The 531,250-nt window shown below is 60.4% G+C and overlaps 35 protein-coding genes and 1 long non-coding RNA gene across 77 annotated transcripts in view; 22 read left to right on the top strand and 14 right to left on the bottom strand.

The window, feature by feature from the left end:
- Positions 1 to 28,334, top strand: part of XPO6 (exportin 6) — a 56,022-nt gene extending 27,688 nt beyond the window's left edge. For 2 of the 3 annotated variants that reach the window (XM_061992813.1, XM_061992815.1), the window contains exons 7-24: positions 3,242 to 3,695; positions 6,303 to 6,429; positions 7,451 to 7,560; positions 9,848 to 9,956; positions 10,702 to 10,794; positions 12,953 to 13,022; positions 15,209 to 15,368; positions 16,133 to 16,225; positions 17,790 to 17,934; positions 18,369 to 18,515; positions 19,449 to 19,638; positions 20,772 to 20,927; positions 22,232 to 22,346; positions 22,839 to 23,010; positions 23,501 to 23,662; positions 23,902 to 24,000; positions 26,187 to 26,417; positions 27,719 to 28,334. In XM_061992813.1, coding sequence (XP_061848797.1) covers positions 3,242 to 3,695; positions 6,303 to 6,429; positions 7,451 to 7,560; positions 9,848 to 9,956; positions 10,702 to 10,794; positions 12,953 to 13,022; positions 15,209 to 15,368; positions 16,133 to 16,225; positions 17,790 to 17,934; positions 18,369 to 18,515; positions 19,449 to 19,638; positions 20,772 to 20,927; positions 22,232 to 22,346; positions 22,839 to 23,010; positions 23,501 to 23,662; positions 23,902 to 24,000; positions 26,187 to 26,417; positions 27,719 to 27,820 — 2,735 coding nt within the window. In that variant the 3' untranslated portion in view covers positions 27,821 to 28,334. The remainder of the gene's footprint in view (positions 1 to 3,241; positions 3,696 to 6,302; positions 6,430 to 7,450; positions 7,561 to 9,847; positions 9,957 to 10,701; positions 10,795 to 12,952; positions 13,023 to 15,208; positions 15,369 to 16,132; positions 16,226 to 17,789; positions 17,935 to 18,368; positions 18,516 to 19,448; positions 19,639 to 20,771; positions 20,928 to 22,231; positions 22,347 to 22,838; positions 23,011 to 23,500; positions 23,663 to 23,901; positions 24,001 to 26,186; positions 26,418 to 27,718) is intronic. The other variant, XM_061992814.1, reaches the window with a different exon arrangement.
- Positions 28,335 to 30,339: 2,005 nt separating this feature from the next.
- LOC133625127 (nucleoside diphosphate kinase, mitochondrial-like) lies at positions 30,340 to 33,145 on the top strand. Of its 2 annotated transcripts, XM_061992855.1 has the most exons (5): positions 30,340 to 30,428; positions 31,530 to 31,660; positions 31,762 to 31,863; positions 31,940 to 32,052; positions 32,655 to 33,145. In XM_061992855.1, exons 1-5 carry the CDS (start codon positions 30,356 to 30,358, stop codon positions 32,773 to 32,775), a joined length of 540 nt encoding a protein of 179 aa, XP_061848839.1. In that variant the 5' UTR covers positions 30,340 to 30,355; the 3' UTR covers positions 32,776 to 33,145. The 2 variants fall into 2 exon arrangements, with proteins under 2 accessions (XP_061848839.1, XP_061848840.1); XM_061992856.1 differs by lacking the exon at positions 31,762 to 31,863.
- Positions 33,146 to 34,478: 1,333 nt separating this feature from the next.
- DECR2 (2,4-dienoyl-CoA reductase 2) lies at positions 34,479 to 41,255 on the top strand. 4 transcript variants are annotated; one of them, XM_061993975.1, is made up of 10 exons: positions 34,479 to 34,616; positions 34,752 to 34,820; positions 35,548 to 35,599; positions 37,215 to 37,350; positions 38,200 to 38,324; positions 38,520 to 38,613; positions 38,854 to 38,958; positions 39,443 to 39,554; positions 40,358 to 40,502; positions 40,622 to 41,255. In XM_061993975.1, the coding sequence occupies exons 1-9, from the start codon at positions 34,519 to 34,521 to the stop codon at positions 40,464 to 40,466; spliced, it is 900 nt and encodes a 299-aa protein (XP_061849959.1). In that variant the 5' UTR covers positions 34,479 to 34,518; the 3' UTR covers positions 40,467 to 40,502; positions 40,622 to 41,255. The 4 variants fall into 4 exon arrangements, with proteins under 4 accessions (XP_061849959.1, XP_061849958.1, XP_061849957.1 ...); XM_061993974.1 differs by having other exon boundaries at positions 40,358 to 41,255; XM_061993973.1 differs by lacking the exon at positions 40,622 to 41,255 and having other exon boundaries at positions 39,443 to 39,631; positions 40,358 to 40,474.
- Positions 41,256 to 42,780: 1,525 nt separating this feature from the next.
- RAB11FIP3 (RAB11 family interacting protein 3) lies at positions 42,781 to 119,224 on the top strand. 3 transcript variants are annotated; one of them, XM_061993637.1, is made up of 14 exons: positions 42,781 to 42,996; positions 63,665 to 63,758; positions 79,375 to 79,466; positions 90,537 to 90,715; positions 94,827 to 95,000; positions 102,610 to 102,645; positions 106,760 to 106,853; positions 109,081 to 109,184; positions 110,948 to 111,088; positions 112,313 to 112,394; positions 114,151 to 114,288; positions 115,388 to 115,543; positions 115,871 to 116,011; positions 116,739 to 119,224. In XM_061993637.1, the coding sequence occupies exons 2-14, from the start codon at positions 63,677 to 63,679 to the stop codon at positions 116,850 to 116,852; spliced, it is 1,533 nt and encodes a 510-aa protein (XP_061849621.1). In that variant the 5' UTR covers positions 42,781 to 42,996; positions 63,665 to 63,676; the 3' UTR covers positions 116,853 to 119,224. The 3 variants fall into 3 exon arrangements, with proteins under 3 accessions (XP_061849621.1, XP_061849619.1, XP_061849620.1); XM_061993635.1 differs by lacking the exon at positions 102,610 to 102,645 and having other exon boundaries at positions 42,916 to 42,996; XM_061993636.1 differs by lacking the exons at positions 42,781 to 42,996; positions 63,665 to 63,758; positions 79,375 to 79,466 and adding an exon at positions 85,935 to 86,066.
- A 3,219-nt stretch (positions 119,225 to 122,443) lies between these two features.
- SEPTIN12 (septin 12) lies at positions 122,444 to 134,767 on the top strand. Of its 3 annotated transcripts, XM_061993190.1 has the most exons (13): positions 122,444 to 122,563; positions 124,937 to 125,051; positions 125,082 to 125,790; positions 128,898 to 128,937; positions 131,249 to 131,470; positions 132,031 to 132,159; positions 132,265 to 132,346; positions 132,453 to 132,590; positions 133,225 to 133,342; positions 133,427 to 133,522; positions 133,615 to 133,711; positions 133,875 to 133,926; positions 134,023 to 134,767. In XM_061993190.1, exons 1-13 carry the CDS (start codon positions 122,509 to 122,511, stop codon positions 134,165 to 134,167), a joined length of 1,998 nt encoding a protein of 665 aa, XP_061849174.1. In that variant the 5' UTR covers positions 122,444 to 122,508; the 3' UTR covers positions 134,168 to 134,767. The 3 variants fall into 3 exon arrangements, with proteins under 3 accessions (XP_061849174.1, XP_061849175.1, XP_061849176.1); XM_061993191.1 differs by lacking the exons at positions 122,444 to 122,563; positions 124,937 to 125,051; positions 128,898 to 128,937 and having other exon boundaries at positions 125,742 to 125,821; positions 131,261 to 131,470; XM_061993192.1 differs by lacking the exons at positions 122,444 to 122,563; positions 124,937 to 125,051; positions 125,082 to 125,790; positions 128,898 to 128,937 and adding an exon at positions 127,890 to 128,098 and having other exon boundaries at positions 131,261 to 131,470.
- A 142-nt stretch (positions 134,768 to 134,909) lies between these two features.
- LOC133625152 (myeloid-associated differentiation marker-like) lies at positions 134,910 to 135,923 on the top strand. Its single transcript, XM_061993193.1, has one exon. It carries the CDS (start codon positions 135,049 to 135,051, stop codon positions 135,913 to 135,915), a length of 867 nt encoding a protein of 288 aa, XP_061849177.1. The 5' UTR covers positions 134,910 to 135,048; the 3' UTR covers positions 135,916 to 135,923.
- Positions 135,924 to 136,755: 832 nt separating this feature from the next.
- On the top strand, positions 136,756 to 146,109 carry LOC133625141 (cytoplasmic phosphatidylinositol transfer protein 1-like). Its single transcript, XM_061993113.1, has 10 exons — positions 136,756 to 137,090; positions 139,089 to 139,191; positions 140,323 to 140,471; positions 143,030 to 143,118; positions 143,278 to 143,285; positions 144,025 to 144,096; positions 144,199 to 144,294; positions 144,403 to 144,558; positions 144,639 to 144,702; positions 145,333 to 146,109. Exons 2-10 carry the CDS (start codon positions 139,144 to 139,146, stop codon positions 145,596 to 145,598), a joined length of 948 nt encoding a protein of 315 aa, XP_061849097.1. The 5' UTR covers positions 136,756 to 137,090; positions 139,089 to 139,143; the 3' UTR covers positions 145,599 to 146,109.
- Positions 146,110 to 146,165: 56 nt separating this feature from the next.
- MSS51 (MSS51 mitochondrial translational activator) lies at positions 146,166 to 148,858 on the bottom strand. The gene is made up of 6 exons (XM_061991925.1): positions 148,611 to 148,858; positions 148,152 to 148,307; positions 147,847 to 147,971; positions 147,111 to 147,674; positions 146,654 to 146,747; positions 146,166 to 146,579 (listed from the first exon to the last, which is right to left on the bottom strand). Exons 1-6 carry the CDS (start codon positions 148,856 to 148,858, stop codon positions 146,318 to 146,320), a joined length of 1,449 nt encoding a protein of 482 aa, XP_061847909.1. The 3' UTR covers positions 146,166 to 146,317.
- Positions 148,859 to 154,838: 5,980 nt separating this feature from the next.
- On the top strand, positions 154,839 to 173,490 carry CFAP70 (cilia and flagella associated protein 70). The gene is given in 23 exon segments (XM_061993032.1): positions 154,839 to 155,015; positions 155,549 to 155,731; positions 156,320 to 156,415; positions 157,448 to 157,588; positions 158,438 to 158,569; positions 160,101 to 160,268; positions 160,935 to 161,015; positions 161,479 to 161,567; positions 162,615 to 162,675; positions 163,162 to 163,353; positions 163,931 to 164,062; positions 164,674 to 164,799; positions 166,891 to 167,024; positions 167,119 to 167,234; positions 167,389 to 167,533; positions 168,078 to 168,190; positions 168,872 to 168,960; positions 169,462 to 169,614; positions 170,598 to 170,759; positions 171,601 to 171,690; positions 172,207 to 172,308; positions 173,244 to 173,291; positions 173,410 to 173,490. Coding segments are annotated over 23 exon segments (2,667 nt in total). The 5' UTR covers positions 154,839 to 154,982.
- A 423-nt stretch (positions 173,491 to 173,913) lies between these two features.
- WDR90 (WD repeat domain 90) lies at positions 173,914 to 209,482 on the top strand. 6 transcript variants are annotated; one of them, XM_061993611.1, is made up of 42 exons: positions 173,914 to 173,970; positions 175,067 to 175,158; positions 175,243 to 175,419; positions 175,563 to 175,665; positions 176,620 to 176,790; positions 177,617 to 177,725; positions 178,925 to 178,992; positions 179,087 to 179,196; positions 180,343 to 180,573; positions 181,100 to 181,168; positions 181,765 to 181,875; positions 182,522 to 182,667; positions 182,958 to 183,015; positions 184,673 to 184,791; positions 185,699 to 185,860; positions 186,682 to 186,812; positions 188,074 to 188,190; positions 189,063 to 189,298; positions 189,924 to 190,063; positions 190,676 to 190,806; positions 191,964 to 192,094; positions 193,056 to 193,217; positions 193,667 to 193,795; positions 195,538 to 195,653; positions 195,745 to 195,776; positions 196,070 to 196,309; positions 196,702 to 196,884; positions 197,983 to 198,083; positions 199,250 to 199,352; positions 200,323 to 200,444; positions 200,672 to 200,831; positions 202,114 to 202,304; positions 202,551 to 202,719; positions 203,443 to 203,554; positions 204,063 to 204,234; positions 204,937 to 205,059; positions 205,741 to 205,921; positions 206,307 to 206,437; positions 207,386 to 207,529; positions 208,004 to 208,126; positions 208,567 to 208,651; positions 209,325 to 209,482. In XM_061993611.1, exons 1-42 carry the CDS (start codon positions 173,931 to 173,933, stop codon positions 209,480 to 209,482), a joined length of 5,589 nt encoding a protein of 1,862 aa, XP_061849595.1. In that variant the 5' UTR covers positions 173,914 to 173,930. The 6 variants fall into 6 exon arrangements, with proteins under 6 accessions (XP_061849595.1, XP_061849594.1, XP_061849596.1 ...); XM_061993610.1 differs by having other exon boundaries at positions 175,067 to 175,419; positions 196,070 to 196,126; positions 196,205 to 196,309; XM_061993612.1 differs by having other exon boundaries at positions 175,067 to 175,419; positions 196,205 to 196,309.
- A 284-nt stretch (positions 209,483 to 209,766) lies between these two features.
- LOC104559353 (rhomboid-related protein 1) lies at positions 209,767 to 232,136 on the top strand. 4 transcript variants are annotated; one of them, XM_061991953.1, is made up of 24 exons: positions 209,767 to 209,844; positions 210,765 to 210,823; positions 211,887 to 211,968; positions 212,061 to 212,104; positions 213,642 to 213,695; positions 214,017 to 214,069; positions 214,487 to 214,595; positions 215,012 to 215,113; positions 215,266 to 215,364; positions 215,765 to 215,873; positions 216,387 to 216,507; positions 217,375 to 217,459; positions 218,458 to 218,547; positions 218,646 to 218,787; positions 218,863 to 218,993; positions 219,180 to 219,260; positions 219,382 to 219,504; positions 219,597 to 219,799; positions 228,759 to 228,890; positions 229,092 to 229,316; positions 230,215 to 230,327; positions 230,622 to 230,722; positions 231,626 to 231,686; positions 231,771 to 232,136. In XM_061991953.1, the coding sequence occupies exons 1-24, from the start codon at positions 209,808 to 209,810 to the stop codon at positions 232,040 to 232,042; spliced, it is 2,628 nt and encodes an 875-aa protein (XP_061847937.1). In that variant the 5' UTR covers positions 209,767 to 209,807; the 3' UTR covers positions 232,043 to 232,136. The 4 variants fall into 4 exon arrangements, with proteins under 4 accessions (XP_061847937.1, XP_061847936.1, XP_061847938.1 ...); XM_061991952.1 differs by having other exon boundaries at positions 218,458 to 218,603; positions 218,687 to 218,787; XM_061991954.1 differs by lacking the exons at positions 228,759 to 228,890; positions 229,092 to 229,316; positions 230,215 to 230,327; ... (1 more) ...; positions 231,626 to 231,686; positions 231,771 to 232,136 and adding an exon at positions 222,481 to 223,668 and having other exon boundaries at positions 218,458 to 218,603; positions 218,687 to 218,787.
- Positions 232,137 to 234,075: 1,939 nt separating this feature from the next.
- On the top strand, positions 234,076 to 237,568 carry STUB1 (STIP1 homology and U-box containing protein 1). The gene is made up of 7 exons (XM_061992842.1): positions 234,076 to 234,339; positions 235,152 to 235,350; positions 235,451 to 235,616; positions 235,700 to 235,790; positions 236,242 to 236,298; positions 236,390 to 236,506; positions 236,751 to 237,568. The coding sequence occupies exons 1-7, from the start codon at positions 234,157 to 234,159 to the stop codon at positions 236,874 to 236,876; spliced, it is 939 nt and encodes a 312-aa protein (XP_061848826.1). The 5' UTR covers positions 234,076 to 234,156; the 3' UTR covers positions 236,877 to 237,568.
- A 5,553-nt stretch (positions 237,569 to 243,121) lies between these two features.
- Positions 243,122 to 245,006, bottom strand: JMJD8 (jumonji domain containing 8). Of its 3 annotated transcripts, none has more exons than XR_009818453.1 (10): positions 244,909 to 245,006; positions 244,752 to 244,835; positions 244,620 to 244,668; positions 244,414 to 244,510; positions 244,256 to 244,324; positions 244,053 to 244,172; positions 243,913 to 243,980; positions 243,664 to 243,798; positions 243,362 to 243,545; positions 243,122 to 243,264 (listed from the first exon to the last, which is right to left on the bottom strand). XR_009818453.1 is itself a non-coding variant. In XM_061993060.1 (9 exons), the coding sequence occupies exons 1-9, from the start codon at positions 244,989 to 244,991 to the stop codon at positions 243,465 to 243,467; spliced, it is 786 nt and encodes a 261-aa protein (XP_061849044.1). In that variant the 5' UTR covers positions 244,992 to 245,006; the 3' UTR covers positions 243,122 to 243,464. The 3 variants fall into 3 exon arrangements, 1 of the variants encoding a protein (XP_061849044.1); XR_009818454.1 differs by having other exon boundaries at positions 243,382 to 243,545; XM_061993060.1 differs by having other exon boundaries at positions 243,122 to 243,545.
- A 734-nt stretch (positions 245,007 to 245,740) lies between these two features.
- On the bottom strand, positions 245,741 to 255,776 carry WDR24 (WD repeat domain 24). Of its 2 annotated transcripts, none has more exons than XM_061993983.1 (10): positions 255,595 to 255,776; positions 253,617 to 254,305; positions 252,322 to 252,499; positions 250,089 to 250,764; positions 248,774 to 248,889; positions 247,566 to 247,687; positions 247,077 to 247,181; positions 246,649 to 246,986; positions 246,187 to 246,371; positions 245,741 to 246,047 (listed from the first exon to the last, which is right to left on the bottom strand). In XM_061993983.1, exons 2-10 carry the CDS (start codon positions 254,095 to 254,097, stop codon positions 245,879 to 245,881), a joined length of 2,370 nt encoding a protein of 789 aa, XP_061849967.1. In that variant the 5' UTR covers positions 254,098 to 254,305; positions 255,595 to 255,776; the 3' UTR covers positions 245,741 to 245,878. The 2 variants fall into 2 exon arrangements, with proteins under 2 accessions (XP_061849967.1, XP_061849966.1); XM_061993982.1 differs by having other exon boundaries at positions 255,655 to 255,776.
- Positions 255,777 to 258,461: 2,685 nt separating this feature from the next.
- Positions 258,462 to 273,903, bottom strand: FBXL16 (F-box and leucine rich repeat protein 16). The gene is made up of 6 exons (XM_061994143.1): positions 273,868 to 273,903; positions 262,940 to 263,650; positions 261,720 to 262,228; positions 259,984 to 260,068; positions 259,405 to 259,468; positions 258,462 to 258,610 (listed from the first exon to the last, which is right to left on the bottom strand). The coding sequence occupies exons 2-6, from the start codon at positions 263,633 to 263,635 to the stop codon at positions 258,462 to 258,464; spliced, it is 1,503 nt and encodes a 500-aa protein (XP_061850127.1). The 5' UTR covers positions 263,636 to 263,650; positions 273,868 to 273,903.
- Positions 273,904 to 280,046: 6,143 nt separating this feature from the next.
- On the top strand, positions 280,047 to 282,730 carry METRN (meteorin, glial cell differentiation regulator). Its single transcript, XM_061992982.1, has 4 exons — positions 280,047 to 280,138; positions 280,992 to 281,401; positions 281,537 to 281,596; positions 282,423 to 282,730. The coding sequence occupies exons 1-4, from the start codon at positions 280,047 to 280,049 to the stop codon at positions 282,728 to 282,730; spliced, it is 870 nt and encodes a 289-aa protein (XP_061848966.1).
- Positions 282,731 to 289,800: 7,070 nt separating this feature from the next.
- On the top strand, positions 289,801 to 293,256 carry ANTKMT (adenine nucleotide translocase lysine methyltransferase). The gene is made up of 5 exons (XM_061991915.1): positions 289,801 to 290,226; positions 290,318 to 290,422; positions 291,595 to 291,735; positions 292,197 to 292,247; positions 292,812 to 293,256. The coding sequence occupies exons 1-5, from the start codon at positions 289,801 to 289,803 to the stop codon at positions 292,983 to 292,985; spliced, it is 897 nt and encodes a 298-aa protein (XP_061847899.1). The 3' UTR covers positions 292,986 to 293,256.
- A 282-nt stretch (positions 293,257 to 293,538) lies between these two features.
- Positions 293,539 to 308,977, bottom strand: CCDC78 (coiled-coil domain containing 78). The gene is made up of 15 exons (XM_061991914.1): positions 308,914 to 308,977; positions 308,564 to 308,692; positions 308,290 to 308,376; positions 307,643 to 307,822; positions 304,259 to 304,400; positions 304,111 to 304,190; positions 303,381 to 303,469; positions 302,154 to 302,232; positions 300,639 to 300,764; positions 299,264 to 299,457; positions 298,162 to 298,362; positions 295,765 to 295,831; positions 295,144 to 295,244; positions 293,854 to 293,919; positions 293,539 to 293,563 (listed from the first exon to the last, which is right to left on the bottom strand). Exons 1-15 carry the CDS (start codon positions 308,944 to 308,946, stop codon positions 293,539 to 293,541), a joined length of 1,599 nt encoding a protein of 532 aa, XP_061847898.1. The 5' UTR covers positions 308,947 to 308,977.
- Positions 308,978 to 315,666: 6,689 nt separating this feature from the next.
- IGFALS (insulin like growth factor binding protein acid labile subunit) lies at positions 315,667 to 319,479 on the top strand. The gene is made up of 2 exons (XM_061992829.1): positions 315,667 to 315,744; positions 316,300 to 319,479. Exons 1-2 carry the CDS (start codon positions 315,729 to 315,731, stop codon positions 318,111 to 318,113), a joined length of 1,830 nt encoding a protein of 609 aa, XP_061848813.1. The 5' UTR covers positions 315,667 to 315,728; the 3' UTR covers positions 318,114 to 319,479.
- Positions 319,480 to 320,542: 1,063 nt separating this feature from the next.
- On the bottom strand, positions 320,543 to 324,299 carry NUBP2 (NUBP iron-sulfur cluster assembly factor 2, cytosolic). Its single transcript, XM_061992854.1, has 6 exons — positions 323,921 to 324,299; positions 323,055 to 323,253; positions 322,640 to 322,794; positions 322,452 to 322,562; positions 321,777 to 321,846; positions 320,543 to 321,234 (listed from the first exon to the last, which is right to left on the bottom strand). Exons 2-6 carry the CDS (start codon positions 323,206 to 323,208, stop codon positions 321,089 to 321,091), a joined length of 636 nt encoding a protein of 211 aa, XP_061848838.1. The 5' UTR covers positions 323,209 to 323,253; positions 323,921 to 324,299; the 3' UTR covers positions 320,543 to 321,088.
- Positions 324,300 to 325,261: 962 nt separating this feature from the next.
- SPSB3 (splA/ryanodine receptor domain and SOCS box containing 3) lies at positions 325,262 to 332,597 on the top strand. 2 transcript variants are annotated; one of them, XM_061992841.1, is made up of 7 exons: positions 325,262 to 325,272; positions 327,034 to 327,170; positions 328,115 to 328,292; positions 329,053 to 329,240; positions 330,022 to 330,124; positions 330,495 to 330,620; positions 331,596 to 332,597. In XM_061992841.1, exons 2-7 carry the CDS (start codon positions 327,054 to 327,056, stop codon positions 331,943 to 331,945), a joined length of 1,062 nt encoding a protein of 353 aa, XP_061848825.1. In that variant the 5' UTR covers positions 325,262 to 325,272; positions 327,034 to 327,053; the 3' UTR covers positions 331,946 to 332,597. The 2 variants fall into 2 exon arrangements, with proteins under 2 accessions (XP_061848825.1, XP_061848824.1); XM_061992840.1 differs by lacking the exon at positions 325,262 to 325,272 and adding an exon at positions 325,274 to 325,344.
- Positions 332,598 to 335,445: 2,848 nt separating this feature from the next.
- Positions 335,446 to 339,202, top strand: LOC104550133 (nucleoside diphosphate kinase 3). Its single transcript, XM_061992857.1, has 5 exons — positions 335,446 to 335,569; positions 335,674 to 335,804; positions 336,932 to 337,033; positions 337,286 to 337,398; positions 337,936 to 339,202. The coding sequence occupies exons 1-5, from the start codon at positions 335,524 to 335,526 to the stop codon at positions 338,051 to 338,053; spliced, it is 510 nt and encodes a 169-aa protein (XP_061848841.1). The 5' UTR covers positions 335,446 to 335,523; the 3' UTR covers positions 338,054 to 339,202.
- A 2,765-nt stretch (positions 339,203 to 341,967) lies between these two features.
- LOC133625128 (uncharacterized) lies at positions 341,968 to 347,038 on the top strand. Its single transcript, XR_009818441.1, has 4 exons — positions 341,968 to 343,084; positions 343,384 to 343,518; positions 344,781 to 344,881; positions 346,957 to 347,038. It is a non-coding gene; the product is annotated as an uncharacterized LOC133625128 (long non-coding RNA).
- Positions 347,039 to 348,350: 1,312 nt separating this feature from the next.
- Positions 348,351 to 354,426, top strand: ECI1 (enoyl-CoA delta isomerase 1). The gene is made up of 7 exons (XM_061992846.1): positions 348,351 to 348,467; positions 349,091 to 349,369; positions 350,192 to 350,319; positions 350,931 to 351,077; positions 351,708 to 351,829; positions 352,456 to 352,634; positions 353,989 to 354,426. Exons 2-7 carry the CDS (start codon positions 349,243 to 349,245, stop codon positions 354,153 to 354,155), a joined length of 870 nt encoding a protein of 289 aa, XP_061848830.1. The 5' UTR covers positions 348,351 to 348,467; positions 349,091 to 349,242; the 3' UTR covers positions 354,156 to 354,426.
- Positions 354,427 to 354,614: 188 nt separating this feature from the next.
- On the bottom strand, positions 354,615 to 358,455 carry LOC104557551 (deoxyribonuclease 1 like 2). The gene is made up of 8 exons (XM_061992853.1): positions 358,309 to 358,455; positions 357,452 to 357,540; positions 356,681 to 356,764; positions 356,466 to 356,566; positions 356,277 to 356,389; positions 355,423 to 355,577; positions 355,235 to 355,331; positions 354,615 to 354,665 (listed from the first exon to the last, which is right to left on the bottom strand). Exons 1-8 carry the CDS (start codon positions 358,453 to 358,455, stop codon positions 354,615 to 354,617), a joined length of 837 nt encoding a protein of 278 aa, XP_061848837.1.
- Positions 358,456 to 360,227: 1,772 nt separating this feature from the next.
- LOC104562876 (deoxyribonuclease-1-like) lies at positions 360,228 to 364,349 on the bottom strand. The gene is made up of 8 exons (XM_061992847.1): positions 364,203 to 364,349; positions 363,653 to 363,741; positions 363,412 to 363,495; positions 363,144 to 363,259; positions 362,227 to 362,339; positions 361,730 to 361,887; positions 361,554 to 361,650; positions 360,228 to 360,281 (listed from the first exon to the last, which is right to left on the bottom strand). The coding sequence occupies exons 1-8, from the start codon at positions 364,347 to 364,349 to the stop codon at positions 360,228 to 360,230; spliced, it is 858 nt and encodes a 285-aa protein (XP_061848831.1).
- Positions 364,350 to 367,020: 2,671 nt separating this feature from the next.
- On the top strand, positions 367,021 to 373,738 carry INTS15 (integrator complex subunit 15). 2 transcript variants are annotated; one of them, XM_061992838.1, is made up of 6 exons: positions 367,021 to 367,202; positions 368,345 to 368,566; positions 368,838 to 369,003; positions 369,814 to 370,341; positions 372,353 to 372,392; positions 373,170 to 373,738. In XM_061992838.1, the coding sequence occupies exons 1-6, from the start codon at positions 367,146 to 367,148 to the stop codon at positions 373,348 to 373,350; spliced, it is 1,194 nt and encodes a 397-aa protein (XP_061848822.1). In that variant the 5' UTR covers positions 367,021 to 367,145; the 3' UTR covers positions 373,351 to 373,738. The 2 variants fall into 2 exon arrangements, with proteins under 2 accessions (XP_061848822.1, XP_061848821.1); XM_061992837.1 differs by having other exon boundaries at positions 367,021 to 367,337.
- Positions 373,739 to 375,858: 2,120 nt separating this feature from the next.
- On the top strand, positions 375,859 to 396,246 carry NAA60 (N-alpha-acetyltransferase 60, NatF catalytic subunit). Of its 4 annotated transcripts, XM_061992850.1 has the most exons (8): positions 379,273 to 381,435; positions 381,524 to 381,824; positions 382,526 to 382,589; positions 388,345 to 388,460; positions 391,688 to 391,817; positions 393,458 to 393,554; positions 395,083 to 395,317; positions 395,995 to 396,246. In XM_061992850.1, exons 4-8 carry the CDS (start codon positions 388,351 to 388,353, stop codon positions 396,149 to 396,151), a joined length of 729 nt encoding a protein of 242 aa, XP_061848834.1. In that variant the 5' UTR covers positions 379,273 to 381,435; positions 381,524 to 381,824; positions 382,526 to 382,589; positions 388,345 to 388,350; the 3' UTR covers positions 396,152 to 396,246. The 4 variants fall into 4 exon arrangements, with proteins under 4 accessions (XP_061848833.1, XP_061848834.1, XP_061848835.1 ...); XM_061992851.1 differs by lacking the exon at positions 382,526 to 382,589; XM_061992852.1 differs by lacking the exon at positions 379,273 to 381,435 and having other exon boundaries at positions 381,510 to 381,824.
- Positions 396,247 to 397,596: 1,350 nt separating this feature from the next.
- On the bottom strand, positions 397,597 to 400,263 carry NUDT16L1 (nudix hydrolase 16 like 1). 3 transcript variants are annotated; one of them, XM_061992844.1, is made up of 4 exons: positions 400,024 to 400,263; positions 399,266 to 399,526; positions 397,982 to 398,423; positions 397,597 to 397,766 (listed from the first exon to the last, which is right to left on the bottom strand). In XM_061992844.1, the coding sequence occupies exons 1-3, from the start codon at positions 400,243 to 400,245 to the stop codon at positions 398,007 to 398,009; spliced, it is 900 nt and encodes a 299-aa protein (XP_061848828.1). In that variant the 5' UTR covers positions 400,246 to 400,263; the 3' UTR covers positions 397,597 to 397,766; positions 397,982 to 398,006. The 3 variants fall into 3 exon arrangements, with proteins under 3 accessions (XP_061848828.1, XP_061848827.1, XP_061848829.1); XM_061992843.1 differs by lacking the exon at positions 397,597 to 397,766 and having other exon boundaries at positions 397,843 to 398,423; XM_061992845.1 differs by lacking the exons at positions 397,597 to 397,766; positions 399,266 to 399,526 and having other exon boundaries at positions 397,843 to 398,423.
- Positions 400,264 to 400,809: 546 nt separating this feature from the next.
- Positions 400,810 to 454,340, bottom strand: MGRN1 (mahogunin ring finger 1). Of its 7 annotated transcripts, none has more exons than XM_061992835.1 (17): positions 453,451 to 454,340; positions 441,180 to 441,298; positions 438,218 to 438,306; positions 431,963 to 432,109; positions 423,446 to 423,563; positions 419,514 to 419,580; positions 416,868 to 416,920; positions 413,703 to 413,750; positions 410,125 to 410,193; positions 407,872 to 408,031; positions 405,960 to 406,069; positions 404,127 to 404,347; positions 403,155 to 403,278; positions 402,613 to 402,658; positions 402,023 to 402,130; positions 401,552 to 401,668; positions 400,963 to 401,048 (listed from the first exon to the last, which is right to left on the bottom strand). In XM_061992835.1, the coding sequence occupies exons 2-16, from the start codon at positions 441,270 to 441,272 to the stop codon at positions 401,556 to 401,558; spliced, it is 1,566 nt and encodes a 521-aa protein (XP_061848819.1). In that variant the 5' UTR covers positions 441,273 to 441,298; positions 453,451 to 454,340; the 3' UTR covers positions 400,963 to 401,048; positions 401,552 to 401,555. The 7 variants fall into 7 exon arrangements, with proteins under 7 accessions (XP_061848816.1, XP_061848819.1, XP_061848820.1 ...); XM_061992836.1 differs by lacking the exon at positions 453,451 to 454,340 and adding an exon at positions 450,416 to 450,479; XM_061992830.1 differs by lacking the exon at positions 453,451 to 454,340 and adding an exon at positions 448,895 to 449,061.
- On the bottom strand, positions 449,113 to 452,966 carry LOC133625084 (basic proline-rich protein-like). Its single transcript, XM_061991913.1, has 3 exons — positions 452,869 to 452,966; positions 450,416 to 450,524; positions 449,113 to 449,742 (listed from the first exon to the last, which is right to left on the bottom strand). The coding sequence occupies exons 1-3, from the start codon at positions 452,964 to 452,966 to the stop codon at positions 449,113 to 449,115; spliced, it is 837 nt and encodes a 278-aa protein (XP_061847897.1).
- On the top strand, positions 453,877 to 463,518 carry LOC133625083 (sal-like protein 3). The gene is made up of 5 exons (XM_061991912.1): positions 453,877 to 454,085; positions 454,513 to 454,780; positions 454,812 to 454,967; positions 460,844 to 460,903; positions 462,445 to 463,518. Exons 1-5 carry the CDS (start codon positions 453,877 to 453,879, stop codon positions 462,751 to 462,753), a joined length of 1,002 nt encoding a protein of 333 aa, XP_061847896.1. The 3' UTR covers positions 462,754 to 463,518.
- Positions 463,519 to 467,401: 3,883 nt separating this feature from the next.
- On the top strand, positions 467,402 to 482,290 carry CDIP1 (cell death inducing p53 target 1). 5 transcript variants are annotated; one of them, XM_061993059.1, is made up of 6 exons: positions 467,402 to 467,459; positions 479,724 to 479,816; positions 480,156 to 480,244; positions 480,334 to 480,480; positions 481,173 to 481,434; positions 481,735 to 482,290. In XM_061993059.1, the coding sequence occupies exons 3-6, from the start codon at positions 480,160 to 480,162 to the stop codon at positions 481,844 to 481,846; spliced, it is 606 nt and encodes a 201-aa protein (XP_061849043.1). In that variant the 5' UTR covers positions 467,402 to 467,459; positions 479,724 to 479,816; positions 480,156 to 480,159; the 3' UTR covers positions 481,847 to 482,290. The 5 variants fall into 5 exon arrangements, with proteins under 5 accessions (XP_061849043.1, XP_061849038.1, XP_061849041.1 ...); XM_061993054.1 differs by having other exon boundaries at positions 481,170 to 481,434; XM_061993055.1 differs by lacking the exon at positions 467,402 to 467,459 and adding an exon at positions 468,476 to 468,990 and having other exon boundaries at positions 481,170 to 481,434.
- A 1,011-nt stretch (positions 482,291 to 483,301) lies between these two features.
- On the bottom strand, positions 483,302 to 485,999 carry HMOX2 (heme oxygenase 2). The gene is made up of 2 exons (XM_061991910.1): positions 485,556 to 485,999; positions 483,302 to 483,619 (listed from the first exon to the last, which is right to left on the bottom strand). The coding sequence occupies exons 1-2, from the start codon at positions 485,997 to 485,999 to the stop codon at positions 483,302 to 483,304; spliced, it is 762 nt and encodes a 253-aa protein (XP_061847894.1).
- Positions 486,000 to 487,199: 1,200 nt separating this feature from the next.
- LOC104554774 (zinc finger protein 501) lies at positions 487,200 to 497,366 on the bottom strand. The gene is made up of 4 exons (XM_061993702.1): positions 497,173 to 497,366; positions 494,266 to 495,442; positions 488,437 to 488,546; positions 487,200 to 487,311 (listed from the first exon to the last, which is right to left on the bottom strand). The coding sequence occupies exons 1-4, from the start codon at positions 497,261 to 497,263 to the stop codon at positions 487,286 to 487,288; spliced, it is 1,404 nt and encodes a 467-aa protein (XP_061849686.1). The 5' UTR covers positions 497,264 to 497,366; the 3' UTR covers positions 487,200 to 487,285.
- A 692-nt stretch (positions 497,367 to 498,058) lies between these two features.
- SLX4 (SLX4 structure-specific endonuclease subunit) lies at positions 498,059 to 527,328 on the bottom strand. Of its 4 annotated transcripts, none has more exons than XM_061992863.1 (17): positions 527,234 to 527,328; positions 526,166 to 526,269; positions 519,493 to 519,595; positions 517,043 to 517,823; positions 515,626 to 515,871; positions 514,710 to 514,884; positions 514,268 to 514,483; positions 513,130 to 513,344; positions 511,766 to 512,079; positions 510,159 to 510,441; positions 508,839 to 508,927; positions 505,747 to 505,893; positions 503,995 to 504,164; positions 500,863 to 503,315; positions 500,450 to 500,552; positions 499,801 to 500,250; positions 498,059 to 499,285 (listed from the first exon to the last, which is right to left on the bottom strand). In XM_061992863.1, exons 4-17 carry the CDS (start codon positions 517,404 to 517,406, stop codon positions 498,949 to 498,951), a joined length of 5,562 nt encoding a protein of 1,853 aa, XP_061848847.1. In that variant the 5' UTR covers positions 517,407 to 517,823; positions 519,493 to 519,595; positions 526,166 to 526,269; positions 527,234 to 527,328; the 3' UTR covers positions 498,059 to 498,948. The 4 variants fall into 4 exon arrangements, with proteins under 4 accessions (XP_061848847.1, XP_061848849.1, XP_061848848.1 ...); XM_061992865.1 differs by having other exon boundaries at positions 508,839 to 508,921; XM_061992864.1 differs by lacking the exon at positions 527,234 to 527,328 and adding an exon at positions 526,769 to 526,928.
- Between the last annotated feature and the right edge of the window lie 3,922 nt (positions 527,329 to 531,250).

Raw genomic sequence — 531,250 nt, 5'->3', positions numbered from 1 at the left:
ACCCTGTTGTGTTCGTGTAGCTTGTCTTTGGGACCTTAAACAGTTAACTGAGCATTGCAGATCACTTCCTTGTGGGCAGATTGCCCTAGTGAGCTTAGGGCTGCTGCCTGTGATAAGTTTGTTAGTGTTTTGGACAGTGTTAGAGCTTTCACACTGGAGATTGAACAGAGAATTGCAAGTGCTGCTTTCCTGTAGGAGAGCTAAAGAGACTTTCATATACAAAACAAACTGAAGTGGGATGAAATATTTCCTTGGCTTTGGGGTGGGGTGGGGGGGTTGATTTTGCTGTAGCCAGCAAAAAAGATTGAAAAAGAAGCAGCTCCTCCAAGAATATGAACAGAGAAGAACAGAACTTGTGGCATCACTTGACGAGAGTGAACGTGCTGATTGGAGAGGGCAGGAGCAGCAGCATCACCACCCCGGCAGTGAGAGCCTCAGAGCTTTGATGGGCCTGAGATTGGGGTCCTCCATGGTAAAACAAACCACTGACTTGTGCTGTTGCCTCAGTGGCCAGGAATGATGTGGTATTTTTACAAAGCAGCTTGCATTGCTTGGTGAACCCAGGGGCGTGCTGTCAGGTGCTGCTTAGTGCAGGCACATCCGAGGCCGTGTCTGCAGGAGGGGTTGGAACTGCACCCTAAACAGCAAGCTCCAGGGTTCTCTTGCAAAACAACCTACCACTGGTTTGTCAGGAGGTGCTGGCAACTGAAACTGGTACAATCCCTCCCAAAAAATGTTTCCTTGTCTGGAGAAAACCAATGGAACAAATTCCAGGCTGGGATCCTGTTTGAGATGTTCTCTGTGTTCCTTGGTGAGTCACTGGATGGTGCTTGTGCTGAGGCACTTTTTTGTCCACCTGTGCATTCACCTTGTGACTTTAGCCCCTGTTTCTCAAAGTGAAAGCACACTGCATTTCTGTTCTGGGTCTTTCCTCTCTCCTGTTTCCAGGAAAGCAACCAAACCTCTTACACAGCATGTTTTCATGCTAGTAATTAAGACTACAGTTCCTCTAGAAGTTTAGGCTTAGATTTCCTTGTGTTCTGCCTGTGGAAACTTGTTTATTTGACACTTCCTTTGGTTTTTTTCCTATGCTGTGCCTTAACTGCTCTCTCCATGTTAAAACTGGTTGTGCTTCAAGTTCTTGAAACCCAAAAGCAAGAGCACTGAGTGCCCTCCTCTTGCCCACTGCTTGCTCCCTTTGTGTTTTGTCAAGGACTCTGTTAACCAAATGTCCTTGACATGATCAGCCAAAAGATTGACAGACTGGAGTAGGAACATTGATGGAGTCACTGAGATGGGAAACCTCCAGGGCTTGAAGTCAGGAGCAGCAAGTGGCAGTGGCCAGCACATGGCCTGGTCTTTATTTGCAGGCAGAGCTGAAGGTGTGATTGGAAGGTGAACTGTGGGACAAACGTGGGTTTAGTGCAACTCTGCCATTAAATTCTACACTGGAGGTGTTAATTGTTCCTCTGGCCTTAAATGTGACATCTGTAAGCTGACCAGAGCTTTTTACCCACATATAGTTATACCTCAGTCTCATTCATGCAGCAGTTGTAACGCTTCAGTTTCTCTCTTGCTTGGATGAGGCCACCCAAAAGGCAAAATAAGCTTCAGGGTGCCTATAAATGTTTAATATCTTCCATCAGAGCCAAAATCTCTTTAGGAACTTGGAAAACCTTGGCTTCCTTCTTTTTTTTTTGCCCAGGGAAGCTGAGTGAAATGATTGCTTGTAAGCCTTTGCATAGATTTAAACAGCACAGTTCACTCCTTTCTCATGGCACTTCAGCAGAGTTAATGTTCTGTGCTGGGAAACGTGGCACTTGTGGCATCTGGGTACAATTTATGCAGCAATAATCTCTCAGCCCCCAAATGTTGTCTTTGCATGATTTATAGCTCTTTAGTTGATGAATCCCTTCCTTAGGCATATTCACTCACACATGGTAAACAAATGAGTAACACAAATGTTTGCTGCTGCTTCCTTCTGTACAACTAGCCTGATCCCAGCCCCTCCCCAGGGCTGACTCCTCCTGCATCATCACTTTGCAAAGACACCAAATACAGCTTAAAACCCCTTAAGCTCTGAGCTTCAATGGTTTAACTGGGTGCAAAGACCAAACTGCTGTGAGTTACAGGGACCTAATTCACAGTTTCTGGTGTTGGTGGATTAGAAGGTGAGAAACTTTGGTTCTCGTTGTGTTTCATGGAGTTTGCTGGCTCAGACACTGGAAGGCAGCATATCTGCTTCTGGCAAAGCCCCATGCAGGCAGCTCTTGCACTGCAGCCTGTGGGTGGTTGTAGATGTTACCATGGGGGCTGCTTTGCTGTACAGATGCAGTGCAGGGTTGCTTCATTCAGCTAAAGTAGCGTGATGCCTTCCATCTCTGGAGCAGAGGAGAAAGAAACAGCTCTAAGGTATGTCAGGGAGTCATGAATTTAGTGATGTGAGACGTTGATCTCGGTAAGAAATGGAGACTGGAGAGGAATCTGTTCATCACATGTATCTGTGAGTACTTTGGATACAGCTCAGTAAATCAGGCCTGTTGTGTTTGTAGTGCCAGTGTGTTGGGTCATTTCACTTAAATGCTCAGATGTTCTGGGGGGAACTTTAAAATCTGTAAGGCAGCAAGTGCCTGTGGATCTCTAAAGCTGAGGAGATTATTCAGTACACTTCTTGAGTTCAAGTTACCTGGGGAAGGTGAGTAGTCTTCAGGGTACAGGCTGTGGAGGCCTTGAGAAGGCAGCTTCTGACCCCTTGGCCACAGCCTCCTGTCAGGGAGTGTCAGAGTGCGCTGCTGGCTGCCCTCAGCCTCCTCTTCTCCAGGCTCAGCACCCTCGTTCCCTCAGCCCCTGCCCAGCCCCTTGTGCTCCAGCCCCTTCCCCAGCTCTGTGCCCGGCTCTGGCCACGCTGCAGCCCCTCAGTGTCCCTGTGGCAGTGAGTGAGGGGCCCAGCACTGAGCACAGCCCTGGAGCTGCAGCCTCCCCAGGGCCCAGCACAGGGGACAGTCCCTGCCCTGCTCCTGCTGCCACCCCAGTGCAGATCCCAGCCAGGATGCCCTTTGCTTCTTGCCCCCCTGGGCACGCTGCTGGCTGCTGTTCAGCTGGCTGACAGAAATGGGACAAGTCTGTGTACTTGCTTGGCAGAGGCTCCTGTGACTTTTCCCTTCCAGCTTGGGCAGGCAGTTGCCCCACTTGAGGGCAGTTGCCCTGGTTGGTAAGGCAGCTGCCTGCTTTGTTTCCTTAGGTGACCTGTTGAGTAGCCTGTTGCAGAGCCCCAGCGCGGCCAAATTACTGAACCAGCCAATCCCCATCCTCGACACGGACAGCGAATATATCTGTTCCCTGGCCCTGGAGTGCCTGGCACACCTCTTCAGCTGGATCCCTCTGTCTGCCAGCATCACCCCCTCTCTCCTCACCACCATTTTCCACTTCGCCCGCTTCGGCTGCGACAGCCGCGTGCGGAAGGTGCCGTGTGTGAACGGCAGCAGCCACGGCCCGCTGCCCGCCCCGGAGCGCGGCCGCCTCGGCGTCCTGGCCATGGCCTGCATCAACGAGCTCATGTCCAAGAACTGTGTGCCCATGGAGTTCGAGGAGTATCTGCTCCGCATGTTCCAGCAGACTTTCTACCTCCTGCAGAAGATCACCAGGGAGAACAACGCCCACACGGTGAAGAGCCGCCTGGAGGAGCTGGACGAGAGGTGAGGGCGGCTGAAGGGCCGGGCAGCGGTGGCAGGGCCCCTCGCTCTCTGCAGCACTGCCTCTGTCCTTCTGTGGTCATGCATGCTGTGTCTCCTGGCCTTTTCTTCCAGAGCACTGTGCTGGGGCAGAGGGGCAGTAAGGTAGGTGCCCACAGGTAAGGTCGTGGTGAGGGGCTGAGTTGGCCGTGGTGGCACAGGTTTGTGTCCTTTCCCGTCCCCTTCCCCCCATCTGTCACTGTGTGGCTGCAGGCCTGAGGTGGCTCAAGGGCTGAACCCTTGAAAGCAGAAGAGGCTCAGTGAGGTAAAGGCCTTGCAGCGTTCCCTTTCCTGGCTGGCGTCTGCCTTCTCTGCTTAAGCTCCAGCATACACCGAGGGGGCAGATGTGCTGAGTCGCCACTTCGAAAGACAACAGAAGTAGTTTCCTACCCTTCATGGAGATGTGGCTGCTGCTGGGTTGGTTTTGTCTTTACAACACCAACAGGCAGCCTGGGGAGCTCCGTCCAGCACAGCAGTGGGTGGCTCCAGCACAGAGCCTGCCTGGCTTGCTTGCCTGGAGGAGGCAGCAGGGAAGTGGCAGCATCTTGGGAAGCTGCTTCTTGTGACTTCCCAGGAAGCTGCTGCCACCTTTTCTTTTTGCCTAGAAGAGCTCAGCCCTCCTGTGAGGCATTCCCACTTGTGAGAGAGACGCTGAGCCTTGTCTTTCTGCCATATTGAGGGGTTGAGTCCCGGTGTTGGCAGGGTGGAGGCTGAGGTGAGGGCACTGCCTCTCCTTGCAGAGCTGCTGTGCCATGGCAGGACTGGCAGGCTGGCACCAGCATGGGCAGCAGCTGTGCAAACATGCTCAGGATCTGGCTATGACGGTGGCAAAGCACTTCTGGTGCTGCTGTGTAGGGTTTCTGCTCCCAGATGCAGCAGCAAGGCTTTTGGACTCTTGGGGTTTGTTGTTTTCTTTAATATCCTCTCCAGAGGAAGAAGGAGAAAAGCTGTGAGTGCATTTGTAGAGATGATTTACACGTTTCCTCTGTCAGTTTCCCTCTGGACAGGTGTGTAAGGATGGGATGGTAGCTCCAGATTAACTGTAACCCCTGTTTAACAGTGGATCCCACCTGCTCTTCCCTGGTTTTGCTGACTTGCCCTGACTGGTATCACTCCCCTTAGAGACAGGGCATGTAGAAACCTGCCACCTTTGCATGGGAGAGATGTGCAGAGAGCCAGGAATTACCCTCTGCATTTCAGAGCTCTCCTGGAATCCCCCAGTCCCTCATTTAACTCCTGTCTTTTACAGACAGCTTCAACAAGTAGCTGTGGTGGCCTTCACAGAGGTGGTGTTGCCATATGCTTACCCCTGCTGCTGAGACGTGTTCTGCACACAGACTGTGGGTGTCTGTTTGAGACACACCTCTCCATTCATTGCAAAGGGCTGAAACAGGGATTGAACTGAGATGTTCTGGTGACTGGAAGAATCTAGAGGAGCTTTGTCTGAGCTGACTGTTTCCTCCATGGAAAAAGATGTAAGGGTTTTCCTTCTGTCACTTCAGGGCATTGGCTATACTTTTATATCCAAAACTAAAGGTATAACCACAGGAAGGTGTCATCTTGGCTTGGCCTGACAAAATCCTGAGCAAAGAAGAGCCTCCCTTCATTCAACAGGCTGCTGTCTTCACAGCCTGCTTGCCCTGGGTCTGTTCCTTCCATTCCACTCACAGTGATGGTTGGTTTGTTCTGTTCTAATGATGGGGTTTGTTTAGTGACCTCCTGTCGAGTAGGCAGTGCCAAATAAAAGGTAAATGTCATCTGTCACACTCAGAGTCTTGTGTTGTTTTGCAGGCTTATCATAACCAGCTCTCTAACTGTCTTGAGTGAGTTTTTATTAGAGTAGGGTTCCCCCTGCAAAAACCCCCCATCACCCCAGTTTGCAGAAGGGAATGTGTGTGTCTGAAACTGCACTAATCCCAACCTTTTATTTAGAAGAAAGACTTGAACTGACTGGCCCTGTTGAGCTCATGCCATGTGGGAAGGATGGGCTTCTCTGCTCACAGCCTTGCTGCTGCTGGAGCTTGGGCTGGTTGTGTGTGGTGCTGCAATGCTCTGACCCTGTGTCCTGATGGACTGTTTGACTCCTTTCTGTGTAGAGAGATAGGAAGATGATTCCTAACCCTGATGAAGCCTGTGTGGTGCAGGGTGGGATTTTGTTCCCTGATAAGAGCCTGTCCTTCTGTGGTCTCTGTAACTTGTCCCCCAGCTGCATACTTGAGAGCTCTCAGTGCTTACACTGGGATCATGCTCTTGCTGGGCCCCCCGGACCTTTGAGAGCAGGCTGCTTTCTGACCCTTCGAGTCCCAAGCACTGAGCAGTCCCATGCTTTGGAGGGAGCTTTGTCTTTATGGTCTAGTTCAATCACAAAAGCCTGGGCTCGTTTCAGAAGCTGATGTGCCCAGCAGAGGGAACCGTCCTTTCCAGCTCCATGGCCCTCCTGCCACCTCGTGTACCTTTAACATGTGAACTGCTAACTCCTGCCTTAACTTCTTGCTTCTTCCCACCAAGTTGCTTTTCCTCTGGGGCACCCTTGCTGCTGCCTCACTTGTGTTTTTCTCCTTTCCCTTGCAGCTACATCGAGAAGTTCACGGATTTCCTCCGTCTCTTCGTGAGCGTCCACCTGCGAAGGATTGAATCCTACTCCCAGTTCCCCGTGGTTGAATTTCTGGCACTCCTGTTCAAATACACTTTTCATCAGGTACAGCCCTGGCATGTTGTTTTTCCTCAGCCTGTGGTCTCTTGTGCAGCAGGCTAGCTGCTTTACCCCAGTGCAGCCGATACCTAGTGAGCACAGAAAGAAAAGCAATTAACTCGTCTGACTGGCACTTCCCCAGTACTTGGGGACTGGAAATGACTTGGTGTGCTCTTGCATTTGGTTGGAGGCAGCTGTCACATGTAGTTACTTTGCAAGAACAACTTGTCTGGTGTTTATCTTTGCTTCTGCTTTTGGTTTTTTGCTTGTCCTTGGAGTGGACAACATTGTCTGGAAAAATCCAGCCTGCCTGGTTTGTGTTTGGAGATGCTTTTCATTCTCCTGAACCTGCTGCTTTTCCTGTGTCTGAGGCTTGCCTCCTAACTTTGGGTTTTAGTATTTAAAATATCCACAACACCCTGTGGCTTTGGTATGAGTGACCTTGCTGTAGAAGCTGTCACATCAACCCAGCCCTACTTACCCCACATGTGAGTAGTGGCAAGGATGCAGGTTTAAGGTCTCTTCCCACTGAAATGGTTCTATGAATGACAGGACAAGAGGCAATGGGCTGCAGCTGCCCCAGGGGAGGCTGAGGCTGGAGCTGAGGCACAACTGTTTCCCTGAGAGGGGTGTGAGCCCCTGTGCCAGGCTGCCCAGGGAGCTGGGGGAGTGCCCAGCCCTGGAAGGATCCCAAAAGCATGGAGCTGAGGTGCTGAGGGCCAGGGGTCAGTGGTGGGGAGGGCTGGGACTGCAGCAGCTTCAAGGGCTTTAACAACCAAAATGATTCTGTGATTCTAAGTTGGTGCAACAAGCCATGAGATGAGTGAATGCTGAGGCCACCCTCATAACTCCTGGGTTCCCACCCTTGTGCAAAAGCTCTTGAAGCTTCAATCTCTCCAGTGACCTCCCAGAAACAGAGCAAGAAGTTCTCCCCCTGGATTGCAGTGCATGCCAGCTCGTGTTTCATTGTGTGAGGACAGTCTTGCTGCAGCTCACAACATTCACTGTGGATTTTGATGTATTGCAGCCTACCCATGAAGGTTACTTTTCTTGCTTAGACATCTGGACCCTCTTCTTGGACTACTTGACCAGCAAGATTAAAAGCCGCCTGGCAGACAAAGAAGCAGTGCTCAACAGGTAAGCAGAGGGGCAGCTGCAGAGGGGCAGCTGCAGAGGGGCAGCTGCAGAGGGGCAGCGTGGTCACCAGGGAAAGATGGGAGAAATAAGCTGCTGTTAACTCCAGCTGCACGAGTGGATGAGCCCTTTGTCTGAAATCATAAGGAGTGCAAACTTCAGTGGTTCGTGCTCGTTGGAGAGAACTCAAACTGAGCAAGTTAAGGTAGAAAAAACAGTCCCTTGGGTTGTGTGTGAACCTGGCAGCCAGAGGAAGGAAAGCTGAAACACAGCTGGAACACACTCCAGCAGGTTTTAGAGCACAATTCACACACATTGGAGGAGGCAAGCACAGAGTGTTGCCTCGGCAGTGTTCACAACGAATTGATGAGTTGAGAGGGGTGGGGAAAGTTATCCAATCAGGATTTTAGAGCTCTTGTTTAAATGGGTGATGTGTTTGTGAGAAATACAGCTGAGCCTGAGTTTGGAAGCTGCAGTGCCATGTGTGCACTGCTGATGCTCGTGCTGTGTATCGATGGCAACCGTGGTCAGCAGCTCTTCCTCTGGAGGTGCTGGGTCCCGAAGTGACTCTTGAGAAAAGTCCCTTTGCTGCTGTTTTAAACATCTGGTGAATATGCTGGTGTCTTGTTCAAGTTTTGGAGGCTCAGAAGTGCCAGAGCTCGTGCCAGATTACCTTCTGCTAAGTGCAGAAGGAAGCTGCTTTCCCTTGGGCACGCTGAATGTCAAGTGGTTGGTTGGGTGAAAGGCAACGTGGCGTTGTAACCACGCAGCGCAGATGTGGAAGTGGCTGACAGCGAGCAGCTGGCTTCCTTTCAGCATGAGAACCCTGGGCTTTTCCTTTCTCAAGTACAGGAGGTATTTGTGTTTGAGCTTTGTTAGAACTTGTTCCTACTTTGCTTCTCTCTGCCACATGCTGTTGAGTTCTACTTGGCCTTCTGCTCTTTTCCATCTGCCTTAACGTGCACGTAACGTGTGTTGCTTAGGTGTCAAATCCTCTGTTGTGAAGGAAATTGAAACAATAGCTGCCTCTAGAACATGTGTCAGACTATAAACCAGTTTTTAAAAGCATAGAAGTGAATGAAGCTAGTGGTGTTTTGTCAGAGCAACTTGTCCTTAGTGACAACTTTGACAGCTTCAGCTTCCTGCCCCCTCTCAGACCTGCCAGCTCTGCTGTTTGACAGCCTGGGAGTGGTTACAAGAGCACAGATGAAGTTTCCTGTTCTGTGGTTTCTGAACTTTACATGTTGTACACATTACAACCTCTACTACTGGATAAATTGCCAAATCCAGAGTTATGTCATCAGTTATGGAAAGGGGGTGGTAACTCAGCCACCTTGCACAGAGCTTTCAGCTGTTTAGCTGGTGCCACAGCTGACTCTGACTCGTGGATTGCATCATCTTCTGAGTCTGGTAGTGGATGCTAATGCTTCATTTTCCCATTGGAAATCTACCCTGGGAGAGTGTAGGCAAAACTTTTTGCATGAGACCCCAGCTGTTTTGAGAAAAGAGGTTTTTAAAGCAATCAAACCAACCCCCCTGGGAATGCCCAAGCTGTGTGTTGTGTCCCCAGGCCTGTTGCAGTTTGGCATTACCCTCAGGTGATCAGTGGGGAGGGTCTGCTGTGCTCTCCACCAGCTTCACAGCTCCCAGACATGGAAAGATCTTTTTTTTTGGTGATGTGCCTTTAGTGTTACAGTACAAGTGGGATAAGTGCAGACTTTGTTTCAGAGGACAGAGGCCTGAATTCTTTAGCCAACAGGGTAAGGAGAGAGAACAGCAGAACAAATAGCCTCAGGGGAGGCTCCTGTTTCAGGTAGGCAGCAATAGCTGCCCAGTTTCATCTGTTCTCCCTTCCCTGCCCAGAAAGCAGAGCACCAGACAGGCTACTAAGGAGCAACTTAAGCAACAAGCCACTCTTGGTGTCTCCTGTTTATGTACAGCTGCTTTTATTCCTAGCAAGCCACTCCTACCTTTCCTGTTTTGAACTCTTGGTCTGCTTCTCTTGCTAACAGTTCCCCCTTTCTCTTTCAGAGGTAGAGGGGGTATCAGACATTTCCAAAGCTCTTTCCTTGCAGGTAGCTTGTGACCTGAAATGGTGTGACACTTAATCCCAGGATGTCCTTGGTGTCTCCTCCACAAACCTGTGAAGCTGTGCCACAGGTTCTTTGCAGTGGCCCAGTTTAAACTGTCACCTGTTTTACCTGTGTCCTTTGCTGGAAGGGCTGTGGGTGCAGCAGCCTGTGCAGAACTGTGTGACCAGACTCTTGCTCTGCCTTCTCTGTGGCCGTAGGTACGAAGACGCCTTGGTCCTGCTGCTGACAGAGGTGTTGAATCGAATCCAGTTCAGGTATAACCAGGCACAGCTGGAGGAGCTGGATGACGAGACACTGGATGATGATGTAAGGAGCAAAGCTGCAGGTCACACTGACAAAACCTGCAGTGTCCTTCCCAGAGCTTGGACTTTGATTACAAGCCAGACAGCTGCTGCTTCCCTCTACCCTGTGTGGTGTTTGAGGTTTAAAGCAGCATGACATGCTTTTGACAGAGATGTGGCTGCAGTCACATTGAAGAGAGCTGCCCTTGGCTTTTAACTTGCTTCTTATGGGGGGGAAAACAGAGATACTTATGTTTCAGTGGTCAGAGGCATTAGGTGCCTGTGTCTGGTTGCTTTGACATTTCAGGGCCAAAATATCTCCTGAGACAACAGCTTTGAGCTGGATAAATTGTTGATTCTTTCACTCCAGCTTATTTCTCCTAAGTATTGGTGAACATCATCTCACTACTGGTGAATGCCAGAGTGAAGCACATGGCCAAAAGAGATGAGGCCAGAGCAGTGGTGGTTCTGCACAGTGTATCCTTGTCATCCAAGCAGCAACTCTGCTGTAGGAGTGGATGCTTCTGCCCTGTGACTCCAGGGAAACATATGCACACACACCCAGAGCTCAGGTTGGCACTTTGCTCTCCCTCAGATGTCTAGCAGCATACCAGAGCCATAAGAGCAGTATCTCTTCAGTAGCTGTGTGTGTGCAAAAGCCAAGCTCTGGAAAGGAACTAGCTAGCCCCAGGCATAAAGTAAGACCTACTAGTATAGCAAAGCAGTGTGTTTTCCTCTGGAAGTGCTTACCTTGGTGTTTCTTCCCATAGCAGCAGACTGAGTGGCAGCGGTACTTGCGCCAGAGCTTGGAAGTGGTTGCAAAAGTGATGGAGCTCTTGCCAACTCACGCCTTCTCCACACTAGTAAGTAGTCATCCAGACCAAAAGTACAACGTGAAATGAGCACCAGCTGCTGAGCTTTGTTGCAAACTGTTTGATAGAGGCCACAGTGCCAAAAGGAAAAGGTAGGGAGATTTGACTTTGGATGCAAAGGCTTGGCAAGGGGAGCTCAGGAACTGAAGGGCAAAGCTTGTTCTTTTGGCTTTGTCAGATTTCTTGGTGTATTTTAAAGAGGGTACTTAGTGAGGAGCTGTGTCCTGCTTGCTGGACACTAAGCTCTTTAGAAATGCCCATCTTTCAAAGTGTAACCCTCTGGCAGCAGTCCTTCACTGCTGTTGATCTTGGCCTTTTCACTGGGAGGCAGCTGCAAATTGGTCATCAGAGTTGTAAGGAGAGGGAAATCTTTGTTTAAATGAAAGGCTAAATAGAGATACTGCAAAGAGTGCCTCAGACAATTGGGAGTTAGATCTGATAAACACAGCTAAGTGCTTCTCTCCAGCTGGTGCTGCTGCTGCCACAATCCCTGTCAGAGTTGCTGTGTAGCACTGTGGTGGTTTCTGAGGAGGAGATCTCGAAGCTGTAAGCCAATTCACAGTAGTTGGTGCCCTTTCCCTGGGTGAGAAGAAAGGTGAGTACAGCAGTGAGATCTCAAGACAAGTCTGTTAAATCTGCTGGATACTGTATGCCCAAACCTCTGAGCCATACTCACAAGAAGCAGAGAAAACTGAGCTGCTGCAGAGGCAGAAGATGCCTGACCTGAACTGCTTGGCTTAAAGGTTATCTAAAACATTCTGGCTGAGCTAAGCACTAGAAGCCTGTTACTAGAAACTCTGAAGTAGTGAAGAAAGAGCCTTCACAGGGGAGTAGAGGTTGCTCTGCAGCATGGTGGCATGGCAGGAGTCAGCAAGAGGCAACAAACGGAGCAGCTGCTTCAGTGAGCAGGTGGGTCATGGTGAAGAGCCATATGTCTTCCTTAAAGTAGCACAGGAACCTGAGGAAGACTCTTTGCTTTAAATAGCTCCACTCCTGCAGTTATACAAAGACACTCCACTGCTAATTAGGGACAGTGCATTAGAAACTTGACATGGGTGCTTTCTTGAGCCCTGCATTAGGTCATTCTGGTGTATGGGGTAACCTGAGAGATGCTCAAGTAGCTTTGTGTGCTCTCCACAGCAGCCTGCAGTACTGTTGAACACAGAGGCTGGTCTGCCAGTAGTGACAGCAGCACACAGCAGCTGCCATTGATCTGTGCCATGCTGGACAGTGAAAGGCTGCAGTTCCCTCTGCTGATGGATGAGTGGGCTTGGAGAAAGCCAGGCACCTCCAAGGGGAGGGACTTCTGCCAATAGGAATTAAGGGTCAGAAAATATTCTTTCTGATGAGGTGCCTACAAGGAGAAGGTCAGTGTGCACTTCTGTGTGTATACAAATGCATCCAGGCACAGCATACATAGTCTGTGTACAGATGACTGAAGTGCCTTGACTGGCTGGGAGCTGCCCAGAAGGCTGAGTGCACAGTACACTCCCCATGGCAGCGTAACCTGCTGCTCAGCTGAAGTGTCTCCACGGTGGCTGTAAGTCCTGAGTGATGACCTTGAGGTAACACTGTTCCCAGACCAGGATGCATGGTGACTGTGGGATTTGCTGCCTGGGCTGTTGAGCTCACTGTGGTGCTGCAGAGCTTCCCTTCCCTGCTCTGTTTCAGAGGCATGAGCTCACCTTCTTGGTTGAGCCATATTTTTGGTAGCTGTGTTTTGAGAATCTGACACTTAAGGGTAAGGTGGATGCAGCACAGGCTGCCTGTGCTCCAGGCTCTGCTTCTCCTCTGCTCTGCTTGGTCTGTGTCACACATCCATCTGTGTGTTCACAGTGGTGGTGTGTTGTGCCATCCCTTGCACTTGTCAGACCATTATCTTGTTAGGCTGATTGCTGATATTTGTGGGGGAAAAGGAGGGCTACCACAGAGAAGTGCCTTCAGGGTGGTGATCCTTGTTTTCATGACAGCTATCAAGAGGTGAGAAGCTGTAGCAGGCAGGATCAGCCCAGAACCTAGCAACGTGCCTCTGCTCCAAATGGCTTTTTGAAGGCACTAGGGAGAAATAAGAGAACTGTGCTTTAACCCAGTAACTGGATGTTAACTGTCTGCCAGGCCCTGAGTCACACTCATTTCTTCTCTCTTCTAGTTTCCAGTTCTACAGGATAACTTGGAAGTGTACCTGGGGCTCCAGCAGTTCGTGGTCACTTCAGGGACAGGTAATTGCCACTGGCCAGGGCTGTGGTCCCTGCTCCTGGAGTAGCTCATTGCAAACCCCACTCCAGGACTGCTTTGCTGTTGCTTACTCTGTGCTTGCAGAGACTCTGAACACATGTATGGTGCCTAATGGCTCAGTCATTAAACTCCAAGAGCAGGCAGAAGTCTAGGAATGGGCCTTGTTTTACTCTTGATGGTTCTTCCCTCATTTTAGTACTTAAGGAAGATCATTGTGTGTTAAGAACAGGCAGGCAGCATCAAATACTGCAGTAGTGGGGATGGATAATGGTTACTTCTTTCCTCCCATTGAAACTTCAAGAAAGGCTTATTCTATTCTTCTTATTTCAAGAAACTCTTGTTTGCTTTGGGCTCAGCTCTGGGGTGAAGTTGCTCACCGTGAGAGCATTTGGATTTACCATTGAATTGACAAAACCATTGTGAGTCAGTGAGAAGATGAAGCACTTGGGATGTAGTAGGAGTTGCTGAAGACTCCTGTAGCTAATAGCCATCCTGTCCCCAAGTAGTTGACCAGTGCTCCCAACTGCATGAAAAGCATGGAGGTAGCTTTGCTCCTTCCAGGGAAATAAGGTGAGTAGCGCTGCCTTCAATTCTGCTACATGGGGCAGAGTGGGAATTGATGGATCCATGGTTCAGCAAGGTAGTCCTTCCAATTTGAGGACCATTTCAGATGTAGGGTGAGCAATGTGTAGGTTTTTAATGCTGTAGCCACAGTCTGCACTGGAAGCTGTTGTGTGGGCTGGCTGAGCAGCTGCTGAGTCAGGACAAGCAGCTCAGATGCAGGAGGGTCAGAACTACACAAGAGGATTCTGATGCCAAGGGTACAACGTGACAGGCTGCTTGCTGAGGTTAAATGTGAGCAGTGGAAATCAAAATACGCTCTTCTTTGGGATGTGGTGTGGCAGAATGTGTTTGGAGAGGCATGGAGGGAGGCTTGGAGACCAGGTATATGCAGCCAAGGAGTGGGATGGTTGCATAGGTAGGAAAATCTGCTTGTTGGTATGTTTCATCTGAGAAGTATGGAAGTGAATAACCACGTTTCACATTAGGAAGCAAATGTGTTCTTGTTCCAAACGTGCTTCTGCTGCAGCAGCCAGCAGCGTGCCCAGGGGGGCAAGAAGCAAAGGGCAGCCTGGTTGGGATCAGCTCTGGGGTGGCAGCAGGAGCAGGGCAGGGATTGTCCCCTGTGCTGGGCCCTGGGGAGGCTGCAGCTCCAGGGCTGTGCTCAGTGCTGGGCCCCTCACTCACTGCCACAGGGACACTGAGGGGCTGCAGCTGGGGAAGGGGCTGGAGCACAAGGGTGCTGGGGAGGGGCTGAGGGAATGGGGTGTTGAGCCTGGAGAAGAGGAGGCTGAGGGCAGGCAGCAGCACTCTCTGACACTCCCTGCCAGGAGGCTGCAGGGAGCTGGGGGTCGGGCTCTGCTCCCCAGGCAGCAATGACAGGACAAGAGGCAATGGGCTGCAGCTGCCCCAGGGGAGGCTGAGGCTGGAGCTGAGGCACAACTGTTTCCCTGAGAGGGGTGTCAGCCCTGTGCCAGGCTGCCCAGGGAGCTGGGGGAGTGCCCAGCCCTGGAGGGATCCCAAAGGCGTGGAGCTGAGGTGCTGAGGGCTGTGGGTCAGTGCTGGGCTGGGCAGGGTGAGGGCAGGGCTGGGACTGCAGCAGCTTCAGGGGCTTTACCAACCAGAATGATTCGGTGGTTTTATGCTATGGGGCTGTCACCAGCAGAGGGAGTGCAGGTCACAGCCTTCTCTGTGGAGTGGGAATTGCTCTTGAATGTCAGCTCCCACCAAACCAGCTTGTGCTTCACTGTAGATGTTAGCTCAAATGGAAGAATCACCCATTTCCTACGAGTGCAAGGCTGAAGCAGCTGGTACCACCCAGGGCAGCCTTTAAGGAGCAACAGGAACGTGGCAGTCACAGAGCTGGATGTGTCTCACCGGGTTTGAGCACTTGAGCCACTTGTGCTGTGCTGTGCCCTGGGGCCCTGCAGAGCTCATTCCAGAGCAAGCCTGTCATCAGGGTTCACCCTGTGCCTCTGTAGCTCTGCCATCGGGCTCCAGCCCCACAGAGCTCTGCTTAGCCACAACCTCTCAAGTCTGACCCTTCAGGCTCTTGCTGAGTTCATTCCCCCCGGGTCTCTCTGCTGACCAACCCTCAATGGCGTTGCAGGGCCCAGGCTGAACATCACGGCGGAGAACGACTGCCGGCGCCTGCACTGCTCGCTGCGCGACCTCAGCTCCCTGCTGCAGGCCGTGGGCCGCCTGGCCGAGTACTTCAGCGGCCACGTGTTCGCAGCCAGGTTCAACGATGCTCTGACCGTGGTGGAGAGGTGGGTGTGGGAAGGGGAGTCCCTGTCCCTTCAGGTGGAGAGGTGGGTGTGGGAGGGGGAGTCCCCGTCCCTTCAGCCCTGCCAGGACCCGTTGGCAGCGCTGTGCTGAGTGCCAAAGCCAGAGGTTTCTTTCTGCCTCCCTTTGAGATGCAAAGGACTCAGTGGGCAGAACCCTCATGGTGATGATCAGCAGTGCTGGGATTCCCAGATGGCTTTCTGAAGCCTGAAGCAGGGGTAGCTAACAGGGGGGATTACATAGAATGGTAGGGGTTGGAAAGGACCTTTAGGGGTCATCCAATCCAAGCCCAGGTCATGTAGTCCAACCCCTGCGTGGGTCAGTTGAGGTGGCTGTTCACTGCACCCTAAGCACAGGTGCCAGAAAAGTGAGATGTGCAGTTCCATGGCTTCAGAGCTGCATCTCTCAAAACTAAAGCACCAAAATCTTCCTCAAGCACAAAGGCCTGTGGAAGCTGGAAAGCAGATGTCTTCCTGTCCAAGACACTTCATTAGCACATAGTGGCAGAGGAGGGGATGTCAGGGCTGTGCACAGCTGCTTTGGCTGTGCTTTCCCACGTCCCTGCAGGAACATGGTGCTTGTTCCATGTCACAAACACTGAAATAACCTTTATTTTTGGCTGAATGGCCTAAACCTCGTGTACCTGTTAGCTAGATACTGCAGGGAGCTGCACTGTTTGAGCAGATGTGTACATGTGTGTGTCCATCTCACAGTCCCCTTACACTGCCATGTATCTGTTCCCTTGCAGGCTGGTAAAAGTGACCCTGTATGGATCCCAGATCAAGCTGTACAACATCGAGACTGCAGTTCCTTCTGTCCTGAAACCTGACCTCATCGATGTGTGAGTATGAGACACACCCTGCACTGCTGTGTGCAGGTTTGGTGGCACCTCCGTGGAGGGGAGGAAGCATTAGGGCTCCATCTGCTGCTCTAACCACTTGGCTTGGCAAATACCCTGAGAAGAGTGTCTTTGCAGTGATTGCCAGCTGACCAGGAGGGCACCTTCTTCCAGCTGTTGAAGGGAAAGGCTGCTGCCAGCATTTTGGGATCACTTGTTTCCTCAGGCACATCCAAGTTATTTAAAGAGAAATGTATTTGTGAGAAGTACAGAGACCTGTTATATCAGCTCTAATGGCAAACTGTCCTTCTGGCCTGTCCTAGTGGCTGGAACAGCTCGGTTCTGCAGTGTAATGAAGGGTGACATAAGTGTTACAGTAGTGGAGTTTTAAGAGATGGATCCATTGTTGGGATGTAGTTTGTGGAATTTCTGCTACCAAATTCCAACCTGTGGCTTAGGTGAAAGGTGCTTTTCCCTAGTGCAGGGTTTCAAGTCCTTAGCTTCAAAGACAAACACATGCCTTCCAGCTATACAAGCCATTTCTGAGCGAAAGGGAGGCCTTGAATCCAGAAGCTGATGTTAAGTGTGAAATCCAGTAACAGCACCTCACTCTTGACAGCCTTTCAGAGACCTTCCCCTCCCTGAGGCTGTGTAGGACAGACCTGGTGTGTGAGCAAAATTGAAGGTTGTCCTTTTTGAGCATGTCAAGTGCTTGTTCCAGTTTGCAGTTGGATGTACAGCAGCTCCTTGAGAGCCCCCACCAGATTCCAGCATAGTTCTCTGGATTAGTCCTGATAATCCCAAGGTGTGAGCACTCAGTTTTGTGCAGGTGGTGTTCTTCTAATGGTCTCTTTCCTGAGACAGCTGCCTGCTTTGTTTGAGAACACCCAGGTACCCTTGTGGGCAAGAGGCCAATGGCATCCTGGGGGCATCAAGCAGAGTGTGGGCAGCAGGGGGAGGGAGGTTCTGCTGCCTCTGCTCTGCCCTGCTGAGGCCTCATCTGGAGTCCTGTGGCCAGCTCTGGGCTCCCCAGCTGCAGAGAGACAGGGAACTGCTGCAGAGAGGCCAGTGCAGGGACACCAAGGTGCTGAGGGGATGGAACATGTGTGTGAGGAGGAAAGGCTGCAGCACTGGGGCTGTTCAGCCTGGAGAAGAGAAGCCTGAGCTCAGGGGCACCTCAGCAACGCTGCTCAGTCCCTAAAGGGTGGGTGTCAGCAGGATGGGGGACACTGTTCTGTGGTGCCCAGGGACAGGACAAGGGGTGATGGACATCAGCTGGGACACAAACAGTTCCCCTGGCACAGGAGGAGCAAGTCCTTTGGTGCTGAGGGGAGGGAGCCCTGGCCCAGGCTGCCCAGGGAGGGTGTGGAGGCTCCTGCTCAGGAGGTTTCCAACCCCATCTGGACACGTTCCTGTGCCCCTGAGCCAGGGGAAGCTGCTGGAGCAGGGGCTGGATGGGGTCCCTTCCACCCCTCTTCCCCCATCCCGTGTGACTGCTGTGGCTGTGCCCTGTGCAGCAGGCTGTGGTGCCTGGCTGTGCCTCACCCAGCCTGTGTGTGCCCTGCAGCCACGCTCAGTCCCTGGCAGCCCTGCAGGCCTACGCTCACTGGCTCGCGCAGTTCTACAGCGAAGTTCACCGGCAGAACCCGGAGCAGTTCGTCTCCCTCGTCTCCACCACTCTGGAGGCCATCACACCCCTCATCAGCTCCAAGGTACTTTCCTCAGTGCTGGGCTGAGGCTGGGCTTCCACCCTGAGCAGGGCTCCCTTGGGTCAGGGCTGTACTGCTCTGCTCTGGGCCGGGCTGTGGCTCCCGGGGAGGCTCTGAGCTGGATGTCTGTCAGACTGCAGCCGTCTCGTGTAGAGTGAGACCAAGAGCCATTCAAACTAGCACTGTCAGTCAAGCTCACAGGAGAGCTGGCAGCTTCCAGGCATGTAAACTCAGCCTAATGGTTCTAAGGCGTGCAAGCAGGAGAAGCCTCTCTCCCCAGCGTGAAGGGAACTGAGCTGTGCTCTGACTGACAAGTAAACACAACAAACGGTCTTGCTTGCAAAAACCTGGCTGTGGCAGCTGAGCAGGCTGTCTGATGCCAGTGTTGCTGCATGGGGGTGTGTGGTGGTGTGCAGCCTGACCAGCTTGTCTTTCAGGTGCAGGAGAAGCTGCTGCTGTCTGCGTGCCACCTGCTCGTCTCTTTAGCCACCACCGTGCGCCCCGTGTTCCTCATCAGCATCCCAGCAGTGCAGAAGGTGTTCAACAGGATCACAGACACCTCTGCCCAGAGGCTTCCTGATAAGGTGAATTCAGCTCAGACACCAAGAGTGTAGATGGGTGTTCCTGGGAAGCTTTGCCTTAGTTCTTGCTGTAGCAAAGGTAGAACCTAAAAAAACCCCAAAGTGAGGGCAGCAGTTGCTTCTGTGCTCTGGGTATCCAGGAGTCCAGTGGCACAGTTGGTCAGTTCCAAGCAACAGCATAAGGAAAAAATCACAATTGCAGCTCTGGGCTGTTACTCCCAGCCAGTCCCTGCCCCATCCTCACAGGCATGTTGATTCTGACTCAGAGCTTTCTGTGCAACTCAAGTTAGCACCTCACTCCAGTTGGTGCTCACACTGCACAAGTGCTGCAGAGCCTCAGCAGGGGCTGGGCCCTGGCTGTTGAGGGCTGGCACAGGGGCCTCAAGTGCTGCACAAGCAGCCAAGGAGAGCCTGTGAGCCAGATGAGGAGTAATGAACAGTGGTATCACCTTTGTTTAGTGAACACAGAGAACAGAGACTTCTGGTTGTAGGGGAGGGCTGACACAGCTGGGAGCTGCTTCCAGCCCTGAAGTTGTGGAGCTTTGCTTCTCTCCTACCCTGCAGAGCTGTTTTTACCTTGAGCTCAGCTTCTGCTGTTGAACTCTCCTCAAAGGGCCAGCACTGCTTGGGCAGCTATAAAACATCACGTCCCCCTGGGGCTGTGCTCCAGAAAGAACTGAGTTGCACACCCAGTGAACTTGGGCCCTTTGCTTCCTGCCCTGTTGTTTCTACTTGTGGGTGTCAGGAGGATGCAGGAGCCCTGGCCCAGGCTGCCCAGGGAGGGTGTGGAGGCTCCTGCTCAGGAGGTTTCCAACCCCAGCTGGACACGTTCCTGTGCCCCTGAGCCAGGGGAAGCTGCTGGAGCAGGGGCTGGGGCTGGGGCAGCTCTGCAGGGCCCTGCCAGCCCCCAGCATCTGGGATTGTGTGTGGTTCCAGGCCCAGGTGCTGGTGTGCAGAGCTCTGTCGAACGTGCTGCTGCTGCCTTGGCCAAACCTTCCAGAGAGTGAGCAGCAGTGGGCAGTTCGCTCCACCAACCACGCCAGCCTCGTCTCTGCCCTCACCAGAGAGTACCGCCAGCTCAAGGCCAGTGCCATCTTGCCCCAGAGGAAGGTGCAGCTGGAGGACAGTAAGTACCAAGTGTGTGCTGCATTCTGAGAGCTGCAGTGCAAAATGCTGCTTGGGCCTGCCTTGCCCATAACTATTTTAGCTGACAGATGGCATTTGGAGTCCGGGGAGGGCAGGAAAGGAGCAGTTGTGTTTGTCTCCTTGTTTGGGAGCACCTTATTCAGTGGGTAAAGGACACTCTCACTCTGTGGTGCCTGTGAGCTCTTCCATCCAAGCCCTGTTTTCTTCAGCTGTGCAGAGAAGGTGGGCTGAGGTTTGTGATGAAGGTTTGAATGCAGTGTTTGCAGTGGGAATACCCAGCAGGCTAATGCTGGCACAATACAGCATTAGAGGCATTGACTGGAAGCAGCACTCATGGAGATGGGGTGGTTATAAAATCCTGAGGGGGAAAAGAAGGATTTGTTCCAGATTTGGGAGGTTCTGGAGAAGGCTTATACATGTGAGAGGAGAGCCCTGAGCTGGTGAGGCCCAGGGACACTTAGCAATTTCTTGCCAAGCCCCATGTGCCTTGGGGCTGCTTCTGTGTGTGCCCTGGTTGTGGTTTTTCCCTCTTTTTGATCCAGTTGTTCAGAATCATGCAGTGCCACAGCTGCTGGCAAACACGATGTGCTGCTCAGCTGTGTGCAGGGCTTGTTCCTCATGAGGAGAACATCAGCAGACTGCTCACATGGCTTGAACTGAGCCACAAGCTCTCTTACACAATGAGTGTGTATCACTCCAGCTGTTGCTTTCAGAAATAGACATGTGGCATATGTTGCTGCCTCTCCTTGGCTGCTGTTTGTTTTGCAGTGGCATGTGGAGAGTTAACACAGTTTACAGCTGCCCTGGGCCCCTGCACTCCAGCAGCTGAGTGGTGGGTGCATCTGTAGGGCACAAAACCTGGGTGATTTCAGGAAGTAACCACAGTGACCTCATTGACCCTATTTAAACGTGTGACCTGATCCATGTGGACCTGCTTTGGCAGGGGCTTAGAGCAGATGATGGCTGGAGGAGCTGTTTCACTGCAGCCCGGGATTGGTGCTGTGTGCCGCCTCGTAGGTTGGTTCAGTTGCTCTCTGTGTGGCCTTGCCTTTGCTTCTTGCCTCTGGGTCGTTCTGACACTTGCAGGAATGATGACCTCTCTTATTTTTGCAGCCAAAGTGATCATCCACCAGACACTCAGCGTTTTGGAAGACATTGTAGAGAGTGTGTCTGGAGAGTCCACCAAGTCCCGGCAGATCTGTTACCAGTCGCTGCAAGAATCCGTGCAGGTCTCACTAGCCCTCTTCCCAGCTTTCATTCATCAGTCAGGTATAACCATAGGCCAGGCTGTCATGCTGTGAGTAGCTTCATGACCTACTGCTAACACCCAAAGCCTGTCCCAAGCCAAGGGTGGGCTGTGCTTGGGAGTCTGTGCTTCTGGGGGGGCTGGGCTGAGGCACAGTGGGAAAGGAAAGGGAGATCTCCTCAGGTACAGGCAAGGAGGCTTCTCACACTGCCAGAAGATGGGGATGCCTTGGGCTGTGCTCAGCAGTGGGACAAACAGGAGCTGCTGCTCCAAAGCTTCCAAACCCCTGTCTGGCTGTGTTTGCCACTTACATTCTCATCAGAAGCTTGAAGACAAGGAGGAGGAGATCTCATCAGATTTGGTCAAATGATGGGGATTCCTTGTGGGGGGTTTTTCTCTCTGTTAAGACACCTGGGGTGTATCCAGGACTGTTGCTTGGCCAACTTCCAGCCAGCCTCTTAGGTTTTGTATCACACCAGGGCAGCTGGGATGCCCAGGCCTTCAGCAGCCTCTCTTGTGAAGAACAAGCCCAGGAAAACTTCTGGAGCTAGGTGGGATCTTCTCAGTGAAACTGGCTCAAGGAAGGCAAAACAAAGTGGAACCTGCTTTAGCAGGGGAGGTTGGACTAGATGAGTTCTAGAGGTCCCTTCCAACCCCCCCCATTCTGGGATGCTTTGCAATGCAGGGGAGATGTAAGACAGCAAGCTGGTGCTGGCTCCAGCAACCAGTTGCCTTCAGAGCAAGCTGGCAGCCTCCAGCAGTTGCTATTTGTGGACTCTCAGAGGCTGTGTGAAGGAGCTGAGCAGCCTGAGCTCGCTGTGGTTATCCAGTGCAGTGTGCTGGGGCTGCTGCTGCCCTGCTTGCTGCATAACCACGCTCTGAGGGTGGCTGCTGACCTTAGAAGGCTCTTCTCAGTTCCTGCCAAAAGGGAAATATGAAGCTGGGTTCTGTGTGCTGGCCATCCCAAGCTGTTTAGTAGCTGCTGTGGATTCCCTTGTTTCCTGTTAACCCTGTGTGAGCAGTCAGCAGCTGGAGCTTGGCCCACAGCCTTCTCCCAGCACTCTGCAGGCAGGCCAGTGCTGTATCTGTTCTGAGTTGCTTGGTGCTGCCTGTACTTGTCATCCCTGGCAGTGGTTCAGACCTGGATGAACAATCTTTCAGTACCACCAGCTGCTGGTTGGGGTTTCTAATGGCAATCCTGCTGTGAAACTCCCAAGAGTAAATGGGGTTCCCTGTACAGGAGGTTGCAAATCTCCCATCAGACTCTCACTGAGGCACTTGAATGTTACCCTGATGTGCTCCTTTTGCTTTCCTGTTCTGTTCTTAGATGTGACAGATGAGATGCTGAGCTTCTTCCTCACTCTGTTTCAAGGACTGAGGGTGCAGATGGGAGTGCCTTTCACTGAGCAGATCATACAGACCTTCCTAAACATGTTCACCAGGTAATCCCCTGTGGTGCTCATTTCTTTCTTATCCCTCAGGATGATTTGCCTTCATAAGCTACTCAAAGGGCCCCTGCAGGCTGCAGTGTTTCCAACTCCTTTGTGTCCAGGCCTCTGTCAGACTGAATCTGAGAGCAGTGCTTCCAAGTGTGAAGTGACCTAGCCCATGCCCACAAACAAGATGTGCCATTGTGCCATTTCAGCTTTCCCACAGGCTCTCTGCAAGTGTGTGATGCTGAACTGGACTCTCACGTTGCCCATTAGCTCCTGCCTAAGATCTGAGGGTGCCCCAACTATCACACAAGCTTTGGGTGGGGAAGAAGGGAAAGTCTGTCCTCAGTCAAAACCTGCTTCCCTTAATGTAACCTGCTTGATGTACTTGGCCTGTTATTAACTGAGCAAGCTTAGGGGCAGTACCCCTAAATGAGGAGGAAATGGGGTAAGTGTGGGGATCTCTGGGAGGTTCCTCTGCAATGAGTGTGTCTGTGGCAGGGAGCAGTTGGCAGAGAGCATCCTGCACGAGGGCAGCACTGGCTGTAGGGTGGTGGAGAAGTTCCTGAAGATCCTGCAAGTGGTGGTCCAAGAGCCAGGCCAAGTGTTCAAGCCTTTCCTACCCAGTGTCATCTCCCTGTGCATGGAGCAGGTGTACCCCATCATTGCAGAGGTAGGGCTGCTCCCATGAGGGGAGGGAAGGGCTTGCTGGGGGTGTGGGAGCAATGAAGCCTTTTGCTTTCCAAGGGCTGTAAATGTCAATCCCTGTGCAGGGAAAACTGGGTGAGTAGTCAGTGGGGATTGGAAGCAGTGTGGGTGGGGATTGGAAGCAGTGTGGGTGGGGGATTGGAAGCAGTGTGGGTGGGGGATTGGAAGCAGTGTGGGTGGGGGATTGGAAGCAGTGTGGGTGAAGGATTTTGCCAGGAGTTACCAAGAGAGGTTAAAATGACAGATGTGCTCGAAGCAGTGGGTAGAACTCAAAAGTGGGTGATGAGTTGTTGGCCCCATCCAACAGCTGCTGAGTGTGTTGCCTGCCTCAGGAGGAAAGGCTTTGATGGGTGCTCCAGTAGCTCAGCTGCAAGGCTCTGCCCTGGCTGGGTGCTGGGTGCAGCCAGGGCTGGGGGGGGGTTCCTGCTCTGAGTGGTCTGTTGTGCCCCCGCCAGCGCTCGTCTCCTGACGTGAAGGCAGAGTTGTTCGAGCTGCTCTTCCGGGTGCTGCACCACAACTGGCGCTACTTCTTCAAGTCCAGTGTGCTGGCCAGTGTGCAGAGAGGGGCAGCAGAGGAGCAGATGGAGAACGAAGCTCAGTTCAGTGCCATAATGCAGGTAACCCCCAGCTCAGCAGGGTCCAACACGTCTTGTTTCCTGCCTCTGGTGCCCACAGCAGCCTTCCCATGGCTCTGGCAGCAGCGGGGTTGACTTGCCTGCCTGTGTGTAGCTTGCTGCACTGGGAGGCAGCAGAGGCTCCCAGGGGCTGGTTCTGGTGTTGGGTGAGAGTGATATTGATTTGCCTGGTAGGTAAGATACAACATCAGTCCCATCCTTCCACTCTGCTTTGCTCCCAGGCATTTGGCCAGTCCTTCCTGCAACCTGACATTCACCTTTTCAAGCAGAACCTCTTCTACTTGGAGACACTGAACACCAAGCAGAAGCTGTACCACAAGGTGGGTCCTGGCTGCCCAGTGCACACCCTGTGCAGGGGAACAGGCAGGTGCTGCTCACAGGCTCGTTTTAAGCGACCCAGAAACTGAAGGTTGGGGTTTTGGGGGCTTTTGTGGCACAGCCTTTGGTAGGTTGCTCTGATCCTGATGGGGATGTTGTTGGTCAGGGCATTGCCACCTCCCTGCTGCAGTGGGCACAGGAGGGATCCCAAATGTAGTCAGTCAGGTTAAAGCCTTGATGTGTTCCCTCCTGTGACAGTGAGGGAAAGCAAAGAACATGCACAGGGACAGTGCAGTTGAGACAGGAGAACTGGGCATCACCAGTGACAGAGTCCCTCCAGCATTCCCATCTGGGTAAGCAGCAGGATATCTGGTATTTATAGGTAAGTCACTGCCAGCTGGTTGTCTCCCAGCATGGGGAGGCTTTGTGTCACAGCCAGTGCTTGCTCTACAGAGAGAAGAACCCACACTTGTGTCTCGCAGAAAGGGCTTAGAAGCCTCTTGAACCTTGACACTTTGCACAGGGACCTCTGGAAGCTCAGAATCCCAGGATGATGGGGCTGGCAGGGCCCTGCAGAGCTGTCCCAGCCCCTGCTCCAGCAGCTTCCCCTGGCTCAGGGGCACAGGAACGTGTCCAGCTGGGGTTGGAAACCTCCTGAGCAGGAGCCTCCACACCCTCCCTGGGCAGCCTGGGCCAGGGCTCCCTCACCTCAGCACCAAAGGACTTGCTCCTCCTGTGCCAGGGGAACTGTTTGTGTCCCAGCTGATGTCACCCATTGACCTGGCCCTGGGCACCACAGAACAAAGTGTCCCCCAAGCTCCTGACACCCACCCTTTAGGTACTTGTCAGTGTTGCTGAGGTGCCCCTGAGCTCAGACTTCTCTTCCCCAGGCTGAACAGCCCCAGGGCTGCAGCCTTTCCTCCTCACACACATGTTCCATCCCCTCAGCACCTTGGTGTCCCTGCACTGGCCTCTCTGCAGCAGTTCCCTGTCTCTCTGGAGCTGGGGAGCCCAGAACTGGCCACAGGACCCCAGCTGTGGCATTCCTATGGCAAAGAAGGAAGGTTCTCATCCCCCTCTAGACCTGCTGCCCACACTCCATCATGGTCAAGCAGGATCCATCCTCCAGACCCTCTAATCCAGAGCTGTTAGCTGTTCCCATGATGGATTAAAGTTGGAATCCAGGGTCTTGCCCTAGTGGCCAGGCTGTGAAAGCAGAGCTTTCGGGTTCCCATCTGTGATCACAGCTGAAGGACAGCCTGTCACATTACCAGCTGCCTGCTGCAGGCTTCCAGGCAGCTGGCCAGCCTCCCTGGCTTTCAGGAGCACTGTGCTGGGCTAAAACTTGCTGGGTTTGAATGGGACTGGATGCTGTTTGTTTCAATGCCGATGCCTGAGATGTGGGTCAGAGCTTTAATGTTTATTGTAGCCACTTGTGGCTTGGCTTGGAAGATCATCTCTGTGCCCAGCCCAGTTTGCAGACCCTGCTGATAGCTGACAAGCTGTTAAAATAGCCCAGTGCAGCTGTGCCTTGGTCACACTAACCCCATGCCATGCTGCAGGCTGGGGGATATGTGGCTGGAGAGCTGTCTGATGGAAAAGGACCTGAGGGTGTTAGTCAACAGCAGCTGAACAGCAGCCAGCAGCGTGCCCAGAGGAGCAAGAAGGCCAGTGGTATCCTGGCTGGGATCTGCACTGGGGTGGCAGCAGGAGCAGGGCAGGGATTGTCCCCTGTGCTGGGCACCTGGGAGTGTTGAGGCTGGAGAAGAGGAGGCTGAGGGCAGCCAGCAGCACTCTCTGACACTTCCTGCCAGGAGGCTGCAGGGAGCTGGGGGTCGGGCTCTGCTCCCCAGGCAGCAATGACAGGACAAGAGGCAATGGGCTGCAGCTGCCCCAGGGGAGGCTGAGGCTGGAGCTGAGGCACAACTGTTTCCCTGAGAGGGGTGTCAGCCCCTGTGCCAGGCTGCCCAGGGAGCTGGGGGAGTGCCCAGCCCTGGAGGGATCCCAAAGGCGTGGAGCTGAGGTGCTGAGGGCTGTGGGTCAGTGCTGGGCTGGGCAGGGTGAGGGCAGGGCTGGGACTGCAGCAGCTCCAGGGGCTTTGCCAGCCCAAAGGCATCTGTGGTTTGGGGAGCAGTGCACTGGGGGCTGCTGCTGCCCAGACTCAGCCTGTGCTTGTCTCACCCTGCAGAAGATCTTTCGGACCACCATGCTGTTCCAGTTTGTGAACGTGCTGCTCCAGGTGCTGGTGCACAAGTCCCACGACCTGCTGCAGGAGGAGATTGGCATTGCCACCTACAACATGGCCTCGGTGGACTTTGATGGCTTTTACTCAGCCTTCCTGCCTGAGTTCCTGGCCAGCTGTGATGGGGTGGACTCCAACCAGAAGAACGTGCTGGGAAGGAACTTCAAGATGGACAGGGTAAGCAGGGGAGAGGCTGCAGCGGGGTGCTGGTCCTGCTGGGATGCACAGCCTCTCCCTCCTGGGGCACAGCTGTCAGGCAGCACCTTCTGCTCATAGAATCAGAGAATCCTTATGGTTGGAAAAGACCTTTAAGGTCACCAAATCCAACCACAGAACACTTGCAACCACTTCCGTGCTTGCAGTGCCCAGCCAAGGGTCCTTCACTGTTGGGAGCAGAGCTGCCACCTCGTCTCTCCTGCTGAGGGCTGCAGGAGCCAGGGAAGGTGCTTCCTGGAGAAGTTTTCACAGGGGTAGACAGATGTCTTCTAGAGTGGGATACCCAGTTCCTGACCAGAGCCCTGCCCCAGCTGCTGGCCAGATGTTTGAGGGTTGCAGTAAGACAGCAGCAGAGCAGCTGCAATGGCTCTCAGTTCTTTCAGCCTCCTCATAGGTGTGTGAAGCAAACAGAGGGGAGTCTTTAAAGCTCCCTGTGAAACATTGTGGCCTCACAGCAGGTTGTGGCTTCCATCTGCTGAAGCTTTGTTCTCTGAGGGCTTCCTCTCCTGTGGGAGATGGGGATTTGTGACTCATGGTGAGGACAGGAGCCTTGAGAGAATCACTGAACTGTAGAAGGCAGTTGAGGAGAAATGGCCCCTGTGATGGGGTCTGTGGCACCCAGGGGCCTTGGCAGGTGAAGGGGCTGGAGCACAAGGGTGCTGGGGAGGGGCTGAGGGAATGGGGGTGTTGAGCCTGGAGAAGAGGAGGCTGAGGGCAGCCAGCAGCACTCTCTGACACTCCCTGCCAGGAGGCTGCAGGGAGCTGGGGGTCGGGCTCTGCTCCCCAGGCAGCAATGACAGGACCAGAGGCAATGGGCTGCAGCTGCCCCAGGGGAGGCTGAGGCTGGAGCTGAGGCACAACTGTTTCCCTGAGAGGGGTGTCAGCCCCTGTGCCAGGCTGCCCAGGGAGCTGGGGCAGTGCCCAGCCCTGGAGGGATCCCAGAGCCGTGGGGCTGAGGTGCTGAGGGCTGTGGGTCAGTGCTGGGCTGGGCTGGTGAGGACAGGGCTGGGACTGCAGCAGCTCCAAGGGCTTTTCCAGTCCAAAGGCATCTGTGATGCTGTGAATGTAGTGAGCAGGTGCTGAGGCTGTGAGCAGGGCTCAGCTCTGCCTGGGGCAGCTCCAGAGCCCTCTCTGCTCCCAGAACATGGGCTGCAGGAACCTGTGTCCCCCAGGGTGTGTGCTGGGTGCAGAACAGAGGCCCCGTGCCCCTGCAGGTGGTGCTGCAGCCTTCGCAGCACAGCGTGGTGTTTGCTCTTTGGCAGGACCTGCCCTCCTTTACCCAGAACGTGCACAGGCTGGTGAACGACCTGCGTTACTACAGGCTCTGCAATGACAGTTTGCCCCCTGGGACTGTGAAGCTATAGTCACTGCACTGGACTGCTCTCTGGGCACTGTAGGGAACGGCTCTGTGCCTGGTTTTTCACCCCTCGCTGGCTGCAGGAGGCAGCGTCCCGGCAGCCGCCCGCCACGGCCGCGCTTCCTCCTCCTCCCCCTGCCCAGGAGCCAGCAGCATCTGCAGGAGGCCCTTGGGGGGAAAAGGCCTCACCCTGGGGCTCATGTGCTCCCCTGGCACCGTGTGGTGGGGGCAGCTCAGGAGTGTGTGACGTGAGGCAGAGGGAGCCAAAGACTACTTGAGACATTCGAACCTTCGCGTCATTCCAGCGAGCTGCCGCTCCGGGAGGAGGAGCCTGGTGCTGGGGCTCTGCCTCGCACTTGTGTCACTGCCCTGGGTTTTTAGGCTGCCTTGCAAGCCCCCTGCTGCCCCTGGGGCTCACAGACTTGTTGGGGGTTTTTATTTCAACCGTTTTCTCATCATTCCATTGTGATACTGAACCCACGTGCTTCATGGGAATAAAGTGCTTACTTTGTTGTTTTAAACTGCTGGGACACCTGCCTCGGGTTCCTTGCAGCCTGCCTGCCAGCAGCCCCCCCAGGCTGTGTTGTGTTGCAGGGGGTGAGCTGCAGCCTCCCCAGGCACAGAGCCCTGTGGTGGCTGCTTCCTCCACTCTCCCCTTGCTGTGTTTGCCTCCTGTGTTCCCTCATCTCCCCTGTCACCCCTTGTGCTGCTCTGTTTCATTCCCTGCAGCAGACTGTTGTCTGAAGTGCCCAGGAGGTGCCTGCAGGAGGAAACGTCCCAGCCCTTCCCACAGGAGCCCTGGGCCACAATCAGCTCATAGGGGCTTGTGAGCATAAGGTTAGAACCCCAGGCAGGCAGCACCAGGCACTGTGGGGCTTGTGAGGCTCTGAATCAGGCACAGGGGGAGGTTTTGCCTTGAGGTCTGGTGCAGAGCACTCAGTCAGCCTTTGTGCTGTGCTGAGGGCAGCTGCAGTAAGGCTGATGGTGGTTAATGGGGCTGGGGAAAGGCTGGGCTTGAGGATCTCAAAGGTCTCTTCCAGATGATACCATTCTATATGGAGGCTCCTTCCTTGGAGCTCTTCAAGACCAGGCTGGACACGTTCCTGTGCAGCCTGATCTAGGTGGGAGCTGCTTCTGCAGGGGGATTGGACTGGGTGATCTCTAAAGGTCCCTTCCAAACCCCCTCCCATGCTGGGATTCTGGGTGATGTGAAGTCTGTGTGTGGGCAGTGGGGTGAGCTTGGAGGGTCAGAGCACTGCTCCCTGCTCCCTTCAGTGCCAGTGTTGTGACAAACAGGCTGCCCTGTGCGTGTTTGCTGTGGGGAGAGAACACCCACTGTTTGGATAACCTGTGTGCAGACAGGGCCCCACAGCCAGCCTGCCTGACCTGGGCCCTGAGTCGTCTCTGGGCTTCGCCCCCTGCAGCTGGAGCTGAGCTGCACATGCTCTGAGCCCAGCCTGCTCTGGATGTGCCTCCCAAGCTCTGCTCCTCAGCCAGGGGCTGTGGCTGCCGTCCCTGAGGGGCTGGGGGCCTTGCCCCACTCCTGCCCCCCTCCCTTCCCTGTGGGGCTGGGGGCTGCTGCTGCTTCTGTTCCTTACAAAACAGGGTTGACAGAAGGTGAAAGTACATGTTTTTCCCTTGTTCAAGGGCAGCAGTGGGAAGGTGGCCAAAGCCCAGCCTCTGACCTCTTCCCCCTCTGGTTCTCCTTTGCCAGCCCTCCCCCAAACTGTGGGGCCAGCCCCAGCACCACCCCCCCTGCATAGAGGTGGAGAAGGGGGTGTGGGGGTGTGTGGCTCCCTTCATCTTCCTCACAGCCCCCTCTCCCTGGGTACCACAGCCCTTTATCCCCTCAAGCTCCCACCTTGGGTGGGTGACACCGGCTCAGGTCCCCACAATGTCTGTTTTGCAGCCATGCTGGGCACAGGGGGTGCTGCCAGCCCCCCTCTTCCCTCCAGGCTCTGCCCCTCATTCCATGCCCAGGAACCAAGGGACGAGATGAGGGCTCAAGGAGGGAAGGTGCAGCCCAGCCTCTCCCTGCCCGGTGCTGTGTGTGCCTGGGGCTGTTCCTCACTCACATCAGGCAGCTCTAGAGCAGGGGCTGCCAGGGCCCAGCGTTTTCCATGAGCTTTTCCCGTCCCTGCCTGCGTCAGGCTGCTCTCCTGGGACTGTGGGGAGCTGGAGCAGAAGCGCCCAGCGTGGGGCTGTGCTGGCACAGAGCTGGGGCGCTGCCTCTGTCCCCACCCCAGCGCTCAGCCCCGAGGGAGATGCTGCAGCCCCGGCAGCAGCCCGGGCTCGGCTCCTCGCTCCTGGGGGAGCTCCGTGTCCTCGGCACAGCCCGGACTGAAGGGAAGGGCTCGGGGGCCTCTGTCTGTGCCCCTCGCTGCCTCCCGGCGCCGGGCTGCCCGTCCCGGGACGCTCCCAGCGGCTGCTTTAAGGGGAGGGACGGAAACCTGACCCGTCCCCGGGCTGGGCCGGGCCCCTAAAAGCCTCGGCGGGCCCCCCCGAGCCCCGCCGCGGCCAGGTCCGAGCCGCCGGCCCCGCCATGGGCTCGCTGGTGCGCTGCGTGGTGCGGAGCCTGCTGCGGGGGCAGCCGGGGCCCCGCCGCTTCGGCTCCGGTGAGACGCGGCCCCGGCTTCCCCGGGACCCTTGGCATCCTGTCCCTGTCCCCATGCAGTCCCTGGGCATCCTGTCCCTGTCCCCATCCTGCCCCGGGACCCTGTCCCTGTCCCCATCCCGCCCTGGGACCCTGTCCCTGTCCCCATCCTGCCCTGGGCACCCCATTCCCCATCCCACCCCGGGACCCTGGGCATCCTGCCTTGGGCACCCTGTCCCTGTCCCCATCCTGCCCCGGGCATCCTATCCCCGTCCCCATCCTGCCCCAGGACCCTGTTCCCGTCCTGGGACCCTGTCCCTGTCCCCATCCTGCCCTGGGCACCCCGTCCCCATCCTGTCCCAGGATCCCTGTCTCCATTCCCATCCTGCCCCAGGATCCCTGTCTCCATCTTCATCCCTCCCCAGGACCCTGTCTCCATCTTCATCCCTCCCCAGGACCCTGTCCCCATCTCTGCCCTCAGCCTCTTCCCTCTCTTGCCCTGGGACCCTCTCCCCATCCCCATCCTGCCCTGGACACCCTGTGCCCATCCTCATCCCATCTCCACACTCCTCTCAACCCCTTCCTTCTCCCACCCCTGGGCACCCCATGCTCAGCCCTGTCCTGCTCTGCACACCTTGTCCCCATCCCCATCCCATCCTCAGTCCCCTGCCTGTCCAGCCCCTTGGGGCTCCCATCCCCATCCTGCTCCCACCACCCCATCCCTGTGCCCCCACCCCTGGGGTCTGGGCAGGGGCTCTGGCTCCGGGCGTCCTGCAGGGTGGGCTGGTGCCAGCCCCTGCTGTCCCACAGAGCCCCTCTTTGCTCACCCCCCTGGAGAGCTGTGCCTGGGGACCTGCTTGTGCCGGGGCTGGTGCTCAGGGGAAGGCACCTGAGGAGCACCCAGGGTGGCACCCACAGCCCCAGCGCTGGGCACAGACAGGGGCAGCCCGTCCCACGCTGGCTTAAAGGCCGTTTCCCAGCCCGCAGCGTGTCCTCGGCGCCTGCCGGGGCTTTGCAGAGCCAGGGGGGCGCAGCAGGAGCCGGGGCCGCTGTCAGCCCCGTGGGGTGCCCCTGCTGCAGCCCCCGGCTGGGGGGTCACGGGCGTCCCTCCGTGCCCACGCAGCGCCCCCGGAGCTGCGGGAGCAGACGCTGGTGCTTGTGAAGCCGGACGCGGTGCAGCGGCGGCTGGTGGGGAGCGTCATCCAGCGCTTCGAGCGCCGCGGCTTCAAGCTGGTGGCCATGAAGCTGCTGCAGGTAGCCAGCCCCTCCCAGCTGCCTCCCCAGCCCCCTGCAGCGCGGGCAGAGAGCGGGGGGCACCGGCCCCGAGTCCCCCCGACACGCCACGCTGCCCGCAGGCCGACCAGGGGCTGCTGGACCAGCACTACCAGCAGCTGCGCCAGAAGCCCTTCTACCCCCAGCTCCTGGCGTACATGACCTCGGGGCCGCTGGTGGCCATGGTGAGGAGCGGGGGCGAGGTGGGGTTGGGGGGCCGGGGCAGTGCTGAGGGGGGCTCAGGGGACCCCTGTCCCGCAGGTGTGGGAGGGCTACAACGTGGTGAGGTCCACGCGGGCCATGGTGGGGGACACCAACTCCGCGGCGGCGGCAGCGGGCACCATCCGCGGCGACTTCAGCATGCACGTCAGCAGGTAGGGGCTGGGCTGGGGGGGCCTGGGCTGGGGGGACCCCACGGCACCAGCCCTGTGCCCCTGCAGGAACACGGGGGGTTGGGGGGGGGTCCCTGTGAATGGAGGGACCTCATGACACCAGCCCTGTGCCCCTGCAGGAACATAGCGGGGGTCCTGGGGTGGAGGGACACCATGACACCAGCCCTGTGCCCCTGCAGGAACATAGCGGGGGTCCTGGGGTGGAGGGACACCATGGCACCAGCCCTGTGCCCCTGCAGGAACGTGGGGGGGTTGGGGGTGTTCCTGGGGTGGGGGGACCCCATGGCACCAGCCCTGTGCCCCTACAGGAACATGGTGGGGCTGAGGGGTCCCTGTGGATGAGGGGACCCCATGGCACCAGCCCTGTGCCCCTGCAGGAACAGAGTGGGGTTGCAGGGGTCTCTGTGGATGCAGGGACCTCATGACACCAGCCCTGTGCCCCTGCAGGAACGTGGTGGGGCTGGGGTGTCCCTGTGGACGGGGGACCCCACAACACCAGCCCTGTGCCCCTGCAGGAACATGGTGGGGCTGGGGGGTCCCTGTGGATGAGGGGACCCCACAACACCAGCTCCGTGCCCCTGCAGGAACGTGGTCCATGCCAGTGACTCGCTGGAGACAGCCCAGCGTGAGATCGGCTTCTGGTTCCAGCGGGACGAGCTGGTGACGTGGGAGAGCGGAGACAGCGCCTACACCTACGGACCCTGAGCGGGGCCACAGCCCCAGCCCCACAACACACAGCCCCACAACACACAGCCCCACAACACACACACAGCCCCACAACACACAGCCCCACAACACACAGCCCCAGCCCCACAACACACACACAGCCCCACAACACACAGCCCCAGCCCCACAACACACACACAGCCCCACAACACACAGCCCCAGCCCCACAACACACACACAACCCCACAATGAACACACAGCCCCACAACACACACACAGCCCCAGCCCCACAATGAACACACAGCCCCACAACACACAGCCCCAGCCCCACAGCCCCCAGCCCCACAACACAGCCCCAGCCCCACAATAAACACACAGCCCTGCCTCTGCACCCCTCCAGCAGCTGCCACCATGGAGCACTGGGCTGGTACTGGGAAGCACTGGGATGTGACTGGAGCGTTGAGATGTCCCTGGAGCACTGGGCTGGTACTGGGAAGCACTGGGATGTGACTGGAGCGTTGAGGTGTCCCTGGGAGCACTGGGCTGGTACTGGGAAGCACTGGGATGTGACTGGAGTGTTGAGATGTCCCTGGAGCACTGGGCTGGTACTGGGAAGCACTGGGATGTGACTGGAGTGTTGAGATGTCCTTGGAGCACTGGGCTGGTACTGGGAAGCACTGGGATGTGACTGGAGCGTTGAGATGTCCCTGGGAGCACTGGGCTGGTACTGGGAAGCACTGGGATGTGACTGGAGTGTTGAGATGTCCCTGGGAGCACTGGGCTGGTACTGGGAAGCTCTGCGAGGCACTGGGATATACCCCCAGGGGATACTGGAGCAGTGCTGGGAAGCTCTGGGAGTCACTGGGACGTCACTGTGAAGCGCTTGGATGTCTCTGGGAGCACTGGGGCGGTACTGGGATGTCATTGGGAAGCACTGGGGGAGTACTGGGAAGCTCTCAGAAGCCCTTTGATGTGTCTGGGAACGCAGGGGCAGGAGTGGGAGGTTCTGGGAAGCACTGAGATGTCCCTGAGGGGCACTGAGGCTGTACTGGGAAGCTCTGGGAGACACGGGGATGTCCCCGAGGGTCACTGGGATGATACTGGGAAGCATTGAGCTGTCCTCAGCATCATTGGGGTGGTACTGGGACACTCTAGGAGGCACTGGGGCGGTACCGAGAGGCACCAGGGCAGTACTGGGCGGTACTGGGAGGCACCGGGGCAGTACTGGGCAGTACTGGGAGGCACTGGGGCTGTACTGGGAGGCACTGGGGCAGTACTGGGAGGCACTGGGGCGGTACTGGGCAGTACTGGGAGGCACTGGGGCTGTACTGGGAGGCACTGGGGCAGTACTGGGAGGCACTGGGGCGGTACTGGATGGTACTGGGAGGCACTGGGGCGGTACTGGGAGGCACCGGGGCAGGACTGGGCGGTACTGGGAGGCACTGGTGTGTACCGGGAGTGATGTGGCCGCTGTCGCCGGGCGGACACGTGCAGTGCGTGGCCGTGGCCGCGAGGTGGCGCTGTGGGACACGGCGCCCAGCGCAGGCCGTTACCAGGCAACGCCCGACGTCGCCCGCGCATGCGCAGGAGCGAGCGGGACCACCCCCCGTCCATGGACTCCATCTCCCGTCGGGCTGTGCGCTCGCCCCGCCCGGCGCCGCTCGCGCATGCGCAGTGAGCCGGGCGCCTCCCGCACGGACTCCATCTCCCGTCGGGCCGTGCGGCCGCCCCGGCCCGTCCCGTGGTGCCCCGCGCTGCCGCCGGGCCGGTGCCGCTGCCGCCATGGCGGAGGCCGCAGGAGCCGCCCGGCCGCCGGCCGACGTGAGCAGCGATGAGTGTCTGCGCGAGTACCGCCACCTCTTCAGCGCCGACATCCTGGCGTGAGTGCCGCGGCGGCGGGGGGAGGCTCCGGCCCGGCGCCTCGGTGCCTCGGTGCCTCAGCTCGGGGCGCCGGGGTAAGGGGCCGCGGCTCGGGGGGCTGTGCCCGTCCCTCACGGCCCCTTTTGCTTCCGCAGGGGGCAGGTGGCCTTCATCACCGGCGGCGGCTCGGGCATCGGCTTCCGCATCGCCGAGATCTTCATGAGGTGCGGCGGGGCTGCGGCGGCCCCTGGGACGGGCGGCGTGAAAGCTCCTTCCCGTCTCGTCCCCTCCCGTCCCATCCCATCCCCTCCCGTCCCATCCCCTCCCGTCTCGTCCCTTCCCATCCCCTCCCCTCCCGTCCCCTCCCGTCTCGTCCCTTCCCATCCCGTCCCGTCCCCTCCCGTCCCGTCCCTGATGCTGAGGGGCTGGGACATGTGTGTGAGGAGGAAAGGCTGCAGCCCTGGGGCTGTTCAGCCTGGAGAAGAGAAGCCTGAGCTCAGGGGCACCTCAGCAACACTGACAAGCACCTAAAGGTGGGTGTCAGGGTGGGGGGACAGTTTGTTCTGTGGTGCCCAGGGACAGGACAAGGGGTGATGGACATCAGCTGGGACACAAACAGTTCCCCTGGCACAGGAGGAGAAGCTCCTTTGGTGCTGAGGTGAGGGAGCCCTGGCCCAGGCTGCCCAGGGAGGGTGTGGAGGCTCCTGCTCAGGAGGTTTCCAACCCCAGCTGGACACGTTCCTGTGCCCCTGAGCCAGGGGAAGCTGCTGGAGCAGGGGCTGGGGCTGCAGCAGCTCTGCAGGGCCCTGCCAGCCCCCACCATTCTATGATTCTGGGATTTTCTTCCCTCTCCCACCACTGACAAGCCCCAGGTGTGGGTGGTGGCTGCAGGGTGGGAGGGGGCAGTGAGGAGGGGGTGCTGTGTGGTCCCTGCTCACCTCTCCCTTGCAGACACGGCTGCCGGACGGTCATCGCCAGCCGGAACCTGCAGCGTGTGTCAGAGGTGAGTGTGTTTGGGCCCGGTGGGACAGCCAGCAGAAGGCAGAGCTGGAGCCCCTGCACACCCTGCCCTGGCAGCAGTGGCTTAGCAGCAACGCCCTGGCTGCTCCTGGCTCTTCCTGCAGCGGCAGACAGGGGTTACATGCGTTGGAGGGGGTTCAGTGGGCCCCAGCACCTCAGCTCTGAGACATAGGAGTGGCTGCAGGTCTGGGAAGCTGTGCCAGCCCCAGCTGTGTGGGAGCAGCAGCCTGTGTGGGCCTGGCACAGCCCCAGCCCTGCCTGTGTGCCCCAGGCTGCCGTGGGCTGCACACGGGCTCTGCTGCTCCCCAGGACTCGTGCTGCAGCCTCAGCTTGTGGCACTGTGAGAGCTTTGCAGTGCTGAGAGTGTCCCTGACACTGAACAGAGATCAAACCCAGTGCTTGGGAGCGAGCTGGCAGGGCCCAGCTGTGCCCAGGAAGGGGTTGGGGCCGTCACCTCGCACCCCCTCTTGCTCAGGTGCCAGCAAACAAGCTGCAGGGCTCAGCAGCTGTGCAGTGCAGGGGGCTGGAGCCATCTGAGACTGCATGTGCAGGCTCCTGCTGCTCAGGCTGTGTGTGTGCAGCTCACAACAGCTCACAGCAGGGTCTGAAGGGCCCAGGCAGCAGCGTGGGCTGTCTGTGGGTGTTGTGCAGGGTCGCTGCTGCGTTTGCACATCCCCTCTGCTTCCTTTGCTGCAGCCAGCCATGCTCTCCATGGGCACCCAGCCTGGCTCGTGCCACAGCTGCCCCATCGTGCCTCCAAGGCAGAGACTCTGCAGCCACTGGGCTGCCATTGCCCTTTGGCCTATTGACCTTTCTTTGATCTAAAGGTTCATTGTGTCTGGGCTTGTGCCAAAAAATGCTGGTTGGGGTCCAACCTTTGTACTTTGGGACTGTTTAGCATAGAAAAGAGAAGGCTGAGGGGGATCTTATCAAATGCTGATCAAACCCTAAAGGGTGGGTGTGAGGATGGGGGGCACTTTCTTCTGTGGTGCCCAGTGCCAGGACAAGGGGTGATGGACATCAGCTGGGACACAAACAGTTCCCCTGGCACAGGAGGAGCAAGTCCTTTGGTGCTGAGGTGAGGGAGCCCTGGCCCAGGCTGCCCAGGGAGGGTGTGGAGGCTCCTTCTCAGGAGGTTTCCAACCCCAGCTGGACACGTTCCTGTGCCCCTGAGCCAGGGGAAGCTGCTGGAGCAGGGGCTGGGGCAGCTCTGCAGGGCTCTTCCAACCTCTACCATTTGAGGATTCTGGGATTCTCCTTGCCCTGCAGAGCTGCTGCTCAGATCATGCTGTGCCCACTGCAGGCCAGGCGAGAGGTGTGCTGGGTGATCCGTGGCCTTGGGGCCAGCCTGGCCTTGGCCTGGGGTGTGACCTGCAGGAGCTCTCCCTGGCTGCCCTGTGGCTGTAGCTGCAGGGGCTGCTGGGCTGGGGCTGCCTGCCTTTGGGCAGGTCTCTCCCCTGCACACACTGTTTGCTGTGTGCTCACAGGGTCGTGGCTCTGCCCAACTTCCCGCTGGCCTGTTAGGAGCTCTGAGTGTGGCCCTTGCTGAAGGAGCCAGGCTCAGAATGAACCTGAAGTCTCTGTCTGGCATTTGGCAGGCCTCAAAGAAGCTGGAGGCAGCCACAGGGCAGCAGTGCCTGGCTCTGTCCATGGATGTCAGGCAGCCCCAGACCATCGTGGCAGCGGTGGAGGCGGCGCTGAAGGAGTTTGAGCGGATCGACATCCTCGTTAACGGTCAGTGGGCAGGGAGAGCTCTGGCACCAACACACTGCTGGGGAAGGTGCCTTCCTGTGTCTCCTGGGGTCTGGCTTATGCTGCTTTGGCCTGACAGCAGGTGCCAGCCCCTGGAGCACCAAGGGGTGGCTCAGAAGAAGTAAAGCCCCGTTGGTGATCCCTGGATCATCTGTGTGCGTCTGCATGGGCACTGTCCCCGCTCCCGCTGCACCAGCACTGACTGCCCACAGGCTGGCGCTGCTGATGGGTTCTTTGTCCCCTTATTAGGGCTGTTTCCAGTCTTCCCAGGCAGCCCCTCTCCCCACAGCACCCTGAGCCTGCCTTCCTGAGAGGAACCTCCTGAGGTCCACTGAGGGCAAGGGCAGAGTGCAGCCCCTGGGGAGGAACAGCCCCCTGCACCAGGACAGGCTGGGGGTGACCTGCTGGAGAGCAGCTCCAGGAGAGGAACCTGGGAGAGCTGGGTGATAATAAACTAACCATGAGCCAGCAACGTGTCCTTGTGGGCAAGAAGGCCAGTGGTATCCTGGGGGACAAGATGCTGAGGGGATGGAACATGTGTGTGAGGAGGAAAGGCTGCAGCCCTGGGGCTGTTCAGCCTGGAGAAGAGAAGCCTGAGCTCAGGGGCACCTCAGCAACGCTCACAAGTACCTAAAGGCTGGGTGTCAGGAGGATGGGGCCAGTGTTTGTTATGTGGTGGCCACTGACAGGACAAGGGGTAACAGGCACAGGCTGGAAGACAAGAAGTTCCACTGGAACAGGAGGGGAAGCCCTTCCAACCCTCACCATGCTGGGGTTCTGTGACCCCTCCTGCCCTGCCCCTCACTGTGCCCCTGGCTGCTTGTTCCTCAGGTGCTGCAGGAAACTTCCTGTGCCCAGCCAGTGCCCTGTCCTTCAATGCCTTCAAGACAGTGATAGATATCGACACCATTGGCACCTTCAACACCTCCAAAGTCCTCTTTGAGAAGTATTTCCGGGTAGGTGGAGCCAGAGGACTGTGCTGGGTGGGGGGTTAGTGCCAAACACGCTGCACTTTGCTCCTGGGAAGTCCAGGGAAGCGTGGAGGGCAGAAGGGGGGGCTGGAAGGGTGTCCAGTGCTGACCATCCCTGCTAGCCCAGCTCCCCTGTCCCCCTGCTCCCTGCCTAACGCCACGTCCCCTTTCCTTCCCCAGGACCACGGCGGGGTCATCGTTAACATCACGGCCACCCTGAGCTACCGAGGGCAGGCCCTCCAGGTGCATGCTGGCTCTGCTAAGGCTGCCATAGGTACCTGTATGCTCCCTGCTGGGCCTCTGTCAGCTGTGTGGGGCCATCCCAAACATTTGGGAGAGATGGATGTGATTTGATGTGGTTTCTACGTGCCTGGCTTTGGCATGAGACTTTTCCCTCAGGGCCCTTTGCTCTTGGCCAGGGTCTCCCATGGCTTTTTGCCCCCTGTTCCCCCACAAAAAGCAACTGAAGAGGCTCTGCTCTGCCTCCCTCACCCCTGCTGTAATCCCTTCCCAGATGCCATGACCCGTCACCTGGCGGTGGAGTGGGGGCCCAACAACGTCCGAGTGAACAGCTTGGCTCCGGGGCCCATCGCAGGCACCGAGGGCTACCGGCGCCTGGGTAAGGCAACCTGGGGCTGCTCTGCTGCTCCCCCCGTGCCACACAGCTCCTGGGGCATGGTGTGTGGCTGCTGGGCAGGGCTGGGGTGACTGGGATGGCCCTTGCCTCGCTGGCCCATCCTTGGGCAGCAGCCCTTCCCCGTTGCTGGTGCCTCGCAGGGTGCTGACTTTCTCTGGCAAGTGGCAGCTTTTGGTGCTCCCCTGATGCCCAGCCTGCTCGCCTGCCTTGCCTGCTGGCTTCACTCCTGCCCCATCAGCAGGTGCTGGTGCAGCTCAGGGGGCAGGGAAAGCTTTCAGGTCCTGCCCTGATCTCACTGCTGCATACAAACCCCCCTGCTGGGCTTGCCCCACCTCGCTTACCTCTCTTCTCAGGCTCTCCCCAGGCCTGTGCCAGGCTCTCAGCTGGCTTCCCCAGCCCCATGCAAGCGGAGGCTGGTGGGCAGGAGGTGCCACAGCCCTGGCTGACCCTCTTGCACCACCCCTAGGTGGGAAGTTTGCCGAGGAAGGGGAGCACTTGGCCGCCATCCCCCTGCAGCGCGCGGGGAACAAGACGGAGATCGCCCACAGCACCCTGTTCCTGGCCAGCCCCCTCTCCTCGTACGTGACGGGCACCACCCTGGTCGTGGATGGAGGGTCCTGGCTCACCTCTGCCAACAGCTTCTCTGCCTTGCTGGGTATTGCTTCATCCTCTGCTAAACTCTAGGTGACTGTGCATCTCCCCCTCGGAGGCGTTAGAGCAGGGCTGGTGGCAGAAACCCCCTGGCCCCACGGCACAGGGGCGCTGCTGCTGCAGCAGTGGGCACGGCCTCACCTTCTCCAGCTGCCTCAGCCACCCTGTGCCAGGCTGTGCCCCTCCTGAGGCAGCTGTGGCAGGGGGAGAGGTGTGGGGGTCAGGCTCTTAGGTGAGGGCAGCCAGCCCAGGTCTCATCTTGGCAGCACTTCTCAAACCTTCCTCTGCCTTTGGGGGATGGAGCAGGATCACCCTCTCCACCGGTGCCAGAGCAGTGTGAGAACATCCCTGAGCCCTCCTGGCCAGTCCTTGGGGTGCCTTGGGAGGGGCAGGAGCCCTCCTGGGCTTTTCCTCAGAGCCTGCAGCTGGTGTGGTCTCTCCTGTCCTTCCCACTGGAGGATGCTTGTCTGGGCACCTCTGAGTACCCCCAGAAGCGATGTGACTCCTCTTTTCTGTGCCCCACCAGCAGGATTGGGGCACAGAGAGTCCTGCCAGCCTCTGTCCTGCTTTTCCTCCCTGCAGGAGCTGCTGCAGCCTGTCTCAGGTTGTGGTGGGGCTCGGTGGCTGCTCACTGGGGCCTGGCACCTTCTGGGAGTGGGGGCTCCTCCGTCCCCTGGCAGCCCCTGTGAGCAGGGCAGGGCTGTGTGCCCACCTCTGTGCTCTCTTGCAGATGTCTGGGCTGCAGGAGCAAACCAGAATCAATGATGGACAGCCTGGGACTGACTGATGGACAGAAACGTGACCTGACGCTGCTGCTGCCCTGGGACATCTTGGGGTGACGTCCCCCAGAGCCAGGGAGGAATCTGCCACCTCTGGTCAGTGACTAGGGGAGGGCACTGCTGGGCCTGTGGCCACCTGCAGTGGGCAGTGCCAGGGACAGCTCAGGGTGGGCATTTGTGTCTCCCTCCAAGTCGCTCTCCCGGCCTTTCCCCAGCCCCAGGCAAGTGCCAGCCGTGGATTTCCATCCTCTCCCTCCCAGCTCCCCCAGCCTGGCTGGAGAGCTGCCCACGGCCCCCAGAAGCAGAGACCAGCCTCGTGCTGGGGCAGCAGCAGCTGGCAGCTCCTGAGGTGGGGACACAAGGACCAAGCTGGTGCTGGCAGGGGACACAGCCCAGTCCCCTCGAGGGGGTCCCCAGAGGCTGATGTGGCTGCAGCTGGGGTGTCCCTCGCCCAGAGCAGTGGTGGTGTGAGGTCAGAGCCTGCTGGAGGTGGCTCTGGGCTGCTGTGGGCCCCAGCCCTGTGCCCTGGGAGCCTGTCTTGCACCCATCTGTCTGTCCTGCCACTCTCATGCTGTCTCCTCTCTTCACACACACGCTACAGCTGGGGGTAAGCTGAGGGCCAGCTGCAGCTCAGCCTTTGTGAGCAGGGTGCTGAGCTGCTGGAGCCACACGCAGCCCCGGTGCCAGCGCCTCGGGGTGCAGCAGCCTCCCGCTGCTGACAGCGGTCCTTAAGCTTACCCTGAATCCCATGAAGCCTCTTTTCCTGCCTGATTGCATTTCCTACTTGATTGTAGACTCGCCAGGTATTGCTCCTTCCTCCAGGCCATGAATAAAGAGCTTCCACCCTGAGCTGTGGCGCTCGCTGCCGTGTGCCGGCGCCGGGGGCTCCTGCTGCCGGAGCTGGGGGAGGTTTGCTCGTGTGCTGTGTCCTCTGGTGAGGTGCTGGGAGCTTTCAGAGGAGCCTGAGCATGTGCTTGTGGTGCTGCCTGGGGTGAGGGGTCAGGACTAGGCCCTGGGGGGATGTAAACCCACTGCTCCCTGTGACAGAGCCTCCCTGCCTGTGGTGTCCTGGTGCTTGGAGACCTCAGCCCCAGCTGCCTCTGGGGAGGGTCACAAGGCCCTCTGTGTGCAGAGCTTGGGCTTCCCAGCTCAAGAGGGACATTGAAGTGCTGGACAGAGTCTTCTGGAGTCAGCCTGGCTACCAAGATGCTGAGGGGGGATGGAGCATCTTCCTTCTGAGGAAAGGCTGTGGGCCCTGGGGCTGTTTAGTCTGGAGAAGAGACTGAGGGGGGGATCTTATTGACAAATAGCTCAAGGGTGGGGTGTCAGGAGGTTGGGGCAGCACGTTTTCCTGTTGTATCCAGTGCCAGGACGAGGGGTGATGGGATGAAGCTGGAACACAAACAGTTCAGTTTAACCATAAGGAAGAACTCTTTCAGTGTGAGGTATGGGAGCCCTGGCCCAGGCTGGGTGTGGAGGCTGCTGTTCTCAGGAGGGCTTCAAACGGCTCCTGGACACGTTGCTGTGTGACCTGATGTAGGTGGGACTGTTTTGGCAGGGGGCTGGATGCTCTCTAGAGGTCCCTTCCAGCCCGTGCCTGTGTGCGGACGCTGCCCCAGCAGCCCTCGGGGAGCTGCCCCCGGCCACAGCGTCCGTGTCCCAGCTCCCAGGCCACGCGTTGGCTCCGTGGGGGCTGGGATGGACCCAGAGGGCTGATCCGATGCCCCGATGCGGGCTCCGGGGGGCGACGGCGGGTGGTCGCGGGCGGCACGTGCTCGCGCGCCTCGTGGCGGCTCCGCGCGCGCCCGGGTGGGCGGGGCCTCGCCGGGTGACGTCACCGCTCCGGCTACTGCGGCGGCTACCGGCGGCGATCTGCTGGTTCGCGTCGGGCTGCGCGCGGCGGCCGCGCGGGCGGGCGGGCGGGTTGTTTGTCGTCGCCGCCGCCGCCTTCCCCCCGCCCCACGCCCCGCGCTGTCCCCTGGAGGACGGGCCCGTCCCCGGGCGCTCGGAGCCGCCGCTGCCGGGCGGGGCGGGGCGAGGCGGGGCGGCGGCTCCGGCCCCGGTGTCGGAGCGGCGGGCGGAGCCGGAGCCGCCTCGCACAGAGCCGTGTGGCCGGGGAGCGGGCGGAGCCGCCCGGCGGGACCCGCACCGGCACCGCCGCACCCGTTACCGGCACCGCCCCGGCGGGCGGCCGCGATGTGACGGCGGCGATGGGCGCGGGGCATGGCCGCCGGGCAGCGGCGGGGCGGGCGGCGGCGGGCGCTGAGCGCCGCCGGTGAAAATGGAGCCGCGTCCGCCGGCGGCCGTGCCCGAGCCCCCGCTGCCCCGGGGGCCGCGGCGGGACGGGCCGGAGCCGCAGCCGGGCCTCTGGGCACCTGAGGCCGCCGAGCCCGCCCCGGGGCCGCCGCCGTGGTCCCCGCCGGAGCAAGGGGACCGCCCGGCCGCCGAGGGCCCCGCCGAGCTCCCGGCCCGGCCGGAGGAGGAGGAGCCGCGTCTCCGCCCCGTCTTCGATGCCCTGGACCGAGACGGCGACGGCTTCGTGCGCGTGGAGGAGTTCGTCGAGTTCGCCACGGCCTACGGCGCCGAGCAGGTGAGCACCGGGCCCACGCCGAGCCCCGTCAGGCCCGGTTCCCCCTTCGGACCTGCCCCGGGGGCGCGGGGCGTGGGGCGAGCGGCGGCTCCCGGCCCCGGGCACCGCGCTCCGTGTGGGGACGGCAGGCTCCGTGCTGCGCCGGGGTGGGCACTGCGGGCCGAAGGGGCGACGGGCGGTGATGGCTGGAGCCCACGGGAGAGCCCTCGGTGTGAGCAGAGGCAGCATCTGCATCGCCGGCCCCGGTCGTCCCGGGTGAAGGGCATCCGTGGGCTGGGCGGCAGGAGGCTGGTGAAGCTGGAGCTCACCTTTCCCAGGCCCTGGGAGCTGTCTCAGCAGGGCTGCCGGCACCCTGCGTCCCCTCTCTTTGTTCTCCATCGCTAACACGTTTGGGTTTGTGTGAGCAGCTCCGTGTGTGAGGGACCAGCAGCACCATCCCATCATCTCGAGCTGCTCCTCATCCCCCTCGCTGCTGGGCGTCCCTGCATGGCCTGGCATGAGCGTGGACTCACCTCCCTTATCACAATCCCCATCCCCTTTTTCCTCCTTCCCCCTGCTTTGAGCCAGGGTCAGCTTGTGTTTCCTTGCACCACATCAGACGCCTTGTAATTTGAGGCAGCCTGGTATGACCCAAAATGGAGAGAGAGCTCTGGCAGTGCAGCAGGGGATGGCAACGGATCTGTTGGCTTTTTGTGCGTGTGCCTGTGCTGTGGTTGCTCCAGGAGAAAAGAGGTGCAGGTGAAGTTGGGGTGTGCTCAGCGGGGAGCTGTGCTGCAGCTTCTGTGCCCGTATCCAAGTGGCATGACAAAGCAAATCATCTCGTGGGAAGGAGCGTTGTGGCGGAGGAGGGTTTTCTTCTCTCTGCCCTCATGGCAAAAACACCTCTTAAAGGTAAAACAGGGGCGTTTTGTATAGGAAATAGCTCCGTGAAGCAGGGAGCTGGGAGTTGTTTGTCGGGTGGGTGCTGGCGAGGGGCAGCGTGTGTGCGGGCGCTGTGCGATTGCCCTGCTAGCGTCACGGTGCCAGGGAGGGAGTTACAACATCACCTCAGCAACGTGCTGCTGCATCTGCCGGCTGAGAGGAGCTTTATTCAGCATCAAGCCTCTGACTTGCCGGCTCCTGCTGTGGCTCGGGCGCTCTCTGCTGCTGTGTGTCCCTCCCTTCCCTTTGCACAGCCGCCTGTGAGCTGCTCCGCGGGGGCTCCGGAGCTCTCTGTGCGATGGGCAGCGCTGTGGGCACAGGGGAAACCTGCCAGGAGACTGTGTGACCTGCAGAGAATCCCACATGGTGAGGGCTGGCAGGGCCCTGCAGAGCTGCTGCAGCCCCAGCCCCTGCTCCAGCAGCTTCCCCTGGCTCAGGGGCACAGGAACGTGTCCAGCTGGGGTTGGAAACCTCCTGAGAAGGAGCCTCCACACCCTCCCTGGGCGACCTGGGCCAGGGCTCCCTCCCCTCAGCACCAGAGGAGGTTTTGTATGCTGGTCCCTGTGTGTTTGGTGGGCAGCAGCCCGAGTGCATGGGCCAGTGCTGTCAGGGGGCTGTGGCAGAGCAGTGGCTGTGGTGGGTGGCAGTGCCAGCAGCGTGTGCTGCTCAGCCCTGAACTGCTGCTCTGGCAGTGCCTTGGGCCTCGGTCCTGACACAGGCTTTGTGCCACAGCTTCCAAGGTGCAACAAGAAGCTTGTAAAGTGCTTTGAGATCTTGGCTGGAGTGGCTGTGAACCATGAAGCTCTCTGGTAAATTGAAGCTGGGTGTCCAGGGAGGTTTTGTGAGACTGTTTGTGTGGACCCAGCTGAGAAGTGGTTGTCTGCAGGCTTCTTGCCTTGGCCGGTCCTTTAAAGCCTCCTGCTCCTTCCCACTGAGCACAGCTCCCAGTAATGCTGTCCATGCTGAAATTCAGCGTGCTTTTTAGATGTGTGTCCTCAGGAGGGGACTGTACAGCCAGCTCTTGGCCTGCAGAGCAGCTGTGTGTCAGTGCAGCAAGTGCTGAACTCTGGTGAGGCTGATGTGAGGTCCTGGGCACCCTGGGGAATGCAGCATGGTACCTTTTGCAGGAGAGACAAAGTAATGTCTGTGCCACCTCCATGTGTGAGAGGACTTGCTACGAGCTGCAAGGGCTGCTGACCCACCACGTGTGAAGGGGAAGGGGCTGGTGGAAGGGTCTGTGAGCTCCCAGCAGATGGGCTGGCAGAGAGGGAGGAGGGCTGGGGAAGAAGCTTCTTGACCCGTGTTCTTTTGAGCAGGTGGAGCTTGGCAGTCTTTTGGCTCAGTTGAAAGTGAAAGGGTTGGAACATCAGGGATAAAGGGGTGTGATGATGGCAAAAAGGAAGCGTCAAGGCGTACCCCAAGGTGGTGCCAGAGCTGGAAAGGGAAGCAAGGGAGGTGCCAGGGTTTGGTGGGTCAGGAAGGTATTGGGCAGCAGTCATCAGGGAGCTAAGGAGGAGCAAATTCCAGTCCTCTTACTGTCCCTCTCGCCTGGCAAGAGCAGGAGGTACCTGCTGCCTTTCCTTCCCCTCCTCCTTCCTCCCAGCTCCTGTGTTTGCAACGGGCTGCTGCTGGAACCGAGGGCTCAGCTGAAGCTCAGCGAGGCCTCACAGCCAGCTGATTCACTGAGGGAGGCCTGAGAGGGCTGAGGGAAGCGTGTGTGTGCATAACCACATGCCCTGGGGAGCTGGAGAGCAGCAAGTGTTGTCTTTAGCTTGAGTGGAACACCAGAGGCATTCATGGGCTGCTGAGCTCAGCGCTGCCGGATTGTTTGGCTGAAACAACAATTAGCCAAAACGTCAAAGGAAAGACACTAATGGCATTTATCCCATAGAAGGTGTGCAGTTGTGGGCCCCTCACTGCAAGGGAGACACACAGGGGCTGGAGCACGTCCAAAGAAGCGCTGGTGAAGGGTCTGGAGAGTGTGTCTTCTGAGGAGTGGCTGAGGGACCTGAGGCTGTTCTGCCTGGAGAGGAGAAGCCTGAGCTCAGCAACACTGACAAGTCCCTAAAGGGTGGGTGTCAGCAGGATGGGGGGACACTTTGTTCTCATCTTAAGTGCCAGGACAAGGGGTGATGGACATCAGCTGGGACACAAACAGTTCCACTTAAAAACAAGGAGAAAGTCCTTTGGTGCTGAGGGGAGGGAGCCCTGGCCCAGGCTGCCCAGGGAGGGTGTGGAGGCTCCTGCTCAGGAGGTTTCCAACCCCAGCTGGACACGTTCCTGTGCCCCTGAGCCAGGGGAAGCTGCTGGAGCAGGGGCTGGAGCAACTCTGCAGGGCCCTTCCAGCCCCACCATCCCATGATTTGATTTGGGAGACAATCCAAGCTGGGAAAGCCTTTTGCACCACATGATCTTGTTGCCTCTGCTCAAGACTCCCAGAGTTTGTGTGTCCAAAGGCTGGCAGCTCTCTGCCATCTCTGTGCTTTTCCTTTTCCTCTCTGGAGGCTTTTTCTCTTCAAGCTTCATCTCCACGTGTTTTGTTTTGCTTTCTTGAATGTTTACATCCTTCCAGCACCTGTCTTTGACTCCTTTCCCTGCCCCCAGGTGAGCTCTCCCCCCTCAGCTTGTAACTTTCCCTTTTGGGGTGATTTCCGAAGCTTTCTCTCAGGTGTGTTTTGCTTTTCTGGGCCTCCCACCAGCTTTCCAATGCAGCTCGGTGGGCAGCCGAGCTGGGTGCTGCAGGAGAGGTGCTTTGGGAGTAGCAGGTGTGTGCAGGGAATCAGGGGTGAACTCGGGCTTGTTTTCCCTGCTCACCTCTGATGGATCCCTTGGGAATCAAGTGCAGACCCTGGATCAGATGCCTCTTGCCTCCAGCGTAGCCCTCTCAGGGAGCTGCTGACATTGCATCTGAGGAACCCCCATTGGTATTGCATTTTCAGGTTTTTGAGGGTTCTCATACCCTCTGAGCTGAGCAAGTTCTGGCTTTGCCTATGAAGAGTTTCTGAAATTCCCTCTCCTGGCTTCCCAGGCCACATGTGAGAAGCTGAAATTGCCTCCAGCTGTGCTGCTGCTGTGCCTCTCAGAGGCTTTAATCGCTGTTTAAGCATGGTGTGTGCTGCAGGGAGCGGAGCTGGGGCTGAGGGCTGATGCTGTGCCTCTCAGAGGTTTGAGTGCTGTTTAAGCATGGTGTGTGCTGCAGGGAGCTGGGCTGGGGCTGAGGGCTGATGCTGTGCCCCTCAGAGGTTTGAGTGCTGTTTAAGCATGGTGTGTGCTGCAGGGAGTGGGGCTGAGGGCTGATGCTGTGCCCCTCAGAGGTTTGAGTGCTGTTTAAGCATGGTGTGTGCTGCAGGGAGTGGGGCTGAGGGCTGATGCTGTGCCTCTCAGAGGTTTGAGTGCTGTTTAAGCATGGTGTGTGCTGCAGGGAGCAGAGCTGGACTGGGGCTGAGGGCTGATGCTGTGCCCCTCAGAGGTTTGAGTGCTGTTTAAGCATGGTGTGTGCTGCAGGGAGTGGAGCTGGGCTGGGGGCTGATGCTGTGCCCCTCAGAGGTTTGAGTGCTGTTTAAGCGTGGTGTGTGCTGCAGGGAGTGGAGCTGGGCTGGGGGCTGATGCTGTGCCCCTCAGAGGTTTGAGTGCTGTTTAAGCGTGGTGTGTGCTGCAGGGAGTGGGGCTGAGGGCTGATGCTGTGCCCCTCAGAGGTTTGAGTGCTGTTTAAGCATGGTGTGTGCTGCAGGGAGCAGAGCTGGGCTGGGGGCTGATGCTGTGCCCCTCAGAGGTTTGAGTGCTGTTTAAGCATGGTGTGTGCTGCAGGGAGTGGGGCTGAGGGCTGATGCTGTGCCCCTCAGAGGTTTGAGTGCTGTTTAAGCATGATGTGTGCTGCAGGGAGTGGGGCTGAGGGCTGATGCTGTGCCCCTCAGAGGTTTGAGTGCTGTTTAAGCATGGTGTGTGCTGCAGGGAGTGGGGCTGAGGGCTGATGCTGTGCCCCTCAGAGGTTTGAGTGCTGTTTAAGCATGATGTGTGCTGCAGGGAGTGGAGCTGGGCTGGGGCTGAGGGCTGATGCTGTGCCCCTCAGAGGTTTGAGTGCTGTTTAAGCATGGTGTGTGCTGCAGGGAGCAGAGCTGGGCTGGGGCTGAGGGTTGATGCTGAGGGTGCAGCGAGGGCCCAAGCGTGGCTGCACACACACGGCTGTGCTTTGGGATCAGAACCAAGCAGAAGTGCTGTGCTTGCTTTGACCAAAGGCCCAGTTTTTCACTGTAGGAATTCATGGGAAAGCTCCTGCTGGTTTTGCTCATTGAGGCCAGGGCCCTTCCCCACCAGGGCTGGTGCTGCCTCATCAGGCCCAACCACAGCATTTGCTCTGCTCCTGCCCACCCCCCTTTATCATCATTAATCACACATCTGTGTTCTGTGGCAGCTCCAGGATGGGAGATTTCCTTTCTCCCTCTGAGAGGAAAATGCTTCCAAGCCAGCACATTTCATGTAGCTTCATGTGGGGTTTGTGTGTAACCCAAAGGCTCTGATGCAGAGACGATCGCTGTTCTTTCTGCTTCCCCGGCGAGGTCCTGGCTGCAAGCTCCTTGAGGGCTGTCCCTTCTCAGAGTGGCTGGGGAGGCTTGGGAGCCTCTCCTACCACAGACAGATCTGTGTGGATGATAAGTTTCATACTTGGGTTGATGGCTGTAATCAGGTTGACGGCTGGAGCAAGTCTGGCAGGACCATGAGGGCTCAAAGGCTTGGTTTGTCTGCAGGGGCTGGGAGGAGGGTGGCAATGTAACTTTATCCCAGATAGCAGCTCATTTAAGAAACCCTTTTTATTCTCCCTTTCTCCTTCAGATTGGGAAGGCAGCTGTTACTGAACAGGGTATTGATTTACTCTAGTTAGCAGCTTGTGATCACAGTTAGACGTGCTGCTCTGGAATCCGACATCACTCCTGCAAAGGAGGAAAGAGTCTCCCCCTCTACTTGCCAGAAGCAAGCAAGAAGCATCAGCACCACTTCTGTAGGGTTGGCACGTGCTGTGGGCAAGGGGGCAGCTGTGGGCTTTGCAGGGAAGTGGAGGTGTGGATGTGGCACCCAGGAATGCCCAGTTTGTACTGGGTCAGGGCAAAAGGATCCCATCGAAAGGCTCTGGGTGCCTGGGGAGTTTCTCAGTGAAATGCTTGCCAGGGGCTTTTTCCTGAGGTTGTTGGGTTTTTAGTGCAAGAAAAATGTTTTGCTTAGTGTTGCCCCGTGCTGTGGGGCAGCTCTGACAGAGCTGGGTGCACAGGGGCTTCCTCCCCTCTCAGCAGCAGGGTGTTTGCTAAGGCTGTGACTGAGAACAGTTGGATTGGGGTCCTGCTAGCTAACGGCCTGCTGTGTGATCCTGCACCTCACCACGCTCACTTGCCTCCTTCACTGGCATTTTGACCTGCTGTTGCTTACAGCCAAACGTTCCCCAAGCCTTTTGGAGTTGCTTCTGTCACTCTGCCACTTGATCCAGCCAGTGACTGATGGTCATTACAACAGTTGCCTATGGAATTCCTCTCCATTGGGTTCTTGTTTGGACTTTGGTTTGCTGCTTGTTGTCAGATGACATTTGCTTTGAACTCCTTTATTCACCTAGCTGGTTTTTTTTTGGCAAGTTGAGTTCTCATCAGCTGCAGCCTGTGGCTCTGCTTGGGCAGGGTGGTCTTCCAGCCTTCCCCAGCACTATCAGTGCCTGGAAGCTGCTGCTGGGGTCCCTGTGACTGTTTAGCCTGGCAAAAAGAAGAGAGGGGACCTCAGCAACACTGACAAGCACCTAAAGGCTGGGTGTGAGGATGGGGGACACTTTGTTCTGTGGTGCCCAGGGACAGGACAAGGGGTGATGGACATCAGCTGGGACACAAACAGTTCCCCTGGCACAGGAGGAGCAAGTCCTTTGGTGCTGAGGTGAGGGAGCCCTGGCCCAGGCTGCCCAGGGAGGGTGTGGAGGCTCCTGCTCAGGAGGTTTCCAACCCCAGCTGGACACGTTCCTGTGCCCCTGAGCCAGGGGAAGCTGCTGGAGCAGGGGCTGGGGCTGGAGGAGCTCTGCAGGGCTCTTCCAGCCCCCACCATTCCATGATTCTATGATTTCTCCTGCCTGGTTCTATCCTTAGAACCTGCCTGGTTCTATCCACAAGATCTTACTTGTGGTTCTGGTCCCGGGGACTGGACTGGCTCTTCCATGTGAGCCTGGAGTGAGCAGCACCAGCCCTTCCCTCTGCTTGTTTACTTACCTTCAGCCATCCGTGGAAAGTGTGGGTACAGTGCTGCTGGACTGGTTCTGGGGAGCTTCTCCTTTGTGCTTGCCTGGTGGCACGTTTCCTGGGCTGGGGAGTGCAGTGCCCAGCAGGGACGTGGCAGAAAGGGAGCTCCACGAAGCTGAAGCTCAGAATGGCATCTGGCTCATCGGGCAGGAAGGCACAGCGAGGGGGTGAGTAGGGTTAGGTAGTGACTTCAGACCTTGCCACTGTGTTCCCATCATGAAGTGTGCCCAGGGTGGGGATTTGTCCTTGGGGAGCTGTGATTTGTGCCTTTGGTGACCCCAGATCTGCAGAGCAGCCAGGCTTCAGGAATAGTGTGGCAGCAGGGCCAGGGCAGAGGTTACACCTTGGGGGGTGGTTGTGGTGTTGTGGTGAGGCTCAGAGGCCTGGGGCTTGCTCACCAGCAGCAGGAACCCCCACATACAGGGCTGTGGTGCTCCTGGGGCTGCAGGGGGGAGGTTCTCAGTGGAGGTGGGGAAGCCAGAGCCCTGGTGAGCTGTGGGTCTGGTCCTTAGAGCTTTGAACACCCTGGGGTCAGTGCCTGCTATAGCCCTTGTTTTGGTCCTGGTCTTTCCCTTGTCTAAGGAGAAAACTGCTCTTAAAGCAAGAGACCTGTGGAGCCTGCTTGGGAAAAGGAGTCTGGGCTGCCTGGTGCTCAGTGTGCTCCAGGCACTGATGTTCTGCTGCCAGCTCCTCAGACTCTAACAGCACAGGGTGGCTTTACCCTGGCTGGGTGCTGGGTGCCCCCCAAGTCCTTCTGTCACTCCTTCAACTGGACAGGGCAGAGAGGAATATAGCAGAAGGCTCAGGAGATAAGGACAGGGACCATCAGGGGCAAAACAGCCTCAGCTTGGGGGGAATTGGTTTGATTTATTAACAAAGAATCAAAAGTTAGTAGGGAAATGAGAAATCACAAGTAAACCCTAAAACACCCCCCACCCCCCTCACATCTCCACGGGCTTCTCCATCCTCCCCCCGGTGGCAGAGAGGGAGTGGGGGTCACAGTGAGCCCCTCACGGGTGGGCTCTGCTGCTCACAGCAAAACCCCCTCCAGTGCCAAGCTGCTGAGTTTGCTTGCTGAGGGTGGTCTTATTTGAGGCAGCTAATTGAGCCCAAGCAATCAGTGGGGTGGCAGTTGATGCAGACGGGGGTGCTTGTTGGGACGACGGCGGCTCTGGCGTTGCCTCCGTGGGTCCTGGCTCTGGCACGGGCAGTGCCAGCTCTGGGATGTCCCGTGGTGCTGCCCTTGGCACAGGGCTTGCTGCCAGGCTTTGTCTGCAGGCTGAGTGTGCCTGTGTGAGGTTACAGCAAGAGCAGCCTGCTCGTCCCTTGACTTTCATTGTTTTTCGTCATGCACTGTAGTTCAGGGGAAGAAACAGAGCTCTTGTTCCCTCTGCTCCAAGATCCCTGGGTGAAATACCAGCACTCTTACACTGGCTTGCAGTCACTGCTGCTTCTGGAAGGGTTTGCAGCTTGCAGGCTGCTGGGCTGTCCCTGCTGACTCCCCTGAGGTGGAGCAAAACTAGAGGAGAAGGAGCCGGCGCTGGGCGCTGCGTCCTCTGGCAGGAGCCGAGGCAGAGCTGGCCGCCCACAGCCCCGTGGAAAACCCGTCTGCCAGAGTCCTGTAGGAAACTGGGCTCGAGCAGAGAGTGCAGGAGGCAAAAGGAGCCTTTGGGCTCCAACAGTACTCAGAGACCAGAGGCTGTGAAGGGCAGGGAAGGAAGCGGCAGCATGTGCCACTCGGGGCCCAGGGTACGGCACCAGGCTGGGATCCGCGGCCATCAGCAAATGCAGCGTGGAACAGGCTGCTGCAGGGACCCAGCTGCTGCTGCAGGGACCCAGCTGCTGCTGACCCAGGGCAGGGAGAGCTGTGCCACACGGGGCAAACAGCATCCAGGGCCACCAGGGCTCAGCAACCTGCTCGGGACACGGCAGCGCCTTGGGCTGCGTGGGGAGTGAGAGAAGCATCTCTTCTGCAAAGGCCACGTCCCTGTGTTTGCTAGGTAGTGCTGGTTCTCTGCCTGCTCTGTGTGTGTGTGTGTGTGTGTGTGTGTGTGCAGCAGGAGACCACAGCCAGGGCAAAACCAACATTTGGAGAGCCTGGTGGAGTATGTTTTCCTGTGGCTGCTAAATAGAGACAGCAACTACCCAATCCTCTGCTGGCCACTCAGGGCCGTGGGACTCTGTGCTGGCAGGAGCACAGTGGGAGGCTGCAAAGAGCAGCAGCAGGGCTTGTGGGAGGCTGCTTGCTCTGAGAAGCCCAAGGGACACGCTGGGGACCTTGCTGTGCCACGGGGAACTGGCTCTTGGGCTTTGTGCTGCACCTCCCGGGCTGCAGAGCGCATCCAGCCCCCGGCTGCTGTGGCACAGGGGGGCTGGGTGAGGGAGGGCTGCTGGTGGCAGAGGCAGGGCTGGAAGCGTGGAGTGCAGAGGCAGGTTCCCTGGGAAGGGCAGGTGACTTGGCTGCCAGCCTGGCAGAGACCTGCAAAGCCATGGTGCAGAGTGGGGAGCAAAACCCAGCCCTTGCCCCTCCTGTGTGTGGGTGCTGGGCATGGGGTGGCTGCTGGAGATGCATCAGCTTCATCAGGGGGTTCTTATGTTGGGTTACAGTCCCACTCTGGATCCTGGGCTTCCCAAGCCATGGTGTGAGGATGCTGGAGCCAGGCTGTGCTCAGGGATGGACAATGACAGGACAAGGGGCAACAAGCTGCAACACAAGAGGTTCCAAAGCAACACCAGGACAAAGTTGTTCCCTGTTGAGGTGAGGGAGCACTGGCAGGGGCTGCCCAGATGGGCTGTGGAGGCTCCTTCTCTGCAGACATCCCAACCCAGCTGGATGAGTCCCTGTGTGCCCTGCTCTAGGTGCTGCTGCTCTGGCAGGGGGGTTGCACTGGCTGAGCTTTGCAGCTCCCTTCCAACCCTTTACATTCTGTGATTCCTCTCCTTGCTTCTGAGAATCAACCTCTGAGCCTAGAGACTCTTGTGGGCTTTTTGCTGTCCCCTGCATCCAGCAAGTCTGTGCTGTGTACCTGCCTTAGCACCAGCAGCCCTTAGCACCAGGGGCAGCCAAAAAGAGACAAATAATTTGGAGCAGATGTACAAAAGCAGTGAGCCTTTATGCTGTGCTGGCCCTGTCACGCTCCTTTGGCTCACAGTAAGCTTAGTTTTGATGGTGTGGCAGGCTCAGCCTGTCTAGGCAAGGTGAGTTAGTTCTCTCATGCTTGGCTCTCAAATGTTTAACCACCTGCTTGGGGCCAGGCTGATGTCTTGCACTCACCCAGGCTTCAGTCTGCAGCTCCAGGAGCGGCTTGTGCTCAGCACATCCCAGGTTGGTAAGGAGAGGTGTGCAGCTCCCTGCTTCCTGGGGGCTTTGCTCGTGTGGTGGCAGCGACAGGTTTCTCCTGTTTCTGGTTATGAAGAGCTTGGGTTAGAGATTGCAACACCTATGTTGGATCTGGGAGAGGGAGAGTCTTGAGCAAGCAAAAGGGTTTGTTCTGGGATGTGCTGTGGGATTTTTGTGCTGCTTTCAAACCTGCCTGGGAGGAAAGGGAAGCCAAAGCTGCAGCCCTGGATTCATAACCCCAGACAGGCTGTAACCAAAGCGTTTCCACACAGAAGTGCCTGGGTTGGTTGTGGGGGACTTTACATGAGACTAGAGCAGGCACTGCAGGATGCTCAGCACCTCAGCAGGTGACCTCTGGTGTGTTTTATCCAGTTGCTTTTTCAGCTTTGACTCGCGTGCAGGCTGCCTGCCCCAGCCTGGGCTCCAGCAGGACACAGCCATCCTGCCTCCAGCCCGGGGTGACCTGGGCTGTGGCCCTTGGCCCTTCCCCAGGGGTGGCTCCAGCCCACCTCAGCTTCTGCTGTGAGTCAGAGGGAACCCAGCACTACCCCTTTCTCCTTTTGTTTTCCTTCTTGATCCAGGGTTTCTCTCCTCATCAGAGGAACAAAAGCCTAGAAACAAAGCCTTGCATGGTTTGGAGGGTGGAGGAAGAATGCTTTTCAAGTGGCATTGAACAAGTGAGTGTGTTTGGAGTAGAGCCTGGCTGCTGGAGCCTGGAGCACTGAGGTAGCCACAGGAAACCTGCAACAAACACAGTTACACTGGGATGAAAGGGTTTCATCCTGATGGATGTTCCTGTTAATGCTTTCAAACCAGCCTTCATGTTACTTCTTCAAATGTGTTTTTGCCCTTCAGTGACAGCAGTTGGTGGAGAATCTGGAGGTGGCCTTACAAACACACCCTTACAAAGCAAGGCTGCTGAAGCCACTGTGAGCACAGAGGCACCACGGCTGCCTTGCAGCTGCCAGGCTTACTGCAGAAAGGTCCTGTACCCACAAGAGCTCCTGTTATGTAGGAGGAGACCAGAGGAGCTTGTACCAGTGGGTAAAACCCCCTGGAACTGCTGAGCATGAGTGGTCTGGGCTGGTGAAGGCGTGCTGCTGTTCAGCCCCACGCTGGGCGCCCAGGCTCTGGCTGGCTGCACTGATTCATTCTGCTTTCTTGTGAGGGGAGGAAGGAAGGATCTGGCATCCTCAGGATTTTTTAACTGCCAGCTTTTAAAACATATTCTGGCTCCTTTTCCTCCTTCCTGTTGAATTTGGAGCGTTGGAAGGAGTCTTTTCCTTTGCACTGTCCTGCTGCATGTGGCACTCGCCGGCGCTGGGAGGGAGAGGCAGAGACATGCACCAGCTTTGGGCTTGTTCTGTGGGCTTGGAAACTTCCTCCTTCCCCTTCCAAAAGGGAAAATAACAGTTTGCCAAGGAGCAACAGTTTGCTGTCCTGTTGGTTGTGTGTTCACATCAATGTCTGGTGTTCCCTGTGCTTGCAGAAGAGCCCTCTGGCCCTGGCAGAGGCTGGCGAGCGGTGTCGTGCCTCAGGGTGTAGGACCAAAGTTGTGTGGGTGCAAGGTTGGCATAGGAACTGCCCCAAGGAGGTGACATGGATCCAAAGCCGAGCACACCGAGCAGCTTTTGTCTTGGGTAAAGAGGAGGAAGGAGGGTTTGTTAGGCAGGGTAAATGGTGAGGGTATCACCTTGCTGGGGCCCTGTTCTCCTTGGGGAAGTCTCTTGGTTTGTTTCAAGGAAATGGTTGAGCTGCTGGGGCTTCTCCCTGGTGGTTTGTGGGGTTCCCTCTCCCCTCCCAGGCTTTTGAATACTTGCAGGCTGATGGAGAACCCTGGGAAGCTTATTCCCCCTTGGCCTTAAAAAGCAGGTTGGGTCATTTCTCTAGCAAGAAGAGACGAGAATGAACCCAGCTGAGTCTTTGCCTGTCTCACAAAGGTGTCTTGATTGTTGCTTTCAGCAGTCTGAGAGCAGAGCTGAACTGGTGTGGGAGGGAGGCTGCAGAAGGCACCTTCCCTGAGTGTGCACCTTTAAACACAGGCTGGACCAGATACCATCTGGTGATCTGCTGGAGCTTCTGAGAAGGCTCAGGGCACGACACACAACAGCCCTGGAGAAGTGCTGCTGCCTGTGAAATAAATAATGCACCTCTTGTGCTTCTTACTCCCAAGTGACCATGGCTTCTCCCTGTAATGGGCTCTGCTCCCTTGAGGCCATTTCAAAGGTTAGTTAATTAGGTGTAATTGCAGCAGAACACTCGGCTCTGCGGTTCCTCCTGCTTGCTGTAGCACCAGATCCTCTAACAAACCGTGGACTCCTGCTACAAACACTGCTGGAGCTGGTGCAGTTCTGAGTTAGCAGCCTTCCTCTCAGCCTGCCTGTTCCCTTGGAGGAAGCTGCAGGGTGAAGCACTGGGAGGGACGCCCCTGGGGTCCGTGGGACCGTAGCTGGGATGGCAGTGGCAGTGTGGGAAGCACGTCCCGTGGAGCAACATGAACTTACGGTGATGCTGTCAGCACGTGAATGCTCTCTCAGCACCCAGCACAGGGGGAGGATGGATGTGGTCTCAGCCCAGACAAATGCTGCATTAACAGGGATCAATTCATTGCAGCTGATGGTGTTGCAGCCCATTGACTGAGCGACTGTGATCTAAAGAGAAGGGCTCTCTAGGGACAGCCCTGCCTTTGGTGAGCTGGGGGCTGCTCCCTGTGTGGCTGGGGGAGGATCAGCAGTTCCAGCACGTTGGCAGGTTTCTCACAGGTTCAAAAATGCAGCTGCTCTGACATCTGTAAACAGCATCTAAACATAATGGCCTTTTCTGGAGAGGAAGGGTTCAGCCTCGAGAGACGAGGTGAGTTTGTACAGAGGGATGGGTGTGCTGGCTCCTGGCCTTGTGTTCAGGGCAGAGATGCTGCATCCACCTCTGCAGAACCACCACAGGTACTACATGGCACCTGCCTGCTGTGTTCAGTTCCTTTGTGCTGCTTCAGGGCAAAGGTCTGGCTAAGCATCAAGAGGAGAGCATTTGGTGTGAGCCCCCTCCTGCATTTGGAGCATTATCAGCTAAAAATCCCCTCGTCTTTGGCAGTGACACCACTGCAGCCCCAGCCCCTGCTCCAGCAGCTTCCCCTGGCTCAGGGGCACAGGAACATGTCCAGCTGGGGTTGGAAACCTCCTGAGCAGGAGCCTCCACACCCTCCCTGGGCAGCCTGGGCCAGGGCTCCCTCCCCTCAGCACCAAAGGAGCTTCTCCTCCTGTGCCAGGGGAACTGTTTGTGTCCCAGCTGATGTCCATCACCCCTTGTCCTGTCCCTGGCCACCACAGAACAAAGTGTCCCCCATCCTCACACCCACCCTTGAGGCACTTGTGTTGCTGAGGTGCCCCTGAGCTCAGGCTTCTCTTGTCCCAGGACAGGCTTAGTGAGGCTGGATATTGGTGTCCTGTCTCAGCCAAGCAGGCTTTGTGGGCCCTGGGCACCCAGAGTTGGTCTGGGTCTGGTTATTCCATGTCAATGAGCTTCTTGTGTTTAAAGCACCAAGACCCCCTGGGTTTTTAGGGCACTTTTAGTCCTCTGTTTGGCTTGAAGCTGCCCAGGCTGTAAGCTGGCAGAGCCTGTGCTGGCACATGCAGTGGCTGCAGGCTGGCAGGGCTCTGCTCCCGCTGCCCCACGTGTCCTGCAGCCTCTCCTTTCAAGCAGTACAAAGCACCAGGCAGCGAGCCGTCTGCAGCCAGGTCCTTGTACACCAGCATCAGCAAGGCTGAGCAGCCTTGTAGAAGGCTGAACAGAAGATGCAGGCTGCCTTTGGGCACGTTTGATAAGGCTGGAGGCTTGTGCCAAGCTGGGCAGAGACCCAAGCAGCAAAGGGCAGCACGGTCCAGCTGGGGAGAAGGAGACGTAGGGGCTGATGGAGAAAGCTCAGCATTGCATCAAAAGCAAAGCTTTCTTTTCCTGTCTGTGCTGCTTCAGGGGTGTGTGGAAGCCACAGGTGTGTGGGGAGCAATGTCTCCATGGTGCAAAGCTGATTAGCCAGCTATAGAAACGCTGTGGGAACCTTTCTGGCCTCTTCAGCGAGATGGTGAGAAGCTGCTGTTGCTCACCTCCCCTGGGGCATCCTGGGGGGTCTGTGCCCACTGAAGGGCTGGCTGCTCCCCCTCCTTAGGCTCTCAAACTGGCCCTGTTGAAGCTGCTGCTGGAGCTTCAGCTTGTCTGCCTAGGGCTCTGCTTGCCTGGTCCTGCCTCGCTCTCTGTTTGACCCTGAAGGCTCCCCATTCCTTCTGGAGAGGAGGAGAGGAGGATAAGGTCCCTAAACCTGTTAGTCTCCTGTAATGTTCCATTGGGAGAGAAAAAATAAGTATTGATGGGTGATTTGGGAAGAGGTGGTGGTAAATGCATGGGACTGGCGTGGCTTTGTGTAGGTGTGAGGGGACCAAGGTCCCCCCGTGCCTGTTCCATCCCTCCGTGGCAGAGCTCTGCCCTTTCTCATCCCTGCAGTGGGATGGTGTTTCCCAGGCCCTGCCTTGCAGCCTGCTGACAAGTGCACATTGATGTGAGGGGCTTGCTGAGCCCAGCAGTGAGCTGGGAGCCAGAGCCAGGCAGGACACACACACATGAAACCACGTTATTTCCTCTGCCCACCGCAGCCTCGGGGCTGGAATGCCTGTGTGAGGTGGGGACACAGCCCCTGCTCCTGCTGAGCTCTGCTCTGTGTGCCTCTGCTCCTTCCTTAGGCTGAGCAGCTGCCTTGGTGCAGCAGAGCCTTGTGCTCAGAGAGTGTGTTTTGAGCTGCTGGGACCTGGGGAGCCCAGAGAGCTGTTAGAGACGTGTCCAGATGAGGAACAGCATGTCAGGCGCTTGCCAGGAGTGTGGTTGAAGCAGGCTGACCTAGGCTTGGCATGTTTTGGGCACTTGGACCAGCCCATCCAGGAAAAAGTCCACAAAAGCAGTGAGCCCAATCCAGCTCCTGGGTGAGTGGGGCTGGATGACACAGCATCCTTACTGCTGGCTGGGCCCTGCCTTCAGCCACAGCCACCAGAGGAAAGCCTTCAGCAGGGAACTTGCCTCTAACTACATCTCTAACACCTCTCTGGGTTCTTTTTGCACATAACCCAGGTGGTTGGTCCCTTTGGGGGCCCAAGAGCAGAAGCCTTCTCTTAAGCAGACCAGATCTTCACCCTCACTCAGCTTCCAGTGACTTGCCTTGGCGTTTGTCCTGAGTAAGCAGAAGATGGAGGCCACATGTGGAACGCTTTCCAAGGGAAGGAGGGATGCAAGAGCATCTGTGTTTGCTTATCACAGCATGTGTGAGACTGCAGGTGCACAAGTTCGTGGTGGGAACTGCAGCCTGAGCTTCCTGGCCTGCCTTGAGCACTTGGGGATATCCAGCAGTGATATGTCAGTGTTGATTCCTGCCCTTGGCCTCCCTTGGATTTGCTTCTAGACCAAAGCAGTACAGGAATGCTGGTTTATTGGTACCATCAAATGAGTAGCTGATGTGTGGAGGGCAAGACGTGACTGTGGCTGGGCTGGAAGCATCATCCCCATGTGATACCATCCTGATATTCTTCCTCATGGAGTGCCCAACTGCCAATAGAAAGCTCCCAGCCTCGTTTCACCCCTCCAACAAGTGTCTTTTTGGAAGTTGATTCAGCCCTAATCCCTGCCAGGAGCTGGTGCCAGGCTCAGGGGTTACACAGGGTGTCAGCTGGCCAGTGCAGCCCTCGCTGCCTTTGGGGATCAACGCTTCAGAGCAGCACAGAGGGCGTTTGGTTCTGCTGAATTCACCTCCTGTGTGATGGAGCATGGGTGAGTCCCTGTGTGCCCTGCTCTGGCAGGGGGGCTGCACTGGATGAGCTTTTGAGGTCCCTTCCAGCCCCTGAGACTCTTATCACAAAGAGCAAAGGCCTGGAGCTTCCTTTTCCCCCAGCCTGCCTAACAGGGCCACTCACAGCTGGGGAATCCCTCAGGTCCCTGGAAAACTTTCCTTGTGTGGCTGCCAAAGCCTTTGTGTTAATTTGAATGTGGAGTGGTGGCTGTTGGCTGAGCTGAGCCTCAGAATCAGGTACTGAACTGGTGTCACTGTGTTGAAGTGAGGATGCTCCTGTGCCCTGTGTGATGGGGAAGCTGCTGCCAGGCAGGTGCTGGGGGGGGTGTTGCACATGGGGGTTGCCTGGCAGCAAACCCTGTTGGTTTTGGGAGGTGAAAGACCTTGCCACTGTGCAGAACTCTTGGTGCAGAAGTACTTGCCACTGTGCAGAGGGAGACGTGGTGATGTGGTCGCTGCAACGAGTGGTTCTTGTTCCCTTGTTGAGGTGCCAGATGAACTCCCTTCTCCTCCCCAATCTGCTTCCCTCTCCATGTCCCTGCCCAGGAGGAGGCCCTGTCACACTCGTGCCTGGAGCTCATCCTGCCTGTGTTCCAGGCTGTGCCTGGTCCCTGGTGCAGAGGTGAGCACTTTGGCACTCCTCACCACTTCTGCAGCTTAACATACATTGACTGCAAGTACTTTAAACCTCTCACTTTCCACCAGGATTTAGATCAGCTCTTTAAACCACATCACCCTCCCTGACTCTTTAACACTCTCTATTTCTAGCTGCTCTTTCTTCCAGAAGAGTTTGTAACCAGCTACAAATGCACAAATTAAGCAAAACCTTTATTTTGGCTATTTGTGGCCAGCCAGAAGCAGGAATCTCCCAGTGACTGGCTCTTGTCTGCCTGGTTTAAGCTTAGCACTGCAATTTGGTACTGTTAACTTCAGCTTTTGTGCTAATAAGAGTGTGGTATTAGCTACTCCACTCTTGCAGATTAGTCTTCAGCTAAAGCCAACAAATCTGTGACTTGAGAACTGCAAGATCTGCTAATCTGAAACAGTCTGAGCCCTGATGCTTGGGGTTTTTCCCAACTGTCCTAATAAGGTAGGGCTTGGAGCCTACTCATCAAAATGAAAACAGAAGAGCAAACTGGCACTTAGAACCCAGGAGGTTGGCTGTTCCCTGTGTGAGTGGCTCAGTGCCACAGCAGCTTGAGTGGCAGCAGGACTTGGGAAGGGGTGTCAGAGTAGTGCAGAGGGCTCCTGGGAGGTTGGGGTGTACCCTGACCCGAAGAGCATGTGCACTTCTGGCCTTCATCTTCAAAAGGGATGAGAGGAGCTGGAGAGGGAGCAAGGAACGTGGTGAAATGGCCGAGGGGCTGGAGCAAGTGCCTTGCATGGGAGGGATGGCAGGCTGGGACCCCTCAGTGGGGAGAGCGTGGTCCAGGGGATCACACGTGTGCCTCTCCCCATCTTTGGCAGTTGGGAGGTAAAAGAAGGCACTCCTGTAAGGAGAGGCAGTGAGCTTTTAGGTGCCTGCATCCCCAGAGGTGGGATAGGCAGGCTGAGATGCCAGCAAAGGGCCTGGGCAGGGACATGCCCCTGGGCATCCCCAGCACTGTGGCTGCTGGGAGACACAGGCTCTGCTGTCCCTGGGCTGCTGCTCCCAGGGGCTGTCACACAGGGACTCATCCAGCTGGGTTGGGATGTCTCCAGAGAAGGAGCCTCCACAGCCCATCTGGGCAGCCCCTGCCAGGGCTCCCTCACCTCAACAGGGAACAACTTTGTCCTGGTGTTGCTTTGGAACCTCTTCTGTTCCAGCCTGTTGCCCCTTGTCCTGTCATTGTCCATCCCTGAGCACAGCCTGGCTCCAGCCTCCTCACACCCACCCTTTAGGTATCTGTAACCATGACTGAGCTCACCCCTCAGGCTCCTCTTCTCCAAGCTGCAGAGCCCCAGCTCCCTCAGCCTTTCAGCACAGCCATGTGCCTGAGCTTTATCCACTGACCTTGTTATGTTACTGGGTGGACTCAATCTTAAAGGACTTTTCCAGCTGAAATGATTCTATGAAATATGCACCTTCTAATTTTTACTGAGTCCAGAACTGTGTCTGGAATAGTCCTGGAGGAGGCTGAGAGGAGAGAGACATCATCACAACTCCCTGAAAGGGGGTTAGAGTAAAGCTGGGGCTCGGGCTCTGCTCCCCAGGCAGCAATGACAGGACAAGAGGCAATGGGCTGCAGCTGCCCCAGGGGAGGCTGAGGCTGGAGCTGAGGCACAACTGTTTCCCTGAGAGGGGTGTGAGCCCCTGTGCCAGGCTGCCCAGGGAGCTGGGGCAGTGCCCAGCCCTGGAGGGATCCCAAAGGCGTGGGGCTGAGGTGCTGAGGGCTGTGGGTCAGTGCTGGGCTGGGCAGGGTGAGGGCAGGGCTGGGACTGCAGCAGCTTCAGGGGCTTTAAGAACACAAAGGATTCAGTGATTCACCTGCTGTGTGGCCTTTGTTTGCCTCTGTAGTGTCAGGGTTGTGAAGTTTGAAGAAGCATTTCCCCTCCCTTTGCCCTGCCCACAGCTGTATTGAAATACAGAGCTGGTGCTTTTGCATGGACACAATACCTGTGAGGCTGCTGCCTTGGTCTCACAAGCACTGTGATGGGAGAGGGGCCTTTGCTGGGGTCTTGGCAGGAGGGTTTGAAAGGCTCCTGTGTGCTGAGAAGCTGCCCAGGCTGCAGAGAGCAGCCCTGCCTGGCATCTCCCCGGTGTCATGCTGGCTGGAGCTTTACACAAACTGCACTTTAAAGTGTGTCATGATGATGACTTGGGGCTTGTCAAGTCTGATTCAATGTCAGTGGCGTTGCTGCTATCTGCATATGCTGACAGCAAATGAAGCTGCAGTGTTTGAGCCCAGAGAAGCTGCCAGATGCATGAACTGGAACTAACACATTCCTAAGAGTTGCTTTTTATTACTCTGAAATGCCTCTGTGTGGAGCACAAGGATCCTGACTCACCCGAGCCCACGTGGGAGCTCAGCAGCGTGGTACCTGCCTACCACAAAAAGCACCCCAGCAGGCTGGACAAGGGGCTTTTGGTGGCTTCTGCCCATAAGCTCTCAGGTGGGCAAGCTGGGCTCAGCCTTTCTCTCCTGGCAATGCAGCAGAGGCTCAGCACTGCTGTGGGGAAGGGGAACGGCCTCTCCTGCCTCCCCACCTTCAGAACCCCGTGGACACGCGTGTGGACGGCTCTGAGCGTGTGCCAGATGTGACTGCCCTGGGTAAACAGACCTGGGCTGAGGTGAAACCAGCAACCCAACCCAGTGCTGATGCACCAGCAGTCAGGCAGCCCTGAGCACCTTGGCCAGGCCTCGTTGTCCTGCACACCATCAGGTGCCGTTCCCTCCCTGGCAGGAGAGCTGTGGTGCTTCACTGTCTTCCCATAACTGGGAGATTTGCCCAAGTGAGTCGAAGGCAGCAGGTTGTGCTCCTGAGAGCTGAAGGAATGCAGCAGTGCCTGGAGGCTGCAGGGGGCTGGCAATTCCTCCCTTCACCTCTTCCACTCTGCTCCCTCCTGGGCTGCCTCCTCAGCTGCAGGCTGTGGCTCTGCAACAGCCCAACGTGCCCCAATAGCTCTTAAAATGAGGGTCTGTGGCTTTCCCTCAAAGGCAGAACAGCCAAGGGGGTGCCTGAGCAGCATCACAGGTGTAAAGGGCTTTCTGGAGGGGGCGTGTGGCAGCCAACACGTCTGGTTTTGCCCTCAAACTGTGGTGCCTGAGGAGCCCAGCTGAGCCTCCCCAGGTGCCAGCAGCATCCCTTGCTCCCCTCTGTGCCTTGCTGACGTGATTCCTCCCCCCTTGGGCTTTGTCTGTGTGTAAAACCACTCCAGTGGTCTGGCCTAGATTTGGGCTGTGGAGCAGTTTGTTCTCACTGAACCCTGCTCATGGAGCCTCCCCACGGGGCAGCTCTTCCTGAGCTTTCCCAGGTAAGGCAGAACCTCTGCAGCAGCCATAAAAGTAAACACACACCTGGAGGGGCAGGGCCCTGCTGCCAGTGCTGCCCCAGCCTGTGCTGGGACACTGGGCAACGGGTTCAGCACCAGCCAAGTCCTAAGCAGCCCCTCTGTAAGGAGGACTCGTGTTCCCTCCAAGGGGAACAGCCACAGGTCAGTGTCCCTTCCAGGAATTCAGCCAGAGTTTTGTGTCAGCTGCAGCAAGTCACTCCATTAGCTCAGGTCTTTCTCCTGCAAGGAGGAGCATGGTGTGCCAAGGTGTGCCAAGGTGTGCCTGGGATGGGAGGTGCCGTTTCCCCAGAGGGCTCTGTGGGTAACAGCTGCTTTTGTGGTTGCAGGTGAAGGACCTGATGAAGTACCTGGATCCCTGTGGGCTGGGAGTCATCAGCTTTGAAGATTTCCATCGGGGGATCAAAGCTATCAAAAATGGAGGTGGGTTTGCTGTGAAGGAGGACAGGGGGACACCAAACTTAACACCACGTGCACTCACCCAGCTGAGAAGTCACTTGGTGGAAACAAATTGGATCAGGCTTGCTGAGGGTCACTGCTGGGGGCAGGGAGCAGTGCAGTTGGAGGGGGGTACAGCAGCTGTGCTGGTGGCTGCATGTTTTCTTGTTTATCAGGGAAGTTCCTTTCTGAATGTCTGTTGGGAACAGAACAGATCCCTTCTGGTTTGGTGTCTGCTCTCAGCTGTGGCTGTGTGGGGGTTTGCTGCCCTGCCACAGGACACGCTGCTGGAGAGCTGCAGGGTGTAACATCATCCCTCTGAGCACCAGGCGCCAGTGTGCTGCCTTCACTGCAGCTATTTGGCAGATCAGTGTGCTCAGATGATTTCTAGCATGAAGCACATTAACCAAGAGCTTTGAACTCCCTGGCTGGTGAACAATCCTTAAACAGCCCCCCCTTGCTCCCCAGGGGCTCCTCCTGGGTGCTTCCACAGCAGTGGCCTGGTGAAATGGGACGTGTCTTTCTGGCTGGTTGGCATTCAAACTGCTGCTGCTGAGGAAAAGATGCTGTTTCCTCAGACTGGGATTCATTTCTAGAGGGTCATTTCAGGGCAAGCATGGTGTGAAAAAGCCCTCCTGCTGAGCAGATGTCCTGTTCCACCTGCACATCTGAGCTGCCACACTTGCACACTCAGCACTTCTGTTCACAAGCCCAGATGTCAAAAGATGGTTATCCCTGTACAAACCCTCTCTTTGAACCAGCAGAAAACCCTCCAAGCAGAGTGACTTCTGGTTTTCTCCCCTCTCTGCCACCCCCAGCTTGTTTGTGCCCAGGGCTGGCGTGGTTTGTGGCAGCTCTGGAGTTTGCTGGCTGCTGCAGCTTGCAGGGCAGCTGGTCCCAGCTCTCAGGATGCAGGAGGAAATGCAGCAGGCTATTCATCTGTAATAAATAGCTATTGGAGTTGAGTGGGCTGTGAAAGCCCTGGCTTGTGTTTCTCCTCAATAATTCATTGCTCTGGTACTGTGTTATAGTAATTGAATGGAGAAAGCAGATCCAGACAAAGCTTTCAGGGTCTCTATTTATTAGACTTGAAAGAGATTGCTCAGTATTTATTACAGTGGCAATAAACATTGCATGGTGTGGAAGGGCTGTACGAGAAACCCAGGACAGGCTCCTGAGTCTGTTTGAGTCTGGCCAGCTGAGCAGTTCCTCACATTAAAGCAGTCCTGAGGATTTGCTGCTGCTCTTGACACTGCTCAGTATTGATCACCCCTTTGGAAAGAAAGAAAAAGGTTCTGCTGACTGTCCCTTTGAAGTAGGTTGTGTTAATTAGCTGGTTGTGTTAATTAGCTGGGCCTCTTCGTGGCCAGAGGTAGCTGTGCTGCATTTCCTACTGCTCTGTAGTCCTTGGCTCAGTCCCTGAAGCAAGACCTGATGGAGGTTTGTACCTTGCAGTGTCTGTCCTGATGGAGGTAAGGGTTTACTTCTGAAGATGCTCCACTTTGCTCTCCCTCTCCACCCTGTCTTGGAGGCTCTGCATAGGAGAGCAGCTGTGGCTTGACCCGAGCTCCCTGGTGTGGCTGGGCAAACTGAAGGTGCAGTTACAGCACCAGCACAAGCTGTGTAGTCAGATGCTTTTCCTCCAGCTGCTTTTGTCCTGGGAGGATGTTAAACTCCTCAGTGCTATCCCTCTGCCAGCTGTTTGAGGAACACCCTGATCTGAGACTCCTTGCACTTGTCTCTTCAGTGTGGAGCAAAGCACCATTTATCTGCCCAGCACTGAAAGCTATGGTGCCAGCTCTTTGCTGCCATGAAACAGCTCTGCTGCCTTTGCTGCTGCAGTCTTTGTCTGGCCAGGTGATGTTAACTGTGGAGGAAAGGAACAAAGTGATTTGCATCCTACAGAGGCTGGATTTGAGACTTAAGTGAGAAGGGTGCCTGGAGGACTGGCCAGTCCTGCTGTAAGTCACAAAGCAGAGGGGGAAATGTGGGACAGGGATGGGTGGCGAGTCAGGGATGAGAAATAACTCCAGAAAGTGGGATTTTACAGCCTCATCTGTAACGTTTGAGAAGCTGATAGGTAGTGGAGGCAGCAAGGATACTGCTTTGAAGGAAGAGAGTGTGTTGCACAGCAGACACGGTGTGTGATGGCTGGGGAACCCCCAGGCAGAGGGAAAGCAGGTGCAGCTGGCTCCCATCACTGAGATCCACCAGGACATCTTCCCAGTCTGCTGGGGCAGAGAGGTGCAAGAGGCAGTGTGAGTGCTGCATTCACTGTGCTGAGAAGCTACAGCTCGTGGGGCATCTCTGTGAGAAAGGAGTGTGAGGGATTGTGTGCCAGCCCCTTAGAAAGCTCACACTGCCACTGAAGTCTCTGTCTCTTTGCCTGTCAAGGAGCTGATGGTGAGACAGGGGGTGGTGAGGTGCTGTCTGGAGTTTGAAGCCAAGGTGCTTGCACCAAAGAGCAGTTGTGGTCTGCTGAGTGCAGGAGGAAGAGTTAGTTGGCAACCAGAAGTGAGGATAGTATCAGCCACAGCTGCTGCTCACAAGCAGATTCCTTTCTTTGTGAGGATATTTTAACAGCTTTGAAGCTTCAAACACCTGTATTTTCTGTAGAGGCCCCTTGGCACTCAGCAGGGTGTGTTTAATGGCTCCTCTTTGTAGCAGACCTGTGCTCAACTCCAAAGCATAATGAACAAGTCAGGCACATGCTTTTAGCTGACACAGCTGTAACATCTGTCTTCCCAAAGAAAAGCCTGCTGGGCATGTGCTCTGTACCTGTGTGCTGGGGGGTTGCTGTCAGCTCACAGGCAGGGGAAGGTGCATTCCTGGAGCTGGTGGCCTTGTCTGTCCCTTCAGCCCTGCCTTGGCTTCTGAGCCCTGAACAAAGGGCTCCTGTGCACCGAGAGCACACAGGGCATCATGAGCTCAGGGGAGGGCCTGAGGATGGAAACAGCCAAATCCCTTTTCAAGTGCTTCAGCTAAAAAGCTCTTTGGATTTGGGAAGATGGAAAATCCAGCTCCAGAGCCAACACCCAAACCTGGAAGCTGTAGCCAAGTTCCTGTTTGCAGGGACAACAGGCCCCTGGCAGGAGTGAGCTCAGGGGCAAGACTGGGGCAGAGCCCTGGCAGGAGGAGCTGATGCAGGACTCACATCTCAGAGGGGGATACCCCTGAGAGGTTACAGCAGACATGTAGCAGGAGGAGCGTGTTCAGCTTCCCAAAGGCATTTGCCAGCTTTCCAACTGACAGGCTGAAGGGAAAAGCCCTGGGGAGCTGCAAGGGAGGCAGGGCTGGGGCTGGCACAGGACGGGGTGCTGAGTGGCACATAAAGGGCTGGCTCAGGGTCAGGGCACATAAAGGGCTGTCTGGCCCTGGCAGTGAGGGCAGACCACTGCAAAGAGCCTGTGTAAAAGCACTGTGCTGTGGTTCACTGGGGCTGGCAGCAGTGCCAAGCTGAGTGGGTCAGTGGGGCTGCATGGCTGGCTGGGTGAGAGCAGCCCTGGCAGGGGTTTGCTGGGTGTATCCTCAGAGCAGAGGCTGCAGTTTCAACTGGCATTTGGTGTCCCCAAGGGGTTGCTGAGCTGCTGGTAGCTGAATGCCAATCTGGGGAGTTCTTGAAAGGAAAAACAGGTCCCCAGCCCTCCCCCTGGATGAGGGCTGGGAATGTTACATCTGAGAAGCTGGCAGGCAAGAGGAGGAACTGCACATCAGCTCTCAGAGGCTGAGCCCAGCCTTGCTGCCAGAGCACTCCCTGCTCCGGGCGTCTCGGAGACGCCTCTGGATCTGATAGTGCTGAGATGGCATCTCTGAGATCACAGCTCTGGGTGCCCACGAGCCACTTGGTGCCTGTCTGAGGCTGCTGGTGAGCGTGGGGTGGCTCTGGGGTGATCTCTGGAGAGGCAGGCTGGCTGCTGCCCCGCTGCCCCGGATCTGCTCTGGCTCCATGGAGCATCTTGGGTCTCCCTCTGGTAACACAAACCACTCCTTGCTTTCTGGCTAGCTTTGGGTAGGGGATTTTTTTCTCCCTCTGTAGGATCTGCATTGCAGATGGCTTTTGCTATGCAGAATGAAAGCTTTCCTTGCATGGGGATAACTCCAGAAGGCAGAGCTTACATCGCCTTCCCCACTCCCAAGCCAGCGATTCTTCCCGAGGCCGTGTTTGTGTGACTCTTCCAGGCTGATGCTGGAAACATGGCAGCTTGCAGCAGGCTACTGCTGCCATCTAAGCAGCTTTCTCAGTGGGGGCAACCAAGCCCAATTGCATATTCTAGGCATTTGCTTTTTAAAAGGCAAATCTTTGCTGGGGCTTAGCAGATGGAAGGAGAGCTCGTGTGCACGTTTGCCTGAGCTCGGTGAGTATCTGGCACTGGGATGAGCACTTCCTACGTTCTCAGCAGATCTGCTGATCTCTCTATTCATGCAGCATTGCTGCAGTGGAGGCTTTCCTCGCTCCTCTGCCTGTTCCTAAGCCTGGCTGAAGCATCACCCGTTAGGGAGGCAGCTCGTTTGATGGCTGAAGGTAGGACTGATGCTTCTTTGTGTGCAGCTCTTGTTCAGGGATGCTGGGAATGGGAAATCAGGATTGATCCACGAGCAACAACTGAATCCACATTGCTCTGATTATGCCTTCTGCCTTTTTTCTTTTGCACTGCATCTTGCTCTGCCCTGCCATAGATACCTGTATGTGCTCTGTGTACTGCTGGCTGGGGTAAGGAGTTGATGAGAGGAGTGTTAATTCTGCCCCTGAAAGGAGTGAACAACTTAAGTGTTGGTTTAGAATATCTGTGTGTACTGGGGGGAAAATACCCCCCCCCCAGTGTTCTGTGTGATGCTGTTTGCAGATCAGCCTTCTCCCTGGCCCTGTGCTGCAGAGGGATGCTGGCAGCACCACTGCTGTGCTTGTGAGTCCTCCTGCCCGTTGTCTGTGGCCCCTGGTGCCAGGCCAGATGCAGCTCAGCCTTTCTTGGAAGCACTGACCTTGTTGAGGCTTTTTTCTTGCACCAGTGGTACTTGAACACTTGTTTTTGGAGCCACTGGGCCTGCCCATGGAGATGCATGAGAGCTGCTGGTGCAACTCTCCCTGCTTGCAGGGGATGGGTGATGAGGGGTGTACACAATGGGTGATGGAAGAGAGCTGCTCCCTGAGGTCAGTGTGGCCTGAGGTCTCTCTTCATCCTTCTCCTCTCCAGAAGAGGATCAGGGGTGTCTGGGGGCACAGAGGCACTCTCCTGTGAAAGGCAGGGGCTCAAGGTGTGAGGGGAATAAGTGGGGAACAGAGGTTCTCTGTGTGAAGGCACAAACAGATGAACTGAGCAGGAGTCCAGCCCAGCTTTCATCCTTGGTGGTTGTTCCAGGTGAGAGGAGGACACAGGAGAAGGCCTCAGGGCAGGTGGCACCGGGGTGTTTGCTCTCATCCTTCAGCCCACATCACACTGTGTCTGTGGAGAGGAAAAGTCAGTCCTGTGCTCCCAGGAGCCCCCAGATGCCACCGAGCACAAGGAGCTGGTAGCCTGGCCTCAGAGGGGCTGCCTCCTCACCTGCCTAGCACCAGGTCTGTTGTTCTTGGCACACAGGGGAAGCTGTACCACTTGCTCCTGCTTTGCCAGTGGAGCTTTGTTGTCCATGCTGGTTGGAAAAGCTGCTGTACCTGCACCTGCATTGCTGCTGCCTGGTGAACCCTGGCCTGTGTGGCTGGAGGGGCAGGGGGCAGCTTTGCTGCCTCTGGGAGAGCAGCTGAGGGATGGGAGCTCATAGAATCAGAGAATCGTGGTTGGCAAAGCCCTTGAAGCTGCTGGAGTCCCAGCCCAGCACTGCCCCATGCACTGTCCTCCCACGTGGCATGCTTTCACACTGCAAAGGATAACTCCAGACTGGCTCAGCTGGGATGAAGGATATTTACTTCTTAAAAGCAAACCTAGGAAGAAAACCACCACCCACCAAACTGTTTATCTGCAGCTGTCAGGATTCAGCAAGGTTAACCCTGACCCCAGGCTTCCCCCACGTGAGTATGAGCAGGGAGGTTTGGATGGACAGGGGTAGCTGCTTGTTCCCCTTGGAAGCAGGAGCAGTGGCTGGGGCAGTGGGGAGCGGGGAGATGCTCCTCAGCTCTGAAACCTGCCCCAGTGCTCAGCTCTGGCACAGTGGTGAGTGGAACTGGTCAGGACACATCACCCTCCAGCTCCTTTGAGTCCCTGTTTTTTTCTGCTGGGAAGTAACTAGGGAAAGGACTCTGATGCTGCTGGGGGGAGGGTGCTCTCCTGGCTCGCTGTGGCTGGTTTTGGCTTGCATTTCTCTTTCAGTTACCCAGACACTTGGGTTCATTCCCTTCCATGGCTTGGCAGCTGGGTGGGGGGTTGCAGGGGGGCCAGGGGCTGCCTGCTCGCCCTGCCTGAGCAGGGAGCACGTCTCCCCAAAAGCAGCCTGGCACATGACATGCTGCATTGACCTACTTGCAGGAGAAGCTCTGAAGTGCTGGAGGAGCTGTGTCCCTGGGTCTCCTCACAGCCCAGGGCTGGCAGCGGGCTCAAACAGCAGCCCCTGGAGCCCAGGCCATGGGAGACTGGCACCAGCACCCTCCCCACTGGGAGAATCCCTTCTTTCTGAGTGTTTTGAAGCCCATGCCAGAGCAATCTCCCTGTGTCTGGAGTGTAACAGGCTGCAGGGCCCAACTGCCCCCAGAGGCAGAGGGAGATGTGTGTCCCAGCCCTGCAGAGCAGCTGAGCCCCGTGCCCAAAGCATCACTGCTTGTAGGCAGCTCCTGGGGAGGGGAAGGCTTTAGTGTGCCACGTCTCTGGCACGTCACACAGAGGGGGAACTTGTCATGGCCCTGTGGAGTGAAGGAAAAGGACCTCGGGGTGCTGCTTCGCCCCTCAGCCCACAAGCCGAGCCTGGTAAGGGCGGGCTGGTGTGGGCTTGCATTGCAAGTGAAAGGCCTAGGTCAGATGCCCAAAAGTAATTTCTCTGGCAAAGGGGAAGGAAAAAGCACTGGAAGGGCTACCTGTGTTACTGGGGAGATGCTCAGGATGAAACCAGAGAGCAGAGCTGCATCAGAGCGCTGGAGCAAGTCTCAGCACACCCTCGTCTGCAGAGGCCGTGGCTAGAAAGGAAACAAAGGCACCTTGTGTTAGAAAACAGCTACTGCTCATCTCCTGTGTGCTCATCTGGCCCTTTGTGTGCCCTGTGTCCAGTCTCTGTGCTGTTCTGCTCCACATCTGTTGCTGCTGATCCTTTTGGGGCAAGGCTGCGGCGTGGGACGAGGCTGGGCCGGTGGCTCCAGATGCAGGGACTGGGGGGTGGTTTTGGTCCTGTCTGGTTTGATTGCTCAGGTTTGGGTGTCAGCTCTGGAGTAAGGGATTCTTAATGCTCTGCTCAAGCCAGGAAGCTGGGGAATGTCTCCTTCATCCCCACCAGAAGTGAAACGTGGCCAGAGGTCAGGTGGGGTTTGGCTGCTGGAGCTCAGGTAAAGGAAAGTAAGTAGCCCACAGTCCTGGGCAGCCAGGGCTGACAGAGCATTTCTCCTTAGGAATCCTGTCAGTCTGGTGTTAATAATGAAGGGGTGATTACTCAGCTAGCACTTCTCCTCTGAGAGTCCTGCTCTGTCAGGCCTGGAGCCTTGTGACTGTGCCCTTGTGACGCCTTGACAGGCTGATGTGACAAAAGCTGGTGTCTTCTGAGTGCTCCCTGGTCTCCCCCTTAGACAGGAGAGGCTGCCTGTGGCGTGGCTTTGCTGGGAAATTGGTCCTAATTGCAGAGGCACTGGGCTGGGCCATGATGGGTGAGCTGCAGGCAGCAATCCCCCACCCCCAGAGAAACCTTTCCCTGGTGTGTTGCCTCACCACGGCTCGCTGCTTCATCCCTCCACCCTGCTCTGCCTGGCCCAAGCTGGGGCTCCTCCAGGCTCAGTGTGGGTGTCCCTCAGATCTCCTTCCCCCTGATGATCGTGTTCCCAGTGCACACAGGCTGGCAGCTCCTGGAGGTGCCTCCAGCCCCTGGGCAGTTTCTCCTTCAGACGGGAAAGGCTCCTGCGAACGGGGCTCTGAAACCTGCTTTGCTTTGGATGGAGTTGTGCTGCTAGTCACACAGGGCAGCAGAGATAGTGTGGCAACTTGTGCTAACAGCAGTGCTGCTGAGGTGACAGGAGCTGGGCAGTGCTGTCTGTAACCTCCCTTGGCTCCTTTCTCAGGAGTCTCATGCTCTCGAATCTCCTCCCAGTCCCATTCCTCCTTCCAGCTGCAGGAGTGAGCAGGCACAAAGAACAGTGGTGGCTTCTCTTCTAGCCAAGAAAAAGTTACCAAAACCTTTGAAAAGTGTCCAAAAGAGTTGGATGCCAAGTCTCTCTCCAGAGGGGCTGAGGTTAGAGGGGCCCTGGCTGCAGCCTGGGCTCGGCAGCGCTGCGCTGTCGCTCCCGTGCCTGCGGCGGCTCTGACGCCGGCCCTCCTGCCTTCGGGGAACCTTATCCTGGGGAGAGGCTCAAAGCCCAGTCCCACAGGACCCTCCTCCACTGCTGTGGTTTGCTTTGGGCAATGCTCCTTTTGCAGAAGCCAGCTGGAGCAAAGGCACTTGAAGTGCAGCTCCCCTGTGCTCAGGACAGTTCGGCTCTTCCACGAGGGGCAGGAGCAGGAAAGGGCATTGAAGCACCTGAGCCTTCAGGAGCCCTTTGCTGTCAATCTGCAGAGCTTTGGGGAGACTTTAGAGGGTGGGAACTGTTCTGGCCCAGCAGCAGGAGAGCAGACTGACTGCCTGACACTCACAGTGACAGACAAGACGTTTCTGAGCGACACGACTGTCTCAGAGACGCCCCAGTGGGCAGAACCCTTCCTGCAGCTGCAGTTTCATGTCTCATGGCTTGTTTTTGCCCAGTTTCCCCCCCCTCCAAACTCAGGCTGAGTTCTGTTCAGGGCCTATCCTCTGATCTCAGCCTTGCCCATTCTATAGGTCCCTGTATGTAGCTTTCAGCAGTGATTGTGCAGTCAGAGGCCTGGCTGGGGTAGGAGGTGTCTGCACAGCGTTGGGCGGCTTTGCAGTTACCACACACCCTGTGTGGCCCACAGGCAGGTGGCTCTTCTGACCCAAATCACTTGCCAAGGCTCAGTGATCACTCTGCAAAGGCTTTTTGAGCTTGGCATTAGTTGTCCTCAGTTTCTGATGTGGCTGGTTTTGCTTGTGAAGTGATGGTGGTCAGTAGGTGCTGCTGGCCTCGGCTCTCTGCAGAAGCCAGAGGGTTGGGGTCCAGGAAAAGCAGGTACCAGCAAGGAGCTGGAGCGTGGCCAGAGCCAGGCAGCAGAGCTGGGGAAGGGGCTGGAGCACAAGGGTGCTGGGGAGCAGCTGACTCTCTGGTTCTATGCAAGCTGCTCTTTCCAGCTCTGCTCAGTGCCACCACTTTGTATGTGAGCAGCAGCTCACAACCACACACCTGGATCACTTACAGAAGGCAAAAGGGTGGCAGGCTGGGCTGGGGCTGGCTTGACCCTGCAGGGACTGACAGCACCTGGGTGCTCGAGCTTTGGGGAAAGCACAAGAGCCTGAGCTGCCTCTAGAAGCAGTGGTCAGCAGCTTCCCTTGTGCCTCTGCTCTGGGTGCAAGGTCCTGCTGCATGCCTGGAGCTTTTACTCCTTAGCTCTGTGTCATTTTTGCCTCCTTGTTTCCAAGCAGCACACCCAGCAAGGGAGTTTCCTTTCCATCAGGTGCCCTCCCTGCAGCCAAACAGAACTGTCTTCCTTCTTTTGGATCTGTTTTGTTTGGTGCCATTCATGCAGGTCCCTGCCCTTACTGCTGCCTTGAATAAGCTGGGGCTGTTGGCTGCACATAGCCCGCAGTGTTGGAGCCAGAGGGCTGTGGCTGTGAGGCTGGCAGCAGGCTGTGCAGTGGGTGTTGCCAGAGGACTTCAGTGCTCCTCAAAGGCTCCGTTTTTCTAGGTCGTTCCTGTATGAAGCCAATGAGACTGGCTGTGTTTGTGCCCTCAGTGTCACCACTGCACCCACAGCTCTTCACTCAAGGTGCCTTTTCACTGAAATCCTGTCTTCTGAAGGCAGTTTTTAGAATCTATTTCGGGAGGCTCCTGTAGCCCTGGTCCTGTCCCTCTGCTCTCTGCTGCGTGTCCTGCACAGCCCAGCGTGGTGCTGCATGTCCCAGCCCTCGGGAGCTCGCTGAGTGTCCCCTCAGCACAGCCAGCGCTGCCCCTCAGGGCTCTGCAAGAGCTCAGCCCCCATCCTCTCCCACACAGGGCCCAGGACCTGCCCTGCTTGTTCCCTTGCTGCCCTGCATCCAGGAGAAGTCTCTGTGCAGCTGGCTGTGGCTCTGCTGTGGGGACAGTTCTGCTGGGGAGCAACTTCAACGTGAGGCAGCAACGTGCCCTCGTGGGCAAGAGGCCAATGGCAGCCTGGGGGCATCAAGAGTGGGGGCAGCAGGGGGAGGGAGGCTCTGCTGCCCCTCTGCTCTGCCCTGCTGAGGCCTCAGCTGGAGCCCTGTGGCCAGTTCTGGGCTCCCCAGCTGCAGAGAGACAGGGAACTGCTGCAGAGAGGCCAGTGCAGGGACACCAAGGTGCTGAGGGGATGGAACATGTGTGTGAGGAGGAAAGGCTGCAGCTCTGGGGCTGTTCAACTGGAGAAGAGAAGCCTGAGCTCAGGGGCACCTCAGCAGCACTCACAAGTACCTAAAGGGTAGATGTCAGGGTGGGGGGACACTTTGTTCTGTGGTGCCCAGGGCCAGGACAGGGGGTGATGGACATCAGCTGGGACACAAACAGTTCCCCTGGCACAGGAGGAGAAGCTCCTTTGGTGCTGAGGGGAGGGAGCCCTGGCCCAGCTGCCCAGGGAGGGTGTGGAGGCTCCTGCTCAGGAGGTTTCCAACCCCCCTGGACACGTTCCTGTGCCCCTGAGCCAGGGGCAGCTGCTGGAGCAGGGGCTGGGGCTGGGGCAGCTCTGCAGGGCCCTTGCAGCCCCACCATGTGTTGTTGTTGGGTTGTGTGTTGGCAGCTGAAGTTGGCCAGTGGCTCCAGGGGACTGGCAGATACTGGGCAGAGGTTGCAGTTGGCATAAAAGGGGAGTGAATCCCCCAGCAGTGGCAGAGCATGCAGCTGGGATTGCACAGACACAGTCCTTGTCAGAAGTTCCACACAGCAGTGCTGGGACCGTGGTGTGTTGAAGCACTGAGAGGAACGAGGGCGTCATGATCACGGGGTTGAGCACAGAGGGGTAAGGCAGCAGGACACAGGGCAGCACTGGGGAGCACTGCAAATCAAAGAGAAAACAGAGTGCTGTGGCTGACTGGTCAGAGCTGGACTTGTGGCAGAGTAGCCATGGCAGCACATCTCCATCTCCCACGTGAGTGGTGATGCAGGGAGCTGGGGAGGTGATGCCAGTGCGGCCTGGCTGGGCATGGGCTGGGTGACAAGAAGCTTCAGGGCAAAGGTGGCCAAAGATTGCTGCAGGTGCCTCAGGCTTCAGTTGCTTTTTACACCTCTGTGTCTTTCACCTGAGCTTCCCTGGCTCACACAAGTGTCTGTGCCCTGCTGCTTCGTGGCTCCTGCATCAGCCACAGCCTGGGCAAGCACTGCTGCCACAGAGCTGAACCCAGGCTTTGTCCTGGTGCCCTGCCCCACGTGTTCCTGCCCCATCAGTGAGTGCAATGGATTTGGGAAGCAGCCCTAGCATATAGCTTATAGCTTGTGTGCTGGGAGGTGGTTCCCAAGGGAGGTGTCTGGGAGCCTGGCTCTTAGCCTGGAGCTTTGTGTGTGGTGTAATGGGACTAGCAGTGGGACAGAGCTGAGAGCTGGGGAGAAGCTGCAGGCAGGGCATGAGGACAAGAGGCAGCCCCTGGTGACATCTGCATGGAGGAGCAGAATCAAGCTGGAGCAGTGGTGGGGAGATGTGATGGCAAGTGTGCAGAGCACAGGGACTCTGGGAGGAGCAGGAGGGAAGGAAGGAGCTCCAGTGGAATGAGGGATGGGTGTGAGAGCTGAAAGCGTGCTTTGTGGTGAGAGGGGCTTGGAGAAGGGGGTGTGAAGGAGAGCAGGGTGTCAGCAGGGCTTTGGCTCAGAGGTCAGAGCTGGGATTTGCTTCTGAAGTCCGAGGTGGAGTGAATTGGAGCGTTTGTGCTCCACGTGTGCTGCTGGAGCTGTTGCTGGGGCATGGGGAGAACAGTGCCAAGAGCCCTCTGCCTCTCACCACGGGCCTCTTTCCACACCTGGAGGGTGACTGCCTTTCAGGGGGGTTGCCAGTTGAGCAGCCAAGGGCTCTTGGGGTTTTTGCCTCTGTCAGACAGGACTTGGAAGGCCAGTGCAGCGTGTGGTGCTGGCAGCCCTGCACAGGCTCTCCATGGCAACTCTCCCCATACACAAAGCACCATATGGCTGCTTTTTTGGAGGGGGAGGGAATGATTCAACCAGAAAAGTCAACCTTTGTGATGGTGTTTGTGTCTTTGCTCTCTGATTTAAACCAGAGGAGGAGGTGGAAACGTGGAGCAGCATCTCCTGAGCATGGCTTCTGCTGGCCACGTCACCAGCAGGGCTGCAGCTCACCTCTGAGGGGCTTTGGTCGCTCCCCGTGGCAGAGCTTGCTGTGGGAAGAAACCCTGCCCCTGCAGAGACCCCCTCCTTGGGCTGGCCACTCTGCACACACGTGGAGCAACCAGCCTCACGTTTGCCCCTGCACCAAGAAACCCCCAAAGGGCTGGGAGGGCTCCAGGTTTGGGCAAGAGCTGCACAGAGGCAGCCGATGTCAGGGAGCTGTTTGTGCTTTGCCTGCCCACACTGTGTACCTTGTGCTTCCAGAGGCAACTGGAAGCCTTCACTTGACTGTAAATCCTTTGTCAAGTCCCTTTGGAAGCAGGGAATGGAATAAATATCTGTGCCTGTAAAAAGGCAGGAAGCTTGGAGGAGGAGGAGGAGGAGGAGGAGGGATGGTACAGGACGAAGCAGGAGGGAGCAGCCTGTGCCTGGCTGCGCCGCCTCCGGGATGCTCTGCTGGGTCCCCCCAGGCCCAGGGCAGATGCTTATGCAGGGTGGGCACAGGTAGGGCTGTCTGGGTGGCAGAGGTGTGAGGTGGGGCAGCTGGGAGCACTGGCAGGCTCCTTTGGGTGCTGCCATGCACGTGGCAGCCGCCTCTCGAGGGGGCCGTTGCTGTGTCCCTGCAAGGTCCAGGGCTGGCTCTGCCCTCTGTTCCAATAGCCTGGCATGGGGTGCAGTTTAGAACTGGGCAGGGGCACCTCTTGGTGGCAGCCACTCTCAGGTGCTCCCGTGGCTTTGCAGCAAGCAGGTCAGTATCCACATCCCCTCAGACCTCCCTTGCTGCCAACAGAGAGACTCTCAAACCCCACAGTAGCAACAGGGAGAAGAATGGGAATCTCCTCCTGGGTTTAGGCTCAGATTCAGGGTGGAACTGTGCAGGGAGGGAGGTTGTGCTGCCCCTCTGCTCTGCCCTGCTGAGGCCTCAGCTGGAGTCCTGTGGCCAGTTCTGGGCTGCCCAGCTGCAGAGAGACAGGGAACTGCTGCAGAGAGGCCAGTGCAGGGACACCAAGGTGCTGAGGGGATGGAACATGTGTGTGAGGAGGAAAGGCTGCAGCCCTGGGGCTGTTCAGCCTGGAGAAGAGAAGCCTGAGCTCAGGGGCACCTCAGCAATGCTGCTCAGTCCCTAAAGGGTGGGTGTCAGCAGCATGGGGGACACTTTGCTCTGTAGTTCCTGTGCCCCTGAGCCAGGGGAAGCTGCTGGAGCAGGGGCTGGGGCTGGAGCAGCTCTGCAGGGCCCTGCCAGCCCCAGCACTCTGGGATTGTGTGTTTGGGGAGAGGTAGAACGGTGTCTTAAGACACTTTGCAGCAGGGGAGGTTCAGGCTGGATGTGAGGAGGAGTTTCTTTGGTGCCAGGGCTATCAGGCATTGGATCAGCTGCCCAGGGAGGGGATGGAGGCACCATCCATGGAGGGGTTTCAGAGCTGGGTGGGTGTTGCACTGAGGGCAATGGGCTGGTGGGTGATGGGGCTGGGACAGAGGCTGCACCCCATGGGCTGAAAGGGCTCTGGCAGCTGAAACCATTCTGTGCTTCAGTGCTAAGGCCATTAGTTAGAGAGGAGGAGGCCTGAGGCTGCCTTGCCCTCAGCAGCGTGCTCCTGCAGCAGCGTTTCAATGGCATCTCGCTGCCTTGCTCAGGGCTCCAGGCAGGAGCCCAGCAGCTGGAAGCCCAGCTCAGAGCTGCCCTTGCTGCAGAGTCACAAATGCTTCACAAGAGCTCCTTTCATCCCCTGAGGCTGTGACCCCACCGTGTGCTTACTGTAGAGCACAGCATCGTGGGCTGGCTTGCTGGAAAAGGCTTATTCCTGCCTCTGGTTTACACTCTGTCCCCTGGGAGCCCCAGACCCAGGTTGGAATGGGCTCATTTCGTGGTACCCCATGCTCAGTTGCACCCCCACGGGCTGCCAGTCCCCATGGGGTTGGTGGCTCCAGCGTCTCCTGGGGCTCTGCTGTGCTTGGTGGGCAGCAGGAGGAGGCACTGGAGGGAGGGGTGTTTGGGTGGGAAGGGTGATGCTGCACACTCACTCTGCCTGGGTCCTGACCCCTTGACTTTGTACAGCACATACAGATCCCTTAGTGGAAAAAAATAGCCTTTCTGGGTGCCTGGAGATGTGCCCAAAGCAGGGCCCTGGCTGTGCCTCTCCAGGGAACGTGCCCCAGCGGGGCTGTGGCAGCAGAAGGCTGCACACCTTCCATGCCCCTTCCCCTCAGCCCGTGAGCTGCTTGAGCTGGCTGCTCTGCCAGCCTGCTGGGAAGCCACCAGCCTGCTGGAAGGACTCAGAGAGCAGCCCCTGCTCCGTGTCTCCCTGAGCAGCCGTGCAAGGGGAGCGTGGCGCTGCCCCGGCCGAGCCCACCCGCCCCACACACAGGCAGCAGCGTGGCCTCTGCAGCTCCAGCACTTGTGGCTCTGAGCCTGCTGTTTATTTTGGGATTGCAGCATCTGATCTTCATTTGGTGTTGCCAAAGAGCCTGTGATGTAGGTCGTGTGCTGGATGGGGCATGAGCTGTTGCTGGAGGGAGGAACTGCCGGTGGAAGGGCTGGCAGGGGTGTCACTGCTCTGGTTGGGGCTGGGGGGGGCAGAGCTATTTCTTTACAGCAATCTCCTTGAAAACCTCCTCTTCTCCCGTCCCCCTGTGAGGATGGCTGGTGCTGTGGCTGCAGGAGGAGCAGTAGCTGCTGAGAGCTCCGGTGCAGCCCTGCTCTCGCTGCGGTTCCCATGGTACTCGGCTGTCACACACACATCTAACTCCCTGCCCACAGCAGGATTAGAGCCTTCTGGGAGAAGGATAAGAGGATGCAGGAAATGGAGACAGGGGAGAAGGCAGGAAAGGGAATGGAGCCCGTGGCAGGGTGGAGGTGAATGCAGGTGCCAGCCCCATCAGAGCAGCCCAGGGGTCCCGGGGGCTCTGCCAGGGAGCAGCCGAGCTGGCCGTGGGATGCCTGGGAGCAGAGACCCTTCCTGAGAGCTGAAGGCTCTGGAGCAGGCAAGAGGAGGTTCTCATCCTTCTGCTGTCGTGTCTCCTGCAGCTTGCTTCCTTCTGGGGGTGTGCATTGCCTTTTGGTGATTCTCTTTGCTGTTTGCTCTCCCTCTGCAGATCCTGACAGCCACTTGTATGACATGGGATACACCCCTGAGGAGGAAGCCCCAGCCTGTCCTGATGAGTTTGACGACTTTGTCACGTTTGAGGCAAGTATGAGTGCTGCTGAGCCCTGCAAACCTCAGCTGGAATCAGGGTGGGACCTGGGGGCTTGGCTGGGGCTGAAGGGTGCTGTGACAGTGTTCTGGGATGCCTCACGTGGAGTAAAGATGAATCCTTTCATCCTTGTGCAATCAGAGGCTAGAGGAGGCAGGAAGGGTGAAGGGTGCCTGCTGCTGCTGCTGCTGCTGCTGCTGCTGCTGCTGCTGGTGCTGCTGATGCTGCTGCTGCTGCTGCTGCTGTGTTTGTCCCACTGCTGGAGTTTCTGAGCTTGGGGAACTCGAGCCCAGCATTCAGATGCACCAGCTGGGAACCTACCCAAGAGGCACAGGAGATGAGCTGGACATTGGCCCTCAGTGCTGTTAGGCTGGAGAAAGGCAAAGCAGAAGAGGAAAACGCAGCTTTTAGTCTCTGTTGGTGGGTTGGATCAAGGGTGCTTACCTGACATGAGGGTTTTGTCCTTTTGTTAAAGCCACAGCCTCCATCCCTCATTCCCTTCCCCATTCCTTAGCACAGGAGCATGCTGCAGTGCTGAATCTGCTCTCCCAGGTTGAAAGGAGGCTGCTGCAGTGGCCTGTTGTCTGTGGTTTTGGGCTATGTGTGGAAGGCTTCTTCCCTTGCTGCTCTGTGCCTTCCAAGCTGGAGCAGAGGCTGCTGCAGACAGCTTCAGAGCAAAGGGCTGGCTGGCTTCCTAGTCCCACCTGCAGGCTGAACAGCTTCCTTCTGCTTCTCCTTTCCCAGACTTTCCTCTTCAGGTTTGTTACTCTCATTCATTGGTGCTCAGGATGCAAAGGGACTCCCAGCCTCCTGGCTGTCCAAGGCTCTGCCTTGTACACTCTGTAGTACATTGGTTGTGACTCCTTGACTGAAGCCTCAAGCTATTCTGTGGAGTTTCTAGTGATAAACTGGGTTTTGGGCAACTGATGTTGCCCATGTTAGTGTGAAGCACAGGTCTGTCACTTGGAGTGGTGGCTACAGGCTGGGCAGTGAACCATGTTGGCATCCCACTTCCCAGCCAAGTGTGGGGTTTCTCTGGAGCTGGGTTGTGGCTCCTGTGCTCAACCAAGTCAATGGACTTGCACTGTCACCCTCAGCAAGTCTCTTCCTCCCTTAGGACTGATGGGATGGACACAGCTGCAAGAGTGTGTGATCAAGAACAAGGGTGCTGGGGAGGGGCTGAGGGGATGGGGGTGCTGAGCCTGGAGAAGAGGAGGCTGAGGGCAGGCAGCAGCACTCTCTGACACTCCCTGCCAGGAGGCTGCAGGGAGCTGGGGGTCGGGCTCTGCTCCCCAGGCAGCAATGACAGGACAAGAGGCAATGGGCTGCAGCTGCCCCAGGGGAGGCTGAGGCTGGAGCTGAGGCACAACTGTTTCCCTGAGAGGGGTGTGAGCCCCTGTGCCAGGCTGCCCAGGGAGCTGGGGGAGTGCCCAGCCCTGGAGGGATCCCAAAGGCGTGGAGCTGAGGTGCTGAGGGCTGTGGGTCAGTGCTGGGCTGGGCAGGGTGAGGGCAGGGCTGGGGCTGCAGCAGCTCCAGGGGCTTTAACAACACAAATGGCTCTGTGAGTCTCTCCTGGGTTCCTCCCCCAGAAGCTTTCAAGGATGTGTTGGATATCAGATCACCTTTCCTTTCTGATAGCTCCAGAGGCTGCTGGAAGCTGTGTGGAAGGGGCAGGAGGGGAGATGAGTGGCCTTTCTCTGGTGCAGGCTCAGCAGCGTGGCTCTGCAGCCTGTCCCAGCCTGTCCCAGTGCTCAGGCAGCCAAGGGCAGCCACGTTCCTCAGACCTGCACCAAGGGACAGTCCTGTGTGAGATTCAGAGCAGGGCTGTTTGCTAGAGGCTAATTTAACAGAGCTGAGCTGTGTCAGAGCTGGGAGCTATTCTGGGCAGGAATAGGAGCGGCCGGGCGAGCGCCCCGTGGGATGGAGCTGCTGGGGCAGCCTTCCCCTGAAAGGACAAGGTGACCCACAGGGAAAGGTGATGAGTCCTGAAATGTCCTTTCCAGGAAGGTGTAAGTGGATCCCTGCTCTGAATGGAGGGTGTCAGAGGAGTGCTCTGTGCTGAGAGCCTTTGACATGCCACTGAGCAATCGCCTTTGTTGTCCTGGCTACAGCGTGGAGTCCCAATCCTTTCCAGCCTGCAGGGAGACTTCATAGAGGTTCAGCTGGAGAGAGAAATGCTGCTCAGCCTTGGGAGTGTGAAAATGACTCTGTGTCTCAGGGCACAGGGTTTGTGTTGTGCCTCAGCTGAGCCCTGATCCCTCAACGTGCAGCTCGGGGCACAGGACCTGCAGGGCTGCTCCTGGCAAAGCTGCAGCTGGTTCAGGGAAGGGGGTGGCTGAGAGGATGCCATGGGACAAAGCAACCTGCTGGCAGAGCAGCAAAGGAGAGCTTTTGACCATGCTGCCCTGCCTGGCAGAGCTGCCTGCTGGGGTGGGCTGCAGCTCCTTCTTCCTTCCGTGCAGCAGCCTCAGGAATCATGAGGCAGAGACCAGAATAAACAGTCTTTCCTGTTCCTGACCCCACCTTGCTGACAGGGCCATGGGCTGAAGGAGCAGAGCTAGTGTTTCTCCTCATCTGTCACATCAGAGGATGTAGGAGAGGAGCTGGAGGAGAGGTGCAGCATCTGCCATGCCGTGGTACTGAGGGGTTTGGAGGAGCAGCTGTGGCTCCCCTTACACAGCACAGGATCCTGGCTCTAAACGTGCTGGGGCCTTGATGGAGAGCTTTTCTCCTGAATGTTTGTTTAAACAAGTGCTTTAAGCAGTGTAAATGAAAACATCTTCTCTTTGTTAATAAGGTTGCCCTTGGTGACTCGTCTGCTCTTCTGGTGGCTGTCATCAGAGAGAGCTGAGCATCTCTGCAAACCTCAGAGGCTCTGTGTCTCAGCCAGTGCTTGCTCTGCAGAGAGCAGAACCCACACTTGTGTCTTGCAGAAAGGGCTTAGAAGCCTCTTGAACCTTGACACTTTGCACAGGGACCTCTGGAAGCTCAGAATCCCAGGATGATGGGGGCTGCAAGGGCCCTGCAGAGCTGCTCCAGCCCCTGCTACAGAAGCTTCCCCTGGCCCAGGGGCACAGGAACGTGTCCAGGTGGGGTTGGAAACCTCCCAAGGAGTCTCCATACCCAGGCTGCCATTGGTCTTGCCCACGAGGGCACGTTGCTGCTCATGGTTGGTTTGTTCTCACCCAGCTCTCCCAGATCCCTCTCCTGCAGCTGCTCTCCAGCAGGTCACCCCCAGCCTGTGCTGGTGCAGGGGGCTGTTCCTCCCCAGGGGCAGGACTCTGCCCTTGCCCTTAGTGACCCTCAGGAGGTTCCTCTGTGGGTCAGTGCTGGGCTGGGCAGGGCTGGGACTCTGCAGCTTCAAGGGCTTTAACAACCCAAAGGCTGCCGTGGTTGAGCTGGGTGTGGGGCTGTTGCCATCTGCTGGGCGACTGCTCTGCATGCTCTGGAAGCCTCAGGACGTGCATCAGAAGAGGGGAATGTGCTGTCTCAGACCCAGAGCTGCAGCAGTGCTGGCTGCACATGGGCACCCTGCAAACCTCACCTTACCCCCTGGGCACGTCTCCTCCAGCTAAATGTTCACTAGCAGGTTGTACAGCAGAGTGGGAGTGCATTAAGGGACTAAAACAATCACTGGTGAGGTCCCACGTGTAGTTGTGTGTGTTGTGGGAGGAGGGGATGCTCCTGGCTCTCTGCAGCTGGCTTGTCTGCAGGCACCAGCTGAGAGAACTGGTGTCTCAGAGCTGGAATTTCTCTTCCTGTGGAGCAATTAGGCTGAATGCCCCTTGGACAGCAAAAATCACATCAAGGCACCTTAAATCCACCTTGCTGGATTTCTCCAGCCATTCAGCACTTCTGCCATGGGCACCAAAGGCTTGTGGGCTTGCAGCTGTAGCCTGGCAGCAGGTAAGTGTGGTGAGTGTGTGGTGTCCCCTCGCTGGGGTGTGCAGGAGCCTTTCCCCACAGCCAGCAGCCACCATTCCTTGTGGATTGTGACCAGCCCACATGGGCTGGTTGCACAGGTTTGCTGTACACCCACTGTCTCTCCTCCTGGTAGCACAGTGACCCTTCTGAGTTCTTGCTACAGACTCCCCAGGAAGGCTTTGTTCTTCCCCTAAAGCAGAGAGCTGTGCCTGTGTGGCACAGAGCATTTGGAGTAGTGTGTTTTCTGCCTTCCTGGTGAACCTGCTTTGCAGTCCTCAGCAGCCTGGGGAAGGTTTTTCCTCCTCTGCCTCTCTGTACCACTGTTACCAGTGGACACATGTCTGGTAGAGGCCAAGCAGTCTGAAACAGCAGGGTTAAGGGCAGCCTGCAAAGGCAACCTGCCTCTGAGCTGCCTGAGGGGCTCCCAGAGCCAGGGCAAACGTGGGGCTCAGCCTGCCAGCCCTGGGCTGCTCCCTCACTGCCTCAGCACGGCTCTGAAGGTCTGCAGTGCTCTGCCACACTGGCACTGCTGCCCCAGCACAGCACTGGCAGGGAGGGGACGGTGGAGACAAGGCAGCAGCCTGTGAAAACTCTTCACCCCTTGAGCAGTGCCATTGCTGTGGCTGGAGGGGCTGCTCTCACAGCATCCACCCCAAACCCTTGTCATGTCCCAACAGAAGAGACTCAGAGTCCCTCTCCAAGGCAGCTGCTGCAACTGCTGTGAAACTCGTCATAAACAGCTCAGAATGTCCCAGGCCAGAACTGCAGGGCTGTGAAACGTGAGGGGTTTGTGTCTTGGTAAGGAAAAGCCTGAAAATACCAAGGAAAGTCCTGCACTGAGCAGGCTCAGAACTGCTCAGAGGAAAGGGGATGGGAGCATCAGTCAGGCATGGACAGCCCTGAGGCACCACTGAGTGCAGGGTTGTGGTGAGAACTGTCACTGCTGGTCACAACAGCTGGTCCCAGTTGGGAGTGTTTGCCTTGAGCTCAAGAGTTTGGAAAACAAAGCCCTTGAGGCTTTATCTTGAACCAGGAGCACTGAGAAACGTGGGAGCCAGGCTGCAGCTGAGGAGGAGGCTGAGGCACAGGGAAACTGGAATCACTGAATCCTCTGGGCTGGGAAAACCCTTGAAGCTGCTGCAGTGCCAGCCCTGCCCTCACCCTGCCCAGCCCAGCACTGACCCACAGCCCTCAGCACCTCAGCCCCACGCCTTTGGGATCCCTCCAGGGCTGGGCACTGCCCCAGCTCCCTGGGCAGCCTGGCACAGGGGCTCACACCCCTCTCAGGGACACAGTTCTGCCTCAGCTCCAGCCTCAGCCTCCCCTGGGGCAGCTGCAGCCCATTGCCTCTTGTGCTGTCATTGCTGCCTGGGGAGCAGAGCCCGACCCCCAGCTCCCTGCAGCCTCCAGGCAGTGCCAGAGAGCTCAGGAGGCTGCCTGTGGGCTGAGCTGTGGCTGCAGCAAAAGGATCCCAGTAAGTGTTTGAAAAGTAAAGCTGGCAGGAGCTGGGGCTTCCTAATCAGCTCCACTGCAGGAGGATGTGACTTGGGGCTCCCCACAGCCGTGCCAGTCCTTCCCAGTCCTTCCCAGTCCTTCCCAGTCCTTCCCAGAGCACACACAGGGGAGCTGGGAGTGCAGAAGGGCCGTGACCTGCTCAGCTGAGCGTCACATCTGGACAGAGCGAGGAGGAGGGTTGGGGTTAAAGCATAACTCCCCTTCAGCTGAGCTCCTCAGCACGAGTCCTTGGGCTGTTTGGACTCAGCACAGAAGGTCAAGTGGCTGTGGAGGCACAGGACTTCCAGGGAGCCTTGCTGAGTGGTGGCTCCTGCTCAGGGCTCTGTGCTGCAGGATGTGGCCCAGAGAAAACAAGATGTGATTTGTGAAGGTAATGGAAGGAAATCAGCTTGTTTATGCCAGACAGACACAACCAAGGGGGGGGGCTGAGGCTGGAACAGACTCAATGCCTCCAGCCCTGTGGGTCTGAGCAGCACCCTGTGCTCTGGGGGGGACTCGCAGTGCCAGAGGCTGCCCTGGGGAAGGGGAGATGCTGTGGCTGCTGTTTGCAGAAAGCAGCTGCTTGGGTGAGGGCACTGCAGGACTGGTGTGTTTGTAAACCCCTGAGGCAAGCCCCAGCCCAGCCTTTGTGCCCAGCACTGTGGTGGTGTGTCATAGGTGGCTGGCTGAGTCACCCAGAGGGTGATTGGCACCGGGCAGCGCGCTCCTGAGCCTGCCCTGCTCAGCCTCCCTGGGCTCTGTGCTTGTGGCTATAAGGAAGGAATTGCTCACTTAGTCCTTCAATATTCATCAGGAGTATCAGGAAGGGTGTGATAAGCCCTGGAAGCCTCTAGAGGTTCTCTTCCAAAGGAGCCTTTTGAACTGGTTTCACTGGGAAGCAAGCAGGGGAGGGAAGTGCCCCTGGAGCTGCCAGGGAGTGCTTTTATTTTGGTACTCCTGGAACAGGCAGGGAAGTGTGCAAGTGTCTCCCCTCCTTATCACAGGGCTGGGAACAAAAGGCACCCTGTTGAGCTGCTGCTGGGTTGTTAAAGCCTCAGCTCCAGGACTTTGCTCCCTCCTGCCCGGCAGAAGCAGCCGCAGCTCCTGGCACCCTCCTGGCACCGCAGGCTCCCGGGGCTGCCCGGCCCCTGGGCACCCAGGAGATGTGTCCACAGGTGGGTTTGGATCTCAGGGACCCTCAGGGACCCTCGGCCCTGGAGGTGCTGGGAAGAGGCAGGTTGAGTGTTGGCTGTTTCCTTGCTGCCTGTGTTGGAACCAGCCCCTGTAGCCCAGGGGGTGTGTAGCCCTGACCTCCCTGGCAGCCATGGACCAGGGGAGGTGGCTGAAAGCTTTTGGGGTGCTGAGGACAGTCCCCAAGGTCTGGTGTGGTGTGAGTCGCTGTTTTGGTTTGGGTTTGGGGTGCTTTTGTCTGCACTGCCAGGTGCCGTGGTGCTTGTGCCCAGCCTGGAGCACAGCAGGCTCTGAACCCAGCTTAGGGGCGTGTTGGGACTGTTGCCTTTGCTCTGGCTTCTCTGCAAAGTGCACACTGCTCAAATGCAGGGCAGGACTCACATCTTGTGCCTGAAGAGTTGATGCCTTTCTGCTGGTGATGGCCCCAGTGGGGGATTGCTCAGGTGTGTTGTGGGTTTCTGGCTGCTGGTGTCCAGAGGCTGAGGTGCTGGGGGGTGCTTCAGGGCTTTGAGGGTGGTTCTGTTCATGCAGACTCAGGTGGGACTGTAAACACAACTTACCTCCCTTCTGCCTGGCTTTGAGTTGGTTTAAAGCCTATTTAAAGCACAGGTTACCTGCTGTGAGACTGGGCAGACACCTGTGCCCATCAGAATCACAGTCATAGAATGGTGGGGATGGGAAAGGAGCTCCAGAGCTGCCCCAGCCCCTGCTCCAGCAGCTTCCCCTGGCTCAGGGGCACAGGAACGTGTCCAGCTGGGGTTGGAAACCTCCTGAGCAGGAGCCTCCACACCCTCCCTGGGCAGCCTGGGCCAGGGCTCCCTCACCTCAGCACCAAAGGAGCTTCTCCTCCTGTGCCAGGGGAACTGTTTGTGTCCCAGCTGATGTCCATCACCCCTTGTCCTGGCACTGGGCACCACAGAACAAAGTGTCCCCCCATCCTGCTGACACCCACCCTTTAGGTACTTGTCAGTGCTGCTGAGGTGCCCCTGAGCTCAGGCTTCTCTTCTCCAGGCTGAACAGCCCCAGGGCTGCAGCCTTTCCTCCTCACACACATGTTCCAGCCCCTCAGCACCTTGGTGTCCCTGCACTGGCCTCTCTGCAGCAGTTCCCTGTCTCTCTGGGGCTGGGGAGCCCAGAGTCAGGCAGATGCCACAACCCATGCTGGGCTGGCATTGCTGCCCAGGCTGCCTCCATGGGCTGCTGCAGCCCAGGGCTGGGATGCTCTTTGGGACACAGCCTGTCCCACTGCCATGGTCTGAGGGTCTCTGGGTGCCCCCAGCACTCAGCTGCAGCCAGGGCAGCGTTCCCAGCCTGGCCCTGCCCCCTGCCCACAGTCAGCACTCAGGTGTCCTTGGGTGGTGGTTTTGCTGTCCAGTCTGTGTCCTGCAGCCAGCCCTGTGTGCAGTCAGAGCTGGCATTGTCATCAGAGCCTGCATTATCAGAGCCTGCATTATCAGAGCCTGCATTATCAGGAATAAGCTCCTGCTTGCTGGGAAAATGAAGTTGTTTTTCCTTTTCCTCTCCCCCCACTTCCCTTCCCAAGCTTCCAAGAGGTTGTGGCCAAGGACAGCAGAGCTGCAGGATAGGAGCTGGCTCAGCACATGAGCAGGGGAGCAGCCCTGCAGAAAATGCCTGGGAAGAACTTCCCTGGGAGACAGACTTTGCTCTTCTCTCCAAGGCAGCACCTTACCAAAGCTTGGGCTAAAGCTTCTGTCCATCTTGCAGGCATCAAAGGCAGAATGTAGGGGAGGAGCTTTGGCTGGCAGCCAAGAGGGCAGTTGCAGGATCTTTTCATCAGGTGCAATGAGCTTTGCTGGAACATCAGGGTCTTTCCTGCAGCCACTTACAGCATCTGATTTGGAGCCCAAAATGGGGCATCTGCACCTGTCCTTTCAAACTTGTGGCACTCAGCTGAGGCTGAAGGGTGAGAGAGGAGTCCGTGAGTGCTATTAAATAGAAGACAGCAGGGGTTTCATTCAGGAGATCCCTGAGCTACAATTTTCTGGTGCTTATGCTGTCCTTACACCTTTTTCCAGGGTCCTGGGCAAAGGGGACTGTCAGTGTGATCTGGTAGCACTGGTATGTTCAGGGTATAGCACAGCTGTGTGTAACAGCTCCTACATGTGCTTGTGACACCACAGACACTTTGCTGTGACATTTCCCCAGACAGCTGGGATAGCAAAAGGCTTGTTTTGGAGGGTTTTTTAGGGACAGATTCCCCCAGCTTATATACCCTCTTCTTTCACAGTTATGGCTACTGAGCAATCTTTAGCTTCTAGAAACTGGCTTGGGTCACATTGAACTTGATTCCTTTAGTTATTAAATAGAGTAACCTTGGTGTCCCTGCACTGGCCTCTCTGCAGCAGTTCCCTGTCTCTCCTGAGCTGGGGAGCCCAGACTCAGCCAAACCAGAGACGTGGCCATGGGGTTTGAGGTCTCAGTGCTGGTGAAGAGCAGCTCTGCACTGTGCAGCTGCACCTTTGCCCAGGGCACAGGGGCTTGGTTTTGCTTTGCTTTGTCAGGAGTTTGGTAATACCCAAACCCCCTGGATTCACCTATCTCCCTCTCACATCTTTCCTTGAGGTTTTAGTTACTTAATCTGTGATGAAATGTGAAGCAGAGTTCTCCACGCTGCTGCTCAGGGGCAGGACCTTTGTTTACAGTTTGAGCTGCCTCTCAACTCATTGACCCCATGGGTTTAAGTTTAATAGGGCTCTAGTTAGTGTGACAAGAGAAAAACACAAGGGAAGTTTGCAAAGAGTGTCACAGATGCTCTTTTCCTAACCACTGAAGCAGTGACTTGCTGCCCATCCCTGTGGCTGCAGGAGGATGGGGAACGTGCTGTTGTGGTGGCTGCTTCAAGCTCTAAGGGGCTGTTGCTCCCTGGTTCAGCCCCTCTGGGTCAGTGTTTCCCATCAATGAGCTGCTTTGTAACTACTGGGCAGATCAATCTTGTAGCAAAAGGCACTGATGTCCTGACACTTCAGCTTCATGCCCAGAGGGTCAGCCACAGCAGCCACAGCAGGGAGTTTGCCATCCAGCTCCCCATGGGTTGGAATGATTCCTGTTCACTGTAATGCTTGAGCTCTTGCTTTAGGAAGGTGTTTCTCCTAGTGCTGCCATGGCTCTCCCCCTAAACGTGGAGGTGGTTTGAGGCTCAGCCCCATCTGTATGAGGCAGCAGGCAGGGCTGCAGAGGAATGCCTGCCTGAGGGGCAGAGTGGGGAGCAGAGCTCAGCCCTCCATGCTCACAGCATGATTCTTCAAACCAAATGGTGCTGCTCCCCTGGAGCCAGCTGTGGGTGATGGGCCTGGGGAGGCAGAAGGCGTGGGAGCTGGGGGTCCTGCCCCTGCAGCCCCTGCACATGAGACCCAGTGGTGAAGGTTTATAAACCAGTGCTTTCTGTGGAGGGGTGGCAGGTCACTGCTGGCACTAGAGGGGGGCAAAAGTGCTGGAGGGCTAAGTGGTTGTTTTGAGTGGTGGTTTTTATTGCAGAGGATTCAGATGAATAGCTTGTCCTCCTGAAACAGAGTGAGAGAGAGTGGTGAAAGAAGCTGGGACACAAACAGCTCTGTTTCAACATAAGGAAAAACTCTTTCAGTGCTGAGGGTGAGGGAGCCCTGGCCCAGGCTGCCCAGGGAGGGTGTGGAGGCTCCTGCTCAGGAGGTTTCCAACCCCAGCTGGACACGTTCCTGTGCCCCTGAGCCAGGGGAAGCTGCTGGAGCAGGGGCTGGGGCTGCAGCAGCTCTGCAGGGCCCTTCCCACCTCCACCACTCTGGGTCTCCATGAAAGCAACAGTGATGAGAACTGCCAAGGCAGCAGCGTGTCATCCCTCCTGGACTCAACAAATCCCCCCTTGCTCACAACAAAACCTCCCCTCAACTCTTAGTGCCTATTGGTGCAGTGTGCTTTGCAGCCCCTGCTGTGGCAGTTGCAAATCACACGTGGCCCTTGGGCTGTGGCTGCACCCTGGGGCCATGTGTGGTGCTTGGGCTTGGAGCCAGAGCAGGACCCAGCTGTGGGGTCCAGCTCAGGCTGCTCTTAGGGGCTGGATCTCTGTGCTTGGCAATGGTACCCAGCAGTAAGGAGCTGCCCCAGGTGTGCTCTGCCTTGCCCTGCAGTGCATGCCCCTGGCTGTGCTGCCCTGTGCCATTCATGGCAATGGTACCCAGCAGTAAGGAGCTGCCCCAGGTGTGCTCTGCCTTGCCCTGCAGTGCATGCCCGTGGCTGTGCTGCCCTGTGCCATTCATGGCAATGGTACCCAGCAGTAAGGAGCTGCCCCAGGCGTGCTCTGCCTTGCCCTGCAGTGCATGCCCCTGGCTGTGCTGCCCTGTGCCATTCATGGCAATGGGAGGCAGCAGTAAGGAGCTGCCCCAGGCGTGCTCTGCCTTGCCCTGCAGTGCATGCCCCTGGCTGTGCTGCCCGGTGCCAGGCGTGCTGTGGTCTCGCCGCAGGCCAACGAGGTGACGGACAGCGCGTACATGGGCTCCGAGAGCACGTACAGCGAGTGCGAGACCTTCACGGACGAGGACACCAGCACCCTGGTGCAGCAGGAGATGCACGACGAGCTGGAGACCGACAGCGCCATCGGCTCGGCCCTGCACTCCGAGTGCACCGAGGAGCCCGAGCACGGGTGAGTGCCAGCAGCAGCCCCCGGGCAGGGAGCTGAGGGAAAGGGAGAAGAGGAGGCTGAGGGCAGCCAGCAGCACTCTCTGACACTGCCTGGCAGGAGGCTGCAGGGAGCTGGGGTCGGGCTCTGCTCCCCAGGCAGCAATGACAGGACAAGAGGCAATGGGCTGCAGCTGCCCCAGGGGAGGCTGAGGCTGGAGCTGAGGCACAACTGTTTCCCTGAGAGGGGTGTCAGCCCCTGTGCCAGGCTGCCCAGGGAGCTGGGGGAGTGCCCAGCCCTGGAGGGATCCCAAAGGCGTGGGGCTGAGGTGCTGAGGGCTGTGGGTCAGTGCTGGGCTGGGCAGGGTGAGGGCAGGGCTGGGACTGCAGCAGCCTCAGGGGCTTTAACCCAAATGATTCTAAGAAACTGACAATCAGGAGGTGGTTGTCCCCAGCCCTGGCTCAGTCTTTCCCTCCAGACCTCCAGGTAGGTTCTGGAGCATGTCCAGAGCTGGGGAAGGGGCTGGAGCACAAGGGGCTGGGGAGGAGCCGAGGGAATGGGGGTGCTGAGCCTGGGGAAGAGGAGGCTGAGGGCAGCCAGCAGCACTCTCTGACACTCCCTGACAGGGGGTTGTGGCTGAGGAAAGTCAGTCTTTGCTCCCGAGTAACAGGACAAGAGGAAATGGCCTCAGTTCACACCAGAGGGGGTAGGAGGAACTTGGGAGGAACTGTTTCCCTGAGAGGGGTGTGAGCCCCTGTGCCAGGCTGCCCAGGGAGCTGGGGGAGTGCCCAGCCCTGGAGGGACCCCAAAGGTGTGGAGCTGAGGGCTGTGGGTCAGTGCTGGGCTGGGCAGGGTGAGGGCAGGGCTGGGACTGCAGCAGCCTCAGGGGCTTTAACAACCCAAAGGGTTCCGAGTAGCTGACTGTGTGGGAGCAGCAGAGGACTAAGACACAGCCCCAGGGTTTAAAGGAAAATGGGCTGAGTCTGTCTTGCTGCAACTGGTTGGTTTGTTCTTTGTATTTGTAATTTCATGCAAGACCAAAATAGCTCTTCTTTAGAAGTAATGATGGAGCTAATAAGTGGGGTGCAGCGAGCGTGGGCTGCTCTGCAGCTCAGCCTGCCAGGCTCTGGGAGTTAATTGTTGCCTTGGGAGAACTTCTCTACCCTCATTAGCATGTTTAACCTCTAAAAGAAGTTCTCAGATGATCCAAACACCTGAAATACTTTGCAGTTTTTAATCTCCCACTTCAGCCAGGTGTAATTTTCAAGCCAGGGGGGGATCTGCTGGTGTTCTTGTTTCTGCTAAACACTCGCCAGCCCTTTGATGTGCAGCCGCCTCCTGAGCTTGAGGCTGCCTGCAGCACGGGCTGCTGAGCTGAGCCTTTGTCCCCCTGTCTGAACAAAACTGCTCCTGGGCTGCCCCCCTTCCTGGCTGTTGCAGGACAGCTGGTTTTGGGGGTGAAGCTGGGAGGGCAGGAGAGGGAACAGCTCCTTTAACAGCCACTGGGCCGTGCTGAAAGCACAGGAGCCACCGTTGCTTAAGGTGTGCCAACACACAGGGTGGTTTTTGGCCAAGCCCACCGCCCTGCCCGTGCTGAGGGGAGTGCTCAGAGCTGCCCTTGCCTTTGGGAAGCCCCAGGCTGTCCTGCCAGCCTCCACACCCACCAGAGGCGGCACGGCGCCAGCTCTGCGCGCTGCCGGGGCTGAAAGGGTGCTGTGGCTTAGGCAATGGGATTAGCTGGGCAGGCCCTCACTCAGCCCAGGAGCTGAGCTCTGTGGCAGTTAAATCGGGACACCAGCAGGGGCTGAGCCAGCCCGGGGCTGTGCAGGGCCATGGCAGCCTGCGTGAGCTCCCGGCCGCTGGGGAAGGCGCCGTGCCTCCGACTCGCCTGCCTGTACGTACTCAACCCTTGGGCTGGGCTCTTCTCTGGGTGCTGAGCTGCTTGTTGAGGCTTCCCCGCTGTCCCCAGCCTGGCCTTGGGAAGGTTGGGTGTGCTTTGGGTGCTCAGGCCAAGCCTGGTGCCTGTTGCTGGGTGCACAGGCTCCAGGGAGCCATAAAACCACCACAGATCAAGGTGAAAGTTGCTTTGGCTTAAAGACTTGGAAAGCTCGGAATGGAAACCTCAGGCAGTGTCTGAGCTCAGGAGCTGCTGAGGGATGGTTTTGGTGCCATCAGGCTCCAGGCAGTGCCTCCAGCTCTTGCAGGGGACGGTCAGCAGCTACAATGCAGCCAGCACAGCTGGGGGACTGAGTCAGAGCTTCAGCACTGCTTTTGGGTAGCTGCAGCAGCAAAATGTACCTCAGATGGTTTGAGTTGGGATGGTTCTTGAGGCTGTGTGTAGTGAAGGTTACTTGCACTCTGGATCTTGAACCAGCTAGGGCCCCAGGAGGTGGATTTCAAGTACTCATGCTGTTTGTTGCCCCAAGCATCCCTGGCTGAGGGTTTCCAGGTGCCTGATCAGAGCTGCTTCTGTGCTCTGCTTGTCAAACCACAGACCCAAATTTAGAGATTTGGGGTTGGGTTCTGCTTGGGAGTTAAAAATTCCACCCCCTGCCTTCTATTCCTGGAGACACTTCCAATGCTTTTGGCAACAGTCTGCTGGGAGAGGGAGTGTCTGACTCAGCCTGGGGAGGGGGTTTGGATGGTCCTGCAGGGTGCCAGCTGCAGTGCCCAGCCCTGCAGGGATCCCAAAGCCCTGGAGCTGAGGTGCTGAGGGCTGTGGGTCAGTGGTGGGCTGGGCAGGGGGAGGGGAGGGCTGGGACTGCAGCAGCTCCAGGGGCTTTAACAACCCAACCCATTCTGTTCTTGCACAAGGAGGATGTGCAGATGCCCACAGGCCAGACTGGTTAACTAGGGATCTGTGGTTAAACAGAGACCTGCTGCTGTTCCAGCTGGAGGGTTGCCATGTCTCTGCTCGTGGGATAAGGGCAGATCCTTCAGGTGGTGCAGCCTTTTGTCGTGAAGGTGTGTAGGTTTTGTCTCCTCCTGACCTAGCACAGCGCCCTGCTCACACCCCCTTTGTCTCTCTCCCAGCAAGTGGGTGAAGGGGGGAGGGGGCATAACCTGAAATACCATTTTTATAACCATGCAGTCTTCCTTTAGCATTGAATTTTGGGGAGGCCCAGGCTGCCCAGGGAGGGTGTGGAGGCTCCTGCTGGGGAGGTTTCCAACCCCCCCTGGACACGTTCCTGTGCCCCTGAGCCAGGGGAAGCTGCTGGAGCAGGAGCTGGGGCTGGGGCAGCTCTGCAGGGCCCTTCCAGCCCCACACTCTGGGATTCTCTAATGCTAGTACCCCCCCCAAACACAAACCTGTGGCTCATAGACACAGCCTGCTCCTTACAAACCCTCCCTGCCTTTTCCTCCCAGCTTAATTTGAAGCCCTGGGCAGGAGGGTGCTCTGGGAGTGAGCACACAGACTGCTGTGGAGGTTTGACTTCTTAGAATGCCACATGACAAGACACTGAAAGGACAGCCCATGTGCTGAGCTGTGTCCCCTCCAGAGCACAGGACAGCCCCAGGATGTGCTGAGTGTGTTTGGGCTTTAGCCTGAAGCTTAACACACTGCAGCCTTCTGAATCCAGTGTTCAAAGCACCCAAAACAGCTCTCTCCCCCTCTCCAGGGCTGTCAGGGACACATGCAGCAGTGGGAGCAGGGGGTGGGCTCCCTGGTCTTTCCCTGGGGGCTTTGGCACTGCCTGGGAACCCCTTGGATTTGTGTTGAGGGGAGGAGGAGAGGTTACAGTGTTAAACCCCAGAGCTGGGCTCTTGATAGGATTACACAGCAGTAAAGGAGTGTGAGGCTGTGCTTGGGACACTCTGAGCTTTGTACTGTGCCACCAAGCCTGGGAACTGCCCTGCAAGCCTGGCTGCCCCCAGAGCCTGTGTCACAGCTGCCAGGGGACTTTGTGTCAAAAAGCATTGGTTCCTTGTGAGAAGCACTTGGTGCCAGGTTCCTGCAGGTGCCCGGGCTGCCCCTTGTGTGGGCAAGGCAGAGGGTGAGTTGCAGCGTGAGGGAGACTTAGCCTGGGCTCCTGCAGGGAGAGCTGTGACTTGGAAAGCAGAGGCACTGGGTGCAGCTGGAAAGGCTGCAGCAGCCACCCACCCAGCCTCTGACATCTTCTCCTGTGTCCCACAGATCCCACCCCCACGAGCTGCCCCTGGGCCCCGAGCTCAGCCACTCCATCGTGACAGTCATCAGTGGAGAGGAGCACTTTGAGGATTATGGAGAAGGGAATGAAGCAGATTTGTTCTCAGACAGCTTGTGCAATGGGGAAAGCAGCTTTAGCAGCTCCTCGTTCCTCTCTCCCAGGTAAGGCTGGCAATGTTCACTTTCAGCTGCCTGATGTCTCTGCCTAAGCTTTGGGGGGGAACTTGTTTCCTTTGTACACGAGTTGACCAGCAAGAGGGAGTCCCTGGCACGCCCTGGATACGACAGCATCATCAGCTCAGAAGTGGAAGAGAAGCTGTCTCCTTCAGTCTTTCCCTCTCCAGAGCCCTGCCATGCTCCCATCCACAGGCTCTCCTGCAGGAAGAGCAGGCTGCAGTTCACATGGCTCCAGTGCTGTGTCCCCACATCACAGCTGGGACCCCTTGCAGGACCTTGTGGCAGAGGAACCCCCCGTGCAGCCTTAACCCCTCCTGGCTGGCTTCTTGGTTTTCTTTCTCTCCTGTGCCTGTGTTTTTGGCTTTGATACGGTGCCTGGTTGGATTTGCACAAAGTGCAGCAGCCTTCCTTCCCTGAGCAGCCAAAGGGATCCATGGAGCAAGGAGCAGGAGGGTGTGTTTTCCTGGGCTCTTTGCTTGAGGGTCTGAAACCAGGCAAATGTTTTTCCATCCCCTGTTCCAGCCTCTCAGTGTGTAGTGAGGGGCCCGAAACTGAACCCAGCACTGGAGGAGCAGCCCAAGTGTGGCTGCCTGTGCTGCTGCTGCAGAGCAGAAGGTGCTCTCAGATCAAAACCAGCCTCGCTGTTCCAGCCTCTCTCCGAGGGTGGGCCTCCAACCTGCTCCAGAAGCCTCCTGGCATCAAAACACTCTGAGCAATCAGTTAAACTTCTTTCTCCAGTATCAGTCTGGAGCTCCCAGGTTGCCAACGCTCCCAGTGTTCAGATGTTGCTCTCCCAGGGCACTGGCTCCTCTCTGCTGCTCTGTCTCCTTGGATCTTACCCACCCCACCGTGCTCTGCAGCACCCATCCTCTGCTGGGAGAGGCTCCCCCAGCACGTGGCCACACAGCTCGTGGTGCTTGGTGCTGGAGCCTCAGTGCTGGGACCTGCCAGGGAGCAGGAAAACCCTGCAAAACCTCCAGAGGGAAGAATGTGCAGGGGTATGAGGGTTTCCTCATGCCTTTGAGGTCTAGCCCTTCCCAGGGATTATCGTTACATGCTTCAAAGTCCCTCGCTGATGGTTCTCTGAGCTTGTGCTGTGCTTCTGAGCCTCTCCCCTGTGGTCCCACGGAGTCAAGCCTCAAAGGACTGCAGGCTGTCACTGCTTCAGGCTGGATGGGGTTGTTTCAGCCATGGTTTGAATACAAGGAGCAGTATCCCTGGGCCATGGTCACATCACCACGTGCCCTTTCCATGTTACACGAGTCCCTGAACAGAAGGAACGTTACAGATCTCCCTGCTGCAGCTCCAGCTCTTCCCCAGAGGACCAAGAGCCTCCAGGGGGGTGCATTTTCCTGCTTAGTCCATGCATGTGTGTTTGTGATCCCTCCTCTTGGGTTGCCACCTCTTCCCTGGCACATCCAGCCCGTCAGAGAAGTCCCTGTGCCTCTCAGTGGGAAACAGATGGCAACTGAAAGGAAAAGCTCCTCGTGTGCATCCCTTTGGGCTGCCACCATGCTGTGCCAGCGAGCACTGGGGGCCTGTAGAAGGGAAATGTTGCTCCAGGAGCTGGAATGAGGAGGAAAGCCTGGAAGATGGAGGTTGCTCCAGGAGCTGGAGAGAGGAGGAAAGCCTGGAAGGTGCAGGTTGCTGCAGGGAGAAGGAAGGCATGGAAGGTGCAGGTTGCTGCAGGGGCTGGAGGGTGGAGGAAGGCATGGAAGGTGCAGGTTGCTTCAGGGGCTGGGGGGAGGAGGAAGGCATGGAAGGTGCAGGTTGCTGCAGGGGCTGGGGGGCTGCGTGGGGCCGGTGTGAGGTGCAGCTGAGCTCGCACCCACTCAGCGGGCACAGGCCCAAGGCAGCCAGAGGCCACGTGTGTGTGCACACAGCATCAGCGTTGCCAGGCTGGCCTGAGGGGCTCTGCTCCACTCTCCTTTCCCTGCTTTGGGGAGTGCTCCTTAGGTTTGGGCTGGGCCTGGCCCTGGGCTGCAGCAGCAGGGTGAGTGAGCTGGGGGATCCTCACGGGGCTCGTGGGCAGCCGGGCACGAGAGCCCAGAGAAAGGGCACAAGCGCCACAGCGGTTCTGCCACCTCTCACCCCCTGCAAAGCCTGAGCAACAGAACCAACTGCTGGAGCATAATGGTTGTCCTGGGTCCAGACCTGCCCTAGAGGGGAGGGGGAGTGTTCTCTCCTTCCTTTCCAGGCTTGGGAAGAGGTGAGCAGTGGTTCCAGACGCCTGCTCTGAGGGGGCTGGGAAATGCTGTCCAGGCAGCACTGACTCCGAGGCCTGAGCCTGGGGGTGGCTGAGCTGCCGACACCCCCCTGCTGCCCAAAGTGGCAGTGAGCTGTGCTGCAAAGGTGCTGAGCCCAGGGACCCCTCCTGGGGTGTCCCACAGCCCCAGCTCTCCCCTGCCTGTGTGGGTCTGCGTCACGGGGCTCACTGGCCCTTCCAGATGCCTTTCGGTTGGAAGCTTGCATGTGTTTGCTCACACTCTGACCTGTTCTTTCTTACTGATCTGCTCTGTTTTTCTCACCATTAACCTCTGTTTGATTCAAGTCCGTGGCTTCCAGAAGCCTGTTTCCCTGGGAGCCCCTTGGCCCCAACAGAACACGAACTCTGCGCTGCTCAGGGTCCCTTGGCCTGGCTCACGGCAGCTGGGGAAGGGGCGTCCTGGTTTGCCAAGTGTCAGGGCAGCTCTTCCACACCCAGCAGCTGGAGATGAGAAGCTGACAGGACCTGGGAGCTTCCCAGGCTGTTAAAGTCCCATAGAGCCCCACATCCCAGTGCTGGGCCCTCCAGCAAGGCAACGCTGCTGCTCAGCTTCTCTGAGCTTCACTTTGTGGGAGAGAGGGGTTGAATTGCAGCCACCTCTTTGAGCTGGAAAGCTCCTGGCAGTGAAAACCTGACCCTGTGTGTTGCAGTTTCACTTCAGCCCATTGCAAAGCAGCACAACCAACCAAAGGCTTTGGCTCTTGCTCACAGCACCCAGAGCAGCCTCCTGATAGCTGGGTCTGCATTCACTGGGGCAAACCAGGACCACTGCCAGAGCCTCCTGAGAGCTGGGTCTGCATTCACTGGGGCAAACCAGGACCACTGCCAGAGCCTCCTGAGACAAGCTGCTAGGGAAACGGTGCTGGAAGAGAAACCTTGTGGTGGTGCAGCCTCATGGAGAGCGCACCCCTCAGCTTCCCTGGGCTCTGGGGCATCTTCCACAGGCACTGGCTGGCACAGGGATGTGGAAACAGGGCCCAAGCAGAGCTGTCTGTGAGGAGGCTGATGGGAGCCCTGCTAATTTCCAGCAGCTCCACGCTGCAGTTTGGCTTCTCAAACCAAGGAGGGGAGGGGACGTGACTCCCACCTCCCCTCGAGCTTTGACTTGCAGGTCCTGTGTCTGGCACCAAAAGCCAAAGTCCCCCAGCCCCAGAGCACCCTGAGCTTGTGGAAGCCACGGACAAAAACGAGCCCTGTCTGTCCTGTCCTGTTCTGTGCTGTTGAAACGGCCCTTGTGCTCTCTGCAGCAGCCACCCTCTGGCTGGGAAGCTGCACAGCATCCTCGCAGACGAGGCCTTTGACTTTTACTGTAGCCAGTGCCACAAACAAATCAACCGCCTCCAGGACCTTTCTGCTCGCCTGAGTGATCTTGAAATGAATAGGTAATGGTGTGGGCTGGGGCTGTGTCCCTGCTGGGGAGGAGGGTGTGCAAGGGAAGGCTCTCCCTGTGTGCCACCGCTGGTTCCTGCTGTGGCAGGGGTGGGCTGCAGCCTCTGCAGGGGACACGAAGGGAGGGTGACAAGGTTCCTTCAGCCTGAGCCACAGAGCCCAGCAGACACTGAGAGCCTTCCCTTCTGCTCTGGGCAGCCTCTCTGCGCTCTGTGGGTGGTGGGTGCTTCTCCAAACCCCTCTCCTCGGGGCCCTGAGCTGATTGTGCACTGTACTGCCGTCTCTTCCAGCTGCTGACACCCAGCACAGAGCACCCCAGAGCACCCCAGGCTGCTGCTTCAGCCTGGAAGGGCAAGTTCCACCCATCCTCCTGCTGCAGCAGCAGCCTGGAGCCAGCAGCTTGCTCTCTGTGCCTGGAGCCAGCAGCTTGCTCTCTGTGCCTTGGGGCCTCTCCTGGAGACTCTCCTGCTCTGGCTTTGCAGCAGTGAGCTGTGGTTGCAGCCGGCTCTGCCAGCTGCCTGCTCACCTGGGAGATGGGACAGAGGCCAGGGCTGAGGAGCCCAAGGAGCGTTGCACACTCCAAACCCAGCAGCTGGCCCTGGGGCTTTGGCAGGCAGGGAGGGACTCCTCGTGGTTGATGCCTTTGGAGCTGTTTGCAGTGTGCTGGGTGGGGGGATGATGGCACTGCTGATGGCCTCTCCTCTTGCTGTGCTTCTTCAGGCCACGCTCTTGGTGTCCCTCCTCAGCAGGGACAGTGTGAGGTGGGAGCTCCCCTGGGCTGGGCACCTATGGGAGGAGAACTGGGAAACAAACAGGAGCCTGACTTGAGCCTCTGTAGGGGAAAAAGTACTTCTGTCCCTTTCTAAATCATTGCCTTTTGTGTTGGAGGCCGTGAGGGTGAGGGACAGGTCTCAGGTTGAGCAGCTGAGGGGACATTCTGGGTGCCCCAGGAGCCCCAGTCCATGCCAGGCTGCCTCCGCCTTACCCCTGAGGCTGAAGTGGCAGCCCAGAGGCTGCTGGGATGGATGGGTTTCCAGAGGACACTTCCCCATCCCATGGTGTGGCAGAGGTTTTGATTTGGGCTCAGGGTTGGTTCCTCCATCTGTGTTCAGGGCTCCTCCTGCAGACTTGCTGGGAATTGGTTCCAAGTGCCCCTGCAGGCTGAGCCAGTGGAAGGGGCACTGCCCACCCTTTCTGTGGTGAGAGGTGTCCCTGTGTGGCACAGGGGACGTGGCAGGACTTGCTTGGTCCCAGCATCAGCAGCAGCGTGAAGCCCTGAGTGCAAGGGGACAAGTCCTGGAGTGCAGGTGAAGAGAGCAGTAGAAAGCAGAGCAAAACCTGTGCCCAGCAGCCTTGTGCTGTGCCTGGCCAAAGCCCAGCTCCAGGGGATGCCAACAGCTGGGGTGAAGCACAAGCTGCCATTGACAGCCTCACCCTTCAGGACTGTGGCAATATGTGAAGGGGTTTATGCTTAGGATGAGATGAGGAGCCTGGTGCCAGCATTGAGGAGCTGCTGCCCGAGCCCACAGCACAGGGAGCAGGCAGCAAAGCCACAAGGAGCTTGGGCTGGCAAAGCCCCAGGAGCTGCTGCAGTCCCAGCCCTGCCCTCACCCTGCCCAGCCCAGCACTGACCCACAGCCCTCAGCACCTCAGCCCCACGGCTCTGGGATCCCTCCAGGGCTGGGCACTCCCCCAGCTCCCTGGGCAGCCTGGCACAGGGGCTGACACCCCTCTCAGGGAAACAGTTCTGCCTCAGCTCCAGCCTCAGCCTCCCCTGGGGCAGCTGCAGCCCATTGCCTCTTGTCCTGTCATTGCTGCCTGGGGAGCAGAGCCCGACCCCCAGCTCCCTGCAGCCTCCTGGCAGGGAGTGTCAGAGAGTGCTGCTGGCTGCCCTCAGCCTCTTCTCCAGCCTCAACACTCCCACACTGGCAATGCTGCAGCCCCGCAGTGTCCCTGTGGCAGTGAGTGAGGGGCCCACACTGAACCCAGCCCTGGAGCTGCAGCCTCCCCAGAGAAACCCCACACTGAACCCAGCCCCTCACGTTCCCTGGCAGCAGGTTTTGTTTGGCTGCCCTTGTAGCCGTGTCCCTGCCCCCTGCAGGTGCCAGCACTGCTTCCCCAGGGGCTGTTTGCAGAGAATATTGTGTCCCTGCAGTGCTGGGCTGTGGGGGGGTCACAGGGGCTGGGGCACAGCAGGGGCTGAGCTCTCCCCTCTGCAGGGGCTGGGCAGCCTTGAGGCTGCAGCTCCTGCACTGTGGGACGTGTGGGCTTTGGGCTGGTCACCCTGACACCAGCCCCTGCTTGCTTGGGGGTTGCTTTAAAAAGAAAGTCATCCTCAGCTATTTTTAATTCCCTCCTTCTAAGAAGGAGCAGGGCTGGTGCAGCTTGAGGCAGGGCTGGACTCCCAGAAGGTTGTCTGGCTTTATTTTGTCTCTAAACTGAGCTCAGCACTGGGGAATGCAGCTGCTGCTCCTCTGCAACTGCTGCTCCTCTGCAACTGCTGCTCCTCTGCAGCTGCTGCTCCTCTGCAACTGCTGCTCCTCTGCAGCTGCTGCTCTTCTGCAACTGCTGCTCCTCTGCAGCTGCTGCCCCTCTGCAGCTGCTGCTCCTCTGCAGCTGCTGCCCCTCTGCTGGAGCTGCAGCCGTGTTTGCTGCCACAGCTCAGCTGTGCTTTGTGGTCAGGGATGGCCTGGCTCACTGCACTCAGGCAGGACCAAAGGGCTCAGCAAGTAGCCATGTCTGGAAAAGGCTGCTTTTAACCTCAGTGAGGAGAGAACCTGCAGCCCAGTCCTGAGGGGAAGGAGAAGTTGAACACAGGCCTTGGCTGGCTGCAGCCTGGGTCACACTGAGCATTAGCTGAGCCCTGACCTCTGTGCAATGGTGGCAGCTGGCTGGGGCAGCCCTGAAGCCAGAGCACAGGGATGTGTGCAAGGCAGAGCTTGTGCCCTGCCCAGTGACTGTAGCTGTGCCTGTGCTTAGATTCACAGACCCACACATAATCCCAGAGAGCTGGGGCTGCAAGGGCCCTGCAGAGCTGCCCCAGCCCCAGCCCCTGCTCCAGCAGCTTCCCCTGGCTCAGGGGCACAGGAACGTGTCCAGCTGGGGCTGGAAACCTCCTGAGCAGGAGCCTCCACACCCTCCCTGGGCAGCCTGGGCCAGGGCTCCCTCCCCTCAGCACCAAAGGACTTGCTCCTCCTGTGCCAGTGGTGCTGCCTGTGTTCCAGCCTGTGCCTGTTACCCCTTGTCCTGGCCCTGGGCACCACAGAACAAAGTGTCTCCACATCCTGACACCCACCTTTAGGTACTTGTGAGTGCTGCTGAGGTGCCCCTGAGCTCAGGCTTCTCTTCTCCAGGCTGAACAGCCCCAGGGCTGCAGCCTTTCCTCCTCACACACATGTTCCAGCCCCTCAGCACCTTGATGTCCCTGCACTGGCCTCTCTGCAGCAGTTCCCTGTCTCTCCTGAGCTGTGGAGCCCAGAACTGGCCACAGGACTCCAGCTGAGGCCTCAGCAGGAGCCAAACAGTGAGAACAGTCTGTTGGAGGTGCCAGGCAGGGTGCAGAAGGCTGGAGGTGGCCTGTCCCAGGTGCCAGGGCAGGAGGGCTGGGGCAGTGCAGGGTGCAGGAGCCAGAGCCCCGTGTGCCCTCAGTGCTGGGCTGAGTCCCACAGGCTCACTGCTATTATTAGCAGCTTCCTTGGGGATCAGCTTTCAGGACGGGGAGCAGCAGGGCACAGGTCCCCTGAGGCTCCCTCTGGCCTGGCTGTGTGTGTGATGAGGGCTGCTGGCTGTGGGGGGGTGTCTGGGGTGGGGGGTGCATGCCAGACCCTCCCCTGTGCTGCAGAGGCCGTGCCCTGCAGCCCTTGCAGTTTCCCCTTGTCCTTCACTCTCAGCTTTCCTCTTTCCTGTTGTGATTTGGTTTTTCCCCTCTTCACTTCACAGTCCAAATAAAAGGCTCTCAAGCAAGAAGGTGGCAAGGTAAGCTGGTGCTGCTGCTCCCCTGCCCAAGGGAGGGGGCTCTCAGGGGGTTGGTGGTGTCAGGGCACTGGGGAAATGAGGGTTCAGTGCTGACAGAGTTTGCAGGGGGTGTGTGCTGACGTGGAGGTTGGTGTCAGCTGGGGGCTGGTGTCAGAGCTCTTTCTTCCAGGACTATAGTAGGAGCTTTCCCCCCTCCTTGCAGGGGGCACGTGGAGAGGGGCAGGAGGCTCTGCAAGGACGTGAGCTCTGGGCTGTCTCCTCCCCAGTGTCACCATGGTGGGTCTCTAGGAAGCCAGCCCAGGCAGTGCACCCAGCCAGGGGCAGCTCTCAGCACCCCAAAGAAGCCAGCTGCCTCAGACCAGTGTCTAGGTGCTGTTTGGCTTTGCTCAGTGTAATCCCCAGCACTTGGCTTTGCAGGAGCAGCCCACCTTGCTCTCTCAGGGGCTTTGGGGAGTTCTGGGGGGCCGGCTGCAGATAACCCTGCCCTGGGGTTTGTGCTGCTTCTGTCCTGTGGGCTCATCTCATCTGATGCCAGTTGCCCTTTCCTCGTGGGCTCTTTTAACCCTGACTGCCCAGGAGGAGCTGCAGGGCTTGCTCTGTCCCCTCTCAACAGCTCTTGGTGCTCCCCTTTCCTCTCCCAGCTTCCCCATCCCCCCAGTTCCCACGTCACTGGGCTGTTATGAATACACTGAGGCTGCCCGTAGCTGTCCTGCTGTTCCTCTGCAGCTGCTGCTCTTCCCTCTGCCTGTTGTGGGTGAGGGCAGGGATGCTGCAGAGGAGCCAGCAGCTTCCCCTCGCCTCTCCCTCCCTGCTGTGCTCTCACACCTTCCCCTTCTCCATCCTTCCCTTGCTCAGCAAGTGTCCCCTGACAGCATTTCCCCTCCTGGCAAGGAAGCAGGTCCCTGATGTTACATTTCCTGGTTCCTGTCCTCTTACTTTCTACAGCTTTGTTAAAAACACCAGCAGGAAAGAGGCTTGGAGGGAGCAGCCTGGCCCCAGCTTTCCTGTTCTGGGACTAGTTTCTGGGCTGTGCCTGGCAGAGCTGGCTTAGGGAAGCTTCGAATTCCACAGCTGGGAATGGAGATGCCTTGTCTGATGAGCCCTCCTGGCTCCTTGCATTTGCAAGGTGCTTCTCTGGGACTGGGACTCGTGGGCTGAAGCAAATACTGGTTCATGAACGAGCACTGGAGTTGGGTTTATGGTGAGGGGAGAGATGAGGGGGTTTTGCTGCAGAGCAGAGCCAGATCCTGAGGATCAGCCCAAAGCCAGCCCTTGGTGGCAGCTGCTGTGGTTGCAGAACAGTACCCAAAGGTTGGCTTTTAGGAAATGGATTTGCTTTTGGTGGGGGCTCAATCCTGATTCTGGTCACCCAGGTTCTGCTAGTGCCAAGAAATCTCAGCTGCTCAGGCCCTGCTGAGCTTGCTGTGAATGTCAGTGCCAAATGGGACTGTAGAACCTAAATACACACACTGGGCTGAGGATGCAGAGTGAGGCTGGGTGAGGATGCAGAGTGAGGCTGAGTGAGGATGCACAGTGGGGCTGGGTGAGGATGCAGAGTGAGGCTGAGTGAGGATGCACAGTGGGGCTGGGTGAGGATGCAGGGTGAGGCAGGGTGAGGCTGGGTGAGGATGCAGGATGAGCTGAGTGAGGATGCAGAGTGAGGCTGGGTGAGGATGCAGAGTGGGGCTGGGTGAGGATGCAGAGTGGGGCTGGGTGAGGATGCAGAGTGAGGCTTTGTGAGGATGCAGAGTGAGGCTTTGTGAGGATGCAGAGTGAGGCTGGATGAGGATGCAGAGTGAGGCTTTGTGAGGATGCAGAGTGAGGCTGGGTGAGGATGCAGAGTGAGGCTTTGTGAGGATGCAGAGTGAGGCTGGGTGAGGATGCAGAGTGAGGCTGGGTGAGGATGCAGAGTGGGGCTGGGTGAGGATGCACAGTGAGGCTGGGTGAGGATGCAGGATGGGGCTGGGTGAGGATGCACAGTGAGGCTGGGTGAGGATGCAGGATGGGGCTGGGTGAGGATGCAGAGTGAGGCTGGGTGAGGATGCACAGTGAGGCTGGGTGAGGATGCAGAGTGAGGCTGGGTGAGGATGCAGAGTGAGGCTGGGTGAGGATGCAGAGTGAGGCTTTGTGAGGATGCAGAGTGAGGCTGGGTGAGGATGCAGAGTGAGGCTTTGTGAGGATGCAGGATGAGCTGAGTGAGGATGCAGAGTGAGGCTGGGTGAGGATGCACAGTGAGGCTGGGTGAGGATGCAGAGTGAGGCTTTGTGAGGATGCAGAGTGAGGCTGGGTGAGGATGCAGAGTGAGGCTTTGTGAGGATGCAGAGTGAGGCTGGGTGAGGATGCAGAGTGAGGCTTTGTGAGGATGCAGGATGAGCTGAGTGAGGATGCAGAGTGAGGCTGGGTGAGGATGCAGAGTGAGGCTGGATGAGGATGCAGAGTGAGGCTGGGTGAGGATGCAGAGTGAGGCTGGGTGAGGATGCAGAGTGAGGCTGGGTGAGGATGCAGAGTGAGGCTGGGTGAGGATGCAGGATGGGGCTGGGTGAGGATGCAGAGGTTGGCTGGGTGAGGATGCAGGATGGGGCTGGGTGAGGATGCAGGATGGGGCTGGGTGAGGATGCAGGATGAGCTGAGTGAGGATGCAGAGTGAGGCTGGGTGAGGATGCAGGATGGGGCTGGGTGAGGATGCAGAGTGAGGCTGGGTGAGGATGCAGGATGGGGCTGGGTGAGGATGTAGAGCGAGGCTGGGTGAGGATGCAGAGTGGGGCTGGGTGAGGATGCAGGATGGGGCTGGGTGAGGATGCAGGATGAGCTGAGTGAGGATGCAGAGTGAGGCTGGGTGAGGATGCAGGATGGGGCTGGGTGAGGATGCAGAGTGAGGCTGGGTGAGGATGCAGAGTGAGGCTTTGTGAGGATGCAGAGTGAGGCTGGGTGAGGATGCAGGATGGGGCTGGGTGAGGATGCAGGATGAGCTGAGTGAGGATGCAGAGTGAGGCTGGGTGAGGATGCAGGATGGGGCTGGGTGAGGATGCAGAGTGAGGCTGGGTGAGGATGCAGGATGGGGCTGGGTGAGGATGCAGAGCGAGGCTGGGTGAGGATGCAGGATGGGGCTGGGTGAGGATGCAGAGCGAGGCTGGGTGAGGATGCAGGATGGGGCTGGGTGAGGATGCAGAGCGAGGCTGGGTGAGGATGCAGGATGGGGCTGGGTGAGGATGCAGAGCGAGGCTGGGTGAGGATGCAGGATGGGGCTGGCCCTGGTCTCTGATCTCTTCAGAGAATGCCAGTTCTGCCTCCTGAGTATTTGCATGAGCCATGTTGTGTAGCAGAGTGCATTTGAGAGCCCACCTTACAGACCCTGGGGGAAACCTGAGGTTCAAAGAGGCCTCTGTGGTTTTGCTGTTGACCTGCTCAGAGCAGCAGCAGATGAGGCTGCTCATGGCTGGGGCTGCAGGGGGAGTGCAGGGTGGGCTTTCTCCAGGCACCAGCTGCCTGAGGCTCCCAGAGCTGGAACACAACAGCCCCTCCCCATGGCAACAGTGGTTCTTGTGCTGGGGACCACGGGCTGAGCTGCAGCACTGGCAGGAGCCCGAGGGGCAGATGGGCCCCTGCATGGGCTGTGCTTTAGCTGTGGGCACAGCTCCCAGGGCCTTGCTAATGATTAGCTCCCTCTTGACCATGGTGCCAGGGGGCAGCAGGTGGGCTGGGGTGTTTCATAACCACCTCAGGGGTTTCCTCTCCCCTCCCTCCCTTTACACCCACTGACCTCCCTTCTTATTAACCTTATCAGTGGCTGGGGCAGAGTCCTCTGCCCTTTGCCTGGCCATACACCTTTGCCCCTTCATAAAGAAAGGAAAAGAGTGAGCTCTTATCTCTTCCCCTTCCAAAGAGCAGGAGCACAGGGTGCTGGGATGGAGCCCCATCGGCACAGCCACGTCCAGCCCTGGCACCCGCCCGTGCCACGGCACCCGGCTGCTGGGCGCCCAGGAGGGGCAGGGAGCCGGCCCCAGCACCCCCAGCAGCACACCCCAGAGCCACAGGGGAGCAGGGCAGCAGAGGAGGGCAGGGGAGGCTGGGCCGTGCAGGGATGCTGCCTCTGACGGGCTGCCATGTGTTCCAGGCAGCTGCAGCACAGCGGCAGCCTGGCTGTGGCAGCCATGGAGCAGCCCGACCCTGAGGCACGGCACTGCGCCGACCAGGACATCACAGACAAGGTGAGAGCTGCAGCAGGGGCCTGGGAGGCTGGGGCTGGGCAGGGGGACCCCCAGAACCCTCCTGGGGAGAGGATGGGGGATGGGAGCACTCCAGGCTGAGCTGCAGAGGTGCAGTGGGACAGAAGCACAGGATCCCAGAGTGTGGGGCTGGAAGAGCCCTGCAGAGCTGCCCCAGCCCCTGCTCCAGCAGCTTCCCCTGGCTCAGGGGCACAGGAACGTGTCCAGCTGGGGTTGGAAACCTCCTGAGCAGGAGCCTCCACACCCTCCCTGGGCAGCCTGGGCCAGGGCTCCCTCACCTCAGCACCAAAGGAGCTTCTCCTCCTGTGCCAGGGGAACTGTTTGTGTCCCAGCTGATGTCCATCACCCCTTGTCCTGGGCACCACAGAACAAAGTGTCCCCCATCCTCACACCCACCCTGTGGGGACTGAGCAGCATTGCTGAGGTGCCCCTGAGCTCAGGCTTGTCTCCTCCATGCTGAGCAGCCCCAGGGCTGCAGCCTCTGCTCCTCACACACACGTTGCAGAGCTGGGTCAGGAGGTGGCACTGGAGCCTTGTCCCGAGCTGCTGGGGCCGTTCCCTCCAGCTCAGGGAGCGTTGGGGGCTGTGTGCAGCCTCTTCTCACTTCTCCTTCACATACTGCCTAATTCTGCTTTGTGGAGATGAGCAGAGTCACCTGCCACGAAGCCAAGGCTGACTTCCCCTGGCACAGCCCTTGCTCTGCTCCTGCTGCCACAATGTGCAGCTCCTTTAGTGCTGCTCCCACAGGGCTTTCCTGGGGCATTAGAGACAAGGATCCTGGGGCAAGGTGGGAGCTGGGCAGGAGAAAGCTTTTGCTTGAGCACTTTAGCTAAGGGGAAGAGGGGAGGTTGCAGCCTGGGTAAATGTCTGCTGCAGTCCTGAAGCTCCCTGAAAATGGGGTTTCAGTGGTGGAATGAGGAACAGAGCTGCACAGAGCAGCCTGTGAGAGAAATGCAGCGTGTGTGTGGCTGCACCCGGGTGGAATTACCATGCACAGGCCACCTGTGAGGAAAAACAACTAAACCCCAACATTAAGTCAGGTCAAAAGTTAAATAAAGGCTGTTCCTTAAGGCATCTGGCCTGGGAAAGCACAGGGCTGCCTGTGCAAAGGCCCCTTGCTCTGTGTGAGTCCTGCCCAGCCCCAGCTCTGCGTGGCTGCCTCCCCTCCCCAGGGCAGCAGCACTGGGTGCTGCAGGACACGCTCCCCACTTGCCTCTTGCTTGCCTGGAAATGGGATTTTGGGGACCAGGAGCTCCATCCCTCAGGGCTTCCCCAGCCACCTGAGCCTCTGCCTGGGAGGGGGCACTCCCAGCCCCTTTGCTCCTCAAAGCTGGGCTCTGTTTAGGGAAAGTACATCAAAATGCAACTAGAGCTGAATAAGCCCTGTGTGGGTACGGGGGGATCCCCTCCTGTCCTGCCCCTCCAGCTGCATTGTTTCCCTCTGTGGGATGTTAAGTGTGTGCAGTGGAACTCGGGGTCTTTGGGTCCTGTTTCAGGCAGGAGGTGGTTGTCCCCAGCCCTGGCTCAGTCTTTCCCTCCAGACCTCCAGGTAGGTTCTGGAGCATGTCCAGAGCTGGGGAAGGGGCTGGAGCACAAGGGGCTGGGGAGGGGCTGAGGGAATGGGGTGTTGAGCCTGGAGAAGAGGAGGCTGAGGGCAGTCAGCAGCACTCTCTGACACTCCCTGCCAGGAGGCTGCAGGGAGCTGGGGGTCGGGCTCTGCTCCCCAGGCAGCAATGACAGGACAAGAGGCAATGGGCTGCAGCTGCCCCAGGGGAGGCTGAGGCTGGAGCTGAGGCAGAACTGTTTCCCTGAGAGGGGTGTCAGCCCCTGTGCCAGGCTGCCCAGGGAGCTGGGGGAGTGCCCAGCCCTGGAGGGATCCCAAAGGCGTGGGGCTGAGGTGCTGAGGGCTGTGGGTCAGGGCTGGGCTGGGCAGGGTGAGGGCAGGGCTGGGGCTGCAGCAGCTCCAGGGGCTTTTCCAGCCCAGAGGGTTCCATGGCTCTATATGGCCAGGCAGGGTATGCAGAGAAGCAAGAGTGAGGCGTGTGGCCCTGGGTTGGTACCTGTGAGGCATCAAAACCAGGGTGCAAAAGGGTCTTTTAAAGGGATGCTTTCAATGGAGGCCTGGTTGCAGCCATGCTGTGTGGTGCTGGGGGTGGGGGAGCTGCCCCTGCCCCGGGCTGAGGCTCAGCCTGCCTGTGCCCTCCCGCAGGTGCTGTTCCTGGAGCGGCGCGTGACGGAGCTGGAGAAGGACTCGGCTGCCACGGGCGAGCAGCACGGCCGCCTGCGCCACGAGAACCTGCAGCTCGTGCACAGGTCAGCCTGCAGCTGCAGCCCTGCTCAGGGGCTGCCTGCACCCCAGGCCCTGCTGGCACTGCCCCTCCTCAGCTGCAGGGGGCTGGAGAGCTCGGCTCAGCGGTGGCCGCCGTGGGCCGGGGCGGACGCGGTTCCGTTCGTCACGGTCAGAGCGGAGCTGGGTGCTGGGAAGTCAAAGCTGAACGTTAAAGCAGCTCCCCCAGCCCTCCCCTCTCCCTGCTCACCCCCTCCTCCCCCAGCAGTGCAGGGCATGGGGAGCAGGGGTTGTGGTCTGTCACAGATGGGCTCTGCTGCTGCTGCCTCTCAGCTGCACAGCTCCCCTGCTGCAGCGTGGGCTCCTCTCTCTCTCTCTGGGCTCACAGGCCCTGAGCAGCGCTTGCTCCAACCTGGCTCCTTGCCCTGGGGTCACAGCCTCCCTCAGACACCCACCCACTCGTGTGTGGGGTCCTGCCTGGCTCAGGGGGGTCTCTGCTCCCCAGGCACAGCTGCAGGGGCTCAGCTGCCTCACCATGGACTGCACCACAGCTCACAGGGGACTCTCTGCCCTGGAGCCTGGGCATCTCCTCCCCTCCTTCTGCACTGGCCTTGGTGTGTGTGGGGATGTTGCTCTCACCTTCTCCCTCCCTCCTGCTGCAGTTTTGCCCCTGCACAGCAACTTCTTCCCCTTGTCCCACGTGTCAATGCCAGAGCCCTTCCCTCCATCAGCCCTGGGCAGCGTTGGGTCCATCTCAGAGCTGACTGACCCTGGCCTTGGCACACACAGGGGCAGCTTCTGCCAGCTCTTTGTTTAAAGGAGCCTCCCCTGTAGCCCCCCAGTACCAAAACCTGCCCACACAAAGCCACTGCAGCCCAGATCTGAGATCACCTGCAGTGCCTTTACCCCCTGGGCCAGAGCTGCTGGAGGGAGATGGGCAGGACACATGAGGACACGTCACAGCTCTGCCCCTGATGATCTGCTCCCGTGGGGCAGCCCTGGTCCCATCCTGCTGGGGTGTAGCCCTTTGCATCCCAGTGGATCTAATCACCTCTTGGCTAATCTGACAGGCCTCTCTCTCTCTGCCAGCAGCATATTTACCCTTGGCAGATAAGCTCAGCAGGAGTTTATCTATAGGGCTGTAAGCCTGTTAAGTAACAATCATGTCAGGGGACCCAGCCATTCAGACAAAGGTTTCTCTAAGCCCTGATAAACTTTGCAGCAAGGGAAATGTTTTCACTTCAGCAGCTTGGCCCAGAAGTGTCAGTCAGCTCCTGATGGAGCAAAGCCCTGAGTGTTGCTCCCTGCTGCTGGAGGAAGGTGTTCCTGGAGAGGAGGAGGCTGAGGGGGGCCAGGAGCACCCCCTGACACTCCCTGACAGGCTGCAGGGAGCTGGGGGTCAGGCTCTGCTCCCCAGGCAGCAATGACAGCACACAGAGGAGATGGACCTGTAGGTCTCATACTTTTTGCTGGGGACATGAGAAGGAGGAGGCTTGAGGCTGTGATCTTCTCTGGGCAGTGAGGCTACTTCAGGGCAGGGTAAAGGAGCTCAGAACGCTGGGCTGTGCTGAAGGAGGGCTTCACAGGCCCTGTTGCTTTCCCTCTGCATCTGCTGGAGATGGTGATGGGTGCAGTTTCCCCCAGAGCTCACACAGTTTTGCAGTCCACTCGTCTCAGCTCTGCTGTGGGGTGAGAGAAGGGCTGGGGACAGCATCTCATCCCTCCCGAGGGACGGCAGCGGGCTGGGGCTGAGCTGGGGAACTTCAGCCTCCCTTTCCCCTCCCTGCAGGGCAAATGCTCTGGAGGAACAGCTGAAGGAGCAGGAGCTGAGAGCTGACCAAACCCTCCTGGAGGAGATCAAGAAGCAGAGGGAGCTACTGAGCAAAATGGAGAGGGAGAAGAGCATCGAGATTGAGAACCTGCAGGCCAGGTGGGGCAGGGGCAGGGTGGAGGGTGACAGGGCTCCTGGGCACACGGGCTGCAGGGTGCAGCTGGGCTGTGCCTGCCCAGCTCAGCCTCTGGGGACACAGGCTGCAGGGTGCAGCTGGGCTGTGCCTGCCCAGCTCAGCCTCTGGGGACACAGGCTGTGCTGGGTTTGCTTAAAGCTGTAACTGAAGTCATTCTAAACCCTGGGTTTTGGCTGCTTGTCCTGCTTCCATCCCAGAGTCAAGCCCCTCTCTGAACCTACTGTCAGGCTTCATTTCAGTGGCTCTGTTGCATTTATGGAACCCCAGAATCCCAGAGTGGGGGTTGGAGTGGTGGGGACACAGCCTGGACACGTTCCTGTGCCCCCTGAGCCCAGGGAAGCTGCTGGAGCAGGGGCTGGGGCAGCTCTGCAGGGCCCTGCCAGCCCCAGCACTGAAGCTTCTCTGAAGCTCTCTAGACCTCTGCTCTGACTCTGCCCAGGCAGTGGGGCTGCTTTGGGTGCCCAGTGCTGAGACTTGCCCAGAGACTGAGGAAACCTTTGGTCTGGAGATTAGTGTTGGGCCTGACTGAGAGGGGCATGGCACTGAGCAGCAGACTTGTCAGAAGCCCTGTGGATGCCAGGCTCTGGGAGATGTGCTGCCTCTGAGCGTGGTGCAGCTCTCTCCTGGCATGAACTCGCCCTTTGCTGTCCCTTGGCCCAGTCCCTGTGCTGGGGATGGAGCCTGCAGCTGAGCTTGCAAGCACACAGCTCTTACTCTTCCACTTGTTGGTTTAAAAACCACAGCAGCACAACACATTGAGCTGGCAGCAACTAGACTGTTTGGTCTTGTCAGTGTGAAGTAGGAGAGCAGGAGGCAGCCCTTCTCCTTCCTTTGCTTGCAGGGTTTGCAAAGGAGCCTGGGCTGGCAGCACAGCACCATAAGACATCTGGCTGCTGAGTCCAAGGGTGTCCTTCATAGCTGAAGCTCTTGGTGCAGCAGCTTGGTGTCACAGCACGGGCAGAAGCAGCTGGGTTGGGTCTGTGGTGGGATCCCCAGCGCTGCTGGCTGTGCCCTGCCTGTTCCCCTGGCACCAGCGATGGTGGGGGCTCAGGGTGGGCTTGGCAAAGACAGATCCCAGCTGGTTCACCTTCAGCAGGGCCTGGTCTGATGCTGCTGGTGATGTTTCAGCCCAGTGCCCTGCACTTGGGCTCTGGGGGTGTTTCTTACCCGTCTCGTTCCCGTTGCAGGCTGCAGCAGCTGGATGACGAGAACAGCGAGCTCAGGTCCTGTGTCCCTTGTTTAAAAGCCAGCATTGAGAGACTTGAGGAGGTGAGGACTGTGTGTGCTGGGGGTCCCCAGCCCAGCTGGCTCTCTGGGTTCCTCACACGGTACAGCTGGAATTCTCCCTTAGACAAAGGGCCCAAGTGAGATCTGCTCAACGGGAGGAGCCGGTCGGCTGCCTCTGCAGAGGTCCCTGCAGACCTCGGGCCAGAGCTTCCCCTCCCACTCCCCCTGCAGGCCCCGGGGTTTGCTCTGGGAGCTGGGATTAGCAGCCCCCTGATCCATCTCAGGGTGGCAGCTCTGGCTGGCTGCTTGGCAGGGGACTCGTGCCCTCTCGTGGAAGCTTGTCCCCGTCCCAGCTGCAGGGGAGGAAGAGGAGCAGACCTGTTCCAGCTGGCACATACGCCCTTGCAGGGATCTGTGAGTGGTCTCAGAGCACTGTGTTATCTCCCAGCTGCTCTTGCCTCTTGCCCTGCTCACCATTCCTGGGTGGGAGGCTTGTTTTTGGAGAGAAGGGGCCTTACAGAGGCAGTGTCTGGTACAGGGCTGGGTTCAGTGTCTGCTCACGCCTGGGGCAGATGCACCCTTAGCATTTAAAGGGAAAACAAACCCCTCTGCACAGCTGGAGGCCTCAGGCATGTCATCCCCTCCAAGTCCTTGAGAGAGTGCTGCAGCTCCATCTGTACCTGACACAGCCCCAATGAACTGCTGAGTGGCTCTGGGGGTGAGTCCCCTGCCTCGGTGTGTTCAGCCACACCAAGCTGGGGCTGAGCCCTGTGTCCCCCTGCAGAGCTGTGCTGCTTTCCTGCACAGTTCATGGGCTCAGTGAGGAGGGGGAGGGCCAGCAGCTGCCCCTCCCTGCCCAGGAGAGAAGCTGGGCTGACCTCTGCTGCCTTGCTCCTTGTCAGGGGTTCGTGCTCAGCATTGCATTTGCTGCTGGTGGGGTGACCATAGCAGGAGGGTGCTGCAGTACAGCCCCGTTGGCATCACCAAGGGACAAGCTTTACCTGCCAGCTCCAACCTTCAGCCAAGGCCTTGAGTATAAGAAGGGACAGAGCAGGAGAGCTGGGCTGCATGTATTCTCCAGTCAGCAGTGACAGGACAAGAGGCAATGGGCTGCAGCTGCCCCAGGGGAGGCTGAGGCTGGAGCTGAGGCACAACTGTTTCCCTGAGAGGGGTGTCAGCCCTGTGCCAGGCTGCCCAGGGAGCTGGGGGAGTGCCCAGCCCTGGAGGGATCCCAAAGCCGTGGGGCTGAGGTGCTGAGGGCTGTGGGTCAGTGCTGGGCTGGGCAGGGTGAGGGCAGGGCTGGGACTGCAGCAGCTCCAGGGGCTTTACCAACCTGAACGACTCTGTGGCTCTGTGTTTTGCACCCTGGCTTGAGCAGGTCATTTCCCTGCTTGGGTCAGTCCTTCTGAAACAGACAATGAGCATCCCTAGAGCAGCTTAACATCTTGGGTTCTTGGCTTTTCTGAAGTGCAGCCATAAGGAGCCTGAGCATTTGCCATCTGCCCCTGGCCCTGTGCTGCCCCAGCCCCTGGCCCACACCAGCACCCCCTGCCTGGACATTTGCCTGAGTGTTGACTCTGGAGTCATCTCCTACAGCCTCTCCTGGAGCAGTGCTGTGTTGGTGCCTGGCCCCTCCTGCTGCTGCCAGAACCCTCAGACACTACATGAAATCCCAGCAGGTAGAGGCTCTGGCTGTGTCAGTGAGAGGAGCCTTTCCCTGTGCCTCAGCCAGGGGGAAGAGCCCCAGCAGTGCCCAGGGCAGAGGGACCCTGTGACTCTTCCTTTCCTGTCCCTACAGGAGAAGCAGAAGCTGCTGGATGAGATTGAGGATCTCACTGTGCAACTCTCAGAGGAGCAGGAGAAAAAGAGGAAGATGGGGGACAAACTGAGTCAGGAGAGGCACCAGTTTCAGAAGGAGAAGGAGTCGACACAGGAGGTAAGTAGAGTTGAGTTCCCCAGCACAGCCCTGGGGCTCCCTGCAGGGCCCCCACATCAGGGCTGTGTGGGGAAGCCTTGGCAGCCTGTCCAGCCTGGAGAGAGCCTGGAGAAGAGGAGGCTGAGGGCAGCCAGCAGCACTCTCTGACACTCCCTGACAGGAGGCTGCAGGGAGCTGGGGGTCAGTAATGAGTGACAGGATGAGAGGAAAGGGGCTGGAGTTGCCCCAGGGGAGGCTGAGGCTGGAGCTGAGGCACAACTGTTTCCCTGAGAGGGGTGTCACCCCTGTGCCAGGCTGCCCAGGGAGCTGGGGGAGTGCCCAGCCCTGGAGGGATCCCAAAGGCGTGGGGCTGAGGTGCTGAGGGCTGTGGGTCAGTGCTGGGCTGGGCAGGGTGAGGGCAGGGCTGGGACTGCAGCAGCTTCAGGGGCTTTAACACCCCAAACAGTTCTGTGATTCCAAAAATAGGTGTAACTGGAGCATTGGGTCCTGCCTGGGCAGGGAAAGCTGGGCCTGCAGCTTGGCTGGGTACCCTCAGTCTCTTCTGCCTGTGCTTGTTTGGCTGAGTGTGTCTGCAGCTGCAGCCCCCCCAGGCTGTGCCTCCCCAGCCCCTTCCCACAGGGCTGGTGCTGCCCTGCAGCACATGGAGCCAGCAGGCAGCAGGAGGAGAGGGGTGTGAGGCCGTGGGGGGAATGCTGCCAGCTCCATGTGCAGCAGCACAGCTCTCCCAGCCTCCTCCAGGCCCCTGTGGCTGCTCCTTCCAGCTGGAGGCTGGTGCAGGGCTGGCGTGGTGTTGGCAGGGGCTGCCAGTGCCCTGATGCTCAGAGCACAGGGGACTCTGAGCACTGGAGCTGGGGGGAGCTGCCCCTTGGTGCTGCAGAGCCAGAGCCCCTGTCCCCAGGGCTCCCAGAGCTGCTGCCCTGGATTCCAGTAGCTCCCCCCTCTCTTGATTGCTGGAGGCACAGGGGAGGAAGGGGGAGCTGTGTCCCCCCAGAAAGGGGCTGCTCACCCTGCTGCTGGGGTTGCTCCTGTCTGGGCACAGCCCAGCAGCCACAGCCAGGGTGAGCTGCTGCACTCCTTGTCCCGTTCCCTGGTGCTGCAGCTCATTGAGGACCTGAGGAAGCAGCTGGAGCACCTGCAGCTCTTCAAGCTGGAAGCAGAGCAGCGCCGTGGCAGGAGCAGCAGCCTGGGGCTGCAGGAGTACAACAGCAGGACACGGGAGACAGAGCTGGAGCAGGAGATCAAGCAGCTGAAGCAGGTAGGCACAGCTGAGCCCCTGACCCAGGAGCTGACCCTGACCCAGGCAGCCAGCAGCCTCCTGCTGTCTTGCTCTCCTGGGTTGGCTCTTTGCCCCGAGGGACGGTGGGGACACTGCTGTCACTGCCTTGTCCCTGCATCTCCCCACCACATCCCCTGCAGAGGTTCTCCAGGCTCTGCTGGGACCCTGTGCTGTCCCAGCACCGTGTGAGCTGCTGCCTGGGAGGAAGGAGGGAGGGAGGGAGGCCTGGCTCTGCCTTCCCCAGCTGGATCTGCTCTGAGGGCACCTCATGCTTCAGCAGCTCCTGCTCTGTCTGTTTGTGACCAGGATAACAGGAACCTGAAGGAGCAGAACGATGAACTGAACGGACAGATCATTAACTTGAGCATCCAGGGAGCCAAGAACCTCTTCTCAGCCTCCTTCTCTGAATCCCTGGCAGCAGAGATCAGCTCAGTCTCCAGAGACGAGGTGGGTGCCCTGGTGTGCAGCTCACCCCAAACCACATCTTCCTGGGGGGCTGGTGAGTCTCCTCCCAGCCAGCCCAGGGCCCTGCCTGGGGTACTGCTCGCTCCCAGAACTGACTGCAAAGCTCTTGTGAGCAGAGCAATACCCACACAGCTCTTGGAAGAGCTTGCAGGACTTCCCCTGCCTGCCAGCCTTCCTTCCAGGGAACAGGGGAAGCTGCTCCCTTTCAACCTGCTGATGGAACATCAGCTTTCCCCTTCCTGGGACAGACTGCAGCCTGGGCAGTGTCTGGCTGCCTGTACCTGGGCTGTGCCTGGCTGTAGCTGCCCTAAAGCCCCAGAGAGCTGGGGCACCTGCCCTGCAGAGGCTTCTCTGGCCCGTGTCCTCCCAGCCCAGTGGCTCTGCCCCAGGTGCTGCTCTGTGAGCCCACATCAGCATCAGAACTAGACCTTTCAGACCCCCAAGTGATGCAGCTGCAGGTTTTGGGGGCCCAGAGATGGGATTCTCCTGCTTTCTGCAGGGTCCCATGTGGCTGAAAGCTTGAGGAGGGTCAGGAGTGAGCAGAGCCAGCAGCTCAGGGCATTTTCTATGCCTGCTTACACGTGGCCAGGAACATCCCAGGGCAGAGTGAAGGCGTGAGGAAAGCTCTGGGGGTGTGCACAGAGCTCTGAGAGGCCCCAGGGCAGCCCCAGGCAGCTCCTCACTCCCTCCCTCCCTCCCTCCTTTGCAGCTGATGGAAGCAATTCAAAAGCAAGAGGAGATCAACTTCCGTCTGCAGGACTACATCGACAGGATCATCGTGGCCATCATGGAGACCAACCCCTCCATCCTGGAGGTGAAGTAAGGGCAGCAGGGCTGCAGCTGCTGCTGCCAGAGGACGAGGAGGGACTGCAAACTGCTTTGCTCTTGATGGAGGCCCGAGGGAGCATCACCTCAGGCCACTGGGGGAGAAGAACCCCAGCAGCGAGGCTTCTGTCGCCTGACTCTGTCAACCTGGAACCCTCCCGGTGCTGGGGGGTGTCAAAGGGAACCTGGAGAAGGAACAGAGGCAGCTGCAGGGCTGGAGGCACCTGCCCTGAGGCTGGGGACTGGGCTGGCCTCGGGAGCCTGGCAGCACAGGGTCCCACAGGACCAGGGTCCCACGGGACCTTCCCTCCTGCCCCGGGGGCTGCTTTGCCAAAGTGTCCCCGACACACTCCCCCAGCCCCGGGGCACAGCAGGGAGGGATCATCCAGCTCATCCAGGTGCTGCTGCTGCTGCTGGTTTGGTGGTTTATTGTAATTAACTTAATGCAAATGCCCCTCCTCAGCCTGGCACAGTTAACCCTTGCCCTGCCACCCCCTGCTGCAGGAGGGGCTGAGGGCTGGCACAGTTAACCCTTGCCCTGCCAGCCCCTGCTGCAGGAGGAGCTGAGGGCTGGCACAGTTAACCCTTGCCCTGCCAGCCCCTGCTGCAGGAGGGGCTGAGAGGGGCAGCAGGAAGGGGCAGAGCTGCCACTCCAGGGCTGGGCTCTAAGCGCACTTTGGCACCCGCCTCCTTATTTATTTTCGCTGCCCGTGGCTCTCTCCCCTGGGCACACCTCCCTTCCTTCCTTCCTTCCTTCCTTCCTTCCTTCCTTGGCCCTGGCATGCCTTCCCCCTGGCACCCCTTCCCCCTCCTCCCCGGGGCCAAGGGCCTGGAGAGCTGCTGGGGCTGGGGGCAGTGGGGGGAGGCAGCCCCTCCTGGCCTTGCACTGCAACTGGGCTCCTCCTCGGCTCCCACGGCCTGGGGAGGGCTGAGCTCTGCCTTCACCTCCCCAGCTGCCATTCCCTGCCCCCTGAGCAGGGCTGTGCTGGGGAGAGCTGCAGCTGAGGGACAGCCCGCTGCCAGGGCTGCAGATGGGGAGCCCCTCCAAGTTCAGCCCCTGCCTCAGACCCCAGGGGCAGGAGAGCAGAGAATCCAACAGCAGCAGCCCCCTGGGAAACAAAAGCCATGTTTACATCCAACAGCTTTTGGGTTGGGGGCACAAGTGGCCCCTGAGGACCCAACCCTGGGGTACATGTGTCGGGCCCTAAAGAGCAGCTGCTGCTTCCTGCTTGTCAGGTTTTAGAGATGCCAGAGTGGCCTGGAGACACAAATCCCCAGGGGATGCCTGGGCCTGGAGACACAAATCCCCAGGGGATGCCTGAGCAAAAAGCCCCAGGGGCTGCCTGGACCTGGAAGCAAAAAGCCCCAGGGGCTGCCTGGACCTGGAAGCAAAAGCCCCAGGGGCTGCCCGGGCCCCTGCTGGGTGCTGCTGCTCCCCAGAAGGCTCCCACACACAGCCCTTGTGTCCCCAGCTCCCCCCACAGCGCCCCGAGGGTGCCACCGAGCCGGGCACGTGGCAGCTGCCACAGCCTTAGTCCCTGCTGGGGGGTCCCCGGGGGGCTGAGCTGGGGAAGGGGCTGGGCTGGGGAAGGGGCTGGGCTGGGGAAGGGGCTGGGCTGCCACCTCCCCTCCTCCAGCCTCTCTTTATGGACATCACCTCTGGGTGCTCCACATCTTCCCCCCACACACAGCCTCAGGGCTGGGGGAAGCAGCCCCCATAACGTTGTGGTGAAGGGGGGCAGGGGGCATCCCCCAGCCCTCCCTGGGCCCCCCCTCCCCTCCCTGCCCCGAGCCCAGGGGATGAAGCCACGTTACTGTACATTTCCAGAGAAGCTTTGGGTGTAAATCAGTGTAAAACACGGAGAGGGGGACATTTTTCTACCTTGTAGAGTAGGTATTTTTATAGAATGGAGGTTGACCATTTTTTTAACACTTTAAAGAAGAGAGAAATGTATCTGTGTATACACAAAGCTTATATAAATATATAGAGACGTGTACAGAGCTATAAATACAGGCCATCTGCCTTCTGTCCACACGGGGTCCTGGATCCCCACTTCTCAAACCATCCTGGCTGGGGGGTGGAGGGGGGGGTTGGGTTGTTTTCCTTTGCTGTCTCTCACCAAGAGGTACTGTAACTGTAAATAAGCACCAGGGAAAAGCGAGTGTGAAGCAAACAGCACTGAGTTGCACATTGGCCACGCTTGCAAGTGGCAGGGAAAGAGGGGAAAGAGGCAAAAGGAAGCTGAGAGTTGCCCCAAACGTTCCTGTTTGCCCAGGGGAGGGGGGAGGAACCCCCAACAACGAGGCAAAAACAGTGTTGTCTTAAATGATGTACCAGTTCTTGTCAGATTAAAGGCTGTTCCCATCCTGCCTGCAGCTCTTCTGTGCACAGGGGAGGCTCCTGGGCTGGGCTGGTTGGGGGGATGTGCCCCAGCCCCAGGGGATGTGCCCCCCTGATTCGTGGGGGGATGAGGAGAGGGGAGGCTGGGCCTGGCTGGTTGCAGAGGTGCTGAGCCCAAAGGGAGCCAGGATGGAGCCAGGCTGTGCTCAGGGATGGGCAATGACAGGACAAGGGGCAACAAGCTGCAACAGAAGAGGTTCCAAAGCAACACAAGGAAGAGTTTCTTCCCTATTGAGGTGAGGGAGCACTGGCAGGGGCTGCCCAGATGGGCTGTGGAGGCTCCTTCTCTGCAGACATCCCAGCCCAGCTGGATGAGTCCCTGTGTGCCCTGCTCTGGGTGCTGCTGCTCTGGCAGGGGGTTGCACTGGCTGAGCTTTGCAGCTCCCCTCCAGCTCCTGTGACTCTGTGAGCTCTGCAGGGGGGGATTTCACCCTTTGCTTCTCAGTAGGTCAGGGGGAGGGGGATCCTGTCCCCTCCCAAGGGCTTCCTGCTGCCCTGGAGGGTTTGGGGAGGCTGAGCCCAGGCTGTGGTTCAGCACTGGGTCCTCAGGTCTGCACCAGGGTAGGACAGGGAGGCTCTCCCTCACCCTGCACTGTGCTAAACCCCTCCCAGCAGCCCTAAAAATCCCTTAAATGCTCCGAACTGCCCTGCTAAGCTGCTCCACGCCCCTCTAAGCTTCTCCCACTTCCTCCCAGCCCTGGTAAACTGCCCCAAAGGGCTCGAGGCTGCAGAACACCCTCTCAGCTCTGCTGTGAAGAGCCAGGTGCTTCTGTGTTGGAAAATACCTCCAACATGCTCTCGAGCTCTCTGAAACACCCCAAATTGCTCCAACCCATCCCTGAGCTGCTCCAGCCCATCCCTGAGCTGCTCTAACCCATCCCTGAGCTGCTCCAGCCCATCCCTGAGCTGCTCCATAGCACCTCCATAGCACCCTGAGCTGCTCTGTACCCCTCTAAGCAGCTCCAGCGTGCACCCAGATTTCCCTAAAGGCCTCTCAAGAGCATCCTTTAAAGATTCCCCTGAAAAGCTCAGCCTGCAGCACCCTGGAGGTGCTCCAGAGAGGAGGGAAGTGGACAGCTCTGGAGGTGCTGGGTCGCTGCAAGGAGCTGTGAGCTGCCTCTGAGCAGCTCAGGCGATGGGAGAACGGACCTCTGGGCAGCTCTGGGGCACTTGAATTGCTCAAATAGCTCTTGGGCTCTTCCAGCCAGCCCTAAAAGATGCTCAAACTGCTTGGAGGGGTTCAAAGTAGCTCTTCAAGTCCTCTTGACTCTTTGAAAACTCCTTGAAATAGCTCAGAATGGATCATAAGCAAAGGATCTTGTACCAGCTCTGCAGCACTCGGAGCCTCAAGTGCCCAACACCCTCCCAAAGGCCCTGAAACTCCTCTGGCCCTTCCTGGCTCTCAGCAGCAGTCAAACCTTGCAGGAACATCTCTGAGCTCCTCCAAACCGTTTGGGACGCCCTAAAATCGCCCCCAGCCCCGAGGGACACCGAAGAGGCTCCAAAACCACTCCAAAACTCATCCAGAAACTCTCTGTGTGCTCAGAAGCGCTCGGGCTCTTCTGCACGTCCTCTGAGGAGCCCTGCAAGTGTCCTGAAACCTCCCCAGCCTCTTGGAAGCAGCTCCAGAAAAGCCCTAAAGCTCTGTGCAAGTCACATCCCTCAGAGCAGATGTGGAGCAGCTCTGAGCTGCTCTGGCACTGCCCAGCAGGGACGTGGCTCTGGGCTACGGCTGATGGGGGGAGAATGAGCTGCCTGCATCTCAGTGCCTCTGTTTGCAGCGGGCTCAGAGGTCTGTGGGGCTGCAGAACTCCCTGGGGAAGCTGAGCTGCTCCCTCCCCGCTGCTCTGACGCTGCTGCCCAGCCCCAGGTGCTGCCAGGGCAGGAGGGGAAGCGTCAGGCTCAGGGCAGGGGTTGGGGGTTGGCTGCTGGCTGCGGTGCCAGGGGCTCTGGCCACCCCCTTTGGGGTCCTGGTGCCTCCCAGAGTGGGGACATCGGTGCTGGGCACCTGCAGCCCTGGGGTGGGCATGGGGTGCATTGCCATGGGCACCCAGGCTGGCTCCCTGGCACCCTGGCTGGGTGCCTCCTGGCTTCTCACCGTGCCAGCACCAGCCATGAGAGGAGAGGGGAGGAGGCTGAGGGGAGACCTGATCACACTCTGAACACCCTGACAGGAGCTTGTGGCTGAGGGTGGCGTGTCAGTGGTGACAGTCTCTGCTCCCCAGCCACAAGTGACAGGACAGGAGGAAAGGGGGAGGCTGAGGCTGGAGCTGAGGCAGAACTGTTTCCCTGAGAGGGGTGTGAGCCCCTGTGCCAGGCTGCCCAGGGAGCTGGGGCAGTGCCCAGCCCTGGAGGGATCCCAAAGGCGTGGGGCTGAGGTGCTGAGGGCTGTGGGTCAGGGCTGGGCTGGGCAGGGGGAGGGCAGGGCTGGGACTCTGCAGCTCCAGGGGCTTTCCCAGCCCAAAAATGACTGTGGGATTCTGTGCTTCAGGGCGCTGGGAGCACAGAGCTGCTCTTCCTTCCCCTGGCAGCGGGAGTGGGAGGGGGGTGCATGGTGCCCCCCATCCTGAGCCCGCTGCAGACCCTCCCCTGGGACACTGGGCAGGACCAGCCGCGATGCCCACGGGGAGCACAGCTCTCTGAAGCTGTTCCCCAGGGATGCTCCAGCAGCTCAGGTGAGGGGCGGGAGCCCTGGCAGGGACAGTCCCCCCCCCAGCAAACACCCCACCCGCCTGGCAAAGGGGCAACGGCCGGCAGCGCTGCCTGCACCGGCGCATCCTCCTGCTGCTGCAACCCCCTGAGGGAGCTCAGCCTGCGGGGTACAGCCTGCCTGCAACCCCTCAGCCTGCCCGGGTCCCCCCAGCCTGCCTGCAACCCCTCAGCCTGCCCGGGGCCCCCCCAGCCTGCCCGGGGCCCCCCCAGCCTGCCCGGGACCCCCCAGCCTGCCCGGGGCCCCCCAGCCTGCCCGGGATCCCCCAGCCTTGGGCCCCGACGGGGTGTGATGGGGAATCAGAGCGGCGGGGCCGGGGGCGGTGGAGCTCCGGGGGTCGGTCCGGGGCGGGACCTCCCCCCTCCCCTCCCTCCGTCCCTCCCTCCCTCCTCTCCCCCGCGCCGGTTCCCTCCTCCTTCCCCTCCCCGCCGAGGGCAGCCGGCGCCGTCCCGTCCCGTCCCGAGCCGGGCTGAGCCGCGGCTCCGCTCCGCTCCATGCGGCTGCCCCGGGTGGGCGGCAGCGGCCGGCGCCCCCCGCCCCGGCATGGCCCGAATCTCCGTCAAAGAGCACCTGGACGGGATCCTCTCCGACTTCGAAGGTGCGAGACCTCAATCCCCCCTTCCTCTGCCCTCCCCTGCCCTCCCCTGCCCAGCCTCCGCGGGTGACCCCCCCACACCTCCCCCGGGGGCTGCGACCCCCGCTCGGGGCCGGGGATGCTGCTGGGGCTGAGCCCCATGGAGGGGATGGGCTGCGCCCCCCCAGCTGCGGGGTCAGGGGAGGGGGGGGCGGGGGGATTGCCCCCATGTGCTGCGCATCGTGGGGGGCTGCGCGTGGATTGGATGCACACCGCCCCCCTCCCCAATCTGGGCACGGGGGGGGCTGCGCTTCTCCCCTGCCCGAGGCTGGATTTTGGGGGGGGAGGGGACACCCCACGGGGGCTGCGTGTGGGCTGGGGGGGGGCTGCTTTCCCCACCCCCCGGGGGCTGCGCAGGGGGGTCGTGGGTGCTGTCGGGGGGGCGCACCGTTGGAGTGGAAGAAGCCCGCGTGGGTGCACAGCCCGCGCGTGTGCGTGTGCGCGCTCCCCGCGTGTGCGCGCCCCGACCCGCGGCTCAGCTGCCCCCCACCCTCCCGCGGGCCGGGGGCTGCAGACGGGGGTGGTTGGATGGACCCGGGCCGGGTTTGCCTCCCTCCCGCCCGCGATTGTCCGCGGCCGCTGCCCGGGGGGCGGGGGGCGGCGAAACCCGAGCCCGGGGCTGCTGCTGCCCTCGCCGGGGAGGAATGTGTGCACCCACCCCGGGCACCTTAACCCCGCCGCTGCCGGGCTGACCCCCGGCCCCCCCACACCCCTCTCAGTACCCCCAGAACTCTTCCCCGTCCCCCTGCCGCCCTCCCACCTTCCCCTGCATCCCCTCCAGCTCTGCCCATCACTCCGGGCGCGGTGTGAGCTCTGGGTCAGAGGCCGGGGCAGGTTTGGGGTGAAAAGGAGGCGTTTTGGAGAGCTGAGGCAGTGAGATGGATGGAGGGAGGGGGGCAGTGGCCCCACGGGCCCCGGCGGGCTGCGGAGCAGGGCAGGAGCAGCAGCACAAATACCTGCCCCGAGGAGAGCTGCGATTAGCGGGGGCCGTGCCCCGGCCCCTGACCCCTGCCCAGCCCCGGGCACGGAGCTCAGCTGGGGGCGGGACGCGGGGACGGGACCCCCCAGCACTGCCCCAGCGCTGCCGGCACCGTGGCTGAGGAAGAGGAGGGTGAGGGCATCCCGGGGGAGGCTGATGCCCGTGCCGGGGGGGGATGAAATGGCACAGCACGGCCCCTCCCCGCCATCCCCCCCGCCGGAGGCAACCGCCCACCCGCCGCCTGGTACCCGCGGGGCTCTGGGCAGCAGGAAGCCTCTGCCGGCACCTGCGGGAGCCGGGCACCCGGGGGGTCCGCGACGGAGGAGGGGGCTGCACCACAAAGCGCTTCCCACCCGCGGGGATCCCGGCTGCTCAGCCCCGCTGCGGTGCCGGGGGGGGGCGGGCAGGGGGTCTGTGAGGGGGGCACGGCCACAGGGGGGCTCTGGTGCCTGTGGGAGGGGCGGCTGCAGCCCTCAGTAGGCTTCAGGGTTAACGTTCAGACGGGGGCAGAGCCCTTCCCACAGAGCTGTTTAGGTGGGTGCAGGGGGACAGGATCGGGTTACTCGGGGCTGGATCCCTTACAGGGGGAATAAAGCAGGCAGTGTGCGGCCTGGGGAGCTGCGGCGGCGGCTGGCGGCACCGGTAAACCACGGGGACAGGGATAAACCGTGGGGCAGGGATAAACCACGGGGACAGGGATGATAAACCATGGGGACAGGGATAAACCATGGGGCAGGGATAAACCACGGGGACAGGGATGATAAACCATGGGGACAGGGATAAACCACGGGGCAGGGATAAACCATGGGGACAGGGATGATAAACCATGGGGACAGGGATGATAAACCATGGGGCAGGGATAAACCATGGGGACAGGGATGATAAACCACGGGGACAGGGATGATAAACCATGGGGAAGGATGATAAACCTTGGGGAGAGGGATGATAAACCACAGGGAAGGATGATAAACCACAGGGAACAATGACTCATAAACCATAGGGAAGAGGGATTGATAAACCACGGGGAGCAGGGATAAACCACAGGGAACAGGGACTGATAAACCACAGGGAACAGGTACTGATAAACCACAGGGAAGGATGATAGACCACGGGGAACAAGGACTGATAAACCACAGGGAACAATGCAGCAGCACCAGGAGGCAGCCAGTGCTGGGATGGTTTCCCACGGGGGATGGGAAAGCCCCAGCTTGTGTGGGGCACCTCGGGGTGCTGCAACAGCACGGGGGCCACGGGCCATGGGAGTGTCTGGGGAGGGGGCAGAGCCGGGCGAGTGCCTGTCCGTGAGTACCACCAGGTGCCACTCTGATGCCATTCCCTCTCTCTGTCTCTGTGCCCAGCGCTCAAGAAGTCGTTTGAGGCGGAGGATGGGGACGAGGCGCGCAGCTCCCCCCCAGCGTCCCCGCTGCCACCGAGCATCGCCGAGAGCCGCCGGCCCCTGCAGCCCAGCCCCTCGTCCCCCTCGGGCCCCACTGCCAGTGCCAGCCCCGCTGCCAGCCCTGTGCTGCACGGCCGCTGCACCCCCCGAGCCAACGGCCCCGCCGGCTCCGGCATCACCCGCGCCGCCTCCTTCCAGAGCCACCACGGCTTCGGTGCGGGGCCGGGCAGCGACGGCGAGAGCCTGCGCAGCTCGTCCTCCAGCCTGGAGAGCCCCGCGCCCACCGGGCCCCCCCAGCCCCCCGGCACCCCCCCGGCCCCAGGCCCCGGGCTGAGGAAGGTGCCGTCCCACGGCAGCGTGTTCCCGGCGGAGCCGGAGCATCCCCTGCGCGGGGTCACGGCCGGCCACGGCTCCCTGCCGGCGCTGGACCTGCACATCGCCGAGGAGCCGGCCACGGGGACCCCCCCGGCAGAGCCCCCGCCTTGGGGCACCCAGAGCCCCAAGCCCCAGCATTGTGCCCCCCAGCCCTGCTCCTCCCCAGCCCCGTGCCCTGGCCCCAAGGGGCTGTCGGGGGGGTGGGACGCAGCCCCCTGTGCCCTGCTCCGGCCGCAGCTGCGGAGCAACTCTGCCCCGGCCCCCCAGGCCGCCCCCTTCAAGCTGGTGTCGCAGCCGCAGACGGTGCAAGTGAGCTCCCAGCCAGCCTTCCTGGGGGGGCTGGTGCTGCTGCCAGCCCTGGGCACGCCGGGGGGAGCCAGGAGGAGCCCCCCCTGCGCCGGGCTGGCAGGACGGCGGGGACCCTGTGCCATGACGGTGGCTGTTGGCGAGGCTGCGGTGACGCCGGAGCACGGTAGGACCCTCTCCTCTCCCCCTCTCCCTGCTGTGGCGGGCTCAGCGTGGCCAAAACACGCCAGGGAGCCGGTGCCAGGCAGCGTGGTGCTGCGGGGTGACGGCGACACTGGGGACACGGTGCTGGGGGGCCGTGTGTGGTGCATGGAGGGGGGTTTGTGTGGCACCAGGGGGGATGCCGCATGGCACGGAGGGGATGCCGTGTGGCACAGGGGGGTTGCTGCGTGGCACGGGGGGGTTGCTGTGTGGCACGGGGGGGATGCCGCGTGGCACAGGGGGGTTGCTGCGTGGCACGGGGGGGTTGCTGCGTGGCACGGGGGGGATGCCGTGTGGCACGGGGGGGATGCTACGTGGCACGACGCCCAGCGTGGTGCTGGCGGCTGTCCCGGCCCCGCTGCCCCGGGGTTCCTGGCGAGCCGCCCGCGCCGCCCCGGCGCTGATTGTTTTTCCCCGGCGCGGGGAGACAGGTCGGGACACATTGTGCCGCGGCGGCCGCGGGCCCCGCACGTGCCACGGGCTTGTCCCGCATCCAGAGCTCCCCTCCCCTCCCGGCAGTCCTGGCGCTGGCACGGGGACACGTCCTGCGGCTCCCTTCCCGTGGGGGCAGGAGGAGGTGGTTGGGGGGGCTGGGGGTGATGCCGGTCTGAGCACGAGCTGGGGGACCCCCCGGCGTCCCCCTTCCCCGCCGGCGCTCTGTGGGCGGCTGGAGGGCGCCGGGCTGGCCGGGATCCGGCCACTGGTGCTGCCTGTTTAGGTGCTCGGGGCTCATTGCCCGTCTCGCTGGGGTGTCGGGAGAGCCGCCGTCGCCGGCCCTAAGTACTGACGCCGGCAAAAAGGCAAAGGCAAAGGCGGCAGCAGCGGCAGCAGCAGCCGTCCGTGTGCTGCGGGCTCGGTGAATCATCCCCCAGCAATGCCCCTGGCCCGGCACGGCACAGCCGACACGGCTGCACCACCACTGCCCCTGGCACCCGCCTGGCACAGCCTGGCCCTGGGCACGCGGCAGGATGGTGCTCAGCACAGAATGGGGGGATAGGGGTGTGGGGGAGCAAGTAAGGGGGGTGGGGACATAAGGGAATGGTGCTTGGGGTGATGAGGACGTGGGAGGATGGTGCTCAGGGCTGAGCCAGGGTGATGGGGACATGAGGGGACAGTGCTCAGGACTGAGCCAGAGGGGTGGGGAGTTGGGGGGGTTGTGCTTAGGACTGAATAGGGGTGATGAGGACACAAGGGAATGGTGCTTGGGGTGATGGGGACACAAAGGGACAGTGCTCAGGACTGAGCCATGGTGGTAGGGACATAGGGGAACAGTGCTCAGGGGTGATGGAGATGCAAGGGATTGGTGCTTGGGGTGATGAGGACATGGGAGGATGGTACTCAGGGCTGAGCTGGGATGATGGGGACATGAGGGGACAGTGCTCAGGACTGAGCCAGAGGAGTGGGGAGCTGGGGGCTTGTGCTTAGGACTGAAAAAGGGTGATGAGGACACAAGGGAATGGTGCTTGGGGTGATGAGGATGCAGGGAGATAGTGCTCAGGATCTAATAGGGGTGATGGAGACAGAAGGGAATGGTGCTTGGGGTGATGGGGACACGGGAGAATGATGCTCAGGACTGAGGTGGGATGCTGAGGACACCGAGGGACGATGCTCAGGACCAAGCTGAAGCCACAAGGACACAAGGAAACGGTGCCAGGGGCTGAGCCAAAGCGACAAGGACACGGGAATTGTGCCCAGGCCCAAGCTGGGGTGACGGGGGCACGAGGCAGTGGGGCTCAAAGTCCCGGCGGGGTGATGGGGACACGGGAGGAGGGTACTCGAGGCGATGGCAGGATGCCCGAGCGCCGTGTGCCCAGGCTGCAGAGCGGGGCGGGAGCTGGCGGGCAGCGTGCGGGCGCCGGCTGCCGCGCAGATGGCACGGGACTGGCAGCCTCTCGCCCGGGCACAGCGGTTTCTGCGCCAGGAAGAGGTGGGGACGCGCCGTTTCCTCTCCCGGGAGGCCAGCGCAGCCCCCAGCCCGTGGCCCCCGTGGGTGGCCGTGGCACGCTGGGTGCCGGCCCCGTGGGGAGAAGCGTCACGCCGGCCCCAGGCTTTCACTTCCCCGGCCAGAGAGGCTCTGGGAGCCCGGGTCGCCCACGCAGGGCCCTGGGGCGAGGAGGAGGAGGAGCAGCGGAGGAGGAGCCGTGGGCTGCAGCCACCCTCCCTGCCTTGCACCCCAGGAGCCATTTGGCCCCGGTGACCAGCTCTCGGTGACAGCAGCCGCGGCTCCGGCCGGCTCGCCCAGGTAGGGATGGCAGCGGGCAGGGGGGTGCCGGCACTGGGGCAGGATGAGTCCCCCTGGGCCCCGTCTGCCGTGGGCAGAGGGTGCTGCAGGGCTCAGGCTTTCCCAACACAGTCCACTTCTGCTTCTGCTCCCCAACAGCCGCCCTGTGCCGTGGCTGCCGCAGCCGGAGGGAGGCCGGCGCCGGGGCAGCCGTGGGGAGGGGGGCAGCACCGGGACAGGGGTCGGCATCTCCGGGTGCCTCTGGGCTGGGCAGGTGGAGCTGCACCCAGCTCCTGGCCAGCACCCTGGGTGATTTCCCCCTCTGCATCCCCCAAACCCTCCACCCCCGAGGGTCAGCTCCCCCGTGCCCACCGTGCCCGGAGCCGCGCTCTCCCCGTCCGGCGCCCGGTTCGGTGCCGTGGTGAGCGCCGGGACCAGGAGCTGCTGTCCCAGCTCGGCCTCTCCCAGCTCCCTGCAGCCTTATTACAGGCTTCCCCAGGGAACTGCCCAATTAGCCCCGCATCAGTAATTAAACCCATGGAGGAGAGACCATGGACCCGGGATTACACGTCCCTGCCTGGAAAATAAGAGCATCTGTAATGAGGCCTGGAACAGGTCTGGCTGCAGGAGCCATTAGCCCCGGAGCTAATGGTGATGCCCGAGAGCTTCTGCGTGGCCACTTGAGCCCTGGCCACAGCCCCCAGGACTGTTGGGCAGCGAGGTCAGGGACACGGGGGCACGGCACCCATCGCTGCCCGTGCCCCCCACCAGCACCCACCGCTCCTGCTGCCGGCCACTGGGGTCTGCTCGGTGCTGCCAGCGGCTCGAGGCAGCGGGAGATGGGTGCTGCAGCCCGGGGAGCTGGGGGTGCAGACCCCCACCCCACCTGCCCCCTGCCCACAGTGCCCGGCCACCCCAGCTGGCTCTGGCAGCGGCTGCGTCACTGGGTCCTGGCTCTGTCCCGGGCTGGCAGGGAGCAGGGGGTGGGGGTGAGGGCAGAGCTGGTGGCCCCCAGGGGCAGTGACAAACCCAGGTGGGCACCGAGGGGGTCCCACTCCTCACATCCCGCTGCCACCGCTGTCCCCAGATGTCCCAGGCAGGTTTGCTGCATCTGGGAACACCCCGACCCGCAGGGGCAGAGGGGGAGGGAGAGGGCTGGCACATGGCACCGCTGTCCCCAGCCCTGGCGCCTTCACTGGGCATCCACAACCAGCCCTGCGAGGGGAGGGCTGGCACCCACCCCTGGCACAGGCTGCCGGCCCCGGGCCGGGATGCTGCTGCCATGGCAACGGGGGTGTCTGGCTGCATCCTGTCCTGGTACCCCCGGCTGGCTTGGGCTGGTGGTCTCTGTGTCCCCCTGGTCCCCAGCCCTCGGCAGGGTGGCTCAGCCCCTTGGCCATGGGCAAGCTGCTTGAGCTTCCCAGTGCCAAGAGCTGCTGGCACGGACGTGGGCAGCGGGGAGGCTGTGGCGTGGGGGGACACGGAGGGGTGGGCACTGTGAGAGCAGGGTGGGCACAGTGATGGTGGGGTGGGCACTGACAGTGGGATGGGCACAGTGACAGTGGGGTGGGCACTGTGAGAGCAGGGTGGGCACAGTGACAGTGGGATGGGCACAGTGACAGTGGGATGGGCACAGTGATGGTGGGGTGGGCACAGTGACAGTGGGGTGGGCACTGTGAGAGCAGGGTGGGCACAGTGACAGTGGGATGGGCACAGTGATGGTGGGGTGGGCACTGTGAGAGCAGGGTGGGCACAGTGACAGTGGGATGGGCACAATGATGGTGGGGTGGGCACTGTGAGAGCAGGGTGGCACAGTGGCAGTGGAATGGGCACAGTGATGGTGGGGTGGGCACTGTGACAGCAGGGTGGGCACTGTGAGAGCAGGGTGGGCACAGTGACAATGGAGTGGGCACAGTGACAGTGGGGTGGGCACTGTGAGAGCAGGGTGGCACAGTGGCAGTGGAATGGGCACAGTGGCAGTGGAATGGGCACAGTGATGGTGGGGTGGGCACTGTGACAGCAGGGTGGGCACTGTGAGAGCAGGGTGGGCAGAGTGACAATGGAGTGGGCACTGTGAGAGCAGAGTGGGCACAGTGAGAGCAGGATGGACACAGTGATAGTGGGGTGGGCAGCACGACCACACCACCCCTCACCCCACCCCCTGTGCCATGGGGCAGCTGGGCACGGGGGCTGCTCGAGGGGCACGGCACAGTCGTGTGGGGGTCCCGGGATGGTACCCACGGCTGAGTGCTCCCACTCCCCTTTGGTGCCACCACAGCCACCCAGGGGGGTGACGGGTGCCGTGGGGTTGGGGGGAGCATCCCTGTGCCGGGGTCCCCGTCCACACCGGGCTGGCTGGAGGCTGAGCGGTGCCGTGTGCCAGGTGGGCACCTTCCCCACCCCACCGGGCAACCGGGAGGCTGCGCAGGGGCTGTGCTGCGGCGGGGAGGGGGCTGTGTGGGGAGGAGGGAGGCAGGCAGGCAGGGAGGGAGGGATGTTGCCATGCTGCTCATGAGTGGGAGCTGCCGCCTTGCCAGAGCCGCGTTCGGTGACAGCCGGGGGCTGGCGGAGGGGAGGGGGCCGGGCTGCGGCGCTGATGGGCGGCGAGGATGCCGCTGGCACCCAGGGGCACCCCCAGGCTGTAGCGGGGTGCTGAGCCGGGGCACCGCGGCGCCGAGGTAGGACCCGAACAATGGCCGGGCCCGGCGGCAGCAGCAGCAGGAGGAGGAGGAGGAGGAGGAGGAGGAGGAGGAGGAGGAGGAGGAGGAGGAGGAGGAAGGACTCAGGGCCCCCCAGGCTGCTGCGCAAAGGGCTGGGGCGGGCGCGGGGGGTCCCATGGGTGCCCCTGGCCGCGGCGGGGGTGATGCCCGGGTACGGTGTGCGGTGGCTCAGAGCCCCCGGCTGCTGCGGGCAGGGCGCGGTGCCCGGCGCAGACCCCTGGAGCGCCGCCGCGGGGGCCGGGCGGGGGTCGCCATGGCACGGCCGCCCCCGGCAGTGCCAGCCCGGCCCCTCTCCGTCCCTCCCCTGCCCGCCGCGGCCGGCGTGGCCGTTGCTATGCCGAGCCTCGGCCGCTGCCAGGAATGTGCCGGGGCTGCGTCCGCCGGGGCGGCTGCTGCTGGGGCAACGCCGCTGGCGGACGGGGGGGGTCCGGGCTCACGCACCGTTGCCCCCCACCCCGCGCAGGGAGCAGCCTGGAGCCCCAGGAGCTCAGCATGGAGCCGCCGGCTGTGCCGCGGGAGGAGGAGGAGGAGGAGGAGGAGAAGGTGCCCCGCAGCGCGGTGCCCGGCCCGGAGGGGTGTCAGCTCTTCGGTTACGTGGGGATCGATGCTGTGCTCGACCAGATGAAAATCAAAACCATGAAGATGGGCTTCGAGTTCAACATCATGGTTGTGGGTGAGCGCAGGGCACGGGGAGCCCGGCACTGGGGCTGCTGTGCTGCGGGAGGGGGATGCTCCCAGGGGGAGGGGACGCTCGCAGAGGGAGGGGGATGTTTTCAGGAGGAGGGGATACTCTTAGGGGAGGAGGATGCTTCCAGGTGGAGCGGATGATTGCAGGGGGAGGGGGATGATTCCAGGGGGAGGGGATGCTTTCAGGGGGAGGGGGATGTTTTCAGGAGGAGGGAATACTCTTAGGGGAGGAGGATGCTTCCAGGTGGAGGAGATGATTTCAGGGGGAGGAGGATGATTCCAGAAGGAGGGGACTCTTCCAGAGGGTTTAGAGGGATTTAAACAGCACTAAATTGGAGTAACACCTTGTAGCCTGTAAGAGTGATGGTGGCTGAGCTCAGCCAGCCCTTGGGATGCTCCCACAGGGTGCTGGGGAGTCCATTTCTTGGGGGGATTACCAGAGCTCTGCCAGCCCCAGGGATGCTCTGGGATGGACACCGAGGTTTGGGGATGGTTTGATCGTGGGGAAAGGGGGGGACACAAAGCAGAGCTGCAGCATCCTCGCAGGGCAGAGCGGGCTGGGCAAGTCCACCATGGTGAACACCCTGTTCAAGTCCAAGGTGAGCCGCAAAGCCTGGCAGCCCGGCCAGCCCCAGCGCATCCCCCAGACGCTGCAGCTCCAGACCGTCACCCACGGTGAGCCCAGCGCCCCAGGGCTGTGTCCCACGGGGCCTGCAGAGGGGCAGGGGGCTGGGGGAGGGCTGGGGGTGTCCCCACTGAGCCACACTCCATGCCCCTCAGTCATCGAGGAGAAGGGTGTGAAGATGAAGCTGACGGTGACGGACACGCCAGGGTTTGGGGACCAGATCAACAACGAGAACTGGTAGGACACGGCGGGGTGCAGCATCCCAGCTTGGGGGGTGGCACTTTAGGGTGGGGGCTGAGCTCAGATGCTGCCCTCACCACCCCCCCCGACTCCTCATCCTCAGCTGGGACCCCATCATCAAGTACATCAACGAGCAGTACGAGAGGTACCTGCGGGAGGAGATCCTCATCACCCGCAAGAGGAACATCCCCGACACCCGCGTCCACGGCTGCGTCTACTTCGTCCCCCCCACAGGTCACTGGTGAGTTCCTGCCCCACAGCACCCAGGGGTGCTCCCTGCCTGGTGCTGGGGTCATCCCAGGCTGATGGTGGGGGTCACTCTGGGGTGTTGGTAGTGGTACCATCTTGGGGGTCTTGGTGGTAGGGGTCACTCTGGGGTGCAGGTGGTGGTGTCACCCCCAGGGTGATGATGGGGATCACCTTGGGGTGCTGGTGCTGGGGTCACTCTGGCATGATGCTGCCAACTTGGGGTGGTGGTGTGGGCCATCCTGGGGTGATGGTGGTGGGAGTCAACCTGGGGTCATGGTGGGGAGGTCACCCAGGGGTGCTGCTGGTGGCATCAGGGTGCTGCTGCTGAGGTCACCCCAGGATGATGGTGGTGGGGTCACCCTGGGGTGCTGGTGGTGAGAATCAACCTGGGGTCATGGTGGGGAGGTCACCCAGGGGTGCTGGCAGTGGGATCACCCTGGGATGCTGGTGGTGGGGTCACCCCAGGGTGCTGGTGGTGGGGTCAGGGTGCTGGTGATGGAGTCACCCCAGGGTGCTGGTGGTGGTATCACTCTGGGGTGCTGGTGGCGGGGTCAGGGTGCTGGTGATGGGGTCACCCCAGGGTGCTGGTGGTGGGATCACCCTGGGGTGCTGGTGGCCCTTGGCAGGCTGCGCCCACTTGACCTGGAGTTCATGCGGCGGCTCAGTAAGATCGTCAACGTGGTGCCGGTGATCGCCAAAGCCGACACGCTCACCCTGGAGGAACGGGCAGAGTTCAAGCAGAGGGTGAGACTCCAGCAGGTTCCCCGAGGAGCTTGTGGGGTGCCCCAGTGCCACCCCCAGCTCCAGCTCAGGACCCACCTCCCGCAGATCCAGGAGGACCTGAAGGCTCACGCCATCAGCGTGTACCCGCAGGAGGACTTCGACCAGGACCCGGATGACAGAGCTCTGAACGACAGCATTCGGGTGAGGGAGGGATGTCGGGAGCAGGGGGGATGCCAGCCCCTGGGGGGCAGCCTGGCAGCACCCTGGGCTGAGCACGTGCCCGTGTGCCACAGGAGAAGATCCCCTATGCCGTGGTGGGCGCAGACCAGGAGCACCAGGTGAACGGCAAGAGGGTGCTGGGCCGCAAGACCAAGTGGGGCATCGTCGAAGGTGAGCAGAGCCCCAGGAGCGAGCTGGCGGGGGCTGATGGGTGCGAGGAGCAGCACCCGTGGGCGCATCCCTGCGTGGGTGGGTGCCGGGGGGTGGGGTGAGGATGGGGGTGAGGAGCTGTGCCGGGGTGCCAGCCCCCTGCCCGCCCTGCCTTGCCTTGCAGTGGAGAACCCGGCGCACTGCGAGTTCCCCCTCCTGCGGGACCTGCTGATCCGGTGAGCGGGGGCCGGGCTGGGGGCGAGGGGGGTGGGCAGCAGGGCAGGGACACGGTGATCTGACGCCCTCCCTCCCCTGTGCCCGCCCCCGGGCAGGTCGCACCTGCAGGACCTGAAGGACATCACCCACAACGTGCATTACGAGAGCTACCGCGTGCGGCGGCTGCGCCAGAGCCAGCGCCCGGCGCTCAGCCCCCCCAACGGGCTGCCCCCCAAGGCCGAGGGCAGCGGCGGCCCCTGAGCTGCTGTGCCCGTCCCCTGGGTCCTGCCCGGGGTGAGGAGCCCCCCACGAGTGCCCTGGCTTGAGCTCCCCCCGGCCCCTCACCCGCGTGGGCACAGACCTCCTCCATCCCAGACCCTGCACAGCATTAACGGTCAACCCCGAGCCTTCAGCCTTCACCATCCTCACCCTCCTGCCGGGCCCTCCTCCTCCTGCTGTGCCACCACCTTCCTGCCTGGCTCTGGCTGCAGAGGCTGTGGGGTGCCGCCCCCCCGGTGCCGCCGGGGTGCCGCTGCCCTGCTGGGGCGCGGCGTGGCCGGGGCGGGCAGGGGGCAGGTGCCCTCCCCACGGTCACCCCACCGGCCCTGCCCGCTGACGGCAGCTGCCGCGGACGGACTTTGAGCCGCTTATCGGCGCCGGAGGTGCCGCCCGGCAGGGTGTGGGGGGGAAACACCCGGCTGCCCCCCTCTAGGGCACCCCCCTGCCAGCGGCACCCCGGCTGCACCCCGCCGGCTGCCGGCCCCGGCGCAGCGCTGGGGATGAGGGTGCCGGGGTTCCGCTCCCCTCGGGGTGCAGCAGCGTCCCCTTTGTGCCTCCCGCTGCGGGCAGGGCCGTGGCACGGCGCCAGGACGACGGCACGTGGTGGCTCCCGCACCCCTCCCCGCTCCCCCGGCCCCGCCGCGGGCTTGGCATCGCCGCGAGCACCGGCCCCACGTTAATGATCCACCCGGCCGCGCGGAGCCGGTGCCGCCAGCCCGCGCCGAGCAGCGGCAGCAGAGCCGGGGGGTCGGCGGCACGGGCGGTGTGGGGGAGCCGGCGGCCGCCTGCCCCGCGCCCCACCCCTCCGTCCACGGCACCCAGATAAGCGCGGGCAGCCGGCAGCGCCCAGTGCCGGCGGCGCCATGGCCGTGGTGACGGTGAACCGCGGCGCCGTGAGCTCCTGGGTGGGCATCGCCCGGCTCTGCGCCGTCGTGGCGTCCTGCGTCGCCTTCAGCTTGGTGGCCTCCACCAGGGACTTCGGGGGGCCCTACGGGACGTGGTGCATGTTCTCGTGGTGCTTCTGCTTCGTCGTGACGCTGCTGGTGCTGCTGCTGGAGCTGCTGGAGCTCTACCCCAAGCTGCCGTTCTCCTGGGACGACTTCACCTCGGCTTTCTCCATGCTGGCTGCCCTGATGGTCTTCACAGCCTCGGTGGTCTTCCCCTCCATCTTCATCAGCAGCCCCTGCAGCGGCAGCAAGTGTGCCCGGCAGGCCGTGGCCACCACCTTCTCCTGCCTCTGCTTCCTCGCCTATGCCCTCGAGGTGGGGCTCACCCGCGCCAAGCCCGGGGACGTCAGCAGCTTCCTCTCCACCGTGCCCGGGCTCCTCAAGGTCTTTGAAGCTTACGTGGCTTGTCTCATCTTCTCCTTGCTGGATACCTACAGCTGGGCACCCGGCCTGCAGTGGTGCGTGGCTGTCTACTCCATCTGCTTCATCGTCACCCTCCTCATCATCATCTCCACCATCGGCCGCTGCCTGTCCTACATGCCCTGCCCGCTGGAGAAGGTGCTGGTGGCCTACAGCGCCCTGGCCCTGCTCATGTACATCACGGCCACGGTGCTCTGGCCCCTCTACAGCTTCCGAGGGAGGAGCCGGCCCGAGGGCTGCGGCAAGGGCTGCTCGTGGGACAAGCACCTGGGCATCACCTTCCTCACCATCTTCAACCTCATTGCCTACGCCGTGGACCTGATCTACTCCACCAGGATGGTTTTCATCAGGGCACCTGCCTAAGGGCTGGGGGGGGGCTCTGGGAGGGGTGGGATGTGGCTGGGGACCGCTGCCAGCCCAGGGCTCCAGGCAGAGCTGAGGAAGAGGCCATGGCCTCGGAAAGCTCCTTCTCCCCACTGAGATCCCCCATGGGACGGGGAGTTGGGGGGGGTGGGCAGATGGGGGCTGTGCTTGGGGGGTGGGCTCAGGGTGCTCCCCAAACCCTGGAGCCGGGGCAGGCTTTGGGATTAAACTGGGTCGTTTTTCACCGGCTTCTGTCTCCTCTTTGTTCCTCTTCCTGCCTTTCTGTGAGATCCTCCCCCCTGGCACAGGGGGGCTGGGATGGGAAAAGGGGGGGGGGGGGGGCTTTGGCAGCAGCATTGAGGAGCGGGGGGGGGGGGGGGGAGCACAGGGTCTCAGCAAATGTTTTTCTCCTCCTTGTTGACTCAGGGGGTGGGGGGTGGTGGGGGTGAAGCAGGGCATGACCAGGAAAAACCCAGCCTGGATGCCTTTGTCTTGGCACGGCCACGACCCTGCCAAACGGGTTTGGGGAGGAATGCAGCTGAGGGGGGTGGGCAGGGGGGGCTGAGAGCCCGCCGGGTCCTCACCAGCAGCCACAGCACGTTCTTGTCACCGCTGCTGCTGTCACCCTGCAGGAGCCACACTAGGACTGGTCCCAGCGATGCTGTGCCCTTTGGGGGCTGGTGGGGAGTCCCCTGCCCAGGGGGATGTGGGGCAGGGGGGTGGTTGGCACAGGGGCTGCTGAGCATTGTCACTGGGAAGATGGTGGCACCAGGGGAGCAGGAAGAAGGCAGAGTGAGCAGCGCATGTGTGCCCAGCAGGCCGAGCTCCTGGCACCATGCTCCTGGATCTGGGAAGGGTGCCCCATGGGGCAGGTTTGGGGGCACGCTGGCAGGTTTTGGGGCCACCATCCCCAGCCCTCGCTGCTCCCTCTGCCAGCACTTGCCTCAAGTCTGGGGCCACCCAGACTCAGGGCTGCTGTGGCCACAGGGCAATGCCAGGCTGGCCCAGAGCCCATCCCTGCTGCCTCAGGGCTCGTTGAGGTGTGCCAGGCAGCAGGATCCCCACCACCACCACCATGAGAGGACACAGACCAGCTGCTGCCACGGCTGCACCGGGACCCAGCCCGTGACACGGCACAGCACCCACGGGCACCTCCATGGGGGTCACCCACTGTGGTAGGTGATGGCAAACGCTACGGGCCGGTGGGTTGTCCCTTTGGGCCAGCCCACGTCCCCACGGTGGCCATCAGCTCGTGTCCACGGCAGCGCGGCTCTCCGGGCAGCGAGGGCAGAGTGTGCCACGCTCCCCGGGCGGTGCGGGACGGTGTGGGGGGCTGTGCGGGGGGCGGTGCGGGGACGGTGCGGGGGGCTGTGCGGGGACGGTGCGGGGACGGTGCGGGGGGCTGTGCGGGGACGGTGCGGGGGACGGTGCGGGGGGCTGTGCGGGGACGGTGCGGGGACGGTGCGGGGGGCTGTGCGGGGACGGTGCGGGGGACGGTGCGGGGGGCTGTGCGGGGGGCTGTGCGGGGACGGTGCGGGGGGTGGTGTGAGGGGCGGTGCGGGGGCGGTGCGGGGACGGTGCGGGGGACGGTGCGGGGGGCTGTGCGGGGGGCTGTGCGGGGACGGTGCGGGGCGTGGTGTGAGGGGCGGTGCGGGGGCGGTGCGGGGGGCGGTGCGGGACGGTGCGGGGGGCGGTGCGGGACGGTGCGGGGGGCGGTGCGCTCCTGCGCACGGCTCGGGGCGGCCGGGGCACGGCGGTGGCGGCGGCGGGGGGAGCGGGAACCGGGAATCGCCGCGGGTTCGGGTAAGTGCGACCGGAGCCCCAGACCCCCGGGGGAATGCGGCGGAGCGGGCCAGGGGGAGCGGAGCCCCAGGGAGGGAACGAGGGAGGGACGGAGCTGCGGAGCTCGGGCCGGGGGCTGCGCTGCTGCTGCTGTCGGTCCCAGCCCCGCGGTTGCCCCGAGCTCGCCGCGGCCCGAGCATCGTCCGCTCGTCCCGGCGGCACAGGCGGCCGGAGCCCTCGGGCAGCCCCGGAGCTCCCCCCCGGCCCTGCACGGGACGTGTCCAATTCCTGCCCCTGGGGCTGCCCCGGCCCTCCCGCACCGGGCTGAGCTCTCCGGGAGCTGGGATGGGGCAGAGCCCACGGTGCTCCCGTCCCTCGCCGCCCCCCGCCGCGTGCCAGGGTCGCCTCTGCCCCCCGGCGCTGGCTCAGGAGCCCCCCGTGGGGGGCTTACGGCTCCCCGCAGCCCGGCACCACCACCCAGCACTATTCTCTGTCAGCAGGGCCCCCCAGGTGCCTCTGTGTCCCCCCGTGCCCCCAGGGACACTCCTATGTCCCCCAGTTCCTCTGTGCCCCCCAGGGATGCCCCTGTGTCCTCAGCTGGACAAGCCACCCCCTGTGAGCCCCCCTCTGCCCCATGCAAGGCCTGACCCCCACGTTCAGGATGAGTCCCAGGGGAGGGTTCACATCCTTTCCCTGCCCCATGGGGCTGGATTCCATGGCCAGGAGCCCCCTCAGCTGCTCCATTACCCTCACCCCGAGCATCGCCAGCCCCCACTGGGGCGAGCGTCAGGGGGGTGAGGGGGGCAGCCCTGAGGTGGGTGCTGGCCCTGTAGGGTGCTGGGGGGCAGCCCTGGGGCGGGGGCTGATTGGGATGGGTCCTGGGGGGCAGCCCTGGGGCGGGGGCTCCGTCTCCTGCCCAGGGAAGGGATGTCCCACACCGGAGACAGCAGCTGGGTGCTCGCCGGGAGCAGCTCCCCCAGGGCAGGCCAGAGCGAGGGTGGGTGCCCGTGGGTGGGTGCTCGCGGCACCGACAGGTCCGAGCCCACCCCGCGGTCCCTGCAGCGCTGGCTCCGCTCTGCCCGCCGCGGCCGGCCCTGGATGCGGCACCCCGAAGGGACGGGACCACGTTTTGGGGTGGGAACACGGGAGAGTGGGCGTCTGCCCGGCGGGGAAAGGGGGGTTTTTCGGGATGTCCCCAGCCGGCTACAACCCAGGCTGCTCCTCGCACCGGTGACCTCACGCCGGTGCCATGGCAACGGCTCGTGATGTCACCGGTGCCGGGAGAGCGGGGCGGCCGCCTCGAGCGTGGGGTGATGGGATGGGAGCGTGGGAGGCTGCCGCGCCCCTCCCCCCCACCCTCATGCACCCCCATCCCCCCCGGTCCCCCCCAGAATGAGCTGAGCCCCCCGCCTCCGCCCGACCCCCCCCGCCCCGAGCCGTGGCACCATGCTCATCAAGGAGTACCGCATCTGCATGCCGCTCACCACCGAGGAGGTGAGTGCGGGGCAGGAACGGCGGGGAGCGCTGGGAAAAGGGGGTGCAGAGCTGGGGGGAGCCCCAAGCCCTCGGCTTCGGGTGCCAGGGAGAGCTCAGCTGCAGAGACCCGCCGATGGAAAGCGGGGGGGTCCCGCACCCACAGCCGCGGGGTGCCGGGACATGGAGGCGCTGCCGGGAGAGGGCAGGAGGACGCTGCGGTCCCCCCTTTGCCATCCCCTCGTGGCAGGGACCACCGGCCCCGGCTGAGGCTTTGGCACGGCCCTTGGGCTCTGGACGTTCGCTGAGTGCTGAGCCACATGCTGGGGCACAGACAGGGGGGCTGTCCCATCCCTGGGCACGGTGACCTTGGGGCACTGAGCCCGATGGCAGCACATCCGAGCTGAGTCCCGGGACCACGGGCTGAGCCAGCTGGCAACGGGCACCGGGGCTTTGGGTGCCTGTGGCACTGCAGGCCTCGGGGTGGGTGCTCCCAGGGGCAGCTCAGTCCCCACTCCAAGCGAGGAGCCCGAATCCTGTCAGCAAGCAGCGGTGGCAGCCCGTGGCATCCTCAGCCGAAGGCTGCCCGTGAGCTCCTGCTGCCAACGAGGCCGGTTCAGGGAGTGCAGAGCTGTGGTGGCAATGCCCACGCCGGGCAGCACCAGCCCTGCCCAGGCACCGGGGCTGTGTTTGCACCCGGGGAAGGTTTTCAGTCAGACAGAGGGACGATGGGCTCACGCCGGCAGCGAGGGGGGCAGGTGGGATCTTCAGCAGCACAATAAACGCTTCCTGTGCAGCTGCAGCGGCACCTACACACACGTGAATATCCCCCGCAGCGGAGCTTTCCCCGGCGGGAGGGCAGCCTGCTGAGCACAAAGCCTCCAGGCACTCTGCAAGGCTCTCTGGGCACTGAGGCGGGGCAGGGACAGCAAGATCCGGCCTTTGCCCAGCTGCCAGAGCAGCCCAGAGGCAGAGAGGTGAAGGAAGGTGGTCCAGGAGACCCCTGCCCGCTGCACAGCTCAGCGCCTCTCACCCCTTTGCTCCCTGCCTCAGTTTCCCCTCTCAGCCGTGCAGCTGGAGACCCGGTATCCCATCTTGGAGGGGCAGGGGGCTGGGGCTGAGGTGGTGCTGAGCCGGGTGCTGTGCTTGCAGTACCGTGTGGGGCAGCTCTACACCATCAGCAAACACAGTCACCAGGAGAGCGAGAAGGGCGAGGGCGTGGAGGTGGTGAAGAACGAGCCCCACGAGGATCCCGTGCACGGCCCCGGGCAGTTCACTGAGAAGCGTGTGCACCTCTCCAGGTGAGCTGGGGGCGGCTGCCGAGGGGCCCCCACTCCGTGGGGCAGCACCATGGTGGGGGGGGAGCCCATCTCTCCCTCCAAACTTCCCTGGGAATGCCCCTTCTGGGTCTTTGTCATCCTGCAGTGGGGCTGTGCCCATCTCCCAGTGGTGCGCCCAAGTCCTGGAGTGCACCGTCTTTGGGGGCTGCACCTCTCTCAGACTGTACCCATCTCCTGGGGTGCACTTGTCTTCGGGGGGCTGCACCCTTCTGAGGTGAACCATCTGCAGGGGTTGCACTCGCCTTTGGGGGTGATTTCCCAGGGCTGTACCCATCTCCCAGAGGTGCACCCAAGTCCTAGGGCGCACCCACCTTTGAGGGCTGCACCCATCTTCCTGGGGGCTGTCTCAGACTGTACCCATCTCCTGGGGTGCACTTATCTTGGGGAGCTGCACCCATCCCCTGGGCTGAACCCATCTCCCAGGCATGCACCCATTCTGGGGGGCTGCACCTTTCCCTCAAGATGAACCCATCTTCAGGGGCTGCACCCAGCTTTGGGGGTGATTCCCAGGGCTGCACCCACCTTCCTGGGGGCTGCACCCACCTTCCTGGGGGCTGCACTCATCTTCCTGCAGGCTGCACCCACCTTCCTGGGGGCTGCACTCATCTTCTTGGGGCTGCACCCACCTTCCTGGGGGCTGCACCCATCTTCAGGGCTGCACCCACCTTCCTTGGGGCTGCACTCATCTTCTTGGGGCTGCACCCACCTTCCTTGGGGCTGCACTCATCTTCTTGGGGTTGCACTCACCTTCCTGGGAGCTGCACCCATCATCAGGGGCTGCACCTATCTGTCAGGGCTGCACTGGAGTGTACCCATCTTTGGGGGCTGCACCCATCTTTCAGGACCATTTCCCAGGGTGCACCCACCTTCCTGGGGGCTGCACCCATCTTCAGGGGCTGCACCCATCTTCAGGGACTGCACCCACCTTCCTGGGGACTGCACCCACCTTCCTGGGGGCTGCACCCATCTTCAGGGACTGCACTCATCTTCAGGGACTGCACCCACCTTCCTGGGGACTGCACCCACCTTCCTGGGGGCTGCACCCACCTTCAGGGACTGCACTCATCTTCAGGGACTGCACCCACCTTCCTGGGGACTGCACCCACCTTCCTGGGGACTGCACCCATCTTCAGGGGCTGCACCCATCTTCAGGGACTGCACCCACCTTCCTGGGGACTGCACCCATCTTCAGGGGCTGCACCCACCTTCCTGGGGACTGCACCCACCTTCCTGGGGACTGCACCCATCTTCAGGGACTGCACCCATCTTGAGGGCTGCACCCACCTTCCTGAGGACTGCACCCATCTTCAGGGGCTGCACCCATCTTCAGGGCTGCACCCACCTTCCTGGGGCTGCACCCATTTCCTGGGGGTTCATCCACCTCCACGGCACGCACCCATCTTTTGCAGGGGTGCACCCCTCTCCCCGTGGGCTCCCACACCTCCGTGTGCCAGTGGGTGCCTCGGCGCGGTGCTGCCCGTGGTGCTGCGTGGGCATCCCGCCGTCCGTGCCCGCGGGTGCCCGTGGTGCAGCGCCGGCAGCCGTCGGTGCTGGGCGCCCCGCGGCTCCTCGGGCATCGCCCGCTCCCGCCGGCACCCGCTGCCGTGCCACGGGCTATTTTTAGCCGCAGCGCTCACGATTCCCCTCTCGGGGATGGTATTTATAACGCCTGCAAATCCATCACAACCCGGCTCCCGGCTCTTCGGGGGGCCTGATGCTGCCCGAGGACTGGGGGCAGCCGCGGGGTGCTGGGCAGGGGTGCCTGAGGGCAGCCAGGGAACCCTGGGATCATGGCTTTGGGGGAGGTGGAGGGGGTCCTGGGGAAGGTGGGAGGGGGGCAGAAAGAGGGGTGGGGATCCCTAGGGAGGGGTAAGGGTGCCTAGAGAGGAGATGAGAGTCCTCGGGAGTGGATGGGGGCTCTGGCGTGAAGGTGAGGGTCCTGGGGAGGTGGCTGGGGTCTCTGGGGTGGTCCTGGGGTGCAGGTGAGGGTCCTGAGGTTCAGGTGATGGTTCTGGGTTGCAGGCGATTGTTCTGGGGTGCAGGTGAGGGTCCTGAGGTGCAAGTGAGGGTCCTTGGGAAGGTGGCAGTGGTCCCTGGGGCTAGGGTGTGAGGGTCCTGGGGTGCAGATAAGGGTCCTGGGGAGGTGGCAGGGGTCCTTGGGGTGCTGCTGGGGTATGAGGGTCCTGGGGAGGTGGAAAGGGTCCCTGGGGAGGTGCTGGGGTGCTGTTGAGGGTCCTGGAGTGGTGGCAGGGGCCCTTGTGGGAGGGAAGTGCAGGTGATGGTACTGGGCTGCAGATGTGGATCCTGGGGAGGTGGCAGGAGTCCCTGGGGGAGCTCCTAAGATGCACATGGGCATCCTGGGGAGCAGGTGAGGACCCTGAGGAGGGACCTGGGGAAGTTGTAGGGGTCCAGGGGCTGGTGCCATGCAGGGCTGTGTTTGGCTGGGTGGCACCGGGCAGGGCTGTGCCCACCCACCAGCCACATCCTGCCCTGAGTGGATCCCCCACCTCCCCCTCCAGCAAACTGCCAGGCTGGGCACGGGCAGTGACCCCCCGTATCTTCTACATCACAGAGAAGGCTTGGAACTACTATCCCTACACCATCACTGGTGAGCAGGGCAGGGCACGGGCACCGCTGGGCACCCTCTCGGTGGTGGTGGTGGTGGTGGGCTGCCAGAAAGCCACTGTGGCTGCTGCCCACTCTCATGGCTCCTTCTCTCCCCCACGGTGCCACCTGGGGATACTGGTGTGCCACGGGGCCCCTGCAGAGTACACGGTAAGGGGGTGGCATCAGGGGACACGACCCCTTCCCCAGCACCTGGCATGGCTGGGGATGGGGTGCTGGGGTGGGTGACCCCTAGGATCAACATCCTTCAGGGGTGGGTATCCTTGTGGGTGGGCATCCCTTGGGGCTGGGCATCCTTCAGTGTAGGCATCATGGAGGGTGGGTGTCCTTCAAGGGTGGGTGGGTGTCTCTTGTGGGTAGGGTGTCCCTCAGGGTGGGCATCCCTTGGAGGTGGGCATCCCTTTGGGGTGATGTCCCTCAGGGTGGGCATCTCTTGGGGGTGGTATCCTTCAGGGTGGGCATCAGCTGGGGCTGTGTGTCCCTTGGGGTCAGTGTCCTTGGAGCAGGGCATCCCTTGGTATAGGCATCCCTTGGGTGGGTGCCCCTTGGAATGGGTATCCCTTGAGGGTGGGTGTCTCTTGGAGGTGGGTGCCTTTTGGGGTGGGCATCCCTTGGGGTGGGTATCCCTTGAGGGTGGGTGCTCCTTAGGGTGGGCATCCCTTGGGGGTGAGTGACTCTTGGGGGTGGGTATTCCTTGGGGGTGGGCGTCCCTTGGGGGTGGGTGTCTCTTGGAGGTGGATGCCCCTTAGGGTGGGCATCCCTTGGGGTGGGTATCCCTTGGGAGTGGGTGCTCCTGGGGTGGGCATCCCTTGGGGGTGAGTGACTCTTGGAGGTGGGTGCCCCTTAGGGTGGGCATCCCTCGGGGACAGTTGGTGGCCTCTCCCCACAGTGCTCCTTCTTGCCCAAGTTCTCCATCTACATCGAGACCAAGTACGAAGACAACTGTGGGGACAGCGAGAACGTGAGTGTGCGCTGCAGCTGAGCTGGCGGGGGGCTCATGGGGGGCTCGTGGGGGGGCTGGGGGTGGCACACACACACCTCTCACCCTCCCTCCCCTCCCCAGATCTTCCACAGTGACAAAATCCTGGGTGACCACGAGGTTTCCTTCCTGGACATCGCCTTCGATGAGATCCCCGAGCGTTACTACCGCAGCCTGGAGGTAGCGGGGATGGGGAAGAGCCCCCCCCGGGGCCACCCCGTGAAGCCTTGTCCCGGGGCGGGTGGGGGGCTCACAGCCTTGCCCTTCACCCTCCTTCCATCCCCCCAGGACCCCCGTTTCTTCAGCTCGGCCAAGACGGGCCGGGGGCCGCTGCGGGAGGGCTGGCGCCAGCACACGCAGCCCATCATGTGCTCCTACAAGCTGGTGAGCGTCAAGTTCGAGGTGTGGGGGCTGCAGACACGGGTGGAGCAGTTTGTGCACAAGGTGAGGAGGGGGCTGAGCCTGGGACACACACAGAGAGCGGGGGGACGGGACAGGGCGCTGAGCCCCGTGGTGCGTCGCAGGTGATCCGGGACATCCTGCTGATCGGGCACCGGCAGGCGTTCGCCTGGGTGGACGAGTGGTGTGGTGAGTGAGGGGCTGGGACACGGCCCCTGGGGTGGTCCCGGACCCGCGGGGTGGGGAGGGGGCCGCGGGTTTCATCACCATGCCACTAACCCAGCAGGCAGCTCCTACCGCCCCTGCAGCCCCCCTGCAACGCTGCCCCTGCCGCAGCCCCCTACAGTGCCCACCCGGGGCGGGCTTGGCTGAGGCTTGGCGGAGGGAGGGGGCACCCCCAGCCCCCTGCGTGCGCCGCTGCACCCCGCTCTGCCAGGGAGACCCCCGGGCACGGCGGCGGGAGCCGTCCCGGTGAGCGGCTCTCTGCCTTGCAGACATGTCCCTGCAAGAGGTCCGTGCCTTCGAGACTCAGATGCAAGTGGCCACAAACCAAAAGCTGGGGAGCCAGCAGCCCTAAGCTCCGCAGCCCCGCCGGCGCACGCTGCCACGGACACCCTGCAGCCTGGGGAGGGGCTGGAAGGGCGCAGGCTGAGCCCCCCGTGCCCCCCGCGCTGGGGGGTCCGCAGCCTCCCCCGGCTGCCCTCACCGTGGCCCCGCTTGCTGTGCCCATCCATCCCCTCCCCGCAGCAAGGGGCCCGCAGCTGCGCCGCCCCCCGTCCCCAGCCCCATCCCCAGCCCCAAGCCCGGCTGTGCTCGCAGGGATGACGATGGAGGAGGTGAGGCGCTACGAGCAGCAGACCCAGGAGGCCACCAACGAGCTCATCGGCCTGGTGCCACCCGCCATCTCGGTCAGCGACGTGGGGCAGCCCACGGCCCCCCGCTCGGCCCCCGCCAGTGCCCCCTCCACCCCGCTCGGCGACGAGCCCCCCGAGTTCCTGGCTCCCCCCAAGACTCGCCCGCGCAAGAAGTCGGCGCCGGAGACCCTGACGCTGCCGGCGCTGCAGGAACGCTCCGGCGCCGAGTGATGCCATGCTGTGCCATGCCGTGCCGTGCCGTGCCATGCCGTGCCGTGCCTGTCGTGCTGCCTCCCTGGCCAGGCTGTGCCAGCCCCACTGCCCACCGTGGCCCCGCTGACCGGTGGTGACCCCAGGGAGGTCCCGGCCCTCCCCAAGCCATCGTGGGGACCCCCGTGGGACGTTGCCACCATTGCTGTGCTGGCTGCAAGTGGGGGACACGGCAGGCCTGGCACGGTGCTGGCAGCGTCAGGTGATGCTCAGGGGCCCGTTCACTCAGTGCCACCCACCCTGGTTTCCTTGTGGAGCGCCAGCCTGTGCCAGGCTGAGCCAGAGCAGCACCACGCAGGGAGGCAGCGGCACGGCGTGAGTGCAGGTGAGAGCCGGGTGCTGGGGCTCCACGCAGCCCCGTGCACAGCCAGTCCTGCAGCCGGGGTCCCTTTTACCGTCCCTGCAGAGGCCGTGGCTGCCGGGGGGGCGGGGGCAGGCTCAGCCCTCCCTTTCCTTTGGGAAAACAAAGGCCTTTTTGGAAATAAACGTGGAGACGCGGCGGGCGGCTGCTGCTGCTGCTTTATTGGGTGCCTGTGCCGGGGGGCTGCAGCCCCCAGCACTGGGGGGCCGTGTGGTGAGGCATGGCTGGGCGGCCGAGCCTGGCACAGGGAGCTGGGCTCCTGGGACAGGGCAGCAAGGTGGGTGGGCAGAGCAGGCAGGATGGGGCTGGTGGCACGGGGTCAGCCCAGCCCCGGGGCTGTGCCGCCGGCAGCGCCGGGCTCTTCTCCACACCAGCCATCGCCAGGCTCCAGCTCCTGTGGCTGCAGCCCGGGCGCCGGCCCCCGCACGGCGATGTAGTGGGAGCTGCAGTAGACGGGAGCCTTGTTGGGGCTGGAGTAAACCTGCTCGGGCCGCAGCGAGGCGAAGGGGTTGGCGGCAAAGCCCACGACGCGCGTCTCCAGCTCGGCCAGGATCTGCAGCGAGGACTTCAGCTCCTGCTCGCTGCGGGGACAGGGCGGGAAGTGGGGAGGGTGCTGTGAGCGGCGCCGGCGCCGGGGGCGAGGGGCTGTGCTCACCTGTAGACGGTGAAGAGCACGGGCAGGCTGTAGTCGCGCAGCAGCAGCAGCGTGGGCAGCCACCCCGCCAGCAGGTCCGGGCACGCGTGGAAACCTGCGGGCACACGGCCGTGAGCGGCCCAGCTCCCTCCCAGCCCACCCAGGGGGAGCAGTGACGGAGGGTTTGGCAGCAAAGTGAGTTTTGTGTCCCCCCTGCTCAAACAGCATGGGCAGCACCCCCAGCTCTGCAACCTGGGCTGAGCGCTGGGACCCGCAGAGAGGAGCCCAGAGGTGACACGGGCAGGACGCCGAGTGACCAGGCAGCTGAGCCCCAGCGATGGCCCCGGCTGCTCCAGCCGCCCAGCACGGCTCGGGGCAAAGCCCTGGGCACATCCCAAGCCACCAGCAAGCCCAGCCCCGGGCGCTGCCAGTGGCCAGCCCGCTCCCGGCAGGGCCCCTGGGTGGCACAGGCACTCACCGGGGTGGAAGCCCACCACCAGGTCGGGGCGGGCGGCCAGCTTGGTCTCCACGTGGCTTTCCCAGAAGTCGTGGTACAGCCCCTTGTAGCTGCTGAGATAGACCTTTCCCCGGGGCGGCGGCGTGGCCAGGGGCGGCCTCGCCACGGCCCCGTTGACCACGTCCACCCCGACCATCACCAGCTCCATGCCGCGGTGCCCCGGGAACATCCGCGTCAGCTCGTCGTAGTCCGTCAGGCGCGTGTTGAGGGTCTCGACGTGGGAAGCGCCCACCACGTGCACGGTCAGGGCCTTGGCCAGGGGCTGGACGCCGAAGAGCCGCAGCCCCCAGCCGATGGTGAGGGGCCGCGAGTGGAAGTCGGTGACCAGGCGCCGGACGGACTCGCACAGCTCCACGTCGTCCGGCCGCGGCTTGCCGGCGTTGGCCCACAGCAGGGTCATGTACCGGCCGCTCAGGATGGCGGACAGCTTCTCCTCCAGCTGCTCCTGCATGGAGAACCAGTCCTCCCAGCTCTCCACCTCCCAGGCAGGTTTGGTCCAGGTCTCCGTGGGGAAGGGGATGTCTCCTGGGGCAGGGAGAGCTGTTGGAGGTCACGGGGGTGGCTCCGCGCTCCCCGGCCCAGGCTGCCCGTCCCACGGCAGGACAGCCCACACATCCCTCCCCGGGAGCTGTGCAGCCCAGGGTGGGGGGCTCAGGCGGGCTGAGGTGGGGGGGACAGACAGACACAGCGTCCTCACCTGTGAAGACGAGCCACTCCACCAGCCGATCCAGGGCCACCAGTCGCAGCTTCTTGCAGAACTTCTTGTGCAGCGGCCAGTTGGCACGCTGGCAGCCCACGCCGCAGTAGTACACGTTCTGGCACCTGGGGAGAGAGGCAGAGTGCCCAGGGAGCGGGCCAGGACGCAGCCTGCCAGGCCTGGCTCCCCGCCGCCCCCTCCCAGGGCTGCGCGCGTGGCTGTGTGGGGGTGCCCTGTGAGCAGATCTGGGCACCCTCGGCATCCCCCAGCCCCAAGGCACCAGCCCACCTCCCTCCCCCCAGTACCTCTTGCACCGCCGGAGGCTTTTGGGGTCAGGGAGGGCGTCGGGGAGTTTCTTGCACTCAGCACAGAACTTGAAGGTGTCTTCCATCTTCTGGAACATGTCGAAGTAAGTCCGGATGCCGAAATCGCTGCCGCTCTTCCCCCCGTCCATGGCAGACCTGCAGGGGTGAGGCTGGGGGTGAGCAGGGTCCAGCCCCCCTCAGCTCTGCTGGCACAGCGGGGCTGGCGTGTTCCCTACGAGGCTGCCAGGAGCTTCAGCTCCAGCTGGGAGCATCTTGGCCTGGCCCAGATGGGAACGGGGAGCCGGCAGAGGGGTGCCCTTTGGATCCCTGTCAGAGCACCCCGCACCCAGGCTGAGCCAAGGGAGACGCTCCAGCTGTGAGGAGACACACGGGACGTTCTGGCCAGGGGCAAGGGGGTAAAACCTGCAGCTGCGGCAGCTCCCGCGGCTGCTCACTCACTTGTAGTCCTCGTAGCTCTTCATGTTGAGCTTCTGGAGGATGACGTGGGACAGCCCCGGCACGTTGCGGTCCATGGCCTGGAATCCCAGCGAGTCCACGTCGGGCGCCGTCCCCGCGGGCTCCTCCGCCGGCTTCCTCCTGGGGACGGCGCCCGCGTTGCGCTGCGCCGCGGCGGCTGCGGGCGGCGGCGCCGCCTCGGGGGTCACCGCGCGCCGCCGGGACCCCCCGCGCCTCCTGCCGCGCGCCATCCCGCGCCGTGCCCCGCGCGTCCCGCCGCCGCTCAAGTGTCAGCGCCGGGACACGGCGGCTGCGGCCCCGCGCAGCAACCGGATAGCGGAGCTATTCTGGGCATCGCAAGCAGGGAACGGGCCAACCCGCGCCAGGGCTGCGGCACCCGCCCCGCCACGGCCGCTCAAGCCCTCCCCGCCCCACGCTGCAGCCTCGGGGGAAGCTGCGGGGGTCGTGCCCGGGCCCCCGGGACTTCTCCCGTCCGTCCCCACGGGGCTCCCCCTGCCCGTGCCCCCGTGCTGTGAGAAATATTGATGTTGCTTTTGCAGAATCCGAAAGAAATCAAGGAATTTTGACGGCTGTCGGCCTCTGTGTAATATAAATGAGTGGTCTAACCATGACTGTTATCTGCCTCTGTGTAGTGTAAGTCAGTGGATTGACCATGAGACTGTTATCTGTTTGTAATTAGAGTTTAAATCTTAGGATTGTAGGGGAATCCACGATAAGATACAAAAACCAGACATCCTCTGAGGAGGATTTGAGGCGCCTCGAGAAGCTGTAAATCTTGGAGTACCTAATCAATGGGGAAACAAGGGAGGGACCTTGCAGCCGGGATAGGGAATAACAAGCCAAATGTTGTGTCCATCGGGTGTGCCTGCTAGCTAGGACACCCGCTCTTGCAAGAACGCTTAATAAAAGTGCTTCACTGCAGAGTCTGACCTGAGTCCTTCGCGAGAAAGCTTGTTTTGTTTCTCACGGTGGGGACCCCCCTCGTCCCCGTGGGGGCGGCTGGGTGGGCGCCGTGGGCTGCGGCAGGAGGGTGCGTGTGGCAGGGGCTGCGCTCCCCGGGGGCACGGCGGGCTGCGGGGAGGCGGCCGCAGTGCCGGCCCGGGCGCGGGGGCTCGGTGGGGGGCTCGGGGGGGGTCTCGGTGGGGGGGGTTGGTGGGGGGCTCGGGGGTCCCGCGGGTCCCAGCGCACGGGGCTGCGGTGAGGGCTGCCCACACCCAGCGTGGCGGCGGCGGCTTCGCGGCCGCAAAGTCTCGCGAGGTTTCGTTGGCGCCGCGTTGCCGTGGTTACGGGCGGCCGGGGCTCGGCGGCGCAGGGAGGACGCGGGTTCGCGCCCCGCCACGGGCTTGAGGGGAGCCGCCGCCGGTACCCCGCAGCCCGGCAGTGGGAGGAGCTGGGGTGCCCTGGGCCCCGCCGTGTCTCCGGAGGGACGTCGGGAGCAGCCGAGCACAGGCCGCGGTGCGGGAGGAGCCGGGCGCCCTGGGCAGGGGGCGTGGGGCTGGGCGCGCAGCCCTGTGGCCTCGCAAAGCAGCACAAGAGGGGCCGGGGCCGAGCTCCGCCAGCCCCAGCGAGCCCCTGGGTGTGTGTGCGGGGCTGGGACCGAGCTCTGCCAGGCCCAGCGAGCCCTGGGTGTGTGTGCGGGGCTGGGACCCGCGCCTGAGCGTCGCTCGGAGCCGCACGGGTCTGCTCCTGCCCTGGGCGGGGGTCCGCAGCCAGGCCCCGAGTGATGCCGAAGGCGTGCCCGGGACACGGCGCAGCTTTACCGTTCTGTCCTCATTCCTTCCCCCTACAGAGCCATGGAGGTCCCGGAGGGGCTGCCTGCAGGAGAGGAGCCGCCTGCTGCCGCAGCTCTGCCCAGCCAGGCGCAGCCGCCGGCGCTGACACCGGTACAGATCGCAGTGCTGGAGGCACAGCCCCTGGTAAAACCCTCCGGGGATGTCTGCACGGGTTTAGCTGAGCAGGGCAGAGCGATCTGTGTGCTGCGAGCCCAGAGCAGGCTGGGGGAGCGGCGTGGGGAGAGCAGCAGGGGTTTTGGTGATGCCACAGCCTCATTCCCACCGAGAAGAGGCTGTGACTCGTGGGTTAGGGAATGCACCTCCTCAGCAGCAGCCCCGAGATGCGCTCTGCCTGCCTCGAGGCAGCTCGTTAGAGCAAAACAGGGTGGATGTGTGTGTCGGGGTGACAAATACCTCCCGAAAGATCTCACCTTGGATATAAAGTCGGGCTTTCATCCCAGCTACAGTGGTTTAAACCCTATTGAAAGCAGCTGGGTGGCTTTAGATTTCAAAGGGCAGTGGCTCCGCTGCAGTTACAGGGCAGCACCGTGAGCTGGTTCCCATCAAGCCGTGGCTGCTGGGATCCCCCTGTGCTGTGGGGAACAGCCAGCTGCCCTTAAAGGCTTCTGGAGGAGCTGGTGTTTAGGGGGGAATGTGGAGGAGAAGCTCAGCTACTGCTGCAAGCAGAGGAATGCAAATCCCTGCCTCTGCTCTAGCACCAGTCAAAAAAAACCCCAAAGCAAACCAAAAGCAGCTGCCTGGGCTGGGGGGAGGGTTGAGGGGTTTGTGTTGTATTCGAATAGCTGTCTCTGATAAATTCAGCAAACAGCATCATGGACAAAAAGCAGAAGGTGAGGGGAAGGAAAACAGTGCTGAAAACACTGGATTGATTGTACCTGGAGTGTTGCTTTGTGGTTGTGATCGCTCCATCCTGAGAAAGAGCTATGGCAAGGGGAGAGAGGGCAAACTGTTGCACCAAAGTAAGAACAACAGCATGAAAAAATGAGCCATGAGAAGTGTGGAATCTGTTTAATTAGAGGTAACACAGAGCAAGATGAGAGGGGAGGCTGGGATAATTAATGGTGCACAGAAAGGTTAATTGAATTCCTTGGTTTAGCCCTTCATAGAATATATATGGGGGAGACAGAAGGACTGGAAATTAAACCCAAGTGAATGGAATCTCTTCTAGTGTGAGAGCCAATGTGGAACTAATTACCCCAGTGAGGTGGAGAGAGGGAGCTGAGGGAGAGGCTGCTGGGGCTCAGGCATCCCTGTGGCACAGGGGTCCCTGCTAAGAGGGGCTGTGCTCTCACCATCCCTCTCCACCCGTCTCTAAGCCCCCCTGCAGAGACATTTTAAAGTTAGGACCTCCTAAATTTAAAGCAAGCAGTTTGAAGTTGGTGCTGGAGCCCTTCTTTGATTTCAGGGCATTCTCCAGCCACATAACACACCCCAGTGTCCTGTGAGCTCAGCCTTGGAGCTGAGGAGCTCATTTCTTAGGAGAGGATGAAAGCCTTAAGCTCCCTGGAAGCACAAACCCTCCAGGGGGTACTGGGGGATTTGCTTTAGGTGAGTGTTTTGTTGCCTTTCCTGGGGTGAAGCCTGCAATGCCCTGCCATGGCTCTTGGTAATCCTTGGGGCATCACAGCATGGCCAAGGAGGGTAAAGGCAGAGAAGGGGAAGGTCTGATTGGAACATTGGTTGGACATTGATGGGACATTAGGAAGAACTTTTTTTGCCAAGAACTTTTTTGTTCAGCCCTGTGCCAGGCTGCCCAGGGAGCTGGGGGAGTGCCCAGCCCTGGAGGGATCCCAGAGCCCTGGAGCTGAGGTGCTGAGGGCTGTGGGTCAGTGCTGGGCTGGGCAGGGTGAGGGCAGGGCTGGGACTGCAGCAGCCTCAGGGGCTTTTCCAGCCCAAGCGATTCAGGGATCCCATGTCTCAGCACAGCCAAACTCTGCTCCCCTTCCCCATTCCTGTAGTGGAACCCCTGCAGTGAACCCTGTGCTGGGCACTGAGCTGAGCTGCCTGCCAGAGGCAGCCTTGATCCCTGGCCTGTTGCTGCAGAGCCAACTGCTTGCTCTGCTCCTTCCTTGACAGAAAAGCATCCCAAGCGACGTGTCGGTGACTCTGGTGCGTGTGGAGCACAACGGGGTGATCCTGGGGGACTCCCCCAGGGCTGAGCTCCTGCCAAATGGGGCAGCAACCTACAACTTTGTGACCAGCTTTGAGTGCAGCCCCAATGGACCCAACTCCTTGGATGACCTTGCACAAAAACCTGTGCTCTGTGAGTCCCTGCTGCCAAACCTCCCTCCTTGGGGCGGGTGCTGCCTGCTGCTGTGCTCTGCCTGCCTCATGCAGCAGTCACTTGTTCAAGAATAGCCCTTGAGCAGCTCAGGGGGGATGGGGGGGGGGGGGGTGTGTCCCAGCAGTTCTGTTCCCATCTCTGCCAGCTGGAAGAATCCCCTTTCGTGCTGGCCTGCCCTCCTGGGCTCCACTGTTCTCACTGGGCTTGGGAGATGAAGTAGGAGCGTGTGCCAGAGCTGACACAGCCCCTGAGCTGCTGCTCTGAAGCTGCCTGAGAAGCTCTGCCAGCTCCTCTCCCTGTGTGTCTCCAGTGACAGTCATAGGGGTGTTGCAAAAGGAGAAGCGACACAAGGAGACGACTGTGCCTCTTGGTCAAGCTGTGGTGGACCTTCTGCCTCTGCTTCAAGGTACAGCCTTGACTTCCACAGCCACTTCTTAACTCCCTGGCACTTTTTGTCCTTTGCTATGGACCCCTGGCCATAACCTGCCTCCTTTTGACAAAATGCACTTCCCAGCTTTGGTAGGAAGCTGGGTCTGGGGGAAGAAGGGGTGACATCAGTAGCTCAGAGCTGGCAGTTAGGCCAGGAGCTGCAAAAGTTAGATCAGGGCTACCAAGATGATCAGGGAACTGGAACATCTCATGAGGAAAGGCTGTGGGACCTGGGGCTGCCCAGCCTGGAGGAGAGAAGCCTGAGCTCAGGGGCACCTCAGCAACACAAGTACCTACAGGGTGGGCGTGAGGATGGGGGGACACTTTGTTCTGCCCAGGGCCAGGACAAGGGGTGATGGACATGAGCTGGGACACAAACAGTTCCCCTGGCACAGGAGGAGAAGCTCCTTTGGTGCTGAGGTGAGGGAGCCCTGGCCCAGGCTGCCCAGGGAGGGTGTGGAGGCTCCTGCTCAGGAGGTTTCCAACCCCAGCTGGACACGTTCCTGTGCCCCTGAGCCAGGGGAAGCTGCTTGAGCAGGGGCTGGGGCTGGGGCAGCTCTGCAGGGCCCTGCCAGCCCCACACTCTGGGATTTCTCTACAGAATGTCTCACTTTATGCTACTCCCAATCCTGTCTCTTCTCAGGACAGTGTTCATTTAAGGTCTCAGCTCCTTTGTATGCAGTGCCTACCTCTCCATCAGAGAGCTTTCACCCAGAGGCCAAGGTATGTGCAATTTGAAGCTGTTCCTTCCCTCATTCATCTCCCTGTGGCTTCTCAATGGGAGAGGTGAGCGTGACTCAGCTGCCTGGCTCAGCACGGGGATGTCACAGCCCCGCACGGCCTCTGCTGCTCCCACTGACGTCTGTCCCTGTCGCCTGGGACAGCTGAGGTCGTGCTAGGCAATGGGAGTGTGTGCAGCTCCCAAATTGCTCTGGAGAAAAAATACTGAAGATGGAAAGGCTGGTGCTGAAACCCCAGCAAAAGCCAAAGGCAGGATTACCTGCCCGACTCTATTAGTCTCCCTAGAACGTCTCAGAGCCCATTATTGTCAGGCTCTAAATGCCTTTCCTGCAAGGTCTTTATTCATTCAGCTGGATGAAAAATACCCAGTGGAAAAAAAAAAGAGCAGGGAATGAAGGCTGAGGCTGGGGAAATGCAGCTGATTCTGGTCCCCAGCCTGCCCACGCTCGCCTCTGGGAGCCCACTGCAGGGGTAGCTACTGCATTGGCTTTTCTGTGTCTGAGAGCTGCCACACAGTAAGCAAGGCAGGGGGACACTCATTAGGGAGGAGAGATAATAAATGCTGACCAGCTGGTTTGTCATCACCCACCATCCATCCGAGGTTGGGACAGATAATTAAAGGCTGTGCACAGCTCACGGAGCCGGGGCAGAGGCGAAGCGTGGCTGCTCACACTCACCAGGGGAAGATGGTTGTTTTCCACCCTGGATGTGCCTTCTCTGGGGCTCATTTCGTGAGACCCCGACCCTTTCTTCCTGGCTCGTGTTGTGAGGGATGATTTAAGCAAGGAAATGCCCCAATTTGGCCAAAGTGATGGCGCAGTTCCTGTGCTGTGCCGCCCTGCTTCGCGCCTGCGGTGACGACTAAGACATTATGCATTCTGGCCTTGGGTTTCTGCTTGCTTCTGCTTGCAGGAGAGTTATAATTGTCTAGTCACTGGCTCTGCTTTTATCCTTGTCTCCCAGGGTGGCCTTGAAGTGACAGTGTGCACAGAGGAGCCCCTGCTTTCTGCAGCACAGCTCTCGCAGGGCAACCTCCTGAGCGTCACGCTGGAGGCAGCTTATTGTGTCCCTGAAGCCTTCGCTCCTGCTGCACCCCAGCAGCACTACATGGCTTGCTTACAAGTACCAGCAGCTGGGGAGGTGAGGGGCATGGGGAGACGGGTTTGGGCTGCCACATGGTGGCTTGTTCTCCCACAGTACTCTCAGGGAACAAGTGAGTTCCTCCTCCTTCCAGATAACAAGAGGCTGGGTGGGTGTGTGGATGTGCCTGAGGGCAGGAGGGAGCTGCAGAGGGCCCTGGCCAGGCTGGAGCCATGGGCTGAGGGCAGTGGGATGAGGTTGAACAAGAGCAAGGGCTGGAGCCTGACTCTAAGTGTCCAGGCCTGTGGGGTGTGGAGCTCCTGTGCTGGTGCAACAGCAGCTGCGTTGGTGGGTGCTCAGGGCGTCTGTGCTGTGATGTGTTTAACACAAGCAGGGCTCTGCACTGAAGCTGGCAGGGTTTTATCCACATGGCTATTTATTTTTTCTCCATTTTCTGTGTGCTTGTGGGGACTGGTGACCTCCACAGGCCCTTGCACTGCTGCTTTGCTTTCATAGACCCAGCTTGGGGCAGCCTGGCACTTGCTGCTGCTCAGGTTATAAACACAAGCCCTTTCATTCTCGTGTCTCTCTAGAAGGAACTCCCTGTGCTCTTCACCAATGGGGTCCTGAAGGCTGCTGGTGAAAAAGAGCCATTACCCAGGCCCAAAAAATGGCCCCTGGCCAACGTCCTGGCCCCTGGTGCTCTGAGCATCCCTGACTCCTTCATCGTTGGTGGTCCCTACGAGGATGAGGATGGAGAGCTCAACAAAAGGGAGGTGAGGAAGGGCTGGCAGTGGTGTGGCTGGGGGAGGACCGGTAGGTCCCACTGAAGGGACTGAGAAAGACTTGCAGAGGCTTGTTAGGGGAGAGAGGTGACAGATTGGCCTCAGCCAGTGTAACTGGAGCCCATTTCCTCTTGTCACTCCTGACTGGGGAGCACAGACAGACCCTGGGCTCGCTGCAGCCTCCTGGCAGGGAGCTGGGGAAGCAAAAGCCAGAGCTGGTGGCAGACCTCACGTCACCCAGCCTGAAGGGGAATTTGGGGCACCGCTGCTGGAGGATGTGCTGGTGACCCTGAAGCTACCAAACCCATACAGCTGCAGTTGGCAGCTCTCAGTGCCCAAGTCAGGCTCTTCTGGGCAGGCAGGGGAAACTCAAGCTGGAAGCCAGCTTTTGTGTTCATCAGCCCTCCAGCAAGCTGGGCAACCGTGCTACCAGCCAGCCAGGGGCTCCAGCACCCCCTGGGGACCCGAGCACAGGCGTGGCTGCACTGCCCACACTTACTCGTGCTCTCTCCCAGGGAGTGGTTTTGGGGATGATGTGGAGGTTGCAGGCCTGGCTCTGGCTGATGCTCTTTCCTCCAGGACAGGGAATTTAGGATCCAAGCAGAAAGCACAAAGAGGATCGTGTGGGACACGGAGAGACGTTGTTACCTGGATCCTGCTGCAGCAGCCACGTGAGTGACCCGAGAGCCTCTGCCATGGAGCAACAGGGAGAAAGCACCCCAGAACATACCTAGCTCAGCAACCTCAGGCAGGGAACAGCCATGTGCAGGTGCTCTCAGACCTCTTGCTTGGCCAAACCACGGCACTGCCTCGCCTGCCGTGGCTCCTGTGGCTGGCTGTTGGCCAAGGTGTGAAGGTGTTGACACGGGCAAGGGAGCAGCCAACTGCCTTCAGCTGCTGGCAGCAGCTTAGCTCTGCAGTGGTGGGAGAGGATGAGGTGGCTGTATGTTCTGTCTCCAGGCCCTAAATGCTCGCTCATGCTGCCAGCAGCTGGAGCTGGTGACTGTTCCCAGTTTGAAGGAAGGGTCAGTAGGGTTATGGTGAGCAGATGTGGAGCAGAGTGGCCCCCACAGCTCTCCTCTGAGCTGCTATTTCACCTTTGCTAAACTCCCCACACACAAACCCCTTCTCAGTCCATGTGAACACTCCTCACTTGCTGTTTCATTGGACAGAAGTCACCTTTAGCAGCTCCAGATGTGCTCAAGATCAGGGTGAGTATCCCATTTCTCTTGGAATGCTGTTGTTGGTCTCAGCTGCATCATGGCTCTGGGTTTTACAGCCCAGTCACTCCTCATGTGGAAATATTCCCTTCCATCTGATTCAGTTCCAATTCTTTCCCCCCTCCTCATACTTCCAGCAGCCTCCCTGCTGCTTCCAGAGTCACCAGGCACACTGAATGGGAGCTCAGGGTCCACTTGCTCTGTGCAATTCAGGGTTGATACCACAGTTAATCAGGTTCCCTTCTATTTGTTTCATTTCTGGAGTAACCAGAGGAGAGAGGAAGGCTGGTGCATTGCTCTGACAGTTGTTCTGTAGCTGCTCGTGCCACAGATACAGGGGATGGGGAAGCAAATGCTCCAACCCTGCCCCAAAGCACACGTGTTCCAGCAGCCTGAGGGTGCTTGCTGTGTGTCTTGGGTGAGAGCAAACCCACAGGGGATGTTCTGGGGCTGCTGAGGCAGAAAGGAGGGTGGTGTGGCTCTGCAGCTTGGCCTCTGCACCCTCTCAGTGCCCTGCTTTGTGCTCAGGCTGCAGCAGCGTATCGTGGAGTGCTGGTACTGGCCCATGGAGGTGTGCAGGGTGTCTGTGGCCTCACCCAGCAAAGGGAGAACCAGCAAAGCTGACAAGGTAACAGTGGGGAGGGATATGTTGTTCTGGCCTGGGAAACAGCAGCAGCATTGTGGAATAGTTTCCTTTCAGTGCCTTTGTGATCTCCAGCCTTGAACCAGCCCAAGGGAGGCAGAGGCTTTGGGAGGGGGTTAATCAGCCTCACAGAGGTGGTAAACAGACAAAGGATGGTGTGTGGCAGCTTGGTGGAAAGGGGTCAGGGAGAAGGTGCTTTTGGAGAGGGAAGGTAGCTCACTGAGCTTGCCTTTGGCTAATGAGGTTTTAGGGCATCTTGAAATAATCCTCACCTTCTGTCTCAGGGTGTAAATAAGCTTCCCTTGTGCACACAAGCTGGGGTGGCTTAACAAAGAAACAGCCCCTTAGCTGATGGTTCTGTTCCTGGTGGCTGGTCACATGAGAGCTCCTAATCTGTTCCAGGGCAAAGTTATATAAATGGGTCTGAATCCCTCTCAGCACTCGCTGGTGCCAGGATCTTGCAGCTCTGGTGGAGATCCTTCCAGAGCCTCACCAGACCTCAGCTGCCTCATTTCCTTCAGGAAGGTGTGTGTGGCTCTGGCAGGGTCACTCGGGTTTCCAACCACCCTGTTGGTAACTGTGCAGCTGGACCTCAAAAAGCCCACCCTGAGGAACGGCACAGTGTGGGGGTCAGAGAGAAAAGCTGCCCTGCAGGGACTGAGGTCAAATGAGCCTGGTGTGTTCGTGCAGGTTGTCTGTGCCAGTGCCAGAGAGCCACTGCCTCATCGGGAGCATCAGGTTGCTGGGTGGCCTCTCCATGGCATGGGTGACCTTGTTTCTTTGAGGAGAGTAACAGGCTGTTGAGTGTGTCAGTGCCTTGCTCTGCGTTTGCAGGGAGAGGAGGGGCAGGTTTCCTTCCATGGCGTGGCCTTTGTGGACGTGCTGCCCTTGCTGTGCCCAGGTGTGAAGCGGCTCCGAGGTGCTTTCCGTGTCGTCACCTACCAGGACAGCCAGGTGTCTGAGAAGGTGAGGGCAGAGCAGGCAGCTCCAGCTCTGCAGCTGTGTTTGCACAGCGTGGGCTCGGGAGCAGGCAGCGTGGGCAGCCTGCCATTCAGACGCTGCCTCTCCAACTTGCCTGCCCTCCTGGGGATGGGGAAAGGAAGGAGAGGAGCTTTGAAGTGCTGACTTCTCAAAGGCAGATCTCTGGCTGTGTGTGAGCAGGTTTGGGGGCTGAGAGGCTCTGAAGCTCGCTCCACTCCCTCATCTGGCAGCAGCTGAGCAGGGTAGGGCTGTAAGAGCTGCTCCCCTCTCCCGTCTGGGACACGGGCACGTGAGGTGCCGTGCTGGGAAAAGCAAACAGCGGCTCTGGAGGGACGGTGTTACCACAGGCAACAGCCGAAAAAGCCGTCCCTGGAGCTCTTCCAGCCGGAGCTCTGTTTGTCTTTGCCTCTCTCCCCCCTGTCTCAGGAAGAGTTACATCTCCATTTTCCCACAGTGCTCCCAGAACAGACCTGAGCTTGTTTCAGGAGGGCAGATGCACAGCCTGGTTTTTCTGTCCCTGTCCCCCGAGGTGCTGCTGTCCAGGCCATGGGAGCTGGGTGAATTACAGCCATTCTCCCTCTCTCTGTGCTCCCACTGGCTATTGCAAAACAGAGCCAGGTTTTCTCTGCTTTGCTGCTGTAAATAGCAGCCACTTGAGAGCATGGTACTCCTTGTCCTCTAGCACTTAGCTGTTGTGAGTCAAGTGCTCTCTCTGTCCTTCCCATTCTCTGGTTTTGTGGGTGCTTTGGGCTGCTCTTTGGTCCAGGATCCTCTCCTTGGGATCTCCTCAGTTCCTGCTGCCTGTGTGACAGTGATGCTGGGGGGGAGCAGCCTGGTCACACCGTCACAATATGGGAAACCTATTCCTTGCAATCCCATGGTGTGTGTCAGGGAAGGTGAGCTGGGAGCTGAGAGTCACTGCAGGGCAGGCAGGGGCAGCCAAAAAAGCACAGAGCAGACTTGAGGAGGGCAGCCAGATTCCCCTACCAGCCCACAGCACCAGGCAAGCCCACAGCTGGGAGGCAGGACCAGGATCGAGCCGGAACTCAGGCCAGTGGGTCAGGATCAGGGCAGCAGGGAGCTGGGCTGCAGCAGGGAGCTGGGCTGCAGCACGGAGCTGGGCTGCAGCAGGGAGCTGGGCTGCAGCAGGGAGCTGGGCTGCAGCACGGAGCTGGGCTGCAGCATGGAGCTGGGCTGCAGCACGGAGCTGGGCTGCAGCGTATCTGCCACATAGCTCAGGCAAGAATCAAGGGCCAGTGCCTCAGTGAAAAGGCAGCTCTGGAGAGAAGACAGGGAGACCTTGCTGAGGCTTCCTTGGGCAGCTCTTGTCATAGTCCAACTGGAGGCTCCACAGCTTTGTGGCCTCAGAGCTGGCCCTGAGCACCCAGGAGGGCAGGAGGAGGGGAGGGAGCTGTTAATGCATTTAGGAGCCTGACAACATGTTTTGCAACGTGAGGGGTTAAGGCAAGGGGCTGAGGAAGCCTGGCTTGTCCCTCTGTGCCCTCTGTTTCTTCAGACCAAATGTCAGCACAGTGTTTTCCGGGATCTCAGGACGCAGCTCAGGCTGAACAAGGAAGGCTTGTGGACCTCAGGAATCAGCACCACCCTTTCCAGCACTGTTCCCAGCAAGACTCTGAAGGAAGACAAAGAAAAAATCACCAAAGAGAAGGATTCCACCAGAAGGGTGAGGGCTAGAGAGCAACACAGTTGCTGCAGTTCCTGGTGGAGGTATGTGGGGCGCAGAGACACCAGGGACTGATGCTGTGTCACCTCAGCCAGCTGAGAGATGCTCATTCTGCTAACATGTTGGTATGAGCTGCCTCAGCAGCCTGTGGAACCCCAGAGTGCTGGGGCTGCAAGGGCCCTGCAGAGCTGCCCCAGCCCCAGCCCCTGCTCCAGCAGCTTCCCCTGGCTCAGGGGCACAGGAACGTGTCCAGCTGGGGTTGGAAACCTCCTGAGCAGGAGCCTCCACACCCTCCCTGGGCAGCCTGGGCCAGGGCTCCCTCACCTCAGCACCAAAGGAGCTTCTCCTCCTGTGCCAGGGGAACTGTTTGTGTCCCAGCTGATGTCCATCACCCCTTGTCCTGTCCCTGGGCACCACAGAACAAAGTGTCCCCCATCCTGACACCCACCCTTTAGGTGCTTGTCAGTGCTGCTGAGGTGCCCTTGAGCTCAGGCTTCTCTTCTCCAGGCTGAACAGCCCCAGAGCCCACAGCCTTTCCTCCTCACACACATGTTCCATCCCCTCAGCATCCTGGTAGCCTCCATCACACAGCTCCCATCCTGAGCTCATGCAGATGTGAGTCTGTTGAATGTGAACCGAGACACGTCTCCCCTTTTCCTTCACCAGGTGTCCAACGTGCCCAAACCCCAGCTGTCAGATGGCACCGTGGAAGCTGAAAATGCCACATGTGTCAGCCTGAATGGACAGGTAATTGTTTCTCTCCAGAGGGAAGGAAAGGCTGCCAGGCTGTCCCTGTGCTGCTGCCTCTCACCTTTCACACCGTTCAGTGCTTCAGGAGTGAGTTGGCCAAGGGATGTCCTGGAGTTCTCCCAGTGCCCCCAGCTGGAGAGCAGCCTTGCTGTGGGCTGGGAGCTCTCTGTAAATGATCAGCTGTTTATTTCAAAGGGTCCCCTCATATCTTGGCTTCCTCCTCAGAAGCCTCAGAGCCCACATGCACTCAGCAGGCAGGTTGGTTATCTGGGCTTTCTGCTTTCTCGAGCTGGATTTTGCTGCTGTAAATCATTCTGAGGGCAGGTTATAAAAGCAGCTGTATCTCTACAGTTGAGGGGGGTTCTCTGCAGATCTGTAGCTAGATGCTCAGTCTCTCATTACACCAGCACCAGCTCCAGACAGCAGGGCACTGAGAAAGCAACGTTTGTCTTCACAGCAGTACCCAGAAGCAGGGACGTTCCTGGTGGTGGAGATCAAGCTGGACAAGGCCTTGGTAGCAAAGAGGCTGCCAGAGGAGCTCACCCAGAGGTGTGTGAGGAACTTCAGGGCTGTCAGGCATTGGAACAGCTGCCCAGGGAGGGGATGGAGTCACCGTCCCTGGAGGGGTTTCAGAGCTGGGTGGGTGTTGCACTGAGGGCAATGGGCTGGTGGGTGATGGGGCTGGGACAGAGGCTGCACCCCATGGGCTGAAAGGGCTCTGCCAGCTGAAACCAGTCTGTGATTCTATGTGAGGCCATGGGGCAGCTCTGGGGCTCACAGCTCTTTTCTGCAGGGTGGAAACATGGCTTGGAGCCTTCTGTAGGGACCACCCAAGGGCCCGAGCCAGAGCCCACTGGCATGGGGGGAGGATTTGGCCAGAGTGCTTCAGAGCAGGCAGCTGGGATCTCCCCCCAGTGCCCCTCAGAAGGGGACCCCCCAGAGCAGCCCAGCAGTGTCTGCATTCCCAGCCAGGCTCTGTTCTGCAGTCCCCACATCCTGGCCCTTCTCAGCCCCACCACTCTGGGATTCTGTGTCTCTGTTGGGGTGGGAGAAGTGGCTGAGGCTCAGAACCTGGAGAAGGAGGCTGGGCAGGGGCTCAGCTGCCACAACAGTTACACAAGTGGTTCGTATTTGGCAGGGAACAAGCAGCTTGCTGTGCTGGTTGGGTAGGAGCCATCACAGGAATGTGACACCTCTGCCTGGTGGGCTGGGTTGTGTTGTAAGGACTGAGGGTGTTTGGGATCAAAACCCCAATGAGCTGAGGCTGGTTTGATACCAAGGGTTTGAGTAAAACCTCAGCAACAGTCGTGCTGAGGGCTTCAGACCCCTCTCACCAGTCAAATCCAGTGGAAATAACAAGTAAACCTCACCTGACCCCAGTGCAGTGTTGCCACCAGCAGCTCCACACCTTATGATGAGCTACAACAGTTTGCTCTCGGTCTGAGACTTCAGTGTCCTCCCCAGGTCCCTGTGAGGTGGCTCAGGGATATGATGACAGGCTGGAACCCCCCTACCACTGCAGGCTGCCTGCACCCAAGGCAAGGCAGCGTTGCTGGCAGTGTGTCTGGCTGATCCCTTGTGTCCTCTCCCTGGCAGGGTGCAGCAGATGATCCCTCCTCGGCCTCCGCTGCCGCCCCGGACCACGGGAGCCGAGAAGGTACGTGGTGGCCTTGCCACCGCTCTGCCAGCTCCTGCCCTCCTCCCTCTCACACAGGACAATCTTCAAACTCAGTCTGAATTGAATTACTTTGGTTGGAAAAGCTCCTGGAGTCCAAGGAGCCTCCACAGCCCATCTGGGCAGCCCCTGCCAGGGCTCCCTCCCCTCCACAGGGAACACCTTTGTCCTGGTGTTGCTTTGGAACCTCTTCTGTTGCAGCTCTTGCCCCTTGTCCCATCCTTGGACAAATGGGGTGTGTTTTACTTACAGCCAGTTATGCTGCTGCAGAAGAGGTGGCAGTGACTGAGATGCTGGGTTCTGGCTGCAAAATGCAGCAGGAGCAATAGCTGCTGGTGGAGGAGCCCTTTGGTCCCCGCACTGAGGTGTTTGCAGCCCTCAGGCCTGGGTGGGAAGGGGCGTGTGACAGACTGAGTCGGCTCCAAGGTCCATGGCACAAGGGGCTGGTGAGGTCTGTATCTTTCCTAGGCCGTGGAAGATTACCACAGCCACATCTCCAGCGTTGCTGCTGCCATCCTGAGGGAGTGCCACAGGCTGTTTGGGCAGGGGGTGCCCGAGGGGGAAGTGCCAGACCAGCAGACCCTGGGGGCACAGAGGCTCCGGCTCAACTTCGAGCTCAACAGCTCTGGCAAATACTTTGCTTTTAAGGAACAGCTCAAGGTAAAGAGTCCATTTGTGCCTTGCACTTCTCTGCTTGTTTCTTAGTGAAGGAGTTGATGCTCTGTGGGGGATGTGTCGCTCCAGAATCTCTTCCTGCCACCCAGGGCTGGTGCAGCGGGCATGGGGAGGGCACAGAAGCGAGCAGGCACCAGGCTGCACACACCAGGGCAGCCTCCAAAGCTGGTCATGTCTCTGCCTGCTGCTCATAGCCTGAGGAAGGCAAAGCTGACTGCTCCTGCACACCCACAGACTGCCCTGGCAGAGAAAGGGGGTTCCCCTCTCTCAGCTGGTTGCACTCAGCCACCCTCTGCCTGGAGCCCCTGTCTCTGTGCCAAAGGGATGAACCATCTGTGTGGTCCCTAAAGGAGCACCAGTGTGTCAGAGAGCCAGGGCTGGGAGGTGGGAAAGGAACTCACCCCTGTTTGGTTTTTTCTAGTTCTATCAGTGCTGGGCTGGATTTGTTCCTTGGAACTAAGCTGGAGCTTCAGGCACAGTCAGTGTGTCCTGGCTCTGCAGCCACAGAGCTGGTGGGGGGGTGGGGGGGTCCCATCCTGTCCAACAGTCCTGTGTCCCACAGTATGCTGTGGTGAAGATTGTCAGGGAGAAATACCTGAAGACCACAGCCTTTGAGACTCAGGAGGAGTTCCAGGCATTTCTCAGTGAGCTCTATGTGTACCTTGTGGACCAGATGCACGTTGCCCTGAACCAGGTAGGGAGAAACCTGGGTGGCTGGGGACATGACTTCACAGTGTCTAGTGAATCCCAGAATCATTTCAGTTGGCAAAGCCCCTGAAGCTGCTGCAGTCCCAGCCCTGCCCTCACCCTGCCCAGCCCAGCACTAACCCCTGACTCTCAGAACCTCAGCTCCACGCCTTTGGGATCCCTCCAGGGCTGGGCACTGCCCCAGCTCCCTGGGCAGCCTGGCACAGGGCTGAACAGCCCTTTGGGAAAGGCATTTTTGCTAATATCCAATAAAAACACCGAACACCCCCATTCCCTCAGCCCCTCCCCAGCACCCTTGTGCTCCAGCCCCTTCCCCAGCTGCAGCCCCTCAGTGTCCCTGTGGCAGTGAGTGAGGAGCCCACCACTGAGCACAGCCCTGTCCTGCAGCCTCCCCAGGGCCCAGCACAGGGGACAATCCCTGCCCTGGGTCTGTGCCATCTGCCTCTCACCCAGGCAGAGCCTGAGCTGGGGTCACCAGTCAGTGACACCACAGAGTATTCTCATGGTTCTGATCCAGGGGATGCTTTTACCTGTCACGACTGCAAATGATGGATATTGCCCTCCCCAGGACCAACACTCTGCCTCTTTCCCTGCCAGCTGCTGTCTGAGGAAGATGCTTCTCCTGCCCCTGTGTCCTGCACAACCACAGAGCAGCTCCTGCTCTTTGCTCGTGAAGCTGAAGTCAGCAAGGACTACAAGCTGGCATCTCTGTACCACCAACAGGTAAAGGAGCCCCCATTCCTTCCTGCCCATCCTGTGTGTCTGGGCTGGTGACCAGCACACCACCGTGTTGCTGACAGCTCAGCCAGCCCTGACTTGTGCAGGGAGGCAGGAGGTGGGTGTGAGCAGGACACTCAGGGATTTTGTAGAGAGATGCTGCTCTCTGGAGGAAGGGACACAGAGCCTGAGCAGTTCACCAAGGGCTTCTGCCTGCAGGCCAGGAGAATGGGATGAGCTGGTCCAGAAGGCATGCTGGCTCAGCAGTGGGGACACTGGGCCCTCTGACAGGAGGTCAGACAAAGCAGGAGGATTGCAACAGCCCCTGCAGCCTGTGGTGTGTGCTGAGCAGGATGGCAGCAGCCCCTGCAGCCTGTGGTGTGTGCTGAGCAGGATTGCAGCAGCCCCTGCAGCCTGTGGTGTGTGCTGAGCAGGGTTGCAGCAGCCCCTGCAGCCTGTGGTGTGTGCTGAGCAGGATGGCAGCAGCCCCTGCAGCCTGTGGTGTGTGCTGAGCAGGATTGCAGGAGCCCCTGCAGTCTGTGGTGTGTGCTGAGCAGGGTTGCAGCAGCCCCTGCAGCCTGTGGTGTGTGCTGAGCAGGATGGCAGCAGCCCCTGCAGCCTGTGGTGTGTGCTGAGCAAGATTGCAGGAGCCCCCGCAGTCTGTGGTGTGTGCTGAGCAGGGTTGCAGCAGCCCCTGCAGCCTGTGGTGTGTGCTGAGCAGGATGGCAGCAGCCCCTGCAGCCTCTGGTATGTGCTGAGCAGGGTTGCAGCCCCTGCAGCCTGTGGTGTGTGCTGAGCAGGGTTGCAGCAGCCCCTGCAGCCTGTGGTGTGTGCTGAGCAGGATTGCAGCCCCTGCAGCCTGTGGTGTGTGCTGAGCAGGGTTGCAGCAGCCCCTGCAGCCTGTGGTGTGTGCTGAGCAGGGTTGCAGCAGCCCCTGCAGCCTGTGGTGTGTGCTGAGCAGGGTTGCAGCAGCCCCTGCAGTCTGTGGTGTGTGCTGAGCAGGGTTGCAGCAGCCCCTGCAGTCTGTGGTGTGTGCTGAGCAGGGTTGCAGCAGCCCCTGCAGTCTGTGGTGTGTGCTGAGCAGGGTTGCAGCAGCCCCTGCAGCCTGTGGTGTGTGCTGAGCAGGATGGCAGCAGCCCCTGCAGCCTGTGGTGTGTGCTGAGCAGGACTGCAGGAGCCCCTGCAGTCTGTGGTGTGTGCTGAGCAGGATGGCAGCAGCCCCTGCAGCCTGTGGTGTGTGCTGAGCAGGATGGCAGCAGCCCCTGCAGCCTCTGGTATGTGCTGAGCAGGGTTGCAGCCCCTGCAGCCTGTGGTGTGTGCTGAGCAGGGTTGCAGCAGCCCCTGCAGCCTGTGGTGTGTGCTGAGCAGGGTTGCAGCAGCCCCTGCAGTCTGTGGTGTGTGCTGAGCAGGGTTGCAGCAGCCCCTGCAGCCTGTGGTGTGTGCTGAGCAGGGTTGCAGCAGCCCCTGCAGCCTGTGGTGTGTGCTGAGCAGGATGGCAGCAGCCCCTGCAGCCTCTGGTATGTGCTGAGCAGGATTGCAGCCCCTGCAGCCTGTGGTGTGTGCTGAGCAGGATGGCAGCAGCCCCTGCAGCCTGTGGTGTGTGCTGAGCAGGATTGCAGCAGCCCCTGCAGCCTGTGGTGTGTGCTGAGCAGGATTGCAGCCCCTGCAGCCTGTGGTGTGTGCTGAGCAGGGTTGCAGCAGCCCCTGCAGCCTGTGGTGTGTGCTGAGCAGGATTGCAGCCCCTGCAGCCTGTGGTGTGTGCTGAGCAGGGTTGCAGCAGCCCCTGCAGCCTGTGGTGTGTGCTGAGCAGGATTGCAGCAGCCCCTGCAGCCTGTGGTGTGTGCTGAGCAGGGTTGCAGCAGCCCCTGCAGCCTGTGGTGTGTGCTGAGCAGGGTTGCAGCAGCCCCTGCAGCCTGTGGTGTGTGCTGAGCAGGGTTGCAGCAGCCCCTGCAGTCTGTGGTGTGTGCTGAGCAGGGTTGCAGCAGCCCCTGCAGCCTGTGGTGTGTGCTGAGCAGGGTTGCAGCAGCCCCTGCAGCCTGTGGTGTGTGCTGAGCAGGATTGCAGCCACACACTCCAGCCAGGATCTCTTTTATCTAGAGGATAGCTCAGGACCAGGACAACATCCAGCCCTGGCTGGACTATGGTGCATTCTGCCTCCTGTGTGAGGACACAACCAAAGCCCAGGAGTGCTTCCAGCAGGCTCTTTCTCTGGACCTCCATCACATCCCAAGGTGCTGTGTGCTCCTGGAGGGAGGGTGGGAGGTGGGGGGTGCCCCCCACCCCCCTGCCTGCTGCCCACAAGGCTAACCCTGCCCCTGTGCCCAGCTTGCTGCTCTGTGGGGTTGTGGCTGCCATGCTGCAGCACTATGAAGAGGCAGAGGTTTTCTTTGAGGATGCCTGCTGCTTGGAGCCATCCAGCATCTTAGCCTGGACACTTTCAGGTACGAAAGCAAACCAGGCTGTGAGCTCTCAGCTCACAGGAGAGCCAAGCATGGCTTCTGCCCCTCATCCTCATCTCCCTGCTCTAATCTGAGGGCCAAGGGAAGGCTTTTGCTGGGGGGTGGATGTCTGCTCATGCTGCTCTGTCTCACCTAGGGTTGTTTTATGAGCTGCAGAACAACAATGTTCAGGCAGAAGTGGCCTTTCGTGAGGCTAAGAAGCTCCTGCAAGCACAGCTCACCAAGCAGAGGAGCAGCCCTGAGGCTGCTGAGGGAGAAGGAGGGGAAAAGCCCATTTCTGCTGAGGGGGGGAGGACTCCCAGCCCAGGCCCAGAAGAGTCCTTGTCAGGTAATGCCCAGCACCAGCAAGGAGGAGGCTCAGCAGTAGCTCCAGGGCTGGGCACTCCCCCAGCTCCCTGGGCAGCCTGGCACAGGGGCTCACACCCCTCTCAGGGAAAACCTTCTGCCCAGTCTCCAGTCTCACCCTGCACTGAAATGGGAGTTGATTCCCAGTCCCAGCTATGTGGCCAGGCCCTGGGAAATGTTGGCTGGCTTGATTTCTGATGTTACCAGCACTGTGTGCAAAGTGCCTCAGGCACCCCCTGTCACCCACCTGGCTTTTGCCCCTTATGATTATGAGGGAAGGGATCTTGCCTGGTTTACACCCATTCCTAGCTTCACATGGAAACCTTGTCCTCCAAGCCCCAGACCCAGGTGTTGCCTCCTGCAAAGAAACTTCTTCCCACTTGTGAGAATCTGACACACCTTTGTACCTTTTGTCTCTGCCCCAACCTGGGCAGCTCATGGCAAACTCTTCTTGCACCTAATGGTTGGTGGGGGTTTCATTCCAGAGCAGGTCCCAGCCAGCTCAGCTGGTGAAGTGCCAGGGGTGGTGCAGCCTGCCCTGCCCTGTGTGGCACCAGAGGAAGAGGCTGCTGCTGCAGAAGCAGCTCCCAAAGGTTTGTGGATGGGGTCTGGTGTGTAAGGGAGAGCCTGGGAGATGGAGGAGGAAGGAGAGGAGAGGGGAACAACCTGGGAGCACTGAGCTGTGGCCATCCTGATGCCAAGGCAGGACATCAAGGCTGCTTGTCTCTCCCTGGCCAGGGAACGTCAGGGCAGAGCAGGTTCAGCTCGATGCTCAGCAGGGGAATGCAGTTCCCTCCCTAGATGGCAGTGCCCACAGCAGCCTTCATCAGCTGCTCCCATGGCTTCTTCCTGAGCTGCCACCTCTTAAAGTGCCCCTGTGGCTCTCCTCTGGTCGTGTGCTGTGTGCTCTGCCTCCACTGCAGCTCCTCTCTCCAGTGGGAGGCAAAGAGGTGGCGGTGCTGGGTGCTTCAGACCCCACTGGGTTGGTTTGGAGAGTCAGGGGCCTCACTGAAACTTACTCTGACAAGCTTCAGCCCTAAATTCCTGCCTTTGCTTCCTCTGAGTTTGGTCTGGAAGATTAGTGGGTCAAGAGCATCGTTTCTTTTCTCATCTCTTACCAAACTGAAGCCCTTCTGAAGGAGATGTTGAGTTAATCTGTGCTTCAGCCTCTCCTGCCACCTCCTGGCTGTCCCACCGTGTTGCTGGGATTCCTCTGCCCACACCAGGGCAGAAATTAAAAGCTTTGGGACTGATGGAGACACCATTTCTTGCAGCACCATCCCCTGGCTCAGGACCCAGCCAGCCTCCCTGCAGCATCTTCATGAAGGCAGTGGGATTCCTGCTGAAAGCCAATGCCCTCCAGGTCAGCTCAGCGCAGAGTCTTGGGGTAGGGTGGGAGATTTGATCTCCTTCAGTGGGTTATTGCCAAAGACCAAGTGGCAAAGTTGCAGCAAACCCCCTTCTTGGGCTCAGAGGACAAGCTGTGGCTGCCCCAGCTGCTGAGCACAGGAGGAAGCAAACCCATCCCTGCCCAGAAATGGCAAAGTGTGGCCAGGCAGCGTGTTCACACCAGACTGCTGGCTGGGGACAGAGCCATGTGGGGCAGGGCAGGTCCTCAGGGTGCCTCAGCTCAGCACTGCCTGCTGCAGGAGTCAGACTTGCTGCAGATGTGCTCTTCTCTGTGCAATGGGGGTGAGGAGCTGGGGGTGTTCAATCCTGGAGAAGAGGAGGCTGAGGGGGGGTAAATCTGCTGTTTTCTGTCCTTGGAAGTCAAATAGGTGCAAGTCAGGCCTCTTGCAGTGTGCTTCTGGGGGTGCTGTGGCTTCCTGCTCCCCTCACCCCATGCTGTGTCCTTCCTCCACAGTTTGCTCACAGGGCCCTTGCCCACGAGCTGCTGAGCCCTCAGGGAGGTCCCTCCTGCAGCTACTACCTGGCCCTGGCCCAGACCTACTTGCTGAAGGAAGATGTGGCCAAGTGTGAAGAATGCCTTGGGGAGGCCATGAGGATGGGCTGCATGGTGAGTGTGGGCATGGCACAGCCCCAGGCGCTGCCAGGACATGCTGCCCTGCCACAGGCTGCTGCCCAACACCACGGCAGCCTCTGCCCCTGCTGCTGCCACGTGTGACCCTGGAGCCCACCCTCTGTGTCCCCCTCAGCAATCCCAGTGCAGATCTGCAGCAGTTCTGCAGGGGAGGATGGTGGTGGCTGATGAGCTGCTGTGCCCACAGTGCTGCCCTCTGCTTCTGCCTGCCTTCTGTCACCTCCTGCACTCACAGGGGCATTCCTGTGTGAGCATTCCTCCTTCTGCAGCCTCTGCCTTTCTTTTCCCTTTGAAGGTGGATCTCCTGCTCCTCTTTCACTGTGTGAGCCAGTCAGGCTGTTCTGTGAGAAACAAGGTTGTTATTCAGCAGGAGAGGGAATGCAGCCTCGGGGCTGGGGTTGAATGGAAGGCAGGAGGAAGGTGGCAGCTCCAAATGGACACGAGGAAATAGGCTCAAGCTGCCCCAGGGGAGGGTGAGGTTGGAGCTGAGGCACAACTGTTTCCCTGAGAGGGGTGTCAGCCCCTGTGCCAGGCTGCCCAGGGAGCTGGGGGAGTGCCCAGCCCTGGAGGGATCCCAAAGGCGTGGGGCTGAGGTGCTGAGGGCTGTGGGTCAGTGCTGGGCTGGGCAGGGTGAGGGCAGGGCTGGGACTGCAGCAGCTCCAAGGGCTTTTTCCAGCCCAAATAAATCTGTGATTCTATGGTTCTAATGCTGTTTGCCCACTCACTGTGCCTGAAGAGCCTTGTGCTGGCCAGGACACTGTGCAGGGAAAGGCTGGAGAGAGGAGGCTCCACTAGCTGCTGTTACACAAGCAGCCCACTGACTCGTTTTCCACTCTGTACCTGGAATCTGCCCTGCTCTTACCAAACACCAGTCAGCTGGTTTGTTCCTTTCTGCTGACTGCAGAGGTCCCTGTCCCCCCCCCCCCCCCCCCAAGTCTCCCTCCTGGGTTTGTGTGCAGAATCCAAATGTCTGGGCTCAGAGAGGGCACCTCTGCTACCTGAAGAGGGACTTTGGCAAGGCAAAGCAGTGCTACGAGCGAGCCATCAGCTTTGTGGAGGATGCTGAGGACATGCACTGCATCTACCTGCGCCTGGGCTGCATCCACCTGCAGGAGAAAGAGGTGAGGAGCCAGTGGGAGTGGGGGGATTGGAGCATCTTTCTTATGAGGAAAGGCTGCAGGACCTGGGGCTGTTCAGCCTGGAGAAGAGAAGCCTGAGCTCAGGGGCACCTCAGCAGCACTGAAAAGTCCCTAAAGGGTGGGTGTCAGGATGGGGGGGACACTTTGTTCTGTGGTGGCCAGTGCCAGGACAAGGGGTGGTGGACATCAGCTGGGACACAAACAGTTCCCCTGGCACAGGAGGAGAAAGTCCTTTGGTGCTGAGGTGAGGGAGCCCTGGCCCAGGCTGCCCAGGGAGGGTGTGGAGGCTCCTTCTCGGGAGGTTTCCAACCCCAGCTGGACACGTTCCTGTGCCCCTGAGCCAGGGGAAGCTGCTGGAGCAGGGGCTGGGGCTGGGGCAGCTCTGCAGGGCCCTGCCAGCCCCACACTCTGGGATTCTTGGGACCCTGTGGGAGGGAATTTGCCACAAAGCAACTGGCAGGAGTTTCCAGACCCTGGGTACAAGACACGGTGATCTGTACCTATAGCCAAGTTCTCCCAACACAGCAAACCCTGCAGGCTCAGCTCCTCGGAGCACAGCCCTGCTCTGCCTCCTTGTGCCACCTGGGGGTGCTGCTGAGCTGTTTCTCAGCATCCTGCAAATGAGGCTGACTGCTAATTACCATCTGAGTCCCAGCCAGCACTGGGGGCACTGGGCAGGCTCACAGCCCCCCAGCAGCACGGGGCACAGTGGGTGTCTGAGCTTCACCAGAGCTGGGGGGGTTGGTAAATCCCCGAGGAGAGGGGGTTGCCTGTGGAGTGATGTTTGATGCAGAGAGACACAGGGTGTGCTCTCTCCTGGCAGTATGGCCGAGCCAAGCAGATCTACCTGCTGGCCTGCAAGAGCTCTGCGTCCTGTCTCACCTGGCTGGGGGTGGGAATCGCCTGCTACAGGGTAAGTGCAGTTACCTTCCACTCGTCTGTGCTTTAAATATGAGCAACAACGTGCCCTCGTGGGCAAGAGGCCAAGGGCAGCCTGGGGGCATCAAGAGTGGGGGCAGCAGGGGGAGGGAGCCTCTGCTGCCCCTCTGCTCTGCCCTGCTGAGGCCTCAGCTGGAGTCCTGTGGCCAGCTCTGGGCTCCCCAGCTGCAGAGAGACAGGGAACTGCTGCAGAGAGGCCAGTGCAGGGACACCAAGGTGCTGAGGGGATGGAACATGTGTGTGAGGAGGAAAGGCTGCAGCCCTGGGGCTGTTCAGCCTGGAGAAGAGAAGCCTGAGCTCAGGGGCACCTCAGCAACACTGACAAGTACCTAAAGGGTGGGTGTCAGCAGGATGGGGGGACACTTTGTTCTGTGGTGCCCAGTTCACAGGAAACCCTGCTAGACACTTGCACTGATTTCCTTGGCTGTGCTCAGCTCTGAAGCCCTTTCTGCCTGCTCTTTGTCTTTTGTCTGTTCTCTGTGCTCTTAAGCTGGTAGAGATGGTGGAGGCAGAGGATGCTCTCTCTGAAGCCAATGCCCTAGATAACTCCAACGCTGAAGTGTGGGGATACCTTGCCCTGATCTGCCTGCAGGTGAGTGCCTGGCCAGGCAGCAGCTCCCACTGCCAGCCGGACAGAGCAGGGACATTCATCAGCATCTGCTCATGAGCACAAAGAGCATCTTGTAGGTCTGGCTGGGAGAGGTGGGGGTGCTCAGCCTGGAGGAGAGAAGGCTCCAGGGTGATCTTTGATCAGCCTTCAGTCCCTAAAGGGGCTGACAAGAAACATGTGGAGGGACTTTGTCCAGGGGCCTGGAGTGCCAGGAGGAGGGGTGATGGCTTCAAACTGACAGAGGGGAGGTTTAGGGATTGAGAAGCTCCATCCCTGACAGGGTGTTTATTCCTGTTGTCTCAAGTGTTGAGACAAGGGGTGATGGACATCAGCTGGGACACAAACAGTTCCCCTGGCACAGGAGGAGCAAGTCCTTTGGTGCTGAGGGGAGGGAGCCCTGGCCCAGGCTGCCCAGGGAGGGTGTGGAGGCTCCTGCTCAGGAGGTTTCCAACCCCAGCTGGACATGTTCCTGTGCCCCTGAGCCAGGGGAAGCTGCTGGAGCAGGGGCTGGGGCTGGGGCAGCTCTGCAGGGCCCTGCCAGCCCTCACCTGGGATTGTATGAGGCCCTGGGATAGTTGCCCAGAGAGGCTGAGGCTGTCCTATTCCTGTAAGTCTTTCCAAGTCAGGCTGGATGGGGCTGGTGCAAAGTGTCCCCCTGGCAGGGAGCTGGAAAAGAGCTGATACCTCAACCAGTTCCAACGCAGGGTATTTGATGACTCTATGGGCTTAGTGGAACAGATAGTTTGGGAACTGTGCTGCCACCTGTCTCGCTGCCACCTGTCTCACTGCCACCTGATGTGTGTGTGTCCCCCGTGGGCTCATCCTTCGTGCTCTGCCCGCTCACACCGTGTTGCACCACGGCCGTGCCCGTGCCTCAGGGCAGCTCCTCACAGGCTCCTCCCGTGTCCCTCCCGCAGGGCGGCCGGCAGCTGGAGGCAGAGCAGTGCTACAAGTACACCCTCAAGGTCCGTGTCGGGGCGCCCCGGGGGGACGCTGCCCGCCGTGGGGGGAGCTGTGCCGTAGCCCCGGGGGTGCCGGCGGCTGGGAGCGGGCAGCCTTCCCCTGACACCCCTTTCCCTGCAGCTGGGCCTGCGGAACGACGCGCTGCTGCGGGAGATCCGCGCTGCCCAGCAGCGCCTCGGCTTCGGCGACCCGACCCTCTGACCCCCGTTACATGAACATCCCGCACCCCCCCGTTAAATGATCATCCCGCACCCCGCTCCGTTACACGTGAACATCCCGTCCCCACCCCGTTACATGAACATCCCGCACCCCGCCCGTTACACATGAACATTCCGCACCCCCCCCGTTAAATAAACATCCCGCACCCCATCCCGTTACACATGAACATCCCGCACCCAACTCCGCGCTCGCCCCGGCTCGTGTTCGTCTTTCCCGCCACCGCCGCGTGGCCCCGGGACCAGGCTCCGCCCCCTGCCCCGCCCCGCCACCAGGCCCCGCCCAGTCACAGGCCCCGCCCCGTCGCACCGGTAACGGGCTCCGCCCCCGCGCCACGTGACGCCGGTGGCCCCGCCCCCTCCCGGAGCGCCGCGCGCGGGGATTGGCTGCGGCCGCGCGGGACGGTTGAGCGGGCGGCGCGCGCCATGGCGGCGGGGAGCGGCCGGGGTCCTTCAGGGCACGGAGGTACCGGGGGCGGCTCGGGGAGCGGCCGGGGTCCTTCAGGGCACGGAGGTACCGGGGGCGGCTCCGGGAGCGGCCGGGGTCCTTCAGGGCACGGAGGTACCGGGAACGGCTCGGGGAGCGGCCGGGGCTCTTCAGGGCACGGGGGTACCGGGGACGGCTCCGGGAGCGGCCGGGGTCCTTCAGGGCACGGGGGTACCGGGGACGGCTCCGGGAGCGGCCGCGTCCCTCAGGGCACGGGGGGAGCGGGGTTAGAGTGGGGGTTAACGGGAACGGCACCGGGGCGAGATGAGTCGGAGCACGGCGTTACCGGATCCCTCGCCGGGTTTGGGGCACGGAGGGGACGGCGGGGCTGAGGGGACTCGGAGATAGCGGGGGTCGGGACACGGGGATAAGAGAGGTGTCACCGGGGCTGAGGAGACCCGAGTCACGGGGGTACCGGGAGAGTCACCGGGACTAGGGCAGGCTCAAAGGTACCGGGAGAGTCACCGGGGCTGGGGGGGGCTCAGAGGTTCCGGGAGAGTCAGCGGGGCTGGGGCGGGCTCAGAGGTACCGGGAGAGTCACCGGGGCTGGGGGGGGCTCAGAGGTTCCGGGAGAGTCACCGGGGCTGGGGTGGGCTCAGAGGTTCCGGGAGAGTCACCGGGGCTGGGGGGGGCTCAGAGGTTCCGGGAGAGTCACCGGGGCTGGGGCGGGCTCAGAGGTTCCGGGAGAGTCACCGGGGCTGGGGGGGGCTCAAAGGTACCGGGAGAGTCACCGGGGCTGGGGTGGGCTCAGAGGTTCCGGGAGAGTCACCGGGGCTGGGGGGGGCTCAGAGGTACCGGGACAGTCACCGGGGCTGGGGGGGGCTCAGAGGTTCCGGGAGAGTCACCGGGGCTGAGGGGGGCTCAAAGGTACCGGGAGAGTCACCGGGGCTGGGGCGGGCTCAAAGGTACCGGGAGAGTCACCGGGGCTGGGGCAGGCTCAAAGGTACCGGGAGAGTCACCGGGGCTGGGGTGAGCTTGGGGCACGGAGGTACCGAGGGCATCATGGGGCTGGGGACACGCGTGTGTGCCCGCGGGGTGCCGCGGTACCGCGCCCCACGGGTTCTGGCGCCGGCAGCCTGGCAGCGCCCGTACCTGAACATCTTCAAGCACTTCCGCGTGGAGGAGTGGAAGCGCTCGGCCCGGGACGGAGACGTGGCTGCCGTCACGGTAACGGAGGCGGTGGCACGGCAGGGCGGGGGGCAGCGGCACCACGGGCAGGCAGCGCTGACCCCGCCGTCACCCTTCCGGAAGGACGCGAGGCTGAAGGGGAGCGTGTACCGCATCCGCGGCTCCGTGCCCGGCAGCAGCTACCTGCAGCTGCCCCGGACGCCGACGCAGTCGCTGGGGCTGACGGGACGGTACCTCTACGTGCTCTTCAGGCCCGTGGCCCACAAGCACTTCCTGGTCCACCTGGACGTCAGCACCCAGGTACGGGACGGCAGCGGCGGCGTGGCCCCGCGGAAGGGCCGGGGCTGGCAGCAGTGGGCTGCGGGCGGCTTGCCCTGCGCTCGTCCCTGCGGCACTCCCAGAGCCCTCACGGTGACGACAGCTCCGTGTCTGTGTGTGCTCAGGAGAACCAGGTGGTTCGGGTCTCCTTCTCCAGCCTGTTCAAGGAGTTCAAGTCCACGGCCACCTGGCTGCAGTTCCCGTTTGTGTGCGGGGCAGCGAGGCGCGGTGAGGGGCGCGGGGGGCTGGGCTGCGCATCCCCACGGAGGCTGGTGGGGAAGGACCCGAGTTGGGAAGCTGAGGGGGTTGAGGGGAGGGGTGTTGGGCCTGGGCAGGAGCCCTCAGCAGCCGTGGGTCGGAGCTGCAGCTCTCAGGAGGGGTGTCCCTGCTCCCTGCTGTCCCGTGGGGCCCTGGAGGCAGGGGGATCACAGAGTGTTAAGGGCTGGAAGGGAGCTGCAAAGCTCATCCAGTGCAACCCCCCTGCCAGAGCAGCAGCACCTAGAGCAGGGCACACAGGGACTCATCCAGCTGGGGTGGGATGTCTGCAGAGAAGGAGCCTCCACAGCCCATCTGGGCAGCCCCTGCCAGTGCTCCCTCACCTCAACAGGGAACAACTTTGTCCTTGTGTTGCTTTGGAACCTCTTCTGCTGCAGCTTGTTGCCCCTTGTCCTGTCATTGTCCATCCCTGAGCACAGCCTGGCTCCAGCCTCCTCACACCCACCCTTGATGGATCTGTAACATGACTGAGCTCACCCCTCAGGCTCCTCCAAGCTGCAGAGCCCCAGCTCCCTCAGCCTTTCACCACAAGGCAGATGCTCCACTCCAGCATCTATGTGGCCCTGCACTGAGCTCTCTCAGCAGCTCCCTGTCCTTCTGCAACTGAGGGGCCCAGCACTGGACACAACATTCCAGATGTGCTCTCACAAGAGCAGAGGGGCAGCAGAACCTCTCTGACCTACTGCCCACAGCCATTCCAACCCCCCCCAGGCTGCCACTGGGGATGTGTGTCCATCCCCACGCTGTGCCGTGGTAGTGAGCTGCCAGTTGCCTTCCCCATCTCCCATCTCAGCACTGAGAAGCCCAGTGGGAGTTTTAATGAACAGCTTTTACTCAGCCACATCCCCCTCTCCTCTCCCTTGTGTGAGATCCACAGTCTGAGGTGTCCTTTCCCCCCTCCCTCAGATGCCCTGGGAGCAGCCCCCGCTGACGTGCGCTGGACCTGCCTGGTGCTCGACCTCCGCTCCATCCTCTCCCTCTACCTGAGCCGCCGCTACAGTCACCTGAAGAGCATCAAGCTCTGCTCCAGCCTGCTGGTGAAAACCCTCTGCACCAGCGACCTGCTGTTCGACCCAGGTGAGCAGCTGGGCCCTCGGCGTGGCTTCTGGTCTCTGCTGTGACTTGTGCCCATCCTGGGTTGGGGTTCAAAGCCCCTTTCAGGGGCGTGATGCCACCAGGGCCATGGGCTGGTGTTACAGTAGTGGGACCATCTGAGGCAAAGGGGGCAAAACTGTGAGGTTTCCACGTGTGCTGATGAATCCAACCTCGTGACCTCCAGAGGAAAGGGGCCTCTGCTTCTCTAGCCATAAAAACCGAGTGACAGGAGTGAAGTTGAATACCTCACCAAGGTCAGGGTTGGTTTTTCCCAAGCTTTGTTTTTCTGAGGGCTGTGCTTTTGTGTCCAGGAAGAGCCTGTGTGGGTTTTGTCTCAGAAATCTTCCAACCTCCTCTTTTTTCATCCCCCTGCTCAGTGTGGCAGAGGCTTCACTCAAAACCTTCCTTTCTGCCTCTTGCTTTGTGCTGGGAATCTGCCCAAAGGGGCTGGCCAGCAGGAAAGCATCTGTGAGGGGGGAGTTTGAGATGCTGCTTTCACATTCCTGGCTGTTACATCTTTGGTGAACTTACAAACGCCCGAAGGAGGGAACAGAATGAGGAAAGAGCCTAAATGCAAACCATGGGAAACCTCTGGCTCAGTGAACAGCAAAGGCAGCGAGCCTGGGGTGGTGCCTCAGTGTCAAGGGTTTGTGCTCGTTGAATGCAGGCTGGAACCCTGTGCAAAGGTGTGTTGGTGTGATACACCCCTGGTTGGAATCTTCCCCTTTGGGTGTCCTCAGGGAGGGAGGTGGCTGTGCTGCCCTGGGCAGCGTGGCCCTCAGCCAGCTCCCGCTGCTCTGTGCCGCAGGGGTGACGCCAGGACACCGGCCCCGCCGCGGGCTCAGCGCCATGCCCAGGGAAATGGCCTTTCCCGTGCCCAGGGGAGAGCAGTGGCACCAGCTCTACGACTACATCAGGTACAGCCACCCCTCGGCTCCCAGAGCTGCCCCTTCCCTGGGGAGGCCGGGAGGGGTGACAGAGCCAGACAAACCTGGGCTCCAGCACACACGTGTTCACCCAATCCCAGAGTGTGGGGCTGGCAGGGCCCTGCAGAGCTGCCCCAGCCCCTGCTCCAGCAGCTGCCCCTGGCTCAGGGGCACAGGAACATGTCCAGCTGGGGTTGGAAACCTCCTGAGAAGGAGCCTCCACACCCTCCCTGGGCAGTTTCACTCCAGCATTTTGGTGTCATTAACCTGGCCTGAGCTTAATTGCTGCTGGGGGAGGGAAAAGGCCGTAGAGCTGTGCAGTGCCTGGTGCTGGCAGCAGTTCCTTCTCTCAGTGGTCGCTTGCTGGGGAAGGGGCTGGAGCACAAGGGTGCTGGGGAGGGGCTGAGGGAATGGGGGTGCTGAGCCTGGAGAAGAGGAGGCTGAGGGCAGCCAGCAGCACTCTCTGACACTCCCTGCCAGGAGGCTGCAGGGAGCTGGGGGTCGGGCTCTGCTCCCCAGGCAGCAATGACAGGACAAGAGGCAATGGGCTGCAGCTGCCCCAGGGGAGGCTGAGGCTGGAGCTGAGGCACAACTGTTTCCCTGAGAGGGGTGTGAGCCCCTGTGCCAGGCTGCCCAGGGAGCTGGGGCAGTGCCCAGCCCTGGAGGGACCCCAAAGGCGTGGAGCTGAGGTGCTGAGGGCTGTGGGTCAGTGCTGGGCTGGGCAGGGTGAGGGCAGGGTTTGGACTCAGCTTCAGGGGCTTTTCCAGCCCAAGTGATTCAGGGGGCTAACAGCAGAACACGAGGCCTCCTTTGTGTGCTGTTTCTCAGGAGCTCTCCAGCCCCAAGTGCCAGAGCAGCCTGGCAGGGGCTGCTGAGCTGCCTCCTTGGAGGCAGATGTGAGGGGCTCCCTCAGCTTTGGTGCTGGGCTCGCTGCCTTGGGCCAGGCTGTTGCCAGGGCACCGTGTTGGGCGCCAGCTGCAGCTCACCCCGGTCAGCGCCTGCGGCTGGGACTCAGGTGCACGGTGCCACGTTCACCCCTGGAAAGGGCCAGAGAGAAGCTTTGGTATCCCTGTATCTGGGGAGGAATGGGGCAAAAGGGTGGATATTGTAGGAGACAGGAGGGTTTTGTGCTGGGCAGTGAGTTACAAGGTGGGATTCCCAGTTACATGTTGCCTTCTGCCTCTGCTCAGGTTCCCGTCTGAGGGCTCCTCGGTGCTGGTTGACTCCATCCAGAAGAGCTGTGCCAGTCCTGCAGCAGGTGGGAGGGCTGGGGCCAGCAGCCCAGGCTGTGCCACCCCAGGTGGATGCCTTGGCTTTCCAAAAGAGCTTGACCTGCTCCTCGTGTCACCCAGGTGGCCAAAGCCCAGCGGACCCCGGCTGCCAGCTGCCGCAGCCAGGGGCACTCGCCAAAGCGCTCCGGGACCGACTGTCCCTCGTCCATCAGATAACCAGTCCCGAAGCTGTAAGTGCTCCATGGAGGAGGCTGCAGCTTCTTTCTGCTTCCTCTAGAGCTTTTCCCCACACCTTGCCTGTGAGTTCCTTTGTTTAGGATGCAGAGGCTGCTTGTTGTCGTTCACAGACGGTCTGGGCCTGGTGTGACGGGGTGGTTCAGTCTGGTGGGGGTTAAGTGATGATGAGAGACATGCCAAGAACCTCGTAATCTCCAGACATCTCTTCTCCCTGTCTCAACTGAGGCAGCAAATAGTTGTGTCTTCAAATTGTAGATAGGAAAGGAGGACTGGAGGCTAAAGAATTTGATGGGGTGCCCTCAGGGAGCAGAGCATCGAGTGAGTCGGGTGGCAGGCAGCTGGCTCCCCCTTGCCACTGGCTCCCCCTTGCCACTGGCTCCCCCTTGCCACTGGCTCCCCCTTCCCTGCTGCTGGGGGTGCAGGAGCTGGTGCACAGACTGGCTGACCCAGCAGCATGGTGCTGAGCTTTCAGAGAGGGGCTGGGAGAAGCCACCCCTCCCACCTCCTGAGATGGGGAAAATGAGGGGTGTGAGCACTGTGCTGCTCTGAGCTGGGATGCACCCAACTGGCTGGCCAGAGGGCAGCTCTTCCAGAGAGTGTGCAGGGCTGGGTCTTCCCTGGGGCTCTGGTTTGCTTCTGGAGGAGGAGAGCTGTGTGTGGACAGCACTAGGAGCGTGGCTGGTTAACGTGCCTGGCTGAGGTAGGTACCCAGCACACTGCTCTGCCTCAGCATCACTCCATCCCTGTTTGTGTAAGTCTGGAACACCTCTGTGAGGAGTATCTAGTGCCAGCACAAGGGGTGATGGACATCAGCTGGGACACAAACAGTTCCCCTGGCACAGGAGGAGAAGCTCCTTTGGTGCTGAGGTGAGGGAGCCCTGGCCCAGGCTGCCCAGGGAGGGTGTGGAGGCTCCTTCTCAGGAGGTTTCCAACCCCAGCTGGACACGTTCCTGTGCCCCTGAGCCAGGGCAAGCTGCTGGAGCAGGGGCTGGGGCTGGAGCAGCTCTGCGGGGCCCTGCCCACTCTCACCACTCTGGGTTCTATGAATGTACAGTCACACAGGAGGGTTGTGGGTGTCTCCCTGTCTCTGCCTTGGTGGGGGGTGAGGGGCTGATCCCTGAGGCTTTGCTCTCTCTCAGGTGCCACGCCGGTGTCCTGTAGTTATGAGACACATCCCTGAGGTTCAGCTCCCTGCCCCAGGGCCCCTGAGAGCTGTGGCTGCTGCGGGGCAGGAGAAGGAGCAGAGGCCACCCAGTGTGGCAGACGTGGCGCAGGCAGCAGCAGTCGCTGATGGTGACGGTGGCATCCACGTGTACGCTGCCCCCAGGAGCAGGCGCTGCCCCCAGACTGTCCCCAGCGCCTCGCAGGGGGTGAGTCAAGTGCTGAGGAGCCACAGCTCCTGGCTGGCTTTGGGATGCTCTGGGCTGCTGCTCATGAGCCAGGCAGGAGAAGCACAGAGAACACAAGCTTCAGCCTGGGGTCTCAGTGAATCCACTGCAGTGCTTTTGCTGGTGGTGGTGTGACTAGCAGATGCCCATTCCACTCATCTCTTGCCTCACAAGAGGGACCCTGTGTTCAAGCCTTAAGCCAATAACAGATGTTTATCCATTTGCAGCATCTGCAGCTCCCTCTGCAGGCATCCCCAGGGCTCTGGGAAGGGTGGCTGTAAACCCCAGCCTGGGGAGAGAGCTGCTCAGTTCTGCCAAATCCCAGCTCCTCCTTCCTGCCAGACCTGACTTCTTGAGGTTTCAAAGCCCTCTCCTCTAACAGGAGAGAACTCCAAGCTGCTTCTGTCATTGAGAGAGAAACAAGCCATGGGGATGGAGGGGGCTGTGGGCAGAGGACCTCAGGCTGGCTCCAAGTGCAATGCTTGTGTGTGTCTGGTTGCTTTTGCAGAGGCTCTTGCCAGATCCCATCCTGAGGCTCAGAACGATTATTGGCTTTGGAGGCTGCAGCACCAGATGGGTCAGTAGCTCAGATGCTTTGGGGAGCACATCTCTCATCATGTGGCCAGGGTGTTGATTGTTTGGAGGCAGGAAAGGCAGCTGAGTGCCACCCTTCCTGCAGTTCTCCACGGGGAACATCGCCCCCAGCAAGTGGGCACAAGCTTGTGTTTGTGCACAGGCCTTCCAGGGTCCAGCAGGGAGCTGGGGGAGTGCAGGAGCCTGCAGGTCTCACAGGGGCTGTGTTTTAACAGCTTAAGGAAGGGCTTAAGGGGCCTTGCATTGTTTCTGTGAGACACAGTGCCTTGCCTGTAGCCTGTGTTAGGGTGAAGAAGAAGTCATTTTGATCCAGCCATTTCAAGGCTGTGCCAACATCATTATCCCTGTGTCTGCTGTCCATGCAGAAGAGGTGTCTGGTACAGTGAATCCACTGAATTAAGTAGGGTGTTTGCTGGGCTCTTAGTTTTCCTTTCTGAATTAGAAGAGAGTTGGCATGGAGAGCATTCTCTCAGCTGTGCATGTGCAGCACATCTGTTGAAGGAGTCTCAGTGGGTGCAGCCTGGGGCCTGGGCACCTCTGACGGAACCCCAGCCCTCTCCCTCCTGCCTCGTCCTGCAGGTGCTGTGGACTCAGGACAGCTCTGTGGTGGTGTACCCCTGCCATGCTGTGATAGTGGCCCTGCAGATCCACACAGGAGAGCAGAGGTTCTTCATGGGACACACAGATAAGGTAGAATCAGAATCACAGAACCATTTGTGTTGTTAAAGCCCCTGAAGCTGCTGCAGTCCCAGCCCTGCCCTCACCCTGCCCAGCCCAGCACTGACCCACAGCCCTCAGCACCTCAGCTCCACGCCTTTGGGATCCCTCCAGTGCTGGGCACTCCCCCAGCTCCCTGGGCAGCCTGGCACAGGGGCTCACACCCCTCTCAGGGAAACAGTTGTGCCTCAGCTCCAGCCTCAGCCTCCCCTGGGGCAGCTGCAGCCCATTGCCTCTTGTCCTGTCATTGCTGCCTGGGGAGCAGAGCCCGACCCCCAGCTCCCTGCAGCCTCTTGCCAGGGAGTGTCAGAGAGTGCTGCTGGCTTCCCTCAGCCTCCTCTTCTCCAGCCTCAACACCCCAGGTGCCCAGCACAGGGGACAGTCCCTGCCCTGCTCCTGCTGCCACCCCAGTGCTGATCCCAGCCAGGCTGCCCTTTGCTTCTTGCCCCCTGGGCACGCTGCTGGCTGCTGTTCAGCCGCTGGCACCAACCCCCCCAGGCCCTTTTTCCCCGGGCAGTGTCCAGCCCCTCTGCCCCAGCCTGGAGCTGCCTGGGCTTGGGGAGGCCCAAGGGCAGGCTCCAGCCCTTGCCCTTGTTCCAGCTTGTGCCTCTAACCGCAGGTGTCAGCCCTGGCCATGGACAGCAGCAGCACGGTGCTGGCCTCGGTGCAGGCTGGGCCTCGGGCCGTGCTGCGCCTCTGGGACTTCCCGACCGGCTCCTGCCTCTCTGTGTTTAAAACCCAGGCCCAGTCCCTGTTCTCCCTGAGGTGGGTTTCAGCCTGGGTGCAGGGTGTGTTCAGGTGGGTGAGGAGTTGCAGCACAGCAGCTTTTCCGTGCCATTCCTGGGTGATGAGGCGGGGTGAGTTACCGCTCCCCTTCAGCCGCCCGTGTTCATCACCGAGACCTGCTGGCGCCTGGCCCGGAGCAGCCCAGGCTCTGGCAGCTCCCTGAGCTTGTCCCTCAGGCCTTGCTGTCTGCACTTGTGTCCTTTTGTTCCTCGCTGGGATGAGCTGGGGGTCCCGGGAGCCGTGTTTCACCCGCTGCCCTCCTCTTGCAGCTTCTCCCGCGACGGAGCCGTTCTGTGCGGCGTCGGGAGGGACGGCCACGGCAAAACGGTGAGAGCTGGGGCTGGGCACCTTTCCCTGCTCTGAGACAGCAGCACGAGGTGGCTGTTTGCTGCTTCTCCCAGCTTATGGTGGTGTTTTTCAGACAAACATGTTCTGCAGTCAAAGGGAGATCCCTTTCTCCTTGTCTCCTTCTGCCCGCTGCTCGGGAGCGTTCACATCCTCAGCTGCAGGCAGATCCCTCGGGAAGCAGCCTGTGAGACCTGCTGGGGCTGAGCTTTGGGGCTGCTTCTGGCCCTGGTATGGTCCCAGGGACGAGCCCAGGTGGGGTGCTGAAGGGGGCTCAGGCACAGCACCGCTGCCTCCACAGCCCTCTGTGTGCTGAGGGTGACGCGGGTGCCTGTGGCGTTTTGAGCTGGAAGGTTTGCAAGCACCCCATGAGGGCCTGGGAATTGAGGTGGGAGGCTCAGCACTGACTGAAGCTCCAAAGCTCTGCTTTTTGTAGCCTTTAGGGCAAGGTGTGAGGTTTCATCTTTCAGTTGTGAGCACTGCAGGCGTCGCTGCTGGAAGGGACACGGAAGCTGCCCCGTGCCGACGTAGTGAGGCCGTGACGCAGCTCCCACTGCACAGTCACAAGTAGCTGTGGCATGGCACTGGGGGTATCACTGTTTCCATCCACCAGTCTCTTACTGATGACCACAGGGCTGTCACTGTGCCTGTTAACTGCCTGCAGTGGCAGTGGGCTGGGACCTGAGTGGGAGCTGGAAGGGGGCAGGAGGGGTCACTAGGCTGAAAGCAGGATGGGACCAGGGATCACCAGGCTGAAAGCAGGATGGGACCAGGGATCACCAGGCTGAAAGCAGGATGGGACCAGGGGTCACCAGGCTGAAAGCAGGATGGGACCAGGGATCACCAGGCTGAAAGCAGGATGGGACCAGGGGTCACCAGGCTGAAAGCAGGATGGGACCAGGGGTCACCAGGCTGAAAGCAGGATGGGACCAGGGGTCACTAAGCTGAAAGCAGGATGGGACCAGGGATCACCAGGCTGAAAGCAGGATGGGACCAGGGATCACCAGGCTGAAAGCAGGATGGGACCAGGGGTCACCAGGCTGAAAGCAGGATGGGAAAAGAAGGGATGCTGGGATCTGGCCAGGAGCACTTCTCCCAGGGTGGTGCCCATCCCAGCCTCTGAGGTGATCCCAGCTCTGGTTTTAACAGTGTTCTGAAATGCAGAGCATCAAACCACCTCCATTTCTTCGCCCATCCTCTCCTGTCCTGTGGGGAGAGCGTTGGACTCTCTTGCCCCTGCTGGTGGGTGCTGTGAGCACACAGACATGCATGGGAGAGCCACCCCCAGCTCCCACAGAGCAGCTCAGCCCTGGCACAGCTCTTCCATCTCACAGTGCCCTCTCCTCCCTGCATTTTCTTTCCAAGCCTGAGCCCTGTTGCCAGGCAGCCTTGTGATTTAGAGCTTGTAATTATGGATGTCAGAGCAGTGTATTGCCAGAGAGCTTTGCAAAGCTATTGGACTGTCCTGAACCCTCTGTGTGAGAGGTGGGTTTTTTCCCTCCTGCCTCAACTCTGTTTTGTGCCCAGCCCTGGAACAGGTTCCTGTCTGTGCAGCTGGTCAGCTACTGCAACAAAAAGCTCTTTTGCTGCCAAGGTTTCCACATTTGAGCTGCTGTGACAGTGCCTTTTCTTGCTTCAGATGGTGGTGGTGTGGAACACAGCCCAGGTGACCCATGGAGGGGAGGTGGCTGTGCTGGCCAAAGCACACACAGATGTGGACATCCAAGCCTTGAAGATTGCCTTTTTTGATGATACCAGGTAACATGCAGAGAAAGTAAATGGAAAGCATTGTTTCTGGCCTGGCTGTGGGGGCAACAGTGGTGCTGCAGCTGGCTGGTTGCCATTCCAGCCCTGAGGTCCTGCTGTTGGGTGCTGGCCCTTGAGGCACTGGCCTTTCACCAGGGGCTCAGAGTCCTGCCCTGCTCCTGGGTGAGGGGATCGAGGGCACCCTCAGTCAGTTTGGAGGGGACACAAAGCTGGGTGGGTGTGGAGATGTGTCTGAGGGCAGGAAGGAGCTGCAGAGGGCTCTGGCCAGGCTGGAGCCATGGGCTGAGGGCAGTGGGATGAGGTTTAACAAGGGCAAGGGCTGGAGCCTGCCCTTGGGGCTCCCCAAGCCCAGGCAGCTCCAGGCTGGGGCAGAGGGGCTGGAAACTGCCCGGGGAAAGGGCCTGGGGGGGTTGGTGCCAGCGGCTGAACGGCAGCCAGCAGCGTGCCCAGGGGGGCAAGAAGCAAAGGGCAGCCTGGCTGGGATCAGCACTGGGGTGGCAGCAGGATCAGGGCAGGGATTGTCCCCCTGTGCTGGGCCCTGGGGAGGCTGCAGCTCCAGGGCTGTGTCAGTGCTGGGCCCCTCAGTCACTGCCACAGGGACACTGAGGGGCTGCAGCTGGGGAAGGGGCTGGAGCACAGGGGTGCTGGGGAGGGGCTGAGGGAATGGGGGTGCTCAGTGTGTTTATATTGGATATTAGGAAAAATGCCTTTCCCAAAGGGCTGTTGAGCCCTGTGCCAGGCTGCCCAGGGAGCTGGGGCAGTGCCCAGCCCTGGAGGGATCCCAGAGGCGTGGGGCTGAGGTGCTGAGGGGTCAGTGCTGGGCTGGGCAGGGCTGGGAGTGCAGCAGGGGCTGTGGCAGCTGCAGTGACTGTGGTTGCTGCTGCCTCTCTCTGGACAGGATGGTGTCGTGTGGCAGGGCCAGCGTGCGGCTCTGGCGCCTCAGGGCCGGGTTCCTGCGCTCCTGCCCCGTCGCTCTGGGCGAGTTCCAGTCCCTGCACTTCACGGACCTGACCTTGGAGGAGCCGCAGGCGGCCGCGCGGGACCGGCCGGGCCACACGCTGTAAGGGGCCGGTGGGGCAGCTGCGGGGCTGAGGCGGCTCTGCTGGAGCTCAGCGCTCTGCTGGGGCCTTCTGGAGGAGGCACAGGCGCTGCTGGCTGCAGCACAGCCCAGGGAATGGCTCTGTCCTCCTGCCATACTGCTGTTCTGCCCTATTTAATGGCTCTCTCCCTGCCCTGAGGCTCGGGCTTAGCTTTCTGCTGGCAGCAGCAGGAGCGTGGGCCACACTTTGCCTACAGGCTGATACACACCTTGTTGTGAGGGTTTTATTCTCTGGTGATGGATTTCTTCCCTGAGAGGGGTGTGAGCCTCTGTGCCAGGCTGCCCAGGGAGCTGGGGGAGTGCCCAGCCCTGGGGGGATCCCAAAGCCGAGGTGCTGAGGGCTGTGGGCCAGTGCTGGGCTGGGCAGGGTGAGGGCAGGGCTGGGGCTTGATCTTAAAGGTCTTTTCCAACCCAAAGGGTTGTGTGGTTCTGTGAAAGCCAGACCTTGGTAGCTACCACATACTGCTCCATAAACACAGAGCTGCAAGCCCAACTGGCCCTGCCTCCTCTGGGCTGTGTGCTCTGGCACAGAGCTTCTTTTTTGAAGCCTGTGCTGAGTTTCCAGCTCTTTTGCTAGTGAAGGGACGTGACATAAACCACAAAGCTCTGACTGGTGCAGGTTTGTAGGTGGCACGTGGAAAGGTGCCCTTGGACACCTCATGGACCTGTTTTGTTCTGGTGAATCCCTGCCCATCAGGCACAGTTTAATGGGTAAAACAAACTGGGTTGTTAAACTCGACCAGCACAGCTCCTCTTAACCCCAGGGTCTCTCTCCTTCCCAGTTTTGTGTGCAGCAGGAGCGGCCACGTGCTGGAGCTGGACTACGAGAACGTGTGTGTGAGGAGCGTGCGGCGGCTGCTGCCCACACAGCCCCAGCACTGCCCAGGGCAGGAGCAGCCAGGCAACGGGGCAGGTGGGAGCAGGGGCAGGCAGGGAGGGCAGGGGCAGAAACACAGTCCCAGGGGTGGGGTTGGGCAGGGCCCTGCAGACCAGCCCCTGCCCCTGCTCCAGCAGCTTCCCCTGGCTCAGGGGCACAGGAACGTGTCCAGCTGGGGTTGGAAACCTCCTGAGCAGGAGCCTCCACACCCTCCCTGGGCAGCCTGGGCCAGGGCTCCCTCCCCTCAGCACCAAAGGAGCTTCTCCTCCTGTGCCAGTGGAACCTTTTGTGTTCCAGCTGATGTCCATCACCCCTTGTCCTGGCACTAGAGATAAGAAAACACCAGCTGCCCCATCCTCTTGACAAACACCATTTAGGTGCTTGTCAGTGCTGCTGAGGTGCCCCTGAGCTCAGGCTTCTCTTCTCCAGGCTGAACAGCCCCAGGGCTGCAGCCTTTCCTCCTCACACACATGTTCCATCCCCTCAGCATCTTGACAGCCCCAAACAAACTCAGACAAAGGTCTGGGGATAGAAACCATCTCCTTACCATCTCTAAGGATCATCTGGGGTTGATGAGGTCGCTGCTGGCTGTTCACCCCTGAAGCACTGCAAAGACCTGCTGGGGTTTCATCTGAAGAAACAAAACTGTAGCATTTGAAGTGCTGAATGCAGTTTTCAGAGAAACCCTGCTTTTAGAAACCCTGGTTTTAGAAACATGAACCCACATCTTCATTTGCTGGCAGCAGCCTGAATGCAGAGATGGGAAAGGAGCTCCACAGACTGACAAACAAGATTAGTTTGGGGATTGTTGTCATGAATCAGCTTGTGCAGTGTTTGGGAGAGCTTTGCTGAAGTACTAAGTAGTGCAGCTTCCAGCTCTTCCTTTGATTTTTTTAGCAATGGGAAGAATTCCCTTTCAGGTCTGATTGCTCTCATATCTCACAGCTTCAGGTGCACTTTGCTTTGGCAAATTGAGCTCGTGACTCTAGAGAGGGGGTTGGGACCCTGGTTCTCCCTTTGTGGGTGAGAAAGTGCCCAAGAGAAATCATGTCCTTGGGTGTCCTTCTGGTCACAGTGCTGGCTCCCAGCAGGCTCTACACCTGAATCAAAATAACCCAGTCCATGTGCATCTTTATCCTCTCTCCTCACCGTGCTGCAGAGGGGATTTGAGATGTGGAAAGGAAAGGGGTTTGTACCTGCTTCCCTGCCTCGGGTGGAGCATTGGCCTCAGCCCTTGGCTCAGATGGAGCTGTCTTGTTGCAGCTGAACAGGTAGTGTTGTGGGGTTTGGTTTTCAGGCCCTGGGATCGCCATCAACAGCATCAGCATCTCCTCAGCCTTCTGTGCCACGGGCTCAGAGGACGGCTACCTGCGCCTCTGGCCACGGGACTTCTCAGCCGTCGTGTTGGAGGCCGGTGGGTAGAGCTGGGAGAGGTGCTCCTGAGCTGCCCCTCTCCCCCAGCCTGCTGCTGAGAGGCCACAGCTCCACTGCCATGTCTCCCAGAGCAACTCTCACAAACAGGGGGGTCCAGGGGTGGCTGCCATGGGAGTCTCCAGCAACAATGGTTCACTCCCATAACCCCCAGGAGAAAGGCAGTGTCTGGGTGAGGGCAGCACTGCCCCCTGGCTCCTGTGCCCTTGTACCCGCAGCTCAACTGTCCATGGAGAATAAGGGGAGAAGTCAAGCACCTGTGTTGCAACAATCCCCTCAACAGCAGAGCCTGGGGACTCCTAGAAAGGGCAGAGACTCAGTCACTAAACTCAAACCTGCCAGTGTTCAGCATTCAGGCTGAGGGCTGCTCATTCCTGGCTGCAGCACTTCCAGGGAATCACAGAGTCATTTGGGTTGGCAAAGCCCCTGAAGCTGCTGCAGTCCCAGCCCTGCCCTCACCCTGCCCAGCCCAGCACTGACCCACAGCCCTCAGCACCTCAGCCCCACGCCTTTGGGATCCCTCCAGGGCTGGGCACTGCCCCAGCTCCCTGGGCAGCCTGGCACAGGGGCTGACACCCCTCTCAGGGAAACAGTTGTGCCTCAGCTCCAGCCTCAGCCTCCCCTGGGGCAGCTGCAGCCCATTGCCTCTTGTCCTGTCATTGCTGCCTGGGGAGCAGAGCCCAACCCCCAGCTCCCTGCAGCCTCCTGTCAGGGAGTGTCAGAGAGTGCTGCTGGCTGCCCTCAGCCTCCTCTTCCCCAGGCTGACTGGAGGCTAGCTGTCCTAAACACAAAATGGGTTCCAGCTGCTGCTGCAGCCTTCCCAGGGACAGTCACCCACTGGTGTGTCTCCCCCAGAGCACGAGGCTCCGCTGAGCTGCGTGTGCATCAGCCCCGACGGCCGCAGGGTGCTGTGCAGCACGGCAGCTGGGAGCCTGGGCTGCCTGGACATCCCCTCCTGGGGCTACAGCACCCTCATGCGCTCCCACGGGGGCTCTGTCCTGGCCTTCTCCACCGAAGGGCTTCGGAAGCAGATGGCAACAGTGTCTCGGGACAACAGCGTCCGTGTGTGGGACCTCAGCTCCATGCAGCAGGTGCGTGAGACGGGACCCGGCACGTGTCTGACCCTCACGTGCAGCCTGCCTACTGGCTGGGCTGGATGTTACTGTTCAAGAGCCCTTAAGTGACCTCCTGGAAGTGTTTCAGGGTCCTGTGAGTAAGAAATTGTGCCCCTGTGCTGGGCCCTGGGGAGGCTGCAGCTCCAGGGCTGTGTCAGTGCTGGGCCCCTCACCCACTGCCACAGGGACACTGAGGGGCTGCAGCGTGGCCAGAGCTGGGGAAGGAGCACAGGGGTGCTGGGGAGGGGCTGAGGGAATGGGGGTGCTGAGCCTGGGCTCTGGAGGCTGCAATGAATGTCAGGACGAGAGGAAACGGCTTAAAAGTCTTTTCCAAGTGAAATGATTCTATGAAGTCCTTTGCAATGTGGTTCTGGGGCTTTAGCTCCATGTGTAACGTGGCCTTGGCTGCTCAAGTGGTTGTTAACCCACGTTGCTCTTTAACCCAAAGCATGACACCAAGGGCTTTGTCCAGCTGCCCAAGGAGCCAGGACTTCACTGGCCTTCAGCTCCACCCAGGCAAGACGAGATCTCTGCCGTGGTGGTGCTGGTACAGGGGCCAGGCAAAGCTTCACCCAGCCCTGGGCCTGTCTCTTCCCTGCAGCTGTATGACTTCACAGCTGCTGATGAAAGCCCCTGTGCTGTGGCCTTTCACCCTGCCCAGCACCTCCTGGCCTGTGGCTTCGACAGCGGGACGGTGCGGATCTTCGACCTGGCCTCCTCTGACCTGCTGGTGGAGCACAAGTAAGTGCTGCCAGGGGAGCTGCCCCCTGCCATGAGCACTCTGCAGCTCCCTGACAGCCCTGGAGGGCTCCCAAAGGCGTGGGGCTGAGGTGCTGAGGGCTGTGGGTCAGTGCTGGGCTGGGCAGGGGGAGGGCAGGGCTGGGGCTGCAGCAGCTTCAGGGGCTTTGCCAACCAAAACAGTTCTATGACCACAGTAAGGTTCTTACGTAGAGCTCAACAATCCGGGGCTGGGTCCCAGCTGACTGGTTTTCAGGCAGAGAGGCTGCTGTGCCCAGGCTCTGGGTGGTACATTCCAATCCATGAAGGCTCCAGGGGCTCTCTGGATGAATCCCTGGGGGGCAGTTGGGGGTCCCAGCTGAGCAGGGACCCCTGGTGTGCTTGGCTGTGGGAGGCAGATGATGCTCCAGAAGGAGAGGGAGCACATCCTGTCCAGCCACTTGCCTGGACTGTGATTGCTGTGGGGTGCTGCAGGCAGGAGCATGGTGGGCTCCTCAGCCTGGCCTCCATCCTCTTGTTCTCCTGAACTCTTCACATCTCCCTGGGCCAGGCTCATGTTTCCTGGGGTTTGGTTGGTTGTGCTTTCTCCTCCCTTTGTCCTCTGCTCTCCTTCAGGCAGCACCACACAGTGATCACTGGGCTCACCTTCTCTCCAGATGGCAAGTTCATGTTCAGCTCCTGTTTGCAGGGAACCCTGGCTCTGTACAGCTGCACAGAGCAGAGGAGCCACGTCCTGAGAGTCCTGGGTAAGTCCTGGCTTGTTGCCTCTCTTCCTTTCCTGAGTACAACAGACATCCCAGCACCAAAGCCAAACCAGACTCGGAGCTATTGCCTGATGCACCTTCTGAGCTGTGTCATTTGTGTTTATCCCAAACCTGTGAGCAGACCCCAGTGCCTGCCAGCCCTTCCCTGCCTGTCCTGCTTGAGACAGCCTCAGCTTGGTGCCTGACTGGAATCACTGAGACTTCCTCACCCCAGGCCCTGACTCTTTTCATTTCCTGAAGGGATGGTTTCATTTGTTGAAACTGATTAATTTCCATCATTGTGTTGTGCTGGGGCCTGTTGTGTTTAACATCTTTGTCAGTGATCTGGGTGAGGGGATGGAGGGCACCCTCAGTCCCTGTGGAGGGGACACAAAGCTGGGTGGGTGTGTGGATGTGTCTGACAGCAGGAAGGAGCTTCAGAGGGCTCTGGCCAGGCTGGAGCCATGGGCTGAGGGCAGTGGGATGAGGTTGAACAAGGGCAAGAGCTGGAGCCTGCCCTTGGGGCTCCCCAAGCCCAGGGCTGCCCACAGCAGGAGCAGGCAACAGGGCAGGTGGGAGCAGGGGCAGGCAGGGACAGAAACACAATCCCAGCATGGTGGGGGCTGGCAGGGCCCTGCAGAGCTGCTGCAGCCCCAGCCCCTGCTCCAGCAGCTTCCCCTGGCTCAGGGGCACAGGAACGTGTCCAGCTGGGGTTGGAAACCTCCTGAGCAGGAGCCTCCACACCCTCCCTGGGCAGCCTGGGCCAGGGCTCCCTCACCTCAGCACCAAAAGAGCTTCTCCTCCTGTGCCAGGGGAACTGTTTGTGTCCCAGCTGATGTCCATCACCCCTTGTCCTCGCCCTGGGCACCACAGGACAGTGTCCCCCATCCTCACACCCACCCTGTAGGGACCTTGCAGCATTGCTGAGGTGCCCCTGAGCTCAGGCTTGTCCCCTCCATGCTGAGCAGCCCCAGGGCTGCAGCCTCTGCTCCTCAGAGCGTTCTCTCTCCGTAGCATCTCCTGGCACACGGGTTGGTTGTTTCTCAGCCAGACTGTTAACCCAGGGCCGATGGCGAGGCAGGAGCAGCTGCAGCCAGGGCTCAGCAGGAGCCTCGTGGAGCTTCTCTGCTGCTCACTCTGTGCCTGTCTGTGGCCCCCAGGGAACGTGGTGGCCGCGGCGGGCGGGAGCGGGTCCGAGGCGCTGGCGGTGAGCGGCGACAGCCGGCTCCTGGCCTTCGTGGGGCCGTCACGGGCTGTGGTGAGCGTGCTGCAGGCCTGCTCGCTGCACCAGGTACCCAGCTGCTGCCCCTGGTGGGCACCAGCAGGTGGGGTGGGAAGGGGCCTTGGGCACCGGCAGCGTTGGAGAAGGCTCACTGACCCACGGCCCTCGGCTCCAGGGCTCGGGGATCCCTCCGGGGCTGGGCACTGCCCCAGCTCCCTGGGCAGCCTGGCACAGGCCTTAATGACCCTCTCAGCTGGCTCTTCTCCAGCTCTCAACCCTTTTCTCCTCATTGCTCTCTAGAAAGATGGTTTGGAGAAGTGTTGTGTAGGCTGTCACCTCTAAGTCCTCTTTGTGAGCTGCTCTCCTGGGCAGCTGGGGCATTGCCTGGACCCTGCAGCCCCACACGGGGTGGGAAGGGTCTGGGGGCTCCACCACGCTGAGTGGGAAGGGTCTGGGGGCTCCACCACACTGAGTGGGAAGGGAAGGGTCTGGGGGCTCCACCACACTGAGTTGGAAGGGAAGGGTCTGGGGGCTCCACCACACTGAGTGGGAAGGGAAGGTCTGGGGGCTCCACCACACTGGGTGGGAAGGGAAGGGTCTGGGGGCTCCACCACACTGGGTGGGAAGGGAAGGGTCTGGGGGCTCCACCACACTGGGTGGGAAGGGTCTGGGGGTTCCACCACACTGAGTGGGAAGGGAAGGTCTGGGGGCTCCACCATACTGGGTGGGAAGGGAAGGGTCTGGGGGCTCCACCACACTGGGTGGGAAGGGTCTGGGGGTTCCACCACACTGAGTGGGAAGGGTCTGGGGGCTCCACCACACTGGGTGGGAAGGGAAGGGTCTGGGGGCTCCACCACACTGGGTGGGAAGGGTCTGGGGGCTCCACCACACTGGGTGGGAAGGGAAGGGTCTGGGGGCTCCACAGCCTCACAGTGAGGCAGCCACACAGGCTCTCCTGAGGCTGCTGCACTCCTGAGGCTGCTGCACTCCTTGCCTCAGGGTGTTTACTCAGTGGCTCCCTGTTTCCCAGCTGCTGAGGGTGGACATCAGTGTCCTGGACACGAACTGCACGGCCTTGGGCTGCTCAGCCAGAGTCTGCTTCGCTCCTGTGCCTCGGGGGGAGCTGCTGGTGGCCACTTCTGCCAGCAAACTCCTCGTGCTGGACACAAGGACGGGACGGCTGGTGCGAGAGGTAGGAAACGCCAGCACTGAGCTCACGTCCCACAGGAGGCTGCAGGAGAGAGGAGCCTGTCCTGGGGCCCACAGGCCTCTGAGAAACACGAGTGGAAGCCTGTAGCAATGCTGGTGTGGTTGTGCTCAGGGTGAGCCTGGGCTGTCACACTCCTGTCCTCTTAGGATCCCAGAGTGGTGGGGTGGGAAGCGCCCTGCAGAGCTCCTCCAGCACAACTCCTCCTGTTTGTGTTCCTGCTTATGTCCATCACCCCTGTCCTGTCAAAGGACACTGCAGAACAAAGTGTCCCCCCATCCTCCTCACACCCACCCTTTAGGGACTGATGAGTTTCCCCCTCAGCCTTCTCCAGGCTTTTCGAGGCTTCAGGTGCTCTGAGTTTCAGCTCTTGCTGCAGCATAAGGAAGGACATGGGCAGGCTGAGCTAATGCTGTGCCATTCCTTGTCCTCAGGTGTCTGGTGTGCACAAGCTGTGCTGCTCCTCCCTGGCCCTGAGCAGGGATGGCAGGTACCTGCTCACTGCTGGTGACAAGGTCATCAAAGTCTGGGACTACCAGATGCGCTTCGATGTCAACTTCCAGGTACTGCCACCGAGGGAAGGGGCTTGGTGCTGCTCTGAGTCCCTGCAGAGAAGAGCAGCAAATGTGTGGCTTAGCCCAGCATCCCCAGTCCCAGCAGCTGAGAAACAGCCCTGTTCCCACACTGTAATAGTGCCAGGCCCTGAGCAGGGGCTGCCAAAGCACCCAGCGAGCCCCTCGGTGAGGTCCAGAGAGGTGTCAGGGGACACAGCCAGCTGCCAGAGGCATTGGGAGCCAGGATGAGGCCTTGGGGCTTAGCTTCTGCTTCAGGGTTGATCAGCCTCAGCCCTGAGCACTGGAGGGCTTGTGCTGACCTGCTTGAGGCCTGTGGGCACTGGCTGTACAAGGCAGGGATTGGAGTCACCACCCTGCCAGGAGCTGGTGCTGGGGGGTTAAGGGTGCTGTGCCCAGGCAGGAGCTGGTGGTGGGGGGTTAAGGGTGCTGTGCCCAGGCAGGAGCTGGTGCTGGGGGGTTAAGGGTGCTGTGCCCAGGCAGGAGCTGGTGCTGGGCGGTTAAGAGTGCTGTGCCCAGGCAGGAGCTGGTGCTGAGGGGTTAAGGGGTGCTGTGCCCAGCCAGGAGCTGGTGCTGGGGGGTTAAGGGTGCTGTGCCCAGGCAGGAGCTGGTGCTGGGCGGTTAAGAGTGCTGTGCCCAGGCAGGAGCTGGTGCTGAGGGGTTAAGGGGTGCTGTGCCCAGCCAGGAGCTGGTGCTGGGGGGTTAAGGGTGCTGTGCCCAGGCAGGAGCTGGTGCTGGGGGGTTAAGGGATGCTGTGCCCAGGCAGGAGCTGGTGCTGGGGGGTTAAGGGGTGCTGTGCCCAGGCAGGAGCTGGTGCTGGGCGGTTAAGGGTGTTGTGCCCAGGCAGGAGCTGGTGCTGGGGGGTTAAGGGTGCTGTGCCCAGGCAGGAGCTGGTGCTGGGGGGTTAAGGGGTGCTGTGCCCAGGCAGGAGCTGGTGCTGGGGGGTTAAGGGATGCTGTGCCCAGGCAGGAGCTGGTGCTGGGGGGTTAAGGGATGCTGTGCCCAGGCAGGAGCTGGTGCTGGGGGGTTAAGGGATGCTGTGCCCAGGCAGGAGCTGGTGCTGGGGGGTTAAGGGATGCTGTGCCCAGGCAGGAGCTGGTGCTGGGGGGTTAAGGGGTGCTGTGCCCAGGCAGGAGCTGGTGCTGAGGGGTTAAGGGGTGCTGTGCCCAGACAGGAGCTGGTGCTGGGGGGTTAAGGGATGCTGTCCCCAGGCAGGAGCTGGTGCTGGGGGGTTAAGGGGTGCTGTGCCCAGGCAGGAGCTGGTGCTGAGGGGTTAAGGGTGCTGTGCCCAGGCAGGAGCTGGTGCTGGGGGGTTAAGGGGTGCTGTCCCCAGGCAGGAGCTGGTGCTGGGGGTTAAGGGTGTTGTGCCCAGCCAGGAGCTGGTGCTGGGGGGTTAAGGGGTGCTGTCCCCAGGCAGGAGCTGGTGCTGGGGGTTAAGGGATGCTGTGCCCAGGCAGGAGCTGGTGCTGGGGGGTTAAGGGGTGCTGTCCCCAGGCAGGAGCTGGTGCTGGGGGTTAAGGGTGTTGTGCCCAGCCAGGAGCTGGTGCTGGGGGGTTAAGGGTGTTGTGCCCAGGCAGGAGCTGGTGCTGGGGGATTAAGGGGTGCTGTCCCCAGGCAGGAGCTGGTGCTGGGGGTTAAGGGTGTTGTGCCCAGCCAGGAGCTGGTGCTGGGGGTTAAGGGTGTTGTGCCCAGCCAGGAGCTGGTGCTGGGGGGTTAAGGGGTGCTGTCCCCAGGTGTACATCGGGCACTCAGAGCCAGTGTGCCAAGTGGCCTTCAGCCCAGACCAGCAGCACGTCCTCAGCGTGGGAGATGCCATCTTCCTGTGGGATTTCCTGGCTCCCCCTGAGGGGTAAGTGCCCAGGGCTGGCAGTTCCCTCCCTGCTTCCCCTCACCCCTGCCCAGCCCCTCCTGGAGTGACACCAGGCTCTTTGCCTTTCCAGGGCCTCGGTGCCAGCTCTGCTGCCAGGAGCAGGTGAGTTTCTCCTGCCTGAGCTGCCCTGCACTGGCAGACTGGCAGCTCTTCCACTGCTGCTCCTCGTGGCACAGGGTGGAGGTTGGGGGTGTTTGTTTTCCCCACTCAGGGGGTCAGCTAGCTGGGGAATAACCACTTAATTAGCCTCCAGGTTGCTGTCAGCTGTAACAGTCTGCCAGGGCCTTGGGCTGTTCTGAGCACTCTGGGTTTTCTGGCTCTTTCCCTGGCCCCATCTCTCCTGTCTTCTTTTTCCCTTCCCTCACTGTCCCTGTCTCTGTCCCTCCCTTTCTCAGAGGACAGAGGGCAATTGGCTCCTCCTGCAAGAGGGAGCTGGAGCAACAAGCATGGAGGTGTCACCAGCCACCAGCCCAGCAGGATGAGGGGACCTAAGGGACGCAGGAGGTTTGACAGCCCTTGTCTGTTGGCAGAAGGCAGCTCTGGGAAGCTGAAGGATGCCTGTGAGAGCCCTGAGCAGCCAGTTCCCGTGCCGCCGTGCCGGGGGGTCAGCGCCGTGCGCCCAGCGGCGTGTCCAGGTAAGGAGCTGCTGCCAGGACAGGGCACGATTGGTTTTGTCTCAGGAAAAGCTCCTTGCCCAGCTCAGCAGCAGCCCTTCACACACACTGACAGGCCAGGCTGAGCTTTCCTTCCCCTGGCCTGGACAAAGCCAAGCAGAGGGCTTGGGGCTGAGCTCTGCTTTGCCCTCTGCTCTCCTCCAGAGCCCAGGCTGCTGGCACAGCTTCCCTGAGGGCTGTGCTCAGTACCCTGCCAGGCATACCCTGCAGGACATGTCTGCTCTGCTCTCCACTGGCAGATGGGCTGGTCCACAGAGCAGGAGAGACCCTGCCAGGGCCAAAGGGTTGGTCCCACGGGAAGCAGCCCTGAAGGGCATCAGCATGTTCTGCCCTTCCCATGATTTTCTCTTCAGGTGTTTTCTCCGAGTTGGACCCAGAGGAGGAAGCAGATGTGCCAGGCAGCAGCAGGATAGGGGCAAAGGGGGACAAGGATGCCTCAGTCCCTGTGGTGGAGTTGCTTACGAACGAGGAGCTGCTTGTTGTGAGGCCCAAAGTGAGGCAGGAGAGCTCGAGGTCTCCTGGAGGACCAGCAAAGGGTAAGTCTGGGGTATTCCCATCCTGCACAGAGCCAGGCTCCAGCAGGGCACCGTGTGCTCAGGCTCCAGCAGGGCACTGTGTGCTCAGACCTGCCTGGCAGCTTGGCCTGGCCCTGAAAAAGGAAAGTCACAGAATCCCAGTGGTGGGGGCTGGCAGGGCCCTGCAGAGCTGCCCCAGCCCCAGCCCCTGCTCCAGCAGCTTCCCCTGGCTCAGGGGCACAGCAACGTGTCCAGCTGGGGTTGGAAACCTCCTGAGCAGGAGCCTCCACACCCTCCCTGGGCAGGCTGGGCCAGGGCTCCCTCACCTCAGCACCAAAGGAGCTTCTCCTCCTGTGCCAGGGGCACTGCCTGTGTGCCAGCTGATGTCCATCACCCCTTGTCCTGTTGCTGGACACCAAAGTGTCTGCCCATCCTCCTGACGTCCAGCCATTATGAATATGGTGCAGATAAACCTGGGCTCAGAGCTGTGAGACCAAGGGCAGCAACATGTTCCTCAGGGCTGTTCCCTCCCCTGGGAGTGATTTACCCCGGGAAGTCAGCACTGAGGGAAGCTCACGTTGGTCCCTGAGGCTGCTTGTTTCTCTGCCTCTTTCCCTGCTGCTGCTTCCAAGCAGCCCAGAAGCCCCTCTTCAGCCTGGAGCTGACACCATCTCCAAGCAGCACGTTCTATTAAACCCAACTGAAATGAAAGCTCCCAATGTCTCTATTAATAGATGCTCAACCTCAAAGCTGCAGCAGCTCGTGGCGAGCTGCCAGCGCTCAGCCCCAGGCAGGACTCCTTGGAAAGCTTCCCCAGCAAACTCTGCCTGTGGCCTCTCTCTTCTCTGATGGGTGGCTTATGCTTTGGCAGCCATGCCCAGGGCACGTGCCCAGCTGCCCCTAGGCTGTCTGCAGCGTGCTGTGATGCTGAGGGGTGGCAGGTTCCTCCTTTCCTTCCCCACATCATCGTGTAGGAGCTACTGTGACTCCACAGGCTGATCTTCGCCTCTGTGTGTGTGTGTGGATGTACCTACTGAAAGGGCAGCAAGCCCTGACCTCGGGGCTGCTCCTTCCCAGGAGCAGCATCCCAGAGGTGCTGTTTTCTTCCTTGTCTGGCAGAGCTCAGAGAGGACAGCCAAAGTGCCGAGTCCCCGTGCCCCATCCGCCCAGACTGCTACCGGCACTTCACCCCTCGCTTCAGGGCCTCGCTGCTCCCGCAGGTGAGAGCTGTGCCAGGCCCAGACAGGCATCTGGGGGTGGGGGAGCTGCATTTCCCAGTTCATCTCCATTTTGTCATCTGAAAAGAGAAAGGAAAAGCTGCAGGACCTGGGGCTGTTCAGCCTGGAAAAGACTAAAGGGCGACCTCAGCAACACTTTGTTCTGTTGTCTCAAGTGCCAGGACAAGGGGTGATGGGCACAAGCTGGGACACAAACAGTTCCCCTGGCACAGGAGGAGAAAGTCCTTTGGTACTGAGGTGAGGGAGCCCTGGCCCAGGCTGCCCAGGGAGGGTGTGGAGGCTCCTGCTCAGGAGGTTTCCAACCCCAGCTGGACACGTTCCTGTGCCCCTGAGCCAGGGGAAGCTGCTGGAGCAGGGGCTGGGGCTGGGGCAGCTCTGCAGGGCCCTTCCAGCCCCACCACTGGGATTCATTTGTGAAGCATCCCCCTGGGCCTGGTGCTGAGTTGCACTCTCCTAACACGAGCTCCCCTTTCTCCTCCCCACACAGCTCTTTCCAGACTATAACAAGTGAGTTGCCATCAGCTCCTTTTTGTTCTGTTCAGCAAGTGTGCATTCCATTCCTGCAAAGCAGTGGGGATGGGCTGTGCTATTGAGAGTGAGAGAGGAGTGAGCAGTGGGGTGATTCACTGTGTGCCCATCTGTGGGAGCAGAAGCGTTGGCAGGGTGGGCTGGGGCAGGCAGGCTGGCGAGCACAGCGCTGTCAAACAGCCATAAGAACACAGAAACATAACCCAGCCTCATGGAACACAAGAAGAAGCCTCATTCAGCGTGCACCTTCATTCTTTCCTCTGGCCCTCCACCTGGAAGCATTTTCCATCCCTGTGTTCTCACTGGAACATCGACACCCCTGAGTCAGCACAACCCCCCAGCCCTTTCCCAGCAGGGTTGGCAGCTGCTCCCCAGATGGACAGTTGCTGCCAACCTGCTTGGAGCCCCATCAGAAAACATCTGTGCCTGGTTTTGCTGGTGCAGTTTCTCTGCTGTGTGGCTAAATGTGCACTGTGGCAGCCACCCGTGGCTGTGTGAGCAGGGGCGTGGGTGAGGCCATGGGCGCCTTGCACACGCTGCTTCTCACGTGCCTGCTGAAGCTATCTCACTGGGACATCCTTCTACAGCTTATTTTAAACCAGCATCTATTTTTCTTGCAGAGTTTCTTGCCTGCTCCAGCTGGCAGCGAGGTGCTGGAGCTGAAGGCAGTGATCGGCTACAACGGGAACGGCAGAGGGAACATGGTGTGGCACCCAGACACGGGTACGTGGCAGGGACTGAGCCAGACTGTGGCCTCTGCCTGCTGGGTTGGGATCTTTGCTCTAACACAGCTTCTTGGTAAAATCCACTGACCCTTTCTCTTTGATATTGCCAAACTTTACTTCATAGAATCCCAGAACCATTTGTGGTGTCAAAGCCCCTGGAGCTGCTGCAGTCCCAGCCCTGCCCTCACCCTGCCCAGCCCAGCACTGACCCACAGCCCTCAGCACCTCAGCCCCACGCCTTTGGGATCCCTCCAGGGCTGGGCACTCCCCCAGCTCCCTGGGCAGCCTGGCACAGGGGCTGACACCCCTCTCAGGGAAACAGTTGTGCCTCAGCTCCAGCCTCAGCCTCCCCTGGGGCAGCTGCAGCCCATTGCCTCTTGTCCTGTCATTGCTGCCTGGGGAGCAGAGCCCGACCCCCAGCTCCCTGCAGCCTCCTGTCAGGGAGTGTCAGAGAGTGCTGCTGGCTGCCCTCAGCCTCCTCTTCTCCAGGCTCAACACCCCATTCCCTCAGCCCCTCCCCAGCACCCTTGTGCTCCAGCCCCTTCCCCAGCTGCAGCCCCTCAGTGTCCCTGTGGCAGTGAGTGAGGGGCCCAGCACTGACACAGCCCTGGAGCTGCAGCCTCCCCAGGGCCCAGCACGGGGGACAATCCCTGCCCTGGTCACACACAGTTTGTAGAAGCAGACTCAGGCTTCAGTTGTTGAGAGGGCAGAGCAGAAGGGAAAGCTCTCACTGAGGCCATCTTGGCTTTCTCCAGGCTGGAGTGATGCCCAGCAGCTTTGCTCAGGGTTTGGGGAGAGAGCCTTTGCCCTCAGCCTGGCAGGAAGGATGCTGACAAGCTGAGCACAAGTGTCAGCCTTTATGTATTACTGAAAGAACCTCAGTTGTCCTGAATTGTGATGTGGGTTGTAGTGAGTGCTGTGTGTGAAACCTTTCCATGAAAACATCCCCTCTCCTCCTCCTGTGCCAGGCTTCTTTGCCTACACCTGTGGCTGCATCATCGTGGTTGAGGACCTGCACTCGGGCTCCCAGAGCCACTGGCTGGGCCATGCTGAGGAGATCTCTGCCCTGGCTGTCAGCCACGATGCCCAGGTAGGAGCAGCTTCTGCTGCCCCAGGGTGACTGCCCAGGGAGCTGGGGGAGTGCCCAGCCCTGGAGGGGTCCCAAAGCCCTGGAGCTGAGGTGCTAAGGGCCAGGGGTTAGTGGTGGGCTGGGCAGGGTGAGGGGAGGGCTGGGACTCAGCAGCTTCAAGGGCTTCTCCAGCCCAATGGATCCTGTGATTGTAGCCACTCACCAGTGACACCACATTGTTCTGGAAGGTTCTTGCCTCTGCCTCAGGAAGGAGGAATGGAGACTCCCGTTGTCAGATCTGCATCTGGAACATCCAGGATGGGGTTTGCACAGCAAATCTCTTCCACCACCAGACACAAGTCCAAGCCATGGCGTTCTCGAGGGACGACAGATTCCTCGTTACCCTGGGTGAGTTCACCCCCAACAGCAGGCACAGGCTGCTCTCTGCAGCAGGCAGCTCATGGCAGGAGGATACTGGAAGTGTGTGAGAGATGGCAAGAGACTTTGTGTGTCCAGAGATAAGCAATGAAGCTGGGGAAGAGTCAAGAGCACCAGCCTTACGAGGAGAGGCTGAGGGAACTGGGGTTGTTTAGCCTAGAGACAAAGAGGCTGAGGGAAGAAGTGATCACTCTTCTTCTCCTGGGGCTCACTAGGGCTTGCTGAGCCCATGTTAACAGTTTGCAGTTGCTATATATAGTATCCAAAGGGAAAAGCCTTCTTCTGAGCTTCTTCTTGCTGCTTAGATGGCATTGCATAGAAGCAGCCAGGCTTCAAACTGTGCCTCCTGCCAGGCAGTGATGCCAGCACAACACGAACACTCAAGCTGTCTGTTTTGTTTAGGCCAGAGACATTTAAAGGACAAACATGCAATTAGTAAGTTCTTGTTTTGCACAAGAGAGGACCTGTGGAATAGGCAATACCCTCTGTCTGAGCTGCTGAGTCTGCCCTTGGGAGAAAGCAAGCTTTGCTGGAGAGAGGGAGAGCTTCGTGCTCTCAGTGGAGCATGTGGGGAAGGAGCCCTCCTCCTGGGCTGGGCTGCAGGGAAGAGGAAAAGTGAGTGTCCACTGAGCCTGTGGAGCCTGGGCAAGGCAGCAGGGGTCCCTGTCCCCTGGAGCTGTGTGGGAGCTGTGTGGGAGCCAGGGAGTCATTGAATGGCCTGTGTGGGAAGGGACCTCACAGCTCATCCAGGAACTCCATGAGGCTCCCACAGGCTCTGCAGCCTGTCACCAGGCCAGGCCAGTGCCTTCTGCTGCCACCCAGTGTGGTGGCTCCCATCTCAGCTTGCACCTCAGCAAAGGCAACGTCCCTCTCTTGTTCCAAGGCTGTTGTTAGGCCTGTGTGGGGCTGGGGGGTTACACTGAGCTGTGCAGAAGCTGCTGAGGATGCAGACACGGCAGAAAACCTGCTCAGCCTGCCGAGATCCCCCACACGGCTGCAGGGCCAGGCTGGCTCCCAGCTCCAGCAGGAGGTGTTGGGCCACTTCTGTCTGTGCTCAGCTCTGCTGAGGACCCCTCGTGTCGTGCAGCTTGTGCTGAGCAGGCAGGAGCTGAGCCCAGGCCCGGGGCAGCTTTGCAGCAGCCGTGTCCTGGCCAAGGCAGAGGCACACTCAGGGGTGTATGTGCCACGTGCAGGCTGGTGAGCGGGCCCAGGCCACAGAACCCCATCCCACTGCCTCTCACATCCTCTCTAGGGGACTACAGTGACCAGAGCCTGGCCCTGTGGGACACCTCCACCCACCAGCTCCTGGCGTCCACGGCGCTCTCGCAGCCAGCGCATGACGTGGCTTTCAGCCCCTTCTCTCACCGAGAGCTGGCCTGCGTGGGCAAGGGAGCTGTGATGTTTTGGCTGTTGGAGCAGCAGGGAGCTGATGTCAGCCTCAAGGTAAGCTTCAGTTGTGCTTTGAAGATTCCTGCTCAGCATCCCTGGCTTCTTTGCCAAGCCCTTGGTGGGTGCAGTGGAGGCTCTGCCCCCCAGAGCTGCCGCTTTCTCTCATGCCACGCTGTTGGCTGGCTGCAGGCTGCTTTGAGGCATTGTGTGAACTGAGGGGGGGAGGAGGAGGAGGGTTTTTCCCTGGTGTGGGTAAGCACCTCATTCCCTTTGATGTTTCTGTTTGCTGTGCTCTGGCAGGTCCATCAGGCCCCTGCCCCGGCCGTGCTGGGGCCGGTGGAGCTGACGTCTGTCTGTTACGGTGCTGACGCCCTTCTGTACAGTGGCACCAACTCAGGGCACGTCTGTGTGTGGGACACCCAGCAGAATCGCTGCTTCATGACCTGGGAGGCTGACGAGGGCGAGATCGGTGGGTGCAGTGCCAGGGCCCTGCAGCAGGAGCCTTGTTAGGGAGGGAGCAGGGAGCTCGTAGACTTCAGTCTCAGCTCTGCTTGGGAAACCAGTTTGATGTCCCAGATGCAAGATGTGCTGGAGCTGGGGAGGGGCTGAGGGAATGAGGCTGGAGAAGAGGAGGCTGAGGGCAGGCAGCAGCACTCTCTGACACTGCCTGGCAGGAGGCTGCAGGGAGCTGGGGGTTGGGCTCTGCTCCCCAGGCAGCAATGACAGGACAAGAGGCAATGGGCTGCAGCTGCCCCAGGGGAGGCTGAGCTTGGAGCTGAGGCACAACTGTTTCCCTGAGAGGGGTGTGAGCCCCTGTGCCAGGCTGCCCAGGGAGCTGGGGGAGTGCCCAGCCCTGGAGGGATCCCAAAGGTGTGGAGCTGAGGGCTGTGGGTCGGTGCTGGGCTGGGCAGGGTGAGGGCAGGGCTGGGACTGCAGCAGCTTCAGGGCCTTTCCCAGCCCAAAGGGTTCTGTGATCCTGTGTGTGTGTGGGGTGGCAATGGATCTGTGCCCTGAGTTTCCTCAGGGACTTGAGTTTCCTGGGGTTTCCTCTCTAGTCCATAAAAACACTGGTTTGGGTGTTGGCTTGTAGAAGCCCCCCGCTGCCCTGCCCGAGTGCATGAGTGGCCTGTGGCAGGAGCAGGCCTCAGTGGTGGATGCTGACGGGTGCCTTTCCTTCCCTGTGCCCTCCCAGGCGTGCTGGTGTGTGGGCACCACCGGCTGCTGAGCGGCAGCAACACGAAGCGCATCCGTCTGTGGGCAGTGGCTGCTGTGCCCGAGCTGAGGCTGAGGGGGCCCGACGCCAGGTACGAGGTCGTGGCCCTGGCATCCCTCCTTCCCTCCCACCCAGCCCTGGAGGGCCTCTGCCCTTCACCTGCCAGCTGTCTGAGAGGTGGCTTTTCACAGGCAGGCACAGCCCTGCCTGCAGCCTCGCTGCTCCCCCAGCTCCCCTCCTCGGCTCTTCCCCTCCAGCCCCTGACGGCTGGTTCTGTCTCTGCACCTTTTCCCTGCTTCTTTGCCTCTTAATACTGCAAACAGGTGGAGTGTCTCACGCCTGAAGGTCGTGTCAGGGACTTGTAGGAACCCCTTGAGGGGAATTAGTGGCCTTTGGTTCTTCTCTGGTGCCACTGCACCCCGTTTTCCTTCTTTCCCGTGAGAGACGGGCGGAATGCAGCGGTTGTCACGTTCACAGCCCCTCCTTGGGCCGCTTCCCTGCACGGCCCTGACTGGGCTCCTGAGAAACATGCATGTAAAGGAGGCAGAGTGGCTGCTCCACCAGCTGAGCCAGTCCTTTTCACACCCTGCTGCCCACAGGTCCAGCTCAGTCCTGCTGGAGCACGAGATGCCCCTGGACGGGACGATAGTCAGCGCAGCCTTCGATGAGTCCCTGGAGATGGGCATCGTGGGCACCACGGCAGGGACTCTGTGGTACATCAACTGGGCCGAGAGCACGAGCATCCGGCTCATCAGCGGCCACAAGAACAAGGTGAGAGGGGAGGAGCCTGGGGCAGGGCAGGAGCTCAGGGCTGGCTGCTGCTGCTGGCAGGGACGCGCCGGGAGCCGCAGCCGGGGTGCAGCTGCAGCCCTCCCTGCTCAGGCACAGGGTTTGGGCAGGCACTGAGGCCTCATTCCAAGTGCTGTGGCTTGTGCCTGCCTCTGTTTGCTGCTGGCACATCCATGCTGGGTAATGTTTCCTTTGCCTAAAGCATTGAGAAACTGCACCCCAGGTGAAGAGTGGCTGGTGTGAGGTTTGCTGTTGCTCTGGGGTGTCGTTATGCCACAGCAAAACAGGTTCACATGGGAGAAGAGAGGTATTTACTTACACAGGGCCTGGTCCTGCCCTGGGGGTCAGGGCTACATGCAATCACAGTTTGGTGGGGTTGGAAGGGACCTTTAGGGCTCATCCAGTCCAACCCCCTGCAGAAGCAGGGTCACCTAGATCAAGCCACACAGGAACGTGTCCAGGCAGGTCTTGAGGAGGCTTCCATTCCAAACCTACAGGCTTCCATTCCAAGCCTAGCTGTCAGCCCCAGGTTTGAGGGCCAAACCAAAGCACCCCACCTTGCTTTGCCTGTGGGGCTTCTTGTCTGATGTCTCCTATGAGAGGGGTCCCAAGGGCAGAGGAGCTGATGTGCCCCAGGCCGTGGCACCCGCAGAGCCCCGCTGCCCATCGTGTTTGTGCCCACAGGTCACTGCTGTGGGCTTCAGCCCTGATGAGACTCACTGTGCCACGTGTGGGGAGGACGGAAGCGTGAGGGTTTGGTCTCTGGGCAGCATGGAGCTGGTGGTGCAGTTCCAGGTGCTCAACCAGGTAATTGTTTGTGGTACTTCATAGAGCCAGAGAAGCCTTTGTGTTGTTAAACCCCTTGAAGCTGCTGCAGTCCCAGCCCTGCCTTCACCCTGCCCAGCCCAGCACTGACCCACAGCCCTCAGCACCTCAGCCCCACGCCTTTGGGATCCCTCCAGGGCTGGGCACTCCCCCAGCTCCCTGGGCAGCCTGGCACAGGGGCTGACACCCCTCTCAGGGAAACAGTTGTGCCTCAGCTCCAGCCTCAGCCTCCCCTGGGGCAGCTGCAGCCCATTGCCTCTTGTCCTGTCATTGCTGCCTGGGGAGCAGAGCCCGACCCCCAGCTCCCTGCAGCCTCCTGTCAGGGAGTGTCAGAGAATGCTGCTCCTGTCTCCCTCTCTGCAGCAGCTCCTCCCTGAAGCTGCAACCTCCCCAGGGCCCAGCACAGGGGGACAATCCCTGCCCTGCTGCCACCCCAGTGCTGATCCCAGCCAGGATGCCCTTGGGCACACTGCTGGCTTATGTTCAGCCTCTGTCAATTAACCCCCCCAGGTCCTTTTCCTCGATCTCTCCCTCTTGGCAGAGGCCACATTCCACTGCTTGGGAGCACAGGGACTGCTGTGTGGAGAAATAACTGTCAGGTGGAGCTTTCAGTGCATTGTGTCCTCGCTGTGTCATTGTGTCTCTGCCCTGGTTCCTGTGCAGAGCTGCCAGTGCCTGGCCTGGAAGCCTCATGCTGCTGCTGCCCGGGGAGCTGAGAGCCAGCACGTGGTGGCAGGGTACAGCGATGGCACCATCCGCCTGTTCAGCGTTTCCAGGACAGAGATGGAGCTGAAGATGCACCCACACAGCACGGCACTGACAGCCATCACCTTCTCCACGGATGGTGAGGTGCTTCCTCCCTGCAGCGGGGAGAAGGGGCCTTGGGGAGCGGGGCCTGGTTGTGCCGGGGTCGCTTGGGGCCAGGGCGAGCTGGAGAACCTCTGTCCATGAGCTTTGGTAGCTCTGCCAGCTGAGTGTGAGGTAAATGGGACATGGGAGGTGTCCTGGGAGGGTGAAGCAGCATTCCCTTGTGTCCTCCTGCTGCCCAGCTGCAGCAGCTCTGCAGTGGGCTGTTTCAGTGGGTGTCCCTGAGGCCCCTCATCTCACCAGTCCTTGGCTCTGATGTTCCCTTTTGGGACAGCACTACCCCCTCATCTCAGGCCTCTCCCCTTGCGGCTTTTCCTTCTCCTCCAAGACGTGTCCCATTCTCTTCTGCCCTCTGCCCACAGGAGAGATGATCCTATCAGGCAGCAAGGATGGGCTGGTGGCTGTGAGCAGCCCTCGCACTGGCATCACCCTGTGTGTCCTTGCTGAGCACAGGGGCTGTGCCATCACCGTCCTGCACTGCACCAGCAAGCAGGTGAGCCCCAGCCCGGGCACCCCCCACAGCCCTGGGCAGCAGCATGGCTGGGGGCACACACAGGTGGCTTCGTTGTCCCTTGCTTTTCCTCTTCAGGCCCCCTTCCCCCTCCAGTAACTCCTGTTCAGTTGCTTGGGATGGTGTTCAGTGGGGTAAAGCTGCCCCTGTTGCAGGTGGCACCCCGAGCCAGGCTGTGCCTGCGGGCAGGGGGACCTTTGGTGGCTGCTGCAGAGGCCTCACACACAGATGTGCCTTGTCCCTCTGCCATAGGCTCTCAGAGAGCAGCAGCCCTCACTCAGGAGCAGCCTGGGCTGTGAGCTTTCAGCCCCTGTGCCCCCAAGAAAGGGCTCAGTGTGCTGTCCCCACGTTGCTGCTCAGCAGCCTGGCCTCCCATGCATGGCTGGCTCTCTGTGGAGCCAGGAATACCTCATGGTGCAGCAGTGGGATGGGTCTGCCTTCATCTTTCTCCTTCATGGAGAGTCTTTTTCCTTAGCACAGAGGAAATGAGAACAATCCTGCCCAGGTCCTTGGGCTTTCCAATCATCCCCACCCCAAGGCTGTGATCCCTGGTTGCTCCAGGTTCAGGAGCTCCTCCTGTCACGTGCAGGATGTTGTCAGGGGCACAGGGTACTGGCAAGCACTCCCCTGGGAGGTGTGCACATCCCAAGGGCCTCCAGGGGAAGAGATCTGTGTGAGACCAAGCTCTCACCCCTCCTGCAGCAGCCTCCTGTGCCAGGCCTTTCAGCCCAGACGTGCTGCTGCTGCTCACACCGTGGCTTCCCTGGCCCCTTTATTCCAAGCGCCTTTAAGTGCTGCCCAAACCGAGGTTAATCCCGACACTGATGCCCTACAGCACGAGGCAGGTGTTCCCACAGGCCTCTGCCCCCTGCTTGAGTGCAGCTCCCTGCAAAGCCTCCTCGCTGCCAGCCCCACTCTCCTCTCCCACAGTACCATGCCTTGGGGGTGGAAGGAGGGGAGCTCTGGCTGGCCACCAGCTCCGACCGCCGGGTCAGCGTCTGGGCCTCCGACTGGCTGAAGGACAAGTGTGAGCTGCTGGACTGGCTCAGCTTCCCAGCACCTGCTGGCCCCCAGGTCAGTGTGACACCCACCTGCAGCCCCCTGCCCCTGGCTCTCACCTGCAGCTCCCTGGCACCCACCAGCATCCCCCTGCCCCTGGCACCCACCAGCATCCCCTGCCCATGGCACTCACCTGCAGCTCCTTGCCCCTGGCACCCACCTGCAGTCCCCTGCCCCTGGCACCCACCTGCAGCCCCCTGCTCCTGGCATCCACCTGCAGCCCCCTGTCCATGGCACAGGAGCTGGAGGAAGGGGCTGCCTCAAGGCTCAGAGCCAGAGAGTCATCCTCATTAGTTCTGCTTTTAGAGCATCTTGTTAATGCACTTTAGAACCACAGAATCCTTTGGGCTGGGAAAGCCCCTGAAGCTGCTGCAGTCCCAGCCCTCCCCTCACCCTGCCCAGCACTGACCCACAGCCCTCAGCACCTCAGCTCCACAGCTTTGTAGCATCTCCAACCAGCCTCAGTTTTATCTCCTTTGGTTCCCTCAGGAGGGTCTCAGCAGCCTCCCACCCAGCCTGGCCGCCTTCTGCCCTTGGGAGCCCGGGACCTTGGTGTACGTGGGCTTTGGGCTGCAGAAGGAAGCCCTGTTTTACAGTCTGCACAAGAAGCAGGTACTGGGGGCCTGCCAGGGCAGGGGGTGACAAATGGGGATGCAGGGAGGAGGAGGCAGGGCTGCCCTGCCCCACACCTGAGGCTGAAGGGGGGGGTGGGTTCAGGCAAGTGGCTCCTGAGAGCAACAGAAAGTCCCAAGCACCGGGTCAGGGCTGAGCTGCAGGGCCCTGCCCTCAGCCCGTCCTCGCTGCAGCCTTTGCATCCCCTCAGAGGCCAAGGAGTTTGCTTTCAGCAGCACTGAGAGCCTTTAAATCATTGAGTCAGGTCTCCTCTGGGAAGTGGAGGCCTCTGGCAGGTTTCCAGGCTCTGAGGGGCCATGTGTGTGTCAGCCTCCCCTGTGCCAGGAGCCCTTTACCCTCCTAAGCACTGTGGCTGCCGCAGGTCTGCTCTCCCAGCTTCTCCTCCCTGAGGTGCTGGTGTGTTTTCTCTTGGAGTGCAGGTGCTGAGGAAGCTGTCCTTGCCGTACTTCGCCACGTCCCTCAGCCTGTGCCCCGCGGCTCCTTTCATGGCCGTGGGCTTTGGTGGTGAGTACCACAGGGGGCCCTGGGCTCTGCTGACCCTGGGTGGGGAGGGATGTCCCCTTCTTCCTGCCAATGTCCCTCTTCCTTTGGATGAGACGTGCACACACCCCAGACCCTGTCCTCACTCAGCTGTGGGCATGGTGTGCACTGAGCAAGGAGAAAGCTCTGGGAGCCTGATGGGTCAGCAACGAGCTGCATGAGCTCTGTCCTGTCAATGAGCAGGATTTATCACTCAAATGACTTCCTGGGGTTAGGGGTTGTCTTCATCCCTGAGCCTGGGTGAGCTACAGCCACAGGGACAAGGACAAGGGCAGGGCTTCTGCAGGCAAGGGCACGTTGCTCCCGTAGCCGTTGGTGTGTGTAGAGGCAGCACTCGTGTCCACCCGGCTCCTGAGAGCAGGGTGAGCTCCCTGCCTGCCCCAGAGCTGCGAGGCACCCGCTGAGCTGCGTCCGTGTGCTTCAGGAGGGTGTGAGGCTGCAGTGGCTGTCAGACAGCAGCCTCACTCACAGCCTGGAGCTGCCCTGCCACGCTCTCTCCTCAGCAACAGCTCTTCATTGCCCCTTGCTTTGGCAGTAGCTGTCCCACGACTCAAAGCACAGCGGGGCAGGGACAAGAGCAGGGTGTGAGGGCCAAGCCCCACGCTGGCAGAGCCCTCAGCCCCTTCCTCTCCCCCAGAGCGGCTGCTGCGGCTGCTGCGCTGCCCCGCGGGCGCTGCCCAGGACTACGCCGGCCACGACGACACCGTCCAGCTCTGCTGCTTCGGCCCCTCCGGCCGCCGGCTCCTCACGGCCTCCCACAGCGCGCTGTTCGTCTGGGAGCTGGCGGGGGCCTGAGCCGCGACAGCCGGGGCGAGGCGGCCCCGAGGCGGCCGCGGCCGCTGGGCGAGGCCCCGGCTTCACCGTGCGCCAGGCCGCACCCGGCCCCCGGGGCCCGGCGTGAGGCCCGCGGGCCGGGCCCGGCCGCGTGCGGGACGTGTTGTACGAGCCACGTTTTGCCGGTTTTGGGGGGGTTTGTTTGTTTTTATAATAAAAACGAGAGGAAAAGCGCAGCGGGTGTGAGCGGGGGCGCTGCGCCCCGCCCGCCCGCCAGGGGGCGCCGCCGCCGCCAGCGCGCACGGGGAGGGGCAGCGGCGGCCCCGGCAGCGGCGGCGGCGCCGCCATGAAGCGGGACGTGCGGATCCTGCTGCTGGGAGAGGGTAAGGACGGGCCCGGGCTGGGGGGACGTGAGGATCCTGCTGCGGGGAGAGGGTAAGGACGGGCCCGGGCTGGGGGGACGTGCGGATCCTGCTGCTGGGAGAGGGTAAGGACGGGCCCGGGCTGGGGGGACGTGAGGATCCTGCTGCGGGCAGAGGGTAAGGACGGGCCCGGGCTCCTGGGCTGAGGGGATGGCGGTGGGACGTGAGGATCCTGCTGTGGGAGAGGGTAAGGACAGAGCCTGGGGCTGCCCCGCACCGTGAGGGCCCGGCCCGGGCTGGGGGGGAACGTGCAGATCCTGCTGCGGGCAGAGGGTAAGGACAGGGCCCAGGACTGCCCCGCACCGTGAGGGCCCGGCCTGGGCTGAGGGGACGTGTGAGGATCCTGCTGCTGGGAGAGGGTAAGGACAGGCCCGGGCTGAGGGAACGTGAGGATCCTGCTGTGGGCAGAGGGTAAAGGACAAGCCCGGGCTCCTGGGCTGAGGGGATGGCGGTGGGACGTGAGGATCCTGCTGCTGGGAGAGGGTAAAGGACAAGCCCACGCTCCCGGGGCTGCCCCGGACCTCCGGTGCTCAGCCTGGGCTGCGGGGATGGCCGCGGGACATGAGGATCCTGCTGCGGGCAGAGGGTAAGGACAGAGCCCGGGGCCGTCCCGCACCGTGAGGGCCTGGCCCGGGCTGGGGCATGGCGGCGGGACGTGAGGATCCTGCTGCTGGGAGAGGGTAAAGGACGGGCCCGGGCTGGGGGGACGTGAGGCTCCTGCTGCGGGCAGAGGGTAAAGGACGGGCCCGGGCCGTGTCCCGCCGCTGCCGGAGCCGTGTGTGGCGCGTCCCGCGGTGCGTTCACCGAACTCCAGCGCCGGGAGCTGCCACGGGACACGGGCGCTGCCGGGCCGAGGCTAACGCCGTCCCTCTCCTTCCTAGCCCAGGTGGGGAAAACGTCCCTGATCATGGCTCTGGTGGGAGAGGAGTTCCCTGAAGAGGTGAGCGGGAGGGGGACCCCAGCGCCCTGCCCGGGGGCTCTGCCGCAGGGGAGCTCCAGCCCAGGGAGGAGGCAGGTCCTGGGGCTGGTCGGGGTGAGCTGAGGTCCGTGATGACCACCCCGAGCTCCAGCTGCTTTCTCCAGCCTGTGCTCTGATCCCTGACTTGGTGCCTGCCAGGGCCCTGCTGCTGCAGCCGAGGGTCTGTGCCCCCAGCAGTGTGGCAGCCCATGGAGCACAGGCTCTTTGCTCCTCGGCTGTGGCCTCGCCGCGGTGGCACTGGCACAGAGCCTGAGCTGGGTTCCTGCACTTCTGCCCCTGTCTGGAGCCAGACCTGGTGTCTTGAGCCAGGCCACGTGTGAGGAGCAGCATCCAGCTCACTTGCACATGCTGCTTGGAGCCCCCAGCTCCCTGTCCCATCGCCTTTTGGATGGGGAAGCAGGATGAGCCTGGCCATTAGGGAGCTTCTCCCACTGCCCACAGGCAGATGGTGCCCTCTGCAGTGTCTGCCCTGGGAGGCATCAGCTCCAGGGGCATGGGGGAGGACGGGCTCTGTGCAGCTTCCCCTCGTCCCACAGCAGAGCCTGTGCAATCGGCTTAGTGCTTCCCCAGCTGCCAGGAGGCCAGGCAGAGAGCTGGGCAGTGCTGAGGGCTTATCTCTGGGGTTGTGACAGGGCCACAGTGCTGGCTCATCTGAGGGATGGCATCCCCAGCAGGAGCTGGGGCTCGAGGGAGAGCTCAGGGCAGTTGGAGGAATCCCAAGGCCATGGAGCTGAGGGCTGTGGGTCAGTGCTGGGCTGGGCAGGGTGAGGGCAGGGCTGGGACTGCAGCAGCTCCAGGGGCTTTAACAACCCAAAGGATTCTGATTCACCTTGGGGACAGTGGCTGTGCAGGGCTGGGCTGTGATGAGCTGCAGCTGTGGCCAGCTGGACCAAGAGCGAGATGGGCTGGAACTCATCTTGCCAGCGATCCAGGGGCTGAAACTCATCCTGGGCAGTCCCTTGTCACCCTTCTTCTCAGCCACGTTCAACACAGATGTCTGGAACAGGCTCTGCTGCCTTTGCAGGTGCCTCCTCGTGCAGAGGAGATCACAATCCCTGCTGATGTCACCCCTGAGAAGGTCCCTACACACATAGTGGACTATTCAGGTAGGGGTCCCATCCCTCCTCAGCCTCACTCCTGCCCAGCAGAGGAGTGCCCAGTGCCAGGACAGCTGGTGAATGCTGCTTTCCTGTTTCAGAGTCAGAGCAGACAGAGGATGAGCTGCAGGAGGAGATCTCCAAGGTGAGGGGTCAGGCTGGGGGTGTTGCAGGGCAGGGGGCTGTCATGCCCAGGGCCCCACAGCTGGGCAGTGGCTCGTGGCTCTCCCTGGGAGCCCCCTGGACATGGGCAACAGTTGGTTCCTGTGGATTAATGCTGTCGATTTGCTGAGGGGTTTAATCCTTCCCTGCTGTGTGAGCTGCTGCGTGTGGTGTGTCACAGCCCTGCAGGGAGCCTGCAGAGGAGAGTGCTGGGGGGCAGCTGGTGGGAAGGGGGAGGCTGCTGAGCCCACGGTGTGCTTTGGGACTTGGGATGTTCCCTGAGAAGAGAGGAGAAGCAAGAAATGAGAAGGCTGAGGGGGGACCTCAGCAACACTTCTAAGTAGCTAAAGGGTGGGTGTCAGGAGAATGGGAGGACACTTCTGTGATGGCTGGTGCCAGAAGGGGTGATGGGCACAAGCTGGGACACAAACAGTTCCCCTGGCACAGGAGGAAAAAGTCCTTTGGTGCTGAGGTGAGGGAGCCCTGGCCCAGGCTGCCCAGGGAGGGTGTGGAGGCTCCTTCTCGGGAGGTTTCCAACCCCAGCTGGACACGTTCCTGTGCCCCTGAGCCAGGGGAAGCTGCTGGAGCAGGGGCTGGGGCAGCTCTGCAGGGCCCTGCCCACCCTCACTGTGCTGGGATTCTAAGCAGTTGCCGAGCTTGGGCAAGATCCCCCTGCTCCCTGCATCAGGTCTCTGTGGCTGCTTGATGAAGCAGCAGCAGAGAGAGTTTGGGAGCTCGAGCTCTGGGAAGTGCTGGGCAGGGAGGGGCGAGGGCTCCTGTGTCCCTCAGAGCAGCCACACAGGAATAATCCAGCTGGCTGGCTGGGGTGGGCCCAGCTGCTCTTCTGTGCCCTGGGATTAACCTCAGCTCTACACAGAGGAGAACCTCTTGATGATGAGTAATAAAACTGTCCTTCCTCCGTGCATCTCACACGAGCAAAGCTGTTTAATCTCTCCACCTTGGTGGCTAAAGGCCAAGGAGGTGGGCACAGGGGTCCCTGTCCCTCCCCCCAGACAGCCAGAGTGTACAGAGGCTTAAAACAGCTCCAGGAAATCCTGCCTAGACCCTTGTGTGTCCTCAGGATTAGCACTAAACTCTCTCCTGAAAGGGCCAGTGATCCCTCCTGTCTGCTGTGATGTCTGCAGGGGCTCAGGGAGGGGAGGAGGGCAGAGCAGGTGGGCACAGGGCACAGGGAGTGTGGCAGGGTGCAGCCTGGAGCACAGGAGCTGGTGTTGGCCCCGAGCAGCCCTTTGGAAGGCCCGTGGTGATGAGAGGACAGGGCAGAAGGTGCCTGGCCACGAGGCTGTGGAGGTGCCTAAGCACAGAGATAGAGGTGCCTGGCCAGGGGGTTCTGGAGGTGCCTGGCCATGGGGCTCTGGAGGTGCCTGGCCATGGGGATGGAGGTGCCTGGGCACAGGGCAGGGCTGTGGCTCCAGCCAGGCTGTGGCTCTGGCTCGGGCTGGCTCCCTGCCGTGGTGGGTGCACCTCAGGACCCTCCCTCAGCACCCTCTGTCCCTCAGGCCAACGTGGTGTGCGTGGTGTACGACGTGACCCAGGAGGCCACCATCGAGAAGGTAACAGACCCCAGCAGAGCCCTCAGGGGAAGGGTTCCCAGCCCCTTCCCCACAGCCCCAGCTGGGGATCTGCCCCAGCAGCCCCGGGAGGGGGGTTTGGGGTCTGAGGCCCCTGTGAGCCGAGGCAGGCCCTGGGGGCTGCTCTGTCCACGCTCAGTGGGGGCTGCAGACCTGGGGCAGCCTGGCTGCCTGTGCCCTGCCTGCTGCCATGGGGCGTGCTGGGCAGCAGATGGCTGCAGGGCTGGCCCTGGGGGTGGCTCTGGGAGCTGCCTGGCCCTGCCCAGGCCTGCTCATGGGCCTTTCCCTCTGCTCCCCTTGCAGATTCGCTCCAAGTGGATCCCCATGGTGAACGGGGGGCTGGAGAAGGGCTCCAGGTACCGTGTGTGGGACACAGCACTGGGGGGCTCTGGGGGCTGGTGGTGAAGCCAGGTTGCTCTAGCCAAACCAGCTCCATGGCTTGTGGCAGAAGGACGTGGGGGCTCTTCTCCCTCAGCTGAGGCAGAGGGCCAGGGGAGGGGCTTCCTTCCCCCCTTGGGCAGGCAGGGAGAGGAGGCTGCCAGGGCACAGGAGCACAGTCTGTGCATGGCTTAGGCAGAAGGCTGCTGTGCTGGATTAAAGGCTCCTGAGCAGACTGTGAGCAGGGTCAGGCAGGCTGTTCCTCCAGATGGATGCTCCGGGTCGTGGGAGGTGGGGAAACTGCTGTGGAGCCTGGGCAGGAGGGTGGGGAGGCTTCCTGGCAGCAGCAGGGGCAGGGCCCACACCAAGGCTCTCTGCTACTCTTTCTCCCCCAGGATCCCCATCATTTTGGTGGGAAACAAGTCTGACCTGCAAGTTGGGAGCTCCATGGATGTCATCCTGCCCATCATGAACCAGTTCTCGGAGATTGAGACCTGTGTGGAGGTGAGGGAGCTTGGAGGGTTCCTGCAGAGCCTCTCTGAGGGGCAGGAGCACTTGTCTGGCCTGAGGCAGGGAGCCTGTGTGCTCCTGGGGATGTGCCCTGCTGGTGCTGCTCTGCAGAAGCCCCTTTGTGAGTCTGGAGGGTTTAGGCTGTCCCTCACAGGGAGTGTGTTTCAGGGTCTGTCTGGTGTCAGAGCTGCACACAGCCACTGTTGGCTCTGGGGCTGTGGAAGGGGCACAGCAAAGCCAGAGCCCGAGCAGGAGCTTTCCCTGGTGTGTTTCCCTGGGGATGGGCAGCTCTTGCTCTGTGCTTTGGTGCACAGCTCATCCGACTCCAGGAACTCATATCAGCCTCCTCTTGCCCCTTGTCACCTGCCTGCCCCCCTCTCACTGCCCTGTCTCTTCCCCTGAATCTCCAGTGCTCTGCCAAGAACCTCAAGAACATCTCTGAGCTCTTCTACTACGCCCAGAAAGCTGTGCTGCACCCCACTGCTCCGCTCTACGACCCCGAGGAGAAGCAGGTAGGAAGGTGCTCCTGCCTCCCACCCCCTGGGGGGCTGTGGTAGCAGCCTGGCCAGCACAGGAGGGGAGCCCCTCTGCAGGGGGGAGGCAGGAGGCAGGGCCAGGCTGATGGTGCTGCCCTGGTTTTGTCACTGGGGTTGTTCCCTTGCAGCTGAAACCCGCGTGTGCACAAGCACTGACCCGGATCTTCAACCTCTCGGACCAGGATAACAACCAGATCCTTAGTGATGATGAACTCAACTACTTCCAGGTAGGGCTGGCTGCAGAGCTGGGACAGTCCCCGGTCTCCAGGCAGAAGGGCTGCCCCTGCCCTGACACCGCTGCCCCACCTGCCTTCAGTGCTCCTGCTGTTGCCCACTGAAGCACCACAGAGCACGACTCTGGGCACATGGGGATCCCCTGGTCCCTCCTCCTCACTAAGGCTGGGCTCAGCTCTGCTGTGAGAAGAGCAGGAGGCTCTGGACATGTCACCTGAAACTCTTCATGGGGATGCTGAGGAACAGGGGCTGAGGCAGGAAGCTCTGAGCTGTGGGACGTTGTCTCTCCTAGAAACACTGTGTCCTTTCCAGAGCAGAGGGCTGTTGGTGAGGTAGGGGGGTGTATTCTCAGGGTGCTCTGCTGACCATCACCTTCTTTCTCTTGGGAAGTAGAAGTCCTGCTTCGGAAACCCTCTGGCTCCCCAGGCCCTGGAGGATGTGAAGATGGTTGTGTGGAAGAACACGACGGACGGGGTGCAGGACAACGGGCTGACACTGAACGGTAACAGCACCCAGACACATGTCCTTCAGCAGCTGTGAGGGCCCTGTTCTGGGGATGACCCTCCTGGCTCTCATTCCAACCCCAATTAGTCCCTCTCACCGTAGAATCCCAGAATCATTGGACTGGAAAAGCCCCTGGAGCTGCTGCAGTCCCAGCCCTCCCCTCACCCTGCCCAGCCCAGCACTGACCCACAGCCTCAGCACCTCAGCCCCACGCCTTTGGGATCCCTCCAGGGCTGGGCACTCCCCCAGCTCCCTGGGCAGCCTGGCACAGGGGCTGACACCCCTCTCAGGGAAACAGTTGTGCCTCAGCTCCAGCCTCAGCCTCCCCTGGGGCAGCTGCAGCCCATTGCCTCTTGTCCTGTCATTGCTGCCTGGGGAGCAGAGCCTGACTCCCAGCTCCCTGCAGCCTCCTGCCAGGCAGTGTCAGAGAGTAAAGAAAGAAGCCTGAGTCCCCTGTGGCTGAGTGCTCAGCTGGCCCCACTGTGTCTGAGCCCCCTGATGTCTCCTGCAGGCTTCCTCTTCCTCAACACACTCTTCATCCAGAGGGGCCGGCACGAGACCACCTGGACCATCCTCCGCCGCTTTGGCTACGACGAAGAGCTGGTGCTGACAGAGGATTATCTGTACCCACAGTGAGTGTCCTGACAGGGAGTGGGCTGGGCAGGAGGTGCCATCCCCATGAGGCACAGAGTATCCTGCCAGGGAGTGGGCTGGGCAGGAGGTGCCATCCCCATGGGGCACAGCGTGGGCTGCTCTCTGCACCCAGGGCTCTACCCTGCTCCTCCACTGAGGCTGAATCTGCAACCTCATGGTTGGGTTGGTGCCCCTCACCTTCCCCTGCAGGCAGGAGCTGAGGAGTGGGGTTGGTGAGGAGTGCAGTGGGCTGTGGAGCTGCTGGCTCTGCTGCTGGCTCTGCTGCTGGCTCTCGGGTGCTGGAGCGTGGCCAGAGCTGGGGAAGGGGCTGGAGCACAAGGGTGCTGGGCAGGGGCTGAGGGAATGGGGGTGTTGAACCTGGAGAAGAGGAGGCTGAGGGCAGCCAGCAGCACTTTCTGACACTCCCTGACAGGAGGCTACAGGGAGCTGGGGGAAGTCAGTCTCTGCTCCTGGGCTTGGCAGGGCACAGCATTGCCCTGGGCTGCTTCCACCAGCACGGGCCCTGTCACCTCCCCACTCTATGGATGAGAGGATGAGGCAGCCCACAAGCTAATCCCTTTGCTGGCTGCCAGAGCCCCAGCCCCAGGGTGGCAGGGAGAGGAGAGCAGAGCAGAGCAGAGCAGAGGCAGCCAGCAGGGCTGTGCAGACAGCTCACTGCTCCCGACAGAGCTGTTCTGCCGCAGCTCAGGCACACACAGAACAGCCACCAAAAGCTCCTCACTGATGTCAAGGGGAGGAGTGGGGAGCTGTGTGCTCTGGGTGGGCTCAGGCTTGGCCAAAGCCCCCCTGGCACACGTGCCCTTCCTGCAGGGCTGCAGGGGGCTCACTGGGGTCTGTCCGGGCAGGTTCCGCGTCCCCCCCGGCTGCTCCACGGAGCTGAACCACCTGGGCTACCAGTTCCTGCAGCGGCTCTTCGAGAAGCACGACAAGGTGGGCAGGGGCTGCCTGGGGAGGGGGGACATGCTCTCCTGCCAGGGAGCAGCTGCAGGGCCAGGGAAGGGCTTTCCTCCCACCACGGCTTCGTGCCGAGCTGCTGGTGGTCACAGCGAGCTGGAGGCAGCCTGAGGCACGTCAGGGGCTGTGGTCACTGCCCTTGGGCAGAGGGCAGCCTGGAGTGTCTGTGCCCTCAGGGGCTGTGTGTGTTTGAGCATGGGGGTGGCACAGCCCCTCATCCTGCCTGGCTGCAGCACCCAGCGTGCCAGGGAGAGCAGGCACAGCTGCTGGCACACGGCCACCAACCCAGCACACATGCCAGCCTGAGGAGGGAGTGCCAAGCTGCAGAGGGGCAGAGAGAGCAACCAGTCTGTGCCATGCTCTGGAGAGCAAGAGGAGTGGGGGGGAGGTGTTGGATGTGCTGGGAATAGTTATCCAGCTATTGGCCTAACCTGGGAGATGGAGGCTCAGGGGCCACAGGGACCTGCAGCAGGGAGTCAAAACACAGCCTGGGTGCCCATGTGCCAGCAGATAGACCCTCCTCAGGCACACAGCTCCTCACAGCCTGGGTGTCCATGTGCCAGCAGGCAGACCCTCCTCAGGCACACAGCTCCTCACAGCCTGGGTGCCCATGTGCCAGCAGATAGACCCTCCTTAGGCACACAGCTCCTCACAGCCTGGGTGCCCATGTGCCAGCAGATAGACCCTCCTCAGGCACACAGCTCCTCACAGCCTGGGTGCCCATGTGCCAGCAGGCAGACCCTCCTCAGGCACACAGCTCCTCACAGCCTGGGTGCCCATGTGCCAGCAGGCAGGGCTGTGGCACACTGCTCCTCGCCACGGTGAGCAGGGCTGTGTCGTGAAGCAGCGAGCGAGGGGCTCGTGTGCCAGGGACCCTCTCTGTGCCCCCCAGTGCCTGGGCTGGCTGCAGGAGCCGCTGCTGTGCCCATGAGCTGCTTCCCAGCCCGGCTACTGACCCCCCTTTGTTTGGGCAGGACCAGGACGGAGCCCTGTCTCCCTCAGAGCTGCAGAGCTTCTTCAGCGTGTTCCCCCGCGTGCCCTGGGGCCCCGAGCTGTGCCACACGGTATGCACCACTGACACAGGCCTGCTCCCCCTGCATGGATTCCTCTGCCAGTGGACGTAAGCTCAGTCCCTCTCCCCACGCTGGGTCTCGTGGCTCAGCCCTCGCTGACCCGCCGGGCTCCCCGGGCTGTGTGTCTCAGGCTTGTGGCGTACCTGGACGTGAGGCACTGCCTGGAGTGCCTGGGCTACCTGGGCTACCCCATCCTGGCTGAGCAGGACTGCCAGACACAGGCCCTGACAGGTATGGCCCTGCCCTGCCCTGCCCTGCCCTGGCCTCCCCTCCCGCCTCCTGCTCAGCCTCTCGCTGTCCTCGCAGTCACCAGGGAGAAGAGAATCGACCTGGAGAAGGGCCAGACCCAGAGGAACGTGTTCCTGTGCAAGGTGCTGGGGGCCCGAGGCGTGGGCAAGTCCTGCTTCCTGCAGGCCTTCCTGGGCAGGAGCCTGGCGGTGAGTGGGCCAGGGGCTGCTCAGCACCCTCAGGCAGCAAACCCGCTGCCTCCCCTCATCCCCAGGGGCTGGAGGGGCCGTGCCTCTGCCCCGGGCAGCCTCCTGTCCCCGGGGCGGGTGCTGGCCGTCCCTGCTGTCCCCTCCCCAGCCTGCCCCAGCCTCAGCCCGCGTTTTCCTCCCTGGCAGGCCCAGAGGGAGAGCCCAGGAGCCCCGTCCCTCTACACCATCAACACGGTGCAGGTCAACGGCCAGGAGAAGTACCTCATAGTGAGTCAGGGAGAGCAGGGGGGGCTCTGCTGTGTCTGTGCCCCCCGTGGCACTGCAGCTGTGGCTGTGCTCACACCAGTCTGGGTGCTGGTGTTGAACTGGTCCCTTTGCCTCTCCCCAGCTGTACGAGGTCAGTGCTGACACAGAGTTCACGAAGGCCTCGGACACAGCCTGCGACGTCGCCTGCTTCATGTACGACCTGAGGGACCCCAGGTCCTTCAGCTACTGTGCCAGTGTCTACAAGGTGTGTGGCAGCTCAGCTCGGTGTGTGGCAGTCCCACGTCGCCCAGGGGCTGCTCCCTCACCCCGTGCTGGGGCTCCTCCCTGTCTCTGCAGCAACACTACATGGACAGCCAGATCCCCTGTGTCTTCGTGGCCTCCAAGGCAGACCTGCCAGAGGCGAGTCAGCAGCCTGGGCTGTCCCCAGCCGAGTTCTGCTACAGGCACTGCCTCCCTCCACCCTTCCCCTTCTCCTGCCACGGCCAGGGCCCGCCACCCACCACCATCTACACCAAGCTGGCCACTGCTGCCACCTTCCCGTGAGTATCCTCACAGCTGGGGCTGGGCTGGGAGCTGGGGGGTTGGGGGGCTCTGTCCCCACCCTGCCTGCACCCCTTTGCTCTTGCTTTGGGTTCTCTCAGGCTCTTGGTGTCAGCTGCAGCGTGGACAGAGATGGGCAGGGAGCTGGGGAAGGGGCTGGAGCACCAGGGTGCTGGGGAGGGGCTGAGGGAGTGGGGGTGTTGAGCCTGGAGAAGAGGAGGCTGAGGGCAGCCAGCAGCACTCTCTGACACTCTCTGACAGAGTCCCCAGCCGTGGAGGGATCCCAAAGGCGTGGAGCTGAGGTGCTGAGGCTGTGGGTCAGTGCTGGGCTGGGCAGGGTGAGGGCTGGGCTGGGACTGCAGCAGCTTCAGGGGCTTTAACAACCCAAAGGTTTCTGTGCTTCTGTGACTCTGATCTGCACATACAAGTGACTGGAAGCCAAAGGCCACCTCTTCCCATAGCTGGAGAGAGTGGAGGCTCTCCCTGCCTCCCGTGTCTGTGGCAGGTTGGTGAGGCATCTCCTGCCCCAGCAGCCTGTGCTGGAGCCTCAGCTGAGGGGAGCAGCCAGGCTGCTGTGCTGAGGCAGCACAGGGGGTGGCGGCTATTTTCTCCCTGTGAGGTGTCTCAGACTGAAGGAAAGAGGTGTTTGAAGCGAGCCCTGTGTGCACACAGCCTGCCAGGGGCAGGGCCACGGGGGCAGGGCAGAAGGTGCCAGCCTGTGGCCTGGCTCTGCCCGAGGGGTTGGGCAGCGGCTGAACGCCTCTGTGGGAGGGGGATGGCACAGGGATGGACAGGGATGGCATTGCCAGGGAGTAGTTTTCCCTCCAGCTTCTTTTCAATAAACAACTTTATTTTTAGAGCTGACACTTCCCCCACACACACAGAGACACACACAGACACAGACACATACAGACACACAGAGACATACACATAGACACACAGAGACACACACACAGACACAGACACATACACATACAGACACACAGAGACACACACACAGACACAGGCACATACACATAGACACACAGAGACACACACAGAGACACACACAGACACAGACACATACACATAGACACACAGAGACACACACACAGACACATACACAGACACAGACACATACACATAGACACACAGAGACACACACAGACACACACAGACACAGACACATACACATAGACACACAGAGACACACACACAGACACATACACAGACACAGACACATACACATAGACACACAGAGACACACACAGACACACACAGACACAGACACATACACATAGACACACAGAGACACACACACAGACACATACACAGACACAGACACATACACATAGACACACAGAGACACACACAGACACACAGACACACACACAGACACACACAGACACAGACACATACACATAGACACACAGAGACACACACACAGACACACACAGACACACAGACACACACACAGACACACACAGACACAGACACATACACATAGACACACAGAGACACACACACAGACACACACACACACACAGACACACACACAGACACACACAGACACAGACACATACACATAGACACACAGAGACACACACACAGACACAGACACATACACACAGACACACACACATAGACACACAGAGACACACACACAGACACAGACACATACACATACAGAGACACACACACAGACACATACACACACAGACACACAGAGACACACACACACATTCACACAGACACAAACACAGAGACACACAGACACAGGAACACACAGAGATACAGACACACACACACAGACACACACACAGACACACACAGACACACACACAGACACCCTCTGCAGTATTAATATTTCAGTACTGTGAATCTATCTTGGGGTCTGTGGTATAAATAAATACCAGTGTGGAGGAGGGCTGGGGCTGGGCTGCTCCCCCTGCCTCAACGGGGGATGGAGGAGGGAGCTGGGTGGCCTCCCTGGAGAGGCAGGCTGAGGCAGGATAGAGGGGCTGGGGCTGCTGGGGCTGGGGCTGCTGGGGCAGGAGCAGGGCCCTTCCCTCAGTGCCCCTCAGCCAGGGCCAGCGCCTGCCTCTGCCTGCACGTGCAGTTGTGAAAGCGCCTGACCTAGAAAGGCAGAGAGAGGCCTCCAGCCTCCTCCTCAATATTTAGGTGCTGGTGTGCTATTTCCAGCCTGCAGGAGGGGAGCTCTGCCTGGCTTCAGCCACAGCATCACACAAGCCTTTGGGCTGGAAGAGCCCCTGAAGCTGAGCCCAAACCCTCCCCTCACCCTGCCCAGCCCAGCACTGACCCACAGCCCTCAGCCCCACGCCTTTGGGATCCCTCCAGGGCTGGGCACTCCCCCAGCTCCCTGGGCAGCCTGGCACAGGGGCTGACACCCCTCTCAGGGAAACAGTTGTGCCTCAGCTCCAGCCTCAGCCTCCCCTGGGGCAACGAGGCTTAAACACCAGGAGAAGCTCCTTAGGTGCTATGGGGAGGGAGCCCTGGCCCAGGCTGCCCAGGGAGGGTGTGGAGGCTCCTGCTCAGGAGGTTTCCAACCCCAGCTGGACACGTTCCTGTGCGCCTGAGCCAGGGGCAGCTGCTGGAGCAGGGGCTGGGGCAGCTCTGCAGGGCCCTTGCAGCCCCCCAGGCTGTGGCTGCCCTGGCTCAGGGGCTGCTGTCTGTCCTGCAGGCACCTGAACGCCGCGGAGCTGGGAGCCGCGTCGCTGTGGCTGCGGCTGGCGCTGGGGGCCGCGGTGGCCGCCGTGCTGGGGCTCACGCTGTACCGAGCCCTGGCCAGGAGCAAATGAGTGTCCCTGGCGCCCTCCTCAGCCCCCTGAGCCCTGGCTGGTCCCTGGGTGGGGGATCCTGGTCCCCGGGTGGGGGATCCTCCCCCTGCCCCCGGTGCCGCCTCCAGCCGGACGGATGCCCGGCCGCGCCGAGCCGCAGCCCCGTGCCCGGGGGGCAGCAGGACCCCGGCAGCTCAGCCCCCGGGCTCAGCCTCACCAGCAGCTGCAGGACCACCCTCAGCTTTTTATTCCCTCGGGTTTGTTGTTTAACGTTGGTTTTTAAGCCCAGCCCTGAGTGTCTCAGAGTTTCCTCAGCGCTCCCCCGAGGGCTGTGCCGGTGCCCTCCGTTCCGGGCGCAGCGCTCCCTGGGGCCCCCAGCAGCAGCAGCAGAGCTGGCACACGGGCTGGTGGCTCCATCCCCCCTCACAGCTCCAGCCCCTGGCCCCATTTCCTTCAGGCAGCTCTGGGAAGGGCCAGTCCCCACAGCCCATCCCCCTCCCTGCCGTGCCCACCCCTCGTCATGGCCAGTGTTGTTGGGGCCAGGAGCCCTGAGCAGCCAGGGAGGGGGTGAGGGTCCTGCTCCTGCTGTCCCCTCCCTGGGGCCTTACCCACACCACAGCCAGCTCAGGGCACCACATCTCCTGCTACAACTGGAAGCTCTTTTCCCCCTGCCCATGCCTGAGTTGGCCTTGAGCTGCTGTCCCTTCCCTGTGGTGCCAAGGTGAGTCTCTCAGCACCCCAGTCCCTGGGTGCCCCCTCCCAGCACACTCAGGTTGGGGTCTGTGCCAGCAGCCCCCGGTGCCAGCTGCAGCTGCTTTGCTGGAGTTCTACTCTCTTTAACCATTTTCTTGTAGCCTGGGGCCAGGGAGGGGGGTGAGGAGTGACCAGGCCCCAGGCAGCACTGGCTTGAGGTGAGGGTCTCCTGGGCTGGGGCTCGCTGCAGCCCCACAGCTCATGGCACTGCCCTGGCCCTTGTGTGTGCCTGTGGCTGGTGGCTGGGCCCCACTGGCAGCCCCATCTCCCCCTGCCCAAGCCAGACCCTGACCCTTTGCAGTTTGTTCTCTACAACTCAATAAATTTTTACACATGTTGCTGTTGCCCCCCCATATGTCCTGCATGTGCCAGGGAGCAGCAGCCCCCCTGAGCCCCCTCCCCGTGTCCTGTGTGTGCCAGGGAGCAGCAGCCCCCCTGAGCCCCCTCCCCGTGTCCTGCGTGTGCCAGGGAGCAGCAGCCCCCCTGAGCCCCCTCCCCATGTCCTGTGTGTGCCAGGGAGCAGCAGCCCCCCTGAGCCCCCTCCCCGTGTCCTGCGTGTGCCAGGGAGCAGCAGCAGCCCCCCTGAGCCCCCTCCCCGTGTCCTGCGTGTGCCAGGGAGCAGCAGCCCCCCTGAGCCCCCTCCCCATGTCCTGTGTGTGCCAGGGAGCAGCAGCCCCCCTGAGCCCCCTCCCCGTGTCCTGCGTGTGCCAGGGAGCAGCAGCCACCCCCTGAGCCCCCTCCCCGTGTCCTGCATGTGCCAGGGAGCAGCAGCCCCCCTGAGCCCCCTCCCCGTGTCCTGCGTGTGCCAGGGAGCAGCAGCCCCCCTGAGCCCCCTCCCCATGTCCTGCGTGTGCCAGGGAGCAGCAGCCCCCCTGAGCCCCCTCCCCGTGTCCTGCGTGTGCCAGGGAGCAGCAGCCACCCCCTGAGCCCCCTCCCCGTGTCCTGCGTGTGCCAGGGAGCAGCAGCCACCCCCTGAGCCCCCTCCCCATGTCCTGCATGTGCCAGGGAGCAGCAGCCCCCCTGAGCCCCCTCCCCGTGTCCTGCATGTGCCAGGGAGCAGCAGCCCCCCTGAGCCCCCTCCCCGTGTCCTGCGTGTGCCAGGGAGCAGCAGCCCCCCTGAGCCCCCTCCCCATGTCCTGCGTGTGCCAGGGAGCAGCAGCCCCCCTGAGCCCCCTCCCCGTGTCCTGCGTGTGCCAGGGAGCAGCAGCCCCCCTGAGCCCCCTCCCCATGTCCTGCATGTGCCAGGGAGCAGCAGCCACCCCCTGAGCCCCCTCCCTGTGTCCTGCGTGTGCCAGGGAGCAGCAGCCACCCCCTGAGCCCCCTCCCCATGTCCTGCGTGTGCCAGGGAGCAGCAGCCACCCCCTGAGCCCCCTCCCCATGTCCTGCGTGTGCCAGGGAGCAGCAGCTGCTCCGAGGCTGGCTGGGACCAGGCAGCTCCCCGTGTGCCAGGGAGGAAGAGGAGACCCTGGGCAGTGCCAGGGGGCGCCGGGGCAGGGGCGGGGAGGGAGCACGGCGGCGGAGGAGGCGGTGCCGAGGCGGATGGGCTGTGCCGTGCTCCCTGGTGATGCCAAACCAGGCCGTGCCCCGCGGGAGCTGCGGGACCGCGTGGCACGGTGGGTATGAAGAGTGGCGGCGTGCCAGAGCCCCCCGTGCCGTGCCGTGCCGTGCCAGGCGGGCCTGGGGCACGGGGTGCACATGGCAGGGCTGTGGGACCTTGCCCAGGGCCACACACAGTCCCTGAGGAAGGAGCCTGGGACTGCCTGGTGTCTGCCTGCCCCTGCCCACTGCCCACAGCCACTCTGCCCAGATGTGGGGACAGCCCTGTGCCACAGCAGTGCCAGGCCGGCCAGGGACAGCCCTGTGCCACAGCAGTGCCAGGCTGGCCAGGGACAGCCCTGTGCCACAGCAGTTGAGGGCTGTGCGGCCCTGGCACTGGGTCCTGGGGACACGCTGCCCCGCAGGATGAGAGTAGTTCAAGGGCACCCAGTGCTGGGACGGGCTTCCCACAGCAGGGTGCTGGTGCTATACTGGGGTGCTGGTGCTGCCCTGGGATGTGGGTAGTGTGGGTACCACACCAGGACATGGATTCCCACAGCAGGGTGCTGGTGCTGTGTTGTGATGCAGAAAGTGTTGTGATGTACCAGGATGCAGGGGGTACTGGGAGGACTGGGCTGGGAGACAGGGACTGCAAACAGGATGGGAATTCTGGCACTGGACTGGCATGTGGGTGCCAAACCAAGATGTGGGCACCCATATGGGACTGCACCTAACACACTGGGATGCACTGGCTATACTGGGATGTAGGTGCCAGGACTGGAATGCAGGTGCCCATACCGGGGTGCAGGTACTGTACATGGGAAACATACTGTGTGGGTACTGGACTGGGATGCAGGTATGTACTGGGGTATAGGTACTGGGCTGGGAGGAAGGTGTTGTACTGGGATGTGGGTACCAGCCTGGGATGTGGGTACCAGCGTGGGATGTTGGTACCAGCACTGGGATGTAGGTACCAGCACTGGGATGTGGGTACCAGCCTGGGATGTGGGTACCAGCCTGGGATGTGGATACCAGTACTGGGATATGGGTACCAGCCTGGGTTGTGGGTACCAGTACTGGGATATGGGTACCAGCCTGGGTTGTGGGTACCAGCCTGGGATGTAGGTACCAGCCTGGGATGTGGATACCAGTACTGGGATATGGGTACCAGCCTGGGATGTGGGTACCAGCGTGGGATGTGGGTACCAGCCTGGGATGTGGGTACCAGCGTGGGATGTAGGTACCAGTGTGGGATGTGGGTACCAGTACTGGGATGTAGGTACCAGCGTGGGATGTGGGTACCAGCCTGAGATGTGGGTACCAGTACTGGGATATAGATACCAGCCTGGGATGTGGGTACCAGCACTGGGATGTGGGTACCAGTGTGGGATGTGGGAACCAGCACTGGCATGTGGGTACCAGCACTGGGATGTGGGTACCAGCGTGGGATGCAGGTGCCATAGCAGGACGCAGACACTTGTACGGGGCTGCGGGTACCGTCCAGGATGCCCGGAGCCGTCCTGGGATGCAGGGGGATGCAGGGGGACGCAGGAATCCTCCCGGGCTGCCGCTGCGTGTCGGGGCCGTGCCTCGGTGCCGGGGCTGCCGGCGGGGCGGGTCCCGGTTCCCGGAGCGGCGGGGGGGGCTGTGTGGGGTGCGCTGCGCCGTGCGCTGCGGCGGGGGCGGCTCCGCTCGGCTCCGCTCCCGCCCCCGCCGCCGCCGCCGCCGCCGCCGCCCCGTTGCCATCGGCGGCTCCCGGCGCCGCCGCCGCTCGCAGCTCGCTCCCGGGCCCGCCGCAACGCGGGGCTGGCGGGGAGAGCCGCCCCCGCCGCCGCCCCCGCCGCCCGCGCCGCTCCCCTGCCCGGTTCGCCGGCCCCGGGCGCGGGGGAGCGGCGGAGCCCGCCGCCCGCCGGGTGCATGGACAGGAGCTCCCTGCTCCAGCTCATCCAGGAGCAGGTGAGAGCGCGGCTGGGGGGAGCCGGGGGGCGGCCGCCGGGCACCAGGCTCCGCTCCGGGAGACGCGGAGGAGGGGGGAGCGGGGCACCGGGCATGGCTACCGGGGCGGGGATGCTGCTTGCACCGGGCACGGCTGCCGCGCGGCGGGGCTGGCGGGCAGCGGGCAGCAACGGCGCCCCTCTCCCGTCTCGCTCAGCCCCCCACCTCCCGCTGCCTCCCGTCGCTGCCCCGGGGGACCCGGGTCCTCCTTGTGCCGCTGAGGCCGCGCAAACTCATCTCACTTGTGGCCCCGGGGCCGGAGCCGCCTCAAGGACGGGGGGGATCCGGGCAGCCGAGCCCCGGCGCCTGGTGCGGGATGGAGCCGGCGCGGGGCCGGTCCCCCGGGGCCGATGGGGCTCGCACGCCTTGCCGGGGGGCTGCCGCCAGCCCCGTGACCCGGTTGCAGGATGAGGCCTGGGAGCGGGAAGGCTGCGCAGCGCTGGGCTCAGCTCCGCCGCTGGGATCCGGCCCCGGTGCCCAGACCCCCGCTGCACCCCGGTCCCGGCCCCCCGCAGCTCCCGGGGTCCCCGGCGCCCACCTCCCCAGGCACCCCGGGCCGAGCTGGCGGCTCTGCCCTGGGCACGGGGAGCGAGTTATATTGGGGGGTCGCGAATATGAACGCGTCCCCGGCGCCCCTGGCTCCCTCGGTGACCTTGGCCGAGTCCCCCGGCCCGGGAGCTGCCGTGACGCGCCCCGTGCCCCCCAGGCTCGGGCGCGGGGGCTCCGCGTGCCTCCGAGACCCCCGGGGCTGAGCAGCAGCTTCCCCGGGAGAGGGCAGGGCCGGGGGGCTGGGCGGGCTGCGCACCGGCCCCCCGGGGGCTAAACGGGGCCAGTGGGGTCGGGGCTGGGGGGAAGATGCACCCCGAAAGCAGAGAGGGGCTTCCCGGCTCGGGGTGTGCCGGCGCGTGGGCACGGCGAGTGCCGGACCCGGTGTGGCACGGGCACGTGGCGAGTGTGGGGCCTGGGGGACGGGTGTCAGGGGGGGTCCCACACACCCCAGTACCTGGGGCTGCCCCCGTGGGCTGGAAGCTGCCCTGGGGATGCCAGCGCTGCCTGTGCCCTGCTCCCAGCCCCCCAGCCTGCAGCCGTGCCCACCCCAGGCACAGGCCCCGAGGGATGGAGCTGTTGGCACTTCCCTGCCAGGGATGGAGGGACGGGGTGCACACCGGGGTGGGGGTACAGCCCAATGCCCCCCACACTGCCCCTCCTGCCTGTGCCATGACGATGAGCTTCCTCTGCTGTGTTTCAAGGAGCAAAACCCACCAGGAGCTGGTTGGGGGGTGACCCTGCAGGGTGCTGAGCCCCGGGCACCCTCCGCAGGGCTCGAGCTGTGCCTCGGCCATGGCCGCCCTGTCCCCATCTCCCCCATCCTCCTGCCACCCTGGGCTCCACATCTCCATGAGTGGGACCACACTGGGTGCCCCGTGGTGCTGGGTGCCCCGTGGTGCTGGATGCCCCATGCTTCTGGGTGCCCTGTGGTGCTGGGTGCCTGGAGCGCTCAGGGTGCCCACTCAGTGGTGGGAGCCCTGGGACGGTGCTTGTTGCCCCGGCACAAGCCCTGGTGGGAGCCCAGCGCCCAGAGAGGAGAGGGAGAGGAGGAGGCTGGTGCCAGGGCTGTGTGTGTGTGGCTGGTGGTTTCCTGGCTGTCAGGCTGCCGGTGGCATGAAGTAGCTGAGTGGGAGAGTGTTGGCTGTGCCGTGGGGAGACGGGGGCAGCGAGGCTGCGGGGGGCACCGGTGGGGTACGGGGTGGGTAGGGGCTGCAGCCTCCCTCGCCAGGGCAGGGGTTGGGGTCATGGATGTGACACCACCGTGCCTGAGGCCAGGGTGAGGGGCAGCAAGAGGCTTCCCCAGCTGAACAGGGAGCCGTCCTGGTGATGCCCCGTTCCGTGCCCGCAGCTCGACCCCGAAAACACCGGCTTCATCGGGGTGGAGACGTTCGCCAGCCTGGTGCACAGCCATGAGCTGCCCCTGGACCCCGCCAAGCTGGACATGCTGGTGGCCCTGGCGCAGGGCAACGACGAGGGGCAGGTCTGCTATCAGGAGCTGGTAGACCTGGTCAGTGCCGGGGGCACCGGGTCCTCGGGGAGGGAGGGAGCGAGGGAGGCAGCCGCGGTCCCCAGGGGCTCCCTTGGGCTCACCCGCGCTGGCAGCGACGGGCAGGGGGTTGGGCACGAGGCCGGGAGCACGAGCTGTCGCCGTGGCCGCCGCGGGCACGGGCTGTCCCCGCAGATCAGCAGCAAGCGCTCGAGCAGTTTCAAGCGCGCCATCGCCAACGGGCAGCGGGCGCTGCCCCGCGACGTGCTGCTGGACCAGACCGGCCTCGGCATCTACAAGCGCTTCGTCCGCTACGTGGCCTACGAGATCCTGCCCTGCGAGATGGACAGGCGCTGGTACTTCTACCAGCACCGCACCTGCCCGCCGCCCGTCTTCATGGCAGCCGTCACCCTCACACAGGTACCCTCATCCCCTCCCAGGTACCCTCACCTTCCTCACCCAGGTACCCTCACCCTCACCCAGGTACCCTCACCCCATCCCAGGTACCCTCACCCTCACCCAGGTACCAGGCATGGGTGGGTGGCTGCTGCCCAGGCGGGTCCCAGAGCTGGGGTGGACAAGGGGGTGACCCTGGTTGTGATGTCCTGGTGCCTTTGAGGGGCTCAGACCCAAAGGAGACAGGGGGAGTGGCCCTGTTTGGGATGTCTTGGTGCCCTTTGGGGGGCTTAGATCTAGAGTGAGCAAGGGGGTGACCCCAGTTGTGGTGTCCTGGTGCCCCTGGGGGGGCTCAGACCCAAGGAGGACGGGGAGTGACCCTGGTTGTGATGCCTCGATGCCCACGGGAGAGCTCAGCCCTGTGGCAGAAGAGAGAGATGACCCCAGTTGCAATGTGCTGGTGCCTTTGGGGGGGCTCAGACCCACAGTGGACAGAGGGTGTGACCCTGGTTGTGATGTCCTGGTGCCCTTGGGGGGGCTCAGCCCTGGGGCAGAAGGGAGAGACGACCCCAGTTGCAACGTGCCGGTGCCCACGGGGGGCTCAGAGCCGGGGTGGAAGGGCTGGGTGACCCTGCCCCAGGACAGAGGGTGTGGGCAGTGCCAGGGGGTGATGGCTGTGGGGTTTGGCACAGATCATCGTGTTCCTGTGCTACGGGGCACGGCTGAACAAGTGGGTGCTGCAGACCTACCACCCCGAGTACATGAAGAGCCCCCTCGTCTACCACCCCGGGCACCGGGCGCGGGCCTGGCGCTTCCTCACCTACATGTTCATGCACGTGGGGTAGGTCCCTGCCAGGAGCTCGAGGTGGGGGGCACAGGGTGATGTGGGGGCTGCTGTGACTCCCCCCTTGTGCCCGAGCAGGCTGGAGCAACTGGGGTTCAACGCGCTGCTGCAGCTGATGATCGGGGTGCCCCTGGAGATGGTTCACGGCATCCTGCGCATCAGCTTCCTCTACCTGGCGGGTGTCCTGGCAGGTGGGTGCTGGGGGGGACACTGTGCCCATCAGCCCCCTGTCACCAGCCCTGGGGGGGACACTGTGCCCACCAGCCCCCTGTCACCAGCCCCGGGGGCGGCACAGGGAGATGCCTCCCGGGTTTGCTGGGGGTGAGTTGCCCTGCTCCCCACTGCTGGGTATGGCACTGCCCTGCCCCAGGGGGCTGGGGGATGTGAGGCAGCCTGGATTTAATTAGCATGGCTGGTAATTAGTCAATTAAGGCCATGAGAGGGTGGGGGGGAGACCCTACGCTGAGTCCTGCCCCTGCCCACAGGCTCCCTCACTGTCTCCATCACGGACATGAGGGCTCCCCTGGTCGGGGGCTCGGGGGGCGTCTACGCGCTCTGCTCAGCTCATCTTGCCAACGTTGTCATGGTCAGCGGCAGGGGGGCACCAGGGGCATGGGGGGGCGTTGTAGGGTGGGCAGCAGCTGTGGCATGGGGGAAGGGATGCTGTGGGGTGGGCAGGGTGGTGGGACATTGAGGGGGAGGTTCCATGGGGTGGGCAGCACGGTGTGACATTGGGGGGGTTCCATGGGGTGGGCAGCACGGTGTGACATTGGGGGGGGGTGTTATGGGGGGGGGCAGAATGGTGTGACATTGGGGGGGTGTTATGGGGTGGGCAGCATGGTGTGACATTGAGGGGGGTGTTATGGGGTGGGCAGCACAGTGTGACATTGGGGGGGGTGTTATGGGTTGGGCAGCATGGTGTGACATTGCGGGGGGGTGTTATGGGGGGGGGCAGAATGGTGTGACATTGGGGGGGTGTTATGGGGTGGGCAGCACGGTGTGACATTGAGGGGGGTGTTATGGGGTGGGCAGCACGGTGTGACATTGGGGGGGGTGTTATGGGGTGGGCAGCACGGTGTGACATTGGGGGGGGTTCCATGGGGTGGGCAGCACGGTGTGACATTGGGGGGGGGTGTTATGGGGGGAGCAGCACGATGTGACATTGGGGGGAGTTCCATAGGGTGGGCAGCACGGTGTGACATTGGGGGGGGGTGTTATGGGGTGGGCAGCATGGTGTGACATTGGGGGGGGTTCCATGGGGTGGGCAGCACGGTGTGACATTGGGGGGGGTGTTATGGGGGGAGCAGCACGATGTGACATTGGGGGGGGTTCCATAGGGTGGGCATGATCACAAGGTGAGCACTCTGGGGTGGGTGCAGAGGACCGGGGGGCTCGGCGGGGGGCTGTCCCATGGCACGGGGCTGTGTCTCTGCTGGGGCCCGCTGCCCCCCGCCCGCCCCCTCCGCAGTGACAGCCCCTGGTCCCGCAGAACTGGGCCGGGATGCGCTGTCCCTACAAGCTGCTGCGGATGGTGCTGGCGCTGGTGTGCAGTGAGTACCCGCGTCCCCCCCATCCCAAACCCCGCAGCCCCGGTGCCGGGGGTCCCTGAGCGCCCCCCGGGGGCTGCGTTGCAGTGAGCTCGGAGGTGGGTCGCGCCGTGTGGCTCCGGTTCTCGCCGCCGCTGCCGTCGTCGGGCCCGCAGCCCAGCTTCATGGCGCATCTGGCCGGGGCCATCGTGGGCATCAGCATGGGGCTGACGATCCTGCGCAGCTACGAGGAGAGCCTGCGGGCGCAGTGCGGCTGGTGGGTCCTGCTCCTCTCCTACGGCACCTTCCTCCTCTTCGCCGTCTTCTGGAACATCTTTGCCTACGACCTGTTGGGGGCACAGATCCCCCCCCCGCCGTGAGCCGCCTCCCCTGCCCTCCCCAGCTCGCCGGAGGAGCAACTGGGGGCGCGTGTGTGGGGAGGGGTCTCCTGCGCGCGACATGGGGACAGGCCACCCCTCTGCCCCCTCGGTGCTAGCGAGCGCGCCGTGCCCCCCCTCCCCATGGGCTGCGCGTCCCTCCCCCCGCACCTCACCCCGGCAAACCCGCTGTGCCCCCCCTTCCCCACCCCCTAAGCGATGCTTCAGCCCTGCCCCGGCACCGCCCCCCGCCCCGAGCGCCCCCGGGGCTGGGGATGTGCCTCCCCCGGGCAGGGGCCGAGCGGGGGACACCCCCCTTATTCCCCTCCAGCTTCCTGCTGTACCCCCTTTCCGAAGTGGGGGCCGCCTCGTTTCCCTCCCCAACCCCCCCCCCCGAAGGACTGGTGCCAAAATAGGAGCGATTTATTTTTCTACGCCAAAATAACTATAAAGAAATGAGAGCGAGAGAGGCGAAAGCGCGGCGGGAGCGGCTCGGCTCGGCTCGGCTCAGCTCAGTTGGGCTCGGCTCGGCTCGGCTCGGCTCAGTTGGGCTCAGCAGAGCCCTCGGAGGCGCAGCCCCCCCAAACCACCCCTCCCCGCCCCCCCGCTTTGCTGCCCTGGGCTGGGGGCGCGGGGGGCCCCGCTCCGATCCCCCCCGACCCCTCCCGACCCTTTTTGGAGTATAAATACATATTTTGCACAGTGGCGGAGGCTGCGCGTGCCGGGGGGATCTGGGGGGCGGGCAGCGGGGGCTGCGGCTGCGGCTTACTGGAGCAGAAAACTCGGAGAGGCGTGAAACGGCCCCGCGGGGGGGTGCGTTGGGCCGGGTGGGGGGGTCTCTGCAGCACGAGGTGGGCGCTGAAGACCCTGCCCCCCTTCCAGCCCCACGTGCTCCAGAGCACCCACCTCTGGCCCCACACCCCCAAACAGTCCCCCGCACCCCCCACCCTTCTGTACCACTTCAACACCCCCCCCAGCTCTGCATCCCCCCCACCAACCGTCTCTTCAGCCTCTCACCCTTCTGCACCCCTTCCCCATCACACCCCCCCGGAACCCCTCTCATCAATCCTCACACCTCCCTGCACCGCCTCAGCCCCCTGCCCCACCATAACCCCCCCTTCCAGCCCCCTGCATCCCCTGACGGCCCCTTTCCCCCCCATCTCCCTGCACACCCCTCTGCACCTTCTCCATCCCCCCAGTACCCCCCACCCAGCCCTACACCCCTCTGCACCTCCCAATCCACTCCCTCCATCCTCACAGCCCCCCCCACAGCCCCCTTCCCCTCCATATCCCCCCTATCCAGCCCTACACCCTTCCTCCTACCCTCAGCCTTCCTCACCCCCCCCATCCAGCTGTACACCTCCCTGCACTCCCCAACCTCCCCATTAACCCCCCTCTATCCTCACAGCCCCCCATCCAACCCCACATCCCTCTGCAACCACCCCGACATGCCCATTAGCCCCCCATCCAGCCCTACACCCCTCTGCACCCCTCCAATCTCTCCCCAGCCCCTCTCACCCCCCCATCGAGCCCCACATCCCTCTGCACCCCTCCAACCTCCTCCCAGCCTCCCTCACTCCCTCATCCTTCTGCAACCACCCCAACCTCCCCATTAACCCCCATCCAGCCCTGCACCTCTCCAACCTCTCCTCACCCCCCCATCCAGCTGTACACCTCCCTGCACCCCCAACCTCCCCATTAACCCCCCTCTATCCTCGCAGACCCCCCTCCAACCCCACACCTCTCTGCACTCCCCAATCTCCACCCAGCCCCCCTCCCTCCCTCCCGCATCCATCCTCACATCCTTCTGCACCCCTCAACCTCCCCATTAACCTCTCATCCAGCCCCATCCCTCTGCGCCCCTCCAACCTCCTCCAGCCCCTCACTCCCCATCCAGCCCCGTTCCTCCCCCCCCATCCCCACGAGCCTCAGCCCGCCCCTGGCCCCGCCCCTCCGAGGCCCCGCCCCCTCCGAGGCCCCGCCCCCTCGAGGCTCCGCCCCCTCGAGGCCCCCGCCCCCCGGAAGCGGCGCTGTCGCAGTGCGCGGAGCCGCCGGAGCCGCCGGAGCGGCCGGAGCGAGCGGAGCCGGCGGCCCCTCGGCCGGGCCGGGCCGCGGCCATGAAGGGGAAGGAGGAGCGGGAGGGCGGAGCGGCGGGGCCCGGGACGGCGGCGCCGGGCTCGGGGGGAGGCAGCGGCAGCCCCGAGAAGAGCCACAGCGCGCAGGAGCACAAGGAGCAGGGAAACCGGCTCTTCGGCGGCCGCAAGTACCCGGAGGCCGCCGCCTGCTACGGACGCGCCATCGTGAGTCCCGGCGGCCGCCCGGGAACGGGGGCCCGTGGGGACGGGAGTCGCTCCCCGGGCTGGGAACGGCCGCTGGGATACGCTGGCGGGGACGGGACACCCCCCCCAACCCCCCCCGGGCTGGGAACGAGCCCCGGGAAGGGGCCGACGGGCCTCCGCCTCCACCCCCACAAGCCCGCCCCGGGCACCGGCCGCGCTCCTCCCGGCACGGGACCCTCCGGCCTGGCCGCTCCCGGGATGAGACTCTTCTGTTCCCCGGGCCTGGACACCCTTTTCCGGCGCTGGATCCCCTCCCTGGGCCTGCACCCGCCGCCCCGCACTGTCCCGTCCTACTGCCCCCGGTCCTGGCCCAGCCACCCTCCTGGCCCTGGCCTCCTCCTGGGCTTGCACCCCCTCAGCCAGCCCTGTCCCACCCCCGGGCTCTGAGCTGGACCCTCCTGTGTCCATCCCCCACCCAACTCCATCCCCAGGCTGGGACAGGGCAGAAGGATCCCCTCCCCTCAGCCAGTGCCTGCTGCCGTGGGGGGCTGTTTCCCCCCCGGGGAGGGAACACACAGCTCACAGCCCATCCCCGCCGGTGCCTCCCCACAGGGTGCAATCAGCGGGGTGACGCTGTGGCACAGCCGGCTGGCCCAACCACCCCGCTGTCAGTCAGCCACCCCGCTGCCAGTCAGCCACCCCGCTGCCAGTCAGCCACCCCGCTGCCAGTCAGCCACCCCGCTGTCAGTCAGCCACCCCGCTGTCAGCCAGCCACCCCGCTGCCAGTCAGCCACCCGGCTGCCAGTCAGCCACCACGCCTTGTCCCCCCGCAGAACCGCAACCCTTTGGTGGCCGTGTACTACACCAACCGGGCTCTGTGCTACCTGAAGATGCAGCAGCACGACAAGGCGCTGGCAGACTGCAAGCGGGCGCTGGAGCTGGACGGGCAGTCGGTCAAGGCTCACTTCTTCCTGGGCCAGTGCCAGATGGAGATGGAGAACTACGACGAGGCCATCGCCAACCTGCAGAGGGGTGAGTGGGCGCCGTGCCCGTGTCCTTCCCCCGCTGGGAATGGGTCGGGGGGCGTGGAGATGGCGTGGTGGCTGTGAGCTGTGCCCCTTCCTCTGCCCAGCCTACAACCTGGCCAAGGAGCAGCGGCTGAACTTCGGGGACGACATCCCCAGCGCGCTGCGCATCGCCAAGAAGAAGCGCTGGAACAGCATCGAGGAGAAGCGCATCAACCAGGAGAACGAGCTGCACTCCTACCTGACCAAGCTGATCATGGCCGAGAAGGAGAGGTAAGGCGGCGCTGAGCCCCCGCGGCTCAGGGAGGGAGAGTGTCCCTGCCTCAAGGCTGATCCCTCCCCCGGCTCTGTCCCAGGGAGCTGGCGGAGTGCAGGAAGGCTCAGCAGGAGGAGAATGCGGAGGAGAGCCGGAGCCGAGTGCAGCTGGCCAGCATTGAGGCCAAGCACGTGAGCAAGGGGCGCTGGGGCTGCTCAGGACGGGCTGCAGGGATCCAGCCGGGCCTTCCTCCTCCCATCCTCATCCCTGGGTGCTGCTCCAGCCACGGCAGCAGCACAGGGCGAAGCCAGGAGCACCCCAGGCAGAGCACGTGTGTGCCCCGGCTGCGTGGCTGCAGCTGCTGCTGTGGGGCTTTCCTGTCCCCTCCTGACAGTGCCCCCTCTGCCCCTGCCAGGGCTCTGCGCTGTCCCTGTTGTTCCCTGTGGCTCTTGGCCTGTGGGGAACTAATCCCACTCCAAAAATAGCCCCACAAAGGCAGGTTATTTTTAAGCTGCCTCACTCCTGCCGTGCCATCCGACCTGCTGCCTTGTCCCTGCCTCTCCTGGCACCTGTGGGCCTCTCCCTGGGCACTGTGGCCCCCTGCAGCAGGGTCCCCTCACCCTCAGGGCCCTTCTCTTTCAGGACAAGTACTTGGCAGACATGGACGAGCTCTTTTCTCAGGTGGATGAGAAGAGGAAGGTGAGTGTGTGCCTGGCTCTAGCCGCTCGCTCTAACCCCGGGCCGGTGCCACCTCCCAGCCCCTGACCCAGCTCTGCTTCCCTGGCGGCAGAAGCGGGACATCCCCGACTACCTGTGCGGGAAGATCAGCTTCGAGCTGATGCGGGAGCCCTGCATCACTCCCAGCGGCATCACCTACGACAGGAAGGACATCGAGGAGCACCTCCAGGTACCCCACAGCCCTTGCCCACAGCCCTTGCAGGCAGCTGCTTGCCCGACACGGGGCTCGGCAGCCGCCCTGAGCGTGGTGCCAGGGACCTGCCCGTGCGGGTGCCCGCGGGGGTGGCGGGCGCTGCCGGGCCCTGCCCGACGTGGGGGCGGCCGTGGGCAGGGAATGGTGCCAGGGGAAGCCCCTGCACAGGGGTGCTGTGCCTGTGGGAGCAGCGTGAGCAGCCCTGTGCCCTCCCTTGCAGCGTGTGGGGCATTTCGACCCGGTGACACGGAGCCCCCTGACCCAGGACCAGCTGATCCCCAACCTCGCCATGAAGGAGGTGATCGACGCCTTCATCTCGGAGAACGGCTGGGTGGAGGATTACTGAGGGCCTGGCCGTGCCCCTCGTGCCCCCTGGCCGTGCCCCCCGGGCTGGCACGCTGCCTTACTCGCTCTCTGGCTGATCCCCCCTGCCCTGGGTGCCCACAGCCCCAGCGCTGGCCACGGGCTCGTCACCATCTCCCCTCCCCGAGGCTCTGTGGGGGCTGGGTGGGTTTCTGCCCCACAGGGAAGAGCTGCTGGGTCTGGGGGGGTCTCTCCAGCATCTCCTTTGCCCAGAGAGCAGGTGCCCCCTCGTCTCCAGCAGCTGCCAGTCCCCAGCCCTCCTGTGCTGCCCTGGGGATGAGCGTCTGGGGCTGGTCTGGCTGGTCCCCTCCATGTGTACAGAGCTGTTTCCTCCTCCTCCCCCTCTGCCACCTGTACCCCTTCCAAAGGCAAGAGACCAACACCCAGTTGCCCACCAGCTCAGAGCTGGGTCACACAGCCCCTAGGCCCCTGCTAACAAAGGGTTAAGTTGCCCAAATTAAACGTTGTTCTTCCTTTTTAATGAGATGAAATGGCTTTGGGACAAAACCCCCCAAAGCCCAGCCCAAGCAGCAGCAGCTGCCAGGCACCCAGCGCTGGGGGGGCAGCAGGAGGCCTTTGGGGCAAGTTTTGCCAATGTCAAGGGAAACACAACACTGAGAACAATAAAAAATATGGTTCAAAAGGTAATTCAGCAATAAATGTGGAAAACAAAAAGAGCTGAGTGCGTGGTGGTGGCGAGAGCAGCAGCCAGGGCTGAGGGGCTGCCCTGCCTCTGGGCACACAGGGAGCCACAGGGGAACGAGGGCTTCAGGCCAAGGGGGAGACACAGCATGCAGAGGTGCAGCTAGCAAGGCCTCAGCCCTTCTGGAATGAAATGTAGCCAGGGAGGTTAAGGACAGGAATGAGGCATTTTCAAGTACATCAGCAGCAGAGGGATGGTGAGGGGGAACGTGGCCCCGCTGCCGAACACCAGGGCAGCCCTGGTGGCCGAGGATGCAGAGAAGGCAGAACTACTGAGTGCCTTCTCTGTAGGTACAGATATGACTTGGAGCTTGAATAAAGATGGCAGGGACAAGTTACTGCAGCTGGCAAGCTACTGCCAATTATCAGAAGCAGGTGCTGTGAGTTAATCACTTGGGCCCCGGGGTGATCACATGGGTGGAAGCAGCATATAAGGAAGGAGCTGGCAAGGGAAGGGTGGCTTTGAGTCAGCTCTGCTGGTTGCTCTGCACTGCCTGTGTACGTCTCTGCACGTGCATTGCCTGGCTGCTCCACGTCTTTGAATGAATGCTGTTGCATCGTTGCAACACTTGGTGATCAGCTGAACTGGTTGGATTAAGAACCCTCGGCAGAAAACGGCCCAGAGTCCTGTCTGAGAAGACAAGTGAGCCCACTACAGTGGGAAAGGTGATGAGCAAAGAGGAAAACACTGACAGCCTCCAGCATGTCCTTGCTGAGAAAGGATTCAGCTATGAAAGAGCTGTGAGATCCTGTGAGAGGGATGCAGGATGTAGGCTGCTTCGCCTCCCCACAGTAAGTGTATGAAGTGGGGCAGTGGGAAAGGCTGGGAGATGCTTTCAGTGATGCCATTGGGCTGTGTAAACTGGTACCATCCAGTGCACAACAGCTCCAGGCTGAGCGTGCTACAGCTGCTGCCTGAGCACAGAACATCTTCTCTGCAGGTGGTGGCTTCATAGTGCCATCGGCTCCACCTCTAGAGGAGGAGAGTGTGGATGTGAGCCCACCCCCTAGAGCACCGTCCCAGGAGCCGAATGTGTGCATTGTTTCTCCTCCCACCCACCCTTTCTGTCCTGCCCCGTCCATCCTGCTGCCATGCCTGAGAGAACCAAAGTTACACCGTGCCCATGACACTACGGAGCCATTGCCCCTGAGCTCATCAACCCCTGAGTGCATCCCTCGTCCATCATCACCCCCAACATCTAGTGAAGGGGAAGACCCACAAAGACAATCGTTACAGAAGGATTAATAAGGCACGGAGAAGATCTGAAACAGACCTTGGGCCATGTGGAGGAACTGATGGAAAAGCCAAAAGCAACAGCTCACCAACTGCTGGAATGGACTGATGAATTAACCCAACCAGAGGTTAAAGTCTGACCCCCACAGGTGCTCAGAGACCCCCAGCCAGATGACTATGACCCGGCTAAGAAATGGAGAGGCCTCATAAGCGAGGCAGTAACAGAAGGAGAATTCATTCCACAAGCCTTTCCAGTAACAGCAGCACGTGATAATGGGCACCTTTGGCCTGGAAGTTGGTGAGGGAAGGCCAGGAAGCTGTGATGCAACACGGCTTGACCAACCCATATGTTCAAACCTTCTCAGATCACTTTTTCACCAGCAGATTAATGACTCCATTTGAGTGCTGGAAGCTCGCAGAAACCTTCCTGAAGCCCACTCAGGTGCTACTGTGGGAGTCTGAATGGGAAGAAGGAGATGTGGCAATGGTAGGAAATAAGGACTCACAGCAGGGAGATCCACGAGGAGCCATCACAGTGGATATGACGTTGGGAAAAGGGCTGTTGGCTGCCCCTCAGCTACAAGCCCGACTGCATGAAGCTATTTTATAACACAGACACTGGCTCATCAAGCGTTTGAGATCGTCCCTGACGTGGGGGTGCCAGCTCCCCCACACACAACCATCATACAGAACCCTGATGACCCTTTTATGATGGTCTCAGAGCAGCTCTGGATGGTACACCAGGTGTGTCAGCTGATGTAAAAGCTGAAATGGGACTGCACTGGGCAGTTGCTAATGCTAACCATGACTGTAAGGAGATCCTGCAGGCTCTCCCAGGAGTGGTGTTGACATGAGAGAAGGCTGCTCTCCAGCAGGATCATTGGCACATCTGGCTGAGGCAATGGCACCAGCATTGAAGCCATTAGCTCGGCAGGACAAAGGAAACCGGAGGCTGAAATGCTTCAGCTGTGGAAAAACGAGAACAATGTCGATGCAGAGCATTGGTGTGGACAAACAGCTCCACCAGACCATGGGGGTCCAAGGGCAGGCTCAATGGCAGTTGTTACAGATGTGGCAAGTTTGGACACAGAGCCACCGAGTGCTGCTCTCAAGGGGCCAGACACGGCACGCCGAAGGGAAATGGGTTAACGAGCACAAGGAGGGCGAGTGTGGTGACACAAAAACACCTTCCACACCAGTGGCTGCCTGCATGGCCTCACATCAGCCACTGCACGAAGCACAGGACTGATGTGGAAACAGCAGTAGATGTAACCATCCACAATACAGATGTAACATCCCATCCAGCGCTCATGGACCACTTGGCTGTGGTTTAAGTGCTCTGCTTTGGGATGGTCATTGGCCTCTTGACAAGGTGTTTTCGTGCTCCCTGGTGTTATTGATGCAGATCATCAAGGAAACATTGGAATAATGGTTAAAGTTTGGCAGCCACCAGTTTATATACCTAAAGGAACTAGGACAGCTCAGCTAGTTCCCTTCATGGCTAAAGTTCCACCCACAGGTGCTGGAGAGCGTCGAGATGGTGGTTTTGGATGCACTGAAGTACCTGAGGTAAGACTGGCAATGCCACTTTCACAGCAAAGCCCACTCAGACAGTTGTATTCCAACATCCAAGTGGTGACTACATGGTTGGGTACAACGTGTCACTGGATACAGGAGCAGACACAACCATTGTTCCATCATCCTATTGGCCAGAAAGCTGGCCTTTAGGGACTTTAGACACCCCTGTGGTCAGAGTAGGAGGCACACAGGTGACAAAACTTAGCAGAGACATGACTGCAGTGTGGATCCAGGGTGAAGAAAATAGGTGTGTGCAAATTCAATGCCCTGTGATGAACACTTCAGCCTGGCTTTTAGGCAGAGACGCCTTAAGCCAAATGGGCTTTTGTGTGGCAAGTGGGAATGTTTAGTGGTGGCCATTGATGAGTGACCAGTCCTGGTTAACCTGGCTCACAGATAAACCAGTCTGGGTTGATCAATGGCTGCTGGGCAAAGAAAAGCTCACCCAGATTCATGAACAATTATTCAAAGGTCATATTAAGCCATGCACTAGTCCATGGAACACACCAGTTTTTACTGTCCCTGAAAAATGAGCAATGGTGGCTGTGACACGATTTAAGAGCTGTCAGTGCAGTGATATGGGTGCTTTGCAGGCAGGATTACCCTCTCCTGCAATGATTCCAAGAGTGGCCCCTGTTGGTGACTGGCCTAAAGGGTTGTTTTTATCAGTTCCTCTACATGAGGACAGGGTGACGTTTGCTTTTACAGTGCCAGAGCCAGCAACACGGTACCAGCAGGCAGCTTTACCTCAGGGAATGAAGAACTCAGCAGTGTGAGTCCCTCCCTGCAACACATACCACACTGTGTTAATAGAACCACAGAATCACAGCATGGTGGGGTTGGAAGGGACCTTTGGAGATCATCCAGTCCAACTCCTCTGCAGAAGCAGCTCCCACCTAGATCAGGTGGCATAGGAACGTGTCCAGGTGGGTCTTGAAGCCCTCCAAGGAAGGAGCCTCCACACCCTCCCTGAGCAACCTGTGCAAGGGCTCCCCCCACCCCAAATTATGTTTTGAGTTTGTGTATTTGCTGGTAAGCTACTGCTAATTATCAGAAACAAGTGCTGCAAGTTAATCACTTGGGCCCTGGGTGAGCACATGGGTGGAAGCAGCATATAAGTAGCTGGCAAAGGAAGGGTGGCTTTGAGTCTGTTGGTTGCACTGCATTGCCTGTGTACATCTCTGCATGTGCATTACCCAGCTCCTCTACATCTTTGAATGAATATTGCTTGCACCTCTACAACACTTTGCTTCAGTCTTTACAGCCAAGGCTGACCCTCAGGAATCCCAGTCCAGCAAGGACAAGAGGATGGCCAGGACAGCAGAGGACTTGCCCTGGGTGGAAGAAGTTAAAGACTTGTTGGCCAAGCTTAAGGCTCCTAAGTCAATGGGTCCTGATGGGATGCATCCTAGAGTGCTGAGGCAGCTGCTGATGTGGTTGCTGAGCCTCTCTCCATCATTTTTGAACAACCATGGAGCACAAATGAGGTGCCTGAGGGCTGGACACAAGCCAATGTCACTGCAGGCTGCAACAAGGGCAGGAAGGACAACCCAGGGAACTCCAGGCTGGTCAGCCTCACCTCCATCCCTGGAAAGGTGATGGAACAACTCATCCTGAATGCTAATGCTATTAAGGATAAGAACATATGAAGGATAAGGTGGTTATCAGGGCAGTCAACATGGCTTCACCAAGGGGAAATCCTGTCTGACCAACCTGATGCCTTCTATGAGTGCATAACCGGCTGGCTGGATGAGGGGAGAGCAGATATCATCTACCTTGACTTCAGCAAGGCTTTGGACACTGTCTCCCACAACATCCTCATCAGAAAGCTCAGGCAGTGTGGCTGGATGAGTGGAGGTGAGATAGATGGAGAGCTGCTGAGTGACAGAGCCCAGAGGGTGGGGATCAATGGCACAGAGTCGAGTTGGAGGCCTGTGGCCAGTGGAGTTCCACAGGGATGGGTTCTGGGGCCAGTCTTGCTCCACATCTTCATCAACCACCTCGGTGAGGGGACAGAGGGACCCTCAGCAAGTTCCCTGCTGGCACCAAACTGGGAGCACTGGCTGATTCCCCAGAGGCTGTGCTGCCAGTCAGCGGGATCTCGACCAGCTTGAGAGTTGGGCAGAGAGGAACCTGCTGAGGTTCAACAAGGACAAGGGCAGAGTCCTGCAGCTGGGAAGGAACAACCCCCCTGCACCAGCACAGGCTAGAGGTGACCTGCTGGAGAATAGCTCTGCAGAGAAAGACTTGGGAGTGCTGACTGATAATAAGCTAAATATGAGCCAGCAACGTGCCCTCTTGGGCAAGAAGCCAACGGCAGCCAGGGGGCATCAAGAAGAGTGTGGGAAGCAGGGCCAGGGAGGTTCTGCTCCCCCTCTGCTCTGCCCTGGTGAGACCTCATCTGGAGTCCTGTGTGCAGCTCTGGGCTCCTCAGCTCAAGAGGGACAGGGAACTGCTGGAGAGAGGCCAGTGCAGGGACACCAAGATGATCAGGGGACTGGAACATCTTCCTCATGAGGAAAGGCTGCGGGACCTGGGGCTGTTTAGTCTGGAGAATATGAATAATAGTAAATACTGTAAATATTAATAAGATCCCCCCTCAAATATCTCAATGGTGGGTGTCAGGAGGTTGGGACATCCCTTTTTTCTATAGTAGCCAGCAACAGGACAAGGGCTGATGGGATGAAGTTGAAACACAAAAAGTTCCACTTAAATATAAGAAAAAACTCTTTTACTGTTTGAGTGAGGGAGCCCTGGCACAGGCTGTCCAGGGAGGGTGTGGAGGCTCCTTCCTTGGAGGTCTTCAAAACCCACCTGGACACGTTCCTGTGTGGCCTGATCTAGGTGGGAGCTGCTTCTGCAGGGGGTTGCACTGGATGAGCTCTAAAGGTTCCCTCCAACCCCACCACCATGCTGTGATTCTATGACAGGAGATGAGGAGAAGCCAGAACAACCTGTGGCAGGGTCTCCTCACCCCAGGTGTGGTGGGCAGGAACTGGAGCTGCCAGCCCAGGCTGCTCTCAGAGTGCTGAGGGCGATGGCAGCGCAGCCACAGCCCTACCCCAGGAAGGTGGAGATGAAGACGCTGGTGTCCAGGTTGAGTGTGGCGTGCCACCAGCGCTCGGGGAAGTACAGGGCCTGGGGGCACACAGCAAGGCAGGGGCTGAAGAGTGCTCATCCTGCAGCCCCCTCCAGGAGCAGAGGCTCCCCCTGCTCACCCCACAGCCCTCCAGGAGCAGGGCCCCCTGTCACCCACCTCCCCGGGGCGCAGGGTGCACTCGAGCGGGCGCTGGGCGGGCGGCAGCCTGGGGTAGGTGTGCTGCAGCCAGGCCAGTGTGGTCTCGTTGGGGTGGAAGTGGGGAGTGTGATCCGGGGGGTACAGGAACCAGCGCTGGAAGGCAGCAGGGGAGGAGAGGACAACCCCCTCTTCATTCCCCTCCAGGACTTCCCCCACGTTCAGGGGGTGCCCAGGGGAAATTCAGCTCCCTCCCTGCTTGATTCTCACCTTCCTGCCAAAGATCACCTCAGAGAAACCAGGGCCATGCCAGTGAAAGGGGACGCCAGAGCCCGGGCCTGGGGGGCGCAGGGGGTGTGAGGTGAGGGGTGTTGGTGCTGGGGAGCCCCCCCTCGGCTGCCCACACCCACCTGCGATCCCGAAGCTGTAGGCAGCGCTGGTGCCCGGCAGGCGGAAAGGGGGGGGCACATAGTGCTGGAAGAGGGGCCCCCACTCCGTGAAGTTGTTGTCCCCAAAGAAGTAGAGGGTGTCTGGGAGGAAGGGAGGGGGGAGAGGGAGAGGATGAGGCCGCTGAAGGGGGAGCCAAGGCAGGGATCGGGGCTGTGCCACCCACCGCTGCCCAGCCGGGCCGGGTCCTGCGGCTGCAGCTGCTCCTCCACGTACTGCTGGAAGGGCACGTCCACTGCGGGCAGGGAGGGCAGGTTGGTGTGGGCAGCCCGTGGCGGTACCCGCGGGGGAGCGGGGGGCTGCGGGTCGCGGCCGCCCCCTCACCTTTGCGGTAGGAGTAGGTGTTGGCCGTGCTGAGCCGCACGGCGTGCGCGCCGAAGGCCGCCAGCAGCTTGTCCCGGGTGCAGAGGGCGCGGAAGGCCTGGGGAGCGGGGCACAGCGGGGCTGCGGCGGGACCGGCGCTCCCGGGGCTCCGCGGTGAGGGGTGGGGGTGCGTGTCCGTGCCCCGGAGCCCTCCCCCGCGCACTCACCGCGTTGTCCGTGAGCCCGCGGATGACGACGGGCCGGGAGAAGGCGAACCTGTGGGAGAGCAGCGCAGAGGGGTCCCGCCCGCCGCCCGGCTTCCCGCGCCCCCGCCCCGGGCCGCCCCCGCCCGCCCGTACCGCCGCAGGAACACGGAGGCCGTGAGGGAGGCGTCGGCCCGTTCCACCGTGCAGCGCTCCTCCTCCGGCACCGCGCCCGCCGGCCTGCAACGGGAAGCGCCGCTCAGCCCCGGCTCAGCGGCCCCGCACCGGCCCCGGCCCCGCACCGGCCCCTCACCAGCCGCCGCCCGGGGCGTCGGAGCCGGCCGCGGGCCGGGCCCAGCACAGCGCTAGCACCAGCGCCAGCCGTGCCGCCGCCATGGCGCGCCGCGCCCGCCCATTGGCTCCGCGCAGCGCGGGGAGCCCGCCCATTGGCTGAGCGCTGAGAACCCGCCCATTGGCTGAGAGCAGCGCTGGGAGCCCGGCCATTGTCTGAGCGCAGGAGCCCGGTCATGGGCTGAGCAGAGCTCGGCCATCGGCTCAGCGCAGCGATCAGGAGCCCGGCCATTGGCTGAGCGCAGCGCTGGAAGCCCGCCCATTGGCTGAGGGCAGGAGCCCGGCCATTGGCTGAGGGCAGCGCTGAGAGCCCGGCCATTGGCTGAGGGCAGGAGCCCGGCCATTGGCTGAGCGCAGCGCTGGAAGCCCGCCCATTGGCTGAGGGCAGGAGCCCGGCCATTGGCTGAGGGCAGGAGCCCGGCCATTGGCTGAGGGCAGCGCTGAGAGCCCGGCCATTGGCTGAGGGCAGCGCTGAGAGCCCGGCCATTGGCTGAGGGCAGCGCTGAGAGCCCGGCCATTGGCTGAGGGCAGGAGCCCGGCTCTGGGCTGAGCGCAGCACTGAGAAGCGCGACTCTTGGCTGAACGGGGAGCCAGAGGGACAGGCGGAGCGCCTTAAAAGCGCCACATCATGTCTCCAGGGGCCACATTTCATCTTAGAGGGGTCACACCTTACCTAAAGGGGATGCGTCTTCAAGGGGCCGCAGGGGAGGCGGCAGCACAGGGTGTGGGGCCATGACCCCCACCCTGCCCCATGGCTGCAGCCCCGCTAAGCAAAGACAAGAGGCAGGGCTGGGTTCGGGTGCTGGGGTGTGTTTTAATCCAGTACAAAAGGCGTGTGTGTGTGTGTGTCTGTGTGTGTGTGTGTGTGTGTCTGTGTGTGTGTGTGTGTGCAGGCAGAGCCCCTGGAGGGCTGGGCTCTGTGGCCCCTGCCCTCAGGTGTACTCACAGAGGTGGCCGCAGCCTGCGGGGCAGTGCGAGCTGCTCTCCAGCCACTTCATGATGTGCTGCAGGTGGCCGCCGTGGCTGCAGCCCTGGCACCACACGAAGAGCCCCTTGACCACGCGGTGACACACGGCACACATGCTGGCACAGCGCCGGCACCTGCGCACGCAGAGGGGCTGCGGTGGGCAACGGGGCCGGGCGAGCCCCTCTGACCCCCAGCCCCTCACCCCGCAGCCCCTGCAGTCCCTCTGACCCCCAGCCCGCAGCCCCTCACCCCGCAGCCCCTCCAGCCCCTCACCTGTCGCAGATCCAGCCCCGGTTGCTCATGGGCCGCTTGCAGTTGCTGCAGTTGATGTGCAGGGTGGTGGAGGCCTGGTTGAGGCAGTTGATGGCCCGGCAGGTGCTCAGCTTGATCACCTCGTTGGAGATGTTCCAGAGCTGGAAGCGCTGCAGGAGGTCGATGTAGGAGGTGTACCAGTGCTCCTGGGGAGGGATGCAGACAGCTTAGCCTCAAAACCCCCTCGGGATCCCAGCCCCACATCCCCAACCCAAGCTGCCTGCTGTGGAAGAGGCGTCCTTCCCCACATCAACAGGGCCAACTTCTGGCTGGTCCTGTGGCCACCACCCCATGTCCCTGTCCGGCTCAGCAGCCAGCACGGGCTCTCAGAGCCCGCTACACCCAGCTCGGAGCGTGCCCAGAACTCAGGTGGGATGCTGCAGTATGGGAATAACACCCCCCTGCCCGTGTCCTGGGGCTGACCTGGGTCTGCTCATCGATCTCCTTGCGGATGCGGTCGCCCAGCACGATGAGCACGGACACGGCCGTCTGCACGTCGCCCTGCTCGGCGTAGAACAGCAGCGTGTCCCTCACGATGGGGCTGAAGAAGTCGGAGGGCAGGCGGTTGTCGTAGAGCGAGTGGGAGATGGAGATGAGGGAGAAGGACTCCACGGGCGTCAGCGACACCGTCTCGGCCTCGTTGCCGCTGACGTGAGGGGAGTCGGCTTTGTCCTGCAGGTGGTCCAGGGCCGAGGGGTTGTCCACGATCTCGTGGCGCAGGGGAAAGGCTTCCTGGGGAAGGCTGTACTCCTGCTCTTCAGCTGCCACGAGACATCAGGAAGGAGTAAAGGAGGGGCCGAAGGGGAAATAATCCAGCCTGGCGGCACCCCCAGTGGCAGCCCCGCGCTCACCGTGCGGGTTCTCATGGTCCATCATGTACAGCTCGTCCTCGTCTGCTTCCACATCCCCCAGCAGGTAGTCAGCAGGGACATCACTGCCCTCTGTCTCCTCGTTGTCTGCGTGCACAAGGACAGACGAATCGGCTCACCTTCCCCCTCAGGCACGGGTTAGATCCACAGCCTCCCTGCCCTGCCCCTCCACGGCCACGTTCCCAGCACCCACAGACACTGCTGGGGGTGAAACACTCTCCTGCAATGCCCCAGGGCTTGGCACGAGCCTGGGGGCTGCAGGAGCCCCAGCCAGCCCAAGGCACAGGCTTGGCACGCTCCTGGGGGCTGCAGGAGCCCCAGCCAGCCCAAGGCACAGGCTTGGCACGCTCCTGGGGGCTGCAGCAGCTCCAGCCAGCCCAAGGTACAACATCAATGTACCAGTTTATCCAGTACCAGCAGACACCTAGAGCTGAGGAGGGAAGAGCCACAGGGGTTCCCAGCCCACGTTACCCTCGTTGTTGATGTGGGTGGAGGAGGAATCCAGGAGGATGTTCTCTGGGCGACTTTCCCCTTTGCTGCGCTCCAGCCTGGCCTCGCTGCCCAGCCCCGCCGGGATGTCCTTCAGTGTGAAGCTGCACAACAAGCACAACTTCAGTCACAGCACTTCACAGCTTCTGCTCTACCCAGGAAACAGCCTGGCCACAGGCCTCCAGTTGCATTTATAGAATCCTTTGGGATCCCTCCAGGGCTGAGCACTCCCCCAGCTCCCTGGGCAGCCTGGCACAGGGCCTGACACCCCTCTCAGGCAAACAGTTGTGCCTCAGCTCCAACCTCAGCCTCCCCTGGGGCAGCTGCAGCCCATTGCCTCTTGTCCTGTCATTGCTGCCTGGGGAGCAGAGCCCAACCCCCAGCTCAACTGCTCCTCATAATAGTGAAACATCAGATTTGGAGACTTACCTGAGAGCAAAGTGAGCTGTCCCCACGCTGGCACCTTGCCATAAACACAGCCCTTCCTCTGAGCCCAGTGTCTTAGCCCTGTGCCACAAAGGCACCTGCAAAGGTCTCCCTAAAGGATTGCAGGGCTGAATGCAGACTCTTAGCTCCCTCTCTTCATATTTACCTTCACCTCAGAGGTGAGGAGACAGAAGCCACCTCGCTGTGAGGTGCTTGGCTATTTGCTGTGCCCAGGCTTCCCGAGAAGGAACGGGGGGAAGGGGGCTGAGGCATAGCTGAGCTCCTTTGGGGCAGCAGCAGTGACCTGGCTGCATGCTCAGAGGGGTTGAGGAGAGCATTTCCTCCTCATCCTGGGAACCTGGCCTCCAGTTGGAGTCCTCAACCCTCCCTTTTATTATATGTCATCAAGACGGGGAAAAACAAGTTTTCCTGCTTCCCTTTGGCTCTCCATGCCAGCTCTCTGTGTCCTCTCCCTTTGAAGGCAGAAGACCTCTGCACTCAGCAGCTCTAGCTCCATCAGTGACACAGGGCTTCTCCATCCCAGCCCTGGGTCAAGGCCACTAATTAAACAAGATGGAACCAGCCCTACCACAGCTTCAAACTTTAGTTTCAAGGAGGGAAGGGTGGAGGCTGGGCTGCCTGCTGCCTTCTCACACCCACATGGGTAATGGCTGCATTCCATCCATGCCACCTGCAAACCAGCACAGCCTGAGGCCCTGGGAGCCCCGTCCCTGCTGCCCCTCAGCCCTTGGTCCTTCACTCACCTGTTGATGAGTGGCAGGGCAGTGCTGCCCTTGCCCAGGCTGTGGTTGAGGTTGGCAGAGGACACGGTGCCGAGGCCGGAATAGATGATCCGCAGCATCGTCCATGTCTGTGCCACCTGTGTGGGGGAGTGAGTTCATGGGGCAAAGCCACCCCGAGCACCACCTCCCACAGCAGGGCAGCCCTGTGGGGGGTGAGCTGCGGCCCAATTATCCGCTCTTGTAGCAGGGAACAGGGGTCAGGGGACAGCCAAAGCTGCCATCCAGCTGAGGCAGCAGGTCTCAGCCCAGCAGCCCAGAGTTCCCAGCCCAGATTCGTGTCCAGAGCCTCCAGCCCTGAGCCCCTAACTCAGGTCTGTGCCTGGAGCCCAGAGCCCCCAGCAGCCCAGCTTTACACCTGAAGTCCCCATCCAAGAGCTCCCAGGCCATGTCTGTGGCCAGAGCCCCCAGGCCAAAGACTGCAGCTAAAGTCCATGCCCAGAGTCCCCAGTCCAGAGCCTCAGCCCAGGTCCATGCCCAGACCCTCTGGCCCAGGTTTGCGCCCAGAGCCCACAGATCAGAGCTCTCAGCTCAGGTCTGCATCCAGAATCCCCAGGCCACATCTGTGCCCAGAGTCCCCAGGCCACAGACGACAGCTAAAATCCATGCCCACAATCCCCAGCCCAGAGCCCCCAGATCAGAGCCTCCAGCCCAGGTCTGCACTCAGAAACTACAGTCCAAGTCTGCACGCAGAGCCCCAGCACAGAGCCTCTAGATCAGAGCCCCCAGCCCAGGTCTGCAATCAGAGCTCCAGCACAAAGCCTTCAGCCTAGGTTTGCACCCAGAGCCCCAGCCCAGAGCCCCCAGCCCAGGTCTGCAGTCAGAGCCCCAGCACAGAGCTCCCAGATCGGAGCCCCAGCGCAGGTCTGCACCCAGAGCCCCAGTGCAGAGCTCCCAGTCCAGAGCCCCAGCGCAGGTCTGCACCCAGAGCCCCAGCCCAGAGCCCCCAGCCCAGGTCTGCAGCCAGAGCCCCAGCACAGAGCTCCCAGATCAGAGCCCCCAGCGCAGGTCTGCACCCAGAGCCCCAGTGAGAGCCCCCAACCCAGGTCTGCACCCAGAGCCCCCAGCACAGAGCTCCCAAATCAGAGCCCCCAGCCCAGGTCTGCACCCAGAGCCCCAGCCCAGAGCCCCCAGCCCAGGTCTGCACCCAGAGCCCCAGCCCAGAGCCCCCAGCCCAGGTCTGCACCCAGTGCCCCCAGCACAGAGCTCCCAGCCCAGAGCCCCCAGCGCAGGTCTGCAGCCAGAGCCCCCAGCACAGAGCCCCCAGCCAGAGGCACACCTGGTTGCGGTCCAGGCCCTTGGCCACCTTGGCGTTGTGGTCGCAGAGGTCGGGCAGCGCGCGGCCGGCCAGCGCGTACTGCTTGGCCGTGTGCACGAACCAGTCCATGCCGCCGCTCTCCACGTCGGTCTCGAAGACGCTGAGGGCGCTGGAGGACGAGATGTACTCGAACTGCTCGGTGGGGTCCAGCTTGCGCTTGAAGAAGATGGGGTGGCGGCGGTCCCCGACGTAGGGCTTGCGGTTGGAGTCGGAGGAGACGAGGCTCTCCTTGGCGGCGAAGGCCAGGTCGCCGTAGAGGCTGTAGCAGAGCCCCTCGGGGTTGGCCCGGTCGATGGGCTGGCTGGCGTCCTTGAAGATGTGCTGGTAGAGGGTGCTGTCCTTGGAACCCGAGAGGAGGAAGTAGGGGTCGTGGAGGTGCCGCCACACAATGCCCGTGGTGACGTCCTTGTGCTCCTCGAACATGGCAGAGGGGATGAAGGGCCGGCGCACGTCCCACACGTAGATGTTGTGGTCCACCATCATGGAGCAGGTGGCCAGGTGGTGCTTGCACTCCGGCCGCCACTTCACCCGCGCCACCGAGGCGATGGTCTGCACGCAGTAGATCTCCTTGGCCCGCGTCGTGTTCATGTCCCACACCTTCACCATCTTATCCCGGCCGCCCGTCGCCAGCCAGCCCCTGCCACCAGGATGGGGAGAGGGAGGGTGAGATGCCAGCACGGGCCAGGGTCTGCCTGAGGGCAGCAAGGAGCTGCAGAGGGCTCTGGCCAGGCTGGAGCCATGGGCCGAGGGCAGTGGGATGAGGTTGAACAAGGGCAAGGGCTGGAGCCTGCCCTTGGGGCTCCCCAAGCCCAGGCAGCTCCAGGCTGGGGCAGAGGGGCTGGACACTGCCCAAGGGGAAAGGGCCTGGGGGGGTTGGTGCCAGCGGCTGAACAGCAGCCAGCAGCGTGCACAGGGGGGCAAGAAGCAAAGGGCAGCCTGGCTGGGATCAGCACTGGGGTGGCAGCAGGAGCAGGGCAGGGATTATCCCCTGTGCTGGGCCCTGGGGAGGCTGCAGCTCCAGGGCTGTGCTCAGTGCTGGGCCACTCACTCACTGCCACAGGGACACTGAGGGGCTGCAGCGTGGCCAGAGCCGGGCACAGAGCTGGGGAAGGGGCTGGAGCACAAGGGTGCTGGGGAGGGGATGAGGGAATGAGGGTGCTGAGCCTGGAGAAGAGGAGGCTGAGGGCAGCCAGCAGCACTCTCTGACACTCCCTGACAGGAGGCTGCAGGGAGCTGGGGGTCGGGCTCTGCTCCCCAGGCAGCAATGACAGGACAAGAGGCAATGGGCTGCAGCTGCCCCAGGGGAGGCTGAGGCTGGAGCTGAGGCAGAACTGTTTCCCTGAGAGGGGTGTGAGCCCCTGTGCCAGGCTGCCCAGGGAGCTGGGGGAGTGCCCAGCCCTGGAGGGACCTCAAAGGAGTGGAGCTGAGGTGCTGAGGGCTGTGGGTTAGTGGTGAGTTTGGACTCCAGCAGCTTCAAGTGCTTCTACAACCCAAATGATTCTGTGATTCCATGATCTGTGGGCCAGGACCTGTGCCCATTCAGCTCCCCTTCCCCACCTCAGCACAGAAATACCCACAACACAGCAACTTCATCCACACCAAGGGCAGGTAGCCAGACTGCAACCATATCCTGTCACAGGCTGCCCTAAGCCTGTTGCTCTCCAGTAACCAGGTCAGGTTACACCCCACTTACCCACCCCCATGTACATCCCCATTTCTACAGCCACACTCATCTGAAGGGCTTCCAGTCAGACCAGTTCCCTGCCTCTGGTTCCCAGTTGCCAGGGACAGCAGGGAGATCCCATTTCAGTGCCTTCTCAGCTCGTGTGGAGCTGCAGCACTGCCTGGCAGGCAGCAAGGAGGGACTCACACACCACAACAGCTCATTCCACAGGCACTGGGGAAACGAGGAGGGAAATGTGACGGCACTGAGCCGTGTCCCAGCACGCCTGGGCACCGTGCACTGGGGTGAGAGGCTGCCCTGGCACTGGGGCAGCACAGCAGCTTGCCAGATCATTAGCAAGCCTCAGAACCTCCCCCAGTTTCACAGAACCACTTAAACCAGCCCTTGAAGCTCCGGGAGCCCAAGTCCAGCCCCTGCCACGTGGGGTCAGGGTACCAGAGCCTCTGCCCTCCCCCCGAGCCCGTTTTGGGGCTGCTGAGCCGGGGGCTGGCCGGAGCCCCCCACACACACCTGTCCTCGGGGTGCCAGTCGCAGCAGAAGACGGGCCCGTTGTGGGCCGTGAACATCCTCTCGTAGCGGTCGGGCCGGCGGATGTCCCACAGCTGCACGTTCCCGTTCTCAAACGTGGCGGCGAACGTGAAGTAGTCGCGGATGCTGAACTGCACATCACGCACGCTCTCGGACTGGCCTGAGCGGGGACAGCAGGCTCAGGGGCACAGCATGCTGGGGCTGGCAGGGCCCTGCAGAGCTGCCCCAGCCCCAGCCCCTGCTCCAGCAGCTTCCCCTGGCTCAGGGGCACAGGAACGTGTCCAGCTGGGGCTGGAAACCTCCCGAGCAGGAGCCTCCACACCCTCCCTGGGCAGCCTGGGCCAGGGCTCCCTCCCCTCAGCACCAAAGGAGCTTCTCCTCCTGTGCCAGGGGAACTGTTTGTGTCCCAGCTGATGTCCATCACCCCTTGTCCTGTCCCTGGGCACCACAGAACAGTGTCCCCCATCCTGCTGACACCCACCCTTTAGGGACTGAGCAGCATTGCTGAGGTGCCCCTGAGCTCAGGCTTCTCTTCCCCAGGGCTGCAGCCTTTCCTCCTCACACACATGTTCCATCCCCTCAGCACCTTGGTGTCCCTGCACTGGCCTCTCTGCAGCAGTTCCCTGTCTCTCTGGGGCTGAGGAGCCCAGAACTGGCCACAGGACTCCAGATGAGGCCTCAGCAGGGCAGAGCAGAGGAGCAGCAGAACCTCCCTCCCCCCACTGCCCACACTCTGCTTGATGCCCCCAGGCTGCCATTGGCTTCTTGCCACGAGGGCACGTTGCTGCCTCATGGTTGGTTTGTTCTCACCCAGCTCTCCCAGGTCCCTCTCCTGCAGCTGCTCTCCAGCAGGTCACCCCCAATCTGTGCTGGGGCAGGGGGTTGTTCCTCTCCAGATGCAGGACTCTGCCCTTGCCTTTGGGGAACCTCAGGAGGTTACTCTGCCCAACTCTCAGCCTGTTCAGATCTCACTGAATGGCAGCACAGCCTCTGGGGAATCAGCCAGTCCTCCCACGTTGAGATGTGGTGGGACAGAGCTCCAGCTGAGCTAAAACCCCCTCAGGAAGAGCCACAGGGGTCCCCAGCCCAGAAAGAAGGGGGAGCAGCGAGTGACGTGGCCGCTTCCCCCAGCCCCTGCAGCGGCACAGCAAAGCACCAAAACACCTCCAGCTCCCTCCCTCCACCCTGAGCAACCAAACCCTCCTCCTGGGCTGGGGGAAAGGGTAAAGCCCCCACTCGCTGGGGTTAAAGGGGCAAGGCCAACCCCTCGTCCATACCCGAGAAGGTGCTGACCGAGTCCTTCTTGCGCAGGTCGAAGCACTTCATGTATCCGTCCTGGGAGCCGCTGAGCAGCATGTAGACCTCGGTGGGGTGGAAGCAGACCTTGTTGACGGTGCGCTTGTGCTCGGTGAAGAGCTGGTCCTGCTTGTTTCGGGACGGCTTGCCCAGGTTCCAGGTGACCACCACGCCGTTGGTGGCGGCGGTGGCCAGCAGGTTCTCGTCCATCTGGTGCCACACGACGTCGGCGCAGCTGAAGTTGAGGGAGGGCTTGCGGCCCACGCGGAGGTTCAGCTTCTCCACGAACTGCTCCTCCTCGATGGAGTAGATCTTGAAGATGTTGCGGCCGGCCACCACCACCTGGGCAGCGTCGCGGCACACGCTGATGGCGTTGGCCGGGGCGTCCAGGTGGCAGAACATGGTGCGGCCCGTCAGGGTGTTGCCGCCCAGGGCGGTGGTGACCCTGGCCATCTTCTCCATGGCTGTCCTGGGGACGCAGCCCCCGCTCTGGGAGGGTGCTCAGGGGGTCCTGGTCCAGCAGGCTGCACTCAGGCTCGCACAGCTGCCCCGCTGAGCCTCAGCCAGAGCTGGCAGGGGATCGCCTGGGCTCCCCGGTGGCTTCTGCCATGGCTTTTTGTGGCCTCATCAATGGGGCTGTGGGGGTAAGAAGCTGCAGCTCAGATGCCACCTGCAGGAAGAGAGATGCAGCCCCACATAGAATCATTTCAGTTGTTAAAGCCCCTGAAGCTGCTGCAGTCCCAGCCCTGCCCTCACCCTGCCCACAGCACTCAGCACCTCAGCTCCACTCCTTTGAGATCCCTCCAGGGCTGGGCACGCCCCCAGCTCCCTGGGCAGCCTGGCACAGGGGCTGACACCCCTCTCAGGGAAGAAGTTCCCCACGCTGCTCCTCCTCCTGCTGCCCTCTCTCAGGCAGGTCTTGGAAACCTTTCCTGGGTCCCCTGTCCCTTCCCTGGTGCAGCTCCCCAAGATGCTCTGCTGGTACTACAGGAGGTGGATCACAGTGAGGTGGGCTGAGGTAAGCAGCCTCTCCAGCAAGAGGCTGGATGAAACGAGGCCACAGCCAGCTCCACGGGGCACTCCCTGCACCCCAAACCCCTGCAAGCAGCATGGCCAAGGGCTCACCCTGCTTCTCTGGCAGAGGGGGGCTGCCCACATCCACCGCCTTGCCCAGGAGTGGGGCAGGGTGCCAGGGACTGGCAGCTGCACTGAGTTGCCCTGGGGCCAGCAAGGGGGGTGTCTGCAGCCACCTCCTCCACAGCCAGGTCGAGCTCCTGCCCCGGCACTGCCCCTCTGTCCTTCCCTCACCAGGCCCCCACAACCTCCTCATACCCCACGTTCCTCAACTCCACAGCCCTCTCGGGGCCTCCTCAGGACCCCCTCCTGCCCTCAGAGCCCCATCAGGGCCCGTTCAGAGCCCCTCAGAAACCCAGCCTTCCCTCAGGGCTGTGTGGTGGCCCATTCTCTCTCCATACTCCCCTCAGAGCCCCCTCCCGCACCTCAGAGCTCCTTCAGGGCCCTCTCTCGCCCCTCAAGGCTGCTTCAGAGCCCCCTCCCGCCCCTCAGAGCTCCTTCAGAGCCCCCTCCCGCCCCTCAGGGCTCCTTCAGAGCCCCCTCCCGCCCCTCAGGGCTCCTTCAGAGCCCCCTCCCGCCCCTCAGGGCTATGTGGTGGCCCATTCTCTCTCCATACTCCCCTCAGAGCCCCCTCCCGCCCCTCAGGGCTCCTTCAGAGCCCCCTCCCGCCCCTCAGGGCTATGTGGTGGCCCATTCTCTCTCCATACTCCCCTCAGAGCCCCCTCCCGCCCCTCAGGGCTCCTTCAGAGCCCCCTCCCGCCCCTCAGGGCTATGTGGTGGCCCATTCTCTCTCCATACTCCCCTCAGAGCCCCCTCCCGCCCCTCAGAGCTCCTTCACGGGCCCCTCCCGCCCCTCAGGGCCCCCTCGCAGCCTCTGAGCCCCACCTCAAGGCCCCCTCCAATGCCACAGCCCCGTCAGGGCGCTCCCCCTGCGCTGCCGCGTACCCGTTCCCGTGCCGGTGCCGGTGCCGGTGCCGGTGCCGGTGCCGGTGCCGGTGCCGGTGCCGGTGCCGGTGCGGCCCTGCCAGCAGCCCCAGGCCGCCGAGGCGCCGCCGCCACGGAAACGGCCGCCCAGGCCCCGCCCCCTTTCCGGGCCCGCCCCGGGCCAAGCCCCGCCCCACACAGGCCACGCCCATCGGCGCGAGGCGGAGCGCGCGAGGGGGCGGGGCTACAACCGCGTGCCGGGGGGGTGAATTGGGGGTGTCTGAGGGGCGAGAGGGGTGGGATGGGGTGAATTGGGGGTGTCCGAGGGGCGAGAGGGGTGGGATGGGGTGAATTGGGGGTGTCCGAGGGGCGAGAGGGGTGGGATGGGGTGAAGTGGGGGTGTCCGAGGGGCGAGAGGGGTGGGATGGGGTGAATTGGGGGTCTCCGAGGGATGGGGAGGAGTGGGATGGGGTGAATTGGGGGTGTCCGAGGGGCGAGAGGGGCGGGATGGGGTGAATTGGGGGTGTCCGAGGGGAGAGAGGGGTGGGATGGGGTGAATTGGGGGTGTGTGAGGGGCGAGAGGGGCGGGATGGGGTGAATTGGGGGTGTCCGAGGGGAGAGAGGGGTGGGATGGGGTGAATTGGGGGTGTCCGAGGGATGGGGAGGAGTGGGATGGGGTGAATTGGGGGTGTCTGAGGGGAGAGAGGGGTGGGATGGGGTGAATTGGGGGTACCAGAGGAACGAGGGGGGGATATTGGGATGCACGGATGCACTGGGACAATGTGGGGTGTGTGAAGGGGGGAAATGAGGGTGTCAGAGGAGTGTGGGGTGAGTTGGGGAGGTGCAGGGGGAGAAATGGGGGTACTGGAGGGATATAGGGTGAAGTGGGGGGCTACAACGAGGAAAATGGGGGTGCCAGGAGGTTATGAGGTGCGGGGGGATGTGGTGGGGGAAATGAGGGGCTATGGGGTGAATTCGAGTGAGGGTGCTGGGGGGGTATGTGGTGAATTGGGGGGTGTGCACTAAGGGAAATGAGGGTGTCAGGGGAATATGAAGTGGATTGGGGTGACGATGCAGGGGGAGAAACGGGGGCGTTGAGGGGACACACAGTGCTTGGGGATGCACGAGGGGATACAGGGGTGCCCTGAGGTGTGGGGTTGCTTGGGGACTTTGGGGGTGCCCTGACCTGTGAAGCTACACGGAGGTTTAGGAGTACACAGGAGAGTGGCTACAGAGGGAGATACCGTGTGGGATGGCAGTGGGGAGGGGTGCGAGTGCCCTGGGGGGTATGGGGGTGCCCTGGGCGGTGTGGGGCACAGTGCCATGGGAGAGTGCCCCGGCGCTGGGGCTGTGCTGGGGCTGCAGGTGTGACGTGGCACCGTGGGGGTGTACAGAGCTGGGGGGCACCCCCCTGCTGCCGGCACCTGCAGGGGTGGGGGGACCCTCCGTGTGCCACTGCTCTGCCCGTCCCACGGGCAGCGGCGGGTTTGGGGGTGCGGGCAGCCCCCCGCTCAGGCTGCCGGAGTGTTCCACTCCCCTGCAGTGTCACCCCGTCCCGCGGCCCCGACGACTCCCGACGCACCCCAACCCCTTTTTACAATGGCCACGAGGCTCCCGGCGCCGCTTTGGGGGCAGAAAGGGGCATTTTGGACAAAGGAGGGAGCAGAGGCAGCGGGTGGTGCAGCAGTTCCTTCCCGCCCGGTACAAAGGCAAAACAAACCGAAAGCGTGTCCGTGTGTCCGTGTGTCCGTGTGTCCGTGCTCGTGCCCGTGCCCACGCTCGCCCCGGGGACGGCCGCCGACCCCCGCGGGAATCCCGGCCCCGTGCCCGGCTCTGCCCCCCGCTTGCCCGACGGCTTTGGGGCGGGAGGAGCTGGTGCCACCTCCCTGTCCCGGCTCAGAGCCGGCCCCGTCGCCCCGGGCTGTCCCGTCCCGTCCCAGTCGGACGGGTCGCTCCTGGCGCCGGTGTCCCCTGGGGAACAGCGTAGACCCCCCCGAAGCCGCGACCCGCCGAGACTGGGGGGGTGGGGGGAGAGCAGGGAGATGGGGGGTGGCTGCCGGAGCGGGGCCGTACCGAGGGGTCAAGTGAGGGCTGTCAGTTGTCAGCGTCCCCCCCAGGGACCCCGAAGCCTGCCGTACCACGAGACTGAAGCGAGCGAGCATGCGAGGGGGGCGGAGAAAAACATCCTATTGACCAGGAGCAAGCGGCGGGCACCCCGAGGGCAGGGCCGGGGGCTCGGAGGGGGGAGACACGCAGCACGGGGAGGGCGGCTCGGCGACCCGCTCCAGGGCTGTGAGGGGACCCAGCCAGCTTCTGCCATCACCCAAGGGTGCCGAAAACAAGCATCCTCTTCTTGCCCGTCCCCGGGAGCATCCGCTGGTCCCCGGGAGCATCCTCTGATCCCCTGCAACGTCCCTTGGTCCCCTGGAACATCCTCGGCAGCGGGGCCGCGTGCTGTCCTGGCAGCGGGGTGGGGGCAGGATGCGGCCCGGGGCGGGGGGGGGATCACTCCGCCATAGCCGTCCCGCGTTGGGTCTTCCCGATGTCTGTGTGTCCGTCCGGAAGGGACTGGCGGGACAGCGGGAGGAGGACGGGTCGTGGCAGCGGTGTGGGGGGGCAATTTACAGGGAGGGTTTTCCGCTGTGGGGTGATGCTGTCCCCCAGCTGCCACCCCCACGGAGCCCCGCGTCCCTCGGGGGCGCCGATGCGGAGGGTGTCTGGGGTGGGTTGGAATGGATCGGCGTCCTCGCCGTGCCCCGGCAGACGGGCAGCAGCGCCGTGGGCGACGTCTGGCAGGGCGGGCGCGGGGCGGGCGGCCGGGCCCGGCGCTACTCGATCACCATGCAGCACGGCAGGTGCTGAGAGAAGTACTTGAAGAGCTCCGGGGTGGCCCCGGGGCAGTTGGTGAGCTCCAGCTCCTCCAGCTCCTGCAGCTGCACCAGCCCCGACAGCCCTGTGGTGGTCAGCAAGGGGCAGCCTGCAAGGAGACAGGGCACGCTGTCACCCCAAAACACCTGCACTCCCCACGAACACCCCCCTAAACACACCGACAGCCCAAAGCCCAGCAGCTGAAAAGAACCCAGCCCTCCAAAAAACCAGTATCCCAAAACAGCAACAGCTCCAAAGCCAGCACCCCAAAACCCAGCATCCCAAACAGCAACAGCTCCAAAGCCAGCACCTCAAAAAACAGCATCCCAAACAGCAACAGCTCCAAAGCCAGCACCTCAAAAAACAGCATCCCAAACAGCAACAGCTCCAAAGCCAGCACCTCAAAAAACAGCATCCCAAACAGCAACAGCTCCAAAGCCAGCACCTCAAAAAACAGCATCCCAAACCAGCAACACCTCCAAAGCCAGCACCTCAAAAAACAGCATCCCAAACAGCAACAGCTCCAAAGCCAGCACCTCAAAAAACAGCATCCCAAACAGCAACAGCTCCAAAGCCAGCACCTCAAAAAACAGCATCCCAAACCAGCAACACCTCCAAAGCCAGCATCCTAAAACCCAGCAGCCCAAAATATGATACTCACAAAACCTCAAAGAGAGGAACCCCAAAAAGCCCATCACCCCAAGAGTGAAGCTGCACAGCCCTCCTCAGGGAGCTGGTCTGGGTGCAGGTGCCTGGATGGCTGGAGGGGTGAGGGAGCCATGCCATGCTGGTTTAGGGGGATGCTGGCTGTCCCTTGGGCTGTCCCCTGGGCTGTCCCTGTCCCCCCACCCCATGGAGACCCAGCCACCCCATCCCAGGTGGGAGATATGGGGGGGATCTCACCAGCCAGTGAGAGGAGGCGCAGGCTGCCCATGCTCAGGAGGTGCTTCAGGCCAAAATCCTGCACCTGGAAAAGAAAACGAGTGAGAGTGGGGAGGGACAAGGGAGGGGGCAGCACAGCACCCAGGGACTTGGTGTTGTTGGGCAGGGTGTTGGGGATAGAGTGCAGGATGCTGGGGCAGGGTGCTGGGTGCAGGGAGAGGGTGCTGGAGTAGGGTGAAGGATGCTGGGGCAGGGAGCTGGGTGCAGGGAGAGGGTGCTGGAGTAGGGTGAAGGATGCTGGGGCAGAGAGCAGCAGGGTGTAGAAATGGGGTGAAAGATGATGAGGCAAGGTGCTGGGAGCTGGGGCAGGATGCTGGGTGTTGGTGCAGGGAGCTGGGTGTTGGGAGCCAGGGCAGAGAGCTGGGGCAGGGTGCCAGGATTGAGCCCCAGTGAGCTGACAGGAGCACCTCATCCCTTCCCAGCACCAAGTTGGCTCCATTCAGCCTGGGGTGCCCACCCTGAGCCTGAGGCTCGTTCCCAGGGAGCTGCCATCTGCTCTGTGCCATGCTGGGACAGGCATGGCTGCATTCCCACACCTACCTGGCAGCACCAGCGCAGGTAGAGGCTCCGCAGGGACGACATGGTGGACAGGTAGCTGAGGCCGGTGTCGGTGATCCGCACGCACCTGCCAGGGACACGCCGAGTCAGCAACGGGCACAGTGGGGCACCCATGGGTGTCCTCAGAATGCAGCTCCTGTGGGGCACCCAGTGCCTCCAGCACAGCTCTGCGTGGTGTGGCACAGCATGGCTTGGTATGACATGATTTGGCTCAGCATGGCATGGCATGGTTTGGCACAACCTGACATGGCTCAGCATGGCATGGCGTGGTGTGGCATGGCTCAGTATGGCATTACAAGGTTTAGCATGGCATGGCTTGGTGTGGCATGACATGGCTTAGCATGGCATGGCTTGGTGTGGCATGGCATGGCATGGCATGGCTCAGTATGGCATGACATGGCTTAGCATGGCTTGGCATAGTGTGGCATGGCATGGTTTGGTATGGCATGACATGGCTCAGCAAGGCATGGCTTGATACAGCACAGTATAGCATGGCATGGCTTAGTGTGGCTCAATATGGTATGACATGGCTCAGCATGGCATGGCATGCCTTGGCACAGTTTGGTATGGCTCAGCATGGCATGACATGGCTCAGCATGGCATGGCATGGCTCGACATGGTATGGCATGGCTTGACACAACTCAGTATAGCTCAGCATAGAATGGCATGGCTCAGCATGGCTCAGCATGGCATGACACAGCGCAGCATGGCATGGCATGCCTTGCCACAGCTTGGTATGGCTCAGCATGGCATGGCGTGGCTCAGCACTGCTTGACATGCTGTGGCATGACATGGCTTGGTATGGCATGACATGGCTCAGCAAAGCATGGCTTGATACAGCACAGTATAGCATGGCATGGCTTAGTGTGGCTCAATGTGGTATGACATGGCTCAGCATGGCATGGCATGCCTTGGCACAGTTTGGTATGGCTCAGCATGGCATGGGATGGCTTGACATGGTTTGACATGGATTGACACAGCTCAGTATAGCTCAGCAAAGAATGGCATGGCTCGGCATGGCTCAGCATGGCATGACACAGCTCAGCATGGCATGGCATGCCTTGGCACAGCTTGGTATGGCTCAGCATGGCATGACATGGCTCAGCAAGGCATGGCTTGATACAGCACAGTATAGCATGGCATGGCTTAGTGTGGCTCAATATGGTATGACATGGCTCAGCATGGCATGGCATGCCTTGGCACAGTTTGGTATGGCTCAGCATGGCATGGGATGGCTTGACATGGTTTGACATGGATTGACACAGCTCAGTATAGCTCAGCAAAGAATGGCATGGCTCGGCATGGCTCAGCATGCCATGACACAGCTCAGCATGGCATGGCATGCCTTGGCACAGCTTGGTATGGCTCAGCATGGCATGACATGGCTCAGCAAGGCATGGCTTGATACAGCACAGTATAGCATGGCATGGCTTAGTGTGGCTCAATATGGTATGACATGGCTCAGCATGGCATGGCATGCCTTGGCACAGTTTGGTATGGCTCAGCATGGCATGGGATGGCTTGACATGGTTTGACATGGATTGACACAGCTCAGTATAGCTCAGCAAAGAATGGCATGGCTCGGCATGGCTCAGCATGCCATGACACAGCTCAGCATGGCATGGCATGCCTTGGCACAGCTTGGTATGGCTCAGCATGGCATGGCATGCCATGGCACGTCTCAGCATGCCTCGGCACGGCTCGGCACAGCCCCGTACCTGTCCAGGACCAGCTCCTCCAGCTTGTGCAGGTCGCAGGCGATGTACTCCAGGGCCATGTCGGTGATGCGGGGGCACCAGGAGAGGTCGAGGCTGCGCAGCTTCCGCAGGTTCTCGGCCACCAGCTCCACGCCGTCGTCCGTCACCTTGGAGCAGCCCGAGAGGCTGAGCACGCTCAGGTTGGGCAGGCTGTGCACCATGTTGACCACGCCGTGGTTGGTGATCTCCCAGCAGGAGTTGAGGCGCAGGGTGTGGGTGGTGTAGCCTTGCTTGGCAGTGAAGTAGGCGAGGGCCGTGTCCGTCACGTGGTAGGCTTGCAGGTTGAGCTCGGTGAGATTGGGCAGGAGCTGCGAGATGGCAGCGATGGCGTCGTCGGCCACGTTGATGCAGTCGCTGACGCTGAGCGCCGTGATGCGGGCGTTGAGGCTGGACCACAGCCCGGCCTCCGTGAAGTCGTTGCAGCCCGACAGCTCCAGCCGCACCACGCCTTGCATCTGCTCCAGCATCACCTGCGTGTGCCCGGGGGCTGCGGGTCAGGGCACGGCGGGCGCCGCTGCTTGCTCCACGCGGCCCTGCGCTGCCCCCCCGTCTCACTCTGAGCCCACCCGGGGCTGTTCCCATGGCCCCCAGTGCCCTGCGTGGCTCCAGCCCTCTCCTGGGGCTCCTCAGCGTCAGAGCAGTGCTGTGCCCTAGGGCATGCCAGCAGCTGCAGGGGACAGGGGACCAGCGGGCACCCCTGGCTGCAGCCCCTGCCTGGTACCTGATGCTGTTGTTGGGGGCAGGATTAGCCCCACACTCAGCTTGGGCACTGCCAGAAGTCTCTTCCAACCTCTACCATTCTATGATTCTCTGTGAAGATGCAGCCACAGAGCAGCTGTGTTTGGCAGGGGACCTCTGTGGGGACGCTGGTGGCACCACACAAGACCAGAAATTGCCCCACGTCCCTCTGACCCGCAGCCCCCTGCCCAGGTGACCAGCACGGCTGGGGAGCAGCCAGCCAAACGAGGATTTCTCCATCCCCTGCTCCCTGCTCACCACCGACCATCACACCCACCACCCATCGGTACAGCCGCCCTGCCTGGCTTTGCCTTCCTGGCAGCACCCACAGGCAGCAGGGACGGATCCTGCCCTCCCGGCAGCATCCTCACCCCCTCCCGGCTGGGCAGCACCAGTCGCAGCTACCAGGCAGGACCCGCCAGTGCCACGGTTCAGCCACCTACCTCCAAGCCCGCATCCGTGATGGTCGACCTCTTAAGGCTCATGGACTTGACCCCCTTCTTGGAGAGGGGGTAGTTGTCAATGAACTCACAAATGTCCAGGTCAGAGACGCCCACGAGGCAGAAGCCGTCGAAGCCGCGGACGGCGAAGCCCTGAAGGCTCACAAACTCCTTCTCTCCCCCGGGCAGGACGTTGTAGAGCTCTTTGGTGTGCAGGACCGGAGTCAAGCCCACCCAGAACTTGGGCTGGTAGAGCACCCTCCGCCAGGCCTTGCACACCTGCGCCAGGACACACTTCTCGCACGCCGAAAAGTACCAGAACAGGCGGTTGAGGATCTTCTCGTCCACCGCCAGCTGCCTCTCGGCCGCTGAGGCCGGCAGCCGCTCCGGGGACGGCTGCTCCGCGCCTTCGCTCCCGCTCAGTCCCACCAAGGAAGCGCCGGGAGGGGACGAGACGCCGGCCAGAGCGGCCAAGGAGAGAGGGGAGGCCAGGCTGGGGATGGGCAGGTCGCTGCGGTGGGCTAAGGCCGGGCTGAGGATGGCAGGCACGGAGGAAGGCTGGCACAGGCGGTTCTTCACGGCCGGGGTGCCTTTGGTGATGCTGGCGGAGCCGAGGCCGTTGGGCTGCGTGGGGATCTTCACCAGGCCATTGCGGGGCAAACATGGGGGCTTGGTGTCGCCGTTTCGAGGGTTCGACATCTTCCACAGGTCTTTCTGCAACACAGGGACGTGGGCTGAGGGGCTGTGGGGGCGGCAGAGAGGGGCTGAGGGGCTGCAGGGACAGCAGAGAGGGGCTGCAGGGACAGCAGAGAGGGGCTGAGGGGCTGTGAGGGCAGCAGAGAGGGGCTGAGGAGCTGCAGGGACAGCAGAGAGGGGCTGCAGGGACAGCAGAGAGGGGCTGAGGGGCTGTGGGGGCGGCAGAGAGGGGCTGAGGGGCTGTGGGGGCAGCAGAGAGGGGCTGAGGGGCTGCAGGGACAGCAGAGAGGGGCTGCAGGGACAGCAGAGAGGGGCTGAGGGGCTGCAGGGACAGCAGAGAGGGGCTGAGGGGCTGTGGGGGCAGCAGAGGGGCTGCAGGGACAGCAGAGAGGGGCTGAGGGGCTGTGGGGGCAGCAGAGGGGCTGCAGGGACAGCAGAGAGGGGCTGAGGGGCTGCAGGGCTGCCAGGGGATGTTGTGGTACTGATAGAGAGGGAGACCCTGGACGACCCTGTGCACGGAGCAGGGTGGCCCAGGGGAGTGGGCAGTGAGGGTCTGCAGGGCACAGCTGCAGAGGGCACAGAGTGGGGTCCTCGAAGGGTCTGCAGGGTCTTCTGAGGGTCTGCAGGGTCCTGACATTCCCCGTGGTGGGGGACAGATGGGAATTTGTCCCTGGCCATTCACATCCCTCTCTGAGCCTGAGATCCAGCCACCCATGGAAGATGGAGTTAGACCATCACATCACGGACAGGTTTGGGTTGGAAGGGGCCTTTAAAAGGCATCTAGTCCATCCCACCTGCCGTGAGCAGGGGCATCTTCAACCAGGCTGGTTTGCTCCCAGCCCTGTTCAACCTACCCTTGAATGTTTCCAGGCATGGGGCAGCCACAGCCTCTCTGAGCAGCCTGTCTCAATGCCTCACCACCCTCAGCATCAAAACCATCTGAATCTCCCTTCTTTTAGTTTCAAACCATTAAACTTTTCCCTGTCACTACAGGCTGTGCTAAAAAAGCCTGTCCACATCTTTCTTACAAGCCCCTCTTGCCATAAGGTTTCCCTGGAGCCTGCTCTTCCCCACACTACACAACTCCAGCTCCCTCAGCCTGTCTGTACAGGAGAGCTGCTCCAGCTCCCTCAGCATGTGCTCACAGCAGAGCTGCTCCAGCTCCCTCAGCCCGTGCTCACAGCAGAGCTGCTCCAGCTCCCTCAGCCCGTGCTCACAGCAGAGCTGCTCCATCTCCCTCAGCCCGTGCTCACAGCAGAGCTGCTCCAGCTCCCTCAGCCCGTGCTCACAGCAGAGCTGCTCCAGCTCCCTCAGCCCGTGCTCCCAGCAGAGCTGCTCCATCTCCCTTAGCCTGTGCTCACAGCAGAGCTGCTCCAGCCCTTGGATCCCTTCCATGGAGGGGTGTTGAGGCAGTGGTGGTGGGGCAGAGCTGCCCATGCTGTCCGTGGCAGCCAGGCGCTGGGCGCTGAGCCTGTGCCAGCCGGGAGCTGTGCCGAGCTGTGCCCAGCCTCATGGCTGCCAAAGCCCCCCCAGCAAACCAGGCCAATCAATATTTCAGTGGCAGCGAGGCCCTGCCACACCCCACCATCCATTATTCAACACATCTCCCTCTATAAATACAGAGGTGAATAATTGATGGGGGCTCAGTTCCCCCTCTGCCAGCCCCAGCCCCAGCCCCAGGCGGTGCCTGAGCAAGGCTCTGCCTGTCCTGCCCACAGCCTGGCTGTGGTTGCTATTTGTGCCAAACCTTGCCAAAGAGGGTTGGAGGGCACTGGTGGCCTCTGGGGACACGGTGAGGAGCTGGAGCCTGAGGAAGCAGCTTCCAGCCCAGAGATCAGGGGACGTGAACACAGCCCCTGAGTCCCAAGGGGTGGTTGGCACATCCATCCAGTTGTGGCTGATGGGACCCGAGTACCCTCTCCATCCCCAGCTCCCTGGAGACCCGAGATAAAAACAAGGGGATTATCTGCTTGCTTTGTGATGGAGAGAGATCGAGGGAGCAGCATCCCAGCCCGTGATGCTCCTGGACCAGGTTGCACCATGAAGCTGGCAGGGATGGCTGCCAGGCTGCCCATGGTTTCCACCCTCCCAGCATCCCTGAGCCTCATCCAGTCCATCTATAGCAGCTGGGCAGAGCAGCAGCCACCTCAAAGGTTCTGTGGCAGAGCTCCCGTGCAGGGGGTCCCGGGGAAGCTCTGCCCCCTGCAGCAGATCCCGAGGACAGGGATCGGGGGACGGGGCGGTGGGAGCTGCTACAGCCCGTCCCGTGCTGCCAGCGGTAGCGATGCTGAGGTGCCTGCAGACAGCCCGGCCCGGCCCAGGGGCAGCGACGTGGCGAGCAGCCGGTCCCCGGGGACAAGCCCAGCCCTGAGCAGACAGTCCGGCGCCTTTCCCCGCTCGGATGCAGCCTCTGCTGCCTCTGCTCACCCTTCCCGAGAGAGGAGCCGGGCTGCTGAGGCTCGGGCATGGGTTAAAACTCGCTTGAAAGCAAGGAGAAGAGGAAGGGAAAGAAAGAAGAAAGTTAAACCCGAGGGCTCGGTGCTTGGCAGTAATTAGGGAAGCAAACAGAACGTGCAGCAGGGTGTCTAACAGAGCCCATCCAGCACAAATCCAAACAGATAACGAGCAGGCGGCACGGGAAGGCTGTCACTCCGGCACCGAGCCCGCAGCCAGAGCCGTGCAGCAGGCTGGTGGCCCCCGGGGAGAGGGCAGGTGGTGGCAGAGGGGCAGCCGGGGCCTCGGGAGCCCGAGGGGACGGTCACAGCAGCAGACATATGCAGACAAGTCGTCGGACTGAAATGCAGCCAGCGGGAAGTGTTGGCAACGGCTCCAACCGGCTCAGAGCTCGGCTGGTCCCCGAGGCCGGGCTCGGGGAGGGGGGGAAAGATGAGCCAGTTCCCCCCTGCCCCCGGCACTGAGGCTGCCCGTCTGGCTCACAGAAATCCTGACTGGTGAACGAGCTGGGAAGTCACTTCGAATAGAAAGATGGCCAGAGATTCGGGCCCCTGGGCACAGGCAGGCTCCAGGCAGCAGCAACGGGAGGCTCAGCAAACAGCACAGGGATGCATCCCTCCGGGGAACGGGCAGGGGAGGATCCGGGGGCTCCTGACACCCCAAAAGGAGCAGGACTGTGACTGGGGGAGGGACCACAGCCTGGAGAAGGTGAGCTAGGGACACAGACTGGGGAAGGGTGAAGGTCCAATAGCTTCTCTCTGCCCTGTTCCTGGCACCACGACGCAGTGCTGGGATCTGCCCCCACCAGCAGCACTCTGGGGCTGAGGCCACATCACTCAGATGTCCAAAGTGCAAGTACTGCATCCTGCAGAGGTCAGAGCTGCTGTGTGCTGGGATGCCCAGGATACACCTTGCCCTGCCCCAGGCTCTCCCTCCAACCTCCTGTGGCAGTTTACTGTGAAGTTGCCTTGGAGGTGTCAGTACAGGCCCCCACTGATGTCCCAGCAGCTCCATGAGCACCTCCATATGCTTCTTGCCACCCCAAAACTGCAGGAGAGCAGAGATTTGGCTTTGTCTCCTCTCCCCATCATTTCACTCTTCTCATACTGCGTGACTGAGACAACCACATCATCATCAGAGAGCTCAGCACTCGGTACAACCAGCCTTACTCTGGGATCTCATAGGAAAGGCCCCCCCTAAGCAAACCCCAGGCTGTGGCTCACGAGGGAAGCGGCTGCTGGCAGTGGAGTGCCAGCTCCTGAGCCACAGTGGGAGGAAACCTGACAAAGCCAAAGGGCAAAGTCTTTTAGTCTCCCCAATTCACTCCAGGATGCACATTTCCCAGGAAACGTCATTGCCAGGGAAGTCACACCATTCATGAGGGTTTTGTCATCCACAATGAGCGATGATGCAGTGGTGGGGGGCGGATTTGACGCAGGAAGAGGGAAGAAAGCAAAAGGGGTCTATGAACCTGTCACTACAAACATTGCACAGATGATGAAGGTGCTGGGAAGAACAGGACAAAAGCTGCCAGGAAGACAGAGCTTGTCCAAGCTGTTCTAAAGTTTAGAGTCATAGAATCATTCAGGTTGTTTAAGCCCCTGAAGCTGCTGCAGTCCCAGCCCTGCCCTCACCCTGCCCAGCCCAGCACTGACCCACAGCCCTCAGCACCTCAGCCCCACGCCTTTGGGATCCCTCCAGGGCTGGGCACTCCCCCAGCTCCCTGGGCAGCCTGGCACAGGGGCTGACACCCCTCTCAGGGAAACAGTTCTGCCTCAGCTCCAATTTCAACCTACCCTGGCACAACTTGAACCCATTTCCTCATGTCCTACCATTCATTACTGGGGAAAAGAGATCGACCCCCTCCTCAGTACAACATCCTTTCAGGTAGCTGTAGAGAGTGATCATGTCTCCTCTCAGCCTCCTCTCCTCTAGGGTAAACATCCTCAGCTGTCTCCGACGCTCCTCATAAGCCCTGTTCTCCATCTCTATGTGTCAGCAAAGCAGGATGAGGGCTTCAATGGACGGGACCCTGTCAGTGAGCGTTTGCTGGGACACCCCAGGCTGTGCTGGATCACAGTCATCGCACTGCAGCCAGGCTCGAGGGCAAGCTCCGGACCAGCCGGGCTTGGAGCCTACCGAGGGCTCTGTGTCACCAGAGCTCGGAGGCCGCTGGGGACCCGGGACTGGCCGGAGCTGGGAGGCGCTGGGGCGGCCCCACTCAGCACCGCGGGCACAGGCGCGTTCAGCACCGCAGACAGCGGCCCGACGCGCGCTGCCCCGCACAGCCAGCACAGCCCCGCACAGCCCCACACAGCCCGCACAGCCCCGCACAGCCCCACACAGCCCGCACAGCCCGCACAGCCCGCACAGCCCCGCACAGCCCCGCACAGCCCCACACAGCCCGCACAGCCCGCACAGCCAGCAGAGCCCGCACAGCCCCGCACAGCCCACATAGCCCCGCACGCCCCGCACAGCCCCGCACGCCCCGCACAGCCTGCACAGCCCCGCACGCCCCGCACAGCCTGCACGCCCCGCACAGCCTGCACAGCCCTGCACAGCCCCGCACAGCCCCGCACAGCCCACACAGCCAGCACAGCCCCGCACAGCCAGCACAGCCCCGCACGCCCCGCACAGCCTGCACAGCCCCGCACAGCCCACACAGCCCCGCACAGCCCCGCACAGCCCCGCACGCCCCGCACAGCCAGCACAGCCCCGCACAGCCCCTCACAGCCAGCACAGCCCCGCACAGCCCGCACAGCCCCGCACAGCCCCGCACAGCCCCGCACAGCCAGCACAGTCAGCACAGCCCCGCGAGCTGCCCCGGGGACCCGCGTCCGCAGCGGCCTGGGGGGACACACCGCTGCTGCCCCACCACTGCCCTGCCAGGACCCACCACTGCCCCGTCACTGCCCTGCCAGGACACACCGCTGCTGCCCCACCACTGCCCTGCCAGGACCCACCACTGCCCCGTCACTGCCCTGCCAGGACACACCGCTGCTGCCCCACCACTGCCCTGCCAGGACCCACCACTGCCCCGTCACTGCCCTGCCAGGACACACCGCTGCTGCCCCGCCACTGCCCTGCCAGGACCCACACACTGCTGCTGCCCCTCCACTGCCCTGCCAGGACACACCCTGCCAGGACCCACTGCTGCCCAGTCACTGCCCTGCCAGGACCCGCTGCTGCCCTGCCAGGCCCTGTATTGCCCTCCTGGGCCATGTGAGGATCATTTGTTTCTCCAACAGTTCTCTGTGAGGATCCACCATTGCCCTGCCAGGTCTCTGCAAGGATCCACTGCTTCCCATTCAGATCCCTGTGAGGACCTGCCATTGCCCCCCCAGGTCCCTGTGAGGATCCACCATTGCACTGCCAGGTCCCTGTGAGAATCCACCACTGCCCATCCAGATCCCTGTGAGGACATGCCATTGCCCCCCCAGGTCCCTGTGAGCATCAGTGCCCCAACAGGTGCCCATGAGATCCCACTGTCGCCCCGCCGGGTCCCTGCAGCCTCCTCCTGCCCTGCCAGCCTGCTCTGAAGCCTTGTTATTGCCCTGCCAGAACCCAAGGCTGCTGCAAAACCGTTTCTGTAGAGCCACTGCTTCAGTGACAGAGCTGCTTGGCAGCAAGCAGCCATCGCTCAGGGCTTCCTGCACACACACACACAACACATCAATATGTACAAACACACAACACAACCACCCTGTCAGAGCCCTGGGAGCTGGTGGCTGCACCTTCCAGGAGCCTCGGTGTTGGGCTGCACAGCCATACACACAGGCACTGGCAGGGAGAAGCGCCTGCACACACACACACACACACACACACACACAGAGGGTTGCATCAGCTGAATTCATTAGCCCGTCTATTTTTACTAATGCAGCAAATCAAGTTGCTCTACAGGCGGAGAAAAACACACCCGAGACACGGGGCTGAGGCGGAGCACACAGCCCAGGCTTTTGTCCAGCACCCCCCAGGGAAGCGGCTCCTCGGCTCTACGTGACACCCCCGAGCAGCAGCAATGCTGGGCAGGCTCTGGCTTTGGGGGCACTGAACCTGCCAGCCCAGGCACGTGGCAGGAATAAAGACATCCCAGTACACAGATCACTTTCTGCCTCCTGCTCTGATGCACAGGCCACTGTGCTGTGTGATCACCAGCCTCTGAGGCCAGGTCCCCTCTGAGAGCCTGGATACCCCCAGAAATGTGGAGGAGCCACTGGCTGCCCCCAAGACAGAGGTGCAGTGGGTGTGTTTGGGCAGGGAGAAGCTGTGCATGTGTGTGTGTGTGTGTACACGGGCAGATCTGCGCTCCAGGGCTCAGCACTCGCACAAGTCAGCTGGGACACAGGCTCAGAGCACAGCTCCAAACTGTGCTGCCTACTCCTCAGCTGCACAAGCCAGGCACTGGTGATGAGGAAGGGCCTCATTGCTCTGCTTGGCCCCAAAGACCTGTCATTTGTGTGACAGGAGTTGGGGAACTCCTTCCTGAGATCGCCCGGAGCTCCTCGGGAGACCTGAGGGCTGAGAGCAGCTCTCCTGCTCCCTTGTTGGCTCCCAACGGTGCCAAAGAGCTCGTCCCACCTTGCAGTAGACAAAGAGATTCGGGAGGGCTTGAGAAAACACCTGGTTGGAGTGGCAGCCCTGCTGGCTGCTGCTCTGAGTGCCAGGCTGGGTGAGTCTGTCGCTGGGTCTCAGGCCAGGCAGCAGAGCCATTGCCACAGGGACTCCCCAGCACTGCTCTCACCCAGGTCCCACAGCCTTCCTGAATACAAGACCTGGGGCCAGGCTCTGCGGGGTCAGCTCTGCTCAGGCCCCCACTACTTACTACAGTTCATGCCCAGGAGCACTGGGAGACACAACTTGTGTCCCTCCCTGTGTTGCAGGGAGAAGGCAGAGCTCCAGTCTCCCAGGCCCAGCCAGGCAAAACTCCTTTGCAAGAAACAGTAGAGTCCCCTCCACCTGCCACCAGCCCTTCCTGCAGCAGCATTTGTCTTCTCTGCTAAGACCCAAATGTCCCGAAGACACGGAGCTCTGACCTCCCTCCTTATCCCAGGCAGCCTCACATCCCTGGGGGTACCTCCCATCCCATGCAGCCTCACACCCCTGGGGACATCCCCCACCCAGGAGGATCACAGGATGCACAGAGCAGGACCTCAGTGTGCTGCCTTGGGCTCACCTCTTCCAGCCTCCTCTGGAGGTCCTGGCTCTCACTGCTGTAGGAGGATGCTCATGCTTCAGCCAAGCTTCACCCTGCTCCCCAACAATCGAGGTAGAGGGAAGAGGAGGCAGCTCCCCTTCTGCTGGCTGCTGCCTGGCCTGGCTTCCCCTTGCTGCAAGCTCAGAGTCCAATCACCAGCACCCAGCACGTTACAGCCCTTCTCTTGCCCCTCTCGGGCACAGGAAAGGGTGAACTAAAACACAAGATCCCGTGAGGAGAGAGGAGCCAGGGACTGTGCCCATGGCTCCCCACAAGCCTCCTATCCCCAGGACATGGATGTGCTCCTCAGGCACTGCTGGGGCTTGAGCCTCTTCTTCAAATCCCTTCCAGATACAGCAATAGCCACGCAACCAGCCACATGTCCCTGGCCTTGGGAGGTCTGTCAAGAGCAGGGGTTGGGGCAAGGCAAGTGAACACCAGGGCAAACAGGCAGCATCCAGCCACAGGACTCCTTGATGTGGGGGGCTTAAGGGGCCAAATGCCCCTTCACAAGCTGCACAAAGCTGTATGTGCATCCAGGGGGCAAAGACACGGGTCTGATCCTGCTCCCGGGGCAGCCCCCAGCCACCTGCTTCCCCCAGCACGGGTGACACCTCCAGCAGGGAGGAACCTCAGAGAGACAGCTTCCAAACACCGTCCCCTTGAGACCATCCCTCTCCCCTGCACCCAGCAAACGTGGCGGGTGGGCAGAGGCTGGGCGGGGGTGGGCTGCTGCTGAAGGAGCCCCACTCGCCCACACAGCCCATCCTGCTCCCTCCCACGCCACCAGCACCCACACGCCTCCCAAACCCCTTCTCTCCTCTGGGGGTGCTGCTCCATCCCCACAGGCACCGGCTCGGAGAGGGGGAAGCTGAGGTAGGGGCAGGGGTGATGTGGCTTGGCCATGGAGCTGCCAGAGTTTGAGGCACAAGCTTGAACCTGCAGAGCACGAAGGCAGGATCTGACCCTCAAACTCAAAGTGCTGCCACTCCAGCCACGCTTCTCCTGACCACAGTGTGGCCACGTCTCCGTGGGGTGCTCAACACGGAGCTGACCCCGCCACAGGAGATCATTTCCCACCTCCCCACTCCTGCATGTGCCACCCTGGAGTGTGCCTCTGTCCCCAGGAGCAGGATGTGGGGAAGTGGGAGGCTCATGGCCCTGGGGGTGCTGGAGCTGCTGGCATGGGGAGAGAGCAGGCCCAGCCATGGCAAAGGGATCGATGTGGGGGAAGCCAGCTCGGGGAAAAATAGATACCTAGCTCATTAAATATGGATGCTCCAGCGAGTCCTCCCCACTCCAAAGCCACCTCCCTCCCTCTTCCTGGTAGCCAGAGTGAAATCAGCGCCCAGCTTTCAGAGGAGGGGAGATGCCAGCGCGGCACGGCGCTCGCTCAGCGCCCGCTGCTCCCACCCTGCTGCGTGCTGAGCCCCCCTGGGTGCTGCAGAGGGGGACCGAGACCCCCTGTATCCTGGGCAGAGGGTGGTGGTGGAGCAGGACCTCTGCCAGGGGCGTCCATGCTGCAGGGACTGCCACGCTCCAGTCTTTGCTGCCCAGGCACTGCCACGTCTCATGGATGCAGGTGGATGCCCCAGAGCCACCCTGCTCCGTGTGCCCCGTGGCACCCCTGAACCCTGCCTGGGTGACCCGTGGAAGTTTCTGCCTGGTTGCTGCCACAATCCCCTGCCTCAGTTTCCCCCACCCATGCCTGTCCCAGCCCTTCCATGGGGCTCATCCTGCCCACCTGGCCAAGATCCTTCCACTCATCATCACCCTCTGCCCCACTGAAACAACCTGCTCCCGGCCACTGGCCCCCATCCTGGGCTGCTGAGGGGGTCCCTGGCCCCTCACTAAGCCCTGTGGGACCCCACTGTGGGGTTCAGCCCCCCAGCCCCATCCCAGCTGGGCCTTACCCTTCCTCCATCCCTCTGGGCCTTGGGATGAGGGGCAGCTGCCCCTGTCCCCAGACCCCAGCCCAAGTCACCCTGCATCCAGGGAAAGCCCCACTGAGGGGTTGGGGTGTCAGGGATTGGGGTGCAGACCTAGGGGTGCCCATGCAGCCACCGAGGAGAACAAGGGGCAATTTGGGGGCTGGTAGCCGGGGGTGGGGGCAAACAGCACCCCTACACCCCGGTGACCCTGTCCCCATGGTGCTACCCCCCCTACATCCCCTCCCCAAAGCACCTCTGCACCCCCCACTACCCACCCGACCCCCCCCCGCCGTTACCCACTGGGTGATGCCTGGCCATGCTGGGGGGGGAGGGGGGTACCAGCATCCCCCCCGCCACCCCGGGGGTGAGGGATCAGCATCACACCGACCACCATCTTCGGCTGGGCTACCGGGAGCAGGGAAAGGGTTGTGGGGAGCGGGTGGGGGCTGGAGGGAGCAGCACCGGGACCGGGAGCCGCGGGGCCGGGCCGGCTCCGCCGCCGTTATATAACGCGGCTCCATGATGCGGGGATGCGGCGGGGGGGTGGTTGCAGCTCCGGTGCTGGGTTCCGGTGCCGGTTTTACCGGTATCGGCGCCCGGTACCTGTACCCGACAGCGGCTTTGTGTTGCGGTGCGCTTTCGCGAGCGGTCCTTACCTCCGGCGCCGTGCCCCGCAGCTCATGCCATGCCTCGTGCCCCTCCGCTCGCGGTTGCAGGGGGTGGGGGGGGAAAAAAACCCAAAACCAACGCGGAGAAAACTGGGATCCCCCCCAAAAAATAATCCCGGTTGAAAAAGGGGCCGGATCCTGCCCGGCCCCCGCCCCAAACCCGCGGAACAACAGGAAAAATAAGCGGCGGCGGTGCGGGTGGGGGGGGAATAGGGCCGGATCCGGATCCGGGGGGGGATGGAGAAGGGGGGTCCCTCCTGTCAGGCAGCCCGGGGAGCTGCTCGCACACGCACACGCGCGTTTGCACACACGCACACGCGTGTCAGCAGCGGAGGCTGTTTAAAGAGACACCGTCGCTCGGTTGCGATAATGGATGGTGATGGGATGGCACCGGTACCGGCACCGGGAGGGGAGCGGCGAGGTGAGGGTGCGGGACACGGAGAGGGAGGGATGGGATGGAGGGAGGGAGGGAGAGATGCGGGGAGGGGGGCGGGAAGGGCTGGGCTGGCAGCTGGGAGTGCAGGCAGGGGGAGAGGGGGGTGGGTGGGTGAATGCAGGGGTGGAAGGATGGGGGGATGGAGGGAGGGAGGGAGGGATGGGGGGATGGAGGGGTGGAAGGAGAGATGGAGGGAGGTATGGAGAGAGAGAGGGAGGGATGACAGGGTGGAAGGAGAGAGAGGGATGGAGGGAGGGATGAAAGGATGGGGAGGTGAATGGAGGGATGGAAAGAGCTGGAGGGCTGGCTGGACAGATGGATGCTTGCTCTGGTTCTCTCCTCAGCAGGGCCCTGGCAGCTGGAGATCCTGGTGCAGACCCCTCTCACCACCCCAGGCCCCGCTGACAGCCCCTGGGGTGCCATGGGGACGGTGGATCCAGCAGCAGCACCCCGGGGTGCTGTGGGCACCCAGGGAAAGGGGGTGCACCCGGGTGCTGGGGGATTCACCCACCCAGGCCACGGCTGCTCCCACCAGAGACCCGCAGCCTCTGCCCCCCCATTTTCCATCACTCCCAGCTCAGCAACCACCCAGCACCCCCAGGCCGGGGCCCAGCTTCACCACTGCTCCCCAGACTGGAGGGGGCCAGTGAGGTGCCGTGTTTAACCCCTTCCTGCCCGCACCCCCCTGGCCCAGCCGTTTGTGAGCAGCGCCGGGGCCCTGGGGAAGCTGCAGCCGCCGCCTGGCTCCTGCCTCCATTATTTATAAGGCAGGTCGGGTTTCGAGCTGGCAGCTGGGAGAGGGTTTGGGGGAGGAGACTGTACACACACACACACACACACACACTCACACCCTCATCACACCCTGCCCAGCGGGTGACAACTGAAGGAAAAGGGGCCAGAGTGGCCCATGACTGCAGGGTTGTGCAGTGGCCTCATCCAGGTCCTTTCCCCATTGCCTGAGGAACTGTGGGTCCCCCTGTGACCCCCTGTGATGCCCAATCCCCCTGGGATCAATGTCCTCATTGACACAAGTATTTAAAAAGTGTTTATCAAGAGGATGGAGTGGCCTTTTTTTCTGTGGTGCCCAGTGCCAGGACAAGGGGTGATGGACATCAGCTGGGACACAAACAGTTCCCCTGGCACAGGAGGAGAAGCTCCTTTGGTGATGAGGGGAGGGAGCCCTAGCCCAGGCTGCCCAGGGAGGGTGTGGAGGCTCCTTCTCAGGAGGTTTCCAACCCCAGCTGGACACGTTCCTGTGCCCCCTGAGCCAGGGGAAGCTGCTGGAACAGGGGCTGGGGCTGGAGCAGCTCTGCAGGGCCCTGCCCACCTCCCACCATTCTGGGATTTTGGGATGCCTTGTCTCCATGGCAGTGTCCCAGGGGAATTGTCACCCAGCAGCAGCCTGGGGGCAGCGAGTGGAGGTCGAGCCCTTGGGGGTCACACACCATTTGCCCTCCAATTGCACCCCTGGATGCCCCCAGAATGGTGATAGGCCTGAGCCCAGTGCCAGTGGGGCACTTGGGCCCTGTATGCTCCCTGTTGTCCTGGCACAGCCCCATTGCCACTAACCCCTGCCATCTCCAGGCTCTAGATGGGACATGTTGGGGTGGCCTCGTGTCCTGGAGGATATTTTCATGCCAAGAAGAGTCACAACTGCTTGAGGAGTCCCTGGGCAGTGGAAGTCTCCATGCACATCCCCAGTGGAGGGGTCAGACCTGGAGTGGCCCCATGCCACCAGCCCAGAGGGGCACCCACATTCTGGGCTGCCCTGTGTGGGGTCTCTGTCCCAGCAGCCACGGGCAACACTGACCCACCAGCCTGTGCTGTGGCAATCCAGGCTCCCCGAGCCTCCCTGCATGCCAGGAAGGTGGTGACACGTACCTCCACACCCCGGCCAGGGCAGCAGCCAAGAACCAACAAAAACACCTCTCCTCCACGGCTCATCTTTATGCAAAACGCCAGCATCCCATCGGCCACCTCCACCCTCCCCTCCCCACCGCGCCGGCCACGCTGCGGGCTCCCGCCTTGCACCCAGCGCGTCCCGTGCCCGCCGCCCCCCAGCGCCGCGGGACCCCCGCGCCGGGCCGAGCATCCCGCGCCGGGGCTGGACCGCAGTGCGCAGCGCGGCCATCGCCACGGCAACCGCCGTCGCCTAGCGCCGGGCTGTCTCCCGGTAACCCGTCGCCTAGCAATGGGGGATTTTTTTTTCCACGGCTCGGGATGAAGAGTTGAAAGTTATTTTTAGCCCGGGCTGTGAATCAATAGGCAGCTCCATCCACCGCCCCGCGGGATGCGTGCGCGGGGGTCTCGCTGTGGCGAGGGGGGGCTGCCGGGGGGAGACGGGTGGCCTGATGGCCTGGGGTCACCGCCCCGGCATGGCCCCCACGGACCCTGCTTTGTGCTGACCCCGGTGCCTTTCGAGGGGCTCAGACCCTCTGCCTCTTCCTGCCAAGGGTCTGTGCATCCCCCTCCTCCCCCCAGGACTCCTCACCTGCGGGTCAGGGTGGACGAGAGCAGGGCTCAGCCCTGGGGGCTTTTGGGTTTGCTGTGAGGACCCTCAGGTGGCCATAAGGATGATCACATCACAGGGGGGACCATCAGCTGGCTGTAGGGTTGTCTCACCGTGGGGACCCTCATCCAGCTGCTGGGAACCTCATCCTGCAATGAGGATCTTCTTCCACTAGTGTGGACCCCCACCTTGCCATGGAGACCCCTGCCTTGCCATAGGGTCCTACACCTTACCATGGGGTCCCACACCTTGCCATGGGGACTCCTGCCTTGCCATGGAGTACCACACCTTACCATGGAGATCCCTGCCTTGCCATGGAATCCCACACCTTGCCATGGGGTCCCACACCTTGCCATGGGGACTCCTGCCTTGCCACGAGGCCTCTTACCTTGTGGTTCCCCTCCACGCAGCCTTCCTGAGCTCATTCACCCTCTCAGCACTCGTTCCTGCCCTCAGGGCCACTGTCCTGGGGGTCTGGATGCTCAGCAGCACGGAAGGTGGGAGGATGGAGCCTGTTTGGCCCTGCCAGATTCCCTGAGACAGGGCTGGGGGTTACCTCCATGAGGAACAGAGCTGGGTCAGAAGCTGAGCTGAGGGTTCTCAGCTGTTTTTTAAAGGCAAGGTGAGTGCACCAGCAGCATCTCCTGCAGGTGCTGGGGTGGGTGCAGAGCTCCCCACACAGCTGTGGGGTGTTAGGATGGACAGAGAATGCTCAGAGACAGCCCACGGGGACCCTTTTGTGGGCTCAGAGGATGTTCTGGCTCAGTGGGGGAGCCCAAGCACCTTCTTGGTGGGGGGTCTGCCCAGGAAAGGGAGAAAGCTCAGCTGAAGATGGGTGACCCAGCAGGATCACCAAAAAGTACAAAGGAAGGCACCAAGGTGCCTCCTGCCATGGGGGATGTGGAGCCCCAAAGCCCTGGGAGCCCCGTGGTCCCCATTTGCCCTGGCAGAACTGGAGACCCACTCCCCCATCACCAGCCCCCCCAAGCACATATCCAGCTCTGGGGTCCCAACACAAGGCAGAGCTGGAGCTGTCAGAGCAGGGCCAGAGGGGAGCATGGAGATGGGCAGAGGGCTGGAGGAAGCTCTCCTGTGCAGCAGGAGTGGGGGAGTTGGGGCTGTTTCACCTGGAGGAGAGCTTCTGACAACCTGTCAAACAGTAAGGGGGCTCACAGGGACGGTGGGGAACGCTCCTGGCTCAGCTGCAGGGGGCTGGAGCAGCCTGGCCCGACGGGAGAGGCCCCTGTCCAGGGATCTCTCCGGGTCCCATTCGATGAGCCGATGCTGCGCTGCGGGACGCGGCTTCCCCTCGGCAACACGCCAGAGACCCCCGGGGACCCCGGCCCGGGCAGCGGCGGGTGCCGCAGGAGGCGAATGCGAGAGGAGCAGCCGCCGTGTCCGCAGTCACCAGAGGGCACTGCGGGCTCGGGCATCCCGGGGCAGCGGGACGGGGAGGGACCGGGGCCAAGCCGGGGGCACGGAGCGAGCCCGGGACCTGCTGCGGGGCCGGCTCGGGCGGCTCCGGGGACCCCGACCCCTGCAGCCTGCAAACAGCCACATCCCACCTCCCCACATGCCGAGGTGTCCGAGGGCGCTGAGCGCCCCACTGGGGCTGACTCTCGGTGGGTGAGATGCCTGCGTGGGGACATCAGTGTCGGGGGATACCGGTGCCACCCCCGCTCCGGTGCCACTTCTCCTCTGGGGACCTGGCGGAGGCTGTTTGTGGGCTCCCTCGCCAAGCGCTGAGCCCCACCGGCCCCGCACCCCCACAGCAGCACAGGATCAGACCCCGGGGCCACGTCTCCACGTGCCGGGGGTCCCCTGGGAGAGAAGCCCCTTAAGCCGAGTGAGTCCGTGTGGCGACCAGCGGCCGAGACACGAGGGCCAGAGGGAACAGAGCCCGTAGCCCTGACCCCCCCACCGCGACCCCCCTACCCCGACGTGCTCCACCTTAACCCTCAGCCCCTCCGGCCCCTCATTCTCCACGGATTCCAGCAGCCTGACTTCTTTCAGCACCATTTCATGGCCGGAGGGCTGCGAATCCCCCTCTGCCCCGCCCGCCGCCCCCTCCCCCGCCCCCTCCCCTTCCCCCCCTTTCCCTTCTTTCTTTCCAAATTGACAATCCCTCATTTCCATTCCGCTCCACCCTCTCTCCAGGGACTTTGTTCCCGGCCTGTATCATCCCATCCCAATTGTTCCCTGTTTATTTCAAACATTTTGGCGGGCTGTCACTGGATGGAAACTTAATTAATTGTGGGGTTTGTGGTGCCGGCACAATGGCAGCTGAAAAGGGGCGGGGGAGAGGTGATGGAATCCCGAGGGGCAGGTTGGGAGTGGGGGAAGTGGGGGTTCAGGGGTGCGTGACCCCCGTGCCAGACCCGCGGCCACACATCTCTGCATCCCCCGGTCGAGGAAGTGTCCCTATGGGCAGAGGGGTGCTGCTGGGGGAGGTTTGGGGTGCGGGCAACTCGTGGGGTACATAGGTCAGGGGGTGGGGGAGAAACCAGGGGAGCTGTAACCAGGAGTGTGTGTAACTTGGGATGTGCATAGCCTGGGGGGTGTGTAACTTGGGGTGTAACTTGGGGTGTGCATAGTGTGTGGGATGTGTAGCCTGGGATGAGTACAACTTGGGGTGTGCAGAGCCTGGGGTGTGAGTAACTTGGGTGTGTAACTTGGGGTGTGTGTAGTTTGGGGTGTGTGTAGCTTGAAGTGTGCACAGCCTGAGGTGTATGTAGCTTGGGGTGTCTGTAGCCTGGGCTGTGTGTAGCCTGGGCTGTGTGTAGCCTGGGCTGTGTGCCACTCGGGGTGCGCTCATCCCGGGGCGCCTGTCACCTGGGGTGTGCATGGCCCGTGCTGTGTGTAACGCCGGGTGTGCACATCCCTGGGCGTGTGTAACCCCGGCGTGCTGTGTGTAACTCGGGGTGCACGCTGCGCACAGTTGGGGTGCCCTCGTCCCGGAGCGCACCCGGCTCCGCGCCCACCCCGGGGGGCTGCGGGCCGTGCCCCAGCCGTGCCCCCGGCCCCGCGGTGAGGGGGGGGTTGCCGGGGATGCCCGTGGGAGGGGGCTGGGGGGCGGCCCCGCCCCGTGGCGGCCATTGGTGGGAAGTTCGGGGCGCGGCGCGGGGTGGTGGTCCCGCTGCTCCCCCCGCGCCGTCCCGCTCCATCCCGCTGCCCGCCGTCCGCGCTGCGGGCCGGGCGGGCCGGGGCGGGCAGGGCCGGGGCATGTGGGCGCTGCGGGCCCTGTGCCTGGCCGGGCTGGGCTGGGCGCTCGGCGGCGGCGGGGCCGGGGCCGATCCGTGCGGCTGGAGGGGCAGGTAGGCAGCGGCCGGGCGCGGGAGGGGCGCGGGGACCTGCCTCAGTTTCCCTGCTCGCGGGTGCGGCTGACTCCCCCCCCTCGGAAGGATGCTCTTCTCCTCTCCGAGGAGCTCCTTTCCCCCCGCTCCCCCCCTACACCCCCAGTCCGGCCCCGTGAAACGCGGCTCCGCGGGGCCCCCTCGCCGGCCCCCGACCCGCCGCTGCCGCCGTGGGGAAGGCGCTGAGCTGCGGAACAAAGAGCCGCGGCCCGGCCTCGAGGGGCTGCCCCACGCGGGGGGCGAGGGGGCCACGGGCAGCGCGGCCCGGACAAAGCAGCCCCGCGGTTGCCTCCCGGGAGCCCCCAGCCTGGCTTTCCCGTGTGTCTCCCCCCCGTCCCAAAAATGTAGCGGGTGAGACGTGGCTCGGGGAATAGTTTAGACAGAAGTCCAAAACCTCTGCGGGCGGAGGGGGGGAGGGAGGACGGGGACGTGGAACCTCCCCAGCACCCACAGCGGATCCCCCAAAGCAGAGGGGAGCAAGGGAACAGGCGACCCCAAGGCCAGGGCACCCTGCCCGGCATGGCCTGGGAGCCCACCCTGGCTGCCAGGGGGGCTGTGCTGCGTGCCTTCCCCCCCCAGCCCCCCGGGAAGGTGCTGGGAAACGCGATCACCCCCCAGATGATGCGCTTGCACCCCAAGTCCGGCGCATTGAGGGCTTGGTGCTATTCCCCGCTCCGTGTTCGTCCTGCACGCCCCCGCGGAGCTGCTGCTCGGGACTGCCGCGCCGCCGCCGGAGGGGAGGGGGCGCGGGATGGGGAGGGGTCCCCCGTGGCCCGGGGAGGTCCCGGCTGATGGGGGATGCTGTGCCCGGCAGCGGGCTGTCGCAGGAGGCGGGCAGCGTGGAACAGCTCTCCCTGCACTGCGCCGAGGGCTCGCTGGAATGGCTGTACCCCACCGGAGCCCTCCGCCTCCGCCTGGCCCCCCGCCTGCCCCCCACCACCGCCGCCATCAAAGACAGGAGCCCCCGGCGTGTCACCGCCTGCGTCAAACCCGCCGGCACGTTCCGGGGGGCTCAGCTCTACCTGGAGAGGGAAGGGGTGCTGGAGCTGCTGCTGCCCGAGGCGCCGCGGCCCCGCGCCCGCTGCTTCAGCTGGCTGCCCCGGGAGAAGGTGGCTCTGTTCCTCCAGGCCACCCCGCACCGCGACATCAGCCGCCGCATCGCCGCCTTCCGCTACGAGCTGCGGGGGGACTGGCTGGCGCACCCGGCGCTGCCCGCCGCCGAAGGTCAGTCGGTGCCCTGCCTCAGTTTCCCCGCGGCCGGGGCGTCCTGGGAGCTGAGGGGATGGAGGGGGAGGGGGCAGGTGTGGAGTGGTTGCCCCCCAGGCTGCCACGGTGATGGGCTGTGCTTGGCTCTTGCAGGGGCGTGTCGGCCGTGCAACGACACCGAGATCCTGATGGCCATTTGCACTAGTGACTTTGGTGAGTGCAGCCCCTTCTGGTGGGGAAGGGGAGGGGGTCCAGAGGCCCCGGGGGAGGTCAGGAACTCAGACTTGGTGGGGGGAATGAAGTCCAGGCAACTCCAGTGTCCCCTGTCCAGCCTGGCCTGGCTTGGGTGGTGGCCACGGGTGTCACAGAGGCTGCTGTGGGATGGAGATGGGGATGAGACGGGGCTATGGACAAGGGTGGGGATGGAGAATGAGACAGGGACAGGGATGGGGATGGGGATGGGTATGAAGATGGAGACAGGAATGGGGGTAGGAATAAGGAGAGGAAATGGGACAAGGATGGAGACAGGGGTGGGAACGGGGATAAAGATGGAGACAGGGATGGAGATGAGGACAGAGATGGGCACAGGTTTGGGGATGGAGATGGGGACAGAGATAGGGACAAGATGGGCACAGGTATGGGGATGGAGATGGGGATGGGGATGGAGGTGGGAACAGAGATGGGGACAAGATGGGCACAGGTATAGGGATGGGGACAGGTATGGGGATGGGGACAGGTATGGGGATGGAGATGGGAACAGAGATGGGGACAAGATGGGCACAGGTATAGGGATGGGGACAGGTATGGGGATGGGGACAGGTATGGGGATGGAGATGGGAACAGAGATGGGGACAAGATGGGCACAGGTATGGGGATGGGCACAGGTATGGGGATGGGGATGGAGATGGGGACAGAGATGGGTATGAGACAGGGATGAGGACGGGCACGGGGAATGGGGATAGACATAAGGACAGAGATAGGGGCAGGGAGAAGGGCAGGGACAGAGGTGTGCTGAAGCCTTCTCTGCCTCCCCCCGCAGTGATCCGCGGCAGCATCCGGAGCGTGTCCAACGACGTGGAGCTGCAGGAATCCATCATCGGCGTGAGCGCCGCCCGCATCCACCGCCAGAAGCTGCCGGTGTTCCAGGCCGGGGGGCGGCCGGCGGGCAGCATCCGCACCCCGCTGCGCTGCGGCGTCCGGCCGGGCCCCGGCACCTTCCTCTTCACGGGGTGGCTGCACTTCGGCGAGGCCTGGCTGAGCTGCGCCCCGCGCTACCGGGACTTCCAGCGCATCTACGGCGCGGCGCGGCGCCAGCGCCTCAACCCCTGCGAGTTCCCCCTGGACTGAGAGGGCAGGGCAAGGGCAGCCCGGCCCCACGGCTGCGGGGGGCTGCGGGGGGACCGGAGCATCCCGGGGGAGGTGGTGCCGGCAGGGCTTCGGGGGCTCCCGCTGCCAGGCTGGGGGGGGGTCCCGGGAAAATCCTGCTGGAAGGGAAGGGATTTCCCCAGGGCGTCCCCAGGGAGCTGCCCGGGCCAGGGGTGCAGTGCAGTGGGGCAGTGGGGTGGGGAGCAGGGTGCTGCGTGCTCAGGGGATGCCGAGGGGCGCGGTGGGTCCGGCACGATGGAGGCAGCCGTCCCCCCTGCCCAGGAGGGCTCGGTGGCCGTGGCAGTGGGTGGCTGTGGTGGCAGGGTGGGGGACACGGCGGACACAGTGGGGCACAGAGGAGGTGGATTTGCAATGTTGGGGGTGGAAGGGGGAGGGCGCTGAAGGTGAGTCTTGCCCTGGCCCCATCTGCGACATGGGGCATGGGCAGGAGCTGTGGGGCAGATGCTGAGGAAGAAGAGTGAGGCTGAAGGCAGAGATGGGGATAGTGAGGCAGGAAGAAGAGAGCAGAGGTGTCCTCAGCACAGCTGGGGCAGGACCAAAGTGCCGGTCAGGAGGGTGCCACGGGGACAGCTCTGTCCGTGCCACCCAGCAGCGCCAGCCCGGGGCCGTGGCTGTGCCAAGTCACCGGCGCTGGGACACACGGTGGCACCCGGGGGGGAATTTTGGCCGTGGGGGTGGGGCATCACATGTGCACTAAAGTTATAACGATACCAAATCTGTGACCTTTTTCTCTATAAACGAAGCTGTATTTGTAGCCCCTCAGTCTCCTTTTTGTAACGAGCTGAGCAGGGTGTTCCTGACCATTGGGTCCAGTTCTGGGCTCCCCAGTTCAAGAGAGACAGGGAACTGCTGGAGAGAATCAAGTGAAGGGCTACCCAGATGATCAGGGGACTGGAATGTCTCTCTAACGAGGAAAGGCTGCGGGCTCTGGGGCTGTTCAGCCTGAGCTCAGGGGCACCTCAGCAATGCTACTCAGTCTCTAAAGGGTGGGTGTCAGCAGGATGGGGGGACACTTTGTTCTGTGGTGGCCAGGGACAGGACAAGGGGTGATGGACATCAGCTGGCATACAGGCAGTGCCCCTGGCACAGGAAGAGAAAGTCCTTTGGTGCTGAGGTGAGGGAGCCCTGGCCCAGGCTGCCCAGGGAGGGTGTGGAGGCTCCTTCTCAGGAGGTTTCCAACCCCACTTGGACACGTTCCTGTGCCCCTGAGCCAGGGGAAGCTGCTGGAGCAGGGGCTGGGGCTGGAGCAGCTCTGCAGGGCCCTTCCCACCACTCTATGAGTCGATGAACAGGCACCGTGGGTAAGTGCTGGTGCTGGTATGTGCCAAGGTGCCCACCCTGCTGCCAGTGCCAACCAGTGCTTCCCACGGGGCTGGGAACAGCCCAACTATCTATCTATCTATCTATCTATCTATCTATCTATCTATCTATCTATCTACCTAAGTAGTACTAAGTAAATAGATAGGTATCTATCTATCTATCTAAGTAACCCAGTGCTGCTCTGTGTCCCGTGTCCCTCAGGCTGGGCAGCGTTGGGGTTCCTCCCCATGGGCAGCAGCAGCAGCAGCAGCAGCAGCAGCAGCAGCATCAAGAGGGGCTGGGGCTGGGGGCTGTGTAGCCCTGTGCCGGGTGGGTGACCCCGTGCTGTCAGGGCTGATTCTCATCAGAGTCGCTGGCCACAAGGCTTCATTGTGCCGTGGCAGCTTCCCAGCCCTGCCTGCTCCCTCCCTTCTCCACAGGGGCTCCAGCTCCCAGCCTCTGCCTCCCCCTCCTCTGGGCATCCCCGGACAGTGCCGAGGGCTCGGGACTCCCAGCCATGGACAGGGCACAGGGCTCCCAGCCAAGGATGGGGCTCAGGACCCCCATCTGGGCACAGGGCTCAGGACCCCCATCTGGGGACAGGGCAAGGAACCTCACAGCCATGACCCTTTTCTCCCCATCAATGATGCCCACAGAGACTCAGGGCTGCACCAGCTCAGGTCCTGAGCCCCCCCTGAGCACCCCACAGCTCCTCCAGACCCCCCGAGCCAGCACCATGGCACACGCCAGCTGGTGCCTGGATGCCTGTGCAGTATGATCTCAACCACACGTGAGGCCAGGAGGAACTGCTAAGGATTTGGTGCTGACCATCACCTGCTTTTGGTGCCCAAGAAACTGCTTCCAAAGTGCTGGGAGGCTCAGAGTTTAATTTCTGTGTGTGTGTGTGTGTTTATGGAATGATGTGGTGAGGGGAAGCCCCTGGCTGTGAGCATGCCCAGTGGGCTCCATACACAGCACATGTTTCCACTTGAGAAGCATTTGATGCTGATTTTACGCTTTGCTGCCGAAGGGCTGGAGCTCATTTTGGGGTCTCCCTTGGGGGAGATGCTCCACATCAGGCTTTGGAGGATGCCAGTGTGTGTCCCATCCCCCCCACCCCTGCATTTTGGCAGGAGCTGAGCCAGGCCGGGGGGGGGGGGGAGGGGGAAAGAGTGGGAAACACAGCGGAGGAGGAGAAATGAGGCTGGAAAAGGGATAAATGAGGTGCGAGGGGAATTGTGCTGCCCACAGCATCCTCTGTGAGCCCTGGGGACGGAGCAGGGCTGCTGGGCCCCCGCTCCATCCACACATTCCTCTCGGCTCACTGATGGCATTCAGCGCGTGGAGCATCCGGCAGCTTTGTGTCCAGCACCAGTCTCCCGCTTTCCCTCAGCTCTGTGTGTGTGTGGCTGGGGCAGCTGGTTCTGCTGTGGCAGGAAGGGCTGTTACCCCACGGGCTGGTGGCTCCAGAGCCCCCTGTGCTGTTTTGCAGTGCCCTCTGCCCGAGGCAGCCCGGGTCGGCCGCTCTCGCTTCCCAGCTCCTGCGGTGGCTGGACACCAGCCAGGGTGCAAAGGCATCCTTGGGGGTAGCACCAAGTGGCCCGTGCCTCAGTTTCCTCAGTGTGGGATGAGGATAACAACCCTTCCTTGCTGCTCAGGGTTGCTGTGGCACCAGGCACCATCCCACAGCCCTGGCACTCCATCTTCCCAGGGCTGCTGATCCCAGCATCCCCCCAGAGTCCAGCCCCAGCCCAGATAAATTCCTGTGCAGCCTCTTGGCACAGAGCGTGGCCACAGAGGGTAAAACCACAACGAGGCAAAACTCCATCCCAGTGAATCTTTCCTCTGTGGGATGGGAAGTGTGGTGGGAGGCAGCACAGTGGTGAGGGATGGGGGTGGCCTGGAGGGGGGGACCATGGTGTGCTGGGGCTGCTGTGGGCAGAGATGTGAGCTGGGGGTCTCCAGAGGAGTACGAGAGGGGCCACAGCACCCTGAGAGCCCAAGGAAGGGTCCCACTGCAGTCATTGTGATGCCCTGTGATGCCCACCCAGTGTGGCAGCATCCCCAGGGACGGGACCAGACCCTCTCCAAGAGAATCCCCCCCCCATCTACCTGCCCCCCGTGAGTGTGGGTTTGGGGACACCGTGGAGAGTAGCTCCCCAAAATCAACTCCCTCGGTGGAAACGGAGGTGCCCAGGGCTCTGGGGGGCACTCCGGGGATCAGTCCCACTGTGGAACCCCAGGGGAGACCCCCCCTCCCCACCCCCAGTCCCAGGGAGCCCCCGGAGCCCCTGCTCGTGCTGCCGGGGGCTGTCGGCACCGGGAGCGGTGGCACCGGCGGGGTGTCCCCCGTCCCTGTCCCCAGCCCCCTCACACAAAGGGAGCCACCGTTTCCCGCCATTTCCCCCCGCTCCAGCCCTTCTCCCCCCTCTCCTGTCCCCTTCGCCCTCCTCCTCCTCCTCCTCCTCCTCCTCCTCCTCCTCCTCCTTCTTCCCGGCCGCCAGATAAAAGCCCGACCGTCTGAATCGCGGGGCACAAAGGAGAGGCACAAAGGCGGCCGCCCCCGCAGCCCTCCCTGCAGCCCCCGGCCCCGAGTTGGGCTTGGGGGGCTCAGGGCTGCCCCGGGGATGGCAGGGCAGTGCCCACCCTGCCCGGGGCACAGGGGCTGCCGAGGGGCAGCAGCAGTGCTTCTGGGACCAGGCTGTCCTCAGTAGGGTCAGGATGAGGCCATCGGGGTTGGGGGATACATCATAAGGTCAGAATGATGACTCTGGGGTTAGAGATACTCCATAAGCTCCGGGTGCATCCCCTGGGGCTCAGAGATGCCCTACAGGGTCAGGACAATGGCTCTGGGGAGCAGGGATTGCCTCACAGGGTCAGTGTGACATCCCTGGTGTTAGGAGATGCTCCACAGGGTCAGCATCACGACCCTGGGGTCAGGATTATGCTCTTGGGGTATGGACATGCCCCACAGGGTCAGGATGATCCCCCTGGGGCTTGGATATGTGCCATAGAGTCAGGATGATGTCCTGGGATCAGGGGATCTGTCATAGAGTCAGGATGATGCCTTTGGGGTATGGACATGCCCCATAGAGTCAGGATAATGCCCCTGGGGCTTGGATATGCACCATAGAGTCAGGATGAAGCCCTGGGACCGGTGGATGCCTGATAACAGGTAGGACACTTGAGGCATCCATATGGGGCAGCAGAGAAGGATTGGGGGCACAGTGGTCAGGACAGAAGGAGCTCTGCCCCACGTCTCTCAGTGAGAGCAGAAGGGAGACCCTGATGACCCTGAGGACACTGATATATCCCCCCTCCTCCCCGGCAAAACCCTGCTGTCCATGGGGAGCTGTGCCCCAAATCCTGGCACGAGGGTCTGCTTCCAGCCCCCGGTTTGGCGGTGCCGGTGCCAAAGCACCGTCCGTGTGCGGGGGAGGGCTGCTCGGGGCCGGGGCAGGACCGTGTCCCGTGTCCCGCCGCGGGGTCCCCGCAGCCCCTCATGCCGGCGCTCCCGCGGGGTCCCGTCGGGCCGGGGCTGCCGACAGCTGCCGGGAAGGAGCTTTCCCAGCGCATAGTGACACATTCCAGGCGCTCCGAGCCTCTTCGCAGCCGCCGCGGCCCCGCCGGGGGGAAACTGCCCCGGAGAGAGGCGGGTTAAAAGCTCTTTGGTTCTGGCGGCGCATCCCCTCGCACGGTCCGGCCCCACGAGCTGCTGCCGGGCACCCCGGGGCCGGGGCAAAAGGGGATGCGGGACCCCGGCAAGGAGGGGCCGGCAATTGCTTCGTTCATTACTTTGTTCTGTAGCATCACGGCAGACCTCGCCTGCCCCAGGGACCGTCCTCCCCCTCTGCAGCAGCCGCCCCCTCCCCTCCTCCCCCAGCTCCTATTTCCCGTGATTTTCTGCTCACTCTCAGCCTTGAGCCTCCACCTGCACCAGAAAATCGGAGCAATCTCCGTGGCCCCCGGCTTGGCTGCAGCCCCCGGGCCCTTTGGCGGGGTGGGCAGGATTTTGGGGCCATACACAGCATGCAGGGACAGCTTTTCCTGCCCAGGGCAGCCCCAATGCTGCACTGGGGGCTGTGTTTAATGGGGTCTGGTTGGTGTTGGGTGCCCTGAGCTCCATGCTCTGGTCTCTGTGTGTATGTGTGTGTGTGTGTGTATCCTTCTTCCACGGGCAGAATAGTTGATTCCCACAAATCAGGGTGATGTTGGAGCAGCCTTTGGCATCTCATTCCTTGGCTGCTGCCTGTGCCAGCTCATCAGCAACGGGTGAATGACTTTTGTATCAGGAAAGGCTGCAGCCCTGGGGCTGTGCAGCCTGGGGGAGAGAAGCCTGAGCTCAGGGGCACCTCAGCAATGCTGCTCAGTCCCCAAAGGGTGGGTGTCAGGAGGATGGGGGGACACTTTGTTCTGTGGCACACAGTGCCAGGACAAGGGGTGACGGACATAAGCTGGGACACAAACAGCTTCACTGGCCCAGGAGGAGAAACTCCTTTAGTGTCGAGGTGAGGGAGCTGCAGGAGGCTGTAGGGTCTGCAGGGGCCTGCCTGGAGCTGTGGGAGGTTTGCAGGGGCTTTGAGGGCTTGGGGGGGGCTGCAGGGGATTGGCTGCCCCAATAACCCCCCCTCCACTTCCCACACTCTGGAATTTTCCCACAGTCGCTGCTCACTCACAGCAGGAAACCCACCGCCCACTCTGCAGCACACACAGCCCCCACAGCTGTGCACAGCCACACACCAACTGTGCACAGCCACACACCAACTGTGCATCACACACAGCTGTGCACCACTGCACACAACTGTGCACCGCCACACACCAACTGTGCACCGCCACACACCAACTGTGCACCACACACAACTGTGCACCACTGCACACAACTGTGCACAGCCATAACCAGCCACAGACAGCTGTATGTAGCTGCACACAGCCCTGCACAACCACACAGCCCAGCACAGCTGTGCAAAACCAGCCACACCTCCACAAAGGGTTATGATGAGGTTTAACAAGGGCAAGAGATGGGTGCTGAACTTGGGTCACTCCAACTCCAGGCAGCTCCAGGCTGGGGCAGAGGGGCTGGAAACTGCCCGAGGGGAAAGGGTCTGGGGGGGTTGGTGCCAGCGGCTGAACAGCAGCCAGCAGCGTGCCCAGGGGGGCAAGAAGCAAAGGGCATCCTGGCTGGGATCAGCAGTGAGGTGGCAGCTGGAGCAGGGCAGGGATTGTCCCCTGTGCTGGGCCCTGGGGAGGCTGCAGCTCCAGGGCTGTGTCAGTGCTGGGAGGGGCTGGAGCTGGGGAAGGGGCTGGAGCACAAGGGTGCTGGGGAGGGGCTGAGGGAATGGGGGTGCTGAGCCTGGAGAAGAGGAGGCTGAGGGCAGCCAGCAGCACTCTCTGACACTCCCTGACAGGAGGCTGCAGGGAGCTGGGGGTCAGGCTCTGCTCCCCAGGCAGCAATGACAGGACAAGAGGCAATGGGCTGCAGCTGCCCCAGGGGAGGCTGAGGCTGGAGCTGAGGCAGAACTGTTTCCCTGAGAGGGGTGTCAGCCCCTGTGCCAGGCTGCCCAGGGAGCTGGGGCAGTGCCCAGCCCTGGAGGGATCCCAAAGGCGTGGGGCTGAGGTGCTGAGGGCTGTGGGTCAGTGCTGGGCTGGGCAGGGTGAGGGCAGCGCTGGGACTGCAGCAGCTCCAGGGGCTTTAACACCACAAACAATGCTGATTGTACAGAGCCGCCTCGCTCATGCACAGCCGCACGCACCGTGCACGGCCCCGCACACACGTGCATCCCGCACGCAGCGCTGCACACGCAGCCGCAGCTCCCGCACACACGGCCAGCCGCAGCCGCAGCCCCGCTCGCCCACCCGCCGCAGCCCCGCTGCCGGTGCCGGTGCCGCTGCCGTTACCGCTGCCGTTGCCGGTGCCGGCCCCGCGCTGTGACGGGCAGCGGCGGCGGCGGAAGGCGGCCGGAGCCGGGGCCGCCCCTTCCGTCGCGATGGAGCCGGGCGAGCCGGGCGAGCCGGGGGAGCCGGCGTGGGAGCGGCGGGCCGGGCCGCGGCTGGGCGGCCGGGCGCTGCTGGAGCTGGCGCTGGCGGGCGGAGCGGCCGCCTGGGCCGCCTGGGCCGTGCTGCTGATGCCGGGCTTCCGCCGGGTCCCGCTGCGGCTGCAGGTACGGGCGGCGCTCCCCGCTCCCCGCGTCCCGCGGCGGGACCCGGCTGCCGCCGCCCCGGCGCCGACCCCCGCCCCGCTCGCTCCCGCAGGTGCCCTTCCAGCCCTCCAGCCCCCGGCAAGTGGGCAACGCTCTGCGGCTGCTGCGGGGCCGCTGCGGGAAGACCGTGGATCTGGGCTCGGGAGACGGACGGCTCGTAAGGGCGGGCACGGGGGTGCTGGGGGGGATCGGGGCTGCCCCGGGGTGGGCGAGGGGCTGTGGGGAGGGGGGCTGAGCTCACTGGGAGACCCCACACACGGCTGCTGTTCTCTGCTGCTGGCTGTGGTTCCAAATGGGCATCCTGGCTATGGCCCTGGGCCGTCTGAGGTGGTCCTGGGCAGCCCTAGGTGGTCCTAAGCAGTCTTAGGTGGTCCTAAGCAGCCCTAGGTAGCCCCAGAGTGATCCTAAGCAGCCCTAGGTGGTCCTATAGTGGTCTTAAGCAGCTCTAAGAGGTCCTGGGCAGCCCTAGGTGGTCCTAAGCAGTCTTAGGTGGTCCTAAGCAGCCCTAGGTAGCCCCAGAGTGATCCTAAGCAGCCCTAGGTGGTCCTATAGTGGTCTTAAGCAGCTCTAAGAGGTCCTGGGCAGCCCTAGGTGGTCCTAAGCAGTCTTAGGTAGCCCCAGAGTGATCCTAAGCAGCCCTAGGTGGTCCTAAGCAGTCTTAGGTGGCATCCTGGCTATGGCCCTGGGCCGTCTGAGGTGGTCCTGGGCAGCCCTGAGTGGTCCTAAGCAGCCCTAGGTGGTCCTAAGCAGTCTTAGGTGGCATCCTGGCTATGACCCTGGGCCGTCTGAGGTGGTCCTGGGCAGCCCTGAGTGGTCCTAAGCAGCCCTAGGTGGTCCTAAGCAGTCTTAGGTGGCATCCTGGCTATGGCCCTGGGCCGTCTGAGGTGGTCCTGGGCAGCCCTAAGTGGTCCTGGGCAGCCCTGAGTGTCCTGGGCAGCCTTAAGTGGTCCTAAGCAGTCTTAGGTGGTCCTAAGCAGCCCTAGGTAGCCCCAGAGTGATCCTAAGCAGCCCTAGGTGGTCCTAAGCAGTCTTAGGTGGTCCTAAGCAGCCCTAGGTAGCCCTAGAGTGATCCTAAGCAGCCCTAGGTGGTCCTAGATGGCTCTTGAGAGTCCTGGTGGTCCTAGACAGTCCTGGATGGCCCTAGCTGGTCCTTGGGTGGCTCTAGAAGGCATCCCATGCACTGAGCAGGGTGGGAATGACCCCTCTAGAAAGAGAGAGCCTTTGGACCTGGAAGGTCCTGGAAGTGGAGCTGAGCAGCAGCCCCTGCCCCTCAAATTGTCCAGACTCAACAGCAAGGTTCCCTGGAGGTGCAGCTCTCTCTCTCTCCAGGTGGTAGAGGCTTACAAGCAAGGTCTCAGACCAGCCATCGGCTACGAGCTCAATCCCTGGCTGCTGTGTCTCTCCAAGTACCGGGCCTGGAAGGCTGGGTGCCACGGCAAGGTTTCCTTCCTGAAGAAAGATCTGTGGAAGGTAACAGCATCCCGGGGGTCTGGTGGTGCCCAGGGCTCAGCCTGCAGCTCCAGGCAGCCTTTGCTGATGGTTACTTGTTCCTTGCCCACCCCACGCTGCTGCCAGGAGATGGGACCAGCCATCCTTCCTTCCTTGCAGAGGGTGGCTTTGCAGACAGCAGCTGCTTAGAGCAGCTCTGAGCAGAGGGCTGAGGTGCTGTTGGCACACAGGGGCCTTCGTGGACGTGCTGCTGAAGCTGAGTGGGGAGAAGCCAGCAGGGATGGAGGTGCTGCCTGAGGCTGGTGTTTCACTGCAGGAGCTGCTTTCACACCCAGCTCATGCCCATCCCACGTGTGGTGGGGCATCTTTGCTCCCTGCAGGGCTGAGGAGGAGGCCCAGGAGGCGTTTGGCTGCTCAGGCTCCCTCTCCAGTGCCCCCTCTGCCTGTTGCTTCTGCCATTCCCCTTTTCCTTCTCTTTGAAGGTGAATCTTTGTGACTGCCACAACGTGATCGTGTTCCTGGCCCCCAGTGTGGTAAGGTCCCACCGCTGCTGGGTGAGCTCTGGGGAGGGTTTGCTTGGAGGAGAGAGAGAATGTGGGGCAGTGGCAAAGCCTCCCTAGGAGGGGAGGCCGGGTGGGCAGCACCTTGGTGCTCAGCACCACTCGAGTTTGGAGCCATTTGGGTTGGAGAAGACCTGTAAGCTCACAGAATCCAGCTGTTCCCCCCAGCACTGCCACAGCCACCACCAACCCCTGTCCCTCAGCCACAGCTTTGGGATCCCTGCAGGGATGGGGAACTCCACCACGTCCCTGGGCAGCCTGGCACGGGGGCTTCACAGCCCTTTTGGGGATGGAACTGTCCCCAGTCTCCAACCTGAACCCCTTGTGCAACTTGAGGCTGTTTCCTCACACCCTGTTGCCCGTGACTCGGCCTTGGTGCCAGCCACATGCTGGGATGGTACCAGCCCCGTGTTTTGGAGGGGTTGTGGTCGATGCTGCCAGCATGGGACCCACCAGCCGTGCCCAGGAGCTGCCCCTTGGGCACTGCCACGACCCTTTCCTAAGGCCACCTGGCTCTGGCTCTCTCTCTCTCCCCAGAAGCCTCCCTTAGCCACCAAGCTCCTTGCAGAACTCCCTGATGAAGCTCGGGTGGTGGCTGGACGCTTCCCCTTCCCCTCCTGGACACCCACCAGCACCCTTGGGCAGGGGCTGGAGCAGGTCTGGGCCTATGACATGAAGGAGGTTCGGCGAGCGGGGCAGAGCAGCCTCTGACAGCCCCCCTGAGCCTGGCCTTGGGGCTGAGCAGGGATCACAGCCTCCCCTGCCCCAGGCTCAGCCTGCGGGGGCTGCTTGGCCAGGCTCTTTCCTGGGGACCTGCAGCCCCTCGGTTTTGCAGCGAGCAGGCAGCCTGGAGGAGGTGAGGGAGGGGCAAAGAACAGGGCTGGGACTGCTGGGTGTAAGGGCTGAATCCCCAGTGCCTCTTTCTGTACATTTGCTACTTTATTTGTAGTTATTTCTCCAAATAAACCCTTGGTGTGTTGTTGCTGTGAGGCTTTGGCTGTGCTCAGGGGCTGCAGGTGCTGCTGAGCCCTCTGAGGCAGCAGGAGGGGGTCAGTCCATCTCACCTCCCGCTGAAGGAGCAGGTCAGCCCTGCTCACCTCGTGGAACATTCCCTTTTCCACTCAGACACAGAGGAAAAAAGGGTTTTCCCATCATGAAAGAGCAGCTTGTTGCCTTTGTCTATCCTCTTAGACCAAAGCTGAGCTGGAAGCAGCCCTGGCCTTGCCTCTGAGAAGCCAGGAGGAGAGGGGAGGCAGCAGCAGCCTTAGCCCTTGGACTCTGGGCCAGGTCTGACCCAGGAGCAGGGTTATCACAGGAATGGGAAGCTGTCCCCATGGCTCCACAGTGAAAAGCTGCCTGGGAAGCTGTCCCTGTGTGCTGAGCTGTGGGGTGCTGGGAGCAGCAGGGCTCCTGCAGCCAGGGGCAGCTGCCTGGCTCTAGGACCTTGAATTTGAGACGAGGATGCTCACGTGGGTGCCCCTGGCTGTGCCTCCTCGCTCCCAGCCAAGGAAGGACACAGTCCACACAGCAGAGAGCTCCTTCCTTTCAAGTGCTGCTGCTGGGAGCTGTGGTGCAGAGCTGTGGCTGCTGGCTGGCAGTCCTGGCCCGGGGCGCCTCCTGCAGCCGGAGCAGCTCCTGCTTGTACCTGCAGCGGGGAAGCCCTTTGCCCGTCAGTGGCAGGTCACACTGCATCCCTCAGGCTGCTGTGGCTGGGAGTGCAGGTGCTGACACCCCCTGCACAGGCTGCCTGTGTGGTGCCAGTCCTGTTGCCACATTTAGAGATGAGTGTGAAGGGAATGGCTTTGCTGCTGAGAGCACAGTGGTTTGACCCTCAGGGCACCAAGCTCCATTTCCCCCTCCTGCACGTGTCTGGGTGTGCAAACTCCCAGCTCACACTGGAACCAAGGTCAGTTGGATGTTCTGGGCTACAGCACATCCTCACTCATCACCTTAAGGGTTGGTGAAGCCTGCGTGCCAAACACCCACATGGGTTTGGTGGTTCATGCAGACACTGCACCTCGTGCTTGGAGCAGTGTGGAGCGTGGGTTGGTTGGACTCAATGATCTTAAAGGTCTTTTCCAACCATAATCATTCTCTGATTCTTTTCATTTTGAGAGCAGTATTGGCTTAAGAGACCATTTACATGGGAGCTCTTAATTCAGATGAGTGAGTAAAATGGTGCTATAGCCTATGCAGCACTGAGAGGGTCACCAAGCCTTGGAACCGGCTGCCCAGGGAGCTGGGGCAGTGCCCAGCCCTGGAGGGATCCCAAAGGCGTGGGGCTGAGGTGCTGAGGGCTGTGGGTCAGTGCTGGGCAGGGTGAGGGCAGGGCTGGGACTGCAGCAGCCTCAGGGGCTTTTCCAGCCCAATGGAATCTGTGATTCTCTGATTTGCTGCGTGCTAAGGATGCACAGGGGCAGCTCAGGATCAGAGCCATGCTGGGAGCAGAGCCCTGGCAGGCAGAAAACCAACAGCCTTTTCCCAAGGAAGGGGCATTGGTCAGCTCAGGCAGGTGATGGGACCAGCACCAAAGCTGCCCTGAGTTCACAGGCATCACCAGACACGTCCTGCTTGTCCTCACCCCTCCCTGCCCCAGCAGCTGCTGTTCTCCCTGTGTCAAGGCAGGGAGAGAGGGCTCTAGAGCAGGGGCTGCTGGCAGCCTTTAGCTTTGAGGCAGCCCCAGGGAACATGGAATGGAGGGGTTGGAAGGGACCTTTAGAGATCATGTAGTGCAACCCCCCTGCAGGAGCAGGGTCACCTGTGGGATGGCAGCATGAGGTCGGGTGGGCACAGCCACGTCCCTGGCAACGAGCCTGGGAGGCAAACTGGGAGCACAAAGCAGAGGGGAAGGGGGATGTGGGCACCTCACCTTGCCAGGTGCTTTTCCACGTACTCCTGCAGCTCTGACACCTGCTCTTCGGCTGCCACAGCCCGAGTCAGCAGCTGGCTCCTCTCCTGCTCCAAACCCGCCTGCAGGGGCATACACAGGGCAAGAGGGCTGGGTAACACCCACAGCCCCATCCACCCAACTGCCCTGTACAGCGACCTCAGCACCGACCCCTCTCCCCACAGCCAGCGGCACTGCTCAGCGGAGCATCAGCAGCCTGTCCCGGGTGCTGTGGGGCAGCTGCCACCCAAACAGCCTCACACCCAGGGGAACCAGCCTGGGAAGCTGATCCAGATCCAGCCCAGACTTGAACCAGGTCAGATACAGACCCAGTTGGTTTTTTTCCCCAGCTGCCTGGATGCTTGTGCTCAAACTCGAGGGAGTGATGCAGCCAGCAAGGAGCAGCTCTGAGGCTGCTCCTCCTCTGGGGCTCTGCTCCGTGGCTGCCCAGGGACCTGCTGGTGTCACTCGGTGGGCTGAGGCCAAAGGCACAGCACAGCTCCCTGGAAAGCTGCCCTGGGGCAGCAGCCAGCAGGGGCTGTGCATGTGTAGCGCCCAGGAAGGGAGAAGGTTGTGTTCAGCTGGGCTGGGCCAGGGCTTTACCTGCGTGGTGCGTGTGAACTCCCGGAGCTGCTGCCTGACTTGTGCCCAGCCTTCCTCACCCAGCTGCCTAGGGGAGGAAAGCAGATGCAGATCATGCCCACACAGTCACATCCAGCCCATAACCTCAGGTCACACTGCTGTGTTCTAGGGGCTGCACACAACTCCTGCCCACCCAGCCACCAGCCCTGCCTGCACCGTGACACCTCCTCAGGGCACACAACGCCCGTCCCTGTGCCTCACAGCCCTGAGCTCCCTCACCACAACGGCTGGGCATGGTCCAAGTTCACATCAACACTCCTACATCAGAGGAGCCTGTGCAGGAAGAGCCCTTGACCTGCCACTGCAGGGTGGGAGCAGAGTGTGGTCGGGGCCAGGCACCGTGGCTGTGCCCGTTTGGGAGCAGGTGAGCTGCCTGTGCAGCCCAGCCGTGGGAAAAGTGCTTCCCTTTCTGTCCCAGTCTGAATAAGCCAAATACAGGTCACATCTGATGCTGGGGGGATTGGGGGCTGTGTGAAGGGAGGAATGCATTGTGCTCAGAAGCGCTGGGACTGCCAGAGTTCCCTCTGGTGCCTGCAGCCTCCCAGCCCGGGCACACGGGAGACTGTGGCTGAGATTCCATGGGGGCAGCAGCAAAGGGAATGATTAACAGTGAACCCACACAGCTGATAATGATGAGAAGCAGCAGGAATTGTAGCTGAAGTGCTGCAGTAACAGCAGACTTCATGTCTCTAGCTGGAGGAGCGAGGTAACAGCACAGATCCACCCATCAGCACAGAGAAAACAGGTATCTGGACCTTGTGGCAGCTAAAAAGAAAGGACTTAACAGCGAGATGCATCACTAAAATCCAGGTACTGGCTTCTCTGTGTCTTGGCCCTGGGGTGTGTCCAAATTAATGCATCTATTGAAGGACCTAGTACTGCTCTGCACTGTGGAAAACGTGCCAGAGAAGATGGCAGAGCCTGGGTAAGGCTCAGGCTTCCTCTGAGATGCTCCCCCAGCCCCGCTGCCTCTGGCACCAAGCAGCTCCTTGGTGCTGCCATCCACTAATGGCAATACCTGGTCTGCTCTCTGCTGCCTCTGAAGCCTCCCAGCTTACACTTGGTCCCAGCTGTGTCTAATGGAGCAGGGGGCAGAGAGCCATCAGAAATGGGCAACTAAAGGGCAATGTCAGGAAGCCAGGGCAGGACCAGTCTGGGCTCCCTGAGGGGTTCCAGCTCAGCCTCTGCACTGGGAGGGAGGAGAAACAAAACCTTCCCACAGCAGTGGTGCTTCATGTGCCTTGCCCAGGTGCTGATCCACCACAGCCCTCAGGCAGGTGTTTCTCTTTGGCTTCTAAAGAGATCAGTGGGACTGAAACCAGGGTTAAGTCAAACAAGTGCTTAAGAGCTTTCCTGGAGCCAGGCCCAAAGGAGCCCTTCATCTCGCTTTCTCCCTGCTTAGTCCTGGTGCCAGGTCAGTCAGAAAAGGCTCCTCAGTCCCCACACCAAGCAGAACCCAGCACTGCAAATATCCCAAGGAGCAAGCAGCACTTACAGCTCAGGAGGTGGTGGGAAGGCAGAGGCTCCTGTCAGTCCTTTCTGCAGGCAGAGGGATGCTGTCAGCACAAAACCATCATGAGCTCACCCCAAATGCTGCCACCTTTGCCCTGGCACTGCAGCAGCCTGGCCAGGGAGGGTGGGCAGCACAAGATTAAGGTTTGGCTCTCCCAGCCTCTGAAGTTTTTAAATGGAAGCATTTCTTGCAAATGAAGGGGCACATCCCTGCCCGGGCAGTGGCACTGGGAGGATGTGGAGCTGACTGGGGTGTCCCTGACTGGGAGCTCCCACTCACTCAACTCTGCATGCTGAGGCCAGAAAGCCCCATCCTGTCCTCCCTCACTCCCCTCCCCTTTGAGCAGTGGGTGAGGCTGCTGGCCTGGCAGCTCTCCCACAGCATCTCCTGCTCCTCAGCCCACCTGGAGCTCAGTGAGCCTGATATGTGGGGCTGCAAGGCTGAACCAATAAGAGAGGCTTGAATAAAAGGAAACAGGCTGCAGCTGCCCCAGGGGAGGCTGAGGTTGGAGCTGAGGCACAACTGGTTCCCTGAGAGGGGTGTGAGCCCCTGTGCCAGGCTGCCCAGGGAGCTGGGGCAGTGCCCAGCCCTGGAGGGATCCCAAAGGCGTGGGGCTGAGGTGCTGAGGGCTGTGGGTCAGTGCTGGGCTGGGCAGGGTAAGGGCTGGGACTGCAGCAGCTTCAGGGGCTTTAACAACCCAATTCTATGATTCTATCCCATCCCTTCCCAAAAGGAGGAGGTGAGCTGCACTACCCTTCCCTGTGCCTCAGGCCCAGCAAACCCAGAGGCACTGCCTAAGGGGGGGCTGAACCCATCCCTTGTGAGACCCTCCCCACTGTCCCCACGGCCACAGAGCCAGTGGCTCAGCCACCACCTTCTGCAGGTCCTGGAGCTGCATCTCCAGCTTTGCTTTGGCCTCTCGCAGCCGGTTGAGCTCCTGGGTTGTGTTTGTCAGCAGCTCTGGGTCTGTGATGGCAAAGTGGAGCTCGGCAGGGCCACAGTCCCCAGCGCTGCTGCCCAGGGCCCGGAGCTGCTCCCGCTGGCGCCTGGAACGTGCACAGGGGTTAGTCCTGGTGCATTGACTCACAGCAACAAGAACCTCATCTGGAGTACTGCACCCAGCTCTGGGCTCCCCAGCTGCAGAGAGACAGGGAGCTGCTGCACAGAGGCCAGTGCAGGGACACCAAGATGCTGAGGGGATGGAACATGTGTGTGAGGAGGAAAGGCTGCAGCCCTGGGGCTGTTCAGCCTGGAGAAGAGAAGCCTGAGCTCAGGGGCACCTCAGCAATGCTGCTCAGTCCCTAAAGGCTGGGTGTCAGCAGGATGGGGGGACTCTTTGTTCTGTGGTGTCCAGTGCCAGGACAAGGAGCAGATCTGCAGTGCTCTTCCAGCCCCCATCCTCCTGGGATTCTGTGCTACACTTGGGACCTGCTGGCTCCTGGCCACCATGCACCAGCCCACCTGCAAAGGAGAAGTGAGAGAGCCCAGCAGTATGCACAAGATTCCTGGGAGGGTTTCTGAGGGGAGCTTGTCCTTGAGCTATTTGTGGCTTTTATGGCACCAGGATTTGTGGTGCTTCCCACAGCCCAGGCTGCCGAGAGCTGTGCAGCAGAGCCCAGAGCACGGCAGCAACGGGCTGGCAAGCAGCAGTTATTTGTGGTACCTCTGCCTTTCCACGCCACCCAACGTGGAATCAATCTCTCTCTCAATTTTACACAAGAGAGACACGTGCCAAACAGCTCCAGGCTACCCTGAGCACCCTGACATGCAGCTGGAGACACCTTGCTCCTGGCTTGGCGAGAGCAGGGAGACAAACGTGTGCTCCAGGTCCTCTGCTCAGCCTGGGAGCCCCGTTTGCTGCCCTCTCCAGCCAGGGTCTGGGTGCTCTGGGGCACCTGCCCTTGGTCCTTAGCAGTAAGCTGAGGTGCAGCCCCTGCTTAGCCTCACCCATAAGCAATCAGCAGGTTCTCATGCTTCTTGACCACGTTCTTCATGCGTTTCTTGTAGCCACGTGCTGCCCTGGCCAGCTGCTCCTCACGAGACCTGTAGGAAGCCCTGATCTCCCCCAGCATCCTGTCCACAAAGCCCCTCATGGCCCTGGCATCCCCAGGGGCTTGGCTGGATTTGCTGTCCATGTAATCCTTAAAGCAAACAGAGACAGAAACGGAGGGTGAAGTCGATCCCTGAGGCAGGTGGCACGTTTCCCACCGAGAAGGTCCTGGGCTCATCTTCCATTTGCAAGCAGCAGGAGAAACTAATTAACTGCCACCATGGCCCTTGCAGACAGTGCCAGGAGCTGCACTGTAGGGAACAGGAGCTGATGCCAGGAGGCCCCAAGCCCCGGATGCTTTCCCCTGTGTCTCACTCCTTCTGCTCACTGGGAGATGCTTCAGCATCTGTTAGAAATGGAACTCTTCCTCCCAGCATCAATTCCTTTGCTCAGTCTCCAGATCTGTCACCACACTGTGCTCTTTGGTACCTCCTCAAGCTTCCTCCCAGCACAGAAACTCTTGCTAAAACCTGCTTACTGCTACCTGGGGGGTTAGAAGGAGACTTCTCCCAGTCTCACTGCTCAGTATACTCAGGAACCACAGAATCATTTGGGCTGGACAAGCCATTGAAGCTGCTGCAGTCCCAGCCCTGCCCTCACCCTGCCCAGCCCACCACTAACCCCTGGCCCTCAGCACCTCAGCTCCAGGCCTTTGGGATCCCTCCAGGGATGGGGACTCTGTCAGGGAGCTGCAGAGAGTGCTCCTGTCTCCCCTTCTCCAGGCTCAACACCCCATTCCCTCAGCCCCTCCCCAGCACCCTTGTGCTCCAGCCCCTTCCCCAGCTCTGGTGTCAGCTCTGGCCACGCTGCAGCCCCTCAGGTACCCCCTCCTGAAGCTGCCTGGCTTGTGCCCAGCCCTCCCCGTGCTCTCTGGGCCCTGCTCTGCATCCAAGGGGCTTGTTCTCAGGGCAGATCCCAGGCACTGGTGTCCCGTGGCTCTGAGGCTGACTTTGGGGGTTGGCAGAGCTCCCTGTGGGGACAGAGCAACCACAAAGCCAGACATGGCACGGCCTGACCTGCCAAGTGAGGCTGTCAGGGCAGTGGTGCTGAGAAGCCAGCTGGGAGGCAGCTGTGCTAAACGAGAGGATCCTCCAGCCCAAGAAAAGTGCCACCAGAAACTCACAGCCTGGTTCATGTGACCACAGAGGAAAACTGGGCGAGGAGAGGGGCTGGCATCCCCTCCCCCAGGCTACACCAAGGGCACAGAGCTGTGAGCACACCCCCAGCCCTTGTGCCTGTGGGGGGTCCCAGTGCCGTGCCCGGGGTACCCACCGCCACGTCCCGGCTGTGCTGTGCCAGGCGGCCACGGTACTCCTCATTCAGCGCCTTCAGCCCCAGCTGCAGCTGGGAGTTCTCTGCCTCCACCTCCTGGAGCTGGCTCTGGGAGCTGAGCAGCACCTGGCCATAGCAAAGACGCTGCTGCTGCCCTCTGCCCGAGCAGAGAGCTCCCCAAGGGGGAGAGGGGCTTCATTTCCAGACACTCAGCTCCGGCTGGAAGGGTGCTGGGTTGTCGCAGGAGCCCGCTGGGAACCTTCACAGTCCCAGTTCCCCTGATACCTCTGTCATTTGCAATCCCCATCCACCCCCAGTGATTTCACCACCTCTCTCTCCATGTGAGCTCCCAAAATTCCTCCCACCTCCACCCCTCCATGGCTCACAGCACCTCCCATGGCACACAGCACCCCCCATGGCACACAGCATCCCCCCATGGTGCACAGCATCCCCCCATGGCACACAGCATCCCCCCATGGCACACAGCATCCCCCCATGGCACACAGCATCCCCCCATGGCGCACAGCACCCCCCCATGGCACACAGCACCCCCCATGGCGCACAGCATCCCCCCATGGTGCACAGCACCCTCCATGGCACACAGCATCCCCCCATGGTACACAGCACCCCCCCATGGTACACAGCACCCTCCATGGCACACAGCATCCCCCCATGGCACACAGCACCCCCCATGGCACACAGCACCCCCCATGGCACACAGCACCCTCCATGGCACACAGCATCCCTCCATGGCACACAGCATCCCTCCATGGCACACAGCACCCCCCATGGCACACAGCACCCTCCATGGCACACAGCACCCCCCATGGCACACAGCACCCTCCATGGCGCACAGCACCCTCCATGGCACACAGCACCCCCCATGGCACACAGCACCCCCCATGGCACACAGCACCTCCATGGCACACAGCACCCCCCATGGCACACAGCACCCCCCATGGCACACAGCACCTCCATGGCACACAGCACCCCCCATGGCGCACAGCACCCTCCATGGCACACAGCACCCTCCATGGCACACAGCACCCTCCATGGCACACAGCACCCCTCCATGGCCCACAGCACCCCTCCATGGCACACAGCACCCCTCCATGGCACACAGAACCCCCCATGGCACACAGAACCCCCCATGGCACACAGCACCCTCCATGGCACACAGCACCTCCATGGCACACAGCACCTCCATGGCACACAGCACCCCCCATGGCACACAGCACCCTCCATGGCACACAGCACCCCCCATGGCACACAGCACCCCCCATGGCACACAGCACCCTCCATGGCACACAGCACCCTCCAGCACGTGTGGCAGGGCCGGGCAGGAGACTGCAGGGAGCAGCAGCTCCCTGTGACACGCTCCCCGGGGACACACGTGTCAGAGCCCTTCCAGCCCAGACACCCCGCTCCCCCAGCTGCAGCACAGCACGTGGCAGCCAGGAGAAGCAGCTGGCACCCTGGCCTGGCTGCCAGGGGCTGGCAGAAGCCGTCCCTCACCGCCGACTGCTCCGCCAGCTTCTGCTGGGTGGCCCCGATGGCTCCCTTCGCCTCCTGCAGCTCCTTCCCCAGCACCAGCCTGGGCACACAGGAAGAAGATGTATTTAGTTTAAACCCCTCCAACTTCTCCATGGTTCCCTTACAGCCAACTGTTCTTAAGGGAGGTTGTGCTGCCCCTCTGCTCTGCCCTGCTGAGGCCTCAGCTGGAGTCCTGTGTCCAGCTCTGGGCTCCCCAGCTCAGGAGAAACAGGGAAGTGCTGCAGAGAGGCCAGTGCAGGGACACCAAGGTGCTGAGGGGATGGAACATGTGTGTGAGGAGGAAAGGCTGCAGCCCTGGGGCTGTTCAGCCTGGAGAAGAGAAGCCTGAGCTCAGGGGCACCTCAGCAATGCTGCTCAGTCCCTAAAGGGTGGGTGTGAGGATGGGGGACACTTTGTTCTGTGGTGCCCAGGGCCAGGACAAGGGGTGATGGACATCAGCTGGGACACAAACAGTTCCCCTGGCACAGGGGGAGAATGTCCTTTGGTGCTGAGGTGAGGGAGCCCTGGCCCAGGCTGCCCAGGGAGGGTGTGGAGGCTCCTGCTCAGGAGGTTTCCAACCCCAGCTGGACACGTTCCTGTGCCCCTGAGCCAGGGGAAGCTGCTGGAGCAGGGGCTGGAGCAGCTCTGGAGCTCCTTTCCCATCCCCACCACTCTGGGATTCTGTGAAGGAAATCCTTATGGAGCATCAGGAATCTCTCTGCAGCAGCTGCCAGCCCCTAGGTGTGTGCCAAGCAGCATGCACAGAGCTCTCCCAACCAAGGGTGCACCTCCTCCCTGGTCAGAGGGTGCAGTTCTGCAGTGTCCCTGCTGCAACAGCCTTTGCCAGGACACCAACCCCATCCCAGCTCATTGATAGAGGAGTTGCTGTGGGGACAAAGGCTGGGGCTGGATTAATCTCTCAGTGGTCACACATTTGCTCTGTGTCACAGAAGATGGATTTGTTAAGGTGCACAGCACAGCTTGGTACCAGAACACCACAGACTTTGAGGCAGACAGCTAATCCTCTGAAGAGCGTTGGGAATATAAGTTTTTGGTTCCAGGTCTCACTTGTTCCAAGGGTGAATCACCATCTCCCCTCCCTGTACCCCACCAGAGGCAGCTGCCTCCCCTCCTGCTCCCGAGGAGCAAATGCAGCTGCAGCAAGCTCCTGGGATGCCCAAAGAGAAGGGTGGGCCCTCAAACACTCACACTCTCTCTTCCAGCTTCTGCTGCTGCGAGTCGTGGGCTTTCTTGAGTTGTTCAAGCTCTGCTTTTATCTGGTCCTGGTTTCCAAGCAACTGAGGGACAAACGAAGAGGAAGATGAGACAGGGGGCTGGGCTGAGAGGAGGACGTGTGAGCAGGGAAGGAGAGGCTCCAGCTGAGCACAAATCCAGCTGAGCAGTGGCATACTGGGGAAGGAGAGGTTGAGCTGGGAGAGAGCAGTGCCCTGTAGCAGCCCAGGAGCTGGCTCTGAGGTGTCAGATCTGCAGCCAGGGCACAGGGAGGTGCACACCCATCCCTCTCCCAGCAGAAATCTCTGCTCCCAGCAGGATTCCCAGCAGGAGCTGCTGGTGGGACCCAAACTGCTTTCACAGGGGCTGCAGATGAGGAGGGGGCAGGAGCCTCCCTATGCTCCCAGTTTCAGGTGCTTTAGCATCCTCAAGTAGCAGCAAGAAGACAATAAGTGAATGTCCTCTGCACTTGGTGGCTGTTAACTTGCTGCCCCTGTTCAGGCAGGGAACCACAGCTGCCCCCTCAGCTTCCACCTCACAGCACCTGCAGACATTTGAGTCTCATCTTTCAACCACACAGCTCTTAAAAAAGAGAGAAAAGAAAGAAAGTGAAGGCATCATCTCAGCCCCAGCACCCAGGGCAGCCCCAGGAGGTGCCAGGATGAATTCCCCCTCTGCTTGCCCAGGGATCCAGCCCAACACTCACGTTTCCCTTCAGCTTCTGCTGCTCCTGTGCAGAGGTAACTGGATCTTCTGCCTGGTTTTGCTGGGAGACAGAGGAAGTGTCTGTCAGATCCAAGGAGCCAGGGACAGGGAGGAGAGCCTCTGACCTTCCCCTCCCGAGCAGAGGTGGCTCAGTGCTGCTCTCACCCCTTCCAGCTGGGCAGAGGCTCCGTGGGCTGTGGCAGGGCAGCAGTGGCTGTGTGCCCGGGGCCGGGTGCTCCTGGCACTGGCCAGGCTGAGCAGCTCTCGGCTCAGCTCTTCATTCTTCATAACCTGCCAGGTCAAAGAAGAAACAAAGAGCTTCAAGAACTCTGGCCTGTCTGTCTCCATGTGCTGTCTGTTCAGCACATGCCCGCTGCTCTTGGCTTGTGCACAAGGCTGGCACTCACATCCCCTCCTGAAAGCATTGAATCATGGAATGCCAGAGCCCTGGGGGCTGGCAGGGCCCTGCAGAGCTGCTGCAGCCCCAGCCCCTGCTCCAGCAGCTTCCCCTGGCTCAGGGGCACAGGAACGTGTCCAGCTGGGGTTGGAAACCTCCTGAGCAGGAGCCTCCACACCCTCCCTGGGCAGCCTGGGCCAGGGCTCCCTCCCCTCAGCACCAAAGGAGTTTTTAGAGCAAGATATGTCCAAAGGAGCCAGTGATCTCCTGATTGTCATGAAAAGGCTGGGGACCATCACCAGGCATCGGCTCATTCACGTGTGACACCGAGTTATTCACAGCTCTGCCACCACCCCTCCATCCTGACCTCGAGCCTTCCTCCCCACCTTAACCCTGCACCTTCCTCCCAGCCTCCCCACACCCGGGGCAGCTCTTTCCCCACACTATGGCTTTGGACAGCGCTGGACTCCGGGATGTAAGAGAAAGGGACGGATCTCAACACCCCCCAGCTCATGCTGGCGGCGTCGGAAGGCACAGGGGCCAGCCCCCAGCGCTGCATCTCCCCTGAAAGAGCCAGCCCCCAGCCCCCCATCCATCCCTCCCACAGGAGCCAGCCCCCAGCCCCGCATCCATCCCTCCCACAGGAGGCAGCCCCCAGCCCCGCATCCATTCCTCCCACAGGAGGCAGCCCCCAGCCCCGCATCCATCCCTTCCACAGGAGGCAGCCCCCAGCCCTGCATCCATCCCTTCCACAGGAGCCAGCCCCCAGCCCCGCATCCATCCCTCCCACAGGAGGCAGCCCCCAGCCCCGCATCCATCCCTTCCACAGGAGGCAGCCCCCAGCCCCACATCCCCCCGAAAGAGCCAGCCCCCAGCCCCTCATCCTCCCCGCAGCCCCAGCCCCGCAGCCCCGCGTGGGCAGCCGGATTCAAAGCGCTGCTGGTGTGAAGTGACACATTTGCAAAAGATAAAGAGGAGCTGAGCGAGAGAGGCTCTGTTACAGGTGATCCGGGAGGAACACTGGGGGAATTCATGTCTCACGGGAGGGTTTCTCTGTAGATAACAAAGCTTTGATGGGGTTTATGGCTGGGGACAAGCTTGAGTAATTGTTACCATGGCAGTGAATCGGGAGGATGGGAGGCAGAGGTCATCTGAGTCATCCGTGGAGAGAATAGCTTATCAAAAGATAGCACAGGGTGGGCTGAGGGAGAGGGGAGAGGAGAAAAGAGGCTGACAAAGAGGTGAGATATACAGCTGTGAAAACTGACAGCTCTGCAGAGACGGGCTGCTTGTTCCCCAGCCGACGAGCATCCATCTGCAGCTGTCAGCGCCGGCAGTTTCATCAGAGGCGGTCACACAAGCACCAGCCTAGCAAAGAGGCCGTCCCGGGTGCGGGATGGGCTCCTCTGTCCCCACGCTGCCCCGTGCTCCCAGCCCTGGGCTGGCTCCAGGGAAAGCCCCAGCGTGGAGCAGCACCGACGGCTGCTTTGAGCTCCCTGCGGCAGCCTCGCTCAACAAAAGAGGAGGAGGAAACGGAGAGGGGAGGAAAGGTCAGAGCCTTGAAAGGGAAGAATTCACAGCGAGTTAGGAAACAGGCCCTGGCTGGCATCCCCTGGAAAGCACTTTGCCGGCATCCCCTGGCAAGCACTTTGCAGGGGGAGGCTGTGGCAGCCGTGCCCTGAGCCGAGTGTGACCCGGCCGGGCTCCACAATGGAGCCGCCGCCATTCACAGGCTCCGACTGTCCCCGGAGCAGGGGCTGTGAATGAGCTGCTGCTGAGCCAAGCAGCCATGACAACATATTGGCAAGGTCACAAGTAGCACTTGTAATTGGGAATGTGTAAAAGGCTCATTGTGTCCCCCCCGAGGAACGCCGGGGGGGGGGGGGGGTAGGACCATGGGGTTGCTTTTCCCGGTTCCTTTGGGAAAGTCCACGCTGGGAAAATAATGAGCAAGAGGCCCACGAGTCCCAGCTTGCCAAGTTGGAGCCTCTTTCACTTCAGGCAGGGATATTGGGTATTTGGAGCCAAGAAACTGGGGTAAAACCTTCAGCCTGTTGATTACAACCAAGGAGTTCACCTTTGCCTCTGCACACGGCTGCAGCTGGATGCTCCCCGAGCTCAAACCTGAACCTGTGAGCCTTCCTCTCAGAAACACTCCAGGATCCAGAGAAAGCAGTGTGTTATTGCTGCTAACCTGCTAAACCCATCCTTCTGAGACCTGCCACCTGAAAATCCAGGTTATGACAAGTACACTGCAGCCTCTTGGGGACAAGATGCAAGGAGGCACCGAGCTCGAGCAACGAGCTCCAAAGCCTCAGCTCTGGAGGTCTCCAACCCTGCAGCCTGCACCAGAGCAGCCCACTGGGACCCCCTCCTGCCTGCCCCTGACGGGCATCTGGGCTGGTGGGGAAGGAGAAGGGCTCTGCCAGCGGGTCAGCATGGGCTCAGCACCATCCCTGCTGTGCCCAAGGGTCAGCATGGGCCCAGCACCATCCCTGCTGTGCCCAAGGGTCAGCATGGGCCCAGCACCATCCCTGCTGTGCCCAAGGGTCAGCATGGGCCCAGCACCATCCCTGCTGTGCCCAAGGGTCAGCATGGGCTCAGCACCATCCCTGCTGTGCCCAGGGGTCAGCATGGGCTCAGCACCATCCCTGCTGTGCCCAGGGGTCAGCATGGGCTCAGCACCATCCCTGCTGTGCCCAGGGGTCAGCATGGGCTCAGCACCATCCCTGCTGTGTCCAAGGGTCAGCATGGGCTCAGCACCATCCCTGCTGTGCCCAGGGGTCAGCATGGGCTCAATACTGTCCCTGCCATGCCCACAGGTCAGTGTGGGCTCAGTTCCATACTCAGGAGAGACCAAAGGTCAATGTAGGCTCAGCATGGTGCCCAAGAGAGCCTGCAGGTCAGTGTGTGCTCAGCACCATCCCTGCCATGCCCAGGAGAGCCAGTGGTCCAGCCAAGCACAGCAGGCTCTGCAAGCCCTGCTAGGAGCTGACCACATTACATGAAACCCCTGAGCCCTGAGAACAACGCCATGGCTGAGCCACACCACCTCCCAGACCTTCCCAGCTACACCCCTAAAGCTGTGTGCACACACAGGAACTGGGAGAAGAAGGGCCACTGCAGCCTGTCTCACCTCCTGCTCCAGTTCTTTGCCCAGGGCCAGGTAATTGCTCTTCAGAATGATGTACTCGTCTGCCAGCTCCTTCCGACGGCTCTCCAGCGCCTGCAGCTGCTCCCGTAAGGCGTCGCGCTCCCCACTCACCTTCTCCCCACGCAGCTCCAGCTCCAGCACACGCTGCTCCAGGGCCAGGAGCTGCACAGGGGACGTGGCAGAATTAGCCTGTGGCACAGACTGGCAGCAACCACAGGGCACTGGCTCGGCCAAGCAGGTTCTGGCATGCTGTGAGCTAAAGAGGGATGAGTTTCGTGCAAGTCTCGTGGTCTTGGAAGGGGCTGCAAGCACTGTGCTGGGCTGCAAGCACTGTGCCAGGCTGCCCAGGGAGCTGAGGGAGTCTCCAGCCCTGGAGGGATCCCAAAGCCCTGGAGCTGAGGGCCATGGGTTAGTGGTGGGCTGGGCAGGGTGAGGGGCAAGCTGGGACTCCAGGAGCTTCAAGGGCTTTAACAACCCCAGTTCCATGATTCTATACAGCTGGGGCACTGAGGGGAAGAGTCTAAAGCCAGGAGAACACACAAAGCAAAGCAGGGCTGATGCATAACAAGCTGCACTTGTGCATAAAGGTGTTGGCAGGGCTGAAGTTGGCACAACAAGCTTTTGGGTACCATCGTTTTCAGTTCAAAGCTCTCTGTCTCGTGCTGCTCCTTCATTTTGTTTGTCTCAATCTGGAGGTCAACGAGGTCTTTGGAAATCTAGGAGAGAGAAAGGACATTAAAAAGGCCATGCACTGGTTCTGAGGGCAACACACTGCTTCAACAGGTCACCCCAGGGAACCTGAGCACAACACACACCCCCAGCAGTTCTCACTGCAGACCTACTGCAGTGGTCTTACACAGCTTCACACTCAGTTCTGTCCAGCTCCCAAAGTATTTGTTTTACCTTCAGTTTTTCCTCTTCATCAAAGACCATTCTGGCTGACAAATCAGGTTTGGAGGCAGGCAGCTTCCCTGTGCTCTCCTGCAGGTCTGTGAGATGGGACAGCTTCTCGTTCCTACCCTGCAGCTGCACCTAGACACAGACACACATCAGCCAGTAAAGCCTTCCTCTCCCCAGGCCATTCACCCACCCCGGGGCAGTGGAGGAGCAGAGCACAGTCAGCTTTTCAGGGAGTGAACAGGTTGTAGATGGGATTTTCAGATGCCATTTTCCTCCAGTAGGTAGGATTTCACTAGCAGAGAGCTTCTAATTTTGTTAGGAAGATGCTGCACGTGCCCTGGCAGAGTACTTACATTCTTATTCTCTGCCACATTTCCAGACTCCATGTGCTCAGGGCCAGGATCCTTGCAGGGTATCAGCCTGGCAGCAGCTGCAGAGCAAAGGAAGCATCTGAGGGTCTCTATGGCAGCAACTTTTCCTCCCAGGTCCAGCACAAGGACGTTGCTATCAACTTTGGTAACTAAAGGGAGCGGCATCCACCTCGGTTTTAAGGTGGAGACAATGATTGCAGCCACCTCAGGAGCTGTTAGAGGAAAAGAAATGAGGCTCCACAGGAGGTTTCTGTATTCCTAACAGAGTGCACAGTGGGTCCTGAAACAGGCAGCACAGCAGTTCCCCCCCAGGAAGCAACCCTGCCAGCTGGGAGGTAGCACTGCTCTGTGTTATGGGCCATTCCCAAAACCCGGCTGTAAGGGCAGCCTCCATCTCCACTGCAGAGATCTTTGGATCTGCTTAACTCCTTAATTCATCCATTAGGGACGGGGCTGGAGCACAAGGGGCTGGGGAGGGGCTGAGGGAATGGGGGTGTTGAGGCTGGAGAAGAGGAGGCTGAGGGCAGCCAGCAGCACTCTCTGACACTCCCTGGCAGGAGGCTGCAGGGAGCTGGGGGTCGGGCTCTGCTCCCCAGGCAGCAATGACAGGACAAGAGGCAATGGGCTGCAGCTGCCCCAGGGGAGGCTGAGGCTGGAGCTGAGGCACAACTGTTTCCCTGAGAGGGGTGTGAGCCCCTGTGCCAGGCTGCCCAGGGATCTGGGGGAGTGCCCAGCCCTGGAGGGATCCCAAAGCCCTGTGGCTGAGGGCTGTGGGTTAGTGGTGGCCATGGCAGTGCTGAGTTAACAGTTGGACCCAGTGAGTTTAAAGGTCTTTGCCAGTCCAAACAATTCTGTCATCAGCTTGCCTCCAGGGGCTTTTCCCTCTGCAGCCTCTGTGTCTCCTGCCTCAGTGACCCACCCAAAGGATATCAGGGGCTTTGACTCTGACCAAGCTACAGCTGGGTACAGGGAAGACTCTCCTCAATTTCCCCAGTTGATCACTTTGCATCAGAGTCTATATGAGAAAGCAGAAGTTTAAGAGCAAAACAGTCCCTGAAGCCAACCCCAATGAGCCCAGGGAGAGCTAAAGCTGGAGTGTGCATTAGACACGCTGCTGCCACAGCCCCCAGAGGAGTGCAGAGCTGAAAACACTGCAAACAGAGCCTCAGATGTGAGAATGAGGGTAACAGAGAGTGTGAGATAACGCTGGAAAACCCTGGTGAGCAGCAGCCCCTGGGGAAGATGAACCCCCGTGCTCCATCTCCTCATCCCGGGTGTAGCACCAGCTATTTCTGCAGAGCGGGTGAGCTGAGGTGAGAACGTGCCTCTAACAGCTCTGACAAGATGATGTTCAAAGAGGCCACAGCTCTGAATAACTCCTTAGGATCTGTTAAAGCTGGGGGGATGAGAGAGGGAGAGGGGCCATCCTGACAGAAGCCCTGAGCAGAGTTTCCCAGCTGCTGCCAGGGGCGGCTGGTGCAGGCTGTGGGAGAGGGTCCCGTAGCCCCTCGATGCGTGAGGAGCCGTGGGGGTGAGTCTCTGAGCTCTCCTGGGGCTCTGGGGAAGGAGAAGCCAACGAAACAGGCAATTATGTGGGGTTTTTTCTGCAAAAGAACTTAGACCTGAAGTAATTTTATGAAGGTAATGAAAGTGCTGGTGCCAATTCAGTCTCTTCACACCCACTGCCAAGCACAGAGCCAAATTCACTCGCCGCCCACAGCCCCGGGGAGGGGCTCAGCCCTCGGAGGAGCTCAGCTGCAGCTCCTCTCCCCCAGCACACACCATCTCCACACAGCTCTCAGCCTTCACAGCTGCCCAATTGCAGGGGGCAAAGGGCCCACCCCAGCGCAGCCGAGCTCCCCGAGCCGTGGGGTGCCCGTTTCACAGCGCCGATAGCAACGTACCCACAGACACACATGATCTGTGGCCCTGCTGTGCCTGGGGAGAGCCTGTCACAACCCCTCTGTGGCAGGTGCCGTGGCAGCACCAGAAGCCACAGCAGCCGCTTCTCCCGTGGTTTGGGAATGCGAAGTGACTTTCGACCTGGCCGACACCACAAACAGCACAATGAGGCAGAGGAAGGTTTGAGGTGTCCTTGCAGCCCAGAATCGCCACCACAGCTCCACAGCAAAACCAGAGAGGAAGCACATGCTCCATGAGCTCTGCACCGAGCTCTGCCTCCACTCTTCTTGTCACAGAATCATTTGGGTTGCTAAAGCCCTTGAAGCTGCTGCAGTGCCAGCCCTGCCCTCACCCTGCCCAGCCCAGCACTGACCCACAGCCCTCAGCACCTCACCCCACGGCTTTGGGATCCCTTCAGGGCTGGGCACTCCCCCAGCTCCCTGGGCAGCCTGGCACAGGGGTGACACCCCTCTCAGGGAAACAGCTCTGCCTCAGCTCCCACCTAAATCTGTGGAACCCCTTCATCGCACTGACGCGGTGACCGACCGCAGCGAGCTCTGAGGCACGAAACTCCCCAAACCCACAGCAGCTCAGGGGGAAACCGGCCGGAGGCGTGAAGCCCGCAGCCGCAGGACGAGCTCTCGCGGGCTGTGTTGCGGCTTCTCCGCAGCGCCGGGAGCCGGGGCCGCCTCCGCGGGCTCTGAACCGCAGCGACCGGGCTCCACCTGGCTTCCAGCGGGGCGAACTGGCACCCGCAGCCGGATCGGAGGCGGCGGAACGGGACGGGACGGGACGGGCAGGGGGACGGGCGACGAGTAGCGCGGGCAGCGGGACGGGGCGGGCAGCGGGACTAACAGTGGGGCAGGCAGTGGGACGGGCAGCGGGACAGAATGGGCAGCGGGACGGGGCGGGCAGCGGGATGGGCAGTGGGACGGGGCGGGCAGTGGGATGGGCAGTGGGGCAGAATGGGCAGCGGGACGGGGCGGGCAGCGGGATGGGCAGTGGGACGGGGCGGGCAGCGGGACAGGACAGGCAGCGGACGGGTCGGGATGGGCAGCGGGACGGGACGGGCGGGACGGGACGGGACGGGGCTTCCCGGGGCAGCCACCGCACCACACGCCGCAGAGGCTGCAGCGGGGCGGCCCCGGGAGTTGCGGGGACTCCTGAAGGGCGATTCCCGGAGCCCACCCGTCCCCCTCAAATAGCCCCGAACCGAGGCGGCGGCGCCGGGCGCGTCCCGTTCCCGTGGCAACGGCGAGAGGTGGCGCCCTCTGGCGGCGGGAGGCGGAACCGCCCCGGCAGTCCCGAGACATCGGTGCCGGTCCCGCTGCCCCGGGTCCCTGCGGAGAGCATCAGTCCATCGATGTCACACACTCACAGGCTGGCAGAGCCCCTCTCCATCGATGTTACACACCCTCAGGCTGACAGAAGCCCTTCTCCAGCAGAACACATTCAACCCCTGCTCAACAGCAGAGGTTTTTCCAGCCCCCTGCTCATATCCATGCTCCCCGCAGGTCCAGGTCTACCTTGTGCTGGGTGTGAGACCCCAGAGCTGGATGTGTGCTCTGGGGGGTCTCAGAAGAGTCCAGAGTATCCCCACCCTCAACCTGGTGGCCACATCACTTGTTGAATAGAAAGAGGACAAGACAAAAGGAAATGGGCTGTAGTTGCCCCAGGGGAGGTTGAGGTTGGAGCTGAGGCACAACTGTTTCTCTGAGAGGGGTGTCAGCCCCTGTGCCAGGCTGCCCAGGGAGCTGGGGGAGTGCCCAGTCCTGGAGGGATCCCAAAGCCCTGGAGCTGAGGTGCTGAGGGCATCACCCATGGCCAGGTCAGGTTCTCCCACCTTTCTTGTCCCTGTGTGTCTCCATCTCCCACTGCCAAGGACTCTCTTTTCCCCTCAAAGTGCAGAGCTGGGGAAATTTCCCCTCCATGCCCCCAGCCATGGCCTTGCCCACCCTGAGTCATGGCCCTGGCCACCCTGAGTCACGGCTCAGGGACATCCTGGCCTCCCCAGTCCAACCAGCCCGGCCAGCCTGGCAGCAGTGCTGCGGCCTCACGTGGCTGCGTGTGCTGCTGCTCTGGGTTCCAGCTTCCCCAGCGGCTGCCAGCACGTGGGACACGTTTCCCAACCACCCTCAGCATCCCTGAGCCAACACTTGTAAATGCTGATGGGGACTTTTGCCAGCAGCTGCCAAAACCTTCTGCCACCCCTCTGAGGTGCCCAGTAGCGTCAGGCCTCTCGGGTGGAAGATGACCCAGCGGGGACGGGGATGACCAGACACATGGGCAGGGAGCGCCAGGCAAAGCCCATCTCCGCTGAGGGGACCTGCCCAGGAGGGAGCTTGGTCCCTGCAGGTGCTCCCACGAGAAGGGCAGGAGCTCTGGGATGCCAGTGCCCCCCATCCCAGCTCTCAGCAGCAGGGCTCTCACGTTTTTGGTTTGGGATGCAGAGCAGCAGTGCTGGTTGCCCTGGCAATGGGAGATGCTCTCCTCCAGACAGGGATGATATCAGCCAAGGTCTGCTAAAAATACTTCCTACCTCAGCTCTGACAACACCTCCTGTGTCACATCCCCGCTCTGCCCCGTGCCCCTAGTGCTGCCCATCACTTGTCTTGGCTGAGGATGGCCCAGGGAGCTCCTGGGGTCTCACCAGAGTCCCACTGGGGTCCCACCAGCCTCCTGACTCCAGCTGACCTGACAGGGCCACCAGCACCAGTCCCTCCAGCAGCCTTTACTGCTGGGCACAGAGCAGGGAGCCAGGGACAGGCTTTACCCACAGCAAGGGCTGAGGTGGGGGCTCCCAGGGGAGGGATCTGCAGGGCTGAGGGCTGCTGGGGAGGGTAACGACTCCTCAGAGCTAAAAAAAGCTATTTTTAACGCTTTTGCTGCTTTCCCTAACCCCATTACAGCCTTCTCCATGGCAACCAGGTGGGGAGGCTCAGACTTTGGTCCCGGCCGGGGAGATTAGCCGGAGCTGAAATGATGGGGAGGGACTGGCTGGGGCCACGGGGAGCAACAGGACAGCCACGGCAGGGACCCGAAAGGCTCGGTGGCACGGCGCAGCGGGCACGGGGGAGGTCCCGCCGGGCTCAGGGCTGCGCTGCAGGGAGGGAGCAGCCTGCTGAGGGGCTGCAGGCGGTGGGACGGCTCTGGAGATGCTCTCCGGGAGATCTAAAGGTGCAGTTAGCTCTGACTCCTCCCTGCAGCGCGGCCACGGCCCGAGGGCTTTGCTTATTTGCTCTCTTTATTTTCCCTTCACAGCTCGTTTGCCCTTTTCCCTGAAACGAGGCTGTTGGAGGCAGGGCTCGGCTCGCTCCCAGCCACAGGTAGGGCTCGTTTAAACTTCCCCAAGAGGTTTTGTAGGTTTTGGCTGGCTCACCCGTGCTGGTTCAGCTCTTTTTAGCTTCCAGATTGATTACACCTTGTGTCAATATGTGCTTAGTGCCTATTAGTGGGTGCGTGTATCTCCATCTCTCGTTTCTCCCTCCTGATCTATAATTTCCCAGAAGAGAGGATTAAAATAGAGGGGGAGGAGAATGCTGCTCAGGGCCAAAAAGAAAGGGAGGGAGCAGTGTTTGTGGGAAAGTTGGGTTGGGAGGCTGGAGCCTGGCTGTCTGTCTCCATCACCTTTTCCCACGGGCACAGCCCTGCTCTGGCTGGTGAGAAAGGTGCTCAAAAGCCACCTGAGTTAAGCAGTGAAGAGCAGAGCTGTGCCCTGGGGAGGATCCAGGTGGTGGAGAGAGCCCCTGCTCCTTCTCCACCGGTATGGGAGGAATTGGGAAGAGGTTCAGAGTCAGTGGGAGCTGCCTGTGCTTGGAGCTGCAGGTGTGAATGATGCCAGCCCTGTCGGGGGCATCCTCACGGTGGAATGGGGCTACAGAAGTGGCTTTAGCCACGGCTGTTCCATCCAGCAGCCACCGGGCTCCTCTCTCGGGGGCAGGAGTGGCTTTGTATTTATTCTTTTCTTTCCTGGAAGCTGGTAAAAGATTCTGCAGAAGCCTCGTGGGACGCTGCTGGGGAAACGACCCAGGACACAGAATGAGGTCACCATCCTCCCCAGGGGGGGTTGGTGAGCTGCCAGGCAGAGAGTGTGATCCGGCAGCCCCTGAGCATCATCTGCCATCACCCCTCGTAGCCGGGGCTGGCGGGGGAGCAGAGGGAGCCTGGGAGCCGTCCCCTCCCCTCCGCGGGAGCCGGGCTCTGCTCTCTGCTTCCCCTGTGGCACAGCAGCAGCGGAGCAGCCTGGGCTGCTCCCAGCACCATTTCCCACCCCTACTAGGAAGATAAACCGGAGCCAGGGGCTGCGGGTTCAGCCCCGAGGCTTTCACTGCCGCACGCAGAAGAGTTTTCTCCCGTTTTCCAAGTGCTCTCCCATCACCAGGAGCCCGGGACGTTTCAGCCCCGCTCCCGGTCACCTCTCACCCCCCATCGCCCTGCTACGCGGATGCTGGTGCCGGGACTCACCCCGGGACACCCCGGCAGAGCAGGACGGGCCGGGTGTCCAGGGGAGGGACCCGCAGGAGCCCAAGGACAGCCCCGGGACATCCCTCAGGGCTGCTCCAGCCGCGTCTCCGCTCTCGCCGTGCACGCAAAGCTCATCTCCAGCAGCAACACCCCTCCGCAGGACCCCCCTCCCCACCACAGCCCGTCCCTCCCGGCCATCCCCGTCCCCGAGCCGCAATAAAGGCGGCTCCAGCCCGCGGGGGAGAAGGAGGGAGCCCGGCGCGGGTGCGGCTGGTGCCGGGGGTCGGGCCGTGCCCCGTCCCAGCAGCGCTGGGGTTAAGCCCGGCCGGGCGGGCGGCTGGACGGGCGTCAAGGTGGTTGCTCCATCCCTCCATCCCTGCGCAGTGCGCGGCGCTGGAGAGCGGAGAGGGAGCAGTGCCCGGCCCGGCACCATGAGCGCAGCCAAAGGTAAGGGGGCAGCCGCTGAAACTCCGCGGGGGCTTCGCGCTCGAGCTGCTCTCCGCTTTTCTCCCCCCTTCGCTGCTGATGGGGCATTTTGGGCCCCTCCACGCTGCGTGGGGTGCTGGCAGACAGCCTCGGGCAGAGCCCAAACCAAGGTGGGGGCTGCAGGGACGGGCAGGGGTTGTGGCAGCCAGACCCCTTGGCTCCGAGGAAGGGAGATTTAAAGAGGGGGAGGAAGGAGGGGAGGGGACTGGGGGCCTCTCTCCATGAAGGGGAGAAGCTGCTGCTGCCATATAAAGAGGTGGAAGTTGTAGGGGTGCAGACAGCCGGGGGGTCTGAGCTGTGTCAGGAGCTGGGGGGTGATCCCACGTGCCCTCTGTGGGGGCAGATCCAGCCTCTGAACCCCTCTGCAGCTGCCCAGCGTGTGCAGCAGCCTGGGCCTGGCTCCTCCACCCCCCTGCCAGCGCAGGAACCCGGCGAGGGGGGCGTCCCGGGGGGGGTGTCAGTGGAGCAGCCGTGGCCCCTCACTGACAGCGTCCCCTTTTGCTCTGCACCCCGCAGTGGGCATCGCCGTCCTGCTCCCTCTGGCCCTGCTGCTGGCCACGGGCTCCCCGGCGCCAGGCGGGGACGTGCCGAGGGAGCAGGGGGCCGCAGCCCCGCCGCGCTGCCCCAGCCCCTGCGCCTGCAGCCTGGACGACTACAGCGAGGAGCTGAACGTGTTCTGCAGCGGCCGCAACCTGACGCGGCTGCCCGAGGACGTGCCGCCCGGCGCCAAGGCTCTGTGGCTGGACGGCAACAACCTGCCGCTGCTGCCGGCCGCCGCCTTCAGGAACCTGTCGTCGCTGGACTTCCTGGACGTGCAGAGCAGCCAGCTGGCCGCGGTGGAGCAGCACGCCTTCCACGGCCTGCGCGGCCTCTACCACCTGCACCTGGAGCGCAACCGCCTCAGGCACCTGGCGCCACACACCTTCCTGCACACCCAGAACCTCGTGTCGCTCAGCCTCAACAACAACCACTTCAGCAAGGTGGAGGAAGGGCTGTTCGCCGGGCTCTCCAACCTCTGGTACCTGAACCTGGGCTGGAACTCGCTCGTGGTCCTGCCCGACAAGGTCTTCCACGACTTGCCCAACCTGAGGGAGCTGATCCTGGCCGGGAACAAGCTCCCTTACCTGCAGCACCAGCTCTTCTGCAGCCTGACCGAGCTGAAGGAGCTGGACCTGAGCGGGAACGCGCTCAAGGGCATCAAGATCAACATCTTCGTGAAGCTGCAGAAGCTGCAGAAGCTGTACCTGAACCACAACCAGATCACGGCCATCGCGCCCCGCGCCTTCATGGGCATGAAGTCCCTGCGCTGGCTGGACCTGTCCCACAACCGCCTCGTCTCGCTCTTCGAGGACACGTTCCTGGGGCTCCTGAGCCTGCACGTCCTGCGCCTCTCCACCAACTCCATCGCCAGCCTGAGGCCCAGGACTTTCAAAGACCTGCAGTTCCTGGAGGAGCTGCAGCTGGGGCACAACAGGATCCGGAGCCTGGCAGAGAGGACCTTCGAGGGGCTGGGCCAGCTGGAGGTGCTCAGCCTCAACAACAACCAGCTGCAGGACATCAGGGTCGGGGCGTTCCTGGGGCTGCACAACGTGGCGGTGATGCATTTGTCCGCCAACTGCATCAAGGCTCTCCCGGATTACGTGTTCAAGGGGGTGGGCAAGTTGCACAGCCTGCACCTGGAGCACAGCTGCCTGGGCAGGATCCGGGCAAACACCTTCTCGGGCCTCTCGGGCCTGCGGCGCCTGTTCCTGCAGCACAACGTCGTCTCCAGCATCGACGACCACAGCTTCGGCGAGCTGCACGAGCTGCTGGAGCTCGACCTGAAGCACAACAGGCTGAGCCACCTCTCGCCACAGCTCTTCGTGGGGCTGAGCAACCTGGAGTATCTCTTCCTCTCCTCCAACCAGCTCCTGGAGATCTCCCAGGACGCCTTCGGCCCGCTCCAGAGGCTCTTCTGGCTCGACCTGTCGCACAACCAGCTGGAGACGCTGGACAACGCCGTCATCTCCCCCCTGGCCAACCTGCGCTACCTCAGCCTGAGGAACAACTCTCTGGAGACCTTCTCGGTGGGTTTCCTGTGCAGCCCCTTCTCCCTGGAGCAGCTGTGGCTGGGGGGCAACAACTGGCACTGCAACTGCTCCCTGAAGGGGCTGCGGGACTTCTCCCTGCAGCACCCCGTGGTGGTGCCGCGCTTCGTGCAGTCCGTGGCCGAGGGGGACGATGCCCACGTCCCCGTCTACACCTACAACAACCTCACGTGCCTGCACCCGCCGGCCGTGGCGGGGCTGGACCTGCGCGACACCGCCAACGACACCTTCGCTCACTGCTGAGCTGCTCCCAGCACAGACCCTGGCCAGGACACCTCTGTCACTGCTGAGCTGCTCCCAGCACAGACCCTGGCCAGGACACCTCTGTCACTGCTGAGCTGCTCCCAGCACAGACCCTGGCCAGGACACCTCTGTCACTGCTGAGCTGCTCCCAGCACAGACCCTGGCCAGGACACCTCTGTCACTGCTGAGCTGCTCCCAGCACAGATGCTGGCCAGGACACCTTCGCTCACTGCTGAGCTGCTCCCAGCACAGACCCTGGCCCAGGACACCTTCAGCCACTGCTGAGCTGCTCCCAGCACAGACCCTGGCCAGGACACCTCTGTCACTGCTGAGCTGCTCCCAGCACAGACCCTGGCCAGGACACCTCTGTCACTGCTGAGCTGCTCCCAGCACAGACCCTGGCCAGGACACCTCTGTCACTGCTGAGCTGCTCCCAGCACAGACCCTGGCCAGGACACCTCTGTCACTGCTGAGCTGCTCCCAGCACAGACCCTGGCCAGGACACCTTCGCTCACTGCTGAGCTGCTCCCAGCACAGACAGACCCTGGCCAGGACACCTCTGTCACTGCTGAGCTGCTCCCAGCACAGACAGACCCTGGCCAGGACACCTCTGTCACTGCTGAGCTGCTCCCAGCACAGACAGACCCTGGCCAGGACACCTCTGTCACTGCTGAGCTGCTCCCAGCACAGACCCTGGCCAGGACACCTCTGTCACTGCTGAGCTGCTCCCAGCACAGACAGACCCTGGCCAGGACACCTCTGTCACTGCTGAGCTGCTCCCAGCACAGACCCTGTCCAGGACACCTCTGTCACTGCTGAGCTGCTCCCAGCACAGACCCTGGCCCAGGACACCTCTGTCACTGCTGAGCTGCTCCCAGCACAGACCCTGGCCCAGTCCCAACAGGGCAGCAGCGGGACCCTCTGCCTCTGAGCCCACCCCACGGCAGCCTGGCTCGGTGCTGGGCTGGGCAGCTGCTCCTCGGGCTTCAAACTGAGACCTCCCAGTCCTTTAATATTTAAGCATCAGCTCCTGGGTCAGTGTGGTCACTCCTGGGTCAGGGTGGTCTCTCCTGAATCCCCCCATCAGGAGCACGGGCAGCTCTGAGCCTCAGGGGTTGAGGGGGAAGAGCTGCAGCCCCAGCCTGGAGCCCTCCCCAGGGCGAGGGGCATCCCAGGACTCAGCAGTGGGACACAGCACAGCGTCTTCCTGCCACAGAGCAGCCAAGAAACCCCCAGAGTCCCCCCCAGGCTGTGTGAGGCTTGGGGAAGGGGTAGAGGACTCGCTCTAACCCTCCCTGGCGCTGGCCGGGTGCAGATGAGCCACACACGTCACTTCCCTGATAAACCCCAGCAGACAAATAAACCTTTGGAGCTGTTGCAACCCGCCTTGGAAGTATGTTTTCTCCCAGAGCACGTGCTGCACCCGGCCAGGGGGTCCTTGTGGGAGCCTGCAGGCACAGGGGGACGGAACGCAGCTCCCCGGGTGCTGCAGGAGGGTGGCCTGTGCCCAGGGAGCCCATGGCCAGCTCAGCTCCAAGCCCACAGCAGCCTGACCCTTGGGCAGACATGTGCCCAGAAAGCTGCACGTGGGGTTACGTGCTCAGGTGAGTCCTGCTGCTCCTGGCTGTAATCCACTGAAGGGGGTATGTTTCCCAGCTCCCCAGAACAGCCCTGCGAGGGCCAGGAGCAGAGAGGGCAGGCAGGAGGGGCTCAGAGTGCAAGAGGGAGGGAGATAAGATGGAAGAACATCCTCAGCATTTGCTTCCCCAGGTTAACTGCAGCCTGGGGAGGAGGCTGGGCCCTGGGAGCAGCAGCACTGGGACCACAGGAGCCCCCAGGGAAGGGGACACAAGATTCCCCCCAGGGACACGGCAGAGCCAGCAGCGTGGGAACAGCCCTGGAAAAGGACATCAGCTGGCACACAGGCAGTGCCCCTGGCACAGGAGGAGAAAGTCCTTTGGTGCTGAGGTGAGGGAGCCCTGGCCCAGGCTGCCCAGGGAGGGTGTGGAGGCTCCTGCTCAGGAGGTTTCCAACCCCAGCTGGACACGTTCCTGTGCCCCTGAGCCAGGGGAAGCTGCTGGAGCAGGGGCTGGGGCTGCAGCAGCTCTGCAGGGCCTTTCCAGACCCCAGCATCTGGGATTCTGTGGGAGGACTGCCAGGGACAACACTGTGCAAGACAGGGGACTGGAGGGATCTGGAAGCTGGTATGGAAGGTGGAAAGACACAGCTGAGCCCCAGCAAGGACACTGTGGGAATGGCTGAAGGTGCAGCGCTTCCCAGCCCGAGGCTCAGAGCTGCTGTGGGGCCCCAAACCAGGGCAAAGCCTCAGCCACAGACAGGGGGGTTAAGAAAAGTGTTTACTGCCTGGAACCTTTACAAACATTCCTGAGTCACGCTCACCCCCCACCCCCAGCAGCCCCCAAGGCCTCGTCTCCAGCCCCCTCATAGGTGGCCGATCTTGGGGCGTTTTCCCATGGATGCTCCCTCAGGGGCCCGTCAGCAAGCAGCGACCTGAGGTGCCAGAGTGAGGTGGCCTGGCCTGGGCCCACACCCAGCACCAACCCACTGCCCACTGAACCAGGTACCACACAACCCCTCATGCAGGGGGAAGGCAGCAGCCCCTGAACCACCACCTGGACAGTCAGTGCAGTCTGGGCTCATCAAGGGAAGACCAGGGGAGGCCCATGGGCAGGAGCCAGAGCTCCCAGAGCCTCTGCAGGACAGCAGCTGTGGAGGAAGGTGCTGGGTGTGGGGTGGGAACTGGCAGAAGGCAGCTGGTGCTGTGCAGGCAGAGGCTCTTTGCTCCAGGAGATGAAGCAGCACTTCCCTTTTCAGGTCACCCTCTCACCTCCATCAGCCCCTCACCGAGACAGTTTGAGTTGAGCAGGTTCTGCACCCCCTGCCTGGGCTGCTGCTGCTGCTCCTGCCGGGCAGGGGGCTCAGCCAGTGACAGCCCCTCCAGCTCCACACCCTGCTCAGGAGCTCGGCTGCAACGTCCCATCCAGGATCTGCTGGGCAATGTGAGCCAAGGCGGGGAAGGCAGAGCTCCTGGGAAACTCCTGGATGAAGTCTCTGCCTTCTTCCAAGCTCTGGCTGAGCTGGGGGTCCAGGGGAACGCAGCCTGTGGGACAAGAGGGATGGGAATGACTGCTGGCTCATCGTGAGGCAAAGGCCTGGAGTCAGGATTAAAGAAACACCCTGGCAGAGGCAGCTCCAGCAGAGGCAGGAGCAGGCACTGCCCCCCACCGAGCACTCCATGGATGCTTCTCACCCACAGCCACTTGCTCTGGGTGCAGGACCCAGCCCAGCATAGAGCTTCGCCAGAAATGCCCCCCCTCACACCCCACCCAGGGGGCAGGTTGAGCCCACAGCCTCATTTCCCAGGGAGGTCCCACATCCCTTCAGGACAGCTCTTGTGCAGGTAGCAGCAGGCTGATGAGCCCCATCTCCAACCCAGCAGGGCCAGGTGCCCTCTGTGAGCAGTCTGGATTGCAGAGAAGCAAAGCAAGAAACACACTTCACCACTGCCCAGGTGCCAGGGGCTCCCAAGGGCTGAAGCCCAGCCAGCCTACCCCAATGACAGGGCACCTCTGCTCAAGCACTCCCACAGCACCCTGCAGACACCAGCTCTGACCAGAGAGCTCTGCTCAAGAGGCCACTCACCCAGGAAGGGGACCCCAGCGTGCCTGGCCAGCTCCTCACCTCCTCCTTTGGAAAAGATGTTTGTGCACTCCTGAAGGAGGAAGAGCACAGGCAGTGAGTCACAGCCCAGGCGCTGCCTGCACTTCCCAGCCCCAGGGCACGTGCCCAGGTCCTCCCACAGCTCTGTGGGAGAGCAGAGCCAGTGGATCCTCAGGGCTGCCAAGGTGCTGAGGGGATGGAACATGTGTGTGAGGAGGAAAGGCTGCAGCCCTGGGGCTGTTCAGCCTGGAGAAGAGAAGCCTGAGCTCAGGGGCACCTCAGCAATGCTGCTCAGTCCCTACAGGGTGGGTGTTAGGATGGGGGACACTTTGTTCTGTGGTGCCCAGGGACAGGACAAGGGGTGATGGACATCAGCTGGCACACAAACAGTTCCCCTGGCACAGGAGGAGCAAGTCCTTTGGTGCTGAGGGGAGGGAGCCCTGGCCCAGGCTGCCCAGGGAGGGTGTGGAGGCTCCTTCTCAGGAGGTTTCCAACCCCAGCTGGACACGTTCCTGTGTCCCTGAGCCAGGGGAAGCTGCTGGAGCAGAGGCAGCTCTGCAGGGCCCTGTGTGACCCTCCCACAGCTGACACACAGCAGCCTCTCACCTCCCCAGCCCAGTGCCAGCCCCCCCGAGGAGCCCCAGCCCCGCAGCACACCGAGCAGTGCGGGCACACGAAGCCGCTCATGTTCTCCACGAGGCCCAGCACTCGCACGCCCGTCTTCCTGCAGAAGGTCAGCTCCCGCCTCACGTCCGCCACGGCCACGGCCTGTGGGCACAGCTCAGCTCAGGCCCTGCGGGCTCTGTGGCTGGAGGCAGAGGCCGTGGCCCCAGGGCAGCCCCTACCTGCGGCGTGGTGACCAGGACGGCGGCGAGGGCCGTGTGCGGCCGCAGAGCCTCCACCACAGCCAGGTGCTCGTCGGACGTGCCCGGCGGCGTGTCCACCACCAGCACGTCCAGCTCCCCCCAGGCCACGTCGGCCACGAACTGTTTGATCAGAGCTATGGAAATAAAATGGGCAGGAAAATAAACCCAGCCCAAGGGCAGAGGTTTGAGGAGATGCCCTGGAGCCGTGGGGCAGGGCTGGGGAGAGGCAGCAGGGCTGTGTGTCAGCACCCTCTGCCCAAGGAGCGACCCACGGCCCTTCCTGCACAACAGCCTCGTTCCCCCCGAGGCCTGACCTGCCCAGCACAGCCCAGCCCTGGCAGCAGCACCAGGAGGCCTGGGAGCAGGTCCCTGCAGCAGCCCAGCCCAGCCCTACCGTTCTTCTTGGGCCCTCTCCACACCACGGCATCGTCCGGCCTCTCCAGCAGGAACCCGATGGACATGAGCGAGATGCTGCCGTCCTGCCCCACGAGGACGGGCACCCAGCCGCTGTCACACTGGTGCACGGCGCTGGCCTGGGCCCCGAACATGCGGGGGATGCTGGGCCCACACAGATCCACGTCCAGCAGCCCCACCTGCAGCAGCAGGGCACAGCAGGGATTGTCCCCCGTGCTGGGCCCTGGGGAGGCTGCAGCTCCAGGGCTGTGCTCAGTGTGGGCCCCTCACTCACTGCCACAGGGACACTGGAGCACAAGGGTGCTGGGGAGGGGGCTGGAGCACAAGGGTGCTGGGGAGGGGCTGAGGGAATGGGGGTGCTAAGCCTGCAGAAGAGGAGGCTGAGGGCAGCCAGCAGCACTCTCTGACACTCCCTGACAGGAGGCTGCAGGGAGCTGGGGGTCGGGCTCTGCTCCCCAGGCAGCAATGACAGGACAAGAGGCAATGGGCTGCAGCTGCCCCAGGGGAGGCTGAGGCTGGAGCTGAGGCACAACTGCTTCCCTGAGAGGGGTGTGAGCCCCTGTGCCAGGCTGCCCAGGGAGCTGGGGGAGTGCCCAGCCCTAGAGGGATCCCAAAGCCATAGAGCTGAGGTGCTGAGGGCCAGGGGTTAGTGCTGGGCTGGGTGAGGGCAGGGCTGGGGCTGCAGCAGCTTCGAGGGCTTTCCCAGCCCAAGTGATTCTGTGACTCTGTAGCTCACAGTCAGAGCTGAGACACAGTCTCAAAGAGCTGCTTTAACTCCTGCCTGCCCTCCGTGTCTCCTTCCCGCCGTGTGCTCCCACCCCCGGGCACAGCTCTGTCCCTTCACACCTTCTTGCCGCGGTGCCGCAGCGCCAGCGCCAGCTCGGTGGCCACCGTGCTCTTGCCCACGCCGCCCTTCCCCGACAGCACCAGCAGCACCCGCCGCACGCCCGCCAGGCTGCTTCTCTCTGGAGGTACAAGGAGGCCCTGTCAGAGTCTCAGGCGGGGGCAGGGGGAAGGAAGAGGCTGTGCCACGGCTCTGCTGCCGCCGGCAAAGGGACGAGAGGAGCAAGGGCAGCGAGGGCTCAGCGCCGGTGACCTCAGCGGTAATTGGGGCGAAGCAACAAACAGCCGCGGGGCGTTGTGACGCCGGGCTGGGGGCCGCGCTGAGCTCAGGCCCTCGGCGTTTCCTCCGTCCCCGCCCCGCTGCCGTTCCTCGCCGCGCTGCGGGGGCCGCCCGGGGCCGGGCGGGGGCTGCAGAGGGTCGGCCCGGCCGCGGCACCGAGCACACGCCGCACGCCCACCCGGGCTCGCATTCCCGGGCGCCCCGTCACCGCCGGGCCCTGACTCACCGCGCCGGGCCCGGCCTGCCCCGACGCCGCTCCGGCCCCAGAGCGGCCCTGGGAGCGGCACCGGCGGCGACAGCGGCGGCATGGAGCCCACACGCACCATGGCGGACCTCATCCGCACCTCCACCGACGGTAACGGCGCCGGGCCGGGGCAGCGCGGCCGGGGCGGGGGCGCAGCGCGGGGACAGCGGCGGCCCCGCGCCAGGGCTGGTGCACGGCGCTGCCCGCGGCGGGAGGCGGCCGGGGGCTGCGGCCGGGGGCGGCGGCGAGGCCCAGCGCTACCCCTCGGGAACCGGGCCCGGCCGCCTCGGGGCCGCGGCGGAGCTCCCCTCCACGGGCGCCGGGGCGGGACGTGCCCCCGCCGGCTGGGCCGGGAGGCGCGGCCGGGCGCGCTCAGCACGGTCCCCCCGTCCCGTCCCGTCCCGTCCCGTCCCGCCCCGGCCCCGCCGCCGCTCACCGCCCGCCGCCGCCTCCATGCTGCCGCCGCGCCGCCCGCTCCCGCCTCCCGCCCCCGCTGACGGGCAGGCGCCGCCCCCAATCGCGGCCGCGCGCTCTCCGAGGACCCGCCCCCTCGGCGGCCGCACCCAATCAAACCGTCCGGCGGCGCCTCCGCCAGCCAATGAGCTTAGTGCTTTCGCTCTGCGGCTCGCTCTGCTCATGCGCGGCCCCTCCAGGGGTGACGCGCTGCGCAGCCAATGGCGCGGGGCTGCCGCGGGCACCGCCCGCTCCCGCCCCCCTCGGCTTTGAGCGACAGGACGCTCCGCCAATGGCGAGGCGGCGCCGCGCAGCCGCAGCCAATGGTCTGGCGGGGGCGGTGCCGGGAGGTGATTGTTTATGTCCCGGGAGGGGAAAGTAGGTCAGAGCGCGGCGGCGGGGCCGGGCCGGGCCGGGCCGGGCCGGGCCGGGCCGGGCCGGGCAGGGCAGGTGCGGCGGGACCGGGCGGGACGGGGCGGCACGGCACGGGACGGCGCTGCGGCTGGACCCGAGGCTGGGGGAGAGCCGGAGCCTGGCGGGGCCGAGCCGGCCCGGCTGTGCGCTGCGGCCTGGCCTGGGCCAGTCCGGCCGCGCCGCCGCTGCTGCTGCGCGGGACAGGCGGAGCCGACCGGCCCGGGCCCGGGCGGGCGGGGAGAGGGGCCGAGCTCCGCCGCCGCGGCCGCTCTGTGCGGGTCGGTGCCGGGGGAAGCGCCGCCCTGTGAGCGGGGCGGGCAGTGAGACCGCGGCGAAGTCCCGCCGTGGCGCCCCGGGCTGCCCGCCGGGGTCGAATCCGCAGCACCCGGCCTCCGAGGAGCCGCCGCCGTCCGGTGCGGCCCTGGGCTCGGCCGTGCCGCCGCTGCCCGCCCAGCCCCGGCCTTGGCGAGCTGCTGCGGGGATTGAGCTGTTGTTTTTGGCTCAGCACAGCCGCGGAAGGCGGTTCTGGCGTGGTTTTAGCCGCCGTCCCAGCACGGCTGTGCCGGACAGAGCTGAGAGCCCCTGTGCATCTCGGGGGTGGGATGCCCAGGGCCCCTCGGAGCACCGCGGGCACCGGCACGGGTAGCCCGGCTCGGCCGGGTGTGCTTCTGCAGGAGGTGCAGCAGGAAGGGGCCGTAGCGGCAGGGCTGAGCCGCTGTGTGTTTGCAGGACTCGCCTGTGCTCGGGGCGTGTCTGCAGGCTGGAGCAGCCGGGGGTGTGCAGGGAGGCAGCCCCGGGGGCTCAGCAGAGGGAGTGGGTTCCTGGGACAAGATGGGAGGGTCCCAGCCCTGCAGGGGCCTCTTTGTGCCAGGCTGATTTCTGCAAAGATAAACCCAGGGAAAAGGAGATTGAGCGTTGAAGGTCCCATCCAGCACGGTGCCTGCCAGGCTGCACACGGGAAGCAGCCTGTGCAAGTCTGCCTCTGCATAACCTACCTGCTGGAGGCAGAGATGGGCAGCTGCTCTGCTTCTGCCTCTTGCCTTTGAGGCAAGTCAGGGCAGGCCTGTGAGGAAGCTGGTTTCCCTTCAGTGAGCAGGGAGGGGGGCTCTCCTCCACCCCAATGCCGGGAGCAAAGTCTGCTCTCAGGGGGAAATTGCTCAAGGAGTGACCCGACAGCCCGTGCTGCAGGAGCCACGGGGCCAGGGCTGTGTGGGTGGCTGATAGCACAGCTGCAGCCTGGGCAGCTGCTGGGGGCACGACCAGGGGCTTGGGAGGCTGTGCCACAGTGGCTGATCATAGAATCCTTTGGGCTGTTAAAGCCCTTGGAGCTGCTGCAGTCCCAGCCCTCGCCCAGCCCAGCACTGACCCTCAGCACCTCAGCTCCAGGGCTCTGGGATCCCTCCAGGGCTGGGCACTCCCCCAGCTCCCTGGGCAGCCTGGCACAGGGGCTGACACCCCTCAACTGATGATCCTGGTGCAGCCCAGATTGGCAGTGAGCCGTGGCTGCTGCTGGGTCTCAGAGGCGTTTCAGGGGGACAATTCAGTGCCTGAGCTGGGGAAAAGCGTGGACAAAGAGGTGGAAGTTTGGGGAGGCTCGTGACGGGGAAGGGACTGATTCCTGTGTCAGACGCGGTTCATGCCGGCGTGTCCCCGGGCAGGGCGGCTGCTTTGCGGGGCAGAGCCCGGTGTGGGGCTGCTGTGGGTCAGCTCTGTCCCTCCCCGCAGCGTACCTGTCCCGGAACAGCATGGCGCGGCGCCCGCGGAGCAGCAGGGCCTGGCACTTGGTGCTGAGCGGGGTGCGGCGCGAGGCGGACACCCGGGCAGTCCCCGTCCGCGGCTGGGGCTACGACTCGGACGGGCAGGTAGGCTGGAGCAGCGGGGAGGGAGGGGTTCCTCTGCCCTGGAGCAGAGCAGCGGGGACCTGAGCAGAACTGCCCAAAACAGGGGGAGAAGAAACACCCCGGGGTGTCTCATGAGCATCCTCCGAGCCTGAAGGGCGGGTGTGGGGCTCCCAGCACATCTGTGGGTCCTCCTAGTGAGCTTCCACAGGGGTGGTTCTGGGGTCAGTCTTATTTATTCAATGTCTTCATCAGTGACCTGGATGAAGGGATGGGGAGCTCCCTCAGCAAGGTCCCTGATGGCAGCAAACTGGGGGCAGAAGGGAAGGCTGAGGAGAGAACTCATTGACACTTAATAAGCACCTAAAGGGTGGGTGTCAGGAGGATGGGGGGACACTTTGTTCTGTTGTCTCAAGTGCCAGGACAAGGGGTGATGGACAAAAGCTGAGACACAAACAGTGCCCCTGGCCCAGGAGGAGAAAGTCCTTTGGTGCTGAGGTGAGGGAGCCCTGGCCCAGGCTGCCCAGGGAGGGTGTGGAGGCTCCTTCTCAGGAGGTTTCCAACCCCAGCTGGACACGTTCCTGTGCCCCCTGAGCCTGGGGAAGCTGCTGGAGCAGGGGCTGGGGCTGGGGCAGCTCTGCGGGGCCCTGCCAGCCCCCAGCACTGTATGATTCTATGATTTTCCTCTCAGCCTCCTCTTCTCTAAGCTGAACATCCCCAGCTCCCTAAGCTGCTCCTCATAGGACTTGTGGACCATGGAGTGCCTGGGGCTGGGAGGTCCCAAGGCAGCGCAGCTGGGCTGGCAGAACTCCTCTGCTCCCTGTGTGCTGAGCTTAGCTGGGGCACGATGCTGCTGAGCTGGCCCCAGCCCAGGGACGGCCCCAGCCCAGGGACAGCCCCCTCCCCGCCGCGCAGCGCAGCCTGGGGCAGCAGTGACCATCCCTCCCCTCCCCTCCTGTCCCCGGCAGCACAGCGACTCGGACTCGGAGCCGGAGTTCCCGTCCCTCTCGCCGTCCATCCCCAGCGCCATCCCCGTGACCGGAGAGTCCTACTGCAACTGCGAGAGCCAGAGCGACGCGCCGCCCTGCTCCAGCCCGCACGCGCTGCACCGGCCCCGCGACTGCCGCTGCGGCGAGGAGGATGAGTGTAAGCAACCCGCTCCCGGCGCCTGGCAAAGGCACCCGGGCTCTGCAGGGGCAGCGCCGGCCTGGCAGCACGGGCTGCACCTCTGCACGGCTCCTGCGTGTCCCCTTGTCTCCAACCCAGCCTGCAGCGTAGGTACTTACAGGTACCTAAAGGCTGGGTGTCAGGATTGGGGGACACCTTGTTCTGTGGTGCCCAGTGCAAGGACAAGGGGTGATGGACATCAGCTGGGACACAAACAGTTCCACTTAAACACAAGGAGAAGCTCCTTTGGTGCTGAGGTGAGGGAGCCCTGGCCCAGGCTGCCCAGGGAGGGTGTGGAGGCTCCTGCTCAGGAGGTTTCCAACCCCAGCTGGACACGTTGCTGTGCCCCTGAGCCAGGGGAAGCTGCTGGAGCAGGGGCTGGGGCTGGAGCAGCTCTGCAGGGTCCTGCACACCCTCACCATGCTGGGATTCTTTGAGGACATCAGTGGCATCTTGGAGCTGTCCTTGGAGCCTACAGGAAGAAAGGAGGCTCTGCAGGGCCTCACACTGTCCAAAATGAGAACAGCTCAATGCTGACAGCTTTGGGCTCAGAGCACTAAACCGTGCCAGGGGCACAGTGCAGAATGGCTCAGGCCTTAGGCAGCTCTATGTGCCCAGCTGAGCATATGCCCAGAAGAGTTAACAACCCCCACAACATGACTCCTGCCCATGTGCCGACTCAGGGATTGCTCCCCGAGGGCCTCGGTCCATCCTTGTCCCCTCTGTGCCTCCTGAACAGATTTTGACTGGGTGTGGGACGACCTGAACAAGTCGACGGCCACGCTGCTGAGCTGCGACAACCGCAAGGTCAGCTTCCACATGGAGTACAGCTGCGGCACCGCCGCCATCCGCGGCAACAAGGAGCTGGCGGACGGGCAGCACTTCTGGGAGATCAAGATGACGTCCCCAGTGTACGGCACGGACATGGTACGTGGGGCAGGGGCGCTGGCAGGCACCCAGGAACCCCCACATCACATTTGAGACCAACCTGAAGGTCCACGGCACCCGATAAGATGCGCCCCTGGGTCCTGAGGGAGCTGGCAGGTGGAGTGGCCAAGGCACTTTGTGCTGCACTGGAGGAGGGGTGGCAGGCTGGGGAGGTTCCCAGTGACTGGGAAAGGAGAAACATAACCCCCATGTTTTACAAGGGAACAAAGGAAGAGCTGGGGAGCTCCAGGCCAGTCGGTGTCACCTCTGTGCCCCGCCAGACTGTGGAGCTGATCCTCCTGGGAACAGTGCTGAGGCACATGGAGGTGATTGGTGATAGCCAACGTGGCTTCACTGAGGGCAAGGCATGGAGAAAGCCTCTGGGAGGTTTAGAGGAGATAATAAGAAGCTCTTGTCTATGAGAGGGGGGCTATTAGAGCCCTGGGCCCGTTGCCCAGAGAGGCTGTGGCTGCCTCATCCCTGGCAGTGCCCAAGGGCAGGTTGGATGGGCTGGGAGCAGCCTGGGCTACTGGAAGGCGTCCCTGCCCATGGCAGGGGGTTGGACTAGATGACTTTGAAAGGTCCCTTCCAACCCATCCATTGGAGGATTCTGTGAGGACAGCTCAGCTCTGTCCCTCGCTTAGGAAACTGGAGCCTCAACGCCTCTGGGTGTCTGGGGTGGTGCCAGGAAAAGGATAGAGGAGCAGGAGGTGGAGTCCTGCTCGTGTTTTGCTACTTGAAAAGGTGCTCAGCTTGTGTTCTGCCTGGCCTTGCCTCCCAGATGGTGGGGATCGGGACGTCGGACGTGAATCTGGACAAGTACCGGCACACCTTCTGCAGCCTGCTGGGCAAGGACGAGGACAGCTGGGGACTCTCCTACACAGGTGACACAGCAGCAGCAGCGTTGTCCCAAGGGGTTGGGGATGACAAGCTCTGAAGGGGATTGAGGCCAAAAAGGCCACTGTGCCCGGGAGTCCCATTGTCAGCGACAGCAGAGCAGCTGCTGCAGCTCCTGGAGCAGCTCCCCTTACGCTTTGCAGACCCCTCAGAAGCAGGATGTGCCCCTCTGGGTGCTGGGGCTGCACAGCCCTGATGGGGGACTGGGATCACAAGACCTTCCCTCTGCATTGCCTGCTCTGAGTGGGAAGACAGCAAGCGGACAGGCCTGGGGGCTTCAGGCACTGGCAGTGCGGGGCTTGGGATAGGTGAGGGGGGCTCAGACCTTCCACTGAATGCTGCTGTTTGGCTTTAAAGGCCTCCTGCATCACAAGGGAGACAAAACTAACTTCTCATCGAGGTTTGGCCAAGGCTCCATCATCGGGGTGCATCTGGACACGTGGCATGGGACACTCACCTTCTTCAAGAACCGCAAGTGCATAGGTGAGAGCGGGGCAGGGGCTGGGGGTGGGAGCAGCCAGGGGCTCCCTGCCTGGCTGTACAGGGAAGCACCAGCAAAGGAGGACATTAGGGTGTCAATCACAGAATGGTTTGGGCTGGCAAAGCCCCTGAAGCTGCTGCAGTCCCAGCCCTGCCCTCACCCAGCCCAGCACTGACCCACAGCCCTCAGCACCTCAGCCCCACGCCTTTGGGATCCCTCCAGGGCTGGGCACTCCCCCAGCTCCCTGGGCAGCCTGGCACAGGGGCTCACACCCCTCTCATGGAAACAGTTCTGCCTCAGCTCCAGCCTCAGCCTCCCCTGGGGCAGCTGCAGCCCATTGCCTCTTGTCACAGAATCCCAGAATGGTGGGGGGTTGGAAGGGACCTTTAGAGATCATTTAGTCCAACTCCCCTGCTCAAGCAGGTTCACCTAGATCAGATCACACAGGAATACAACCAGGTGTGCATTACTGGAGAGAAGAGACTGATGCCCAGCTCCCTGCAGCCTCCTGTCAGGGAGTGTCAGAGAGTGCTGCTGGCTGCCCTCAGCCTCCTCTTCTCCAGGCTCAGCACCCCCATTCCCTCATCCCCTCCCCAGCACCCCTGTGCTCCAGCCCCTTCCCCAGCTCTGTGCCTGGCTCTGGCCACGCTGCAGCAGCTCAGTGTCCCTGTGGCAGTGAGTGAGGGGCCCAGCACTGAGCACAGCCCTGGAGCTGCAGCCTCCCCAGAGCCCAGCACAGGGGGACAACCCCTGCCCTGCTCCTGCTGCCACCCCACTGCTGATCCCAGCCAGGATGCCTTTGGCCTTCTTGGCTCAGGTGAAGCAAGAGGGAGGAGGGTTACATGTGTTGTTTAATAAATAGTAACTTCAGAAGGCTGTTTTGCAGCAGCTCTGTGGTCAGTAGGTTCAGGGTAGCTGGGAGGAGTGAGATCACCCATCAGAACTAACTCTTGGCCTCCCTGTGCTGTCCCCTGTAGGGGTTGCAGCCACGAAGCTGCAGAACAAGAAGTTTTACCCCATGGTGTGCTCCACGGCGGCCAAGAGCAGCATGAAGGTGATCCGCTCGTGCGGCAGCTGCACGTCCCTGCAGTACCTGTGCTGCTACCGCCTGCGCCAGCTCCTGCCCGGCTACGTGGACACGCTGGAGGTGCTGCCCCTGCCCCCTGGACTCAAGCAGGTGCTGCATAACAAACTGGGGTGGGTGCTGAGCATGAACTACAGCACGTCCAAGCCTTCCTCCTCCTCCTCCTCCTCGGGGAGCGACTCAGATAGCTCCTGTGGCTCAGACGCAGAGGCCTGCCAAAGGAAGAGGTGCAGGAGGACGTGATGTCTCTGCTGCAGACGGACTGCTGGGAGGGAGCTGGGGGGCTGCTCTGCCTTCTGCCAGGCTCCAGGCCCCTCTTTCTTCACAGGGGCTTCTGTTCCTACTCATTTGCAAAGGCTTCTCTTGCTCTGTTGGGAATCTTTAGCCATCACCAGCATTGAAAGGACTTGTTGACTCCAAGAGTTCCCAGCTCTGTCTAAACCTGCAGCCAAATGTCTGAGCTTCATCTGCTGCTGTGCTGTCGGAGCCATCACCTCCTTCGCCTCCTCCTGAAGGATCTGTCTCCTCTGCAGACCGTTGCCAGAGACAAGATTTAAGGTGTTCTCCCTGTTTCAAAACGCACCAGACTGTGTCAAATAACGGCCTTGGCTCCTCAAAAGACAGAATGAAAGGCCAGCCCCCTCCTCTCAGCTGCTGTGTGTTGGTTTGGTGTCTGCTGTGGACTCGTCACCCCTGGGGACCCGTTGGAGCAGCAGCTGCAGGGACACAGGCTCCAGAGACACCTGTGTGTCGCTGGGGAAAGAGCAGTCACACGAGCTGAGCTGCTGGGGGCCTTTCTCAAGCCCCTGAGGACTTTAATTGCTTTGCATGTTGGCTCTTGCTGCTTCTCTCTCAAAGACTGTATTAAGCTGTAAGAATAAAAGTAGAAACTGTCTCTTGTCCCTCTCACAGCCCTTGGAGGCAGGGATCTGAAAGGGCCTGGCACAGGGAGCCCCATCAGCACAGGCACCAGCCTGGAGGGGAGGGCTTCAGTGCCACAGGGGTGATCTAGAGGAAGTAAAGGCAGTGAGGGTGGCTTTGCCTCTGCCCCAGGGCGGGTTCTTGTGCTCCTTGCTCCAACAGCAGTCTGGCAGGGATGGACCTTCAGCACAGCCAGGATGATGCCCAGGGAAGGCCTCTCATCCTCAGGGACACAGAGCCCCAACTCCTCAGAGCAGCTGTACAGTATCTGTCCCCAGCACAGCCCCAAACCCCCATCCCAGGACAGTGCTGCAGTGTCTGTGCCCAGCACAGCCCCAAACCCCCATCCCAGGGCAGTGCTGCAGTGTCTGTGCCCAGCACAGCCCCAAACCCCCATCCCAGGGCAGTGCTGCAGTGTCTGTGCCCAGCACAGCCCCTCAGTGAGACACCTTAGCTGTCCTGGGGGACACACAGGGCCAGAGCCTGGGGAGTGATTGGTGCAGTAGTTGCCTGGCACCGCTGCAGGAGAGCCCTGATGCTCTTTGGTGTGGAACCTAGCCTCAGATGTGAGACAGAAGAGGAGGGTAGAGCATTGTAGCTGCTCCTGGCAGATGAGGGCACAAGTGCTGTCTGGGAACAGGCCATCCAGCAAGGGGGATGCTCAGGTGCTTAAGCATCCTCCCTGCCTGGCTTGTGTCACGCTGCCAGGCCAGGCTGGCTCCGGGCACCAGCCCAAGGCCCCTTTGCCTCCTGTTCATGTCCCCCAGAGCTGTGGGGCAGAGAGGGGCACAGCCTGGCTCACAGGGGCCCCAGAACTCGCTGGGCTCTCCTGGGATGGGACACCAGCACTGTTCCAGTCAGTCCCCACTGCTTCCCCCAAGGCCTACAGTCAGCCTGTGCCTTCTGCTCCTGGAGTTTCTCCCGCCCTCCTCCTGCTCCTACAGAAGACTCCAAGTTCCCCTACAAGACTCAATCCCATCAGCACAGTGAGGATCTGGGGCTGAGCCTCCATCCAAACACACCAGGGCCAGGGGATAATGCTCAGAGGAAACAAGAGCACTTGCAAACAGACCTCACACACCCAGGGAATTGTGTGTTGCCCTCCTGTGTACACGTAGGAGCTGTAAAGCCACTTCTTCCAAATAGACTGTGCTAGGGACAGAGATCAAAGCTCCAGGGGAAGGAGAGGAGAGGAATGACTACATGAGACTCCTGAAAAAGAAGTTCTGTCACAGAGATCAGTTCTTGATCTAACATAAAGAGTTTCTGTGATTAAAGCTCACAAAACCAGCACCTACTGATAAAAATGTGTCTGTGCAACTGGTCTAAGCTGCTGTCAGAAGGGTCACGCTGCATCCTGGCCTAATCCTGCTCCCCCAACACCTCACCAAGCTCATCCTTCTCAGCCCCAGTAAGCCAGAGAGTCATAACCCGCTCCAGAGCATCCTCAGACAGGGCAGGGATTTAGTCCAAGGGACATCAGGCAAGGGTTTGGATGGTACCTGACCTCCTTTATGCCTGCTGTGGCTTCACAAGGAACATTACTGCTCTGCTAGGGGACACAGGCTCTGCAAGGCAGAGGCCCAAGTGAGGACCAACAGCTCCTTTCACAGCTAACTCGTGATACCTCTGAAGTCCTTTTAATCCCTTAAACCACGTGATTTAGCAACCATGCTATGGAAGGAGTAGCTTTGTTTGCATTACTCAGTTATGATTGTTCTGCCTCCTTGAAAGAGCTCAGACAACAGAACTGAAAGAAGACTCTACACCCAACGCTGCCTCCAAGTAGAAAATCTTGGGTTTGCCACTTAGGATAGTTTAAGTTCTGCTCCCTTCAGCTTCAGCTCTCTTAAAACACCTAAAATACAGCCATCCAGGATGCAGATGTCAACCACCAGGAGCCAGCCAGGATGTGGATGCAGGCGCAGAGGCACAAACTAAACTCAGGAACCTTGTGCTTAAGGGCTGACTGTGACAAGATGAGTTATATAAATGAATGGATAACGCACAGACTCTGAGAGAACATCCAGACAATGATCCCCACTGGACAGCACTGGCAGGGGCTGCCCAAATGGGCTGTAGAGTCTCCTCTGCAGACATTCCAACCCAGCTCCTGTGTGCCCTGCTGTAGGTGGTGCTGCTCTGGCAGGGGGGTTGCACTGGATGGGCTTTGCAGCTCCCTTCCAGCCCTCGGGACTCTGTGGTTCTGTGAAACCTGCCTCTTAGAGGCTTTGCTCAAACCAGCTTTGACAGCATCACCGTGCCGGTGCCGCAGGGGCTGGCAAGGGGAGGCTGGACCAGGCTCCAAACCGCGGCTCGAAGCCTCTCCGAGCACACTGCCGGGGGGGGGGGAAGGAGGACGCGGCAGATACGGCCCGACCCAAGCCGGCAGCCGTGCCGTGCCGTGCCGGGCCGGGCCGTGCCGTGCCGTGCCATGCCGTGCCGGGCCGGGCCGGGCCGGGCCGGGCCGTGCCGTGCCGTGCCGTGCCGTGCCGTGCCGGGCCGTGCCGTGCCGTGCCATGCCGTGCCGGGCCGGGCCGGGCCGGGCCGGGCCGTGCCGTGCCGTGCCGTGCCGGGCCGGGCCGTGCCGTGCCGTGCCATGCCGGGCCGGGCCGGGCCGGGCCGGGCCGGGCCGTGCCGTGCCGTGCCGTGCCGGGCCGTGCAGTGCCGTGCCGGGCCGTGCCGTGCCGTGCCGTGCCGGGCCGTGCAGTGCCGTGCCGTGCCGGGCCGTGCCGTGCCGGGCCGTGCAGTGCCGGGCCGGGCCGTGCCGTGCCGCCCGCATGCGCCAGGCCCCGCGCGTTGCCGTGGTGACGGGCGCAGCGCTCCCGCGCCGGCCCCGCCGCTCCCCGCGCCCGGCGCCATCGTTCCGCATCGGGCCGTGACGAGCGAGCGGCGCGGCCATGATCTGCCTGGTGCTGGGCGTCTTCGCCAGCCTCTTCCAGAGCGGTGCGGGACGCGGCCCCGGCACCCTCGGCACCCTCGGCACCCCCCGCGGCTGAGGGGCCGCGTCGCCCCCCGACACCCCCCGTCACTCCTCCCTCTCCTCGCAGCCTGCAGTGAGGCGACCGAGCGCACCTTCGTGGCCATCAAACCAGACGGGGTCCAGCGGCACCTGGTCGGGGAGATCATCCGGCGCTTCGAGAGGAAGGGCCTGCAGCTGGTGGGGATGAAGCTCCTGCAGGTGAGCGGCGCGGCCCGGCCGCTGCCGCCGCGGGACGCCCGGTGCTGGGGAGCCGGTGCTGGGGAGCCGGTGCTGGGGGACTGGGTGCTGGGGAGCCGGTGCTGGGGGCTCGGTGCGGAGGAACCGCTGCTGGGGGCTCGGTGCTGGGGAGCCAGTGCTGGGGGCTCGGTGCGGAGGAACCGCTGCTGGGGGGCTCGGTGCTGGGGGGCTGGGTGCTGGGGGCTCGGTGCAGAGGAACCGCTGCTGGGAGGCTCGGTGTGGAGGAGCCGGTGATGGGGGGCTCGGTGCTGGGGAGCCGGTGATGGGAGGCTCAGTGTGGAGGAGCCCGTGATGGGGGGCTCGGTGCTGGGGAGCCGGTGATGGGGGGCTCGGTGCTGGGGGACTCGGTGCTGGGGAGCCGGTGATGGGGGGCTCGGTGCTGGGGGACTCGGTGCTGGGGGGCTCGGTGCTGAAGAGCAGGCCCCGGCTGTGCTCCAAAGAGAGCTGTCACGAGGCGGTTCTGCAGCCTGTCAGCTCGTGCAGCCTGTCACTGGGGCAGGTCACAGGGTTGTTGGCTGCTCCAGGGGGGACTGAGCTGCAGGAGCGTGCCTGCCCGCTGCCTCACAGGACCCCAGCGTGGTGAGGGTTGGAGGGGCCCTGCAGAGCTGCCCCAGCCCCCGCTCAAGCAGCTTCCCCTCAGGGGGCTCAGGAACGTGTCCAGCTGGGGTTGGAAACCTCCCGAGAAGGAGCCTCCACACCCTCCCTGGGCAGCCTGGGCCAGGGCTCCCTCCCCTCAGCACCAAAGGAGCTTCTCTTTGTGTTTAAGTGGAACTGTTTGTGTCCCAGCTGATGTCCATCACCCCTTGTCCTGGCACATGAGACAACAGAACACAGTGTCCCCCCATCCTCTCGACAAACACCTTTTAAGAGTTACTGAGATTCCCCCCTTTGTACCTTGTGTGCCAGGGCTCATGGTTGTGGCTGCTGAGTGTTGCTCTGCTGCTGACCCAGAAACTTCTTTCCTCTGCATCCAAGCAAGAGCTGGACTGTAACATGCTCTGTGCAGCTTTCCCTGCAGCTCTGGGGCACAGACCCTGCCCACCCCCCCACCTGCTCGGAGCAGACTAAGCCTTGTGCTCTCTGTTCAGGCCTCGGAGGAGCTGCTGAAGGAGCACTACATCGCCCTCCGTGACCGGCCCTTCTACAGCCGGCTGGTGAAGTACATGAGCTCGGGGCCCGTGGTGGCCATGGTGAGTGCTGGCCGGGCTCTGGGAGCACAGGGACACACAGGGCAGGGGCAGCAGCTCCGTGCAAACAGGGCAGCCTCTCTCTTCAGAGGGTCTCTGAAGCTGAAGGCGAGGGCAGGAACGTGTTCTGTGGTGACACAAATCCTCAGACAGCTCTCCAGAATGAGCTTTGGAGCAGTGTGTGTGCTTGGCAGGGGGTGCAGAGGAGCTGCTGGGGCACTGGTGGGAGCTGTTGCTCGTTTTGCTGTCACGTAGGTCTGGCAGGGTCTGGATGTGGTCAAGACCGTCCGCACGATGATTGGAGAGACCAACCCAGCTGAGTCCAGGCCTGGCACCATCCGGGGGGACTTCTGCGTCGAAGTCAGCAAGTGAGAGCTTTGCCTTTTTGTTCCCTGATTATTTCAGGGCATCCAGGTATTCCTGGACAGCTGCAGCCAGGTGGGGTCGGTCTGTTCCCCCCAGTAACAAGCAATGGAACAAGGGGAAATGGCCCCAAGTTGCAGCAAGGGAGGTTCAGGCTGGATGTGAGGAGGAATTTCTTTGGTGCCAGGGCTGTCAGGCATTGGAACAGCTGCCCAGGGAGGGGCTGGAGTCCCTGGAGGGGTTTCAGAGCTGAGTGGGTGTTGCACTGAGGACAATGGGCTGGTGGGTGATGGGGCTGGGACAGAGGCTGCACCCCATGGGCTGAAAGGGCTCTGCCAGCTGAAACCAGTCTGTGATTCAACAGAACCACCAGCAGCCCTGAGCAGGAAGGAGGAGGGCTGTGTGGTGGGAAGGGATACTGGAGGATGGGACTGGCTCAGTTGGTTTAATCACATTGGCCAAGGTGACCTTTCCCAGGCCGCAGCTTTCTCTCTCCTACCTCTGTCCTGGGCGCCATCTGATCCCTTTCTTCTTGCCCCCAGGAACGTGATCCATGGCAGTGACTCGGTGGAGAGCGCCCGGCAGGAGATCGCGCTGTGGTTCCGGCCGGAGGAGCTGAGCTGCTGGCAGGACACGGCCCACCACTGGCTCTACGCCTGAGCAGCAGCCTGAGGGGAGGCAGCACGGCACAGGGCGCTGCCAGCACCGCTGCCTGGGGGTCCTGCTGAGCTGGTGGGGGCTGGGCTGGGCTGGGGGGAGGGGTGAAAGGGTCCTGGGAGCTGGGCTGGGGCTGTAGCTGCAGCTCAGCTCCCTGCAGCCGTAGCTGTTTTCTCTCTCTGCTCTAGTAAGTAGTTGATATTGTTGCTCTGTTTGCTGCAGCACCTTAAATCCCAAGTAGCTCCGTGTGATTCTGCTGAAGTGCAAGGTGGGCTCTGTGCCTGGCTGGGGCTGTGCTCACAGCTGCCTGGCACAGCAGGATGTGTGCTCCTTGCTGCCAGCTCTGGCCACCACAAGGTGATGTGATAAATGTCACTCACCTGCCTTTCTAGAAGGTTTTTCACCAAAGGCTTTGAAAGAATTGGGCTGCTCTGGGATAAGGGGGAAAAATCCCTCCTGGGGTAAGAGCTCATTCCAAGACAAGGAAGGACAGGACAAACTGCTTGCTGTCCCTTGGTAGGAGCTCTGCGTGCCAGGGCTGGCACAAGTCCACCCATCTGAGATGGGATTAGCAAATCCATGGAAGGAAGCTTCACCAAATGCTGTTACATGCACAGTTTCTCTGGCTCAGGTTCCTGGCTGCGTGCTGGGAGTGGGGAAGCAGCTTCTCCTTGGTTCTCTGTGGGTCTCTGCTGCTGGCTGCGTGCCCCCTGGGCTGAGCTGGGGTGGCTGGTCTCACACCATCCCTCTGTGGTGACTGACAGCAGCACTGCAAACCACAGGAACACAACAGGGAAGAGTTTGTAGATCTGGGGCTCCAGAAGGACCGGGAGGAGTGTTTTGTCCTCTCTTGCTCGCTGCAAGCTGTGGAGTCATGGCACTGGGCTCCTGAGGCACTCCTTGTCTGAGAGCAGTGTCCCTGCCAGGGGGCTGCTGAGCTGTCCAGGCCTGGACACAACCTTGAACCTGCCGGGAGCTCTCCCTGGGCCACGAAGCTCCTCTGGGCTGTGCCACAGGTGCTCTCCCTCAGCCCTCACTGGAGCGCTGGGGCCGCCGCCATGGCCCTGCCCCTGCCAGGGGCCTTCTCAAACTGCTCGAGTTTGATCCTGGAAGCGCCCCGTTCGCAGTTTGGATAATAAAGGCTGGAGCCTCGCCGTCTGTCGCGCTGGTTGTTGCTAAAGGCGGGGTGGGGGGGGCGGCTGGCGGGGCGTTGAGGGCGACAGCGCGGCCGCCATCTTGTCCTTCCCGCCCGTCCTTCCCGCCAGGTGCGAGGGCGGCGCCGCTGATAGGCCCGCCCTCGTCACGTGGCGGCGGATGGGCGCGAAGCCGCAGCGCCAGGGCAGCGCCCCCCAGCGCCAGACGGCGGCGGCGGCGGTGAGTGTGGCCCGGCCCGGCCGCTGCCCCTCAGCCCCGCTGCCCCTCAGCCCCGCTGCCCCTCAGCCCCGCTGCCCCTCAGCCCCGCTGCCCTTCAGCCCCGCTGCCCCTCAGCCCCGCTGCCCTTCAGCCCCGCTGTCCCTCAGCCCCGCTGCCCCTCAGCCCCGCTGTCCCTCAGCCCTGAGGCCCCTCAGCCCTGGGGCCATTCAGCCCTGCTGCCCCTCGGCCCTGCTGCCCCTCAGCCCTGAGGCCCCTCAGCCTTGGGGCCCTTCAGCCCTGCTGTTCCTCAGCCCTGAGGCCCCTCAGCCTTGGGGCCCTTCAGCCCTGCTGTCCCTCAGCCCTGCTGCCCCTCAGCCCTGCTGTTCCTCAGCCCTGAGGCCCTTCAGCTCTGCTGTCCTTCAGCCCTGCTGCCCCTCAGCCCTGAGGCCCTCCAGCTCCGCTGCCCCTCAGCCCTGCTGCCCTTCAGCTCCGCTGCCCCTCAGCCCCATCGAGGGCCCATCAGCTCCACTGCTCCTCAGTCCAGCCGCAGGGCCTGCTGCCCCTCAGCCCTCCTGCCCCTCAGCCCGGCCCTGCTGCCCCTCAGCCCCCTCATGGGTGCCGCTGCCCCATGGCGCTGCCCGTCCAGTTTGGTGTGCCCCAGGCCAGCCCCTGCCCGCAGCTGGGTGCGTTAGCTGGAGGGTGTTTGGAGCCGGAGTTCCGAGGGCACGGGGCTCTGAGGGGAGGTGGGAGAGGGGGAGGCAGTGGGGCAGGGAGGGCTCAGGCTGCATGGGAGGCACAGCCTGGGGCAGGGCTGGGGGTGTCAGGAAGCTCTGTCTGTCCTGTGCTGTTGGGTTTCCTCAGGAGCTGGATTTCCTTCGGCCTTAAGACACAGAGCGTGGGGTGTGAGAGAGAGGCCTGTGGGGAGGGAAGTGATGCTGTGGGGGGCTGCTGGTGTGGGGGGGAATTCCTCCAGGGTTGACTTGTGTCTTTCTCTCCCATGACCACAGCAAGCACCAGCAGCACGGGCCTTTGTCTCTACCCAGGAAAACTTCAGACAACTTTCTCCACTGCCAACGTCCTCAGTCATCCTTCAGCAGCCAGTGAAACCTGCAGCTGTGCAGCTGGGGCTGAGGGGTAAGGCTGGGCCGTAGCCATGGTGGAGCCCCACAGGGTCCCGTTCACCACTCTCCAAAGGCCACTGAACAGCAGCCTTGGGAGGCCAGGGAAAGGTGATGGAGAGCAGCCCCAGGACCCCGAGCCAGCTGCAAAAACTGCCCGAGTCACAGTTCCTCTCTTTGAGCCAGATGATGAGCACTACCCAGAATTTTTCTACCCAGATCTTCTGGAGAGTTGTGAGGAGCAACTGAAAGGTGATGCTTCAGCAGACAAGGCGAGTGTCCTCGTGGCCTGTGGGGAGCCTGGGTCAATGTCTTAAATGTTCCCAAGGCTTTTTCCAGTGTTGCTGTCTCAATGCTGTGTTGAGAGTTGGTGCTGTGTGATGTGCTGAGGGCTGGGAGGAGGGTGGTCAGGCAGGAGAACCGGCATGCAAGCAGGGCTGCTTCTCATCAGAACACACCACCTCACTCCTTTGCCTTGGCTGGGATTTCACAGCAGAAAGGTGATGTGTGGGTGGCACATTGTGGGAACTAGTGCCTGTTTCGTTTGGAATTGCTTGATCCAAAGGGATGTTTGGTACCTGGCAGCTGTGGTTATGGGGCAGATCATCCCGAGTGCCATCACGAGGCACGTGGAGGACAACCAGGCGGTCAGTCCCAGCCAGCATGGCATTGTGAGAGGCATCATCTCCTCCTGTGGCACAGTGACCTGCTCAGTGGATGAGGGGAAGGCTGTGAAATTGTCTGCCTGGACTTTAGTAAAGCCTTTGACACCGTCTCTCACAGCATCCTCCTGGAGAAACTGGCTGCCCGTGGATTGGATGGACCCACTGGTGAAAAACTGGCTGAATGGCTGGGCCCAGAGAGCAGTGGGGAATGGAACTGGACCCAGTTGGTGCCCAGTCACCAGGGGTGATCCCCAGGGCTCAGTGCTGGGGCCTGGTTTGTTTAACATCTGTATCAATGGTCTGGGTGAGGGGATCAAGGGCACCTTCACTCAGTTTGGGGATGAGACCAAGCTGGGTGGGTGTGGAGATGTGCCTGGAGGGAGCCATGGGCCGAGGGCAATGGGATGAGGTTGAACAAGGGCAAGGGCTGGAGCCTGCCCTTGGGGCTCCCCAAGCCCAGGCAGCTCCAGGCTGGGGCAGAGGGGCTGGAAACTGCCCAGGGGGAAAGGGCCTTGGGGGGGTTGGTGCCAGAGGCTGAACAGCAGCCAGCAGCGTGCCCAGGGGGGCAAGAAGCAAAGGGCATCCTGGCTGGGATCAGCACTGGGGTGGCAGCAGGAACAGGGCAGGGATTGTCCCCTGTGCTGGGCCCTGGGAGGCTGCAGCTCCAGGGCTGTGCTCAGTGCTGGGCCCCTCACTCACTGCCACAGGGACACTGAGGGGCTGCAGCTGGGGAAGGGGCTGGAGCACAGGGGTGCTGGGGAGGGGCTGAGGGAATGGGGGTGCTCAGTGTGTTTATATTGGATATTAGGAAAAATGCCTTTCCCAAAGGGCTGTTGAGCCCTGTGCCAGGCTGCCCAGGGAGCTGGGGCAGTGCCCAGCCCTGGAGGGATCCCAGAGCCGTGGAGCTGAGGTGCTGAGGGACGATGTTTAATGGTGGCTGTGGCAGTGCTGGGGGAACAGTTGGACTCAGTGATCTTAAATGTCTTTTCCAACCCAAACAATTCTGTGATTCCATGAGGAGTTCATTCCCAGAGAGCAGCAAAAGGACAGATGTCTCTATGACATGTGGCTGCATCTGTTTAGGGACCCTGCTCTTCTGGATGTGAATATTTCCACCTAGGTGCTTGGCATCTCCTCCTGTGGGGTGGATGTGGTGCTTTCAGGTGCTGCCTGATGATTGTGTGTGCCTGTTGAAAGCCCTTTCCCAGGCCATGGCAGCCTGCAGCCTGCTGTGGCGCCTCAGCCCTGTGTCAGGGGCTTTCTCTATCTAAAGGCAGTTGGCTGGATTCTAATTGTCACCTTTGCTCTCCAGAAGCCTTTAGCAGACAGTTGATGTCTCACACTGCTTTTCTTGGCTTTGTGTTGAGATAGAGACAAGTACAGAGTTGGCTGAGAGGCCACCCAAAACCCGGAGGCAGCAGACTACAGAACTAAAGGCAGATCTGCCCGAGCCTCTGCCTGGATGCTGCAGCCCTGAGGAGTTTAACCCTTGAGGTTCTGCTGGTGGCATGACAGGGTTGGTTCTGGTGGGTTTGTCTCTCACTTCTGCAGGAGGATGAGCCTGCTGATCCGTTTAATGATGATAAAAAGGAAAGGCACTATGTGGAGCCTCTGTAATGTGATCTGTATGTGCTTCTCCTTTCAGTTAGGTTGTCCCTTAGAGTGGGCTGCCCAGCTCACAGCCAGTGAATGCTTGGTTGGGTTCTGCTGCTGCCAGGGGGCTTACACTGATCTCATTCCCTTCTCTGTACTGGAGGCCTGTGGTAACTGGGGAGGAAAGGTGCCAATCTCTTCTGGTTTAGGGTGGCAAGAGGTGCAGAAAGGACCGTATTGAGGACCTGGCTGACCTGGGGTACGGGTACGACGAATCCGACTCCTTCATCGATAACTCTGAAGCAGTGAGTGCTGGGGCAGGTGTGAGGGGGTTAGAGGCAGTTGCTGGGGGGGCTGAGCTGGCACCTGGGGTGAACCTTGCTGAGCTGCAAGCCAGAAGTGTGCTGGGCCTGGAGAGGGAAGAGTCCTGGGGCAACCACAGGGCAGGGGAGCTCCTGAGGCCACTGCAGGGCAGCAGAGCACTGGCTGCCGAGGTGACCACAGCTTGGCTGCTCCTGGGGGAGCACAGGTGCCCCTCTGATCTGCAGGCAGCCCAGCAGTGGGATAAAGCAGCAACCAGCAGACGGTTCTCTGCTCTTGCCAGTACGACGAGCTGGTTCCGGCGTCTCTCACCACGAAGCTCGGAGGGTTTTACATCAACTGTGGAGCGCTGGAGTTCCGGCAGGAGTCTGACTCTGAAGATGCCTCTGTTAAAGAGAGGAAGAAGAAGTGTCCCAAGGTCAGCCAGACAAGCTTTCTGTATTATTTCCTCTTTTAAAGCCAGGGGGGTTTCTGCATGAAAAGTGTGTTCAAAGAAGAACATTCAAAGAATAGAGAGATTTGTGACTTGATGTGGACAGAACAGGGACAAGCACTTGCAATCCCATTCTGTCACTGTATTTGATAGTAAAAGGAGGCACATTGGCACTGGTGAGACTGCTGGGCTTGCCTGGTGCCAAGTTCAGAGGTGATGGCAGCCACTCGTCACCCTGAGAAGCTGCTGAGCATTACAGGGATGCCAAGACACCATGGAGGGTTCTTCTCTTTCTCATCTGAGGTGTGCTGGAGACTCTGCTGGGAAACCAGCACTCCTCTTTGGTGGCAATGTCTGCTGGGGATAGCTCTGCTTTCATACTGCCCAAGCAGAGTGGCTAAAATGGAAAGAGCAGGAGCCCTTGACATTCCTTGTTATCTTGGGGGGGGCACCAAGCAGAGTGTGGGCAGCAGGGGGAGGGAGGTTCTACTGCCCCTCTGCTCTGCCCTGCTGAGGCCTCAGCTGGAGTCCTGTGTCTGGTTCAGGGCTCCTCAGCCTCAGAGAGACAGGGAACTGCTGCAGAGAGGCCAGTGCAGGGACACCAAGATGCTGAGGGGATGGAATGTGTGTGAGGAGGAAAGGCTGCAGCCCTGGGGCTGTTCAGCCTGAAGAAGAGAAGCCTGAGCTCAGGGGCACCTCAGCAATGCTGCTCAGTCCCTAAAGGGTGGGTGTCAGCAGGATGGGGCCAGTATTTGGTGTGTGGTGGCCAGTAGCAGGACAAGGGGTAACTGTCACAGGCTGGCACACAGGCAGTGCCCCTGGCACAGGAGGAGCAAGTCCTTTGGTGCTGAGGTGAGGGAGCCCTGGCCCAGGCTGCCCAGGGAGGGTGTGGAGGCTCCTGCTCAGGAGGTTTCCAACCCCACCTGGACACGTTCCTGTGTCCCTGAGCCAGGGGAAGCTGCTGGAGCAGGGGCTGGGGCTGAGGCAGCTCTGCAGGGCCCTTGCAGCCCCAGCACTCTGGGATTCTGGAATTTATGGATGGGGTTGTCTCTAGTGTAAAAGTCAGGGGGCTGGGCCATGCTGCAGAGACTGTGCCAGCACTGTGGTGACAGATACTTGAGGTTTGAGTTAATCTGTCCAGTGGGGAAGGAGCAGTTCTCAAATTCTTGGGAGAGGGCCCAAAGTGCCTGTGGGATGCAGGTAGCATTGTAGTGCACACTTGGTGACTTAGTTTTAACCCTCTCCAGAATTGGAAGCTGGAAGATGGAGGTGAAAAAATGAGGAAGAAGGAAGATGACTCTTCCAACAAGGAAAAGAAATCCAGAAAGTCCAAGTTTCCTAAAGCTGGGTAAGGAGGGGGAGGGAATGCTCACTGCTCCCCATCTTAGCTCAGGGTTACAGATGTCATTTGTCATGCTGCAGTAGGCAGTGGGGGGTGGCTTGAGTACAAGTGGCAGAGACCCTGTTGCTTCCCAAAGGGCGGCTGATGAGTAGGGGAGGAGCACAGCAAGAGTGTCCCAGTCAGAGGGGCACAACAAGCTACAGTCTTAGTGTTTGTAAACCTGGGAATGGATAGTGGGGAGGCTGAAGAGAAGGAAAAGGAGTGTTGTCCCCTGGCTTGAACAGGCAAAAAGCTCCAAGCTGCTGTCATGCTAACTCTCCCTTGTTCAGTTCCTCTGCACTGGATGTCTGTGCATTTCCCCGTCCTCCTTGCTGGCGTAGTGCAGGTAGCTAAACAAGAGCATGACTTGGTGGAGGTGGTTTAAGCTCCATCCCCTCTCTGCAGAGAGGAAGGGCTTGGACATGGACGTGAGTGCATGTGGAGCCCTGTCCCTGGTGTGAGTGGCTGCCCAGCTGAGGAACCTGCTGCATCACTCTGCTTCCCAGTGGTCCCAGGCTGCACAGCTGTCCCTTGGGATCCCTGCAGTAGGGACTATGGGTGGAGAAATGGTTGCTATGTGGAGGGCAGCTGCACACTAGGCCTTAAAAATGAAACCATGGCTCAGGTCACCAGGGAAGTGGAGTTGAGAGGCAGAGGGGCGTGCAGAGGAGCAGCTGTGTGTCCTCAAGTCTCCCTGGTTCCCAGAAGGCTGGCAGAGTTCCCTCTGCTGCAGCAGCACCTGCTTTGGGGCAGTTCTGTTAAACATCACCCAGCCTCCCAGCCAGGGTTAGTGTGACTGAGGGGACAAATGCAGTCAAAAGGTGTAGAGGGGTACAGAAGGGGAATGGAAGCTTTGCAGCTGGGTGAGAGGACACCTGTCAGATGAGTCAGGAGCAAAAGAGAGACATAACTGAATGAGAATGCCTTGTGTCATTTAGGGCAGCTGCTACGAGGTGAAATGTCAGGACTTCAGCCTTTTTCTTTAAGTTGCAGGTATGGCCTTAGGATGGCAGGTCCTAGAGTACCTCAGGCTGGCAGGGACCATCGAGTCCCACTCCCTGCTCCTCTCAGGACACCCTCAGAGTAAAGCACATGAGCAAGAGCATGGTGCAGACACTGCTGGTGCTCTGACAGTGCCGTGGCCGCTTCCCCAGCCGCCCCCTCGGGAAGGGCCTGTGGCTCGTGTCCCAGCTCTGCTCACACAGCTTTGTTCCCTTTCCCCATCCCCTGGCACTGGGCAGCAGTGAGGAGACTGGCACTGCCCTCTGTTGCCCCTTGTAAGGAAGGTGTAGGCAGTGAAGGGTCACCCTCAGCCTCCTGACGAGCAGCAGGGACTTGAGAGGCCACAGGGTGGTTTTGCTGGTGGAAGTGCTGAAGGGGCTGAGGCTTCCCAGGGGGTTGCTGTGCATGGCTGAAGGGGTCCTCCTCAATTCCCCTTCATCTGGTATTCAGTTCCCTTTCCTCCTCCATACTTTATTTACAGCTTTACAGTGTTAAGTGCAAGGAAGGGAAAGAAGAAGAGGAAGAAGAGATACTCTGGGTCTGTTAGTGTCAAGAAGAGGCTGAAGATGTTTCAGAAGGAGAAGAATGCTGAGAAGGAAAAAGAAAGAGCAGAAAGTGTTGACTCCTTCACTGGCAGGTTTCACCTTCAAGCAGTTGCTGTTCCTCCCAGAGGGCCAGCCAGCCCCTTGCCCTTCAGCAACAGCCAGGACTGCCCACTGCCTTCTGTTGCTTCTCCAGACACTTTGAAGCTAGATTAAAAGGCACAGTTTTGGTTAAAGGGCTCCAATCTGTTGATTCTAAAATCCAAAGGACTGTCACACAGTTGGGTTTGTGCTTTGTCCTTCTCTCCCTGGCCCCCAGCTCCCCAGGGTGCATCAGAGCTGGGTTTGGGGATCGGAGTTGCTTTGGGGATCCCCTGCCAGGTCCCTGTGTTGGATAACAACGCTGTTTGTCTTGTTCTTCAGCACAGAGCTGCACCCCCGGGAGCCAAACAGCCACCTCTGCTCAGGGCTCTAACCTGGCTGTTTCCTCCCCTGCAGGAAGGACACTCTGCTGAAGCGTTGCCTGTGCTGGGCTTGCTCTGGGCTGGGCAATGGAAGGAACTTGTGCAGAAGCTGAAGGAAGCCATTGGAAGGGCCATGCCCAAGCAGATGGCCAAGTACCAGGAGGAATGCCAAGCCCACACTCAGGCCAGGTTTGCCAAGTAAGCTCCTCACTTGCTCCTTCTGCCTCTGGCCCATAGCTCACCCCAGCCGGCTCCCTGTGCCCTGCAGCTCATCCCAGCGGGCTCCCTGTGCCCTGCAGCTCATCCCAGCCGGCTCCCTGTGCCCTGCAGCTCATCCCAGCGGGCTCCCTGTGCCCTGCAGCTCATCCCAGCCGGCTCCCTGTGCCCTGCAGCTCATCCCAGCCGGCTCCCTGTGCCCTGCAGCTCATCCCAGCCGGCTCCCTGTGCCCTGCAGCTCATCCCAGCGGGCTCCCTGTGCCCTGCAGCTCATCCCAGCCGGCTCCCTGTGCCCTGCAGCTCACCCCAGCGGGCTCCCTGTGCCCTGCAGCTCATCCCAGCCGGCTCCCTGTGCCCTGCAGCTCACCCCAGCGGGCTCCCTGTGCCCTGCAGCTCATCCCAGCGGGCTCCCTGTGCCCTGCAGCTCACCCCAGCCGGCTCCCTGTGCCCTGCAGCTCACCCCAGCGGGCTCCCTGTGCCCTGCAGCTCACCCCAGCGGGCTCCCTGTGCCCTGCAGCTCACCCCAGCCGGCTCCCTGTGCCCTGCAGCTCATCCCAGCCGGCTCCCTGTGCCCTGCAGCTCATCCCAGCCGGCTCCCTGTGCCCTGCAGCTCACCCCAGCGGGCTCCCTGTGCCCTGCAGCTCACCCCAGCGGGCTCCCTGTGCCCTGCAGCTCACCCCAGCCGGCTCCCTGTGCCCTGCAGCTCACCCCAGCGGGCTCCCTGTGCCCTGCAGCTCACCCCAGCGGGCTCCCTGTGCCCTGCAGCTCACCCCAGCCGGCTCCCTGTGCCCTGCAGCTCATCCCAGCCGGCTCCCTGTGCCCTGCAGCCTCCTCACGTGTATCACCTGCTTTCGCCCCGACTCCAGCAGAGCAGACGGGCATTACCTGGCCTCAAGAAGCCGCGTGCGCTCACTGCGGGACAGCTCTTGGGCTGACGGGGCACGCTGGAGCTGTCAGCAGGGAAAGGGCTGGAGCCTTCACCAGGGGCCCGACACCCACCCCGGGCCCCACCCGCTGCCGCTCGGTGGTTCCAGTCACTCGGTGCTTCCGGCTGGTGCTTCCGGTCGGTCTGTGTTTCCGGTGGGTGCCCGTTTCCGGTCGGTCTGTGTTTCCGGCCGGTGCCCGTTTCCGGTCGGTCTGTGTTTCCGGCCGGTGCCCGTTTCCGGCCGGTTCCGCCAGCGCCGTGTCCCGCTCTCACCGCCAGGCGGCAGCGCGCGCGGCCAGGGGCGGGGCTCCGGGCCAGGCCCCGCCCCTCCCGCCGTGACCCCGTGACCCCGCGGCGGAAGATGGCGGCGGCGCGCGCTCTGTCCCGCCCGATCGTCCGCTCAGGTGCGCCCGGGCCCCGCTGTGCCCCGCGGCCTCCCGCAGCCGGCCAGGCCGGCCCCGGGTCCCCGGTGTGTGACAGAGTGTCCCTGGTGTGTGACAGAGTGTCCCCCGGTGTGTGACAGAGTGTCCCTGGTGTGTGACAGAGTGTCCTCGGTGTGTGACAGAGTGTCCCCGTGTCCCAGTGTGTGTCAGGATGTTGCCATGTCCCGTGGTGTGTGTCAGAATGTTCCTTGGTGTGTGTCAGAGTGTTCCTCGGTGTGTCACGGTGTCCCTGTGTCCCCTGATGTGTGTCAGGGTGTCCCCAATGTGTGTCAGGGTGTCCCCAGTGTGTGTCACGGTGTCCCTGTGTCCCCTGATGTGTGTCAGGGTGTCCCCAATGTGTGTCAGGGTGTCCCCAGTGTGTGTCAGGGTGTCCCTGTTTCCTGCTCCGGTGTGTCAGGGTGTCCCCTGTGCCCCTCGACACGTGCCGAGCCGTCCCCAGGCCGTCCCTCAGTGTGCCAGGTTGTTCCCCGTCCCCCCATGGCTCGGGGTGTCCCGGTGTCGCTGCCCTCGCCGAGCTGGGCAGCAGTGGGGAGCGCAGCCCCCCGCAGTGCCCTGCCCAGCGCCACCCGCTCCTGTCCCCACAGGCATGGCGCCGCTCTGCCGGGGGCTGTGGGTGTGGGGCCGAGCCCCCCAGCAGCCCCCCGCTCCTGTCCCCACAGGCATGGCGCCGCTCTGCCGGGGGCTGTGGGTATGGGGCTGAGCCCCCCAGCAGCCCCCTGCTCCTGTCCCCACAGGCATGGCGCCGCTCTGCCGGGGGCTGTGGGTGTGGGGCCGAGCCCCCCAGCAGCCCCCCGGGCTCCCGCTGGCCCCGCGCCGCGCCTTCAGCAACAACAAGATCCTGGTGGAGCTGGACGAGAGCTCAGGTAGGACGGGCAGCACTGCCCCGGCACCCGGCCCACGGGCTGCTGTGGGCAACGGGCAGGGCCCTTCTGTGCCTGCCTCCTGCCACAAAGCCCCCAGAGCTGCAGCAGCTTGGGACCCTCAGAAGCGTGTGGGGTGGGGGTCTCGCAGGGCATGGGCACTTCAGGTGCCTGGGTGCTGCTTGAAGCCCGGCTGTCGCTGTGGGCAGCCCCGTCCCCTGCTCCGGGGCCCTGGCAGGGTGGCAGGGGCTTTTCCAGCGAGCAGCTGTTGGGGATTGCTGTGTCCTGGCAGCCAGGAATAGCCCTCACGGGGCCCTGTCCCCACACTGAGCAAAAGCTGCCTCTCCTCGAGGCTCCCCAGAGCCTGCCCTTGGCTGCCAGGGCCCTGGCTGCAGCCTGGCACTGCCACCAGCCTGGGCATGGCTGCAGCACCCACCCTGAGCCCTCGGGGAGAGCCTTTGGGGGCGGGTGGTGCCACTGGGGTGGGGACAGGGCCTCGGAGCCCTTCCTGCAGTGCTGGCAGGGGGCTGGGGAAGGTGCGTGGTACCGTGGGCACAGGGTGTCTGCTGGGATTGGCCACTGCAGGCTCGACCTTACCCTGTGAGCCCAGAGGGCTGGTGGCAGCGGGAGCCGGGGGATGGCGGTTCCTTGTGCCGCAGGGCACCCCACCACAGCCCTGGTGTCCCTGCTGCGGGTTCCCTGCTCCCTCCCTGCTCCTGGCCCTGCCCCTCGGGGCTGTTGGAAGAGCCAGGAGCCGCTGGTGTGGGTGGGCAGGGAGCTGGGTGAGGCCGCCCGCGGGGCTCTGACCTCTCGGCCACGGCACAGGCGTCGCCACGATGAAGTTCAAGAGCCCCCCCGTGAACAGCCTGAGCCTGGAGTTCCTCACCGAGTTCTGCATCGGGCTGGAGAAGCTGGAGAGCGACCGGGGCTGCCGGGGACTGGTCCTCACCTCGGTACGGGCCGGGGACAGGCACGGGGCAGCCTGCAGGGGCTGAGCTCTGGGTGCTGGGGAGGGGGCTGGAGCACAGGGTGCTGGGGAGGGGCTGAGGGAATGAGCCTGGAGAAGAGGAGGCTGAGGGCAGCCAGCAGCACTCTCTGACACTCCCTGCCAGGAGGCTGCAGGGAGCTGGGGGTCGGGCTCTGCTCCCCAGGCAGCAATGACAGGACAAGAGGCAATGGGCTGCAGCTGCCCCAGGGGAGGCTGAGGCTGGAGCTGAGGCAGAACTGTGTCCCTGAGAGGGGTGTCAGCCCCTGTGCCAGGCTGCCCAGGGAGCTGGGGCAGTGCCCAGCCCTGGAGGGATCCCAAAGGCGTGGGGCTGAGGTGCTGAGGGCTGTGGGTCAGTGCTGGGCTGGGCAGGGTGAGGGCAGGGCTGGGACTGCAGCAGCTTCAGGGGCTTTAACAACCCGGATGACTCTGTGACTCAGAACCCCAGCAGACCCTGGTTTATGCTGTGTTTAGTGAGCACTTTCCCATTGCTCAGGCTGCCAGGCCGAGTGTGTCAGAGGGCTGAGGGACCATCCCCAAGCAGCAGCTCCGGTGACATTTGTGTTTTGCTGCCTCCAGGCTATCCCCAGGATCTTCTCCTCCGGGCTGGACATCACAGAGATGTGTGGGAAGAGCCCAGAGCACTATGCTGAGTTCTGGAGGGCTGTGCAGGAGATGTGGCTCCGGCTCTATGGCTCCAACCTGGTGACCTTGGCTGTGCTGAACGTAAGTCCCTCAGCACTGTGGGTGTTGCAGTGGGCAGGGGGTTCTGTGTGGGGTGTGTGGGCAGAGCCTGTGTCTGCTGGCTCAGTGTGTTGGGGTTTCGGCTGTGCTGCAGGGATGCTGCAGCACCCGGGTTCTCTCAGGGAATCAGAGTTACAGAAAGCTTTGGGCTGGAAAAGCCCTTGAAGCTGCTGGAGTCCCAGCCCTCCCCTCACCCTGCCAAGGTCCTGGCAGAGATGGTCACAGGTGGAAGCTTTGTGGACAGAAGGTGTTACAGAGCCCCTGGACAGAACTGTTTCTGTAGCGTTTAGGGTGACAAACTCAAGCAGGGTGACAGACTCCTGTAGGCTGACAAAGTGCTGCAGCAAATCTCTGCTGCAGGGTTTGCAACCCGAGCAGCACGGACCTGTTAGTGAGAGTTCCAGGCTGGAAAGTGCAAGGAACAGAGGGCCCTGAGAAGGGAAAAGGGAAATGCTGGTAATGTACCAGAAATCTTCTTCAGGGCCATTTGAGATGAGGTCATCAGGGACCTGGGGGATGCTGCTGTGTCACCCTGTGCCCTCCCTGCTCTGGAGGGAGCAGTGGGGCATTTGCAGCTAGGAGCTGGCCTCACCCCTTCCTTCTCCTTGGCAGGGCTCCAGCCCAGCAGGAGGCTGCCTCATTGCCAGCTCTTGTGACTACAGGATCATGGTGGACAACCCCAAATTCAGCATCGGCCTCAACGAAGCCCAGCTGGGCATTGTGGCTCCTTTCTGGTAGGCCAGTGCCTCCTGCTTCTGCTGTCACCTGGAGGTGTCTTGATCAGTTGATCTTGGCCTCTGAGGTGAAGCTTTAGGTGTGAGCAGTTGGGTAGTTGCAGCTGCAGGAGACGGCACCTCATGGCTCTGTCCTGTCCTGCGGGGATCTGAGGAGCTTTCAGGCTGCAGAACATCCTCATGTCCCTCACCAGTGAGGAGCTCAGTTCTGACTCTGCAGTCAGCTCCAAAACCAGTGCTGGGAGATGCCCCTGGGTCAGGCTCAGTCTGGGAATCTGGGCACATGCTGTGGAGCTGCAAGGATCCCCCAGCTCTGGAGGTGTCTGAGAGCATGGGGACAGCAGCAAACGGAGGCCCAGGCCCTGGGCTGCCCTGAGGACCTGTGAATGGGAAGGAGCTCTCCCAGCACAGCCAGTGCTTTACTGAGGGTGAAGCCAGCAGCTCTCCTGCAGAGGAGTGGGACCCAAACCAGCTCTGACGTGGCACAGCGTGCCTGAGGCTGTGTCACTGCCCAGAGCCCCAGGCCTGGGGGTGGCACCGAGCCTGCTCTTGGCCTCTGTGCCCGGGTGCAGCTGCTGCTGGGTGTTGCTTTCCCTGCCTGTGGCTTCTCCTCCTGTCTCTCCTAGGTTTAAGGATACATTTGTGAACGCTGTGGGCCACCGAGTGGCTGAACGTGCCCTGCAGCTGGGTTACCTGTTCCCTGCCCCCGAGGCACAGAGGTTTGGGCTTGTGGATGAGCTGGTGCCCGAGGAGAAGCTCCAGGAGAAGGCTGCGGCTGTCATGGCACAGTGGCTGGCCCTGCCCGGTAAGGGGGGCACAGGGGACCTGCTCTGGGGGGCAAGGACTGGTACTGCAGAGCAGCTTCCATCTCAGGGGAAGGTGTGGATGGCTGGGAGGCAGGAAAGCTCAGCACAGGGGCCCAGGCAGCCTCGGGCTAACAGAGCTGGGCTTGCCAATGCCCTGGCACAGCAAGGCACTGTGCTGGGTGTGAGGGGCTCGTGGCTCCAGCCCAGCTGAGTCAGGCTGGGCCTGGCTGAGCTCCAGGTACAGAGTGAGTCTGTCAGTGGAGGTGTTACCCCAGGAAAGCTGCCGTGGAGCTGAGGGAACAGACTGGGTGAGTGCCTGGGCAGCTGCCAGCCTGCCTTTGTCCTCTGGCTCTGCTCTGGGCACTCTGCTGAGCTGGGGGTGTGGGGACAGGCAGCAGCACAGGCATCACATGGGTTTGGGCTGCTCTGGGCTTCTGGGGCTGGGAGAGGGCTCTGGGAGAGGGCATCCCATCCCACCCCATCTCAGCTCACCTCATCCCACCCCCTGAATGCTGCAGGGGGCTGCAGCTCACACTTCAACTGCTCTCTCTGTAGAAACCTGAGTGAAACGGTGCAGAAATGGGTCCCAGGGCTGTCACTTTGCCTCAGCCTTGGAAGAGGGTCCCTGAGCAGGTCTCAGCCCTGCTGTGCTGCTGTTAGGGGGACGCCTCAGCCCCCCGGCCTGGTCTCAGGGCCTCGCTCAGCACTGGCAGCCCTGTGTGTGTGCAGCGCTGCAGGGTGCTGTGGGGCTGGGCTCAGGGCACAGGCTGCTGCCTCCTGCACGGGGTGCTGGGCTGGAGCACGCTGTCTGCTGGAGGCTGGATGGGTTGGGTTGGGGCAGTTGAGAGCTGGAATGGTTTCTAGAGGCAGAGGATTTTGTTCAGTTCCTGCTGTCCTGAGCCCGGGGCCGTGGGCTGGGGCAGGGCTGGGCTCTGCAGGGTGCATGGGGAAGCGGGTGTGTAACTCCCTGTCATCTGTCCCATGAGATGAGTCATTTCCACAGTGAGCAGCACAGATCTGAATTTATTGTGTGAGAATTCCACAGAATCCTTTGGGCTGGGAAAGCCCCTGAGGCTGCTGCAGTCCCAGCCCTGCCCTCACCCTGCCCAGCCCAGCACTGACCCACAGCCCTCAGCACCTCAGCCCCACGCCTTTGGGATCCCTCCAGGGCTGGGCACTGCCCCAGCTCCCTGGGCAGCCTGGCACAGGGCTTCATTTCTCCAGGCCAGCTCCCAGGTGCTGGGTTTTCCTCGCAGCTGGCCTGAAGAGCAGCTGTGGGCTGGGAGCCGAGTGCCTGGGCTCGGGGTGAGCAGCCTGGCCCTGCCCCATCCTGCCACGCGCTGCTCTCTGCAGACCATGCCCGTCAGCTCACCAAGGCCATGATGAGGAAGGCGCTGCTGGACCGGCTGCTCGCACACCGCGAGGAGGACGTGCAGAACTTCGTCAGCTTCGTGTCCAAGGACTCCATCCAGAAGTCTCTCCGCATGTACATGGAGATGCTGAGGAAGAAGAAGGGCTGAGCAGCCAACCACCCCCAGGAAACGGCGCGGACTCTGCCGGTGAGGCTGCCTGTGGTGTGCTGCCAGCTCCTCCCACGGCCCGCCCGGCCCCGCGGTCCCACGTTGTGCCTGATGCCGCCGCTGCCTTTTGCCACGAGGGGGAGAGCGGCTGCCGCTGCCTCTGCTGCCCCGGGAGCGCCGGGACCGGCCCCGGCACCGCTCCTCGGGTGTCCTCCCTCCTGCCCCACACCTAAGTCACAGGAGGCCTGTCAATAAAGGCTTCGATAAGGTAGGAGATGGATGCTTCCTTCCCCAGGCTCCGCTGGTCCGTGCGGGGCTGGGAGGGTTGGGCACGGCCAGGGGCCGGCTGTGACTCTCGTCCCACGCAGAGGGCTCGTGGATGGGGCTGCAGGGAGCACCTTCACGGGGGCTGGTGGGGGGAGCTGGAGCTGGAGCACGGTCTGTGGCCACGGGAGGAGCTCAAGCCGTCAGCTTCACCTCGACCGGGTAGTGGTCACTGACTGCCAGAGCCTGGGGGAGAGCGAGAGGTGGGGAGGGGTAAGGCAGGGGTTCAGGGAGCCCCCTGCCCCTCCCCATGCTGGGGGTGACAGGCACCTGGGAGTGCCCTGGCAGAACCTTCTGCCTGCTGGAGGGGAACGTGATGTCCCCAGCCCTGAGACACTCGGCACGCTGGGCTCTGGCTCCGGCACTGTTCACAGAGAGATGCCCGGGGTGGGCACTGGCAGGGGGGCACCTGCCCTCTGAGACCCCCATGTGTCCCTTGGGAGCTCTGTGCCAGCTGTGGCTGGTTGAAGGTTGGCTTGGATTGCCGTGAAAGGCCACGGAAACCCCCGTGTGTTTCATCTCTTCCCCATGGGGACCTCGGGTGCAGCCACCTGCAGGTCCCTTGTCACCCCCAGCTCCCCGTTGGCCGGCCCCAGGAGGGCCCCGTGCAGGGTGTGCGTGTGCCACGGCTGCAGCCAGCTCAGGCTGCTGCTGCAGCTGCTTCAGCTCCGCTTTTGAGCTGATAAATGCAGCAGCTACAGGCTGCCCCAGGCTGCCGGTGGCACGTGGAGCCGGGGGCGGGCTGTGCCTCTCACCTCCTCCTGGCCCAGCCGCAGGGCTCGCTGGAAGTTGTAGACGGCAGCTGAGTTTGGCACGATGCTTCTCTTCAGCTTGGAGCCGCACACCACGATCCTGCCGGGGAGACGTGGGTGCTGGGTCAGGCTCGCGGCCCCGCGCTCAGCCTGGGCAGCGGGGGCTGGCTGAGGGCGAGGGGGCAGCTCACCGGTCGTAGGCACAGTCCGACCTCCCCACCGTGGTGTCGCTGCCGTCGGGCAGCAGCCACCTGAAGATGTCGCTGGTGCGCAGGCGGACGGACGGCCAGTCGCTGGGCTGCACGTAGGCGCAGTCGGCGTTGAAGTCGCCCAGGAACATGATGTTCTGTGGCAGGGAGATGAGGGGGCTGGTGGCAGCTGGGCAACGGGGCTGCCCCCGGTGCCAGCCCTGCCCTGGGCTCAGCCCTGCCCGGGGGCTGGGGCAGATGCACAGTCCCCGTCCCACCACCCTGGTGCTGGTCACGCTTGCTCCAGAGCGGGGAGGCAACGAGGGTCATGGAGGTGCTGTGGAATCATTGTGCTTGGAAAAGACCTTTGAGGTCACTGAGTCATAGAATCACAGCATGGTGGGGTTGGAAGGGACCTTTAGGGCTCATCCAGTTCAGCCCCCCTGCAGAAGCAGGGTCACCTAGATCAGGTCGCACAGGAATGTGTCCAGGTGGGTCTTGAAGAGCTCCAAGGCAGGAGCCTCCACAGCCTCCCTGGGCAGCCTGGGCCAGAGCTCCCTCACTCCAACAGTTTTTCCTGATGTTTAAAATGGAGCTCTTTGTGTTCCAGCTTCATCCCATCACCCCTGGTCCTGTTGCCAGATACCACAGCAAAAAGGGCTGCCCCAACCTCCTGACCCCCACCACCGTCAATGAGCTCCCCCCTCAGTCTCCTCCAGACTGAACAGCCCCAGGGCCCGCAGCCTTTCCTCACAAGGAAGATGCTCCAGTCCCCTCAGCACCTTGGTGGCCCTTGGAGTGCCAACAGCCCCCGTGGCCCAGCGCCCACCCCGTGCCCCCCGTGCCAGGGCACTCACGTCAGTGCCCCACTTGCTGACGATGGCCAGGTAGACGTCGTAGAGCGCGTCGATCTCGGCGACAGCGTCGTGCGGGGCCGAGTGCAGGGGCACCAGCACAAACTCCTGCACTTCTGCCAGGGGAGAGAGGGCCATCAGCCCCAGGGCCACCCTGTGCCACCCCCCGGGGCCACCCGGCCCCTCACTCACTGGTGTGGGGCGCTGAGACCCTCAGGATGAACGGCTCCCGGCTGAAGACGTCCTGGGGGTCCTCGTATTGGTATGTGTCCAGCACGGACACAACATCCGTCCTGTGGGACCAGAGGGGTGGTGACCCGGGGGTCTGGCCCTGCCCTGTGTGCCCCCCATGGTGCCAGTGGCCCCGTGGTGCTGTGGGCAGGCAGCAGCACCCCCAGCCCTCCCACCTGTAGATGAAGAGGTACATCTCCTTGTAGTTCTCCCGGCCCAGGGGGCCACTGATCTCGTAGTCGTACGGGGATGTGGAGACGCTGTGGAGAGGCAAAGGCAGGATGGTGACAAGGCTGATGTCCCTGACAGGGCTGGTACCCATGATGTGACTGGTGTCCCTGACAGGGCTGGCACTGTCTTGCAGTGGCCGTGGCACAGCCATGAGCTGGTTGGCTGTAGGGTCAGCAGCAGCCTGTCCTGCTCTGCTGTCCTTGTCCCTGTAGGCCACCGTGGCCTGGCTGTGGGGTGACATGGCTTGTTGTGGCTCTGAGCCCCCCCTGCTGTCCCCAGCTCCTCAGCCATGGCTGGCCACAAGCAGGACATGGGGCAGCTCCTGCCACCCCTCACCTCAGGGACACTCCCCACCTTAATTTGCAGCAGGGCTAAATGAGGTTAATGAGCAGCCTGGGGCCCTGGGGAGCCTGGCGTCACCTCCCTGCCCTGGCTGTGGAGGCTGAGCTGGAGGGGACACGGAAGGGGTGAGGACATGAGGACACAGGCTGTGCCCTGACCCAAACGGGGTCAGCCCCAGCTGGGGAGGGGCCGGTGGCTTTAGCCCGCTCCAGCAGCCCCTTCTTCCTCCCAGGTTGCCTGAGCCTCTCAGTTCAAAGCATCATCCGCCACTGGGTCCCTCCTGGGGTCCCTCTGCCCCTCCTGGGGTCTCAGGGTGTGGGGCTGCCCTCCCCTACCCCCTTCACCCCCCTGCTGGTGCTCAGCCCTGCTCCTACCTGTTGAGCTGCTCCATGAGGCGCGTGACGGCGCTGAGGTCGGAGTCCCGCACCTCCTGCACCAGCACCACGTCATAGCGGCGCAGGATCTGCCGGGCAGACAGGGACGGGGCTGACACGGGACGGGCTGCTGTGGCCTCCCACACACCCACCCCCAGGCAGGCACCCAGCACAGCGCTGGGCACGGCAGGGAGTCGCACAGACAGTGGCGGGGGCTGGAAGGGCCCCAGAGCTCATCCAGCCCAACCCCCTGCTACGTGTAGGTGCTGCTGAGGTGCCCCTGAGCTCAGGCTTCTCTTCTCCAGGCTGAACAGCCCCAGGGCTGCAGCCTTTCCTCCTCACACACGTTCCATCCCCTCAGCACCTTGGTGTCCCTGCACTGGCCTCTCTGCAGCAGTTCCCTGTCTCTCTGCAGCTGGGGAGCCCAGAACTGGCCACAGGACTCCAGCTGAGGCCTCAGCAGGGCAGAGCAGAGGGGCAGCAGAGCCTCCCTCCCCCTGCTGCCCACACTCTTCACACACCCCAGATGCCGTTGGCCTCTTGCCCATGAGGGCACGTTGCTGCTCATGGTTGGTTTGTTCTCACCCAGCTCTCCCAGTTCTCTCTCCTGGAGCTGCTCTCCAGCAGGTCACCCCCAGCCTGTGCTGGGGCAGGGGGCTGTTCCTCCCCAGCTGCAGGACTCTGCCCTCGGTGACCCTCCTGAGGTTCCTGTGCCCAGCTCTCAGCGTGTCCATTGGTGCCAGGGCAGACATCCCCACAGAGGGCTCAGGGGGACACCTGAGTTCCCCCCCAGCTGCCGAGCACCCAGGGCATGCCCATGGATGCCATCCCACCCCAGGCACAGCCCAGCCACTCACGCTGACGATCACACCCGCCACCTCCTCGTTGGACATCTTGGAGTCACCAAACGCCTGGATGTTGAAGGCACCGACACGCAGCGTGGCACTGGCCGGGCACAACAGCGCCACAGCCAACAGGGACAGTGCCAGCACCACGGGCCCCATCCTGCCGGGAGGGAGACTCGGACAACCGCCCTGGATTCAGGAACAGAGCAACAGAGCTGCAGCCCCTGGAGCTGGCACAGCCTGGCTGTCAGCTCACCAGCCCCAGGAGCAGCTGAACCCCGTCCTGCCACGGTGAGTCCTCCCGGCAGCGCCTCTGCCACCCTCTGGCAGTGCCTGTGCCACCCTCTGGCAGTGCCTGTGCCACCCTCTGGCAGTGCCTGTGCCAGCCCCTGGCAGCCCGTGCTGCTCCCGAGCCCTCAGCCCAGGGCAAGGCAGCAGCTCCCCGTCCCGGCCCCTCCGCCCCCATCCTCACCTGGCCGGGTGCGTGGCGGCTCTGCGCCGCGGTGACAGGACGGGCGGCTTTATTGCCGGCAGAGCAGGATGAGTCGGCCCCCCGGGGGGGTTTGGCACGGCCCTGGGCTCCTGCCCACGTTGGGAAACCCAAACGCCCACAGGGCAGCGGGGTGGGGGCAGCGTGGGCAGCCCCCTGTGTCCCGGCGGGGACGGCGGCGCGGGGGGCTGCAGCTGGGGTGACCCCAGGGCTCGGTGCGGGGCGGGTGGCACGGGGCCAGGGCCTTGCTGGGGCTGAGTCAGACGGTGTAATTAGAGGGGAGAGAAGGAAGTGGCGGGGGTGTGGGTGAGGCTGGCTGACCCCCACGTCACCCCCCGTGACCCCCGGCAGCTGCAGCAGCCCCCTGGGCAGCCAGAGTGGCCCGAGGCGGCCTCAGGTGTCACCCAAAGCAGCCCCACTGGTGACCCACGGGGCTGTTCAGCCTGGAGGAGAGAAGCCTGAGCTCAGGGGCATCTCAGCAGCACTGACAAGTGCCTAAAGGGTGGGTGTCAGCATGGGGGGACACTTTGTTCTGTGGTGGCCAGTGCCAGGACAAGGGGTGATGGACATCAGCTGGCACACAGACAGTGCCCCTGGCACAGGAGGAGAAGCTCCTTTGGTGCTGAGGGGAGGGAGCCCTGGCCCAGGCTGCCCAGGGAGGGTGTGGAGGCTCCTGCTCAGGAGGTTTCCAACCCCAGCTGGACACGTTCCTGTGCCCCCTGAGCCAGGGGAAGCTGCTGGAGCAGGGGCTGGGGCTGGGGCAGCACTGCAGGGCCCTGCCAGCCCCACGCTGGGGGTGTGTGCCCCAGAGCAGCTCCAGCAGAGCCAGTGTTGCCGGCATCAGCGCGGCTGAGGGAGCAGGAGCCGGCGCCGGCGGCTCGTGCCGGGGCTTGTCGGGCTGTGGCGTGTGCCGCCGGGTTCTGCATCCTCAGCCCGTCACGGGGTGAGTCCCACGTCCCTCAGCGCTGTGTCGGCACCGAAACCCCCCCAGGAGGCACCGAAGTCCCTGGGCCTGAGTCATGTCCTCGGCCTCCCCCCACCCGCCCCGTCAGCGCCCCGTCAGCGCACCACGGCCGCGCTCCGGCAGCCCAGCCCCGCAGAGCGGCACCCTGGCACCCAGCAAGGGGCCAAATCCTGCCCACAGCCTCCCAGGGCCACATTGGGTCTGGGGGACCCCCGGCCCTGCGAACCTCCCTGGCTCTGGCCGCAGTGGGGCTGCTCCTGGCAGGGGGTGGGGACCTCGGGCGCAGGGGGCACTGAAGGGTCTCTCTCTCCAGAGCTGCAAGGCCTGGGAAGGGCTCGTGTTTATTGGCAGCACAGAGCATCCCGTGGTCACAAGGCCCCCAGGAGCAGCTCCTGCCAGGGACGTTGTGCAGCTCATCTGGCAGTGCTGGGCTGCCTCGAGGGACGTGACACGGGATGTCCCAGCACGGGGACGGGGTCAGCGGGCTTCCAGAGTCACCTCCACTGGGAAATGGTCGCTGACAGCCAGAGCCTGAGCGTGGGGGGAACAGAGACAGGGCTGAGTGTGGGGGAACAGAGACAGGGCTGAGTGCGGGGGGAGCAGAGATGGGGCTGAGTGTGGGGGGAACAGAGACAGGGCTGAGTGTGGGGGGAGCAGAGACAGGGCTGAGCGTGGGGGGAACAGAGACAGGGCTGAGTGTGGGGGGAGCAGAGACAGGGCTGAGCGTGGGGGGAACAGAGACGGGGCTGAGTGTGGGGGAACAGAGACAGGGCTGAGCGTGGGGGGAACAGAGACGGGGCTGAGTGTGGGGGAACAGAGACAGGGCTGAGCGTGGGGGGAACAGAGACGGGGCTGAGTGTGGGGGAACAGAGACAGGGCTGAGTGTGGGGGGAACAGAGACGGGGCTGAGCGTGGGGGGAACAGAGACGGGGCTGAGCGTGGGGGGAACAGAGACGGGGCTGAGTGTGGGGAGAACAGAGATGGGGCTGAGTGTGGGGGGAACAGAGACAGGGCTGAGTGTGGGGGGAACAGAGACGGGGCTGAGTGTGGGGGGAACAGAGACAGGACTGAGTGTGGGGGGAACAGAGACGGGGCTGAGTGTGGGGGGAACAGAGACGGGGCTGAGCGTGGGGGGAACAGAGACGGGGCTGAGTGTGGGGAGAACAGAGACGGGGCTGAGTGTGGGGGGAACAGAGACAGGGCTGAGTGTGGGGGAACAGAGACGGGGCTGAGTGTGGGGGGAACAGAGACAGGGCTGAGTGTGGGGGAACAGAGACGGGGCTGAGTGTGGGGGGAACAGAGACAGGGCTGAGTGTGGGGGGAACAGAGACGGGGCTGAGTGTGGGGGGAACAGAGACAGGGCTGAGTGTGGGGGAACAGAGACGGGGCTGAGTGTGGGGGGAACAGAGACAGGACTGAGTGTGGGGGGAACAGAGACGGGGCTGAGTGTGGGGGGAACAGAGACGGGGCTGAGCGTGGGGGGAACAGAGACGGGGCTGAGTGTGGGGAGAACAGAGACGGGGCTGAGTGTGGGGGGAACAGAGACAGGGCTGAGCGTGGGGGGAACAGAGACGGGGCTGAGTGTGGGGGAACAGAGACGGGGCTGAGCGTGGGGGGAACAGAGACGGGGCTGAGTGTGGGGGGAACAGAGATGGGGCTGAGCGTGGGGGGAACAGAGACGGGGCTGAGCGTGGGGGGAACAGAGACAGGGCTGAGCTTTCCCAGCCCCACCACAGCTGTCCTGGGGCTCCAATGTGGAGCTGTGCCCAGTCCCCTCGGAGCCCACCCATGCCCCTCACTCACATCCTCGGTCTGGAGCCGGAAAGCAGCCTGGAAGTCGTAGACGGTGGCGGAGCCGGGGCGGATGCTGCGGCGCAGCGCGGTGCCACACGCCACGATGCTGCCGGGGCAGAGCTGGGGGGTCAGTACCCGCCGGTGCCCCCCAGCCCACCCCTCACCGCCCCGGCCGCGGCACCCACCGGTCGTAGGCGCAGTCGGTGCTGGGGGACACGGTGGTGTCGGTGCTGTCGGGGATGAGCCAGGCGCAGGCGCTCAGGGAGCGCAGGCAGATGGACGGCCACTGCGCGCTCGTCACGTAGGAGCAGCCGGCGTTGAAGTCCCCCAGGAACAGGACGTTCTGTGGGGCAGCACAACCCTGTCCCTGCCCACCCCTGCAAACCCTGCCCACCCTGCACACCACTGCCCACCGCTGCCCACCACTGCCCACCACTGCCCACCATTGCAAACCCTGCCCACCCTGCCCACCACTGCCCACCCTGCCCACTGCTGCACACCAGCCTCGCTCAGCACCCGGCACACCCCGAAAGCCCCTCGGCATCCCCGGCACAGGACAAGCCCCCAATGACAGCCCCGCAGCCCCCGCCGCGGCAGTGCCAGCGGTGCCCACCCCCAGGGGCACGAGAGGGCTGCCGTGGGACGGCCCGGGGGGTGGCTGGGGGTTCGCGGTGCCGCTCACGTCGGTCGCCAGCGTGCGGGTCACGTCGCTGTAGACGTCGCAGAGGGCATCGATCTCGGGCGCGGCGCTGCCGGGCGCGGTGTGGAGTGGCACCAGCACCAGCTCCTCCAGCCCTGCGGGGCAGCGGCCGTCACACCCCAGCGAGGCACTGACGGCCCCGGGGACACCCCGGGCCGAGCCCCCGGGGCAGCTGCCAGAGGCTTGCTGTGGCCTGTGCTCGGCGCTGGGCTTTGTGTCCCTCTGGCACCGATCGGGGTTGGCTGCCTGGTTCCCATCGGCTGTTCCAAGGGGTTTTGGGGAGGGGAGGGGGGTGGGGGAGGGATGGGAGTGTGTGCCCTGGGCAGGATCTTGGGAGGCTGAGGTGATGGCACAGGGCAGGAGATGGCACATGGTCAGAGGTGCCAGGCGGTGGGAGGTGAGAGCTGGATGGGAGCTGGCACACAGCTGGTGGGAGCTGGTGCTGGATGGGAGCTGGTGGGAGCTGGCACACAACTGGTGGGAGCTGGTGCTGGATGGGAGCTGGTGGAAGTTGGCACACAACTGGTGGGAGCTGGCACACAGCTGGTGCTGGATGGGAGCTGGTGGGAGCTGGCACACAACTGGTGGGAGCTGGTGCTGGATGGGAGCTGGCAGCTGGCGTGGGACACGGTGGGAAATAGCTGGAGCTGTGAGATGGCACATGGCTGGAGAGAGCCCACGGAGGGAGGCGGCAGGCGTTGGAAGGGGGTGGGAGATGGCACATGGGGGAATTGAGTGCTGGCAGGGCAGCAAGGTCCCCGGGCACCCGTGGCTGGGGGAAGGCCCCACAGCAGTGAGGGACCCTGAGGTGGGCTCCAGGGTGCAGGCACAGCTCTGGGGTCAGCCCTGCACAGAGGGGACCCTGTGCCAGGCCCAGCCCCAGCCCCAGCTCTGCTCACGTGTGGTGGGGGAGGAGAACTTGACGATGAAGGGCTCCCTGGTGAAGGTGTCGTTCCCACAGGGCTCACAGCCATCGTCATAGTAGTAACTTTCCAGCACAGAGACCAAGTCTGACCTGAGGGAGCAGAGCAGGGCAGCCTGCAGCACCGGTCCTGCACCAATCCTGCCCCGGACAGGACCCCCAGAGGTACCCACTGCCCTTCGGGGTTCCATCCTCCTGACACACACCTTTAGGTGCCTGGAGGCGTTGCTGGGGTCAGACCTTACCTGTAGACGTAGAGGTACTGCTCCTTGTAGCTGTTCCTCCCCAAGGGGACGCTGACCAAGAAGCTGTAGGGGTGTGGGGATGCACTGGGAGCAAGATGTGGAGAGGGTGAGGGGGGTGCCAGTGCCCCCAGCACCCCCTCTCTCTGGCTGAGGCAGAGGTGCCCTGGCACAGCGAGATGCCCGTGGGATCTGTCCTGACAACTCCTTTCCAGGACCCACCACCCTGTGCCGTTGGGGTCACCTGTTGAGCTGGTCCATGAGCTTGTTCACAGCACTCAGGGAGGTGTCCCGGACCTCCTGCACCACGCTGATGTCGTACTCTGACAGGATCTGGGGGGACAAGCTCAGAGCTGCTCACCCCTGCCTGGCAGCTGCTTGTGGGGGCACCGGTGGGTGCCTGGGCTGGGCTCTGAAGCCTCCCAGGCTGGAAACGGAGGCAACGGGAGCCTGAGAGCTCAGGGAGGCAGCTCCTCTGCTGCTGCCAGTGTCCTCTGTCTTGAAAGGACCCTGGGGTGACACAGTGTCCTGTACACCCATCTTGACCACCCACCATCCCAGCAGCTCCTCGCCACAGGAGCACCGAGCAGCAAGAGTGGAGGTGGCTCAAGGGCAGAGATGGTGATGGCAGGAGAGCAGATGGGAGGGATGGAAGGATGGGAGGGATGGATGGGGATGTGTGGACAAGTGGGTTGCTGATGGAGGGAGCAGAAAGCCAGTGTGCAGCTGCCCCAGGCTGGGTGCAGCCAGGGAGCCGAGAGCAGGCTGTGCTGCTGCCGTGCCCCAGCACTCACAGAGACGATGATGTCTGCGATGGTCTGGTTGGACATCTTCTTGTCCCCAAAGGTCCTGATGTTGAAGGCGCTGATCCTCAGCGTGGTGGCCACGTGCAGCAGCAGAGCCACAGCCAGCAGCCCCAGCACCGGCTTCAGGGCCATCATCCTGCATGCAGAGGGGCAGGGCTGGGCTCAGCACCCCTGGCTGAGACGGGATTTGGCACAAACGAGGCTGCCCAGGGGTGGTGTCCAGCCATCAAGCTGCTGCCACATGCAGGGCCTCATCCTGCCTGTGCCTCCTGGAGGGAGGCCAGGCTGCTGAGGCCAGAGCAGATAATCCTCTGGCAAAGGAGCAAGTGCCATTTCACAGTGACACTCAGCAGCTGCTTCCTCAGTCACTGTGCTCAGCGCAGGCACCGCGCCAGCCCCGGGCAGGTGGCAGTGCCCACGGGCACCAGAGTCCCTGGGGCTGTGCCACAGACCCCAAACACCCTACAGCAGCCGTGCTGGGACAGAGCACAAGATGCACCCCGCTCAGCACTTCTCCCCACCTGCATCCCCCCCCCAGCACGGCCCCTGCCCCATCCTCACCCGGGCTGGAGCCCCCTGGCACTCCGCAGCTGGGCAGCACAGGGCTCCCACCGCAGCAGGATCTGAGCCCTGGCAGCTGCCCGGAGCCCACAGCCCAGGTTTTGGCACAGCCCCAGCCTGCCCCAAGGAAGGGTTTGCTGCCCCTGGGCTCACTTTCCCTCTTGCAGCCTCCCTGCCCCTGCACACGCTGCTGCCGGTATCGCTGCAGCCCCTTCAGCTGGTGACGTGGCTGTTTGGTAACGCCACGGCTCGGTCCTGCTGCCATTTGGTCACACCAAAACCCACCCAAAGCCACAGGAATCCTCCCCAGCCCTGGGGACGCAGCAGCCTCCCAGCAGCCGTCTGCCAGGTGTCTGTGAGCTGTGCCCCTTGCAGAGGGCCCTGGAAGGATGGGGGTGAGCTGCAGGCAGCGGTGCTGGCGAGGGAAGCGGGCAGGAGGCAGGAGGAGAGGGCAGTGGGACGTACCTGTGGTGTGCCCGGGGTCTCTGCAAGGGGAAGGAGCTGCACCTGCCTTTATGGGCAGGGACGTGCTGCCCTTGCCAAGGAACGTGCAAGGCCACGGGTTCCATATGGCATTTTACACAGGGATTAAGGTGTGCTCCGAGGAAAAAGCAGCCCTTTCAGTGGGTGCCAATGCCTCCTGCCACGGGGAGGGCTGAGGAGGCTCCCGAGCTGATCAAAAGGCCAACAAGAGACCTGTGAGGTGGAAACTAATCCCAGAGAGCGGCCGTGGGGAACGAGCTCTCTCCCCAGCGTGGGGCGCGGGCAGCTCTCACTCAGCACCGCCTGCAGCCGCACCAACGCAGCGTTTATTGCAGCGTTTATTGCAGCAGCAGCTGCCACCCGACAGCCCCGTCCCCGACCCGCAGGCTGAGGCCGAGGGGCCGAGCCAGGGGCTGCAGCCCGGGGCAGCCTCGGGAGCTCTGCTCTGAGCCTGGGGAGCCAAACCGGGACTCCCCAGAACGTGCCGCGATGCCTGTGCACGGCAGCCCCGGGGGGAGGTGTCAGCCCCGCGGGTCGCCCCAGCCCTGCCCCGTGGCCTCGGCCGTGTCCCGGCGCTCCGACGGCAGCTGCCGCCGCTCAGGACGGGGCTGTGATGGGATCCCGACTGTGGTGGGATCCAGGCTGGAGCTGCGGTGGGATCCGGGCTGTGATGGGATCTGGGCTGGAGCTGTGATGGGATCCAGTCTGTGATGGGATCCAGTCTGTGATGGGATCCGGGCTGTGGTGGGATCCGGGCTGTGATGGGATCCGGGCTGGAGCTGCAGTGGGATCCAGGCTGTGGTGGGATCCGGGCTGTGTTGGGATCCAGGCTGTGATGGGATCCGGGCTGTGATGGGATCTGGGCTGGAGCTGTGATGGGATCCAGTCTGTGATGGGATCCAGTCTGTGATGGGATCCGGGCTGGAGCTGCAGTGGGATCCAGGCTGTGGTGGGATCCGGGCTGTGTTGGGATCCAGGCTGTGATGGGATCCGGGCTGTGGTGGGATCTGGGCTGTGGTGGGATCCGGGCTGAGATGGGATCCGGGCTGTGATGGGATCTGGGCTGGAGCTGTGATGGGATCCAGTCTGTGATGGGATCCAGTCTGTGATGGGATCCGGGCTGTGGTGGGATCCGGGCTGTGATGGGATCCGGGCTGGAGCTGCAGTGGGATCCAGGCTGTGGTGGGATCCGGGCTGTGATGGGATCCAGGCTGTGTTGGGATCCAGGCTGTGATGGGATCCGGGCAGTGTTGGGATCCGGGCTGAGATGGGATCCGGGCTGTGGTGGGATCCGGGCTGTGATGGGATCCGGGCTGAGATGGGATCCGGGCTGTGATGGGATCCAGGCTGGAGCTGTGATGGGATCAGGGCTGGAGCTGCAGTGGGATCCAGTCTGTGATGGGATCCAGTCTGTGATGGGATCCGGGCTGTGATGGGATCCGGGCTGTGGTGGGATCCAGGCTCTGATGGGATCCGGGCAGTGTTGGGATCCAGGCTGTGTTGGGATCCAGGCTGTGATGGGATCCGGGCAGTGTTGGGATCCAGGCTGTGATGGGATCCGGGCTCTGATGGGATCCGGGCTGTGGTGGGATCCGGGCTCTGATGGGATCCGGGCTGTGTTGGGATCCGGGCTGCAGCTGCGGTTCCCCCCGGGGCCGGTTCCCCCCGTCGGGGCCACGGTCGGCATTACCCACGGTGGCCCGCAGAGGGCGCTGCTGCCGGCGGCGGCCGCGTCGGGGCCCTTTTTGTCCGCGGCGGTTTCCGTAGCGCGCGCCGCCGCCGCGGGAGCAGCGGGGCCGGGGCCGGGGCCGGACGGGACGGGACGGGAGCGGAGCCGAGCCGAGCCGAGCCGGGAGCGGAGCCGGAGCCGGGGCCGGGAGCGGAGCCATGAGCGACATCCGGCACTCGCTGCTGCGGCGCGACGCGCTGAGCGCCGCCAAGGAGGTGCTGTACCACCTGGACATCTACTTCAGCAGCCAGCTGCAGAGCGCGCCGCTGCCGCTCGTCGACAAGGGCCCCACCGAGCTCCTGGAGGAGTTCCTCTTCCAGGTCCCCAAGGAGCGCGGCGCCCCGCCCAAGGTGCGCCCCGGGGCTCCGGCCCAGGCCCCGCGGGGACACTGCCCGCGCTCCGGCGGAGCCCGGCCCAGGGGAGGCACGGCAGGGCCCGGGGGAGGCAGAGGCAGGCCCCGGGGGGAAGCACAGGCAGGGCCCGGGGGCAGGCAGAGGCAGGGCCCGGGGGCAGGCAGAGGCAGGCCCCGGGGGGAGGCAGAGGCAGGCCCCGGGGGGAGGCAGAGGCAGGGCCCGGGGGGAGGCACAGGCAGGGCAGGGCCCGGGGGGAGGCAGAGGCAGGGCAGGCCCCGGGAGGGTAGTGACGGACCCCCCCGCAGCAGCTCAGGAGCGTGGGACACAGCCCCGGGCAGTGTCTGTGGACGCTGAGGCTGGATCGCTGGGACAGGGGCTGCAGCTGGAGAGTTGAGCCTTAGAAGGGACACGCTGGAGTCCCTGAGGGGCTGCTGCTGGAGGCTGAAACCTCGGGAGGATGGGATGGGGTCTGTGGGGGGTTGGCAGGGCGGGGGCTGACCCAAGGGTCCCGGAGGCCTCACTGCCTGCCGTGCTGTGGTTGGGCCCTGGGGGGGGTTTAGGGGCCTGAGTGTGCCGTGGAGCTGGGACAGAGGCCTCCCAGAGAGCAGAGATGAGGAGCCACAGCTGCTGGTGAGTGCTGGGCCCCATGGGCTGCTGAGCCCAGCTGTGACCCCTCCAGCACAGCCCTTAGTGCTGTTACTTGTAGAGGAGGGAAGTATTTCTGGAGCCAGTGTTGCTGTGGGTCTCATCTCTGCCTTCACTGGGAGCACTCTCGGGTGCAGCAGACGCTGCTCTGGGGTATGCAGGTGTTCAGGTACAACCTGGAGCTGTAACTGAGTGAGTGCAGCTCAGGAAGCTCCAGTGTGAGTTCTGTGCACAATGGTTGAGTTTCTAACCCCGAGGCAAGCTCTCAGACTTTACTGTTCCCATCTCTTCACCAAAGAGGCTCTTGGCTCTTCCAGAGCCCCACTGTGTCTTGCAGCTTTGCTTTTGTTTTCTTTCAGAGACTGAATTCCCTCCAGGAGCTTCAGCTCCTCGAGATCATGTGCAATTACTTCCAAGAGCAAACCAAGGACTCGGTCCGGCAGATCATCTTCTCGTCTCTCTTCAGCCCTCAAGGAAACAAAGCAGATGACAGCAGGATGGCTTTGCTGGGAAAGCTGGTGTCCATGGCAGTGGCTGTGTGCAGGGTTCCTGTTCTGGACTGTGCTGCCTTCTGGCTGCAGGTACAGCTGCTGTGCAGGGAGGGGAGTTTGCCACATGGGCAGGGCTGAGCCAGGGCAGTGCTGGTGACAGCCATTCCCAGCCAGCTGCTCCTGCCTGGCAGCTTCAGCTCCTGTGCCAGGAGGTGCTGGGTGTGCAGAGAGGGACACACTAGTGCACACTAGTGTTGGGAGGCACAGGTGTTGGGCCAGCAGTGCCTGGGTGCAGTGGCAGGACAGGGGGCTCTGCAGAGCTGCCTGGGGCTGCTTTAACCCCTCCTCCCCCGTGCTGCAGCGCACCCCGGCCGTGTACTGCGTGAGGCTGGCCCGGGCCTTGGTGGATGACTACTGCAACCTGCTGCCAGGCTCCATCCAGACCCTGAAGCAGATATTCAGTGCCAGCCCTCGCTTCTGCTGCCAGTTCATTACATCTGTCACAGCTCTCTACGACCTCTCCTCAGGTAAGTGTCTCTGAGCTGTGTCCCTGGAGCTGCAGCATAACACGGGGCAAATGCTCTGCTGCAAAGGAGGGAACTGCTCAGGTTCTGTAGGTACTTCTGGCTCTGTAATTATTGCCAGAAGCAGCTCAGGGCTGCTGCTCCAGGCTGAACAGCCCCAGGGCCTGCAGCCTTTCCTGCTCCAGGTCCCTGATGATCTTGGTAGCCCCATGCTGGCCTCTCCAGCAGTTCCCCGTCTCTCAGTCAAGACTTTCCCTTGATGTGTGGTTAGTGTGGAGTTGTTTCTCTTGTCTGTAGTCTGTGGACTACAGACACTGTTCATGGCCACCTTTCACTCCTCACTTGAAGCTTTACATAACCTCACAGTCTCAGCCTGTCCCACGGTTGTGTTGTTGCATTGTTTTCCCCAGGACGTGCTTGATTAGGTAAAGGAACTTACCCAAATGACTGGGGTGAAGAGAAAGAAGTGGCAACAAGTTTTTCCCGTTCCCTTACCCGTGGCACTTCCTGTGGCAAGGGGTAAACAGGCTGAGCTTGGGGAAGAAGGGAGCAGGTGATGGGTGGGAGAGAAGAAAACGACAGCAGCGGCTTTGCTGGGACAGGCAGGGGCAGGGGAGGCATTTGGTGGTGCCCTCAGAACAGGGAGAGAGAGAGAGTGAAGCTGGCAGGAACATGCTTGTGTTTTCCCTGGTACAAACAAGCACCTGCCTTTGGTATCTTGAAATAAACCCCATCAGAGCAGGGAGCCTGTAAAACGGCAACTGGACGGGGATCACAGGCTCAGCTCACCAGCAGCAACTCTGCTGTCCTCAGATGACCTCATCCCCCCCTCGGATCTGCTCGAGCTGATTGTCTCCTGGATCTTTGAGGACCCTCGCCTGATCCTCATCACCTTCCTCAACACCCCCATCGCAGCCAACCTGCCCATCGGCTTCCTGGAGCTCACCCCGCTCACCGGGCTCATCCGCTGGTGCGTGAAGGCCCCCTTGGCTTACAGGAGGAAGAGGAAAGCCTCTCCCTCCAATGGCCACCCCCCCAGCAAACCTGCCAAGGACTCCACGGCAGGGGACGACCAGGATTGCCACCAGCTGTACTCCAAACTGCATCTCAGCGTCCTGCAGGTCCTGATGATGCTCCAGGGGCATCTGACGGAGAAGAACCTGTACGGGCGCCTGGGGCTCGTGCCCTTTGACCACGTGGTTCCCCTCGTGGAGGAAATCAACAGGCTCTCCGATGAGCTCAGCCCTCTCAACGCCTCCAAAGAGATTGAGCTGGCTCTAGACAGACTGGCGCAGGCGCTGCAGGTGGCCATGGCGTCGGGAGCGCTCCTGTGCACCAGAGGTGAGCTGTCAGGGCTCAGAGGCCTCGGCCCGGGGCTCTTCTCCAGCCCGAGGGTGGCGTGTGAGGGAGGCTGGGGATGGGAAGGGTGAGCAGTGTGCTCACACTAGTGCTTTGCTGCTCTCAGGGAGCGAAGGTGTGGGAAGCAGTTGAGGGAAAACGCTGTATGGGGAGTGAGGAAGGAGAGGGCATTGGTGTGGGGCTGAAGGGCTGACCTGCAGCCTTGCAGCCATCACTGGGGGGTATTTCTAGGGGTGCAGCACAGGGACAGATCTGACCCCCTCAGAGCTGCTTGTAGCTGTTTGAAAAGCACAGTTTAACTGGGCTTCAGCGTGACTTCTGTGGGTTTGCTGGGGGAGAGCTGGTGAGGCAGAGAGCCCCGTGGGGTGGGTGTGCTAGGCAAAGAACTTGGAAAGCAAACAAGCCCTTTGTCTGGAACTCTCCTGGAATGAGATGTCAGTTACCCTCAGTGACAAAGCTCCAGTGGTTTATGTCTGTCTTTCCTGTTTCCTAAAGCCCTGCAGAGATGAGAAAGTGCCTCAAGCCCAGTAGGGGCAGCTGGACAAGCTGCTTCCTCCAGACCCTCATCTGCAAGCAGGTGATGCTGAGTGTGGCTGGGAGGGCTTGAAGCCCCACCAACAGGGTCCTCCAGACCCTGGCTGCAGGGTGGCCTCTCTGCCTGAGGCTTTTGCCCTGGCTGAACCAGCACTGCTGCACAAGGCTCAGAGCTCTCCTCTCTTGTCTCTTACAACTCAGCTCTGGGTGCAGCAGGAACAAGCAGCTGTGTGTTTTCTTAGCTGTTTGCTGGCACCTTCTGAGCTCTTGCTGTGTGAGTTGAAGGTGGTTCTGTGTGAGTTGAAGGTGGCCCTGTGTGAGTTGGAGGTGGCCCTATGTGAGTTGGAGGGAGCCCTGTGTGAGTTGGAGGTGGCCCCTGTGTGAGTTGGAGGTGGCCCCTGTGTGAGTTGGAGGTGGCCCTGTGTGAGTTGGAGGTGGCCCTGTGTGAGTTGCAGGTGGCCCTGTGTGAGTTGCAGGTGGCCCTGTGTGAGTTGGAGGTGGCCCTGTGTGAGTTGGAGGTGGCCCCTGTGTGAGTTGGAGGTGGCCCTGTGTGAGTTGGAGGTGGCCCTGTGTGAGTTGGAGGGAGCCCTGTGTGAGTTGGAGATGGCCCTGTGTGAGTTGGAGGTGGCCCTGTGTGAGTTGGAGGTGGCCCTGTGTGAGTTGGAGGTGGCCCTGTGTGAGTTGGAGGTGACCCTGTGTGAGTTGGAGGTGACCCTGTGTGAGTTGGAGGGGGCCCCTGTGTGAGTTGGAGGGGGCCCCTGTGTGAGTTGGAGGGGGCCCCTGTGTGAGTTGGAGGGGGCCCCTGTGTGAGTTGGAGGTGGCCCCTGTGTGAGTTGGAGGTGGCCCCTGTGTGAGTTGGAGGGGACCCTGTGTGAGCAGCTGCACCAGTGATCTCTGTTGTGGAAGTGTGTTTGTCTGCAAAAGCAGGAGTCTTTCCTGAAAGAACTCTGTCCTCTCTTAGCCACCTTGGTTCCAGCTGCTCTGCTGTAGCACAAGTGGGAGGTGGTAAGAAAGGTGCAGCTTCTAGTTGACAGACTTCATGGGGGGAAAAACCCCAAGAAACCAAACCTCTGTTTTTCACACCAGCACTGTTAAAACCCCCTAAACCAACACAACACAGGTAGTGGGGGAGTTTGGCCTCATCACCAATGCCACATTCAGAGGGCAGGGCCATCCCTGTGTTTCCTGTGCCTGAGTTGCTCCTCGGGGCTGTGCTGGTGTTGCACACCCCACACTAAGGCTTGGCCTGCCTGAAGTGACTCCACGTCTCCTGTGTGGGAGGCAGGGGGAGTGACTGGTGAGGTGAGAAACATTCTCCTTCCTGCAGAGGCTTTTGGCCTGAGAATGGGATTCTGCAGCTGCTGCTGAGCAGGGGTTTTTCATTGACCTTCCCAGAAAGAGAGGGGAATCACTCTGGTTGTGCTTTACCCTCACTGTTGTGTCCTCTGTCCTCTTCCAGATGACCTGAGAACCGTGTGCTCCAGGCTGCCACATAACAAGTAAGAGATGTTTTTACAGCTCTGTTGGTTTTGGTGCATGTCCCGAGATGAGTGTTGCTGGGGCAGCATCTCCTCTAACAGCTTGTGTCTGTGTGCTGGAAGTTGGCCTTTGCACATGGCTTAGCAGGAGGGTAAAGGTGATAGTGCTGGCTGCTTCTTCACTTGCAAGCTGGACCTTTGACTGAAGGACGCTTCAGTGGCTCCCAGCAGATAGATGAGCTTGCCCAGAACAAATCACAGAGAGGGGAAAATGAACTTGCAGCCCTGGAACCTCCCCCAGAGCTGTCCTGCCCCCAACTCCCTGCTGGTTTTAACTGCCCTTAAGCTGAACTGCACTTTGCTTCTCAGCCCTTTGCAAAGAGCAACCAGGGTTCTTGTTTAGAAACATGACAGGGAAGAGGACAAAAGTCTTCTGGAAGCTGTAAAGAGAAGAACTGAATCCCTGTCCCGTGGGCTCTCAGCAGCACTGTTACAGGACCACAGATGCTTTGGGTTGGAAAAGACCTTTATGGAGTCCAGCCCCTTAGCTCGCCCTGCCCAGCCCAGCACTGAACTAAGCCATGTCCCTCAGCTCCGTGGCTTCTCGATGCCTCCCGGGCTGGGGCTGCCCCAGCTGCCGGGTGATGAGCTCCGGGGCTGCCCCAGCTGCCGGGTGATGAGCTCCGGGGCTGCCTGTGCTGCTGAGCTGGCTGCAGGGCCAGGCCCCGGGGCTGGGGAGAGCTGCCGCAGAAGCCACCTCAGAATAACCCCCGGGCCTGTCTGACTTTGTCTCCGCAGCCTGCTCCAGCTGGTGATTTCGGGCCCGGTGCAGCAGCCCACGCACGGCGCTCTGCCGCCGGGATTCTACCCGCACATCCACACGCCGCCGCTGGGGTACCCGGCGCACCCCGCGCTGCCGGCGCACCCCGCGCAGAGCTTCATGCCCGGGATGAGCTTCCCGTACCGCCCCCTGCGCTGAGCTGCGCGGCTGCCCCGGGCTCTGCGGCTCTGCAGCGGCGGCCGCGCCCCTCCCGGGCTGGGCTGAGGGGCGGGGGCTGCAGGCGGCCGTGGGTGTGGGACGGGGACACCCAGCAGGAGGCGGTGGGAAGAGGCCACGGAAAGCCCGAAGCTCTGCAGCACGTGGAGGTGGTTTTGACCCCGTGCCTCTGGGATGGTGTTTCTCAGCAGCCCGGGTCTGGGGGTGCTGCAGGAGGGTGGGAGGCACTCCCAGCCCGTCCCCTCCAGCCTGCTCCTCGTCTGTAAATGTTTGTACCTAGAGCTACAGTGCACACTGTATATTTTTGCAACACAAATGTTTGTTTTGGAAGCACAAGGTAGAGTAAAGCAGCACTTCCTATTGAAGGAAACAGCTTAAGAAGCCTGAAATCATTTTGCCTCTTTCTCTTTCCAACAGCAATTAGAAGCCCCAGCTCGTTAGGGAGGGGCCAGAACCCCTCTGTGGCTGCAGGGACCTGTCACTGCCCAGGCTCAGGAGATGCCCACGCCAGCGAGCTCAGGCAGGGAGCATCTGTGAGGGGTGAGATGGGGCGGGTGGAAAGCCTGGGAGTGTGTCACAGAGCTGCAGCTGAGCAGCCCCTGGGAGCCCTGCAGCTGAGCAGAGCAGCCCCTGGGAGCCCTGCAGTTGAGCTGAGCAGCCCCTGGGAGCCCCCCAGCAGAACTCTCCCCTGGCCCTGTGCTGGGTGTACCACTGGGCTGTGCTCTGTGGGCCCAGCTGGGTCTGTGTGCTGTGCGTGTGTGAGCTCTGTGTGTGTGTATGAGCTGTGCGTTAGCTCTGTGTGCGTGTATGAGGTGTGTGTGTGAGCTGTGTCTGAGCTCTGTGTGTGTGTGTATGAGCTGTGTGAGCTGTGTCTGTGTCTGAGCTCTGTGTGTGTGTGTGTGTGAGCTCTGTGTCTGTGTCTGAGCTCTGTGTGTGTGTGTATGAGCTGTGTGAGCTGTGTCTGAGCTCTGTGTGTGTGTGTGTATGAGCTGTGTGAGCTGTGTCTGTGTCTGAGCTCTGTGTGTGTGTGTGTATGAGCTGTGTGAGCTGTGTCTGAGCTCTGTGTGTGTGTGTGTATGAGCTGTGTGAGCTGTGTCTGTGTCTGAGCTCTGTGTGTGTGTATGAGCTGTGTGAGCTGTGTCTGTGTCTGAGCTCTGTGTGTGTGTGTGTATGAGCTGTGTGAGCTGTGTCTGTGTCTGAGCTCTGTGTGTGTGTGTGTGTGAGCTGTGTCTGTGTCTGAGCTCTGTGTGTGTGTGTGTATGAGCTGTGTGAGCTCTGTGTCTGTGTCTGAGCTCTGTGTGTGTGTATGAGCTGTGTGAGCTGTGTCTGTGTCTGAGCTCTGTGTGTGTGTGTGTATGAGCTGTGTGAGCTGTGTCTGTGTCTGAGCTCTGTGTGTGTGTGTGTATGAGCTGTGTGAGCTGTGTCTGTGTCTGAGCTCTGTGTGTGTGTGTGTATGAGCTGTGTGAGCTGTGTCTGTGTCTGAGCTCTGTGTGTGTGTATGAGCTGTGTGAGCTCTGTGTCTGTGTCTGAGCTCTGTGTGTGTGTGTGTGCATGAGCTCTGTGAGCTGTGTGTGTGCGAGCTCTGTGTGTGTGTGTCTGAGCTGTGTGTGTGAGCTCTGTGTGTGTGTGAGCTCTGTGTGTGTGTGAGCTCTGTGTGTGTGTGAGCTGTGTGTGTGAGCTGTGTGTGTGTGTGAGCTGTGTGTGTGTGCGAGCTCTGTGTGTGCGAGCTCTGTGAGCTGTGTCAGCTGTGTGTGTGTCAGCTGTGTGTGTGTCAGCTGTGTGTGTGTCAGCTGTGTGTGTGTGTCAGCTGTGTGTGTGTGTGAGCTGTGTGTGTGTGTGTGAGCTGTGTGTGTGTGTGTGAGCTGTGTGTGTGTGTGTGAGCTGTGTGTGTGTGTGTGTGAGCTGTGTGTGTGTGTGTGAGCTGTGTGTGTGTGTGTGAGCTGTGTGTGTGTGAGCTGTGTGTGTGTGTGAGCTGTGTGTGTGTGTGAGCTGTGTGTGTGTGTGTGAGCTGTGTGTGTGTGCGAGCTCTGTGTGTGTGAGCTCTGTGAGCTGTGTGTGTATGAGCTGTGTGAGCTCTGTGTGTGTATCTGATCTGTGCGTGTGCACAGGCTGCAGCACCAGCCCTGGGCCGTCTCCGGCGTTACGGAGCAGGCCCCAACCCCTTCAGCCGGCGGAGCCGGGTCGGTGAGCGGCGCGAGGCCGGGGGCGCGGCGGGGAGCGGCACGGGGCGGCGGGAGGCGGCGGGGAGCGGCACGGGGCGGCGGGAGGCGCTGCCGAGCCCCGCCGAGGCCGCGGCGCTAATTAACGGCTCCCGGTTAACGACGCGGGGACGGCCCACCCCGCGTGCCGCCGGTCACGTGCCGCGCCGCAGCCTATCGGGCGGCTCCTTGCTGCGCGGTCCCCCTCCCCCTGGGAAAGGCCCGGCGGTCACGTGCCGGGGCAGCAGCCAATGGGAAGGCTCGTTGCTGCGCCGCGCCTGGGGCGGGGAGGAAGCGGCCGCCGGTTCTCGCCGCCGGGCCCCGTCCCGCCGCCGCCGGCCGCCGCCGCCCCGCAGCCCGGTATGCGCTGAGCCGGCGCCCGCCCGGCGCCCGCCGCCCCTCCGAGGTGAGCGGGGAAGCGGGGAAAGGCGGGGTCGCCGTGGCAACCGCCCGGAGGCCGCGCCGGGCCCGTCACGGCCGCGCCCGGGAAGGGCCGCGCGGGTGGGCGGCACCCGGCCGGCGCCGCGGGCACCGAGAGCGGGTCTCCGTGCGGGTCTCCGTGCGGGCCGGCGCCGCGGGCACCGAGAGCGGGTCTCCGTGCGGGCCGGCGCTTGCGCGCGGGCTCGGACGCCGCAGAGGTGTGGGCGCGGGGGGTCGTTGGGTCATCGCAATGGACACGGCGCGTCCCGGCTGCCCGGGGACAGCGCCGCCGGCACAGAACGCTGCGCCCTGGCCTTGGCGGAGCCACAGAGGTGCTGCAGCTCGCTGTACGGCTGCTCCTGTCCCCGGCACCTTCCCGCTTGTGCCGGGACGCTCGGGCGGCAGCGAGGAGGGTCTGGAGCGTTAACTGCTGTGTCTCTGTTTCCTCTGCTCCTGAGGGAGCCCTGGCCCAGGCTGCCCAGGGAGGGTGTGGAGGCTCCTGCTCGGGAGGTTTCCAACCCCCCCGGACACATTCCTCTGCCCCTGAGCCAGGGGAAGCTGCTGGAGCAGGGGCTGGGGCTGCAGCAGCTCTGCAGGGCCCTGCCAGCCCCACCACTCTGGGATTCTCGGATCACAAGCTCCAGCCCTTTCCCTTCCCAGGAACTACTCTGGCTCTTCTTGTTGCTCTGTGGCTTCAGCCAGCCTGGGTCATAGCTGATGAACCGCCCTGGCTGGCTCCCAGCTGAGCCACCCCACAGCACCTCAGCTTTTCTGTGCTCAACAACCCAGCTTCTCTGTGCTTTGCCCTGTGGAAGCTTTGTGTCCATCTGAACCAGCCTGTGGAGTTTTCATAGAATCACAGCATGGTGGGGTTGGAAGGGACCTTTAGAGCTCATCCAGTCCGACCCCCCTGCAGAAGCAGGTCCCACAGGAATGGGTCCAGATGGGTCTTGAAGTGCTCCAAGGAAGGAACCTCCACACCCTCCCTGGGCAGCCTGGGCCAGGGCTCCCTCACTGAAACAGTTTGTCCTTATGTTTAACTGGAACTGTTTGTGTTCCAGCTTCATCCCATCAGCCCTTGTCCTGTTGCTAGATACAATAGAAAAAAGGGATGTCCCAACCTCCTGACACCCACCCTTTAGGTATTTGTAAATGTTAATGGGATCTCCCCTCAGTCTCCTCTTCTCCAGACTAAACAGCTCCAGTTCCTGTGGCCTTTCCTCGTATGAAAGATGTTCCAGTGCCCTGATCATCTTGGTGTCCCTGCACTGGCCTCTCTGCAGCAGTTCCCTGTCCCTCTGCAGCTGGGGAGCCCAGAACTGGACACAGGACTCCAGATGAGGCCTCACCAGGGCAGAGTAGAGGGGAGCAGAACCTCCCTTGACCTGCTGCCCACACTCTTCTTGATGCGTCCCAGGCCGCCCCTGGCCTCTTGCCCACAAGGGCACGTTGCTGCTCATATTTAGCATATTAGCTTATTAGTGTTTTAGTGGAGGGAAGGCAATTGCAGCCTGGAGTTACTCCAGGGGAGGCCGAGGTTGGAGCTGAGGCAGAACTGTTTCCCTGAGAGGGGTGTGAGCCCCTGTGCCAGGCTGCCCAGGGAGCTGGGGGAGTGCCCAGCCCTGGAGGGATCCCAGAGCCTTGGCAGTGTGGTGCCTCCTGCCAGGCCCTGTGCAGTTGGCTGTGCCAGGAGTCTCCAGCTGCTGTGCCTGACTGCTCAGGCTGTGCAGTGTGGGTTACACCTCTGCTGGCTGTGTGCTGGGAACAGCATCTCTGTTTTGGAGACTGCTGAAGCTGTGTGCTGGCAGCACTGCTGCTCTCCAGGTGCTGGCAGAGTGACCAGGGCTGGTGTCCTTGCTGCCAGGACTGCTGTCTCCAGCCACCATTCTTAGATAGGCATCAAATGATTCCCACCTCCCATTCTAAACTGTGTAAGTGTTGTGTTATACTTCCTATGTGGAGTTTAAACTCTGTTAGCCCACTCTGTTGTGTTTCTCCTGTCCCTGCTGTGCTACAGCAGCTCTCACTGTCAGACAGCCTGTGCTGGCTGCCCGCACTGAGCTGCTCTGAACCCTGGCAGCTCTTCTCCCCACTCTGGAGACCTGCCAGAGTGTGGCTGAGTGTCTGTCCTTTCACCCACAGATCTACAGAGGCATTAAACACCTGCAACTAGCTCAGAGCAAAGGCTTTATAGGTGTGTATTTTCCCCTTTGTTCCATAGTCCCCAGTATGCCATTTTGGCTGGTGCTGGGCAGGGAACTCACAGTGAGAGCTGGGATGCTTTTTGTTTCCCCTTGCAGTGGTGAACATGAATTGGAACCATTTCCCTTCCTCCAACTTGCATTCCTCTTCTATCTGCCAACTCCCAGGCTTCATCTGCCATTCTAATGGTCTTTTGTGCCACTGTGATGAGCTTTAGATTTGTGTCCTGGAGTCTGTGCCCCGTCCTGAAGGAGCATCAGCCAGTTTTGTTTGTTCATCTCCTCTTCCACACAGTTTATAGCTGAACAGATTATAGCTGTGGAATCTCTCTCCACTATGGAGTCACTCTAGATCTGCTTCCTCTCTTGTAATGTCTCACAGACTGTCCTTAGCCCAGTGGAGTTTCCTCCAGAGCCTGCATGGGGGACACTGCTGGTAGCTTTGGGAGGGTGAGTTTCTGGCTGGTGGCTCTCAGTGTGTCACCATTGATGTGAGCTCCTCATCTGCAAGACAAGGTTGGAGCAGGCTCAGCCCACCAGTGGCAGTGGTGCTGGTACTGCCTGGTGCCAGCTGCTGGATGCTTTTATCTTGCAGCTTACAGAAGGAGTTCTGGTTTGGCTGGTAGGCTGGTGCCTCAATGCAGGTGTCTCTATGTAGTAAATACACAAGCACAGACAATCCAGTGGTGTGCAAGTTGTTCTACAGGGCTCTTGAAGTGGCTGCTGATGGTTTTTCTGTCAGCTGGTCACTGGGTGTATTGACAGGAAGTTGATTTAAGGTGTATGAGTAGCTGTCTGTCATTTCTTTTGCTGCATGGTGGTGTCCTTGGGCACCTGGGCTGGCCTCAGATGTCACAGAACACGGGGGAGCTGCCAGGGGGACTCAGGAACACGGTCTTTTGTAGCTGGGACCCCAAAGAACATGTCACATAGTACCTGTATTTATTGTTACTGAACTCAGGTGCTTCTTTCATGTCTGTGGTATTTGCATGTGGGGGATGTTTTCCTTTGTGGAGGGTTTTGTTGCTTTGGGGGTGGGGGGAGGGGATCTGGGGGGATATGAAGGTGGGTGTTGGGCCAGTATAGCCTGATAAGTCAGTCAGTGTGGTGGTGCTGTTACTTCAGCCCCTTGGCTGATGGAGTGGACTGGCCCTGCCACCCAAGGAGCCATCCTCTCTTCCTGCTCTTTTCCACCTCTCTCCTCTCCACCCCAGCCACTCCCAGGGTCATTTCTGAAGCAAACAGGAGCAGCTGAAACTGGTTGCAAAGGCTGATTGTCGCTGACTGTGCTGTGGTAAATACCTGGGGCTGTCAGCTACAAAGCTGAGCACTTCCCTGGGAGTGGTTTGCAGGGTTGATTCAGGATTCCTCATGGCTCTGCCTTCCTGCTCACTACAGGCTGTGGGGCTGAGGTAGCCTTTGGAAACACACAGCAATTCCCTTAGTGACTCAGTGCCATTGCCTGCTGGCAATGCTTTTTGCTCTGATACACTCAGAGAATCGTTACAGTTGGAAAACACCTTTAAGGTCATCGAGTCCAACCACTCACCTCACACTGCCAAGCCCATCACTAACCCAAACCATGTCCCTCAGCACCTCAGCACCGTGTGCTTTGAATGTCTGTAGGGACAGTGACCCCCCCAGCTCCCTGGGTAGCCTGTTCCAGTGCCTAACAACCCTCCCAGTGAAAAAGTTCTTCCCAGTGTCCAACCTAAACCTCCCCTGTGCAACTTAAATCCATTTCCTCGTGTCCTGTCATTCCTTACTGGAGAGAGCAGATGGAGCCCCACCTCCAAGTCCCCTCCAGGTAGCCGTAGAGTCATCATGTCTCCTCTCAGCCTCCTGTTCTTGTAGGATAAGCATCCCCAGCTCTCAGCCACTCCTCATAAGACCTGTTCTCCAGACCTTTCACCAGCTTTGTTGCCCATCTCTGGCCACACTCCAGCACCTCCATGTGCTCCCTGTGGAGAGGGGCCCAGAGCTGGACACAGTATTCGAGGTGCAGCCTCACCAGCGCCGAGTACAAGGGGACAAAATGTTAAGGTGCTTTTAAAGAACCAATTGGGCAAAGCTGTTGGGTGTAGCAGCAGAGAAAGTTCTGTCTCTGCTGAGCACCTCTTCTACAAACTCCCAGGTTACAGCCTATGGAAAATGGTGCCTGGAGTGGTACCACGCTGGTCTCCCCGGCACGGTGTGTCTCGTGGCCTCAGCGCAGGGGCTGCACAAAGCTCTGTGTGTGTGTGTGTGTCCCTTTCCTCCTTGCAGTAAGGCAGCGATGGGAGCTGCTCACATCCCCAACGTTGGCCTTTAATTGAGTTTTTCATTGCTCCCTTTCAACTTGTTGCTGTGGATGTAAGAGCAAGCCTGCATGCCACAATCCACTCTCACACCAGCTTCAGGCAGCAGCAGGGGGCTTTTTGAGTGGAACCTGGGTGTTTCATGCTGGAAAGCACCACTGAGACAGAAAAGGAGGCCTGTTAGATCTGAAAGGCAGGATCTTGCAGAGGTGTGACTTAGGGGCACTTGCCTGCCAGCTAGGGAAGGAATCCCTTTTCAATCCCTTTGTGTGTGTGTGTGTGTGTGTGTGCAAAGCACCTCACTGCAACAGCCTGCAAGAAGTTCTTTGTTGGTGTCCCCTGTGGTGAGGGAGGCAGAGGGCCTGGGTTTTATGGACAGTCAGTAGGGAAGGGAGGCAGGCTGGGATCCCCTCAGCTGGGGTTTGCACTGCACTGCAGCCCATTTTGGGCTGGTTTGGGGGGTTTTTGGTCACTCCACAACATTTCCCGTGTAGCTGTTGAATTCAAAGCTGGCAGCAGGCCCTTTGGGGTTGGCTCTTTTTCTGGAGGAAAGGCTGCCTGTTGGAAACTCGCCACGTTTGGCATTTGCAAGGGTCTGGGCCCGTGCTCGGGCGAGCTGCTTGTGCCGGCTGTGCCTCCGCTGTGGCCGCTCGCTTCGCTCCCCAGCGCCGCTGCCTCCCAGCGGCAGGGCCCTCTCTGAGCCTTGTGTGGGCCATGCCCTGGGGAGCTGCTGTATCTGGGGCAGCAGGAAGCCCTGCCCTGTGCAGTGTGCCTTAGAGACGCTGTGTTCGGGCACCAGCTCCTCCGAAAGGTACGGCTGCAGGGTGAAGGAACAGCCCAGGAGGCGACCGGCAGCCAAGGGCGAGCGCTGCTGCTGCTGGCCGGCTGTCGGGTCAGGCTGCCGGTGTGCAGAGCATCAGGGATACAAGCACACGGGGACTGCACTTCACAGTAAGTGTTTTCACTTCAAATGAGTAACTGCTGCTTGCTGCACAGGTACAACTACATTCTCCTTCTCATTTCTCAATATCCTTTTGAGGTCTGTTTCAAGTGCTGATCCTTCGGCAGGAGGCCAAAGCGTTAATCACCCTGGCATTGAGGCTTTCAGCCTGTGCACACCTCAGTCCCAGGGCAGCAGGGAGAACGGAGCCAGGGCTGGGGACAAAGGCACGAGTGCCCTTCTGGGAATGATGCTGTCAGCACGTCAGAGCCCAGGAGGAACTGGCAGAGCAGCGTGGGGCGAGCCTGTGGGAGGAGGGCTGGATGCCAGCATGGCTTTCCCCTGGCCAGTGCTGCCTTCCTGGCTGTCCCAGCCCAGGCTCTGGCCGATATTCCACGAGGTGGGTTTGACACCAGACTTTCTTGTTTGGTACATTTGGTGTGGTGTGGGATTTTGCTTCAAGGGCTGTTTTCCAACCACACTGATCCCACGAGGCCGCAGCCCAAGCAGCACACAGCGACTGCAGTGTACAGGGAAAGCCCAGTGCCAGCAGGACGCTGCTCCTGGCCTCCGTGTGCTCACCTGGAGGGAACACACAAGCTCAAGCCAGCTCAGGCCCTTTGCTTTCTCCCTGATTTACTTTATAATCAGCTGGTTTTCATCCTTTGGGTGCAGACACATGGATGCTCCCCCCTTGCTGGTCTGGCTACCTGAAGGAGACACTATTCTTTGTTAGTTGGCTCGGGGTACCTGACGATTCCCTGGTGCAGCTGCCCTGCCTAAACCAAAGGTTACCCTCCAGTCCCCCTGGTGCTGAGCTGAATTCAGCTTTCCTCGTGTTACCTTCCTCCCCAGGCTCCCTCCTCTGCTGTGGGCACACTGCCCTGGATGGCTTTACTGGAGAAGAAAGCCCAGACACTGCCACACTCCTTTATCCAGAGTGATGTCCCCACTAGTGAGAAGCTCCTAAGTGCCTGGGGAGAGCTTTGGAGGGAAATGGGACCTGCTCAGTGGGGCTGGACTAGCAGTGTGTCTCCAGGATGTGGCAGCTGAGGAGATGGTGTGGGTGGAGGTGGTTGAGGAGAGCATTTTTCTGCACAGGAGGAAGCTGCTACTGAAGGAGGAGCTCCAAGTCTTGGGCCAGTGCATGTGCCTGAGTGGCCAGGTAGGTCAGCGCTTGTGCTTCTGGTAGAAGTGAGAGGAAAACGTCATGCCTGGATCAAAAGGTGTGCTGGGCTGTTGGGAAATGGTGGCAGCTGGCAGCAGAGCCTGTTTGCAGACATATCATTACATCATTTTCAGACCCAGGCACACAGTCAGATGTTTTGTCCTAGATTTCCTGTTGAGAGGCTCCTCCAAACATCCACCCCTGGAGGGCTGAAGCGGTGGCAGCTTTGGGCAGCACTCTGCTGGCATGTGGTGGATGCTGCAGGGTCTCTGTTCTTGTTTGCATAACATCCCAGGAGTGAGGGGGGCCATACCTCCTGAGGTTTGTGTGCTGCTTGTCCCAAATGAACCTGCATGGTTCAGAAGAGCAGGAGCATTAGATGGAGTAAACAGAGAATGCTTGTATGGCACACGGAGCAGGGAGGGTGTATTGCTGTTGGCTGCATGTTTAACACCCCAGCTTTCCACTTGCACCTTTGGGTGCAAAGGAACTAGTCTGAGGCCAGGCAGGGGGCAGAGATTGGCTCCTCAGTGACAATGCATGGGGCTGCAGGCCCGAGCAACCTCATCTCACTGGGGTTAAACCCCAAAGGGTCCTTCCAACCTAATGTGACCAGACCTGAAGTGATACAGGAGGTATCAAGCTCAGTATTTATTTGGCTCCTACTGCTCTGACAGTGTTGCCCCAAGTCCCACAGGTGCCTCTTTGAGGTCCTTGGTAATGAATTCACGGTGGTTTCACATCCAGCCACGGCCTCGTGTGAAATGGAGGGAGCCCAGCAGCTAGGGTGTCTGTGTGGGACAGTCCCTGCGAGGCTGGTAAGCTGAAAACACAGCAAGCTTAGAATGAAATGCAGAGGGGAAAGTCTTTACTGCTTTGTTGGAATCAGACCTGTGGCTGGTTCAGATTGAGTGGTTTAATAGAAACCAAATCCCCAGTACCAGTCGGCGTGAGGTGCAGAGCCTTCGGCTGCGAACGCTGCTGCTGCTGCTCCTGGCTGACAGTCCCCTGGCCGTGGCTGGGTTGGGCACTGTGTTGCTGTCACAGCCAACATCTGCCTGTTCAGGAGCTCTTGAACTTTTGTCTGGGCTTTGTTGGATCCTGTTTCTTTACAAGTGAGAGGGGATGCCAGGTGTCATTACAAATTGGCTTTTCCTGGAGCTGTGGTGCTGCTGGGACCTGAGGCCTGTCCACACAGGAGCCCCAAAGAGGCATGTATGTGGTGCTGACACTGCTGTCCCTGTGCCTGGCAGCTAACCCAGGGCCTGCCCCTGCATGGTAGGACATGGAAGCAGCGCTGGGAGCAGCATGTCAGTGCCCACACTGGGCTCATGTGGGGAGATGGGTGATGATTCACAGAGTCCTGACCACTGGGAGGCCAGAGGCTCCTCTGCCTTTTAGGCAGAACTGTGAAATCCCAGAATCACAGAGCCTCAAGGGCTGGAAGGGACCTGCAGAGCTCAGCCAGTGCAACCCCCTGCCAGAGCAGCAGCACCTAGAGCAGGGCACACAGGGACTCATCCAGCTGGGTTGGGATGTCTCCAGAGAAGGAGCCTCCACAGCCCATCTGGGCAGCCCCTGCCAGTGCTCCCTCACCTCAACAGGGAACAACTTTGTCCTGGTGTTGCTTTGGAACCTCTTCTGTTCCAGCCTGTTGCCCCTTGTCCTGTCATTGTCCATCCCTGAGCACAGCCTGGCTCCAGCCTCCTCACACCCACCTTGATGGATCTGTAACATGACTGAGCTCATCCCTCAGGCTCCTCCAAGCTGCAGAGCCCCAGCTCCCTCAGCCTTTCACCACAAGGCAGATGCTCCACTCCAGCATCTCTGTGGCCCTGCACTGAGCTCTCTCAGCAGCTCCCTGTTCTTCTGCAACTGAGGGGCCCAGCACTGGACACAAATCCTGTTCTGTGGCTCATTACAATTAGAGCTTATTGATGCCAAACATGTATGTCATTATTCTTAGATGGTAACTTCAGGCCCTGCAAAGTGCTTTAATTCAAAATGAGATGTTAAGCTTATTTCCCTAGCAGTGTGCTGACTGTTCCTCCCCATCCAGCTTCCATTTCTGCTGAGTGTCTGCAATGGGAACTTGCCAGTGCCCCCAGGGCAAAGGGTCCTGCTAGGTTTGCTTCAGCAGAGCAGGCAGGAGACTGCTGCAAGTGCTACAATCTTTATACTTGGGATTTCTTGTTTAAATACCCTGTTGTGAGTCCTTTTTCTGCACCTTTTGGGCAGTTCTGAGGTAGGAAAGGCAATGAAATGCCCAGTTTCTAGCTCTACTCACTGCTAACTGTGGCACTTGGCAAACAGCCCCAGAGCTTGTTTCAACAGTGAGCTGCACAATCCTTTCATGAGCACACAATGCTGGCTCCTTGCATGACCATCACAAGCCTGTGCTGCCCATTCTGGTCGTGGTGCCCTGCTGGGTGATGTGAACCAGGACATTCCCTGGCAGCAGCCTCAGAGTGAGAGGCTGACACCGAGAAAAGGGTCACAGGATCACTGAGTAGGTGGCAGGGCCCTGCAGAGCTGCCCCAGCCCTGCTCAGGCAGGTTCCCCTGGCTCAGGGGGCACAGGCCCAGCCCCAGGGCTCACAGCCTTTCTCCTCACACACATCTTCCATCCCCTCAGCACCTTGGGAGCCCTGCACTGGGCTTGGACAGGGTGTGAGCCCCTGTGCCAGGCTGCCCAGGGAGCTGGGGGAGTGCCCAGCCCTGGAGGGATCCCAAAGGTGTGGAGCTGAGGTGCTGAGGGGTCAGTGCTGGGCTGGGCAGGGTGAGGGCAGGGCTGGGACTGCAGCAGCTCCAGGGGCTTTAACCCAAATGACTCTGTGATTGTATGGAATGAGGCAGCTTCACTGTGGGTTTTTGCTGCACACCTTCAGTCACTGCACGTGGCTGGAGCCTGTGTTTTGCTTCAGAGCAGCCACTGCTTGGTCTCCAAGGTCAGAACTGGGTGTTGTCTGTGTGACAGCACTCAGTGCAGCTCTGTGCTGCTTCTAAACCCATAGAGGCCCTTCTGATTGCCACTGAGTCCCAGGGCTGTGTTGGACACTGAATCCAAGGCCTTAAGGCTTTTGTTTTTCATGCTTCCAAACGTATATTTTGCTCTTTAAAACCAAGTTGGCTCTGAGAGTGGTGCTGTGGTCACTGTGCTGCCTCAGGCTGTTGTTGGGGACACCTGGGTGTGGAGAGAAGCAGCTTGTCTGGGATTTCTGCTCTCTGGGCCATGGAAGCCACTAGCACAGCTCCTCCAGCAGCAGCACTGCCTGGGCATGGGTGCACTCTGCCCAAGCCTGGTGGCAGGTCACAGTGCCAGGCACATGTCCTGTGCAGGAGGGTGCAGGCTGTGCCACAGAGGCCCTGCAGGCAGAGCCAGTGCTGGCTGAGCTGGGCATGGGAATCACCCTTTGGTTTCACAAAACACTCCTGGATTCCATTTTCCAGGCTGGCCTGGCTGCAGGACAATGCATAATGCTTGCTTAGCTCTTAGAGAAGAACTGATCCCCCCAGGAATGTGTCCTGTGCCGGCCCTGCCTCTGCTGCAGCAGCTGCTGGCTGGGGCTGCTCCCAGCCCTCTGCTTTTCCTACTCATTAGCAGAAACAAGGCTCTGTCCCACCTGCTGCATCTGGTTCACTAACGCTGAGAGCAGTGACTGGGAAGGGCTGTTGCCTTACAAGAGCAGCAAAGCTTCTCAGGACAAGAAAACCTGTGAGAGAGCAGTTCTGTGAGCCTGGAGGCACTCAGTGCTGCTGAGGCCAAGGCTGGGGCCTGGAGCTTTGCCACACAGCAGCCCTGGCTCCCTGGGCCTGCTGGCTCCTCCCTGCCAAAGCCTGCCTTGCACCAAGCCCCTCTGGCCTACCAACAGCTCTGCCCTGCCTTGCTGCTGGGGTCACTGCTCCCAGGTGGCTCAGCCAAGGTGGGAGAGTGGAACTGGGGCCCACTCAGCTGTGCATGAGCTCCTGCAGCCAGCAGCGAGCTGGGCAGGTCCCAGGCACAGAACCCCCTGGGATCGCTGCCCCATCCTCCCATCAGCTGCAGGAGCCTCGCTGCCCCTCAGCAGCTCTGTCCCTCAGGGCCCTGCAGGTGAGGCTGAGGCACACAGCTCCCAAGGGGCTGCTGCTGGGGATCAGAGCCCCAGGGCAGCATTAGAGGGCTTGAGCCAACACCAGGAGTGTGACACCAGCTGTAAAAGCAGCAGGGAGTTCTGCTGGTGTGGGTTTTGGAGGTGCTTCAGTCCTGAAGCTAGCACCTGGGTTGACTGGAAAGCTGTAGGGCTGGGCTCCCCAGTCCAGGAGAGACAGGGAACTGCTGCAGAGAGGCCAGTGCAGGGACACCAAGGTGCTGAGGGGATGGAACGTGTGTGAGGAGGAAAGGCTGCAGCCCTGGGGCTGTTGAGCCTGGAGAAGAGAAGCCTGAGCTCAGGGGCACCTCAGCAGCACTGACAAGCACCTAAAGGGTGGGTGTCAGGATGGGGGACACTTTGTTCTGTGGTGCCCAGGGACAGGACAAGGGGTGATGGACATCAGCTGGGACACAAACAGTTCCCCTGGCACAGGAGGAGCAAGTCCTTTGGTGCTGAGGGGAGGGAGCCCTGGCCCAGGCTGCCCAGGGAGGGTGTGGAGGCTCCTTCTCAGGAGGTTTCCAACCCCAGCTGGACACGTTCCTGTGCCCCTGAGCCGGGGGAAGCTGCTGGAGCAGGGGCTGGGGCAGCTCTGCAGGGCCCTTGCAGCCCAGCATGCTGTGAGTACACCAGCACTGCTGTGTGCAGCTTCTCCTTCCAACGTGGCACGTCAAAAGCAAGATTTGAGCCTCGTAAAGTTGGGCAAAGCAAAAGCAAACTCTGACAACTTTTTAAATGAAGGTGTTTTCTTTGCACCCTGCTTTGGCTCTTTGAGCTGGGAGTGGGAGGGACAGAGCTGTGGATGGAGAACTGCAGCTGGCCTGAGAAGGGGGAGCATCCTGCAGCTGGCCCTGCTCTGTGGTTTGCTCTCCCTGCTCAGCCTCTCCCGGGAGGCTTTGACCTCTGCAGAGCCTGTTCTCCAGCTCATTCTTCATTCACAGCCCTGAGCTGCAAATGCTTTTACAGCCACTTCAGTTCTTGCAGCGTCCCTCGGGTACCTTGCCAGGAAAGGCTGAAGGCACTGGGGCAGTGCCCTGCAGGAGGCTGGCAGGGCTGTGCTGCTGCTGTGGGGAAGGAAAGGCGATGTCAGGTCTCTGCGGTGGACGGCAGCCGCTGTGGAGCTGTGGCAGGTAGCAGCGAGGGGAAATGAAACTAGAGCAGCCCGTGGAAACCAGGGGAAATGAAACCCCTTGCAGCAGCTTGGGTTGCACAGCGTTACCAGCTGGAAGCACTGCAGCCCTCTGCAGCTGCACACACGGTTGTGTGAGGCGCTCTGTCAAGGCTCTCCCAGCGGTGGACGCTGCCGCTCGTGCTCGGCCTCAGGAGGCGCTGGTCCTGCACCGGGCTTTGCAGAGCTCCACGTGCTCTGGGCTTGCTCACCACAGCAGCCTGAGCTCTCTTTGGAAGTGGCTGCTGCCACAGGCTCCTTCCGAGGCAGCACCTCGGAGCGGCTCAGGCTGACGCCGTGGTGTTGGCGCTCCGAGCTGCCCTCGGCTCAGCGTGGCCGTGCCTGGCTCCCTCCCTCCCAAACCCGCCCTGCTGGGCACAACTTCCCTGTGCTGAGAGCCTGCAGCTGCCAGGGGCTCTGCTGGGGCCCTGCTCACGGGCCTCCCCCTTCTCTTGCAGGTGTGAATGACACAGGAGGTGCCCCCGGCGGCACTCGCGGACGTCAGCCTGCGCCTCCTGTGCCACGATGACATAGACACGGTGAAGCAGCTCTGTGGAGACTGGTTCCCAATAGAGTACGTGACTGCCCTGGGAGGGGAGGTGCTGGGGGCCTGCAAACAAACACTGCCACCCTGTGCTGGCCCAGCTCCAAGCTGACCCCACAGGCTCTGCAGGCAGCGGGACCTTTGCTGGGAGAGCACCATGTTCTGTGTGTCATGTCCTGTGCTGCTGCTGCTCCTGTCACTGGCCCTGTGCTGCTGCTCCTGTCACTGACCCTGTGCTGCTGCTCCTGTCACTGGCCCTGTGCTGCTGCTCCTGTCACTGACCCTGTGCTGCTGCTCCTGTCACTGACCCTGTGCTGGTGCTGCTGTCACTGACCCTGTGCTGGTGCTGCTCCTGTCACTGACCCTGTGCTGGTGCTGCTGTCACTGACCCTGTGCTGGTGCTGCTCCTGTCACTGGCCCTGTGCTGCTGCTCCTGTCACTGACCCTGTGCTGCTGCTCCTGTCACTGACCCTGTGCTGGTGCTGCTGTCACTGACCCTGTGCTGGTGCTGCTCCTGTCACTGACCCTGTGCTGCAGCTCCTGTCACTGACCCTGTGCTGCAGCTCCTGTCACTGACCCTGTGCTGGTGCTGCTGTCACTGACCCTGTGCTGGTGCTGCTCCTGTCACTGACCCTGTGCTGCAGCTCCTGTCACTGACCCTGTGCTGCAGCTCCTGTCACTGACCCTGTGCTGGTGCTGCTCCTGTCACTGACCCTGTGCTGGTGCTGCTCCTGTCACTGACCCTGTGCTGGTGCTGCTCCTGTCACTGGCCCTGTGCTGCTGCTCCTGTCACTGACCCTGTGCTGCTGCTCCTGTCACTGACCCTGTGCTGGTGCTGCTGTCACTGACCCTGTGCTGGTGCTGCTCCTGTCACTGACCCTGTGCTGCAGCTCCTGTCACTGACCCTGTGCTGCAGCTCCTGTCACTGACCCTGTGCTGGTGCTGCTGTCACTGACCCTGTGCTGGTGCTGCTCCTGTCACTGACCCTGTGCTGCAGCTCCTGTCACTGACCCTGTGCTGCAGCTCCTGTCACTGACCCTGTGCTGGTGCTGCTGTCACTGACCCTGTGCTGGTGCTGCTCCTGTCACTGACCCTGTGCTGCAGCTCCTGTCACTGACCCTGTGCTGCTGCTCCTGTCACTGGCCCTGTGCTGGTGCTGCTGTCACTGACCCTGTGCTGGTGCTGCTCCTGTCACTGACCCTGTGCTGGTGCTGCTCCTGTCACTGACCCTGTGCTGCAGCTCCTGTCACTGACCCTGTGCTGCTGCTGCTCCTGTCACTGACCCTGTGCTGGTGCTGCTCCTGTCACTGACCCTGTGCTGCAGCTCCTGTCACTGGCCCTGTGCTGGTGCTGCTCCTGTCACTGACCCTGTGCTGCAGCTCCTGTCACTGGCCCTGTGCTGCTGCTCCTGTCACTGGCCCTGTGCTGGTGCTGCTCCTGTCACTGACCCTGTGCTGGTGCTGCTCCTGTCACTGACCCTGTGCTGCAGCTCCTGTCACTGGCCCTGTGCTGCTGCTCCTGTCACTGGCCCTGTGCTGGTGCTGCTCCTGTCACTGACCCTGTGCTGGTGCTGCTCCTGTCACTGACCCTGTGCTGCAGCTCCTGTCACTGGCCCTGTGCTGCTGCTCCTGTCACTGGCCCTGTGCTGGTGCTGCTCCTGTCACTGACCCTGTGCTGGTGCTGCTCCTGTCACTGACCCTGTGCTGCAGCTCCTGTCACTGGCCCTGTGCTGCTGCTCCTGTCACTGGCCCTGTGCTGGTGCTGCTCCTGTCACTGACCCTGTGCTGGTGCTGCTCCTGTCACTGGCCCTGTGCTGGTGCTGCTCCTGTCACTGACCCTGTGCTGGTGCTGCTCCTGTCACTGACCCTGTGCTGCTGCTCCTGTCACTGGCCCTGTGCTGGTGCTGCTCCTGTCACTGACCCTGTGCTGCAGCTCCTGTCACTGACCCTGTGCTGGTGCTGCTCCTGTCACTGGCCCTGTGCTGCCAGAGGCCCTGGAAAGTTCCTGCCTGCAGATCTGGGCACAGAAGTGGGGTTTGTGATGAAGGGGCTGGTTCAGCTTGGGAAGGACTGTGTGTGGGGTGGGGGAAGGAGCTCAGCCCCAGGAAAAGGAACAACACCCCCGTGCCTGGGGAAGCAGGTTGTATTGTGGAGGGTGTGCTGAGAAAGCACCCTGAGAGCTGACCCAACCCCACACACCGCTGCCCAAGGGACTGTCTTCCCAAGCACCCTGGGGCCTGGGCAGCGCCTGTCCCTGCCTGCTCAGGGTCCCTGTTGCTCCCAAAGCCCTGGCAAACATCTGGCTTAAAGCTGACCCCAGGCCTCCCTTTGGTAAATGCTCCTGAGTGCACAGACCTGGGAGTGAGGAGCTTTCTGGGGTCAGGGGTGGCTCTGGCTTAAAGCATCCAGCGAAGGGACAGGTGGAGACCTGAAGGACTCTAAATCTTTTCTGAGGTCTGTAGAGGATTTTAGCAGGTTGTTACTGAGGTGGCATGAAATGTAACACAGCAGCCACAGCATTCAGTGTTTGGAGCCCTTCTAAAGCACCAGCCATGCTGAACTCCCTTTGGGATACATTAGTGTAGCATTGCATTCCCTTTAGGAGCTGCAGGAGGGAGAGGAGAGCTGCAGGGATGTTCTGGGCCCAGGAGAGCTGGGGCTGGTGAGGGGATGTTCTGGGCCCAGGGAGCAGGAGAGCTGGGGCTGGTGAGGGGATGTTTTGGGCCCAGGGAGCAGGAGAGCTGGGGCTGGTGAGGGGATGTTTTGGGCCCAGGGAGCAGGATTGTTTCTCGTGTGGGACAGGTTCATGAGATCCTCACTCTCCCACACGAGGGCAGATGGATCTTGCATTTAAAAATAAGTTGCTAAAGATGGGAGTGGGAACTCTGGGCAAGGGATGGCAAAGGACAATGTGGCTGTCTCAGCAAGGCAGGAGGCCACAGCAAGAGCAGCCTGCTCTGCTGCTTGGATGCAGGGAACCAAACAGGGGCAGCAGCTGACTGATGGCAGAAAACGTGACTTCATGGACTAAGCTGGATTAGTAGCTTAGGAAGAGCTTTAGATTGACAGCTGGCTGAGCCACTGAGCTGCCTGCTTTGCAGAGACAGCCCTCGGAGCCCCACAGCCTCCCCCCTGAGCTCCTGTGTGACAGCCTGCAGTCACAGTGCCTTGGCAGCCAGGGGAGCAGCCTCAGCACGCTGCTGGCTCTGCTGCTGCCTGCTCCCATGACAGTCCTGCTTTCCCTTCCTTCCTTCCCAGGTACCCTGACTCATGGTACCGAGACATCACTTCCAACAAGAAGTTCTTCTCCCTGGCAGCCACGTACAGAGGCTCCATCGTGGGAATGATAGTGGCAGAGATCAAGAGCAGGACAAAGGTGCATAAAGAGGTATGAGGCTGCCCTCAGGGGGAGGAGGCCCAGCTCTTGCCATGCTGAACTGTGCTGGAACCTGCTTGGGGTAGTTTTTTCCCTCCTCCATCCAGACACTTGTCAGAGCAATCCTGAGTTACTTTGAAAAAGCAAGGACAAGCTGCTGTGCAGGTACTGGAGCAGGGCAGGGGGTGAGGCTGAGGGTGCAGGCTGCTGCACACAGCTTCTTCCTGCTGGGGCTGGGCAGCTGCAGCTGATGGGGAGCTCCCTGTGCTCTGCAGGGATCTGAGCATGTGGGTGCAACCCAGGAGTGAGTGTGGAGCAGAGCACCTGCCTGCTCCTGCCTGTGTCCACCACAGGGCATGCATGGCTGGGGGACAGGAGGCCTCTTCCCTTCTTACCAAAGGCCTCAACTTCCTCAGCTGTGCTGGGTCACACCTCTGACTCCTGCAGAAACTCCTTCATGGGCCCCTCACTGCAAGAAAGTCACTGAGGGGCTGAAGCATGTCTGAGGACGGGCAACAAAACTGGGGCAGGGGCTGGAGCACAAGGGTGCTGGGGAGGGGCTGAGGGAATGGGGGTGCTGAGCCTGGAGAAGAGGAGGCTGAGGGCAACCAGCAGCACTCTCTGACACTCCCTGCCAGGAGGCTGCAGGGAGCTGGGGGTCGGGCTCTGCTCCCCAGGCAGCAATGACAGGACAAGAGGCAATGGGCTGCAGCTGCCCCAGGGGAGGCTGAGGCTGGAGCTGAGGCAGAGCTGTTTCCCTGAGAGGGGTGTCAGCCCCTGTGCCAGGCTGCCCAGGGAGCTGGGGGAGTGCCCAGCCCTGGAGGGATCCCAGAGGCGTGGGGCTGAGGTGCTGAGGGCTGTGGGTCAGTGCTGGGCTGGGCAGGGTGAGGGGAGGGCTGGGACTGCAGCAGCTTCAGGGGCTTTTGCAACCCAAACCATTCTGATTTCCACAGTCCCTGTCTGGAACACAAAGCAGCTGCAGAAAGCTCTGGCTCCAGGGATCACAGAGCTTGGAGGGCAGGAGAGACAGCACAGTGCAGAGAGGTGAAGAGGAGATGCACACTGAAGGCAGCAGGGAAAAGCCCCCTGGGTTAGTGTAGGGAACACAGCTGAGGCAAGTGGATTAAATGAAAAGTTGGGGCAATGCAGAGTGCAGAACTCCTACAGGCCATGGGGGTTATCATCAATCAGTCACCTCAACAGCCCAGGGCCTGAGCAGGTGCAGTGGCCCAGCTCTCTTCACTGCCACTTGGCTTCACCTGAGAGCTGCTCAGGCAGAAACTGTGTCTTGCAGCCCTGACAAAAGGGTCCTGTGCAGCCAAGCTGGATCTGGGGGCTTATGCAGACACTGCCCCGGGTGATGGAGCCCACAGAACGTGGTTTGAGTTTGCAACTCTCTCCTGGCCCTAAGCCCACAGGGTGTACACAGTAAGGAAAGCCCATGGTCTGTGTCCTGTGTCTGGGAAGGGACAGGAAAGCTGGAACAACCCCTAAGGGACCCTGCTTGGATTTTTAAGCTTCCTTTCCAGAAGCTTCAGCCACAACTGGTGAAGTTTCCTGCTCTAGCCTTGTTCTCAGATGATCCAGTGTGGGGCTGTGGCTCTCTGGTGCCTCCCCTGCCATCTTACTAAACACCCTGTCATCTCTCTCAGGATGGAGACATCTTAGCATCCAATTTTCCTGTGGACACTCAAGTTGCCTACATCCTGAGTCTTGGAGTGGTGAAGGAGTTCAGGAAACATGGAATAGGTAAGATGCTGTGTGACATCTGGTGCTGCCACTGGCCACGTGTGTCTTTCACTGCCATCCCCTTGTGAGACAGGCCACTCACATCCCCTTCCTGCTGGTACTGCAAGTGCACAGAGGTGGTGTTGCTGGTGTAGGCACGACACAACACACAGGTGTCTCCAAAGGGCACAGGGCTTTGTCCAGCTTGTTGCCAGGGGGTGGCTGAACCCACCAGAAACCGGCCCTGACGCTGACTGGAAGTGCTGGGACTTCACCCTGGAGCAGGGCTTGAAGGGAACTTCACATGGGTGTCAGAAGCCTGGTCCCTGAGGCAGAACTTAGAGCTGCTTGTAACCCTCCAGCTTCAGCAGAGAGCAAAGAGTCAGGGAAAGACAGAGGGAAGTGGCAGCAGGGGGTAACCTGGCCTTGACTCAGTCTGTCAAAGGCACCTCTGAAGGCAGAGGGCAGCAGCTCTGCAGCTGATTGCAGCTGCTGGCAGAAGGGCTGATCCCCGGCCACACCAGGCTGTGGTTTGCCATCAAATCACCGCCCTTCTGGGCAATTCCCAGCATCATGTGTCTGCTCTGCAGGAGCAAACAGGCCGGGTTTGGCAGCAGGACTGGTGTTGCACACCTGCAGGCTCTTCAGTGGACACAGGTGTAACTCATGTCCAGGGCCCCTCCTCCCCCAGGCGGCTGCAGAAAGCCACAAACTGTCAGGAGACAAAGACACGAGCAGAAGAGGCCTCAGGGAGAGCCCTGCATTGAAACCTGTTTGAAGCTGGGCTGTTGTGCAGGAAGCTTTTCTCTCCAGCCACACTTCAAAGAGAAGGCAGCTGCCCTCCTGTTGGTGTCAGTGCCTCGGCTGATGTGACTGTGCAGTCACTGCTGTGGACTCGTGCTCTGAAGCCCTGTGGGTCCTGCTGAGGGCTGTGGGTGCCCTGGGGATCGTGCCCCTGCACCATAAACCTCTCCTGGGTGTGTCTGGAGCAGCTCAGCTCCAAACTGATGGGGGAAGTTCCCCTGTGGGCTCTGCTGGCCCCTCCTGGGCCTCGTCTCTGGGGCTGGAGCGTTCTCTGTGCCCATGTCTGGTCTTTGCCTGCGGCTCACCCAGCCTGGATGAGACACCTCAGCTCTCCTTGCTTAGAGGGCTCTTCATAGGTTTTGAGTCCACAGACAGTGCAGTAACCTGACCATGGGCTCCTGCTTTGACACTGCTGGTTTAAGATAACTGGACGTGGTGGAACTGACGCCTCTGGAAGTGAGTCCCTGCCAGTCCCCACAGCGTGCCTGTGGCTGCCTGGCTGCTGCACCACGAGTTCAGGCCTTTACAGGCCCTGGTTTGTGATGCTCACAGGGGAGATGATGCAGGCCAAACCTGTGTTGGGCCTGTTAAATCCCTCCAGAGGGTCTGTGAGGGGGATCTGGAGCCTCCAGGCACGGCAGCCACTGCTGGGTGCAGGAGGTGGCAGGGCCCCCTGGCCCTTGTCCCTGAGAAGCAGCTGCAGGCTCTGACCCTGCTGTGACCCTGCTGCTCTCTCCCTCAACAGGTTCCCTCCTGCTGGAGAGCCTGAAGGACCACATCTCGACGACGGCGCAGGACCACTGCAAAGCCATCTACCTGCACGTCCTCACCACCAACAACACAGCAATAACCTTCTATGAGAACAGAGACTTTAAGCAGCACCACTATCTCCCCTACTACTACTCCATCAGAGGGGTCCTCAAAGATGGCTTCACCTACGTCCTGTACATCAACGGGGGCCACCCACCCTGGACAATCCTATATCCTTTGCTGCAGGCTGAGCAGGGCCCAGAGCCTGGCTGCTGAACAGCAGCGCTCCAGCGCCAGGGAGCTGCTGGGCCTGGGGGCTCAGGGGCGAGTTCATTGAGGTTGGAGGGGTCTGAGCACGACCCTTCTGTCCCCAGGCTGCCCAGACTCCTCTGGGGACAGCTCAGGGAGGCAGAGGAGGGTGTGATGTGGCATCAGTGCCAGTGCTGGTGTTCAGCCAGAGCACTGGGTGTGTTTTACCTCACGGGGTGCAGGGTTTGGCCAGGAGCACGGCAGAGGGGCCTTGGACTTGCTTCCTGGGATCCGCCGTGGCTCTGGCCTGGCCAGGGTTGCAGCAGGCTGCACTCAGCCTGGGTTTGGGAGTTTGTTTCAGGTCACTGGATCACAGCCTGGTCTTCCCCAGGTGCAGCCAGTGAGCCTGAGCCTCTCGGGGCGGGTGGGCAGCTCCAGACAGCTCCGGGCAGGGTGAAGGGCAGCAGCAGGAGTCAACTGCCCACCCAGGTGTGAGCTGCTGGGCCCAGGCTGCTGCCCTCACCCTGCTTCTGCCAGGCAGGAGCAGGCAGCTGATGCAAGGGGCAGAGCAGAGCAGCGTTCCCTGTGCCATGGGGTCTCTCGGGGGAGTCGTGGGCCACAGAGGGCTGTAAATTATTTGTCCTTGACCAGCGGCCACTGACTACCTGCAGCACATCGGATCCACACTGGCCAGCCTGAGCCCCTGCTCCATCCCACAGAGGATCTACCGCCAAGCCCAGAGCCTCCTGTGCAGCCTCCTGCCCTGGTCCAGCATCTCTGCCAAGAGCGGCATCGAGTACAGCCGCACCATGTGACTGCAGCACGAGTGTGGGACAGGCAGGGCTGGCAGCCCAGAGCTCCCCTGCCCGGCTGCCAGCCCGTGCCCAGCGGGACCCTTCCCAGGGAGCCTGAACCCCGGAGCCCCACAGAGACTGAGCCTGTCTCTGCTTCCCCAGCCCTCAGAGCAGCCCTGGCCCTGCCCTGCTGCAGGGTCCCGCAGGGGAGCTGGCAGCCCCTTGCTGCACTGCCCAGCACCCAGGGTCCTGACAGCTGCCCCCTTCTCTTCCCCAGGCTTGTTCTCCATCCCCTGAACCCCTGAGTGGCGGCTCTGCAGTGGTTCCTGTGGGGGTGGCTCAGCCAGAGGCCCAGCTCCTGCACAGGACCCCCCTGCACAGGACCCCAGCCCCATGGATTGCCTGGACATGGTAGAGCTCCCCCGTGCTGGGCCCTGGCCCTGCCCCACCAGTGGTCCATGGTGCTGCCCAGGGCCAGGCACCTCTGGGTTGTGCCCCCCCTCACTGGTCTGTGTGCATGTGGCACTGTGCCCCCTGCCCTGTGCCAGCCCCAGGGGCTGGCCAGGGCTCCAGTGGCTGCCCCAAGCAGCAGGATGTTCCTGATGTGCCCTGGGAAGGAGCTGCCCACCCCTGGGGTTCTGCTGCACAAGGCCCAATCCTGCCCGTGGTGCTGGGGAGGGGTTCAGGAGCGTGTCTGCGTCCTGCCAGGGCAGCTGTGGCGGCTCCCAGGGAGGGCAGCTCAGTCCCTGCCCCGCCTGAGCTCCCACCCAGCCCAGCAGCCCTGGGGAGCGACTCGAGCCGCAGCGTCTGCAGGACACAGCCGGCAGAGGCAGGGAATGCAATTGCTATTTCATAGTGAAATATATATCTGTATATTCTACTGTAGACCCTTCTGTCTCTGTCCCACCTGGTGCACAGCCCCTCTCCCCCCCTGCCTGCAGCCTCCTTCTGGCCCCTGACGCTCCTCCTCATGTCCCTGTCCCATCCTGGCCCTGGGAGCAGGAGCTGAGCTCACGGCTGTGGTACCTGGCTGGTTCTGAGCAGGGGGGCTGGGACTTGCTGCTGCTCTGCTCAGCTGCACAGGGGCTGTGGCACAGACCCCACCTCAGCTGGCCTCTGCCCCAGGCCCTGCCTGAAGGCCCCAGAGCCCTTGGGGCCTGAGCCCTGGCCCAGGCTGCCCAGGGAGGGTGTGGAGGCTCCTTCTCAGGAGGTTCCCAACCCCAGCTGGACACGTTCCTGTGCCCCCTGAGCCAGGGGAAGCTGCTGGAGCAGGGGCTGGAGCAGCTCTGCAGGGCCCTGCCAGCTCCCACCATGCTGGGGTTCGATGGTCTGCGTGGAGCAGCCCCCTCTGCCTGTCCCTCAACCTCTTGCCCTGGTCCAACCCCAGGAGCCACCAGCACTGGGAGTTCCTGTGCCCCTGCCCACAGCTCTGGCTCTGCACCAGCGGCCAAGAACCACCCCAGCTGTGAAGCCTTCAGCAAAGCCATTTATTCCACTCTCCTGCTCCCACAGATCTCCAGCTAACCCCCCCCCCAACGAGCACTGCCCAGGGCCCCGGCCAAGGCACACGGGGCCTCTCCAATTTAAGACCTTTTTGTTCCTTACGTCGCGCCGGGGAGCCGGCGGCAGCAGGTCCCTGCAACCAAAGCGTAAGCCTCAGGCTGCGGCGGCCCGAGGGAAGCACACGGAGGCGCTGGGGCCGCGCAGCCGGCTCTGGGAAGCTCGCTAGAGTTTAATGGCCATAAAAATACACGGCTGGAGCCCGCCGTCACCTCCCACCCGCGGCCGGGCAGCGGGGACCCGGCGGCGCCCGCCCGGGCGCCCGAACCTACAACAGAGTCTGTGTCTCACCCGCTCGTCACCCAGCGCGGCCGCGTCACTCCATGGCCTCTGCCGCCGGCTGCTCCGCCACGGCCGCCCCGAGCCCGGCCGGCTGCTCCGCGGCACCGGCCGCCAGCTGCTCCGCCCCGGGCTGCCCCTCCAGCGCCGCCTGGCTCTCGGCGCTCTCCGGCAGCTCATTGCCAGCCTTGGCGGGCGCTGCCAGCTCGTTGCCCATCCTGCCGCCCGGCAGGTGTCCCGGCGCCCCGGCCGCCTGCTCGGTGGGCGGTTTCTTCTGCTTCTGTGTGGCGGCCACCGCCTCGGCCAGCTTCTCCTCCGGCACCATGTTCAAGATCTTGAGGGCGAAGAGCAGCTGGAACTTGGCGGTGCCGATGAAGGAGTTGCCCAGGAAGTTGGGCAGCCCGCCCATGCGGTCCTTCTGGGTGTAGAGGGGCACGCGGACCATGCCCATCACCTGCAACGGCACAGAGCGCGGCTCAGCAGGGGCTGCGGCGGCACCAGCCCCCCCCCCGCACCCCTCTGCCCCCGCACCCTCGCCCAGCGCCCGCCAGCCCCGGCCCGTCGTGCCCCAGCTGCCAGGCCCTGCCCCGCGCTCCCCTGCCCGTCCCCAGCCCGCCTCAAGCCCCTGCACCCGGCCAGGTCCCTGCTCTCCCTGCCCAGCCCAGCCCTGTCTCTGCTCCCCCTCCTGCCCCTTTGGGGGGATCCCGCTGCCCCAGGCCGCTACGGGGAGCCCCGTGTCCCCTCCTCCACTCCCTGCCCTGCCCTGCCTGCGGGCACCACCGCTTACCCCCGGCGTCCCCCTCAACCACGCCGTGCCCCCGGGGCCAGCCGCCTCCGCTGGCGCAGCGTCCGGAGCCTGCCGAGCGCCCGGCGGGCGCGCGGGGGGGGTCCCGCGGGGGTCCCTGCGCCCGGCGCCGTGCCGCCAGCAGCCCCGGCTACCCCGGAGGAAGCCGCCACCTCCTGCGCCGCCTCCGCGGAGAACTCGGGGTTAGAGCGAGACGACGCGATCCCAGCACGCCACGGGCGACGCCACCGTCCCGCACGCCACGCGTGGCCCGAGCCCGGGCGGGCGCGAGGGGCCGAGTCCCGGGGGCCGCGCCGCGGGGCGGCCGACGGCCCCAGCTCCTGCCTGTGCCGGCGCTGCGGGGGTGCGTGGCACCCGCCGCCCGCAGCCGTCCGTGCGGTGCATTCCCCCGCTGGGCTGCGGCAGCCCAGCAGAGCCGGGCAGGGAAGCCTCGTCTTCCCTGGGCCTAACGCTCAGAGCCCTACGCACGGCCCCCTCCCTGCATGTCCCACCTCCATCCCGTGGTCTCGGGAATGCACCGCGCTGATCTCGATGGTATGCAGCTCCTCCAGGGTCAGCTGCCTGGCGTAGAAGTGTGCGACCACGCGGTGTGGCCCCTCAGTCAGGTGCGAGCACAGATAGTCAGCTTCCGTCAGGCGCACACAGCCTAAACCCAAGCCCAGCACCCGATTCAGCCCGTCCTCCAGGGACCAGTAACGGCGATCCACGAACCCCCCGGGAAAGCCCAGTAGTCCGTCAAATCGCATCTGCATCTGCAATAGAGGCGCACGGTGTTAATGGGGCTCGGCGGGGGCCCCCGCCGGGGGCGGGGAGCGAGGGGAGGCGCGGGCGGCGCAGCCCGGCGCCTCGGCGGAGGAGCGCGGGGAGGGGCCCCGGCCGCCTCCCGCCGGCGCGGCCCTACCAGCTGCAGCGCGTCCGACACCGCTCGCCGACACCGTCTCCGAGCGCTCGCCGCGGCCCTGGGCCGGGGAGCGCGGGGCGGGGCCGCCCCGGCCGCGGGTCCCGGGGGTTCCCGGGGGCCGCCCCGCCCGAGCCGGCCGCTACCGGCGCCCCGCGCGGCACCTCCCGCCCCGAGCCGCGCCGGGCCCGCCTCCCCCGGAGCCCGCGGCCGCCCCGCCCCGAGGGCCCGCCCGCCCCGCCCCGCCCCCCCCGGCTCCTGCCCCCCGCTCCCGGCCCCGGGCCCCGGCCTCCCCGGTCCCAGCCCCACGGCCCCCAGCGCCCGGCCCGGCCCCCCGGGCCGCCGCCTCACCAGCACGGCGTAGCGCAGCGGGATGCGGCCGAACAGCATGCCCGGGTTGGGCGCGTACAGCATGGCGTGGCACGAGTGGCTCCAGCCCGGGCCCAGCCGCATGGCCTCGTAGCGCGTCAGCGGCTTCAGCTCGGGCACGCCCGGCACCCCCAGCGTGGGCAGCGGCGGCAGCGCGCCCGCCGGCAGCGCGCCCATGGCCGCCATCGTGCCCATGGCCGCCATCGCCTCGCCGCCCGCCGCGAGCCCGCCCCCGCGCACGCGCGCCGCGCCGCCGCCGGGGGGCGGGGCCTCCGCCGGGCGGGAGCCAATCGCGCCGCGCCGCGCCACAACGGGCCAACGGGAGCCGCCGGCCGCCGAGCCCGCCCCCCGCCCGCCGGCCAATGGCGGCGCTCCCCTCGCCCGCCGGCCAATGGCAGCGCTCCTCCCCGCCCGCCGGCCAATGGCGGCGCTCCCCCCGCCCGCCGGCCAATGGCGGCGCTCCCCCCGCCCGCCGGCCAATGGCGGCGCCCCTCCCGCCCGCCGGCCAATGGCGGCGCCCCTCCCGCCCGCCGGCCAATGGCGGCGCCCCTCCCGCCCGCCGGCCAATGGCGGCGCCCGCCGCCCGCGTCGCGCGCCATATGAGGCAACCGCCGCACGCGGCCCCGCGGCGCGCGCAGCCAATGGCAGAGGAGCCGCGGGGCATGACGGGACGGGGCGGCCGAGCGCGGGCGAGCACGGCCCCGGCCCCGGCCCCGGCCCCGCACGGCCCCGGCCCCGCACACACACACGGACACACGCGCGGCGGCTCCACGGGTTTATTAGTACAAACGGAGAGGGGCGGCGCGGGAGCGGCCCCGGGAGCCGGCGCGGGAGCAGCACAAGGCACAGGGCGCGGGGCAGGGGCCGCGCGGGGCCGCTCCGGGTAACACGCGCCGCGGCCGCCCCTCACACCGGCCGCTCGCCCTGCGGCGGGAGCCGCGGCTGCTGCCACACCAGCGGCTGCGCCGAGCCACGGCCCGGCAGAGGCTGCGCGGAGTCGGACGAGCCTGAGGGAGGAGAGGGAGGAGATCGCGGTCAGTGGCGGGAGCAGCGCGGGGACGCCCCCAACACCCCCCTCAGCACCGGCGGCTGCCCCGGCCTGGCACAGCCGGTCACAGTGTCACAGGGCCCTGCGAAGCTCAGCCAGCGCAGCACCCAGAGCAGGGCACGCAGGGACTCATCCAGCTGGGCTGGGATGTCTGCAGAGAAGGAGCCTCCACAGCCCCTCTGGGCAGCCCCTGCCAGGGCTCCCTCACCTCGGTGTCCATGGCACCCCCAGGGCCCGGTGCGGAGGGCAGGGGCTGCTGCTGCCCTGCCTGCACAGGGGTCCCGGCCCTCCAGGACAGCAGAGACCCCCCCAGGGTGTGGGGTGCTGGTGGTGGGACTGGGGACAGAGCGAGGGCAGGCAGCAGCACAGCCCGGGGGGTTGCGGCCCCTCCTGCCCCAGCCTCCGGGAGGGCTCCTGCTGCCCCCCACCACTGCCACGTGCAACAAGAAGGAGAAGACGTACCAGCTCACTCCTCTATACCAATAGAGCAGGAATCGGGACCCAGTGCTGCCCAGGACAGGAGGGAGGAGGCGACAGAGAGGGAAGGAGACATTAGAGAGGTGTGAACAGATTGTGACCCTGGGGAACAGAACAGGCTGTGGGGCGAGGGCAGCAGAGCGGGTGCCCCACGGCCCTCCCTGCCCCCTGGCTCAGGGCTGCCCCCCTCCCCCGGCCCGGTGGGTGCCCTCCCCCAGCCTAAAGCAGGAGCGGGGTCTGGGGGGCACACATCAGCTGGGCAGCTGGAGCCCTGAGAGGAGAAAGGAGGGGGAAGGACAGAGACAAAAGGGTGAGGGAGGAGGAGAGAGAAGGTGGGGGGTGTTACCTCTGCATCCCCCCCTCGCCCTCTGCCCGTGGGGGGAAGCAGGACCCTTCCCCCCCGCCCCAGGCCCCCTGGTCCCACCACCCCCCGCCCCGCAGCGTGTCCCCCCGTACCGGGCAGGTAGACGTCGACCGGGGGCTCCCCCTGGGGCTGCGCCGGGCTCCTGCGCTCCCCGCAGCCGCCGTCCTGCAGCACGTCTTCAACCGAGGGCGGGCGGCTACCTGCGGGCGCCGGCAGCGCAGCCCCTCAGTGCCAGGGCCGAGACCCCACAGCCTGGCCCAGGCACGGGCCCAGCTCCCGCCACGCAGCCTCGCGCCCTCAGACGACCCCGCGCTCCCTCCCACGCTGGCTGCTGACTGAGCCCCAGACGCCCGTCCCCAAGCCCCAGGGCGCATCCTGCTCGCGCAGGGCCTGCCCAGGACGTGCTGGTGCACACCGCCATCTTCCCCCCAGCCACAGGAGGGGACAGCCCAGGGCGTGGGACAGCTCTGTAGAGCCCACAGCAAGGACACACGTGCCAAATGAACCAGGGAGATGTGTGGGTTTTGTCCCCCTACTTCCCAGGAGAGACGGGGGGAGACCCAGGGACAGCAGCTCAGAGATGGTACTGCAGGGAGTGGATGTTTCTGTCCAGTGCCCCATTGGCCCCATCCCACCACAGCAGAGCTGGACAGCACGACGGGCTCTGGCTGCCCCTACTCACCCTGCTGCAGGGACGAGGCCTCCTCCATCTCCTCCCCTGCTGCGCTCTGTAAGAAGAACCGTGCAGTCAGTGCTGCTGCCCAGGGGCCTCTGCAGCACCCGCTCCCCCCTCAGCAGCCTCCGGTGCTCAGCTCGGGGCCAGGGCTCGTTTCCCAGCAGGACCAGAGGCTGTGCCACGGGGCCAGGAGCGAAGGGGTTACAGGCAACAGAGCAGCTGCTGAAGCCCAGCAAGGCCCAGCCTTGCCTCAGATGCCACGAGGCTCCTCCAGGAGCCAGTGGAAGGTGGCTGCAGGCAAGAGGCTTTCCAGCCCCCAGCTGCCAAAGAGGTGTTGGGGGCACAAGGAGCAGCAACCTCCTTCCCCATGGAGCCCTGAGGGCGACTAAAGGCAGCTGAGACTGTTGGCTCTGGGCTGCCAGCGTCAAGCTCCTCTGCACCCTGTCACAGAGGGAGCGACAGCCCCTCGAGGCACGTCCCCTCTGCCAGCAGCAGCCCCCCTGGAAGAGCTCTGGCTCAGAGCAGCTCCCCACGCAGCACAGACTTACTTCTGGAGAGCTGGTCTCCCTCAGGGCCAGCTCAGCCCCGCTCAGCGCCGGCTGCGAGTCCGACTCCTCCGACAGCTTCTCTTCATCCTCCTCGTGGATGGGGGACGAGGGAGACCGGAGTGTGCTGCAGGGAGAGCAGCTCCCTTCACAAGGAGCCCTGCACACGGCGTGGCAGCAGCTCCAGCTGGCACCAGCCCTGCCCTGTCCTCCAGCGTAAGCCAACACATATGTGCAGGAGCCTGAGCTACTGAGGTCTGTTCCCTGGGGCCCTGCAGCAGCAGCAGCAGCAGCAGCAGCAGCCCAGAGCAGAGCCCACACAAAGTGGACAAATCTGCCTTTGCAAGAGGCCCATGTCCCACGCTGCTCCTCACACTCTCGGGGGCTGCCTTCCCACAGGAGTGGCAGGAACAAAGCCAGCCTGACCCCATCTGTCAGGCCCTGCAGTGGGCTGCCTGCCCCACAGCATCCACCTCTACCTCCCCTGCCACTAAAGGATATCCCCAAGCAACCCTGTGCTTGGAAATTCAGGTCATTTCCCTCCCCATTCATTTCGTTCCTGGGGAACTCCGTGGAAAGCTGCAATGCAGCAAGGTCTGGCTGTCAAGTGCAAATTGAATCACAGAATCATTTGGGTTGAAAAGACCCTCAAGATCGAGTCCAACCACCCACCTCACACTGCCAAGCCCAGCACTACCCCACTCTAGGCCCTCTGAGGGACACGGTTTAGTGACTGAGGGGCTGACTGTGTGGGGAAGGAGACACTTCCATCCAAAGGCTGGATGAGCTCTCCCTGATAAAAATCCTTCTGGAGACAAGGCCAGCCCTTAGGAGGCACAAGCTGGTCACCTCAGGCTGGACACAGTGGGGTGAGCACCCGCTGCCCTCCAAGCACTCCCCTGGTTCCCAGCGCATGCGGCCACCAGCCCCACTCCAGGCCTGCAGGCAGAGCCGGCACCTCTGCCCCGTGCTGACCTGTCTGGGGACTTGCTCCTCTTGCCCTTCTGGTGGCTGCTGTCCAGGGCTCTGTCGAGGCCAGGCAGGGGCCTGCTGGTGGGCGCCAGCCCGTCCCCTGCGTAGCCGATCTCCTCGTACAGCGGCGCCGACGGCACCGGCGGCGACACCGAGCGCAGCCCGTTCAGCGCCTCCAGCAGCGAGATGGGCTCGTAGCCTGCAGGGATGTTGTCAGAGCTCTGCTGGCCACACACACACAGAGAGGGGCATGTTAAGGAACCCAGGAAGGGGAGGCCCTGGTGCAGCGCAGCCCTGTGCCCCCCACAGCCCCCTCCCCTGCAGCAGACACACGTTGCCCCTTGGGCTGCAATGCTGACGGTCCAGACGTGTCTCCAGAGCAATGCTTGAGAGCCTGGGCGTGTCAGCAAGCTCCAACATGGCTCAGCACCCCTCTGCTATACCAGGGAGCTCTTCCAGGAGCCAGACAAGCAGGTTCCTAACAAAGCTGCTCTAACAGACACTGGGGGTTCTCTCCTCTGATGGTTCAGAGACCCTTCCAGCCCAGTGAGCACCCCACTTGTGCTTCCAGCCCCAGACACACAGCTGCTGGTCACAGGAGGGGAGTACATGTGTTCCAGCTGAGAGCTGGTGCTCAGGGCCTGCCCCACTTCCACCTCCCCCATGGCCTTGGTCCTCTCAGCTGCCAATGCTGACTCCCACCTCTGCTAAGAGGTAGGAAAGCGACCACAGAACCACGGATCTGTGAGGGAGGAGGGAGGAACTGCACGCATTCCCAGCCCCTCTGTTACCCACTGAGCTGCCAGTCAAAGGGACCCTTGCAGAGCTGTTAAACCAACACTGGTTTAACTCCAAAACCCCTCCTGATCACAAAAACCCTGTGGACTGGGAGACAAAGGGGGTTTATGCTGCAACCCCACGGGTGGCCGAGCCTGTTTGAGCACACAGAGCCAAACTGCAGCACTCCAGGCCTCCACTAACCCAGCTGCTTCAGCCCTGCATGCTCGGGTGGGTGGGTCTGTGCTGTGCCTGAGGTGGCGTGCTCCTGCTCAGCCTGGCTGTGAGCTCCCTGCTCAGCCTGGCTGTGAGCTCCCCGGGCCTCTCCGAGCCCGGCCTCCCACTCACCCTACTCCAGACCAGCCTGCCCAGCAGCCTCTTCCCACACAGCCCGTGCTTTTGGGTGAGCTGAACGCTGAACTGACTCACTTCAGCTCACAGGAGGAGCCAGATCTGACGGAGAGGAAAGGAGGAGCGGCTCCCGGCCGCGGTGGCGCCGAGCTTGCGCCGAAGGGGTGCGCGGAGCTGGTGGCGCCTGCAGGCTGCGGGCACGGAGCATCCCCGCACAACGCCCGGCGCCAGCAGCTCGGGGCTGCCGCGGCTCGGAGCATCCCCGCACAACGCCCGGCGCCAGCAGCTCGGGGCTGCCGCGGCACGGAGCATCCCGCACAACGCCCGGCGCCAGCAGCTCGGGGCTGCCGCGGCTCGGAGCATCCCCGCACAACGCCCGGCGCCAGCAGCTCGGGGCTGCCGCGGCTCGGAGCATCCCCGCACAACGCCCGGCGCCAGCAGCTCGGGGCTGCCGCGGCTCGGAGCATCCCCGCACAACGCCCGGCGCCAGCAGCTCGGGGCTGCCGCGGCTCGGAGCATCCCCGCACAACGCCCGGCGCCAGCAGCTCGGGGCTGCCGCGGCGCGCACAAGGGCAGGGACGCAACTCCTTCCCCGCCTCGTGTGTGGGACACGGGCTCCCGGCTGCGCAGAGGAGTCAGAGGCTGCTCACTGGGGCGCTGCAGGGAAAGCCGAGTGGCCGGACTCTGCACAGGCTGCGGGGTACTCACAGAGTGCTCGTCGTGGTCAACGCTCTGCGCCAGGACAGGGCTGAACGACACCGGCGACAGAGCCCCTGGCTTCTTCCTCACAGCCCGGATCTGCAGCAGGGCACGGAAGGCTAGGAGAGAACAGGAGAGAGCAGAGGGCAGGTGATGCAGGGCCAGGCCGTGCCAGGGCTCCTGCGGTGCTGTGGGCACGGGGCAGCTCCCGCTGGGCACGGGCAGGGGGGCCCTGGGGCACACCAAACCAAGCGCTGGGCTCTGGCTGCCAACCAACTGACGTGGGCAGGGACAGGATCTGCTGGCTGGAAACGTCTGGGTACACACAGCCCGTGTGGGGAACAGCCACTGGCTGCCCCTGCAGTCCTGTACAGGGGGACGTCAGGCCTGATGCTGTACAACACTGTGAGAAAGCAGGGTAAGGATCCAGGTAAGGGCAGGGCAGGGATTGTACCCTGTGCTGGGCCCTGGGGAGGCTGCAGCTCCAGGGCTGTGCTCAGTGTGGGCCCCTCACTCACTGCCACAGGGACACTGAGGGGCTGCAGCGTGGCCAGAGCCCGGCAGGGAGCTGGGGAAGGGGCTGGAGCACAAGGGGCTGGGGAGGGGCTGAGGGAACGGGGGTGCTGAGCCCGGGGAAGAGACTCACTCACCAGCCCCACACCACAGCTGTGAGAGGCTCTGCAATATCTGTGAACCAGAGGGTCAGTGGCCCTACTCCCACCTCCAGCACAACAATCCCTTGGTCTTCCCACGACAGCTGTGATCTCCCTCCCTGCCCACAGCCTCATTTGCTGTCTGCAGCTCTCTGCTGTCGTTAGTTCCTGTGTGCCAGGGGCGCACGTGAATGAGCCTGGCGGTTGCTCTGGTGCAGCTCTAAGAACTTGCTCCTCTGTGAGGAAAAGCCCAGGCATTTCCCTAGTTCCTGTTGCACCCACATCAGCTTAGAGAAGGAGAACAGAGCTGCAAATCTCTCCTTGCTGCCCCTGCAGCTCTCCTCAGCAGCAGACTCCCAGGGAGTGTGACACGGGGCCACTTTGCAGACAGACACGAGCGACTCTGCTGTGGTGTGCAGATGAGATCACACTGTTCCTGTGCTTTAAGCTGTGCTCCTCCTAGCCAAAGCTGCCTGGCACTTCCTTGCTTTTGGTTGCTGCACCTTTGCCAAGTTTGAACTGTTTAGACTCGATTTTTTTTAGGCCAAACATCTGTCTTAGGCTCTTTTTCTGAGCAGCATCGATTAGAAACAATCAAATACCTCAGGGACCAAGCACAGGGTAAACACACGATGTGTCTACTCCAGCAAGAAACAGGCATGTTTTCGGGAGACTCCCGTGCCCCTGCGCTCTGGAGACAAGGCAGGGACTTCAGCAAGTGCTGCCTGAGTGTCAGAATGGGCATTTCACTGTTTTCCTCTTCTGAGAGCTGAGCAATGCAGGGTGAAGCAGATCCTCCTCACCCTCCTCGGCAAAGCAAGGGACTGCACACTGAGTGTTGTCTCACCTCTGCCTCCTTGAGGAAGTCAAAGGAAGGCTCTCAGAGAGATGCCAAATACCTGGGCAGCACTGCAGTGGGACTGGCTGCTGCCTTGGCCACATCTCTCAGGATAAAGCTTCTCCCTCCCTTCCTTTGAGGGATTTCCCGTCAGCTTCACCAAAACACAGGAACTGCCTCCATGGCACGGCTTGGAGCACCTGCACCTTCAGACCCACCCCCAGGACAGGGCAGGCAGCAGGGAGGCACTGGGCCAAGGGCCATTCTCCCACGTGCTCCCCTCCTTCCCCGTTCAAGGACATTTTACGTGCCAGGGGTGTGCAGCTGGCGGCGAGCGCAGCGGGGTGTGTGGTGCTGAGCCGTGGGCTGGGGCTGGTAACCTGTGCTGCCCTCTGACAGCAGGATGCCCTGGGTGTGGGCACATACTCACGCAGCCTGCAGATGGGGCAGTTGTTGGCCTGGTAGCGCAGGGTGTCAGCGCAGGAGTTGCAGAGGCAGAGGTGGCGGCAGGGCAGGATGAGGGTGTCGCGCAGGTCCGACAGACAAACCACACACTCGTTGCTGTTGTCGCTGTTCTCATCGTCCGAAGGCTGCAAGAGAGGCCAGCGCTGGGCAACCTCCCACCCGAGAGGCTGTGGGACGGCTGGCACCCTCCTTGCACAGCCCAGGGACAGCCAGTTCCAGCCCACACAGCCCTGCTATGGACACTCCTGCCCCTGGGGCTCTGCCCCGGGCTCACTGTGGGCCAGGGCACCGGGCTGGGAATGCCCATCCTTCCTCAGAGCTGGGCTGAGTGCAGAGGGGACCCCCTCTGGGGTAGGGATCCCCTTGGCTGAGCAGGGACAAGAAGCTGCTCCCCAGCTCAGGAGAGACAGGGAACTGCTGCAGAGAGGCCAGTGCAGGGACACCAAGGTGCTGAGGGGATGGAACTTGTGTGTGAGGAGGAAAGGCTGCAGCTCTGGGGCTGTTGAGCCTGGAGAAGAGAAGCCTGAGCTCAGGGGCACCTCAGCAATGCTGCTCAGTCCCTAAAGGGTGGGTGTCAGCAGGATGGGGCCAGTGTTTATTCTGTGGTGGACAGTGGCAGGTGATGGACATCAGCTGGGACACAAACAGTTCCCCTGGCACAGGAGGAGAAAGTCCTTTGGTGCTGAGGTGAGGGAGCCCTGGCCCAGGCTGCCCAGGGAGGGTGTGGAGGCTCCTTCTCGGGAGGTTTCCAACCCCAGCTGGACACGTTCCTGTGCCCCTGAGCCAGGGGAAGCTGCTGGAGCAGGGGCTGGGGCTGGAGCAGCTCTGCAGGGCCCTGCCAGCCCCAGCACTCTGGGTTCTGTGAAGCAGCTCCTGCCTGCCAGCCTCACCAGTCTCCTGTGCTGGCACAAGCTTTGCTGCAGCTGTAGGAGACCCAGCCTGAGAAGCTCACCTGCTCACAGCTACCCTGATAAAAATGTCAGTGGGAACCCACTCAACATGAGCGTGCATCACACCGGTCTTTCAGTCACTCTGGGCCCCACACATTGAATCAGAGGCACCAAGCAGGCTGCTGCTGGGAGGAGAAACCCACTCTGCAGCCAGAAGAGCTCTCTTCACTGACAGCTGAGAGCCCCACACACTCTCCACCGATGCCACAGGAGCTCACCACAGCCCAGCGTGGGCCACCCTCCACCTCTGCCTCGTCTCACTGCGAGGCCCCCTTGGTCACCAGGGCTGACACATGCTAGACCATGGCCAACCTTGGTGTAAGCAGCAACACATAGCATGTGCAACCCCCACACCCACACCCAGACTGCTGACTGTGCCAGAGACAGGCTGCAAGCCTGGCTGCCCACTCACAGGCACTCCCCATCGATGTGGGGAGGCAGGGAGGGCAGGCTTTTTGCTTTCCCACTCACAGTCTGCTAAGTATACTAGGAAGTACAGAAATAGCCCCAGGCCACTTGTCTGATGAGCCACAAATGTGTGATTGCTGGATTCAGAGGATGATCACAAGACCCTGGAGGACACAAACAGGAGCCTTCAATCCTCTTAAATAGATCCTGTGCAAGAAAACTCTTTGCAAAGCCTTTTCCCTCTTGCCTCTCCAGGTGCTACCTGTTGGCTCAGAGACCACAGGATGCTTTGGGCAGGACACTGCATTGCTCAGAGGGGAACTCCTGCTTGTCCCACTCTGTGGCTGCTCCTCTGTTTGCAAATCACACGCTACACACATTGGAGCAGCCAGTGGTCTCATCCTGAGGCCAGGACCTGGGACATGCACTCTGCATCTTAGTGATGCTGTGCTCGAATGCAGGCTGCTCTCTGGACACTGGGAAGCCTGAGGGAGCTCAGTCCCCTGCAGTGCTACAGAGACATGCAGTCCCTCCTCCGAAACAGGAGAACGTGAAAGAGGCACCAGGCGTGGCACAACTGCCTTGGCTGCAGAGAGGCAGTGACGGGCCCGTGGCTGTCCCTACAAGCCCTAAAAATCAGTGCTCTGAAACACCCATGGGGCATTGATGCTCTTCTCTTCCAGCAATCCCAGCCCCAGGGAACATCCTCCAGAGTCTAAAATCGTCTCAGCACAACCTCACTGACTGTTTGGGCCTCACAACAGTGAGCTCCTGGCAGCACCCACAGTTAAGCTCAAAAGCAGAAGGTCTAGGCTGGAAACCCACAGCTCAGGGAGCAGGAGCCTCCTGAGCACCTTTACCTTGGTCTCCTGGTTGTTTTTGTTCTCGATGCCGTAGATCTCCTGAAGCAGATAGCTCACCCTGTCAACCTGGGGAGAAGACAACGTTTGGAGTGCAGCTGCCACATCATCCCTGCTTTGTGATCACCTCCCCTCCTTCCCTCCCTGTGCCAACACATCCATGTCACAGCCCCAGCAGCCAGCTCCCCGAGAGCTACAGGAAAGACTCATCAGAAACAAACCCTGCAAGGGAGAGCCTGGAGGAGGGCCTCCTTGCTCAAAAGGCGGTGCCCATCCTGTCTGGCCTGAGCAGGGTGTCTTCTGTCTCCATCAGAATCACCTTAAACCCAAGTTCTCTGCTTGTCTCAGAGATCAAGAGGGAATATGCACCCACAGCTCACACAGGTCAGCCAGCCTTCCACAGTCCTCTCCTCCTGTGAAGTACTGCTCAAGCTTGTGACCATGGTGACCTTGCACCCAGCAGAGGTGCTGTGCCAACAGCTCTCTACTGGCACACGGGGGGCTGAACACCACTTCTCTGCTCACCACCTGGGAGCAGAAGGTCAAAGTACTGAAGACACAACAAAGCATCTCCCTTGGCGTGAGAAGCACTCGAGGGACAACCCCACATTAGTGCAGTGCCATTTATTACCATCCCCAGGCCCTGGCTGGCATCTCTAAACTGGGGTGTGTGCTGGCAGAAAGTCCTTTAGGCACAGGTGGAAGCTGCTCACAGCCCCAAGGCTGGGGCAGACTCCTCCAAGCCATGCCTTTACACAAGCACTGGCAGCTGCCTGCAGACTCTCCTGAGCAGCTGAGCACTGAAGCCCTGTGCTTGGTCAGCAAGCGTGGCACAGGACTCTTAGAGCTGTGAGGAACAGACTCTACATGGATGTACAAAGGTCTCCTGGGGTTTGGTGCTGCACAGCAGCTCCCCTGGAGCAGGGTATGTTCCTCCATCTAAAAAACCACCCCACAGCAGATAAAATGGTGACAGAGATGCAGGGTATCAGACTGACACATCCTGCAACAGGGGAAGGACACACTGTCCTGACACCTCCTGTACTGTCCAGCTGACACCATGCAGTGAGGCCAAACCACCTGGAACTCAGTGCTTCAACAGCTCTTCAGTCCCAGGGCTTTTGGCATTTCCCTGTGTCTCATGCCCCTGGCTTCAGTCCTCTCCTTTTGTCAGGCCAGGTGCTCCTCAGAAGCGCACTGCCTTTGCCACGGGATCACAGTGCTGCAGAAGACACGGGATGCCAAGATAGGGGCAGGAGCTGGCTCCATCCAGCCCGTTTGCCCACTCAGCAATGCTCTGAGCTGGGACACAGCAGCTTCCACCAACTCACTCCAGAGTCTCCCTGTCCAAGCCAGCAGGCAGCTTGCAGACAATCTGTTCTAGGCCTGCATTTCACAGGAATGAGGTCAGCTCTTGGACTGCTGAGCAAAACCCTCTGCAGCCGCTCGCAGCTCACCCAGGAAGTTTGGGAACAATGATGTGGGAGATGTCCTTTTGTAACGTGACATTTCAAAGAGAGCCTGGTTACAGCATCCTGACTACTCAGAGGATCACAGGGAGTGCAGAAGTGGTCAGCTCAAAGCAAAGGAGAGGGCAGGAAGGAAGAGACCAAAGCCTCTGCAGGAGCCTGTGTTCCTTTTAACTGCTTGCCTCTCAAGATCCCCAGGAGCTGCTGTTGCAGTAGGAAAAGGGTGAGCAATACAACGTGGCACCACTACAAAGATGTCTAGTTTTCAAAAGAGTAGGAGTAAATAAGGAGCAGGTGATGGGACACAACACAGCCCCTCACCTTCACGCCTCTCCAACCCCTCCTGCACCACGTCATCCCTCCAAGCGCTCCTGTTGCTATAAACAGCTCAGCTGATGCACACAGGAGCCACCAGCCAAGGCCAGGGCATGTTTTTCTGCTGATCCATCTGTCTGTATTCACCCATGCTGAATTCCTTTGAGCAGGTTGGTACATACATTATAACTGATCTCAGCTGAGAGAACAAAGCAGTTGAGCTCATTAGCTGCTGCTCCCAAAGAGCTTTGGAGATGGATGAACACAAAAGCTACCCGGCACTCCTGGCAACGGCGAGGGGAAGGCAAAAGAAAAGCAGTGATGGGGAAGAATGTGTGATGTTATACAGATGGCTTGCTCCAGACATACACTCTATACCTCTGCTCTGTGCTCTTATGGGTGCAGATGCTATCTCAGCTTCAGTGGTACTGTGTGTTCTTCGAAGCAAGAGCTTCTTTCTATTTTAAAAGCCACAGGAGAGAACATGCAAAAGCCTCACATTTCACAAACTGCCGGTAGAAAAGTCCCCACAACCCAGCCCTGAGTGGGAAGGTTACAGGCTCTGCAGGCAAAGACAGACAAGCACGCTCTGTTTCACTGCAGGAGACAGCTACCCACAGTGTGGCAGGGTGGGAACCTCCCTGGAGAGCACTTTGAGCACGCCAGCCCTCCGTTTGGGGAGCACTGACTGGACCCTGCCGCGACCCAACGCTGCCTCGCGGAGCTCAGTGCCACAGAAGCACTGCTTCCGAACAGCTATTACCCCCCAAAACAGCCCACAAGCAAGACAAATGAGTGGCTTTTCATCAGCTCACGGATGCTCTTCTCTGAGCAGAAGAATATGTGAGAAAGCAGCACTGTTGGCATCCCGCTGCGCTGCTGCCCCAGCGCTCAGGGCACGAGCCCTCCCTCAGAGGCACAGCTCTGCTGATGTCCCCACCACAAACCTGCCTTCACATGCCCCATAGGCTCCCTGCCAAAGCAATCTCTGTCTGTCCCTATTAAAAACACTTGTGGGACCCAGGATGGATCAAGTAGCCAGGAGATGCTGCTGCAACCCAGCCAAGGGAAGCACCAAGGCAGGGAGGGGGGCACAGGTCAGCACAGGACACACAGGACAAGTGTCAGGGTGGAGTGGCAACTCACCACTAGCTCTGGGACAAGTCTACTGTTGCTGACACCAGGCACAAGCAAGGCTGAAGGACAGGCCCTGGGTCTCCACCAAAAGGAACCAAAAGGTCTCTGTCCCTGGGGCTGCTCCCAAGGAAGCTTGTTGAGGGATAAGATGATCCCCTAATATTTTGACACAAAGATGTGCAAAGCCCACAGTTTTCAGCCTCCAGGTAGGACAATGGGGGCCTTCCACACCACAGAACACAGAACCTAAGGAGCTCAGACACAGCATTTGGCTCACTTGAGCAAACCTAAGTTCCTTACACAGATATAGAAGCATCAGCCCCATGCTCTGTCAGTTTCGTGTTCAAGCACCAGGTGCCAGCCAGGCAGGAATGCACAGGCACCACTGGGTCTGTACATAGTGTCTTCTCCCAGGGAAGCACAGAGACCACCCACACCATTGCTCCACCATATTTGTTGCCCCAACACACATCTGGCTGTGCAGCAAACAACCCAGTGTTAGGGGTCACCAGCAGCTCACTGCCTTCGCTTGTGATGTCTGAGCTCACCAGGCGAGATCTCAGGCTCAGGCAGTGAACTGACACCAAAGCTTCCCACTGGTACAGTGGGGCACCCGTGGGACAGCAGCAAGGGAGTAGGAGGGAAACAGGTACTTACAATCTGCTTCTGTTTTAAGGGCTTCACGGAATAACTGCCATCGACGTGCTAGCAGGGAAAAAGGAAATGCATTAAGTAGTGAAGTGTACCACTGAGGAGAGAACCACACTCATGCTCAGAGTTGTGCCAGCTGGCTAAGGGGAGGGTGGCACACATGAGTTGTGTCTGATAGCTAAGGTAAGGGTGGCGGACATCTAACCACGACAGCCTGAACAGCAACCACTGCCCACAGTCAGCAGCACAGGGGCTCCGAGTGCTCCTTGTCTGCCCCAGCACACAGCCAGGTGGACTTGGCTCAGGGTAACCCTGTCTGAAGTGGGTCAGAGCATGCCCACAAATCCCCTGGCACACTGGATGCTTTCAGGCTGCAAACAGCCCAGCTGGGTGCAAACACTCCTTCAGCCAGTCCAGCGAGACTCTGTTAACACCCCAAGTAACATCCAGTCACAGAGCTCCCGAGAGAGCAGGGGCTGGTCCCAGGCTCAGGTCAAGGACTGGCCACTGGATGGAGTCAGACACAAGTCACACACACTCCACACGAATGGCCAGAGCTGCCTGACCCTGGAACCTTTCATTTGCTGGGGGCAGCAGGCACGGGTGAAGGACTCAGCACACACCTGGGCTCAGAGCCTGGGGCAGGACCAGCGCGATCGCTCTGTTTTCTCCATCATCCACAACAACCAACTAAACTGAGAGCAACCAGCTCTCCTGCCACAGTCTAGAGAGCAGGAAAGGAGACTTAGGGGAAACCCCAGCAAGCCCTGCTGCTGTGAACAGTTGCAGGTGAGCATCTGAAGGAGTTTCAGAAGGAAGGAAGAACAATATCGCAACAAGAGGGAACCCAGCCCTGTTCCCCAGGCAAACACAAAGTGCTCAGTTTCTGCCTTTGGGCAGACCGTACAGAGTATCAAGGTTGCTATTCTGATCCTGAAGGGACATTTGAATAGCAAGTTACCAAGGCCTGCTGGTCTGCCTGTCCTCTGAGCACACTCTGGTACCCAGCAGCAGTGCTACTAGCAAGGACCTTCCTCTGGATCTATGGACCTACACTTCAAACTGGGAGGAGAAAGAACTCCACAAGCACTTTGCCCTGCGACTTTTCATTAGAAGAAAGATCTTTATATTGTTTGAAACATTCAGTGGAAGGTGAAAAGCAAGAAGTGTCTCCACCAGACAGCATCTCCCTCTCAACAGCACAGACAGATGAGCACACTCTTGAGCTCAGGCCTGGACAAGGGGCGTAATCCAGCGCTGATGGAATGGCCTGAGCAGCTTTAGGTGGTTCCCAGTTTTGCTGCACACCCCATTCAGCTCCCTCAACGTTATGAGGGCTTTTGCCTTCACCTCTGTGCATCCAGAGAGCTCAGAGGTTCTGTACAGGAGGTGAATTTACCTATAATCCCTGAAATCCTTCTTCCAAAGCTGGACCAGTTCAAGCCACCTTCCAATCTCACGAGACAGAAATCCCCACCTCTGCCCTCGTGCTAGTACACTCCCAGCATGTGTGTGTCTCCCTGCTTCCTACAAGGTGCTCTTACCAGGTGCTGTCCACAGCATGCTAGGCTGGGGCAAACCCAGGTCCAAGTGAGAACTCTACTCCCTGACCATAGAGGCTGGAAAACAGCAACTAAATACACTCCTTTGTAAGTAAAAACCATACTCCCATCATCAGATCCAAAGGCTGATCTGAACCCAGCCGTAACCAACAGCCAGGGGAGCACAGGCGAGTCTCAGGCATGGGGAAGGGAAGCATGCTTAGAACACTTCAGGCTGTAACATGCAGGCACCTGGTGGGCTCATCTGTTTTTCCCTCCTCAGAAATAGCTCAACAACCATTTCCTAAGGCCAAGGGCTCTCCAGCTATGGTACTTTCTCCCCAAGATGACAGATGGGCTTCAACCACAGCAGGTTTTCCCAAGGACCTGATCTAGGTGGGACCTGTTTTGGCTGGGGGTTGGATGACCTCTAAAGGTCCCTTCCAACCCCACCATTCTGTGATGCTGTGATTCTATGAAGGATCCACTGCTCACACTGTCCTCTCCCAGGTGCTGCTCAACAAAGCTGAGGGGTTCCACATCAGTTTGTTTCTCCAGATCACCTGGAGCAGGAAACTAGCAGAATAACATCCCTGCCCACATCTGCACTCTGCCAGATCTCCAGTCACCAGGAATTCTACCTGCAGGGCAGTGCTGGAGCAGCCTCTCTAACACAGGGAAATGCCTTTTCTTCACATACCAACTCCAACTAAAAAAGCCCAACCTAGGACACTTAGAGCATCTTCCAGCCCCTTAAGGGCTTCCTTAGGACTGACTGTGCCTTCCTTGCCCTCTGACTCAGCTTGTCACCATCCACAGTATTGACCTAGGCACATTATCCACCCTGGCACCTTCCTCAGGGATCCAGCAGGAGCTGTGCTAAGTGAGAAACACAAGTCAGCCATAGGCCAGCCTGAAAGTGGGGAACTTCTACAAGCACAGCATTGATGCTGCTCCCCTCTTCATGCCCAGCTCTGCTCCATGAGCATCTCTTGCCTCACCCTAACATGTCACTACAAGTACCACTTGCTCAGGACATGTGTCTGCAGCATTACCACAACCAGACACAACATGATGCAGTTATGGATTTTGCAGCTGTTTTCAGGGTTCAGTTCTCCTAGAAGATTCTGTTATCAGGCTGTGCATGCAGCTTGGCTGCCCATGCAGGCTGCTACATCAAACATGCCACTGGAAAGCAGTGGGACTCAAAGTCTTGATGCAGGATGTATCCTAATTCTTTACAAGGGCTTGGTCCTAGGTGTGAACTAAAGTCAAACAGTGGTGCAATAAGGGCTGGACACAGCCAGTCTGGTTCTTCTAAGAGATCACGAGGTCCTGGAAAACTTCGTGGTAGCAGCCATGGTCAACACCTTCCACCTCACCCACCACAGGCACAGCCTCTCCCCACAACAGGAAGCAGCTACAATTAGCTGGGTGACCAGCTCAGGTACAAATGATAATTAAAGGCTGTGCAGGAGCTGCTGCAAGCAATCATTTGTACTACAGTAGGGCTCAGGAACCCCAGTCAGGTCCCAGGACTACATTGCTCTAAGTATTACATAAACACAAGCTACTGATCCATGGAACTGTTTACATACACAGGGACACAGGGAAGAGAGAACTCATTTACCTTTTCAAAGGCAGCCAGAAGAACATGGGCATGACCTGTCACCTCAACCACCACTGCAAAAGAGAAACAACAGTCCTGGTTAAACCTTGACAACAGCACGAGCATAAAACTGCCCCAAGATGAATTTCAGTTCCAAACTGCCACCTGTTGTACTTCCACCTCCTCTCACAATTTAAAACTCCCCTTGAGGCTGGTTCATTTCATGCTCCTGCAGAGCAAGAGCAAAGCCCTGCTGGGCTCTGTGCTGGGCTCTGTGGGGACACACGTGCCTGCCTTATCTGGGGTGTTCCAAACTATCCCACTTGGTTTTTAGAGGAAAGGGGAAGGGTCACATAGTGCTCAGAGGGATTCTGCTCTCCCCTCAGAATCCTGGGTTTGATTACCTGAATTTATCAGTGATGAATAACTCCATCTGGGCAGCAGCAACTGGCAGCCAGCCCTGGTACTTTTTGCTTGATTTCTTTCTAACCCATGCTTGTGAAACATCTGACACCAGTTTTGGACCCTGAGACATCTCTGTCCAGTTCTCTGTTCTTTTTTTTTCCCTAAAGACAAACACCATCAGGACTTCCCTCCTCCAACTCTTAATGCAACAGCACTGAGAAAGGGCTGTTGGGTTTCTGCACTGCATTCGTGACCTCCTCAGCAAACACCAAAGACAGGAAGCCGAGGCACAACCCCAGTCTCTCTGGCTAAAGACTCTCTGGCTCTGTTCAGTTCCAACTGGTTGGACCCTTTTGCTTAATTCTATTCAGACTCATGCCACGGCAATGGGAGGCAGAGGTTGTGCAGGAGTCACCGAGGGAAGGGAAGGCATGTGACCACCTCAGCACAGGAGCTGCCAGACATAAGGGAAACAGCTCCTGCCTTGTCTAAAAGGGAGAAGAGCTCAACAGCTTCCTTTGGGCCTCCAGAACAACAAAGACAAGAAGAACCATTCACTGGACCAGGGCACAAAGACCATGTTTGCAGACAGCAGCATGTGGGAGAAGAGAGGCCGTGCCTGCAGATTTGGGGAACTGAATTTGGGTGCAATCAGGAATGCACAGGAGAGGGCTAAACCCAGGAGTTCCTCTGCTTGCTCCCAGCCAAGAGCAAGGCTATTCTATCTCGCTCAGAAAGTGAAATCCAGGTCCCTCCCTGCAGCTTGAACAGCAAAGTCTGAGGTACCAGGCACCGCTTCATGCCCTGCACGGCACCCAAGCGTGGCTGGAGCTGCGTGACCCGTTCTGGGGGACGCTGCCCTTCCCTGCCAAGGCCTTCCTGTACCTTTCCTGAGAGCAACCCCACTGGCAGGAGTGGGAGAGGGCTACACTGCCAGCTCACATTCCTCAAGGCACACAAACATCTCCTGGCAGAACCAGCCCAAACCAAGGTCTGGCTGACTGCTGTTTGCATTTGCCACTGGATTTCACTTCAGCAGTTACAGGCCAACTGTAATCTTCCCAGTGCTCCAAACACACAAGCCCAGCTCCTTCCAGGCCCATCAGTTAAAAAAGACCCAAAACACATAACAATGTCCTCAGAACTCACTCAAGCCTCACATATTTTTGTGCTGATACTCTTTCCAGCAGAGGATTTAAAAGCAATTGTGTGTCCAGGTTATTAAAACCCATGACAGCACGTTACTGGCTAAGCCTGGGCATGGTATGTGCATAAACATACGCTTCCACTGCTGCCTCCTGCTCTGTTTTTGGTCCTTCTAGGCCTGCCCAACATTAGAAAGTGCAAACACCCCGCCAAAAGCTCCATAAACAGAGGAGGGTGGTTTATCAGCCACACTTTAAACTGGTTCATCCAGCTCTGCTTCACTCTGCTTGGAGGACTGCAGAATGAAGCAGCAACTTCGTGGGCACTTTCAGGTGTAGGACATAAGCACCTGAGCACCTGACTTCACTCTCCAGTGCAATCAGCAGTGCAATCTTCCCTTTCTAATTGTTCTTCAACGCTGCAGAAACTGTCACAAAAAGCAGAAGTGCAGTGCTGGTCCTGCTGACCACAGCAGCTCCCCATTTTGCAGCAAACCTGGCTTCTTTCTGCCCCTTTCATTGCTGATGCTCAGAATGAGTGCAAACACAGGGCACCCAAAAGCACTCACCCCCCCAAAGCAAGGGTGAGTAACAATCTGAACAGTTCCTGGACTCTCCAGGATGGCAACGTGCTTCACGACCCCTCAGCAACACCACTGCTCATCAAAGGCTCTTGTATTGCACCCATCCACCACCCTTCTGCACTGCTGCATGGAGCTGCATTGGGTTCAACAGTGGCCTGAGCTCTGCAAAGCCATTTCTTGTCCTCTGACCATTCCTAGGGGAAGCTCCAGCCTACAGTTAGCTATAGCTATTATGAAGACAACTTACCCCTCAAAGAGGGGGAGAAAACCCACAGAGATAGGAAGTAATTTGCTCCACTTTGTTCCATTTTCCCCCTAGCAAGGGAGGCTGGTTTGGAAAGCATGTTTTAGGCAAGGACCTATGGGCAGCTGGGCCCTGGGGAAGGTAAGGTGAAGTCCTGTTCTGGAAAGGCTCCCCAAGCCTTTGCTATTAAGTGAAACGTTTTCATTGCAGAAGGAGGCCTGTGCTGAAGGAGTCACATAACCTCAAAGGGAGCCAGGAGATGCCCCAGGGAGCACAGCACCGTGCTTACCGTCCCCCTCATCCACCACGGCTCGGATGACCATGGGGAACACGCCACGATCCAAGTCAAAGTTCAGCTGAGGGAAGAAAATTAGATGAGGTTAGACAATTCACACCAGGCTTGTCTGAAGAGAACGCCCAGGACAGCACTAACATCAGAGGAACCAAGGCCCTGATGGACCTTCTGAGGGGCCCCCAGTCCCCGGTCTCAAAAGGACACGACAGTGCAGAAGGATTTAAAACACAGACAGCGAGTGTCCAAGGGAGACAACCAGAGTAACTACAACATGCACACACTGACATGGCACTGAACACAGCCCAGCAAAGCAAAGCAGAGGATCTCCATTTGGATTTCACATGGTGTTTAATTCTCACTAGCTCATACACCCTGAAAGTCTCTCGAGTGATTTGTGGCAGGACAAGCTTCTCAAAACACAATCTAGTGGCACAGTTTTGCTTGTGCCTGGAGGACATCTGGTTGTGCCACAGCAGGATGCAGTGTGCTCCCTACACCCCAAAAGAAACTCTCACCCCTGTATGAAGTTCTTGAAGACATAGAGAAAAGCCTGTCAGACTGCAAGCTCACACAGCACTCGAAGGAAACACCAGACTGATGTCCCTGTTGTGGCAACCTATGAAATCCAGGTCCTCGACCTTCTAATCGGTGGGAGTGGAAACTGAAGATCTCACAAGGGCAAGGAAAACAGACTCGACTCCTTCCCTGGCCCTGCACTTGCCTGAAGCACTCCAAAGCCCCACATCACCTCACAAACACAAGAAAAATGCAGCTTAACACTGTCCTGTGGCAGGAACAGAAGTGGCTCAGAGACTGGATTTCTGGTGGGTTGTGTCAATTACTGACGGGTTCTTTTGTCTCATCTCTTGCCAAGACAGAGAAAGATCCATGGTGCTCTGGGTGGTCTGTTTGCAGTTTTCCAGTGAGAACTGAGACCCAGGTGGAGTGCTGCAGTGCTGCCATGCAAGCAGAGCCGTGGGGGCTTCTCTCACTTTTCCACAGCCCCAACATCATTTGCAGCATGCTCCTCTCCAGCCAGTCCCTCAAAGGATAAACCATCAAGACAGCCATTGGCATTGGCACGAATGGCAACCCAAGCCAACCGGCTGGAGGGAAGGTGACCATGAGCCTTAACAGAGCTGAAAGTGGCTCCTCCTCAAAGGATTACAACCTAAACGCTCGTCCTGGAACGAGTGATGGCTGTATGCTGGGATCATCCAGGCAGCCACCAGCCAAGCCCATTAGCCACGTGGCTGTGCCTCTGCCAAGAGCTGCAGGCACATGCTTCCAACTGCAACAGCTCCCCAGCCTTCCACGGGAGGTGCAGGGGGAAAAGGGAACTGCAGGTCTGCTGCTCTTCTGGCCACAGTGCATGCTCCTTGCATGGGCCGCATGCCTTTGGGGCTACGCAGCTGCAGCACTTTCTAGAGCAACTCTTAGCTATGTAACAAGGCTTTACATACACAGAGGGTGTGCTGGAAGACCTGGCTAGTCTTCAAACTTGAGGGGTATTGATCTTCATCCCTGTATGATGGCTTTACCTTTTATTCCTCCTTTAAGCTACCAGAATCTCTTGTCCTTCCAAAACAGCGGAGTAACAGAGCAAACACAAACAAATCCCCTGTAAGCTCTCAGTGTTTGTTACAGGAGACTCACTGAGCCACTGTTTTCCCAGCTGGCATTTTTGCAGCCATTACAGCGTGCCACAGAGGGAAACCTCCTCCAGGACAATTGATTAAAATTGCTGAAAGAAGCTTATGTTTTCCCTTTGCTTCCTGCTCTGATTTATTACTGCAGGACAGCAGCTGCTGTTTGTCCATCTGAAGGGAACGTCCCATCACAGCACCGGGGGTGCTTCACAATACAAACTTCTGCATTCTCAAACAAAAGGCCACTTTAAGGGTCCCTTTCACACCCATTTTTAGGCACCTGAAAACAACTGTCTCAACACAAGCCAGGCACTGTAACTTGCAAGCAAACCAGTCTATTACAAAGGCTAAGTAAACTTTTATAAAGCTTTCCACATTACCAACCCAGCATAACATCATTTCCCTTTCTGTGGGCCAGCCAAGAGCTACAGCAGACACAACGAGTCCACTGAGCAAAAACATGAGGCAAATCTGGGTGTTTTGGACCACGCCAGTGACAAAGCTGGAAGGCAGTCTGCAGCATGCAATTGTACACAGCTGAGTGGGAACGCTCTGCCAGCTGTCTCTGAGAAAAGGGCTGCATGTCAGTGGCCAGTTAGGGAGATTCAGCCATATGTGGCTCACTGGGACCGATGTGGACACAGAGCTGAAAGGGCAGAAGAAACTCTTCTGAATCACAGTGCTCGTTCTGCACTTTCTCCACAACCAGAGCTCCCAGTAACAGCAGTGAGAAAAGAGGAGGCAGCAGAGGATGCAGCAGAACAAAGCAAGGAGAGCTAGCAGCTTGCTGTTCTGCAGCACCCCTCCCTTTAAGCCACCAAAGGAACACGACTTTAGTACTTGAGTTAAAACCTTGCTGCGGGGAATAAAAGTAAGACTTAAGCTTCTCAGTTCTTTCAGGGGAACGGGATGTGAGCTCCTCGCTTCCAGCTCTCTCAGATGACAGAAGGGATTGAAAAGCAGCTCTTCCAGGCTTTTATAGGCTGAACTTGTGAAATCAGACATTGGCAGAGAAGCCAAGACATCAGGAGACCAGACTCTGCAGGCTGTTGGTAACCACCATGGCATTTGTAAAGGCACGGGACTGATCTTGGTTAGAACTGTAACCTCAAGACAATAGCTATTCAGTCTTTTCACATCCATGAAACATGACCCTTTTCCCTTCTTTCTTTCCCTCTATTTTAATTAGGAAGAGCTATTAGTTTATTAGGAAGAGGGTTCACATACACAATACTCTTACACCAGCCTGAGTCAGGCAGTGGATACTGTGCCAGTGCTGACCTGGGAGAGGGGTCCACACCAACAAATACTTTTAGCAGGAGCCACAAACCGAGTCCTCTGTGTCAGAAATCCCTTAGGGCAATTCTGCATAGAACAGGGCAAAGACCAAGGCCTCCCTGCCCCATGGCAGGGGAAGCTCCTGGGCCAAAGCACAGAGGCTCAAACTGAGTTACTGCCTGGGTTGGAGTTTTGCAGAGATACCAGAATTAATGGGGCTCCACAGATCCTGTTATGGAGGAAAAGCCACAGAGCTTAATTGCAGCTGAGCCCTCGTCTGTTTGCAGTTAGGAGCTAAGCTCAAAGGAGGAAGGTATTCCCTTATTCAGCATTAATGCACCAGTGTGAATCTGCCTCAGAAGAGAGTATCCCCCCAACACTGTACTGCTGCAGTTAGTAATGCAGGATGTGGCCCTTAAACAGCACAGGACTCTTGTGGAGCCGTGGTCTCCAAGCTATTTCCACTGTTCATCCCACCCATAAAGCACTTTGAGCACACCTTCCCCATACATGTATGTTTACAAGATATACACATGTGCTACTGGAGTCCCTTCTGTGCCTCACTTTGGAGACCACTGTTGTAGAAAACCTGCCAAAAAAAGCAAGAGCAAAACCCTTCCAAAACAAGAAATCCCCACAGACACCTGGTCCCACAAGCTCTTTGGCTGGCAGGGAGAGGAGGGCTGAGGAGGAGCAGGTTCCTCCAGGAAGGGCCCCAGTGCCAGTCTCTGCAGTCCCTCCCACCACAGATGCTGACCAGTCATCTCCAAAGTTGCTTCTCTTTCAGTTTCTTTCCCATTTGCCTGATCTACCTGACAAGTGCTCACACAGTGCTTGTACCTGCTCCTCCCAGGGCCCCATTTGCCTCACACCCACAAAACATGCCATGGCAGCTGGGAGGGGGTGTCTGCCAGCCACAATTGCATGGCACTAAATGGGGTCCCATGCTTCTGAGACAACAGGGTTGTGCAAAGAAGGAGACACTGAGAAGAGACTCACCTCGTCATCCTTCCAGTCTGAGAAATCAATCTTGAAGGAGGGCAGAGAGAACTGCTGGCTTACCCCTCTCTTGTAGTGAACCGTTTCTGACTGCAGAGAGGGATTCTTTGTGCTGTATCTGTAGAAAGGGGGGGAAGAAAACTTGCTGTAATAAATGATTGCAGAGTGCCAGCTCCCAGTCATTCACACCTGCCTGCCTTTCAGGAATCACAAGTGGCAGCTCCAGGAGGCAGAGCTGGCAGGGGCTGGCAGCATTCAGTGGCGACACAAAAAGGGAAGGGAAAGGCCAAAGCAAGAAGGTGAGCACAGGGTGAAAGCAGAGCACACAGGCACGGTCTGATTGGGTTCATACTGCACCTGCTTGGAAACACTGGCTGTCAGAGGAGTACAGTGGGGTGCAACAGCCTGGCAAAGGCTGGCAAAGGCCAGGGCCTAGGCAACACTGGCTTTCGGCCCAGCACACAGCCTTGTTTTCTGCAGGAAGCCCAGGAAGAACAAGCAATGATCTTACAGTGGCAACACACAACCCATCACGCACTGAAAGCTCTCCCAGGCCTCCGTGGGACAGCTCTGCAGTGAGAAATGTGCTTGGCTCACCATCATCCTGGTGAGCAAGAGCCATTCCCATTCACTCCTGTGTTCTTCACGTGCTTCCCCAGAGGGCCACCAACACCACCAGACAGACACCAACCAGTCCTTCACACTGGCCACCTAGAGAAGAGTCCCAGTTCTTCCACTGAACTGCCAGCATGGCCAGGCTGGGATGACCCCGCCCAGCATGGGACCAGAGCCCACCCAGAGCTGTCTGCCCTGAGGAAGATGCTTCACTGCCCACTGTCAGCCCCTGCAGACAGTGATTGACAGGGAGCTTCACTGACACAACAGGATCCAGGAGTTTGCACCCCTCCTGAGCTGATGTGCACAGCCTCTAGCTACACCAGTTCTGGCACAGGAGAGGAGGCAGTGAACTGCAAAGCAGGGTGGGAACATCTGAAGCAGTTTTTGCCACCGAAGCCTTTGTTGCTGAGCCACCAACCGTGTGCTCAGAGCACACTGACAAACTGAAGTGAGAGATCCCTTGCCCAAGAGGCTCACACTGCAGAGACAAGCACCTCCCTGGCACAGGGACGAGGCAGGTCTAGCTCCAGCTCCACAGGACAGACTTTACCAGTCGGCCATGGTGCTGTGATGTTATCCTCTCTGCACGCTGACCATCACTGCCTGGGCAGAGCAACAGGCTGGACAACTCCCTTCCAGGGGGGTGAAGCGAAGGAGAGGGTATGTCTGGACCTTAACACTCAGCTTTAAGTGACTCTGTGGAAGCCTTACACTCAAGAGCTACAGCTCTGTCAGCCCACTGACCCAGCAGCCTGCAGACACAGCTGCCCTCGAGGCTCAGGCCTGAACCCAAACACAGTGATTAGGGTGCGTTTGCAGCTGAAGATACAAAATCCTGCATTCCAGAAGATGATATTTATTAACCCCTCTCAAACCCAAGGAGGAAAAACCAGGCTCCCCCCTGGCATGAACTGCTGCCTTTCTCTGGAAAGCTGCTGCAGTCCCTGCCCCCTCTGGGGATCCAGAAGGTTCCCCGAGTGCCACGAGACCCATGTTCAATTCCAGAAGGCCATGCACTCTGCTCTTCCTGCACAGGCAGGTGCATTAGGCTAATTTTGACAATACCCTGCCCTCAGAGACTGTTCTGTACTGTGCTGAAACGGTGCTGCTTTAGGAGAAGGCCTCACCCCATCCTTTGCATTTCAAGCACGGTGTGGGAGAGACCAGAGTGACGGGTCTTTTATGTGTGAGTTACAGAGCGAGCAATTGAGTGAAGTTTTATTTACTGAGTTGTCAAGCACAATGAATAGAACAAGCCTGTATCTGGCTCCCTTTGTGGCACTTTCAAAGCTTCCCAGCTCTGCAGAGAGGCACAATTCTCCCTCTACAGCTGGGAAAGCAGGGGATGGAAGAGTGACTTATCTAAGGTGACAGCAAGTCAGGAACCTACTGGATATAAAGCGTAGAGGAGAGAGTGGAGGTCAGAGACTGCCTGGGTGACATGCACCACAGCAGTGCTGGGGAAGGGATGACAACATGCTGCTGCTGAGTGCCAGGAAGGTCAGAGAACCTGCACTTACAGCACCAGAAGCCCAAACCAGTCTACAACAGAAAAACACCGTTCCAAGCAGGACAGGGTAGAACAACAGTGGCACAGACTCACTGCTCTCACTGCCCCTGAGAAAACAAATAACCCAGGCACACACATTTTCTTGTTGAGCTGAAGAGCATGGCAAAAAATACCAAGGAGGCTTCCCCAAGTGAACCAAGTGAGCTTTATGCCTTGCACTGTGTGACTGCCAGCAGCAAAACCCAGGTCAGACGTGGATGTGAACAGCCAGAGGGTGCTGGAGATCTCCAGCGCCGTGGCTGCCGAGCACAGCGAGCCTGGGCACCTCCCTGGGAGCATTGCCCACCCCACAGTGCCAGGGATCAACCACCTGCGTGCACAGCAGCCACCACACGAGTGCACACTCCTCGTGGCACACAGGAGGACAACCTGGCAAGCTGTTACAAAGCAGGTGTCCTGCATGTCAGTGTCTCAGTGGTCTCCACCCATCCCCAGCCCTTCTGCTTGGCACCTGCTGTATCCGTAAGGTCTTCTATTCCCTGCCTATGCTGCTGTGGGCTTACAGCAAACAACAGTAACAGTGGAGCAAGTCTGTAGAGCCATGGGGATGTGTTACAGAAAGAGGGAACGTGTATTGAGCATAAGGGAGAGCAGAGAAGCAACGTGCTGTGTCTCCCTGTGTGAAGGCTGAGATGTAGACTTCTTCACCGCTGTGTTCCTCAGGGTCAGCTCTGCCTGCCACTGGCGCTGCCCTGGACAATCAGAAGCCAGTTCCTGTTACCACAAGCACATGGACCCTGACCAAGGAGCACCAAGTGAGGTTCCCAGCCAGCCTGCCTCAGAGGTACCCAGAGCCCTGTCCAGACCCCACTCCTCAGAGAAAAGCAGGATGCATGTAGCAATGTTGCCTCAAGGTACCATTTCTGACTAGTAACAGCTGAGAGACAGTCTGTGCTTTGAGGAGCCTGTGGACAAAATAAGAGTCTTCCTTCTTTAGCAGCAGCTAGGCACGTTGCATGGCAATTTGCAGTGAACCAAGGACGAGGCAGAGTTACACCAGAGCTTTAGAGGGTACTCAGAAGCTCATTCCTCCACTGCTGCAGGCTGTGACTGCCTGACAGGCTCCATGTCCTCTGAAAGCTGAGGAGGAAGGAGCCAGTCACGTTCTGATGGTGTTCGAAGCGGACAAGAGTTGATGTGGAGCAAGCATGCTGGCCTTCCTCTCTCCCCTATCCACACTCTCCTTTCGTTTTGGGGCAGGATCAGCTTTCAGAGAACAGGGGAGTTGAACAAGTGTCCTAACTCAGAGCGATTTTTACTGATAAAAGAAACACTACCAGAACACAAGGCAGCCATGAGCACAAGTCTCAGTCACACTCAGGCAAGGTCCAGCCCAGACAGGCTCCCACACAGAGCCTGGAGGTTCACCAGGTGCCAAGGTGCTGCACTGCAGTTCCTGCCAGTCTTCTCCTCCCCTCCTGCTTCCTCCCAGGACTGAGTTTCCACTGCAGGCCAGGAGGAAACAGGCACATTGCCAGGCAGGCTGAACCCCTGCTGCCCATGGCCCGCCCCAGCTCCCTCCGCCGCTGGAGTCAGAGCGGGGCTGCAGAGCTGGCAGCTCACACAACAGCCACACCGAGAGGCACAAAGGCCACCACTCTCAAAGACAGAGGGTTTGTCTGCTCCCTGAAATCCACAGAATTCAGCTGTCCAGCCTGTGACCTTGGCACACCTCAGTGTTCCCTTGGGGACTGGGGTCTGCCTGGATCACGGCAGGCTTGGGCTACAGAGGCAACAAACAGCCCTCGCCTCTGCCTCCTGCACACAGGGAAGAGCTCTCTGCACAGAGAACTCGTATTAATCACTGCAGTCCACAGCCAAAAGCAGCAAGAGCACCTTTCAAAGGGACAGAGGAATATCTGAGTGCCTCTGCCTCTCCCGTGGCAGCTTTTGGGAAAACAGCCATGTGTCGAGCTCCAACCCACTCCAGTTGGATCCCCTTTGGTGAGCCACCCATTCCCCCCTCCCCACGCAGACAGAATGTGTCACAGTGTCACATCCACCCTCAGCCTGACAGACTGCAGTAGGATGTTTGCACTGAGGGTAGCAGGATGTCTGCAAAACAAACAAGGAAAGGAGAGTTTGCCTTAAAACCCGACAGTCCCGTCCAGTGCAGCCCTTTGTGCACCAGCAACACAAACAGCACGGCCTGGAGAAGCTCACAGACTGCACAGCTACCCTGACCCATTTTGTGTTTTCTCTTTGTAACAAGGAAACAGAGCTTGGCAACACCACTGGGATACAGAAGAGAATCTTTTCTGTCCAAAGAGGAAGATCTTTTTAATAAGAACAGGCTGCAAAACTCAAACCTCTCATGTCACAGTTATCATCAGCTCCTGATCTGCCTGGATTGCTCGTGTCTTTGGAGCCGGCTGCTTAAAGTGTTTCCAGCTACAGGGCTGGATTGACTTCTTCCCCTGAGGAAATAACCGCTGCTCTCATGTTTTAACTACACAGTCCTTCCTGCTAGTCAGCAGGATACCTACAGCTGGAAAAGTCCCAGGGGCCCTCTGAGAACAAGCTCAGAGTGAGCACAGCAAGGCTTTCACCACAAAACAAAGGATGCATTCGTCAAGCACACACCACATGAGACCATGAACATCTCTGCAGCCTGCTCCAAAACACATGCCTGTCTCCTAAACCAGAGACATCTAAGGTACAAACACTACTGCAGAACACAGGCTACAAAGTGGGAGCCCCTGGACTACTCTCCAGGAGCTGCTGAGTTCTGCCAGCCCTGCAGTGGAAGTGAGATGCACAGTACCCTCAGAGGATCCTCTGATGGGAGATTCCACGCTCATGGGCAGTTGCTGACGAGCAGCTGATGTTCAGCTCACACACCTACAAGTTCGTGCCTCCTACACGTGAGGGCAGGGACTCTCATGCCCTCTAGGCAGGACCCATCCTGCTCACCCTTCACCTTTTGGCCAGAATAGCCGAACCCTGCCTTGCTGCACGTGCAGATTGCTCCTAGCACAGGCAGAGAGCTGCCTCTCCAGCTGGCTAGTCTTAGAATCCAGTTAGCATCACAGATGCTGACAGCAAATTCCTCTTTGTAGGGTATTTCTGAAGCTGACAGGTACTGCTGTGCCTTGGTGACACTGAGCCATACCAGGCTTGTCCTCACTGGTGAGCAGTCGAGCCACTGTGATGGTTTCCCCAAGCAGGGTATTCCCTGCTTTCCACCCAGCTGATGGGAGACTGGAGCCAAAGGAAAGGACAAACTGAGAAATATCACCTTCCAAGCCAGTCAGATAACAGACTAGCTCCCCAAGAGTACACCCAGCACTAAGCAAAGATGAGAGTGTGTCCCTGGGGAAGATGCTGTGTTAAAGCTCACTGTGGGGCACTGCCACAGCAAACACAAGCACAGCACAAGAGTTTGCCAGTTTCCATAACCAAAGAATATGGCCACAGCCAGAAGGAAAAAAATCCCCAAACTACCAGGGGTCTTGAGCTGTTCAGAGGTAGGTCACCACCAATCCCATGCCATTAAAGAGACTCTACAGACACAGGCAGATCTGGCCCATTACCCTTGGGGTAAGGCACCAGCTGGTCCTCCGAGAACCAATGTGTTTTACTCTTCAGAGTGGCTTCACCACAAAGTAACTGGGCAAAAAATATTCATGTGAGAGCAGCAGTCCTCTCTAGATTGAAACTAATTCTCATTTCACCCAAGAGGCTTCTACAGAAACCTGCACTAGCACTAGGAAGTGCTGGGGGCCTCGCCCTGGGCACGGGGCTGCAGAAGTGAAGTCACTGCCACAACCACCAGCAGCCACACACTCACCTTCTCCAGACTTTACTGGCCAGCTGTGATGATGCAGCTCCCTGGGAAACTCCACACTTTGTCAGCTGAGGGCAAAAACCAGGCAGCAGTTCCCAAGGTCTTGGCTGGGAAATAATATAGCTGAGGATATCTCCCAGCACCATAACCTGAAAGTCTGCAGGATGCTGCTTTGAGCCAGGTCAGAGCAGGCAACACATACTGATAAAGCCACCAGCTTCAGGAGGAAGCTTCCTGGCTTGCAGTAAGGCAGCCCTTTGGTCACAGAGACCAGCTAATCCTGAAGGCAGGCCCATGGCACACAGAGCCTCGTGGCTCTGGGGTGAGCAGAGGCTCCACAAGCACCAACATCTCTGCTGGGGAGAGCCACCTTCCCTCTGTTCCCCCCAAACTGTATGAACACAACATTCCTAGCAGGAGTTTCACAGGAGCAGGAGGGCTGATACCATCAGGATCAGTGGCTGTTCTGGCAGAGAAGCAAGAATAACTTGTTTAGCACTTCTAAGGAGCCATGCTGCAGGCTGGGGACTAGGAGAACATTTCTGCTTTTGACAAGGGTCCAGAGAGTTTCTCCCATTTCAGAGATGAGCATCAGGAGAGTGCAAAAAGCAGTGGTTTGTTTTAAACAGCATCTTCTTCCCAATCAAGTGCTAGACACAGCAACAGAAACAGGTCCTGAATGTACACAGAGTGCAGCTTTTGCACAGGGCTGTTCCTTTAATGCAGCTGTTAGTAACAAAAGACATTGAGAAAAAGGGCAGAGCAGCAGCCCAGGCAGGGGAAGCTGCATTCCTCTTCCTGCACTACAAATGCACCCAGAGCTCCACTCAGAGCTCAGCCAGAGCTCACCCAGAGCTCCAAGAATGCAGCTCAGATGTTTTTTTTCCCCACTAGAATTTGAGAAGAATAAATCAAAGTAATTCTAGCACTGCCCTTTCAGAACTGCTTTGCAAAGCTGGAATCAGAGCTTCAAAGGTTTTTTACTAGCAGCCAGCAAATTCAGAGAAGCAGAGATGCCTACTTCAGACAGCTGCACTAGCCCCAAGTTGAGCTTCATGAGCCGCTTCCACATGGAAAAATAGCCTGGGCTGAATTAAAGCAGCTTATAAAGCCTGCATTTGTATCTCACTTCCCCCAGCCCTTATTACCTACACATTTGCATGAAATCAGGATCACACCTTCCAAGAGATTCCCTGGCTTGTGGTGCAGCCCCCTAAACCCTGCACTTACACAGCACTGACTGTCCAAGAGCTCCAGAGCAGAGACAGACAGTTCATCACAACTATGGAGGAAACTGATACATGATTTATGAAATGAAGGGCCAGCAGTGGAAGGAGGAGCTGGATCTGAGGGAATCTGAGGGCTCTGACTTTTGACATAGAGCTTTGGTGTGCTGCAGCCACCCAGCACATTCCATCAGCAAGGCAGTGACTGCTGACTGCTGATGCTGGTTTCATGCAGAGGCAGGGTGGGTTCATGATCAGAAGCTTCTCCTCCACCTGCACAGAGCCCCATCTCTCAGTGCACCATGGACAGGGTGGACTAAAACTTCATGGTTTTCAAACAAGTGTTTTTCCTTGAGGCTGGCAGTTGAGTTCACTTTCTCTGCCTAGGAGCTGCTCAAACTAAATTGAAAAGGTAATTAGGTAGTTCATGTTTGCTGCATAATCTTTAAAGGACAGACAACAGCACTGCTGACAGTCACTGGCACCAGATCTCAGTAAAACTTGTTCTTAAGTGAACCAGAAACTGTGTTTTTCTCTTCCAACCAACCGACAGAGTTCTGAGAGCCACCAGTTACACAAGGCTGAGAGCACACTCTGCCCAGAGTTAGTTACATTCAGTATCCATAATAATTCCATTAAGCAGTTATTACTTGAGGCACAGTTTGACAAGGGAATCTCTTAAGAGTCCAACAGAGACCAGTGTAAGCAGCCAGTTTAAGCACACTGCTCGAGTGGTGCAGCGCCACTTCCAACACAGCCCAGGCAAAGAAAAGTGCCTGTTACTTCTAGAATATCTTTCTCTTTTTTTGTTGCCATTTTGACCTAAGAAAATGCAAAACCAGGAGTCTGAAAAAGTATATTTTAAACTAATTGCACTGTGGTTACAGACTTCAGCTCGTTGTGAGACGTCGCACAGAGCCTGAAGCTCAGCCCCAGCTGTAAAGGCAGATATTCCACTGGTACCTGACCAGTGACAAACCAGTTCCCCTCCCAGGTAAAACAACAAGTGAATATGCAAAATGAGACTGAAATGGAGGTTTAAGCTGTGAGTTCCTCTCCTTTCCTCCACACAGGACGGTTTCTCCACACCCGAAAAACAAACCAAAAAGGGAACAAGATAAGACATTGGCTACGTGGAAGGGGGAAGTGGAAGTAATATTCAAAGCTGTCAGGAGATATAAAGCAAAGCACAAAAATAAGATATTCCTCTCTCCACCATCCTTTGCAGCAACTGCCCTGGGGCATGATTAACACGAGATGTTTGACAAGCCCATCATCTGAGAGCTCCTCCACACACCCACAGGCCCAGGACTTACACTGCCATGCCACCAACAAACTCTTCTGTAGCCTGGCAGTAGATTGTGATGGCAACACGGGCATCTGCATCAAATGTGAACTCCAGGCTGTACAGGACTTTCTGCTTCCCATTCTCTTCTGTAGGACTGTCAACATCATCTTTATACCTGAAAGACAATGCCAGAGGATTAGAATGTGTAGTTATGAGACAGCATCAAGATCACTCTGGAAATCAGGACGAGTACTCCAGTCTAGGTGTTCTGGGCAGTCAAGGCACCTGGGGCTTTCACATGAGGCTTCCCAGGAGACTTCCATCCTTTCCTCTGAGGAACCATGATCTGACTGAAGTTATTAAAGTGAATTGTGATGTGGAGGGATCTCACCCAGTCTTACAGTGCCAGGACAAGAACGTTAACTCTTGAATGTAAAATCCTTAGGAGAAGAAACATTCTCTTTCCTTTCAAATCTTCACATTAGGTTCAGTATTGGGGCTAAAGAAATCCTGCACGGGCCTGAGAAGGCTAAAGCCCAATTCTTTTAATTGTGCAAAGGAAATGGTTCATGACAGGCAAAAGCCAAGGTTTCTGTAACAGAACTCCAGCAGCTCAACCAAATGTACCTCCAGTATCACATAGAAGATGATATTCAGGTCAGAAAGCATCCAAATATAGGAACTTCAAATACCTTTAAATGTACATGTCACCAACCAAAGCTTCGATGCTGCTCGTGTCTGAAGCTTGCACACGCTTATTGTATGAACACAATCAACTGCACAACAGATGCATGGTGAGCAATACCACAGTGAGCTTAGAAGCTATTTCAGTCAACAAACAGGTGAGTCACAACTTGGCTATGGGCTACTGCACAGCTGGATCCCACTGGGTGATCACCACTGACTGTGTCCCCACTGCTGGTAAAAACAGGTAACAAACCTGGTGAAGGAGGGGGATGTGAAGCAAGCTCCATGGCAGCAAGCTATGGCCATGGATGAGCAGTGAGTTATGGTGTGCCAGGAGTGGCCAGGGAGCCCAGCTGATCCTGGAACAAGCAGTCAGCACCACACACCATGAGACATCCCCTGCCTCGAACTGCAAAGTGCAAAGCAGGTTCTCATGGGTAAGTTCTAGCCCTGCTGTACTCCTGTGACTGAGGTGGCAGCTCCTGCCCTGGGCAGGAGTGGGGAATGCAGCAGGTTGCCTTCAAGGTGTTCAACACTGCAACACAACTGGACGTGCCACCACGTGCCAGTCTCGCTTTGTCTATCAGAGTTCCCCTCACTGCCAGAACACCTGGCTCAAAGCCAAGCAGCTCAGCTACTCCAGAAAAGCTGGGCACCACCTCTGACTTCACAGCGTCAATCATCCTCTCCCTTCATTAAACAGCCTCGATCAATATGTTGCACTGTTGAAAACAGTCAGAAATGGACAGGGTAATAGCTCCAGAATTGAATCCAAACATTGTGTGGGGAAGCCTTGTTCACTGAGTTCACAGAGCTGCAGGGGCTCATCCAGGGCTGCTGCCACGGCTGCTACCTCACCCCACACTGAACAAGAATGAAGGGTTCAGCTTCAGCAATTTAATAAAGAAGGTGCAAAATAATCTGTATGAGCAGTATGATCAAAGGCCTAACACACACTTGCACTAATGAAACCCTGGTCAATCACTACAGCATACCCTTGCATTGCTCTCTGAAGGACGCAGAGAGCTCCAAATGAGACTCTTGCCAGAGGTTCACCTAGGTCACAACTGCAAGTCAAGCTAGAATACACCCAGTGTGCTAGTACAGAACAGATAAATCCCAACAACTGAGAGTCTGACCATCTGCAGCAGCCTGGATACAACATGCAGTATAGAGCAAGATGGTATTTTCACACATGCTATTTGCATTCAAAGAATAAAGTCACAGCACGTGAAGGCTGTCAAGCTGAAACACCCTAGCCAAGGGAGCAGGGAAGGCTGTCAAGCTGAAACACCCTAGCCAAGGGAGCAGATTTGTCTAGAAAACACAGTGGCAGCATCAACATTTGTGCTGGACTGACACAGGAGCACAGAGGGCACCAGTCCACTCACAGGTGTTGTGTGTGTCCAAGGAGGCAGCAGCACAAGCTTCTGCTAATTGTCTCTTTCTGCACCGCCCTTGGGTGACCCAAAGCTGGCAGCAGAGGATCCAGGCTGTGATACACTTGCCACTTCTTACAGAAGCAGCAGGGTGAGGAAAAGCAGCATCCCTTCCAGACAAACACCCATGAAGGTTACCTCATAGCCCCATGCTCACTGCACACAGAAGTAGGTACGAGAACAGAGATGTCGGGCACATACAAGAGGAACAGACTGACAACACAGATCTAGGCACCACTGACCACCCTGAGTCACAAGCTGAGACCTGGGGCTGTGGGCAGATCACACAAAAGCCACACATCATTAGTAAAACCCACTGCCTGCTCTGTCTTCTCAGCTAAGTCACACAAAGCATAGGGGTTCCCAGACCACGCTCCTGCTCCCACCTTGATCTCTGCACCTCCCTGTCAGCGCTCACAACGTGCTTCTATCCTTCCAGAAAGAAAGGGGGTTAAACCGTGACGAGAATAGACTTGTTGCCCTGGGAAACCACTGAGAGGCCACTACGAGCTGCAGTGCCTGGAGAGAAGGCTTCTGGAGAATGCATCTGCTGGGAAGTAGGAGAGTCAGAGCCCTGCCTGCCTGGAACAGCCTCACTGGAGCAGGGGCAAGGCATCCATGCCTAAATGGCAACAGCTGCAGCGAGGCTGCCAACACACCTTCCTGTTGCAACGTGCCTGGTGCTGGAGGTTGAGGAAATTGTCTGCACACAGCAAGCAGTTCAGGTGAGAAAAGACTATGTAAGCAACTGTGCCAGCTTGTAGCTGGGCCAGGGAATGAGCAAAGGCACAAAATAAGCACTACTTTGGTGCCTATTCTGAGAGGCAGAGGCATCCCATGTCCCACTTCACAGTGCAGGAACAGTGGTGTGTAACTTTGGGGCAGTAACGAGACAAAGCCACACATTTTACAGTCCTTCCTTCTTTGCAAAGGACGTGGCACAAGGAGGTGGTTCAGGGGTGCTTCAGGTGGTTCAAGCGCTCCCCTGTCCCCACCTGCACCTGCAGTTCACAGTGCACATTTAGTCAAGCCCTACAGTCCGTGCTGATGTGAGGTGGCCACAGCTGCATGCACAAGTTTGGAAAGCAGTGCCTCTGCGAGCTGTGCCCTTCGGCCATGCACACGAGCTAAATCACACAGCCCTCAATCACCTGCACAGAGCAGTAGAGACTGACCCCCTCTGAGCACAAAGACATGATCCAACCTTATGATGAAAAAGGCAAAGCAGGATGACCAAGGGAGCTGAGGCCACCTGGTCTGACATCGCTGACATCTGGATAAAACAAGGGACAAGCTGGAATTTTTGCTTTTCTGTTGAAGAATTAAAAGATAAAAATATAATTAAGAGCAGCCACGACAATTTTCTAGAAACAGGTGGAGCCAAACCCAGTTTGATCCTTTGAGGAGATGAAAAGGTTCCATCAACAACTTAGTAGACAGGCAGGACAAAAGCTGGGTGTTGCTTGACGTGGTATGGTGAGGTATGCATCACAACAGTGCTAGAGCAGGAGTTAAAGGAACTAACATCTCTGCCAGTATTGACTTTCACGAGGGGAGATCAGCATCAAATGGAGGCTTTCCTGTCTGGGGGTTCTACAGAGATCTGTATCCAGTGTAACACTATCCAGGGCTGCAGAGCAGGGAATCCCAGCACCCTCACCATCAGCATCACCAGCCCCACAGTGGGTCAAACAGCTCCAAGGATCAAGGTCAGCCCTGCTGTGCTAGAGAGGGAAGAGAAGGGATTGATTTCCCTTCACTCACAGCAACTCACCTGTCTCCCCTCAGTCCCTGTCATCTACCTCCCTCTCAGGCCCATATCCAAAATGCTCAGTGGTCTCACTGCTCTGCAGATATTGCTGCTGCTGCAGACAGATTCCCAAACCACCTACAGCTGCCAATTCCCTCAGCACTTTTGTTTCACAATGCTATCCAAAGCCCAAAGCCCATGCTGAAGCACAGAGGCTGGCCCAGGATGCAACTCTTCCATGAAACATGGTGCCTCATGGGTTGATCTTCCTCCTGCAGCTGCAAGTGCTTTCAAGGTAGAACAGCCTGTCAGGTACTTCAGCTCTGAAATAAAGCTTCCAGTCCAGAGAGAGGGACCAACAAGAGGGACTAAAACATACATAACACAGCCCTTTTCTGTTAGTGGTTGACAGCAAAACTCCTGCTGCACTTCTGTGAGGTTCAGAGCCTCATCCTGCCAGAAATGAAGCACTCACACAAGGTGCCAAAGACTTAGGACATTAACACCAACACCCACAGGCTTATTGCTTCTCTCCAAAGCTGCTGTAAGTACTCAGGATATGGCAAAGCTCAGAACTGTGTCTGGTCAGAGTCAGCCAGGACAACCAGGGTGGACATTCCCTCCTATTCCTCCATAAAGCCCTGTACTCCAAATTACAGATCAACACCTTCTTCATGGGTGAACAATGAATTTTCAATTAAATACAAAGCAAAACAGAAAGCTTGTGAGGATTTTACCATCAGAACCTACTTTACACCCAGACACTCAGCTCAGTGTCACTTTATTTGGTGGAGGAGGTGGTAAATTAAACCTAACTCGTTTTGGAAACAACTTGCAAGCCTCAACCACTGGTTGCAAATAAGCCAAGCTGGAGAGGGCACAAAGTGTCTGTACATGCACACAGGGAGAAAGCACAAGCCCCTAGTCCAGAACGGCAGAAAAGCATGAGACAGAATGTGCCCTTGAGGACTGGCAACTAGAGACCTCATTTTGGGTCTATGTCAGTACAAAACTGAATAGAGCAATGCTGGCAGTGGTGGTGTCAGCACCAACACAGCAGCAGCAGCCTGGGAGAGCTCTCAAGGCAGAGAAAGATCTGATAGTGACAGGAATTAGACAGATGCAAACCTAGACTTTGTCAAGGTCCACAGACACTACATTTCTGATAGCCCAGAGCTGCAACTCTGCTTGGCAGGACAGGACACACAACCACAGAATGACAGAACTGTAGGTACCAAACCCCACCAACTCCTCCACTCACAGCAAAGCCACTTCCCATTGGGCTTCTGAGAGGTGTTACACTGTTCACAACAAGTGCAAGGAGGACAAAACACCCTTTCCACAGCAAGTGTGGGAGGGAAGCCAGACTTCCTAGAGGAGTACTTCACCCTTTAGCTGAAAAAGCCAGAGAGCACCCAGAGCAGTTTACCAATGGTTACTTTTTCACAAGTTCTTCCCTCTTTTCCTGTTCAATCAGTTTTGAAATCACAGGTATTGCTCATTTAAAAGAAAACACAAGACAACCCAAACAAAAGCCCTCCAGCCTTCAGTTTCCACATGAAAACAAACAGGGTTTTGTGTGGTTATGACTCAAATTACTCACGTTACGCCGCGCTCTCAGAACCACCTTGGCTGAGAGCTGAAGCTGGCCCCCTGCCAGTACTCCAGCCCTGTGCCTGAAACACACAATTCAGAGCAACTCGAGGATCTTTGAGAAGTGCTCTGCCTGGACAACTGCCCAGTGCCTCAGCCCAAAACAAAGCACCGTGTGCTGGGCCCCTGTACTTGAGCCATCTGCTTGCAAGAGGGCAGCCGCAGGCGAGGCGTTAGCTCTGGTGTTTCATCCAGCTGGTGCTGGGTTAGATTTCAGCATAGGGCATGAAGGCTAACAGACCTCCATCATTACCCAGACCTCCTTCCCCTGTGTATGGGACACAAGCCATCTAAATGAACGTATCACACTAGAATCAAATCTTATCTTGGCAGCAGGAGAAACCCGAGGAAGTTTCTCTCAATAGCAATCAGCCTTCCTGGTCTGTGACGGAATCAGCTGCTTTCTGGCCTCTCCTTGCACAAGAACGCAGGAGGGAATCTGTCTGTAGGGTTTATTGACCTGACTGATATCTTCTGTGCATGCTAATGATTTTATGGTTTTGTTTACCACTCTAGTCTGTGCTGCAGAGACAGATATCATCGCTGGTCCTATCTGGAAACACGGATTGCTCAAGCGAGGGGTAAGGAGCGTAGAAACCACCTCAGAGTTCTGGTCACAAGGGAACACAGAAACCTCTGGACAGATGTAGCAACAAGGATCTGGAATTCAGCTATTTCTCCAAAACCTTATCAAACACAGCTTAGCTCTGATGGCAGGTGGCTGGGTTGAGTCAGATGAAGGTAACAGCCGTACCTGACGAGTCGGAGGGAGTCCTTGCGGATGTTCACCAGACTTCTCAGTGTCTTCACTGGCTCATGTGGAGCTGGAGTCACGTAGGGAAACTGGAACAAAGAGGCAGATAATTCTCCTGTTATTGTACTATAAAAGGTAGCAGCATGTTCCCTGGCATACAATTCACCCAAACCAAGGAACACCTCCCTTTAAGGGCACTCAGCACAACAGCCACAAGGAACAGCACCAGAGAGTTCTGCTCACAGAGAAATGAAGCGTGCTGCAGGGTGAAAATCCTGCCCTGGCCCAGAACAGCTCGTATCAGGAGCACACACTTTAAGAAAGGGCAATTTCACAAGCTCTTTATCCACACCTGGATTCTCAGTCTGGAAAGCCTTGCTCTCATAAGCTTTCATTTCCACTAAAGAAACCACATCCAGCTCAAGCAGAAGCAATGCAGCTCTCTCCCAGCACCTTGACTGCTAATGAGCAGGTCAAAGCTCTGCCTCACTGCCAGAAACGCTTTTAATCCTGACACAATGGGGCAAATGTTCTGGAAAAGAAAGAGACAGGGATAGGGGGGCTCATTCTGTTCTACAGTGAGCAGACCTCCTCTTACAGATTGTCCTTTAACTAAAGATGATGCTACTTCACACCGTAATTCCGCTTACTGAATCCTCAGCAGTGAGAAACGCAAAGGAAATTGCTTACTGTGGTGACCACAGGCTGTGCAGCTACAGACCTGCCTGCTGGATCTCCCACCTGCTTGGTGAAGTTCAAAGCTGAAACATCCACTCACACAGCTGCCAAGATGGATAGGTGCTCAGACTGGAGACACAGCCATGCTCCAAGTCAGGGCAACAGCACGACACAGAGGTACAGAGTTAGAGAACTGGCCTTCAGGCAGATTACTCTGAATGTATCCAGCAACTGTGCCACTGTGCAGCCCCCTTAGAGTCGGGGTCCTTCAAACACACATCTACTAGGTGCTCTGCGGTGTTGTAGAGGGAGTGACTGACGTGGAGCACAAGTACCAGGGATTGCCAAGATACTTGTTCCCTTAGCAATGAGGAGTCTGCTCAACAGGCAGCCAAATGCTGCTACAAAGCAGTTCCAGGACACAACCCTTCAGCTTTGTCCCCTCAAGCCACAGCAGTGTATTGGTGGGGCAACAGCCAGAGCCTGAGGGAAAATGTGTTTCCTGTCCGACCCCAGAATGCCAGAACACGCCGTGTCCCACAGCCACAGGCAGCAGAGAACTCAGAGGGCAGCAGCAACGACTCTCCTTGCACCCCAGCTGCTCAGTGCTGTGGCTGGCAGCACCGCTCTACACAGAGTAGCCCAGACTTCAGTTACTCCAAAGTGAGCTCTTGGTCCATGTCCAGAAAGCAGTTTTGCTGCTCTGTGCTCAAGCAGTTTTTTCCTTGAAGATTAGTCAGAGCTGCCAAGGGCATTAACTTCACATAGGCAAACTATATACCACAACAGCTTCCCTTCTCTTAAACCCATCTGGCAAACATCCCACTGTGTTAACAGCATTCTCACCCACTCCCCTCTGAAGAAACGATGAAATTCAGTGCCAGGATGTCTGCAAGGAAACCCAGGCTGAGACATGCAGGCACTTTAACTCCACAAGGTTAGTCTCTACAGCCACAGGCACATGGGATGTTTAGCTAACAGCTGCATCTTCTGCTTTTGCTGGAGCCCTGTGCAGCTGCAAGTCACAGAGCAAAGGAGAAGCAGTTGGCTTTTAACCACTGTCCTGCATGAGCCCTGCAAGCAGACATGGCACAGGGTACGTGCTGAGCACCCTCACACCTGCAGAGCACTGTTACATCCAGACCAACTCCCATTTAAAGTCACTCCTTAATTCTGTTGCTCATTTGACTTTCTGTTTGAACAAGGGCTTTCTAGGTTCTCCCTTGCCCTACCCTCCAGAGTCCTGTTAACTAATTGTGGTTCCAAGATGACCAATGGCACAGCTCAAGGACATCTCAGAAAGTGCTTGTCACTGGGCCAGTTCAAACATTGACTCATCTGGCCTCAGTTTCCTCCCATCTGTAAGTCAGGGGTGATACTGAACTGCCTCTGAGCACTACAAGCATGAATTAACTCAGTCCTCAGTTTTCTGGAGAACCACAGCATCCATTTTTAATGTTCATGTTTCGAAGCTGCAGAAACAACTAGGAAAACAACTGGCAAAGCAGGCAGCTCTTCTCCCTTTCTTCTTCAGTACCCTGAAAACATCTCCAAATGGCTCCTACTCTGCTACCTCTTTTTAAGCAGTGCTGAGATGCAAGAGAATCCCAAAACACTTGCATAAACCTCCTACCTGTCCCTCACAGCAGTGCTACCCCCCGCTCACAACAAAAGAACAAGCCAATCATTTGAGCAGGCAGCTCACAAAACACCTGTGAGCCCTGGAGCACCTCCGTGTTCCAACTGGGAGAACCGAAGGAGAGACTGAGCAGCCCACCTAGGTTACAAAGCAAACAAAAATGACCAAATATCAAGATCTGTCTTTACAGGGGGGTCAGCACACATTGAACACTGCCTGGAATCCACCCAACATGCCCAAGGGCACTGCAAAGTTCAGGCTCTGAGACTGTATCTGCCTCCCAACCTTCTCTCTGCAGCACGTTTTACACTCGCTCAGGGAGGCAATCAGAATTATTCCCCAAATCTGTGCTCCTGAGCCCCCGTCCTCCTTCCCCCACTACTGCTTCCTTCTGCCTGAAGTGAAAATAAGGCTAAAAGGTGAATACTGCTTCTTAGAAAAACTCTGCTTGCATGTCAACAGCCATGGCAGGCAGCGAGCTGGCACGTGGGTGGGGGAACGCTCCTGCACCTCAGGCTGGAATGACACTCCCCAAGTAGCAAAGGTCTCACAGGTCCCTGCTAGTCTCCTTTAGAAGCCCTACACAAGATTTTGCAAAACAGGCAGAAAACAGAAGGGTGAAACACACAGCACATAGGAACTTGCCTGAACAGGTCTGTTCCCGAGGAAGTTTAGATCCATGTTCTCGCCAAAAAGGTAGCCCTCGGGGTGAGGGGTGTCAAACTTCTCGCCTCCCATAAAGAAATGACTGGCAAAGTAGTTTCCTAGAAAAAAAACAACCACAAGGGAATAAAAAAGCCCTCTAAGTGAGTGCTTCCCAGAGAACAGCTGGTCTGTGCAGTTCTTAGTTCTCACGTATAAAAGAGCACAGGACATAGGATACACTTGCTAGTGCGCTCCTTCCCTGCACCGCTGACAGCCGCTGCCAACAGCAGAAGCAGGGGGAAAAACAGAGAGTAAATCACCAGAGAGAATGCCATTTTAATTTGCTTTCCACAGAAAGGACGGGGAGCAGCAAGAGTCATCTCTTTCCAATATTGCTTAGTTCTGATGAACTGTCTTTTCTCTACCTTCCAAGTGTGAAGCTCAGTCCCACAAACACCATCGACCTGCTCAGAGGGGGACGAGGCTTCCTCCCAAGGCAAAGCCCTGCACAGGCAGAGGGGCTCCCATTGGGCAAGGTTTGCCTTCCCTCCCCTCTCTCTTTTGCTCCCATATCCCAGGGCAAGGACCACACAAACCCCTTCCTGTGAATGCTATGCACCTTCATGCTGAATCTAATAACACTGACAGCTCCAAATGCAGAAACATAGATGTCTGGAGGAGATAAACCCTGGGACTGACCAAACTGAGCTTCAGCTCTGAAAGCTTCACCACAGACTTGGTTTATTCATCTTTAATGAGATGCACTACGGTGCAAGCGTCAGCAAAGTGTGCCCAAGGTCACTGGCATTTGGACTAACTGCAAAGTCAACCGATGGATGAGAGCACGACAAACGTGGCTCCCTCCTAGAAACACCTGAGGACACGCTCTTGAGGATGAACTTCAGCGAGATGCAGGGTCAAAGAAGTGAGTATCAGGAGAGAACGAAAACAAACGGCTCGCCGTGAGCCACCTCCCTCGAAGTTTCAGTGGGATTTGTTCGTGCAGGTGAGGAAAGGACCGAGCCAGAGGCACGTTGGCTTCCCCGGGAGAGACGCACGGACGGCAGAACACGTGGTTTCAGACACGTTGTTCTGGAAGCGGTAACTCACCGTCTGAAGGGTCACGGACGCGTTCGGGAAGGATCTGCAGGCCCTGCAGCTACGAGCACGCACGGTCTGCTCGGCAATGGGAGGCTTTCATCAATGGCTCTGTTCTTTCCATTAAGGCTTTTTTTCCTTTATGCTTCATGAAAAGCTCCTCTTACTCTGCACAGATGGGAGTGCTTTCGTGACGATGGCAGTGCTCAGCTATCGCTGAGCTCAGCACGAGCACCCAGATGTTTCTATTATAGAAACACATCCATCCTTCCAGATACAACAGCCTCAGCACAGGCCCAGAATCTACCCAGAACCTGTCCTGAAGAGTCAGCATCACAAAACACAGGTGGTCCAAGGGACAGGCAACCTTTTCCCATTCCTCTCAGAAGCAACAAACTAAAAAGCTCACGTGTATATAACCTCCAAGCACAGCCAGGGTGACACAGCCTCTCCCCCCGAGATACACTGCTGTGGTTTACGCTTATCCCAAGGTTCAGAAGAGCATGGTGAACTCTGGGGTTTAGAACAGATTTCACACTTCACACGGGTCAAGCAGGACTGTGGTTTGCAGCACTCTGTCCGATGAACTGTGAAGACCAGGCTGGTGCAGAATGTCTCAACACAGCACTCGTGAGCTGGGAGGGGGGTCAGGCAGCTCCCTCCTATCCTGTGACCCAGACTTCCCGGGGCTCGACTCAGCCCAGCAAACTTGCATTCCACTGAATCACAGCAGAGCTCTTTTGTGGAAGAAGTTCTGCATGCCCTGTGCAGAGGAGGCAGAGCCCCAGCAGTGCAGGGAGCCAGTTGGCTGGGAGAGCATGGCCAGGCAGCCTCTCCTGCACCTCAGGAAGAGAAGGTCTCTGTCACACAGCTGGAACAACACTGAGCACCTCCCAGGCTGCCTTTGCTACACCAAGAACTACTTTGGTGATTTTAAACAAATGGTTGGGGTTTCTCACAATACACACTACCTCCTGCAACACAGCAGCACGGGTCTAACTGGAAACCACAGCTTCCACATTCGGATTGAAGGCTCCCTTCATCTTCCTGCCAAGTCACCTCCTGCAAGGTGAAGGACATTTGGGGGTTCTTTTTTGCCAGAGGCACTTCCTCCACGAGCAAATAAGAAATGTAGTCAGTGCCAGTCACAAAGAGCATGTGGAACATCACTTTAAGGAGCTCAGAGGGGCATAACACTGGTGAGCAGAACACCCCTGGGCTCTGCCAGTGCTGCCACAGACACGCAAGCCACCGTGTATCCAGCAAACTAATAGCCAAGGATGGCATTGAACCCTCCTCACTAACTTACAACACAGTTTTCAGCAGCCAAAAAAAGATAACTCTATTGTTAGCTTTCAGAAACCAGTTGCTAGAACACCACATTGAGCTCAGAGCTCTCGAGGCAAGACCAGAGTTAAGCATTACTCCCTCTCAACCACTGGCACAAGCAACTCGGAGCTTGCCCAGGTCTGAGGGGGGGGAAAATGCTTTAAGGAAGCACTTCTGCAAATATCACAGCAAGGACTAAAAGAACAAAGAAAACTGAAGGAGGGAAGAATGAGGTAACCAGTTTTCCAGTCACTGTGACATCCACACATCTAGCACAAGACTGACAGGATTTTCAGTGTCTCTAAAAGGCTTGTACGTGATTTCTAGGCATTAAAATCCTGCTGCAGCTCCACCTCTAAGTTCCAACTCCATTACAAAGACAGCTTTAGGATTTTAGCCAGACTACCCTGCCTCTCAAACCCTGTTCCCATACGTCCCCCCAGCCTATAAAACAACCTTGACCTGCCTTACACAGGTGTTGCAAAGCCAGCTTTACACGGAGCTCTGCAGCTGGAGACACAAGGGGGATGAGAAGCACCTTCCTCTTTGGCAGGAAAGAAAAAACAAAGCAAAAAATCCTTGGACTAACCCTCCACAGAACTGCTACCAAAAGAAATCCCCCAGGAAAGTGCAGTGACGTGCTTAGGAGGGAGGAATCACACAAACTAACACGGGTGGCAGATGAGAAGAATGCCAGGGCAAAGCAAAAGTGAGGCTTTACTTCCCAGAGCAAAGCAACACAAAACGTAAGAGAGCATTTGATGAAGAGAACACGAAGGGGTGACACTGCCAAGGGAGGTGAGGTACAAGCAGTGACTGGAAGAGAAACTGTGGCGCTGGAAACCTTTGCAGTGGGTGGGGAAACACCACTGGGACAACCCAAAACAGACAAGTTGGACTCATTAGTTTGTCCCACACAAAACCAAACTGAAACTCAAAAGCATCAAGTGCCACCCAACGACCCAACGTTTAGTCCAACGTGGTGCCAGGGTTTATGGCCGTGGGAGCACCAGTGTGAAGTCCCAGCCCGCTCCTGCCACAGTCACATCACCCTAACCCAGCACCCTGACCATGCCAAGCCACACAGCCGTGATGCACGAGCGGCACAGCTCCCTGCCACGGCCAGGAGCACAGAGCCAACACCACCACTGCAGCCCCACTGGAACAGGGGCTGTATCCTGCAGTGCCATTAACACCCAGCAGTTAGTGGCGAGCAGCCACGGTGGCCAGCTGCTAGAGTTAACGCTGAAGCCATAAGAAATTGAGTCCTTTTTAATTAGTCCGCGAGACACTCAGCACCACAGCGTGCTGAGGGATGGACTGGCAGCACAGACCACCTCACCTTCATAGAAACACAGAATGGTAGGGGCTGGAAGGGACCTGTAAGGGTCATCTGGTCCAATCCCCCTGCTCAGCCAGGTCCAACTAGATCAGGTCACTTCCCCACTGCCCATCCCTCCTGGGCCACCAAAAGCGATCCCATGTCAGATGGGAAAGCAGCTCTGAGCTGCATTAAATACAGTCAGCAACAAAGGAGCAGCAAAAGCAACTGCTGCTGAGTGTTCCAGCCTGGCTCTCGGGCACAGCTGGGGGAAGGCAGAAGGCAATGCTCCAGCCAGCAGTGGGGACTGGTGGCCATCCCCAGCAGAGCTGGGCTGGAGCTCCCACACAACTGCAGCAGCAGCACAGACAACCAGACAACTGCTCCGCTTTGCAGAGCCTGTGAGGAGCAAAAGCTGTGTGTGAGGTACAGGGATGCATTTCTGCCTTAGCCCTGCCACAGCACACATGGGTTACGAGCTGAGAATGAGGTGACAGACTGGGCACAACTCGGGGTACTCTTCTGCTCAAAACCGCTCTTAATTTGATTAAAACACCATTCCCAAACAAAAAAGCAGTTCAGCCTCAGAGAAGAATAATCTACCTCTTTTGGTTTTTTTCCCTCCTAAAAATGTCCAAGGAATTCTCTTTCAAGAGCCCACTCCAGAGGGGAAAAGGCATCTCAAGAGCACGTGCTCACTTCCCTGTTCCACACTGCAGATGAGCTCACTGGAACAAGAGAGGAGCTGACGAAGGAGCTGCAGAAAACACTGGTGCATTGCTCACTGGTTGCTAAAGCAATAGGGGCATCATGAGACTGCATGCAAGAACACAGATTGTTTTACTGCTCTGAGCACAGAAGCACGGCAAAGATCATGACTGTTCCTTGTGATTACCCATTTCACGGAGACACTGACCCTTCTGTCCAAACTTGGCCCTCCTCCAACCAACTGGTCAGGCACCCGCAGGGCCAGCAAGCATAAAGCCAACAAGCAAGGCTAAAATGTACCAGTGAGGAGGGAACTGGTGTCACCTTGCAGCATTTCAGCAGCCTCTATGCCCCAGATGCAGGAGACAAAACACAGACGACCCACACCCAGAGACTCACAGGAATAAGCAGGGCATTTTCAGGGGATTCTTAACTACAAAACCACATACCAGTTGCAACAAAGCTGTTAAATGATCTGTGGATGCCTCTTTAGGGACTCTGGCTCATAAGGACCATGGTGGATTCCACAACAACCTGTTCAGTTCTCCACAGAGCAAGTGACTTGCCCAGCCATAACAACATCAAAAGCCAATACAGAGGAACTGAATGTTCATCAGTGCTTTGCAGCCGGTTGGGAATCAACAAGGTGCCATTGCTTGGTGCCACCTGGCAGAGTAAGCATGTTCCTTTCCACAGGCAGGTTGACATACCCCCCAGATTGCAGACACAATATCTGTGTCTGCGTTCATCTCCTCAAACAAGGTGTCCTTCTTGTGAGGTGCTTTATTTGCTGCTGACCGCAAACCCACATCCTTCCAGCTGATGACAGAATCCCCGAATGCTGAGAGGGGACAGGGCCCTGCAGAGCTGCTCCAGCCCCAGCCCCTGCTCCAGCAGCTTCCCCTGGCTCAGGGGCACAGGAATGTGTCCAGCTGGGGTTGGAAACCTCTCAAGAAGGAGCCTCCACACCCTCCCTGGGCAGCCTGGGCCAGGGCTCCCTCACCTCAGCACCAAAGGACTTTCTCCTCCTGTGCCAGGGGCACTGCCTGTGTTCCAACTGTGTCCCACACAAACACCTCACACAACTGATGGCAAACAGGCTTCATCCAGTCAAGCAGTCAGCAGCAGCACAGGGCTCACAGACACAGTGTCAAGTTCAAAATAACCAGCAAACACGTGGCCTAAGAACTTCTTGCACTACTTCCAGCTTGCTTCCTGAAATCAAACAAAATCACACACACTCCCCTCCAGCCACCTTCACTGACAGGTTCTGTACCAGTCATAGCCAATCTTTCTAGCCCCAAGACAAGCACACTTAGGAGAGCAGAACTAGAGGGACAGTGTCCTGGACACACTCCATCTGACGAAGGGAGCAGGGACTGCCACCCTAACAGCACTTAACTGCTCTGCTGTTTAGTAACCTGCCTTGACTCTCCACCTCAGAAGTGACTACAACCTCTTCTTCTGCCTAGAATGGTTCTAAGCTTGGACAGCTCTTGAGGAGGATCCTTGTTACATAAACCTGAAGAAGGTGAAGGGAAAGGTCTCTAGTCTGCTTTCAGGAAGAGCACCAGAAAATTCATTAACAGGCATCTAATTGAGTCCAAAGCCTTTAAAGGAAATACCAGCATTCTCCTTGAAAGCACTATCTGCTCAGTTTAACAAGGGAGGTACCACGTGTGGAACACTCTTTGGCAGCACCTAGGACAGCAGACCCCTTCTAGGCAGCATGTGAACAGAGAAACCCCCACCACGTGTGTGACCTCTGGAAGCAGATTGGCTGAAACTCACCCCACCGTTACACTCTCACCCAGGGAATGACAACAGTACAGAAACAACAGGGTGCTGATTTGAATAAAAGCAGGTGAATGTCCATCACATTGGGTGCTCATAATTAACCCAATCCATGTCCAAACCCTGCCCAAGTGTCAGCAGAAATCAGGGACAGCCTCTGGTCAGTAAGAAAATCACCAGCAGTGCCCAAGGTAGCGGTGACTTTTGCCTTTCCCAGCAGCCCAAGAAACTGGTCCTTATGCCCCTAAAAAAGCAGGTTACATTTTCCAAGAGAGTCAACACAGCCAGTGAATTTTTCTGAGCAGGCTTCCCCCTCCCATTCTCTCCACACCGCTATTCTTGATGGAGGCCAACCTCTATTTCAGATGATCTTGTACCCTTTCCAAACAAAACAGGGAGACCTGGCTCCCTGCACAAAGTCACGAGCCCTGAGGCTGTCACAGCCAGCCCTGGTCACCAGACACACACACAGCTCGAGTCTCAGAACAAAAAGGCTACGCTGCACCTGCACCTGAGAGTGAGGGAACCCAAACTGCTGCTCTGCAAGTTCTTCAGCCGTCCTGGAAAAGGCAGAAGCAAATGGACACTGGAGGAGAAAAGAGGATCTGGATTTCCCTGATTACTTGCTTTGTGAGAAGAATAAATAAAACCCTTTAAACAAGTTAAACCAGGCCGTTCTCAAGCCAGTGTAAGGTGAGGTGAGTCATAGGCTCATCCCAGCTTCACAAAACTGACACTGCTGACAACTCTCTACATTTTCAGGCCATCTCCTTTCAGGAAACAAATACCCACATAGGCTATGCCAGTCCAGCAGCTTCTAGGCGAAAACCACGACCATTTCAAGGAGCTACAGAAGGTTGTCACACGGGAATGTTTCCATCCTGTACTCCCTCAGATCTGATTTTCCTCCCGTGTCCCCACTGAACTCTGCTGTCACTCTCTTGGGCAGAAGATGCCCTGTTTGCTGCAGACAGTCTCGCTGCAGCCATATCCCCAGAGAGAAGCCTGGCTCACCTACGGTGACCCACCGGGGCCAAACGGCAGCGGCTGAGCCGGGGGGCCACGGGCACCGACCGAGCGACAGGCAGACTACTTGAGCATGAGAACTGGGACTCACGGCCCTCCCGGACCCTTAACAGTGCAGCCAAAAGGAACCTCGAGACGGCCCCACGCCACGGGTACAGCCCAAGAAGGTACATCCAGCGGCTCCCTCCGCACGGAGACCCCGAGGCCGGCCGGGCAGAGCCCCGAGCGCAGCGACAACCGGGCCCGGGCCCCGCTCGGCCCCGGCGAGCGACGAGCGGCTCCCGCAGCCTCTTCCCCCGCGGACCCCGCGGCGTGCTCCCCCCAGGCCGCGCTCCCCGCGCCTGTCACCCTCGGGGCGGCCCAGGGGGCGGTGGGCCCGGCCCAGGCCCGTCCCCCGCCCGCATTCCCGGCGCTGAGCGAAGCGACCCGCGGCCCTCACCGGACTTGGGCGGGTAGCGGTAGGCCGAGTTGGCCTGGATGTCGATGTCCTCCACGCCCGCGATGCGCCGGCTGAGCAGGGAGCCCATGGCGGCCGCGGGCCGGGGCCGGGGACGCGGAGCGGCGGCGGCAAGCGGCCCGCACGCACGGCGGCGGCGGCGGCGGCAAGCGGGGCACGCCGGGAAAGCGAGTCCACCCGCCCCGCGCCTACAGCTCCCGTCAGGCTCCTCGGCGGCGTCTACCACCCAGCGGCGCGGCGGCGGGGGTGTGAGGGGGGCGAGGGGTGTGACGGGGGTGTGTGTGCAGGCGAGCGCTCGGCGGCCTCCCCCGGGGCTGCAGCGTGCGCTCTGCCGGCAGAGGGAGCTGCCCAGGGACCCGGGGCCGGGGGATCCGGGAGGCGGCCGGGGGCTGCCCAGGGACACGGCGGGACCCGGGGCCGGGGGATCCGGGAGGCGGCCGGGGGCTGCCCAGGGACACGGCGGGACCCGGGGCCGGGGGATCCGGGAGGCGGCCGGGGGCTGCCCAGGGACACGGCGGGACCCAGGGCCGGGGGGCTCCCGGAGGCGGCCGGGGGCTGCCCAGGGACACGGCGGGACCCAGGGCCGGGGGATCCGGGAGGTACCCGGGGGCTGCCCAGGGACACGGCGGGACCCAGGGCCGGGGGTGCGGGGAGGCGGCCGGGGGCTGCCCAGGGACACGGCGGGACCCAGGGCCGGGGGATCCGGGAGGCGGCCGGGGGCTGCCCAGGGACACGGCGGGACCCAGGGCCGGGGGCTCCGGGAGGTACCCGGGGGCTGCCCAGGGACACGGCGGGACCCAGGGCCGGGGGTGCGGGGAGGCGGCCGGGGGCTGCCCAGGGACACGGCAGGACGCAATCACACTGCAGGTGCCAGGCCAGGGCAGCTCAGCCCCAGCACGTTGTTTTGCTCAGACCAGGGAATGATTAAACTCCTGGTAATTGTTTTGCAGAAGAGCCTCGTGCAGCAGCACCACGGCCGCCCCCACCAAGCCTCCTTTGCCACCAGGATGACGGCGGTGCATCCCTCCCCGAGGCACAGCTGGTAGCCACGCACCTCCGGGGAAGGCCGGCGTGGGGATTTGTTATCTGGGTCAGTTCTCGGAGGTGCTACCTGCTGCTGACCAAGGCTCACTGCCAGCAAAGGAGGATCAGCATCCCCAGCTGCACGACCGTGAGACGTTCACGTGGGGAAACCTCTCCTGGCCTCCTCCTCTCACAGATAATTCAGCCAGGAGAGCGAATGGAGGTGTCTGGGTTTTGGATGTGACTGCACAGGAGAGCAGGGGGGCACTGGAGGCTGACTGGCATGAAGGATGTGACAGCCAGGAGGCTGCTGTGGAGGGAGAGGCACAAAAGAGCCCCCAACTCTGAGCCCTGTCCCCTCTGGCACTGAGATCCTGCAAAGGTGTGGGAAAGGCCGCCCAGGCTCGGTTTGTTAAGGGAAGTGCGTTCCTGCACACACACTACAGACAGGCCCATGCTGCAAAGGAACCAGGGACTCACATTCCCAGTGGCAGAGGTGAGGATCTCCAAGAGACATGAAGCAGCTGAGGCAGTACATGTGATATCTCTTAAAGTGGCCTCGGGAATAGGAGACCAGCACGGGAAGGGCCTGATACAGGGAAACCGGACACGGCAGAGCCCAGCCAACCAGCATGGGAGGATCTTGTGATAGCGAGGTGGGTGGGACTTGCTTGCTGTAAACACAAACCAAAACACACCCAGCAGGGGCAAGCAAACAAACCCGCAGGGAAACAGGCTTCTGGCTACTTATTACCCTTGCAGTTGTTGCAGACCTCCAAGCACAGCTGCTCTGGGCCAGCAGGGCTGTAGGAGCCACAGGCTGTGGGGCAAACGGGTGCTGAGGGTGAGGGCAGAGCAGAACCAGACCCTCCTCTGCTGCCTGCCGTGGTGTGGCAGGGCTGGAGAGCACAGGGCAAAGCCAGGGAACCTGCAGCAGCCACGTCCTGCCAGTAAAGCGTGAGACACAGTGGACACCCAGGCTCTGCCTGGCAGTGCCTTGGCAATAACCATCCCGCAGCATCCCGCTGGCACCCACAGCCACAGCAATGCCTCTTGCTCAACCAGCCTCTCAGTGCAAGGCTTTCTCCTCACAGAAATGGCACAGAGAAGGAGGAATGGAGTCTGCTGACTGGCAAAGCATTGGCTGGCCTGTGTGCCTTGCCCCAGAGCCTGTCCTGGTGCTCCCTGCCTGCATGGGCAGGTCAGAACCGCTCCTCAGTGCCAGGAACAAACACAAACAGCCATCAGCAGCCCCAAACCCGCAGCCCTGCACACCAGCAGCCAGCCTGGGGCTCAGCACAGGGGCAGAGCTGGCACAGCAAGGCTCAGCAGCTCCATCCCCCTGTGCCCCACTAGAACCAGCTGCCATCCAGCAGCCAGCTGGCCACAAGCACCGGGACAAAGCAGAGCCACACTTGCACCATGCAGCAGGGCAAGGAGGAGAATTCACACAGGGACAGAAGAGGAGCCTTCTCCTTCCCCTCCCATGTCCTGAACACCCAGAGCAGGAAGCACCCAGAGGCACCTGCCCCAAAGCTGTGCCCTGAGCTGCGTGGGGGACAGCCCCTAGCACCTTCCCTGCTGCTGGCGAGCCCGGCGCCGTATGTGGTAAGCAAGGGAGCCAAGAGGGAAGCCAGGGAAGCCAAGAGGAAAGCCAAGAGGAAAGCCAAGGTCCCACAGGGCGCTGGCACAGTGAGCACACAGAGGAGTTTGTCGTGCAGAACCTCCCCCAGCCCCCACGGAAGGTCCCTCCCAGGCCTCGCAGCTTGCCCAGGGAAGCCTCCGGCTGCCAAGGGGGTTATTGTCATCTGCGAGGGCAAGGGCCTTTGCTGGAGAGTATCTCCCCCAGGGCCCTGCTTGGTGAGACCTGTGTGACAGACAGCTACAATAGCAGCGGCGTGCCAGGGCCAGGCTCAGCCCTTCCGCAGAGCCCCAGGCTGGGAGCTGGAGGGCAGGATGTGGCCCCTTTCCCCCCTCACCCAGCCCGGGGCCACGGGCCTGGAACACACAAAAGCAGGATATTGCACCACTGGCTTCAGCAGCCACTGCCAGCAGCACAAGGGAAGGAGAAGGGGTGAGTTGGGGCTGGAGCTGCTGCCAGCAGTGGGGCACAGGGCTGAGCTGCGATGCCAGCCTGCCCGAGGGGACCCAGCAGCACCACGGAGGGGGGGCCCATGGGACAGAGGAGCAGCAGCAGCCCCCAGCCAGAGCCACACAGCAGGAACAGCCCCACAAACCCCTGTGGTGCCACCAAGCTGTGGCCTTGGCATCTTCACCCTTAGCCTCTGGGCTCCCTATTTCCCCCCATCACGGTGCTGCCAGCCCTGGGCCCTGCCTGCACTGTGCTGAGGATGGAGACAGAGGAAGGCCATGAAGACAGGAGGCCCTCCCTGCCATCCCCCAAAGGGATGAAAGCACTCCCAGGAGGCACGAGGGAGCCTGAGACCATCATTGTGCAGAGTGAGAGCAGCCAAGCTGGGGAGGACCTGGGCAAAACCGGGCCTAGGCTCCTGCCCTGGAGCCCTGCAGAGCCCCAGAGGTGGTGACGTGGCCTCAGCTCCTGTGCTGCCTCCCAGCTCGGCTCTCCGTCCTGCTGGGCAAAATCCATGCAGGAAAAGGCAAGCATGGAGCCATTCTCCAGCACAGCCTGGAGGAGAACAGCAGGAGAGAGGAGGGATCCTTGGGCTGTGAGCCCACTGCCTCTGCCAGCTCTCAGGGCTCCCTACTGCTCAGTCTGCATGGAGCTGTCACCAAGGGTTGTGTCACTCTGTCCCAGACCCAGGTGGCATCCACTACACTGCTCCTCCCTCCAAAATGGGGGTGAAAAAAGGAGCTCTGAAGTTGGACTTCAGGTACGAAAGCACAGCCCTGGGGAGCAGGACTCCCCAGAGCCTCAGGCTGGTGAGCAAGAAGGGGGCTGGGGGGACACCCACCCTCCCACAGCCACACTCGGTTCTGCAGCCACCACCACCTGCCCTTCAGGAGTCTCCTTGGGCGCCTCTGCAGGGGAGGCAGCTATGAGCACGCCCATGTCAACAAGGAAGTGTGTTTGCCTGCAAACCTTTCCCTCACTGGAGCAGCTCATCCAAAGTCCAGCCACTCAGGGGTTTACTACACAGTGAAACAAGTTGCTTTGTCTCAGTTGTCCCCTCCCCAGTGCTTCCACTCACTTTGTTTGTTGGGAACTTGTAGGACAACAAGGTTCAGGAGCCCTGGAGACTATGGGCAGAGTTACTCCTCACCAGGAGGGGCAAGTCCATGAACTTTGCCTCCCTTAACACTGCCCTGCTCCAAAGGGCTTGCAAGCCTCCTCAAAAGCCCTGCTGGGCCAGGGCCAACTCTTGTCCCTGCAAACATCAAACTGCAAGGTTTCTGAAAACATCTGGTTCTCTCCAGTTAAAATACTCCTTCCGGACATTTGTTTTTCCAGCTGTAGTTACACCTTGCTGGCTACACACCTCCTCCTGCCACTTCCCTCCTGGGGTTGTCTCAACCTCATTTAAAGGCCTGCTCACCTCTCTGGAGTGCTTTGCGTGGTTACTGGAGACACGGAGACAGTTGCCAGTGTGACAGCTTTGGCCAGTACTCGGGTGATTTGTGTCCGAGCAGCGGAGGCTGCAAACGCCTCAGGTCAAACGCGTTGACGTGCCTGTGCCTGAGCTTCAGCCCTTAATCCTCACAGCTCAGAAACCACCGCAGCCCCGTGTGAAACGCCGGCAGGGGCAGAGGCATGAATGAGCCAACTGTTCCTGGAGAGGATGAAAATGCAGGGAAGAGCCCAGAATGCTTCAGGGAGGGTGGGGGAGGCTGGAGGTCTTTGCAAGCCCAGCAGAGCTGGTGGTTCCCTTCATCTCCTCCTGCATGTCTCTGGCTTTCCAACCCCTGGCCGCTCAACAGCGTGTCCAAGCCTGCTGATCTTTGTCTGGCACTTAGCAACACCGATGTCCACGTGTCCCCAGGCCCTGCTGCAGCCCTGGCCGCTGGCCTGCCCCTGCTGTGGCAATGCCCTGCTCTCAAAGAGTCCTTTCATGCTGCTGGGAGCCTCCCTGCGCCTTCCAGAGCCTTCCTTGTTGCCGCCTCCCCTTGTACGTCTCAGCAGCCTGGGCCACGGGGAGCTGGGACACACGCTGCTGAGGGAAAAGGCGACCGTGTAGGCCCTCATCTGTGAGCAGCGCTGCTGGAGGGCCCTGGGCCATGGCAGGGCCGTTGTCTGCACCTCACCTCAGGCCCTGGGGCCGAGGCAGCTGCGAGCTAGGGTGCGCTGAGGGGCCCTCACAGGCCTCCACGGGCCCGGGGGGAGCTGAGGGGCCCTCACAGGCCTCCGGGGGCCTCCTCGGGGCCTGCAGGGCCTCGCGGCTGCCCGGCCGACCGCTACCCGCGGGGCACAGGGCAGCGGCGGCGCCGTCCCGCCGTCCCGCGCCGCGGCCGCTCCCGCACGTCAACAGGAAACCGCACGCGGCCGACTGTAAACAGCGCCCGCGCGCCCCCGCCCCGCACGCGCCCGCGTGACGCGCCCCGGCCCCGCCCCCGCCGCGCGCTCATTGGCCGCGGCCGCGCTGTTGACCATATACGGTCAGGTACTGCCGAGCCGCGGGAGCCGATTGGCCGCGCCGCCACGTCACTCAGCGAGCGCCGGCGCCCGGCGGACGCTCCGCAAACAAAGCGGGGGCTGCCGGGAGTCGTAGTCCGGGCGGAGCGAGGCCGGCGCGGCGGCGGGGCGCGAGGGAACTACACGTCCCGTTGGCCCCCGCGCCGCGCGCCGCCCCCCGCCCCGCCCCGGGCGGCCGTCGGCGGGGCTCGCCGGGCGCCGTGAGTCAGTGCCCAGTAAACATTGGCGTGAGCCGCGCCGGCTCCGCCATGGTGGCGGCGCCGTGAGGGCGGGCGGGGGGCGGCGCGGCGGCGGGGGGGGGCCGGGGCCGGGGCCATGGACGAGCTCAAGCACCAGGTGATGATCAACCAGTTCGTGCTGGCGGCCGGTTGCGCCGCCGACCAGGCCAAGCAGCTGCTGCAGGCGGCGCACTGGCAGTTCGAGGTGAGGCCGCCGCCCCGGTCCCGGCCGCCGCGTCCCACGGGCGCTGCGGGGCGCGTTCCCGCGCGGAGGCGGCGCGGTGAGGCCGCCCCGCTCCCCCCCGCCGCCTCCCCGCGTGGCGTGGGCCGCGGGCTGTCGTTGCGGGGGCCGCGGTGTTGCTGTTGCGGGGCCGCCGTGGGCCCCACGAGGGGTCCGGCGTGGGGAACGACGCGGCGAGTCACGGTGTGCGCGGGGGGGTGCGGAGCGACGGGCCCCGCGCCGGACCGCGGAAGGGCCGGGGCAGCCGTGTGTTGCTCCTCCCCGCAAGCCTCGCTCCGACCTTCCCGCGTGGCCGTGGGCTGGAAAGCCCCAGCCCCGCTTTCCCTCCGTCCCTGCCTCGGGAGCGCGCGGGGCGGCCGCGGGAGAGAGGAGGCTTTGCAGGTCAAAGCCTCTCTGGCTCCCGACGCCTTGTTCTCTTGCTAGCGGGCATCTCGCTCCGTGGCATCGGCAGCGGCGCCCGTCACGCGTGGGGCCGGGGTTGCGGGCGGGGAGCTCCCCGGCACCCTGGCCTGGCTGCTCTGCCTCTGCCGAGGCGCAGGAGCGAAGGGGAGAGGCGGCGGCTGGAGCCGGCAAAGCTCCTAAGAGGGATTCTTTCTTTCCTCCTGCAGCCTCGGCAGCTCCCGAGGCCGGAGCCGCTGCCTTTGACGCTAACGGCAGCTTCGTGCCCGGCTCGTGCGAAGCAGGAGGAGCTGCGAGGCGCGTTGGGGAGCAGGGGGTGCAGGTTGTGCCTCCCCCGCCGGGTGCGGGCGCTGCTGGGGCTCCGTGCGGGGCTGCTCCGTGCCGGCTGCGGGCTGGCGGCTCATCCCCAGCCCGGCTCGCGTACCCAGAGGCAGGCGGCGCCCCCCGCGCCCCGTCCCGCCGCCGTGCCCGGGCTTTGGTTTACTGCTCCTCCGGCACGGGCAGGATCCGTTCCCAGCGCCTGCCGCGGAGCAGCCGCGAAGGGACCATCCGAGCTGTAACTTTTCTTTCCGAGGGCTTGCTTTGTTGCTTTTTTATTGCAGAACTTTGCCACCGTTTGGCGAGTTGCACAAGTACAAAGAGCCGTGTCCTGCCGGCTTGGCACTCACATGACTCAGAGGAAGCTGGGCTGTAAACAAACGCGCCGCGATGAGCCGTTACCATGTTCCCACTCACTTTTGGTGCGACGGTCAGATCATTCCTTCTGCAAAATGGCCGCTGGGCACCGTGCCTTGCTGGGGACGCGCCGCCCGCCTCCCTCCCGGCGCGGGATGAGGCTTTGCCTCGCTCTGCCACGGTGCCCGCTGGCGGGGGCCCGTGTCTGCGGCCCGTGTGAGTTGGGGAGGTTCGGTGTGAGGGAAGGCAGCGTGGATTCTGTCTGATCCTGCCTGCTCAGGCTGCTGCAGGGACGTGGTTTGGTGTGAGGGAAGGCACTGTGGATTCTGCCTGCTGCAGGAACATGGTTTGGTGAGGTTTGGTGTGAGGGAAGGCACTGTGGATTCTGCCTGCTGCAGGAACATGGTTTGGTGAGGTTTGGTGTGAGGGAAGGCACTGTGGATTCTGCCTGCTGCAGGGACATGGTTTGGTGTGAGGAAAGGCACTGTGGATTCTGGCTGCTGCAGGAACATGGTTTGGTGAGGTTTGGTGTGAGGGAAGGCACTGTGGATTCTGCCTGCTGCAGGAACATGGTTTGGTGAGGTTTGGTGTGAGGGAAGGCACTGTGGATTCTGCCTGCTGCAGGAACATGGTTTGGTGAGGTTTGGTGTGAGGGAAGGCACTGTGGATTCTGCCTGCTGCAGGAACATGGTTTGGTGAGGTTTGGTGTGAGGGAAGGCACTGTGGATTCTGCCTGCTGCAGGAACATGGTTTGGTGAGGTTTGGTGTGAGGGAAGGCACTGTGGATTCTGTCCCTTCACTGCAGGGCCATGGTTTGGTGAGGTTTGGTGTGAGGGAAGGCACTGTGGATTCTGCCTGCTGCAGGGCCATGGTTTGGTGAGGTTTGGTGTGAGGGAAGGCAGCGTGGGTTCTGTCTGATTCTGCCTGCTCAGGCTGCTGCAGGGACATGGTTTGGTGAGGTTTGGTGTGAGGGAAGGCACTGTGGATTCTGCCTGCTGCAGGGGCATGGTTTGGTGAGGTTTGGTGTGAGGGAAGGCACTGTGGATTCTGCCTGCTGCAGGGGCATGGTTTGGTGAGGTTTGGTGTGAGGGAAGGCAGCGTGGGTTCTGTCTGATACTGCCTGCTCAGGCTGCTGCAGGGACATGGTTTGGTGAGGTTTGGTGTGAGGGAAGGCACTGTGGATTCTGTCTGCTGCAGGAACATGGTTTGGTGTGAGGGAAGGCACTGTGGATTCTGTCTGCTGCAGGAACATGGTTTGGTGAGGTTTGGTGTGAGGGAAGGCACTGTGGATTCTGTCCCCTCACTGCAGGAACATGGTTTGGTGAGGTTTGGTGTGAGGGAAGGCACTGTGGATTCTGCCTGCTCAGGCTGCTGCAGGGACACAGTGAGGGTCAGTGCAGCCCACTTGCACCCTGAGGCTGCTGCTCCTGCCTGTGAGACCAGGGTGGGGAGAGATGTTGTGCACAGGGGTGCTGATGGCCCGCTGACAGGGCAGCAGGAGCTGGGTTCTCACAGATCTGTGCCCCCAGCCTGGCTAGGGCGCTCCTGGCAGCCGACTGTCCTGCCCAGGACCTTTCCTACCCACACACGGGCCCCGCTCTGCGTGTGACACACAGACAGGGAGAAGGAGCCTGAGGCATCGGGTCACTGGCAAGAGGGAGGGGGAAACGCGCTGTGACACGCAGATGGCTCTGGGCTGGTGGGATGCTGATGGCAGGGAACTGCTCTCCTGGGCTTGGGCTGCTCTGAGGCCAGTGTGGCTAGTGGGGGGGATGTGGTGGGGGCTGCAGAGAGGGTTTGCTGGTCATGGTGTCCTGGCAGACCCAGAGTTTGTCCAGGAGAAGGGACTGTGATCCAGGACAGCGAGCAGGGCGGGAGGTCAGGGAACCCTTGGGGATACAGCTGCCTTCAATGTGGCATGAGCCCACCAGAGCCCCTACCCCGCTCGGGGATGGACAGGGAAGCAGTTTGTGTTGCCTGCCCTGTGCCCCCGGGCAGGGGCAGCTCGTGGGCAGTGTGATCACCTCTCCCACCCTCGGGGATGTGGGGCCCCAGGGCAGGCTCCCCAGGGCAGCCTGGCACCGTCCGTGGCGCTTCCAGGGCTGTGGTGGGTGCCAGGAGGGCTGTGCCAGCTTGTTCTCAGGCTGAAGGAAGTGACTTGGAGTGTCTGTGGGTGAGGGCTGGCAGAGGGTTGGGGAGACAGCAGGGAGGGCAGCAGATACCTCCACTGTGGCTGGAACCCAGCAGGCTGCCAGGGAGATGTTTCGAGTTTGCAGAGACTCGTGTAGGGCTGAGGGGTGGATCAGGCTCCTTCCAGGGTAGAAGAGCATCATTCAGCTCTGTTACGTGCTGATGGCCCCTGGGGCTGCTTGGGAAGGATCAGAAGACATCAGCTTTAACACCACCTCACTTATTCCATCCGTGTTTCTGGGGCTGTTGGCCTCCTTTCAGTGTTGTGTGAGGGGAGCAAGAAGAGGAGCAGGTGTCTGGCTGTGCCCTCTGTCACCGCTGGATTTCCACTTCCTCTTCCAATTTATTTATGTTTTATTGAGCCCTTTTCCTTTGTGGCTCAAGGACAGGGTGCCCCTGGGGCGGCTCTGGCACCCTGGGCAGCTGGTTCCCTGCTTGGGCAGCAGGGGATCACACAGCACCAGGGCTCCAGCTGAGCAGCTACAGAGGGCTGTGTCCTGCTCTTCCAGGCTGAGCTCCCTGCCTTCACCTCCCCTCCTGGCTCCTGCAGACACCCTCCCTCTCACCCTGTCCATGGGATCTCTGTCACCTGCCTCTGCATCCCAGGGCACACGGTGGGCCCATCCCCGGCCGGGCAGCAGCGCTGGGGTCAGAGCTGAGCAGAGGAGCCCTGCTGGGCTCTGCCATTGCACCTCTTGTCCCCAGCACTGGTGGCCCTGGCTGGAGCCCGGGTGGCAGCAGCAGCTTTGGTTGCAGGTGTCCCTGATGTGCTGTGCCACCGAGAGCACGTGTGTGCAGCCCCTCACCTGCCTGCTTTTGGGCTGCTGCGGGTCCTGGGCCCCTGAGAGGTGGGAGCCGCTCCCCGTGGGCAGTGGGCGCTGCGAGGGGCAGAGGAGTTGCTTCTGCCACCCTTGGAAAGGGGCAGATGGAGATGCAGGGTTTCAGGCATTGGGGCCTGCAGTGGCAGAGTGCTCTGTGCCCCTCTGTCACTCGCTCAGCTTCATGGGCAGCTCGGGGGGGACAGTGGGGACCTTCTCTGCCCCCGCCTGCCCACAGCACGGTTCCAGGTACGAGGCCACTTGAAAAACAGGTCCAGAGAGCAGATTCAATCAGCTTATGGCATCAGGCCGTGCCCACACCTCTGCCTGTGCTTCCCCTTCACCGCTTCCTCTCTTTCTTATCACGATCCTGTCTGTTTGAGCGATAGGGCCTGTGGGTGTTGACGTGGGACCTCGCCCAGGACGAAGGGTAGTGCGGTGCCTCAGAGCTGCCCCTGTCCCCTGCGGCCCTTTCCTGCGTCTGTAGGCATGTGCTGGCCTGTTCAGAGCCACTCTGGGGGGCCACAGACCCTGTTCCTGCCCTCCCTGGACTCTGGTGGGCCCTGCCTCTGGGTGCTGAGGGCTCTGGGGTCTCAGCCTGTGAGGTTTGGGTGCTGAGACGGAGACATGAGCTGTCACAGGACCCTGGCCAGCCCAGCCACATGCTCCCTCAGGCTCTGCAGGAGTCTTGGCTTCCACCTCAGGCCTGGGTTGCCATTCTGCTTGCAGATGGTGCTGCAGGCTGCCACCTGCTCTGCCCAACAGTTTTACCCCCATTTAACCATGGACCCGGCTGGGAGCAGCAGGCAGCGGCTCACCAGCACCCCCATGGAGCGAGCACAGCCCCTGCACCTTCCTTCCCGGCTCCTTGTGCCTTCCCAGCCCCTGCCAGCTCCTTGTGCCTTCCCAGCCCCTGCCAGCCTCGGGGCTTTGGAGCCAGGAGAGTTTTCCTTCAGGTGAATGACCTGAGCTGACGTGCCACGGCTCATCCCCGTCCCTGGGGGGATGCAGGAGCGTGTGGCAGTGGGATGGGGGGTGGTGCTGGTAGGACTGTGGCTGCTGCAGTCACACAGGGTTCTGGACAGCCTGCCTCTGCTTTTTCAGTGGGTCTTGGGTTTGTTTTGGTTTTTAGCAGCTTGGGTAAGCCCAAGCTTACAGGAAGGGAACAGTCTCGGGCTGTGTGGCAGTGCCTGCCCATGGCCCTGAACCTCACAGCCTGCCTTGGAGACCTGCAGGGGAGGCTGCGCTGGGGAGGGGCAGAGTGGGGCTTGCTGAAGGCTTTTCCTCCAGCCAGAACTGAATCCAAATGAATTCTCTGACATTTCTGTCGAGTCTGATGTGCAACTGAATCAAACCATTGCTTTGGAGCCCTAACTGGGTTAAAGCCTGGCACAGGAGTCACCTTCACCTGTCCTGCATCAGCCCCGTCCCGTGTGCCCCCAGAGCTCCCACTGCCTCTGCTCCCAGACCCTGCCTGGTGTCAGCCTGTGCCTGTTCCCTCCCTGCAACCCTCCTTGTCCTCTCACGGGACATTTACCAGGTTATTACTGGTCCAAACTGGAAGCTGACCAAAGCAGTGCTGGTTTCCCTCCTGGCTCTGCACACAGTGGTTGTGGAGCATGGCTGTGAGTTGGGAAAGGGCTGTCAGGGTGGGCTGCAGCAGAGCCCTGCTGCGGTGGGCAGGGAGGAGGTGCATGGCCCCTGTGTGTGCTGGGAACATCTTCCTTGCCTTAAGTTATCATTTCTTTTTGCTTGCAGACTGCCCTCAGTGCTTTTTTCCAAGAAACAAACATCCCATACAGCCACCACCATCAGATGGTAAGTGCTTTCCCAGCCCTCCAGCTCTCACCCAGGGCACAGCACCAGCTGGCAGGGGCTTTGGGCTCTTGCTGGTGCCCAGCTCGCTGCCTCACAGCCCCAGGAGTGCAGGCAGGGAGGCCTGGCTGGGTGCTGCCAGAGCTGCTGCCAAGGAAGGTTTTCCTGGAGAGCATGTGGGATGGCATTGCCTGTCCCACACAGGGAGCTAGAGTCCTAGAGTCAGGGAATGGTGGCGCTGCAAGGGCCCTGCAGAGCTGCTGCAGCCCCAGCCCCTGCTCCAGCAGCTTCCCCTGGCTCAGGGGCACAGGAACGTGTCCAGCTGGGGTTGGAAACCTCCTGAGCAGGAGCCTCCACACCCTCCCTGGGCAGCCTGGGCCAGGGCTCCCTCACCTCAGCACCAAAGGACTTTCTCCTCCTGTGCCAGGGGCACTTCCAGTCTGTGCTTGTTAAACCTTGTCCTGCTACTGGCCACCACACACCAAACACTGTCCCCATCCTGCTGACACCCAGCCTTTAGGGACTGAACAGCACTGCTGAGGTGCCCCTGAGCTCAGGCTTCTCTCCTCCAGGCTGAACAGCCCCAGGGCTGCAGCCTCTGCTCCTCACACACATGTTCCATCCCTTGATAATCTCAGTAGCCCTAAAGCTGGACTCGTGGTTGGACTTAAGGTCTTAAAGATCTTTTCTAACAGAAATGTTAGAGCCTGAGGGACAAAGCCCTGAGTGTGCCTCTGCTGCAGCCCCAGGATGCGTGAGCACCCTGGAGTGGTGCCTCTGCTCACTCCCTGCGCTTCCCAGACTCCCTTCACTCTCGTGCCCTGGCAGCCCGTGATCTGCTTGGGCAGATGTGCCTTAGGGATTTGCTGGCTGCCCTGGCCTAGTTGGCTCTCTGGGACGAGGAGGGATTTGTGGTGTGCAGTAAGCATGCAGAGCCAGTGTCTGTCAGGGCCTGAGCACACCCAGCCCAGTGCTCTGAGCATGCAGAGCCAGTGTCTGTCAGGGCGTGAGCACACCCAGCCCAGTGCTCTGAGCATGCAGAGCCAGTGTCTGTCAGGGCGTGAGCACACCCAGCCCAGTGCTCTGAGCATGCAGAGCCAGTGTCTGTCAGGGCGTGAGCACACCCAGCCCAGTGCTCTGAGCATGCAGAGCCAGTGTCTGTCAGGGCGTGAGCACACCCAGCCCAGTGCTCTGAGCATGCAGAGCCAGTGTCTGTCAGGGCGTGAGCACACCCAGCCCAGCGTGCTCTGAGCATGCAGAGCCAGTGCGTGTCTGGTGTGCCGTGGGAGCTGAGCCCCAGCCTGGCACGTGCCGAGCTGGGAGGCTGCTGCCCCAGGAGGCTGGTGAAGCGGGGGGGGTCCGTGATGGGCACAGCAGGGTCTGTCTGGGCCCTGTGACAGCAGCTCTCACCGCAGCCCTGGTGCTCAGAGCTGCTGCCAGCGGGGCTGGGGGCTCCCTGCGCCGTGGTGGGGGGCGCAGACGGGCCCCGGGGGAGGCGCAGCCCCCTGCCCTGCCGGGGCTGACCCGCTGCCTCCTCCCCGCAGATGTGCACTCCCGCCAACACGCCGGCCACGCCGCCCAACTTCCCCGACGCCCTCACCATGTTCTCCCGCCTCAAGGCCTCCGAGAGCTTCAACAGCAGCAGCCCCGTGGCCTCCATGGCGACGTCGCCGCCGCCGCCGCCGCAGCACGGGGCGTTGAGCGCCGGCTGGCCCGCGGCCTCGCCGCCCGCCCAGCAGCAGAGCACGTGGACTCCGGCTGCGCCGGCGCAGCCCGTGGGCTGGCCAGCCGCCGTCTGCCCGCAGCCCGCGCCGGAACACAAGGCCAACGTGACCATGGAGGCGGAGAGATGAGGCGGCGGGCGGCGGGGGACCCCTGCACATCCCGTGTTACCTTTTCTTTCCCCCCAACACACACACACACACACACACCCCTCCCCGAAGAGGAGAGGAACTGTGCTGCCGGGGCGCAGACACACGAGCAAATAGCTGCCTTGCATGGGTTTGGTTTGAAGTAGTTTTTACTTGTCCTCGAGCTGAAGATGCTCCCCAGGGACAGCAGGAGGCTGTGTGGGGCCGGCGCCGGGCTCGGGGGGGAGGAGCACCCCCTCCTCTCTTGGGACACCGCAGTTTGCATGTGAGTGACATTTACCAAGGAGATCCCTTCTTCATGGTCCCCCACCACGTAGGGGGGGTTGTGCCCGAGTGGCTTTGCCCCATCCCTTGGCCCCGCTCGACCGGGTGAGGGACGGACCCCCCCCACGGTTTGGTTTTTGCAGGGGGGACAGAGAGCAGGGACTGTTCCTGCCGCAGCCCCCTGCAGCCCCCCTGCCTGCGCCGTGCTCGCCGGTGAGCAGGGCTGGGGCACTGAGCGGGGCCGGGGCGCACGAGCTGCTCAGCCCTGGCCCGGCAGCGTGCAGCAGGGGCTGAGCCGGGGGGGCCCGGCTGCGCCAGCACCCCCTCCCCGTGCCCTGCTGGAATGGGGTCTGCCCGGGGCTGTTTGCATGCCACAGTGTAACCCCAGAGCCTGGGATCGTTTCTAAGCCCTCTGTTCCTTTCTGGGCGGCTGGGGGTGTGCCCGGGCCGCAGCCGCTTGCAATACACGCTCTTGTGCTTTCAGCGCCGTGGCTCCGCGTCGTTGGGCACGGGGAGACCGGCCTGGGCACGGGGGGCTTGGGGACCCCCGCTCTGAGCAGCTCTGTGTGTGCTGGGCCTCTGAGCTGGGGCCTGGCCCATCTCTGCAGCGTGGGCTGTACCAAACACCCTGTCCCAGCCAGGCAGGGGCCGCCAGGGGTTGCCAGCTCCCGTGGCCGGTGCGTGCCGGGCTCAGCACCAGCGGGAGCCAGCCTGGCTCTGCCCACTGCCCCATGCCCTGGATGTGGGGGAGGCCCTGCCAGGAGCAGGGCAGAGCTGTGGGGAGACCGTGTGCTCCCTGTGTGACACCCACAGCTCTCGGCTGTCCTGCTGTGACCTGGCATCATCTTATGTGGGTGACAAGGGCCAGGTCCCTTGGAGGCTGCCAGCGCCGCTGTGCCCGCTCCCCAGGCTGTGCCCCGGCACCCCTCTGCTCGCCACTCAATCTCTTACTTGTGTTGCTGAAAGAGACACCATAGGTGCGATGGTTTCACCCAGACGGCCTCTCACAGCCTGGGCAGGGCCTGGAGCTGCTGCTGGCCCTCGAGACACCCCGTGTGGGCTCGTGGCAGAGCTGTGCCAGTCCTGCCCTGCTGAGGTGGGCTGGGCCACGCTGGTGGCACAGAGCGAGCCAGGGCCGTGGGCATCCTGTCCGGAGCTGTGGTGGCCTGAGCACGTCGAGGCCAGCGTGGAGTCCTGCTGCAGGGCAGCAGTGAGTGGCATGGAGCCCAGCCAGGGCAGACACGGGGAAGGGATCCAGCCCTGACCTTGCAGGGAGGCACCTGCCTGTCAAACACAGGTGAAGCTCCAAGCAGAGCTGGGTGGTGCAGAGGGGAGCCTGCCTGGGGCTACCAGGAGCTATGGAACTGGAAAAGCCAGGGCCACACCACAGACCTGAACATCTGGACGGTCAGAGAGCGCTCCCAGGAACATGACAGCCCCAAAGGGTCAGGCTCTGCTCACTGAGTCCCCAGGGACCACACAGGAGAGGCAGCAGAGGAAGGACTGTATGGCCTGCAGCTTCATTGGGACTGCAGGGATGGGGATTCAGGGACTGGGGACTCCCATCCTGGCAGGTAAAGTCAGCGTATCATCTGCAGGGTCAGACAGTGGTGAGGGAGCTGGAGGCAGACACTGGCCTGGCACAGCCCTGCTGCTCCCTGTGCACCCTCCAGCACATGCCAGCAGCACGGGGCAGCCACTCAGCACCCACCAGCAGCATGGGACAGCTGCTCAGCACCCACCAGCAAGGACATCCCAAGTGATACCCCAGTGTCTCTGTGCCAAATGGGTGTGGGGGCCGCAGCCCCCAGGCCCTGGGCAGCCCACAAGGCCTGGGCAGCTCTGGGCACCTTCTCTCCTCTGTCCTGCTGGTCCCTCATCTCGCCCAGCACCAGCTCCACTCGGGCAGCCATGTCCTCCAAGGGCCCTGAGCTGGCTGAAAGCAGGGAGCAAGGCTTTGCTCCAGGCAGTGCCCCTGCACGGGGCCACCTCAAAGCCAGGTGGGTTTATGGCTACAGAGCCCCCAGGTACCGCTGCTGAGCCCTGGGCATGGCCAGCTCTGGGAGCCACAGAGGGTACTGACCACATCCCTGCCAGCGTGACGGAGAACAGAGGGGATGGCTGAGTGCCTTGGGGACCCAGAGGGGATGGCTGAGCATGGGCCCGCCAGCCACCAGCCCTGGCACAGCGGGGATGGCAGTGCTCCCCTGCTGCTGGAGATGGCTCTTGTGGCAGCTGAGAGGGGACCCACAGCCTCGTGCTGCTGCAGCAGCCAGCTCAGCCTGCACAGGGCACCACGGAGCAGCTCCCGCAGGGCCCCGGGACTGAGCTCCTGGCCAGACTGCTGCTGAAACAAAGCAGCCCCTGAGGGTCTGGGGAGAGAGGAGAGCCCTGTGCTGCCCCAGAGCCAAGGGGCACTGCCAGCCCCCAGCTGAGGGGCCTGGCACCCAGGAGCCTGCACTCAGCTCAGCAGCAGGCACCCAGCACAGAGAGCTCTGGCATAGCTCCACCTGACACGGGACAGGAATCAGCCCTTCTGCCCTGCCCCGGGGCCTGGGCAGCCTGGGAGGGGGGGGAAGCACCAAACCTCACCACCACCCCCAGTGCCATCCCATCCCCAGCACTGTGGGTCTCCCAGGGCCTCAAACCCAAAGGGGTGAAATCCTGGCACTGCAGGAGGGACAAGAGCAGTGGAGGTGCCATGACAACAGGGCACCCAAGGACAGATGCCTCTGCTCTGGTGTCTGGGAAGGGGATGTGAACCATGTCGGAAGAAGCTTGTGGGGCCAGATGCTCGCCCAGGCAGGTCCCTGCAGCCAGGACAGCCCTTGGGAGAGCATTTCCCATACAGATTTGCCAAAGCCTGACCTGGGATAGCTTGGGGACAGTCCCAGGGACTGAGTACTGAGTGCCTCTGTGCATGGTGCCACAGACACCCACTCCCAGCCCCTCTGCCAGGGCTTCCCTCACTCACCAGTTGATCCAGGATGCTCTGCAGGAGGAGGCTGTTGTCCTGCCACACTGGCTGCTCTTGCACCTTCTCCAGACCTCTCCAGAGGCAGTGAGGGGCTGGGAATGGGGGGATCAGCAGGGCCAGGCATGATGGGCCCCCAGGGACCCCAACCCCTCTACTGAGAGCTCTCCAGCCCTGTGCATGTACCTGCTGGAAACTGTTCTTCAGGAGCTGCAGCTCCTCCTGAAAGCCTTCCACGGTGGTTTTCATGGAGGAGACAGTGGTGAGCATCTCCTGCATCATATCCATGACCTGAGGAACACAGGTTTGGTCAGTGGTGCTGGGTCCCCGTGGGTTCTGGGGCACATGGAGGGAAGGGAGGCCAAATAGTGTGCAGCAAGCACTGCGCTTGTGGATGTGTCTGGGACCCAACAGGGCTGCCACAGCATCACCACGCTTGGGCAGCCCAGAGATGTGCCCATGGAGCTCCCCAGACTTCCACAGCATCACCACACCTGGACAGCCCAGGGCTGTGCCCATGGAGCTCCCCAGACTGCCTCAGCATCACCACACCTGGGCAGCCCAGGGCTGTGCCCATGGAGCTCCCCAGACTGCCTCAGCATCACCACACCTGGGCAGCCCAGGGCTGTGTCCATGGAGCTCTAGAACTCATCCTTGCGCTGCAGCATCTGCCTGGAGTGTGGAAGATGGCTCTGATGGCACACATTGTGTTCCCACAGCCAAACAGGATGGGTCTGTGCCCTGGGGACGCTGCCGTGGGGTGGGACAGCCCTCCTGCGAGGCAGCCCTGCCACCCACAGCCCAGCCGCTCGCTGTGCCGCAGGGAGCAGCAGGAGAGGAGGCTGCCGGGGCTGCCACTGTCCCTGCCGGGGCAGCGGGACTGCGTGCTCCAGCCCAGGGAGACCTCAGCCCCCAGGCACAGTGCCAGGGTTGGATGGGACCCAACAGACGTGAATCTCGGAGCAAGCATTGCTGGAGCCTCAGGGTCAGCCGAGAAGTGCCCAAACCCACCTCTGGCTAGCGGCTGAGTTAAAATACTGCTCTTTACTTAGTCCCCGTGAGAGCTGGGGCCGCTGGAGCCGGGAAGGTGCCTCCACGCTTTGCCAGGCTCTCTGGTGCTGGGGCAGCAGGTGCCACAGCCCGGGGGCAGGACGGTGTCAGGGCAGCACACGCTGCAAGGGCAGGACCGCGGTGGAGCTGGCACGGGGCACAGCCTGCCAGGGGCTGCAGGGCAGCGCCCGCACCTCAGCGGCCCCGCAGCGGCGGCGGAGCTCGCGGGGGCGGCCCGTTACCCGCAGTTGACTCCGACATCGCCTCGGAGCGGGGAGCGGCCCCGCCCGTGCCCCAGCGCCGCCCCCCAGCGCCGCCCCGGCCCGCCCCGGCCCGCCCCGGCCCGCCCCGCGCCGCGCCGCGGGCAGGTGCCGGAGCCGCCGTTGCCGTCAGCAGCTCGGTACGTGCGTCCCCGCGGGGCTCGGGCTGGGCTCGGGGGGAGGCACCGGGGCCGCACGGAGAGGCCGGTGGGGGCCGGCGGCCGCACAGCCCCGCACAGCCCCGCACAGCCCCGCGCAGCCCCGCACAGGCCGCCCGGCGACGGGGCCAAGCTGCGGCGGCGGGGCCGGCGAGCGCGGGGGGGAGCCGCTGCTGCCGGGGGACGGAAGGACGGACCCTGAAGGAGGGCCCTGGCGGCCCCGGGCCGGGGGCACGGCGCTGCTCCGCCGCGGCTCCGCTGCGGCCCGCACGGCCCCGGGGCCCAGCGACGGCCGGACGGGGCGGCGGCGGCGGCAGCCCCGGCCTCGGGCTGCGCACACGGTGCCGCGGGGTGCTCCGGGCGCTCGGCAGCGGGGGAGGGCCGCGGCGGGGCCGCGGGGGAGCGCTGGAGCACGGCGCTGAAATCTAATCGGGTGGAAAACCGGGTGCGCCCGGGCAAAGGCTTTCCGCTGTAAGGAGAGCGCTCCCGGCCGGAGCGGCCCGCGGAGACGGCGGCCGGGGCGATGCGCTGCCCGCACGGCCCCGGGGAAGGAGAGAGCCGGGCCTGGGGACCGCGGGGTGCGCTTCCCGGAGCCCCTCGGCAGCCGTGAGCTGCGGCCAGCAGCGCCCAGCCCGTGCTGGAGGAGGGAGCTGAGGGATGAGCAGGCAGAGGAGTGATGACGGCGGTGGGGATGGTGCTGCCGTGGGCACCGAGCGAGGGCAGCTCACGCTGTAACGGGCAGCGCGACAACCGACGCTGCTGAGGCAGTGGGAGGGCTTTAGCCGTTGGAGCGGTGAGACTGTGCGTCCCGGGGCACTGGGAGCAGCCAGGGCGGCACGGCGGGTTGCGGTCGCTGCGGAAGGTGCCCGCGCAGAGCCCCGCGGCCGTGCAGGGCCGGGAGCCGGCAGGCTGCGCTGGACACCGCCGTGCCTGTGCCCCTGCACCGGCTGCAGGAGCCGTGCTCAAGGTTAAGCGGCTGCAGGGGCTGCAGGTGGGGGTGTGTGCCCCTGGGTGCGCCGTTCAGAGCTGGTCTTGCACCAACAAGACCTGGTGAAGGGGCTGGTGGTTGTCACAGTCCGGGCTGAGCCTAAAATACCCGGTGGTATCGCCTGGGTCAGGCACATTGGGTTTAAGTAGAGACATTTTAAGTGGTAACTATAGTGGTTTGGGGCTGTGAGCGAAACTTGCTGAGAAACACTTTGTGAAGGTGCCAGATTCCCTCCTGCTTGCTGCCTTCCAACCAGCGTGCTTGACACGGGGCTTTCATGTCAGCAGGGGCCCTTCCTTCTGCCTTGCAGAGTGTGAGTGGAGCGGGCAGCCAGGGAGACGGGGCCTTCTCCACAACCATCACTTGTCATTCCTTTGTCTTTAGGAACTAAACGAACTCGGGGCAGTGTGGGAACATTTCCCTTTGCCAAAGGCTTCTCTGCCTAGGTGCTGTGGTGACGTCCTCAGCCACGGCCCTGCGCCGCTCTCCGGGGGTGTCAGGCGAGGAAAGGATTCCTGCTTGGAGGTAGGGAGGCAGCAGGTTTAGGAAGGGATGCCAGGCTGTCTGTTGGCTTGAGCAGGGAGCGGGGATGAAGCTCTAACAAGGGCAGGGTGTTGGAGCAGCGCCCCCAGGCTCCCCCAGCGATGCCCAGTGCAGCAAAGGTGCTGAGCCCTCTGCAGCAGCCGTGGCACGGGCACGGGGGCTGCCGTGTGCTCTCTGGAGAGGGGCTGTGCCTGTTCCCCTGCTGAGGACCAAAAGATCGTGCTGTGGGTGTGACTGGGGCAGTTAACAGAGAGGGAGCTTCTTTTTCAGAACCCAAGCCCCTCTGAAGAAGGCAGAAGACCCTGCTCGAGTTTGCTGCTGCCTTCCCTCAACAGGTCCCAGCCGTGAAACCCAGCTCTGAAACGCAGCTCCCGGTGTTCCCGTTCTGACTGGAGCTGTGTCTCGGCTGCTGCTGTGACAGGAGGGAGAGTCTCTCCCCCAGCACCTTGCTTTGGCTCCTGAGCATGTTTTTGAAGCTCGGTTCCAGAGCAGCTGGTGCTTTCTGTGCGTGGGAGATGCCGTGGTGCTGCAAAGCGCGGCTGCTGCTTTCCTTCTGGCTGGAGCACGGCAGGCACACGCTCCTGTCGCTGCAGGGCCTTCAGGCAGGGGCTGGACCAGAGCCTGTCCACAGAACCCACCTTGTGTATGTTTCAGGGGGATATTTGGGTCCTTGACACAGTGTTGTCACCTGCAGAAGTGCTCCCATCGCCGGTGCCACTCGCTCACACAGCAGCAGGAGGGATGGAAGTCACTTCATTCTGTAAAAGGTGGTCTTCTTCTTTCCCCTTAAGCTGTGAATTTAATGGATAAGTACTTGTGTTTGAAGGATGTGGTGGATGCAGAGATCTTCCAGCATGAGGAGGAGTGGTTTTGGAAGGAGGCTTCTGGTGCCTGCTCTGATCCAAGGCTGCTGGTTTGCTTGTGGCTAAAGAGAAGTATGGAATCTGTTTGTGGTACTGTTGCAAAGCCCCATGTTTCTTATAGCTGGTCCGGAGAGGATATCCTGGGTTGTAAGGAGGGGGTTTTAACTCTTTACTGGTGTTTTTTGTAGGATCTGCAAGGGGTCAGTGCATGAGTTCTGCTGGCAGCACCACAGCCGTGGCCTCACCGCGTGGGGCACACGCTCAGGCAGCTTCACACCCAGCTGAGGAAGAGACTGAGGGCTGCCAGGCCAGGCAAGGAGGGGTTTGCATGGTATGGACATGAAAATAAAGGCAGCAGGACTGAACAGAGCTTTGAGCCTCTAGGCAGGTGTGCCAGCTTCTCATCACGCTGCGGAGAGGAGGCGTTGTCCCAGACTGAGCTGGGCAAAGCTGCTGGGAACAGGGAGGACGGGGAGCTGGAAGAACACAGGTGGATGCTGGTGTGCCTCTGGGCTCTCAGCAGCAGTCAGTGGTGTTGGAAAAGGACAGATTTGAATTGTACAGTGCTCTTCCCTTCATCCCAGTGCAGTAAAAGTGGTGGTTTGTCGTGGGAGCTTCAGCCCTTCTCAGATCTTTGGGGCTTTTTGCTCAGTTTTGCTTCTAGGACCTGATTTTGCAGCTGTTTTGCAGTCAAAGTAAACCTGAAACTGAGTGGCTCTCCTGAAGATTCCAGAGCAGGGCACCCAGGCACCCAAGTTTGCAGACACAGATGTGCATGAGCAGCCCCCGCAGTGGGACGTGATTCTCACCCTGCTGCCGCCCCGTCGTTCCCAGGCAGCACTCGGGGTCTGTCTCACTGGGAGCAGCAGTGGGGTTCTCCTGCACAGCCAAAGCTCTGGGTGCTCTGCAAAGGGCATCTCCTCCTCTGATCTGAGGCAGTGCCATTAGAACAGATGCTGTCAGAAAGCACAGTCCATTTTCTCAACAGCATAAGGGCAGGAGAGGAGCAGCTCTTGTTTCTGGCACGAAACGCTCAGGGAAACCCTTGGCTCCTCTTGCAGCTTTGCTTTGGGCTCATGCATTCAGAGCTGCCTTGTGGCTGCAGTAAAACATATTGTACTTGTGGTGGTGAGAAGGGGATGTCTGGGAGCCTGGAGAATACAGCAGAGCTGCACTGGCCATGGAGCTGGGCAGGAGATGGAGGCAGGGAGGAAGCTGCTTCGTGCAGTCTGTCTCCCGTGCCAGGCCCTGCTGTAGTGCAGCTCTTTGTTCTGAGCTCTCTGGGCAGAAAATGCAAGAAATGCCCCCAAAAGGTGGCAATGTAATGAGCACCCTGGGAGCTGTGAGGAGCAGCCTCTGGCCATGTGTGCTCCATCTCAGTGTGGGGAAACCTGAGGCCACTGGGGAAGGGAGGAAGGCAGGCAGGCAGGCACTGGGTCTTTCCAGGCAAACAAAGCAATGTATTTCCCTCCTACTAACTGTGATCAGTGGAGCAGCTCTGCATCAGTAATAGTTACCTTTCCTGTACCTTCTGTGTGCATAAGAGGGACATGCCCAGTTCTCTGGACTGAGAGCTGTGCTGAGGTGGTGATCCCTCTGTCCCAAGCCACGTGCAGGTAGACATCCCCTCCTGTCCACAGCCCTGAGCCTTCTGTGATACAAGTCTCTGCATTTAGACATCCCCCCTGCCTTGCCCTGACAGGCTGCCTGCCTGTTAACAGGTCTGGGAGCCTTTAGGTTTACACACTTGCTGCTGTGCCTTGCATCGGCTGACAGTGGGCAGTGCCGTCCATCACCCCTCACAGGGGTGCAAGCACAGCCTGTGCTCCAGCTAGAGCTGATCTCTGTGTCCTGCTTGTGTTGCCTGCTCACAGAGAGAAAGAATTTCACCCACAATTTGAACCACGAGAGCCTGTTTGCTTTGGGACAGTTCCTTGAGCTCTCATTTCGGGACTCAGTGCCGGGGCTGGGTGTACGTGTGAGGGAGCTGTGGCTGTGCCAGCCAGCCCCAGAGCTGGGAAGAGGTTCAGTCTGGGGGAGCTGCCTGCTCAGGACACATCCCCTGCCCTGCCTGGGATGGGCAGTGGGAGGTTTGGGGTGCAGGCTGCAGGGAGAGGCTCTGTGCCTGCTGCAGAGGGGCGAGTTGGGCTCTCTGAGCTCCCCTCATGGTGTGTGCTGGCTCCCTGAAAAAAAACAGAAATGCAGCCCACTAGAAGTGAAAGGACTTTGCAGGTGTGTAGAGGAAAAGCCCAGAGGCTCGCTGTTCCTTGCAGTGGGGCTGCACATGCTCACAGCACGCTCCTCACCTCGGCCACATCTCAGCCAGTGTCACCCCAAAACAGCATCTGCTGCTGGTACCTTCCCAAAGGGAGCCCTGACTGAGAACACTTGGCTCCTGAACCTTCCACTGGGCCCAGGTGAGGTGGCTGAGGGGTGGTTGCAGGTGAGCACAGGCTCCCTGCCAGGGCTGGGCACGGCAGGGATGGCAGCAAAGGGTCTTTCCACTGCTTACCTTTGCAGCTTGGATCTGACAGCACCTCACAGTGCAAGATAAAACAAATGGGATGGGGCGTTTCCAAGGGTGTCTGGAAGCAGTTACTGGGTTGAAAAGATACAGCCCCTCCCCTGGTCTGTGAGGGGTTGCTGAGCAATTGTGTCAGAGAGATGCTCTGTGCTTCCTCCTGCAGCTGGAGCGCAGCGCTCAGCCCTGGGGCGCTGGGTGAGGGAAGGACCTTCGGTGGGGAGATGATTGGAAAATCGATTTCATTTAGGTCACAGAACAAAGATTGTCACGGGGGAAGACTTGAGCAGCACCCAGCCACAGCCTGGCCGTCCTGGGGCTCGCTGGGCAGCGCCAGGAGGCTGTGAGGAGGCAGCTCTGGTCTCCTGCTCGTTGGCAGAGCCGTAGGGAACTCGTCTGGGTCGTGCTTCCAGTGTGGGAAGGGAGACGGCTCCTCACCCTCTGCTGGGAGCATCCCTGCAACGGGCTGCACCTCTGGAACGCTTCAGGAAAGCATCTGTCCAGGCTTTATGGTGGTGGGATGCTGATGCTGTGGGGGAAGGAGCAAAGGCAGCGATGGAGGTGTGAGCAGGGAGTGGTTTGGGGTGTTGGGCAGCACCACCAGCTTTGCCTGACTCAGCCAGAGCTAAATGTGCTCCCAGGAGCTGGAGCAGGGTCATCTGCTTTTTATGGCACTGCTGTGTGTATGCAGAGCTTCTCAACATACAGCTTGGCTAACACGTTCTGCCTTGCCTCTCCCCTCCCCAGGACAGCTGCTGCCCATGTTTTCCCTCCTTCCTTTCGGGTTGTTTTGTTGTGGGGCTTTTTTTCCTCCCAGCCAGCCATGACTCAGCCCTTCCCCTGCTGCTCTCAGTGTCCTGCCTTCTGAACAGGCTATTCTTGGGACAGCAGTTCCTGACAGGCAGGAACAAGGGCAGTGTTGTGTTGCTTTGGGGGCGTTTTCTCCTCTGGCCTCTCCCAGTGCTCTGCTTCCCTCTGGATTGTGCCTTGATCCCGAGTGACTGAATCATCCCCGATAGCTGACACCACCACGTGTCCCTCAGGCCTGAGCCAGGCTGTGCACCTTGTGCAGCAGCAGCTTTTCCTCAGCAGCAGGATGGAGGTGACACTCCTAAGGCTGTGGTGAGGCTCAGACCCCCTGGGTTTGGTCCCTGTGGTCCCCAGGGGCTGCAGTTGGCTCTGCAGTGACCTGGCACCGGGTGGATGCAGGTGAGGGTCACTTCTTTGTGCTTAGTGGTTGCACTGGGTGATCTTAGAGGTCTGTTCCAGCCTGTTCTGTGGTGGTGTGGCTTTGTGTGTGTGCCACCTCTGTACTTTCACAAGTCAGGGGGAAATCTAACCTGGAGTTTAAGAACAACGACTAAAAGCTTTCTGGTGGCTTTAATTACTTGTTGCCCCGCTCCCAGCTGGCAGAGAGGGGCTGGGAATCTGAAGGATGCTGTCTCTGAGATGCATCACCACGCAGTCACTCAGCTGTTTAACACAGAAGGCTTCCAGCTTTCCCCTGGGTCTGTTCCTCTGGGGGCTGTGCAGGGAGAGACCCGTTCCCAGCCCCGGCCACGCAGGTACCCGGCGGGAAGCCAGCGTGCAAAGGCACCTCTGCTGGGCTTGGGCTGCACTTAGAGCAGCTCTGCCTGCCAAGCTGTGGTGAGGGGGAACCAGCCAGAGCTGTTGTTTTGCATTGACAATCCCGTTGCCTTTAAACACCCAGCAGAGGCACCTCGTGTTTGCTCAGTGCCTCTGGTTACCCAGGGAGGGTGCTGGGGAGAAAGTACCAGAGGGCTAAAGGCACAAGGGGAGGGTTCTGCAGCGTCCCCCCACAGCTTTGGACACGCTGGATTGTTGTCAAGCCAACCCAGATAAAAGCTTTTCTGTGCAGAGAGGCTCTGGGGCCATTCCCTGCCAGAGCAGATCAGCCTTCCTGAGCACAGAGTGGCTGTGGTGATGCTCCACGTGCGCTGGGGCTGGGGCCTGCGCTCGGGGTGCTGCAGGCTTGTGGCTGGTGACAAGTGGAAGTCAGGGCACACGGGGGTCCTGGGGCAGGTCTGGAGCTGCTCCTCACAGGGCTTTGTTCAGCACAGAGGGTCGGGTTTGGTGCTGCAAACTGAGGCTCAAGTCACACAACGCTCTGGAGCACCAACGAGCGCCCTGGGCCAGGCAGTCAGTGCAGACCAAGTGTGGCTGGAACCCGAGTGCAGTGTGGAACCAGCCTGTGCTCATCAGCTCCTGTCCTGCTGCCCTGTCCTGTGCCCCAGCTCCTGCCCAGGCCTCTGTCACACGCTGCCATCAGAGCGGGGCTGCGGAGTGTGGTTGTGCATAGCAGTGAACTGTGGAGCCTCTGCCCCACTGCCTCAGGGACTTGTGCTTGCTCCCAGGCTCCTCCAGCTGGGGCTCTTGTGGTTTGTTTAAATGTCTTGAAGGCACAGGGTGAGCTCTGAGGTACATGGTTAGCTGTGCAGGCACAAGGTGGGCTCTGCAGGCACAGGGTGAGCTCTGCAGGCATAGGGTGAACTCTGAAGTACATGGTTAGCTGTGCAGGCACAGGGTGGGCTCTGCAGGCACAGGGTGAGCTCTGAAGTACATGGTTAGCTGTGCAGGCACAGGGTGGGCTCTGCAGGCACAGGGTGAGCTCTGAAGTACATGGTTAGCTGTGCAGGCACAGGGTGGGCTCTGAAGTACATGGTTAGCTGTGCAGGCACAGGGTGGGCTCTGCAGGCATGGGGTGGGCTCTGCAGGCACAGGGTGAGCTCTGTAGACATAGTGCCTCCTGCAGCTGTGTGCTGTGGCTTGGGAACCCACAGCAGAGGGCAGAAGAGCTGTCCCAGCTCCCTCCTTTCCTTTTGGCTGTTTTTCCTTTAAATGCTCAGGTTCTGCAGGCCCTGTCAGTGCTGTTTCTGCAGCCAGGACCTGCAGAGCCAAGCAGCACTGGGCCAGCCCATCTGGAGGGAGCAGGGCTGGAGAGGATCCCAGAGCAGACACTGCTCCCCACTCTGTGGGTGCTGCAGCTCAATCCTCTGCCTGAAGCAGGGGATTTAGTGTCGGGTTTTCCTCATCACCAAGCTGCACCAAGCAGTAATTTGAGTCTCTGGCTGAGGACAGCTGAGCCTGAGCTGCGTCATTATCTGATTGTGCTGAGGATTTACTGCCCTGAGAAATCTCTTTGGACACAGCAGCTGGTGTCCTGGAGCCTGCTCGTGGTCGCTTTGCCTCTGGGTTCCTGTGGCACACACAAGGTGAGGCGGCGCGCCCCAGGTCCCGAGGCAGACGGCTGCAGGGAGGGTGCTGCTGCAGAGGACAGGCTGCTGGGCAGAGCAGCAGCTCTGGCTGTGTGCTGGAGCTGATGGAGGGGTGAACACCCACCTCCTCGGGCAGCCCTGGGTTTGCAAGGCTGCTTCTGCCCTGCCTCACTCGCGGTGCCCTGAGGAGCCCCGTCCCTGCCAGGCGCAGGCAGAGCGAGGGCAGCAGCCCTGCCTGGCTCAGCACCAGCCTGGGCACGGCTTCAGACAGCTCCAGGCTGCCCTTGTGCGGGAGGGCAGCTGTGATACCGTGGGCAGGGTACCACTCTGTCCACCCCTCAGCCCACCCTGATCCGTTCAGTCTCTTCTTGCCACCCTCACAGTTGTTTTAAAGGGTCCCAGGCCTTCAGCCAAATGGCATTTGCCAGCTCCTTACCTGCTGTTGTGCTCACACCCAGCTCATCTGTGTCACTTTCCCTGTTCCTGCAGCAGGCAGAACCCTGGGCCACACAGGTGTTTCTCCTGGGGCCAGGAAAGCTGGGGTGGTGTTGGCCCCAGGCTGGTCCCTGTTTGAAGGGAGGGAGCCTGGCTCCTGCAGAGCTCCCAGCTTTGCTTTGAAAGATGTATTTACAGAAGCCTGGAAGCTGAAATGTGTCTGATGTGCAACCAAGCTGGAAGTGGCCACATCCTTTCCTCTTACGTATTAACTTCAGTGTGTCTTCTCCTTTCCTAAACACCAGGAGTAGTTGTTCTGTGGGGGAAGAGCTCCAAAAGCTGTGCAGCAGCAGCTTCTGAAGTGCCAACGTCACTGAGTGTGAGCCAAGGCTGCTCCAAGGCTGCTGCAGCCCCGGGCCGAGGGTCCTGTGCTGGAGTGAGGGTGACCCAGCACTGCTCCCAGAACCATCTGGGGTGGAAAAGCCCTTTGAGCTTCTGCCTCTTAACATCATTTCCCTGTGCTCCATGCAGAACAACACCTCTGTATCATCTTCCCCTCTTCTGTCATGGTTAACACATTCCAGTCAGACACCACCAGCTCCTTTGCTGGTCTCAGGATCATTTCTCAGTGCTAAAACCAGCCCCAGGTCAGGGATTTAATCCCATTTACCCAACAAAACACCACCACGTGTAAAACTGGATTACAGCTCACCCATTCCATTCCAGGCCATGTTCCTTCATCCTGCAGTTCATAGGTTGTCCCCCAGGGAGCAGAGCCTCTGGGCAGCCCCAGCTGGGTGCCAGAACCGCTGCCCCGAGGGCAGGTTGGTGCCCACTGTGCAGAGACTGAGCTGTGTTTGAGGGCTGCACAGCCCCAGGTGCTGGGTGGTGATGCTGTTTCAGGTGCTGGGTGGTGATGCTGTTTGTACACACCAGTTACACAATTCACACCCTCCCCTGCATTGGTGATCTGCTGCAATGACGATATGGCTGCTGTAATCATCTCACTGTGTGCCCAAGGGAAGGGTCTTCACTGGGCAGGGGCTGTTTGAGCTGTGGGTGTGATGTTGGCAGCTCAGCTAAGGACACCCAGCCCTTGCTTCTCTCTGCCACGTTGGCTGCTTCTTTAGAACCTTTACCAGTAGGTCCACAAGCTCCTGGCTGTTCTGTGAGGGATGTTGCCTTGATCAGTACAACTTAACTTCAGGTACCTAATAAGGACCACTGTGATCTATCTGCTGTGGTTCTCAGGGCAATTCCACACCCAAGAAGCAGATCCATGGCCTGTGTGCCACGGGCCAGGCTCCAGAGTCAGAGCAGGGCTCGTGTGTGTCTGTGCAGAGCTGGGGGTGGCTCCACACAGCAGCACGTCCTGCACCCCACTCATACACAATCTTCTCTAACACGTTGTTATTCTGGTCAGTGAGTCCCCAAACCTGGGATGGGGTAAACAAGCCTCTGTGCAGCTGGCAGGGCTCTCTGACCCCTCTTCAGTAACACAGGAGTTAACAAGCCACACCTGGTCAGTAACGAGCCCCCATCAGATGATGGGCAGAGCACAGCCCTTCCCAAGTGAGGCACAGAAAGTGATTGGCCCCCATCAGCCTTCTGCTGCTGAGCTCTCCTCAGGCACAGAAACTTCCAGAACCACAGAGTCGTTCAGGTTGTTAAAGCCCCTGAAGCTGCTGCAGTCCCAGCCCTGCCCTCACCCTGCCCAGCCCAGCACTGACCCACAGCCCTCAGCACCTCACCCCACGCCTTTGGGATCCCTCCAGGGCTGGGCACTCCCCCAGCTCCCTGGGCAGCCTGGCACAGGGGCTCACACCCCTCTCAGGGAAACAGTTGTGCCTCAGCTCCAGCCTCAGCCTCCCCTGGGGCAGCTGCAGCCCATTGCCTCTTGTCACAGAATCCCAGAATGGTGGGGGTTGGAAGGGACCTTTAGAGATCATTTAGTCCAACTCCCCTGCTCAAGCAGGTTCACCTAGATCAGATCACACAGGAATACAACCAGGTGTGCATTACTGGAGAGAAGAGACTGACCCTCAGCTCCCTGCAGCCTCCTGGCAGGGAGTGTCAGAGTGCTGCTGGCTGCCCTCAGCCTCCTCCAGGCTCATTCCCTCAGCCCCTCCCCAGCTCTGGTGCCTGTAACATCCTTTTTGAGGTCTGTCCCGAGTCCCTGTGTCCATTTTGGTCAGTACCATCGTAACACATGGTACCTGCAAAGCCCCAGTGCAGCTGGAGCCTGAACATGCCCTTTCATCTGTCCTGTGATCTTTCAGCTGGTGGCAACAGCCCCTCGTGCCCAGGAGAAACGGCTGCAGAGAGGCTTAAAAGCATCAGGCCTCTCCTGCTCCTGGAATAGGGCTCACAGCCAACATCTTGCTCTTCACAGCTCTCTCTCAATAAGCAGAATATTGCATGAAGAGCCACTGAGTGCCAAGGAGGAGCAGCACAGCTCTGCAGCCCCTCAGCTCCCTTCATGCCAGGGCAGAGTGGCTGTGGGACCTGCTGCCCTCGGGGCTGTTCTCCTGCAGGGCTCAGGGACTCGGTGCTGGCTCATTGCTGCACCTGAGGGGTGTTTCTGGAGCACTGGGATTGCCTTGGGCTGCTCATCTGAGCCGTCTCACCAGCTGCTGTGATGAGGGAGGCTGTAAGGCCAGGGAGTGCTGGAAGATGCTATGGGAAGCACCTGAGCAGTCGTGGGGGGAGCTCTGTTCCCTCAGAAGAGCCGTGGGCTGGGCTGGCACAGGAGGCTCAGGGTGCTCTGTGTGGGGCTGGCACAGGACAGGCTGGGGCCTGGCTGCTTTCAGAAGGCAAGTTCTTTCCTTTATACCCCCAGTGAAGCTAAAAAGCACAGCCGAGTTTGTAGCTTTGTAGGTCACTGAAGGAGGAGGAGGAGGAGGAGGAGGGCTCTGCAATGCGCTCGGGGGCTTTCCTCTGGCTGGCTGCTCTGCCAGCCCTGCTGCAGCCATCAGCTCACAGGAGCAAACTGGAGAGAGAAGCAGGAGGGGACCCCTGCAGTCCCCTCCCCAGGACACTGTGGAGCTGTGTGCCTGACACACTCCAAACCTCTGGGGAGAAACAGGGACATCATGGGGAGACCCTCTGCTGCCAGGGCTTTGCACAGCTCCTGGGGGGATGAGCAGTGATGGTGCTGCTCTGAGGGTCCCTGTGCTCCTCCAGCAGCAGACCAAAGCAAAGCCAAGCAGGTCAGGGAGGGCTGGCCCTGCCCTGCGCCTTCTCAGTGCTCCAGAGCTGCCCTGGCTGTGTCTCTGGGCTCTCTGTGGGCTGGGGGGGTTCTCCTGCTCATTAGCACTTGGCTGAGAAAGCACCGTCCTTGCAGCACAGTGACCTGGCTGGAGGAGAGGAAGGGCCAGGGACAGGCTGGGATGGCTGCTCAGGCCTCATGGCCCCAGGCCCCGAGCAAACAGCCTCAGTCCCATCCTGCCAGCTGTGAGCAAACAGGGGCATGGGGGTCCCTGATGCCACCACAGCACTGCCCCGGTGCCTGGAGCGTGTCGTGGGGCTGTGCCACGTGCCCAGGACACAGCCTGGTGCCACCATCGAGGAGACACGTGGGGAGGTTCCCGCCTGCACCAGCCCTGGGACAGGAGGGGTCTGGGGCCGCAGCCCTCCTGGTAACTGTCTCCTCTCCCACAGCCCCCGTGGGGTGACGTGGCTCCTGGCCAGCGCTGCTCAGCACGACAGGTTCACAGCTGTGCCAGGGCTCTGAGCTCCTTGCTTCAGGGACAGGTACTGACTTTCCCCCGGGTAAAACCAGGTCTGCAGCCGGTATAGACCTCACAGTGCTCTGGGGGCTGCGTCCTCCAGCCCAGAGCGCGGGTTCCAGGCTCGGGGGTCTCTCCATCCCCTCAGGGTGGTGTTGGGGGGCTGTGGGCAGCTCTCCCCATCTCTGGGGCCGGGCACTTGGCAGCCCCCCAGCCCAGCCCCTGAGCCAGCCCCGTGCTGGTGGGAAGGGCTCAGGCAGAGTCCCTGCCTGGGCCGAATCCTGCCCAGCTTCGGGGCCCTGTTCCTGCCTGGGGAGGGTGCTGAGGCCCTCCCCGAGCTGTGCTGAAGGCTGTGTCCCTGCAGGGCCATGGCCAGCGACCCCCCGCCGCCGTACCCCGGCGGCCCCTCGGCCCCGCTGATGGAGGAGAAGCACGGCCCCCCCGCAGCGGCAGGTACGGGGCTGGGGGTGGGAGCCCCCGGGCTGTGCCCCCCTGCGCTCTGCTGCCTCCTGCCCCTGCCCCTACTCGGCTTTTCCTTCCAGACGGCGTCACCCCCGTGGTGGGACAACCCCAGGGGGTCCCCATCCCCCCGCCTGAGTTCGGGCCCCCCCCGTACGAGCCGCCCTCGCAGCCGGGGTTTGTGCCCCCCCACATGCCCACAGACAGCGCCGGGCCCTACGTGCCGCCGGGTGAGTGCTGAGGGGGGCTTGGGGCGAGGGCACACACCCCCTGGCCCAGGGAGTCCCCGGGGAGGGCTGCTGGGGGGGCTGGGATGGGGCGAGGGCACAGACCCCTCTGGCACAGGGGGTCCCTGGGTGAGGGCTGCTGGGGGGGCTGGGATGGGGGTGAGGGCACAGACCCCCCTGGCACAGGGGGTCTCTGGGTGAGGGCTGCTGGGGGTGCTGGGACAGGGGTGAGGGCACAGACCCCCCTGGCACAGGGGGTCTCTGGGTGAGGGCTGCTGGGGGAGCCTGGGACGGGGGTGAGAGCACAGACCCCCCTGGCACAGGGGGTCCCTGGGTGAGGGCTGCTGGGGGGGCTGGGACAGGGGTGAGGGCACAGACCCCCCTGGCACAGGGGGTCCCTGGGTGAGGGCTGCTGGGGGGCCTGGGATGGGGGCGAGGGCACAGACCCCCTGGCACACGGGGTCCCGGGATGGGGCGAGGGCACAGACCCCCCTGGCACAGGGGGTCCCTGGGTGAGGGCTGCTGGGGGAGCCTGGGATGGGGCGAGGGCACAGACCCCCTGGCACACGGGGTCCCGGGATGGGGCGAGGGCACAGACCCCCCTGGCACAGGGGGTCTGGGGGAGTGTGGGGGGCAGCCCCTGTCCCCACAGCACACGGAGCCATCCACCTGCGCCCCTTTGTTGTTCCCAGCAGGTTACTACCCGCCCCCAGGCCCTCACCCCCCCATGGGCTACTACCCTGCCCCGGGACACTACCCCTCTCCCGGCGGCCACTCGGCCACGGTGCTGGTCCCGTCCGGAGCCGCCACCACCGTGACGGTGCTGCAGGGGGAGATGTTCCAGGCCGCCCCGGTGCAGACGGTGTGTCCCCACTGCCAGCAAGCCATCACCACCAAGATCACCTACGAGATCGGGCTCATGAGCTTCCTCCTCGGCTTCTTCTGCTGCTTCGTGGGGTAGGTGCCGCGGGCAGGGCCTCGGCTGCTCTTCGCGGCCCCCCAGCGGCGATGGGGCACACGGGGGTCTGGGTGGGGGGTCTGAGTGGGCTCCCGAGGCGGTGCCGGGCTGCGTGCCCATGCCCCAGCGGCGATGGGGCACACGGGGGTCTGGGTGGGGGGTCTGGGTGGGCTCCCGAGGCGGTGCTGGGCTGCGTGCCCATGCCCCAGCGGCGATGGGGCACATGGGGGGTCTGGGTGGGCTCCCGAGGCGGTGCCAGGCTGTGTGCCCATGCCCCAGCACACGGCCCCTCCATGCAGGTGTGACCTGTGCTGCTGCCTCATCCCCTGCCTGTTCGACGACTTCAAGGACGTGACGCACACGTGTCCCAACTGCAAGGCTTACATCTACACCTACAAGCGCATGTGCTGACGGCCCCAGCGCGGCCCCTCGGCTTCGCCCCGCGTCCCGGCCCCGCCGCAGCTCTGCTCCCCGCGGGGCCGGCTCCGGGGCAGGCCGGGGAGGGAGCGGGGCGCTGAGGGACGGAGCTGTGCCCCCCGCGCCGTGCTGGGCCCCAGCCCCGCCGCATGTGCCGCCCCCCGGGCAGCCCCGGCCCTTCCCTGCCCACTGCATCCCGCTCGCATGAGGCTCCCGCCGCCGCCCCCGCCGGGGTCTCCCCGTGCATGTGGGAGAGGGGTTTAGTTGTAGCTGAGCGCCGGGAGCCCCGTCCCTGTCCCGCGGGGCTGGGGCAGCTCCTCCCCGGAGGGGGCTGGGCAGGGGCCCCAACACAGCCCCCCGGCCCGGGGGCTGCTCCCGGCTCACGGGTGGAACCGCAGCACTGCTCAGTGTTTTTATGTAAATAAATGACCAACCCTCGCCTCTGGGTACAGCTTTGCTCCTGCCCTGCTCCCCAGCCCCTGCACAGCTGCCCCTGGGGGGCTGAGGATGAGGGGCCAGGGTACCAGCTTTCCCTGCCCTCCCCTGCACTGAGCAGCCCCAGCTCTGCCCCTGAGGCAACCCCCATCCTTGTGCCCCAGCGCTTGGGAAAGAGCAGGAAAGCTCCCTTGCCCCCAGCTGGGCTGGAAGAAGGCACAAGGGTGCTCCATTCCCAAGCCCAGCACACAGCCAGGGCTGCTGTGTGCCCCCAGCCCTGTCCCCAGAGCCAACCCCCAGCCTGTGCCCTGCCCCCAGCAGCTGGGGAAGGGCCTGGGCAGCAGTGGGGATAGGTGTGGGGAAAGAGGCACAGAGTGGGAGCCCAAACCTCCCCCTTCTCCTCCACACCCCCCCCAGACCTCCCCCTTGGGGCACAGCTCCCTTCTGCTCCCAGAGAGACACTTTGGGCTTCCCCAGCTACAGCATTGCAACTTTTTATTCCAGTCAAGGCTTCAGAACAAAACCCCACAAGCCCCCTGTTGCACATTTGTCACCTTCACACCCTCCTGCCTCTGGGAGCTTCTTCCAACACCCCTCAGACATGGTCCCTGGGCTCCTGTGCCAAGCAGGACTCTCTCCTGGAGCCAAAGGCCCTGGGGCTCAGCCCCTGCAGGGCCACCAACGCCAGCTGTGTGTCTGCCCGGGCTGGGAAGCCCCCTGCAGAGCCTGCTCCCAGGGGAGAAGAGAAGCCAAGCGTGTGAAGCTGGTGCCAGCACAGGAGGAGACAGCTCCAGGCTGGGAAGCTGCGGCAGCCTGGGCAGGGCAATCCACAGCCCCCCGCACGTGTCAGCTACAGCCGCGGTAGGGCAGCGCTCGCCCTCCCTCCGTGCAGAGTCTCTGAGGGTGCTGCGGGGTCCCTGGGGCGTTTGCTGCTCGCAGCCCCTGTGAGCCTGGGCCCAGGGCAGGCTCTGGGTCAGGGCCCCCCGTCCCCCGCAGAGCCCCCGCCGCAGCCCCTCACAGGACGTACCAGGCCGCGGCTCCCGCTGCCGCAGCCAGGCAGGCTGCCAGGACGAGCTGCACCAGGGGCTGCGTGGCCAGGGCCAGGGCGGCGTGGCAGGGGCAGCCGGGGGCCGTGCCTGGCAGGAACAGACCCGTCAGTGCCGCGGGCCGGGGCAGCCGCCGGTGCAGCTCTGCCGGCGCCCACCACTCACCTGCTCTGCCCGCGTAGTACGGGCATTTCCGCGGGTCTCCCTTCCCAGCGTGGGCTGCGGACCCTCCGTCCTGAGCCTCCTCCGGCAGCGCCCTCCCGATCCCGTCCAGCTCCTCAAACACCTGCGGGCGGGCAGAGTGTGCGTGAGGCGGGCAGGGCAGCAGCTCCACACACCCTGCAGCCCCTCACACACCCTGCAGCCCCTCACACACACCCTGCAGCCCCTCACACACCCTGCAGCCCCTCACACACACCCCCTGCAGCCCCCCCCACACACACCCTGCAGCCCCACACACACCCTGCAGCCCCTCACACACACCCTGCAGCCCCTCACACACCCTGCAGCCCCTCACACACACCCCCTGCAGCCCCTCACACACCCTGCAGCCCCTCACACACCCTGCAGCCCCTCACACACACCCTGCAGCCCCTCACACACCCTGCAGCCCCTCACACACACCCCCTGCAGCCCCTCACACACCCCCTGCAGCCCCCCACACACACACCCTGCAGCCCCCCACACACACACCCTGCAGCCCCTCACACACCCCCTGCAGCCCCCCACACACACACCCTGCAGCCCCCCACACACACACCCTGCAGCCCCACACACACACCCTGCAGCCCCCTGCACACCCTGCAGCTCCACACACACCCTGCAGCCCCTCACACACCCTGCAGCCCCACACACACCCTGCAGCCCCACACACACCCTGCAGCCCCACACACACACCCTGCAGCCCCTCACACACCCTGCAGCCCCTCACACACCCTGCAGCCCCTCACACACACCCTGCAGCCCCTCACACACACCCTGCAGCCCCTCATACACCCTGCAGCCCCTCACACACACCCTGCAGCCCCACACACACCCTGCAGCCCCTCACACACCCTGCAGCCCCTCACACACACCCTGCAGCCCCCCCCACACACACCCTGCAGCCCCCCACACACACACCCTGCAGCCCCTCACACACACCCTGCAGCCCCCCACACACACCCCCTGCAGCCCCTCACACACACCCCCTGCAGCCCCTCACACACACCCCCTGCAGCCCCTCACACACACCCTGCAGCCCCTCACACACACCCTGCAGCCCCTCACACACCCTGCAGCCCCTCACACACACCCTGCAGCCCCACACACACCCTGCAGCCCCTCACACACACCCTGCAGCCCCTCACACACACCCTGCAGCCCCTCACACACCGTGCAGCCCCTCACACACACCCTGCAGCCCCTCACACACACCCTGCAGCGCCCTCCATGGGAACAGGCAGGACCCCTCCTACCCCCACAAAGGCAGCACATGCTCCTCCCTCGGGAGGAGCTGTGTGCAGACCCATGGAGGCCAAGGCTCTGGGAGGCCACAGCCCATCCCGGGGCAGCCCCTGGCCGCCCCCAGCCTGCTGCAGGCAGGAGCCTGAGGCCACGCACTCGCCCGTCCCCGCGCAGCCCTGGCTGGGACCACTGCCCCTGCTCGTGCCCTGGCCAGGCAGCCTGCAGCTCACCAGGAGCCAACCACCAAGTTTCTGGCCAGTTTCAGCTACACCAAGTGGCAGAGACAAAGCTTCCATCCAGTAGCTACCATCACGCTCAGCCCCCCGGGGCACGTGGCAGCTCAGTCAGGTTTCATGAAAGGCAAATACTGAGGCAGGGGACAAGAGCCCACAGACGTTTTTGGCTGTTGGGCAACACATCAGCTGTAACAGATGAGCTGTATCAAGTGTGGAGCAAGAGGCTCAAACCCTCTGAGGCTGCCCAGGAGCCAGAGCTCTGCTCCCTCCCTGCTTCAGAGACACCCATAGCCCATGCGAAGCTGCTCCTGAAGCCACCTCAGTGCTGCCTGGACCACAGGCTCGGCTGTGGTGTTGGAGCACGGCAGGGAAGTCCTGCCCAGCCCAGCCATGGCTCCAGAAGCTGGCTCAGCCTGGAATCCCACCCCAAGGAGCAGGGGCTCTGGGGGGCTCAGGCCCAGCCCTCTGCCTGGACGAGCTGACAGCCCAGGAGCCAGCCAGGCCCCGAGCAGCAGCACCCACGAGCCCAGGGCTCAGTACCTGCATGTTGAACCTGAAGGCTCGGTTGGCCTCTTCCACGATCCTCTCCTTGGTGTCCCTGTCCAAGTCCAGAGCGTTCATCCTCGCTCTGTAGAGCTGCTTGAACTGCTGTGCATTGGAAATGTTGTCAAAGGTGTAGAACTGGATCCCTTCCTCGGTACTGGGCAGCTTCAGGGCCCTCTGGGCCACCTTCTTCAGCACTTGGCCACCCGAGAGGTCCCCCATGTAGCGTGTGTACGCGTGAGCCACCAGCAGCTCTGGCTCGTGCTGTCCCACGTGATGGATTCTGTCCACGTAGTGCTGAGTTGCCTCTGAACACTGGATCTTGTCTCTCCAGTCTTCTCCATAGAAATACTGCAGGTCTTTGGCCAAGGCTTCTCTGCGGTGAAGCTCCAGCGGGAAGTACAGAGCAGCAAAGGCTGGGTTGTCCTTGTTGCGATCCATTTCCTCTTCCAGAGCAGAGTAGGTGAAGTAAAGTGCCACAGTGGCCAGCTGAGGACAAAGCAGAGCTCAGGTGAGGAGCTGCTCCCCAGCCTGGCACGTGGCACCACGGCCCTGCTCCCCCCACACACAGCAGAGGAGCCCCAGTGACAGCCCCACTCTGCAGAGCCTGTCCCAGGCACTTGAAGGGTCAGAGGCTCTTCTCTGCCTGTGTTCACAGATTCACAGGACTGCTGGGGCTGGAGAAGACCTTTAAGCTCATCAAATCCAACTCTTCCCCCAGCGCTGCCAAAGCCACCACTGACCCACAGCCCTCAGCACCTCAGCTCCAGGGCTCTGGGATCCCTCCAGGGCTGGGCACTCCCCCAGCTCCCTGGGCAGCCTGGCACAGGGGCTGACACCCCTCTCAGGGAAACAGTTGTGCCTCAGCTCCAGCCTCAGCCTGCCCTGGGGCAGCGGCAGCCCATTGCCTCTTGTCCTGTCATTGCTGCCTGGGGAGCAGAGCCCGACCCCCAGCTCCCTGCAGCCTCCTGTCAGGGAGTGTCAGAGAGTGCTGCTGGCTGCCCTCAGCCTCCTCTTCTCCAGGCTCAACACTCCCAGGTGCCCAGCACAGGGGACAATCCCTGCCCTGCTCCTGCTGCTGCCCCAGTGCTGATCCCAGCCAGGATGCTCTTGGCCTTCTTGTCCCCCTGGGCACGCTGCTGGCTCCTGTTCAGCTGCTGTCAATCAAACTCTGCCCACAGAGCATGAGCCAAGAATTAGTCTAACGTTGGTGGCTGCGTGCTTGGGCCTCTGTCACTGAGAGCACAGCACAGGGACCACCCTGATCCAAGGGTCCATCCAGACCTGCAGGATCTGACAGCGCTGCTCAGACCCAGAACACCAGCTCTTCTGCACAGCTGAGAAAGCAATCTGACCTGAAGCCTATGGAAAACAGCCTGTCCTGCAGAGGATGGATTAAGGGCTGTAATCCCTCCAGGATTTCGCTCCTGAGCAGTTTATGCCACCTGTACCCGTGCTGCAGCTGCACCTGCCTGGAGCAGCAGGAGATGTGTGGCCAGCAGCTCAGTGCTCCCAACTCACTGCTGGGCCAACAAGCTCCTCACCCTGCTGGCCCCAGGCAAGTGTCCTCCCTGTGTTTTGCCTCTGGGCCCCAGGCACCCAGAGCCTCCCTGCCTGGGAGCAGAGCCGACTCACCTTGAACAGCTCTTTCTTGATCCGCCCTTTCAGGAAGTCTTTGACAAACTGTGTGTTCTCTGCACGGTCATGGGAGTCCTTGGTGCCCTCCTTCAGCAGCTCTGAGAGGTCGGTGGGGCTGCAGGCACAGAGGGAGAGCTCCTTTCACCCCATCCCACACGCACCCACGAGGGATCCCTGCTCCCTCCCTGCTTGGGTCCTGTTTGGAGCAGGTACAAGGGCTGGGGCTGGCACCCCAGGAGGAAGCAGACAGAGGCTCCTTCTGCAGACATGGGCACCCATGTGCCAACCAGACTTGCCACTCTGGGGCTGGGGCTTACCAAGGGCTCAGACCCAGGATCCTGGACCAATTGCCAAGGACCTCTGATCCCTGCACTGTGACTTCTGCCTCTCTTCCATGGGAGCCCCAACAATACTACAAAAGGCACCCTTGAGCATATGAAGAGCAACTACTGGGGCAGGGTAAAGGGCAGGGGAGCCTGGGTGAGATCCTCCGTGGCCACTCCAGAAGGGGAGAGCACATGCATGCACAGGCAGGACCCCAGCTTTTCCAACTTGGGTATAAGCTGCAGGTCAGGAAATACAAGCTGAAGGGCAAAACAGGGCAAGCACACCCTTACAAAGCTTATTTATCCCAAATCACCCTGCTCTGGCAGGTTTCCACAAGTTGTCGTCCTGAAGAAGTCCCTGATTTCAGGTTACAGGCACTGGACTTCCCTGGAGTGCCGTGCAGTTATCAACGTCTGTTCTCACCCAGGCTGAAGCCTGAGTGCACCTGACATTCTGTATGAGAGCACACGTGTGTGAGCTGTGAGGGAGAGCTGGGACACTCCAGCCCCTCTGAGCAGCTGAACAGGGCAGCTCCTGGGCTCCACAGCCAGGAGCATTCACTTCCCAGCCCATCTGGGTATGCTGGGAAGCACCCTATCCCCTTTCACCTCAGCCAGGAAGGCACAAGCCCAACTGCCACAGGTACAAAGCATTTCTGAAATGCCAGTTTGTTACTGGAGGCTAAAAACTCCCCTAACTGCTTCTTGTCAGCCTGGGCCTGATGGCTCCTTCCCATCCCTTCCACCCCTCCAGTACAGTTTGACTGAACAGATTTTACTGCACATATATACGAGTAATCCCCTTTGAGAGTCCCTCACTCCTTCTCAGATGAGGAGAAGCATCAGCCCTTTGCCTGGCAGGCCTCCTGCCTTGCCCTTGCTGTGCCTGTGCCGTGCTGTGAGACAGGACTCACCGCACACTGTCATCTTCTGTCTCCTCATAGCGCAGGGTCTCCCCCTCCTCTGCTGCCTCGGAGCCGTCCATAGCTGATGGCATTCCTGCTCACTGCTGGGGTTACACACTCTGAAAGGCAACGTGAGAGAGGGGGGTTGGAGGGAAGCTGCCTTGGGAGAGGGATGGGTGTGGGGCACAGAGCAGTGGGGCAGGGAGCCTGAGCTGCCCCATGGCACGGGGCAGTGAGGAGCCACCGGCCACATCACACAGCTCGGGCACTCTCAGGTCTCACTCGTTCAGCTCAGCTGCCTCACTGAGCCCCAGCTCACCACAAACTAACCTCAGGACACCAACACCACAGCAAGCAGCCTGCATCAGGTTTCCCAGTGCAGGACGGATCCTGGATGAGACCCCCACGTTAGCAGTCAGCACTGGGATTGAGACCAAGCTGCTCTCCACTGGTGCTGCCAAACAGCTCACCCCACACTAGACCCTAAGCAGGGTGACTGGAGAGGGAACATCTCTCCTTCAGTGAGGAGGAAGAAAAGGTACTTTCTGTCCAGAGCAGCACAGAGCCTCCCCTGGAAGGGAGCAGTGGTAATCTGACCAGCTATGCTCTGCAGTCAGGCAGGTCACAGGGAAACCAAAGCCTTCCTTGTAATGGAGGATATGCAGAGAACTTCTGAAATGGGCAGATTCCACTGCTCTGCCTTTCTAGGGCTGTGCCTCATGGAAAGTCAAAGCAGAAAGCAGAGTGAGCTGCAGGTAGCTCCTGCTACCACTCCCACACTCCTGCAGCTCAGCAGGGTTTACTTCTAATCCTAGAAGTAATTGGGTTCTTCCTCCTCTTTCACAAAGGGGAAATAAAGTCTCCTTGGCAGGCGCAGGATGCACAGGACTCACCCAGGAGCAGGAGCGAGGCACCTGGCTAACAGGAGCTGAGCACCCCTTCAGCCAGAAATCCAGCCACCTCATCTCTGAAACGGGCCTGAAAGCAGCTTTGTGCAGAGCATCAGCACAGCCTCGCAGGCAGTCAGGAGCCAAGCTGCTCACCAGCTCCTTGGCAAACTGAGCCACCCCTCACGCTCTCCCACCCAGGTCCCTCAGAGCTGCAGCCACGGGGTCGCTGCTGGGCCCATCGAGGGGCTGGAGAGCAGCAGCATGGGGCCAGCACATCAGCTGCTGGGCTGCAGCTCACACAAAGCACAGCACTTCCTGCCACCCACCCTTTAGGGACTGAACAGCACTGCTGAGGTGCCCCTGAGCTCAGGCTTCTCTTCTCCAGGCTGAACAGCCCCAGGGCTGCAGCCTTTCCTCCTCACACACATGTTCCATCCCCTCAGCACCTTGGTGTCCCTGCACTGGCCTCTCTGCAGCAGTTCCCTGTCTCTCCTGAGCTGGGGAGCCCAGAACTGGCCACAGGGCTCCAGCTGAGGCCTCAGCAGGGCAGAGCAGAGGGGCAGCAGAGCCTCCCTCAATCTGCTGCCCACACACTGCTTGGCGCCCCCAGGATGCCACTGGCCTCTTGCCCACGAGGGCATATTGCTGGCTCATGTTTAGTTTGCTGCACACCAGCACTCCCAGGTCCTTCTCCAGGAGCTGCTCTCCAGCAGGTCACCCCCAGCCTGTCCCAGTGCAGGGGGTTGTTCCTCCCAAGGTGCAGGACTCTGCCCTTGCCCTTGTTGAACCTCATGAGGTTCCTGTGCCCAGCTCTCAGCCTGTGCAGCTCTCACTGAATGGCAGCACAGCCTCTCGCAGTTTGGTGTCACCAGTGAACACATCAAGGGTCACTCTGTCCCCAAATCCAGGGCACTGATGAGGATGTTGAACAAGACTGGTCCCAGAACCAACCCCTGTGGAACCCCACTGCCCACAGGCCTCCAACTCACCTCAGTGACCATTCCCCTCTGGGCTCTGTCATTCAGGCCTCTAACACCAGGGTGATGCAGCCAAGACAGAAAGGCACCAGCACAAGGGCTCAGAGAAACAAAAGCAAAGGGTCAAACAACCCGGCTGGGCTGAGCCAGGGGCTGCTGCAGGCACAGGGTGGGAAGAGCCTGGCAGCACAGCCAGCCTCCTGCCAACACTGACACGGGACTTGTGATGACACCCTGGCTTCCTGCTCAGCTGACTTCAAGCCAGGCACTTGAAGCACAGATTCCAAAATTAAACTAGATGAACTGGTTCCAGTTTAATCTCACACTTCCAGCAAGCCAGAGTCCTGGAGGCAGGGCGTGCTGCCTGAGCACACTGCAGCAGCCACCCATCCAAAGAGCACTGCAGCACTGCAGGGCCCTGAGGAGGCCTGAAGGCTGACGTGAAACCCAACCCAAAGTGACACACTGGTCAGTTCAAGGCTCCCAAGGCCTCCCTGTACAGGACACAGACACTGACTGCCTGGTTAGAGCCCTCAGAGCACATTCCTCTGCACCAGCACGTTGCTTCCCATCCGATGGGCTCACAGAAGCCTTTACCCAAACTTGGCCCCAGTGTTGCAGCAGCACAGCCCAGCACAGCACCCTTGTACACAAGAGCAAGGGGAATTCCATTCCCCACACAGGTCTGGACACTCTACATTTCAGGAACTAGGCAAAACGTTATCGTGGCTGCACGTTCAACTGTCCATCAGTGCAAAGTCATGATGGAGGAGTTTGGATGGAACCAGATAAACAACATGGTCACTGGCTACAGCCCTGGTTTCTCAGTGCACTCTGCTCCTCTGAAAGAGGTCCTACACACCGAAGGAGAGGCTGAAGCAGCAGCTTGTCTCCACTGCAGAGGCTGGGACAGCGTTTCATTTGCTACAATGAGTTCTGCTCATCAAGAGCCTGGCTGATGTTCAGGGTAAACACCTCCCTGGTAGCCTGACAGCAGCCTGCTTGGGATAGACCCAACAGTGACAGGAGCTTTGGTACAGCACACCTCAGCACTCCACTGATTTCCCAATAACAGTGTTCAAACCCTCCAAGAGCACACGCCTGCCTCATCTAGCCAGCTTGCCCCTACCCACACCTGCACCCTGGGGTTGCACAGCCACTCTGCTCGGGGTAGGAAGACACTTCACCCCAACAGTCACGGGCCTCTTGCAGGGAGCAGCACTGGGAGTCCTGGCTTCACCCTGGGCAGAAGCCCAGTAATTCACAAGCTCCTGGGCAGCACAGAGGTCACATCTGCTGTTCGACTGGAAGGTGTCTCCCCACATGCCAGGCACACATCCTCGCTACAACCAGCAGCAGAGCGGGGCTGAGCCCACCCCAGCATCACCACAGCAAGGACAAACTCCAGACACCCAGCCCATCACAGGGGCAACCTGGCACTCACATCAGACAGCTTCCCTTCTCCTCCTCCCTCCAGGGAGGTGCTGGAAATGGAGCCTCACTCACATGACTTGATCCCAGGTAGGTTTAAGATTTTACTTAGACACAGCCTAAGTTTAGGCGATAATTCAAGCCTAAGACACTTCTACCAGTGCACACATGATCACTGCTGCTGTCCCCTCGAGCTGCAGTCCAGCACCTCAAGTTTTCTCACAGAAACTCTGAGAGTCCCCAGATTTCACCCAGTCCCACATTTTGGGACACAGCCCTTGGGTCAGGCAGCACAGCAGGAACTGTCTCATGCTGTCTGGGAAGACAGTGCAAGGGGCAAGTTACTCAGCCCTGATTAGATGTGGGCACTGAGCAGCGTGACAGGCACCCATGAATCCACCAAGCAGCCTTTGCTCTGGGGAGGGTCAGGGCTTGCCCTGCCAGTCCCAGCACGCAGCCAGCTGTGCCTCGGACACCCCAAGGAGCACCAGGGACAGGCACTTACAGCCGATGCATTTAATGCAGCACTGTGTGCAAGTGCTAGGCACCACGAGGCATGAATAAGGCATTTGTTTCACCCAACAATGGGAAAATAGGGACAGCAGGAAGCCTCAGAGCCCTTCATGCTCCGAGCTCTTCACTGAGCTCGGCTGTGTCAAGAAGAGCCAAGTGCCCCCGTGCCACGGGAGCCCTGTCCCGAAAGCCTCGGGAGAAGCTGCGCACGGGGATCGCCGCGGGACCGAGGCAGCTGTTCTGGCCCGCAGCCTCGGCTGCTGTGCGGCCGCTCGCCCACGGCAGCGGCACGGAGCGGCGAGGGAGGCCCGGCACGGCGCCCGAGCCCGGCGGGTCACCGGCACACAGGGCGCTGCGGGCCCGGGCCGTGCCGCGGGCCGTCCTTCCGCGGCCTGCCGCGCACCGCGCCTCAGACAGCGGCCAGAAGGCACGGCGGCCGACAAACCCGGCCTGCGGCTGGGAGGGCCCCGGCCCGGCCGCCCCGCAACGCAGAGAGGCACCGACGCGACCCCGAGACGTCCCGCACGGGTTCTCCGGCCCAGCGGGAAAGCGCGGCCTCCTTCCCCATGCGGCAGGGCAGCCCGGCGAGCCTGGCAGCGAGGGCAGCCCGGCGGGGAGGGCTGGGGGCACGCACATAGGACACCGCGGGGCTGGAGCGGGGGAGCCCAGCAGGGAGGGCCCGGGGCAGGCGGAACGGGAGCAGCCGGGCCCGGAGCGGGTGGCAGCCGGAGCGGGGGGCAGCCCGGAGCGGAGCGGGGGGCAGGGGGAGCGGGGGCAGCCGGAGCGGAGCGGGTGGCAGATCGGAGCAGGGGGCAGCCGGAGCGGGTGGCAGCCGGAGCGGGGGGCAGCCCGGAGCGGGGGGCAGCCCGGAGCGGGTGGCAGCCGGAGCGGGGGGCAGCCCGGAGCGGAGCGGGGGGCAGGGGGAGCGGGGGCAGCCGGAGCGGAGCGGGGGGCAGATCGGAGCAGGGGGCAGCCGGAGCGGGGGGCAGCCGGAGCGGGGGGCAGCCGGAGCGGGGGGCAGCCGGAGCGGGGGGCAGATCGGAGCGGGGGGCAGATCGGAGCAGGGGGCAGCCGGAGCGGGGGGCAGATCGGAGCGGGGGGCAGATCGGAGCAGGGGGCAGCCGGAGCGGGGGGCAGATCGGAGCAGGGGGCAGCCGGAGCGGGTGGCAGCCGGAGCGGGGGGCAGCCCGGAGCGGGGGGCAGATCGGAGCAGGGGGCAGCCGGAGCGGGGGGCAGCCCGGAGCGGGGGGCAGGCCGGAGCGGGGGGCAGCCGGAGCGGGGGGCAGATCGGAGCAGGGGGCAGCCGGAGCGGGGGGCAGCCCGGAGCGGGGGGCAGCCCGGAGCGGGGGGCAGCCCGGAGCCCGGCCCCGCTGCCAGGGGCCCGGCGGCGCGCGCGCACTCACCCGTCCCGCGGCGCGAGAGAAAGCCGTGGCGCGGGCGCGCGCGCGTTTATGGCCGGAGGCGCGGCCGCGCGGCCAATCAGGAGCCACCGCCGGGCAACGCGCCGATTGGCGGCGCCGGCCGTGACGTCAGCGCGGGAACCCGCCCCCGGGCCGCCCGGCGCGTGCGGCCGCGCATGCGCAGGCGGGCGGAAGGACACGGCGCCAACGGGACATTGCAGCGGGGGCTTTATTCGGCAGCGCGAGAGTAACGGAGGCTCCGTAACGCCGCCGCTCCCACGGGGGCTCCGGCCCTGCCGCAGCGCCGGCCGCGGGGCAGCGGGCTCCGGGAGGCGGTTCGGAGCTTGTGAGCACGGCTGGGGGAGGGAGCGGTGCAAGAGCTCGGGCGGGCTCTGACAGGGACCCTGCGGTTCGCTCTGCACCGAGAAGAGGCGAAGGAGGGACGTTCCCCACGCTCCGGCCTGCTCAAACTCCTCCCCCGAGCTCTCCGTCCAGCAGCACTGCCTTCCCCCGCCCTGGCACACACCTGTCCTCACACCCCCGCGCTCGCTCCTCCCTTCTTCCACGTCTCCCTCCGGCCTCGTTCTCCGGAACAGACGCTGCTCGCGCCCCGCCCCCCAGGCTCACCCCTCCTGGGGCCCGTGGACGTGCTGGTGCCGCAGCAGCGCGGAGCTGACGGCGAAGCCCCTGCCGCAGCGGGCGCAGGCGTAGGGCCGCTCGCCGGTGTGCGTGCGCCGGTGCTGGGTGAGGTGTGCGCGCTGCCGAAAGCTGTCCCCGCAGTCGGCGCAGGCGAAGGGCCGCTCCCCGCTGTGCACCCGCCCGTGCCGCAGCAGCGCCGACCTCCACAGGAAGCTCTTGCCGCAGTGGGCGCACTCGAAGGGCCGCTCCCCGGCGTGGAAGCGCCGGTGCTGGATGAGGTGGGAGCTGACGGTGAAGCTCTTGCCGCAGTCGGCGCAGCCGTAGGGCCGCTCGCCCGTGTGGAAGCGGCGGTGCTGGATGAGCGCCGAGCTCACGGTGAAGCTCTTGCCGCACTCGGAGCACTCGTACGGCCTCTCCCCGGTGTGCACCCGCCGGTGCTTCATGAGCTCGGAGCTCTGGCTGAAGCTCTTCCCGCACTCCTGGCACTCGTAGGGCTTCTCCCCGGTGTGGACGCGCTGGTGCCGCGTCAGGGCCGAGCTCACGCTGAAGCTCTTCCCGCAGGCGCCGCACTCGTAGGGCTTCTCCCCGGTGTGCACCCGCCGGTGCTGCACCAGCTGCGAGTTCCCGCAGAAGCTCTTCCCGCACTCGGCGCACTTGTAGGGCTTCTCCCCGGTGTGGGTCACCTGGTGCCGGATCAGCTTCGAGCTCATGCTGAAGCTCTTGCCGCAGTCAGAGCACTCGTAGGGCCTCTCCCCCGTGTGGGTTCTCTGGTGCTGGACGAGGTGCGACCGCTGCCGGAAGCTCTCCCCGCAGTCGGAGCAGGAGAAGGGTTTCTCCCCGGTGTGGATTCTCCGGTGCTGGACGAGGTTGGAGCTCACCCTGAAGCCCTTTCCACAGTCCCCGCAGACCGTCAGTCTCCCCACAGAAGGATTTCTCTGCTGGATAACATCTGGCAGCCTCCTGAAGCTTTTCCCCCGTGGTGTCACTTGGCTTTGCCTCTTCCCCAGAGGTCTCTGAGCCCTTTCTGACCTGCACGGGAGGACGGGGTCCTGCGCAGGACTCTGGGATCTGTTCTCCTTGGAGACTCCTGACAGGAATCCCTCGGGCTCTGCTGGCCCAGCGATGCCTTGGTGGGCATTTTTCTCGCTCCCAATCCCATCTTCAGCTGCAATAAGATGAGAATGCAGAGAGGAGTCACAGGCAGGACGGGAACTTTGCACAGGGGAAATTCAAAAGGGGCTGAGTTATAAAAAACTGAGCAGACTGACTTAAAGCAGAACAAGTTCTGTTATTTCCCTCCAAACTACACAGGAACAAACCCTGCACACAGCCCTGAACGCTTCACCAGAATCTGCTGAAATCATTGATGTACTAAAGGTAAAGGTCTAGTGCTCCACTGGATCAGGCTGAGGAGTAAAGCCACAAACACACAGAGCTCCAGATTTCCCTGCTTAAAGATTCAAAGGCTCTCTCCTGGCTGCACCTCCTGGGGTCTGGCGGAGCTGTGAAGAGGAAGGACACTGCTGAACCCCACATAGGCAAGGAAGGCAGGAGAGTCTAGAATTCCAACCCAGACTGATATCTGTACATATCCAATCTTCCCCTTGCTGGTCAGTATAAACCCATCACAACATGATTCCACAGTAAGCTCCCGAGATGCCTTCTAGTACAGTCTGTGATGCCACTTCTCCCCTCCTACAGTTCTCATTAAAATCATCCCTTAAGAGGAACTGAAACTGGAACTTTGCTGTTCACCATTAAGGCACTTCCATTTGTCTGCAGCTGCTGCACCCAGGCCTGGAGGAAAAGAGAAAGGTGATTTCCAAAGAGAGGGGAAGGGGAGGACATTTCTGGCAGGCCAGTATGAAGCTCTTGACCCACACGTCAGACTTGGCGAGCAGACAATGGAGGTGGTAGACTTGCTGTGTTGGTGTTGTGCCCAAAGAGACACCCTGCACCTACACCTTTCACTTATACCAGGAGAGGCCTAGGATGTTCATTGAGGAACAGCACCATGGAGTTAGAGCAGCCAGGTGAAATCTGCAGCTCCTAGGCAGACAGAACTGCCACCTAAATGTTAATGACCATTGGGGAAAAAACCCAAAGCAACAGGATAGAAGAGAATGTGATTCTGCCTCACTGCTCAAACCCCACATCCTGACCATGAGGGGACAGAGCACCCACTTCAGAGGAGCTGCAATGGAGCTGAGGAAGATCCCGAGGCATGACATGAAAGAGCAAAGGCACAGAACAGCCTCTGTGGAGGAGATGACTCAAGTGCCCGTTGTTCTGGGAGGAGGCACAGCTGACAGGGGCCATCTGAGGGCTGCAACACAAGTGGCCTGTGGGGTGGGTAGGGATCCATCCTGCACCATCTCCTCTGAACTAACAACTCCTGACATCAAACTCCTAGAAGGCAGCTTCAAAGCAAGCTGAAAGAAGCCACAACTCACGAAACAGCTAAAGAGGCCGTGGAACTCCTTGCTGCAAGCTGCCAGGGATGATAAAACACACACAGCTGCTGAGGGCAAGAGAACACCAGAGAGAGAGCAGCGAGACATCGAGGCAGCACGTCTAGGTCAGGAGTTCCTGAAGCCGCAGGCTGCTTGGGCCTGGGAGAGCATCCAGGGACACAGCACGGCTCGTCTGCTTCCCCCGGGTCTCCTGCTCCTCTCGGTGCCCTGTCAGGGAGCGCGGGCCAGCCCGGGCTCCGGCGGCGTTTCTCAGCGGCAGGTTCGCAGGGGGTCGCACCAGTCCCTCACCTGCCCGGCTGCCCCTTCACCTGCCCGGCCGCCCCTCGTTGCCCGGCCGCCCCTCGTTGCCCGGCCGCCCCTTCACCTGCCCGGCCGCCCCTTCACCTGCCCGGCCGCCCCTCGTTGCCCGGCCGCCCCTCACCTGCGCAGCCTCCCCTCAGCGCGGCCTCCGCTCCGCGGGCCCGGCGGCGGCCGAGGCGCGGCGGCTCCTCCTGGTCGCTGTGGGCGAGCATCGGCGGCGCGGGCCGGCCGGGCTGTCAGCGGCCGTGCAGAGCGGCTCCGGGCCGGGGAGCGGCTGCCGGGGGCAGCGGGACCGGGCCCGTTACCGGCGGCGCCGGGGCCGCCCTCAGCGCTCGCCCGGGGTCACGTGACGGGCGGCGGCCAATGGCGGGCTGAGGGCGCTGCTGAGGGCGGCCGGGCCGGGACCCGCTCCGCATCGGGCTCACGCCGGGCCGGGCCCTCGCCCCCCGCAGCGCCTCCCGCGGTCCCGGTGCAGGGCTCTGCCGCTGCGGTCCCGGCGCAGGGCTCGGCCCGGCCCTGTGCTCCCTCCCAGGCACCGAGCGCGGGGAAGCAGGACGGGGCTCCTCGGAGAACTCATTCCTCCTTAGCCCTCGAGGCTGACGAGGCGAGTGCCTGGGCCACGGAGCAGCCGCAGAGCGCAGGACGCTGGGCAGAGGCACGCTGCGGGGCTCCCGTGTTCTGGGGGGTCTCTGCTGAAGGATTGGAGCGTGCAGTGATGTGCCTGCCAGGGAAACCGCCCCCAGCTGCTGAGCTCAGCCCAGCTGTGGCACGGCGCTCTGCGGGGGATGCCCCACTGCACAGGGTCACTGGTTGTGCCCCTCTCCAGGCCCCCAGCAGCGCCCCCTCCAAGGCCTGACACAAGTGCTCTCAGCCATAAACACCCGTGTTTCAAGCAAGATGCACGCACACAGAGAGGTGGTGAGGAAAAGGCATTTCATGTGCTACCCGCAGCCCAGAGTGAGGGGAAGAGCTCTTTTTGGTCAGAAAGTTTATCAATGGTACCTTACAAACTGTTTATTGTTTATCATACACATCAAATAAAACTGGGGATGTGCTGTACCAAAACCAGGGCAATGTTTAACATGTGCCAAGGCTATAAACGCTCCTTTTTCTGAGGAGGTGTGTCCATTCAGACTCTGAGCTGCCAGACAGTCAAAAGTCTGTCTGGTGAAAGTAAACATGTAAACCATGACAGTTTAGGGTCCAGGACTTGCCCAGGAGCCCCAGACAGTTTGTAGCCCATGATCAGTCCAGTTTGAGAACGAAACTGATCCCAGAAGCACATTTAGATCGGGTTCTAGCAGGTGCTGAAGAGAGGCAGTGGTCCCTGTAATACTGTCATCTCAAAGCCATCTCCATGGAGGATGTCCTCCAGCTATGCTGACAGGGCAAAAGGGGGCTGAGAAAGGGGAGCAGATGGCTCCAGAACACCAAGGACACACAGCACCCAGTGCCCAAACCCCAAACCACATGACACATGGTGTCAGAGGCACTTGTGGGAGCTACCACAAACAGGTCCCAGAACAGCTCCACTCTGCTGCAGGGGTTTAAGAAACACAGGTTAAGGAATTGCACCACAGACTGCAAACTGAATCAGGGGCAGAAGCTCCAGAGAAGCCACGTGCTGGAGGCAGAACAGCAAGTGGAGCAGGCTGTGCAAGTCAGAGCAGAGGGCTGGGAACAGCAGCTCAGTCCTGGCCCATCCCACAGGCCACAAGGAGGAGCAGTGCTCCCACAGATCCCAGCATGGATCCCAGCACGGATCCCAGCATGGGTCCCAGAACAGATCCCAGCACGGATCCCGGCACGGATCCCAGCATGGGCCTGCAATGCAGAGTCCAGCTCCCCAGGGAGGCCTCTGTGCACAGAATGCTCACCATGGAGGACAGGGCTCCATTCAGTATCGTCTCCTCTGTTTTTTATTCCCTTTTCTTTTCTGCTCCTTCTCCTTGCGGGCTCTGGCTGTGGTAAATGTGATACACTGAGCATCTAAGAAGTCCAGCAGCTTGGCCTGGGAAATGCGGATGCCGTTGAGCTTGAGCTCTGCGTGCAGGTCAGCCAGCTCGATGGGCTCGTAGAACAGGATCCTGTTGTACAGGGCTGTGTTGGAACGGATGTAGCACCTCACTGCCTCCAGCTTGGCTTCCTCCCGAGCTGCTGCCTGAGACGCTGGAAACTCCTCTTCTTCCTCCTCAGAGGCAAAAGCACAGGCTTCAAATCCATTCATGAAAGAACTAAAAGCAAGATCAAGGAGACCAGAGATGAAGGGAAGAACCAAGGACAGGACCAGAGCTGCCCAAGTCCCCATCTCCTCTGACCACCCTCTCGAGGATCAGACGGACAGAGGCACCCATGGAAGGAGTGAGGCAGAGGCTGGCACGTGCTGTGCCAGCTCCCCAGGCTGCTGCACCCCGAGCTGCCAGCCATGCCATGGCCACCTCGGCCCCGTCCTTGCTCTGCCTGTGGGTTCTCAGTCAACACCAAGTGCCCCTTGCTGCTCTAACTTGCAGAGACCAGGTGTGTTGGATTTGGGGCTTGCACACATGCATCCACAAGCATTTTTGTGTTCTGAGAACAGCTCACTGGGAATTAGACTAAATCTAAAGCCTGTTTCTTTTGTAGGAGGGTGCTGACCTTCAAATGACGTGCCCAAAGAGGGCCACCATAGGCCACTCACCTCTTTGCCACATCCCCAGCTCATCTCTGTCCTGAACCGTTGACTGTTTGGTTTAGTATTTTGTTGCCTTACCTCTGTGAGCCAAAAGAGATGTCACTGCCATCCAGGGAAGAGCCTGCAGACTCCTGAGATGTTGTGAGCATCGGTTCCTCGCCATCAGCTGCCAGACACCCTCTCTCTGGAGAGTCAGACGACTTTTTCCGCTCTTTGGCTCCTTCTGAGTGATGTCTCCTTTTGGTTCCCTGCTTGGGTGCTGCACAGCCTGTCTCACGGGATCCAACAAGGTCAGAGTCAGCACTGCCTGCAGGGAGCAGTGCAGGAGTGCCCCCAGCTCGCTGCTGCTGCCCCGTGCCTGCAGCCCCCTCTGCCCTGGGCTGCCTGCGGCGCTGGCGCGGGGGCTTCTGCAGGGGGGGCTGGGAACAGGGCAGCTCCTCCTCAGAGTCTGTGTCCCGGTGAGTATACTGAAAGATCTCCTTCAGCTTCAGCACCATCTGGCGTCTGGGGAGAGCACGAACCCCAAACCTGCAAGAGAAAGGCGGGAGCTCAGGTTAAGGCAACACAGCACCTTCCACCCTCAGCTCAGGAAGTCCCAGTGGGCAGCTGAAAAAGCACGATGTGACCTCAAAACCCACTGACTGGAGCTTCCCCACGGGTTCAGCCCAGGAGCTTGCTTCCACACTACCTGCCAGCAGGTTTCTGCTCAGAGAGAGGCAATGCTAACCTTCTCAGCTCCTTCTTGAGCTGGGGGGTCTCCATCATGGAGTAAGCTGGCATCGGTGTCACTGGGCTGCTGAGAGGCTCATTGTTCTCCTGACAGGAAGGTTCTGCAGAAGGAAATGACCACGAGCAGAATTAGTACAGAAGGACCAAAAATGGCTGCTATCTTCCCCCTTTAGTGGCAGATGCTCTAGTATTATCTCATAACTGATTAAGCAGCGCTGCTTTCACAGAATCACACAATCTTAAGGGTTGGCAGGGACCTTGAAAGACTGTCAGACAATGGTACCTCTGCCTGGCCCTGCAAATACTGCGGATCAGAAGGCAAAAGACACTTTCAACGTACCAAGGGAACCACAGGTTCCTTAAAACAATTTAAGCTAGTTCCATAAATGCAGTATCAGTACAAGCTCTCACCAGGAGTCTTTACAGGATCTTCCTGACAGGCACCTCCTGCAGCTGACAACCTCTGAGTCAGAGGAAGCATCTCTGGAAATTCTTCATCTTCTCCATTCCAGTCATCCCAGATTTTGGAGTTGAGGTAACTGGGTCTGCTGCCCACTGATGAACATGCCTCAATAGGGCTGTTTTCAGGACAGAGCAAGGTTGTTGTTCTGCCAACAGGGCTTCCCCGGAGAGGGGTACTGCCCAGGATCCCCTGCACGCAGGCTGGGCTCTCCTGCTGGCCACGCCAGCAGCCAGCTCTGGGGCTGCTGCCACTGCTGGTCTTGGCACAGCTGACCTGGCTGGAGTCCTGGCTCTGTCCTTGTGCTGGTGACTGATACTCAACGTGCCAACAGTTGTCAAGGGGCAGCGGGGGCTCCTCACAGAGCAGGACGCTGCTCCCCAGGGACGGCAGACTGACCTCCTGCTCACTGTCCTCCACCTCAACCACACTGGTGTTGGGCTTATCTTCCAACAGCTGCTCATGGCTCCGAGGCACAGGCTGGGACAGAAACGAGGCCTTGGCACATTTGCTTTTTGTGTTGGTGTGGCCAGGGGAGAGAACTGGATCCACTGGAGAAACCGACGGGGAGTTCCTGGAAGATGCTGCTGCTGGGCTGCTGGAAGGGCTCCTTCCACTCACTGAGTTCTTTACAGGCAAACCTGTGGCTGACAGCGTTGCTTCACCAACTTCCAGTGATTTGTCAGTCATTTCATGGTTACTGTTACCTGCTGCTTCATCCTTTATGCTGAGTTTAGATTCCAGACCCTTTAAAGAACTTATACTTGTGACCTGAGTCTGTGTTGAGAAACTCCTGTTTCTGCCCAGGAGTGGTGTGTCTGGCACTAGCCAGGAGCTGTCTGTACCTGCAGATGTCTCATGACTCAGCATTTTCTCAGGGCTCAGCTTTGGACTCCGTTTGCTCTCTGAAGAACCAGCAACTTGTCTGCTGAGAGGCAATTTGGTGGACACCTTTGCACTGTCGTTTATATGCACTGTATCTGCAATGCCACATGAGACCTGGGCTGATCTCTGCTCTGTTTCAGCCACTGACGAGTTATGTTCAGGTTTAGGTATCTCAGGACCTTGTTCTATGTTTGTAGATCTTTGCTGCTCAGGGATTTCCATTTTCTTTAGAGCAGAGCCTGTTTCTGGTGACTTCCTTTCTTGCTCTAACTCCACTTCATCATCAGAAGATAAAACTATAACATCAGCCTCGTCCCTCCCCTGAGCTGCAGCATCCTGAGCTCTGATGACCAGTGATGGCAACGCTGGGACATATGGATGGTTGTTTAAACTAACGTGGGGAAGCTCTGATGGAGAAACCAGGTTCTTGTTTCTGGAGGCAGGATCCAGCTCCTTGGCTTTCTGACAGTCTGGTTCATCAGACAGGAATGATTTTTGCGTTTTGCTTCGCTTTGGTGTTGACACGTGTCCTCTGGCAAACCTTCCCTCTGAGTTTGGGGATGCTGGTGAAGAGCCAACAGCAGGAAAAAGGGGCGCGTCAGGTCTGGGAGAAGGACTCCCACAAAAGCTGCTCCTACGTGGAGAGAGGCCTTTTGGGGACTTGCTGTGCAGAACTGAATCATTAACATCAACGTGTTCTTCACTAAGAGCCTTTCCTGATTGTTTGGCAACTTCTTTTGTTGGGGAAGGCTCACAGTAATCTACCTGAGTTACAGAAAACAAGTGTTCACAGCTTTCCTTGATACTGGCATCACCATGCACACCAGGAACCTGTTTTTCACAGTCATCTGCCTCACCACGTGAGACCTGGGATGACTTGGAATCCTTCACACCCTCCCATCTCCTCACAGTCTCTCCTTCATTAGCAGCAGCACCATGGGATGCTACAGCCCATTTTTGAGGTTCATTGTGGTGAGGCACAAACGTGGTCTGGGGAACACTCACGCTCCTGCACCTATTTATACTCTGCATTTTCCCTTCTTGTGCAGACAGGTCACATTTAGATCTTTCCACATCATTGTCATCCCTCAGATCTCTGGAGCTGCTGCTTACTGAAGCAGATTCAGATCTCTTCACCTCTTCCTCCTGCGTCTGCTGATCGGTACCTTGGGATGCCTCAGTGTCACTGCAGATGCTGCAGTCTGTTCCCTCGCTCTCCTCTCTTTCACCTTGAACCATCTTTCTCTGCGTTGCAGCAAACTCATAGATTTCCTCCAGCTCCTGTTCACCCACCCCGTTGTCGTCTTCCTTCTGGCACTCAGGGCTCAGCGCTGCTGCTTCCTCCTCCTCCTCTTCACCCATCCACACCGAATTCAAGACGTCTTGGAAGTTCTCAGCTCTGTCCTCGCAGTCGTTGTCATCCCTCACAGAGAGCAGATCATCTTCTGAATCCACTCCAGAGGACATTTGACTCTCTCCAGTGTTTTCACACTTTGTCATCAGTTCCCTCACACCGAATCTGCAAGGCAATAGTGGTAATGTTAGTATCTCCCTCTTCCAGAGGATGCTGGTTTCCTGCGATGTGCAGGATGCAGTGCACTCCTGTAACTCACAGTTCCCTTTTCCAGGTGTCACTTGCATGAATTAAGCATCAGGCTCACTCTTCCTTTCTTATGTTTGAGACTAACCATCTGTATGACTACACTACAACTCCTTTGCCAGTCACACCGGTGAGAGCTTCACGGGTACCTCTGTGCAGACATTTTAGCAAGACCCAACCATTTTCCTCTCCATATCTCAGTAACTGCTCCTGTTTCAAGCTCTTTACTTAGTGCATGCCTAGGATCAGGACTGAGAGCATGGCTGAGACAACAACTAGAGTTCTAAGCACCCAGTGCATTCTGCAGGTGCTGCTCAGACCAAGGGCGTCACTCGTGCAACCCTTTGAGAACCACACACACAAGATGGCTCGTCACCATCAACACCAGCTGACAATAAACATCCTGAGACAAAACTCTTGTTAAAAGTCACTGAAGGTAGGAAATCCCACCCAGACACCACCTGAAGAGACATTCCTGGAAAAGGTGAGGGTAGGACGTTCTAACGGGCAAGTTTCACTTGGGGTGTGAGCAGAGGATAACACCACTCAGACCGTTCTGGCAGCTATGCCACGGAGGTGTGTGTAGCTGGATCCAAACCTGTGAGCCAGGGCCCGGACCTGAGCGAGCAGCCCCGCGGGGACGGCAGCGTCTGCCGCGTAGAGGAAGCGCAGGAAGGCGCGGGCGGCCTCGGCCGACACGTCCCCCAGCAGCACGCGGCGCGTCGGCGCCTCCCCGGCCTCCGCCACCACCAAGCCCTCGCTGGCAACCTGCGGAGCAAACACACACCACTGCTCAAGGAATGGCAACACCAGTGCTCCTGTTCCCACCAGCCTACTCCTTTCCCTCGCCAAGGTCCTGCCCTGGGGCCCGGGCCTGAAGCCTCAGAGGGACACTAAGATGACTGAGCAGAGGTTCAGAGGGAATGGGCCATTTCCTCCCCACCCTACAGCTGGGGGCTTCAGTAAACCTTAACTGCTTGTTTTAGTCACACATGTAAAGGACAATCAAGAGCTTTGGAATCAAATCACTTGCCAGAGCATAATTTCCTACACCTCTCCACAGGTGAGCTCCCTCCGAGCTGGTTTCAATCTGCCTGCCCTTCAAGTCCTGCTGGTGTCTCACAGGAAGAGACAAGACACAAAGTACTGCTCCACTGACCAGGACCATTATCTGTGTGTGTCCAACTGGATCTCAGGTTTTAGCCAAAATGCACCTCCAGTTAGTAAGGCCTCACTTCCCTTGCAGCCCAGTCACACATGGTGTGTCTGAAACTCCCTCCGCAGCCAGGGGACACCATGCGGCAGCAAACACGAGCTCTGAAGTCATCTCTGATTAACTGCTGTCCCTTTGTTACCCAAAATCCTCAAAGATCACTCCCCCAGCTGTCCAGAGAGTAAACACGAAATGCTGCTCTGCAGGTGGGGACTTGGGGAGAAACAACCCTCTGAGGGCAGCAGAAGTACAGCACAGGGCCAACCCCACAAACAGCTCCCACCCGTGACAACAGTGGCGGGGATGCTGATGCCAGACAGAGTCACAGGGAAATACATGGCTAACCCAACAGCTTTTAAAGTCTTTGCTTGTGGGCACACACACTTGCCAACAGTTGTGAAAATACCTTAACAGCTCATCATGAGACTGCTGTATGGCTTATAGGAACTTGTCTCCTCTCCCTAGACTTTCATGGACCCCTCAGAACTGGCCTGGGTCACCTTGGGTGGATAAAAGCGAACTTTCCAACAGGGCAGGTTTAAAGGGAGCTGACTATGGACTGGGGGCAGCTCCGTGAAAGAGCAGAGCTCAAATGCCAGGCTTCCTGCCTTTCCCTGTCCCAAGAGGAGGCTGCGTGGGAGCAGGCTGGCAACTACCCAAACCAAAATGCTGCTGGGAACATAAGCTCTACCTCACTGGCCTTGCAAAAAGCACTGTTCAGAACAGCTCCCTCCAAAGCAACTGAGTGACAAAACCTCTGTGCAGGTTGTTTTCAAGTACCTCCCTGAAGCTCCCCAGCCTGGGTGACAGGCAGGACAAACCAAGGTGGACAAGGCAGTCTGCAACTGCCCATATGCAAAAATTCAAGGGCTAAAAGCACTTAGGAAGCTTTCTCCATCGTTGATGGACAGAACACATGGAATCCTGGACTCCTCACAGTCTCCCCAGATAAAGTGCCATGTTATCCATCACTCTGTCAGGATTCTGGTTTCCTAAGCTGACAAACCCCTGCAGGTCCAGAGGCACCTGCCTCTGTGCCCAGCAGTGCTCTGGGCTGATGCTGTAGCATTAACTGCTGGCAGGTGTGGGCAGCTTGGGCTCTCCTGAAGCAGAGGAAGGCATGTCAGCAGTACCTACCATCTGAACAGCCTGGGGACACCGTGCATACAGCACAAACATGTGGGCATAAAGCACTTCCCCACAGTCCACCTGGAACTGGATGTCACTTAAGTGGGGATTGTTAACCATGGCACTGAAATCTTCAGCCAGTAACTTGAGAGACGACTAGAACACAAAAGAAACACAAGGAGTTACATGACAGCTGTCAAACATTTCCCTGCAGGTAAGAAGGGAACAACCCACTGATCAGCACTGCCATGGTGTGAACACACTGCCTTGGCCTCCTGCAGGTAACCACCAGCACCACCAGCCTCGGGTCTCCCACAGGATGGACAAGCAGGCAACTCTAACAGCCAGTTCTGGCTTTGTTTTCCTCTGCTTTCTCACAGCTGGGCCAGTCCTGCTAGGTCCTGCTGTACTTGTTCTGCCTTGTGTTACAGCACATTATCACCTCGGATGTTCGCCACACCGCTTCCTGCTGTGGTCTGGCCACAGCCTACAGCTGCCCTCTCCATCCACTGCCTTCCACCACATTTTTAGGAAGCTGTAATTTCCACTTTGGTGGGCTTGAACTCAATCTGCTATCATTAGAGTAAGAGGAAAGAGGATGACTCAGGGATGGGGCAATGAGCCTTTCTTCTCCCGTTCCCTGGCTGGCAATGACAGCAGCAGCTCTGAAACAAGGGGCCCACACAGAACAAAACTAACGTACGTGCCTGGCTCATAAGGACTCGTGTGCTTATCACTGAAACCCCTTTTGAAACTTCCACTCCATTACAGAAAAGAAACATCATTTCTACTGGCTTTGCAGAACCCTTTGCTGTAACTTTGGGGAGCGCTTGTTGACTGAGCTACCTGTGACTGGCTACTGGTGATGGTGAGGCCAGGCCTGGGGCAGGTGCCAAAGAAAGCAAAGATGACCACTCTGCTTCTGCTCTGGAGCTGCTCCCAGTACAAACCTACCCCAGGCAAGCTTCTAAAGGCTCAGATCCCTCTAGGCAAGCGTTGTGGCTCTGGAGGTGGCCAGTGCTTCAGAGGAGTGTGAAATGTCCTGAGCTCACAGCTGAGAGGCTGCCTGACTGTGAGCAGAACACAGTTTATAGTTAACACACTAATCACCGACCTTGTGCTTGTCAAACCTGCTGCAGAGTTGAGGAACTGCAAGTTTTATTCCAGTGAACATCTGCATGAGACGCAGTTCCACCTGGAACAAGACAGCTCTTTGTTTTATCAGCAGGTTTCTACATTAGCAGTGGACTGGGGAAACCCAACCTTTCTCCTCTCTCCAGCTTGTGTCTGTGGGCTGCCAGCAGTGATTAGCACCAGCACGGCAGCACACGCCGCAGCGCTCCTCCCAGGCCTGCCTAGGTGGGCCAGGGAAGGGGCTGCGTGTCCTGGCAGGGCTGTGGGCTCATCTCCAGGGGGAACACAGGAAGCTCAGCCTGGAAACAAATCTGATGTTTCTCGCTTTCTTATTCTTGGCAGGTAGGACACCTGCAAGACATCACCTCAGGAAGCCAGCAAGCACAGACTCCTGACTGCGTTCCAGGCAGCCAGCCCAGAACTGCTTTCCTGCTGAGGCTAAAATTATGAATCGGGAACAGGAAAATGAAATAAGGCTCCTGGATGCACCCTGCTCTGTGCAGAGCAAACAGGCTGCTCTGAAGACAGCTCCAAATGGGCACGTGCTCCTGTCAGAGAGCACACCAGCCAGCCAGGACTCCACAGATGTGACGTGTCTCAGGCACGGGTAGGGGATGTGCTACCAGTGCAATGGGTGTATTTGTTCTACATGGTTAGGCTCTGTCTGTGCTCACATGGAGCACAAATCTCCTCCACTGGCAATCCAGCTCATCAACAACACTTAATTCGCTCAGGAAAGCTACCACAGAATCAAACTGAAGCTGAAAAATGATCACACTGGTTTTCCTGGTGGCAACAGAGTCTCAGCATCACTATCAGAACACCTTCTGTAACTCACAAGCTTGTAAAACAAGATGTTTTCTCCTGTTAAGGATTTTAATACCCCAAAGAACACCCAGAGTTTCTGTAACAGGCAGCTGAGATGCTCAAATTTAGTAGATTCCCACCTCCCAGAATGGTCTCCATTTAGAAGTCTCTTAACTCCATTAGCACAGTATAAAAGTACTTCCTCAAGGCATCAAAAGCTACAGCTGTCATGGCATGGTCATTTATTACCAAGCCAAGGGTGCAAAGTTTCACCAGATAAAGTGGATGACTCTGGCAAGAAGATAAACTAGTGGGTTCTTCTATGCACTTCAGTTGAAGTAAACCAATTATCCATTGAGGGGGCGTCACACACCCAGCAGGTGAGATGCCACCCACAGAACACTGCTGGCTCCAGTCAAAATTCATCTGTGACTTACTAGCCTGTGTCCTTCACCTAGTTACCACAGAGAGCACACTGGTTTCCAAGCCAGATCTTCTGTGTTCCCACAACTGAGGATTTTCTAGACCAAACCTTGCATCAGCTGACATTAGCAGCAGCAGAGTGCTCATCTTCCAGGGATGTCACAGCATTCCACAGCATCCATCAGGCTCTTGCATCAGATGAGAGAATTCAGTGCAAGTCAGCCAGTCCTTGCAAGAGCTATCTCCTCCCCTGCAAGGCCCAGTGAGGACGGTGATGGAAGAGGAATAGCTCCATCTAGAACAACCTGCAGCAGCCGGACGTGTGAGCCTGGAGAAGCACCAGGCAGCTCTGTCTCTTCAATAGTGTGGCCACTAAAGAGCTGCTCCTACCCCAAAAAACTGCTAGTGCTACAGTACACCCCTTTAACCTGTTTCTCTATGAACTGTGCACAGTCTGGCCTTAAAATTATTACCCATAATTTTAAATCACTGCTCTCATCAGGTGGGACAAATCCACAGGGCTGTCTTGGGCATTGATGAATTCCCACCACGCCTGCTGCTCCCACCTGCCCCCATGATGACTCCTGAGCCACCACAACCCTCCAGAAACACTTCATTTCACTGGAAAGGAATGGGAAGCATCTCATACCTGTAGGAACTGCAGCAATGCCACAGCTTCTGTTTCACAGCCCTCACCAAACACAACAAAGTGGAAAACACAAAAGGATCATCCTTACTCTTTCAGAGCTGCTGGTCAGGAGGCTCTTCTCTTTGGATGGCAGCACAAAGCCACTGTGGGGAATGTCACTGGGTGTCACCTCTTTGCCTCAAAGAAGAAAATGCACATCACAAATCACATAAAACCTCACTGTAAGACAGTGATGCAAAGCTCCTGACAGGGTGCTTGCCACAACAGCTCCTTGAGCCTTAACCAGCCTGAGCTGGGGGCTCAGCCTCTCCCTCATGCCTCTACTGGAGGGTTTGGCTGTGGGTACCCCAGTGCCACTCAGCCATCAGCAGCACCAGCCCACTGCCAAAGCCCTGCAGGTGGAGGAACGGCGCAGGGCATGTGCTTTGCTGCTTTGACACCTCAGTTCTCCTCCAGAGGGGAATTAACTGGCTGTCTCAACCTAGGCAAAATGCTGTGTGCCAGTGGAACCAGCCTGACGCAGCCTGAGCCCTGTGGTGACCTACAGGGCACACAGGACAGCACACAGAGCAACAGCACAAATCAATGGCCTCAGCAACAGCTCCTGCTGCACAGCGGCTTTTCTCCACCTGCACTCATTCACAGACACGACCAACATGTATGCACAGAAATGATTCCCTCACCCTGGAAGCTGTATCGCCACTGAAACCCCAGGAGCAGTGGTACAGGACCAGGAATCATTTGCTGCAGTTTAGCAGAAGTGAGGAATAGCCTAAGTGAAAGTGCAGGCAGGTGAACAGGGTGGACAGGGGACAGGCAGTGCATCCTGCTGAACAGCCAGCCCCCTCCTAGGGACAGCATTGCCCTTGGAATGTGTAGTTGTGCACCACATGCAGCTATGGCTGGGCACGTCAGAGAGTGGCCCATCAAGGAATCCTAGGTGGTGTGTTTTTAGAACCCTGCACAGGTACAGACAAACTTCAGGTTTGTGTAATAGATGTATCAACATAAAATCATCCCCCCTGCACACCTCATCCAGCATCTCAGGACCTGAAAAGACACTGCAAATAACAGAAAAGCTGTCCAAACAGCAGGGAGGAGGATTTTCTTGCAGCTATTGTCCAGGCTCCCTCCTGGCAGAAAATACTTTGATACCTCTAAGGGAGTTTTAGAATGAAATGTAATGTCTGCTGTTCAGGAGCTCTGCCAAACACTGAGATCAGTGAATCATGTCAGAAACATCAGCTAGATTGGATCTAAAGCTTACTGCAGACAAACATCTCCCCACAGTATCAACATCACCACGCTGTGGATGCTGTCACAGCTCTCCTGACTTGGCACAACCCAAGCCTGGCTCTGTGTAGCTGAAGGCACTAGGGAGAGGGCTCACAAAGCTGCCACAACTTACCGGGCTGCTCTGCTGCCTGAACATGGGCCACATCAAGGTTCCACTGAGTGAGGGTAAGTCCTTCCCTGGCCAACTCAACCAGGTCCTGCAGGGTCTGAACATCCTTCTGGCTGTGAGATAAAAGCTCCCCATCTCCTTCAGGGCCTGACTTGGAGTCATCAGAAGTTTGGCTTCCTGCTTCTGTGCAAGTGGGCTCATGAGAACTGAGGTCAGGCTGCATTTGCTGGGACAGTTTTGGCTGCCCAGATCCCACTGATGGCAGAAGGGTCTCTGGCTTATGATTCTGAGCAAAAGAAAAGGTAAAAGACAGCAGTAAATTATTTTACAGTAAACAATTTTACATATTTTCAGAGCTCAGACTACAGTCTCCACACTTCTGAGGTACCCAGTAAAGGATGACAGAGCATCCCCCAGGTACAGGGCTTTCTGAGGCAAAAGCTCTCTGCAGTTTTATGAAGGACTCTCAGAAGACAAGAGAGCTCTGAAGAGAAGAAAGCAAACAGAACATGTGGAGAAGGCAGTTTCTCCAGGAGAACGTCTGTGCAGGCAATTGCCAAGCAGGAGAAGGGATGGTGGACATGCTCCCACTCCAACATCTTCCTTTAGAGCTGGAGCTCTTGGCAACAGTCACAGCTGAAGCTCTCCAGGTGCTGCTGTTCTGAGGTCTGAAATGCTTTTGCAGTTACATGTAACTAAATCAAACCTTCACCTTGGAGCTGACATTTTCCAGGTCTGGTGTCTGGTTTCCCAATAAAGTAGTTTTGTTTGTTTACTTCTAAGTAAAAGTGGTTCAGCTATCCCTGTGAGTGGAAAGAATCAGGGAAAACACACTCTTGCCATGACTTTAAAGGCCATCTTGCTTTTTATTTTTCAGCTTCTCTGGCAGGTTTTGGCTTGAACAAAAGGTGAAAATTCTTCATGGAACACAGTCCCTCCACTACAGCCCCACTCCAGCCTGCAATACCACAGTGAAAACCTTTGGGCTTTGACTTTGACTGACTTTGAAGCAGTATTAAATAAAGCACTCACATATGCAAGGGGGCATTTGAATAGAAGCACTAAATAACTCTTCAAGGAAAGAATGAGGGAAAGAAAAGAAGTGACACCCTTCTTCCCAGAGTGTAAGTGTGTGATAAGAGGGATTCAAAGAGCTTTGTCTATTTCTGTAGAGACTTTTAACAAAAGCACAGAGCAATGCAAGGGGCAGGAGATCCAGGTGAAAACCAGACTGAAACAGAGGAACTGATCACAGGATCAAAGCTCGTGGGCACCAAGGGGCAGTGGGATGCACAGGGGAAGCCTGCAAATGCTGCACGTGCCAACCTTCTCTGTGCAAGACAAGTATCAGTCTACAACTCAAACTTTTCACCCAGATCCTTGCCGAGTGCAACACAGGCAAAGCTCATAACAGAACCAGAGACAAGTGCCAAGAAGGGAATCAAGAGTCAGGCTTGACCAGGGGACAACAGGGCATGAGCCACTGCTGTGTGCAGAGTGTGCAGAGGCAGTGGATGGTTTGTTTAATAGCAAATAAGGAAACAAAAGGGTTACAGGACAAGTGAACCTGGGCACACAAATACCAGAGCACAGACAAAAGCGCATCCCACCTGCAAAGGCTTCCAAGGTTCAATTGGAGGGATGAGTGCAGCAGTGTAGAACGATTGAGGGTCACAGGGGCCCGTCAGAGCACTGATACGCCACAAAAAGCACTCCTTGGGTTTGGGCAATGGCAAGAGCCAGGTTGCTTTCCTGGATTCATCCTCCAAAATCCTACTGGTGGGAAGCTGAGGGGTGGGAGGGGATTCCACCTCTTCTGCAAGCAGCATAGCTACTCTCTCTTGGATCCTCTTGCGGGCCTTCTCAGGGTCCTGCAGCAGCAGAGGAGGAGGTGCACTCGGGCCTCTTCTGCGCTGTTTCTTCTCTTGAAAACGAAATGGAAGAGGAACCCAAATAAACAAACAGTCCTGAACACAGGGGCTGAGGAGCTCAGCATTCCAGCTCCTTCACATGCTGTAGTCTGGCATGACCAAAAGGCAGCTACAAGCTGAACACAAGTCTAAACATTTCCACAGGCAGCCCAAAGCCTCACATCACCCTCATGGGAGAGAGCTCCAGCACACTGACTCCTGCCCTCTCTGCTCTGCTGCCTCTGCGAAACCTGACCATTATGGAAGCACCAGATAGCCTTGTGGTCTACCTCCCAGCCCCGTGGAACAGTGACTGCGTGGCACTGCTTCACAGTGAAGGGAGACACCAAACCTGTCAATGACTCCTTGTGTTCTGGTCACTGAGGACATCAAACCACAGCTCACACAAACAGTGTTCATTTGGAAATCCTGTGTCCTACCACCTTAGTCTTACTAATGTCCAAACCCAAACCCAACTGGGAGTACTTAATGGCAGGAGGAGACCTGAGCAGGGCAATGAAGAGTGAAGCCTCCCCTCTATACAGCACCCAATGCTCTCCCTGGCAGTTGTCTTCCTTTCTAAACCTTTCTGCACACTGGAAGAGCAAAGCACATGCTCACCAGCACATAGTACACACATATGTCCACCACAGAAAGAAAACACAGGTAAGAGAGAAGGCTGAAAAAGCCACATTGATCCAGCTTGCAGCAGGATGAACAGGAAATAACCTACTGCAGGAGGAATAACAATCACATTTCATGCTACTTCCCTTCAGTTCCACAGCTGACAAATCCAGCAACTTACCTGCAGAATATTTTACAGACTCAAAACAATCACTCAGTGCAAAAACCCCACAGGATTTCCCTCAGACCCATGGACATCCTGCAGCCTTTCTTGCTGTGTGTGGATCCTGCATACTTTTGAAGATCTGACAGCTTAAATAAACCAGACATGGGGCTGTCAGCCCTCCCGTACCCAGCAGGAAAGGTTCAGTGCAGAGCAGGCTGTGCTACAGGCTCCTCCAGTAACACAGCCTTTGACACTAACTCGCTTGAACACATACCTGACCCTGGCTTCCATTTGATTGGAAAAGCAGCCACTGGTTTCACATTTGTAACTGATTTTGCTTGTTCCTGCTTTTCTTGCTCCAACAGAGAGCGTGACATTGCCATAGCAACCAGCAAGTCTTCATCTTTACTCTCCATTTTGGCCCTCTTCTGCATTTTCCTCGAGTCCTCTTTGGAGGAACTTTTTCGCTTTGACCTGTTTGGTTGGTTGCTGAAACACAGGAATGCAGAAGGAAGCCTGAGTTAATGTGGCTGGATCAGAGACAAGAAACACTGAGCACCCCAGACCAGTTGCTCTGCTTGCTCATAAAGATGCCCATATCAAGGAAAACAGAAAACTGTTCAGTACCTTCTTCCCTACCAGAGAGCAAAGGGTTTCTGGTCATCCAGGGAACGGAGAGCAGTTTAGAGAAAGACTTCTTTGGAAGAGGTACACACAAGACTACAACACTCATATAAGCACCTGCTCTTTTACCAAAAGGGAAACAAGTTGAAGCAGGGCGAAACCAAGGTCATCAGCAAATGCCTTCCCACCCTTCTGCAATGGTCCTTCCTCAGCACAAATGGACTCAGGAGACCTGCTACGAATTCAGTCAGGCACCACTTGCTGTACTGCAATCCAGGACAGCAGATGCAGCTCTGTACCAAGCACGTTCCAAACCATAATGTCTGTTTCCTCTTTGGCTCAGGATATGAAGCCTAGATATCCAGTACAGCCACCAGCTGAAGAACTGAGGCAAGGGCAGGAGAGATGCTCAGGAGAGACTGCAGACACTGTGGTCTGCTCAATAATCTCAAACACACCGTTCAGCCTCACTGCATAATTGCCTCATCAAGCACAACTGCTGACAAACCAGTGTAAGATGATTTACTCTCCCTTTCACTCCTGCCTGCTGACTTTTACAGTCATCCACCACCTGACCACTTCTGAAGGAAAGCAAGATCATTTCTCCAATGAGCCACTCCACTCTCCTCCAGTGGTACTGGGTCATGGCTCTACTTGACCTTCTCTGGACTCAGGGCTCACCCAGTGTGCGAGCCTGCCCTGCTCCTGCCACACATCCCCAGAAGCACAGCTTCAGCCTCTCTCAGGCCACAGGAAGTAACCAGCACCTTTTATTTTTACTGGCTTACCTGGGACACTGAGGAGGGGCATCTCCAAGCGTGGACACCTGCAACTGCACCGCCTGAAGCAGCAGCTTAGGAGGAACCTCCATCTCAACAGCACAGCGCTTCAGGTGACTGACTCGGCTCTGAGGGGTTTGGAACTGCTTCCCACAGATGGGACATTCAGGGACCAGTGGTTTGCTGGAGGACGACATCTGTGCTTCCTCCAGCTCATCCAGACACCTGTGAGATGACAGCAAAGCTTACCAGACTCGTAAACTGTCCACACTAAGATTTAAACCATATTGAACAAACAGAAGCACAGTTATGTCCAGTATCTGCCACAGCCAGGAACATCCCCTGAGGAAACAGGAATGATGTGCCCACCACTGTGACGAGCACGGCCTGTCACAGTCATGAGCTTAAGGGGGACAGGCTGTGGAAAGGACACATCACACTGGTCTTTCACCTGTTAACATGCTGCTCCCGTCGTGTGGTGTTCATGGCTGAGAGATCCTTCTGGCAGATCTGACAGAAAAACAAGCCTGCATCCTCCAGGCTTGCCAGGGCCTGCTCTTTGGTTTCCTGCTGAAGCGCCAAAGCCAGAGCACCATCGTGCTCCAGGGATGGAAGATGGTGGGTATCTGGCGAAGGAGAGAGAGAAAACTAAGAATCCTGTATGAAAGCTGTGAAGCTGTTACACTAGGTATGATTAGTTTATTAAAGAAACACATAAAAATTAATTGCCATCTTTCCCTTGCATCCTCATGTCTGCTCTTGTACAAACTGTGCTCCACTGACACTGCAGGGCTGCACTGGCCGAGGAGCAGGAGAGGGCAATTTGCTCCTGCCAGAGCCAAATGAAGGGTAAGTTTTGGCAAAAGTTTCTGGGGAGAACATGGGATCTTACACATTACATATTAAAACACAGCAGGCTTTCACATCTGTACAGAACCAACACGGCCTTGACTTACAAAGGCCCAAACCGGAGTAAAACGGCTGTGAATTCAATTTACCTGCACAGAACACATCACCTTATAGAATGGCTGGAGACATACCAAAGGTGGGGGCTACCTAGGAGTCATATTTACCTAACAGTTACCTAACACTGTCCCAAAGGAAGGACTACAAAGTCCACTGATCCTGTTGGAACTTCAACCTGTTTCCAAGAAGAGAAATATCCCTCTGCACTCTATCACGAGGTTAATTCAGCCTCAGGGAAGAGCTGGGACAAAAGTACAGGTAATCCTTCATCAGTGGAGAAAGTAAATGATCGATTCAGTGCTGCACAGCGAGCACTGGGCTAGCTGGGAACACAGCCCAGGCATCTGGCTGCTGCTCAGGCAACCGCTGCCAGCAGCACAAAGCTCCCAGGGGCAACGTACCGTGCTCTGGTGGGTTCTGCTCCTGGCTCTCCTCAGCAAAATCCCCGCTGCCTACAGACTTGGGCAAATCCTCAGTGCTGTGCCTCAGCTGCTCAGGTGCCACTCTCTTGAACTGCTGCATTCTCTCCACTACCAGCTCTGCCACCCGCGTCCTGGGCCCCGCGAGCGGTGGCATCTTTGCGGTGGGGGAAGAGCAGGTTGGATGGAAGGATAATGTAGTCTGGGAACTGCCACTCTGAGTGTTTACTGGAGGGGGAGAAAAGACCAGAGCTTTACCACTCAGTTTTAAACACAGAGCTGAGCTGCCCCAGCTGGGAAGCCTTTCCCAACGGCAGCCTGAGCCAGGCTCAGCTTTGAAACAGCCGTCCTTAGAGGATGGAGCGAACAATCTCTTCAGCTATTCCGTGACTTTATGCTTGACAACCACAGTGGAGTGGCAGGCTTCTGTGCTACAGTGGAGTCCAGAGACCTCAATAACCCTTTTAGAGGAAGGAATTTTACAGCAGGCCTTGCCTGATGGTCGGACACTAGTAAGAACAAGCAGCAAGGCAGCCCGACCACCCCGCTCTCCCCAGCATCGCCACCACAGAACATCCTGTGCCTCTTGCTGTTCTCATCTCCAAACCCTACCTGTGGCTCAGACTTTCAGGCTCTGAGCTGAAGGAACTCAGCACTCCCAAAGAGAAGTGGTAAAAAGGAGGAGGCAGAGGCAAAGCCAGACTAACACCTCAGCCTACCTCTGCTGTGCCTGAAGTATCCTGTGGGCATGGGAGGCACGCAAGACAGGACCCGGGACCTCACCAGCCCAGTGATCTTGTCTCTGAGCACAGCCAGCAACATGTACTTTGACAAAGGGTGACCAGAACAGGACAGGTACAAAACAATACCTTTCCTGGCTGACCTACTTATCAGTTTAAGGACTTCCTGTACTTGTGACTGCATTCTGGCCATCATGTTTAATAACCATGGGAGGACTAGTCCTTTATGAATTCATCCAACACCTTTCTTAACTCATTTGTATTTCTGCTCCTGACAACAGCCAGTCGCAATATATTTCACCACAGTGAGATACACTGGGTGAAAAAGCACCTCAGTATATTCTAAGCTTGCTTCAGGATCATTTCATGTTTTTCTCAGTTCTGACACTGCAAAAAAAAAAGCAAATAACGACTCCCCAACACATCACTTTGTACCAAGGCTTCACCGGGCTGAAGGAGATCTGCCTGTGTGTAGCAGAGAAGACACCCCTAGGTTAAACCCCTGGACAAGCCCAAGTAGCTCTGTGTAGATGGAAACACAAAAGCAGTGCTGACACAGCACGTCTGCAACGTGTCCCCTCCAGGTGGGCTTCCAAAGACCTCCACTGTACCCCTGAGTCTTGGCCTGTTCTCTACTTGAACAATTTGAGCTCACTCACCTGTCAGAGTCCTCTGGCTACACTCGCTGGCCCCTGTGCTCAGCTGGCTGGCAGGGAAAGGGCTTCTCCTTCCATCCCCTTCTGCAGTCTCCCCACTACAGGCCACAGCATCACCATCTCTGTGCACCAATGGTTGTTCCTTCGCACCCAAACCCTGAGGTAAGTTTGCTTCCTTCGCTGTTGGCAAGGGATAACGGACTTGGCTCTTAGCAGCTGCTTTGCCTCTTCTTGATCTGCCTCTTGCTGCAGTGCTCTTTGACCTGCTCTGAGCCCTCTTTGCCGTCTCAGCATCCCCAGCTTTTTTCTTCGCTCCACACAAAAGATTCGCCCACAACTCTTTAAAATCATTGTCCTGTTCGTCCATTGGCCTGCAGGTTCCAATAACACTGTGGCCTAACGACACTGAGAGAACTGGAGGGCAGGGGGAGATAGCAGAATGAGCTCAGGTTTGCATCACCTGCAATGTTCACCAATCCCCTTCCACCACCTCCGAGATCTCCCTTCTCCAGACTTTGAGGTCAACAGAGGGAGCGCTTCTGTGCCGCGCTGACAGTTCATCCTCCCACACTGCCTTCACAGCCACTGAGCACAGCACATTCTCCCTCCAAGGACCCCACCTGCTTCCACAAGCTGGCTCTCAGAGCTCTGAGCACCTCAGTTTGTGCACAGCATGAAGAGGATCTTCATGACATGCGTCAGGGCTTCAGAAAGACCCTTCAGTGAAGAAGTAAAGCCAGGCGGTAGTGCAGGAGGCAGTGTGGGACAGGGCTGCGGTGGAACTCTGCAGCAGGAGAGAATTTGTACAAAATAGCAAGATTAGAAAAAGCACATATTGACCCAAAATACTATTGCCATAATTGTCCCACAGACAGGCACAAGCCAGGCTGGGAAAGAGGAGGAGGAAAGCTAGTACCTGGTACTGGGAAGGGCTTTGTCCTGGAGCTCAGCATCTGAGACTCTCTTTACTCACATCCATACTGACATTTATATAACACAAAATCAGGGAATGTAGCAGGAGAGGGGAAAAAAAAGTCCTTCATATCAAGCAGCTCTTCTGGAGTGCACAATCCTGCTTTTCAGCTTTAGAGGAGAGCCCGGCCTCATTTTGAGAGGTAAATGAAAGCACTTCTTGGCATTTCAGAAGGGTTTCTGGGACAAGTCTGACAAAATTCTACCAAATGCGTTCATCTTTCCACTCCTCTTGCCTCCACACGGATGCTCACCTGCAGGATTAGCTGTCCTGTTGACTAATTAGCTATCCTGCTGACTAATTAGCTATCCTGCTGACTAATTAGCCATCCCGCTGACTAACACTGAACTCTTCCTCTGACTACTCATTAAACCTTGGCACTGGTTTCTGCTTCTCAAACTGCTGTCAGATACACAAGGTAAACAGACTAAACATACGATGCTTTAAAATGAGTTTCTTAATCCCTTCAGCTGCAGCAGGAACTGCAGCACTAGTCACGGATTACTTGGAGCAGCACTGGGTAACAATGCCCAGATGGAAACGCCATCAATCCCCAGGCAACTTTAAAACTAGATCTCTATTCTTAGACATTTGGATTGTCCTCTTCCTGCTAGTCCTGAGTTCTCTATGGTTCTGGCTGTTTTACCAGAGGTTTTATATTGCTCCCAAAACCTATTTCTTTCAAGCCTAAAGCAGAGTGTTTCACTTGGAATGGCAGCAGCTGTGTTTCAGTTTCTCCAGTAAAGCTCTGGGCACAGAAAGACTCAGAGAGCAGGAAAAACACATGTGAGATTGTTTTCTCAAATGGCCTGGCTGCAGACACGCAAGGCTGAGGAATGCTGGTTACACACTTTCATGGGTCAGCCTTTCCTATAAGCAAGTACAGATGGTAATGGATTTATTTATTTTAAACTCAGGCTCCCAACCCAGCAGAGGGTTTTGCTGTGGATCTTGGAGTCATTTCCTGTTAGCCAGAAACTCAAGTTTTATGTAGCCACTTCATAAATTTCCTTTTCCTGGGCAGAAACTGGGTGTAGTTATCACTGTAAATTGACCACTTTCCTCTGGGTAGGAGAGAGCATGTGGAGAAAAATGGAATCTCACATCCTCCGTGGCTTTAAATAGCTCTCACAGCCACATCTGTACTGGTGTGACTGATGGTGAGCTCCTGATAGTAAACTCTGACACAGATCAGCACTTCTGTGTTTGCAGTAAATGTTCAATGCCCTGAGAAGACCAAGCCAGACATACAAACCATGCAAAGCTAAGGATTTGTCTTACTCCTCCCTTTCCAGACTGCACTGTTTGACATCTCTGTTGCTGCTGTACCTAACAACTCGCTCTGACACCTGTGTGCAGACCTTGAAAAGCAACAGCTTTGGAAACCATTTCTTTTGGTACAGTATAACATTCACTTGGGAAGATTTTAGGACTCAACAAATCACAAATCTGGTTGAATAAAATAAACAGCAGCACTTACCTAGCCACTGAGATGCCAAATCCACAGCTCAGCTGTGCCCTTCAAGTAAACGTGGAGCAGCCAAATGGTACAAAGCAGGACCCGTAAGAATGAAAGCTGGAACCTGCAAAATGGAAGGAAAGGGTTACACTCCATGTATTTTGTACTGACTGCTCTTTTCACTTGAGTTCTAAGTTGCAGGGGGAAGGAGGCAGCAACAGCACAGGCTCTAACGGTGCCAAGTTCTGCCACTTCCACTGAGCTGCAGGTGAGTTCCAGACAGTGCTGGAGTCTGCTCAGGCAGCAGCATGTCCCCAGCAGGAAGTAGCACCACATACCCCTGCAAACAACAGCCCCAAACCTTCAGAGCAGGTCACATGGGCTGCAGAAAGCCCCCCAAAATCTCCTTGACTTTCCATTGCTTTTTCTGAGATGCACTGACCAGTGCAGCAGAAAGCAAACTGCTGATAGAAAAGTTTCATACTGCTCACATTCCTTCCCATTCAGGCCTCACAGATCCTAATATCTTTGGTTTGTTTCCAAAGGATCTGCTTGCTGAGCAAAGGTTTTACCTGAACCTGCACAGGGCTCCTTCAGAGTCTGGCATCATTAGGGTGCTCCATATGATTTCTCTCTTTTTCTACCTCCGTGCTCAGCCCCACACTCCTCCACACTGCAGTGGATAATCTACTGTGTCACCTGCAGTTTGCAGCCTGCTGGAACCACCTCTGCTCTCGACTCAGCTGGAGAAGCTGCATCACTGCCCCGTGGGACCACCAGGCACATACCGAGACAGACTCAGAACAAACCCTTGGATGCTCCTTGCTACCTTCTAGCCCATTCCCTCTCTCACACCATGTACCATCCACGATAATTCTTTATCTCTTTCCCCCTTTCAAAGGATTTCTGAGCAAGCTACATCAATCCTTTCTTTATTCCCTGATTTGCTGACAAATGCAAACCACTTCATGAGACTGCTGAGAGACAGGCTGCTGGAGAAACCTGGAACCATGTTGGTCAGACGTTATCAGGTCAAACATATGTAATGGCAGACATCTACAAATAACCTGATCATCACTTAATGGGTACATATAAAAAACTTACTGCCTTGCAACTACTTAGTTCAATCATAGAATCCCTCTTAGAAAAAAAACAGAGGTCAAAGATCAGCTATCTTCCCACCCTTCAGAGCAGCTTCTCTTAAAGAACTGAAAGACTGCTCATTCACTGCTGTAAGATGTTTGTTCCAGGGACAATTCTCCCACCACTTCAGTCTCCAAGAACATGTCATCACTGTGGCTACGGAACGTAGCACAGCACTAGGCAGGGAATGTAGATCAGCACCTGGTTGGCCTCAACAACTGTGCCCAGTAGATACCTTCTCCCCTCTCAGTCCCCACAGTGGTGCCTCAGTCTTTATCCTTCTCAATTACTCATCTTTAAAGGAAGCCTGACTCTGCCTTCAAAAAAGGAAAGCATTGTGCTACCCTGGGAGCAGCTTCCTGGGTTTCACACAAAATCTCATGGGAAGTGGGGTTATTTAACACTAGAACGTGAGGCAAAAAGTAACCTGAATCTTTTCTCACGCGTGCCATTTCCTCCTGGTGAAAGTACAAGCGAGCCCACGCTGCAGACAGATCCCCTCTCCCCATCTCCACCAGTGAAGCCATCCAGCAGGCAGCTGCATCCCCAGCTGGGAGTCAGGAGTGAGGGTGCTGGGTCTGCAGCACCCACCTCCCCCAGGCAGAGCGAAGCAGTACTGCTGTGCCAGGCAGTGGGCTGCTGCAGGAAGCGGGGCTGGCATCTTTCTTGGAAGGAACACCTTCTCCCCCTTCCCCCACCAGCAAGATCAACACAGGAGTGGTCCTGACAGTCCTGCCAGGCTGGCCAGAACTTAACAGAAAATCAAAGGATGGGATCAAAGAGACTGACAGTGCCTGAGCCTGCAGAAATGAGCCGATTCCCATGTCTGAGGAACCACCACGTGCTGCCCACGGCGGTGAGCAGTGCCTGCTGTTGTGCTGGCACTGGAAGGTTTATTGCCCTCTCCCCTCCTCTTTTTATGAAACCTGCTGCCTGAACATCTCAAGGTTGGGAGCAAAACTTCCAGTCAAGCCAGTTCAAACATGTAAAGGGAAAGAATGTCTGTGGTGTTTGCTCTGGAACCACATCAGAGGGTGGTCCCCAGGGACCCTTCCAGACCAAACTCTCTAACAAAAAAACCTTCCTACAGCTTCCTGATGGAGAAGAACCTCCATATCAACAGTGCAACTTCTGAAAAAGTCTATTATCCTGCATCCTTCTACAGACTCTACACTAGAGCCTGGTCTCTCCAGGCTCCTGCACCAACCAACACCTTTGTAACTGACACCACAAAGGCTCAGCACCAGATCTGTGAAGTGCAGGGTCTCTATGTAGAACTGCAGATTAATCAACACTGAGGGCAGTGACATTGCTTCTATGAGGGAAGAACAAATGTTATGTAAGAATGGGAATTCCAAGTCAGGTACCAACCCTTTTGTCCTGGTCTCTGACAGCTTTCCATGCAAGAAAAGTATAAGAAAATCCAATGTGGAGACCAGGAAATGACAAATTAACTCAAGCCTATGTAAGCAAGGAAATGATAGCTAGGAGAATCGTAATCAGGTTCTAACAAGCAGTTGTAGCAACAACCAGTATCAATGTCTACCTGATGCTACCCACTTCCATCACCTGATATCCCACTGGGGTGCCACACTGACATTTCTCCTCAGGACTACACCGCCCCTGCAAGTACCTTGAACATATGGCAAAGCACTTCACAGCCAGTAAAAAATCTATCACGTTCCAGGCATGAATTTTAAATCACTACTTACATGACAAAATGTCCCTCTGCCTTTCAAGGGCTGTAGAAATTAACCTTACTGTATAAAGCACTTCACCCAAGTAGAACATTTTTACTTTATACCTCCTCTGGAAGGAAAAAGGGGAAGTGGATATAAAAATAACAACTAACGGCTGCTCAGGTGCAAATGCTCATGGCTTGTATGCAAACCCAGCAGCACTCACACCACACATGTGCCCTGGTGCAAGTGCTCATGGCTTGTGTGCAAACACAGCAGCAGCCACACCACACATGTGCCCTGGTGCAAATGCTCATGGCTTGTGTGCAAACACAGCAGCAGCCACACCACACATGTGCCCTGGTGCAAGTGCTCATGGCTTGTGTGCAAACACAGCAGCAGCCACACCACACATGTGCCCTGGTGCAAATGCTCATGGCTTGTGTGCAAACACAGCAGCACCCACAGCACACATGTGCCCTGGTGCAAATGCTCATGGTTTGTGTGCAAACACAGCAGCAGCCACACCACACGTGCTCAGGTGCAAATGCTCATGGCTTGTGTGCAAACACAGCAGCAGCCACATCACACATGTGCAGCTGCTGCTTCAGACATGCTCCTTGGATTTGACCGAGAACAACTACAAATTATGAAACAGAAAAATACAACTGAGAATTCAGGACTGGACAGAAATGTTTTAGGAGAGGCCCCAAGTACCAATAAAGAGCACAATACTAATTAAAACCTAACTTGTATTTCAGAGAAAGAAAAGTGACCAGAGCAATAATAAAAACAAATGCAGAAATGAACATGCAGGTAATGGAAATGGACAGCACTGGATATAAACAATGAGTTGTAGTGAAAAGAGAAGGAGGTGAGATTCCACAGGATTAGCTGTCTGCTCAGGGAAGTGAAGGACTTTCAAAAGCATCATTTTGGTGCACTTCCAAACCAAGAAGAAAAACCTACCAAGGCCACTAGATCACTGTAACTCAAACTACAGAACTGTTGCACGGAGAATATCGAGTATTCTTCCAACAACCATCCCCTGGTGTAGACGAACAGTAAGCCAAAGCACAGTGAACAGCAGCCACTGGAGGTACTTCTGTCAACAGAATCAGGTTATTTGCAAGGAGAAGTCACTGTGATTTTTCAAAAAGGACAGTTAGCGAAGCAAACACCCACATTTCAGGCTGAGATCAACGCCAGGCTGTCAAGGAAATGGCTTATGTGGGAACTGATGAAGAAAGAGGGATAATAAAATCAAAACCAATCAACACAGTAGTGTGAAACCCAAGCTTTGCTGCGTTAAGCTAATACCTTTTTAATGAGACCTCTGTGTGTTAACAGACGTGCTGTTCTTTGTAAACCATTAAAGAAGCATCGAGGGACAAAATGATTAATTAACATCATACAAAATCAATATTACACATTAAAAATTATTACAATGCAGCTAGATGGGTTTCAAAATGGAACTGCAAACGGCAGCCACGGAGTGCAGATGTTTCTAGTACCCTCCCACTGAGACTCACTCTGCCTGTCTTGTTTTTCCATTATTTAGACTTTGGAAATGAGGGAGGGGAAATGTAAACCAGCACTGATCAAACAGTCTGATGATGCAGAGAAGGGAACCAGCAGACAGTGCTGATGACAGAGAGGCAGAATGAGGCAGACCACCTGGTCAACTAGCACAAACCCCAACAGACAGTCCCTGTTCTAGGAGGGGGCCATACTTACAGGGTAGAATCACAGAATGACAGCATGGTGGGGGTTGGAAGGGACCTTTAGAGCTCATCCAGCCCAACCCCCCTGCCAAAGCAGGTCCATCTAGATCAGGTCACACAGGAACGTGTCCAGGTGGGTTGGAAACCTCCCGAGGAGCCTCCACACCCTCCCTAGGCAGCCTGGGACAGGGCTCCCTCACCTCACACTGAAACAGTTTTTCCTTATGTTTAAATGGAACTGTTTGTGTTCCAGCTTCTCTCCATGACAGTTTTTCACTGAAACAAGTGCTGCCCCAACCTCCTGACACCCACCATTTAGATATTTGTAACTATTAATGAGATCCCCCCCCAGTCTCCTCCAGATTGAACAGCCCCAGGTCCTGCTGCCTTTCCTCACAAGGAAGATGCTCCAAGGTAGATACACTGATCCTGGGAAGCAACAACTACAGAGGAGTTAGGAGTCCAGAGAGACAATCAAACAGTGGTGGGCCCTGTATGAGCTGAGGCCACAGGGATGTGTGTGCTGGGAGAGAAAAAGGGTTACATTTCCTTTATAGTTTGTACTAGTGAAAATTCTGCTGAAATTCTTCCAGCACGAAGCACTGGCAGAGGATGTGTTGCCCACAGGACTGACAGCACCAGAGGTGCCCATGTCAGGGAAGGTGCTGCTTCAGACCACCCTTCAGTCCCCAGGACAGAGCCTCATACAGCCCATCAGTCCTTCAAACCAACCACACATTGCCTTGTCCCCTGTGGCCAGCCTAAACAGTTTCATCACTCTGTACATCAGGAACAGACCAACCAGCGTAAGAGGTTTGTGGCAAGAAAATTAACTGAGCCATTAGTGAAGATATGAATGTAGAGAGAAGTAAGAACACATGAATGGCAAACATTCCAGCCCTCTCTTTCCAAGAAGACAGTGTTACAGGTACCTTCACCTACAACAACGTAACTCCTGCTGCTGTTCTGTTTTCCCAGGAAGGGTACCCTCTGCCTGGGGATTATGTCCAAGCTCACCACCACAAAAGCCAGGCACAAAGCAAAATTGAACACACGTTCTCTAGAACAGTGACACTTGCTTTGAAAAGGTGACCAAACTCATTGTGGATTCCTACAGGTGATCTAATAATAGATCTTTTCCACTAACATTTCATTGCAATCACTCTCTTCTCAGCTCAGATCACCTGAGAGCTACAGTAAAATACATCCTGCTTTGTGGATATGTTGCCCTCTGATGTTTCCCCACTATCACACCTGCTCTCCTCACTCCAGTCTGCCATGAACAGGCTGATCACTGCTCTGAAAATCCACTTTTACACTTCCCCCCTTTGAAATATCTTCTTTTATTCACATGTTTCCTTCACTTGGTCGATATCCAAATACATTGTCACCTGTGGACTTGATGTGAGTGCTCTGGGAACCTCTGGGGTCACACCACACCCCATCAGGGACACATCCAGGTGTCTCTTCCATAGACTGCTATGACTCGAGGGTGGCTCTCAAACAATGACCTCAGCTCCTCCACGTTCAGTTTTCAGGAAAGTTCTTCCTAGAAACTCAGGACAAGGGCCTCACAAACAACTGAGACCCCAAAGCACAGTTTGAGTTCCACTAGCATACCATTAAGTGTCAAACAGCCTGTTTAAATTGCTATTTTCTACCATTTGACAGCTTCTTTGGAAAAAAACCCCAAATATGTAACAAAAATTGACCCAGTGTGAAAAGCAACAGCTCAAAAGAACCTGAGGTCTGTTTTCTTCCAAATGCCAAGCCTGTGATTAAAATTGCTTCTGTTTCTGTTTCCAGTCTGTTTTCATCCATACAACTAACACCATGCAGTGACTCCTGGCTACCCAGAAAACAGTTTTAATCCAAACAGCAAAATCAAAGGGGACAGCAGGGAGATGAAGAATAGCATTTTAAGTAGATATGAAATCCAACCACACAAAGATCTTCTTTTGCAGTCAAAGTAGGAACTCTAGCCACTCTGTCATTTTGGACAGTTTATACTGCAGCCAATGGACTGAGCATCAGTCAGTGCTACTGCCTTTGGGCTTTACTAGAGTGAAACTATTTATAACATATGGTGTTGCTCAGCACGTGTGTCATTTCAGCTTTATTTAAAACCAGGACAGTTAAAAGAAGCACCTGTGTATCTGCAGGACGTGGAACCAAGTGCTGTGGGTAAACCAGCTGACACCCAGTGTTCCCCCTCAAGGCAGGCCCAGTCACTGATCCTCATGCCCCCAAACCTGGAAGAGAAAGATAAAATGCCATGTTGCTGCAGGAAGCTGCTGACAAGATTCCTCAGAGCTGCTTGAAGGAAGTGTCCAGCCTCAGAGCAAAGTTTTTAATGACTCTCCCTAGCAGCCAATGGATGCTTCAACTCCAGCTTTTGGCCTAGGAAAGACTAAAGGGAGATCAACACTTCTAAGTATCTAAAGGGTGGGTGTCAGGATTGGGGGACACCTGGTTCTGTGGTGGCCAAGGACAAGGGGTGATGGACATCAGCTGGGACACAAACAGTTCCCCTGGCACAGGAGGAGAAGCTCCTTTGGTGCTGCGGTTAAGGGAGTCCTGGCCCAGGCTGCCCAGGGAGGGTGTGGAGGCTCCTGCTCAGGAGGTTTCCAACCCCAGCTGGACACGTTCCTGTGCCCCTGAGCCAGGGGAAGCTGCTGGAGCAGGGGCTGGGGCTGGAGCAGCTCTGCAGGGCCCTTGCAGCCCCCAACCCTCTGGGATTGTGTGACTTACAGAGAGGGGCCTCGGGATGAGCCTCGCACTGAACCGCGCTGCTGCTGCTGCCGCCAGGCTCACACTCACTCCAGACGCGGCCTGAGGGCGCGGTGCCGCGGTCTCAGCTGCCGGCTGAGGCGGTGCCAGCCCCGCCGGCCACAGGCCCGGGCTCCCTCCGGCCCCGAGTCCCGCCAGGCCCGCGGCGCCCAGACTCCCGCTCGCCGGCGATGACGTCACACCCATGACGTCACCGCGAGCCCTCCCTGGCAGCGCGTCCTCGCCAGCAGGTGGCGCTGCGCCGCCATAATGGCGTCGACGTCACGACGTTCGCACCGCCCGCCGCGGCGGCTCCGGCTCACCCGCCCGCCCGCCCGCCCGCCCGCCCGCCGGCCGCCGTGCCGGGGCCGCCCCTGCCCGCCCGCCCGCCCGCCCGCCGCCCCTGCCCGCCCGCCCGCCCGCCCGCCGCCCCGGCCCGGCGCTGACCTCTCCGCCGCGGAGCCCCGGCGCGCACAGCGAGGCGCATGCGCGGGCTGCCAACCGTCCCGTCCGCCCCGCGGCGCGCGTGCCCGAGCCGCCTGCCACCGCGTCCCGCCGGCCGCGCCCGCGCATGCGCCTGAGGCGGCGCGCGCCCTGCCCGCCGCTGCGCGCGCCGCCCGCCAACGGTCGCCACGGCGACGCGGCCGCCGCCGCGCTCAGCCTCGGCCGGGCCCGTGTGCGCCGCCCGCCGCCGCCGCTCCTCGGGACGGGCAACGGCCGGCAGCCGCCCGCCGGGCCCGCCGCGGCGCGGGGCGGTGCCTGCGCTGGCGGAGCCTGAGGCGGGCGGCCCCGCGGCCACCGAGGGCGGCCGCGCTCCACGGAACCCCGGCCGGGCCCAGGGCAGCCGGCTGTGACGGGCACTGAGGCGAGGAGCTGTGGAAAAACGCCACGGAAAGCACACGGTGATCACTGAGTCACTTGGGCTGGGAAAGCCCCTGGAGCTGCTGCAGTGCCAGCCCTGCCCAGCACTGACCCACAGCCCTCAGCACCTCAGCCCCACGCCTTTGGGATCCCTCCAGGGCTGGGCACTCCCCCAGCTCCCTGGGCAGCCTGGCACAGGGGCTGACACCCCTCTCAGGGACACAGTTGTGCCTCAGCTCCAGCCTCAGCCTCCCCTGGGGCAGCTGCAGCCCATTGCCTCTGGTCCTGTCATTGCTGCCTGGGGAGCAGAGCCCGATGTTGCCACTACCGGCAACATCACCAGGCCGCCCGCACGGATCACTCAGCCCGCTCCCGCTGGGGGGACAAGATCACCACATACACGGTATGTATCATCCTTTATTCCAACTAATTGTGTTCACCATGCGTTTTTATCTGCGAACACAAGCACCGCCTTTCACTCCGCCCCATGCCCGCCTTCGGTACCCGCCCCCTCTCGCGTTACAACCCGACATCTTCCGGACGCCTACAGCAGCCCGACCCCCAGCTTCAGAGGGTGCTGCTGGCTGCCCTCAGCCTCCTCTTCTCCAGGCTCAGCACCCCCATTCCCTCAGCCCCTCCCCAGCACCCTTGTGCTCCAGCCCGTTCCCCAGCTGCAGCCCCTCAGTGTCCCTGTGGCAGTGAGTGAGGGGCCCAGCACTGAGCACAGCCCTGGAGATGCAGCCTCCCCAGGGCCCAGCACAGGGGACGATCCCTGCCCTGCTCCTGCTGCCACCCCACTGCTGATACTAATACCATATTTTTATAACTTTAAAGTTATATTTGTAAGGAATTCCAAATTCTTTTGTAGAAAAGTATAAGTTGCAAACAGGGAGACAAACACACACCCTCTGCTCATGAGCACACAGCCGCCAGTTGCAGTCACTCGTCTTCGTATCTCAGACCTCAGGTGCCCATTTACAGGCTGCAGCTAAAGCCTCTTCTGTGTAACGCTCTGGGGTTGTAAATGAGTGTAAATGAACACTTAAGTGCTGACGTGCCAAGGTGAGCAGTTGCATGGCTCGAGCTTTTACCGAACTCCACTGGCCGAGAAGAGCGTTGCCTTTCCATTTGTGCTTCTCACTACCTGGGGCTGAGCAGGAAGATGGATGCCAGTCCCACTGTGTGCAGGGCAGGCAGAGACCTCGTACCAGGTATCACCCTGGAGTCAACATCAACAATCACTTCCTCTGAGTGAGTAACTAGTTGTGGCCAAAGGTCTGGGGTATAAAGTCACCGCAGCTGCAGCGGGTGGGTGTTGGGAGGCTCATACAGCAGATTGACATTCGGAACGTGGTTTGTGTTGAAATCAGGATTTCTTTCTCAACTCAGTCATCAGCATCCCTCCTGGGTAACCATCCTTACCAGGCCAAGAGGCAGTGGGAAGGGGTTTAGGGACATACAGACACACTGACGCAGCCATCCCCGTTACTTTGCTTCAGAACCACCAAGGTGTGCACATCACTGACAATGACAAAGCACCACTACTGATTGTGAGCAGTTGATGGTTGCTGTACACAGAACGACTGTTTCTCCTTCATTATATCCTGATCTGTAAGTTGACATCCCTGAGGAGATGAAGTGACACTGTCTGAGCTGGAAAGCTTACAGAAAAAAAACAGCTACAACTTTAGAATCACAGAATCACAGCATGGTGGGGGTTGGAAGGGACCTTTAGAGATCATCCAGTCCAACCTCCCTGCAGAAGCAGGTTCACCTGAGGCATCCTGCTTTTATACTTCCAGCTAAGCACTTCCATTTCTAACCCATTCCATCAGTTTTATCAGGAAACCCTTGAATTTAAGCAAAGGCTTGGTGCCCCTGGTTGTTCTGGCAGGACAGCCGGGTGTATTCTCTGCAGCTCATCTCCCCAGCAGATGCAATGTGCCCACGTCAATGTGAGAACCCAAAACAGACATGAAGAAATCCTTTGGCGTCTTTCAACACCTCTGCCAGCTTATTCAAGTTCTTTCTCAAGCTGCTGCAGTTCTGGGAACTTAAGAAAACCCTGCAAGGGCCCATTGAACAGACATGCTGAGAAACAGCAGGGTGACGGTGTGCTGAGGCGCTGCCCTGGCTCCCCAGCTGACACAGGTCATGGCAACAGGTTGCTGCACAACACCCTCCATTCAAAAGCACCAAATATTGACAAGAATGCCCTGGAGAGGCGTCTCCTGCAAACCCCGTCAGGCGCCTGCAGTGAGGAAATGACCTGTGGGCATGGCCGAGGCCAGCACAGCCAGAGCACCCCCTGGCCACGCTGGCAGCTATTCCACTGCAGTTCCTGTAGTCAAATGCAATTCTCTGGCCCAGAAGTGCTGAGACCCACTAGAAAAGCACCCCTGAGGAGCGTGAAACACGTAACGTTCACAGCTGGCATGCCTCAGAGCTTGCTGCGCCCGATGCGAGGAGCACAGGCACCCTGGGCCTTGCTGACGTGTGGCAGTGCAGCCGTTCACAGCCGATGGAATTGAGATTCCCATACCAAAGCACTTGCATTTCACAGCAGGTGCTGCCTCCCAAACCAGCACCCTCTTCACAGGACATTTCAAGGCCTCCAACCAGTCCTAAAGATACTGAGGACGTGAGGACGTGGTGCTGCCACAGCTCTGCTCCTCACAGGTGTAGGGAGCAGCAGCAGCTCTCCCAGCACCAGGCAGCTGAGCTGTGTACACCTACCAGACTCACACAATCTCAGAATGGGGGGGTTGGAAGGGATCATCCAGCCCCAGCCCCTGCTCCAGCAGCTTCCCCTGGCTCAGGGGGCACATGAACCTGTCCAGGTGGGGTTGGAAACCTCCTGAGAAGGAGCCTCCGCACCCTCCCTGGGCAGCCTGGGCCAGGGCTCCCTCACCTCAGCACCAAACCAGTTTCTCCTCCTGTGCCAGGGGCACTGCCTGTGTTCCAGCTGATGTCCATCACCCCTTGTCCTGTCCCTGGGCACCACAGAATAAAGTGTCCCCCCATCCTCCTGATACCCACCTTTAGGTACTTGTCAGTGTTGCTGAGGTCCCTCTGAGCTCAGGCTTCTCTCCTCCAGGCTGAACAGCCCCAGGGCTGCAGCCTTTCCTCATAAGGAAGATGCTCCAATCCCCTGATCTGGCCCTGCACTGGGCTGCATGACAGAGCTCAGCACAACACTCAACTCACCAAGTCTCTTGAAGGGGCAAAACACACAACAATGCAGCATTTTCCTCAAGAGCAGGTTTCTTTTTTCTCCTCAGGGTGAATTTTGGGGTGGTGCCTGCCACTGTGTCCATCGCCTGTCCCCAGCCTGCCGCAAAGCAGGCATGTTTCCATTCAGCATGTCACACAGCACCAGCCAAGAGTGTGCACCTCCAGCTGGCTTGTCACAAACCACAACCTGTCCCCTTCTCCTGGGAGGTGAAAGGAACCGCAATTCCCAGGAGGAAGCACCACAGTTCAGTGAGGGCACAGGGCATGAATAAGAATCTCTAAGCACATGAAAAATACAGTGCCCAATTAAAACGACACCCTTACCTTTTGCTTTCCTGAAGCACATTTCAAGACCACTTGGCACACTTG

This window comes from Colius striatus, chromosome 3, assembly GCF_028858725.1.
Source record: "Colius striatus isolate bColStr4 chromosome 3, bColStr4.1.hap1, whole genome shotgun sequence".
NCBI lineage: Eukaryota > Metazoa > Chordata > Aves > Coliiformes > Coliidae > Colius > Colius striatus.
Note: the sequence above shows the minus strand (reverse complement) of the source record. Positions and strands in the feature narration are given on the sequence as shown.

What these genes read in the sequence shown, in the direction of transcription:
- RAB11FIP3 (XM_061993637.1), top strand. Translation starts at nt 63,677, where the DNA reads ATGAAGTACCTGGATCCCTGTGGGCTGGGAGTCATCAGCTTTGAAGAT. An exon ending in AACCTGCAGCTCGTGCACAG is followed by an intron (nt 109,185 to 110,947) that starts GTCAGCCTGCAG and finishes CCCTCCCTGCAG; the next exon opens with GGCAAATGCTCTGGAGGAAC. An exon ending in GCATTGAGAGACTTGAGGAG is followed by an intron (nt 112,395 to 114,150) that starts GTGAGGACTGTG and finishes CTGTCCCTACAG; the next exon opens with GAGAAGCAGAAGCTGCTGGA.
- ECI1 (XM_061992846.1), top strand. Translation starts at nt 349,243, where the DNA reads ATGGCGCCGCTCTGCCGGGGGCTGTGGGTGTGGGGCCGAGCCCCCCAG. An exon ending in GGAGCTGGACGAGAGCTCAG is followed by an intron (nt 349,370 to 350,191) that starts GTAGGACGGGCA and finishes GCCACGGCACAG; the next exon opens with GCGTCGCCACGATGAAGTTC. An exon ending in TGACCTTGGCTGTGCTGAAC is followed by an intron (nt 351,078 to 351,707) that starts GTAAGTCCCTCA and finishes TCTCCTTGGCAG; the next exon opens with GGCTCCAGCCCAGCAGGAGG.
- LOC104554774 (XM_061993702.1), bottom strand. Translation starts at nt 497,263, where the DNA reads ATGCTCGCCCACAGCGACCAGGAGGAGCCGCCGCGCCTCGGCCGCCGC. An exon ending in GCTGAGGGGAGGCTGCGCAG is followed by an intron (nt 495,443 to 497,172) that starts GTGAGGGGCGGC and finishes ATCTTATTGCAG; the next exon opens with CTGAAGATGGGATTGGGAGC. An exon ending in GTCCACGGGCCCCAGGAGGG is followed by an intron (nt 488,547 to 494,265) that starts GTGAGCCTGGGG and finishes GTTGCCTTTCAG; the next exon opens with AGTGTGTAACCCCAGCAGTG.
- LOC104562876 (XM_061992847.1), bottom strand. Translation starts at nt 364,349, where the DNA reads ATGATGGCCCTGAAGCCGGTGCTGGGGCTGCTGGCTGTGGCTCTGCTG. An exon ending in CTCATGGACCAGCTCAACAG is followed by an intron (nt 363,496 to 363,652) that starts GTGACCCCAACG and finishes TCTTGCTCCCAG; the next exon opens with TGCATCCCCACACCCCTACA. An exon ending in ACCGACTGCGCCTACGACCG is followed by an intron (nt 361,651 to 361,729) that starts GTGGGTGCCGCG and finishes CTGCCCCGGCAG; the next exon opens with CATCGTGGCGTGTGGCACCG.
- ANTKMT (XM_061991915.1), top strand. Translation starts at nt 289,801, where the DNA reads ATGCACAGCCGCACGCACCGTGCACGGCCCCGCACACACGTGCATCCC. An exon ending in GGGTCCCGCTGCGGCTGCAG is followed by an intron (nt 290,227 to 290,317) that starts GTACGGGCGGCG and finishes TCGCTCCCGCAG; the next exon opens with GTGCCCTTCCAGCCCTCCAG. An exon ending in GCTCGGGAGACGGACGGCTC is followed by an intron (nt 290,423 to 291,594) that starts GTAAGGGCGGGC and finishes CTCTCTCTCCAG; the next exon opens with GTGGTAGAGGCTTACAAGCA.
- LOC104557551 (XM_061992853.1), bottom strand. Translation starts at nt 358,455, where the DNA reads ATGGGGCCCGTGGTGCTGGCACTGTCCCTGTTGGCTGTGGCGCTGTTG. An exon ending in GGTCTCAGCGCCCCACACCA is followed by an intron (nt 356,390 to 356,465) that starts GTGAGTGAGGGG and finishes CTCCCCTGGCAG; the next exon opens with AAGTGCAGGAGTTTGTGCTG. An exon ending in TCGGACTGTGCCTACGACCG is followed by an intron (nt 355,332 to 355,422) that starts GTGAGCTGCCCC and finishes TCTCCCCGGCAG; the next exon opens with GATCGTGGTGTGCGGCTCCA.
- CDIP1 (XM_061993054.1), top strand. Translation starts at nt 480,160, where the DNA reads ATGGCCAGCGACCCCCCGCCGCCGTACCCCGGCGGCCCCTCGGCCCCG. An exon ending in CGGGCCCTACGTGCCGCCGG is followed by an intron (nt 480,481 to 481,169) that starts GTGAGTGCTGAG and finishes TGTTGTTCCCAG; the next exon opens with CAGGTTACTACCCGCCCCCA. An exon ending in TTCTTCTGCTGCTTCGTGGG is followed by an intron (nt 481,435 to 481,734) that starts GTAGGTGCCGCG and finishes CCCTCCATGCAG; the next exon opens with GTGTGACCTGTGCTGCTGCC.
- NAA60 (XM_061992849.1), top strand. Translation starts at nt 388,351, where the DNA reads ATGACACAGGAGGTGCCCCCGGCGGCACTCGCGGACGTCAGCCTGCGC. An exon ending in GGAGACTGGTTCCCAATAGA is followed by an intron (nt 388,461 to 391,687) that starts GTACGTGACTGC and finishes CTTCCTTCCCAG; the next exon opens with GTACCCTGACTCATGGTACC. An exon ending in CACCCACCCTGGACAATCCT is followed by an intron (nt 395,318 to 395,994) that starts ATATCCTTTGCT and finishes ACCAGCGGCCAC; the next exon opens with TGACTACCTGCAGCACATCG.
- METRN (XM_061992982.1), top strand. Translation starts at nt 280,047, where the DNA reads ATGTGGGCGCTGCGGGCCCTGTGCCTGGCCGGGCTGGGCTGGGCGCTC. An exon ending in CCGTGCGGCTGGAGGGGCAG is followed by an intron (nt 280,139 to 280,991) that starts GTAGGCAGCGGC and finishes TGTGCCCGGCAG; the next exon opens with CGGGCTGTCGCAGGAGGCGG. An exon ending in GGCGCTGCCCGCCGCCGAAG is followed by an intron (nt 281,402 to 281,536) that starts GTCAGTCGGTGC and finishes TGGCTCTTGCAG; the next exon opens with GGGCGTGTCGGCCGTGCAAC.
- LOC133625084 (XM_061991913.1), bottom strand. Translation starts at nt 452,966, where the DNA reads ATGGGCGTGCTCATAGCTGCCTCCCCTGCAGAGGCGCCCAAGGAGACT. An exon ending in CCGAGTGTGGCTGTGGGAGG is followed by an intron (nt 450,525 to 452,868) that starts GTGGGTGTCCCC and finishes TCCCTGTATCAG; the next exon opens with GCCCTTCCCGTGCTGGTCTC. An exon ending in TCACCTCTGCCACTGGGAAT is followed by an intron (nt 449,743 to 450,415) that starts GTGAGTCCCTGG and finishes GTCCCTGGGCAG; the next exon opens with CCCCCGGCCGCCTCCCCGCA.
- CCDC78 (XM_061991914.1), bottom strand. Translation starts at nt 308,946, where the DNA reads ATGGAGTCTGGAAATGTGGCAGAGAATAAGAAT. An exon ending in GCAAAGAACTGGAGCAGGAG is followed by an intron (nt 304,401 to 307,642) that starts GTGAGACAGGCT and finishes TTGACCTGGCAG; the next exon opens with GTTATGAAGAATGAAGAGCT. An exon ending in CAGAAGCTGGAAGAGAGAGT is followed by an intron (nt 302,233 to 303,380) that starts GTGAGTGTTTGA and finishes CTGTGTGCCCAG; the next exon opens with GCTGGTGCTGGGGAAGGAGC.
- SLX4 (XM_061992863.1), bottom strand. Translation starts at nt 517,406, where the DNA reads ATGGACGAACAGGACAATGATTTTAAAGAGTTGTGGGCGAATCTTTTG. An exon ending in GCCCCTCCTCAGTGTCCCAG is followed by an intron (nt 513,345 to 514,267) that starts GTAAGCCAGTAA and finishes CCTGTGTTTCAG; the next exon opens with CAACCAACCAAACAGGTCAA. An exon ending in CTCAAGAAGGAGCTGAGAAG is followed by an intron (nt 500,251 to 500,449) that starts GTTAGCATTGCC and finishes TTTCTCTTGCAG; the next exon opens with GTTTGGGGTTCGTGCTCTCC.
- HMOX2 (XM_061991910.1), bottom strand. Translation starts at nt 485,999, where the DNA reads ATGGATCGCAACAAGGACAACCCAGCCTTTGCTGCTCTGTACTTCCCG. An exon ending in CCTTCAGGTTCAACATGCAG is followed by an intron (nt 483,620 to 485,555) that starts GTACTGAGCCCT and finishes GCCCGCCCGCAG; the next exon opens with GTGTTTGAGGAGCTGGACGG.
- SPSB3 (XM_061992841.1), top strand. Translation starts at nt 327,054, where the DNA reads ATGGCGCGGCGCCCGCGGAGCAGCAGGGCCTGGCACTTGGTGCTGAGC. An exon ending in GCTACGACTCGGACGGGCAG is followed by an intron (nt 327,171 to 328,114) that starts GTAGGCTGGAGC and finishes TGTCCCCGGCAG; the next exon opens with CACAGCGACTCGGACTCGGA. An exon ending in CTGCGGCGAGGAGGATGAGT is followed by an intron (nt 328,293 to 329,052) that starts GTAAGCAACCCG and finishes CCTCCTGAACAG; the next exon opens with ATTTTGACTGGGTGTGGGAC.
- FBXL16 (XM_061994143.1), bottom strand. Translation starts at nt 263,635, where the DNA reads ATGTCGAACCCTCGAAACGGCGACACCAAGCCCCCATGTTTGCCCCGC. An exon ending in GAGGAGCTGGTCCTGGACAG is followed by an intron (nt 260,069 to 261,719) that starts GTACGGGGCTGT and finishes TGTCCCTGGCAG; the next exon opens with GTGCGTGCGGATCACCGACA. An exon ending in GCGCCTCCTCTCACTGGCTG is followed by an intron (nt 258,611 to 259,404) that starts GTGAGATCCCCC and finishes GTCTCCTTGCAG; the next exon opens with GCTGCCCCTTGCTGACCACC.
- SEPTIN12 (XM_061993190.1), top strand. Translation starts at nt 122,509, where the DNA reads ATGGCCCGAATCTCCGTCAAAGAGCACCTGGACGGGATCCTCTCCGAC. An exon ending in CCTGTGCCATGACGGTGGCT is followed by an intron (nt 125,791 to 128,897) that starts GTTGGCGAGGCT and finishes CGGTGCTGCCAG; the next exon opens with CGGCTCGAGGCAGCGGGAGA. An exon ending in GCTCCAGACCGTCACCCACG is followed by an intron (nt 132,160 to 132,264) that starts GTGAGCCCAGCG and finishes CATGCCCCTCAG; the next exon opens with TCATCGAGGAGAAGGGTGTG.
- LOC133625127 (XM_061992855.1), top strand. Translation starts at nt 30,356, where the DNA reads ATGGGCTCGCTGGTGCGCTGCGTGGTGCGGAGCCTGCTGCGGGGGCAG. An exon ending in GCCCCGCCGCTTCGGCTCCG is followed by an intron (nt 30,429 to 31,529) that starts GTGAGACGCGGC and finishes GTGCCCACGCAG; the next exon opens with CGCCCCCGGAGCTGCGGGAG. An exon ending in CGGGGCCGCTGGTGGCCATG is followed by an intron (nt 31,864 to 31,939) that starts GTGAGGAGCGGG and finishes CCTGTCCCGCAG; the next exon opens with GTGTGGGAGGGCTACAACGT.
- NUDT16L1 (XM_061992844.1), bottom strand. Translation starts at nt 400,245, where the DNA reads ATGGCGGCCATGGGCACGATGGCGGCCATGGGCGCGCTGCCGGCGGGC. An exon ending in CGCTGCGCTACGCCGTGCTG is followed by an intron (nt 399,527 to 400,023) that starts GTGAGGCGGCGG and finishes CCTCTATTGCAG; the next exon opens with ATGCAGATGCGATTTGACGG. An exon ending in CCCGAGACCACGGGATGGAG is followed by an intron (nt 398,424 to 399,265) that starts GTGGGACATGCA and finishes GTGCCGTTGCAG; the next exon opens with GTGATGGGCATGGTCCGCGT.
- WDR90 (XM_061993609.1), top strand. Translation starts at nt 173,931, where the DNA reads ATGGCGGCGGGGAGCGGCCGGGGTCCTTCAGGGCACGGAG. An exon ending in AGCTCTGCTGCCAGGAGCAG is followed by an intron (nt 195,777 to 196,069) that starts GTGAGTTTCTCC and finishes TCCCTTTCTCAG; the next exon opens with AGGACAGAGGGCAATTGGCT. An exon ending in GGCTGACGAGGGCGAGATCG is followed by an intron (nt 202,720 to 203,442) that starts GTGGGTGCAGTG and finishes GTGCCCTCCCAG; the next exon opens with GCGTGCTGGTGTGTGGGCAC.
- LOC133625152 (XM_061993193.1), top strand. Translation starts at nt 135,049, where the DNA reads ATGGCCGTGGTGACGGTGAACCGCGGCGCCGTGAGCTCCTGGGTGGGC.
- NUBP2 (XM_061992854.1), bottom strand. Translation starts at nt 323,208, where the DNA reads ATGTTCGGGGCCCAGGCCAGCGCCGTGCACCAGTGTGACAGCGGCTGG. An exon ending in TCCTGGTCACCACGCCGCAG is followed by an intron (nt 322,563 to 322,639) that starts GTAGGGGCTGCC and finishes CTGTGCCCACAG; the next exon opens with GCCGTGGCCGTGGCGGACGT. An exon ending in TCGTGTGCCCGCACTGCTCG is followed by an intron (nt 321,847 to 322,451) that starts GTGTGCTGCGGG and finishes TTCCTCCTTCAG; the next exon opens with GAGTGCACAAACATCTTTTC.
- MGRN1 (XM_061992830.1), bottom strand. Translation starts at nt 448,982, where the DNA reads ATGGGCTCCCTGCTCAGCCGGCGCATCGCGGGCGTGGAGGACATCGAC. An exon ending in TTTGTTGGTGGCATGGCAGT is followed by an intron (nt 423,564 to 431,962) that starts GTAAGTCCTGGG and finishes CCCTTTCTACAG; the next exon opens with ATACAGCACAAAGAATCCCT. An exon ending in GGTCGACGTCTACCTGCCCG is followed by an intron (nt 401,669 to 402,022) that starts GTACGGGGGGAC and finishes TCTGTTCCCCAG; the next exon opens with GGTCACAATCTGTTCACACC.
- MSS51 (XM_061991925.1), bottom strand. Translation starts at nt 148,858, where the DNA reads ATGGCGCGCGGCAGGAGGCGCGGGGGGTCCCGGCGGCGCGCGGTGACC. An exon ending in AAGAGCTACGAGGACTACAA is followed by an intron (nt 148,308 to 148,610) that starts GTGAGTGAGCAG and finishes TCACCCCTGCAG; the next exon opens with GTCTGCCATGGACGGGGGGA. An exon ending in AGCCTCCGGCGGTGCAAGAG is followed by an intron (nt 147,972 to 148,151) that starts GTACTGGGGGGA and finishes CTCTCTCCCCAG; the next exon opens with GTGCCAGAACGTGTACTACT.
- LOC133625083 (XM_061991912.1), top strand. Translation starts at nt 453,877, where the DNA reads ATGTCCACGTGTCCCCAGGCCCTGCTGCAGCCCTGGCCGCTGGCCTGC. An exon ending in TAAACATTGGCGTGAGCCGC is followed by an intron (nt 454,781 to 454,811) that starts GCCGGCTCCGCC and finishes CGGCGCCGTGAG; the next exon opens with GGCGGGCGGGGGGCGGCGCG. An exon ending in CGGCGCACTGGCAGTTCGAG is followed by an intron (nt 454,968 to 460,843) that starts GTGAGGCCGCCG and finishes TTTTGCTTGCAG; the next exon opens with ACTGCCCTCAGTGCTTTTTT.
- LOC104550133 (XM_061992857.1), top strand. Translation starts at nt 335,524, where the DNA reads ATGATCTGCCTGGTGCTGGGCGTCTTCGCCAGCCTCTTCCAGAGCG. An exon ending in CGCCAGCCTCTTCCAGAGCG is followed by an intron (nt 335,570 to 335,673) that starts GTGCGGGACGCG and finishes CTCTCCTCGCAG; the next exon opens with CCTGCAGTGAGGCGACCGAG. An exon ending in CGGGGCCCGTGGTGGCCATG is followed by an intron (nt 337,034 to 337,285) that starts GTGAGTGCTGGC and finishes GCTGTCACGTAG; the next exon opens with GTCTGGCAGGGTCTGGATGT.
- WDR24 (XM_061993983.1), bottom strand. Translation starts at nt 254,097, where the DNA reads ATGGAGAAGATGGCCAGGGTCACCACCGCCCTGGGCGGCAACACCCTG. An exon ending in GACTGGCACCCCGAGGACAG is followed by an intron (nt 250,765 to 252,321) that starts GTGTGTGTGGGG and finishes TCCTGGTGGCAG; the next exon opens with GGGCTGGCTGGCGACGGGCG. An exon ending in GGACCATGAGAACCCGCACG is followed by an intron (nt 246,987 to 247,076) that starts GTGAGCGCGGGG and finishes GTCTCGTGGCAG; the next exon opens with CTGAAGAGCAGGAGTACAGC.
- LOC104559353 (XM_061991952.1), top strand. Translation starts at nt 209,808, where the DNA reads ATGAAGCGGGACGTGCGGATCCTGCTGCTGGGAGAGG. An exon ending in GAGAGGAGTTCCCTGAAGAG is followed by an intron (nt 210,824 to 211,886) that starts GTGAGCGGGAGG and finishes CTGCCTTTGCAG; the next exon opens with GTGCCTCCTCGTGCAGAGGA. An exon ending in ACTGTGCCAGTGTCTACAAG is followed by an intron (nt 219,505 to 219,596) that starts GTGTGTGGCAGC and finishes CTGTCTCTGCAG; the next exon opens with CAACACTACATGGACAGCCA.
- JMJD8 (XM_061993060.1), bottom strand. Translation starts at nt 244,991, where the DNA reads ATGGCGGCGGCACGGCTGGCGCTGGTGCTAGCGCTGTGCTGGGCCCGG. An exon ending in GCCTCCGTGTTCCTGCGGCG is followed by an intron (nt 244,669 to 244,751) that starts GTACGGGCGGGC and finishes GCTCTCCCACAG; the next exon opens with GTTCGCCTTCTCCCGGCCCG. An exon ending in GCGGGCTCACGGACAACGCG is followed by an intron (nt 244,511 to 244,619) that starts GTGAGTGCGCGG and finishes CCCGCTCCCCAG; the next exon opens with GCCTTCCGCGCCCTCTGCAC.
- DECR2 (XM_061993973.1), top strand. Translation starts at nt 34,519, where the DNA reads ATGGCGGAGGCCGCAGGAGCCGCCCGGCCGCCGGCCGACGTGAGCAGC. An exon ending in ACCTGCAGCGTGTGTCAGAG is followed by an intron (nt 35,600 to 37,214) that starts GTGAGTGTGTTT and finishes GGCATTTGGCAG; the next exon opens with GCCTCAAAGAAGCTGGAGGC. An exon ending in TCTTTGAGAAGTATTTCCGG is followed by an intron (nt 38,325 to 38,519) that starts GTAGGTGGAGCC and finishes TTCCTTCCCCAG; the next exon opens with GACCACGGCGGGGTCATCGT.
- STUB1 (XM_061992842.1), top strand. Translation starts at nt 234,157, where the DNA reads ATGAAGGGGAAGGAGGAGCGGGAGGGCGGAGCGGCGGGGCCCGGGACG. An exon ending in ATCATGGCCGAGAAGGAGAG is followed by an intron (nt 235,617 to 235,699) that starts GTAAGGCGGCGC and finishes GCTCTGTCCCAG; the next exon opens with GGAGCTGGCGGAGTGCAGGA. An exon ending in AGGTGGATGAGAAGAGGAAG is followed by an intron (nt 236,299 to 236,389) that starts GTGAGTGTGTGC and finishes CCCTGGCGGCAG; the next exon opens with AAGCGGGACATCCCCGACTA.
- LOC133625141 (XM_061993113.1), top strand. Translation starts at nt 139,144, where the DNA reads ATGCTCATCAAGGAGTACCGCATCTGCATGCCGCTCACCACCGAGGAG. An exon ending in AAGCGTGTGCACCTCTCCAG is followed by an intron (nt 140,472 to 143,029) that starts GTGAGCTGGGGG and finishes CTCCCCCTCCAG; the next exon opens with CAAACTGCCAGGCTGGGCAC. An exon ending in GTTACTACCGCAGCCTGGAG is followed by an intron (nt 144,295 to 144,402) that starts GTAGCGGGGATG and finishes CCATCCCCCCAG; the next exon opens with GACCCCCGTTTCTTCAGCTC.
- INTS15 (XM_061992837.1), top strand. Translation starts at nt 367,146, where the DNA reads ATGAGCGACATCCGGCACTCGCTGCTGCGGCGCGACGCGCTGAGCGCC. An exon ending in TCTCTACGACCTCTCCTCAG is followed by an intron (nt 369,004 to 369,813) that starts GTAAGTGTCTCT and finishes TGCTGTCCTCAG; the next exon opens with ATGACCTCATCCCCCCCTCG. An exon ending in AGCGCTCCTGTGCACCAGAG is followed by an intron (nt 370,342 to 372,352) that starts GTGAGCTGTCAG and finishes GTCCTCTTCCAG; the next exon opens with ATGACCTGAGAACCGTGTGC.